We start from the raw sequence: 479,268 nt of genomic DNA on the forward strand, positions 1-479,268 counted from the left end.
TGAACATTTTAAAGATTAAGGAATATACGATACTGGTCTCCATCCTTGACGGTTCCACCTCATGGCTCGATCACCGCCATTTGGTAACAACCATCCTGTGTCGCCCTCGCAGTCTGATCGCGACCGTCGAATGGCGCCACCCACAATTTCCACACTTTGCTAGCACAAGGGTTATCACTTTCAACCCTCAAATTCTTACCCCACAAAGAGAATTTATATTTCCACCACTTCCACGAATGTAATTCATTCGTGTTGACCAGTTGTAAGCAGCTTTCTCCAGACCATTAGAAAATGTCTCGGCACCAAAGGAGATTTCCAACTCTTTTTCTTGGATGTGAACAAATACACCCAGCAGTACAACTTGGAAAAATTATACCCAAAGAAGGTAAATAATCCAAATAGAAGGGAATACAAGTCCAGAAAGGAGATGAAGAGTCAACCGATTGGTTGTTAATTAGAGGGTATAGAACAGTAATTATTCAAGATTTGGTATAAAGTGGGAGGAGTGGAAGAGGAAATATCGACAAGGACTTGGCACGGAATAACCCATTCGTAGACGAGAATCACGAATAAAAGAAATCTTTAATGGACCGTTTACTAACGGAAGTGAGGATTCAAAATATAAGTTAAAAGCGTTACTTCATGCTAGGGTGTAGCGAATAAAATTGAGAAGACAAATAGTTTCTTTGAATACAAGTGTGGAAAGAGGTAACACCGATATTAAAATATTACGAAGGGTAACAGTCAACCCGAAATAGAGGTGGACTTAGTTAACGAAGAATGTGAGTATTTAATTTGAGCAAGACCCTAATATTCCGTTTCTGGCCCGTCTTCACGAAGTAAACGACCGGCGATTAATTAATCGGAATCTCAGATATACAATAAATTATTGAGCAGAACATATCTGAAATAATAATAACAACATAAATCCGGCACATCAAGAGAGCAGGATAAAGTGGACTTGCCTGATTACTTCCGCTACTAGCTTGGTCCAAAAAGATAATTAAACGTGACTGCTTACTAGCAGTTAATTCTCTAATAAAACAGAAACAAGAGATTTAGTATTTAATATTAAACAAGGAGTCTCGATTAACTATTATAACGACTTAACACCCTTGCCACCATTATCTTATTTAACCAATTTACCAATTAATGTTTTCTAAACTAACTTGTCAATTAACCTTTAAATCTCAACGTTTTATTATTCTTAAATATCCGCTCCAACACAATTACTATCCTAAATTCCCAAAATCCACCTTGGTACTCACATAGATTGTTAAGTCTTTTATTTTAATATTAATTAGTATTAACTAATCCCTCCTTTCCTCATAAAATAGACAAGGTGTTTCTTTTATTATCAATTTGTTAATATATAATCCAAATTATTAATTAACCTCTAAACCTCAACTTAAATACCCCAAACCAATTTAATTATGGTCCCAATAAATCCTAAACTCCCAAAATTTCACAACTTAGTCATATAATTCTAAATTTTTATTTTAGTCCAAGTCTCTCAACCCCAACTAATTCTTTAATATATATTATTATGATTTATATCCTAATTTTCCATCCAATCAACTTTATTAAGCATATTACCATTAATTAAATCCCAGCTGCCAATTTACTCTCCTACCCCTGCTCACCCACCACCCTGCTATACCTCCGACGGCGGCTCCGGTGGCTTCGCCGCCGTACACCCTCCCCTGAACCTCTCTACCCACCAGCCTCTCTCTCTCTCTCTCTCTCTCTCTCTCTCTCTCTCTCTCTCTCTCTCTCTCTCTCTCTCAGGTCGCGCGTTCACGGCGACTCTACAGCCACCAACGGTGGTCCTGCCACCGTTCTGCCACCTCCCTCGCTCGGCCTTCTCCGACCTACAGCCACCATCGTCGTCGACGATGGGGCTCCTACCCCTCCCAACTCCATCATCAACCCACCTCCACCTCTCTACCACCCCTCTCCCTGCGATTCGAGGCGTCGCGGTGGTGTAGCCACCGTCGACCGCCACAGCTCCGTCCCCGACGGCCACCATTCAGCCCATCCAACACCACTCTCCCCCCCCTTAAACTCAAACCCCAATTTAATTTCAGTAATCATTCATCAAAACACAAAAGCCCCAACTCAATTCATAAACCCTAACCCTAATTTTGAAATCGATTTGGGGGAAAATGTGTACCACCCTCGTACACCCTCTGCTTGTATTCACTTCTCACCCAAGCTCCAAAACCCCCAACTTAATTTAATCAAGCACTCGCAACTCCCAAAAAAAAACTCTCAAATTAAATAAAACCCTAGTTTAAGCTTAATTGGGTAAAGTGGGGACACAACTATATACACAGGTACACATCACAGTATCAATAAAAGAAATAGAAAGAGTGTACTACTGCCAGTGATAAGCACATGGATGTTTCACACTAAAGTGGGTCCAAGCACCCATGCTCAACGATTAAACATTTGTGAAGTAGTTATTTAATACTATCACAGATGGAAGTCAAAATTTATTACCTTGTCTGCAGTTACTAAATCTCCTTGTCAATCTTTACTTCAAACCCCACTTTCCTTCTTCTCCGCTGGTCTTTGCCCTCTTGTGTTAACTAGTGCCCGACTGAACTATCCACTAACCCTCTGGTATTTATAATATTAATTATAGATAATTGCACCCAAGGACAATTTTATTAATACCTTATTCCTATGAGGTCCTTGCGAGCAATTAGAAATATTTCTATTTATTATTGCTACTATCGTTGGTGTACTCAAAAATATTTAATTAATACATATTTCTTGCATATTTTAATAAGAAATTATGTATATAACAAAAATAAATTCCACCAAACTTAATAATTAAATTCGTAAATTATGGACGACTTACTAGTGAAAATATGGTCATTACAAGATTGATAATTATGTTTAAATATTTTATAAATAGTCCGGGTGGGAAGAAAATATTATGAGTAACGATACATACATTTGTGTGTTAAAGTCTTAAAATGACTAATAAATTTTTGGAGCCATTGGCACAACTAGTTTGAATTATTTGTTTGTTAATATAATTACATTATTTAGTATATTAAGATCAAGTTATTAACTCTTTTTTTATTGAAAATTTTGTAGGAGTTTTATGTTGTATGTATACACTTCATTCATGTTTCTTTTTTGACTTGGAGATAGAGAAAACTGCAAAATAAAACACAAGAAGATACTATAAGGTCAGGATTATATTTTGCCTTCTTTTTATTGTATTGCACTCTATTCATTTATTGCAATAAATATTCTGTGTGTTGATTAAAAAATACAATTTATCAAATATTATAAATTTAATGGACTTTCTGCTGAACAATAACGGAATTCCCATTTGAATAAATTTTATTGAGTTCATTGAATTTTTTTTAAAGTTGATCTTTTGTGTAACGACACAATGAGATGACACAAAAGATCAAGGTTAAATTGTTGATCACTTTAAGAAAGGGCTAGAATATGACTAGGAATATTAAAAAATTCTATACGTTGTTATGGATTCTTTGTATGACGTTTACGAGAGATTAAGAACATTTTGTGAAAGTGTCCACGTCACGGATTGTCTGATCAATTGAAGATCTAAACATTCTACAATGGACGACATTACCCAGTTTGCTATTGATGGAATAGTTAGGGTTTCACTGACAAACCGATAATTGGAGGATAATTTTGAGATATTAGATGATATTACTTCACATAATTAGAGCAAATAATCGAATGAGTTGAAAGAAGGTAGCACGGAGAGCCAAGTTGATCCATTGAAGAATTTCTTATGAAACCTCAAGTTAAATATCCAAGAATCAAAAAGCTTGTTTATCCTACTTCCCCGTATCCAGCTCAATGCTCACGAAATTAAAAACAACATAAGAAGTTTCAAAATTTCATGAACTTCTTCAAGAAGTTTTTCATAAAACCCTTTTATTCAAGCATTGGATCAGATGGAGGAATTCGAAGAGTTTTGGCATTAATGAAAGATTTTAGTGCTATTCAATATAGAAAATTTTGGTTGAGATTTGTGTGATTTGGATGCGTGTTTAAAGTTGATGCCTTTGTGTGTTTTCTTATCAATCTTGCACAATTATTAGTTGAAGCCATTGTTTACATTCAGTACAACAAACAGGGCTATTTACAACGAATAACTTACGATGGATTTTCTGCGCGCCTCAACTTACGAAGGAAATTTGGAATCCATTGTAAGATGTTTCGACAAAAACCCAATCTGTCGTAAGTATAGTTTTTTACCCCCCTCCGTTTTTTATTATTTGACGTTTTGTCTTTTGGCACACACTTTTAAGTGCTTTCACCTTGTAGTTGAAAATATTATTTTTCATTAACTATTTTTTGTAAATTAAAATTTTGATTATATATTTTGTTCACTAAAAGAATTTTAATAAATAATATTTTTACCTACACGGTCAAAGGACTTAAAATTGTGTGCCAAAAGTCAAAGCGTTAAATAATAAAAAACAGAGAGCTAGAGTAATCATTAAATATTACATAACGTGGCCGTGAACTTGCGACGGATAATCCCGTCCGTCATAAGTATCTTATTTAAATATTTTTCCTTAATTAAAAATAATCAAAAAAAAGTGACACATCTCAGAACCATGTCGTTTTAGCATGGGACCTTACCACGAATTTTCAGTATTTCATTATAAATTCGCCAACCATATTCAATATCACTAGTCACATTTACATAATCAGTTAAGAAATAATATATTTAAACTAACATACGAGAGATACAGGGATTATCGATAATGTTTTGGATCTATTTTAAATGCCATAAAATGGTAAGAACAGAGAAAATTTCGAAGGACACATATGTCATCAGTTTGAGTTTTCTCCGGTATTTCTCATGGAAGTTCATAATAATTCCGTCGTAAGATAACTACCGACAGAAAGTTCTGTCGCAAGATAAAAATTGCTCAAAAGCCCGTCAATTTCATCTCGACACATTTTTGGTGTCGGTCAATATTTATTATGCAATAGGTTTTGTCCTTTTTTTTAGTGTTAAGATGCATGCCAAAAATTGAGACGTTCTTTCGAACTTACTACTCGAGCAAAAATGACAGAATATTTTTGTCGTAATTTGGGAACTTAAGACGGATTTAAGCTTTAAATTCCGTCGCAAATAGGCGAGTTTGTTGTAGTGATTCTTGAGGCTGGAAGCTGGGAGTCGGTGAAGATTCGGTGAAGTTAAGCCTAGTTGAGTGAGACTACCACTTGCACATTTTCTCTTGTTCGTGCTTGTGGACACACATGATTTTTCTGCAAAACAATAATGTTGTGTTTGGTCGGGATGAATGAAAATGGAGAGAATGGACTGAGATTTGAATTATAATTTAGTTGAATGTATAATAAATTCATTCCTTCCATCATTCCATTCCTATCATCCTTAACTAGAGCTCAAACCCTCCATTTTTTGAAGGAATGCTTCATTTTACTTGTCATGCCAATTTTCTACCCAAATCTTATCATGAAAATTTTGCACTCACTCATTTTTTTTAGAGTCCTCCCTCCGACACTCTATTTTTTTTTTTTTATTTATACTCATTCCATTCCATTCACACCAACCAAACACAACATAACTTAACATATGAGAAAAGCAAAAGAAATCCGAGAAGGAACTGATGGTTTATGCTGTGAGATTGATACAATGATATTAGAGAACTCGGATCAGCTGTTTAAAGTGCCACCACCCAAATGTAATGATAGATCTGGTCTAATATATATCGTAATATTATAGTAATGTATGTGTTTCATGCTTATTTCTTTTTAAGTTGATTCAAGATCATTCAGGATGATTTCAATACTCGGACAGATAGATGAGTAGCTAGATGTTGCAGAGAATTGAAGTTCTTAATGTTATTCTAGAAAGCATTGACTTGAATTTATGTTGATGCTGTCATATTTTCTTTGTAAGAATTAAAATTACAAACATGAGTTCTCGTATATACCTTTGAACTCAAGCTAGTTAAGAGTCTTTCTAGAATATGATTTAAAGATTTAACGTGCACAGCACCTTGCATGTAAATTCCAATAATCTTTCAAGATCTTATATTTATTTAATAGTTCTAAACCAAAACTGCATCAACATCCTGATATTCAGCTACTGGCACTACAAATAGCTGCTTTGAGTTCTCTAATTTCATCATCTACATCTCACAGCAAAAACCTCGAGTTCTTTTTCTTTGCTCATATATATATATTCTGCTATCATTCTCCAAGAAAATCATGGGTCTCCAGAAGCACGAACAAGAAATTACCTCCTCACTATCAGCAGACAAAATATTTAATGGATTGATTGTTGATGTTGATACCATTTTCCCCAAGGCCACTCCCGGAGCTTACAAAAATGTCGAAATCAAAGGTGATGGTGGAGTTGGAACCATCAAGCACATTACTCTACCTGATGGTTAGTTTCTTCTATATATATCAACTACTTAATTAATTGGTTATCAGTAGGTTCATATAAAATGTATATTTAAAAATCTCATTAAATTAGTTTTATGCACTTTTATGAATATTCAGGCAGCCCATTCACAACAATGACCCTTAGAACTGATGCCCTGGACAAGGAGGCATGCACCGTCGAATACAGCATCATCGATGGAGACGTTCTGTTGGGACTCATTGACAAAGTTGAAACTCATCTTGTCGTTGTGCCAAATGCTGACGGAGGAAGCACCACCAAGACGACGACCATATTCCACACCAAAGGTGATGCTGTCGTCCCAGAAGAGAACATTAAGTATTCGGAGGAGCAGAACATATCGGTATTCAAGGCTATTGAGGCCTATCTCATTGCAAATTAATCACGTCTATGTGTGTGAGTGTGTGATTTCTATAACTCTCTGGTGTATGTTAATTGTGTGACAAGTACTTTTATGCTCCTGGATGAGTGATTAAGATCCAGTACTTCTGTTTGTTTGCTGAATCTAATAAAAAGAGACTCAACTATGCATGACATTCTCTCTACTATTGCAAGGCCTTACTGCAATAAATAATTTTCAGGTTGACAGAAAAATAATATAAGCTATCAACGACAACAAATTTAATGGCCTTTCTCCTCAATATCATAATCCTCATTTTAGAAATTTTCTTGATCACAGCATTGATAACTTCAAGGTCAATGATGTTCCTAATTAAGGAGATTATCATATTGAAGTTGAATAGTTGCTCACTTGAAAAAAAGGCTAGAGAATGGCTAGGAGACTCAAAATTTTCTACATTTTGATATAGATTATTAATTGTACGATATATGAAGTTTATGAGAGGTTCAAGGGTCTTTTGTGAAACTCTCCACATGATACATTATGTGATCAATTGAAGATCCGAAAATTCTACAATGGGCCAAGCATACTGTTTGCCACTCAAGTTGAGCTACAAGAAAAACGGGTAAATTTGACTGAAAATATCGGTCAAATTTAGTTAAATTTGAGTGCCCATGGTCAAATTTAGCTAAATTTGACCGATTCATGTCTGTCAGTCATAACGTCGTCGAATTTAGCAAAATCAGTCAAATTTAACTAAATTTGACCGAATATATTTGACCGACTAAATTTGACCGCTTAAATTTGACCGAAATTTTGAAAATTTTGGATTTTGAATTTTTTTCAATTTGCTGCCTACAATTCATTAAATTTGACCGCATTCGGTCAAATTTGAACCTGGACGGAATGTATTTTGCTACTTTGTGGTATATTCTTGCGTGCGAATTTTAATACTTTATTTAGTAAATTTAGATAATATTATCTTACTAATCAACATATATATCACATAATTCTCAAAATTATATACCTTATTAACAAAAAAGAAATCGTAATGAAATTCATGTTCATTAAGAATTTTTTTATATTTACAAAAGAAATGTTGCAAATTTAATATAAGTTCCTAATTGGATTTAGTAGTTCTACTTTGTTCCTTATCAATTTGGACGGAAATTGTGACTTGAGATTTTTGGTCGCCAAAGTTGCTTCTCGGTCGCCGGAGTTGCTTGAGTTGCCGAAATTCCTCCCAAATTACCATTCCACGAGTTAATTTTCTTGGTAATATTCTAGTACAAATCATGTTATTGTAGATAGAGATTGTGTATGTATGAATATATATGGTTACGAATGTGTATGTAAAAGAGGGAAAAATGGGAAGATGGAGTCATGGGGAGGGGGAGATGGAGTCATGGAGATGAAGATGGGGAGGGGGGGGGGCGAGAGAGATTTGGAGAATGGGGAGTGTATTTGGGTTATAATGTGTGTTTGTATGTATATATATGATAAGGATATGTTGTGATGATTTTAGACCGTTGGATTGTTGTATTGGTATGTTAAATAAGGACCATTATATGTGTTTCACGCGGATTGCTGACATGGCAATAAATTTGACCGCTGGCGGTCAAATTTAACTTTGGGTGGCAAATTTCTCTCACAAAATAAAAATTGCTCAAAAGCCCGTCGATTTCTTCTCGACACATTTTTGGTGTCGATCAATATTTATTATGCAGTAGGTTTTGTCCTTTTTTTTTGTGTTATGCATGCCAAAAATTGTGACGTTCTTTCGAACTTACTACTAGAGCAAAAATGACGGAATATTTTTGTCGTAATTTGGGAACTTAAGACGGATTTAAGCTTTAAATTCCATCGCAAATAGGCGAGTTTGTTGTAGTGATTCTTGAGGCTGGAAGCTGGGACTGGGTGAAGATTCGGTGAAGTTAAGACTAGTTGAGTGAGACTACCACTTGCACATTTTCTCTTGTTCGTGCTTGTGGACACACATGATTTTTCTGCAAAACAATAATGTTGTGTTTGGTCGGGATGAATGAAAATAGAGAGAATGGACTGAGATTTAAATTATAAATTAGTTGAATGTATAATAATTTCATTCCTTCCATCATTCCATTCCTATCATCCTTAACTAGAGCTCAAACCCTCCATTTTGTGAAGTAATGCTTCATTTTCCTTGTCATGCCAATTTTCTACCCAAATCTTATCATGAAAATTTTGCACTCACTCATTTTTTTAAGAGTCCTCCCTCCGACACTCTATTATTTTCTTTTATTTATACTCATTCCATTCCATTTACCCCAACCAAACACAACATAACTTAACATACGAGAAAAGCAAAAGAAATCCGAGAAGGAACTGATGGTTTATGCTGTGAGATTGATACGATGATATTAGAGAACTCGGATCGGCTGTTTAAAGTGCCACCACTCATATGTAATGATAGATCTGGTCTAATATCGTAATATTATAGTAATGTATGTGTTTCATGTTTATTTCTTTTTAAGTTGATTCAAGATCATTCAGGATGATTTCAATACTCGGACAGATAGATGAGTTGCTAGATGTTGCAGAGAATTGAAGTTCTTAATGTTATTCTAGAAAGCATTGACTTGAATTTATGTTGATGCTGTCATATTTTCTTTGTAAGAATTAAAATTACAAACACGAGTTCTCGTATATACCTTTGAACTCAAGCTAGTCAAGAGTCTTTCTAGAATATGATTTAAAGATTTAACGTGCACAGCACCTTGCATGTAAATTCCAATTATCTTTCAAGATCTTATATTTATTTAATAGTTCTAAACCAAAACTGCATCAACATCCTGATATTCAGCTACTGGCACTACAAATAGCTGCTTTGAGTTCTCTAATTTCATCATCTACATCTCACAGCAAAAACCTCGAGTTCTTTTTCTTTGCTCATATATATATATTCTGCTATCATTCTCCAAGAAAATCATGGGTCTCCAGAAGCACGAACAAGAAATTACCTCCTCACTATCAGCAGACAAAATATTTAATGGATTGATTGTTGATGTTGATACCATTTTCCCCAAGGCCGCTCCCGGAGCTTACAAAAATGTCGAAATCAAAGGTGATGGTGGAGTTGGAACCATCAAGCACATCACTCTACCTGATGGTTAGTTTCTTCTATATATATCAACTACTTAATTAATTGGTTATCAGTAGGTTCATATAAAATGTATATTTAAAAATCTCATTAAATTAGTTTTATGCACTTTTATGAATATTCAGGCAGCCCAGTCACAACAATGACCCTTAGAACTGATGCCCTGGACAAGGAGGCATGCACCGTCGAATACAGCATCATCGATGGAGACGTTCTGTTGGGACTCATTGACAAAGTTGAAACTCATCTTGTCGTTGTGCCAAATGCTGACGGAGGAAGCACCACCAAGACGACGACCATATTCCACACCAAAGGTGATGCTGTCGTCCCAGAAGAGAACATTAAGTATTCGGAGGAGCAGAACATATCGGTATTCAAGGCTATTGAGGCCTATCTCATTGCAAATTAATCACGTCTATGTGTGTGAGTGTGTGATTTCTATAACTCTGTGGTGTATGTTAATTGTGTGACAAGTACTTTTATGTTGCTGGATGAATGATTAAGATCCAGTACTTCTGTTTGTTTGCTGAATCTAATAAAAAGAGACTCAACTATGCATGACATTCTCTCTACTATTGCAAGGCCTTACTGCAATAAATAATTTTCAGGTTGACAGAAAAATAATATAAGCTATCAACGACAAAAAATTTAATTGCCTTTCTCCTCAATATCATAATCCTCATTTTAGAAATTTTCTTGATCACAGCATTGATAACTTCAAGGTCAATGATGTTCCTAATTAAGGAGATTATCATATTGAAGTTGAATAGTTGCTCACTTGAAAAAAAGGCTAGAGAATGGCTAGGAAACTCAAAATTTTCTACATTTTGATATAGATTATTAATTGTACGATATATGAAGTTTATGAGAGGTTCAAGGGTCTTTTGTGAAACTGTCCACATGATACATTATGTGATCAATTGAAGATCCAAAAATTCTACAATGGGCCAAGCATACTGTTTACCACTCAAGTTGAACTACAAGAAAAACGGGTAAATTTGACCGAAAATATCGGTCAAATTTAGTTAAATTTGAGCGCCCACGGTCAAATTTTGCTAAATTTGACCGATTCATGTCGGTCAGTCATAACGTCGTCGAATTTAGCAAAATCGGTCAAATTTAGCTAAATTTGACCGAAATTTTGAAATTTTTAATTTTTAATTTTTTTTTTCAATTTGCTGCATACAATTTATTAAATTTGACCGCATTCGGTCAAATTTAAACCTGGACGGAATGTATTTTGCTACTTTGTGGTATATTCTTGTGTGCGAATTTTAATACTTTAATTAGTAAATTTAGATAATATTATCTTACTAATCAACATATATATCACATAATTCTCAAAATTATATACCTTATTAACCAAAAAAAATCGTAATGAAATTCATGTTCATTAAGAATTTTTCTATATTTACAAAAGAAATGTTACAAATTTAATATAAGTTCCTAATTGGATTTTGTAGTTCTACTTTGTTCCTTATCAATTTGGACGGAAATTGTGACTTGAGATTTTTGGTCGCCGAAGTTGCTTCTCGGTCGCCGGAGTTGCTTGAGTTGCCGGAATTCCTCCCAAATTACCATTCCACGAGTTAATTTTCTTGGTAATATTCTAGTACAAATCATGTTATTGTAGATAGAGATTGTGTATGTATGAATATATATGGTTACGAATGTGTATGTAAAAGAGGGGAAAATGGGAAGATGGAGTCATGGAGATGGGGAGGGGGGGGGGGGAGAGAGAGATTTGGAGAATGGGGAGTGTATTTAGGTTATAATGTGTGTTTGTATGTATATATATATGATAAGGATATGTTGTGATGATTTTAGTCCATTGGATTGTTTTATTGGTATGTTAAATAAGAACCATTAGATGTGTTTCACGCGGATTGCTGACATGGCAATAAATTTGACCGCTAGCGGTCAAATTTAACTTTGGGCGGCAAATTTCCCTCACAAAATAAAAATTGCTCAATACCCCGTCGATTTCTTCTCGACACATTTTTGGTGTCGGTCAATATTTATTATGCAGTAGGTTTTGTCCTTTTTAGTGTTACGATGCATGCCAAAAATTGTGACGTTCTTTCGAACTTACTACTTGAGCAAAAATGACCGAATATTTTTGTCATAATTTGGGAACTTAAGACGGATTTAAGCTTTAAATTCCGTCGCAAATAGGCGAGTTTGTTGTAGTGATTCTTGAGGCTGGAAGCTAGGACTCGGTGAAGATTCGGTGAAGTTAAGCCTAGTTGAGTGAGACTACCACTTGCACATTTTCTCTTGTTCGTGCTTGTGGACACACATGATTTTTCTGCAAAACAATAATGTTGTGTTTGGTCGGGATGAATGAAAATAGAGAGAATGGAGTGAGATTTGAATTATAATTTAGTTGAATGTATAATAATTTCATTCCTTCCATCATTCCATTCCTATCATCTTTAACTAGAGCTCAAACCCTCCATTTTGTGAAGTAATGCTTCATTTTCCTTGTCATGCAAATTTTCTACCCAAATCTTATCATGAAAATTTTGCACTCACTCATTTTTTTCAGAGTCCTGCCTCCGACACTCTATTATTTTCTTTTATTTATACTCATTCCATTCCATTCACCCCAACCAAACACAACATAACTTAACATACGAGAAAAGCAAAAGAAATCCGAGAAGGAACTGATGGTTTATGCTGTGAGATTGATACGATGATATTAGAGAACTCGGATCAGCTGTTTAAAGTGCCACCACTCATATGTAATGATAGATCTGGTCTAATATCGTAATATTATAGTAATGTATGTGTTTCATGTTTATTTCTTTTTAAGTTGATTCAAGATCATTCAGGATGATTTCAATACTCGGACAGATAGATGAGTTGCTAGATGTTGCAGAGAATTAAAGTTCTTAATGTTATTCTAGAAAGCATTGACTTGAATTTATGTTGATGCTGTCATATTTTCTTTGTAAGAATTAAAATTACAAACACGAGTTCTCGTATATACCTTTGAACTCAAGCTAGTCAAGAGTCTTTCTAGAATATGATTTAAAGATTTAACGTGCACAGCACCTTGCATGTAAATTCCAATTATCTTTCAAGATCTTATATTTATTTAATAGTTCTAAACCAAAACTGCATCAACATCCTGATATTCAGCTACTGGCACTACAAATAGCTGCTTTGAGTTCTCTAATTTCATCATCTACATCTCACAGCAAAAACCTCGAGTTCTTTTTCTTTGCTCATATATATATATTCTGCTATCATTCTCCAAGAAAATCATGGGTCTCCAGAAGCACGAACAAGAAATTACCTCCTCACTATCAGCAGACAAAATATTTAATGGATTGATTGTTGATGTTGATACCATTTTCCCCAAGGCCGCTCCCGGAGCTTACAAAAATGTCGAAATCAAAGGTGATGGTGGAGTTGGAACCATCAAGCACATCACTCTACCTGATGGTTAGTTTCTTCTATATATATCAACTACTTAATTAATTGGTTATCAGTAGGTTCATATAAAATGTATATTTAAAAATCTCATTAAATTAGTTTTATGCACTTTTATGAATATTCAGGCAGCCCAGTCACAACAATGACCCTTAGAACTGATGCCCTGGACAAGGAGGCATGCACCGTCGAATACAGCATCATCGATGGAGACGTTCTGTTGGGACTCATTGACAAAGTTGAAACTCATCTTGTCGTTGTGCCAAATGCTGACGGAGGAAGCACCACCAAGACGACGACCATATTCCACACCAAAGGTGATGCTGTCGTCCCAGAAGAGAACATTAAGTATTCGGAGGAGCAGAACATATCGGTATTCAAGGCTATTGAGGCCTATCTCATTGCAAATTAATCACGTCGATGTGTGTGAGTGTGTGATTTCTATAACTCTCTGGTTTGTGTTAATTGTGTGACAAGTACTTTTATGTTGCTGGGCGAGTGATGCTTAAGATCCAGTACTTCTGTTTGTTTGCTGAATCTAATAAAAAGAGACTCAACTATGCATGACATGTGCATGTGTATAATTATAAGCATAAATCTCATTATTGTTTTAAAGCATAAAAAGATATAATAAGCGAACAAATTAATATCACAGTGGTTAAAATTATACATGTATGGATAATACGTCACTTTAAGCAATGTAAGAAAAATTCTCATATACTGCTGATGGGTTCAGCTTCAGGGTTTATGTTATATAACGTTAACCTCTCGTGTAGTACCCTCAATTTCGATCTATTTTATGCTCCCCGACCTCAGACTTCACTAATATTTTATACAGCTCAATGTTGATGGAAAAGATCTAGATACTTCTCTTATTAGATATACTCTCTTCAAACTTGTGTATTGAATTTAGTAAAATGCATTTAACCTCGCCGCTTAGAAAATGCATAATTTCAGAAACTAGAAACTATCACAAGATTCCAGAGAGAGTTGTTGAAATTTAACACTCCTCCTCAACGACTACTCTCTTTAAACATCGATCTTGCAATCATTCCAAGCTGTCTTCTGAAATCTTCAAAATTTTTTTGTGTTCAGACCTTTAGTAAACAAATCTGCAACTTGATCGCCTGAATGAATATAATTCATCTCAATGTCTCCTTGAAGAACCTTCTCTGGCACAAAATGATAATGAATCTCCACATGTTTAGTCCTTTCATGAAATATAATCTCCACATGTTTAGTCCTTGCATGAAATTTTGGATTCTCTGCTATTCGAATGACAGATTGATTATTACAATGTAGTACTACAGGCTTGTCTGCTGATTGATGAAGATCTTTTAGGAGTTGCATTAACCATATGCATTCTTGAGCTGCCATTGATGCTGATTCATATTCCACTTCTGCAGTTGACAGTGACACAGATGGTTGTCTCTTACTGCACCATGACACAACTCCTGATAGAAGATTAAATGCATAACCAGTTGTCGATCTCCGTGTATCGTGGTCTCCGGCATAGTCAGCATCATAATGGCCTATTATTCCGTTTGCATTTTTTATATACTGTTCCAAAATCAAAAGTTCCCTTGATATACCTCATTATGCGTTGTACTGCATCTAAGTGAAGCTTCCTCAGCTTCTCCATGAACCGCCTTAGCACTCCAACTGTGAATATAATGGGGGTGTTTGGCCGGGGCTTAAAAGTCCGGATTCTGGGTTCATAAAAGTTAGAAGCACTTATTCGTACCGTTTGTGCAAAAAGTCAAAAAATACTTAAAAGAAGTTGAGAATGTTAGCTTTTGTTTCAAGGCTTCTACTTCTTTCTCAAACATTTTAATCACTTATAAGTCCTAACTTGTTTTTAAATTCTACTTCACTTTTTTACTTTAAGCAATAAGCACTTATTTTAAGCTAATCCAAATGACCCAAATGTATAGTCTTGTAATTGTTAAGTAAATAAGACTTCCAACTAGTTGTCTATATATGGTGGAATTTTCTAATTTTCGACCTTCAAATGCACATAAATTCATATTTGGCTCCATATATAGGGGTTGGTGATTGCAATAAATCATCCTTGACTTTTCAAGTATGTCATTTGCATACTTCTATTGGCACAAGAATATTCCTTCTTTTATTCGTTGTATCTCAAGACCCGGAAAGTGCTTTAGCTCTCCGAGCTCCTTCATTCAAAATCAAACTGATTAATTTGCTCTAATTTCGCTCATCTCTTTGTCATGGTCACTGTGATGATTAAATCATCCACATAGATTAAAACTACTGACAACTTTCCATCAGATTGTTTTATGAAAAAGCTTGAATTTGTTGGTGTGATTGAATAACCACTTTGCACAAGAAACTCGGCCATTTTTCCGTACCATGCTCGTGTAGCCTGTTTTAAGCCATATATAACTTTCTTAAGTTTGCAAACATATTCTGGATGTGTCTTGCTTCGGAACCCTTCGGGTTGTTCTATATATATAAATAACTCGCCATGTAGGAAATAATTTTTAACATCCATTAGCCATAGATTGCAAGACTTTGTTGCTGCTAGCGCAAGTAAGACCCTCACAGAAGTAATCTTGGCTACGTGACTGAATGTTTCATCGTCATCGAGACCATATTTTTGGAAAAACCCTCGAGCCACCAATCGAGCTTTGTGTCTCTCTATAGTGCCATCAGGTTGAGTTTTTAATTTATATATAGATCCATTTACATGTTATGGAGCGTAAATCTTTAGGCTTAATTAGGAACTAATTCTCATGTATTATTCTTCTTTAGTGCCTCAATCTCTTCTTTCATAGTCTAGATCCACTCATCAATTTTTGAAGCATCTTGGAACGGAGTTGGTTCTTTTGGTCCATTGTTTTCTATTAGAGAAAATTTTGCGTACTTTGGATTAGGCTTTCTTTTTCTCATCCTCACCGACCTTGGTAGCCACCTCGACCATGTACAAAACGGGTGCTTATGACGATCATATTGATTCATTCGTTGCTCGTGGGTTTGAAGTGAACCCACAAGTTCATCATTGAAAATTGTGGACAACTTTTTCGACTCTCAACACAAGTAACAACATAATCAAATTTGGTCAGCCAGGGCAGGAAAGTTTTTCCATGACACGAACATCCATACTTTGAGCATTTCATTCTTTTCATCTAATCTTTCACTATCGATTATTTTGTTATGACTTATAATAGGTGCTAGTCCCATGTTATGGAAAATAAACAATAATAATCTATTGTTAATACACATAAACAAAATTTTATATAAATATTTTACATGCAAATTTAATCAACTTTTTCTAGTCAACATAATTAGAGACATAAAGGATAGTTTCTTTTGTATATAGATTTTAACTTAACATTGTTGGATATGTTTTTAGAATTGGTTGATATGCTATGATAATTAAAGATGATATATATTAGGAATTTTTTTATAATATATAGATGTTTTTCAAGAATTTGCTTATATGGTCTGAATAATTTAATCCTAAATACACGACACTAATTATATGGAGTGAAGGCTAGTATTTCTCGAAATTTATTGAAACATCTTGTATTAATTTTATATTCTTGAGGTTATAAGTTTAAGACGATGAAATTACACACATATCAAAATTACACACATCTCATAGTCCAGACCCTTTATTTATCTCTAAACATATAGAAGTCCAGGAAAAAAGAATGACCTGGACAAAAACATAAAAGTAGTTCCACTCCAAACACACACCAGAGACTTGGAAAAATGACACAAAGACGCAGTTAATTTGCAATGAGGTAGGCTTCAACAGCCTTAAATAGCATTGTGTTCTGCTCCTCGGCATACTTAATGTTCTCTTCTGGCACCACAGCATCTCCTTTGGTGTGGAATATGGCAGTCGTCTTGGTGGTGCTGCCTCCATCGGCAGTTGGCACCACTGATAGATGATTTTCAATTTTATCAATGAATCCCATCAGAACGTCTCCGTCGATGACACTGTAATCGATTGTGAATCCCTTCTTGTCAAGGCCGTCAGTTCTCAGGGTCATTGTGGTCACTGGGCCACCTAGTTATTCATATAGGAAAACAAAAATTAAAAAATGTGCTTCAGCACAAACTGCTATAATAAATTTATAAAAATGCTAAATAAGTAAGAAACTAACCTTCGGGAAGAGTGATGTGCTTGATGGTTCCAACTCCACCATCACCTTTGATTTCGACATTCTTGTAGGCTCCGGGAGCCGCCTTGGGGAGAATGTTATCGATATCAAGGATCAAGCCATGGAACATCTTCTCTGCCGGGACAGAGGAGGTGATCTCTTGTTCGTGCTTCTGGAGACCCATGATCTTTTCTTATAAACTGATAGTTGAAGATGTGAGCAAGGGAAAAGAATTTTAGAACTGTGAGACTGTTGCGATGAAAATAGAGAACTCAGAGCAGCTATTTATAGTGCGAGTATGTAAAAGTATTAATGCATGTCTATTCTAATATTCAAATAAATATAAAACCTTGCAAGATATTGCGCTTCATATTGAAGAATATTAATCAAATTCTAGAATGCATTGACTGGTTTAGGTTCATAGTCATATGTAAGCACCGGAGAATATGAATAATATTCTAGGTGCATGTTGAATAATATTGATATTTGGCAGGGAGTAAAGTATAGTATCACCTAGCTAGATTTCTAGTTGGGAGTTGAGTGTGCCGCGGACTAGGGCTGAGCAAAAAACCGATTTGAAACCGAAACCGAACCGAAACCGGGAAAAACCGGAGAAAACCGATCCGAATATAACCGATCCGAAACCGAAACCGAAAAATTAAAAACCGAACCGATTTAAATGGTTGGGTTCCGGTTATACCTTCCAACCGAACCGATAAAAACCGAACCGAACCGATTATTAAAATAATAATTAAATAATAAATATTATACATTAATATTAATAAATATATAATGTATATCATATTTAAAAATTAAAAAATCTATTCGAATGTTTCTAACAACACATAACATAAGTCTGTAACTTTCAGTTTAGAGGCCCAGTACCAAGCACCAACAGTCTCTGAACTCTGAAATTACAGACTTATTGAAATTAAGAATTAGGTTGGCAATATGCTCACTGATCTGAGTCACTGCATCACAGAAGCACTCAAACTCTTTCACAGACCTGCATAACTATTAGAAGTTTGAACCTAGAATAGTACAATATACTCCTGTATTAATTATTATGTATTCTAATTTATCTTGTTTATATATTACTTTTACATTTTTATTTGGCGGTTTCTAAACCGAAACCGAGCCGATTATAACCGAACCGGTGTTTTAAAACCGAAACCGAATCCGAATCCGAACCGGCGGTTGCGGTTTTTGATTTTAAAAACCGAAGATATATGGTTCCGGTTCCGGTTTTGTCCTAAAACCGAGCCGAACCGGCCCACGCTCTCCCCTACCGCGGACTGGAGTTTAAAAGCCTCCATTCAAGACTGAATCAAAGTATAATTATGTGAATGACATACAAAGGCGTCGACTTTTGACATTTCCATCTTGACTGCAAATTATCAACAGTTGTTTTTTCGTTTAGTTTTTACTATTAAAGTACATAGTCTTAAGAAAGGGTGATTAATTAGCTCTTCAGTCCCGAGATAACGTTAATTGGTTGACCATTTCAAATTACTTTTCAATTTTTTTTTTATGCGTTTCAAATAAAATAATGCTACTTTAACAATAATTCACTACATGCTATTATAGACAAAATAATGTTCTGTGAGTAAAATATATAGGTTCCGAAATCAAGCGGTCTACTTGATATTCAACCACATATATGTGTTTATGTGTGGTGTGTGTTTTTTGTGTATATATATTCATAGTGATTCGAATATTTTGTTTGTGAGAATAATTGTTCTACACTTTTTAAAAAGTCTGAATTATTGTTTTGAAGATTTTTCTATTTTGAATGATGTAGTTTTTAGATGTGGCAGAATAATTATTCTTAGGCTAAAAACTGTTATTCGTATAGCGCAACAGTATTAGAGGAGAGTGGGCACACATATATATATTGCATGATAAATTCTACATAATATCATGTTATATAAAAGTCATATTTATTTATTTAACACGTTGCATACTATTTTTATTCATAATAAAATAATTAAATGACTTAGAATTAGAATCTAATTCAAATATTTTATTATAAGTGTAAATATAAAGTGGGTGGCTACTCTCATGTTTAATCAAAGTACAATTGTAAACTATTAAAAATAAGGATTTTAAGTCTCACAATTCTGATATCAATCTCCCGATGGAATACTGAAATTGTGTCCATAATATTAATTATGTACTAGATCAATTATAACTTCTCTCAAAATTCGTTATAACTACCAGAGGTACAATTAAAAGTTATCCGTTCTTCTAATTGTATAAAGCGCTCAATGATAGATTAACAAATCAAGAGAAAACACAATCAAACTAAACAAATATAGAAAACCAAAAGAATACATCCATTCACTCCTTCTTCCAATATTTCTCACAAGTGCTTCTCTCCTCTTTCTCTCTGCCAAGGCTATCTATCTATTATTCCATATGATACAAAGTTATCTAATATATCTCTACTAATACAAAACCTAATTTTATAGTATTTTCTTAATGGTTTCCTTCTAAAACAATCCAATTTCGAAAAACAAGTTGGATTTTACAAAAAAATTCCTAGGCTGATTTTCAGGCCTGGTTCTAGGCTGTTCCAGTTGGATTTTGATATATGGACCACTTAAAACTCGTAGGAAATTTTAATATCTTCGCCTGGGCTGTTGAATCGTCCAATTATGATATCTAAAACTCCAGTTATGACCCAAACAAAATTTAATTCATAACCTGTCCATTAAATCCGAATTTTCATCTAATTAAACCCAAATAAGTTCCGTTTGATCCAACTTTATGAATATTTATAAAGCTGTCATTAAACACTTAAAAACAATGAGTAATAACCCTATTATTTACAAAATACTAAAATTATGGGAATAAATCATATGCAAGTACACACATGTATATGCTTTATCAAACATAAAACATATGAACACATGATGCCCCTGTTCATTAATTTTTCAGGATGATTTCAATATTTCTCGGACAGATCATAGACTAGCTAGATGATTTCAGGCCTGGTTCTAGGCTGGTTGGAAGAGCTAATACATGCAGAAAATATAGTAGATATAAACACATGATGCCCCTGTTCATTAATTTACTGCCCATATTTCATTGATAAATTAATATTAAAATAAATCAGATGAAATGTTAATAACTTTTACTGGCATCTGGGAACTTTTACTGGCATCTGGGAATAACATTATATGCGGAAAATAACTTTATATATATGAAATATGTTCTACTTTTCAATTTATGTTGCTGCTGTCATATTTCTTTATAAGAAATAGAATGACAAACACGAGTTTTGGTTAAACTTTGAGATCAAGCTAGTCAATTCTCTCTAGAATTTGATTAAAATTTAACGTGCAGCCAGCACCTTCCATATGCAAGATCCAATACTATTCAGCAACGGGCACTATAAATAGCTGCCTTGAGGTCTCTAATATCATCATCTGCATCTCACAACACTAACCAGCTTGACCAGTTCTTCACAACTTTCTTTTCCTTTGCTCATATATTCAGCTATCATTCTCCCAAAAAATCATGGGTCTCCAGAAGCACGAACAAGAAATTACCTCCTCTCTATCAGCTGAGAAAATATTCAATGGTTTGATCGTTGATGTTGATACCATTTTCCCCAAGGCCGCTCCCGGAGCTTACAAAAATGTCGAAATCAAAGGTGATGGTGGAGTTGGAACCGTCAAGCACATCACTCTACCTGATGGTTAGTTTCTTCTATATATATCAACTACTTAATTAATTGTTTATCAGTAGGTTCATATAAAATGTATATTTAAAAATCTCATTAAATTAGTTTTATGCACTTTTATGAATATTCAGGCAGCCCAGTCACAACAATGACCCTTAGAACTGATGCCCTGGACAAGGAGGCATGCACCGTCGAATACAGCATCATCGATGGAGACGTTCTGTTGGGACTCATTGACAAAGTTGAAACTCATCTTGTCGTTGTGCCAAATGCCGATGGAGGCAGCACCACCAAGACTACGACCATATTCCACACCAAAGGTGATGCTGTCGTCCCGGAAGAGAACATTAAGTATTCCGAGGAGCAGAACATATCAGTATTCAAGGCCGTTGAGGCCTATCTTATTGCAAATTAATCACGTCTATGTGTGTGAGTGTGAGTTTGTGATTTCTATAAGTCTCTGGTGTATGTTAATTGTGTGACAAGTACTTTTATGTTGCTGGACGAGTGATTAAGATCCAGTACTTCTGTTTGTATGCTGAATCGAATAAAAAGAGACTTAATTATGACATGTGCATGTGTATTGATATCATGATTAAATATCGCATCTGAATATGGCAACTCTCCATCCATTTGAAATCTAATTTCTGTTTAAAAGCATAAACCATATAATAACACTGTAAGCAATGTAAAATTATAACATTACCCTCATACCGGGCTGATGGGTTCAGCTTCAGGGTTTATGTTATGTAACATTAACCTCACTCATGTAGTACCCTCCATTTCGATCTCTTTTATTCCAGGCAGTGTGCACACGCTTGCAATCTTGTTGAGAGCAAGATGAGTTGAATAGCGAGATGACTGTTTATGATGACTATAACTTTTTATGATGATCTGTGTAATCTGGTATAAAAGGATAGATTTTAAGGAATAGAAGTTTATACGGGGGAGGACCGGGTAAGGGACAATGGGCTGCTCTTGAGTTCGCCAGCTGGACTTCATTTAACTGTGCTAGACTTGGCTTAACTCCTTCAACGAGCCTAATTCAAGCAAAGGTTCTGACTCGTTTAATTAAACAAGCTGACTTGGCTCTACTCGCGAAATTAAACAAGCCGAGTTTGGGTGGAGGTTTAGCCTCAATTAAGTGTAAAATTATATGAGCTGGTTCGCACGGCTCGTTAAAACCGGCTCGTTTAGCTAAATGAGCGGGCTCGACTCGTGAAATTAAATGATTGAGTTCGGACAGAGATTTATCTTGATTAGCTAAATGAGCTGGCTCGGGTCACCTCGAGTCGATTAAACTTGGTTCCAATAATGAGGCTCGGCTCGAAACTTGGCTTGCTCGACTAGAATTATAGCCCTACTAAATATTTCAAGCCAAATCATTTATAAAAATTAAAACCATATAAGATTTCAAAAAAGATTGTTTTCTCAACAAACTCCCACTTTTCAAAGTGGAGACAAACTCGTCATCGCAAAAAATTTAAAATACAGACATACAATTTTGAGACAGTTCTATGTGAGCTAGAAAAAAGATGATTTTCAATGCATAGACATCTGGTTCTTTAGTAGAACTGCTGTGAAAGGTGGTTCTAGACATCGGTCATAAACCAATGTCTAAGACCCCTACCTTTTACATCACATGCAAAGACATCGGTCCTATTTTCAATAGACATCGGTTTCTAGCCGATGTCTAAGCCCTTTTTTCTAGTAGTGTTTGTCTTTCATGAAAATTAGGTATTCTTTTTCAAGTAGTTGTCCAAGGTTATGAATATTGTTCTCCATGTATGGAACATAATAGATATCTTTAATTTTTCCTTGTTTGTCATCCTTTCTAGAATAACATATTTCATCCTTTCCTTTGGCTTCAATCTTTGATGAATCTCCAAAAGACACGAATCCATAATCTATTTTTTTTAAAATCAATAAAGAGATGCTTGAGTCCAAACATATGGTTGCTGGCACCGCTATCAAGGTACCAAATAATATCATCTTTTGGAACCATATCTTTGCAGGCCATTAGCAGAACACCATTATCTTGTTGCTCTTCCGTTTCGACTAAATTTACCTTTTCCTCACCCTTCTACTAGCAATCTTTGTGAAAGTGTCCAAATTTTCTTCCACCTCTACCGCGAACTACGTCCTTGTCCGCCCCAATTTTGTTGATTTGTCTACAAATTTTATTAATATTTTGCTTGCATGCCCATGTCGTCTCCTTCGATTAAAACTTTGATTTGCACATCCACGTCCTCTCCTTCTAATGCATTGTGTATACAACATCTTATCTTTGTCTTCAATAGAGGTATTAGTTTTCAGTACTTGAGGTACTGTCTCTTCCATCTTTAATAACTTTATGAATATGCTTGCAAAGATCCCATAGGTTAATCTATGATCATGGTTTTTATATCATTTGATTCTTCAATGGAGATGCAAAAAAGTTGCAAATTTGTTTTCAAAGATCTTAGAATCTTTTCATTGACACGAGCATCTTCAGTATTTTCTCAATAATTCTTCATTTTGTTTATAACTGAAGGAACCCATGTGAAATAATCTGGGACTGATTTTATTTCTTTTAGAGTGATTGACACTTTGCACCCCTTATGTTTAGGTGCTTTTTCGATTTGGTCTCAAACAATTTTTTTTAACAGTATGCACCCTAATTTGTAGAGTTTAGTTTATAAGATTCTAGTATAATTCCAGTATAAGAGGTAATTAGAACCGAACAAGGAATCAAAAAGAAACTGTCTCTCTGCGTATTTTCTTTTGTTCTAATATCTTCTTGTTAAATACAAACTTCTGCATTTATCTTAGGAGAAATACAAATCATCCCATCATACATGAATTAGAATTAGATACATCTTTTCAATTTTATTAATCATATTTAATGTATTCTCACATATTGAACGTAACCTATTACAATATTCCTCAAACTCAGGAATTTATATATTAGTTTATTCAACGCTCTTGCTGGTGCTTCTGGACCCATGATTTTGGTGGAAAATAATAACTAAAGATACGAGCAAAGCAAAAGGAAGCTGAGAATGAACTGAAGGTTTATGCCGTGAGATTGATACGATTATATGAGAGAACTGGAGCAGCTATTTTAAGCGCCACTACTCAATGGGTGATGATGGATCTGGTTTAATCTCATAAAATTATAATACGGTAATGTTCTTCTTAGAACTCTTAGCCTAACAAACCTTAGAATCCTTAGGTTCTACGTAGAACTGTACATGCAAAAAGTGTCTTATATATGTATTATATTTTAAAATTATGTTCGAAGACATGCAACGATGCAAAAAACATGTATTTAAATTTAGATCTTCAAAAATCTATTTAAAATTTAGGGTTTCGCACAAGAATCTTAGTGGTTCTAAGGTTCTTTTTTAAGGATTGATTCTCTCTCGACGCGACAATATAGTGATTTCAATACTCGGACAGATAGACTATCCAGATGTTATTGCAAATTCCAGAAAGCATGACTTGGATACGCATGCAGGCTGGTTAAATGGAAGAGCAATTATATATAGGCAGAAAATATACTTTGAAATTATTTTTGAACACATACAACAATGCAAAAAAACATGTATTTAGATTTAGATCCTGAAAATTTATTGAAAATTTAGGGTTTTGCAGAAACTCTTAGTGGTTGTCAGGTTATTGGTTCTCTCAGGTTAGGGCGACATTATAGTAATGTATGTGTTGCATGTTTATTTTTTTAAGTTAATTTAAGATCTTTCAGGATGATTTCAACAGTACTGGGACAGATAGACTATCCAGGTGTTATTGCAGTGAATTGAAGTCTTGATTTGTATTCTAGAAAGCATTGACCCGGACATACAGGCTGGTTAAATGGAAGAGCTTATACAGGCAGAATATATACTAATTAATAGAGATAAACACATTATGCCCGTGTCCATTAATTTATTGCTTATATTGCAATGATAAATTATGTTAAAAATAAATCAGATAAATTGTTAATAATTTTTACTTAATTATTTTAGTATGGTTGAGTTTGCATGCTTGTTTTATTTGAGAAAACTTACAATCCTAATTCTGAAATCTAACTGTTTTTAATTCGATCAGGATGAGAACACTTGACTTCACCTACAAAAATCTTCAATGCAGAAACTCAATAAGTTCAAATATGATATCTTGCATCTACAACACGAGTTTTTGTCTATAACTTTTTGAACTCAATTATGTAGTCAATACTCTCTAGAATTTGAATTAAAGATTTAACGTGAGGCGCAGCAACTTGCATGAATATTTCAATTATCTTGCAAGATCTTCTATTTATTTAAAAATTTTGAAATATTAAGGTGCATTAACATCCTAATATTCAGCCACTGGCACTACAAATAGCTGCTTTGAGTTCTCTAATTTCATCATCTACATCTCAAAGCAAAAACCTTAAGTTCTTATTCTTTGCTCAGATAAATATATTCAGCTATCATTCTCCAAGAAAATCATGGGTCTCCAGAAGCATGAGCAAGAAATTACCTCCTCTCTATCAGCAGAGAAAATATTCAATGGCTTGATCGTTGATGTTGATACCATTTTCCCTAAGGCCGCTCCCGGAGCCTACAAAAATGTCGAAATCAAAGGTGATGGTGGAGTTGGAACTATTAAGCACATCACTCTTCCTGATGGTTAGTTTCTTCTTTAATGTCAGCCACTTGGTTATCGGTAGGTTCATATAAAATGTATAAAAAATCTCATGAAATTAGTTCTGTGTACTTGTATGAATATTCAGGTAGCCCGATCACCACAATGACCCTTAGAACTGATGCCCTGGACAAGGAGGCATGCACAGTGGAATACAGCATCATCGATGGAGACGTTCTGTTGGGACTCATTGACAAAGTTGAAACTCATCTTGTCGTTGTGCCAAATGCTGGCGGAGGAAGCACCACCAAGACTACGACCATATTCCACACCAAAGGTGATGTTGTCGTCCCAGAAGAGAACATTAAGTATTCCGAGGAGCAGAACATATCAGTATTCAAGGCGGTTGAGGCCTATCTCATTGCAAATTAATCACGTCTATGTGTGTGAGTGTGTGATTTCTATAACTCTCTGGTTTGTGTTAATTGTGTGACAAGTACTTTTATGTTGCTGGACGAGTGATGCTTAAGATCCAGTACTTCTGTTTAATTGTTTGCTGAATCGAATAAAAAGAGACTCAATTATGACATTTGCATGTGTATTGGTATCATGATTAAAAGTCGCATCTGAATATGGAAACTCTCCATCCATTTGAAATCTCACTTTTGTTTAAAAGCATAAAAACGATATAATAAGCGAACAAACTAATAACGCAGTGGTTAAAATTATATATATGTATGGATAAAATGCCACTTTAAGCAATGTAAGATAAATCTCATACCGGGCTGATGGGTCCAGCTTCAGGGTTTATATATATGTTATATAACATTAACCTCACTCTTGTAGTACCCTCCATTTCTATCTCTTTTATTCAGGTGCTGGGTGCACACGCTTGCAATCGTGTTGAGATCAAGATGAGTTGGTTAGCAAGATGACTGTTTATATATGATGACTATAACTTTTTGTGATGATCTTATAATCTGGTATAAAAGGATAGATATTAAGGAATAGAGGTAATAAGGGGAGGACTGGGTAAGGGACCATGGGCTGCTCGCCAGATCGCCCGGCTGGAACTATCAAGACAATTCTTGGATCCGCCAGAGGCTAATACAGATGCGAAGATTAAGACAGAAAAGAGGAGGGGACTATCGAATGTACTTAAAATGTCAAACATCTGAGCTTGCCTGGAAAATTGAACTGCTTGCCAATATTGAAATTTTACCAAAATCAGAAGTTTCCTTCAAACTTGAATTATATGCAGATTTTAAACTTTTTACATGATTATACAAGTCTGTTGGCATTAATCTAAAACTTGTCTGCATGATATGCATCAGTGATGTAGTTTACTAGTCGTTGCGTAGTTGTAGGAAATGATTGAATAAAACTTAGTAGTAGAATTGTAGTAGGAGAGTTGTTCCTTGTTTCTAGCAGTAGTTAGCTAGCAGTGTTTAGCACTTAGTTACTAGTAGTTATCTTTACTTATTTTGCTTTCTATTTAACGCATGTAATCTGGATGGAATGAAGTTAAGTCTTTGGAGTAACATTTGCCTTGTTTTCTCAGTTTCAATATCAAACAGAATACTATAAGTATTGCTATATTTATAAACTTCTACACTTGGTATCAGAGCCAGGTTTAGTAACGAGGTGAGTGTCAAAGGCTGAGATGGACGCGAACAAGCTTAAAGGAGGTTCGATTGGCCTTAGTTACCCTATGTTGGCAAAGGGGAACTATACGGCGTGGTCCATGAAAATGAAGGTATTTATGCAAGCACACGGGGTGTGGGATGCTGTTGAATCAAGTAATCCCAAAGCTGCAGTTGAAGAGAAAACGGACAAGATCGCATTGGCTATGATCTATCAAGCGATTCCAGAGGAGATAATGTTGTCGCTTGCAGATAAACGGACGGCCAAAGACGCCTGGGAGGCGATTAAGACCAGGTGTCAAGGTGCTGAAAAGGTTAAAAAGGCGAGGGTTCAAACACTGAGAGCCGAATTCGAGGCGTTAACTATGAAGGATTCTGACCAGCTTGATGATTTCTATACAAAAATCAATGGAATTGTGTCGAATATACGGGCCTTAGGCGAAGAAATAGCAGAAGCATACATAGTCAAGAAATTGTTGCGAGCTGTTCCATCAAAATTTTTGCAAATTGCCTCCGCTCTTGAGCAGTTCGGGAATCTCGACACCATGTCTGTGGAGGAGGTCATAGGATCCCTTAAGACTCATGAAGAAAGGTTAAGGGGCACTGTAACCAGCAACGAAGAACAACTGATGCTAACAGAAGAAGAATGGCAAAAGAAAGAAAATGATGGAGGGAAACTATTGCTTACACGAGAGGAGTGGATAAAGAAATCAAATCGAGGAGCATCAAATGGAGGGGCAAGAGGACGTGGGAATCGTGATAAGAGTCAAGTAAGATGCTACAATTGTGGTATTGTTGGCCACTTTGCAGCTGAGTGTAGAAAACCACGTCGTGCAAGAGAACAAAAACAAGAAGTGAACATTGCCTCAATAGAAGATGATGAGCCTGCTCTGTTGTTGGCAAAGCACGAAGATGCAGATGTGGTACTGCTAAACGAAAGTAAGTTGACACCAAAACTTCTATCTGCAGGCGTCGAGAAACAGGGAGAATCTAATGTCTGGTACCTGGATAATGGAGCCAGCAACCACATGACGGGTGATAAATTGAAGTTTGACAAGTTGGATGAAGAAGTCAATGGTAAGGTAAGATTTGGAGATGGTTCCACGATCAAAATTGAGGGAAAGGGCTCGATAAAATTCAGGTGCAAGAATGGAGAAGAGAAAACACTACACGATGTCTATTACATACCGACTTTGTGTAATAACATTATCAGCATTGGGCAACTTTCTGAAGGAGGGAATAAGGTAGTAATCAGTGGGGATTTACTCAGAGTGTATGATGATCAGGAGAGATTGCTGATGAGGGTCAAAAGATCGAGCAACAGACTGTATAAACTCATTATCGAGTTGAGTACACCTATTTGCTTACTCACAAAGTCTGACGAAACTTCTTGGATTTGGCACTCGCGTCTGGGGCATGTAAATTTTCAAGCTATGTTATTGATGTCAAGAAAGCGGATGGTAGATGGTTTGCCTGAAATTGTTCAACCCAAGGGAGTGTGCAGTGGATGTCTTATGGCCAAACAAGTAAGAAAATCTTTTCCTTCTCAGTCAAGTTTTAAAGCAAAGCATGCCTTGGAACTCATTTATGGAGACCTGTGTGGCCCAATTGCACCCAATACACTAGCTGGAAATCAGTATTTTTTCTTGTTGGTAGATGACTATACACGTGTTATGTGGGTGTACATGCTTAAAAATAAAAATGATGCATTTGGTGTGTTTAAGAAATTCTGTGCTAAAGTTGAGAACAAGCGAAGTGGGAAAATTGGAATGTTTAGAACTGACAGGGGAGGGGAGTTCATGTCGAATGAATTTAAAGCATATTGCGAGGAGCGTGGAATAATCAGGCAATTTACTGCTCCATACACACCTCAGCAGAACGGCGTGGTGGAAAGGAGAAACCGGACAGTGGTTGAAATGGCCAGGTCCTACTTGAAACATATGAAGATGCCTTCAACAATGTGGGCTGAGGCAATCAGGCATTCAGTCTATGTTCTAAATAGACTTCCAACTCGAGCTTTGTCTGACCAGACTCCTTATGAAATGTGGATGAAAACAAAGCCAGATATTAGTCTTATTCGGGTTTTTGGCTGTGTTGCTCATATGAAAATACCGGGAAACAGAACAAGTAAGTTGGATGATAGAAGTTTGAAGGTGGTTAACCTTGGGAAAGAGCCTGGTACAAAGGCCTACCGTCTGTATGATCCAGGATGCAATAAATTGTATGTTAGTCGAGATGTAACGTTTGAAGAAGAGAAGGCTTGGGATTGGAACAATTCGGGCGAGACAGAAACGAGTCGTGTGCAGTCCTTCACTATACCAGATGGGTTCACAAATGAGAAAAGTGACATTGAAACTTCAAGGCAGGAACATACAGGTGCCGCAGAAGAAAGTGAGGCTGTGACACCAGTATCTCAGCACTCGAACTCAGTCTACAATTCTGAAAATTATGATGACAGTGCTACTCCTAAGAAGTTCAAATCTATTGACGACGTGTATCAAGATACAGAGGAGATAGAGATTGAAGATGAGCTTCTACTCATGGGTATTGATGAGCCAACCTCATATAGCCATGCAGTGAAAGATAAGGCCTGGAGACAAGCCATGAAGAATGAAATGGAATCCATCGAGAAAAATGGAACGTGGGAACTCACTACTTTACCACCAGGACACAAAGAGATTGGTTTAAAGTGGATCTACAAGTTAAAAAAGGATGCTGATGGGAATGTTGTGAAGCATAAGGCTCGATTAGTTGCTAAGGGATATGTGCAAGAAAAAGGAGTTGATTTCGACGAGGTCTTTGCCCCGGTAACACGCCTGGAGACAGTACGCTTATTGCTAGCTTTAGCAGCAAAAAATATGTGGGAGGTGCACCATCTTGACGTTAAAACGGCTTTCTTAAATGGCGAAATTGGCGAAGAAGTGTATGTAACACAGCCGGAGGGGTTCATAAAAAAGGGCAAAGAAAATCAAGTGTACAGATTGATCAAAGCACTATACGGGCTTAGACAAGCACCTCGGGCGTGGTACTCGAAGCTTAACAAATGCCTGGAAGATCTTGGGTTCATAAGATGTCCATACGAACATGCAGTTTATGTTCGACGTAAAGGAAACGAGGCAATAATCATTGGAGTATATGTAGATGATTTGCTGATCACAGGAACTGATATATCTCTTATTAAGCAATTCAAGGAACAAATGAGCACCAAGTTTGAAATGAGTGACATGGGAAAATTAAATTATTACTTGGGGATTGAGGTGAAACAAGGAGCTGGGTTCACTGAGTTGAAACAATCTGGTTATGCTAGAAAGGTCCTCGAACGAGCTGGTATGTCTCAGTGCAATCCTTGTAAATATCCCATGGATCCGAAAGAAAGCTTGACTAAGGACGAGGGAGGCAGGACTGTTGATGTTACACAGTTCAGAAGCATAATAGGTGGATTGCGATACCTTGTCCATACCAGACCTGACATAGCATTTTCGGTGGGAATCGTGAGTAGATTTATGGAAAGGCCAACCATTGTGCATTTGAATGCAGCAAAGCGGATTTTAAGATACATTAAGGGCACCTTGGACTATGGACTGGTGTATACTAAGGATGCTGGGAATAATATTCTGACAGGATACTCGGATAGTGATCTTGCAGGTCATGTTGAGGACAGAAAGTCGACTGGAGGCATGGTTTTCTATTTAAACGAAAGTCTGGTCACCTGGGTTTCGCAAAAACAACGTTGTGTCGCATTGTCTTCATGCGAAGCGGAGTTCATGGCGGCAACAGCGGCGGCTTGTCAAGCAATATGGCTGAGGAACGTGCTGAAGGAGATAACAGGTGAACAAATTGGTCCCGTGCTTATTTATATTGATAATAAATCTGCTATTGATCTAGCAAAGAACCCGGTTTTCCACGGGAGGAGCAAACATATCGACATCCGATATCATTTTATACGTGAATGTATTGAACGTGGGGAAGTCATAGTGAAGCATGTTAGCAGCGAGAACCAGAAGGCTGATCTATTAACAAAGGCTCTGCTTGCTGTGAAGTTTGAGAGAATGAGGAGTTTGCTGGGTATCGAGCATCTCAGTGGACAAGTTTGAGATTATGGGGGAGAATGTTGGCATTAATCTAAAACTTGTCTGCATGATATGCATCAGTGATGTAGTTTACTAGTCGTTGCGTAGTTGTAGGAAATGATTGAATAAAACTTAGTAGTAGAATTGTAGTAGGAGAGTTGTTCCTTGTTTCTAGCAGTAGTTAGCTAGCAGTGTTTAGCACTTAGTTACTAGTAGTTATCTTTACTTATTTTGCTTTCTATTTAACGCATGTAATCTGGATGGAATGAAGTTAAGTCTTTGGAGTAACATTTGCCTTGTTTTCTCAGTTTCAATATCAAACAGAATACTATAAGTATTGCTATATTTATAAACTTCTACAAAGTCAAAATTCATCCTTTTTAAATGCCAAACTGGCCTGTCTTAAGAGTTCTGTATAAAATTTCTCATTAATAGATATACGTGCACAACTGGAACTGCAAATTCTACTGCAGAATGGTAACATAATAAAGTACTAGAATAAATTTTGATACTAAGAGATATTCATGCTTATTGATAGGTTCCAAGTGAACTAACATTACACATGTATACATCTCCTGCATTTAGAACACACTTTATTCAATTCAGTAAACATACATTGACACCTATAAAATATACTTCCTCTGTGATTGTGTACCGGACAAACCAAGGATTTGACACGTATTTCAAGATTTTTATAAAATATAGTTTATAAATTATTTATAAAAAATATTTTTCTGTTCAGAAACAAAAATTTAGAAAAAGTAGAATTATACTTTATAAAAATTTTAAAATACGTGTCAAGTAATGTAAAAAAACTGTATAGAAATGAACGAGGGGACGGATAGTATACATCAGAAAAGACAGAAACTACATCAAACACTCATTCAAAAGGATGCAGGTGCACTACTCCCAAATAACACAAACCCGACAGATTGATTAATTTGCAATGACATAGGCCTCAACAACCTTGAAAAGCAACGTGTTCTGCTGATCGGCATACTTGATGTTCTCTTCTGGCACCACGGCGTCGCCTTTCGTGTGGTATATGGCTGTGGTGGTGGTGGTGCTGCCTCCATCAGCATTAGGCACAACCACAACATGATTTTCAATTTTATCAAGGAATCCCATCAGGATGTCTCCCCCGATCGCGCTGTAATCCAGTGTCCGTGCCTTCTTGTCAATAGCATCGGTTCTAACTGTCATTGTGGTAATTGGGGCACCTGCAATGAAAATAGGAAATGATACTAAATTAATTTTGTCCAATACTCCCTCCTTCCCCGTCAATACAATACATTGGAGGACGGGGACGCTCTAATGCTCGAATAAACTAGTATAGTTCTGCAAATTATTTTTAATATTTTCTCTTTATGTATAAAGATATAACAATTTTTATTTTTATATAAAAAAAAATTTAAAAAAAAAGTTCTAAAACTATATTTTACCAAAAATACGTGCCGAGCAGTGAAATAAAACATATACAGGTGAATAAGATAGAGAGAGTCTGAATTATGAAAAACATGCAGCAACTAGAAACTCAAATGATGTAATTAAGAAATCCACTGGAAACTGACCATCAGGAAGAGTGATATGTTTGATTGTTCCAGCTCCGCCATCGCCTATGGTTTCGACATGCTTATAAGCTCCTGGGGCAACCTTGGCCAGAATGCTGTACATATCAATGACTAAGCCCTGGAACATTTTCTCTGCTGAGACAGATGAAGTAATCTCGAGTACATGCTTCTGTACACCCATGATCAAGTAACAAGATAGCTGCAAGTTTATGCTATATTTGATTGATATGAAGATGAATTAGCTAGGAACTAGGAGCTGATATTTATAGTGAAAGTGTACGGCAGTACTTTCGATATTTAATATATTAATTAATCCAATGATGCATGCATGTTTACTTTTCTTTCTCGTTTGGAAAATAATTGCAAGATAATATATATAATTCTAACACCTTAGATAGACGCACAAGTTATCGTTTCTTAAATTCAAAAATTAAGCTTTTTGAATTATTGACAAGCTATAATCGAGTTGAATGGTCATAGATAGTGTACCGTGGGCGGTCTTTGTAAATTGTTTATATAATTTGGATTTGTAAGTTAAGTCAATGTTTTATCGATAGTTTTCAAGATCGGCCTAAATTTACGTTTAAAATCATCAATATAATTATTACGTCAAATTCGTACATGATATTTGAGTCTTGTTGTATCCTGATCACCCAAATATTTTCTTCATATTCCAAGAAAACGTAATTTGGTTTGTTGTCGTATTAAATCTATATATATGAACTTAGATAGTCATCTTATCGGTGGCTTGCAAAATTCTCCGCACATTACTTTCTATTGACGACTTTATTTACACTATATTAACACATTATTATTGTCATTGCCGGTGATAAGAAAATGGCTGTGACATGACTCATAAATAAACTCGACTCTTTTCTTCCCATGCAATATATACTCCCTTGATGCTGAAATTTCTCATTATTCAAAGAGGTAATTGCAATTTGGAAATTTAATTAATCGCAATTCCTATCTTTATATTTTAAGAACGATACGCAGCTCTTCCGTTAAATTTCATTGACTTCCGCTAAAATAGCCCTTCAGTCTCAATTTACATGTTCTTTTTGTTTTTCAATTGACTAATTTTTGACCAACTATTAGAAAATATTTATTTATTATTTTAGAAAATAGAAAGTTACATATTAAAATAGACTATATTTACTTTTTAAAAACAAACAATATGCAAATGGATGAGGAGAACACGAATTCAACCAAGTATGTCAAAAAAAAATGATCAAACATACTAATAAAACGAAAGATATAAAACGACAATCTAAAGAAATTGGAAATGAACACATGACGAATCGAGATTATGTGTCGGAGAGGATCAAAGATGAAAATGAGTGCATCAAATGAGAAAACAACGCCTGTAGTTGCTCTAATACCATGTTAATTTGTATAATCTTCAACCGAAATTCACACAAAATCAACAATCTTCATAACAGCATATAAAGAGAGAGAAAGACAAGAAATTCATTTTTTTATTGAGAGGATATCTTTACAACTAAATGAATATTACAATCATGATAGAATGTTTTAATAGTGGAAGCAACAAACTTTCTAAATAAGTTGTGATATGACGTGGCTAATATATACACTATATGTGTTATTCGTCATATAACTTAGTCGATTCATGCAAAAACCTCGCACATCACATTTTATGTTGCTTTTAATATATATATATATATAGGGTCTTACTCCAGTACAAACTCCTTACTGTACAAACGTACAAACCAGTGATTATAACAATAATATTTAGTGATTAGCATATTTTAATTTAACAAATACATACATACATTCATCACCACCGCCACCACAATCACCTCCAATCACCACCACCACGACCACCCCACCCACCACCACCACGACTGCCCAGCGCCACTCTCTCTCTCTCTCCACCATCCACCACCAACCACCACTGCCCAGCGCCTCTCTCTCTCTCACCACCACCCACCACCTATCACCACCCACCACCACCACTGCTAGCGGCTCTCTCTCTGGTTGTTCCCTCACTGATTAGTGCTATACACACACAAACACACACATTCACCACTGCTTTTCTCATCTCCCTCAATCGTGTCTCTATCCCTCAATCGTGTTTCTAGCACTGCCCTTGCGCCGGCGTCGCGGCTGCCGCCGGCCACGCTGCACCACCACTCGGCTATGCCGCCCCGTAAGTGCTCCCCTCCCCTTATCTCTCCATCAGACCCTCCTGGTAGATTTAGTGATTATGTTCAATCATTTAGTGATTGTGTTCAAGTCATTTAGTGATTGTTTGTACGTTTGTACACTAAGGAGTTTGTATTTGAGCACTTCCCTATATATATATATATATATATATATATATATATATATATATATATGTAGTACTATTTAGAAGATATTATTGGTCATGGCATAATACTGTCTTCCAGAACTGATTAACAATTGTAAATTTTATCTTGCACTATCGGTTATTTTGTTATGAGTGGAAATGATTTACAATTGTAAGGTTTTATATCTTTCACTATCAGTTATTTTGTTATGAATTATAAAAGGTGCTAGTCCTCTGTTATGGGAATCAAATAAGCAACAATGATTTATCGCTTATCTACATAAGTGAAATTTTATACAATATTTCACATGTTAAATTTAATCAATTCTTTTTAGTCAACATGGTTGAAGACAAAAGGGGTAGTTCTTTTCTGATATGCATTTCACATATTCCTTAGTTTTATTCCAGCAAATCAATCCATGATGTTGAATTTGACTTGCTAGTTTTGACGAGGTTTTAAATCATCCATAACGGGAGAGTCCAAGTCCCCTTTATTTGGATTTCATTCTTATGCCAAACATGCCCTTATTTATTTTGATCGAGAGCATCTCAAACATTTCAAAATTCTGATTTATAATATAATAAATCATTCTATAATACAAAAGATAATAGGTAATATTTTGTACACTTCAATCATATTATTATTTTTGTCTAAAAATATACATAATCCATTAATGTGGCTGTATTTGGCCAACCTTTAGAAACATGTAAAAAGATTCAACATCATATATCATCATATTAAAATAATATATTCTATTTATAACAACTTGAAATAATATTAACATACCATATATAGAGATAGTCAGTCAATACTGTCAATATCATTGAAGAAAAATGTCTTATAAGGATTCAGCAAATTTTAGAAGATATAGTCTTACATGTCTCATTTAACCAACCAATTTTAGCAATGCGGTTCCAAATGGTTTTAGAAGTGGTTGATATGCCATGATAATTGATAATTTATAAATATTTTTTAAGAATTTTCTTATATCATCCCAATAATTTAATCCAAAATACATAGCTTATAACTAGTGAAGGCTAGTATTTCTGGAGTATTTATTGAAACATCTTGCATCATATATTCCAAGTAAGTTTAACACGATACAATTACACGTACACATCTCATAGTTCGACATCTCATAGTTGAGACTCTTTATTTATCAGTAAACACAGACAAGTCCAAGAAATGAGAATGACTTGGACAAAAACATAGAAGTACTTCCACACAAACACACGCCAGAGACCTGGAAAATTGACACTCGCACACAAAGACGCAGTTAATTTGCAATGAGGTAGGCTTCGACGGCCTTGAATAGCATTGTGTTCTGCTCCTCGGCATACTTAATGTTCTCTTCTGGCACCACAGCATCTCCTTTGGTGTGGAATATGGCCGTAGTCTTGGTGGTGCTGCCTCCATTGGCAGTCGGCACCACTGATAGATGATTTTCAATTTTTTCAATGAATCCCATCAGAATATCTCCGTCGATGTAACTGTAATCGATTGTGCAATTCTTCTTGTCAAGGCCGTCAGTTCTCAGGGTCATTGTGGTCACTGGGCCACCTGGTTATTCATATAGGGAAACAAAATTAAAAAAATGTGCTTCAGCAAAAATTGTTATACTAAATAAATTTTAAAAAAGTGGTTAATAGGTAAGAAACTAACCTTCGGGAAGAGTGATGTGCTTGATGGTTCCAACTCCACCATCACCTTTGATTTCGACATTCTTGTAAGCTCCGGGAGCCGCCTTGGGGAGAACGTTATCGATATCGAGGATCAAGCCATGGAACATCTTCTCTGCCGGGACAGAGGAGGTGATCTCTTGTTCGTGCTTCTGGACACCCATGATTTTTTCTTAGAAAATAATATCTAAAGATGTGAGAAGAAAGTTGTGAATGAACTCAAGTGTAGAACTGTGAGACTGATGCGATGAAAATAGAGAACTCAGAGCAGCTATTTATAGTGCGAGCACCTCAATGTAAAAATAATGCATATTCAAATAAATATAAAACCTTGCAAGATAATCCGAATACATGCAAGTTATTGCGGTGGATGTTGAATTTTTTAATCTAGTTCTAGAATGCATTGACTCGTTGAGGTTCATAGTCGTATGTAAGCACCGGATAGATTACGGTTATTTGGTAGGGAGTACAGGCATTTAAATCAGATTTTGAAACCATCACGTATATGCGTTTAAATAAAACCAGAAAATATAATCCAAGCAGTGGGTTTATCTTTTGTGGTCTGGGGACATCTATGTTCAAACCCATACTCATTTTTAAGGGGTTAATAGGCAAAAATATCACTGAACTCATGGCCAACTTGCAATTGAGTTATTGAATTCAAAAAGTTTGCAAATGGATCACAGAACTAGATTTAACTTGCAGTCAACTCACTGAACTAATAAAAGGTTGCATTTAGGTCACAGCGCCGTTAAGTATGAGTTGACTTTAACGGAATCCGTTAAAAAATATAAAAAATAATAATAAAAAACTTTGAAAACAAATATGAAATTTCATTTTTTTTGAAAAATTTTGAAAACTTAAAAAAAATCTGAAAATTTTAAAAAAATATGTAAGTTTATAAAAATATGGAAAAAATCTAAGAACTTCAAAAAATTCTAAATTTTTTGAAATTTTAAAACTTCAAAAAAAAAAAAAACTTCAAAAAAAAAATGGAAATTTAGAAAAAATTCTGAAATTTTTTTAATTCCAAATATTAGGTATATTTTTTGAGTTTCGAGATTTTTTAAATTTTTTCAAAATTTTTGGATTTTTTTTAAAGTTTTTACATTTTTTCATATTTTTTAAAGTTTTTTCAAAATTTTCAGATTTTTTTAAGTTTTAATAATTTTTTAAAAAACCGATTTTTTTTTTATTTTTTTAACGGATTCCGTTAAAGTCAACTCATATTTAACGGCGCTGTGACCTAAATGCAACCTTTTATTAGTTCAGTGAGTTGACTGCAAGTTAAATCTAGTTTTGTGATCCATTTGCAAACTTTTTGAGTTCAGTGACCAAATTGCAAGTTGGCCATGAGTTCAGTGATCTTTTTGCCTATTAACCCCATTTTTAAGATGTATTATAAACTTAAGTTTTATGAGAAATATTGTAGAAAAATATGATGAATAAGTTGAATAAGTATTCGTTTCGAACATACGACTAGTTCAAATTATTTGAAATAGAATGATATATAGAGAAAATATAAAAATTAAAGATATTTATATAATCTTCTCAAATTTATAGTACAAATTTCATTTCGTTCTTCTCATATTTCGTTCAATTTTAGTTCAGCACAGCTTTTAAAATATAGTATCACCTACCTAGATTTTTACTTGGGAGTTGAGTGTGCGACGGACTGGAGTTTAAAAGCCTCCATTCAGGACTAAATCAAAGTACTATGTGAATGACATACAAAGGCGTCGACTTTTGACATTTCCATCTGACTGCAAATTAACAACAGTTTCCCTTTCGTTTACTCCGGTTCATACTTGTCATGTTTAGCTTTTATCTACATAAGAGTAAGAGAGGATGAAAACTTTTCAGTCCGGAGATAGCCATTTCAATTTACTTAGTCAAAGTTAATTGTTGATACTAGCTTTTAAGATGTATTATAGTTAGACCTACAATAAGTTTATTTACTATTTCATTTTTAAATAAAAATTTAAGATGTATAATATTATTATCAAAATTCTAACTTATCTTCACTCTGTCTCATCTGAAGAATATCTCCTGAGTTCGACTCTGATAAAATACATCTCCTTATCTGATAGTTAACATATCTAACATACATCCCCACTGGCCACTATTGAATCAAATCAACTTTCATAGAAACAACAAAATATTAATATTATAGACTTAGGAATATACTATTTATATTAATATTATAGACTTAGGAATATATATATATATATATATATATATATATATAAATATATATATCGTGAATGTTTTTACTTGTTGTTCTTATGTAAGATAACATAAAAGTTGAGAAGAAAATGTAGGTTGTATAAAATTCGTCTAAAGTGTTTAATAACAAATAACTAATACTTAAAATTAAATATTATTTACTATAATTTTTAGTTTTCACTTATATACATATATGTGTGTATATATATATGTGCGCGCGCGGACGCAGGTGCGCAAGTGCAAGTGATTAATTAGAAATCAATATTATTAAGAAACTAAAAACCACTCCCGCAATTATTGTTTATAACTAGGTACAGAATCACTTGTTCATGCACTATTAATCAATATTATAAAATAATTAATATAATTATTTTGATAATTGAGAAAAATTTCTTATATTTATTATTGATGGTCAATTATTGATGATTAATTATTGTTGTGGAAGGTTCATGATAATAGCAAGGAACGAAAAGAGGTATGTAGTGGTGGTAAATAGTCATTAATAGTGGCAAGTTACGGTGGCAAATGATGATAGGCTAATAGCGATTGTATGTGATGATGACAGTATTGAAAGGGTTCGATAATGATGTTAGGTGGCAAGTTAAGGTGGCAAATGACCATAGGCTAATCTATATATTTATATTTGTGAGATTTCTAACTTCAATATAGTGATTATAAATGATGTACAAACAAGTAATATTTGTAGGTGAAAATTAGTGATAAAAAATTGGTCAAAGACTAGTTTCTAGTTTCTAACCTAATTTTTTTATTATATATAGATGTTAATTGCAATATATGCTAACTTTTAAAAATTAAGATGTATAAGTCGTCTTCTAAGTACACATGTTTAAGGTGGATAAAATAATTTCATTATTTATCATGTCTCACAATAATAATTCACTAAAAAAATTATATCATTTATTTAACTTATTTTATAATATGATCTCGAAGTTTCACTTATATTTTTGTTACTAATTGTAAATATACATTCTTGTTGTATTTTTTAATTAACCAATACATTTCCAAAGCTTTAAGGGGGTACCAAGTGAGCTTATCATGATTATATTATTTCACACTCTTGCTTAATTATAGGTATACTGAAACTCAAACAAAAAAAAAAATCAAATCAAACATGTCACCTTTGTAGGACTTCAATATGATATTTCTCCATAAGCCCCTCATGACTTTTTAGGGGCCCATATATAGTCTATCAGAGTATTAAAAATCTTAATCATTAAAAATTTAAAATTTTGAAATTTGAATAATATTATTTAATAAGATGATGTTTTGAGTTGTCTATAATTATGTCTATGTTAAAATTATTATTACTATTTCAATTTATTTTTTTTAACGTAAGAACCGCAGCCGCTACCCTTTGAGTGCGCACGGGATAAACCCACGAGTATGAGTTGGAACTTGTTGTTTTGGAAGAAACAAAAAAATTATTTAGATATAATATAATGATCAACTTAAAAGTTATTGTAAATATACCAAAGAAAAATATTAAATTATTATTTGAGGAATATTTTGATTACAAGAAAGGTCATTTCACAAAATTTATTATTATATACGCCATCTAATATCTTGTGCATTAGAGTCTAGCTATAAAACCCCCCATCCAACTATCTAAATAAATTAACACTTTGTATTATTTAATTCTCATTAAGATTTTATAACCTACCCATCTTTGTTGAAAGCAACTTTTACATCCTCGTTATTCTCGAATTCACCAGTCAGATCTAGTTTTATTGAAGAGTTTACAATACATACAACTATATTCAAGAGTTTGCAAGATCCATACATTCAGATTTCATCGGAAATAACTTGGTAAGTCATTTTCTAATTCGATTCGTAGTCAATTGTTTTTACATTTATTCCAAAATAAAAAAGCTGAAATCAATCTAATTCGATGTATTCTGTACACGAATTCATGTACTTGTTGTTTGATTCTTAAAATGTCGATCGATTTGGCTTTGATTGAAATTTTGAGTTTCAAATGAATTGTTGTATCGAAACCTCGCGATTGAGATTTATTTTAGATATTTGGGTTAGATTCAGATCTTAATTGGTAATCATCCTAAAAATTTTGTTTTTGTGAGAATAAACCAATCTACATGTTAATATATTAAATTGTTGCTTTGATTTGATTTTTTTGAAATTGCACATATCATGAGACGTATAAGATTTTTTACTTGATTATATATTAGATTTTTTATTATGATTATTAATTTTATATATTTTTATGATGCAGGAAACAATAAAGAAAGTGCTTCAAATAAATGTCTTTTGGAATGACACCGGGCAGGTTATATTTTCATATATATTAAAGTTTAATAAAGATTTCATATGCAGGACATTAATCTTTCCATTTTTCATGTGAATATATGTATGTAAATGTGTTCGACAAGAAAAAACTTACAATATTTTATAATCTTCTTCCCGAAATGTCATTAGAATACACATAGGTTTTGTGTGTGGGGGGCAACTAAAAAGGGAATGAAGGAATATCTATCATATATATAACAATAACAGTAGTGCAAAATTTTATGAGATGGTGTTTTTTCTAGAGTCAATCATAGTTTGCATCGGTTGACAATTGTTGTAAAAATCCATAATGGGCGTACTCCCTCCAACTCATCCAATTGTTTATATTTGACTGTGGCCCACAGTTTAATTAAGAAAATTGTATAAGTTATTGTGAAAAGCGAGTAAAATAGGTCTTGCCAAGTTTTAATCTATAGATTTGGAGAAATGGATTAAATTATAGGTGGGTATAATTTTTATTTTATAAAGGTTTACTTGAAAAGTTTTGAAATGTAAAGTCTTGACCAAGACAAAACGAATGTAAAGAAATGGTTGGGAAAGATGGCGTAATTGGTACCAGGCTTGTTATGCCACACGTCCTTAGAGTCTGGAGATAGTAACCGGAAAATATGGCTCAGCTTGAAAGCTAAAACTCTTTTTTTTTCAAATAGCATCAACTTTATTTTAAATATGCCTCTCATGATCATTCAGGTCAAACTTGTGAGATGCAAAGTCGAAAATATTCCAATCGATATATGGTTTAATCAGCTGGGTGGACTTTCGACATTAAGTTTTCTGGAACAGGTATTGCACCGGCATTTTAATTTGATAATTTATAAGTTTCTTCTTTATAAAGAAGATAAGACACAATTTTATTGTAATGCAGGTGGATCAGCTCGTTAACAAGAATCATCTTTTTAAGCGGAGTATTCTGCTCATAAAAGCTTAGTGCCACTATGAATGTCGTATCCTTGACGTTTTTCATGGTTTACTGGCTACATATGCTTTGGAAGCTTTGATTCTATTCATATTCCAGCTGTTTAATTCATCTTTAAATGGACCTCTACTGGTAAATTTTATGTGACTGTGTGTGTATGACATTGTAGTTATTTATGCATTCTATTCTTGAGCATGTTTGTTCTGTAATGTATTTTACTATTTTTACCAGTGTAGGTGCGTTATCGATTTTTCGATTATTTTGCAAAATTTGATCGTAAGAACTATTGTTTCAGTTTGGAGGTCCAGTTCTCACATCATCCCTTCCCAATCTAGTTGGTAAACATATATTTTCAATTAATGTGTCTTCTTTATTGCACTAACTACTAATATAGTGGTAGAAATGATGAAATTCTTTTTTTTGTGTACATGTAATTACGGATCAAGGGAATGGATATTGCTTTGAAGAGAAGATATGAGATCATATACCGAATTGTTTTTATCATATATGCTTGGTTGATCTCCTTGGTGAATTCGGAAAGCTACACGATACTTATGAATACATAAAACACGTAAAATGTGAACGTGAACCAGGCTTGTGAGGGGCAAATATTTTATTCGACTTAAATCATGAGAATGCTTGATATTACATTTTGCTGACAAAGATGTATATAGCTACGGGAAGATGGAGCAATATTGTTGATTTTTGAAGCCCTATAACTAATCGATTAATGTTGACCTTAAAGATTTAGGTGGTTTAGAGTTCACCCTGCCATCTCAATATAAGTAGCTTGCTTGTTCCTTGCAAGTCGAACCTATATTAATTTGTAATATATATACTATTCCATTTCTAAGTAAAAATTTAAGATTCATACAACACAGTAATAAGGACTTATTTCTAGATAAAAGTACATAAAACTCCACTTTTTTTGAAAAAGATAAATTCTTATTTCTTTTATCAAATAATGAAAATGAAATACCTCTTTACTATTTAATTATATCAGGAAAAAACTTATTAAATAACTCATTCTTTTAAGAGAATAAATATTTATTTTTTTATATGTGGTACCCAAAGGGGCACAACAATATACCAAAATTTGGAAGAAGATTATAAAACCTATGTTTATTTTAAAAATGAACTTGTAAAAGGGGACAGAGGGAGTATGTTCTTGCCTTTGAAGGTTTATAATTAATACAAGTCCGTTAGTCATGAGAAAAAAAAAGTTACTCTTTACCCAGCCAAACACCTCTTGGAAAACATATATGGTCATGTTGTAGCTTATGATGAATCACCAAATTTTGGCATATTGTTGTGCCTGTTTGGGTACCACATATAAAAAAAATAAAAATTATTCTCTTAAAAGAATGAGTTATTTAATAATTTTTTCTAATATTGTTAAATAGTAAAGAGGTATTTCATATTCATTATTTGATAAAAATTAAGAGTTTGTTTTCTTTTAAAGTAAAGTTTTATGTACTTTTATCTAGAAATAAGTCCTTACTACTCTACTTTGTTGTATGAATCTTAAATTTTTACTTAGAAATGGAATAGTATATATATTACAAATTAATATAGGTTCTACTTGCAAGGAACAAGCTAGCTACTTCTATTGAGATGGCAGGGTGAACTCTCTAAACCACCTAAATCTTTAAGGTCAAAAGAGAAAAACATTAATCGGTTAGTTATAGGGTTTCTAAAATCAACAATATTGCTCCAACTTCCGGTAGCTATATACATCCACCTAAATCTTTAAGTTCAAAAGAGAAAAACATTAATCGGTTAGTTATAGGGCTTCTAAAATCAACAATATTGCTCCAACTTCCGGTAGCTATATACATATTTGTCAGCAAAATGTAATATCAAGCATTCTCATTATCTAAGTCGAATAAAATATTTGCCCCTCACAAGTCTGGTTCACGTTCACAGTCTACGTGCATTGTTATTTTACACCAACTAAGAGAAAGATTGTAGAAGGGGGGGGTTGAATACAATCTTTTACAAATTTAAAAGATTCAAGAATAATATACTAAGAACACAGTAAACAGAAAAACACCAAGTATTAAAAATACGGGTGGATTGAATGATCCACCCGTGAGATTTTATATCGAAGAATCTGTGGATTGTTTACAATTCGCACAGCTGCTGGTTCATCACTCAAACAAGTTCTAACTCTCAGATTTTTCTCTCAAGTAATTTGAACAAGTTCAACTGATGCTACTAACTTGGTTATATACTCCAAGTTTTACAAAGCTTTTAGCTAGATTACAAAATGCACTCTAATCTAAAAACAATGCTGCACAACTTTGTCTTATGCATGCTTTCTGAGATGTCTTCATCTTTGACCATCACCTTGATTTGATCCAGATTGCACTGCATGAGATAAGTATGTTTCTGCTTCTTCTTTATTTTCCTAATTAGGCTTCCATGTCTATTTTAGTGTAATTCGATCCATGTGATTTGTCAGACTTAAGCTCTAGTCACTTTCAACTGCTCTTTGCTTCATCAGTTGAAAGTTCTGGTTGCTTTCAACTGCTCTTGACTTTATCAGTTGAATGCCCGGCTCATCAGTTGAATGAATTACAAACTCCATCAGTTGAATGCTGTTCCAGTCTCATCAGTTGAATTCCTCAGCATCATCCGTTGAACACTTTGTCTTCAGTTGAATGCTTGATTTTCATCAGTTGAAACATCATCCAGTCTTCATCAGTTGAATAGTTACATCTCACCAGTTGAATATCCTTCACTTAGATAAAATTACATGGCATTGGATATTTACAATTAGCCATCCTATTCTACCCATCCGTTGATAATTCCCAAAGACAAGAAATGTAACAATTACAACTGAAATTTGATAAAGATTCTAAGTAAGACATGTTACAAAATGTTTATGTTATCATCAAAAATTATTGATTCCTAACATGCATGTTTTATGTATTCATAAGCATCGTGTAGCTTTCCGAATTCACCAAGGAGATCAACCAAGCATATATGATAAAAACAATTCGGTATATGATCTCATATCTTCTCTTGAAAGCAATAGTTCTGCTCTGCCGTTCCCTTGATCAGTAACTACATGTCCAAAAAAAAAAAGGAATTTCATCATTTCTACCACTATATTAGTAGTTAGTACAATAAAGAAGACACATTAATTGAAAATATATGTTTACCAACTAGATTGGGAAGGGATGATGTGAGAACTGGACCCTCCAAACTGAAACAATAGTTCTTCCGATCAAATTTTGCAAAATAATCCAAAAATCGATAAAGCAACTACACTGGTAAAAATAGTAAAATAAATTACAAAACAAAAATGCTCATCAAATGCATAAATAACTACAATGTCATACACACGCAGTCACATAAAAATTACCGCTAGAGGTCCATTTAAAGATGAATTAAATAGCTAGAATATGAATAGAATCGAAGCTTCCAAAGCATATGTAGCCAGTAAACCATGAAACACGTTAAGGATACGACATTCATAGTGGCACCAAGCTTTTATGAACAGAATACTCCGCTTAAAAAGATGATTCTTGTTAACCTGGTGATCAACCTGCATTACAATTATATTGTGTCTTATCTTCTTTATAAAGAAGAAAATTATAAATTATCAAATTAAAATGCTGGTTCAATACCTGTTCGAGAAAACATAATGTAGAAAGTCCACCCAGCTGATTAAACCATATATCGATTGGAATATTTTCGACTTTGCATCTCACAAGTTTGACCTGAATGATCATGAGAGGCATATTTAAAATAAAGTTGATATTATTTGGGAAAAAAAAAGTTTTAGCTTTCAAACTGACCAATATTTTCCGGTTACTATCCCCAGACTCTAGGGACGTGTGGCATAACAAGCCTGGTACCAATTACGCCATCTTTCCCAACCATTTCTTTACGATTGTTTTATAAATGTCCTCATCAAGACTTTACATTTCAAAACTTTTCAAGTAAACCTTTATAAAATAAAAATTATACCCACCTACAATTTAATCCATTTCTCCAAATCTATTGATTATAACTTGGCGTGACCCACTATTTTACTTGCTTTTCACAATAATTTATACAATTTTCTGAAATTGTGGGCCACAGTCAAATATAAACAATTGGATGAGTTGGAGGGATTACGTCTATTATGAATTTTTACAACAATTGTCAACCGATGCAAACTACAATTGACTCTAGAAACAACACCATCTCATAAAAATTTTGCACTACTGTTATTGTTATTATTATATATATGATAGATATTTCTTCATTCCCTTTTTAGTCCCCCCCCCCAAACAAAACAAAAAAACCTATGTGTATTCTAGTGACATTTCGGTTGTCGAACACATTTACATACATATATTCACATGGAAAATGGAAAGGTTAAGGCCCTGCATAAGAAATCAATATTAAACTTTAATATATGTGAAAATGTAACCTGCCGAGTGTCATTCCAAAAGACAATTATTTGAAGCACTTTCTTCATTGTTTCCTGCATCATCAAAATATATAAAATTAATAATCATAATAATAAATCTAAGAATTAATAATAATCAAGTAAAAATCTTATACGCCTCATGATATGTGCAATTTCGAAAAAATCAAATCACAAATCGTGTTGATGCTTTTGTGCCACAATTTAATATATTAACAGGTAGATTGCTTAATTCTCACAAAAAAAAATTAGGATGATTAACGATTAAGATCTGAATCTAACCCAAATATCTAAAATCAATTTTAATCACGAGGTTTCGATACAACACAATTCAATTAAAACTAAAAATTTCAATCAAAGCCAAATCGATCGACATTTTAATCAAACAACAAGTACATGAATTCGTGTACAGAATACATCGAATTAGACTGATTTCAGCCTTTTTATTTTGGAATAAATCTAAAAACAATTGACTACGAATCGAATTAGAAAATGACTTACCAAGTTATGTCCGATGAAATCTGAATGTTATGGATCTTGCAAACTCTTGAATATAGTTGTATGTATTGTAAAGTCTTCAATAAAACTAGATCTGACCGCTGAATTGGGGAATAACGAGGATGTAAAAGTTGCTTTCAACAAAGATGAGTAGGTTATAAAATCTTAATGAGAATTAAATAGAAAGTTTTAATTTATTTAGATAGTTGGATGGTGGGTTTTATAGCTAGACTCTAATGCACAAGATATTAGATGGCGTATATATCAATAAATTTTGTGAACCGACCTTTCTCGTAATAAAAATATTACTCAAATAATAATTTAATATTTTTCTTTGGTATATTTACAATAACTTTTAAGTTGATCATTATATTATATGTAAATATTTTTTTTATTTCTTCCAAAACAACAAGTTCCAAGTCTTCCATAAAACTCCGAATTAGTTATTTTCTTTTGATATTTTCTTGTTTTTCAATAATTCTACACACCCGCATCTGTTCCTGCATCTTAGATCTACTCGATTTTCAAAATTTTGATGCGGTGATAAATCAATTGAGATGAGTTAATGACGAGTTAGGCGACTTCAATTCAGTTTTAGCCATACCCCATGTGCATATTATATTTAAATATATTTTTATTTGAGTAAAAAAAATAACTTTACTAAAAAAACACGTTTTAGAAATAATCTTATGAAGTTTGATCGTGTACTAAAATCATATATGTAATAAAGAGAATATACAAATAAAATCGAAGTCGTATAGATGTAAACCAGGAAGAATTCTGCTTCTTTTAAAACTCTGTCTTAACTTGCTGTTTTGAATAAAAACTTGCTATTAAAATTTCCTGCAACACTGGGTTAACACATATAAAACAACAGGCTAGAAACAAGCAATATCAGAATGTTAAGCTGAAATAGAAATAAAGCTTGCTAAAATGCGATCATTAAAACTTGAGATTTAAAATCTCCCCCTTTTTGTATTACACACTTATTTCAAAGACAAATATACTCCCCCTGAATATGATAATCCTGCAATCATGTTAGCCACAAATAAAATTCTAACATATGTTATTATGCAACTATGACTCAGGTAATCTTTAAACACAATACTTAAAATCAAGAAATTCAAATCCCGTTGATAACACAACATAACCAATCCATAAATCAACCATGGTTTGCTGATAAAATTAGCATCGTGGAGGAAAAGATTTGTGGGAACAAATTTAAATAAAGCAGGTGTCTCTCCCTGTGTAGTTATGCTTTCATATATTCTCTGTAAAAACAGTGATCATGTAATGCTTTCAGCCGCATATATGCAATTCTCTATTTCTTCTCCTGCCTTATATTATGATAGATATAGATTTGTAACATGGTATCAGAGCTTAGACTCGCGGAGACTCGAGTTCAACTTCCTGTGATCCCAATATTCTCAGAATTTATTAAAGATACGAAGGCAAGTTTATGCCCTAAAAGATGGGCGCCCGTGATCCACTCTCGACCAAAATGGGCTTTCGAGTGAGGTGGAATGTTAGAATATGATTCTGTAATCCCTCTTCCTAACACCTTGAGGTTTTAGCCCTCTTCCTTAATGCTTTCTGATATGTGTATTTATATCTAGTTTAAATTAAAATTGACTTATTGGTATTTTTATATATTAAATTTATAAGTGAGCTTTCCTACTTATAAGATAAAACTTAAAAAATGAAAATCCTAATTTTCATTTCAATGATTGTTTATGAAATTTGATTAATAAGAAATATAGTAATCAATCTAAAAGACAGTAATTGATAATATTGTGTATTTATCTAAGTTGTGTGTCAAATAAATAATAATAAATTTATCAGAATTAATAAATTAAAATTTTATATTATTCATATATAAAACAGAGTTTAATGCTAAATCAAAGATTTTCAAAATCCTATTAGTTTCAGTATTTCCATCCACTGCTTTGTTACACGTACGTCAATAGCACATTAAGTTATTCCCTTTCCGGATGAGGATATATATGCTTTCTTGCACCCACTCCAATGAACTCCTGTGCATTGCTAATTGCTATATCAGATATTCAGATCTGTCTTCACTAAAATAATACTACCAAACCATAAAGAAAAGAATGCAATAATAAGATCTAATAATTGAAGTAAAGATCTCACAGCAAATGCTACTGTCCCCTATCTCTTTTCAGGTCTGTTTTTGTTTTTAATTTTAATCAAATTGAGCAATATATGAACGAAATTTATATATTATATGAATGAAAAATATTTTTTCTTCCATTTCAATTCATGTTATTCTTTTTTAATCACATATACTAAAAAATTTAAAAAAATTGCTTTCCCTTCTATTATATTGACTTAGTATAGTATTAGTTAGATTGATATGTTGAAAATAAAAAATTAAAAGAGAGGATTACGTAAAATTATTAATAAATACATGTTGAAACAAAGGCTCTAACTAATTATAAAAGGATGTTATTCAGAATAGAAATAAAATGGTTGTGTATTTTGATTGATGAGTATTAATAGAAGCAAGTACGTTTATTTAAAAAAAAAATGATTTGTGTCGGTCTGATAAAAAAAATGATTTGGGTATTAAGTGGGTTTGTCCGATTTGGTCGGGACACCGGAAACAGTTTTTTATTTCTGAAACAAATAATTTGAGTATTAATTCTCGTCAACGGGATTCAATATATTCACTATCAATTTAAAATGTCAAATTAAAATTGCTTTTTTTTTTATCACAAAACATCCATATCAGTCAATCGTATCGAAATACAATGCAGAGATGATTTTGGAAATTTAATCAATAAAATTTTAATGACAGAAAAGAAGGAAATAAAGAGCGCCAGAGAGGAAAAAAAAAGGAGGAAAGAACACAAAATATTATGTCATGCACCGAAACAAAATCATCAAAATGAAACAATTGTTAATAAACGTCAAACAGAATCACAATATACGATTCAAAAGCCATCAAGTATGACACTCCCTCGAAAGGAACACAACAATTAAAACTAAATATACAACAAGTCTAAAACATAATTTGCATATATAAAATCTTATATATCTAGTTATAAACGAATAGCAAAATTCAATTATGAAATATATACGACAAATATATCTAAAAGCACCAAAACAAAAGATTTTGAACTCATACCATAGTCGTGGGTCAATTCACACGATCCTTAACTCATCGACTATAAATATATATGTACACATCGGATATGACTAAAACTGAATTAAGATCGTTCAACTCGTCATTAACTCATCCCAATTGATTTATCACCGAATCAAAATCCTAAAAATCGAGTAGATCTAGCATCCAGGAAAAGATCGTGGGGAGAATTATTGAAAAAGAAGAACATGTCAAAAGAAATTAACTAATTTGTAGTTTTTCATCGGTGGAAACCGATGAAATTGCCGATTAAATTACAATTTGCAAGATTCGGATGTCGATCAATTTACTTAAACAGTTGAACATAATTAATCAGAGCTGTTAAATGTAAGAACAAGTGAACAACAATTGCTGAGATGCATAATTTCAGAACCATTACACATTTGTGTCGTGACATTTTATTTATTTCAAGGAGACACTGATTTTCTCACATACACAAATTCTTATTAAGCTTCGGCATCTTTAGCCTTCTAAAATCTCATCAACAAATGGAGTCATTAATTTGCAGTGAGGTAGGCCTCAACAGCCTTGAAAATGGCATTGTTGGTCTCAGTAGCATACTTAATACTCTCTTCTGGCACGACAGCGTCGCCTTTGGTGTTGAATATGATTGTGTTCTTCACGGTGCAGCCTCCGTCAGCTTTAGGCACGAACACAACATGATTGTTAATGGAGTCGATGAATCCCAAGAGAATGTCCCCGTCGATTACAGAGTAACTGTAAGTTAAGGCTTCCTTGTCAATTGCATCAATCTTCTGCTTCATTGTGTTGTAGGGGCTGGCTGCATTTTTGTGCACAATTTTTTTTGTTAGAATAAAAAACATGTCGATAAAAAATATGATGCATGTATTGTAAAAAAGACTAACCATCTCCGAGATGGACAAGCTTGATGGTTCCAACTCCGCCGTCTCCTTGAAGGATTTCAGAACTCTTGATAGCGCCAGGGAGAGCCTGAGGAAGAAGTGTATCGATGTCGAGGCACAAGACCTGGTACAACTTGCCTGCGGCGACTGTAGATGTTACTTCTACTTCGCTCTTCTGGACACCCATTATACTTAACTAGAGCTGATAAGATAAATTGAGGAGATAGGTTTTGAAAAGAAGGATTGAGAAACAATGCTGAGGGATGAATGCTGGAGAAGTTTGAGCTGTTATTTATAGAGCCTGTTCTTGAATTATATTGCAGTCACTTTATATCAGTAATGCAGTAATAATAAGTTTGCATTGTTCTCTACTATTTCAAGCAATTTTATTAAATGCCTAAGAAGCATTTATTTGGCATTTGAAAGAGCGGTGAAGTTTGGTGTATAAATTGCTCTGTCTCTGTTCTAGATCTGATTTCAGATCTATTTACATGATCATGTCATAAGAAAGCATGGGCAATCGGTCAGTAATTGATATGGGCCGGTCAGATTAAGTGTGACGCGTGCAAGCCTCAGCTATGCAGTGATGGACCTGAATTGGGGTGAGCAACTCCTTTCACTTCATGGTTATGAGCGGGGTTAATAGGAATCGGAATCTAAAACAAATTATGAGATTTGAATTAGCAATTTTGTTGAACAGAATGGGAAACTCATTCTGACTTGGTGGTTAAATCATTTCTTATACACCCCTTGAAATACGCATTCCTATATCCCGATTCCTATACCCTTCTTGCAGGAGTTCTTGAAAAAAATGACTGGATCACACTCTTACTCGAACTTTAGTTTCCATTTAACTGATGACATGAGCTTTCGTGCCGCTTTAAAAGATGTATCAATTTATCTTTGGTAAAAAAAACTTAAGGTTGTGATCTCAATCAGTCTCTGATAGTAATTAGGGGATGATACTGAACCATTAATATATCAATAAGCAAAAAGGTATAACTTCAGAAAGATTACAATACTCGAAACGATATTACATCAATAATAGAAAAACCTCGTACATGTCACACGTACACAAATTATTCAAGCTCAGGCATCACTGGCCATCCAGGTCTCACGAACATACTATTATATAATCATACTTAGTTGGCAATGAGATAAGCCTCAACAGCCTGGAAAATGGCGCGGTTCTGGTCATTAGCGAACTTAATGTTCTCTTCAGGGACGACAGCATCGCCTTTGGTGTTGAAAGTGATGGTACTCTTGACAGTGCAGCCACCATCAGCATTAGGGACATACGCGAAGTGGTTGTTGATGGATTCAATAAATCCCAGAAGAATGTCTCCGTCGATGATGCTGTAAGCGTATGTGAAGGACTCTTTGTCAATGGCATCCACCTTTTGCTTCATTGTCTTGAAGGGGCTCGCTGCATTGAGACACGGATGAATTAGTATCTGATCGATTTTTTAAAATTGTAAATTACTAACAAGTAATATGATCATGGTCATAATAAAAGATAAAACAGGACTAACCATCGCCAAGATGGACAAGCTTGACGGTTCCAACTCCACCATCGCCCTCAAGAGTCTCGGAACTCTTGATAGCACCAGGGAGAACCTGAGGAAGAAGTGTATCGATGTCGAGGCACAAGGCCTTGAACAGTTTCTCTGCTGATACAGAGGAAGTGACTTCGGCTTCAGTCTTTTGGACACCCATAATTCTATTGAAACAGAAACTGAGAAAAGTACTAAGAGCTTATCAAGGAATGCTGTGAGATTGGTACGAGGAAATGAGGAGGTTTTGGCCACTATTTATAGTGCTCAGTATGGATCTCCTCTTGCTAATCTAGATTATTCAGTGATAAATATTTTTGAATACGGTTATTGAATGTGATTAGCTAGGTAATAGTTGTGCCAAGTGAGTACTGGTTAGTGGTTAGTGGTTAGTCTTGGCTTTACATAACACCTACTTTCCATTTTCCACGTAGAAAATGTCTTAAAGCAGAGCTTGTTGTGTATGTGTACATCAAACAAGTAGCCAGAAAGCATGACTTTGAACAGTTTTTCTTTTATTATGACTTTCAACTTTGAGGGCTGATAAAGACGCTTTGAAATATTTATATATTATCATTCACTTACGTGTCCGGCCGGGCGTTGTCTTCTGCGATATATGTGAATTTAATTAGGTAAAAAGATGCCTTGGACAAGTAAGTGGACCGTTTTGGTTCATACTTAATAAGTCCGGAAATTTCAAAATCATTTTCTGATACTAAATGGAAATGTATATTTATTTATTGAGCAACTCAGTTATTGTATTTTTTTAAACTACTTATTCTCATATTTCTCATTCTCATTTTCGATAATGATTTTCGTTGATATCTATTTTCCAAACAAGCGCTAGATTTCTCTACTTTTAGATCGTTTGCATGAGCTTGGTAAGAACGATTAAGCGTAGGCTTGGTAATATTTACAGAAATGATAAAATTTCTTCAAATAGATTATTTGTAATCTTATTTTGAAGAAATGAATATTTATAAATTTTATACAAGTACGAGAACATGAAGGAGTGGCGTTCTGCATCTAGAATTATGGTACGTAGACATGTGCAATGTGATGCAAGACGGGGACAAACACATTCCACTTGATTTTGGTGTAGAAAATTTTGGTTGTGAATTTTCAACATTGACCTGCATGTGCACGAACTGTCAATCCCAATTCCCAAATACTGCAATTTGTTTTCATGATAGGGTGATGGCCAGTGAGAGAAACAAAGATTCTTAAGTTTCTTAGAAAAATAAAATATTACTTACTTTAAAAACGATTTAAAACAAATTTGATTGATAATATCTGATTGAGTTCACTCACACTAATAATAACGGAATCTTTTTTATGTGTACGAGTCTTTCAATTAAAAATGATCATATATTTGCTGCAACATTTAGAAAAAGAATTTGAGAAGATAATTTGAAATAAATAACATTACTAAAATAACTCCTTGTGTTTCTTTTACTCAGACACTTTTGACTTGGGTACGTACTTTTAGGTGGGTTGACTGATTAGTACTCCCTCCGTCCCATTTTAACTGCTTTTGACTTTTTTACACGTATTTTAAGATGTTAAAAAAATGACATCTAAACATGATTATTTTTTATAAAATTTATATCAAATAAAAGTTTAAAGTCTAAACTTTTATTTGATATAAGAATTGAAATTTTTTATTGAGTGTAAATATTGTTTTTTTACACCTCAATATACGTGTTAAAAAGTCAAACATCAGTTAAAATGAGACAGAGGGAGTAAAAATTATTATTTTTAATTATTTTTTTGTGAATTATAATTTTGAGTACATATTTTTATTTTGAAAAAAAAATTTAAAAATAATATTTTTAAATATTCGGTCAAAATATAAAAATATGTGTCAAAAAATCAAACATCATATATTAAAAAGATAGCACAGCCATAACGAACATTAATCATGATACATGATAGTAACTACTGCAACCAGTAGGAAGTCGATATAATCCATCCGTTAAATATGGCGTCTTTAACTTGAAGCTGCTGTTAGAGTTTTCATTTATAGAAAGTTCCGAATCAGTTAATTATTTTTGATTTTTTTATTTTTCAATAATACTTCTCACCGAATTTGTTCTTAAATGATAGATCTACTGAGAATATGATTCGATGATAAATTATTTGGGATGAATTAACGACGAGTTAGACGACTGTAATTCAGTCTCAATCATGCTCGATACCGATTGCAATTCCTCCTTTTTTTCTCTAGCTCTTTGTTATTTTCTTTTCGCGGATATGGTGTCTTTCATCTGGATTTTCTTTTCGGTCACTAAAGTTGTATAATTGTATTGACTAAATTTCTGAGATCATTTCTGCATGATCTTTGGTTAGTCGGTAGAATTTTTGAATAAAAATTCTCCTCTTCTTAATTCTGCGAATTTTTTTATTTTTTTGAGTGGCTTTTTCCGGACATCAAAATTTTTATCTACAGTAACATCTCCATCGGTCCATCCTTTGCAGAATGACATTTTTTTAAGCCCCCTAAAACAGAACACAACCACAAACCTCTGCAGAAACAACTCTTCAGTTTGCAGTGATTACAATTTAACTAAAGCTCAGCTTCTGCTCATTTACGCATCAGCAATTCTCTAACTCTCTAACAAACTACGGAGGATCAGATATAAGTCTCAGATTAAGAGACATCAAATAATAAACATGACAAATATGAATAGAACCAGAAGTGATGTTATCTCGAATGAAATGACAATAGATTATGAGATGTGTTCTCCTAGCCTAAAAAACTGGAATCTCGGCAATGAATTTTGCAGCAAATTTTCACTTAACAAATGTATTAGGGTTGGAAGATAAAACTTCCAAATTAAAATAGCTCTTACTCATATACTCTGCTTCTGCAGTAGTTTTAACACGGCTAACACATTTATGTGAAACAGGTGCTCAGAACATTAATATGATTATTTGTTATTAACATCCATGATCAAATACAAAGTTTGATTGTGAAACCTTGTAAAAAATACAAGGTTTTTCTATTATTGATTAGATTTCGAGTGTTAATTTGATGTTCTTGAAACAAATAAAGTTTCTCCAGTATGGTAATCCTTCTGAAGTTATGCAGAAGACAGTGATTCATCACAAAATACTATTATAACGCGAGGAGAAAGGAAAGATACATGTACTGAAGTTGAAACATAACTTCAGACTGATTACAATACCGGAGAAACATTATTTGTTTCAAGAACATCATATATGTATAACACTGGAAATCAAATCAATAATAGAAAACCCTTGTACTTGTCACACGCGCACACATTATTGATTATTCTCAATCGCCCTCATCAAAATATAGCATGATCATAATTAGTTTGCAATGAGATGAGCCTCAATAGCCTTGAAAATGGCGAGGTTCTGGTCATTAGCGAACTTGATGTTCTCTTCAGGGACGACAGCATCGCCTTTGGTGGTGAAAGTGATGGTACTCTTGACAGTGCAGCCTCCATCAGCAGTAGGGACGTAGGTGAAATGGTTGTTGATGGATTCCACAAAATCTAGAAGAATGTCTCCGTCGATGATGGTGTAAGAGTAGGTGAAGGAGTCTTTGTCAATGACATCAACCTTTTGCTTCATTGTCTTGAAGGGGCTAGCTGCAATACACATATCCATAATTAACATATGTGAGTTGATCATCTAAAAAGATATTTATGCATCATGTCTACTGTTGTAGCCAATAAGCAGGACAAAATCAGTTTTTGGGGTCTTTAGTCTGTCTATATTATGGTTCGTCATCTAAAATCTTAAGACGTTCATAGTCTGTTGTGAGAATATTGGGGTGACGGAGAGTCAAACTTAGAGACATTTGTCACACCTGGCTCTGATGCCAAAACTGGTCCATCTAAAACCTAGTCTAGAAGAAGACGTTATATGAATCTTATGCTATATTTCAACATTACGTGATAATGAGGTGTGATTATAAATGATAAAAGAGTACTAACCATCGCCAAGATGAATAAGCTTGACGGTTCCAACTCCACCGTCACCCTCAAGGATTTCGGCACTCTTGATAGCACCGGGAACAACCTGGGGAAGAAGTGTATCGATGTCGAGGCACAAGGCCTTGAACAGTTTCTCTGCTGACACAGAAGAAGTGGCTTCGACTTCACTCTTTTGGACACCCATGATACAGAAACTGAGAAAATAAGAGCAAATGCAGGAGAGCAGGGGTGAATATTATAGATGTTGTGAGACTGGTACGAGTTAATATGAGAGCTTTGAGCTGCTATTTATAGTGACTCATATTTGCTGTTCGGTCGTCGTATCAATATATTACTTATATTTTAATAAATATATAATTCAATTATCATTAATAAAATCGCAACTTTCGGTACATTATCCGTTATCCAGAAAGAAAAGGACAGATATATAGGTCGACTATAATACAGGTGTATTAATTGCGTAACCATGAATTGAGGAAGCATTGACAATAGTAATAGCATGGGTTGGCTTGGTCAAAATAAGTGTAATAAGGGTTGCACACCAATTCCAAAATTTTTTAGAATTATTTAGCTAAATCAACGACTTCAATGTAGATTGACTCGACTATAATTCAGTTTCGTATTCAATTTTAAATAAGAAATTAATTGCCTAACATAAAACATAGTAAGTAATTGATTGGCTCATCAGATTTCTAAAAGAAAATGAGTAATGCTAAATATTCTAAATATTGTCCCAAATAAATAATAATTGATTGATTTATGTGTATACATGAGGTATTATTATTATTGATTTGTTTGGAATAAATTAAATATTATCAATGTGAAAATAATTTTTAAATTAAATAATATTTTTTTAAAATAATGTCAAAAACTTAATAGATTTGAATTGAACTTTAGAAGTCATATTTGGTTGGTATCAATCACACCTACTTAATAAATATTCTTATTCCCATCCAAGTGTGCGGGGACAAGTTTAACATTAATATATGCTCGCATAATGAGATATATTGTAAAACTGAATTATGAAAAATGTGACTTGGCCAAAATTTGGCTCAGTATTTGCCGCCCTGCTCTAAACATACGAAAACGTACGAATTTGACACAAAATAGAAAAACATGTGAACATCAATACATTATACAGACTAGAGAGTCATCGATGTTTCACGGTTGTGAGTTTTTTCAACTTTGATGTGCTCAAGCCCAATACGACAGTCATTCCTTTTTTCCATTTCCATTCGTCGACTTATGAATTATTCCTATGCTTATTCAATCATTTAAATTATAATATTATTACTCTACAAAAATCATAATATTATTACTTTACTTGTTTATCAAATTAATAAAATGTCCCTTCTATATAAATGATAAAATTATATGGTCAATACGTTTTAATACAGCTCATATTTAGAAAGAGATATTCAGTTTTGAAACTAAATTAAATAAAATTTTGTTAATTTATTTGATCAAGCTCGGTAAAAATTGATAAATTAACAAAATTTTGATAAATACAACTTATCGGATCTTAAAATTATTAGTATAATAATAAATCTTATAAATTATAATTTAAAGTGTTTTTTCCTATGTTTGTAAAATTAACTTTTCAAAAATAAAATAAAATTATTTAAAAAATTTATGCTATGGGTAATTGTAAAATAAGTTATGCACGTATTCCGAGAACACTTAAGTACCAAATTATACACGTGATTCGAGAATAGTTAATTACCTTAAAGAATAGTACTCCCTCTGTCCCAGTCAATTGTATACATTTCTTTTTCACTGCTCGACACGCTTTTTAAGGCTCTTATAAAATATAGTTCTACAACTTATTTTTAAGATTTTCTTTTTTTGTATAAAAGTATGAATGTTATACTTTTATACAAAAAAAGAAAATCTTAAAAATAATTTACAGAACTATACTACATTGAAGCATTAAAGTCCGTGCCGCGCCCCCGTCCCCCAATGTATACTATTGACCGGGACGGAGGGAGTAGTACCTAAGCATTAAGTTATGCGTGTAATTTGAGAATACATAGAGACTAAATCTATATTTAGGGTCGTAAAAGAACCGAGTCGAACTAAGTTTTACTGAGTTCGAGTCGAGTTTTTTCTTAATGAGACAAGTCAGACTCGATAAACTTATCGATCTTTTTTCCGGTTCGAACTCGAGTTCGTTAAAAATCGAGTCGGGTTCGAGTTTTTAACGAACCGATCCGAGTCGAGCCGAACTGAGTTGATACCGAGCTATTCAATAAAATTTCTATTTTTTTCAAATTTCAACAATTGACTTTGTCTATTTAATACACAATTTAAAATTTAATTACAAAATTGAAAATAAAAAAGTTAAAACTAAAATCTAAAACCAAAGTCTAAGATTAAAATTTCTTTTTTTTCAATGTATATTTTTTATCGAGTCGAGTCAAGTCGAAACCGAGTCCGGGTTTTTTAAAAAGTCGAGTCGAGTCGAACAACTAAAAAGCTTGGTTCGACTCGTTAAGCTTATCGAACATTATTGGTTGTTCGAACTCGAGCTCGTTAACGAGTCGAGTCAAGTTCTTACCGAGTCGAGTCGAGTCGGCTTAACGATCAGCTCGGTTCATTTACGATAGTATTTTACTCGATACTTAAACTGTGAATCACTTTCATAAATACAGGAGTTGTAATAAATATCAAAAACATAATTCAAATAGAACAATTCATTGTTCTTTGTTCTTTCCCTTGCTATTTTCTCTATATATTTTATTCTTTCACATATAATAGATAATTAATTATTTACAACACATTATCAGCACGAGACACTATCAAATTGATTTAGATTAAAAAGGAACTTTGTCACACCCAAACAAGATACATAATATACATAATAGAGAAGTGCAGTCTAAACAATTGAAATTAAAGTTGAGATTTTCGTAAAGTTAATATACATTATAACTCTACTCATTTCATAATTGTTATTATTATTATTGTTTATAAATTTACAATTATTCGATTTGTGAAAGATGATTATGTCGTCAAAATATCATTATCAAGATGGTTGTGCCGTCAAATAATATCATTATCGTCAAATAATATCATTATCAAGATGGCTCTATTGTCAAGTAATATAATTAAGAAAGTTGGCTATGTCATCAAAACCTATTAATTATATCACAGTGTGCATATATATGGTTCTTTATGTATTAATCCGATATATTGATATGTCATGTGTTTTTAATATTTATTTACATTTAGAATAACAAATTTTGTTGGAGTTTATTGCATTAGATATTTTCGAAAGTAATTTTCATTCGTAGATGGTGAATGCAAAACTATACCTTGTTTCTAGGGATTAAAAGACGTTATAAAATCAAGAAAAGTCTCAAACCAGACAATGTACAAAAATTGTGATATTTCTTATGAATCAGATATGCGAGTACTTTAAATATGAAACTTAATTCTTAATAGTTCATTTGTCATTTGTAATAATTTTAACCTCGATCATCAAAAACTAGTCACTTTACTATCTATTTAGAATGGTTGGAATAATCTAAGGTTGCCGGATATTAAATATGTTATTAAAATTAATTCTGAAATGTAATATGATAATTACCTCAACTCTAACTACTAGAAATGAAACAAATAAATATTAACTAAACAAAAAGATACTACAAAAAGGAGACAGGTATACACCAATTTTACTAACATTCTAATATGAAACAACGAGAAGTTGTATGTGATATATATGGGTGTTATCTTCGTTAAGATGATCAGTTTTTATAATATATTATGTTTTCTGTATGCTTGTTTTATGTATTTATTTTTTTAATCAAAAATATTCATCATATGTATGTATACATATAATATGAGAATAGCCGATGTGAAACAACTCACACAATTTTATAAAATATGAAAGTTATAATTGACTAAAGATACTAATTGGCTTTATTTTAGAATCGGTGTACATTAGTGCATGTTTATTTTTCTTTGATATAAAGGTAGTATAGGATTTTTTAGGTGATTGAATTCATTTGTAACTTCGTTGAAATTTGTTCAGATTAGGTTGTGAATTTTGTTGAGTTTAGTGGTTTTTATTTTTCTAACTTATTTTATCTTGGCTGGATTTGTTGTGGTCAGCCACAAAATTAGTCGAAAGCGTGGTTTTGTTCTAATTTTCAATATGTATTCTCCGTGTTCTTAGTAGTTCTTGAATGGTGGATGTGTTTAATGTGCGTTTGATCTTCTACATTATAAGTTTTAGTTTTTAAAATTGTTTTTAGTTGCATGTACGAATAGATTATTGATTTGTTATGATTTGAATATCAATTGTTTTAATTATGGTATTATACATGTATATATGTTAGTGTGCAATAATTTTTTGTAGGAAGGAATTAAATTATTCAGTTATACATTAGAAGGAATTAAATATTTGTGTAAATGCGATTTTATATATACACATATACATATTAGGGATTAATTGATTATTTTTAATAGAACTTTTGCAGCTTGAAGATTAAAATCATGAAATTGATTTTTTTTATAAACACATCAAAATTTTAACAAAAATACCATAAAACCACAAAACTCAATTATATATGGATTTTGATTTCAAAGAACAACATGTCAATCCTATTATCACATAAAAAATTTGAAAAAACCGGCCGCGGCCAAAAGGGATCAATTCTAGTATAAAAAAAACACTTCTGTAGGATCAATTGTAGTATCAAAATTGCAACCAAAAAGACAACTAAAACAACAAATTAGAAATCAACTCAAAAGCAACCTTCATAATCCCTTTTTCTTTATAATCCTCATAGCACCCTGACGGCGCTGTTTGTGTGTTTGAGATATGTTATGTTGAGTTGCGAGTCCAGTATTTGTTGGCTGAGTAACGGTATTTGAATCATAATATACACATCTCTAAATTCAAAAGTTAGTTCCCGAATTTATAAACTTAGAGTTTATAGAGTAAAATCGGAGTTTTGGATTCAATTGATTGATTGAGGTTTGGATTGAGTTTGGGGTTTGATTGTATTGGCGAGAGAAGCCGGAGTCCGGTGCGGACTCCGGCAACAGTCCTCTACTGAGAACGAGTAATGGAAGGGGGAAGGCTTGGCCGCAATCACGTCGGTGTCGCAGACGGAGTCGCGAGGTGAGAAAAGGAGGTGGGAGGAGGTGTGTGGTTATATGCATGGAGGATGGGTGTGCCAAGGCCGAAGTTAGCGAAATCTCCACCGGTTGTTGGTGGGTTTGAGAGAAGAAAGAGAGAGGAAGTAGTATATTTGTAAATAAAATTCAAAATATAATATATTTAAAAGGTTAAAAAGAACCTGACAAAAAAAAAAGTTAAAAAGAAGGTAGTAAATTTACAAATAAAATTCAAAAAATAGTATACTTGATAAATTCTTTAAATTGTTTTGTAAATTGTCGATCTTGGATTTTTCATTCAATAGACAGTTGAAGTGTCCGTCTTTTGTAAAATATAAAATAAAATATTGACTAAAAACCGGTTGTTTCGCGGAGTGGTATGAATTTATAATGTGGAATCTCAAATTCAATATACTCAATTTAGAAAAATCAAGATAATAATTTGAATTAGTTAAAAATACTAATATTATCATTATTATAATATATTTTTGTATTATTAATTTACATTTAATTACTTAAACAAAGTGCATCCTCGTACCCCCCTCTTAGAGCATCTCCAACCATAGAGTACCCTTAGCTAAAATGTGAGTTGGTATACCATAATTAAAAATTATAGCCAACATCGTCAAAAAAGTACACTCCAACCACGCCCACCTGTTGTCTATAATTTTAGCCAACCTCCTATGGATGGCTAAATTTGTCGAACCTCTACAGGTCTGTAAGAAAATCTGTAGCAAGATTGCACATCATTTATTACCATATTGAACTGATATATTCTATTTTAACAATTTGAAATATTAATAACATACTACTTTTAAATTATAGCCAACCAAGATAGCCAATACCATTGAAGCAAAATGTGTTACAGGTTCAGCAAATTTTACATAAAGTCTTGCAGGTCCAATTTAGCCAACGATTATAGCCAAACGCCGTTGGAGATGCTCTTACCCACCTATTTCAAAAATTCATAATGAGATATAAGTTTCAAAATCTATTTTTTACCAACCAAATATCATATATAGATTTGGAATAAACTATTCATACCCTAATTCAAAAAACTCTCAACCAAACAGGTCTCTAACTCTTACCAAATTCCAAAACGCTCAAAACCAAACGACCGAAGAGACTGATGATCGATTTCACTATAACGAACTTAATTATTCTTCCAGTCTTTTGGGTCTACTCGTGCATGGCTGAATATATATTCTAATCATCTGTCTTTTTACAATCTCGCTGTCTTTGGAATTCAACCTTAAATTCTACTGTGACAAAATACATTCAAATCTTTCTACTTAAGACTGCATGTTCGTGTTTGATGTGCAGGAATTCAATAGCGTAATGATATTTGTTTAGTGTGATGTATTTGGACTCGTGCACAATTGCAATACGAGTATAAATTTTGCCCCTCATTGATTCATTTCCTCACACCAAATTAGTTTCAGCTAGATAGCACAAGCAACTCCAGTTTCAAATGATCATACTCCATGGGTGCTATCACCACTAATGTTGAGGTTGAATCCTCAGTGCCAGCACAAACAATTTACAAGGGATTTCTCCTTGACATGGATAACATCATTCCTAAGATTCTCCCGCAGGCTATTAAGCGTGTCGAGATCATTTCCGGAGACGGCGGGATCGGAACCATCAAGCAGATCACTCTCGGAGAAGGTATACATATATATAGTTCTTGGTTAGCATTTGCTTTCAATTTTAACATATGCTTAACGTTGCTGAAATATTTGTAGTGAGCCAATTCACCATCGTAAAGCAAAGGATCGATGAAATAGACAGGGAGGGCTTGAAATACAGTTACAGCATAATTGAAGGTGATCTACTAATGGGCATAATTGAGTCTATAGCAAGTAAATTCACCGTCGTGCCTACGGAGGGAGGGTGCATTGTCAAGAACACGGCCGTTTATACTCCGATCGGTGATGCCGTGATCCCAGAGGAGAATGTCAAGGAAGCTACTGAACAATCAGGGATGGTATTCAAGCAAATTGAGGCTTACCTTCTAGCAAATCCTGCTGCCTATTGATTTCTACACTATACATTTATATAGCAAACTTCCCCAGGAGCCTATGCTTTGTATTTAAATTCTTTTTGTTGGATCATCTTTAATCTGCATTACTCAAACTATCATTGTGTTACTATACTTGGAAAACCCAAGTCTAAACTGAAGTATCAAATATTTTATTGCAGGCCCATAAAAGGCCACTTGTAACAGTTCAATTATTGAAGAACAAATCAATAATTCAGACTAAATTGAAATATAATAGGAACTCAATATCTTTAGAAGGGACAACTGTTAGAAGAATCTAAAGCGCCGCGTCTCAATCCACCTAACCAAATAATATATGGCATATAGATAGTCCATTTCAATCAACCTGCTAACTACAATTCAAGCAGTGTTTTCAATTCAATCAGCCACTAGCATATAATTCTAATATTAAGTACCAACAAAACTCCGTAAGGATGCAATCTAGTTAAATGAATAACATGCATCAATAAAAAGAACAAGTGCGTGAAGATTCATAGTAAAGTGAAACAGTATAGACATGCATAGTAGTGACTAGATTAACTGTTAGAACTTATTCAGATACTGATCATGGCTTCGTAATTACATATCAAGCATTCCACATTCATACTACATTTATTATGCATATATAATAGTTTACTAATTACCACAATCTCCCAGTACAGACTTCATCTCTCCTAGCTGCTTCTACTGAATATGCCGTGCATATCTTCCACCACTTTGCAAACTACAATTAATGCTTAGGCATATAATCAGTACAGAGGCTATAACATCTCTCATAACTTATAAGTCATCACTGAACATGGTTGACATCAGCAGCCCCTGGACAAACTCGCATCTCCTAGCTTTCTCTTCTTGATCCTTCTCGGACAGAGGAGACTTGTGGACAGTCCTGTTATCATAAGGAGACAGTTATTAGTTATTCATACAAAAAGAAATGACAAGAAACAGTGTTGCAAGAACACTATGCTAGTAATTGCTTTTAAAGAAATGTGAGATAATACTTTCAGATTTGAGTACTGTGTTTTATATCCTAACTGGACTAGGATGCAGCAAATAATTCTTACGTCCAGAAGACTATCTAAAGAGAACCTAGAAAAGGGCATCAAGTTCATATTAATTGTGATCCTGAATAAAGACCCATGCTTGCATTGACAAGCTAGAACTAGATGTGCCAAATAGATGCAAATGAATCGCCAGCTAAGACACTCTAAAGTGTTCTATTTTTCTAGAAATATAGCTACCTCCTTTGATTACAATTATCCAACCCTAGCAACAGTAATAGATTTCTAAATTTGTATTCACATATAATATAACATGCCAAAGTCCTGTTTTAACCTCCTGTTTGCTATCTACAAGTAAAATGAGATCGCAGTATATAGTCAACTGAACAGCTACACTAATGTACACTGCAAGTATACAGGAAACTGCATACTTTCAGCTATATCTTGAAAGAAATATATAAAAGAGACAAGGAACAACAATGGCCAACTATCAACACGTTGAAGAAGTGAGACAGCTACCATCATGACCTCTATATGAGTAAGTGAGAAGGTTTTTGCAGCATCTTTTACATATTAACACATACAATAAAACCTAGAGCATGATAAACACAAATTGATCACATCTTTTGTATTCATAGAAGAATGAAAGTATCACCAAGTATATAGATCTTAAGACACATTCATGAATAAATTTTTTGAATGTTACAAAGTAACAATGTAGCCTTAAATGTGCTACTGAACAAAACAGAGCCTTCAAGGTAAACAGTAACACTAAGTGGTAAGGTAAACAGTAACAGTGGTAAGGTACAGTAACAAGTATACCGAGGTCCCGTGATAAGTATACTACTATACATGCAATACTTGACAGTTGGCATTATCAAGATATATGCTAGAGAAAGCTAAACTAAAGAGAAAGCCCCATGTCCCTCCCTCACTTCCATCTCCATATCACAAAGACCAGGTCAGGGAACCTATATTACTTGTTAATAAACTCCTGATCCACATGATATTCCCAGAGTACAGTCTAATACAGCACTTCAGTCTCTGACACTCTTCCCAACTAACATAAGGACGTAACTCTAGAATGGGTTCTTTTTATAAGGTTTCACTTTTTGCCTTACCCTTTCAGGTCTGGATTTGGGCAGGTCAATTAGCTTTTACCCTACCCTGTCAGGTCTGAATTAGGAACCTCAATGACTATATATCTAATTTTTTGGGCAACCAAAGCAAGTAGATGCTATATCTGGATGTCATCTATGGCAACTAAATGAAGAAAGGCTTTTCCACCTTTCTGCAAGTTGCACTAAAGATGTACTGACAGTCTGACACTAAGAAATCGACTAGATGACATCTTATCGCCTTCAACCACTGCAACTGCAAGTATTATAAATAAACAAGTACAAAAATGTGACAAGTATAACAAGATACTGGACGCAATCATCCTGTGTACGCAGTTAATAATGCCACGCCAAGCCCTATCTACATGAAGAATCTTCTCACAGTCGTAATGAACCAGGTCAAGTAAAGGCATCACTAATTTTACTTCACTTTTTAAACTTAACACTAATTCCATAAGGAAACGTCTACCACTGCAAAATCACCCCAATAGGATGTCCCAGATATATAAGAATTAAATTTTTACTGGCAATTTTTAAGCAAGCGCCCACCACTTCAAGGTCAAAGAAGCTGACCCGCCAAACTAAGACTTGGACATCTACAGTTCTAATCAAGAAATCAACAGATATACTGAGGTTCAACGATTAATGCATAAAATACCAATTACAATGCCTGATCAAAAAATTATTATTTTTAGAGTAAATTATTACTTGGTCCAGTGTTCATACCTTTCAGCTGAGCTTACAGTGGAGTCATTCGCTACAGCGCCAATCTCATCTGAAGAATGGGGTTGGACAGCTATTGGTTCATCACTCACAACTGGAGATGTGTTACATATAAATGAAGACAACAATGAGTCTGCTTCTGTATTAGTGGACGAAACCAAGTTTGAAGAACCCCCAAGAAGTGATTGCAGATTTCCGTCCCGCAACTCTCTCCTCAATATAGAGAGTGTTGAATTGGATCCACCTCTGCGATATCGTCTCTTGCGCTGCACGTTATCTTTAGTCAAGGAAAATAGATAATTTCACATAAAAATCTAAACTCATCTTTTAGTATAGAAGCAGTCAAGCAATCTGAAGCTGTTTTGATTAACTCACTGATCACCACATGCAAATATGCAAGTTCATAAGGGCAACTTTCTTTGACCAAATAAAGAGAATACAAACTTAAACACAATAAGGTTTGTCCCGTTCGTCATCCACAAAAGAAGTCCAAAAAGATAGTAGCTAGTACTTAGTTAATTACGCCAATGATTTATATTATAAAGCAGAACTTTTTTAATGCATATAATATTGAGAATCTTTTATCTATAAAGCATATACTTAGAGAAACACTGAAATATTATGCATCGAATTACAACATCTAGAAATAAAAACAAACAGCTGCTTAAGAGAAAGGATATTTTTAGAAGACTTCCATGCTGCATCGTGATGTGGCCAACCAATTCCGTTCCCACCTTCCTTGCACAAACTGGGCACACCTGCATAAAACAATATATGAAGAGCTTATATCATTCTGCTGACCGCAATATAGATTATGAATTACAAGTGTGGCTGCTGATATGTACAAATATGTAAAAGATCGGCCATCAAAAAATTTAAGGCATCATACATGATACCAAGTTTCTATATTTACCAGAAACATCTGGTCTTTGCTATAATTTTGATTCCTACACAGCTTCCTCAAAAGAGATCTTACTAACTATACTAAACACCAAGCCACTTAAAAAGCCTTATACACAAAAAAGCAAAGGTAAAACTGTGGCAAGTCCACTTATGTTACTGCCTAAAAAGACATAAGTTTCTAAATGTGTTTTTCTTGTATCCTCTTTACCACATTGCGTAATGCAGCAGTGAAAAACAGAGCATGGTCTGTATGATCATATGTATAACTTGAGACCAAATAACATTTAAATTTTTAATACAAGTCAAAATCATATTGTAAACACCAATGACTGATAGAAGTGCTAGTCGAACATACAGATATCTTCCAAACTTGAACGTTTCTTTCTTGTCCAATATCAATATGTACTCCGTTTCGAACTTACAACATGCACATAAAAAATTTTAAATCAAGAAGACTCCAAGGGCACACTCCAAGCATCTTCAACCATGGAGACCTCTTACCTAAAATGTCCAATTGACATTCAAATAGTACCAAATATACTTACCCTCTAAAAATTATATCACTCCAAAGGCACACTCCTGTTAACTATAAATTTAGCTACCCAAGTTCGGTCTTCAATATTTGTTGATTGCAAACCCATTATCTAAATATATCCACGTCATCTCCCGCCCAAATTGTCATCTCTCCCATTATTTAGAGTTTGAAAGTAATAACAAAATCTTGTCTTTTACATATAGCTAACCATTATAGCTAACACCAACGGAGTCCAGACTCTTACAGATTCAACAAATTTTAGATAACCATTATTTTATATTATTTTAGCTAATCATTACGACTACTCCCCTTGGAGATGTTCTAATAACCCTAAATCCAAAAGCTCAACTCCCCTAGAATGGAAAATTTAAACTCCATTCCAACAGGCTAATCAATTTATCGACAATGCTCAACTTCCAAGTCCAATTAATCACTCTACAATACTTTATACTACAACCTAACACACTCAAACATATTCTGAAAATATTAAAAAAGCAAACATCTTTAACTCAAAAACACATAAAACAAAATCAAAAAAAAAAAAAAAACATACCCCATTTTTGACTTCCACCATATGCTCCTCATCAATATGGCAACAGAGTCCCACCATATCGAAATCTTCACCGCAAAACGGGCACAGAAACTCTTGCCTCAACCCCTCTTCACCTTCCATCTCCTCTCCTCCACTGAAAGAATCTGCAAGCACACAAATCAAAAAACCCCAAATTTCAGCTCAATTTTCCAAACCCACGAAAACTACAAACAAATATACATAAATTACAGATCAAGAATCAAAACCCAAATCACAAATTCAACAACCAACCTGATCGGAACTGGTAACGCCTTGCTGAAGTAGAAAGCCTAGCCCAAGAATCTGAGTCCATTTTATATAGATAAACAACAGAATATATAATAAAGCTGCTTCTTTTGATCCAAGAAAAGGGCTTTTGTCTGAATTAGGCTTCAGTTATGTTCTAAAACTGACAAGACACAAACACATCAGATAATCTATGTATGTAAGTATGATTATATGTATAGCCCTAGGAGAGAGAAGGGAAAAGGGGGTGTGTGGAGAAGGTTCGAAGAAATAGAGGAAATAAAAAGCTTTTAGTCCCCTCCACCAAACTCTGTTTTTCCACACAGAATGTGACAACATAGTTTGGTTGTGTTCGTGTAATAAGGATCGGGGTTGTGTCTTATTACGCTGATGCCACTCAGGAAGTGACAAATTCGAACAAAGCGTGTGTCAGGTTTGGTGAAACAGCGTTATTCTGTGCAACGGGAATATGTGTGTCTTGTGCATCATGTGGGAGTAAATTTTGGGCACTTTGAGCCTCCACTTGTCAAAGATGAAAATAATACCAGAGCAGCTCGTCGAGCTGCCAAGAGCGGTGTCAATGCTGTGTGGCATGATATAGACCGGTATAAATTTTTTTTAAACTAATATCCTATTTTTTAGATAAAATTTAGAATGGATTTCATTAATATTTTGAAAGAGATTCAATCGGGACAAACCCAATGACCATCCAATGATCCTTAAAAAATATTTCGGTCTGGACCGAATAGTCCAAACAAGATATAATTTAGACACTGCAGAGACCTAATCCTGGCCATCCAATGGTCCTTAAAAAATATTTCGGTCTGGACTGAATAGACCGAATAGTCTAAACAATATATAATATATATTCATATCGAAGAAAGTTCTATGAAAACAGTATAATTTGGACACTGCAGAAACCTAATCCTGGCCATCCAATGGTCCTTAAAATATATTTCGGTCTGGACCGAATAGACCGAATAATCCAAACAATATATAATATATATTCATATCGAAGAAAGTTTGTATAATTTGGACACTGCAGAGACCTAATCCTGACCATCCAATGATCCTTGAAAAATATTTCGGTCTGAACCGAATAGACCAAATAATCGAAACAATATATAATACATATTCATATTGAAGAAAGTTCTTATGGAAACTGTTTAGTAATTTATATTGCAAACTTAATGCACGCTACCGTCACACTTACAATATGGAGCGATTAAGTTTTCGCAATTTTAAACTTAATGCACGCTACCTTTATAGATCAAAATCCACAACACATACCTTACGTCTAAACAAACTCGGTTCAACCCAAGTTATGAACCCACACTTATTTTATTTATCTTCAATTCCCAATTCAAACGTCCCCAAGTCTCCGGTCCATTTTGTTTTGAGAAGAAAAATTAGTCAAAGTTTGATCCCCGATTCCCCGGTCTAAAAACCAAGTCCTTCAAATATCAAATATTATTGCAGTCCTTGCAAGAAATGGAGTCGGTCAACCATATCTTGAATCTCTATCCTCACCCCGCTGCCACAATCATTTTAACATACCTCGTGACATTGTTGCCTCTGTGATATCACTCATGTCTCCTTACAATTGGAGATTAGTATTTTTAAATTTTTTGGACCAAGTAATTTGAACTAATTTTCGCCTACCGTCTCTGTTCTAAAAGTCGATGATTAATCACGATTAATCTATGTTTCGTAACCCGTCAAACTGAGCCGAATTAATCATCGATCAATCTGATTAATCACGATCAATATAATTAATCTCTGATTAATCTTTGTTACGTGACTTCACCGAGTCCGATTCTCGTTTTTTACAACCCTGCCTACCGCTGGTATGATAGTTGAAATCAGGAGTTTACTTGCCGTATCATGATTTATCAAAATCTTTTGGTAAATTGAAGACTTTTAGTTAAATCGTATTGCAATTAATAAATCGATAAAATATGTTTTAAAAAATTGATTAGAAATTTTTCAATAAATTGGAAATCTTTACCACACTACCAGCTAATCAGTTTGATTGTGATGTTTAAACAACTACTTAAACAGTAGCTTAATGTCAATTCTCTTTTGATTTTTCAACAATATGCACTTAGACCACTCAAACAACTACCACTAAACCACTTAAACAACCAGCAATGGATGTATCTGCCATCATTCTGTTGTTCTGCTTCACTTTTTCATCCACCTTGATAAACCCTGTTGCAGAAGACACAATAACAGCCCATCAGACCATTAAGGACGGCGAAACCATCGTTTCAAGCGGGGGAGAATTTGAGCTGGGATTTTTCAGCCCTGGTAGTTCTACGAATCGATATCTGGGTATCTGGTACAAGAGAATATCCAAGGGGACTGTTGTATGGGTTGCTAACAGGGATACTCCTATTAGTAATTCTGCAGGTGTTTTAAGGGTCAATGACAAGGGAATTATTTTGCAGACAGATGACAGGATCATATGGTCATCGAATATTAACATATCGGTGAAGAATCCTGTTGCAAGACTATTAGATTCAGGGAATTTGGTTGTAAGGGATGGTGATCATGGTATGAAAAATGCAGGGGATTTTATTTGGCAGAGTTTCGATCATCCTGTAGATACATTGCTCCCTGGCATGAAATATGGAATAAACTTGGTGACTGGCCTAGACACCTACTTTACAGCATGGAAAAGTGTTGATGATCCATCCACGGGGAGGTTCAGTAAACGACTTGATCCTAATGGTTTTCCGCAGTATTTTCTGTTGAAAGGTTCTGTAAAATGGTCCAGGAGTGGACCATGGATTGGTGGCCAGTTCAGTGGGTATCCAAAGGGTAATCCAAATGGTATATATTTAGACAAGTTTGTTTTCAATGAGAAGGAAATTTATTACCAGTTTGATCTCGTCAATAGAACTTCTGCTGTGATAAGGTTCATGTTATCTCCCAATGGAGAAATTAAGCTTCTTGTGTGGAATTATCAAAATCAAATTTGGAAGGTATATGTCACCTTGACCATCACTGACTGTGATCGTTATGGATTTTGTGGTGCTTATGGTATCTGTAACATTAACAGCTCACCGAGATGTGAATGTATGAGAGGATTCGTTCCTAAATTCCCAGAGAAGTGGAAGGCAGTAGATTGGTCTAGTGGATGTGTTCGCGAGAAAAAACTAGACTGTGAGACTGAAGCAGGGTTTATAAAATATTCTGGTGTGAAGTTGCCAGATACACGACACTCATGGTATGATATGAGAATTAGTCTGGAAGAATGTTACAGGCTGTGTCTGAAAAACTGTTCGTGTACAGCTTATGCGAATGCAGATATTAAGCGTGGATGCATTCTATGGTTTGATGATTTAATTGATGTTTTAGGCTACGCAGAAGGACAAGATTTATATGTCAGAATGCCAAAATCTGAATTAGGTATGGCACTACTCTACAAACTAAAGTTAATTTTTTCATCGAATTTGAAGAATTAAAGTACAACCTCAAGCCTTGGTTTTCATTTTTGGCCATGCAGTAGATAGTCAGGGACTCGAAGCTAAGAGGCATATATGGATCATTCTATTTCCCTTCGCAATTGCTCTAGTGATATCCCTATATTTGTTTAGAAAGAGAAAACAGAAGGGAGAAGGTAAATTATTCATGGAAACGGTACGCCTAAAGCCAAAACTAATTCAACCTGATTAGTAAATGTGGAATTTTTGACAGGAATACGTTACAAGAACATGAATACTAATTACCTCTGTGCTGAGTTGTGGTTAATTTTACTTCAAACCTTGCAGAAAAATTGAAATCCAGTTCAGAAGGTGTTGCCTTGAACAATATTGAGAGTGAAGATTTGGAGTTGCCTTTAGTGGACTTTCAAATAATTGCAAATGCCACAGATAACTTCTCCCCAGATAAGAAGCTTGGAGAGGGAGGTTTTGGACCCGTCTACAAGGTAAGTTAAATTTGTACATGACCATGTTCATTATCTGTAAATAATTCATTATAACATAAGACTGTCTAACCATATCAATATCATAATCGGTCACAACTTTCAGGGCCTGCTGAAGAACGGACAAGAGATAGCAGTCAAAAGGCTTTCGAAGAACTCTGATCAAGGACTAGATGAGTTCATAAATGAAGTTTCTTGTATTGCAAAACTTCAGCACAGAAATCTTGTGACACTTCTTGGTTGCTGCACAGAAAAAGGAGAAAGAATATTGATATATGAATATATGGCTAATAAGAGTTTAGATGCTTTCATTTTTGGTATGTCCTGTTCTTAAAATTTTGTTGAGATATTAGGGATGAACTTTATGCTAATTTATTATAATATACTGAGGATATTTCACGTATATCTCCATGTGAAGACAACTATAATTACTTGTTGACAATTGATAGATGAAGAAATAGGAAAATCAGTGGACTGGCCAGAACGATACAACATAATCATTGGCATTGCTAGGGGGCTTCTATATCTTCATCAAGATTCAAAGCTGAGAATCATTCATAGAGACCTCAAAGCTAGTAATATTTTACTTGACCATGAGATGAATCCAAAGATTTCAGACTTTGGCATGGCGAGATGTTTTAAAGGAAGTCAAACTGGAGCAAATACATCAAGAATTGTTGGGACATAGTAAGAGATTCTATAATCCTGCAAGTTATTGTCTCCTTTTGTTGAGGATTAATATGTCCAATTTCTCCTTTGATTCCTTACAGCGGTTACATGCCCCCTGAGTATGCTATTGACGGACAGTTCTCTATCAAATCTGATGTATATAGCTTTGGTGTTTTACTCATAGAAATAGTGAGTGGACAGAAAAACAGATTATTCAGTCATCCTGATCACAGCTTCAACCTACTCGGGCATGTAAGTAAGCACACTTAACTAAAATCCTTTTCTGCTATTGGTTTACCTACTAATTACAAATAAATAATTAACTTCTAGGCATGGAAGAGTTATAATGAAGGTAAGCTTATAGGGCTAATCAATAAGGCGATCCTGGAGTCAACTAACCAGAAAGAAGTGTTTCGTGTTATCCAAATTGGACTCCTTTGCGTTCAGGAGGATCCGATAGACAGGCCAGTTATGTCCCAGGTGGTTCTGATGTTGAGCAGTAAGATGAAACTGCCTCATCCCAAGAAACCTGGTTTCTTCACGGAGAGAAAATTTCATGACAGAGATCATTTATTGATCAACTTTAGTTCATCAGGCAACAATTTGACAATCACCTCTATTCTGCCTCGACAATAGTCTTTCCACGTGCAACCTTGATGAGTTAAGAGATTAAGAAATTGAGCTGTCCTGATGGTTCGAACCAAACAAGCAAGTGATGATGAACCAGCATATATGGATAGCCATCTGTTTTCAACATGAAATATTGGGTAATTCTTGAGCATTATTCTTTAATTTTCCTAGTTTAGTCATTAGTGTGACCAGTACTAAGTGCCTGTTTGCCCACGAGTACTTCTGGCTTTTTTCGATAAGAAACCGGCTTCTACTTTTCTTGACCCATTTGTGTAAAAAGTCAGAAGTACTTATAAGAAGTTGAAAATGCTGTTTTTTTTTCCAGGGTTTCTACTTCTTTCCCAAACAGTTTAATGACTTATAAGTCTTAATTTACTTCTCACTTCCAGTTCACTCTTTTACTTGAAGCAATAAGCACTTTTTTTAAGCTTACCCGAACGGCCCCTAAATATGGCACTCTTTACCTGTAACTATTGAAGATACAGTCAGGGTTCAACTCATATCTGTTGCTACAAATTTGAAAATAGTGCCTCGTTTATTTAGATGGTTAACGTTATAAAACATAAGGAAAATGCTTGGTGCACATAATTGTGTACAAAAACATGTACATAATGACATGTGGCAGATTTTAATTAGATGGCCCCCCTGCATTTACACCAACCACCCCAATTAAAATCCACCACATCATTTGCCACATCATTATGTACAAATTTTCTGTACACAATTATGTGCACCTAGCACTGCTCAAAACATAAACCCTGAAGCTGAACCCATCAGCACTATATGAGAATTTTTGTTACATTGCTTATTACAGTGACATATTATCCATACATGTATAAATTTAACCACTGTGATATTAATTTGTTCGCTTATTATATCTTTTTATGCTTTAAAACAATAACGAGATTTATGCTTATAATTATACACATGCACATGTCATGCATAGTTGAGTCACTTTTTATTCCATTCAGCAAACAAACACAGAAGTACTGGATCTTAAGCATCACTCGCCCAGCAACATAAAAGTACTTGTCACACAATTAACATACACCAGAAAGTCATAGAAATCACACACTCACACTCACACACATAGACGTGATTAATTTGCAATGAGATAGGCCTCAACAGCCTTGAATACTGATATGTTCTGCTCCTCGGAATACTTAATGTTCTCTTCTGGGACCACAGCATCACCTTTGGTGTGGAATATGGTCGTAGTCTTGGTGGTGCTTCCTCCGTCAGCATCTGGCACAACGACAAGATGAGTTTCAACTTTGTCAATGAGACCCAACAGAACGTCTCCATCGATGATGCTGTATTCGACGGTGCATGCCTCCTTGTCCAGGGCATCAGTTCTAAGGGTCATTGTGGTGATCGGGCCACCTGAATATTCATACAAGTACATAAAACTAATTTAATGAGATTTATTAATATACATTTTATATGAACCTACGTACTGATAACCAAGTAGTTGATATATATAGAAGAAACTAACCATCAGGAAGAGTGATGTGTTTGATGGTTCCGACTCCACCATCACCTTTGATTTCGACATTTTTGTAAGCCCCGGGAGCAGCCTTGGGGAAAATGGTATCAACATCGACGATCAAGCCATAGAATATTTTCTCTGCTGATAGAGAGGAGGTAATTTCTTGTTCGTGCTTCTGGAGACCCATGATTTTTTAGGAGAATGAAAGTTGAATATATGAGCAAAGAAGAAGAAAGTTGTGAAGAACAGATCAAGCTGATTAGTGTTGTGAGATGTAGATGATGATATTAGAGACCTCAAGGCAGCTCTTTATAGTGCCTGTAGCTGAATATCAGGATGTTAATGCAGTTTTGATTTACAACTTTTAAATAAATATAAGATCTTGCAAGATAATTGGAATTTACATGCAAGGTGCTGTGCACGTTAAATCTTTAAACCAAATTCTAGAAAGAATTGACTAGCTTGAGTTCAAAGTTATATATATGAAAACTCGTGTTTGTAATTTAATTCTTACAAAGAAAATATGACAGCATCAACATAAATTGTCAACTACAACGTATAATTCATACAAATTTAATATCCGCAGATCAGCAGATGCATATTCTTCCTTTTCCATATAAGCTTATTTTACACAGACAGATGCAGGTAAAAGTTATTAACACTTCATCTGATTTATTTTTAACATAATTTATCAATGAAATATGGGCATGATGTGTTTAATTTTGTTAATTAGTATATTTTCTGCATGTATTAACTCTTCCAACCAGCCTGTATATCCAAGTCAATGCTTTCTAGAATAACATTAAAAACTTCAATTCACTGGAACATCTAGCTAGTCTATCTGTCGGAGTATTGAAATCATCCTGGAAGATCTTAAATCAACATAAAAAGAAATAAACATGGAACACATATATTACTATAATAATATGATATTAGACCAGATCTATCATTACATCTGAGTCGTGGCACTTTAAACAGCTGCTCCGAGTTCTCTAATATCATTGTATCAATCTCACAGCATAAACCTTCAGTTCCTTCTCGGCTTCCTTTTGCTTAATTTTCTCATATCTTCAGTTATTGTTTTGCAGAATAATTATGGGTGTCCAGAAGATATGCAAGTGCATGGTAGATTGGTAGTCTTACTGAACTAGGATTAACTTTGCCTAATCCCAGTTTCCAACTTCAAGAATCACTACAACAAACTGACCTATTTACGAAGGAATTTAAGGCTTACATCGGTCTTAAGTTCCCAAATTACAACAAAAATATTCCGTCATTTTTGCTCAAGTAGTAAGTTCAAAAAAACGTCACAGTTTTTGGCATGCGTCTAAGTACAATAACGCCTCACAAGTTTGACCTGGTGAGCCCACAACTTCAGTATAATAATAGCTAAGATTACAACACATAGTTCGTCGTAAGATAGAAAATTGATGACGGGAACTTCCAACATATGTATATTGCGGGCCCCTGTTAATATTTTTGCTTTGAGCATGCGACGGAACTTTGTGGTCGCCTGGTCGGTAGTTATCTTAGGACGGAATTATTATGAAGAATGAGAAGTACAAGGGAAACCGAAACTTATGACATATGTGTCTATCGAAAGTTTAAAGTTATATATGACATGAACCTGCTGCATTTGTTGTGTTCCTACCATTTTATGGCATTTAAAATAGATCCAAAACTTTTTCGCACACCGAATCCCTCTTTCCGTCATAAGTTAGTTGAAATATATTATTTCTTAACTCATAATTTAAATGTGACCGGTGACATTAAAAATGGTTGGTGAATTTACGACAGAATACCGAAAATTCATCGTAAGTTCCATTGCTAAAACGACATCGTTCTCAGATCTGTCACTTTTTTGATTATTTTTAATTAGAAAAATATTTGAATAAGTAACTTATGACAGACGGAACCATCCGTCACAAGTTTACGACCACATTACGTCATATTTAATAATTGGAAACTGTACTTACGAAGGATAGGGTTTCGTCGTAACATCTTACGACGGATTCCAAGTTTCCATCATAAGTTGAGGCGCTCAGAAATTCCATTGTAAGTTATCGGTTGTAAATAGCCTTGTTTATTGTTGTGAATGTAGACAAAGGCATCAACTAATAATTGCGCAAGATTGATCAAAAAATATACAAAGGCATTTAAACATGCATCCAAATCACACAAAAGCTCGACCAGATGGAAGTGTTTCGATCAGAAACAGCTTTAAGCCCCTGCTTTTAGTTAAAACAAACAGGCTCATAATCGACGAGCTGATCTTAAGCTCCAGTGACCAGATGGAAGTGTTTCGAGTTATCCAAATAAGACTACTGTGTGTTCAAGAAGATCCAGTAGACAGGTCAGTTATGTCCTAAGTGTTACTGATGTTGAGCAGTAATATGATACTGCAACATCCTAAGAAACCCGGTTTCTTCTTGGAAAGAAGATTGCTGGACGCGGATCATTTATGGACGAAGCCCAAATTTTCATCAGTGCAATGAGTTAACCCTCGGTTAGCTCGATCCTGCCTCGACAATAGTGTGAGTCTATTGGGAACCTTGATAACTACTCCATTATTTGTTTTTGTGTTGACATAGAACAAGAGGCATGAGATTTTGAAACTGAAAGGTTGAAATTGAAAAAAAACCTCAAACTCAACAAACTGAATAGTTTCAATTAAAAAAACTTTCAGCCTTCTGCTTTAAACCTGGATTGGTAATTTCTGAGATTCAGGTGAAGACCTCTGGATAAAATTTTATACCTTTCTTCATAATTTTTTTGGTAGATCTGAAAAATCATCTTGTAATTAAAATACATGTAGTCTACAGAGAGAAGATGGTCATTACTACCAGATGTCCATATAAAGAAATGAAGATCGCAAATTATTACACTAAACTTTAAAAAATTGGGACACTAAGATTATTGTGTGAAACATTGTACTCAGTAAGGCTGAAGAAACTATCTTGAGGTAACTTTTCACCAAATTGGTTGTTTTCCGCCAAAAATGTTAACAGTACTGAGCCTTTTGACGATTTAGTCAGTTTTCCCGTAAATTCATTGTTATATGATGTCTCAACCTTTATCAGATTATTTGATGCTGTGAGGCGAGAGAGATTTGAGATATGTTCCTGAAGCTGAACCCATCAGCAGTATATATATGAGAATTTTTCTTACATTGCTTACAGTGACATATTATCCATACATGTATAATTTTAACCACTGTGATATTAATTTGTTCGCTTATTATATCTTTTTATGCTTTAAAACAATAATGAGATTTAAGCTTATTATACACATGCACATGTTAAAGCTGACTCACATTTTATTCGAGTCTCATTTTATTGGATTCGGCAAACAAACAGAAGTACTGGATCATACAATCACTTGTCCAGCAACATAAAAGTACTTGTCACACAATTAACATACACCATAGACTTATAGAAATCACAAACTCACACTCACACACATAGACGTGATTAATTTGCAATGAGATAGGCCTCAACAGCCTTGAATACTGATATGTTCTGCTCCTCGGAATACTTAATGTTCTCTTCCGGGACGACAGCATCACCTTTGGTGTGGAATATGGTCGTCGTCTTGGTGGTGCTTCCTCCGTCAGCATTTTGCACAACGACAAGATGAGTTTCAACTTTGTCAATGAATCCCAACAGAACGTCTCCATCGATGATGCTGTATTCGACGGTGCATGCCTCCTTGTCCAGGGCATCAGTTCTAAGGGTCATTGTTGTGATCGGGCTGCCTGAATATTCATATAAGTGCATAAAACTAATTAAATGAGATTTTTTAATATACATTTTATATGAACCTACGTACTGATAACCAATTAGTAGTTGATATATAAAGAAGAAACTAACCATCAGGAAGAGTGATGTGTTTGATGGTTCCGACTCCACCATCACCTTTGATTTCGACATTTTTGTAGGCTCCGGGAGCGGCCTTGGGGAAAATGGTATCAACATCAACGATCAAGCCATTGAATATTTTCTCTGCTGATAGAGAGGAGGTAATTTCTTGCTCGTGCTTCTGGAGACCCATGATTTTCTAGGAGAATGATAGCTGAATATATGAGCAAAGAAAAAGAAAGTTGTGAAGAACTCAAGGTTTTTGCTGTGAGATGCAGATGATGATATTAGAGACCTCAAGGCAGGTCTTTATAGTGCCCGTAGCTGAGTATCAGGATCTTGCAAGATAATTGGAGTTTACATGCAAGGTGCTGTGCACGTTAAATTAATCTTCAAATCAAATTCTAGAAAGAATTGACTAGCTTGGGTTCAAAGTTATATACGAAAACTCGTGTTTGCCATTTTAATTCTTACAAAGAAAATATGACACCATCTACATAAATTGTCAACTAGAACATATTTCATATAAAGTTAATTTCGGCAGATCAGCAGATGCATGTTTTACACAGATGCAGGTAAAAGTTATTAACACTTCATCTGATTTATTTTTAACATTAATTTATAATTAATATGGGCACTAAATTAAAGGACACGAGCAAGATGTATATTTTTCTGCATGTATTAGCTCTTCCAATTAAACAGCCTGCATATCCAAGTCAATGCTTTCTAGAATACACATTAAGACTTCAATTCACTGCAATAACATCTAGCTAGTCTATCTGTCCGAGTATTGAAATCATCCTGAAAGATCTTGAAGCAACTTGAAAAGAAATAAACATGGAACACATACATTACTATAATAATATGATATTAGACCAGATCTATCATTACATTTGAGTCGTGGTAAACAGCTGCTCCGAGTTCTCTATATCATTGTATCAAACTCACAGCATGAACCTTCAGTTCCTTCTCGGCTTCCTTTTGCTTTTCTCGTGTCTTCCGTTATTGTTTTGCAAAAACATTATGGGTGTCGAGAAGATATGCATGGTGGTAGTCTTACTGAACTAGGATGAACTTCACCGAATCCCAGTTTCCAGCTTCAAGAATCACTACAACCAGGGCCGTTCCATACCATATGAGGGCCTAGGGGCGAAAATAAAATTTTGGGCCCTCCTACAAAAATTCTTATAAAAGGGAATTCAGATTTAACTAAATATGTTAATAGATAAATTATACTCCTCCTAATAAAATCAATGTAAGAAACCTGCATACTAGCCTTTCAATTTTTGAATCTTGAGAATTGGATTAGCCGATGATGTTCTGAGAAACAATATAGTACAGAATAACACACAAACTCGTGAGTAGTTGGACAAAACCTATTATAAACCTTAATATATACTATAAATGGTTGAAATTTGGGCCCTCTAAAAAGTATGGGCCCTGGGCGGTCGCCCTGCTCGCCCTCCCTCTGGACCGGGCTTGACTACAACAAACTGGCCTACTTACGACCGAAATCCGTCTTAAGTTAGTTCCCAAATTACGACAAAAATATTCCATCATTTTTGCTCGAGTAGTAAGTTCGAAATAACATCCCAATATTTTGCATGCATCGTAATACTAAAAAAAACAAGACAAAAAACTGACCGCATAAAACCAACCGACACAAAAAAAGTGTCAGGATAGAACCAACAAGCTTAAGACGTTCATATGTATATTGCGGCCCCCAGTTTCATATTTTTGTTTTGAACAATTTTTGTCTTGCTACGGAACTTTTGGTTGGTAGTTTATTATAAACTTCCACAAGAAGTATAAGAAGAATCCAAACTTAAGACATATGTGTCCGTCGAATGTTTAAAGTTATATATGACATGAACCTGCTGTATATGTTGTGTTCCTACTATTTTATGGCATTTAAAATAGATCTAAAATTTTTTCGCACATCCAATCTTTGTATTCGGCTTAAGTTAATTTAACTATATTATTTCTTAACTAATAATTTAAATGTGACAGGTGATATTAAAATATGTTTGGTGAATTTATAATGAAATACTGAAAATTTGTCGTAAGTTCCATTGTTAAAACGACATCGTTCTTAGATCTATCATTTTTTTGATTATTTTTAATTAATTAAATATTTAAACAAGTAACTTATGACGGACAAGAGCATTCGTCGAAAGTTCACGACCACATTACATCATATTTAATTATTAAAAGATTGTACTTACAACGGATTGGGTTTTTGTCGTAACATCTTACGACGATGGTTTCCAAATTTCCTTCGTAAGTTGAGGCGCGCAGAAAATCCATTGTATGTCATCAGTTGTAAATAGTCTTGTTTGTTGTTGTGAATGAAGACAAAGGCATCAACTAATAATTGCGCAAGATTGATCAGAAAATATACAAAGGCATTTAAATATGCATCCAAATCACACAAAGCTCGACCGGATGGAAGTGTTTCGATCAGAAACAGCTTTAAGCCCCAACTTTTAGTTTAAACAAACAGGCTCATAATCGACGAGCTGATCTTAAGCTCCAGTGACCAGATGGAAGTGTTTCGAGTTATCCAAATTGGACTACTGTGTGTTCAAGAAGATCCAGTAGACAGGCCAGTTATGTCCCAAGTGTTACTGATGTTGAGCAGTAATATGATACTGCAACATCCTAAGAAACCCGGTTTCTTCTTGGAAAGAAGATTGCAGGACGCAGATCATTTATGGAGGAAGCCCAAATTTTCATTAGTCATTGAGTTAACTCTCAGCTCTATCCTGCCTCGACAATAGTTTGAGTCTATTAATGGGAACCTTGATAACTACTCCATTATTTATTTTTGTGTTAACATAGAACAAGAGGCATGAGATTATGAAACTAAAAGGTGAAATAAAGCTTTAAACCAGGATTAATAATTTCTGAGATTAAAGTGAACACCTCTGGATATGATTGTATACTTCTCTTCATAATTTTTTTGCAAGATCTGAAAAATCATCTTATATTTAAAATACATGTAGTCTACAGAGAAGATGTTCAATACTACCAAATGACCATATAATGAAATGAATATCGCAAATTATTACACTAAACTTTTAAAAGTTGGGACACTAATTAGATTATTCTTGGAAACATTGTACTCAGTAAGGCTGAAGAAATTATCTTGAGGTAACTTTTCACCAAATTGGTTGTTTTCCGCCAAAAATGTTAACAGTACTGAGTTTATTGACGATGTAGTCAGCTTTCCCGTAAATTCATTATTATCAGATTATTTGATGCTTTGAGGCGAGACAGATTTGAGATACGTTCCTGAACGAGGTTCACAATTAAGTAAATGTGACTGATATTACAGTCCTTGCAGCCTGAGATATCTTTTAATAAGCTGATTCTAGTCCTCCAGTGCTTTCTAATTACTATATTCAATCTTTCAGATTATTTGATCCTGTGAGGCGAGAGAGATTTGAGATATGTTCCTGAAGGAGGGTCATAATTAAGTAAATGCAACTGATTTCACAATCACAAAATTATGTTAAAAATAAGTTTTTTTTAAAACTTACCGAATCTAGAAGAAAAATTATAGTCCATATAGAATGGCCCGATTTTTTTAAAATTTAAATATAATACATGCTGAATTTTAAAGAAGACATTTCTAGATTTTAAAGAACATTTTCATAGACTTTTCAAAATTCAAGTCAAAATCTTATACTTCATGCACTTTGATTATATACAAATTCTTATCAATGCTAGGATTTCCTTGATGAAAATGACAGAAGAAACACCGTAAACAATTTCAGTCTATTGATTTGACATTATGTTCATCTTCTGCTGACCCTCTGCAAGTAAAGCATTGCATAACAACTACTAGTCTATGTACATACATTGTGCAGCAACTCAGGCCTGAGCAATACAATGGATGTTACTAGCATCATTTTGCTCTTCTGCTCCACTTTATTAACAACCTTCATGTACTCTGTAGCAGTAGACACCATTAGAGTGAATCAAACCATTAGAGATGGTGAGACCATCATATCAGCCGGTGGGGATTTTGAGCTAGGATTTTTCAGCCCTGGTAGTTCTACGAATCGATATCTGGGTATCTGGTACAAGAGTATATCCAACGGGACTGTTGTATGGGTTGCTAACAGGGATACTCCTATTAGTAATTCTGCAGGTGTTTTAATGGTCAATGACAAGGGAATTATTTTGCAGACAGATGACAGGATCATATGGTCATCGAATATCACCATATCGCTGAAGAATCCTGTTGCAAGACTATTGGATTCTGGGAATTTGGTTGTAAGGGAGGATGATAATGATATCAACAATGCAGAAAATTTTATTTGGCAGAGTTTTGATCATGCGGTAGATACTATGCTTCCTACCATGAAGGTTGGACTAAACTTGGTAACGGGCTTAGAGAGTTACGTTACATCATGGAAAAGTGTTGATGATCCATCCAGGGGAAGTTTTAGTAACCGTATTAATCCTAATGGTTTTCCACAGTATTTCATATCGAAAGGTTCAGCAAAATGGTTTAGGACTGGACCATGGGTTGGTAACCAGTACAGTGGGTATCCGAAGAGTAATCCAAATGGCATATATAAAGACAGATTTGTTTTCAATAAGAAGCAAATTTATTATGAGTTTGATCTTGTCAATAATACTTCTGCTGTTATAAGGTTCAAATTGACACCAAATGGAGAAATCAAGCTTCTTGTATGGAATTATGAAAATCAAATCTGGAAGGCATATATTACCTTGACAGTCACTGACTGTGATCTTTATGGACTTTGTGGGGCTTATGGTATTTGTAACATTAACAGCTCCCCCAGATGTGAATGTATGAAGGGATTTATTCCCAAATATCCAGAGAAGTGGAAGGCAGTCGATTGGTCTAGTGGATGTGTTCGTAAAACAAGACTAGACTGTGAAACTGAAGCAGACTTTATAAAATATTCTGGTGTAAAGTTGCCAGATACACAGCACTCGCTATATGACATGAGAATAAATCTTGAAGAATGTCGCAGGCTTTGTCTAAAGAACTGCTCTTGTACAGCTTATGCGAACGCAGATGTTAGAAGTGGTGGAAGTGGATGCATTTTATGGTTTGATGATCTAACTGATATTAAAGGATACACAGAATATGGACAAGATATATATGTCAAGATGCCAGAATCTGAATTAGGTAAAATTACTTTTCCTCATACTAAAGTTCTCAATCAATAATTATATATGTGGATTTTAGAAATTTAACCTCAAATCCTTTGTTTTCATTTGTTTGAATGCAGTGAATAACCGGAGATCCATACCAAAAAGGCTTATAGTGATCATATTAAGTGCCACAGTACTTGTTCTAATATCCTTATATATAGTAAGGAAGAGAAAGCAGAGGGAAGAAGGTAAACTGTACTGTAATATGCAGAGCATATTCATCAAAATACATATCCCTGTTCGTTGTAGTGTTAATTCTGCTTCAAACCTTGCAGAGAACTTGAAATTCAGTTCAGAAGGCGTTGCCTTGAAAAATATTGAGAGCGAAGAGTGGGAGTTGCCACAAGTGGACTTTAAAAGAATTGTAAAAGCCACAGATAACTTCTCCCAGGACAACAAGCTTGGAGAGGGCGGCTATGGACCTGTCTACAAGGTTATTATACTTGTACACAACAGGAGCATTTAAGTTGAACAATTTTATAAAACAAAAACATAATCAGAAAATTACTAGGATGCAAAATATTGATGATCATGTATAATATTTTTGGAGCAATTTCAGGGCATCTTAATTGATGGACAGGAGATAGCCGTGAAAAGGCTTTCAAAGAATTCTGGTCAAGGACTAGATGAGTTCATTACTGAAATTTCTTGTATTGCAAAGCTTCAGCACAGAAATCTTGTGACGCTTCTTGGTTGCTGCACTGAGAAAGGAGAAAGAATTTTGATCTACGAATATATGGCCAATAAAAGTTTAGATTCGTTCATTTTCGGTTAGTCTTAATCTGAATTATTTCTTCAAACTATTATAGATATTATTGCAAATTTATTTTGAATTTATCATGAATATCTCTAAATAAAGTCGCCTATGTTTTACATGACAACAAACTAGATGAAGAAATAAGAAAATCGATCAATTGGCCAGAACGATACAACATAATAATTGGCATTGCGAGGGGACTTCTGTATCTTCATCAAGATTCAAAGCTAAGAATTATTCATAGAGATCTAAAGGCCAGTAACATTTTACTTGATCACGAAATGAATCCAAAGATTTCAGACTTTGGCATGGCAAGATGTTTTAAAGGAGGTCAAATGGAAGCAAATACATCAAGAATTGTTGGCACTTAGTAAGATGCTCTACTAGTCTGCAACACATCACCTCCTTTTTGTTCATGACTAATTAGTGATATCTCTACCTTTGATCTCGTGCAGTGGTTATATGTCCCCTGAATATGCTATTGACGGACAAATTTCTGTCAAATCCGATGTATACAGCTTTGGTGTTTTACTCATAGAGATGGTGAGCGGAAAGAAAAACAGATTATTCAGTCATCCTCATCACAACTTAAATCTAGTCGGGCATGTAAGTAAACAAGAATTTATCTTGATCCTTTTATGCTATTTATCTGGCTACTACTAACAGATCAAGGATATATTTTAGGCATGGAAGAGTTACAACGAGGACATGCTTCTAGATATAATCGACGAGGTGATCTTGGACTCGAGTGACCAGATGGAAGTGTTTCGAGTTATCCAAATTGGACTGCTGTGTGTTCAAGAAGATCCAGTAGACAGGCCAGTTATGTCCCAAGTGGTTCTGATGTTGAGCAGTAATATGATTCTGCAGCATCCTAAGAAACCTGGTTTCTTCCTGGAAAGAAGATTGCAGGACACAGATAAATTATTGAGGAAACCTAAATTTTCATCAGGCAATGAGCTAACTCTTAGCTCTGTCCTAGCTCGACAATAGTGTAATTCTTGAGAATATTGATAACTACTATTTTTTTTTTAAAATTCTGCTAAACAATGTAGTTTTAATTTTAATCCAATCCAATACTCAAGCCAGACTATTTGCTATGAAATTGCTATGACATATTTATATTAATATTACTTATAAAGTCAATCCATGGACTTTTCAGCTTCAAAATAATAGGATTATGTGTGGCAGAAAACTTGTTTGATTTTTTTTAATCAGGACAATTACAGGAGAAACTACCTACTTGATTTCAGTCTAAGGCTTGACATCATGTTTATATTATGTTAGGAACCATTAATTCTGCTTAGCTCAGTCAACTAATATTAGTCTCTGCCAAAAGTAGATACAGTGTGCAATGAGGCTGGGGAAAAAAATGGATGTTACTAGCCTAATTCTGTTGTTGTGCTCCACTTTGTCATCAACCCTGATAAACTCCATAGCAATAGACAGCATTAGAGCAAATCAGTCTATCAGGGATGGTGAGACCATCACATCAGCCGGTGGAGAATTCCAGCTTGGTTTTTTTAGCCCTGGCAGGTCTACGAATCGATATCTGGGTATCTGGTTCAAAAAAATATCCAACGGGACGGTTGTATGGGTTGCCAACAGGGATACTCCTATTAGTAATTTTGCAGGTGTTGTAAGGGTCAATCAAAAAGGAATTACTTTGCACACGGATGATGGGATAATATGGTCGACGAATACGTCTGTATTTTTAAAGAATCCTGTGGTAAAGCTATTAGATTCTGGGAATTTGGTTGTATGGGATGAAGATCATAATTTGGAGAAGGCAGAAAAAATTATTTGGCAGAGTTTTGATTATCCGGGAGATACTTTCCTGCCAGGCATGAAGATTGGAATAGATTTAGTAACCGGCCTTAACAGTTACTACACATCATGGAAAAGTGTTGATGATCCTTCCACAGGAATTTTCAGTGGGGGACTTGATATTAATGGTTTTCCGCAGTTCTTCAGGTACAAAGGTTCTGTCAAGTGGGTGAGGTTCGGACCATGGAATGGTCGCCAGTTCAGTGGTTCAACCAAGACCAATCCAAATGGAATGTATACAGAGGAATTTGTTTTCAATGATAAGGAGATTTGTTTTAGGCTGCATCCCATCAATAGGACTTCTGCTGATATAAAACTCACTTTGACTCCAAATGGAGACGTAAAGCATCTTGTTTGGAATTATCAAAATAAAGTTTGGATGGTTTTTGTTACTGATATGATCAGTGACTGTGATGTTTATGGATTGTGTGGTGCTTATGGTATTTGTCACATTAACAGCTCCCCAAGATGTGAATGTTTGAGTGGATTCGTTCCCAAATTTCCGGACAAGTGGAAAGCAGTAGATTGGTCTGGTGGATGTGTTCGTGAGATGGGACTAAACTGCACTATGGAAGCTGGTTTTTTGAAATATTCGGGTATGAAGTTGCCAGACACAGGACAGTCATGGTATGACATGAAAATTAATCTTGAAGAATGTAAAAGGTGGTGTCTGAATAACTGTAATTGTACAGCTTATGCAAACGCGGATATTAGAAATGGTGGAAGTGGATGCATCTTGTGGTTCAATGATCTAACTGATATGGTAAGCAACACAGCTGACGGACAGGATATCTATGTAAGAATGCCAGCATCTGAGTTAGGTAACATGACTTTTCCACAATTAAACTTCTTTGTTATGTAAGAACATGAGCATCTTATGGCTAAACCTCCTCATATATATTAACATGAAATATACAAACTAAACTATTGTAGAACTATTCTCTTAGATCTTCATTTGTGGCAATGCAGTGGATGGTTCGAAGTCCAGAGCAAAAAGGCATCTACGAATTTTATTGATTGTCCTCGTAGTTCTAATAGTAGTAGCACTCGCTCTTTCATGCCTGCTCGTATTAAGGAAGAGAAAGGCAAAGGGAGAAGGTATATATAATTGAAACAATTATTATAATCTAACGAAAAGGCAATATAGTTTGAACAAGTGAAGGTTACAGAGAGCCAGGATATGCAGACCCTCCCTTCATACAGTTTGAGAATTTGAATTCTTATGACTGCATTATATCGTTAACTTTACTTATAATTTTGCAGGAAACTTGAAATTCAATCCAGAAGGTGTTGCGCTAAAGAAAATTGATAGTGAGGATTGGGAGTTGCCATCAGTGGACTTCAAAACACTTGTGAAAGCCACAAACAACTTCTCCCAGGACAACAAGCTTGGAGAGGGCGGGTTTGGACCTGTCTACAAGGTGAATTTACTTGAATACAACATATGCCAAATAACTAGGGGTGAAAAATGTTGATTGATAGCATTCACCTATATCTCAGACATTGTTTCACCATACGTAAAATTAATAGGACTCAAAATGTTATTGATAACATTCAGTGAGTATTTTCAGGGCACGTTAAACGATGGATATGAGATAGCTGTGAAAAGGCTATCAAAGAATTCTAGTCAGGGACTAGACGAGTTCATAAATGAAGTATCTTGTATTGCAAAGCTTCAGCATAGAAATCTAGTGTCACTTCTTGGTTGCTGCACGGAGAAAGGGGAACGAATTTTGATATACGAATATATGGCTAACAAAAGTTTGGATTCGTTCATTTTTGGTTCGTCCTGGTCTGATTTTATTTATTTCTGAATAAAAAAGATATATTTATGCCAAGTAATTCTAATTTACTCATGTCAACTCTGTTTTAATTGATGACAAACAAATAGATGACGAAATAAGAAACTCGATGGACTGGCCGGAAAGATACAAAATCATAATTGGCATTGCAAGGGGACTTCTATATCTTCATCAAGATTCAAAGCTGAGAATAATTCACAGAGATCTCAAAGCTAGTAATATCTTACTTGACCATGACATGAACCCAAAGATTTCAGACTTTGGTATGGCGAGATGTTTTAAAGAAAGTCAAATAGAAGCATATACATCGCGAATTGTTGGTACCTAGTAAGATGTTCTACGACTCTGCAACACTTTACCTCCTCATGTTTACGTCTAAGAATTGATGTTATTGTTAGGTATCAGCCCATTACAATGATAGCACGTGGACTTGGGTGATCCGAAAAATATATGGATAATAATTGTATGTTTATAAAATTATTGGCCCTGTTTGGAAGTTAGAGGTTTGGGGCAAAATTAGAGGTTTGGAGTGGTTTAGAGGTTTGACCACTAGAATCCGCTAATATAAGTGTTTGGTAGTTAGCGGATTGGAATAGAGCTTTGCGTTAGAAGTTGAATCTCGTATTATTATCCCTAATAGTTATTTCATTTGGTCTCGTGCAGTGGTTACATGTCCCCTGAGTATGCTATAGATGGGCAGTTCTCCATCAAATCTGATGTATACAGCTTTGGTGTTCTACTCATAGAGATAGTAAGTGGAAAGAAAAACAGATTATTCAGTCATTCTGATCACAGCTTAAATCTACTTGGTCATGTAAGTCAACATGAATTTATCTTAACTCTTTTATGCCATTGGTTTAGCCCTACTAAAGATTCAAAAACTTATTTTTAGGCTTGGAAGAGTTACAACGAAGACAGACTCTTAGGATTTATCGATGAGGTCATCTTGGAGTCCAGTAACCAGATTGAAGTGTTTCGATTTATCCAAATTGGACTATTGTGTGTTCAAGAAGACCCGACAGACAGGCCACTTATGTCCCAAGTGGTTTCGATGTTGAGCAGTAACATGAAACTGCATCATCCTAAGAAACCTGGTTTCTTCATGGACAGAATTTTGCAAGACAGAGATCCCTTATTGGAGAAGCCCGAGTTTTCACTAGGCAACGACTTAACTATGAGCTGTGTCATACCTCGGCAATAGTCTGAATCATTTAGGAACCTTGGTAACTTTTTAATATTATTATCTGGTGACAAACATTGAATAAGTTTGTCTGTTTATCTAATTTATTATGGTTTAATTAGGAATGATTGTAATTTTTGGTTGGATTAAGATAATTTACATTGTAATTATTATGATTTTTCATGTAACTGAATGATGATTGATGTAAGAAAAGGTTACTGCTATTCCTTGTTGACATATGCTCGCGGCTCGCAAACTGGACCATATATAAAATGCTCAGCAGTTCACTGGCTCTCCCAGGAGTAATTTAAATGGAAGGTATTTTTTTTTTGGATATTCTTCAGAGTATTGTCAATGGCGACCACTTTCGGATAAACACAGGCCAGGACCAGGACCTACGATCAGAGGATACTGGCATTTGGTGATGCCATATGTGTAGCTCGTTACTATAAAATTTCTGGTGAGGAATAGTTCTGTATTTCTCTAAGATTTGGTTATGTTTTTTAATCACTACTGTCATAAGAATAATCCTTTATACTTGGCAGCACTCTGGAATCCGTTGCATGTTACAAGCCAAAACAGTAGTGCCACACACACAGAGACAATTAAAAGACAAGTATATTAAACGGAAATAATGGAGTTCATTTAGAGCATCTTCAACGGATTAGTTATACGATGTCCTAAATATGCTACAAGAATGCACTTCAACCGAGTACTGGTCCTTCCCTAGATGTTAGATCCATTTTTCATTCATCGTAAATAAATAATGACCAACTTCCTCATTTGGTTTTAATATTTAATTAGTCAATTTTCACCTTTTACACACTCTTTCACACATTTGTTATGTTATCTTTTTGCTATAAATTTTAAATTTAACACTATGATAATAATAATGAATACAAATAGGGATTATTGTTTGAGTTGTCCTGAATTGTTTTATATATATTCGGGGAATCTCACTATGCTACTTAGACGTGTAATCGAGCCAAGCCGAGTCGAGTACCGCCAGGCTCGGTTCGAACTCGACTAAAAAGTTCGGGGCACGAGCTGGAGCTCGAGTTTGATCGAGTTTTTAATAAGTTCACAGATCAGTTCGTAAACAGTTTGATAGGCGCGAGTTCGGCTCGAAAGCTCGAATCGAGTCACCAAATATTGACAAAAACTTGAAATATGATCGGTTCGACTCTGTTCGATTCGATTAAATTTTAAGATATAACAAAGGCTCGATAAGGCTCATGAACTTTACGAGCTGAGTAATTTCTAGCTCAAGCTCGGCTCAGTAAAACATTCAAATAGCTCGAGCTCGATCTTGGCTCGATTATTACCGAATCAAATTCGAATATTTTACGAGTCAAGCTCGAGTAGCTCACTAACAGTTTGACTCATTTACACCCACTACTTAGACCCAGCAATTCCGTACAGTACTACACACGAAAATTTCGTGTTTACATTTTTAATACAGGATACAAAAGTACACGAACACGAAATGACACGAACACGAAAGTACACAATCCTAATTTCATGTCGATTTTGGGTTACCCAATAGATACATGGTACTACACAAAGTACGTGATATAATTTATTAAATATAATGATAGATAATTAATAATATATAGTAATTTTAATAATAATATAGATATAATAACATAAATTTAATATGAAGTAATATATATAATATAATTTTAATAACGGTTTTTATAAATAACATAGATATAATATCAAGTAGTACATAAAATTTAATTTTATTAACAGTTTTTATAAATGACATAGATATAATATCAAGTAATATATAAAATTTATTTAAATATCAATTTTTGAAATATTAAAATATAATTTAATATTTTATTTTTTTCGTTTCGTGTTTTCGTGTATTTTTCGTGTCGTGTACTTTCAAGCACACAAAATTTTTGTGTACTTCAGGTCGTGTCGTGTCGTTTAATTTTTTTGTGTGGTGTTAGTATTTGAAGTTCATGTACACAAAAAATTCGTGTACTTTGTATCGTATCGTGTTGTTTCGTTTTTCTTCCGTGTCATATTCGTGTGGGGTTAATTATCAAGTTGGTCACTGAGGTGGGCTTAATATATCAAGTTGGTCACTGTACTCAAAACGGTATCAAGATGGTCACTGAAGTGGCCATAAATATCAAACAAGCATCTGGAAATATAAGTTCAAGCAGTAAAAATATTATTTATAAAATTTTACACATTATTTTTGAATGTTACGAAAACCAAGTAAAAGGTTATGCCTTCTAATATTTATGATAATATATTTAGATTTTATCAAGTTTATTTATTATTTATTTTTAATTAATAAAAAAAATAACTATATAATAAAATATAAATATAAATAAACTTGATAAAAATATAAATATATTATTTTAAATACTAGAAGTCATAAACTTTTAGTTGGTTGTGGTAACATTTAAAAATAATGTGTAAAATTTTATAAATAATATTTTTACTACTTGAACTCATATTTCAAGGTACTTGTTCGATATTTATGGGGACTTTAGTGACCATCTTGATACCGTTTTGAGTTCAGTGACCAACTTGATATATTAAGCCCACTTCAGTGACCAATTTGATAATTAACCCTATTCGTGTGTTAAGATTTCAGGTACACGAATTTATTTTGTATCGTTTTTGTGTTTGGACATCAGCTACACGAAAATACACAACACACACAAATTGCCATGTCCAAATACCCCTGAAGATGATCTTATATTTAATTCTTATCTCCCACCCAAAGAAAGCTACCCTCAATCCAGCTTTTTAAAGAACTTGATTCTGCTTCATCAGTGCACACCTCATTTTCTTCTTCCTGATTTTACTTGTTGTGGAAAATTGTAAATATTTTTTATGTAAAAGAATTGATATGTTGTTGGTTGCATTCCCACACAATTATTGGTCTAGTCAACCAGGAAAATATGCAATTTCTTGTAGGCCTCCAACACTTGAGGACCTCAAAATTTTTCCATTTTTTCATACAATTTATACTTAGATAGGGTTCTGAAAACTGATTTTGTGTAATCTCTGAGCAGTGCAATGGATATAAGCACCGTCATTCTGTTGTTATGCTCCATTTTATCATCTAACTTGATGAAGTCCATGGCACATCAGATCATTCGAGATGGCGAAACCATCACATCAGCCGGTGAGGAGTTTGAATTCGGTTTTTTTAGCCCCAGCGGCTCTACTAAACGCTATCTGGGTATCTGGTACAAGAAAATATCTAATGGGACGGTTATATGGGTCGCGAATCGAGATGCTCCTGTTATGAATGCATCAGGCATCCTGAGGGTAAGTGAAAAAGGACTTTCATTGCAAATGGGTAATGAAATTATATGGTCAGCAAAAACTTCAATATTAATGAAGAATCCTGTGGCACGTTTATTAGGTTCGGGGAATTTGGTTGTAAGGGATGATGATCATCATATGAACAACACAGAAGATTTTGTCTGGCAGAGTTTTGATTATCCTGCGGATAATTTGCTGCCTGGCATGAAGATGGGAATAGACTTGGTCACCGGCCTAGAGAGGTACCTCACGTCGTGGAAAAGTGCTAATGACCCTTCCACAGGGAGTTTTACTGACCGGCTTGATCCTCATGGTTTTCCACAGTTCTTTCGGTTAAAAGATTCTGCCAAATGGTCGCGGACTGGACCATGGAATGGTTGGCAGTTCAGTGGCACTCCCAAGAGTAATCAAAGTGGATTGTACACGGAAAATTTTGTTTTCAATGAGAAAGAAATTTATTATAAGTTGGATTCTGTCAGAGGAACTTCTGCTGATGTACGGTTTCACTTGACTCCAAATGGAGAAATAAAGTTTCTCCATTGGAACTATCAAAAACAAATTTGGTTAGTATATGTTACCTTCAGCCTCTCTAACTGTGAGCAATATAAGTTGTGTGGTGCTAATGGTCTGTGTAAAGTTTCCAACTCACCAAGATGCGAATGTCTGACTGGTTTTATTCCCAAATTCCCCGAGAAGTGGAAAGAAGGAGATTGGTCTGGTGGATGTGTTCGTAAAAAAAAACTAGATTGTGGAACTAAAGCAGGTTTCTTGAAATATACGCGTGTTAAGTTGCCAGACACAAGGTATTCATGGTATGACTTGCGAATCACCCTTGAACAATGTCAGAGGCTGTGTCTTAAGAACTGCTCTTGTATAGCTTATACCAACGCAGATATTAGAAGTGGTGGAAGTGGATGCCTTTTATGGTTTAATGAGCTAAGTGATTCGAAAGGTTACACTGAAGAGGGGGAAGATATATACGTAAAGATGGCATCATCTGAATTAGGTAACTTTACTTCACACACTTGAAATCTCAATTGTTCACTATATGTGAAGTGTTAAACTGAACCCTCAAATCTTTTGTTTCTTCTGTGGCAGTGAAGAGTCTAAGATCCAGAGTTAAGCGGCTTATGTGGATCATTTTGATTCCCGCAGTAATTTCTCTAACATCCTTGTATATGTTATTGTTATGGAAGAGAAAGCAGAACATAAAAGGTACATTATGTATGGCAATAGTAACTTTTTACTCTGAAATATAAAAAAAATCAAGATATGATTGAAGTAACTGCAAGACTGAATGAATTTTACTCTGAACTTTGCAGAAAACATGAAGCTAAGTCCAGAAAGTGTTGCCTTGACGGAACTTGAGAGTGAAGATAGGGAGTTGCCTTCAGTGGACTTCAAAAGAATTGTAAATGCCACAGATAACTTCTCCCGGAAAAACAAGCTTGGGGAGGGCGGCTTTGGACCTGTGTACAAGGTGATTGATTACACATATATACAACTGATTACAAAGAAAAATTACAAAGAAAGGTGCGAATTTTGGAATCATTGCAATCAGAATATTCATCAAGTAATTACAGGGCATATGGAATGATGGACAAGAGATAGCTGTGAAAAGGCTTTCAAAGCATTCTGGTCAGGGACAGGATGAGTTTATAAATGAAGTTTCTTGTATCGGAAAACTTCAGCACAGAAATCTTGTGACACTTCTTGGTTGCTGCACGGAGAAAGGAGAACGAATTCTGATATACGAATATATGGCTAATAAAAGTTTAGATTCATTCATTTTCGGTGCGTTCTGATCTCAAATGTTATTTATATGTTAAGAGTTAGATCTATGGCAATTGGCTTCAATTTAATAAGCAGCTGATTTACTTGGCAAAATAATAGATAATGAAGTAAGAAACTCAATGGATTGGTTTCAACGATCCAACATAATAAATGGCATTGCCCGAGGACTTCTCTATCTTCATCAAGATTCAAAGCTCAGAATTATTCATAGGGATCTTAAAGCGAGTAATATTTTACTTGATCATGAGATGAATCCAAAGATTTCAGACTTTGGCATGGCCAGATGTTTTAGAGGAAGTCAAACTGAAGGATATACATCAAGGATTGTCGGGACATAGTAAGAAGTTTTATGACTCTGAAACGTATAATTTCTACTATTTTGTTTTTCTTGGCTAACAATTTTTTTTCCTGTTGGCTACCTTGAAATTGTGCAGTGGTTACATGTCCCCTGAGTATGCAAGCGATGGACAGTTCTCTGTTAAATCCGATGTATATAGCTTTGGTGTTATACTCATGGAGATAGTGAGCGGAAAGAAAAATAGATTATTCGATCATGCTGATCAAAGCTTAAATCTACTTGGACATGTAAGAGAGCCTTTTTTTTATTATAAAGCTTTTATTCTTTAAGTTTAGCTACTATTGACAGAACAAACAATTAACTTTTAGGCATGGAGGAGTTATAATGAAGACAAGCTTTTGGGACTCATTGATGAGGTGTTATTGGACTCCAGTAACCAGATGGAATTGTTTCGAGTTATACAGATTGGATTACTGTGTGTTCAAGAAGATCCAAATGATAGGCCATTTATGTCCGAGGTGTTACTGATGTTGAGTAGTAAGATGCAACTACCTCGTCCCAAGAAACCTGGTTTCTTCATGGAGAGAACGTTCCAGGACACGGATCACTTGTTAAATGATTCGAAGTTTTCATCATGCAATAGGTCGGCTATTACCTCTCTTCTTCCTCGACAATAGTGTTAAGTCTTCTAGGAACCTTGATTACAATTTGTAAGTTTTTGTGACTTAAAACTCCATTTTATGGATTGATTAATGTTGTCACAACTGCTGAGAGAATGAGCATGAAAGCCTTGTTGATTTTTCCTTCTTCCTCGTTTTCCCTACGATCTTTCCATCTCCTACATATTTTGTCTGCAACTTTTCATTCCATTCTCCCCCTTTCATTTTCAAGCAAGTAAACACGACCCAAATACTTTCAGGCTAGATAAGTAAAGCATATAACTATTGTAATCAATACTACTAAGCATCGTTAATGAATGATCAGGCTGCAGCTTTTTTTTTGTTCTTGTTCTAAATAAGCTGCCTTTTCCTTAATAGTAACAAAATAAGAAAAGAGTCTTGAGAATGAATAGGGTTATTGTTACATTTTGTTGCCATGAGCCAAATGGAACAGATCGTCAAGAAAATTGGAAAACTAAGAGAACTTTTTACAAAGCATTCAGTAGCTGAAAGACAAACGCGTACAAAACGACTTCCAAAATCCATTGTGGAAAATGGACCATAAGAAAATTCCTGTAAATTTAATTTGTGATGAAAAAATCTAGGATCAGAAAGGAGGACTTGGTCAGTGATAAATGTTTTCGACTATTGATGGAACTACGGGTCAAGTACAAATTATTCAACTAGGTATGGAACTTAGGACAAAGACATGGGAAGTAACTAAGCACCCAGTTGCACCAAGTCATCCTTCTCTAGTCAAGGGAATCACTATATATTGATCTAAGTAGAACTAGAATACCAAGATATTTTTTGCAACACAATGGATGCAACTATCATCATTTTACTGTATTGCTCCACTTTATCATCAACCTTCGTAAACTCTGTAGCAGTAGACAGCATCAGAGCACACCAAAGCTTTAGGGATGGTGATACCATCACATCTGCGGGTGGAGAATTTGAATTTGGATTTTTCAGCCCTGGCAGTTCCGCAAGTCGATATTTGGGTATCTGGTACAAGAGAATATCCAACGGGACGGTTGTATGGGTTGCTAACAGAAATGCTCCTATTAATAATACCTTAGGCCAGGTACGGGTGAATGGCCAAGGAATAACATTGGAAACGGATGATAGAATGATATGGTCTACAAATACTTCTTTATTTTTGAAGAATCCTGTTGCACAGCTATTAGATTCAGGGAATCTGGTGTTAAGGAATGAAGATCGTGATGTCAAAACCAGAGAAGATATGATTTGGCAGAGTTTTGATTACCCGGGAGATACTTTCCTACCAGGCATGAAGATTGGAATAGATTTGGTTACGGGGCTTGATAGTTACTACACGGCATGGAAAAGTGTTGATGATCCTTCGACAGGAATTTTCAGTGGCGGAATTGATATTAATGGTTTTCCGCAATTCTTCAAGTCAAAAGGTTCTGTCGAATGGACAAGGACTGGACCATGGAATGGCCTCCAGTTCAGTGGTTCTCCGAAGACCAATCCAAATGGAATGTTTACTGAGAAATTTGTTTTCAATGAGAAGGAGATCTGTTACCGGTTGTATCCCATCAACAGAACCTCTACTGATATAAGACTGACGTTGACCCCAAATGGAGAAATAAAGCATCTTGTATGGAATTATCAAAATCAAATTTGGATGATTATTATTAATGAGATTATGGGTGACTGTGATCTTTATGGATTGTGTGGTGCTTATGGAATTTGTCACATTAACAGCTCTCCAAGATGCGGATGTTTGAGAGGATTCGTTCCCAAATTCCCAGAGAAATCAAAAGCAGTAGATTGGTCTAGTGGATGTGTTCGTAAAGCAAAGTTAGACTGCAATACTGAAGCAGGTTTTATGAAATATTCAGGTGTGAAGTTGCCAGACACACGGCATTCATGGTATGACCTGAAAATTAACCTTGAACAATGTGAAACATTGTGTCTGAAGAACTGTAATTGCACAGCATATGCAGACGCGGATATTAGAAGTGGTGGAAGTGGATGCATCTTGTGGTTCAATGATCTAACTGATATGGTAAGCACAGCTGATGGACAGGATATTTATATAAGGATGCCAGCATCTGAATTAGGTAACCCTATTTTTCTGCATATTAAACTTCTTTTTATGTAAGAACGCGAGCAACTTATGGCTCAACCTCCTAACATATCTTAATATAACCATACAATCTATACTCTTGTAGATAACGAGAGATCCAGAGCAAAAAGGCATCTACAGATCATATTGATTGTCCTGGTAGTACTAGTAGTGGTAGCACTCGCTCTTGTGTGCCTCTTTGTATTAAGTAAGCGAAAGCTGAAGGGAAAAGGTATATATTACTGGAACAATTATTATAATCTAATGAAAAGACAATATATTTTGAACAAGAGAAGGTTATAGTGCCTAAACCCCCCCCCCCCCCCCCCCCCCCCCTCCATGACTGCATTATATCGTTAACTTTACTTATAATTTTGTAGGAAACTTGAAATTCAATCCAGAAGGTGTTGCCTTGAACAAAATTGAGAGTGAAGATTGGGAGCTACCATCAGTGGACTTCAAAACACTTGTGAAAGCCACGAACAACTTCTCACAGGACAATAAGCTTGGACAGGGCGGGTTTGGACCTGTCTACAAGGTGATTTTACTTGAATCCAAATCATTCTCACCTTAGGGTGTTGTGAAATTACCCGGATACAGAATGTGATTGATTATTTTCACTGAGCATTTCAGGGCATGTTAAATGATGGACAGGAGGTAGCTGTAAAAAGACTATCAAAGAGTTCCGGTCAGGGACTGGATGAGTTCATAAATGAAGTTTCTTGTATCGCAAAGCTTCAACACAGAAATCTTGTGACGCTTCTTGGATGCTGCACAGAGAAAGGAGAACGAATATTGATATACGAATATATGGCGAATAAAAGTTTAGATTCGTTCATTTTTGGTTCGTCGTTATCCAGAAATTTTATAAAATATTTTAAGTAATTTTAATTTACTAGAAATCAGTAATGTATATACTGTACAAAATAACTCTGATTTATTTCGTGACAAAATTATAGATGAAGATATAAGCAACTCAATGGACTGGCAGGAAAGATACAAAATCATAAATGGCATTGCAAGGGGACTTCTATATCTGCATCAAGATTCAAAGCTAAGAATCATTCATAGAGATCTTAAAGCTAGTAATATTTTACTTGACCATGAGATGAATCCAAAGATTTCAGATTTTGGCATGGCTAGATGTTTTAAAGGAAGTCAGACAGAAGCAAATACATCAAGAATTGTTGGTACCTAGTAAGATATTCTACGACTCTGCAGCACATCACCTCCTTTTGTTCACGGCTATAATTGATATCATTACATTCGGTCTCATGCAGTGGTTATATGTCCCCTGAGTATGCCATTGACGGACACTTCTCTGCCAAATCCGATGTATACAGCTTTGGTGTTCTGCTCATAGAGATAGTGAGTGGAAACAAAAACAGATTATATAGTCATCCTGATCACAGTTTAAACCTACTTGGGCATGTAAGTAAACATAAAGTAATTATAATTCTTTTGTACTATTGGTTTAACTACTTCTATGACATATAAAGTAATTTTTAGGCATGGAAGAGTTACAATGAAGACAAGCTTTTAGGACTAGTAGATGAGGTAATCTTGGAGTCCAGTAACCAGTTGGAAGTGTTTCGAGTTATCCAAATCGGGCTACTATGCGTTCAAGAAGATCCCATAGACAGGCCAGGTATGTCCCAGGTGGTATTAATGCTGAGCAGTAACATGAAACTGCCTCATCCTAAAAAACCAGGTTTCTTCATGGAGAGAATTTTGCGAGACAAGGAGCCATTATTGAAGAACCAGAAATTTTCCTCAGGCAACGAGTTAACTTTTAGCTCTGTCCACCCTCGACAATGATGTGAGTCTTCTGGAAACCTTGATAACCATTTTATTTTTTCTTACCTCGTGATAACATTAAACAAGAAGCATGGGATTGAGAAACTGCAAAGATCGAGTGGTTGAGACCAAAAGAGCAGCAGTCATGTTTAATTGTAGAAAAAATCTTTTAGCCATCTGGTTTTAACATATATTGGTAGTTTTCTGGGATTAAAGTGAACACTGCTGGATATGGCTATTTTTCCACTACTAACTTACCATTCAGAATTAACATACATAAATGCTACAAATCAACAGTACCTCACATATTTTGTTTAAAATTAGAAGGCTTAGAACTGATTAAGAGAATTGTGAGCATTAAGTAATCGACGTATTATTAATTCAGAGCTATTTGATTAATAAAAAGCTCTAACATTGGCTTTGTCTAATTAAAATTGTTCGTGATGCAGGATAGGAAAGGACCAGGTTGAAAGAAACATAAATCAAACAGATCTTAGTTCTCTTAATCAATTCTACAAATCTACACTACCTCATTTCAGAACTGATCAAGAAACTCAATTTGTAAATCATATTTTTATTAATTCCTGCTTAAATACTATTATTAGGCACCCCTTTGTCAGACAATGGTACTCTGATCCTCAAATGTTTGGCGGGGATCACTTTAGTGAATAACCAAATAAGCAGCCTCTTTTTCATTTAGGCTTATATTTGGTTTTTGTCTGGGAAATGCTAGATTAGTCCAAAGAAATTACATCTCTAGTTGAAGTTCTGATTTCTGTATCTGGTATCTAGTATTCAGATGCTGGAAGAAATGTCAAACATTCTCAAGGACCAGAAAGACCTGGTGGTATAGAACGACAATGCAAACTGAATCATTTTTGGCAGCAAATGATTTCTATTGTGCTTCTACCCTCTGGAATCATCATGTCGGCATAACTCTAGTGTTTACAATCTACTTATTTCACATTTAAAGTTACTACAAACTTACTGTACTTGTTCTTGTACAATTTTCAATATAAATGTTTGTGATGGCCTAAAACAATAATCAGAACTTTGCCTACAAACCTGTGTGACAATGACTTGTGAGACAATAAAAAAGCGAAAGTAAATTTTTTTAAAATTATTAGAACTGGTTTCTAACCTAGAAAATTATTCAAGGAATAAACTTATAAATTTTATTCATAGTTCAACTCTTATCACCCACCCAAAGAAAGCTACCCTCAATCCAAACTTTTTCAAGAACTTGATTCTGCTTCATCAGTGCACACCTCATTTTCTTCTTCCTGATTTTACCTGTTCTGGAAAACTGTAAGTATATTTTATGTAAAAGAATTGATATGTTGTTGGTTGCATTGCCACACAGTTATTGGTCTAGTCAACCAGGAAAATATGCAATTTCTTGTAGGCCTCCAACACTTGAGGACCTCAAAATTTTCCTCATTCTAAAAACTAATTTTGTGTAATCTCTGAGCAGCGCAATGGCCATAAGCACCCTCATTCTGTTATGCTCCATTTTATCACCTAACTTAATGAAGTCCATGGCACATCAGATCATTCGAGATGGCGAAACTATCACATCAGCCGGTGAGGAGTTTCAACTCGGTTTTTTTAGCCCCAGCGGCTCTACTAAACGCTATCTGGGTATCTGGTACAAGAAAATATCTAATGGGACGGTTATATGGGTCGCGAATCGAGATGCTCCTGTTATGAATACCTCAGGCATCCTGAGGGTCAGTGACCAAGGCCTTTCACTGCAAACAGGTAATGAAATTATATGGTCAGCAAAAACTTCAATATTAATGAAGAATCCTGTGGCACGTTTATTAGGTTCGGGGAATTTGGTTGTAAGGGATGATGATCATCATATGAACAACACAGAAGATTTTGTCTGGCAGAGTTTTGATTATCCTGCGGATAATTTGCTGCCTGGCATGAAGATGGGAATAGACTTGGTCACCGGCCTAGAGAGGTACCTCACGTCGTGGAAAAGTGCTAATGACCCTTCCACAGGGAGTTTTACTGACCGGCTTGATCCTCATGGTTTTCCACAGTTCTTTCGGTTCAAAGATTCTGCCAAATGGTCGCGGACTGGACCATGGAATGGTTGGCAGTTCAGTGGCGCTCCCAAGAGTAATCAAAGTGGATTGTACACGGAAAAATTTGTTTTCAATGAGAAAGAAATTTATTATAAGTTGGATTCTGTCAGAGGAACTTCTGCTGATGTACGGTTTCACTTGACTCCAAATGGAGATATAAAGTTTCTTTTTTGGAACTATCAAGAACAATTTTGGAAACCATATGTTACCTTCAGCCTCTCTAACTGTGAGCAATATAAGTTGTGTGGTGCTAATGGTCTGTGTAAAATTTCCAACTCACCAAGATGCGAATGTCTGACTGGTTTTATTCCCAAATTCCCCGAGAAGTGGAAAGAAGGAGATTGGTCTGGTGGATGTGTTCGTAAAAAAAAACTAGATTGTGGAACTAAAGCAGGTTTCTTGAAAAATACACGTGTTAAGTTGCCAGACACAAGGTATTCATGGTATGACTTGCGAATGACCCTTGAACAATGTCGGAGGCTGTGTCTTAAGAACTGCTCTTGTATAGCTTATACCAACGCAGATATCAGAAGCGGTGGAAGTGGATGCCTTTTATGGTTTAATGAGCTAAGTGATTCGAGAGGTTACACTGAAGAGGGGGAAGATATATACGTAAAGATGGCATCATCTGAATTAGGTAACTTTACTTCACACACTTGAAATCTCAATTGTTCACTATATGTGAAGTGTTAAACTGATCCCTCAAATCTTTTGTTTCTTCTGTGGCAGTGAAGAGTCTAAGATCCAGAGTTAAGCGGCTTATGTGGATCATTTTGATTCCCGCAGTAATTGCTCTAACATCCTTGTATATGTTATTGTTATGGAAGAGAAAGCAGAACATAAAAGGTACATTATGTATGGCAATAGTAACTTCTTACTCTGAAATATAAAAAAAGTCAAGATATGATTGAAGTAACTGCAAGACTGAATGAATTTTACTTTGAACTTTGCAGAAAACATGAAGCTAAGTTCAGAAAGTGTTGCCTTGACGGAACTTGAGAGTGAAGATAGGGAGTTGCCTTCGGTGGACTTCAAAAGAATTGCAAATGCCACAGATAACTTCTCCCGGAAAAACAAGCTTGGGGAGGGCGGCTTTGGACCTGTGTACAAGGTGATTGATTACACGTATACATGACATGTGCATTTTACATGAATAATCATTACAAATGATGACATATTTTCACCAAATGGTAGCGAAAAATTACAAAGAAAGGTGCAAATTTTAGAATCACTGCAATCATAATATTCATTAAATAATTACAGGGCATATGGAATGGGGGACATGAGATAGCTGTGAAAAGGCTTTCGAAGCATTCTGGTCAGGGACAGGATGAGTTTATAAATGAAGTTTCCTGTATCGGAAAACTTCAGCACAGAAATCTTGTGACACTTCTTGGTTGCTGCACCGAGAAAGGAGAAAGAATTTTGATATACGAATATATGGCAAATAAAAGTTTAGATTCATTCATTTTCGGTGCGTTCTGATCTGAAATGTTATCTATATGTTAAGAGTTAGATTTACGGCAATTGGCTTTAATTTAATAAGCAGCTGATTTACTTGGCAAAATAATAGATAATGAAGGAAGAAACTCAATGGATTGGCTTCAACGATCCAACATAATAAATGGCATTGCCCGAGGACTTCTCTATCTTCATCAAGATTCAAAGCTGAGAATCATTCATAGGGATCTAAAAGCGAGTAATATTTTACTTGATCATGAGATGAATCCAAAGATTTCAGACTTTGGCATGGCCAGATGTTTTAGAGGAAGTCAAACTGAAGGATATACATCAAGGATTGTCGGGACATAGTAAGAAGTTTTATGACTCTGAAACGTATAATTTCTACTATTTTGTTTTTCTTGGCTAACAAATTTTTTTCCTGTTGGCTACCTTGAAATTGTGCAGTGGTTACATGTCCCCTGAGTATGCAAGCGATGGACAGTTCTCTGTTAAATCCGATGTATATAGCTTTGGTGTTATACTCATGGAGATAGTGAGCGGAAAGAAAAATAGATTATTCGATCATGCTGATCAAAGCTTAAATCTACTTGGACATGTAAGAGAGCCTTTTTTTTATTATAAAGCTTTTATTCTTTAAGTTTAGCTACTATTGACAGAACAAACAATTAACTTTTAGGCATGGAGGAGTTATAATGAAGACAAGCTTTTGGGACTCATTGATGAGGTGTTATTGGACTCCAGTAACCAGATGGAATTGTTTCGAGTTATACAGATTGGATTACTGTGTGTTCAAGAAGATCCAAATGATAGGCCATTTATGTCCGAGGTGTTACTGATGTTGAGTAGTAAGATGCAACTACCTCGTCCCAAGAAACCTGGTTTCTTCATGGAGAGAACGTTCCAGGACACGGATCACTTGTTAGATGATTTTAAGTTTTCATCATGCAATAGGTCGGCTATTACCTCTCTTCTACCTCGACAATAGTGTTAAGTCTTCTAGGAACCTCTATTACAATTTTTAAGTTTTTGTAATATAAAACTCCATGATATGGATTGAATGTTGTCACAACTGCAGAGAGAATGAGCATGAAAGCCTTGTTGATTTTTCCTTCTTCCTCATTTTTCCTACAATCTTCATCATAAATGATATTCACTCCTGCATTCTTTCCTTCTCCACATATTTTGTCTGCAAGTTTTCGTTCCATTCTCCCCCTTTCATTTCCAAGCAAGTAAACACGACCCAAATACTTTCAAGCTAGATGAGTAAAATATATAACTATTGTAATCAATACTACTAAGCATCGTTAATGAATGATCAGGCAGCAGCTTTCTTTTTTGTTCTTGTTCTAAATAAGCTGCCTTTTTCTTAATAGTAACAAAATAAGAGAAGAGTCTTGAGAATGAATAGGGTTATTGTTACGTTTTGTTGCCATGAGCCAAATGGAACAGATCATCGAGAAAATAGGAAAACTTAGAGAACTTTTTACAAAGCACTCAGTAGTTGAAAGACAAAGGCGTACAAAATACTTCCAAAATCCATATGTGGAAAATGGACCATAAGAAAATTCCTGTAGATTTAATTTGTGATGAAAAAATTTAGGATCAGAAAGGAGGACTTGGTCAATGTTTTCGACTATTGGTGGAACTATGTGTCAAGTACAAATTGTTCCACTATCGTTCTATTTGAATTTCTTTTTTATTTCACTCTTTCTACAACCTTCACCGACCTGGTCTCAGTGTTAGCATCAGCGGCTTTGAATAATATTAGATAATTTTGGCTTTGAATTTTGGATGTTTTTGCAAGTTGTTAGTATGAGGATGATGATGATGATGATAAAATTCCAATCACAGCTTAAAACCTAATTGGACATGTAAGGAAGCATGAATCATTTTTTTATACTATAGAATGATGTCGTAACAACAAAATCATATATTAAATTTTAGGCATGGAAGTGTTACAACGAAGACACGCTCTCAGGACTGGTCGATGAAGCAATCCTGGAGTCAAAAAACCAGATGGAAGTGGTTCGAGTTATACAAACAGGACTACTATGTGTTCAAGAAGATCCAATAGACAGACCAGGTATGTCCCATGTGGTTCTTTATGTTAAGTAGTAATATGAAGCTGCCTCATCCTAAGAAACCTGGTTTCTTCATGGAGTGAAAATTAAGCGATGCAGATTGCTTGTTGAGCAACTCCAATTTTTCATCAGGCAACCAGTTGGCTATTACCACAATCCTGCCTCGAGAATAGTGTGAGCCATGAGGACAGTTGAAGCCTTGCGAAGAGTGTTTAAGCTCCTCTCATGAAGCAGCCTATCTGTTATGCTTCTTGGGGAACAGGACCCATTTAAGAGCTAAAATTCATGGGCATAATTTTAAGCAAAGCAGAATTACTTATCAAACAACACTGAACTATCTTCATTTTAGTGTTGATTCGGTATATTTGGCTCTTATATTTTGAGATTAGCTATAGCTTTGTTCTAAAAGTCGGCGATTAATCACCGATCAATCCAATCAATCCCCAATTAATTCAATTAATCTCCGATTAATCCTCAAACCGTGATTTTACCGATTAAGTCCGATTCCCGCTTTTCACCGACTGGATATGAGTGGTCATTTTATGGCAGTTATTTCTCTAGCTAAAGAATGTTAGAAAATGGAAGTTTGAGAATAATTTTATCAAGTTATTGATGTAATTTCCGAAAACTAATGGTTGGAGGTTATTCTTGGCTGTGAGTACTTAAATGTTCGAGTTTAGATCAAAATATTTTCTTAATAAAATCTACAAATAAATTGAGTTCAAGTTAGTAAATTGAAATGGGTTCACGTTGATTTAGTACACGTTGGTTTAGCAGACGTCTACAGTCTACTGATACAAATCCTGATAGCATATCAACATTTATACGCAGTAATTTATTTATTTAATTAATTTAATTAAACTAGCTGTAAAATCGCTCAAAAGCCAAATTTCCTGCCGGGGACAGAACTTCCTTTGCAAAAGCGATATTATTATAAATTACAGTTTACCATGCACAGCATGACATTAAATTTTAATAACCAATCAAAACCAAACAGTAAGAGCATCTCCGGCAGAGTCGATGTTCCCTAAATATATAATAAAATATGCAATTTTTAAGGGATTCCTAAATTAACCATAATAAATTAAATAAACATACAAACTTATTCTCTGTTTGTCACCGGATAATCTATACTATACTATAAAAAGCCAACATGGGTATAATTTGTAGTCGTACAAAATTTTGGTTTGGTACACTCCTCTAAAACTAAAAGTCTGCAACATGTAGATATCTTGTTTCAAACTAAAAGTCTGCAACATGTAGATATCTTGTTTCATATACTAAAAACACTCCTGATGTATATTAATATCTTTTAAATATAATTTATAATTAGTTGAAAAAAGATGAAACTATTGTTAATAACATATATTAATATTAAAAAATACTTATAAATAACTGTATACCTAATTATAAATATACAATTTTGAATATCTTTTGTCTAAAATACATATAAATAATTGAAAACGCTACTTTTTAATTATAACGTATTCTACTCGAAATTTAACTCTAAAATGTTATATTTCATTACAAATATGAACCATTACATAACATATGAAGATATATGATATATGGAAATTTTGATTTAAAATTAATTGAATAATAAACTGTCACATATCAATATCAGAAAAATATTTATAGATAGATAAAAAATTGTGAAAGCTAAATTTCCGTTAGAAGATATAATCAGTTGGTTAATATAATTTAATTAGAATTCAATTTATTAATACTAAAATACTAATAAAATGGCGTTATGATTTAAATTATAATTAATAATTAATAATTTAAGAATTATATACGCGCCCGTGCTTTGCACGGGTTAAAGGCTAGTAATATTAAAAAGTTACTAAGGTCCTAAATGACTCAGACTATTGTCGAGGCATGACACAGCTCATAGTTAAGCCGTTGCCTAATGAAAATTCAGGCTTCTCCAATAAGGGATCTCTGTCTTGCAAAATTCTGTCCATGAAGAAACCAGGTTTCTTAGGATGATGCAGTTTCATGTTACTGCTCAACATCGAAACCTTGGGACATAAGTGGCCTGTCTGTCGGGTCTTCTTGAACACACAATAGTCCAATTTGGATAACTCGAAACACTTCAATCTGGTTACTGGACTCCAAGATCACCTCATCGATAAGTCCTACGAGTCTGTCTTCATTGTAACTCTTCCAAACCTAAAAATTAGTTTTTGAATTTTTAGCAGGAGCTACACCAATGGCATAAAAGAGTTGAGATAAATTCATGTCAGACTTACATGACCAAGTAGATTTAAGCTGTGATCAGGATGATAGAATAATCTGTTTTTCTTTCCACTCACGATCTCTATGAGTAGAACGCCAAAGCTATATACATCGGATTTGATGGAGAACTGCCCGTCAATAGCATACTCAGGGGACATGTAACCACTGCACAAGACCAAATGAATTAACACCAATTCTTAGACGTAAAAAGGAGGAGATAAACCTGGTAAAGTGTTGCAGAATCATAGAACATCTTACTAGGTTCCAACAATTCGCGATGTATTTGCTTCTATTTGACTTCCTTTAAAGCATCTCGCCATACCAAAGTCTGAAATCTTTGGGTTCATGTCATGGTCGAGTAAGATATTACTAGCTTTGAGATCTCTGTGAATGATTCTCAGCCTTGAATCTTGATGAAGATATAGAAGTCCCCTTGCAATGCCAATTATGATTTTGTATCTTTCCAGCCAGTCCATCGAGTTTCTTATTTGGTCATCTATTTGTTTGCATCAAGTAAAACAAAGTTGACATAATATAAAGATAAATATATCTCTTTTATTTAGAAATAAATAAAATCAGACCAGGACGAACCAAAAATGAACGAATCCAAACTTTTGTTAGCCATATATTCGTATATCAAAATTCGTTCTCCTTTTTCAGTGCAGCAACCAAGAAGCGACACAAGATTTCTATGCTGAAGCTTTGCAATACAAGATACTTCATTTATGAACTCATCCAGTCCTTGTCTAGAATTTTTTGATAGCCTTTTCACAGCTATCTCATATCCATCGTTTAATGTGCCCTGAAAATACTCACTGAATGTTATCAATAATATTTTAAGTCCTATTAATTTTACGAATGGTGAAACAATGTCTGAGATATAGGTGAATGCTATCACTCAACATTTTTCACCCCCAGTAATTTTGCACATGCCGTGTTCAAGTAAAATCACCTTGTAGACAGGTCCAAACCCGCCCTGTCCAAGCTTATTGTCCTGTGAGAAGTTGTTCGTGGCTTTCACAAGTGTTTTGAAGTCCACTGATGGTAGCTCCCAATCTTCACTCTCAATTTTGTTCAAGGCAACACCTTCTGGATTGAATTTCAAGTTTCCTACAATATTATAAGTAAAGTTAACGATATAATGCAGTCATGAATTCAAAATCTTAAACTGTATGAAGGGAGGCTCTGCCGATCCTGGCTCTCTGTAACCTTCGCTTGTTCAAAATATATTGCCTTTTCGTTAGATTATAGTAATTGTTTACCTTCTCCCTTTGGCTTTCTCTTCCTTGATACGAGCAGCCACAAAAGAGCGAGTGCTACTACCACCAGAACTACCAGGACAACCAATAAAATTCGTAGATGCCTTTTTGCTCTGGACTTCGAACTATCCACTGCATTGCCACAAGTGAAGATCCAAGAGAATAGTTCTACAATAGTTTAGGTCACGTATATTACATAACAAAGAAGTTTAATTTGTGGAATAGTTGTGTTACCTAACTCAGATGCTGGCATCTTTATATGAATATTCTGTCCATCAGCTGTGTTGCTTACCATATCAGTTAGATCATTGAACCACAAGATGCATCCACTTCCACCACTTCTAATATCCGCGTTCGCATAAGCTGTACAACTGCAGTTCTTCAGACATAACCTTTCACATTCTTCAAGATTAATTCTCATGTCATACCATGACTGTCTTGTGTCTGGCAACTTCGTACCCGAATATTTCAAAAAACCAGCTTCAACCGTGCAGTTTAGTGCCGTCTCACGGACACATCCACCAGACCAATCTAATGATTTCCACCTCTCTGGGAATTTGGGAACGAATCCTCTCAAACATCCGCATCTTGGCGAGCTGTTAATGTGACAAATACCATAAGCACCACACAATCCATAAAGATCACAGTCACCGGCAATTTCATTAATAAAAGTCATCCAACCTTTATTTTGATAATTCCATACAAGATGCCTTATTTCTCCATTTGGGGTCAACTTCAGTCTTATATCAGTAGAGGTTCTTTTGATGGGATACAACCGATAACAGATCTCCTTCTCATTAAAAACAAAATTCTCAGTAAGCATTCCATTCGAATTGGTCTTCGGAGAACCACTGAACTGGAGGCCATTCCATGGTCCACATCTGGTCCACTTGACAGAACCTTTTGACCTGAAGAACTGCGGAAAACCATTAATATCAATTCCGCCACTGAAAATTCCTGTGGAAGGATCATCAACACTTTTCCATGCCGTGTAGTAACTATTAAGCCCGGTTACCAAATCTATTCCAATCTTCATGTCTGGTAAGAAAGTATCTCCCGGATAATCAAAACTCTGCCAAATAATTTTTTCTGCTTTCTTGAAATTACTATCTTCATCCCATACAACCAAATTCCCAGAATCTAATAGCCGTACCACAGGATTCTCTAAAGATACAGATGTATTCGTCGACCACATTATCCCATCATCCGTGTGCAAAGTAATTCCTTTTTCATTGACCCTTACAACACCTGTAGCATTACTAATAGGAGTATCCCTGTTGGCAACCCATACAACCGTCCCGTTGGATATTTTTTTGAACCAGATACCCAGATATCGATTCGTAGACCTGCCAGGGCTAAAAAAACCAAGCTGGAATTCTCCACCGGCTGATGTGATGGTCTCACCATCACTGATAGTCTGATTTGCTCTAATGGTATCTATTGCTAAGGAGTTTATCAGGGTTGATGACAAAGTGGAGCACAACAACAGAATTAGGCTAGTGACATCCATTGTTTTGCCCAGCCTCATTGCACACTGTATCTACTATTGGCACAGACTGATATTAGTTGACTAAGCTAAGCAGAATGATGCTTCCTAGCATAATATAAACATTAGGTCAAGCCTTAGACTGAAAGCTAGTAGGTAGTTTCTCCTGTAATTGTCCTGATTAAAAAATAAATAAACAAGTTTTCTGCCACTGATAATCCTATTATTTTGCAGCTGAAAAGTCAATGGATGGTTGAATAAGATTGTCAATCAATGTTTCTATATGAGTAATATTAATATAAATATGTCATAGCAATTTCATAGCAAATAGTCTGGCTTGAGTATTGGATTGGATTGAATTTAAAAAATAATAGTTATCAATATTCTCAAGAACAATACTATTGTCGAGGTAGGACAGAGCTAAGAGTTAGCTCATTGCCTGTTGAAAATTTGGGTTTCCTCAATAATTTATCTGTGTCCTGCAATCTTCTTTCCAGGAAGAAGCCAGGTTTCTTAGGATGCTGCAGAATCATATTACTGCTCAACATCAGAACCTCGAAACACTTCCATCTGGTCACGAGTCCAAGATCACCTTGTCGATTATATCTAGAAGCATGTCCTCGTTGTAAATCTTCCATGCCTAAAATATATCCTTGATCTGTGTTGGTTTTAAGATACAAGAGGGAGATAGATATAATATTAGGTGGAAGTGTGTATTCTTTTATTCATCATAATACTCCTTATATAGAGTTTACATCAAACAAATAAGCATGATTAGTGCCACTCATATAGCCTAATCATTAACATTAAAACAAAATCAACTAATTAATATTTCAGTTACAATTTTGAATCATAATTCCAACAATATGTTAGTAGTAGCCAAACAAATAGCATAAAAGGATCAAGATAAATTCATGTTTACTTACATGCCCAACTAGATTTAAGCTGTGATCAGGATGACTAAATAATCTGTTTTTCTTTCCACTCACTATCTCTATGACCTGTCTACAAGGTGATTTTACTTGAACACAGCATGTGCAAAATTACTAGGGGTAAAAAATGTTGAGCGATAGCATTCACCTATATCTCAGACATTGTTTCCCCATACGTAAAATTAATAGGACTGGAAATGTTATTGATAACATTCAGTGAGCATTTTCAGGGCACGTTAAATGATGGACATGAGATAGCTGTGAAAAGGCTATCAAAGAATTCTAGACAAAGACTAGATGAGTTCATAAATGAAGTGTCTTGTATTGCAAAGCTTCAGCATAGAAATCTGGTGTCGCTTCTTGGTTGCTGCACTGAGAAAGGAGAACGAATTTTGATATACGAATATGTGGCTAACAAAAGTTTAGATTCGTTCATTTTTTGTTCGTCCTGTTCTGATATTATTTATTTTTCACAAAAAGAGACATATTTATGCCAAGTAATCCTAATTTACTTGAAACCAGTCATTTATATATTTATATTATGTCAACTGTGTTTTACTTGATGACAAACAAATACATGACAAAATAAGAAACTCGATGGACTGGTTAGAAAGATAGAATATCATAGTTGGCATTGCAAGGGGACTTCTATATCTGCATCAAGATTCAAAGCTGAGAATCATTCACAGAGATCTCAAAGCCAGTAATATCTTACTTGACCATGACATGAACCCAAAGATTTCAGACTTTGGTATGGCGAGATGCTTTAAAAGAAGTCAAATAGAAGCAAATACATCGCGAATTGTTGGAACCTAGTAAGATGTTCTACGACTCTGCAACACTTTACCTCCCCCTGTTTACGTCTAAAAACTGATGTTATTTCATTAGGCAATGACTTAACTATGAGCTGTCAATAGTCTGAGTCATTTAGGAACCTTGGTAACTTTTTAATATTATTATCTGGTGAAAAAAGTTTGTATGTTTATTAATTTATTATGGTTTAATTAGGAATGATTGTAATTTTTGGTAGGATTAAGATAATACGTTGTAATTATTGTGGATTTCATGTAACTGATGATGATTGATGTAAGAAAAGGTTACTGTGTTGTTCCTTGTTGACATCCCCATTACAGGACAGAGAAGACTATAGCAAGAAAAAGAGTTTGGTCCATCATCAATTCTGTGCACATTCAAGGTCTTCAAATCTTGTTCCTGGTGATAAAGTAATTGCTCTGGGGCGTTATTTTGCCAAGGATTTTGGTAAAAAGCAAGCTTATGTCATTTTCATATATCGGTTTAAATGTTTAAAGTGGACCTTGCACACACCCTTTTTCAGTTGGAAAACAGTTTATTTAATTCGTGCTGCCTTGGGCTTTCTTTGTTAGATATGCATGTTATCTTAATAAAGATTTTGAATATATTATTAAAATCAAGAGTAAGCCTGAGGCTCATTGATTATTCTTGCTCTCTTCGCTTGTTTTCAGCCTTGAACGTGCTGGTTCTGAATATGATTGTAGAGAGCTTTTCACAGCAAACTGCATTATCAGAAGGGTACATTTCTCTTTATTTCTTGACAGTGAATGTCACTCTTACTCTCTCAAGGCTTAAAGACTGTTTGCAAGGCTTCAACTGTCCGCATGGCTCACACTATTCTCGAGGCAGGATTGTGGTAATAGCCAACTGGTTGCCTGATGAAAAATTGGAGTTGCTCAACAAGCAATCTGCATCGCGTAATTTTCTCTCCATGAAGAAACCAGGTTTCTTAGGATGAGGCAGCTTCATAGTACTGCTTAACATAAGAACCACATGGGACATAACTGGTCTGTCTATTGGATCTTCTTGAACACATAATAGTCCTGTTTGTATAACTCGAACCACTTCCATCTGGTTTTTTGAATCCAAGATTGCTTCATCGACCAGTCCTGAGAGCGCGTCTTCATTGTAGCACTTCCATGCCTAAAATTTAATATTTGATATTTCTATTACAACTAAATCAATCAATAGTATAAAAAAAAAAGATTCCATGCTTCCTTACATTTCCAATTAGGTTTAAGCTGTGATTCGGATGACTAAATAGTCTGTTCTTCTTTCCACTCACTATCTCCGTAAGTAAAACACCAAAGCTATAAACATCTGATTTAACGGAGAACACTCCGTCAATAGCATATTCAGGGGAAATGTAACCACTGGAGATTAATGTCCGATATACGCTTGTTAGTAGGGGAAAATATGAAAACAGAAGTTGCAGAGTTGTAGGACTTCTTACTATGTACCAACAATTCTTGCAGTATTTCCTTCTGTTTGACTCCCTTCGAATCTCCTTGCCATGCCAAAGTCTGATATCTTTGGATTCATCTCGTGATCAAGTAATATATTACTTGCTTTCAGATCTCTATGAATAATTCTTAGCTTTGAATCTTGATGAAGATAGAGAAGCCCCCTCGCAATTCCATTTATAATGTGGTGCCGTTTTGGCCAGTCCAGTAAGTTTCTCGATTGATCTACTGATTTGTCATCAAGTAAATATTTAAAGCTGCCTTTACATGGAGATATTCATGACATGATTTTTGAATATAACATATTCAGCATAAATTTGTTTCTGATATTTAAAGGAAATTTTCAGAATCAGGACTCACCGAAAATGAAAGAATCTAAGCTTTTGTTTGTCATATATTCGTATATCAAAATCCTTTCTCCTTTCTCTGTGCAGCAACCGAGAAGTGTCACAAGATTTCTGTGCTGAAGTTTAGCAATACACGAAACTTCATTTCTAAATTCATCTACTCCTTGACCAGAATTCTTAGAAAGCCTTTTCACAGCTATCTCTTTTCCATCATTCATCTTGCCCTGATAGTAATCATCGAATATTATCACTGTATTGATAATTACAAATGCAAATGTTGTGTATAAGTGTAATCACCTTGTACACAGGTCCAAAGCCACCCTCTCCGATCTTGTTGTCCTGGGAGAAGTTATCTGTGGCTTTTACAATTCTTTTGAGATCAACTAATGGCAATTCCCAATCTTCAGTTTCAATTTTGTTCAAGGCCATAGTTTCTGAACTAAATCTCAGATTCTCTGCATATTTCCAAGTGCAAATATCACAATGATAAACATTTACGTTGTCCTGTTGCAAGCAAAATTTCTATTTATTATAAAGCGGTTTGTGTCTGTTAATTTTTTACCTTCTTTCTTCTGCTTTCTTCTCCAAAATGCAAGCATGAGTATTAGAGCAAACACTAGCATGGGTAACGGGTCGTGTTCGTGTCAGCAATCGGGTCGATTTCGGGTCAACCTAAAATCACTTAAAATTGAATAAAACCAAAAATTGAAGTTATTACAAATGAAATTCTAGTTTCGGGTCATTTCGGGTCCATTTCGGGTCTGTCGGGTGATTTTCGGGTCACTTTCGGGTTTTTGTCTCAGTAAATCGGGTTTCGAGTTGGGTCGGGTTCGTGTCGGGTTTCGGGTCGTGTCTGATATTGCCACCCCTAGATCCACATATGCTTCTTTGCTCTGAATCTCCGGCTATAGACTGCATTATAGAAGGGCTTATATGTATTATGACACTAGTAGTAAATGTATATATAGCACAATTAATTCTAGGTATATTGAGTAATTCTATTTGGAACAATTAATTAATCTCAAATATGAAAGACAATTCAGATGGTGTTACCTAATTCAGATGCTGGCATTCTTACATAAATATCTTGTCCATCTGTTGTATAGCCTTTAATATCCATTAGATCATTGAACCATAAGATACATCCACTTCCGCCATTTCTAATATCTGCGTTTGCATAAGCAGTACAATTGCAGTTCTCCAGACATGACCTCCGACATTCTTCAAGGCTAATTTTCAAGTCATACTTGGAATGCTGCGTGTCTGGCAACTTCACACCAGTATATTTCAGAAACCCTACTTCAGTCCCGCAGTCTAGTTCTGTCTCACGAACACATCCACTGGACCAATCTACTGCTTTCCACTTCTCCGGGGACTTGGGAACGAATCCTGATAAACATTCGCATCTTGGTGAATTGTTAGTGTTACAAATACCAGCAGCACCACACAATCCATAGATATCACAGTCACTAACCATTTCAGTAAAATAGACCATCCAGATTTTCTTTTGATGATTCCATATAAGATGCTTTATATCTCCATTTGGAGTTATTTTGAGCCTTACATTAGCAGAAGTGCTATTGATGGGATCAAACATATAATAGATCTCCTTCTCATTGAAAACAAATTTCTCAGTGTATATACCATCTGGATTAAGCTTTGGAGAGCCGCTAAACTGGCGCCCGTTCCATGGTCCAGTCCTGCTCCATTTGTCATAACCTTTAGACCGGAAAAACTGTGGAAATCCATTAGGATCAAGTCGGCCTATGAAACTCCCTGTGGATGGATCGTCAACACTTTTCCACGACGTGTAGTACCTATCCAGGCCGGTTACCAAATCTATTCCAGCCTTCATGCCTGCTATCAGAGTATCTCCCGGGTAATCAAAACTCTGCCAAATAATATCTCTTGCATTGTTTTTTTCATGATCACCATCACTTACAACCAAATTTCCTGAATCTAATAGTCGCGCAACAGGATTCTTCATAGTTCTAGACGCATTTGATGACCATAATATCTTATCATCCGTTTCCAAAGTAATTCCCTTGTCAGTGACCCTTACGACGCCTAACTTATTCTTGACAGGACTATCTCTATTAGCAACCCACACAACGGTCCCGTAGGATATTTTGTTGAACCAGATACCTAGATACCGATTTGTGGAGCTACCAGGGCTAAAAAAACCAAGTTGGAAATCTCCGCGGGCTGATGTGATGGTCTCACCATCCCTAATACTCTGATATGCTCTAATAGTGTCTAATGCTATGGAGTTTACTAGTGCAGATGATAATAAAATGGAGCACAACAAAAAGATGGCCGTTGAATCCATTGTATTTCAGACATGAATTCAAAATGTTTCTTTATAGACTAGTTCTAGTGGTCGACTATTCTAGCAAGAATTGGTTATAAGCATTAATTTGACTTCATACAATTCCTTATTGCTCAAGTCAAAATACGACCTAGTCTCTCCTGTCTCCTTCATCAGTAGAACTCATTTTCTCCAACGCAAAGACTCCGGGTTTGCAGCATTGATGCATGTGTGTACGCGTAAATTCAGACAAGTCAGACCTAATACATCTGCATAATAAAACCTTCGGAGAAAATTCCTAACAATTTTATGTGGTTTTTAGTCGGAGGGAATAGAATGAAATTTGAACTATAATTTAGTTAAATGTGTAATAATTTCATTCCCTCCACCATTCCATTCCTATCATCCTTAATTAGAACTCAAACCCTCCAATTTGTGAAGGAAGGTTCAGTTCTTATCATACCTATTTTCGACCCAAATCTCTGCATACAAAATTTGCATCCATTCATTTTTTTTTTTCGAGTCCTCCCTTCTACCATCTATATTATAACATTTGAATACAAGTTTTTTACATCTGAAGTTGTTTTATTTTAATTTTTCTCATGTTCCAATTTGTTTTCATCAGCTTCCATGCAAGTCCCAGAGCCTTTCAATAAAAATTTCTCAATATTGGTTAAGATTTTAAAATATTTAGATATGGCATTGCAAATGTTTAGTTTTTACTAAGCTAAACATGATGCTGTCAAATATGCAATTGTAATTTGTAGAAGTAATATAAATCACCCATACAAGTCCTTGGCCCTCAAAGAACAAGAGATAGGCTGGTTCATCAGCTGCTTTCCAACACTTATTCTTTAGCTGCAATTTTTTGGTATGCACATTTTGTCAACCTCATGACTCCTTGTCTTGTCTACTTACACTAAGAATGTCTAAGATTATAGTTTATTAATATTACAAGACTCACACTATTGTCGAGGTTGGATAGAGGTAATAGTCAACTGGTTGCATGATGAAAAATTGGTTTTGCTCAATAACTGATTTGTGTCGCGTAATTTTCTCTCCATGAAGAAACCAGGTTTTGTAGGATGGGGAAGTGTCATCTTAGTGCTTAACATTAGAACTACCTGGGACATAACTGGCCTATCGTTAGGATCTTCTTGAACGCACAATAGTCCAATATGGATGACTCGAAACACTTGCATTTGGTTGCTTGAGTCCAAGATCACCTCATCGATTAGTGCTAAAAGCTTGTCTTCATTGTAACTTTTCCATGCCTATAAGTTCACTCTTAGAAATGTCAGTAGTAGGTAAACCTACAGCAAGTAAACGCTGTGATAAATTTATGCTTACTTACATGGCCAAGTAGGTTTAAGCTGTGATCGGGATGACTGAACAATCTGTTTTTCTGTCCTGTCACTATCTCTATCAGTAAAACTCCAAAGCTATAGACATCGGATTTAAATGAGAACTGTCCATCAATAGCATACTCAGGGGACATGTAACCACTGCAGGAGATCAAATATATAGATATCAGTTCTTAGTCGTTAATCAGAAGAAGCACTAAGATTAAGAGTCTTGGAGCTTCTTACTATGTCCCAACAATTCTTGATGTATTTGCTTCCATTTGACTTCCCAAAAAACATCTTGCCAGACCAAAGTCTGAAATCTTTGAATTCATATCATGATCAAGTAAAATGTTGCTGGCCTTGAGATCTCTATGAATGATTCGTAACTTTGAATCTTGATGAAGATATAGAAGCCCTCTAGCAATGCCCTGTATTATGCTGTATCGTTTTGTCCAGTCCATTGAGATTCTTAGTTTTTCATCTAAAAATATGCATGAGGTTAATTATAATTGTAATGTACAAAACAAATACTACTCAATACATTCATAATAATCAGCATATAGATAACCTGCATTTTCAGATAGGGACGTACCATAAATGACTGAATCTAAACTTTTATTTTCCATATATTCATAGATCAGAATTCTTTCTCCTCTCTCTGTGCAACAGCCTAGAAGTGTCACGAGATTTCTGTGCTGAAGTTTCGCAATACATGATACTTCATTTATGAACTCATCTAGTCCTTGACTAGAATTCTTTGAAAGCCTTTTGACAGCTATCTCTTGGCCCTCTTTTAATATGCCCTGAAAGTAATCACTTCATTCTTTTTATGATGAATCCATGAATTACAATGTATAATTGCTCACAACCAATACAGTAGATCATGTTATGTACTATAATGAAATTTTTATGTATATTCACTTAATATAGACATGCTGCATATACGTCTGATCACCTTGTAGACAGGTCCAAAGCCGCCCTCTCCAATCTGGTTGTTTGGCGAAAAGTTATCTGTGGCATTTGCAATACTTTTAAAATCAACTAAAGGAAACTCCCAATCTTCAGGTTTCATTTTGTTTAGGGCAAGAGAATTTGAACTCAATTTCCATTTTTCTGCAAAGTTTGAAAGAAAATATAATTAATTTATGCTTAATGCACAGTGATAAATGGCAACTGATAAATGATAAGTATTCAAATGCTTGCACTATAATTCAGTTCTGTGATTTGTATGTTAGGTTAGTATTAGTTTCCGTTTTAGACATTTTTATTTTTTTTGCCAGATGTTTTAGACATTTAATTATCTTTAGTGAGAAGACTTTAACGGCACGCTCTGCACATCATAACACCATACCTTCTCTGGTTTGAAATATAGTTTTGTTTTTGCTGGTAAAAGATATTATTTCGTAGTTTACCTTCTCTCTTCAGCTTTCTGTTCCTCAAGACATAGAGAACTATTAGAGCAAGTACTACTCCAGCTGGTACTATTGGAATTATAGTGATCCATATATGCTTCTTTGTTCTGGATCTCCAGATATCACCTGCAGTGACACAGTGAAGAACTTAAAATTTCTAGTATCTCTATAGGTCACACATGATTAAAGATTTTGGAAGTTCTTTACCTGGAAAATCAATGCTGCCTAATTCAGATGCAGGCATCCTTACATAAATATCTTGTCCATCTTCCGAGTAGCCTTTAATATCAATTAGATCATTGAACCATAAGATGCACCCACTTCCGCCCTTTCTAATATCTGCATTCGCATAAGCTGTACAAGAGCAGTTCTTTAGACATAACCTCCCACATTCTGCAAGGTCAACTCTCATGTTATACCATGACTCCCGTGTGTCTGGCAACTTGATACCTGGATATTTCAGAAAACCTGTTTCCGTTGTGCAGTCTAGTTTGGTTTCATGAACACATCCACTAGACCAATCTACTCGGCTCCACTTCTCTGGGAATTTAGGAACAAATCCCCTCAAACATTGGCACCTTGGTGAGCTGTTGATGTTACAAATACCATAAGCACCACAAAGTCCGTAATGATCACAGTCACCGACCTTTAGGGTCATATAAACTATCCAAACTTGATCGTGAAAATTCCATACAAGCATCTTCAGTTCACCATATGGAGTCCAGGTAAACCTAATGACAGCCGAAGTTTTATTGATAAGATCAAACTTATAATAAATTTCCTTCTCATTAAAAACAAATTCATCTGTATATATTCCATTAGGATTACTCTCCGGATTGCAACTGAACTGGCGACCATTCCATGGTCCAGTCCTGACCCATGGGATAGAACCTTTTGACAGAAAGAACTGTGGAAAACCATTAGGATCAAGTCTGTCAGTGAAACTCCCTGTAGATGGATCGTCGACACTTTTCCATGATGTGATATACCTGTCTAGGCCAGTTACCAAGTCTAATCCAAGCTTCATGCCAGGTAGCAAATTGTCTCCAGGAAAATCAAAGCTCTGCCATATAAAATCCTTGCTGGTAGTGATATCACCATCTTCATTCCTTAACACCAAATTCCCTGAATCTAATAGCTGCACAACAGGATTCTTTACAGATATAGACGTATTTGTTGACCATTTCATCTCATCATCTGCCTGCAATGTGATTCCTTTGTCATTCACCCTCACAACGCCTAAGGTACTACTAATAGGAGTATCCCTGTTAGCAACCCATACAACTGTCCCGTTGGATATTTTCTTGTACCAGATACCAAGATATCGGTTTGTAGACCTACCAGCGCTGAAAAATCCAAGTTCAAATTCTCCCCCGGCTGAGGTGATGGTCTCACCATCCCTAATCGTCTCATTTGCTCTAATGCTGTCTATTGCTATGGAGTTTATCAAGGTAGATGTTACAGTGGAAAAGAACAACAGAATGATGGTAGTAATATCCATTGTATTGCTCAGACATCATTGCTAGTGATTGCTTAATGTATCTATGTGGAATCCTCCTAGCTATATTATTATATAACAGACTCTTGACTAGGAAGATCTCTTGACCTGGTTTGGTAAAATTAGGCATTCCACATCTCACATTTCACTTCCTTATACGAAAGCATGTACTTAGTTTCTTCCCCGTCATTTTCATCAACAAATTGTCAAAGCTTTAAGCAATTGAAATGCTTTGAATTTTCATATTCTAAGAACATCTCGTTTATTCCTTGAATAATTTTCAATGTTAGGCATCAGTTCTAATAATTTTAAAGATATTCTCACTTTCTCTTTTGAATTGTCTCGCAAGTCATTGTCACACAGGCTTGTAGGCGGAGTTTTGATCATTGTTCCAGGCCATTACAAAAAAAATATATTGAAAATTTGTACAAGAACAAGTACCTTAAGTACCTGATGAAAATCCGGGGTTCTTCAATGTCTCGCGGTATTCTCTGCATGAAGAAACCTCGTTTTTTAGGATGAGGCAGTTTGAGATCTCTATGAATGATTATGATTTTGTATCTTTCCAGCCAGTCCATCGAGATTCTTATATCTTCATCTTTTAATTTGTCATCAAGTAAATCATAGTTTTTATATCATGTATACAAAGATATATATGACAGCTTTGAAGTAAATTTAAATTACTTAAACATAAATTCATCTCATGTATTTTATGAAAAATTCGGATCAGGACGAACCAAAAATAAATGAATCTAAGCTTTTATTCGCCATATATTCGTATATCAAAATTCGTTCTCCTTTCTCAGTGCAGCAACCAAGAAGCGTCACAAGATTTCTATTAGACTATTACAACTGGACATAAGTTTCACACATAGTTGAAATAAGTCTACTTGACCCATATTTATGAAAAAGATCGTAAAGGCTTTCATGCTCATTCTCTCTGCAGTTACAAAACTTAAAAATTGTAATCAAGGTTCCAAGAAGACTTAACACTATTGTCGAGGTAGAAGAGAGGTAATAGCCGACCTATTGCATGATGAAAACTTCGAATCATCTAACAAGTGATCCGTGTCCTGGAACGTTCTCTCCATGAAGAAACCAGGTTTCTTGGGACGAGGTAGTTGCATCTTACTACTCAACATCAGTAACACCTCGGACATAAATGGCCTATCATTTGGATCTTCTTGAACACACAGTAATCCAATCTGTATAACTCGAAACAATTCCATCTGGTTACTGGAGTCCAATAACACCTCATCAATTAGTCCCAAAAGCTTGTCTTCATTATAACTCCTCCATGCCTAAAAGTTAATTGTTTGTTCTGTCAATAGTAGCTAACCTTAAAGAATAAAGCTTTATAATAAAAAAAAGGCTCACTTACATGTCCAAGTAGATTTAAGCTATGATCAGCATGATCGAATAATCTATTTTTCTTTCCGCTCACAATCTCTATGAGTATAACACCAAAGCTGTATACATCGGATTTAACAGAGAACTGTCCATCGATTGCATACTCAGGGGACATGTAACCACTGCACAATTTCAAGGAAGGCAACAAAAAAAAAAAAATTGTTAGCAAGAATAAGAAAAAAGTAGAAATTATACGTTTCAGAGTCGTGAAACTTCTTACTATGTCCCGACAATCCTTGATGTATATGCTTCAGTTTGGCTTCCTCTAAAACATCTGGCCATGCCAAAGTCTGAAATCTTTGGATTCATCTCATGATCAAGTAAAATATTACTCGCTTTTAGATCCCTATGAATGATTCTGAGCTTTGAATCTTGATGAAGATAGAGAAGTCCTCGGGCAATGCCATTTATTATGTTGGATCGTTGAAGCCAATCCATTGAGTTTCTTACTTCATTATCTATTATTTTGCCAAGTAAATCAGCTGCTTATTAAATTAAAGCCAATTGCCAAAAATCTAACTCTTGACATATAAATAACATTTGAGATCAGAACGCACCGAAAATGAATGAATCTAAACTTTTATTAGCCATATATTCGTATATCAAAATTCTTTCTCCTTTCTCGGTGCAGCAACCAAGAAGTGTCACAAGATTTCTGTGCTGAAGTTTTCCGATACAAGAAACTTCATTTATGAACTCATCCTGTCCCTGACCAGAATGCTTTGAAAGCCTTTTCACAGCTATCTCTTGTCCATCATTCCATATGCCCTGTAATTACTTGATGAATATTATGATTGCAGTGATTCTGAATTTTGCACCTTTCTTTGAAATTTTTCGCTACCATTTGGTGAAAATATGTCATCAGTTCTAATGATTATTCTTATATGGCCGTTCACGAATCGAGCTGTTCGCGAAAAAGCTCGAGTTCGGCTCGATAAAAGCTCGGTTCGGCTCGGTTCGTTAAGAACTCGAGCTCGAACACATAGATGTGTTCGTTAAGAAAACGAGCTCGAACTGAGCTTTTAGTGTGTTCGGCTCGAGCTCTGCTCGAACTCGTTCGGCTCGTTAAAACTCGAAAAAATACAATATTTTCAGGATATTTTCATAATATATAAATGTTATTGAACTCAGAATTTAACATCTAATACATCTATAGATTTTAGTGATGTAACCAAAATTCTAGAAAAAAATAATTTTATTTAGTTTGCTATTTTAAGAACCAAGTAGCGATTTGACCTTGTTTTTTTTCTAGCTCGACGCGGCTCGTATTTGTTCGTGAACAAGCTCGTGTTCGGCTTGTTAGTTAACTAGCTCGAGCTTGAACACAATTTTTGTTCGATAAGAAAAGCTCGGCTCGCTAGAAAAAAAATTATAACTCGGCTCGGTTCGGTCAAAACTCAGCTCGGCTCTGTTCGTGAACAACCCTATTTATTCATGTAAAATGCACATGTTGTATATACGTGTAATCACCTTGTACACAGGTCCAAAGCCGCCCTCCCCAAGCTTGTTTTTCCGGGAGAAGTTATCGGTGGCATTTACAATTCTTTTGAAGTCCACTGAAGGCAACTCCCTATCTTCACTCTCAAGTTCCGTCAAGGCAACACTTTCTGAACTTAGCTTCATGTTTTCTGCAAAGTTCAAAGTAAAATTCATTCAGTCTTGCAGTTACTTGAATCATATCTTGATTTATTCATACATAATATACCTTTTCTGTTCTGCTTTCTCTTCCATAACAATAACATATACAAGGATGTTAGAGCAATTACTGTGGGAATCAATATGATCCACATAAGCCGCTTAACTCTGGATCTTAGACTCTTTACTGCTTTGCCACAGAAGAATCAAATGATTTGAGGCCGCAGTTTAACAATTCACATATAATGAACAATTGAGAAATTAAGTGTGTGAAGTGAAGTTACCTAATTCAGATAATGCCATTTTTACATATATATCTTCCCCCTCATCTGTGTAACCTTTTATATCACTCAACTCATTAAACCATAAAAGGCATCCACTTCCACCGCTTCTGATATCTGTGTTAGTATAAGCTATACAAGAGCAATTCTTAAGACACAGCCTCCGACATTGTTCAAGGGTCATTCGCATGTCATACCATGAATACCTTGTGTCTGGCAACTTAACACGCGTATATTTCAAAAAACCTGCTTTAGTCCCGCAATCTAGTTTTTCTTTACGAACACATCCACCAGACCAATCTCCTGCTTTCCACTTCTCGGGGAATTTGGGAATAAAACCAGTCAGACATACGCATCTTGGTGAGTTGGAAACTTTACACAGACCATTAGCACCACACAATTTATACTGCTCACAGTTAGAGACAATGAGGGTAACATATACTAACCAATTTTTTTCTTGATATTTCCATACAAGAAACTTTATTTCTCCATTTGGAGTCAACTGAAACCGTACATCAGCAGAAGTTCCTCTGACAGGATCCAACTTATAATAAATTTCTTTCTCATTGAAAACAAAATTTTCCGTGTAGAATCCATTTTGATTACTCTTGGGAGCGCCAGGGAACTGCCGACCATTCCATGGTCCAGTCCGCGCCCATTTGGCAGAATCTTTTAACCGAAAGAACTGTGGAAAACCATGAGGATCAAGCCGGTCAGTGAAACTCCCCGTGGAAGGGTCATTAGCACTTTTCCACGACGTGAGGTACCTCTCTAGGCCGGTGACCAAGTCTATTCCCATCTTCATGCCAGGCAGCAAATTATCCGCAGGATAATCAAAACTCTGCCACACAAAATCTTCTGTGTTGTTCATGTGATGATCATCATCCCTTACAACCAAATTCCCCGAACCTAATAAACGTGCCACAGGATTCTTCATTAATATTGAAGTTTTTGCTGACCATATAATTTCATTACCTGTTTGCAGTGAAAGTCCTTGGTCACTGACCCTCAGGATGCCTGAGGTATTCATAACGGGAGCATCTCGATTCGCGACCCATATAACCGTCCCATTAGATATTTTCTTGTACCAGATACCCAGATAGCGTTTAGTAGAGCCACTGGGGCTAAAAAAACCGAGTTCAAACTCTTCACCGGCTGATGTGATAGTTTCGCCATCTCGAATGATCTGATGTGCCATGGACTTCATTAAGTTGGGTGATAAAATGGAGCATAACAACAGAATGAGGGTGCTTATAGCCATTGCGCTGCTCAGAGATTACACAAAATTAGTTTTTAGAACTCAAGCTAAGTATGCATTGAATGTTTCCTACAAAAAATGGGAAATTTTGAGGTCCTCAAGGGTTGGAGGCCTACAAGAAATTGCATATTTTCTTGGTTGACTAGACCAATAATTGTGTGGCAATGCAACCAACAACATTTCAATTCTTTTGCATGAAAAGTATTTACAATTTTCCAAAACAAGTGAAATGAGGAAGAAGAAAATCTCAAGTTCTTGAAAAAGCTGGATTGAGGGTAGCTTTGTTTGGGTGGGTGATAAGAGTTGTACTATGAATAAAAATTATACATCTCTATGAGTAAAATACCAAAGCTGTATACATCGGATTGACAGAAATTTGTCCGTCAATAGAATATTCAGGGGACATGTAACCACTGCACGAGATCAAAGGTAGAGATATCACTCATTAGTCATGAACAGAATTAAAGGAGGTGATGTGTTGCAGAGTCGTAGAACATCTTACTAAGTGCCAAAGTTGTAAAAATCGGAAATCGGATCGACTCGGTTTTGTTCTAAAAAAAATGAGTACTCGGAATTCAGAGTACTCGGAAACGAGTACTCGGACAGCTACTCGGATATTAATTTTTTTTTATGTTCTAAATTCATTTTTAATCAAATTTTAGTATACAAATCGCAAGTGTTTAAACTTGAAGCTTGAGTGTAACGGTTTTTTGTTTTTAATATATAAGAACATGTTATATATTAATAATAATTACTTAATATTATCAATAATTTCTTAATGAATAAATACTATTATTGACAACATATTAACAATAATTGATTTCACAGTTCAAGTATATACTACTATCTTAATACTATCTCACAATATAATAAAAACAAGTCAAATCCAAGTTTGACTCAAAGTACTCGGAGTCAAACCGAATTTTGACTAATTTCTTATAAAATCGTTTTAGAATGCGAGTACTCGGAACTCGGATCGTACGAGGGGTTAAAAACGAGTACTCGGCCAAGTTTACCTATTTTTAGAACACTTAGTGCCAACAATTCTTAGATGCATTTGCTTCCATTTGACCTCCCTTAAAACATCTTGCCATGCCAAAGTCTGAAATCTTCTGATTCATCTCATGATCAAGTAAAAAATATTACTGGCCTTTAGATCTCTATGAATGATTCGTAGCTTTGAATCTTGATGAAGATACAGAAGTCCCCTAGCAATGCCATTAATTATTATGTTGTATCGTTCCGGCCAATTGATTGATTTTCTTATTTCTTCATCTAGTTTGTTGTCATGTAAAATTTAAAACATATATAGGCGACTTTTTTAGAGATATACATGACAAATTCCAAATAAATCTAAGTAAATTTGCAATAATATCTATAATACTTTTAAGATATAATTCAGATTAAGACAAACTGAAAATGAACGAATCTAAACTTTTGTTGGCCATATATTCGTAGATCAAAAATCTTTCTCCTTTCTCTGTGCAGCAACCAAGAAGTGTCACAAGATTTCTGTGCTGAAGCTTTGAAATACAACAAATTTCAGTAATGAACTCATCTAGTCCTTGACCAGAATTCTTTGAAAGCATTTTCACCGCTATCTCCTGTCCATCAAGATGCCCTGAAATCGCTCCAAAAATATTATACATGATCATCAATATTTTGCATCCTAGTAATTTTCTGATTTTTTTTTTGTATCAAATTATTCAACTTAAATGCTCATGTTGTGTACAAGTATAATAACCTTGTAGACAGGTCCACCCGGGTTTGGGCCCCAAATAACCAAATTTGAGGTGGAAATGCCCCAAATATCAAAATACCCGGAAATTGGCCCTCACTGACCAATAGAGACGCGGCTGGTGTAGCGTCTTTATTAAAAGATGTAAGACGCTACATCGTGTAGCGTTTAGGTCATTTGATTTTTATAAAATCAGGAAGACGCTACTTGATATCACGTTCAACCTGAATTCATTTGCTGCTTTATATTTGATGGGCCTTTGTAATGGGCTTCTTTTATCTGCCAAAACGTTATACACAATAGCGTTTAATGCATGTTTTATTGTTTTGGGGTTTTTGTTAAGATCAAACGCCACCTCATGTGACGTTTCTCTTTTATTATAAATTAAAACGTTAATTCCCTTGGCGTTTGTTTTGTTTTTTTGTTCTCAAATATTAATTTTTCTAAAATCAGTCCTAAACTCTAACCGTCAGTCAATTTAATTTAAAATATAAATTAATTATTCTAAAAACCCAAACATAAACCCTAAATGTTAACGACTGTTAATTTATTTTTTAAACTGGTTTCTTGGCTTTAGGGCCTTCGGCCCTGCAGCCTCGCATTAATTAGGGTTTAGGCTCGAGGGAGTAGGGCCAGGCCCTACTCCCTCGAGCCTAAACCCTAACCGTCGGCCAATTTAATATACAGTACGAATAAATCATTCTGCAACCCAAACCTAAACCCTAAATGTTAACGGTTGTAAATTTATTTATTCCGCCGGCGTCTCGGCTTCAGGGCCTTCGGCCCTTCAGCCTCGCTTAATTAGGGTTTAGGCTCGATGGAGTAGGGCCTACCGGCCCTACACCCTCAATCCTAAACCCTAACCGTTGGCCAATTTAATATACAGTACGAATTAATCATTCTGCAACCCAAACCTAAACCCTAAATGTTAACAGTTGTAAATTTATTTATTCCGCCGGCGTCTCGGCTTCAGGGCCTTCGGCCCTTCAGCCCTTCAGCCTCACTTAATTAAGGTTTAGGCTCGAGGGAGTAGGGCCTACCGGCCCTACACCCTCAATCCTAAACCCTAAGCGTCGGTCAATTTAATATACAGTACGAATTAATCATTCTGCAACCCACCCTAAATGTTAACGGTTGTAAATTTATTTATTTCGCCGGTTTCTCGGCTTTAGAGCCTTCGGCCCTGCAGCCTCGCATTAATTAGGGTTTAGGCTCGAGGGAGTAGGATCTACCGGCCCTACACCCTCAATCATAAACCCTAACTGTCAGTCAATTTAATTTAATGTTTAAATTAATCATTTTAAAATCCAAATATAAACCCTAAATGTTAACGACTATAAATTTGTTGTTAATTTTATTTATAAGTAAACATATTATAAAAAGTTTATAAACACTACTTCAAGTAGCGTCTTCTCTTTTGTTAAAAGTAGAAGACGCTACACGAAGTAGCGTGTTTTTATTATATAAAAACGCTACTTCCTGCACGTCTCTTATGGTCATTCACGGCCATTTTATCAAATTGAGGTAATCTGGGCCTTACTTTTCATATTTTGGTTATTACGGGCCATCTTTCCACCCTCTCCAAGCTTGTTGTCCTGGGAGAAATTATCTGTGGCTTTTACAATTCTTTTAAAGTCCATTTGTGGCAACTCCCACTCTTCGCTCTCAATATTTTTCAAGGCAACACCTTCTGTACTGAATTTCAAGTTCTCTGCAAGTTTTGAAGCAAAATTAACACAACAACGAACAGCAATAAGTATTTTGATGAATATGCTCTGCATATTTTGATTTTGGCATCTTGACATATATATCTTGTCCATATTCTGTGTATCCTTTGATATCAGTTAGAACTTAGAACATCAAACCATAAAATGCATCCACTTCCACCACTTCTAACATCTGCGATCACATAAGCTGTACAAGAGCAGTTCTTTAGACAAAGCCTGCGACATTCTTCAAGATCAATTCTCATGTCATATAGTGAGTGCTGTGTATCGGGAAACTTTACACCAGAATATTTTATAAAGTCTGCTTCCGTTTCACAGTCTAGTCATGTTTTACGAACAGATCCACTAGACCAATCTACTGCCTTCCACTTCTCTGGATATGTGGGAATAAATCCCTTCATACATTCACATCTGGGGGAGCTGTTAATGTTACAAATACTTAAGCCCCACAAAATCCATAACTCTGCTTCTTACTGAACCTTATAACAGCAGAAGTTTTAGTGACAAGATCAAACTCATAATAAATTTGCTTCTTATTGAAAACAAATCTGTCTTTATATATGCCATTTGGATTACTCTTCGGATACCCAATGTACTGGCTACCAACCCATGGTCCAGTCCTAAACCATTTTGCTGAACCTTTCGATATGAAAAACTGTGGAAAACCATTAGGATTAATACGGTTACTAAAACTTCCTGTGGATGGATCATCAACATTTTTCCATGATGTAACGTAATTCTCTAAGCCCGTTACCAAGTTTAATCCAACCTTCATGCTAGGAAGCATAGTATCTACAGGATGATCAAAACTCTGCCAAATAAAATTTCCTGCATTGTTGATATCATTTTTATCCTCCCTCACAACCAAATTCCCTGAATCCAATAGTTGTGCAACCGGATTTTTTATTGATATGGACGTATTTGAAGTCCATATTATCCCATCATCTGTTTCAAATATAATTACCTTGTCATGGACTCTTACGACGCCTAGAGCATTAATGACAGGAGTATCCCTGTTAGCAATCCATACAACTGTCCCGTTGGAAATACTCTTGTACCAGATACCCAGATATCGATTTACTTGCAGAGGGTCAGAAGAAGATGAACATAATGTCAAATCCATAGATTCAAATTGTTTACGGTGTTTCTTCTGTCATTTTCATCAAGGAAATCCTAGCATTGATAAGAATTTGTATATCATCAAAGTACATGAAGTATACGGTTTTGACTTGAATTTTGAGAAGTACTCTATGAAAATGTGCTTTAAAATCTAGAAATGTCTACTTTAAAATTCAGCATGTATTATATTTAAATTTTAAAAAAATCCAGCCATTCCGTATGGGCTATAATTTTTCTTATAGATTTGGTAAGTTTAAAAAAACTTATTTTTAACATAATTTTGTGATTGTGAAATCAGTTGCCTTACTTAATTGTGACCCTCATTCAGGAACATATCCCAAATCTCTCTCCCCTCACAGGATCAAATAATCTGAAAGATTGAATATAGTAATTAGAAAGCGCTGGAGGACTAGAATCAACTTATTAAAAGATATCTCAGGCTGCAAGGACTGTGATATCAGTCACATTTCCTCAGGTACTGTTTGACGTTGCTAAAAGCAGCTTTTTCGAACAGCAGTTTTTAGTTGAAAACTGCTTTTTGAAAAGGGAATTATATTTTATAAAATTTTTGGATAACAACGAACCAAAAATGAATGAATCTAAACTTTTATTAGCCATGTATTAGTATATCAAAATTCATTAGTCTTTCTCTGTGCAGCAACCAAGAAGCGTCACAAGATTTTTGTGTTGAAGGTTTGCAATGCACAAAATTTAATTTATAAGTCATCCAGTCCCTGACCGGAAGTCTTTGATAGTCTATTCACAGCTACCTCCTGCCCTGAAATGCTCAGTGAAAATAATCAATCACATTCTGTATCCTGGTAATTTCACAACACACTAAGGTGAGAATGATTTAGATTTTTTTGCTTTGCACATGCTGGGTACAAGTAAAATCACCTTGTAGACAGGTCCAAACCCGCCCTCTCCAAGCTTATTGTCCTGCGAGAAGTTGTTTGTGGCTTTCACAAGTCTTTTCAAGTCAGCTCCCAATCTTCACTCTCAATTTTGTTCAAGGCAACAGCAACACCTTAATTGTTTTCCGGACCAGTGATTCATAGATCAGAAGTCAGGACATCTTATCACTATAAGTGTGCGTTTAAGGCCTTCTGTTTTGTCTTCTGGTACGAATGTTGGCTCGCATTATAATAATTGTTCCAGTAATATATACCTTCTCCCTTCAGCTTTCGCTTCCTTAAAACAAAGAGGCACATGAGAGCGAGTGCTACTACTAGTTCTACTGTACTAGCACGACAGTCAATAAGATTTGTAGATGCCTTTTTGCTCTGGATCTCTCGTTATCTACAAGAGTATAGGTTCAACGTTTTATATTAAAATATATTAGGAGGTTGAGCCATAAGTTGCTCACATTCTTACATAAAAAAGAAGTTTAATATGCAGAAAAATAGGGTTACCTAATTCAGATGCTGGCATCCTTATATAAATATCTTGTCCATCAGCTGTGTTGCTTACCATATCAGTTAGATCATTGAACCACAAGATGCATCCACTTCTAATATCTGTGTTTGCATATGCTGTACAATTGCAGTTCTTCAGACACAATCTTTCACATTGTTCAAGGTTAATTCTCAGGTCATACCATGAATTCCGCGTGTCTGGCAACTTCACACCTGAATGTTTTACAAAACCATTCTACACGTTCCCATGTCTTTGTCCAAAGTTCCATACATAGTTGAACAATTTGTACTTGACCCATAGTTCCACTAATTGTCGAAAACATTTATCACTGACCAAGTCCTCCTTTGTGATCCTAGACTTTTTCATCACAAATTAAAATTGCAGGAATTTTCTTATGGTCCATTTTCCACAATGGATTTTGGAAGTCATTTTCTACACGTTTGTCTTTCAACTACTGAATGCTTATATGCTGATTGCACGCCAAAAAGTTCTCTTAGTTCTCCTGTTCTCTTGATGATTTGTTCCACTTGGCTCGTGGCAGCAAAACGCAACTGTAACCCGATTCATTCTCAAGACTCTTTTGTTATTTTGTTACGATTAAGAAAACGGCAGCTTATTTACAACAAGAACAAAAAAGAAAGCTGCTGCCTGATAAAGTCAGAACAAGACTTCTGAATTCTTAAACATTTTCGAACAGCGAGGAATCTTCTACGAGGGAGAGAGATAAAGAAAGCAGCTGCTAAAAAATGTAGAGATTCAACACTCCAAGTATCCGATATGTTCCGATTAGTCCTCATATCGGGATGAAGCAAAAAAAAAGTATATAACGAACGGTAAACTTGACAATTACATGAAGATAAAGTTTGTTCTTTCCTTTTAACCCCTAAAGAATATATTAGATGTTGCTTTTAATCCTTAAAAAATACATTAGATGTGTATTTTAATCCTTTTAATCCTCAGTGTTCAATTTCTTTTAACCCTTTTGAGTGTGAAATTAGATGTTGCTTTTAATCCTTAAAAAATACATTAGATGTGTATTTTAATCCTTTTAATCCTCAGTGTTCAATTTCTTTTAACCCTTTTGAGTGTGAAATGTCATGGTTGTTCATCCGTTATATACCATTTTTGGATATGAGAGCTAATCGGAACATATTAAATACTTGGAGGGTTGAATTGGTCAAGTTAAGATATTGAGCCCGTATCGGTACACACCCCGAAAAATTTGAGGGTTAAAAGTGCATTTAGAGTACTTATTTAGCTTGAAAGTATTCAGATCGTGTTTACTTGATTGGAAATGAATGGGGAATAATGAAATGAAAAGTTGCAGACAAAATATGTGGAGATGGGTGTGAATATTATTTATGACGAAGATCGTAGGGAAAACGAGGAAGAAGGAAAAATCAACAAGGCTTTCATGCTCATTCTCTCTGCAGTTGTGACAACATTCAATCCATGTCATGGAGTTTTAAGTTGCAAAAACTTTAAAATTGTAATCAAGGTTCCTAGAAGACTTAACACTATTGTCGAGGTAGAAGAGAGGTAATAGCCGACCTATTGCATGATGAAAACTTGGAATCATCTAACAAGTGATCCATGTCCTGGAACGTTCTCTCCATGAAGAAACCAGGTTTCTTGGGACGAGGTAGTTGCATCTTACTACTCAACATCAGTAACACCTCGGACATAAATGGCCTATCTATTGGATCTTCTTGAACACACAGTAATCCAATTTGTATAACTCGAAACAATTCCATCTGGTTGCCAGAGTCCAATAACACCTCATCAATTAGTCCCAAAAGCTTGTCTTCATTATAACTCCTCCATGCCTAAAAGTTAATTGTTTGTTCTGTCAATAGTAGCTAAACTTAAAGAATAAAAGCTTTATAATAAAAAAAAGGCTCTCTTACATGTCCAAGTAGATTTAAGCTTTGATCAGCATGATCGAATAATCTATTTTTCTTTCCGCTCACTATCTCTATGAGTATAACACCAAAGCTATATACATCGGATTTAACAGAGAACTGTCCATCGCTTGCATACTCAGGGGACATGTAACCACTGCACAATTTCAAGGTAGCCAACAGAAAAAAACTTGTTAGCCAAGAAAAACAAAATAGTAGAAATTATACGTTTCAGAGTCATAAAACTTCTTACTATGTCCCGACAATCCTTGATGTATATGCTTCAGTTTGACTTCCTCTAAAACATCTGGCCATGCCAAAGTCCGAAATCTTTGGATTCATCTCATGATCAAGTAAAATATTACTCGCTTTAAGATCCCTATGAATGATTCTGAGCTTTGAATCTTGATGAAGATAGAGAAGTCCTCGGGCAATGCCATTTATTATGTTGGATCGTTGAAGCCAATCCATTGAGTTTCTTAATTCATTATCTATCATTTTGCAAAGTAAATCAGCTGCTTATAACATTAAAGCGAATTGCCATAAATCTAACTCATAACATATAAATAACATTTCAGATCAGAACGCACCGAAAATGAATGAATCTAAACTTTTATTAGCCATATATTCGTATATCAAAATTCTTTCTCCTTTCTCTGTGCAGCAACCAAGAAGTGTCACAAGATTTCTGTGCTGAAGTTTTCCGATACAAGAAACTTCATTTATGAACTCATCCTGTCCCTGACCAGAATGCTTTGCTAGCCTTTTCACAGCTATCTCTTGTCCATCATTCCATATGCCCTGTAATCACTTAATGAATATTATGATTGCAGTGATTCTGAATTTTGCACCTTTCTTTGTAATTTTTCGCTACCATTTGGTCAAAATATGTCATCAGTTCTAATGATTATTCTTATATGGCAGTTCACGAACCGAGCTGTTCGCGAACAAGCTCGAGTTCGGCTCGATAAAAGCTCGGTTCGGCTCGGTTCGTTAAGAAAACGAGCTCGAACACATAAATGTGTTCGTTAAAAAAACGAGCTCGAACCGAGCTTTTAGTGTGTTCGGCTCGATAAAAGCTCGGTTCGGCTCGGTTCGTTAAGAAAACGAGCTCGAACACATAAATGTGTTCGTTAAAAAAACGAGCTCGAACCGAGCTTTTAGTGTGTTCGGCTCGAGCTCTGCTCGAACTCGTTCGGCACGTTAAAACTCAAAAAAATACAATATTTTTAGGATATTTTTATAATATATAAATGTTATTGAACTCAAAATTCAACATCTAATACATCTATAGATTTTAGTGATGTAATCAAAATTCCGGAAAAAAATAGTTTTATTTAGTTTGCTATTTTAATAATCAAGTAGCGGTTTGACCTTATTTTTTTTCTAGCTCGACTCGGCTCGTATTTGTTCGTGAACAAGCTCGTGTTCGGCTCGTTAGTTAACTAGCTCGAGCTTGAACACAATTTTTGTTCGTTAAGAAAAGCTCAGCTCGGCTCGTTAGAAAAAAATTAAAACTCAGCTCGGTTCGGTCAAAACTCAGCTCGGCTCTGTTCGTAAACAACCCTATTTATTCATGTAAAATGCACATGTTGTATATACGTGTAATCAATCACCTTGTACACAGGTCCAAAGCCGCCCTCCCCAAGCTTGTTTTTCCGGGAGAAGTTATCTGTGGCATTTACAATTCTTTTGAAGTCCACTGAAGGCAACTCCCTATCTTCACTCTCAAGTTCCGTCAAGGCAACACTTTCTGGACTTAGCTTCATGTTTTCTGCAAAGTTCAGAGTAAAATTCATTCAGTCTTGCAGTTACTTCAATCATATCTTGATTTTTTTTTTATATTTCAGAGTAAAAAGTTACTATTGCCATACATAATGTACCTTTTATGTTCTGCTTTCTCTTCCATAACAATAACATATACAAGGATGTTAGAGCAATTACTGCGGGAATCAAAGTGATCCACATAAGCCGCTTAACTCTGGATCTTAGACTCTTCACTGCCACAGAAGAAACAAAAGATTTGAGGGTTCAGTTCAGTTTAACACTTCACATATAGTGAACAATTGAGATTTCAAGTGTGTGAAGTAAAGTTACCTAATTCAGATGATGCCATCTTTACGTATATATCTTCCCCCTCTTCAGTGTAACCTTTCGAATCACTTAGCTCATTAAACCATAAAAGGCATCCACTTCTACCACTTCTAATATCTGCGTTGGTATAAGCTATACAAGAGCAGTTCTTAAGACACAGCCTCTGACATTGTTCAAGGGTGATTCGCAAGTCATACCATGAATACCTTGTGTCTGGCAACTTAACACGCGTATATTTCAAGAAACCTGCTTTAGTTCCACAATCTAGTTTTTTTTTACGAACACATCCACCAGACCAATCTCCTTCTTTCCACTTCTCGGGGAATTTGGGAATAAAACCAGTCAGACATTCGCATCTTGGTGAGTTGGAAACTTTACACAGACCATTAGCACCACACAATTTATACTGCTCACAGTTAGAGACAATGATGGTAACATACACTAACCAAATTTGTTCTTGATAGTTCCAATAGAGAAACTTTATTTCTCCATTTGGAGTCAAGTGAAACCGTACATCAGCAGAAGTTCCTCTGACAGAATCCAACTTATAATAAATTTCTTTCTCATTGAAAACAAAATTTTCCGTGTAGAATCCATTTTGATTACTCTTGGGAGCGCCAGGGAACTGCCGACCATTCCATGGTCCAGTCCGCGCCCATTTGGCAGAATCTTTTAACCGAAAGAACTGTGGAAAACCATGAGGATCAAGCCGGTCAGTAAAACTCCCTGTGGAAGGGTCATTAGCACTTTTCCACGACGTGAGGTACCTCTCTAGGCCGGTGACCAAGTCTATTCCCATCTTCATGCCAGGCAGCAAATTATCCGCAGGATAATCAAAACTCTGCCAGAAAAAATCTTCTGTGTTGTTCATATGATGATCATCATCCCTTACAACCAAATTCCCCGAACCTAATAAACGTGCCACAGGATTCTTCATTAATATTGAAGTTTTTGCTGACCATATAATTTCATTACCTGTTTGCAGTGAAAGTCCTTGGTCACTGACCCTCAGGATGCCTGAGGTATTCATAACGGGAGCATCTCGATTCGCGACCCATATAACCGTCCCATTAGATATTTTCTTGTACCAGATACCCAGATAGCGTTTAGTAGAGCCGCTGGGGCTAAAAAAACCGAGTTCAAACTCCTCACCGGCTGATGTGATAGTTTCGCCATCTCGAATGATCTGATGTGCCATGGACTTCATTAAGTTAGGTGATAAAATGGAGCATAACAACAGAATGAGGGTGCTTATAGCCATTGCGCTGCTCAGAGATTACACAAAATTAGTTTTTAGAACTCTAGCTAAGTATGCATTGAATGTTTCCTACAAAAAATGGGAAATTTTGAGGTCCTCAAGGGTTGGAGGCCTACAAGAAATTGCATATTTTCTTGGTTGACTAGACCAATAATTGTGTGGCAATGCAACCAACAACATTTCAATTCTTTTGCATGAAAAGTATTTACAAATTTCCAAAACAAGTGAAATGAGGAAGAAGAAAATGAGATGTGCACTGATGAAGCAGAATCAAGTTCTTGAAAAAGCTGGATTCAGGGTAGCTTTCTTTGGGTGGGTGATAGGAGTGTACTATGAATAAAAATTATAAGATCATCTTCGGTGTCTTAATGTGATTTCTTAAATATAATAAATAATTCAATTCTTAAAAGGTATGGAGTGAATAACAACTGCAACAATAATTTCTATTGGTTTTCCTTATTTTTATTATAACTATGGTAAATAAAAGTGATAAAAAACAAGATGAATATTGCTAATTCAGTTCTAATTTATTATCATTATTAATTTATTTAATTTGATCGAATAAAACTTTTGATTAATGGACAACAAAAACGGGACAGAAGGAGTACATGGATTGTGTACTTGTTTTCTATTATTTTCGATTTTTAGTTTCGGTTTTAAATTCTAGCAATAATATTATAGTAATATTTTTAGTTTAGTTTAGATTTTTTAGTTTCGAATTATAGTAATATTTTTAGATTAGATTTATTATTCTATTATAATAAATTATTATATTTTTAGTTTCGAATTATTAAATATTATTTTCGATTATTACTTATATTATTGCATTACTTTATATTTTTTTAATGTAATTTATTTATTTATTCCTTTTTCTATATACGATATTACCGCCTATATGACTAATTTCGAACATTCTCTCATTACTTTCCAACCACAAAATCTTAAAATCCAAACATTTTTCTACAAATCATGAACTACGACTACACATCTAATTTAAGAAATCCTAAAAAGGACCCTTAATTTCAAACATAAATTTCAAAATTATTAAACTATTTCAATTTTCAAAATTTAATATCAAATCTCAAGTCTCAATCATGCAAACTCTAGTAAATCATACAAGAAATTAATTAAAATCAAGGCATTATACACACACATATATAGGCAATTGCTCAAATAGAAACCGCTTAAATAAAAACTAAAATGGAAACCAAGAGAACCTATACCTAAATGATTTCACCCACCCCTTTTATGTACCCAAGAGAAACTATACCTAAATGACTTCACCCACCCCCTATATGTCATCACCCACCCCCTATATGTCATCACCGGCCCAGCCTCACCCACTCAATCCACCTCGGGCCCGCCAGGGCCTCGCCAAGGCTCAGGCCCTAAACGGGCTCCAGACAATCTTAAAGAGCCAAACCATGGTCCCACTGGGCCTCGACCCGGCCCTTCTAGGCCCATTTAGACCTCGTCTAGGCCCATCTCTGGGTCCATCCCCGATCCCAAAAACCGCATCATTCTACTTAATCGCATTGATTTTCATTTAGTTTTAATTCTAGTAGTTTCTATTGGAATAGGACCCTATATATATAAATATACTAAGGATTAGAATAATACCTTCAAATTAATGCTAATTCAGGTTGATTTGAAGGTGTTGATGACAAGCTCAAAATCTTTGTGTGTGTGGACGACCCTCTCTTCTCCCTTTTCTCCTCTTGCTCAAAATCCAGCCGCTTGCTCCGTTTTCTTTGTTGCTACTTTGGTGTTGCTTCGGCTGATTTAGAGAGAGGCAGGGCACACGTGGTCCGTGAGAGGGGAGGTCACGTAAATTTTTACACAACACAGGCCGACCGAGGGAGAGGTGACCCCTACTGGTTTGAAATGAATGAAGGTCGTCCGTGGGTGGGGTGTCCTTAGGGGTGATCAAAAAACCGCCCACACCGCATAAACCGCCCGCACCGCACCAAACCGCACAACAAAACGTGGTTTTTAATTTTCGTGGTGCGGTTGCGGTTTGAATTTTTCACAAACCGCGCGGTGCGGTGCGGATTGCGGTTTGACATATTAGTAGTGCGGTTCAAACCGCACCGCACCGCAATATTATTATTATTATTATATATATATATATATATATATATATATATATATATATATATATTAGTGATTGTCAAATAAAATTATATTATACATATATATATTATTTATAATTATGTTATATATGTTTGTTAATTGTTAAATCTCTTCAAATAATAGAATTATTATTTTATCAATCTCGCATTACTATTATACCAAATTTGTATGAAATGATTATATTATTATAATATGTCTCTTGGTAGTTAGTACTCATATTTATTATCATATTTACATTTTTGTTTGTGTTATTTTAGTAGTTGTTGTAGCTCTGAAATGATAAATATCATATAAATTCATTACATGCAAAGTTTTTAATTATTGTATATTTAAATTTTATTTCTAACTTCAACTAAAAATATTTATTCTTAAGCATACAAACCGCACAAACCGCACCGCACCACACCGCATTTTTGTGGTGCGGTTTACGCGGTTTTTATGCTAGCGTGGTGCGGTTGTGGTTTGAGTTTTCAACCAAACCGCATGCGCGGTTTGGTTCGCGGTTTTAGCGAAAAACCGCACCGCCCGCACCGCGATCACCCCTAGGTGTCCTTTTCTTAAAAAAAAATTCCTCTGGGGTCGCCCAAATTCAGAATAATTAAGCTGATCAGCTTTGAAAAGCTAGTAAAAAAAACTAGTTATTTTTCAAAGAAGTGTGCTCTGGCTGGTTAGGAATGAAACGGAGCCATAGAATTAGCTGCTCTTTTTACGTAAGCCGCCTACAACTACAAGGAGTCTTCGTATCTAACAAATGAGGGAACTTCTACATGTATCTAACAAATGACAAATGACGGAACTTCTACATGAGTTTATGGGTTTATCCATTTTGTTCAATCACTTTCTTCAACTTATATGATATATCCGGCGATATGTTCTGTTGTGGAGTGCATAGAAGACCATCTCAACTCGAGGAACCCAAAATTATTAAACTGCTTTTAAAATTATTAAACTGGCGATAAAAATACGAGTAGAAGGGAGCGCAGTTATAAGCCGAGAGTATCTGGCTAAAAGAATTAATTAATTGTCGCACAGACCAACATGCTATAAAATTGTCTTACAACTGTTGACACTTGATCATCGTCGTTTCCGTTGCTAATGGCGCAAATAAAAGAAAGCAGTTTCAAATCATATATATATATAAAGGGTAACACATCACACAATTAATCTTTCATCATCCCACAATACGTAAGACAAGAGTATACACCATCCACCCCCGGCCAATGCCGGACTATGTAACAGACCAAGAACTAAGAACAAAACTCCGGTTTGACCCAACCTTTACTCAAGTTACAATAACCAACTTGAAACTTGGTTGTAAAACATTCAACTCAAGACATATATGCCTCTTGACACAATTACCCCAACCCCCCTCCCCCCAAATTTATTTCACCACGTTCTATTAAACCTTGACCGACCTCGGCTCATCTTTAGCCACAACAACAGCTGTGTTAGATGACAACAAGACACAATGTGGTGCTTTGACCCGACCTGACCCAACCGGACTGGTCCTGACCTGACGCGACGCCATACTAGACCTTGCTTACTTCGACAACCTTCCCCACACAGAAAGTAAGCCCCTGCAGAAGTCCGCAAACAATCAGTTAATAAACAGGGGTTGCGGAAGTTTTTAACAGATCGATACAGGATAAAAAATTCAGGTGTGCTCACCTTAACCAAAATTAAAACCTCCCGATGGAAGGTTTCCATCAGCCCCTCCTAAGTTGAATCCAGCTTGATTGCCATCACCAGTTGGAAGAGTCTCATCTTCCTCTTCCAGCCAGTATGTCTCCAGAATCTTAACAGCCTTCTCATATATTTCGTTATTGTCATGACTCTGCAGGTTCTCTATTTTTTCAAGCCCCTCAGCTTCATCAATTAGTTGAGCATAATAGTTGACTTCTCCACTATTTCCCAAATTCTTCTCAGCTTCTCCTACCTTTAAGATGTTTTCCAGTCCTTCCAAACAGACAGTAACAATCCTAGGATCAGGGCAGACTAGTAGATCACACAAAGGCTTGATACAGCTCTGGTTCACCAGAAACCTAACAAATAGAAACAGCAATTAAGTTGCAGCTGAATCTAAGAGGAATGCAGAATGTAAAATACATAGGCTTAGGCAAGCATACTTGATTTGATCATGGCTACCACCGGAAGTGGCATTTGAAATTGCCCATGCTGCCTCTTTCTTAATGTCAAATTCAGCATTTTGAAGAAGGTTAACCAGAGGCCCAAATAACCCCGCCAGAATTACAGCCTGTTATTACAGTCAAGTTATATCAATAATGTCCAAAAGCAAGAAAAAACAAACACACAAGTACCATAAATACATATAAAAATATGTAATTGTGTGTAGAGAGAGAGAAGTCCATTTTAGCTCCGCAAGGGATGACTTCTTGTAATGTGCAACATCATAAATTATCTCAAAGTGCTAACAAAGCAACCGCTGTAAAAAGCATATGTTCACAGTATTCCATATATGAATGTGTGTGAAAACATATTTGCATCTAAATATGGTGCCAGTGGAATGCCATCAAGGTTGATACCATGATTGATAGCATCTCAGTTTTTTCCCAGATTTTACATATATCTATCAGACCAAACATAAGTTACCAAGATATATGTTTAGAGAGCATGGTTATCGCAAAAACAACTAGTCGACGACTAGTCGATCCAAAGGCACTCCCGGCTCTGAGTTCCTCAAAGTTTGACTTTGCGCCAGGATAACCATGATTATGGTGTACCGTACCATCACCCGGTCCAATCAATGACAATACACAAGGAGATAAAAATGAACATGATATGATATTTGCTTGTTTTTCATCATCACATATGGTTTTATAATTTATATTAGGTTGGACATGGTTGATATTTGGTATTTGGATGTTATTGTGTAGTAGGTATGCTTAATTTGAACTCATTATTCTATTACTTCTGCTTAAACTTTAAAAATTGATGCGTTAATTTATATTTATATGAAATCTAGTAATTATATGTATTATGAAAGTCTTATCCACTATTTAGGACTAATCAGGCAACATGTCTCCTAGTCTATTGGTCTTTTTAAAGGTCGGGCGTCGAGACTCAACTTGGGGCCGTAATAACCATGCTAGAAAGATGTTGGCAATTCTACAAACCTCCCCTACTCACACAATTCACTGTATATATTATAAATACACTACTACATAATTCATATACAAAAACGTAGTTCACATATATAATATACACTAAACAAGAAAACAGTATTCCCAATGTACATAATATACAAAATCTTATGTGTGTTGAATATGTCCCCCAAAATGATTCTCATAAAATTAGACTCCTGTATATAGATACACACAATTATAACCTAAATCTTAAGCTTATCCGTGTTAAATTAACCACAAAATTTCACAAAATGATTATAGACTTCAAAAACAAAATTCCAAGTACTAAATATACACAATTTCAACATATTTGCCTCTAAATATACATGTATAAATGTGTTCCACAAATTTGCACCTAATCAGTGTTAAATTAACTACAAATTCCACAAAATGGCTATAAGCTTCAAAAACAAATTTAAGTACTGAATATACACAATTTCAACATATTTGCCTCTAAATATACATGCATAAATGTGTCCCTCAAATTTGCACCTAATCATTATGCAAGTGGAATGCACTTATCAAAATTAAGTATACATCAGATTTTCCGATAACATATATTATTCGACCCACACATTAGTTATCAAATATTTTTGGCAATTATATATATTTCAGGTTCTGCTTATAATGAAACGGGGAGAACTAGAGCTGCTTATATACCGCATCGAGATAAATCATTTATTAAAAACAAAACATCAGGTGCTCACATGGTAGTTTTACAAGGCCCAAGGTCTTTAAGATCCGTGCATCGAACTTCACAACTATTATATACTGCCTATGTCACATTGACTAGGATTTAAATGACTAATTACCCTAGAGAGTCTCCAATAGGCTTTTCAAACAAACTCTTAACTTAACATTCAAATATGTGAAAAATTGATGCTCCAATAGGCTCCTAGCGACTCTTTAAAAATTTAAGAGCCTCCTCTCTCTCCTCTCTTTTAAAGTGTAACTAGGTGCTCTTAACTTATTTCCTCTCTCTTAAAGAGCAACTAGGCGCTCTTAACTTTATTATCATCAAATATAATATTTAGTTCCTTCCAATTGCATATATTTCTCTCCAATTCTATCTCCAACTTTTCACTCAAATAATAATAAAAATATAAATGGAGAGCCGGTATAAAGAGTAGTGTCGGAGTTATCACGTTATTCAGTATATTAACTTGCTATGAGTCGCATATTATATTTATTTTAAAAGAATGAATTAGGAGCCTATTGGAGATGCCCTTATAGATCATTGCTCCTTCGCCTACATACTAGTCCTTTTACGGGGAAAAACTGTTTGGGGCCAGCCGATACCTGGTGTGTGTGCCTAGCCTAGTATGCAAAAAAGTACAACTTCTCCGCAACATACAAAATATAATATTTTTAAAGGACTGTAACCTCAGGTTCTTCTTTCCCTCTTCCCCTTTTTATGCCTAGACATCTAACATATATTTGGCGGCCATATAACAAAAAAACAACTCTAAAACAATAATTCAACAAAAAGAGGAAGCAACAAAGCAATCTATTTTGCATAAATAAAAAATATGTAGTAAAGCCTCTGCTCCTGTTTACCAGCAACACTATAGACACAAACCTGTATCTGTTCTTTGTTCCCAGCAGTAATGTTTGAAATCGTCCAGCAAGCTTCCTTCTTAATGCTTTTTTTATGATTATGGGTCAACAAGCTCAGCAGGCAAGGCAGAGCACCAAAGTTAATAATGCACTGGAACAAGAAAACACCACAGCATTATTCACTTCTTAAAAAACAACCAAAAAAAATATGCTAAACCATGTTATTTGCATGCAACCACCAACTAAAAGTAAAGGTAAAGCGAAGCAGAAAATAATTCAAATTAGTTATATATTTTACATCATAAATTACATCCATACATAAATATCGATGTTTTGTGTGCCCATAGACACAACTAACAAAGCCTTTTTGATTAGGTGTAGTATTTTTATTAACTCTCATCCCATAATGAATCCCTGCATGCACAAAAATCTCCACCAACAAAGATCTGCCACCCAAGTAAAAAGTAGTTGTTAGTGTGTGCCTTTGGGCACACACCATAAAGACCCTTGTAATATTTTTATTATCTGATTAGCAATATTCTAACAAGTGGCCTTCCAAAGGCTTAACATTTGTCATCAAGACTAAATCGATTTGCCATTAAGACTAAATTCTCTTGGCTGGATCTACACAAGTTAGTCGCTAATAACCAGACATGCAGAATTGCAGATCAAACGTCTTCCACAAGGAAATCAATTAATGCAGAAATCATGCCTATTTCTTGAATTAGAGCCTGTGAAAAAACTTTGGTTTCACCCAAATATTCCTATTCGTACACGAGCACAAAGTCCAATACTGATTACCGAATAATTAACAGAAGTGCAAATCTTTGGGACAACTTGCACACAATTCTTTTAGATATCGTTTTCCTCTGCGATCTACATTTTAGCATTATAGCGATTTTTTATGGAATATTTCTGCATGGTTGTCGGCATTTCAAATGAAAAACTTACTATAGTTATTCATTACATACTTATTCTTATATTTTAATACCTTTCATAGTTCTTAGTGTGTGCTTCGCAGTACTAGTACTGGTAACAAATTGAAAACCACATTCACAAAACAATAACTGAAACACACCAACAACCTTGTCTGGCCAGGAGACACCTTAACTAATTACCAGTTAATAGATAAGAAAATGAAGTACAAAAATGAAATATTATATGTTCATGTTGTAGATATTATTTTTGCAATTACAAAGACGTAACAAAAAATGAACTTAAACAGTTCACACAAATTATATAGTTCAAACCAGATATAAACCAAGCATAATTGTGAATTTAATAAAATGACAGCTTACGGTATATATTAGGTTATACTAATGCAACTACCCCCTATAAAAGGGGCTATTATTAAGCATCAAAGTCTTGTTGTAAAGTAAGACGGACAAAATGTTGAGCAAAACCACATAAATCACTTAAGCATCTGAATTCCAGAAAAACACATTAAAGAGCCAGTTTCATATCAACTTTATAAGCTAGTTGGTGTTTTCATGTTCGTTCTAACTGGTGTATCTTAGTTCAGACCATACCTGAGTCTGGACATCATCCCCTGTCACAATGTTCCCCACAGTTCGAAGTGCAGGAATAAGAACCGATGGTGAAGGATGACTGAAACACCATATAACACAATGAGATCAAAGTATCAAACTCAAACATGCACACAAACAGAAGTGTTCAATCAGGATTTTTTATTATATAACACTTACAGAAGAAGCTCAACAAGACGTTGACAGACACCTGCATCGATGACAGCTTGAATTTTATCATTAGTACCATCAGAGAGATATGATAGAGCCCAGCATGCATCTGTCAGCACCTCTTCGTCATTAGAATGAACAAGGCGCTGGAGAGCAGGAAGTGCTGGCCTAGTCTGCAAGATAACCCCAGATAAACTATTCAATAATCCACAATCAGAAAGGGAAAAAAAAAGGTAATCAAACACCTATAAGACAGACCCACAAACAACCTGCTCAAAAGGAGGTTGTGGCTTGCCACGGCAAAAATTCGATAACGTCCAGGTAGCATTTCTTAGCATAGAAAGTTTTGCGTGCTCATTCAACTGAGCCAGCAAAGGCGGCAAAGCACCACTAGCAAGGACAAGATCACGACATCGAGGAGAGTCACCAGCCACATTTCCCAATGCCCAAACAGCCTACAAGTTAAAAAAGGATTATCCAAGACATTCACAAGGATATAATATTCATTAATATATATACATATATGGATCACTAATTCTTAAATGGCACCTGCTCCCGAACATCATCACTTGGAGAACCAAGAAGCTTCACAAAGATAGGAATAGCACCGTGGTCAATCACCACTTTGGTATTTTCAGAGGTTCCAGAAGCAATATTTGTGAGAGCCCATGCAGCCTCAAACTATAAGAAAGATAGGAATGACCCGTGGTCAATCACCACTTTTAAATACTTGTAAATTTTTCTACATCTACCCATACTTATTATATTAACTTCAAAGAGGCTACAATGGAAATGATATATAACAAGGGCTAACTTTGGAAGATTGTTGGTAATTATACATTGAAAGAAGAAAAGGATCAGCTAATTTGGAATATAAATTTTTTTGCAAAAAGCTCATTTAAATTGGTATGAAGTAGAAAGAACTAAAATACATCTAGTATATAGCACGAAAACAAGATATCACAAACCTGTAGTTGTGGGTAGTCTTCCCTCATGAGAAACTCCACAAAACGTGGAACAACTCCAGATTGAATGACTTCCTCGATTGGAGGGCTCCGCTCTGTCAATTAATACTTGTTAAATACTCAAGGTTGTCTTACATAATTGCATCGATCATAATTCCAGAAATAATCGACAAAGTTACATGCTTCTTTTAATACCTATTGAAAGTAATTTTCGGAAGTGAGTGGTTGCCTCCAGCTGCATATTACTATCATCGGACCACACCCCGGCAACCATACCAGGAATACTCTCCAATTGCAACTGCATAAACAATTGACCATCAGACAAATTTAATATATTTGTCAAGTATTATCAATTTATCAGCACAGTCAGAATGATGTATATTAAAATTTTCCTTTATTCGTTGAATATACATTTACAGTCATATTCGACTAGAAACCATCTTAGCAATAGATTAGATACTTACATCCAGGTGTACACACACATGAATATATAAAAGAGAACAGAGAGAGGGCTCCAAATTTCACTAAACTGAATACTATTTATAGATATTAAACCACCACATAATCTGAATACAAAAACACAGTTTGTATGTAGTTCACATACATAACATTCTCTAACACTAAAAACAGTATTTTGACTACGAACATATAGAAAACTCAGTGCTGGTCGAATCTGTTCATTAAAATAAACCAGATAAAAACAAAATCCTATATGCAACACACATTTGAACCTACATCTTAAGTGTTAAATCATCCACAAACTGCATATAACCAATAAAAACTTCAACACTGAACCCAAAGCACTATGTAAGCCTGATTTTAACCTAAGTCTTAAACTTGTCAGTCTAAATCAACCACAAACACCACATAATCAATATAAACTTTGAAACTCGATTAAACATAAATTCCACATAATCCTACATATACAAACAATCTTTGCCAAAATCTTTAGCTTATCAATCCTATATCAACCAGAAATATCGATACATATCAATCCTAAATCAACCAGAAATGTTGATACAAACTTCCAAACCAGTCATACACAAATTTCACACACTCCTATGCATACATCCACACAATTAAAACCTAAATCTTAATCTCATATTAAAAATCAACCACAAATTCCACATGTAACCAGAAAAATCTTCGAAACTAAACTCAAAAGCACTAGACAACACAATTACACCAAAACTAGTATCATCACGTTTTTTAATCAACCACAAATTCAAATAAATCAATATAATCCAACAAAAACATCGAAGCGAAGCTTGAGAAGTACCTTCTTCTCAACGACAGGAGCTTGAGGGAACTGATTTGCCTGAAGGCCTTCTCGACGCTTCTTAAGCAAGCTCTCTTCCCGCTTATTCTTCCGGATCTCGATCATATTGTCCTCTCGCCGGCGCCGACCTTCATCGGCATCGACGGCGACTTTGTAGCGGTTCCGACGAACCTCGGTCCTCGCGTTGGGTCTCAACGACATCGTTTCACTCAAAAACCCTAGCGGCTACAAGAGTGTAGAGTAGTGAATAGTCAGTTTCAAAACCCTAACGAATAGAATAAATATAAGGAAAGAAAAAATAAAAAAAATGAAATAATTATTGTAGTTTGGAATATGCATACCTGGAATTGGAGAGAATGAAGAGGCGGAGTGGGTAGATTGTTTTTGTTCTACACGTTATGTTGGTTTTATAGGCTGGGGAAAGTCCTTTTAAATTGAAGAAATTATTGGTCGCTATGATTTTTTGAGTTAACTTTTCATTAAATTATTAGTATAAAAATAGATTAAGTACTGTATTTTATTTTATTTTTGATATACGTTAAACTCATATAGATAATAGAATATTGTCCGAATTAAAATAGAAGGCAATCAGAAATTTGTTTTGCGAGTCGATTTTCAAAATTAAGATCTTCATCGACACTTCTTCATTCTTGGACCTTCCACCTTCGTCATCTTATCGATTAAACACCTTCTTTTTGTCAACCTTCGTCATCTTATCAATTAAACCCCTTCTCTTTCTCATCCTATCTTCTGTTTTATCAGGTTTTTTTTAATAAAATTGATATCTAATCCTTTTTAGACGAGTTCTTATGGATTATTTAGTTATCAATGTTGTTAGTCATACCAATTATTTTGGGATATTAGTGTTTTAAGTTTTGATGAATTTCTGTGACTTCTGGTATGTTTCGGTAATTTTTCTAAGAGCTTATATAAGAACTTATATGATGTAACTGATAGTTTTGTACATTAACAACAAAAAATACTTATGTGAAGGAAAACTGTGATGCTACTAGTTTCATAACTAATGTACGGATTACTCGAGTTCAATTAATCTTTTAATTTCAAGTTCGAAACTTAGCTCGTAAACAGTTCCATATGTTTGTGTTCGGCTCGAAAGCTCGAACTAATTCACCAAATATTGCCAAAACTCAAAATATGATCTGTTCAGCTCGAGTCCGACTCGATTAAATATATAAAATATAAATAAAATATTAAATATTTTTATAAGGGGTCATTTGGCAAATCTGAATTGAATGATTAAGATATCTAAATGACCTGAATGAATAATCTATCTGAATTCTGAACCAATAATATTGTTTGAAAAATTAAATTCGAAATATCTGAATAATATATTATATATATGATAATTTATTTTAACATAACAAAATTATACAAATCTGCAGAGAAAATATATCACTTGATGTTTCATAATATCAAAATAATTTAAAAATATATGGAAACATATTATATATATTAATATTCAAAAGATTTATATAGTTAAAATTATTATTATATTACTTTTAGATAAATTTATTATAATAAACAAAATCTGTGTTAAAATTATTACATATATATGTAACAAATAAACAAAAAATGTACATTTTTTTATAAAAGACGGACATTTTGACGGACAGTGCTTTACAGTGGTATTAACAGCACGTGTAGAATGTAGCATATTTCTGAATGATTCTTTTAAGAATTTTGAAATGACTGACTCAGCTGGCTATGAATGATTCAGCAGAGTAAAGTGTGTCCACCAAATAATCTTAATCATATGAATCGCTCATATAAACCTCGTTCAGCTCGGTTAAGCGCAAAACAAATGGGGCCTAAAAATATATTTATAATAAAAAATTAAAAATAATAGAGGCTGAATAAGGGTCGCAAACTTTATAAACCGAGTAATTTGAAGTTTGAACTCGGGTTGGTAAATTATCCAAATAACTCGATTGGCTTGACTATTTCCGAATCAAATTCGAATAGTTAACTAGTCAAGGTCGAGTAGCTCAGGAACAGTTTGACTCATTTACGGCCGCCTACGAGAATTCTGAAAGTTTGAATCCAGTTAAAAATGTGAAATGTGAGTGTTTCTTGGATTTGCCACATGTCTCGTTTCCGGACCGTCGGTGACTATTGGCTAGTCAACCTTCTTAGTTCTTACAGTATAACTAAAACTAGTCAACCAATGTGGCTAAGCAAAACAATGAACTCAACTACCATGATTCTGTTGTTCTGCTCCACTTTGTCATCTATCTTGATGAACTCCGTAGCAGTAGACACCATCAGAGCCAACCAGACCATGAGTGATGGACGCCAGGTTATTGTTGATGGTGACACCATAACATCAGCTGATGGAGAATTCGAACTGGGATTTTTCAGCCCTGGCAGGTCTACAAAAAGATATCTGGGAATCTGGTACAAGAAAAAATCTAACGGGACGGTCGTATGGGTTGCTAACAGGGATGCTCCTGTCACGAATACCTTAGGCGTCGTTCGGGTTGATACCATGGGAATTATATTGCAAACGGTTGATGGTATAATATGGTCTACAAATATTTCTGTGTCTGTCAAGAATCCTGTTGCACAGCTACTAGATTCAGGGAATCTTGTTTTAAGGGATGATCATAATATTAACAAGGATGGATTTATTTGGCAGAGTTTTGATTATCCTGGAAATAATTTGCTACCTGGCATGAAGCTTGGATTGGACTTGGTAGCCGGCCTAGACAGGTACACTACATCATGGAAAAGTGATGATGATCCCTCCACAGGGAGTTTCATTCACCGGCTTGTTCCTAGTGGTTTTCCGCAATTTTTTGTGTTCAAAGGTTCTGACACATGGTCTAGGACTGGACCATGGAATGGTCACGAGTTCAGTGGCTCTTCGGATAATAATCCAAATGGAATGTATACAGAAAATTTTGTTATCAATAAGAGGGAAGTGTACTATCAGTTTGATACCGTCCATAATACTGCTGATATAAGGTTTACACTGACGCCAACAGGAGAAAGAAGGATTCTTGTATGGAATTATGAAAATCAAATATGGATGATATATTTTACCCAAGTGGTAAATAACTGTGATCGTTATGCATTTTGTGGTGCTTATGGAATTTGTAATGACTTACTAAGGTGTGAATGTTTGAGAGGATTTGTACCCAAGTTTCCAATGGTGTGGGAAGCATCAGACTGGTCTGGTGGATGTATTCGTAAGAATTTACAAGACTGCAGCACTGACGGGTTTGTGAAATATACTGGTGTGAAATTGCCAGACACGCAACATTCATGGTATGACATGAGAATTAGCCTTCATGAATGTGGGAGGGTGTGCCTGCAGAACTGCTCTTGTTCAGCTTACGCGAATGCTGATACTAGAAGTGGTGGAAGTGGATGCATCTTATGGTTCAGTGATCTAATTGATTTTGTAGGCTACAAAGAACATGGACAAGATATATATGTAAGGATGCCAGCATCTGAAATAGGTATAACTACTTCTTTAATTATTAAGGTTCTACACTTCTTATTATAAATAATAGAAAGAAAACATTAATTTGTTCTTCATTGGTGGCAATGCAGGGGAATGGGATGGCCGGAGGTCCAGAGGACAGAGGCATATATGGATTCCTGGAGTACTGGTAGTAATGATACTTGCTCCGATATTCTTTTGTTTATCAAGGAAGTTGAAAAAAAGGAGAGAAGGTATATTGATGCGAGTAGTAGCAATAGTATTACTGACAACTATAGTTTCTCATACAGGGCTATGTATCTCCTACAAGTGATTGTTATAACAAACTTTCCACGGTTATTTTTAGCCGAAAGACATAATACTATGAATGCAGGTGGCCTTTAGTCAGCCATCCTAGGGTTTTTATCTTTCCACTATAAAAAAACGCACACAGATTGTTATTAGCAATCACTGGTAAAGATCATCTCCTGTAGGGGTATATGAATATGCTTACTTCTAAATACAAAGAATACATATTAAGCATTTTAATACTTATCTCTGTGCATCACTGTATTTACCTGACACATTGCAGAAAACTTAAGATTAACTTCAGAAGGTATTGCTCTGAACAAAATACAGAGTGAAGACTGGGAGTTGCCATTAGTTGACTTCAAAAGAATTGTACATGCCACGGATAACTTCTCCCGGGACAATAAGCTTGGAGAGGGCGGCTATGGACCTGTCTACAAGGTGAATACGCTTATGCACAACATGTAACGCTTCATTATTAGTACTAGAATTAACGATGTCTCACTATATGGTAGCACAAAGTATTAAGGATATATGATGCAAGTCCGAGCAGTGAGCACATATGAAGATATGAAATCATGAATGGAGAAGCTATGCATTAGTATAAACGTTGTGGAAGAATTAAATTAACAAGTTTCAGTAATTGCTTTCAGGGAATATTCAGTGATGGACAAGAGATAGCTGTCAAAAGGCTCTCGAAGAACTCTGGTCAAGGACTAGACGAGTTCATAAATGAAGTTTCATGTATTGCAAAACTTCAGCACAGGAATTTAGTGACACTTCTTGGTTGCTGCACAGAGAAAGGAGAAAGGATTTTAATCTACGAATATATGGCGAATAAAAGCTTAGATTCATTTATTTTTGGTACGTCCAGAACTGACAATATGTTCAGATATCACAAAAGTTTCTGCTAATGAAAATGAGTATGATTTATTTGGCGACAAATTGACAGATGAAAAAGTAAGAAAGTCGATGGACTGGTTGAGACGGTACAACATAATAAATGGCATTGCTAGGGGACTTTTATATCTTCATCAAGATTCAAAGCTAAGGATCATTCATAGAGATCTTAAAGCTAGTAATATTTTACTTGATAATGAGATGAATCCAAAGATCTCAGACTTTGGCATGGCGAGACGTTTCAGTGGAAGTCAAACAGAAGCAAATACATCAAGAATTGTTGGGACATAGTAAGGAGTTCTACGATTCTGCAACATAACTTACTGCTTCCTATTTTCATGACTGGTCAGTGATATTTCTACATTTGACATTCTGCAGTGGTTACATGTCTCCGGAGTATGCTGGTGATGGACAGTTCTCAGTCAAATCCGATGTATATAGTTTTGGTGTCTTACTTATAGAGATAGTAAGCGGAATAAAGAACAGATTATTCAGTCATTCAGATCACAGCTTAAACCTACTCGGACATGTAAGTAAGCATGAAATCCCAACATAATGCTTTTATTCGGTTAGTTTAGCCTTTACTGCCAATTTTTTGTTAACTTATAGGCATGGAAGTGCTATAACGAAGACAGGCTCGTAGAACTAATCGATGAGCTAATCCTGGAGTCGAGTAAGCAGATGGAAGTGTTTAGAGTTATCTTAATTGGACTACTGTGCGTTCAAGAAGATCCAATAGACAGACCAGTTATGTCTGAAGTGGTTCAAATGTTGAGCAGTAACACAACACTGCCTCATCCTAAGAAACCTGGTTTCTTTATAGAGCGAAGATTGCATGAAACAGAACACTTATTGAGCAACCCCAATTTTTCATCAGGCAACCAGATGACTGTTACATCTATCGTACCTCGAGAATAGTTCTGAGTTATGACACTGAGAAACTAAACAAACTGAATGATTAACGCCAGTGTTGAAGGCTTCAAGTCTTATGCTCTCTGTGGTGAAGGACTTATGTAATCTCCTTGTTTTTTAGAGTGTGCTTACCTAAGTCATTTTCGACTTTAAGCTGAAAAATGTCTGTTTATGTAATAAGTCAGAAGTCGACTTAAAGTTAGAAATAAGTAAACAAACTGAGTTAAAGCCAGAAGTTAGTTTGATGTACTTTTTTCAGTGACTTCATTTTTATAAACTTTTCTTTCTAAAAGTTACTCATAAGTCATAAGTCCCAATTTTAATCTCAGCCAAACAGCCTCAATTTTATTATATAGCAGCGAGACAAGCGTTTGAAACTTCTGAATACCAAGATCATATTAGATTGTGAATTAATGATAGAATTAAGAAAACATGAATAATCAGATATGTTGTAGAAGAATGGATATTATCATCAACAAAGAGACCCGAGTACTCAGAAACCGCAGTCATGGCCAGGCAGGTCCTGCTCTACTTGTCTTCCTGCTCTTACCATAACTCTCTGACAAACCCTTAATCTAGTCCAATGTAACAAATACACCTTGCGCACAAATCATAAAAACAAGTCAGGGCTAATTATTTTTTGTGTTCATAGTGCCTAGAACAGGTACTCATGCACAATGAAGCATGTGCACTGTCGGCATATAACTATGTTTGCGCAAGATTACAAGGACAGAAAGCAGAGGAAATGATTACCAGGCAACAGGTTCCACAAGGGTTATGACCCAATATATTTGCCTATTTTAAATTGGCCTTCATCCTTCACCAACTTAAACTTAAGCTCCTATGTACTATATTACCGGGACTTCATATGACGAATACTTGTCTCTACAATGTGACCTCAACTCTCCCTAGAGCCGAGAGGCCACATGATGAGGCGTTACTCTAACCTGGGTTCTGATACCATGTCGGATGTTATTGGGCTCTGTATGCATGATGTGTAGCAAACGCAATAATAGTACTTTTAAAGCATTGATCATACACATTGTTGCATATACATGAAGTGTGAAACATGATCCATAAAGAAGCCTTGAATGATAGTGAAAATGCAAAGGAGGGTTTAGTGGACCATATATTTGATTTTGCAATCTTGTGATGTTACCCACTGAACTTTTATTATAACTTCGTGTACTCTAAATCAATAAGTGAACACACTATTTCTTGTCTGGATGTTGGCAAAATAGTCTGTTAGGGTCTCAACTAAGTGTCTTCTTCGGATAATAATCCAAACGGATTCCTTGCATTGCTATCGTTAAGGCCATCCCTGATTGATGAGGATCCGAATTGCAGTTGTAAATGTTGAGCATCCGCCAAGCTACACTTAAACGTGTATCGTCTCAATCAATAATTGCTGAAACAACAAAATTGATAGTACTTAGTCGCGCACTGAATGCCTCTAGGCCTGCAAACATGACACATGTAACAATGTACTAGGTGCTTGCTGTGTATGTAATTATGTGATCATTCAGCACTATTTTGGTGCAAAGAGGCATCTAATTGAACACTATTGTTGAATCAATATGCATCATCATATGATCTTGAAATAGTGAAGTTTTCAAACAAAAGGGTGACATGATTTAACTCCTCAGGTTCATGGGGAACATAGTAACTGAATCAATGGCCATGAATAATTCCTCAACCCTACCGCAAGGTTGCGCGTGACTTTTGGTCTACACCTCAACTACTAGCAAAGCCAAGCTAAGCTAAGATAAGGTAGTTAATCCTCGGATGAGAAAGCGCCTTAGCACCAAAGTTTGTCTCCTGTAATTGAGTTTTGTCAAGTCGAAACAAACAAAGATTCGAAAGTTTAATGAAAGGGGAAATGTTTATTGCTAGACTTGCTAGACCACATTACACATCATGCACTGAGCTATATACACTCAAGTGATGATAAGAAAATTAAAGTAGAAAGAAAAGAAAGAGATTTATAGTTTGCCAAAAATGCTGAATCAACTCTGTGGTGTACATGGGTGATGATAAAAGCCATACATACGCAAAACAAGGGTTGAACTGAATTAGCTAATGCATTACATCAAAATGTGTCTTTCAACTAAGAATCTTTGTACTTGAAAGTTGAAAAGAAACATGAAATGTACCACATCAGACAATGAAGAAGAAACCTGAAGATACATAACATTGTACAGCCCTATCCATTTCCTATTGCTGTCCTTTCATTCACCAATCCTTTAATCTCTGTCCTCTCTATAGGGAAGACATCTTTTTTTCTTGTCCATCTCTCTCTCTCTCCCCCTCTCCCTCTCGCTATTATTATCTCTCTCTCCCTCTCCCTATTATTATCTCCCCCCCCCCCCCTCTCTCTCTCTCTCTCTCTCCCTCTCTCTATTATTATCTCTCTCTCTCCCCCTCTCCCTATTATTCTCTCTCTCTCTCTCTCCCCCTATCTCTCCCTCTCAGTTAACAATTTTACAAAATTTAGACTTTGAGTTAAGGTGCATAACATGATATTAGCATAGGTGGTCTGGTTGTGATTAAAAGCTGAGCATGAATGTACATGTACTATAGTAGATTGTGTGCAGCACGACAAGTCTCCGCCAATATTTGCGGATGATGGTCCCTGTTACCCACCTTGAATTTATAGAGCATTTATCCACCAAAAGTCTTTGTATCAGGTTACAAATGCATGCACAGTCGTACACGCGATTCCAACAGCAAATATATATAACATTTACCCTCTCTTTAACTCTCTCCATTTAGTGAAAGAGACTCTGATTTCATCTCTGTTCCTCCCCTGTCCCAAACATATTTATCGCTACTATATTTCAAAACCCGTAACATTAAAAGTTTGGTAACGAACCATCACTATTAAGTAACCAGTGCATCTAAAATCTTAAAGGATCACGTAAATGTCTGACAGATCTATACTCTTCGACACTCTCTTCAACACTCTCATCAAATTAGACCGAGTTCTGATACCATGTTAAGTAAGCAATGGCCTGCATCTTATAAGATTACGGTTAAGTAACCAGTGCATCTAAAATCTTCAGGTATTAGAGAAATGTCTGACAGATCTATACTCTTCGACACTCTCTTCAACACTCCCATCAAATTAGACCGAGTTCTGATACCATGTTAAGTAAGCAATGGCCTGCAACTTATAAGATTACGGTTAAGTAACCAGTGCATCTAAAATCTTCAGGTATTAGAGAAATGCCTGACAGATCTATACTCTTCGACACTCTCTTCAACACTCCCATCAGATTAGACCGAGTTCAGATACTATGTTAAGTAAGCAATGGCCTGCGACTTATAAGATTACGATTTTGGATCTCTTGTGTGGTTTAAATGTATACTCTTACTTGTCCCGCATAAACAAAAGCTACATATGCAAACAATGATACAGTAAAAGCATGCAGGGCCACATTATCTAGCTACGAATAAATCTCTTTCAATGTCCCATCTTTTCTCTCCAACGTTCATATATAACCCTGTGGGGCTGCACCTGTTTATATGAACTAGTGCAGCTTGTGAACTGTTTCCATCAATTACTTGTTGCGACAATATTGTATTCCAACAATAAAGAAATGTCGATTTTTAAGTTCCGTCAGTATTATAGTGATTGGAAATGACCGTGTTTCTTGTAGTGCTATTATTATACGTAGACAGGGTCTCGTTTTTGTCCTCTATAAATTTGACAAGATAACAATCCAATTTCTTACATGTCTCGAATTTCCTGCTCTTTAGAAGCTCTCTTTTCTTGAAATATGTCCGAAAGAGATTTGCATTATCCTGATCATGAGTCTGACCATAAGCCTACATCATCCTCTGTAGTGAAGCTCTTTGGTTTTGTGGTCACTGACAAGGACAAAACTCCGGGATCTGAGCAACACGAATCCGACAACAGAAGATACGAATGCCAGTATTGCCAGAGAGAGTTTGCGAATTCTCAGGCCTTGGGTGGCCATCAAAATGCACACAAGAAAGAAAGACAAAGATCAAAGAGGGCTCAGTTAGTGAGTAATCACCAGACTCGACGCTTGGCAGTGAATGTACCGCTTATCAATGCCCATGCTGCTCGATCAGGACCGTTTGTTTATTCTGCAGGGCCAGCTTTCCGCACTCCTGCTGATGCTTGTGCATATCCGCAACCACCTCAGGTGTTACCAGGTGTTCCTCTGCGAAACCCTGGCAAATTCTTCGTTGGAAGGCCGTACCATTTTAGCAATGTGGGGGCATCATACGATACGAGTCCTTTGTCAAGATCAGCGGCTGCTGAGGCAGCATCGGATGGAGTAGTAGATGTAGACCTTCACCTATGACCATCTGAGTTACATGGTGCAGTCTGTAGTGTGTCTAGCATTTTGCATTACAATAAACATTTCTTAATTATATTTATTAACATAAAATATATGCATGAACGATTGTTTAACATTTCTGTTTGCTATTATGAATACCATGCTTTGTGAACTTGACAGAGTGCAATAGGTGTTATATAGTGAAAAACAAGCTGTTCTAATGAATAGGACTATAGGAGAACATTCTCTGAAAAATTCGGATACAATGTCCATTAGTTAAGGTGTTATATATGAAAAATGTAAATTATAGGAACAGATCAGAAATTTTTTTACTACATAACCAGTTCTGATTAGGTCTCGGGGAGCCTTGTGCATGTAAATAAAATGTTAATGATGAGGGAGACCTCGAAGCCTCCCAGACGCCACACTATACTGCAGGGCAGAACTTGAGACATTGCCAATATATGCTCATTTATCTGTCAATCAGAAAGAATGAATGGTTTTTGTGTATGAATAAATGTGGAGTAAGGGTGATTAGAGCAGATTCCAATTGGATGAATTTGTACTCGACTTTACCATACTCCTACGCCAAACAAGTGCTGGATTTATTTCGTGTCAGAACGTAGTACTGGATATTGATCAAAAAGTTGTCGCCTGTTTCTAAATTTCAAGATACTGACAACGTACCGTTTTGCTACCAGCATTATCTAGTTATAATCAATCTACAAGTTTCCCTGTCTGATCAAAGAAAGTTGAGTTGCCCATCTGCTGAAGTCACATACGGTCTCAACCAATGGCAGTATAATGCTAGAGGAATTTAGTACACCAGAACAAAAAAAATGTAAATCTTGCCATTGATCGGAGTTTAGTAGTTTAACAGATATGATTTTGGACCAGAAAAACTAATGTTGTGTCTGGTTGGGGTGAATGAAAATGGAGGGAATGGAATGAGATTTGAACTATAATTTTGCTAAATGTATAATAATTTCATTTTTTCCACCATTCCATTGTTATCACCCTTAACTAGAGCTCAAACCCTCCATTCTGTGAAGGAATGATCCATTTTTTATCATACTTATTTTCTACCCAAATCCTATTATAAAAAATTTGCTCTCATTCATTTTTTTTCAAAGTCCTCCCTCCAACACTCTATTATTTTCTTTTATTTTTACTAATTCCATTCTATTCACCCCAACCAAACACAACATAATAATTAATGAACTGGAGCAAGACTAACCATCCATATACAAAACCTATATAGCTCTGGTTTGTGAAGTCTGGGCAACAACTATATAGAAAGATCGAAGTTTAAGTACTAAACAGAAAAAAAATGGATACAAGACATGTAGACAGATTCATAGAGGTCTCAAGAGAAATCAACTGGCTTAAGAAGGTACAACAACATATACCACAGTAGACAACATGTGAATTCACCATTTTTGATTTTACAAAATCCCTCATGGAGAATAAAATAAATGCTTAAATAGGACTGTCTTGGAACATTAGAAGAGTAGCATAGAGAAGCTCATTCCAAGAATCAGGAACACCAGGCAAACACCAATGGCTGCAGTCTTGAAGCATCCGTTGTTTCAACTGTTGTCCTCCTTGAGCTTGCCTAAAAATAGAAGGATGCCCATCTTTCCTATAATCTGTCATTTTTGTAATGTTTAAATAAAAAACAGGAGTTTTCATCTCCTCGATCACAGTTTCAAGGACACTCATCATCCACGGATACTCTGCCAAGAATGTGTCATTTGTAATAGGCTTCACCTCGCTGCTACAACTTCCCCCAGAGTTCCATTGTCCTCCTTTGAAATGAGAGGCAGAGTATCCCATAAAAAACACCTTGGTTCGGCTAGCATTGATGTTAGAATCGACCCAATGAGACCACGTTCTTAAGGCCCTTGAATATGCATCTTCCACTTCCAGCCTACTGTACACTTTGTTGCCTTCTTGAAAATAATTGTTACTGGAAACAAACAGAAATTGCATTATCACATAAATGTCAAAATTAACTAATCATACAAACATATACCGGAACAATGCCTATTGCAAATTAAAATTCTACCCTCTATATGTCTTATGATGAGTCCACCAGTGACCTGTGTTGTAGATGATAATATCAGCATCATTGTACTTGTTCAAAGAGCCTTGGATCATGTCAAGTCTCAGAGTTTCTCTTCGCGTTCCAGCTTTGGTAGATATCTTCCATTCTTGAACCAGGAATGGGGACTTGATAAAATCAATTGAGCACTGATAATCCTGCATAGTAAGAAATCCAATTCTAAATAGTTGAGTACAATCAACAAAACAATATTGGTACATAAAATGAATACCCTAAATAGGAACGAGAAGAAGCCTCGAGTCCTCAACTTGCGACGACCTGAAACTTCAACAACTCTACTTTTATCAGCCAGTGCCTCCCTCAATGCACATACCAGAGATTCCCACATGTTCCTGTTAAGTGAATCCCCCACAAAAACTACTCTTTTCCCTCTTAGCCTCTCCAGCATTACCCTCCCATCAAACCTACAAAATATTTCATCCGAATATAAAAATACATCAAAAAACACTTGAAAATATATATTTCAACATGGTACTTAAAAAAATTTAGTGAACCTTGGAATGTGACAGCCATGAGGCTTCCATCGAAGACGAATATAATCAGAATCCTGACGACCATTCTTGAAACAATTAAAAGAATCATCAAGAAACGGACAAGAACCTGGTTGGTAAAGCGGGTAAGGACTGGAATCATCCACAGCCCACTCACCATCAAAAATATCACAAGAAGTGATGTTATCTCTGAAAGATAATGTAGCATCTGCAGCATTCATGGAAGCAAGTCTTGGCGCGAGGATCGGGGCCGCATGAAGGCGGGAATGCACAGAAGGAGAAGTGTCTGAGGAAGAGAAGAAGAAAAAGAGAGCTAAAGTGAGGAGGAGAATGAAGAGTGCATGTGCATTTCTTGATCTTGAAAAGTTCTTGAGAGGTGTTATGGATGCCATTCAGACAAGGGAATGAAGCTAAGCTTGAGTTTGAGTCTGTGTGTTGAAAGGGTTGTTGTGTAGTGGCGGTTGTAGTAAGTTGAGAGTTCAACAAGTGAAGGTGGTGGTGAGTGCTTGCGAGTTATGAGGGACATGGGCTCAATTCTACAGTTTTCTTCTATCTTTTTCTGGGTTCTCATTTTTTTTTTTTTTAACTTTGATGCGTTAGTTTTCTTTGTATATTTTTAATAAACAAGAATGTTTCGATTTTGGTTGGAATTTGATTTTCATAAATTGACTCAATTTTGAGTTGTATATGTGTCAAATATTAAAACGCTGTCAAACATTTTAAACTGTTGTTGATAGATACCCCTCCGTCTTGATATTCAATTTTGACATTCTTCTAATCAAGTCAATCCAACCTTAACTGAATTTTATAATTTTTTTTTTCATATAATCCGTAGGGATCTGAAAAATACATTAAAGTGAAGTATTTAGAATTTTTTTCAATAATATCATATATGTGAATTTCAGTCAAAAATTTAATTAATCTGATCACAAAAAAGTTAAAATAACACACGCAATTCAAAACCGAGTTGCTATAATAATTTAAATAAACATGTGGTAGAAAATTACAATAGTATAATCTGTTTAATTTTCAATTGAAAAGTTATACAAATGCTGATCTTATACAAATGCTGATCAGTGATAATGTCTGTGTTTAATATAGTAGATAATATCCCATCAAGACAGTCATCAAGAGAAGCCCAAGCATAGCAGATTTTGAACTCTTGGAAGCACTATTCTCTCTGGCTTGAATATGCTCAGCCACATTGAAGTTACCTAGGGAACACAATATAATCTAATCAGGATAATCCGCAAAGAATATATAACAAAGAAGCTGGTGTCTGTTAAGCAATCCGGAAACAAAATAGCTAATTACAGTATTTAGCTCTATGTTGAGCAAGGCGGCTAATTATTTAGCTCGTTTATTTGTTTTTCAACCTGGTTGCATAATTAGTTGGGCGTTTGTCCCGACTGAGTCTCTTTCAAAGTATTAATGAACTCCGCTCTAAATTTGGCAAAAAAAAGGAAAGAAAGAAGCTGGTGTCTTTTACCTCTTTCTGGACCATAGCTACATCCTGCCTTGATTGTCTCCCTCACATCCTGTATCGATGCCCTGTTGTAAAACAAGAAGTGGGATAATATATTGTCGATACAGTTCAGCACAAGGTTAGTTTCGCTGAAGCATGGCCCGCGGCAGTATTGATCAGCATATTCTGGTGGCACGTTGATGTCCCCGCTCTCTGTTAATCTATAGGATTGCTCGCAGCTGCTATAAACCTGCCAAAGAAAGAGGCTATTGTTTTTTAGTTGATTTTTCATGTTTTCATACTCAGGTGGTGATAAATAGAAGATACATTTGGAGACTGGAGCAATATTATGCGAATCTTTCTCAAGGTATCAGCATAATGAACAAAAGGAGAGATCAGACGACATTAATGAAATGCAGACAGCAAAAGAAACACTACTTACGTAGTTATTGTTGAAACATAACAGGGCCTTGGAAACAACTTCAGCAGGATCGTCCACGCCAACGCTACCTGTCTGAGGACCATAACCATTTGCTCCTGTCTGAGGACCATACCCATTTGCACCTCCTGTTTGAGGAACATAACCATTTGCGGCTCCTGTTTGAGGAAAATAGTCATCTGCCTTCCCTGCAAGTGTAATAGAAAAGCATGAACATTCCATAAAGTACTGAATGAGCAAAAGGAACTGTTGTTTACTTCATATATACCTAGAAGAAAACAAGGAAAGAAGAAAATATGGGTTAGAGCTAGTATTGTGAGACTGTGCTTAGCAATGAATGTGGTTGCCATTATTTCCTGTAACTGGCAAATCAATACTCAAAGAAAGAAATGAGTCACGGTTGGCTAATCATATATACACAATATGTGATCAAGGTTGTTAGCTTCTCGACATGGCATGCAGACCTAATAAGAATTAATCAACATTTAGGTTTTAATTATTTATACATATAATATTCATTGGATTGCATGTTTGTCACAGCTCAATCTTAGCCCTTAAAAAATATATCCACTTCAGAAAGTATATATAAAAAAGGGCATATGGGAAACAGACACAGCACTTAAGAGAAGAATATACAGCAGTAAACTTTGATATTAAAACACTATTTTAACAAGGGGGAGGCACAAACTATTAACTTCAGCATCTGTTAAAATAATGGTTGGGGCAGAAGTGACTACAAAACAAGTTGGTTTGCAAGCCACCAACTTTACTTGCAATTTTTTTTGAAAGAGTGGAGTCAAACCTAAAACCATCTTCTACAGTTGCACTACAAGTCAAGATTACCTTGGGTGAATATAAGAGCATCTCATCCTGAAGCATTAAGCATAGATATAAAATTCCAAATATGTAATAGAGATATTTGAAAAGAAAAATCGACAATTAACTACAAAAATGGAATTTTATTGTCCATCATTCATTTCAGGTCATTAGATGGAAATGGTTTAGTAGTCAAACCAGCTCTAAGACTTGGATTGTTACACTAGTTTACTTTAGACAGATACATCCACTGGTAAAGTACTATCAGTCAGACATTAAAATGATGTGAATAGTCCGGAAGATATAGAAAGCATTCTCAAAATCAAACCAAACTCCTGCTGTTGAACAACACTTCACCCCAGCCAAGGATGTAAAATCAGACTGTTATAAGAGCGGTTAAGAAACGTGAAGACTGAAGACACCTTGGTATCTATCAATCCACCAAGTAAATACTAAATTCAATGAGTCATCACCACCAGAAATCAAGGACAAGTCTGGTACTAGCTGATAACTGCTAGGAATTTGCAATTTGCACATCCTTCCCACCTGCATATGCAGCTAAGTCTTAAAAGTCTACCTCAACTTTATGAGTAGCATACATTCATACCCCCAGAAGGCATCTATTTACCAGAATGGGTATGAAACAGAATTTCGCTTCCTGTTTATATTTAATCTGATAACAGCAGGCCAAGTACACGATTTATTTAATGCACTACTGCTTCTCACCAAGTAGCATTCTCATTGCTGTACACAAAGAACAGTCTCATTTAGCTTACAATTTAATTGGTGTACTAAATCGTACATCAAAATATACAAGTATATTATGCAAGTTCAAGTACTTTTAAAAATTAAACTTCAAGAATATTCTAGTTCATGTTTAGCATATATCCCTATATGTTCCCTTCAACAACAAAGTTTTGTTCCCAAAAGTGACACTTTGCACATTCAAATATGTGCAGGAATTTATAATACGAATAGTAAGAGACTTAATTCTTCCACATTGTAGCTGACTCTCCAGTAACACTGACTGTAGGGGTTTGTAGCAGTCTACAAAGTCAAGTAGGATTCCCTTCAGATTTGTGTACATGAAAATTTATGTAAAGATGTATAAAATTGGAATTCAACTAAACTGTTCCTGTTTTATATTTTAAAACAGATTTAACTCTTTTTTGGCAGGGCAGCAGTTAACCCTTATTACCGATAATGTCAGACCAATTAATGGAATATATTAATATTTAATACATAATCGATCGAACAGTACTCGAAAATGACAGACAATTGCTGGCTCTAAATCACCAGCCCAGCCCTATCTAACTGATGCGAACATACCAGCTGTTATAGTCAATTAGTAAGTGACTGGCTAGATGCTCACAAGGATTCCCCTGCAAGTTCAGAAGAAATTCCACTTTTTAATGCATTATCTTGCATATGTAATATTGCAAGCATTTTAAAAATGAATTTTTAACAACAGCAAGACAATAATAACAACTCATTAAATAAAATTCCAAATCAGTACCATAGTAATAACATTCATGTATGTAGTTTGCAGCAGAACAGCAAGGCAGTTCAAGATATTATAAAACTGCAGCAAAGCAGCTAAAATAACTATCAAGGCAGACCTTCCAAACTAAGATCAACATGAGACTTTCGAAGATAGACGACCCCTTTAAACATTCAAAGAATGACACTGCATATCAAGAGAGTATTCTAGCAGGATCTTCATAGTTTTATTCTAGCAGGAGAAAAGGGATGATTGTACGCATTTTAAACGGAAAAAAACTTCTGTTTACGTGAAACATCTCTACATTTAGAATAATCTCGGATAAAAAATCTAATAGACTTTCAGTGCTTGACCAATAATTAATTACAGTCGATAACAGAACTTCTCTAAAGTTTAAAATATCTCGGCTAATTAATTTAATGAACTTACAATGCTTGACCAATAATTACAATCAAGAACAGAACAGCTATCAGATTACACAGAGTTGCCCACTTCAACAACAGTTTCCCCATACCAGTAGAAGGTTAGTATATTAATCTCACTTGTATAAATGGATACATACAAAAAAAATAAACGAAAAAGCTACCCATCATAAAGATTATAGAATCGCATAATCATGAAGGTAAAATTTTTGACCGTATCTACTGAATCAGTATTATGCAATGAAAGATTATCAGATAATGGAAGACGCTGTTGGTGCAAGAACTGGAAGCCCGTCACATACCTAGGACTAAGCTGATTCCAACATCTTCTTATTCACGAGATCGGATATACTGCATTCAGTTGCAGTTGTTCTGTGCAACACAAGGCGATACTAAGACCACTAATAGTTCTGAATCAGTGTTGCTGAAAAAAACGTCTCGTGAGTTGTAACATACGTAGTAAAACATCACCACTGCATCGGGATGTAAGTTGAACAAGTGCACATTGTTCAATAAAATATATTCTTCTTTTGTTAAACAATAAGTCTCTCATACTAAAAGACAGCAAGGGGTTTCAATGACAATCCCTTCTTTTCAAATTTTCTGAAAATTCTGCGTGCTTCCTCAAACTGGGATGCTTGAATTAGAGCAGAAATGTATGTATCGCATGTAAAAGAGTCGGGGGAACATTTATTTTCTTCCATTGATAGGAACAATGCTTTCGCTTCATCGAATCTATTTGATCTGCACAATGCCTTGATAAAAGCACAGTAGGTAAAATTGTCGGGACATAAATCCAATGTCAACATGCTAATGAGAAGTTTCTGTGCCTTCTGAAGCTTATTCATCCTACAGAAACTTTGGATAAGGGCATTGAAAGAGAATATATCAGGCTTTATACCATCAGCTTGCATCTTACGTAACAATGTCATAGACTTAGAAACATCCCCTTTCACACAAAATGACCGGATCAAGATATTATAAGTAATAGAATTTGGTGTCACGCCCCATTCAACCATCTCTGAAAAACAATCAAATGCATCCTCAGTCTGGTAAGTCTGACAAAGACCATCAATCACTGAATTAAAAGTAAAAGCGTCTGGCTTAAGACCTTGCTGTAAAAGCATCTTCAGTAATTCCCTGGCTTTACTTACATCACCAGCCTTACAATGCCCACTAATTAGGGTGTTGAAAGTAACAAGATTTGGAGCAACGCCTTTTTCACTCATATCTCGGAAGTACCGGGACCCTTTGTCCATCATATTCGTTTTGCAGAAGCAATCAATAAGCATATTATAAGAGTACACATTCGCTACAAACCCATATTCTAGCATCTGATTTAGATAACGATTTCCTAATTCTACTTTTCCACCCTTGTACAAGGCCTCAAGGAGTGCAAGATAGGCATTAAATCCCAGCTTTATATTCCTGTTGACAAACCTATCTAAGATATCGCAGGTCTCTTTGAGATCCAACCCCTTAATCAGACAAGTAACTACCGTGCTAAATGTTGAGCTGTCAGGACAATAGCCTCTTGACTCTGATTTTTTCAAAAACATAGCAGCTTCCACTGACAGAGAACTGCTAGAAAGACAAAGCAAAATAGCTTCACAGGCTGCATCAGGCAATTTAGCCTCTCTCTCTAGAAAATAAGACAGCAACTGAAATGCCTTACGAGGGGATAGACTACGGAATGCCCCGTTGATTAATGACCTATAGGTAGCGTCATTTGGTTTTACATTCCTCTTCTTCATTTTGTCTAAGATCCCAAAGGCTTCATCTATCTTTTTTGCATTACAGTATCCATCAATTAAAATTGTATATGTAAAAACATTTGGAGAATATCCTGACCCCTCCATTTGTTTTACTAACCGAATGGCTTCATCAACCACCCCGGCTTTGCACACCCCATGGATCAGAATATTGTACGTAAATCTATCTGGTCTACAATTATCCACCTGCATCTGCTGAAATTTCAAATATGCCAAGTCAAGTGAATTCGACTTCACCAATGCATCAATCACTGCATTATACAACCTAGTACTCAAACAAATCCCTAAATACGAAACCTGCTCAAAAACCTGACCACAATACTTGGCCAACCCTAACCTCCCCCAACTACCTATCAAAATACAAACTAAACTCTCCGTAAAACAAAACCCAGAATTCTTAACATCTTCAATCAATTCCCTGGACAGCAAAACAGGCCCTTTTCTATACAGCACATTACCTAAAACCCCTCGAATCGACTGATTCTTTTCCAACAAAGGGAACTTACTCGAAACCCATATATAAAACCTCAAAGAATGTAAAGGGCTATCTTGATTTTGCACAACACTAATAACAGCTTGAGGATTCAATGTAATTCTTTGAGCTTTGAGCTCGTGATTTAGCAACAAAAACCAGTCTTTCCTAGACAATATTCGACACATATAAGCATGATCAATGGGCTTAATCTTGAACTTAGAATTCTTACCAGTATATGGAGTAATAGACACATTAGATACATGATTTGGAATGGGGGGAATGTTCTTACCAGAGTTTTGATTGGAGAAGGGGGCTAAAGGTGCAATCTTTGATGGGTTTTGAGCAGTTTTATGAGACTGATGGGAGAATTTGTGTATTGTTGCAGATAAAGATGAAGAAGCTTTTGAAGTTAAAGAAGAGAAGCCTCTCATGTCCTTGGAAGAAGAAGAGAGTGATGCTTAAGCTCAGTCTTGAAGCAGCTTTAGGGAATTTCGTGTTTCAAACCTTTTTGTTCCATTCCCAATTTTTCCCTTTCCTTTTACAATTTTATGAAAAGATAAAATAATTCAAATACAAGTACATGTGAAAATCTCTCATTTAAAAAATATAAATTCGCTTATATAGTTTTTACTATGAGGATTTACAGGTGATTTATCGAAATGTAATGAGAAAATTTCTTTATAAAAACTAATCAGATTCTTTTTAATAATCAAATTGTTTTTAAAACACCCAATATAATATTTATAATTAATGATTTTTCAGAAATTAATATTAGTATTTAAATGATTTGAATACGATATCTACATATGCACCCTCTTTATTTTTTAGAATTAATCCGGTTTCAGATCATTCTTAAGACAAAAAAAAAAAAGAATAATCCGAGTGTTGGCCCTTGGAGTCATGATATGACATTTAAAGTCGCGATCGCCGAAAAAGTCCTAACCACACCAAAACGTTATTTCGGGCATTTTGAAGTGACAGTGAGACATTTTTTGCAGAAAGTGATAGTTGAGAATTGAGATATTATGTATTGAAATTGTGATTCCGGAGCCTTTTCTCTTAATCCCGGCCTCGCTTTCTCGAGATATTTTTTTATAATTTCAGACTGTGCGGAAGCAGGGGGTGCAATGTAGTTATTTGATAAGATGCCTTAAAGAATCATATGCATTGATTTTGGTTGTAATTTCTTACACTTTGGTAGAATAATGAGGGAAAATGATTTATAGTCTTGAATGCTCTCTTTCGGGTTATTTGATATTTACATGTGCATTGTCCAGATGTTTATAAAGCTGTTTGCTGCGAATATCGTAAGCAGAAGGGACTCTAGAATTGATAGTAGCTCAGTTGGGTACACATGCAAGTTGTAAATTTGTCAAATATAGATTTTGCTTCTAGGTCATTTCCTAATTTTCAAATTATATATACATATTACAGAAATTGAAAAGATTGCTCACTGTCTCGTTTATTTAGCATCAGACCAAATGACCAATGAGCATGGAATAAAATATAGGAGTACAATTTATATCATGTTCTCTCTTTGCAGGGAAGTGCTTTCAGTGATGCAATGATATCGGCAAGGACGCAGAAGAAAGTCTGCTTAACACCTTCTTCAAAGTTTTTCCGCGTTAATTTTAACAGCCAGCATAGACTCTGCAATCACACAGTACAAGAAGGATAAGATAAAATCTTTGGCTGTAAGTTTATATCTTACATACGGAGTACTACTTAAAACATACTTAAATTTTTGTATGCTCTAGTTTTAAGAAATGCAAGACTGCCGTTTGCCTGTTTCTGGTATTTGTCTGCTATGAAAAGTTGTCGTGTTCAATTCGTTCTCCTAGTGTGAATATCAGAAAATGTAGAGCCATGCGGCACTATTTTGAGTTGGACCGGTATCTTATCTCTGATTTTAGATGAACAAGCGACCTAAAAGTAGTCACTTGCTTACTTTAAGTTTCTAGCTAGAAAAAAACTTACTGTAATATGTATCGTTACTTTTTGAACTAAAAACTAAAGACACGAACAGAAAACCAATAACATAAAGCAACTTTTCAATAACTCCAAATCAATCAATACCTTGAGTTGAGGTACATTTCATTGTCTGTAAATATTTGGCAAAATACAACTATGTTTAAATTTGCAGTTACAATTGCTGCCAAGATTAACTCTTGGAACTAATTTGCAGAAAAGAAAACTTCAGAGCTAATGCACTTTCCTTGTTTCCAGTGTATATCAGTTGTCACATTTATATTATGTTATTTGCTTTTGAAACTTAAGAGGTCCTAGACAGAAATTTGGACAGAGATCGAATGCTTAAGATCTCCAACATGTATACTGTGATCACCCATTGGAATTCTTCGAATTCCAAACTTGTCCACAACACTTAGATGTTTGCACACGTCAACATGAATTCTGACCCTTTGTTGAGCTCCCGCGACCACATGAACTTTTTCAAATCCAATCAATTGCTTATTCGAATCTGAATTTGCAGCACCAGGAGGCGACGAGTATGCAAGAAGAGTGTGTGGACCATCCATAGTCCCTGTGTTCTTAACATCAACATGTACACCCACACTAAGGCCTTCACAGTTCACGTGTATAACTCTGAGATTGTCATTCAAAATTGTTGAATTTTTGAACGAGTGATTGTTGGCCAATGACACCGCAACAGAACTTGGACCGTGGGCTAAAGTGTGGGCAAAGGTTGTGTAACTTAAACCATGACCAAATGGAAAAATAACTGGTCCTTTATAGAAGCGATAAGTTCGACCAGGGTAGCCTCTTGCTGGATTCGCCCTCATGTCCATGTTTGTCATTGGCACCTTCGCTAAGTAACTTTGTGGGTACCATGTCATTGGCAGCTTCCCCCCTGGATTTGTCATGCCGAACAAGACGTCAGCAATTGCAGTGCCACCTTCTTGGCCAGGGTATCCAGCCCATATAATAGCAGTTATCTTGGGATCTGCCTTAGCAAAACCAACATCGATAGGCCCGCCAGACATGAGAACCAATATGGTCGGGCCTCTAGAGGCCCTGGCAACTCTAGATATCAGTTCTTGTTGATGTCCAGGTAGTAGAATATTTGATCGGTCTCTAGCTTCAGCTTCAATGGATTGATCAAGCCCCATTACTAACACAGTTGCATCTGCCTGCCTGGCAGCTGTCTCCGCAGCTCCAAAAAGCTGGTTAGAGTTGCATGCAACACCTGTGCAACCAGCCTGATGAGTAGTCCTAACGTATCGTGCTATACCTTGCACTGGAGTAGTGTATCCACACGCCACACCTAAAACAAATCAAATAGTCAAAACCTCTAATTCAAAATTTTATTACTAAACAAAATGTTCTGCCCATTTTTTATTTGGTTACTATTACTGTTCTGCACTTTTGTGTTCAACATTTGGTTCTCACAAACTTCGTCTTCTCATATGAACTTGACTTTGTATACAGAGTAATCATTTTATATTTAATGTGAAATTTACCAGCGTAGTTGCCAATCATGGTCACAGTTGCATCAGAATTGGGTCCGATGACTGCAACAGTATGGTGAAATCTAGTAGAGAGTGGTGGTGCGCGTCCACGGTTGAGAAGTAAGACCATTCCTTGACGGGCTGCTTCAAGTGCAAGCTGACGATGTGCTGGAGTACAAACATCTCTCGGGCCTAAGTTTCCATAAGGCTGCCTAATCCCATCAAACATTCCCAGACGCATCTGTACTGTAAGTGTGTTTGCTAATGCTGTGTTAACATCTGCTTCCGTAAGTTTTCCTTGTCTAACAGCCCCTTCTGTGAACACGGCTAAGTAAGGCCCGCAGTCTAAATCCAAACCTGTAAACATCCCCAATTGTTAAAACCACTGCTAACCAAATATAAGGCCTTTATTATAATAAAAATGAAGGGAAAGAGTAGTTTGCCTGCTTTGATGGTTGCTGCAACAGCATCTTCTGGTGTTCTTGTAAAGTGTTGAGTCTCATATAGAACTCCAACCGAATCACAATCGGAAACAATATATCTGCAAATTTATTATCACCACAACAAACATCAATACATTACCAGAATAACCATGGTCATTGTAACTTACTGTGACCATGTCTGAGATTTTAAGTACTTGTACGCTTATGTTAAGACTTACCCATTTAGATGCCATTCGCCACGAATAGTATTCTTTAGGAGATTTGGATCTGCACAAGTCGGAACTCCATTAACCTGATTGTATGAGCACATTACACTGGCAACTTTTCCTTCTGTCACACAAGCTTTAAAGGGCACATCATATGTGTCCTGCAAGTCCTGCTTGCTAACCTACATTCGTCGTATGACAATCTTGTTATTTTCTGATATCTTTTTATTTGCACATTTTAGAAACCAAATAGAAATTGAAATAATCACCCTAGCATTGAAGTGAAACCGATCAACACCATTCCAATTATCAAGATCATATGCAGTGTAATGTTTGCAACAAGCCGCGACCTTCAACTGGTTCCCTACATTACCCTGGAGGCCGCGAACATAGCTAGCGCCATACCTAGCAGCAAGCATAGGGTCCTCACCCGGAGTTTCTTGTCCCCTTCCCCATCTAGGGTCTCTAAAAATGTTAACATTAGGACTCCAGAATGTCAGTCCAGCCATTCCTCCATTGTACATTGCTCTTCCTTCATCTGATACTACCTACAAGGAGTGTTGTAAAAAACGGGAATCTGACTTAATCGGTGAAGTCGCGGAACAAGGATTAATCAGATTATAAAAAAATTGATCAGAGATTAATCAAATAATTAATGGAATAGTCGGATATTTAATCAGTTCGGCGAGTTACGGAACAGGGACTAATCGGTTTTTAGAAAAGAGCCTGGTCAGCCTACAACATAGTCACCAGTAAAACAGTAAATTAATTAATTACCATGACAAGGTTAATATGTCTTCTTCAGCCATATGTGATACTTGCCAAGAATTTATTAATCAAACATCTTCTGTAAAGGGACTTATAACAGAACTAACCACCTTTAATTCATGTTAATTACAATTAGTTGAATTAATTATAATTAGTTGCATTCATGTTACTTATTATTAGTCTATTCAACCCTTATCATTTTAAATTACGATGATGACATGAAAACCACTTACGTGAAGAATACTAAAATATCGACAATGAATATGAAGAATGGTGTCAATGTCAGTTTTCACCATCTCAACAACAGAGTCATGTATACTTGCTGGTCTGATTAGGACACACTGTATAGATATGCAGGAATATCGATAATTACATTTATTTTTGCCCGATTCAGAACTCTCTTTTTTAACATCAAATTATTATACTAATCAGTTTCGATTAATATTATTGTTAGTATTACAGACGACGTGCTGATAATTTATCTTAATAAATAAACCAATCGTACAAATAAAGCAAATAGATAAAAATAAATAAAAATTCTATTTTAGCTAATGGTCCCCTGGTAGATTATCCATTCGCATGCAAATTCAAGCACTAGATCTAGAAGTCTAGAAGTCCAGAAGAGAGATATAGATGCATGTCAACTTGCACTAGCAGTCTAGCAATATATTCCGTGACCCTACTTCATTGTCATTTATCTCTATATGCTCATTGCTCAACCTCTATTTTTTATATACATATTTTTCTATTTTTGGTTTCTTTATTTGAACAAGTACATATCTGTCTTTTTGTTTTGCTGGATTTTTACGTCCAATTTTGGGCTTAAAAGTTAGGAGGAGTTTGTTCGTATAATTTATATAACGAATTTATAAGAGTTATAAATATTTGTCTTTTTAGTGATTTATTTGTCTTTTTGTTTAATTTTGTAAAAATTTACGGGACTACTTTAAAGATAATTTATAATAATTTATTATTATATTAATAATTTTTATAATACTGGACAAAAGTAAAAGAATCAAATTATTAGAACAAATTGTCCAATTTAGAATATAAAAAACACAAAACGAATTGTTGCCCACCATATGGTGCCAGATACTACACTCTATTTATCTATGATATATTGGTTGAAGTTTAACTTTAGTGGCTTGATTGGTACTATATATTTATCATATTTTGCAAGATGTTGGTACACTATTTTGTCTAGGAATGGGCAAAAGTATACGTAATAATGTTAAAATACCACATATATTATCTGTTCTGATAGCTCCATGTCTTTTTATCCATTATTAAGAAACTTTGCTAAACTTTTTGATTTGATTAATCTAATTTTATCCTACTCACATGCCACTCTGATAGGCACCAACCTCTCTGTAACTCAATGTCAGATTTACATATAAGTGGCCTGTTGCTTCAACTTTAAGAGTTTGGAACTTCATTTTAATACAGTATAGAACTCTATATGTAGTACTCTAGTTTTTGACATTTACTACAGGACCAGGTACTCCACTCTTGAATTCGATTTAAAGTTATTTGTCCTACACTTAAAACACTCATGTTGTAAATTTTTCTATATAATTAAATGGCACCAATATTCATTTTTAATATAGTCTGAACTCGACCTTCAGCGAGAAGATGTCGTTGTCAGGCAAAGAGATTTTTGATATTATCGTGTTTTCTGTTAAAAGCTATCTAGACAAAGAGATTTTTAATATTGTCATATCCTCGTTGAAATTATACTCAGGGGCCGTTTGGCTGAGCTTAAAATAAATGCTTCTTGCTTAAAATAAATAAGTGGAATAGAAGTTAGAAGCCAGACAAGACTTATAAGTGATTAAAGTGTTTGGCAAATAAGCAGAACTCCTGAAACAAAAGCTAGCATTCCTAACTTTTTATAAGTGCCTCTTGACTTATTACACAAACAGTACGAAATAAGTGCTTCCAACTTATAAGCCCAGAAGTCGGCTTAAAAGCCGTAGCCAAACACCACCTCAATCTTGAGCAAGAAGATGTTGATAGATAGAAAGATTTTTGATATTATCGTCTTTTTTGTTAAAAGCTATCTAAATAAAGAGATTTTTGATGTTGTCGTACCTTTTACTGAATTTATATATGTTCCGTAAGACAGTTATTGACGTAACATCCGCCTCTCAATGATATGTATGTTCGATAAAACAGTTTTATGATGAAATGAGATTTATGTCGACAAAGGTAAAAGACGATAATAGAAATAGTGATGAGGATTATTATACCTGTCCAATTCTTTGCCACAAAGAATCGTTAAACGAAGCTGCAGTGGTGATGACCTGAGGAAACTGGGTGGCGCCCGGAAATGCGCCACCAAATTTGGTCCCCGGACCGACATTCGACACGCCATGAAGCGCCTCCGACCACCACTCGTACCCCAATATCCCCAGCCTCCGCACCGGGGCAGCATTGTTCACTAACAGCCCTACTTTCTCATGCAATGTCAGCCTCCCAATCAGGTCTCCAACTCTGACACCTACAGGGAGTGACACTCTGCAGAAGGGCAAATTTTTCGTCAGGCCGTTGCTTGGGTCACAAGCAAAAGGCGGACGCGATTCGCCTCCCCTGATCGCGTAGACCCAAATAACGACCGAAACAAAGAGAAATGCAACTGGTTTGCAGTGCATTTTGAGTACTAGAGAATTTTAATATTTTTTTTCGAGAGAATTTATTATCTTGTAAAGAGGTGGAGAAAAGAGTGAACGTTAAGTGTGTGTTATATAGAGGAAGGATGCGTTTGTTAGAAGGTTTGTGATATGGGCGGCTAATGGCTTCATGATTGAGATTTCAGGCACCTACTAAAACGGTGTCGTTAGCTGAAAAATGCAACTTCTTTTCTGTTATTATCTGTTTCACCAGGACAAATTACACAGATTTTGACAGAAAAGAGAGACGTGGTCAGGTTGATGCACTAGCAAATCTGTTATAATGAGCTTTTAGGTGAAACATAGACTTGAAATTTAGTTTTAACGGTCTTGTGCTTGTTACTTTTGGTATACCAAATTTGTTCGTGCATGTCCTTGATATGAGAAATGATTAGGATTATCAGATTGAGAAAGCAAATTATTGGTAATGATGGTGTTCTTGTTAAGGTCTCTGAATATCATGAAAATCTTAGACGAACTGGTTACTTAACATGATACAGAAGTGAGTGATATCAGAAAGTAATTATCGGTAATGATGGTAATCTTATTAAGGTATCTGCATATCATGAAAATTTTAGACGAACTGGTTACTTAACATGATACAGAAGTGAGTGATATCAGAAATCAGATATTATCAGAAGTGATGAACTAATTCCTTAACATGATATCAGAAGTGAGTGATATCAGAAGTTGGATATTATGAAAAGTGGTTAACATCAGAAGTCGGTCCGAGAAAAGACTCGGGCTTGAGTCTTCTATTCCATTTAATAAATTATAGTGGATATAATAGTTTAAGTTTAGTAGAGGCGTTATATCATTCATAGTGTATAATCAAAAACTACGAGGATATGATATGATTCTGATCCGTTTGAAGACAAAGGCTCTACCAATGAAACTTGTCTTGCCTTTCCTTTTCGATGGTATCTTCCATTCATCAGATAAACTAAACATAAACTCATACACGTAATCTTGTTTATCCATTTATCAACATGGCTCTGCAACTCTCTCTACACAGTCACAGTACATGATCTAGTCGTTAAAACAGTTCTAGAATCAGCGGATGTATGTTCATCGTTTCGGAAGTTACATTAGAAATCTCGGGTGCGTTTGGATCGTGATGGGAGTAGTAATCGAGAATAGGAATAAAAATCCTAAAAGAAGTGTTAGAAATGATTTACCATCCAAATGAAATTTGATTCCTATTTCATGTCAACAAATTTGCTAATTCAAATACTGACACTTGAATTTGAGATTTCGATTTCTATGAATCGGACTCGTTAACCATAAACTTCATATCATGATACTGGTATTGTAATCATTTGATCGAAATTATAAGATATATTTTGATGTAATTCCCCTGTCGAACACGGAACAGGAAAGACGGTTTGAACATGGACCCTAAAAGACTAATGATCTCATGCGTAGAAAATATAAATGCAAGTATGGTAGCTGTTCTGTCCACTTCAACATTATTTCCAAGTGCAAGTTAGTACCATATTTCGTAATATCCAATTTCTAGATAGTCTTCAGGGAATTTTCTACTGTGGTATAAAAAATCAAAGACCAAAAAAGTTTGCATTCATTTGTTCTTGAGCATGAAAATTTTGAACTTCGACTTCTTTACTGACGTGGAATTAGACGGATCGATTATATCTAGTATTGTAAAAAGCAGAAATCGTATTTAATCACTTATTGAAGTTACAAGACAAGAATCAATGGAGCTTAGTTGAATTGGTCAGGAATTAATTAAATGATTAATTGAATAATCAAAATTTAATCAGTTCGACGAGTTATTAAACGTGGATTAATCGGTGTTAATATAATTTTTTTTTGATAAATCAGTATTAATACAATTAATCATCGACTTTTAGAACAAAGATTATATCACGTAATCTGTCAAAAAAAAGATTATATCACGTAAAATTTTTAAATCCCGAAATTTCAAAATTTTTATATACATCCGTGAGACACCACATCTGCACTCGGTGCAGGTACGAATTAAACATTATAACTCGAATTTGACAATTAAGGCACCAGAAATCGAATACGACTAAAGATATGTACTCCAAAAGTTGGTTCTGATTCTACTAAACGAAATAAAAGAACAGTTTCCGAGTTGTTAATTACTCCCTTCCCTCCGTCCCTCTGATTTCTATACACTTTCCTTTTCGGGATGTCCCATTCAATTCTATACATTTCAAAACTTTCCCAAAATAGTAAACTTTTATTATATAAAAATCCCACCCACCCACTAACGTCAACTACTTTTCCAAATCTATTACTTAAATATTAATGACACTTTTCTTAGTCTCCGTGCCCAATCCAAATGTATACATCCCACAGGGACGGAGGGAGTATATAATAATTAATATCATATCAAAAAAGAAGATGGTAGATAGTTGCGTCTAAGCTAATCAAGAGCATTATATTAATATCCATCTCTTTGATTGATTTGCAGAAAGCGAAACTGGGCATTCTTATCTGTCATGTGTATCATCTCCGGACCAAGTTGAAACCACAACTGGATATCAGCTCCCTTGTGGAACACTTATCTTTTGGATAATGTGGTGGGGCTTTCTTAGTCTTTTGAACAATTTTCGTGGGGTCTTGTGTGGAGAATGAACCGTATGGGTTTTGATTTGTTTCGTTTCAGGATTGTGATTTGGTCTTGTATCTTGAATATTATGACCCCCAAGGTGAGCGAGTTGGATATGTCTCTGGGAGAACTGCACGTCCAGTCGGGGAGTAACTTGTGAGTTTTGACCATTGGAAGACGGGAAGCATCAAACATGCACAGAAATGTGAATGCGTTAGAACTTAAAACTGAATACGGTTCTTGTACTCTGATTATTGCAGTCATTTCTTGTTGGGAGTTGTCCCGCATCAGTTTTGGGACGGGCAGAAAGCTAGAACATAAGCGGCCAGAATAATTCCATGAGTACAAGCCTTCGTCCAAAAACAAAGCCGTGCGGTCTCGGTTCAAAGCGGACAATACCCTACTATTGTAGGATTTGGCTCGCTTAGCTGGCTCAGCAATTTCTTTATATTTTTTATATTTTAAAGTTTATCAAATATAATAAATTTTATAATATATAAAAATCAACTACCTAGCTACTTTTCTTCACTATATTTATTTTATATATGATTTCAATTACTATCTCAGTTTTTTTATTTTTTGTTCAATTTTTTATTAACTTTCATGCACAACCTAACATAAACATTTGAGTGGAGCGAAGCAAGGTACATTTTAGATGTACAAAAACGATTGAAACTATATGAACTTTTGAATAAAATAATAATTATGAGACCAAGTTATGTGAGATGCAAGTAATATAAAAGGGACGCAACTAACATAATTGTGATGGAACATGATACGAGAATTTGGTGCATAATTAATTCAGCATTTCTACTACCGGGATTTATCACCGACGAAGTCAGATTAATGCTGCAAAACAACGAATTAATCAATTGTCTCTTCCCGTTCGTAAATAAAAAGGTTCTGAGTTTGTCTCCCGTTTGTTTGTGTGCGACAATCGAAGTTATATGAAGTTATAAATACGTGTAAGAAAAAGTCGGAAATCGGTGTAAGAAATAATCACATATGTGAAATGTATTTTTTCTAAATAAGTTACCGGTTGGAAATTAGTGGACCTAACGGAAGTCAAAGTTTTGAAAGGTGGAGTTAAATTTCAACCTCTTTCTGTGAATTTTAAAATTCAACCATATTTTTATAAATTGGTATAAAAAATAGTCATACCTCTTAAATTTATGATGAATACGAGCTAAAGTTTACGTGTGTGAACTCTTGTGTATAATCGTGGAGTGATTGAGAGGGAGATGACCGAAAGTTTGAAATCGTAGAAGAATAATTTTTCAAAATAAATTTGAGAATTTTTAAAGCAACAGCTAGCTATGTAGTTTAAAAAAAATATGGTTATAAATATATATTCATGTGATCATCCTAACTATGTTGCTTTAGGTTTATTTTGATAAATACCAGAGATAATTATGAAGGTATTCGAAGTGATTTTGTAGTAAAAAAAACTGTTGATTTTTATAAATGATTAAATAAAGAAGTATGAATAGTGATGTGGATAAAATGCTACATGTTTGATTTATAGCGGTTTAAGTGAGTTTGCGATGAGATGTGTTGGTCAAGTGATATATTTTGACGTAATGAGTGATGAGTTTGATATAAAACCCATAATATTGGTTAATTATAAAGAAAAATTTGTCTTTGTAAGATTTTGGATTACGAGTACTTAACAATTTAAAAAATGTTTTGACTAAATTATATTATTCTAATACAATGAAAAACTCTATCCAAGAGTCATCTACAATATCCCAATCAAATCTAATAGAAAAAGTCCATGTCTGAAATGCTACTGTTTACAAAACTCATCTAAATTTTTTTAAAGATAATCTGAAATTTCAGTTTCGACCATAGGTTGATCCGAGTTCATTTCCTTTATATAAATTTGTTTCTCCATAAAATTTTGTCTTACATATTTAAAGGAAGATAGATATATATACGTGGATAACTCTGTAGTGGATATGGTTAAAATGAGAATAAGATGGTCCAAAGTGCAACAGGCCCGCCTAACTGGCTAATAAAGAGGAAGGCCCACTTCCACGCATACATACATTAACATTATCCTCGTAAGAAGTATTATTATAATATTGAAACAAATTAAATGATTGTAAGATGAGAATGAATAAACGAAGCCTTTTTTATATGATTATTATAAAAGAGAAGCATATCTTTCATGGAACTGATGAGGATGTATATGTTATCTGTTTGATTAGCCAACCACCGGAGGTGCATGGATGAGACCAGCCAAAGGTAGTAATGCATACACGACGCGGATATAGAGAGATAGTGTACATAGAGAATATAGAGATAACAAAATAACAAAATAATTTATATAAATTTGTTAAATATCTACTTAAAATAATTTAAATTTTGATAGAAAGATTTTAATATTTTAGCATAATAAATACAATTTTAATTTATTATTTATAAATTAAAATTTTCATATTATTTAAAATATATATTAAAAATTTATAAATAATAAAAAAGCTCTCATTCCTTGCACGGGCTATAAGCTAGTACTAATTAATGTACCGAGGGAGTATACGAATTCTCTACGCAAGAAAAAGAGTGAAGAAAGGATAAAGGTTGGTGAGAGTTGTTAATAAATGTTTGCCTTAGTCAAAAACTCTTGTTAACCACAAGATAACGGAATAAAAATATTTTTAAAAATGTGAAAGTAGGTGATTATCAGCTTAAAAATTGCATGTACTTCGAATTCTCATGTACTTCCGATTCTCAATCAACATCAACCCAGTTTAACCTATACTCATTTTTCGCCACTTTATATAATCTAATTAAAAGTGAGATCGACAAATTGTAATTGTGTTAATCTTGTGAACCAATCTAGACTCGCATTGAAAATAACAAGATTCATATTTTGTTGATGTATCAAAACATATGAATATTGATTATTTTGAGCCTTGTGAACCAACCTAGACTCGCATTGAAAATAAAAAGATCCATATTTTGTTGATGTATCAAAACATATGAATATTGATTATTTTGAGCAGCAGTCAACTTTGAGGAAAACTTTCAGATTTAGAGTATATAATATTATTAATTTTTTAATTAATATGATTTAGTTACAATTGAGTATATGCTTTCAAAATCTTGAGATGAGCCAAAATCAAGGATAAAAACATTAATCACTTGAAATATTCAGTCGTGCTTATAAATATTTTTTTAATATATTATATTGGTAAATTGAGCAACTTCTTTGAAAGTTAAGTTCTTTTGTTCGCTAGCTTCTTCTTTTCTCTCGAAAATTAGGGTTTGAGGAGCCGCCTCACATCCTTTGTCTTTGTCCATTTTCAAGGTGCTCTGAGGGGCTTCCACTGGTTTTTCCGATGGAAAGCCCCATCTCCTTTATTTTCTTTCATCTTCGCTGATTTCCTTTCAATAAAACCTAATTTTTTTTTGGTATTTGCGTATCTCTCCTTTTAGAGTGTGTTTGTTTGTCTCTCCTTTTCGAGTGTTTGGTTATGTTTTTGTCTAGTTATGTTTGGATTTATTCGATGTTAGATCCGTCGAGAATGATTCCATTGATGTTTTTGGAGATCTCGAAAGCCCGCGTCAAATATCAGTCGGTGGTGATTATGGCAAGAGCTCACTTTTCACAATCAAAGATTGTTCATCTATTATGAGTTTACACTTTCGGCATGTTTATGAACACCGGTCTACAATGGTTTTTACGTGATAAGGTCAATTGTGATGTTGCCGCTTTCTGTGATGTTGGTACAATTTGGATCGCTGAGGAGTATCTTTGATTTCATTTTTAACTTCAAGAATTTTTAAATTCTATGGGTTAAACAATCAGGAAACAAATCAGCTAGTATGTTATTTGTTTTCCAAACCGGTTGTATCTGCAGTTGGGGATTTGTCTGTACTGTATTGTTATGATTAATGAAAGTGTTTTATTTTGTGGCAAAAAAAATAAATTATAAATTCTAGGTTTTTTTGGCAAATACTTCAATTTAGAACCTTTTTTGCAAAATATTATAAAAAGAATTTGCTAGCATATATTTTTTTAAATAAAAATTGTAAACTGCCATTCTCTATATTTTTATTTTGCAAAAATTTGATTTACAATTTTGTAAGGGTATATGCACGTGCTAGCAATCATATTTGTAAGCACGTATACAATTTCAAAAGACATTACTAAAAACAACTTCGGATGGGATGAAACACGTGGCTCCTCTAAAAAATTGTATATATTTTTTCACCGTTCTAAATTTTGAAAAATTATAAAAATATCCCCACAAAATTTAGAAATACATAGGTGTTTTTCAAAAATTTACTTGGTGTATCCTAAAGTTCGAAGGGTAGATACGCCCTTGCTCTTGTATGAGCTAATATGAGCAATCAAGCAACCTATTTAACCTATCACAACAAAACATCTGTAGTTGCAAACTCAGCCTCCGTAATTATTGAGTGAGTATGAATCAAAATTTCACATCATAAAGATAAAAAATATTTGTGTTGAATATACACGGTCAAAGAATTCTATTAGTATAAGATTTTTTTGGATGAGTCCGAACAATATCCGTACAAGCGAACAATGTGTTACTAGTATGGAGTGGTTAACGTGTGATGCTTAGCCCACCCCAACAAGTACCAGTATAGAGTTAACCGGTGTTGCTTGGCACATTACGTATGGTCATGACTATAGCGAACAATATCATACTAATATAAAACTAACGAGTGTTGCGCGATTATTAATAACCACCCCATTATATCCACACATTATATCCTTTGATCAATTAATGTAATTTTAATGTTTTGATATATGTCCAGACTTTCAGGATTAGTGCTACACTATCTAGACATGTATGTGCGTATGTGGATGAGTGTATTTTCACTTAGTGCAAGGAAGAATGATACAATTGCATATATGTGCATATTTAGATTATCACCGATGGATAGGTGAATTTTCACTTAGTCGAAAGAAGAATGCTTCTATGATCATGCATGTATGTGCGTATCTACGTGAATATATGAATTGTCACTGGAACGATCTTTCATTATTATTACTTAAAAGACATGTCATGTGAAGTATGCGAAGATTATGGAATTTTAAAACTAGCAAGGTTACATTTGGCTGGTTAAAAACTACCTTCGTAATTATTTTGAGAAGAAGATAAACTTGAAAAAAAATGATATCTTTATAAATACTCTCAATTCTAGAAATTCTTATGTTGTCGGTTAAATCATAAATTCTCTAAATTCTTATGTTGTCGATTCTTCAACATTTTATTCCTTAGGCAAATTGAGAACAACTGGAGGATCATCATCTAAAATTTATTTTGGACTGGGCAAAAAGAATTTCAGGTCCCCCACATAGTTTGAACAATATTTTTAGACCTTCCACAAGAAAACTATGCAGTTTTTTTATTTGGATACTTATATATTTGTTCATATCACGTTTGTAGAATTTGTTCACCGCCCTCTTCAAATTTCTTTGGCATGTGAATAATTGCACTTACAAAAATGATTCCCAGTAATAGGCTTAAGATATGCAAAGTCATTGTCAAAAGTGTGCATATAGAATGAACAGATCACTAGCTACTAGCTAATGAAGATATATGCTTTATTTGTCTTCACTCTTAAAGCCCATCCCAGTGCATACATTACAGACTTGCAGCAACTTCATAGCTACTCTGACTTAATCAACCAATTTTCTGCTGATGCATGTACGCACGAGGAGAAAAAGGCTTAGCCAGTTTATACAAGTATAACAACCACCAATAGTTTTGACAAGTAGGAACCAAGAGATGATTAGTATTACCGTTACGGTCATGCTCATAACTTACTCTTCATCAATGGTCCCATTGCCTTTGCCTTGTCCCGCAGCAGGTGCTTCTGTACTTTACCGGTAGCAGTCTTTGGCAATGGCCCGAAAACAACTGATTTTGGAACCCAGTATCTAGGCAATGTAGCCCGACAGAACTTCATAATATCTTCTGCCATTCTTTGTTCATCGGATTTTTCAATATTTTCCTTTAAGTTCACAAATGCACAGGGAGATTCTCCCCATTGTTCGTCTGACCTGGCCACCACTGCAGCCTCCAGAATTGCGGGGTGCTGGTATAGAAAATTTTCAACCTCCACGCTACTGATATTTTCACCTCCTGATATGATGATATCCTTTGATCTATCTTTAATTTCTATATACCCGTCTGGATGCTTCACAGCAAGATCACCTGAGTGATACCAACCATTGGCAAAAGCCTCTGCATTTGCTTTAGGATTCCTCAGGTAACCCTTCATTACAATGTTACCTCGAAATACTATCTCACCAATTGTGGTTCCATCTGCTGGGACAGGTTTCATGTCCTGTGTGTTGACAACTTCTAAACCCTCCAACGCAACGTATCGTACACCCTGCCTTGCATTTAATCGAGCTTGGTTTTCTGGGGGTAGTGTGTCCCATTCAGGTTTCCATGCACATACTGTGGATGGCCCATATGTTTCAGAGAGACCGTAAGTGTGTGTGACACGAAAGCCATGTCGGGTCATTGCCATTAGAACAGAAGCGGGTGGAGAAGCACCAGCAGTCATTACATTTACAATGTGAGGGAGGGGAAGTATTGTCTCGTTTTGTGGGGCATTTACTATAGTATTGAGCACCACAGGAGCAGCACAGAAATGGGTTACACCGTGATTGGCAATTGCAGAATAAACAGCCTTTGCTGTCACCTACATAAAACCAGTGGAGAATGTACTTTAACAAAGCTACTTGTACGAGTTAAACTGAGTTACTGAGCTGTGTATGCGTATTAAGAATAAGTAATAAAGCCAGGTTCGACCATAAAAAGGCCGAACATGTCAGACTTCACTTGAGCATGATGCTTGATTACTGTCAGGTGGAGAGATGTCAAAGCTCAACAAATTTAATTATATCAATTAAAAAAATGATAGACGGAAAATCCACACAAGCAATACATATTATTAAAAAGAATCTGATATGAATATATATGGCAAAGCTATTTATAATAAAATCAAACCTAGTGTAGAATTAATATATACTGGCGAGCGTAGGTCATATATTCCATTCATGAAGTAAAAGTGTCAAGAGATTACCTGTCGGAGGCATATACTTGTCCCACAAAGAGCAGCAAGTGCCCAAGTAAAACACCAACCATTGCAATGGAACATGGGTAAAGTCCACAGGTATATGGCTCCTTCATTCATCCCCCATATAACTGCATTACTTAAAGCCATGAGATATGCCCCTCGATGATGCAAAACTACCCCTTTGGGGCTGGCTGTTGTACCAGAAGTGTAACCAAGGGCAATGCTATGCCACTCGTCCTGCGGTGGCTTCCAGGGATATTCTGGATCACCACTTTCTAGAAATTTCTCGTATTCAATTGCCCCTCTTCCTAAAGCATATTGCAGTACCTTTGGATCACAGCTTTCATCAGCAATGACAATCATAATCGGAGGATTATAGTTGCTTTTACTTTCCTTTGCCAAAATTTGTAAAGCTTCGTCTGCCAGCATAAAGAACTCTTGGTCCACCATTATAACTGCAGAAGATGAATGCCCTAAGAGAAATGAAATAGTTGAAGCATTTAGACGAATGTTTATAGCATTTATAACTGCCCCGGCCATTGGAACACCAAAATGAGCTTCGTATAAGGCTGGGACATTTGGTGCAATCACTGCTACCTGAAAATACAATTTAGAGAAATATAATAGTAAGGTAGTTACTGCAAGACTTTAAGCAACTGTAAGAGGAAAACGGATATAGGAGAACAGAGTAAATGTATATTATGCATATTCTTAACTTTAATGAGGACCAGTGAAACTATGCATTCAAGTGTGGAAAAATTATGAGTCATACAAAGTACATATATACTTTCATTTAGTTGTAGCGGCGGGACATAGTTGTGGGGAAATACTTATTCTTTTTAAGTGGATATATCCAAGTCAAGAAAAGGGAAAATAAAGCAGTGTCTCAAAATGTAAAATTTTATCACACAATGAGGTAAGACAATTTACAAATAAAGCATGAGGACCTTATAGACCAATAGAGGTTGTATAGCACTTTGTTTTAAGTTTGTATAGGGGTTTTTCTACTGTTATGTTTGTAGTGGGTTTACGTATTATAAGAAAATTTATCAATTTTATCATGTAATCGGGTAAAAAATGGTAACTTCTGGCATATTTATAGAGTGCGCTACTGCCATTGTGAAGCAAGACATCACCTCTATAAAATAGAATCCCAAGAATGTAATTTAAATAAGTGTACAACTCCATGAATTTCTTATAACTCCTTCATATGAAAGAAATATCAAACTTGAAGTGGTAAGAGGCCTTATATTTTACAATAATTGTTGCAATCAGGTTTGAGGGCCAAATGCAATGCATCAAGTGAATAGCAGGGGCATGGTGATAATACCCTTTTTGTGATAAATGTTGAGCAGAAATAAAGCTATGCTCATCTTGGGTTCCCTGCTAATGGGTGCAAGTACATTTTTGTTTCTTTCGAATAGTATACTCAGAACTGCAAATAGATGAAGTTTGAGGACTGATTTCAGACTAATTTGTATTCAACTTGGAATTATAATTTGTTACTCAAGATTGTTTAATAGTCGTATATATTGAGACAGATTACCACATGTTGTGTACAACTTTTAACATATGTTTTTCATCTAAAACTAACTATTATTAAGCACCGTCACATCCTGAAACATACATATATGGGGTCATGTTTTACCTAACTCTAACAACCAGTTGCAATTGAGTCGAATCACCACTCAGAGTGCATATAAATCAGTAATCACGGACACTGGCTAGCAAATACACATACACACTTCAGTTCAAATGAGGACCACTCTATAATTCTATATATATTCAGTTACAAAAGTTCCACATATATATTCGGTGACAAAAGTTAAGTGTGGTATTATAAAATTAGGACTAATATTAAGATCATGTAGTTTCGACTTATAAAAAACACAGCAATCATCTTCCATTTTGTCAGAAATCGAGCCGAGCCCGACTCGGCTCTATCTATATATAATTGACGAAAAAATTAACCATAGTGATCCTTATCTAGCTAAAATCTGGTCAACGGCAATGACATCATTGATGAAAATTTGAAGATCATATTTTTCTGCTAAGTGCAGCCGTAAATATTAGAGTAATATCTAATATTCTATAATTTTAAAATCAACCCTACAAAAAGAAAATTAATAATTTAATTTCAGCCTAGGGAATATCTGATATCTCTAGTTTATCTCATCGAGGGTTCGAGTCACAGTGCATGCAACTTTATGCGTGGAAATTAAATACTTAAAAAATATACTATATATTTAACTATATTATCCCCGGAGACATGGAAAGTGAATCAACGTTGACTTCGTACCGTACTGCCGGCGCCGACGGAGCGGCTGAGAAGAGCAGAAGCCAAGCGGCGACAACGTGCGTAAGTGTCGTGCCACGTGTAGCGCAAGGAGCCATGGATGAGAGATGGACGGTGAGGATGAACTAGAGCTGCTCTTTCGAGAAATCCGAGGGGAGTTAAGGCCGTGTAGTTTGCGGGGTTCTTTGGAAGATCATCTATGTCTTTCTCTGTGATTTTCATATCTGCGCCCATTTTGTTGAGAAAGAGAAATAGCGGCAAAGCAGATCGGAGAGAGAGAGGGGGGAGAGAGAGAGAGACGGTGAGTAGTTCCCTACCTGAAGTAAAGGGCTGTTCTAGTCTTACTATATACATACACGGGGGCATGATCTATTTGCTTTAATTAATCGTATTGAATTGATTTTTCAAATATCAATCTTATCTGCAACCGGACGAGCAGAAACTGAACTGAAGATTTAAATCGTATCAAAAATCGTAAAAATCGCACTAAATAAAACCGCACTGAATAAAAATTGAACTAAAACAAATCCACACTGATAATTTAGTTTTGATTTTGATTTCTAAAAATTTTAAAACTACATACAAACTGAAGCAAACCGCAACAATATTTATATATTTATTTTATATATTTAAAGTAAATCACTGTTTTACTCACTAATAGTTCGGTAGTTTTCTAGTGACTGATATAATTATGAAGATATTACTATTTTTGACATATTTATTGAAATTTTTTTATACATACAAGCATCCGAGGGTTTATCGAATACTTCACGGTTTAAAACCAAACCGCGCCAAACCGAAACCGCTCATTTTAAAAATCGAACCGCGCCATGATATTTGGTTCGGTTTCAGATTTTAATTTTAGAAACCATATTTTATGGTTCCGGTTGCGGCATATAATTAATAGTCACGAGACTTGAACTAATGAAACCAGTTTTAGGAAAAAAATGAAAATAACTATTAGAGCCGATACACTAAATATTGACCACTATTCTAGCCAATTTTTTAAACCAACCTTTTTGAGATGTTTCATTTAATTTTTTATATTTCAACACGTATCAAATATATTAAAATTTTATAATATAAAAATCAACTACTACATTTACTTTTTTCACTGATGTTACTTTATACATTAAATATAATCAGATCTCACCACTATCTTAACTTCTTTTTTTTTCCACTCATATTTGATTTATTTCTTAACCTCCATGTTCAACCCAAATATAAACATTTGGATGTGAAATTGAGGGCCGACATTTTATTCAAAAGAAATCCTCAACAAGTAAAAGCATAATTTATTTTGAATTAAGGAAAAAAATATAAATATTCAAATAGATATCAAACTGATTTATTAGAGTAGAATTTAATTTTCTACCTGATCTAACATTTAACCTATGCATGATTAAACAAATGACAAGATTTTGATAATAATATCATGCTAACAAATTATCCTTTTTACTTTATTATATATAAGAAGGGTAGCGGTCTCCGGCATACATATGTCAGGACCTCTTAACTAACCCACATTTTGAAAAATGGCCCCAGACCTCACAAATGTGGAAGTAATGCCCAGAATAAGAATAACAGAGTTATAGAGTTGGAAATAATGGCTCATAATACCAGTTAATAACGTCTGATAATCTAACGTCTTTAATTTTGAATTGAAAAACACTAGATCATATAGCGTTTTGGTGTTTTAACCCTACCAAAACGCTACATGATGTAGCGTTTGGTTTTTTAAACCTAACAGAACGCCAGACGATGTAGCGTTTTGTATAAATATACAAAACCCTACACAATGTAGCATCAATAAATAGTATTTGGGCCATTCTGGATCCTGATATTTAGGATATTAATCATCAATATAGTGATAGTGAGGGCCAACACCCCTCTCGTGCTCGTTGGATTATAACCTATGTCCCGCTTAAAAAGCGCTAGATGAGGTCTGTACAACGCTTTTTAACCGATACACGAGGTTATACAACCCCATCCAACGGGTTAAAAAGCGTTGGATGTATTAAACTTTGGTTATAATCTTGACCGTTGGATATTAATCCAACGATCAGTGAATGGTAGGTCGTTTAACAGGCCTGACATACATATGCCAGGGACCTGGACCTATATAACAATACGATATTAGTCACCCGTGATGTATTAGTTTTTCTTATATGGTAAAATACTATATATAAATTAACAACCAAATTTAGTACTATAAATATACAATATCAAATAAATATTTAAATATTGCCTAAAAAAATAATAAATAAAAATTTAAATAAAGAAAGCAACAAAATAATAGAAAATGGAATGAATACAAGGCATGGACAGGCGGACAGCCTCATGTTCTGGTGGGGGGTTTCGGCCCCAAATAACCAGATTTTAGGTGAAAATGCCCCAAATAACAAAATACCCGAATATTGGCCCTCACTGACCATTAGAGACGTTTGCGAAGTAGCGTCTTAGTTTTTTAAACCAAAACGCTACATCGTGTAGCGTCTCCTGCAATTTTTTTTAAAAAGTTAGAAAACGCTACGTTAAATAGCGTTTGAAGGAAAGAACAAATTTTTAAATACTTTTAAACGCTACTGTAAGTAGCGTCTTCTTTTTAATGGAAAATATTTTGCTTAATCTTAACAGTAAAGTTTGAAAAAATAAAACGCTAGATCAAATTACGTTTAAGTTTGTAAAACGCTAACAAGTATAGCGTTTTAAGCTATTAAATTTCTTTAACTGTACAACGCTACTTAGAAAAGCGTTTTGTCTGTAAGAATTAAACCAAACGCTACTAGGAGTAGCGTTTTGTATTATTCCTTCTGCCAAAGGCAGTAGCCAGAACCTTCTGCCATGCCAACCTTAAAAACCAATTCACACCGCAAACAACTTAAAAACCAAAACTTTTAAACTACCAAATTCAATGTAAATTGCATAAACAATCTCAACTAATTCATAACAAAATAAAATTCGATTTATATCATAAATCATTCATACAATAGCGTCCAAATTCAAACAACCATATCAAATTGTACTTGAACCATAGTACTACAACAATAAAAACAACTAGAGAATCAACTATCTCTCGATGAAGTCCCTCCATGCTTTCCCCGGCTCTGGAAATCCATCTCGTTCTTGTACCTCGTTGATTTTCTTCGGCCCTTCTTCTTCTCCATATCGGGGTCATGCACAACTCTCGGGAAAGCAAGCTCGGTAGGATATCGAGGATCACCCTTGTTTGGAATTGGCTCAAAGATACCATTATAAATCTTCGATTGGTTCTCTAACTTATACCAATCACCAACAAACCCATGGAAGTCCATCCTCACATGTGAACAACATGCAATTACATGGGAGCAAGGGATTCTATAAGCTTGAAATTTTCCACAAGTACAACTAGACTCCATAAGACGAACCGTGTGTGTGTTTCCCCCTTTCAACCCATCCTTCCTTGTAACTACTTGGAATAACCAAGTCCCCCGATCAAATATCTTCACACTATGACCCGTGGAACGTCTTACAGCACGGTTCAAGAGATGGGATGCATATTTGGTGAAAATATTACCTTTCGATACTTGTGTTGCAATCTCAAGGCGACGTTGATCAAAGTACTCAACCGTCTTATGGAATAGTACTCGCACCAATGAAGTAAGCGGGAGCCTCCGAGCATCGACAATTGCATTGTTCCAACTCTCAGCATGGTTGGTAGTCATGATGCCAAAACGATGATGCTCGTAGTCATGTGCTAGTGACCAGTTCCTTACTGGTTTGTCCTCAAACCATGCAAGTGCTCGAGGCTCTAGTGCCAACAACTCACCCCATAGTAGTTCAAATTTCTTAGGCTGGACCTGATATGCCAACTCAACCAATCTATCCTTCAATCCAGCTTTCTTGAATTTGGTGGCAAAGTTTGTGGCAAAATGTCTCACACAGTACCGATGATGATTAAGTGGCTCACACCATCCCTCCTTCTGCATAGCTGCCATGATCCCTAAATGTTTATCAGAAATGATACATATCCCGTGCCTCCGACCAACCACCAAGCTCCTCAACCTATCCATGAACCACTCCCAGCTAGAGTTGTTCTCCGACTCCACTATAGCACACGCCAATGGTAGAATGTGACTAAAACCATCTACAGCTGTTGCACTCAGAAGAACACCCGGATATGGTCCATACAAATGAGTCCCGTCTATCAGTATGACGGGTCTGCAATACTCGAAGCCATCAATGCATGGCTTAAAAGCCCAGAACAATCTCCTAAATGTCACTTCCTGTTCCAAATAAATAACAAACATTACATTAGAAAATGAATAACGGAGTCCAAATACTTAATGAAAATGAACTAAATTACACGGTGATAGAAGATACCTCTAGGTGCTCTGCATCATCCTCCTTAAAGCACCACTCCACCTTCGTGCCCACATTGAAGGACTGAAGAGTTTCCATCAAATGTGGCAAGTCCTCATATGATCCTTCCCACGAGCCATGAATATCTTCCAATGCAATCTTCTTTGCATTCCTAATCTTCTTTCGGCCCGGCTCATATCCAAACTTATCTTTAGCAGTAGCTAACAACACCTTCTCCTTAATTGTCGGATCAGCAACAATTTGAGATTTAATGACTCCAGCAATCTCCGAGGCTGTCAAGTTGGGATGATCTCGTGTGATGGTAGTGCTCAAGCAAGTATGTGGTCCTACACTCTCCATGATTTGAAATTTACCATGTGAAGTCCTCTTTCTAGCTTTCAACTTCCAAATACAACCATCATTTCTATACTTGCAAGCAACATACCAACTACTCGGATCTGATCGTATCACTCCAATCTCTAAGTGATTCTGAATGTGGTATTGCTTCACCACATGCATCAAATCCTCTTTCGTGCTAAATAGCCTTCCCTCCTTCAACTCCAACGGGACCTCATTATTTTCAACCTCAACATCGTCGAATGAGGTCATCCTCTCTAAATGGGAAGTATCCACAGACATATAGCTATCACCCACATCCTGATCATGTCTAAAATGACTACCCCCCGAATCACGCCCACTACTCTTCTCCCCCACACTCGAACTACTCCTTACCAAATTTCCATCACAAGACAATTTCTCTACATAAAGTTCAACAAAAAATGGCATCCCTTTTGACACCACAACACCAAACATTAATTCTACATCATCATCATCCTCAATAGGTATAATCCCGAATTTCAAATTATCGGGATTTTTAGACCTATAAAATATCCTCAACCTACTACTACTATCAATCTTCAACTTGGAATGTAACAAAGCACATAAATTGGCATAATTCATAGATAAATCGAGCCTAACATGCTTTGAAACAGGTTTATCATAAATAAAACCTTCTAATTGAGATTCGATAATATTACCGTCATGGTATATCCATCCAACAACCGTATTCCCAGCTTTCGAACCCGAGCCCGAACCTGAACCGGAAGCCATGATTGTATATGAATGTTTGAAATATGAATTAGAGCAGATTTTGGGTGAATTAGGGCACAAAAATATTTGGGTGAAATGGCTGTGTATGGCAGTGTGTGTATGGCAGTGTGTATTGGTTCTGGGATAACAACTAAAAAAAAAGAAAACGCTAGACGCAATAGCGTCTAGCTATTTAAACGTACACGCTAGACGCAATAGCGTCTGTGTAATATTTAAAATATATATTAAAACCAAACGCTACTGGAAGTAGCGTTTTAATCTATTTATTTTTTTAAATGTTTAAAATCAAAACGCTAGACGCATTAGCGTCTAGCTGATGTATAAAATTTATTTTAAAACAAAACGCTACTAGCTGTAGCGTTTTCATCTAATTATTTTTTTTTTAAAATGTTTAAAACGCTGATTTTTAATTTCTTTTAATTTAAAAACACATTTGTTTGAATTAAAAATGATTTGTAAAATGTATATTGAATTTGTAAAATGTATATTAAATTAAAAATGTATATTAAAAATGATTTGTAAAAATATCAAATCTTTTTTGATGGAAATTTGAATTAAACCCTAACCGTCGACCAATTTATATACAGTATGAATTAATATTTCTAAAACCCAAACCTAAACCCTGAATGTTAAAGGTTGTAAATTTATTTATTCCGCCGGCGTCTCGGCTTCAGGGCCTTCGGCCCTTCAGCCTCGCTTAATTAGGCTCGAGGGAGTAGGGCCTACCGGCCCTACACCCTCAATCCTAAACCCTAACCGTCGGCAAATTTATATACAGTATGAATTAATATTTCTAAAACCCAAACCTAAACCCTGAATGTTAAAGGTTGTAAATTTATTTATTCCGCCGGCGTCTCGGCTTCAGGGCCTTCGGCCCTTCAGCCTCGCTTAATTAGGGTTTAGGCTCGAGGGAGTAGGGCCTACCGGCCCTACACCCTCAATCCTAAACCCTAACCGTCGGCCAATTTATATACAGTATGAATTAATCTTTCTAAAACCCAAACCTAAACCCTGAATGTTAAAGGTTGTAAATTTATTTATTCCGCCGGCGTCTCGGCTTCAGGGCCTTCGGCCCTTCAGCCTCGCTTAATTAGGGTTTAGGCTCGAGGGAGTAGGGCCTACCGGCCCTACACCCTCGATCCTAAACCCTAACCGTCGGCCAATTTAATTATTAAAACTTTAACGCTATACTAAAACAGAAACATACGACATGAAATTAAAATATTTACAAGATCCGTGCTATCATATATCACAAGTTCAGCATCCTATAACTAGAATGTCATCAAAAACCTACAAATATCATCATCCCCTATGTGAACCAGTACCACAGTCAGGAACCTTCTTAGCCCTCTTTGACCGGCGAACAAAAAAGACATCAAAAAGGGGTACAATAGGCTGCGTAGCAGGCTGACTAGGCTGACTAGGCTGCGTAGACTGTGTAGACTGTGATGAGCTGCCCAAGTCAAAAGGGGGTACCTCTGGTGTACCATGCCAAGGTCGAATCCTATGCTGACGCTGCACAACAGGAGGAGGCTGCTCTGTACTGGTATCTGGCATCTGAGAAGTCTGCTGCTCAGGTACTGGCTGTGAAGGCAAACTTAGGCCTAGAGAAAAACTAGGCCACCAGTCACCGGCGGTAGTAGTAGCAGCGGCAGCAGCAGCAGGGGGAGTAGAAGCCTCGGCTACAGTAGCAGTAGCTGTGGCAGCAGCAGCAGCATGGGGAGTAGAAGCCTCGGCTACAGTAGCAGTAGCTGTGGCAGTAGCAGCAGCAGCAGAAGCATCAGCAACAGTAGCTGTAGCAGCAGTAGCAGAAGACTCTGGGCCTCGATCCTCGCCTGTACCTAAATGATCCGCATGATCAGCATCATCATCCGGCTCATCAACTAACCGTCCACTGCCTCGGCCTCCATCACCACGAGCACGGCCTCCTCTGCCACGAGCACGGCCTCTCTCGGCACCACCACGGCCTCTCCTGCCACCACCACGGCCTCCTCTACCACCTGCATCCTCCCCTCCCCCGTCCTGTCTAGCATCCTGCTCCTCAACTTGACGTGGATCAAACCTGTATGCATTCCGATCTCGGAGATGGTGCAGACTCTGAGTGGCTAGTTGGGACATATCCGGGAGGACGTCTGCTGTCCTGGCTGCTATAGTCTCTAGCACAACTCCCTGAAATACAACGAATACAAATGCAATATCAACTACTAGAACCCATCAAATAAAGCATGACGACTAATACAACTAATACCCCAACTACAGATAAGGAATACACACGACACATATCACAGAAAGTACAGATATAATAGTCAAAAATACTTACCAGGTGGGTATGCAGTGCACCCAACTGACTAATGAACCTCACAGTCCGAGGCAAGTACCAATCCATGTACTCTGGGACTGTAGCATGACCATCAATCACGTCATCAATCCAAATATGCTCCAGACGATGCTGCCAGTGTGTCATACTGGGCTGATGTACGACTGCATAATCCAAGACCTTCTGGCCCCTCAGCGTCATACCGTGATGCTCGTGGGAGTAGTGTGGCTGATCCGGAATACGCTGTATCATGCCAAACTGTCTAGCAACTCTGTCCGGCTGATGTGGCTCGACTATGTAAACACATATCATGGGGCCGCGAAAGCGCCAGAGATGACGGCCGGCTAAACAATAGTCTGGCAGTGTATCAAGAATCCCAGCATAAGGCTCCCAAATAAACTCATGTGGAGCAAGCGCATCCAATGCCGCCCGAGACGTAGTCACAGTGCTTCCATCACTCTCAACGAATGAATGTCCAACAAGCCACCTATAGACATCATAGGAATACAAAAAAACACATTAGTCAATTTAAAAAGACAATTCACAACTTGAAATGTACAAACCAGTAAAAACACAGCTACTATGTACCTGGCTCCATGTGGTCCTGGAAGCTGATGCCCCCAAAAAGCAACATCCTCTAATGGAACAGTGGTCCGAACAGGGGCAAGAGTGGGCAACCTCTCCCATGCCCATAGCTGCAGTAAGAGAAGGCATCCAGCTACCTCCTTAATACTCGCTTTGCAACCATTGCAAAGCTCCCTGTATAGACGAGCTAGAACAGCTGGACCCCATGCATAGCCTCCGAGCGCCTCCAGGTCACGAACAAAATGAACCCACGAGGAGTGTATAAGTCCACCAGAATGGTCGGTGAACAGTGACCCCCCAAACAACTGTAGCAAGTAACACCTGGCGTGAAGCCTGATCTCCTCAACGCCTGCATCATCACGTAATCTCGCTGGAGTGAGACCCTCTACCCATGTGAGCCGTAGCCTCGAGTTATTGAAAGCCTCGGGTGGAGGAATCTGTCCAAATACCTCACCAACGATGGTCTCCCATCTCTGTCCAGGTGGAGGGCCTACAGGACACATAACGGGCTCTCCGTCAATGGGTAACCCGAGCAAGACACCAACATCCTGCAGTGTAATAGTACACTCTCCCATCGGCAGGTGGAATGAATGTGTCTCTGGTCGCCATCTCTCTACCAGAGCACCAAGCAAACTCCAATCAAGCTGAAGAGTGGATACCCGAGCTACCCCATAAAAACCGGCTGCCTGCAGAATGGGGATCAATCGAACATCAATGTTCAAATCAGACTGGTTGGCATCGCGACGCCTGAAATACTGCAAGGGCGCAGCACCAGTTCTCCAGACAGAACGAGACCTATGAGTGGCCTGTAAGTGAAGAAGGCTAGGATCACGAGGTCCCTGGTCTCTAATAATAGCCTATGAACAAAAACAAGGAAATACAAAGTCAGCACATCATACTAACCTGAGAGAGAAACTAATTAAAACGCTTATTATTAAAACAACTAGTTAATATTAAAACAACTAAGCAACTAAGCAACTAAACACTTAATATTAACACAACTAAGCAACTAGTTAATCTTGAAACTAATTAAAACACTTAATATTAAAACAACTAAGCAACTAAGCAACTAAAATATTAAAACACTTAATATTCAAATAAATAACTTGGAATTTTAAACAGTACTTCTCCTGAATAGTTTCTTAAAATAACTATAGTTTTCAGTATATTCATTTTTTTTACTGGTTATAATGCACTGGTAGGGTTAAGTTCATAATGAACGTAGTATTTGTGTTTCTTAATGCTAAAATTTGGATATCATGTATCTCTTTGAGTTTCCAGATTGTAAAGCTAGCAGCTGTTCGAATGATATTTTTGTCGATTGGTCAGCAGCTCGCCGGAATGGGGTATTTCTCAGGTCACTGATTCTCATTTCTCTTCAATATTTTGAGTAAACACTAACACTTCTAATGATATTTGAAACATAAAACAGGAAAAGATCATGTTGATATAATAACATTTTACAATGAAATATTTGTCCCGACCGTTAAGCCTCTACTTATGGAACTTGCGCTTGCTGGAATTGTTAAAAAGAACAACCATACATCAGAAGCTAGCAATAACAGCGACAAAGGTACAATTTCCTCTACTCCATAGTGTTTCTCAGAAATATAACCGGACATCGTTGTATCTTTGCTATATCCTAACTCTTGTTTATTCTAATATCCTGATTTACCATATAGTTGTCTTTCCTATTATTCATTTTTATAGTTTTAAAGATGTATTTCTAGGCCATTGCCCTGGATCACCCAAAGTATCTACAATTCCCAGTCTCCCAGATATGTCTCCCAAGAAAGTTTCTGCAGCACACAATGTAAACGCCTTCAAATCAGTCTGTTCTTTGTATACATGAATTTAACCACTCATCAATTCTGATCACTTCCTTTGAAACTGCAGCTTGGCATAATTTCATTCTTTATAACAATATGTGTGTGTATGTTATAAATTATTTTTAAACAGAAGTAGTAAATACATTTAAAACCAAGCATGTCAAAGGGCATTGTATGATGGTTCACATGTTTATTGCAACCTACAACAGATTCCATTCCAATTTCCAATCTCTACAAATCAACAAGTATCAAAGGGCTATATAAATTTAAGCACAGTTATATACATATTGGTTCAGACATTTTATCAAACATGTAACATACGAATGCAAATGACTATTTTACATATAAACACAGTACATATATAGTGCCGTATATACATACATTAAAATCCATTGTTGTGCTTGAAATCTTTGGTATGAAGCCTCCACAAACAAATCAAGCAAAACTACTCTCCTACAAGTCGTATGCAGCAACTCTGATATGCCTCTGTATGACTCTGTATAACTGGTTAGCCGTTATGTTTAAAAGCGTTTATATATAAGGTTAAAACGCTACTGCGTGTCGCGTTCTCATATAATAAAAGACGCTACACGACGTAGCGTCCCAGTCTTATTCCAAAACGCTATTTAACCTGCGTCTCTAATGGTTATTTTGGGCCATTTTATCAAATATTGTTAATTTGGGCATAAACACTTAAATTGTGGTTATTTTGGGCCTTTTTTCTCTGGTGGGAAATTATTCATCGTAATCAAGAGTACTTGCTGCAAATAATTCCCAGTTGTTGACCAGTACCACGAGGTCACGACTTACTACAGTCTACGACTCTACGGAACACAAGTGTGTCATATGTTATGACCTTTCTCGTGTTTCAGACACCTCAACTCACATCACTTGCTTGCTCCTCCACTTAAACTACTTGTACTTTCCAATTAAGGTAAACATTACATACACATATTTGTGTGTATATTAGCTTCGGTGCTTGTTATCACAGTTTGATTAGTGTTTAGATTGAATCACCTGAGCTTCTCCCTATGGAAGCTTCTCGAACACTTGTCGGCTCCGAGATTCATGGCTTTCATACTATGGAAGGTAATTTATATGCATATCGTTGAATTCACTAGTTTAATTTATACTCTCTCAGTGATTTTGTAGTCGGTGATGGCCTGGTGGAATTGTACGGAAAAATTTGTGAATTTTTTTATATCATGTCTTGTTTCGTTTTTAGAAATCTGTCTAAAATTTAATTTCAGCTCTGGTGGAATTGAGATAGGAATTAAGTACTGATGAATGCTAGTGTATTACTAGTATCACGTATTAGTAAGCTATATCAAAAACTACTAACTTATATGTGCCATAAGTAATAATAAAGTTGTCTTTGACAATCATATAAAATTGATATTCAATTAGGATTTAAATTATTCAAAAAAATATGATGGTATTCGGTCATGATTTTGAAATATAAATTATGCTTAAAATTTTGGTGGTATTTAACGGGTATCATATAATATCTATTAAAATATGATGGTATTCAAAATTTGATGGATTTTTCCACGAGATAATAGATTTTGTGGGGATTGTCCAATGTATTTTATGTTTCTAGAAATCCCTCCGTAATTCCCGAGAATCGAGATTTTGAAAGGTTGTGCTTAAATCTTAAGGACTCTATATCAACTTTATGATGTTTTATCTTTATTTGAAATCCGATAGAGTTCGCATAAAATTAAAGTCACATAGAATCCATTGATTATTATCAGCCCATTAAAATCTGGATTGAATTAACTGTGTTGCTGAACAATACAAGATTGGTGCCCTGATGGATATCTGTAATTGAAATAGTGTAAGCAGCTATATCTGTACATCAACGTGAATTTTAGCTTATCACATACTTGAACCAGCAATGACATTTGCTATTGTTGTTAGGGTTCAACCCAATATGGTAGTATGGGCTTGCATGATCCAATACATATATGTGGGTAATAATTGTATGTATAGACAACTATTATAAATGGTATGTCTTGGTCACAACAAAAGGTAATTAGACACTTAAAAAGTAAGGCTTGTATAAGAAATATGGTAATTCTTGGTAGTTTGTGGTGGCTATATATACATAGTCATATTGTGTTTAATATGTATGCTCAAGATTCAGACTTAGATATCACCTGTGAAAGGATGCTTTAGTATTGCTCAGTTTCACCGTTTGAGTATCCTAGTTTGATTGTTTGTATTATTAATAATTGTTTTGATTAATGACACAAGTTGTGACATGGGTTTTTCACGTTATATATTTTGTGTGTATCTTGCATTAAAAGGTGAATGTCGTATTTTATTCTTAACATTTTCATATGTTTTCTAATGTTGAATGTGATACATTCAAGTTGCTTGTATTCAGCAGAAGAGCTAGAAATCAAGTTTCGGGTGCGCTAGGATAAACTTAATTTTGAATATTGGTCTTGATTCAATCATATGTATTTTTTTGCCCAGGCAATATTAATATGAAAATATATTATGATTTTAGTAGGATTGTTTTTACAACTGAAATCTAAGTTTGAAGAACTAGATTTACTGTTAAAAGCAGTTATCCTTTTCTTTACATGCTTTGATGTATTCATATCTTTTCTATGGTTTAATTTATTAATCAGAGTGCGGCCATGCCGGGTTTTTCTTTATCTTCTCCAACTACTTTGTAATTAGTTTATTAATATAGATGTCCGCAAGAAGATTTTTTTATATGTAAATCTAGTAAACTTCTAAATTACTGCATAATATATTTCTACTTTTACCTTTGAAGGCTGTAGGGTATAATAAAGAGGCTAAGCAAAACATAGTAGAAGTAGAAAAAAAATATAACACAAAGCCACACTAGCATGTGCAGGAGTAATTGAGACTTAGACTTTAATTACATATATAAGTATAACACTTGCTGAAAGGTTAGGGTGAGTGGTAGCACGAGTTGGTTCAAGTGTGGCTCCGCCTTACCTGCTGCAAAGGCTCTATGTTGTTTAAGTGCAACTATGCAGATACCAAACTTGAAGGTTTAATATATGTTGGTCAGTTGGTCCTGATACCAGCAAGAGGTTCAAATCATAGTTTGGAACTTAAACAAATTACAACAGGTTTCGAGGTTTAATATTGTGGTAATAGCATTTGGCTTACATGGTTTGTTTACTTGTTATTTAAAAACTAATATATTGATGGAAAGAATGAGGTGCTCTGGTTGCCAGTTTGATCATAGACTAAGAGAAGTATATTCTGCTTGCTCACAAACAAATAAATATTACAGTTATCAGTTTGCATCCAAGAATTAATACTCCCTCCGTCTCAAATTAGTAGTCACTTGACTTTTTAGACATATTTTAAGGTGCAGAGAAAAGATAGTTTCTTAAATTAATTTTTGAATTTTCTTTTTTCGAGTAAAAGTTTGTTATTTATATCATTCTGAAGAAGAAAACTTAAAAGAAAGTATTGGATCTATGTTTTTTTGCACCTTAAAATACGTGCATAAAGTCAAAGTGACTACTAATCTGTGACAGAGGGAGAACAATTTATTTTATTATGGTAGCCGTCAAAAGAAAAGAAAATACTTTTAAGTTATAGATAAGTGTGCAGGTTGCTACTTTGTGCTAGTTATACTATTACTATGATGTATCTTTGTCAATAAATTCAAAAATATACAGTTCCATTTTAGTCATGCAATATTAGAGATTACTTGATCATATGAGGCATTGAAAGGGTGATAATCTGCTCCAGGACAACCACAGCCGGTGGTCGCGGAAAGTCAAAGATGCCTAAACATCCTAATTAATTGAATAAGGATGTCAACACCTATAACATTATATAGCTTGGCAAGTGCAGGAAGCCATTTTTATTTCATTTATTACCACCACACAGTGTTAATTGGTTTCTTCTTATGAACAGAGCTGGATATTGGTCATGTAATGGAGGAAGCTAAGTCAAGATGGCTCCGGCCAAATGAGATTCATGCAATACTTTGTAACCACAAGTATTTCACCATCTATGTTAAGCCTATAAACTTGCCTCCAGGTATAATTCTATATGTTTCAATGTATATACTCTCTTTGTGCCATTTATTTGTAAATACTGTTCTATTATTGCTAAATAAATATGAAGCTAATGTTTTCACAAAAGGTTGTGCATGCATTGAAGGTACATATGCAACAGCTCACAACTCATGGGTTGGACTGTCAATCTTTGAAACCTCAACCTGTCTGACCTTACCCTCCTGTGAAGCAGTCTGACCTTCTGCTAATCTGAAAGGATATTTGCTTGTAATATCATTCAAAAAGTATTAATAGTCTATCAACCTGACTTGCTGCTGTTTGTTTTTTAAAAATACTAGCTTATAACCCGTGCATTTCAAAATTATATTTTAATTAAGACTGAAAATAAGAAATAGAATAGTTAGTTATGAAATTTATATTATATTTACAAAACCTACTTCTATTTGGTTTAAAACATGAAAAGAATCTCATATTATATTTACACAACCTACTTCTATTTGAATCTTATATATAAATATCTTTTATTATTATGTAACTTAACCATTTATCAAACAATAAGATCTAAAGGTTCATATTCATTCTGTTGTACTATACCAAACAACCAAAGGGTATTGGCCCCTTTTATCGGTACTATACCAAACAGCCAAAGGGTATTGACCCCTTTTATCACAATTTCAAGCAATAATGCCTCAATTATCACATCCGAAAAATATGGCCCCAAATATCACTTTATAACGTTACATCATTCAGCGTTTATAATATTTTTTTGAAAAAAACAGAATGCTATGTCGTGTAGCGTTTACCCTTGTTTTTTTAGCCCAAGCCCATAGAAAAACATCTATAAAACCCTAGAAGCCCTAACGGTAGATGATGTAACGTTATGAAATGATGTTGCGTTATGAAATAATGTTACTTTATTTAACGTTTGAAGCCCAAGCCCATATAACATATGCCTTAAATGCTACGTTGTGTAGCGTTTTATTGTTGTAAACTTGACGCTACATAATGTGGTATCTAGGGCCATATTTTTAGAACGTGATATTTTGGCCATTTCAAATAATTGTGATATTCAGGGCCTTTTCTCCAAATTATCCACCTTATGGTTATTATATATAAGGATATAATATAATATAATAGTGCTTGGACCAGCCCGAAGATGCTGAACCCTCACCGCCCCCGTCAGTTGCTCTACTAAAATTAATATTTTCATGATCATCCAAGTTGGCTAATGCCTAATGATGTAGGACAAACCTAGAAGGAATTAAAAAGACAAATTGATAAACTTGGGTGGATGAATCATAGGCAGGTGCTTTCATGAAAAATGATGTTTAAAGTCTGTCTCCCTCTTATTGACCGGGCCAACTTCATATGAAAAGCGTTAAAAAGTCTTCCCTCTTTCAAGTATTCCTGTCTCCTACTAACAGAATACATCTGAGATTAGGCTTCAGACGTGTACTCTAATTAGGCATGAAAATTGAAAACCATATCATAGAGGTCAAACAGGCTATGTAAGAGGAATGGCTTCCTCAGAATAGCCACTACCACAAGAGTTTCCCAACCGCAAAAGGGTTACTATGGATAGCGACCCCTGAAAGAGGCTCAATTGTGTATTTTAAACATCACAATAATCAAGTTTAATTAGTATGTAGGGATTACAATGCTTATATGGAAACTATGTACCCTAATTAAATAACCTAATGGACTACGGCCCGATATGAAGTCGGCTTATTATATAATCTACTATAAACTACTTGCCCCATAGAATATTAATTGTAAATACTCTAATTTCGCACACTAAACATGATTGAACTAGTTGCTGATAAAATAAAATTCCTTTGATTTTCTTTTACTCTTCCTCATCAGCTAATAGCAAAACTTATAGTTCTAATAATCTTCGTATGGAATCTATTAGGTGGCATGATGGTATTGTTTGACCGCAAGATGCTCAGGAATTTTCGAAAAGATGGACATAACTGGAAAAAGAAAAAAGATGGGAAGACCGTTAAAGAAGCTCATGAACACTTAAAAGTGAGACTTCTTCCTGCTTGTGTTAAATATAGCATATAACTTATATTACATGGCTGGTACACATCAGCTAAATAAACAAATGATTGAGTTTTGATTAGGGACACATATGTCACACTCTTATAACGTATTCATGTCAATCTTATCAAGAATATGGTGGCAAACATTATCCCCCCCATACCTGCATATTAAAGATATTAGGAGCCACACATTATTACTTATTATTTAATATAAATATGTTTTCTCAGAGCTTTCTTGTGGCCTCGTGGTATTTACACGTCATGTATTTGAGTTACAGTATTTGTGTAAACTCATGAAGCGTTGGTTGGTCTTAGATGTTTTCTCTGAACTATAAATTTTAACTTACTGATTATAAGAAATAAGCCTTTTTGTCCCATATTTTTCTGGACACCTACTGTACCCTAATAGTATATTACATCTTTCTGCCACATGAAAGCACAGAGCAAACAATAACTATTGCATTTTGTCTTGGAATTATTGTCTATAAATAAGGCTCGAGTTGGGGGAGGGGGCATACGTATAAAAAATTTATTTGCATTCAGCCCTACGAACAAGAGTTTAGTCTTGATATCATGAGTTCCCAGCAGGTCAAATTCTCGCAATTGACAGACCTGCCTTAAACCAATTCAAAAGAAGGCTCAGAACGTTAATGTGAATAATTAATCAAACTCTTTAAAGTTATAGCACATAACTGTTCCTGCCACTTTCCTGGTTAAGAGTTTGAGGATGCCTCCTGTTTGTAATTATGCCAAATTACTAACTACACTGATCGAATACCAAGTGTTACATGTGCTGATGGTGGATTACATGACAAAGAAACCCAGCTGAAAAAGGTTATGAAATAGCTTTTTTTATGACAGCTTATTTTAAGTGTATTAGCCTGGCCTCTTCTTGATCAAGCATCATACTGTAACAAAAGCTGAAGCCACTATTTTTGTGGATGGCTATCTGTTCTTTACATTCATGCTTTAATTTTATTTGTTTTTACCCATGTTAGTTAAGGCTAAAACTTCACTAGATGTAATCATTAATAAGGGCAATATCTCTTCTTTTTCTTCTTTTCTTTTTTGTTTTTTAGTCGCATACATTTGCTCCTTTTCTCTCTCTCTTTTTTTGTGTGGAAATTTCATTAATAATTTTTTTAACTTGATTTTTTCCCCCCATGCCTAGGGCATTGATGGAAAATTTATTACAATTTTGATTTCTATGTACTGCAGAAAGGAAGAATGAATAGTATCAAGTTATTGCCTGCTTAATAGATATCCAAGTTTCTATATATGTTAGGGTTTCAGTATCTGGGTCCCTATTGGTTCCAAGTCACGTGCAAACCAACATTACAATCGCAGAGTCAATTTCTTACTAAATATATGTGGTTTCCTTCATTGGAATTGTATCTGACAATGTATCAATTGCATAAAAAATAACTATCTTTTCTGTCCTTTTTAAGGTTGGCAATGAAGAAAAGATTCATGTATACTATGCACACGGAGAAGATAACCCAACTTTTGTTCGTAGATGCTATTGGCTACTTGATAAGTATGTTCCAACTTCTGATTGATGTTCGTATTAGTTGATTACCCTTAACAGCTTAACTACTTCAATACTATTTTCATGTCATTAAGAAAGATTATTTATCTATGTAGCAAAAAAGAGGAAAGAAAGAAGATTATTGATCTACTATGACTCTATTTTTAGAAACAGTAGGCAGGGTGCTAACTAGTCAGAGTTATCTTGATTTCTCATGGTACCCTCTCCTATATGAGTGGGCGAGTTCACCAACCATGAGGAAATATAATGAACATCAGAAAATTTCAGTCTTTAAGCTTTCCTGCTTTTAGATCACACTTTAATTATTTTACTTTTGCTCAGGAAATTGGAAAACATTGTCCTGGTACACTATCGTGACACACAAGAGGTTAGCATCAAATACCTCCATAAAATCTTTCTCATCTTTATGTGTGTGTGTGTAATTGCCCGTAATTTTATTTAAATTTTTTTGAATATTTGTGCTGCAACTGCTTATATAGTCTAACAGTTCCCTGTGCATTACATTTACTATGATGACTATTTCCACAGTATTAGACTATTGGTGTTTGATAGCCCGGGTTTGCTCAAATTTGTAATGTGGATGACTTTGATTTGTCCTCGTACAAATTAATAATCCTTAAGTTCCATGTTATGTTCATCACCCAACCCTTTTCTCTGCACCTATACTTTGTTATAAACTGCAACATATGTATGTGTAACTCTGTATGAATGTACCACATGTGTACATAGAGAGAACTATGTAAATAAATTCATATATTGTAAATGAACACACAAACACACATTTGTAATATGCTCTCGATAAAGATTATTATTACATATTATATTTATATAATAGGTAACTTCGGCTCCAAGTAGAGGCATTGGGACCTGCGATATTGAGGTTATTCCTAATCAGTTTTAAAAAAATTAACTACTTGACTATAATTATTGCAGCGGTTGTTCCAACTATTTTTTACTACAAGTAATGAGAATATTCAGTTTTTGAGAAATAGTTATGTAATAGGGTCTATAAAAGTGTATGATGGTGACCTATATACCCGTACTCCTGCTAATCACACAATTATCACTTGTCAGAAAACCATAAAGGACATGAAAAAGAAAGCAAAGAGTAATGATGGTCACTCACATAGCAACAAATAGATTTTAATAATTTGAAGTGTAATAATATGAAAGCAATGATGGTCATTTGTAGCAACTAATAGATTTTTAATTGGGTTACCATCTCATTTTTGGTTTTCAATTGATAACTTGTTGACAGATTGGTCATTTCAGTAGTTGAGTGAACTATAAAGTAATTTATGTATAGATATCTTGACCTTTAATTGAAACTGCAGGTCGTAGCTGTGTGTTACTCCCTCTCCTTTAGTTTATGCTAAACCCTTTAACATAGAACATATTCGGAGCACAGGGACACAGTTTCTTGATTGCTTAGGGAAAGCTGCATGCACTCCAACTTTCGAAGTAGTGATGAGATATAAATTTTCTTGATGCCCGTGAAAAGAAAAACAGAACTTAATTCTTGACTATCATATAATCAGCATAGTAGATAGTAATTGTTTTTTTTTCTGCATTATGTAGTCACAGGGTTCGCCATCGACACCTGTAAACTCCAACTCTTGCTCAATCCTTTCTGAGCCGTCTGTTTCTCAGCTTTTGTCAGAAGAATCTGATTCTGTAGTTGATCAAGTATACTATACAAGCGAGAAAGCATATTTAGGTATCAATAATTTCTATTTTTAAGTTACAGGATAATTTGAGCGGTTTGATACAATGCCTTTTAAACCAACCGATTAATATCGAGTATGTAAAAGTTATATGGTAAATCATATTCAACTCTCTTCGAGAAGCAACACAGGTAGATTAATTAAGCGTAAAGGACTTGCTTTTGCTGTAGTCGTCAAAGGTTCTCGTCTTGATTGAAGGCTGATCTTTAATTTTAATAGTACTATAATTATTGACTCGTTTACAAGTGTATGCCAGGATCTTAACATCTTTCCTTTTCCAAATAATAGATCCCAACGAGAGCATCCAAGATCATGAATATAGAATTCACGAGATCAACACGCTTGAATGGGACGAACTTGTGGTGCCTGAAGATCCCAACAAGTCAATTACAACTGAAGCTGGTAACGGTTTCTGTATTGCCTCCAGTAGAATCAAGCTCATCCTACACTATAATTATCTGAAATTAATTTTTTGTTATGGCAGGAATAATGTCAGGCTTTGAGCAACAAAACCAGTATGAAAGTAGTTGCTATACGACTAGTGTAAGTACATTAGCTGTTTGAAAGTAAGAAATATTTTTGTCCTGGATGAATAAGTCATATTTATTTTTAATTTGTGCAATCATATATTCTTAATATTTCGTGTGTCCTTGATGTTTTTTTCTTTCTTTTTTCTGCTTAATAGTGAAATCTGGTTAAAGATGTGTTCAAATTAGGATTAAATCTTTGCTAATTATTTTGTTTTTGAGCACAACAGTTATAGCATTGGGAGTCTCAACAAGACAATTTATCCTTTCTTGTATAAATTTTCAAATTTTTCTGCAAGATAACATTTCAATAGTCAAAAGAAATGCTAGCAACGATAGGCAAATGAAACAGATGTAACCGTTGAGTTCCTCTGTATACATCATGGAAAATAGGTTTGCATTACCTGGGAATTAGATTATTTTTTTTAATGTGGAAATGATATTACATGGTTACCTATGAGATTTGTATGTTCATGAAAGGACTTCGAGTTTATTCGAAGCACAGGAGAATGATACATACCAAAGAATGAAAAAAAATTGTATTTAGTTTGTGTTATTATTTTGTAATAAAAATAAAAGTAATTAATTAAAAAAAATACATACATTATTCAAATCTATTTGGAGGTAGTGAAATATTCTTTAAAAGGCCTTTTGTTTTCCTTTATTTACTAGTAATATCTTTTTACTAGAATCTTTGGTTCAGTTTTAAGGTATTCTCTTGTATATGGAGATGTAATCTGATTTAGTAATGAAAGATTTTGAATACTTTTGATATTGAGATTATTCTCGATCGGTTTTTCTTTTCCTAAGGGTAGTGGTCATTATGTAGAGAAGTCGTTGGTGGGTTTCTTCTGCTTAATTCACGAAAAAGTTATGTTTTCTGTATCACATTCCTTTTCTTCACCTCATTGTCTTGCATCAACCAATACTGAAAATTTTCACTACAGGATCTAGTTGATTTGGCTCCATTTTATTAGATATATCTTGTTTATCAATTTAATCAAACAGTAGTTGCAAAGTTTAGAAAAGTCATCCACCTGTGTGACAATGCCCCTGTGCCTACCATTAACCCGAGTGCTCTACCCGGTGACTAGTCGTAGTGCCTTATGAACCCTATCCCCACGTCCACCTGAGCACTCGAATACAGTCAACCTCCAACAACAAGTCTATCTCAGTATCTAGTTGATTTGGCTCCATTTTATTAGATATATCGTGTTTATCAATTTAATCAAACAGTAGGTGTAAAGTTTAGAAAAGTCATCCTCCTGTGCGGCAATTCCCCTGTGCCTACCATTAAGCCAAGTGCTCTACCCGGTGACTAGTCGTAGTGCCTTATGAACCCTATCCCCACGTCCACCCGAGCACTCCAATACAGTCAACCTCCAACAGTAAGTCTATCTCAGTATGCCAATATCCACAATAGTAAATACAAGCACGCAACAAGTATTTAGAGGATAAACACTCCAAACCATTTGATTGTCATTACAACCTAAAAGGAATACAAGAGATATAGACTAGAGCCCTTTACAATGCTTGCCTATCTTTTTTCTATCTATATTCTACTATGCATCTATATCTAACTATGCAGAATAGAATACTAGATCTAGAATATGTTTATATTAGAATTCATAATAAATCTATAAGCCACTTCTGATCCACGTCTTTTGCCAGTTTCCCTCATTTATATATCCAAAATTGTAAATTGTATATAACTGTCAACAAGTGCTTTGCCATGTTCTTATTGTTGCTACTTGAAGCTGCCCCAAGTTTTCCCCGAGCGTTCGACACCCGAAGCCCAATATTTGGCTCGAGCACCTGACCCCAACTGTGACGACTGTAATTTTCTTTTATTTCTATAAATATAAATTATGTATTGTCATAGTTGTATTGAATGTGAATTTTCCTACAAAGAATTTTGAAAACTCTTATAAAATTTATTTCTATTATTTGTTAATTAGAGTAAATATTTTAGGAGGTTATCAAGTTATCAAATTAGAATTCTTGAGAAAATTTGATTTCTAAATAATTTCAAAATTCAATCAACCTCTAAATTACATATAAAATTCATAGGTGATCAATTAATCTCGAAAATTTTATATTATTAGTTTTTGAATATTTCGGGATTTATAAAAAAATATTTTGATAATTTTTCGAGAAAATTTAATTGCAAGCTACCCCGATAAATTAGTGTAATGCCAGCTCGAAGTAAATGGGTGAGTCGGTTTAGTTAGACACGAGGCAGCACAAAAGCATACCCCGTGTCTACTTTCCACCGCCATCAGTACATCTCACCCTGTATATACACTACTTCATCCTAAACAACCAATTCAAAAACCCTCTCTCACCAAAATCTCTCGATCCTTTCTTAATCTCTCCCTCTCGACCTCACATGTATATATCAATTCCTCACCACCTGCCCACCTTTCCCACCCCATCTCCTACCCTCTGCTTTTTTTTTTCTTCCACCGCAAACACTGAAGCCTGTATTTTCTGATTTGTCGCCGCCGCTGTATTTTCGATTTACCGCCGACGTCGTACTTCTGTATTGCTGCCGCAACTGTTATTCCCTCTGGTCGTGCCATTTCTCGAAGTTCTAGTGTTTTTTTTTTTTTTTGTGTGTTTGATTTCTGCCCGACAATTCTCTCGAAGCTACAGCCTTGGTCTTCGATTTCTCTCAAGCCTGTTAATCACTGTTTCGAGTCGAGAACACCATCTGACCCTTGCACCTCTTTTCCCTCCGGTTAGGTATAAAGCCCTGTCTTAATCTTTGTAATCAGTTTATGTGTATATGTGTATGTGAGGTTGTTTATTTGTATAGTAGAGGGCTGATTAGATTGTTAATACAGGGGATGGTGATATTTAAATAAGTATGATTAAAAGGCGATTCATTATTAAAACAGTCTAAATTAGCATGTATTGGTATATAAGTACATGTATATGTGTTTGATTTCAAAATCAGGAGCTGTAAAGTTAATTTCGTGAATTATCAGATGGTAGTAATTTTGTGATAATTATACAGGAAGGTCTCAGTATATTCTGGGCATCTAAGTTTAATATGTAACTAGTTGATTTCGGCATTCAAGTATGTTTCCTGAGAATAATTATGTAAGAAATTGAGAAGGTAAAGTTTTAATTATGAACTTGTACATGTTTTAGTTAATTCGAGTATATGTACTTATATGATTAAAACTTTTAATTTAGTAAAGCATAGCATTGATAAATGGTTCACTGGGTTGTGATTAAATATTCTTGTTACTCGGTCAAAAGTTGTTGATTTACTGATTTGGGATTAATTAGTTGATTGTTGGATAGTATAAAAAAAAAACAGGTGGATAGTCCAATAAATAGAGGAAGTGCTGCCGAATTTTTGTCAGCAATTATACGTATAATTAATAACTAAGATAATACACTATAATAAGATGGGAACGTATGGTGTGTCAAGTGGTATAGTGACTAGCTATAATTATATGTGATTAAATTTTTATTACATTGTTAAATGATTATCTGATTGTTATAGACGAAGGGTAGCTTATAGTAGTTAGCAAGGTTATAATTCTAAAACCAGGCAACCTATCGTGTAGGTACCTATCCAAGGATATAATCTTTAGATCTCTTGCATCCTAGTACCACCTGTCCGAGGCAAGTAATTCTATTCTCAACTTGTATTTACTGCAAGTATTTTATTCAAATGCTATATTTAAAAGCTGAGTACTCTTTCCTTAAAACTGGTATTTATTACAAATGCATGACTTAAGTACGATTTTGAGTTGGAAAGAGGGACTTATCAAGTTGATATACATGGTTTCAAAATCTCTATAAATGATTTTCATAACTCGGTTAGTTCCTCGGTTGTAAGGCTTATCCGTTGTAAGTATACTTCCTATGGAATAAACCTTTTCTTAAAAATGAAATTCTTCAGAGCTGGGAAGTAAAAACTCAGATATAATTGGAGTTGCGTAAGAGGACCGTTATTTAACGGCCCAGCCTATTTGTTTGCGTAAGAGGACCATTGTAAAGCAATGGCCCAGCGTTATTTGAAGACCTAGCTAGTCTTCAGTTCCGGAACATGTTATTTTTGGACAATGCGTAACCATTGTCTAGGTTGCTGTAGACTGATCATCTACGGTGACTATTAACGTCCAATATATCTGAATGCTTTGGAAATTTATATATATATATATGCTTTTGAATTGTTGTGATTTCAAGATTAAAAGCATGCTGTTTTGTATACTTCCAGTTCAGTTACTTGCTCTGCTTTAACTCATGTTTTTTTTTTTTGTTAACTATTATACTTGCTGAGCTTTCTTTTGCTCACCTTGCTATTTCAAATTAACATTTCAGATGCCTCGCTTACCTAAGTCTACGAGTAAGCACGTGCCACCCCGCGCTCCACCTAGCACTTCCCTACTGGGCACTTTTCAGGTAGATGTTGAGACAATTAATTGCATAGGAAATGCCAAATGGAGTTGGAACGTAGTTAGTTAAACCTTTTGGATATAAGAAATCCCATGTCAGGATTATCTTATATCAATATATCTATATAAGTTGTAATATTTTGATAACTGTAGTCAAACTTAAACCTGGAAAGATCTTGGCAGGGGTCGTAGTCATTATAAACATGTATGTAAATTAGTTTTAACGTAATTTTCTTATTTTTGTCTTATCATCAATATTATATGACACCCAATTCTAGACCCCGGAATTTGGGACTGTCACAGTTGGTATCAGAGCCACAGGTTTAAGTCACTGAGTTAGGATAAAAAAAAAAAAGGTCAACATTAAGACAAACTTTGATTAAGATTATTAGATCGTGTCACAAACTCATATAGAGTTTAATAATTAAGATTATCGGATATAATCTTGATTAATTATCTGGTGTGGGTCGTGTTATTATTGGGTTTAAAATTCTAACACCTTTATTGTATATATATAAAATTTCAGCATCCTATAGAGATATCAGATACATCTGATGTGCCTCAGCACTCTCAGTCCGGTTCTTCTGAGCACCTATCGGACTCTGCACAGTCCCGATCACGGGATCGTACCCCTATACCTGCACCTGCCCCCACTCCTGCTCCTGAGACCTCATCTCAGCCTCGTTGGCCCCGTAGGTCTGTAAGTGCTATTAGGGATTTTCCGCCCGGATGTGGGCCCAGTAACTCTGCACCCCGTGCACACCCTACCACCTCTGCACGCCGTGCGCACCCCACTGCATCGGCACCACCTACCAGTCCACTCCCCGAGACTCCAGCCCCTGTGCCTTATCATGTTTATCGTGCCATGGTCTTAGACAGGGACTACCTCTATGCGAGGAACTTAGATTTGGCCCGCATGTTGGACCAGTCGGTGGCATCATCCTCTCTTGGGTATATATCCCCTTCCGATGATGTCCGTTCCCGAGTTAGGGCTTTGTACGATGTAGCCCTTCAGCAAGCTACAAACCTCGATGCCTATTCCGCAGAGGAGGCTAGAGATCACCTGGCTACTTTGGTTAACTGGCTGATTCCTCAGCTTCAGTTTCTGGGAGGTACTCCTTAGTGACATAGCAGATGGTGGAGGTTGGGTTGAAGTGCCGTTAGGATCGGAGGTTCCTATAGGTTAGATGTGTTGGTTTGTTTCTTTACTAGTATGTAACCAGGCTATTTAATTTAGCCAAATTTTGTGGTGTAGCGGCGATGATCTTGTAGTTCCTGTTGCTTGGATGTTGTAATCAGTTTTTATATATGTAAATTATGGTTGTTCTTTCATTAGCCTGGTTGTTACTATTACTGTTGTGACTTCGGTATCTCTCTCATGAATGGACCCTACAATAGTAGTGCATTGTAGTAAATTACTTTTCTATGGTATTTTTCTGTTACTTCAGCACTAACAAGCAACACATATGGATAGAATTTGCAATTTTGAAAATGATAATCATGTCGTTATAAAAAAAAAAATTAGTTGCAAATGTCTAAATGGGTTGGTTGTGATGTTGCAGTAAAATGCCAGAAAAAGTATACACTAGAGCCAGAGCATCAACTTCTGGTTCTGCTGATGGTCCAGCCATGAACGAGGTAATAGATCTGTTGCGACAACAGACCCAACAAATGGCACAACAGCAACAGCAATTCCAGCAACAACAAATGCAACAACAACAAATAATTTTACAACAACAACAAATCCAACAACAGCAACTGCACCTTCAGCAGCAATACCACCAAGGGGGTGTAAATCAATCTGCAAACTTTAAGACTTTTCAGGCTGTCAAACCCCCAGAATTTAAGGGAGAAGCGGACCCTATTGCTGCAAGGGTCTGGCTCAAGGAGATAGAAAAAGCCTTCAATTTAGTTAAGGTAAGTGATGAAGTGAAGACTGAATATGCTACTTATTTTCTGAAAAACGAGGCAAACTACTGGTGGGAGTCTACCAAAGCCTTAGAAGAAGAAGAAATAATCCCTTGGGCTAGATTTACTGAGTTATTCCTAGAAAAATATTTCCCCGATTATGTCCAAAATCAGATGGAAATAGATTTTCTAGAACTAAAACAAGGTGATAAGAGTGTAGCTGAGTATGAAGCTAGATTTACAGAATTAGCCAGATTTGTTCCTTCATACGTAAGTTCTGAGGGCCAGAAGGCCAAAAGGTTCCAACAAGGGTTGAAACCGGAAATTCGAAGTGGAGTGGTAGTTTTGCAGTTAAAGTCATATTCTTCAGTTGTCCAAGCCGCGATGATTATAGAGAATGATCAGAACTTGACAGCTAGGGAGAAAGAAAATAAGAAGAGAAAAGCAGGAAACAGTGAGACGAATCAAGGACAAAGGAATTCCCCACAGGGAATTCAAAATAAGTTTGGGTTCAGACAAGACCGGAATCGAGGATTTAAGAATCAAAGGTTCAATCAAAATAGGCAAGGCAATCCACCACGAGGCCCTAGTCAAACCGGGATAGTTAGACCCCCTATCATACCTGAATGTAAGAAATGTGGGAAGAAGCATATGGGTACTTGTCGGATGGATGTCGAATGTTTTAAGTGTGGCGGGAAGGGGCATTACGCTAATGAATGTACGAACCTGAATACACCCTGCAGCAAATGTGGAAAGATGGGGCATAATTTCAGAAATTGTAGGAGCTCAACTCAGGATAACGCCGGGGTTAGTACAACAAAGAGTCAGGCGACAAACACAGCAAGAGCCAGGAATTTTAAAATGACCAAGAAGTCAGCAACACGGAATTCGGATGTAGTGGCAGGTACGCTTTCCCTCAACTCTGTGCCTGTCAAAGTTTTATTTGATTCGGGAGCATCTCGGTCATTTGTGTCTAAAGATTGTGTATCTAAATTGGGTCTTAAGATGATTAACTTGGCTGAAACCCTGATTGTTGAAGTAGCTAACCAAGATAAAGTATCTGTGAATCAGTTTTGCCCCCAATGTGGAATAGAAATCATAGGACATCATTTCTTAGCAGACCTAATACCCTTTAAATTAGGAGAGTTTGATGTAATATTGGGAATGGATTGGTTGTCTCAATATAGGGCCAAGATTGATTGTGAGAAGAAGCAAATAGAAATGGTTACAGAGACTAATGTCAAGATAAAATTTCAAGGATTAAGACAAGGGAAAGAATTTCTAACCATTATACAAGCAAAGAAATTATTGAGACAGGGTTGTGAAGCATATTTAGCACATGTGGTAGATATGGAAAAGGAAACCCCAAAGTTAGAAGACATAGAAATAGTTAAAGACTTCCAAGATGTGTTTCCAGAAGAATTGCCAGGATTACCCCCGGATCGAGAAATAGAATTTTCAATAGAGTTAGCACCGGGAACTGAACCTGTGTCAAAAGCTCCTTATAGGATGGCACCTGTAGAAATGAAAGAATTAGCAAAGCAGCTACAAGAATTATTGGATAAAGGAGTGATTAGACCAAGTGTGTCCCCGTGGGGAGCACCAGTGTTGTTTGTAAAGAAGAAAGATGGGAGTATGAGACTTTGCATCGATTACCGAGAGTTGAATAAGTTGACTATAAAGAACAAGTACCCTCTTCCAAGAATAGATGATTTATTTGATCAACTTAAAGGAGCGGTGTGTTTTTCAAAAATCGACTTAAGATCTGGTTACCACCAACTAAAGATTAAGCCCGAAGATATTCCGAAAACAGCATTTAGAACCAGATATGGTCACTACGAGTTTTTGGTAATGTCTTTTGGTTTGACCAATGCACCGGCAGCATTTATGGATTTAATGAACAGGGTATTCAAGAAATACTTGGATAAGTTTGTGATAGTATTCATTGATGATATCTTGATTTACTCTAAGTCAAAGGAGGAACATGCAGGGCATCTGAGAATGGCGTTAGAAACACTTAGGGAAAAGAAATTATATGCTAAATTTTCTAAGTGTGAGTTTTGGTTAGAAGAAGTACAATTCTTAGGCCATGTAGTAGGAATGGAAGGAATTAAAGTTGATCCTGCAAAGATCGAGGCAGTAATGAAATGGGAAAGACCGAAGACACCCACGGAAATAAGAAGTTTCTTGGGATTGGCTGGTTATTATAGGAGATTTGTCCAAGATTTTTCCAAAATAGCTACGCCATTGACCAAGCTTACGAGAAAGGGTGAGAAGTTTGTATGGAACGATAAATGTGAGGAAAGTTTCCAGGAATTAAAGAAAAGATTAGTATCCGCTCCAGTATTGGCACTACCCGATGAGAAAGGCGATTTTGTGATTTATAGTGACGCTTCTCTGAAAGGTTTAGGTTGTGTGTTAATGCAACATGGTAAAGTTATCGCGTACGCGTCTAGACAACTAAAACCTCATGAGCAGAAGTATCCCACCCATGATCTGGAATTAGCAGCAATTGTATTCGCATTAAAATTGTGGAGACATTATCTGTATGGAGAAAAGTGTGATATTTACACGGACCATAAAAGTCTAAAATATATCTTCACCCAAAAGGAGTTAAATATGAGACAGAGGAGGTGGTTGGAGTTAATTAAAGATTATGATTGTACGATTAATTATCACCCCGGGAAAGCGAATGTAGTGGCTGATGCTTTAAGCAGAAAAGAGAGATTGAATATGCTTACCATAGCTGAGGAACTCTCTTGGGATTTAGAGAAATTGGAAATCGAAGTATGTAAACCAGGAGCTAACCAAGAAAGACTATATGAGATAACATTTCAACCGGAATTGTTAGAAAGAATCAGGAGATGCCAAGAAGAAGTTATGAATCAAGAATTAGATCAATTGACTGGAGAAGAGATATGTACGCAAAAAGATGAAAAAGGAGTATATAGGTTCTGTTCTAGGATTTGGGTACCTAAGGATACAAAGTTAAGGAGGGAAATTCTAAAGGAAGCTCATAGCTCCCGATATTCGATTCACCCAGGGAGTACAAAAATGTATCAAGATCTAAAAGGAAACTTTTGGTGGCCAGGGATGAAAAAGGATGTGGCAGAATGGGTTAGTAAATGTGATACATGTCAAAGGATTAAAGCAGAACACCAACGACCAAGTGGATTGCTACAACCTTTGGAGATTCCTGAATGGAAATGGGAACAGATTGCCATGGATTTTGTTGTAGGATTACCGAAAACTAAGTCAGGCCATGATGCTATTTGGGTAATCATAGATAGATTGACCAAGTCAGCGCATTTTCTACCTATTAATGAGAGATCCTCCTTAGAAAAGTTAGTACAAATATATTTGAAAGACATCGTGTCAAGGCATGGAGTGCCAGTATCCATTGTGTCGGATAGGGATCCCAGATTTAATTCGAGATTTTGGATTAAATTCCAGGAATGTTTAGGAACAAAACTGAACATGAGTACAGCCTATCATCCTCAGACTGATGGACAGAGCGAAAGGACAATTCAGACAATTGAAGATATGCTTAGGGCATGTACCTTAGATTTTAGAGGAAGCTGGGATGAACATTTACCATTAATAGAGTTTTCCTACAATAATAGTTATCATGCTAGCATCGGAATGCCGCCTTATGCAGCCTTATATGGAAGGAAGTGTAGATCACCACTTTGTTGGGATGAAGTAGGCGAAAGGAAGATATTGGGGCCTGACTTGGTTCAACAAACGCAGGATGTGGTTAAGGTGATTCAGAAAAGGCTAGAATCGGCTCAAAATAGACAGAAGAAGAATGCGGATTTGCACCGAAAAGATATAGAAATAGAAGTTGGATCTTTGGTGTTATTAAAAGTTTCCCCTTGGAAAGGATTAGTTAGATTTGGGCAGAAAAGCAAGTTAAGCCCAAGGTTTATTGGTCCTTACGAGGTTTTGAATCGTGTAGGCAAAGTGGCTTATGAGTTAGCCCTACCACCTCATATGCACCATATTCATAATGTGTTCCATGTGTCAATGTTAAAGAAGTACATCCCGGATTCGAACCAGGTTATAGAATACGAACAAGTGGAGATCCAACCAGACCTTTCCTATGTAGAGAAGCCAATCAAGATCCTAGATCGAAAGGAGAAAGTTCTTCGAAATAAATCTGTATCTACTGTCAAAGTATTATGGAGAAATCCCAGAGTAGAAGAAATCACTTGGGAATTAGAAAGTGAAATGCGAAATCGTTATCCTCACCTATTTAATTAGATTAGATTCTGAGGACAGAATCTTTTTTAAGGGGGGAAGGCTGTGACGACTGTAATTTTCTTTTATTTCTATAAATATAAATTATGTATTGTCATAGTTGTATTGAATGTGAATTTTCCTACAAAGAATTTTGAAAACTCTTATAAAATTTATTTCTATTATTTGTTAATTAGAGTAAATATTTTAGGAGGTTATCAAGTTATCAAATTAGAATTCTTGAGAAAATTTGATTTCTAAATAATTTCAAAATTCAATCAACCTCTAAATTACATATAAAATTCATAGGTGATCAATTAATCTCGAAAATTTTATATTATTAGTTTTTGAATATTTCGGGATTTATAAAAAAATATTTTGATAATTTTTCGAGAAAATTTAATTGCAAGCTACCCCGATAAATTAGTGTAATGCCAGCTCGAAGTAAATGGGTGAGTCGGTTTAGTTAGACACGAGGCAGCACAAAAGCATACCCCGTGTCTACTTTCCACCGCCATCAGTACATCTCACCCTGTATATACACTACTTCATCCTAAACAACCAATTCAAAAACCCTCTCTCACCAAAATCTCTCGATCCTTTCTTAATCTCTCCCTCTCGACCTCACATGTATATATCAATTCCTCACCACCTGCCCACCTTTCCCACCCCATCTCCTACCCTCTGCTTTTTTTTTTCTTCCACCGCAAACACTGAAGCCTGTATTTTCTGATTTGTCGCCGCCGCTGTATTTTCGATTTACCGCCGACGTCGTACTTCTGTATTGCTGCCGCAACTGTTATTCCCTCTGGTCGTGCCATTTCTCGAAGTTCTAGTGTTTTTTTTTTTTTTGTGTGTTTGATTTCTGCCCGACAATTCTCTCGAAGCTACAGCCTTGGTCTTCGATTTCTCTCAAGCCTGTTAATCACTGTTTCGAGTCGAGAACACCATCTGACCCTTGCACCTCTTTTCCCTCCGGTTAGGTATAAAGCCCTGTCTTAATCTTTGTAATCAGTTTATGTGTATATGTGTATGTGAGGTTGTTTATTTGTATAGTAGAGGGCTGATTAGATTGTTAATACAGGGGATGGTGATATTTAAATAAGTATGATTAAAAGGCGATTCATTATTAAAACAGTCTAAATTAGCATGTATTGGTATATAAGTACATGTATATGTGTTTGATTTCAAAATCAGGAGCTGTAAAGTTAATTTCGTGAATTATCAGATGGTAGTAATTTTGTGATAATTATACAGGAAGGTCTCAGTATATTCTGGGCATCTAAGTTTAATATGTAACTAGTTGATTTCGGCATTCAAGTATGTTTCCTGAGAATAATTATGTAAGAAATTGAGAAGGTAAAGTTTTAATTATGAACTTGTACATGTTTTAGTTAATTCGAGTATATGTACTTATATGATTAAAACTTTTAATTTAGTAAAGCATAGCATTGATAAATGGTTCACTGGGTTGTGATTAAATATTCTTGTTACTCGGTCAAAAGTTGTTGATTTACTGATTTGGGATTAATTAGTTGATTGTTGGATAGTATAAAAAAAAAACAGGTGGATAGTCCAATAAATAGAGGAAGTGCTGCCGAATTTTTGTCAGCAATTATACGTATAATTAATAACTAAGATAATACACTATAATAAGATGGGAACGTATGGTGTGTCAAGTGGTATAGTGACTAGCTATAATTATATGTGATTAAATTTTTATTACATTGTTAAATGATTATCTGATTGTTATAGACGAAGGGTAGCTTATAGTAGTTAGCAAGGTTATAATTCTAAAACCAGGCAACCTATCGTGTAGGTACCTATCCAAGGATATAATCTTTAGATCTCTTGCATCCTAGTACCACCTGTCCGAGGCAAGTAATTCTATTCTCAACTTGTATTTACTGCAAGTATTTTATTCAAATGCTATATTTAAAAGCTGAGTACTCTTTCCTTAAAACTGGTATTTATTACAAATGCATGACTTAAGTACGATTTTGAGTTGGAAAGAGGGACTTATCAAGTTGATATACATGGTTTCAAAATCTCTATAAATGATTTTCATAACTCGGTTAGTTCCTCGGTTGTAAGGCTTATCCGTTGTAAGTATACTTCCTATGGAATAAACCTTTTCTTAAAAATGAAATTCTTCAGAGCTGGGAAGTAAAAACTCAGATATAATTGGAGTTGCGTAAGAGGACCGTTATTTAACGGCCCAGCCTATTTGTTTGCGTAAGAGGACCATTGTAAAGCAATGGCCCAGCGTTATTTGAAGACCTAGCTAGTCTTCAGTTCCGGAACATGTTATTTTTGGACAATGCGTAACCATTGTCTAGGTTGCTGTAGACTGATCATCTACGGTGACTATTAACGTCCAATATATCTGAATGCTTTGGAAATTTATATATATATATATGCTTTTGAATTGTTGTGATTTCAAGATTAAAAGCATGCTGTTTTGTATACTTCCAGTTCAGTTACTTGCTCTGCTTTAACTCATGTTTTTTTTTTTGTTAACTATTATACTTGCTGAGCTTTCTTTTGCTCACCTTGCTATTTCAAATTAACATTTCAGATGCCTCGCTTACCTAAGTCTACGAGTAAGCACGTGCCACCCCGCGCTCCACCTAGCACTTCCCTACTGGGCACTTTTCAGGTAGATGTTGAGACAATTAATTGCATAGGAAATGCCAAATGGAGTTGGAACGTAGTTAGTTAAACCTTTTGGATATAAGAAATCCCATGTCAGGATTATCTTATATCAATATATCTATATAAGTTGTAATATTTTGATAACTGTAGTCAAACTTAAACCTGGAAAGATCTTGGCAGGGGTCGTAGTCATTATAAACATGTATGTAAATTAGTTTTAACGTAATTTTCTTATTTTTGTCTTATCATCAATATTATATGACACCCAATTCTAGACCCCGGAATTTGGGACTGTCACACCAACACCTAGTATTCGGCCCGAGCGCCTGACCCCGACACCTACTGCTAGACCTGGCAATTCGTGTCGTGTCGTGAACTTTCGTGTCGTGTCCCTGAAATCCAAACACGAACATGACACGAAAAAAAAATGAAATAACCCGACACGACACGAAGTACACGAATTTTTGTGTGCTTGGAAATATACGACACGAATTGAACACGAAATGAAATATACACGAAAAGTACATGAAATGTACACGAAATGAAAAAATAGAATATTAAATTACATTTTTAATATTTTTAAAATTGATATTTAATTAATTTTTATATATTATTTGATATTATATCTATGTTATTTATAAAAACTACTATTACAATTAAATTATATATAATAAATCATGTTATTACTATTTATTATTAATTATTAATTATTATAATTAATTAAGCATATCATGTACTTCGTGTCGTGTCGTGTACTCGATGGGTAAACCCAAAACCAACATGAAATTAAGTCGTGTACTTTCGTGTCGTGTACTTAAAACGTAAACACAAACACGATTTTTTCGTGTCGTTTTCGTGTCGTGTACGAAATTGCCGGGTCTACCTACTGCTACCTCAACCACCATTCAGTTTTAGACAAGCTCAATTATACCCCTCTGAATGCTCAGGTACTCAAGCCACGCGCATTATCTTGCACCATAGCCTGCTACGAACTGTCATCATCAAACCGCTCAGCGCCTTACCCCGATACCCCACCACAACGCGTCGGTGCATGCCTAATGAATGAATCTAGCATTCGGTTTTTTTTTCGTGCCAATGGCCAATTCTCATTTCCCTAAACTCTTGATTATATAATGAGGAACCTTCTCCTAGCCAACCTTTACAAGTCCGACCTAGGCCAATACAACCCTTGACGCCCGTCGCCAGATACTCGATGTCCGGTGTCAATCGAAGATGTCATGCATTTTCCATGTTCTACTTTATAGCCAGTTGCTTTTGGGTTGTTCCTCTGGATCGTCCCTCATTTTTTTATTTTTAGTTTTCTCTAGCTTCCTAATTGTGCTTCCTACATGAGTTGTATTGCTTGAATACACTCTAGTTCTTTTGTTTTATTGCTAAATAACATCAAATTCATATTGCCAGTTGACTAAAATCACACATGATAATTGTTGATACAGTTATGCGTAAGCATTAGTCCAGGTAGTTCGGGGCTTAATTTTACAATGATACCTAAGCAGCAATCTTCGCAGCAGGTGCTTGTCGACTTGTCGTTGCCCTAATGCCTAGATATAAGGCGTAGTAATTAGGGGCTTGTTGTCAAGCCGAGACTGATATTCAAAGTTATGATACATAATGTCATGTGTATAGGAAGAGTCTTAGGTCTTGTTTGGTATTGTTGCTGACACCAACTTTTCAGTAAAAATAATGTTTGGTTAAGTTTACATTAGCTTCTCTTATTTTAGAGAAAGAATGTCCCCATGGTTTTGGAAAAGCAGTTTTTCAGCAGCAACAGGTCTACGTATCATATCACCATGGCCCAAATGAAAGTAAAAAGACTTCTAGCTCATGGTTCAATTGGACATGTAGGTTATATTCGTACTGGTTTCTCATGCGGAACCATAAAAGGGATTGAATCACTATTAATTGGTATTTTTATTTATAATCAATGACGATAGATGCATTTGCCATAGTTTCGGCATTACGGCAAACCTGTGTCAAATATATAGCAGATTTGGGCGTTCTAGCCAAAACGAATCCCGCCCGTGCTATAATTCAAAATTCGTTACTTTATAATTTAAATTTTAACATCATTGTACAATTGGTTTAACATTATTGGATGCCCATGATTTTTTTGCATGAGAAATTAAATGATAATGTTATGAAATTATTTTAATATTATTAACCAGTTGATTATATTTTCTTATAGAAATTTAGCTTTTACAATATTTTTTGTATTGTACATGGGTAGTATAAACAATCAACATTTTTATCATCTATCTGTAAATGTTTTCCTAATATTAATATGTGATAATGTGTTTTTTTGATTATTTTAAATCATATTTGTTATTTCTTCATTTGTAAGGAAAAGATATTATATATCTTGTATTGACTTTCTGCTTGTGTTTGAGTAGATTGTTGAATACGTTAGAGTTAAAAAAGAGGTACATGGTGATCGTGTTTGTCTTGGAGTTAAACAAGTTAGAGTTAAGAAGAGTTACATGGTGGTTAGTCTTTGTCTTAGAGGAGAACACGTTATAATTAAGAGGAGACGTGTTGTTGTGTCTCTCATTGTTTATATAACTTATTATTTATTTTTTTAAAAATCAGAGAAAAGGCTAAATTTAGGATGACCAAAAATATCTAACCAATCTATTACGAATTATCCTTATATCAGGTTATTATATTTTAGCATAGATAACTAAATCAATATATAGGGTCGTACTCAAGAGAGAACCAGTCCTTAAAATAGAACCATAGAACCATAGAACCAATAAGGTTCTGCTGCAGAACCATAAATTTTAAATAGATTTTTAAGATCTAAATCTAAATACATATTTTTTGCATCGTTATGTGTGTTCAAAAATAATTTTAAGATATAATACATAAACACGACAATTTTTGCATGTGCAGTTTTGCTGCAGAACCCTTATTAATACTAGAAGGTTCTAAGGGTTCTTAGGCTAATGGTTCTAAGAGGAACATGACCCATATATATATGTCAAAAAATATTACCAGATATCTATCTGATTTCTGCAACAGCACTTTTTCTTAATAAAAAAAAAAATCAAATTATACACATCAATCCTAAGCAAGAGTAATTCCAGTAAGAGCCTTAGGGTAATGTTATTGAAAGGATCTCTTAGTAACTCGCGGAAAGGTCATGTCCAATGTGTTAATAGTTACAATATCATATAGATAAGTTACTTTAACTAAATTGTTTTTAAAGAATAGGAGACAAGCTATTCAATACACATGTGCATAAGAACCTTAATTGTTATATCCATTATAAGCATATTCCTGAGGCAGGGACAACCCTAAATGCCAAGTTGTATTGGCCGGAAGGAAATATGGATATCATATTTATCACCAGTTTATAAATTACTTTTAAATCAATGAGTAGTTCATTTGGGGATTTCATTTTCTTACGGGGATTTTATATAAAGACTCTCCCAAATCTCCTGATTCTGTTAGTGTACAAATTTTTTGTGATACTGGATATGATTTTAAATATGAAAAAACCATGTGTAGAACGGGTGTTTATATTTATAAAAGTTATTCTATAATTAAAAACTATGATTAACTTATCAATTGACGTTATCTTTTTGAAAAACAAATATAATATAGAAGTAAAAAAAATAATTTTTAAAATTTGATATAAGTTTAATCTTATAGACTTATGGCAGAGATAGATGAATTGGTTTGCAGAAGGGAATCATTCAGAATACAAAGATATTATTCTTAAATTTTCTAAAAAAATAATATTTGCCAACTAGATTCATGCTGATATGTGTGTAATATTCAATGGTTTAAATATCAAAGTGGTCACCGAAATGGAGCTCATATATCACCAAAGTCATAATAAATATCAATCGGGTACCTCTAGATATGTCATGTGTTCGGGGAGTAAAACTAATATTAAACGAGTTTTACATATTTTTCTTGAATGTTACCACAACAAGTAAAAAGTTGTGAATTCCATCATTTTACGTAATATATTTAGATTTTAAAAAGTTTATTTACTATTTATTTTTAATTAAAACAATGAAAATAACTACAAAATTAACAATAAATTGTAAAAAAGCTTTTTAATATCTAAATATATTATCTTCAATACTTTAATTCACAACTTTTTACTTGGTTGGTGATAAAATTCAAGAAAAATGTGCAAAACTCAATTAATATTAATTTTACTCCCCGAACCCATATTTAGTACATGTTTGATATTTGTTGTGACTGTAGTGATTCAAATGATACCCCGTGAAGATCGGTGAGCAAAGTGACATACGCCCTCCACTTCATTACCCACTTTGATATTTAACTCAATATTTAATTACTAATATTAAATAAGATCTTACGTTTAAATTATTTTAGATTATTTGAAAATAGAAGACAACAAAGTTTGATGTACTCTGATAATTAAACACACTCACACATCTTGTCTATGACAAGATTTAAATCCTGGACGAGAGAGGCTATTGGCTTACGAGAACTTAGCTTGATGGTCTTTATTTCCAACAATGCAGCCACAGAGATGCATTCAAGCATATTTGTTGTTACATCTATAGACAAATGAAGAGAAAATATCTGTTGTATACTTCAGTGTCATACTTAACATTATACTAAGAATGCATGTGTCTTGACACATATATTAGTTATAATTGGGTCATTTAGGTTAACTTTTTTTGTAAAAAGAACGTTTGTATATTAGTTGGTCTGAACCACTATGGTTTAACTTTTCATTCTTGTTTACAGGAAGCATTATTAGAAAATACATCATTTGTGCAGCGCAGCCCTTTGTCAGTGGATATATGTTCTACAGAAAAGAATTCAAGACAAATAATTTCTGATCTAATTGCGGGGAACAATTATGATCATTTTAGTATCTCAAGAAATGTTATATCTGAAATCATGGATGGTCAATTTGATCCAAGTTTGCAGAGAAATGGCACCAGTAATTCCTTCGACACTATAAACAAAGATGGTCTTAAAACCAATGACAGTTTCGGAAGATGGATGACCACTGTCATGACTGATTCTCCAGATTCAGGGTTGACAGGTGACGAGAATTTGGAAGATTCTATTTCAACTGATCAGAAAGCGTCTACTTTAGCGTATCACGATCAGCCATCAGGCTTGGAACAAATATTCAGTATAACCGACGTCTCTCCTACATCCGCTCCTACAACTGAGGAAACCAAGGTTCTTTTTTTCAAGCTCTACACGCTGCCTTTGACTGATATTGTCATGTCACATACTGGATACATTTTATTAATCTATAAGGAGTATCTTCTATATTTGCTAAAGAATATATAATATAAAAGTATGAAAGACTGGGAATATAATTCCAGTATCTTCTGACATTAGTATATATAGTATAGCATCATGCTTGTTATGGATAGACTGGGAAGTGGAAAAATGTATTTAGAAATGAAGTTCAGAAAAACTTGATTGAGGCTTTATTTTCTCTTCCATAATGAACTATGACCACACAATCGTTAGAGTTTAACAATCTTTCTGCTTCTATATAACAGTAACTTCACACAGATATTCTGGACAAATACACTTGTTTGTCTATGCACAGTATCTATAATGGTACAGCTTTGGACTCCCTAATTATGTGTAGCTTATAATAGAAAAAGTTATATTTTGGTCAGCAATTTTGCAAGTTCATGGACTGGCATATGATATTATCCTAGTCACAGGTATATATTATTCTGACCTAAATCTATTTTTCTATTGATGTTTGAACTTTGAACCTTATGATTTCAATTAGTTTAGTTCACTTTGGAAGTCCTGTAGTGAACAGAACCTTAAGTGGCTTATCTGCTGCTAATTTTAACCGTAACTGTTGTAGACTAACGCTTCCAATTCCAAACTTATATGAAATGGAAATAAACAAAGATGAGCTGCAAGCACAAATGAGAAGTACTAGATATTAATTTGAATAAACTGAAGATTACCTAAGTTGTAAGATTTAATGAGCAGTTAAAAATTATACTGTTGTGTTTTCTGATCCTTGCAGTGTTAGGACAAATGCATTTGCTAATTGTTATCGACTTCAAAGAATTCATTAGCAATAAATCACCAGTCTATGGTTACTCTGAAAAATATGTTATATACTTGCTTTTTCCCTTTCCATATGAAGCAGACTTTTGTTTCTAATTGTATCTTCTTGATTTATATAGATAATGTTGTCATTGTTCATTAATACATACTGCTGCAGATTCTAGTTGTTGGATATTTTCATGAAGCACATTCCCCATTTGGAAACTCCAACTTACTTCTTGTATGTGGAGATGAACGTTTTCCTGCCGAACTTGTTCAACCTGGAGTTTACCGTTCTTTTATTTCATCGCACAAGCCTGGATTAGTTGATCTCTATGTAAGCTTTGACGGCCAGAAGTCTATCAGTCAAGTTGTGAACTTTGAGTATAAGTCCCCTCCGATGGAAAATTTGATCAATTTAACAGATGATGAATCAAAGTGGGTGGAATTTCAGAATCAAATGAGGCTTGCTCATTTACTGTTCTCTACATCAAGGAGACTTGGTACATATTCGACTATACTCTCACAGAATGCCCTCAAAGAAGCCAAATTGTTTGCTCAGAGAACAGCTCAAATTGGCAATGACTGGGGATCTTTTTTGAAATATATTAAAGACAATAGATTATCATTCCCACAAGCAAAAGACAATCTGTTTGAGCTAACTTTGCAGAATAGACTACGGGAATGGCTATTGGAGAGAATAGCAGAACGATGTAAAGTTACTGATTATGATGATCAAGGCCAAGGAGTAATTCATCTGTGTGCTATTCTTGGTTATAAGTGGGCTGTATATCAATTTTCGTTATCTGGCTTATCATTGGATTATCGGGACAAATTTGGGTGGACAGCTCTTCATTGGGCTGCATCTTGTGGAAGGTAAATAGGGTTATATTCCAGAAATTGTACTACTGCTTGAATATCTGCACCCTGTTTGATACCCTTTTTTCCTTTGCGTAATACCTTCAGTTTTTCCCTTCAAAATTAATTAGTGAATTTTCTTATGCTGGACGCTGCAGTGCATTGTAATTGCACTTATCATCATATTATTTCCAAGTTCTGGTTCTATTCTGAAATTTATTATTCGGATTTTGAAAAAATGCTAAGGGAAGCCCTTCTATTATAATGTTTCAGAGGTATATTTCCGTGTTTGTAATGCTGCTGACTGTTACATCTCATTTCAGGGAAGACATGGTTGCAACTCTTCTATCTGCTGGGGCAAAGCCAAATTTGGTCACTGATCCCACTTCAGAAAACCCTGGTGGATGTACAGCAGCTGATCTTGCATCCAAGCATGGTTATGATGGTTTGGCAGCTTATCTTGCAGAAAAGGGATTATTGCAACATTTTGCAGATATGACCATAGCCGGAAATGTCAGTGGTTCACTGCAGATCACTACAACTAATCCTACTAGCCCTGGGATATTTACTGAGGAGGATCTGTACTTAAAGGATACTCTTGCAGCTTATCGAACAGCTGCGGATGCAGCAGCACGCATTCAGGCTGCATTTAGGGAGCAATCACTTAGGGTGCAAGCCAATGCAGTAAAGTTCTCTAATCCTGAGGATGAAGCACGCAATATTATTGCAGCAATGAAAATCCAGCATGCATACCGCAACCATGGCACGAAGAAAAAGATGCTTGCTGCTGTTCAAATCCAACATCGATTCCGCACTTGGAAGATGCGAAGAGACTTCCTCAATTTGCGTCGTCACACTATCAAAATTCAAGTAAGTTATGCTTTCCAATATGACTAGTTAATTAAATCATATGACTATTGAAGCAACTCAGATTTTTTGTGTCCTTTTAATTGTTAAACGAACAGCTCACCATGATTTAAATGTTAAGACAACTGAGTTGGAAATAAGACTGTGACTGATATATCATACATGCTAGTTATAGAGTTATACTGTTTAGCTTTACCTGTTCCTGTTATGTAGGCTGTTTACAGGGGTTTCCAAGAGAGGAGAAAGTACCGAAAGATTATATTTGCAGTGGGAGTGGTTGAGAAGGCAATACTACGTTGGCGTATGAAGGGCAAAGGTTTCCGTGGTCTTCAGATTCCTGATGAAGCTACCAAAGACCCAGAACAAGAAGGTGAAGTGGAGGAATTCTTCAAAGCCAGCAGGAAACAGGCCGAAGAGCGCATTGAGAGATCTGTTATACGTGTTCAAGCCATGTTTCGTTCTAAGCGAGCTCAAGAAGATTACAGAAGAATGAAACTAGCACATAATAAAGCGGCTGTAAGCGATTTTAGTGTTATATGTATATATACTGTAAAGTTTGAAACACTATACCAATATGCATTAACCTACTTGACCTTTCTATGTGCAGCTTGAATATGAGGGGCTTCTCAATCCTGACACTGACATGGGTTAATTTAGCACAAGATAACGGCTATTCACCATTCTTGAGCTACAACACTGGTGCATCAGCAACTTATAACCGGTCCCTATTGTTAAATATAACATGTAGTTTTCGTAAATACCCTATGTAGATTACTGTAAGTAGTCCAAGATATGTAGCTCCTCTATACGTTTTTGCAAATATGAGAGCTTCATGACTGTAGGTTTGATGTTGTGCTGGCTTTCATTGCCCTTGTTATCTTGTTCCTAAGACCATCTGATTTGCACATTCAGTTGCCGCTATTAGTTTGTCCTTTGTGTGATGTTAATATGGTATGATACAGTTGCTTTGGTTTGACATGAATGAAACCATATATTAAGTTTTTGCTCCTTATTCTCTATTTGATACTATATGCTTGTAAGGTTGTATGCGGCTTGTTGATCAAGTGTCTACTTTTTATATGCTGAACCTGGAGTGGGGATGTGACTGCATATAGGGTCAAGATATAGAAGCCTTTGTGCAATTAGAGCATCACCCCCTTGAGTTGTACTTTTTTGTTGAGATGAAGAAACACAAGATATTGTTATGATGACTGCAGAGCTGAAAGCCTGAAACGATATCATTATTATATTATTGCTGTAGTTGTTAGCTGAGATGAAGAAATACAGGATATTGTTATGATGACTGCAGAGATAAAATGACATTATTAATTATACAATCGCCGGAGTTGTTGGAATAAGTCCTCGGAGAAGAGTCGACAGAAGTCATAGAATAGTCGTTCAAAGATGTAGACTTAGCGCTATTGAAACTCCCGAAATTTCGTTGTAAGTAATAATAGTTGGCCTGAAATATATATATTTACAAAAATATTAAGTTGCAACAAGTTATACGAAATTGTATTAGCATATTCGTAATTATTTTCAAAAATAATAAAATTACAATTTTTTTTTACAAAAAATAGTATATTTGCTAAATTCCCTGATTATTATTATGTCACCCATAAATTCTATTTTCTTAATTTATTTATTATCTTGGAGCATAACAAATATAAGTGGGGTAAAAGGGCTGATATCAGGATCTGGACTTCACAATGGCCCAATTCAGAAGCCCATAACTTTGTAAAAGAAACACCCCCTGGGCTGGGCGTCGCCGCGCAGGGCTCTTTAAACCCCCAAACACAAACGCAAATACTAATAGTTCTTTTGTTTCTCATCTTCTTGCTAAAAAATCCGCGCTTCACCAGGTATCTATCTATTCTATCTGTAGACTGTAATCGTGAAATTTTAAGCTCGCTGAAATTGTAAAACATTTTTTTTTTTAAATCTCGTTCTCATTAAGCGAGCTAAATATCTGTTCAAAGAATTTGAGTATAATTGACCGTGTTGATTATTGTTGATTTGGATTAGTTGCTCGTTGATTTTAGTATATGTTCTTTGACAATGGAATGGAATACACGAAAGTTAGCATTTATACTTTAAACCTGAATTGCATAGCGGCCGATATATAGGCTGAGTCGGCGATTTTACAGCACTGCGCATCACTTAATTATCAAATCTACCAGTTCTAGGTCGAGTTTTTAGGGTTGGGTAATATGAGAGGAGGCAGCCAGTACAAGAAGAAGAGGAAGAGAGGTGCGGAGCGGAGCATCCACCCTCGAAACAAATACTCCGATCATCCGCCTGATTTCAAACTCCTAGCTTCACTTTACCCATCTTTCAGTCCCTACGTGTTTTACTCTCGCGATGGCCGACCTAGCATCGACTGGACCGACTTCAATGCCACTCGTCAACTTACCCGCATCCTTCTCCTCCATGATCATGGAATTAATTGGTACTCTTGTTTTTCGTTTTCTGTTGGCTTACCTCTTTTATGCACTAGAATGCGTTTCCAATACAATTATGATATCTTAGCTGAATTGTTTTTCTAGGTGGATTCCTGATGGGCAGCTCTGTCCCACGGTTCCCAACAGATCGAATTACATTCATTGGATTGAAGATCTTTTGGCGTTGGACATTATCCCTAACTCACATCCCAATGCTGATGTTGTGAAGGGTTTTGATATTGGAACTGGAGCAAATTGTATTTACCCTCTTCTCGGTGCTTCTCTTCTTGGTTGGAGCTTTGTTGGATCAGGTAATTGTTATGTCGTGCCAATTTTTATTGATTGAATGGAGTACATCTTTTCAAGAGACTAAAAGATGGTGCTTAATTTGGTTGCAGATGTGACAGATGTGGCGCTCGACTGTGCAAAAACTAATGTACAAAACAATCCTCACATTGCTGAACTGATTGAGATCAGAAAAGTTGAAAGCTACACAGGAACTCGGGAAGATCAGGATGAGCTTCACTCGGGTGTGATTGAGAGTTACCATAAACTGCCTATTTTACTTGGTGTTGTCAAGGATGGTGAAATCTTCGATTTTTGCATGTGCAATCCTCCATTTTTTGAGACAATTGAAGAAGCCGGTTTAAATCCTAAGACTTCTTGCGGCGGGACACCAGCTGAGATGGTCTGTCCTGGTGGTGAACAAGCTTTCATTACTCGCATAATCATGGACAGTGTCCAGTTAAAGCAGTCTTTTCGGTAATGAATTTATTTTATATTATATGGATTATGGTAAAGTCGCATACAATTGCTTAAGTCAATATTGTCATAAATAATATATATACTGACCTCATCCTATTTAGGTGGTATACTACAATGGTTGGAAGAAAAGCAAACCTAAAAACTCTAACATCAAAGCTTCGGGAAGTTGGAGTCACTATAGTTAAGACAACTGAATTTGTCCAAGGCCAAACTTGCCGCTGGGGTCTTGCTTGGTCCTTTGTACCTCCTTCCACAAAGCTAGTAAAGTGTCACGTAATCAAAAGTGACCTTTCCTTCATGCTTGAGGTATGGATTTAGTTTACTGAATGTTCTACTATAATGAGATTGTTTAATTTATGGGTTAGGCACCTTCAAGCTGTAGAATACTCCCTTTATGTGTACTATGAACTTGTCTTACACTAAGATGATATAAATGGTGAATGGCATTTGGGTCTGGATATTGTAATCTATTAGCTAATGTCCCATATGATGCATGGTTATTTTTAACATTTGTTATTTTATTTATATATATTTTGATTTTGTAATTTCTATAGATTTGAATATAATACCCTTTGTGCCAACCATTTGTTTACACTTTCCTTTCTGGGATTTACCTTCTAATTATTTGCATTTCAAAACTTACCTAAAATAGTAAAATGTTATGATATAAAAAGTAACTACATCCACTACTTTCCCTGACTATACACATTTTATACATTAAATATCAATCGGTACCACTACTTTATCCACTTTTCTTTATCTTTCCCACTGCTCTATACATTTTGCTTAATCTCCATCCCCAACCCATTTGTAAACAAATGGGAGGGACAGAGGGAGTATAAATTAGGACTTAGAGATGTGTTTAAGTTATAATAGATTTATAAAATAGTTAGGTGTTAGATATGTGTTTAAACTAGAATAGTTGTATGTATTTCGATCGGAATTACTTGTTTCAATATTTTGGCCTGGAAACAGATTCTAACTACCAATGTTTTAGTGTTTCGGCTTTGATTATATTGCTTGTGGCACATCATATATTTTTCAAAAAATATTCACTTTAATGTTCAAATTAAAAACTTATTATCATTTAAATTGTTTAGTGAGTATTAGTAAAAAATTTAGTCGCTACTTTACACATGTCATGTCAGGTCAATTTTTCCACTTCAATGAATTTTTTTTAAGATTAGTGTAATTTTATGATGATTACTATTTGATTTTCTTTGAACTCCCATCATCAAAAAACAATTGAGTTGTGATTTTTTATGTTGATCTTAGAATTCTAAAATTAGAGTATTAATTAATCTGGTATAGTGTCCATAAAGTTTTGAAAGCAAATTGTTGGAGTAATATCTTTATATGATATTATTAGTTGAATAGTATCATATAAAATAATTTGGCTGTATAAATCTTATCTATTTTTTAAAAGTTAATAATATTAATAATTCAAACTTCATTATATACTTGAAACTCTTTTTACGTACAAACCCTTATCGTTATATTTCGTTTGCACCGTTAATATCATACATATATAATATTTGGGGGGCATTTGGATGGGGGGATTTGAGGGTGGTTAACGGGAATGAGAACTTCCTACTTGCAGTGGTGTTTTGCTAGGAATTAGTATCTTAGTATGTCCCTCACTATTCGAGAGGTGAAGAGCTCTCCCAGATATATAAACCTGACAATAACAATGATAATAATAGATCCCCAATTCCATTTCCCTCCATATATTACCCAGTCTTATCTTATTCGATTGTAAAACCTCCATGCTATACTTATAACAATTGAATATCTTTTTCTGCCCTTTTGCTATACTTTGTCTCTTGTATGTGATAAGAGGTGGATTACTATCCTGCTTAGCTTTTATGGTTAGGTTTGTTGGTAGAGCTGGAATGGAATGGGTCGATGATTTCAAATCCATGGTTACCCCGAGAATTTTAACTTTCTTATTTATTTTTTCATTCAAAACCGCTGACTTCTTTGTTAATCTCTTTCTTCGTTAAGTAATAAATGGATTAAAGTAATTATAGAAAAGGATCAAATTATATGTAAATTATTTTGAGGCTTATTTTAATTTGGATTTTTTTTTCAAAAAGAAGTCTTTTGTCCTTTTTAAAAAATAAAGACAATTATTTTTTTACTAACATAAAATTTTATAATTAAAATTGATTTTCGTTCCAATTTGGACCTCATATTAATCCAAACAGCTTAATATAGTGAACTCATTTCCAGTCCATCACAATCCAAACGGCTCTAGTAATATCATTTCCAGTCCAGCTTCCCAATTTAATCTGCAATCCAAACCTCATCCTCATTCCTAATTCTCATTCCCATCTGCAATCCAAAAGCCCCCTTAGAATCTATTGCTAAGTTCTTTGGTTGCTTTCTTCACAATTACCAAGTAATATGTTTATTTATTATTAAAAATACATTTTCAAATATAAATAATACTATTAGAGTATACTTTTGAACATATCGCATATGATTTTTTTCTCGTATTTATTATATTTTGGATTGAATTGAGATTTTATTAAAGAGATATTAATATTTTAGTAGTCAAGAAGAGTTCTTAAATTAGGGGAGAAACAAATTTAAAGAAAAGATGTTTTGGGCTCCAGGTAATAACTTTACTATTTTTCCTATATCTGGAGTTCTTAAGTTGGATTTTGATGATTTTACAGCCCACACGAAATTCACAAAATAATCTTTAATTCAGTGAAGGTTTAACAATAATAATTCAATTGGTGAAAAAATATTTATAAATTTCATAATAACAATCATACTCTATTAAAAAAACAAATTTATGTGTGGTTTAAACCATAAAAGCATAAATTTTATCTGTATTTAAATATAATATACATAAATATCATATTTGCAGATTATGTATCACTTGTAATTTCTAGTTTGTTGTGTTTCCTGAAAATATGACATCGTACTTATCAGGGTATCCAACGGAAATACAGCGCGATTGATGTTTTGCAGTCAGTGGAGTCCTTCTTCAGTAGTGGTGGAGCATCCTGCAAATCAGATGTTGCATTATTCCAGATTAATGTATGTACAGAAATTCTACTAGCAGTTTGAAATTAAATCAAAAAGTTTATTGCTAACCTGTATTTTGATATCTTGTAAAATTAGATTAGAGCTTCAAAGTATCACTGTGATGCACTGTTAAACGACAGGACACTAGAGACTTTTAAAGCTCAAAGTTGTCAATATGCGCATACAACATCAAATGTTTCAGATGGTTCGAACTCTCTATCAGATGAATTGCATTTTCGCATCTCGGTAATATTAAAGAGCTTTGTACTTTATTGGAGTGATCCTCCACTTAAAAAACATATCTCATTATAAGCATTTGTCATTATTTCACAGGTCTTTCAGCAAATACCAGGCACACTTTTGGTGAAGGGATCATTGCAGCAGAAAGAAAACCAAGGTATTCAATCATTTTATTATCACCATCCTCTTCCATACAGTAAATGGAAGACTCATTCTGGCTAATTCTTTGATACTGCCAACAGTTGAAAAATATTGATGCAAATTTTATCTTTTGTAGGCATGTTGTTATTGATCTTTCAACACTTGGAGTCTACTCTACGGAATAAATTTTGCTGAGGAACAGATTCTTCTGATGTATCTTGCTGTGCTAGATAACACTACAGTAAACTAACTATGCTTCAGGTTGACGGGGAGAATTGCAAATTCAGGGTACGAGTGTTTTGCATAGAATATGTTGTCTTTTGAGTTTTAGCTCTTAAAGTATGTCATCATGTTGTTTAATAGTGTTGAATTCTAGATTTCATTAAAACTCTCCTGCATGTTTGTATTCTAGTTAACACTAGTTTTTATACATCTTTTTATAGAAGGTAACTGGAAACATTACATGCACAAGTTGCAAACATTATATATACAATTTGCGAAGAAAGATTTTGACAAGCATTTTAATTATTAAAGTACATTGAGAACATAGGTAAACTACACTTGTTAACACGTTCTTACTATATGAATATTGAATGTAGTGGTTGCACAATCATTTGAGTGAAATTTAGAATTATTTTTAGAGTTATGATGATTTGGCAGCCTATCTTGCAGAAAAGGGATTATTGCAACATTTTGCAGATATGACCATTGCCGGAAATGTCAGTGGTTCACTGCAGATCACTAGAACTAATCCTACTAGCCTGGGATATTTACCGAGGAGGATCTGTACTTAAAGGATACTCTGGCAGCTTATCAAACAGCTGCAGAATGCGGATGCAGCAGCACGCATTCAGGCTGCATTTAGGGAGCAATCACTTAGGGTGCAAGCCCATGCAGTAAAGTTCTCTAATCCTGAGGATGAAGCACGCAATATAATTGCAGCAATGAAGATCCAGCATGCATACCGCAACCATGATTACTGTAGGTAGCTCAAGACATGTAGCTCCTCCATACGTTTTTGCAAAAATGGGAGCTTCATGACTGTAGGTTGTATGCAAATATGGTTTGACATGAATGAAACCATATACTAAGTTTTTGCTCGTTATTCTCTCTTTTCATTGGTACTATATGCTTGTAAGGTTGTATGCGGCGTATTGATCAAGTGTCTGCTTTTTATACGTTGAATCTAGTCTGTACCGGAAGTGGGGATGTGATTGCATATAGGGTCAAGATATGGAAGCCTTTGTGCAATTAGTGCATTTTAATTTGTACAGTTACTTGCACAATAACTTTTCAGCTGAGATTAAGAAATACAGGATATTGGCATGTCTCGTCTGTAAGACAAGATTTTCTTTGCTTGCTGCTACCTTTGTGTGTGTGAAACAGTTCAAAAAAATAAACAATGCCTTTAGCAGCAAAAATATGGCTTCACTAATTAGCAGGAAAAAAAAAACATGGCTTCACCTGCATTTCCAGTGCACAAAAGAGAAATCTTTCCTTCCATAGGTGTTAATAAAATAAAATTTCGGTACCATTTCATATTTTAAGCAATCAAATTTTTAGTTCAAATTCCGAGGCTTTTAAAACCAAAAACAAGTCCGATTCGTATAATTTATAAAATTGAGTTTAAACAATTGAGTTCACGGGTCCTTTTATAATTAATATGTCACCCACTAATTCTTTTTTCTTAATTAACTTGGATTATATCTTGGAGCATAACAATTTTAAGATGCCAAATGGGCTGATATCAAGATCTTGACTTCACAATGGCCCAATTCAAAAGCCCAAAACTCTGTCAAAAAAACACCCCGCTCTTTAAACCCTAAAAACAAACGCAAATAGTAAGTTCCCCTGTTTCTCATCTTCTTTGCTAAAAAATCCCAAGGCGCCGCACCAGGTATCTCTCTGTCTATCTATAATCATGAGATTTTAAGCTCACATTTTTGTATTAAAATCTCCTTCTAATTAACCGAGCTAAATATCTGTTAAAAAAATTGAGTATAATTAGACGTGTTGATTATTATTGATTTCGATTAGTTGCTGAGAGATGGCCAAGTCGAAGAATCATACAGCTCACAATCAATCAGCCAAAGCACACAAGAATGGTATCAAGAAGCCCCGGAAGCAACGCAACATCTCCACCCGTGGCGTAAGTTTTATCGATCCCGGTCGATTTATGTGTAATTAGTCTGGTTGATTATTTAAATTGTGTGTTTGTTTGTTTTAATTTTGATGTGTGTTTGAAATGACAGATGGACCCCAAGTTCTTGAGGAACCAGAGGTATGCCAGGAAGCACAACAACAAGGCTGATGAGTCTGCCTCTGCGGAAGAGTGAAGTGGTTGAATCTTTTGAATTAGGATTATGTTTCTTCGTATAATTGTGTTGAATCAGTGTTACTGTAACTGTTGAACCTTATAACATTTAATGTTGAAAGTTTTATTTGAATCCTATTTTTTGTTGTTTGGATGTTATTTGCGAGTTTTGTGGCATATGTTGTTTTAAGTGTGGATGATCACCTATTCACTTTACCTGTTTGCAGCCTTTGAGGAATTGTATTCAGTAGTATTGAAAATTCAATATGCAACATTTGATGCAATACAGTTTAATTAATTTATTTTTTTTGCTCTGATGGTATAAGGGTAAGATTGGTTGGGTCGCAGAGGTCTATAGTTCTTCAGGTTTGACAGGGTAATTAATTGTTCAAAGTTGTGATCATGCTTCTGGTTTATACATGGGGTCTTCAGTATTTGACTATTTGCGTATGTACAATGTAGAAATATTATGTCACGATAATTTGGTCACACGTAGTTTTGCATGAGGAAGTGGACTTAATATGGGGAAAATGGGATTATCTAGCTATGCACTTTAAGAGTATTTAGTTTGTGTTTACGTTTTTTTAAACCTACATTGGCTGATGCGATAATAGCAGTTATGAAGGGTTTTAATCTATCAATATGGTTGGTTGTGAGTGAAGGAATGAAATGAGATGGGAGGAAATTCAGAGTTTATGAACTAAATTATAGGGAACATGGAAGACTATATAAAATCATGATGAGATTTGGGGGAAAACAGGTGGGACGAGAAAACTAGTTTTATTTTCTTCATAATTTCATTCATTCCAAGCAGATGGGGATGGAGTGTATGGCTATATGTTTAGTTGATAGGCATGTTCTTCTGTCAAGGTCTCCATTTCTTATCATATCAATTTTCCCTCCAAAATCTCATCAAACAAATTTTGTGTTCATTACTTTTTTTCAAAGTCCTTCCACTTTAGTGTCTTTTTTATATTTTGTCTTATTCCATTCCTTTCTGTTCACCCCTATCTATTAGGTTATGTAGTAATTTGCAGTAATTTGTTGCAAGCTTTGGTGGTCGGGACTCGATCCATACAAATGTTTGCAAGCTAAGAGATGTACAACTGATGATTTAACAGCCGTCGCGTAGAGAAATATATGGGTTATATTTCTTTTTTTTGCTGATTTATATGGGTTAGATTTTAAAGGAGCCAGCCGTGTCAAAAAGGGTGTTGTTCCATTTAACAACGGTCGGGTGGAGAAATAAATGAGTTGGATTTTAAGGGAGACGCAAAAAAAATAATCACGAGTAGCACTATTTGTTGCATGGAAAAATATAATTGTATGAATATTAATAAACAAAAAATTGAAAAATACAAAATTGATGTGAGAATCTGGTAGCCAGTCGGTAATTTTGATCGATTTAGTGTCAAACCAAATAATCAGAGACCATTTTCAAATAATCAAAGTAAATATAACAACGGGTGGTGACTGGTGAGATTATAGGGATTCTATTGATATATATAATTTTTCAAAAGAAATAATAAAGTAATTTGCTTTCAAAAAAAAGTAATTTGACGTGAGGATTTACTGTCCAGATAATTTTCGCATATTATCAAACTAGTTTTCAAATTATCTGAGTATATTAAATCAGCTAGTTTCTGTCCAGAACACTTGAAAATGAGCTTAAGGCAAAAAGATGTTTGATGCTTAGCAAAAAAAAAAAGATGTTTGATGGGGATGATATTGCACTAGTTGACATTTCTGGTAGTTTCGTAGCACTCTGGCTTACTGGAGTTGGTGAGAATAAAGTTATAAAATTGAACACAAAACACAAACGAAAGGGTACCGAAGTATACGTAGACTATGCGATATTGTGAAAAATCAAGGAGGTTGTTTGTGGACAAGTAATTTTCCCAAAACAGTGGGGAGTGTTGATGACTTTTGGTTTTTCATGTGGAAATTGTGAAGGCTAGTTGAATAATGGAGAACCTCCTAGTCCTTCTAAACAAGCTTGAATTCTCTTGTCGAATTAATTGAATATCTAATCATACATGAAACCAAATATAGGGGCTGTTTGGCAGACAGAAGCAGAAGCTGCTTCTGGCTTCTGTTTCTCTTGACCCGTTTGTGTAAATAAGTAGAAGCACTTTTAAGAAGCTGAGAATGTTAGCTTCTCTCTCACAGTTTCTGCTTTATTAACTTATTTACTTCTCACTTCTACTCCACTTCTTTAGTTTAACTAAGAAGTCACTCCTTTTAAGCTAACCCAAACGGCCCATAGTTTTGTCAACTTCTGGTGTGCATCCATAAATAGCTCAATACCATTCCCTTTGGAACAACAATTTTGTAGAGCTCGAATAGCAAAACAGATTTTTCGACAAGTTTCAAAAGCCAACCTTTCTAACAATGGGTGATCAACAAGTGAAGCTGTTTATAAAAATACAACTTTAAGTCGTGTTTTCAGTTGAAAACGCAATTTTAAGTCGTGTTCAGCTGAAAAAGCAACTTCAAGTCGTGTTTTTCTCAAAAAAATTAAAACGTAACTTCAAGTCGTGTTTTAGAGTAACAGTTGGGGCCATTTTTCCAAAAAATGACATTGAGGCCTATTTATCTTAAAATAGTGATTTTTAGGACCTTTTCTCTATTTGCAATGCTTTACATGTCGTAGTCATTACCATTGTTTAAAATTCATTTTCCAATTTAAAAGGTATTTTAAAACATCTGTTTTCTTTTTTATGTTGTACTCATTTGCTTCATGCAAATTGACACATTCTTTGGGTTGTGATTCACAGTGTCATCCTGTTATATGGAAGATCAGGGTAGCCGAGGTGAGGAACTTTGCCTGGTAGGGAAGAGTTGTTGGCCTTTTTACGATCTTATCTTCCACCATCTACTTAGTTTTTGGTTTTCCCATGAAATAAGAGTGCTTGTAATTCAAACTTGACATGAATAAAGAGTTTGTTGAGTCCAAAGTCCCCATTAGTGTGACTAGAAATTTTTAATCTTGATATATGATCTCCGTACACCCTCCTCTTAAAAGCTTGAGATGTTACGAGACCACATTACCAAGATCGTATATTATATTCTAACACAAACATACATTCTGTGTTGAGAACGAATCCATCTAAAATTTTAAGGTGTTGGAGGAAAGCCCCAAATCTATATTTTTAACGGATAAATTCTGAGATTAGCATCTTTTTTAACTGAGAAAAACTAATTTCAATCTGATATATTCTAACTGTTTCCTGAAGGTTTGTTTACTAAAGAATTAAGGTATTGATAAGGCCATTTTTGTATCTCCCATGAGATAAGGCCATTTCTGTATCTCCCATGTGTCTCTTTGCTGTTCTTCTTCTTCTCGTCGTGTGGTGCACCTGCTAGGGTAGGGTTCCTGCAAAACAACGCTCGATCGGTGGTGTTGTCCGATTCGCGCCTCCGGCGTGACAATCAGTCTTGGTTTTCTAAGAGAAGAGAATTAGACTAGAGATTAAGGCTTACCCCATTACTCTCTTGCTTCTCCTATTTATAACTGGTGAGATGAGTGCGGCTGCATGGCATCACGTGATCTATGTCGTGCCACCCGGCTGAGAGGAGATGACGGGCATCCAAGGCTCGATGTCCGCCTCAAGACCTCGGACAGCGGGTTGCGGGATAGCGGGCTGCAGGATGGATCATGGGTGACGGAGTTGGCGGGTATTATCTGGTCTCCGGGGTGGATTAATATTATATTTAAGGAGGCCCCTATCACCCACAGAGACAGGTGTCACTGATTTAGACAGGTCCTTATCATTGCCCCCCTGCTTTCTCGTGATGGCCCTTGGGTCAGAGCGGGGAAGTATATGAATGTGTTGTGAACAAATGTTTGTTTTTACGTTGAAGTCTGGCTCTTTGTTTTAGCAGCACGTGCTTCCAGTCATGCCCCCCGCCTCCGGCATGGCGGATGACGGACTTTTAGTTGGTGCTCACGGCTGCGGGTTTCTCAAGTCAGGGGTTGATGTCGGGTGTTTTCTAGTTTTAACGTCACCTTGGCCGCTGTTTTGCTGACGTATACACGAGTCCACATGTGGCTGGTTGAGGTGGTCCTTATCAGATGCCATTCTTGACTTGATGTGTGACTCTTATCGTATGAGTGTTGAGAAAACTTGTTGGTACGGGGACAATATCAGTTGTCGCTACCAAGCGTGCGCTGAGGATGTTTGAGCTTTCATAAGTGGGTGGATCCCCTTGTTTACACCCGTTGTCGCGAAGCCCTCAAGAAATTGCAAGAGCGCCATCATGCTGAGAATAAAAGTAGTCGTCGCTGTAGGGATGTCATGGCTTCCTTATATGAAGATTGGTTTGAAGAAAAGAAACAGAAGTCTTTCTACTTTTCCGTTTGCTCTTTGTTTTAGTCTTTCTCGTTCCACGTTGTTTTTATATTTGTTTTGGTGTACCCCTGCCCCCCCCCCCCCCCTAGTGGTAGGTGGGATGATGCCATTGACTGGGTCGAGGGTAACATCGCGGCTACGACTTATGGAGTGATGAAAGAAATGTGTCAATGGTGGGGGAATGGATCGGGAGTAATTTTGTGGGTGGCCTCTGGCGTATAGAAGTGTATCGTGTGTATTTATGGTGTTGCCCCCCAGCGTGTATAAATATACCGTGCCTGTTGATGACACGTTGTGATGAATGTAAGCACAGTAAGTTGTCAAGTTGTGGTGGTGTTTGTTGCCCCCCTGTGTGTAAAATGTATTAATTGTTAATGTTGTTGTGGCGTACTTAAGGCTTGTTTGTCTCCCGCTTGTGTGTTTGTGTGCTTTGTGTTAACATCATTAGTTTGGTGTGCTTTCATCTTTTTGTGTCTGGAATGTGTATAGATCCTAATGATGATGTCCCACTAGCCGCGAGGTTTAATCGGAGAAGGGGTACCCCCGGGTTGGTCAACAGCGGGGGATGCCCGACGTTGACTAGTAAGCGAAAGGGTGAGGGAGAAGAAGGCAAACAGAAGGCTTTGGATGCTCTATCGAGCTTGCAGGGGGTTGCCGAGCTTAGTAGGAAATTATCGGAGGTGGAAGGTGTACGGGATAAAACGCATGGATTGTTTCCGGGTCTGGAGGAAGAAAGAAACGGGCGATTGTTGGCTGTTGTTATTTCGAGGGAAGATATTGTCGAAGAGTTTCGCGCGAATGAGGTGTATAAGCAAAAGATGATTAGTTCTCGGGTGGCGGCCGTTACCACATATAAGGGTTGTGAAGAGTTTTGATGAAGAGTTGACGCGGGCTGCGGAGTGAGGTGTAGCGGATTTCAAAGGTGGTCTAAAGTCTGCTGATGAGCGTAAGCGGGTACGGGGGTGGTGACTGCTGAATATCAGGGGAGTGTGGCATTAAAACAGGCTGTTGGTGTGGAGGCGGGGAAGATGTATGTGCAAGCCGTGTAGTGTTGTCGCGAGTGTTTTAAGATAACATGAGGAGTCCGTCCTGGGTGTTTGGTGGTTTCTTTGGAGCTTTTGTTCGTGGTCGACGTGATGTGTTGCCGCTGAGTCATCGACGAAATCTTCCGGGTCGAAGCCCGCCGTGTGACAGTGTAGTAATTTTAAGGTTTGATTGATGTTGGCACGTGATGTTTAGTATCTCATACGTTTTGTATTTTTGTGTTTGAAGAACGTCAGAGTACTTTTGAACAAAACTTCGAAAGGCGAGAGGTGTATGAAGAAGGGGCAACTTTCGTGTAATTTGTGATTGGATTTGTGACTTATGTCTGAAATCGATAGCGGGTTCGAGGATCTCGACGAACAGAGCAGAACTGAACTGAACTTCCGTTGTCTGTTTGTTGTTTTGCGGGTGTTTTTTGTCGAATGATAGAGTGACTAACTAGCGGGTTTGTTGTCCCGGAGTGTCGTGTGTTTTTTGGTAATCACAGTGTTTGGTGTTGTCTCTGCTGTTAGCGGGTGTCCACATGGGTGGATGATGAGCTGGAGAGTGCGCTGGCTTCTATCCCGTCGAAAAAGACATTCTACTTTCGTGTAATTTGTGATTGGATTTGTGACTTATGTCTGAAATCGATAGCGGGTTCGAGGATCTCGACGAACAGAGCAGAACTGAACTGAACTTCCGTTGTCTGTTTGTTGTTTTGCGGGTGTTTTTTGTCGAATGATAGAGTGACTAACTAGCGGGTTTGTTGTCCCGGAGTGTCGTGTGTTTTTTGGTAATCACAGTGTTTGGTGTTGTCTTTGCTGTTAGCGGGTGTCCACATGGGTGGATGATGGGCTGGAGAGTGCGCTGGCTTCTATCCCGTCGAAAAAGATGGTTGTGGCTGAGTTTCGAGGTGGTGACGAGTATAAGCGTGGCGTTATAAAATCTCGTTTGGATGCGGTTGCAACACATCACCGTAGTAAAGATTTTGAAGAAGAATTGAAGGGCGTGGTGGATCAGGGTATTGCAAATTTTAGGAGTAGCACGGAATATGCTGAGGAGTTGAGACGGGGACGGGAAGTTGGGATAGCAGAATATCGGAAGAGTACGGCCTATAAAGAGGCTGCGGGTGCTGAAGCGGGGAAGGTGTCTATGTGAATATTGGAATGCCGGGGATTTTTGAGGGATGACTGACGGCGTCGAAAAAAAAATGGTTGTGGCTTTCTGTCCATGAATATTGGAATTTTTTGTGAAGTTTGCCCGTCAAAATCGTGGCGGGTTTGTCTCAGTTTTGTCGACCGCGGGAAATGATACGCAATCTGTGACTTCATGACTGATGATGCTCCGTTTATTATCATGGTGACCGTGTTACTAATTGTTGCGGGGGTTTCGAACATGTTTTCATCGCTTTGCGTTGATTGCGACTGTCTGAGTACATATTTTTGTCATAATTGTGTTGTAGCTGTCCTCTATTGTGATGAGTGTACTGTGTTGTGAGATGAATATTTTGCAGGCGTGTGGTCCTGTTTTTTGACTTGGCATTGAGGTGTGATGCGTATTTGTGTTGTCTGTATGTTTTGTTGTGATGAGTGTATTGTATTGTCAGATGAATATTTTGCAGGCGTGTGGTCCTATTTTTTGACTTGGCGTTGAGGTGTGATGCGTATTTGTGTTGTCTGTATGTTTTGTTGTGATGAGTGTATTGTGTTTTCAGATGAATATTTTGCAGGCGTGTGGTCCTGTTTTTTGACTTAGCGTTGAGGTGTGATGCGTATTTGTGTTGTCTGTATGTTTTGTTGTGATGAGTGTATTGTGTTTGTCTTAGACGGGTGGTGTGCTCCCTTGTCGTTGAGCGGCGGGTTGCGTACTCCCCGGTATGTCATTATGCATGATATTGAGAAGGAAACACTTTCTGTCGTGTGCCCATGTGTGCTGTCCATGTTGTCGTCATGTGCGTAGTGTCGTCCCCTTCTCCCGTTTGTCCAGGGGAGGAGGAGCTGTAAGGGCAGGCGGGTTCTACCGGATCGCGGGGATCATGACGTTCTTCTCGGTTGTGTTACCCGTTGACCTTGCTGTGACGGCTTTTGTCCCGTTGTGTTCAATGTTTGTTTGATATGAGATGTGTTCACTTTGAAAATGATGTTGTGGGTGTATCTACGGGGCTCTCGTTTGTTTGAGGACCTTCACGGCTTCCGCTTTCATGATGGATCGTGAGGCTGCGGAGTAAACCTAGGATAGTGTGTTCGGTCGTTTACTCATCAACTCGCATATGCATTACCCGCAATCGTACGGGTTCAGACCTCGTCTGAGGTGTATTGGAGCTTTAGTTTCGGTGACCACCTCCACTTTGTCAATGGCTCGTTTGAAACGTCTGAGGTAGCTCTCAAGATCTTCTTGATCACCCTGGCGGATGGATTCTAGATAAAAAGTGTGAATCTCATACGGCTTATCGGCGCGGAATTAGGCTAGGAATTTCTTCTTGGAGTCTTCCCCGTTATCGACAGTTCTTGCGGGGAGTCTACTAAACCATCGCTGGGCGTTTTCCTTAAGGCTTGTTCTTCTTACATTCTTCTTCATCTGTTCTGTGGTCGCGATGTTCTTCAGCTCGTCCCTTTCTTTCAGATCTTCTCTTTTCTTCATCGCAGTGCTTTCGGTTCGTTCTTCACATCTCGGCTCGGTGTTTGTCCCCTTTATGCCGGGAATGTGATGTGTTCTGCGAGGATACCGACCGAGAGAAGATGGTCCACTCCCTTTTGCTTCTCCTCCCGCTGTCTCGTCTGGTTGATGGCCTTCCTTTCCTTTTGAGTGAATTCTCTTCTGCGTCGGTGTTTCTGTTTTAGGTCTGCGACCATATGCCTTAGGTGTCTGGCCTGTCTTGGTGTGTGCCCTGTCAAAGTTATGCCCGGAGTTGTTTTCCGGTGAGGGGGTGACGTTGTGGCCGTCGCTTGGATAGTCTTCATGGTTTGATCTCTGCAGCTTGGAGCCTTCGTCTTGATGGACCTTCTTATCCCGGAAAGTATCCGTTGTGGGATGTTCGTCACCGTCTTCGATGCCTCGACCTACTATAATGTTTCGACAAAAGCTTCAAAACTGAAACTGTTGGGTTTTTCGATGTGGTTTTCTTCCGGCGATTTGTAACTCAGGGAAAAGGTCAGGGGAGGAACTTCCTCAAAATCCATCCCCTTCCTGGCGCGCCAAATGATAAGGCCATTTTTGTATCTCCCATGAGATAAGGCCATTTCTGTATCTCCCATGTGTCTCTTTGCTGTTCTTCTTCTTCTCGTCGTGTGGTGCACCTGCTAGGGTAGGGTTCCTGCAAAACAACGCTCGATCGATGGTGTTGTCCGATTCGCGCCTCCGGCGTGACAATCAGTCTTGGTTTTCTAAGAGAAGAGAATTAGACTAGAGATTAAGGCTTACCCCATTACTCTCTTGCTTCTCCTATTTATAACTGGTGAGATGAGTGCGGCTCCTGCATGGCATCACGTGATCTATGTCGTGCCACCCGGCTGAGAGGAGATGACGGGCATCCAAGGCTCGATGTCCGCCTCAAGACCTCGGACAGCGGGTTGCGGGATAGCGGGCTGCAGGATGGATCATGGGTGACGGAGTTGGCGGGTATTATCTGGTCTCCGGGGTGGATTAATATTATATTTAAGGAGGCCCCTATCACCCACAGAGACAGGTGTCACTGATTTAGACAGGTCCTTATCAGGTATAATGGAGTCTAAGCATTTGGATGAGATCACTCCTTAGGTCATTACACAAAGAATCTCCTAGTAATGGGCAAGTGGATATCTATTATATAGTCATACACAAATAATTATAAATTTATCAAACCTCTATATAAATAGCTCAATATCAATCAATTAGTAGACATCAAATACCAAAACAGATCTTTGGACAAGGTTAAAGACCCGATTTTTGTACTGATGGGTGATTCTGAAGTGAAGTTGCTTGGTTCATGGCCTAGCTTTTTTAGCAAAAGAGTTGAAATCGCGCTCAAGATGAAGGGAATTAGTTATGAATATTGTGCAGAAGATATATTCAACAAGAGCCCAGAGCTTCTCCGATACAATCCTGTTCATAAGAAAATTCCTGTGTTAGTACACAACGGGAAGCCAATCTGCGAGTCTCTGGTAATTCTTGAGTACATCGACGAGACCTGGAAGTCTGGACCTTCTCTGTTGCCGAAAGATCCTTATGACAGAGCCATGGCTCGTTTCTGGGCTAAATTCATCGATGATAAGGTAATATATATATTTGTAGTTTAATAAATTTTACTTATTTGATTAAAGCAAACTGACCATTCTTTTTTTGTGATTTTCAGTGTTTTCCTACTATGTGGTTTATCAGGATGAGCAAAAGCGAGGAGGAACGAGGGAAAGCCATTGAGGAAGCTAGGGATCAGTTATTGACACTTGAAAATCTGCTCAAAGGCAGCAAGTTCTTCAGCGGAGATGAGATTGGCTTAGTCGACATTGCTGCCAACTTCATAGCACGTTGGCTCGGAGTCATGGAAGAGTCGATGGGCTTAGAATTGGTCACGAAAGAGAAGTTCCCAAGATTATCTGAATGGATAGATGATTACCTTAAGAACACCATTATTCAGGAAACTCTGCCTACCAAAGAAGAATTACTAAACCGCTTCCGCAATATGTTTCAACGAACTCAATGATGCATTCCTGGTATTCTGTAATACCGTATCTGCAACAGCCAGCAAGTATGTTAGTAGTCTATGTTTCCGGTGTGTTGAAGTAATAGCTCTTTGTTATTGCTTACTAATAAGAATGTCAGTTATGAAGATGATGAATTCTATCAAGAATTTGTTGATGTATGATCTTAAAGCTTCAATAAGAGAGACGTGAGCTTCTTTAATACAAGCATGTCCACAAGGAAAATTTTGTGAATTTTAAGTTTCTGCTGAATCTCTGCTATCTGCCAAAGATCCTGATGCTATAGTCACTGCTCATCTTTGACTAAAATGTAAAGATAAGATAATAATATGCATCCTACTCAAATCAAGACAAACGTATAATTGCGACGTCTATGAAGTAACATTATTCTTGGTGGAATCGAATCGAGCGTTGATTATGGGATGTCACCCAAGAGGTCATCAGAAACAAATCCTTCAGACTGACTGTCTGAATTGAATAAATAATCTTTTTTTTTAATAACGGAAATTTCATTAAACTTCACACATCCGACATGAGTATCTCCAACACACACTGTGGAGGAGACGATAATTTAAATTCAATAAAGCTATTTAGCGTACAGGAAAGTCTAGCCAATACTCATGAGCCACCCTGTTTGCATGCTTCTTAACAAAACCCAACGAAACTAGTACTCTATCTTTAAGAATATCCCGACATTGGTCTACTAATATTCCTGCCTCCAATTGGTTTTGGATGTTTCCCTGGATTGCTTTCACGCTTAATAGAGAATCACTTTCGATTGTGATCTTATAGCCAGAGAAAGCAGAGGTCCATTTTCGAGCTTCCAAAATTCCCATTAGCTCAGCTTCCAGAACATCAACATTGTGCGAAAGGGGCCAACCACCAACGTTCCGAATCTAGTTATTGAGAATGAATAATCTAAATTTTGGCGATCGCATGGGATTAGTGATTCAAATTTTTACATAGTTATAGCTAATGAATAAAGAAACGAGAAACTATAACATTATAGAATAAGAAATATGTGCTCAACAGCCAAGGGAATACTGCTACTAAAACAAATTCAAGAGGTTGACACGGTCTTTACATCAGCATAGCAACTCCTCCACCTAAACCCGAAAATCGGCTACTCATGGTCCTTAATATTGCAGCAGCGTCCTAAATCTGAGTTTGCCAATATTGAGGTATGTAAGAGCTTGATCCTACACTGCGTTGAGTGTTGTCCTTTCTTATACTGACAGATTCACATCAAAGAGTCTACATTTACCCACTATGCTGAAGCTAAACTTTATACTGCAACAGGTTGTCTTGCGGAACTAGATGATACTTCATCGCTCAACTAATTATCATCACAAAAGTAAATATTATATATGTTAGAATGTCAGTTTGTTTTTTAGCCTATTAAAAGAATTAAATCTGGATAGGGAAGCAAAATTTGGGCAACAGATAATGTTTGGCCAACTCTCGGTGAATTAGCTTTAACACACACACACAGAGAGAAAATACCTTAGCTGACTTAAAGAGTTCATCAAGAACCTCAGACAATGTTGGATGAGCATGGACAGCATATTTTATGTCCTGTAACAGAAACGAAAATATAGGCAGGTTAACTTTAATGGAAATGCCAGCGAGAACATTTTTATCTACTCATCTGCACTTGTGTTATGTAAATGTAAAAGAGGTATCGAAGTTGGTATTCAATATTTGATGAAATTAGAAAGATGACTAAACTGTATACTCAGTATGCATAATCAGATCTCTATATCTACAGCTGAAGATGATTTAAGTCACCAGGTACCCATTCCGTTCATTTTAAGAACCAGAAGTATCTGGATTATGTACGCTTAGAATTTAGAAGAGCAAACAACCTGGATTCTAGTCCCCAGTGCTATTGCATTTGATGCTTCGTGAATGAGGTCAGCAGCGTGTAACCCAAATATATGAACTCCAAGAATTTCCCCATTGTCAGGCCTGTATATTAACTGCATATTATAGTGAATAGTCATTACTGATCACAGAGGTTGACAAACTATAAAGTTAATGACAATAGGAGTGTATCAACGAATCAACAGTTGTTGAAGTGCAGTTTACAAAGTAGATAAACATCAATATTTGGACCCAAAAAGTGTAAGACGGGATGACTAAATAAACTTTTGGTTCTTGGTATCTTCTACAAACTTAAACTTCGTATCAGAAAGGATTATTTTTTCCCCCTGCTGTTGGCACTTCACAGAGGATGTGATTCTACAACTATATCCAAAACAGTGTATCCATTAATGGGAAGGTCTAACAATGAGAAGCAAGGTGATGTGCAACATGACAACTATCTAGATACCTATTCTAAGGACAAGTCGTGGATCATTATAACAATATGTCAAAAAAGCGCTACATTTACTCGAGCATCATGCACACGACACTAACACAGTAAAAAGGAGCCCTAAATTTGTATATTCTTCGAGTAGGGTTAATATAAATAGCAGAGACTGTACTGTATCAACCATGGGTTTCCGTATGCTGGTTGCGAATACAGGTCCACATTGTGGCATGTCAATACTCATATAAAAGGCCAGCACTATTACCACTGCGTATCTACTTGTGAAAGTATGAATATAATATTTCCATTCTAGTACCACTTTACAAATACTGACACAAATGAACATAATGTGGGTAAAAAATCTTTTATCTGCTACTCAAGCACTGATATAAACATCGTTTGAACAAACTTTAAGGAAAGTTTAATTTTAATTAGTAATGATGGACTCCAAATGATAGAGGATTGGGATTGTACCCACTGCAATGTAATACAGCTAAATACAGCATCATGAACTAATGGAATGCGTTTCTAACCTTGGCAAGTCCTTCTGCTTCATTTTCTGCGAGGGCTTTTGTGTTGGCCTTGAAACTTGTTTTGGCAATACTTATGTTAAATCCCTCTTTCTCAGCCTTCTCCTTGGCTTGAGGCTGCAAAAGTATTTATGGTCATCACTTCATATAATCATCAGTAAAACTCTTATCTAGCAAGTACATGAAATAATCTGAAGGTAAGATGAAAACGCTGGTTAGAAAAACTGAGGCAACCATATAGTTTCGCTGACTATCCCTTTATTTTTAAAGAAAGCCTAGAGGAGACAGTGAGAGCCCAAAACCACCTTGCAAGAAGCTAAAATCAGAGAGACTAAAGACCAGCAAACTTTCCGATGATAACATAACCAAAGATCAACACGTCCAAAAAGCACTTATTTACAGGCCCGTAGCTATTTATACACAGAGCTTATTGTATGTGTTTCTACATAATGAATAATATATAAAAGTTGATATTCAAAGCTTTAGGTGCCCTTCTTTCCAAACCTATAAAGTTCTGGACCAAGAAAACAATGCACAATTTACTAAATTGACACAGAACTCAGCTCTCCCAGCAAAGCAGAGATGAATTTCATAATACTGAGGAAATGTAGACAATTAAAAAATATAAAAGACTTCCAATACAAACATGAAAAATACCACCAATAAAATTCTCGTATTTAAAATATATATTAAGAAAACTAAATATTATTTGAATTTTATGTGCAACAGTTTGGTTGATTAGTATTTTATGTAACTGTGATCACTTCGAATCTAAGCTAAGTTTTACAGGACAAAAAGCATTATGTAACTTTTTGTTCAGGATCCAAGGTCATCAGTGTCATACAAGGAAATGAAAGCAAATTATGTCTCAAACCTACATAGAAATCACAAGTTCACTTATGAATAATAGGTTCTTAATAATGCCAGACATAAATGTTAGTAGTAACAAATTAAATGTACCAAGTAGTAGTTGCTAAAAAGTGGGTAAAAAGAAACCCATAGGCTCAGCAGTTTACCTCTGTTAGTCCAACCATACTGATTTCTGGATGAGTGAAACAAGCTGCAGGGATGCTCAGATGGTTGAGCACATGATCTTTTCCGCTGACTTGTTCAACAACTAAATTGGAAGAGTGTTGCAACTATTATGGAGAATGGCATTACTAAATTCCGTTAGATCAAAGCTTATATATAAGAACATACCAGAAATTCCTTGAGCACTTGCTGCATGAGCCAGCATCAATTTACCATTTGCATCACCAATGCAATACACGTGAGGAACCTAACAAAAAAATATCCAGTGTTAGCAACAAGTAGGTTCAGCATTTAGCCTACACTAATATAATTTAAAATGAACTCCGACCAACCAAATTGCCCTTTTCATCAATTACTCGCATGCGCTCATCTACAGGAATAAAACCACGCTGTGTCGCTACATTGATCTGCAGGCCACCAATTATAAGAGAATCATACTCAAGTGCGACTTTTTGCATTCATGTACAAAGTAATTTTTAAAGACTTACATTTTCCAACCCAAGACCTTTGGTAAATGGAGCTCTCCCAGTTGCTATTAGTGCTGCATCAACCTATTGTAACAAAATAAACAAAATACTCAAAGTGAGAACTTAGGTCACTTAGGACAGCAAATGAATGCAAAGACACTAACAATAGCAGTTTTAACCCCCCATTTAACTTTGAAGGCATGCTGTAATATTGAAATTCAGAATCATCGTTAAGATTAGACTACTTTCAGAAAAGCAATATTACCTCAAGAGTATCTTTTGGCTCCTTTGACTTGGCATCAGTGAGCTCAATAATGACTGGATGACCATTCCTTGCTGGAGTAATCTATACAAAACACTGAAGACATAAATGTAGTGCTTTAACCATGCAAATAAAATGCAACAGCAGCAAATTACCTTGGTTGCAAAGACTCCAGTATGATAGTCGATTTTCCGTGGATTTATCAGAACACGTTGGGCTAACTTGCTTATTTCAGGATCAAAACCAGGCATAAGCTGATCTAAAGCTTCTATAAATGTGACCTGTCCAACATCACTACAATAAAATTTATGACTCTTAAGAAAAAAGATTTAGAAATACTATTAATTTTTTGTTGAGAACTGTAAAGAAGAAGGAAAACGTTCACCACTGAAATTAGTGCAAACTCTTGACAAGAAATATATCTAGTTTTGAACTTCAAATTGAAAATAGGTTTGAGGAAATCTTTATTCTTGTAACAAGGAATCGGAGGGCGTGCAAAACCATTCTTTATCTATAAAATCTTAACACTTAAGTGAAAAAAAAAAAATTCTTGGCATGCTGCATGATAACACATGATAAGAAAAAACACTACCTCGCTACCAAGTGCTGTATACACGTCGCTGAACTCTAGCCCGATGTAGCCACTTCCTACTATAGCTATCCATTCAGGAACGAACTCCAATTTAAGGGCATGATCACTAGTTATCACAGTCTTTCCTGTACGTTAAATTTTTGAGTATTAATCAAAACATAATGTTATAATTATCTATCAAATGTCAGCAAGAATAATTACAGGAAAATTAATGACTCGAGTACAAATATGATTATTACTGCCGTAGTAATAATGTATAATATAGGCAGTACATTTTACAATAGTTCTATAATGTCAGGACTGGCATATCACATACATTAGTATCAGTATTACTCCTCACTAGTAGTAGGCTGGGATATTGAGTAATAAATAGTCAGTATTAGGCAGGGGTGTTTATGTCTTTACAGAAGTAGTTACAAGTTCCTAGAGTCTATAAATAGATATAACAATTGTATTTTCTAGTATGCATCTTATATACAGAAAATGGAATTTATTCCACGACTTCTCTCTCTCTCTCCTCTAATTTGATTCTCGCTCTAAAACCTAACTTCTTCTGCAAGTTCTTCACTGAACTTTGCCATTTTCCCCTCTCTTCTGCTAATCTCTCTCTAATCTGTCTCTATCTCTGTTCTCAGCTACATTTAGCTGTTATCTCACTTAAAATAGCAGAAATTACATAAAAATACATAAAACTGCCTCAGGAATCATTGAATTCCTGACATATTAATAGAGGCTTAACCTCCTTGCAATACTTGCAGTAGAACTATTTTTAATATACATTCCGTTTCTGAGCTAATCTCTTTCTCTTATCTACTATCAATCCCCTTATTATTTTTCATGTTTTCAGACATTATCTGAGCATAGCAAAGACTTGTTCTTAAATCATAACTCATAAGTGCAAGATATCATATATCATTCGGGAGATGAAACAAAAATCTTTTTGGCAATTTTTTACCAATAAACTTGTTAGACTTGTAGGCCAAGTGTCTGGTAGCATCTGTATCTTAACATCATCATCTAATTCTAGTCATAGTTATTCATACTTCTGTTGTTACTATAGTCTTATCCAGCTACATTAAAAATTTAGTGTTAATTGATCTTACTGGAAGCAGGCCTAATTTATGGAGTGGACTGTCCGAAAGTCCAATATCGGTTTAAAGCCCATCCACATTTTAGGATGGATTGCTATATTGACACATCACGATCTTAGGAAGAATAAGGTCTAATATTGAAAGTCAGTATCTTGTAACTCTATTAGTACACTATTAGAAGACAGTGGTTTTTATTATGCTACCAGTTATAGGTTAAACCAATCTCTGCGCAAACCACGATACTTGAGTGTCTTTGGTGTACATGTGTTCTTAAGTTTCCCTTTTATTCATCTAAGGCGAGGTTAGGATTACTGCATTACATTACGAACATCTTCGGTGCTAAATGCTTATACTAGCAAAGCAGCATGTTAAAATATAAAACTGCATGCCTGATAATCTTTAAGTAATTTGAGAAGGGTGTTTCTCAACATATTTACTTCTTAAGCACATTTTTAAAACAAGATATGTATTTACTTTCAGAAAAATTGACATATTAGCATGGAGTTGGAAGCACTGGCAGAGAAGAGTAAGTACCATCAACTTCAATGCCTTTGGGGACAAAAGGAACAGAACCTGTAGCAATGATTATATCCTTTGCCGTTATCACATTGTCAGAAAGCCCAACTCCTCCAAATTTTACCTTCTGAGGGCCCTGTAATTGAATTTGATTTGTAAGAAGTAACTCACAGGTTTCTATAACCATAGCAACAGTCATTAAACCTTATGTAGTAACTTGTACTATTGACTGACTTGAAAATTAGATCCAAATGGCAATTGGACGTACCAAAATTGTGCCCACACCTGTCAATATGTCCACACCAAGAGCCTTCATCGAATTAGTCAGATTGTTACGAATTTTGGAGGCAAGATTGTTTGCATGATCTGCCACTCCTTGCCTATCATAACTAGCAGCAGAAACCTGTCATCATTTTACCATTTATGATAAAATTTAGGCAAAGGAAACAGTGACAAGTCAAATGGTATTGAACAATAAATGTCAATATTTAAGTATGTGGACATTATACTGATAAAGTATTGAGCCTTCATTTATTGTCAAGAGGCCTTATCTTATCCCAAAAAAAAAAAAAAAAGTTGTGATCTTATTAGATTTGTAGAAAACAGTTAAAATTTTCAATGAGATGTTGAATTTCATGATTTGTTATGAAGGTACCCTAGTCAGTAGCAGTCTCTGTTTGGAAGTGACAGGTTTCAGACAAATTAGAGTCTTGACCGGATGAAACCTCTAATATGGGTGTCTGGTAGTTAACAGATTAAAATAGCAGTTTAGGCTCAATAAGCTAATTTTGAAAAAGTTACTTAAAGGAGCTTTTTCAATTAGAGGATTGTGATGTATCTAGTTAAAATACAAAAAGCTAATTCAAATCCGCTAACTCAAATCCGCTAGTCAAATCAGCTATATCAATCCGATACGCTAACCACCAATTGCCAAACAGGGCCATAATACCCCTTACTATGGTCTATGAATTCGAGATAATTTCTTCAGCATTTCTCCCTCCATTCGGACTTTTGCAGAATTTTCTGTTCTTAATATTTTAAAGTGATATGTAAAGCCTTTAGTCATTTTACTCAAGGTTCTGTTGTAACATATATCTCTAGAGTCTGGAGTACTTAATTTGAACCAATTGGCTTGCAAATGAGGGCTTTGAAGTAAAATCTAAAGATCAAGCATGAACTTTCAGCTTAAGAACAATGTTGATGTTTTCATCTTTTCACACATGGGCAATTTAATAAAACTATACAGCTTTATTCAAACCTGCAAGCCTAACGCCTTGAGATGATGCTCATTCTGGAGTTCACGCATCCTTCCACTAACAGCGAGAAGAGCTTTAGAAGGAACACATCCTCGATTTACGCAAGTTCCCCCAATCACATCTCCCTCGATTATCGCAGTTCTCAAACCCTGCAAATAGTTATCACCCAATAAAGTTTCTAGTATATTCAATTTAGCAATTACTGTAAGATATACAAACGAACATCAAAGTTTAAGAACAAACATCTATCTATCAGCATAATACCAAGACCACAAAAAAAAAAAAAAAAAAAAAGGGATCTATACACTTGAACAAATTTACAAGAATCACCCTGCTATTTTCTTAAAATTGACAATACTTCCAAACAATTATTCTAAATACCACTCCAAATACCACAGCCAACCACACTCGACTTCAAAGCTTAAATTTGATTTTGTTTATTCTGATTCAAATTATACAGATATGTACACAAACATATATCGAAAAAAATTATTAAAGACAAAGTACACTATTCACCAATGCACTTAATGAAACAAAAGATTGTGTTAGAGCAATATATCTTGTTCTATCTTATATTATTGAACAAAAACAAAAAATCACCATTCCAGTGGTGCTCTATATCTTGTGTGAAGATATAGCAATGTTATAATTTGTTTTAAATACCTACGTTACCCGGACTCTTCAATTTTGCCCTCATACCCGTGTCCATCGGACACGACATTGGTGTGGGTAGGGGATCTGGGTCGGATCCTTCAATTGAAAAATGGACACTTCGATTTCCAGCAATATAGTTCAAAATGATTTACAAAGTCTCATCACAACTTTTTTTTAGCGAGGGATGCCTATAAATTACTATTTCCATGCTATTCTTTTGATTTATGCTATAAGTTTAGAATAAACAAGTAGTATATGTCTTTATATTATTAGAAGACCCTATTTACAAATTTTATAATATATAAAATGTAGGTATAAATATAATATTACATATGTAAAGGTCATACCCGTGTCCAATTTCAGATCCATATTCATGAATCCTAATTTTTAAGAAATCAAGGGTCTGACACTTGGATCTGCACCCGTGTCCGACACCCATACCTGAGTCCGGGTAACTTAGCTAAATACAGAACAAAAGATAGATGGAGCTAATATTGACACATCATTAAAAAGTGAAAATAGTGGGGTACTCAGTATAAAGTTAGGTAGAACAACTAAATTTGTATTTAAAATAGTGAGTGTACAAAATGGTTCTCCCTGTTTCATATTCTTCTGATTCAACTGTGCTGTGCAATTCTACTGTTAAAAATGGTATGGTGTCTGTTGATGTATGGCATAAAAGACTAGGCCATCCTTCTCTTTAAGTAGCCAAGCATATAAAAGGACTTGAGCATCATACTCAGTGTGATAAATTTCACTGTAAAGTGTGTCACTTAGCTAAACCGAGTAGGATTTCATTTCCTGTTAGTACTGCTAAAGCTGAGAATCCATCCTCTGTTATACATTGTGATTTGTGTGGACCGTATAGGCACCCTGCATATTCTACCTATCATGGTTTTGTAACCTCGGTTGATGATTGTACAAGGTGTACATGGACATACTTTTTTTTTGTCACATGTACATGGACATACTTGATTTCCAGCAAAACGCAAGTTGTGTCTATTTTGGTTTGGCGGAGGTCTCAAGTTCGACTCTCCGTCACCCTCAATATTCTCACAATTTAATATGGACACGAAGGAATTAATTGCCCAAAGATGGGCACACGTGATCCACTCTTCAATCCAAAAAATGATCCATTTAGGGCATTCCTCTAACACCTTAAGGTTTTAGATGGATTGGTTCTCAACAAAGGTGCTCGCAGAATAAGTTAAATTTGAAACAAGATATAGTCATATAGAACCGATTATCGGAGACATGTTTTTTATGCTAAATTATAGCAATATCTTCATCTATTTAGCACAACCATTCGACCTGCTCTTATCTATCAATAAAAAACGATCATCATTTCGAAACACGTAATCTATAACACTACTTTACGAGCTACTTGACATAATCAACTTGCACATAGAAATGCAATACTATTCTGCAAACACGTATAAACAAACATTTTGATATGAATTTATTAAGTTTCGATATAGACCTTCTCGACGGCGTGCAATGCAGCTCCGTGGCCGCCAACGCCAGCGCCAATAATGACGAGATCGTAATCAAACGACGTCGCAGGACTTCCATTGTCAGACAACGAAGCTGATATGCTCAGCTTGTTGTTTTCGGTACGTGTCGTGAAAATTCGGCGATAGTTGGATTGTTTGAGCGGAGATAAGCGTGGAGAGTGTCGCCGGAGAGCGGAGAAACGGAGCTCCGTTGAATACTTTTCCGATGAGTGGGGTAGTTTGGGCGGAGATGATGAGTGAGAGTGGAATGAGAGCAACATTTTTGAATATCCAGTAGGATATTATAAAGATAAGGAGTTTATATATTCTTTTACGAAAGATGGCCCATGCTATCATTATTTCACATGGTAATGGCCCAAACATCATATTTTATCAAATACACGCCTTTTTGGGAATTAGCGGACCGAATTAGATATTTTGACTAACGGATTGAAATAGATGTTTTGACTTGCGGATTGAATTAGTTGTTTTTCGTAAAACTGTTTGGTAAATAGCTGATTGATTAGCTTTTTATGACACAAACCAAAATTCTAACCCAAAAAACTCGTCAAAGTAGTTTTTTCAAAATTAATTTTTTGGGTTCAAACTTTTATTTCAATCCGCTAACTACTTTAGCAGATTTTAGTGGTCAAAACTCTTAACCACCACAAACCTCTAATTTTACTTCAAAACTCTAACTCAGTTTAATCTTCTCTTTCTGTATGTATATAATAAAAGAACATGAACATAAAAATGATGATACTTTTAATTCGTTATCAAATAATTGAGACATTTTAGTGAATATAATAAAAGACATTTTTATCCCTGTTTATGCTAACCGGGAGTCATTACTTCCCACTTCCCAAACATTCCCGCATTCTGTGACTGAAAATCTGTCACTTGATCGAGCCTTTTATTTGGTTTTTATAGATGCAATAATAAGTAAGACCGTAAGAGAGGGGTTGAGCACGATTGGATAGCCCAAGTGGTGGGCTTATCCTGTTCCCGGACACCCGGGTTCGACTCTGGCTCACCCCGAGATTTATTAGAACAGATACTAATTTGTAAGGCGTATAAGCCTGCATCGTAAAAAAAAAAAAAAAAGTAAGAGAGGTTGTAAGGCGTATAAGCCTGCATCGTAAAAAAAAAAAAAAAAGTAAGAGAGGGGTTGGAGGTTAAAAGATTGGAACCGCGAGACCAGGCAGGAACGATTCGGTGGAAGAGAAAGAGACTGTGCAGGAGAAAACATAAGCCTGAGAAGTTACCCTTCTGAGGTAATATTGTGTTTAAACTGCTCAGTTCTACTCTTTGATTTGATTCACGGCTTGAGCAATGATTCAACTGATTACTACTTTTTCTAAAATTTTGTTAAATCCTCACCGTCTGCACATATGTACCGTGTCCATATATGTTTGCCGTGCCCACAAACCGCTTGATACTTTGTCTGAACCGAATACTTACAGATACTCCCTCTGTTTTGATATGTTAGTCGTTCTAAAAAAGTTTAGGTGTCTTTTAATATTAGTCGTTCTCTTATTTTCAAAGTACATTAATGAAAATTTTCCTATCTTACCCTTATTTTGTTAATCCCGTGCATGTTGAAAAACCCAACAGTTACATAGAAAATTGAACTTTTTCACCTACCCTCTTCTTGTACTTTAAAAGCACAGGAGTGTTAAGCTTAATGTATCCTCTTTCATTTTTTTTTTATCTACTATTATCCCACACAATGAGTTTCAACCTACCGTCTCAAAAAAGAGAGAAAGATGAAGAAAAGCTCCCAATATTAGAAGTCCAGAAAGAAGCTTATATAGAAAAAGGTGAAGAAAAAGTCACTGAAACAAGTCATATAACAAAAGGTCTCTGTGAAGAGGTAATATGTATGTCAGAAATATATTTTCCTCTTGTCAAACAATTTCTTTTGCAGGAGCCTCAATATCTCAAAAAAGAAGAAGAAAATGCTTTCGTGAATGATGGAAAACAAGAAAAAGAAAGCAAAATGTGCTATTGATTTGAATAAGCCTCCGCTGGAATAAAATGCATGTGCAACTATCTGAAAGAAGTATTATTTTAAATGTTTGATATTGTTAAATATTGGTGGTGGTATGTAATGCTAATTTTGAAATGAAAATTTTCATTTAGTAAATTTTGTGTTTATATTGTAGATTTTTTGGTTTTTTTTGTTTAAGCATTACATTTTCATTTGGTTGGTTTTAATTCTACTTTTTATTCATTATTAATATTATAAAAGAAAATAGAATTAGAGTAATATAGATTTTATTGATGTGAAATAATCCACAACAAATTTAAAATTATTTATGTGACATAATTCTAAGATTTTTTAGAAATTTCTTAGAAAAATTAATTTTAAAAAGTTCTGCATATAAATAAATAAATATGTATAGTTAAATAATTAAATAAATAAATATGTATAATTAAATAATTAAATAAATATGTATAATTAAATAATTAAATAATTAAATATGTATATTTATTTATACACTTGATCTGGCTAAATCATGCCACTAAACACAAAAGGTTGTAACACAAAAGCTTGTAACCATAAATATTAGAATGAACCTAAAACTGGATAAATCTAATATTACACTTCATTTAAAAATTCATAAACTGAATTAACAAGACCTGCATCACATTTTATTTGAATGGGTAGTTGTCCACGTCTCTCCAAACCATCTTTGCCGATGTGTGGAAGCTTGTAAGCATTACTATCTTTCACTTTCATCGTCTCCATCATGCACAGCTGTAAAGTTAAGAATATGTTATTCAATTTTTCAACTGGATAATTTTCAAATGTTTCCTCCACTGCATTCACCAGATCATCTATTGTTTTTGCCACCTTCTTGTACCTCAAAGATTGAAGTGCTCTAAAAAAACCAAGGTCTAGAACATTCATATCTGGAGAGTTTGGTGGTTGGCACATTAACTGAATATCAAAACCACTTTGCTGGGCAGCTTGACAAAACTCTATATCTTTGGGATCCACATGAGTTCTCGCATTATCTTGCTGGATACAAATAAGTTTATGCATATCTTCACGTGGCCATTTTGCTCGAATGTCACGTATCACCTTTTCAATCAAATATGATCTAACTGTATCTCTTTTAACAGAAGTCATTGCCTTTGTCTCAAGTGTACCTGCAACTCGATTCACACTACTCCTCTTTGCAGGCTCTTTGGTGATAAATGGGTAGATGCCAATTTTCCCAGAAAATGTAACATTGCCTTGACCATCAAATCGCGGACGAGCTACAGCAGCGAGAAACATGACTTTGGTAACAAAGTTTTTACTTTTGCAAGTACGATGAGGCTCTTCTTCATCCGCCAAAAGATAATAGGTCTCACATTTTTTTGACAAGTCAAACCATTTTTCATCTATGTGAATGACATTCTGCATGTCATGAAATTTGGGATCATGAGGTAAACTTTCTTTGTCAAGCATGTCTAAACAAAATTGTAGTCTACCTTTCTTGTTTTCCTCACTTAAAAATGGTTTGATTGCATTGGAGTGACGCCTTATATCGCCTGACTTTAGATTCCTGCTTAGAACTGATGTGCTAACTTTTAGAGCATTAGCTGCATCTCGAATAGTTTTTCTCTCCTGTAAAGGAATGCTCCGAAAATGATCCAAATCAATCTGTATCCGTTTGCGACCACAATTTTTTGTTCTTTTATGAGATACATCAGTCACCCCATTCTTCATATTTTCTTTTGATCGTTTCCAAACACGTTGAACTGTACGCATGGATACAGAGAATAATGTAGCAACTTCTCTGCTGGTATTTTTCTTAAGCTTTCCATTCACGCTCCTCCTTAGAAGGGCAAGGTAAATTGCATTTCTTTGTTCATTAGATAATATGTTAATCTTTTTTGGTTGTATTTCTTCACCTACAAATTAAAAAATTCAAGTTGATAAATATATGCCTAGTCAAAAAATTTGGAGGAAAAATTAAGAAATATTACACCCAAGAAATTATTACCCTGCGACGGGAAGCATTCACATGTTATATTCTCTTCCTGCATTACATGATTTTCACCTATAATAAAATAATTTTTTATATCAAAATTAAGTACACTTTATGTAACTAAAATTAAAAATAATATTTGCAAAAAAAATAATTAAAAAGAGACAAATTATGAACAAAATTAATTTAACCGATAACTAACATAATTAAAAATTTTGTTACAAGTATTATAAAATTTAAATATGAAATAAAATTACTCTCAGAAAATGGATGTGCATTCAAGTCTATATGATTATTTGTAAATTCTCCGTGCTCTATAAACTCCTCATGAGCACCTCCTGTAGCAGTACATAAAAACAAAATCAAATTAGAATAATTAAAATGGTTAATTATTGGAAAAATAAGTATTCATTTAAATAAATTTGTAAACCTGTATCTTGTTCATGTGTTGCTCCACCTGTAATAGTTAAAAGAAATTAGAAAAAATAATAAAATAATTTTTTACATCAAAATTAAGTATACTTTATGTAAGTAAAATTAAAAATAGAATTTTCAAAAAAAAGACAAATTATGAACAAATAAGATCTAACCGGTAACTAACAAAATTTAAAAATTTGTTACAAGAATTATGAAATTAAAATATGAAAAAAAAATTACTCTCAGAAAATGGATGTGCATTCAAGTCTATATGATTATTTGTAAATTCTCCATGCTCTATAAACTCCTCATGAGCACCTCCTGCAGCAGTACATAAAAACAAAATCAAATTAGAATAATTAAAATGGTTAATTATTGGAAAAATAAGTATTCATTTAAATAAATTTGTAAACCTGTAGTATCTTGTTCATGTGTTGCTCCACCTGTAATAGTTAAAAAAAATTAGAAAAAATAATAAAATATTTTTACATCAAAATTAAGTATACTTTATGTAAGTATAATTAAAAATAGAATTTGCTAAAAAAAAGACAAATTATGAACAAATAAGATCTAAACGGTAACTAACAAAACTTAAAAATTTGTTACAAGAATTATGAAATTAAAATATGAAAAAAAATTACTCTCAGAAAATGGATTTGCATTCAAATCTATATGATTATTTGTAAATTCTCCATGCTCTGTAAACTCCTCATGTGCACCTGTAGCAGTCCATAACAAAACTAAATTAGAATACATTATCATTTATCCAATTTTTCTTTAGAAAATTGTCACCCAAAGAAAAAAAAATTAAAATGGGTAATTATTAAAAAAATTAGTATTCATTCAAATAAGTTTATAAACCTGTATCTTTTTCATGTGTTGCTCCACCTGTAATAGTTAAAAGAAATTAGGAAAAAATAAGCCAAAATGCATGTAAAATAACCATTCATTAATTTAAATTAATTTATTTTTCTAAACTTTCATTCACATATAAAGAAAGTCATTAGCAATTTCACCTACAACTAAAAAATACTTTTTGTATGATATAGTAAAATTAAAATTTAAAAATTATAAATTAAATTAAAGTACCCTCAAAAAATGGAAGTGAATTCAAGTCTATGTCATTTTCCTTAAAATTTTCTTGAGTCACTTGTATAAACTCAAATTGCCCTGCACAGGAAAGAATGATTTCATTATCAAAATGCAAAAGAAGACTACTTTAAATGGTTACTTGCAAAATAAAATATCCCACTTCATACTAAAAATATTTGTATGAAATGCAAAAAATAAATATTACGTTAAAAAGAGTACCTGGATGCATATTACTTTCTGAATTCTGAAGCATGTCATCTGGAGAAAGATTTAAATCAATACACTTGGTACCCATAACTTCTCACTTTAGCTTTACGCTCTCTACAATTTTTTGAGTACTGACTATCTCAACATTGCTGACTATCTCAACATTGTTTACAATATATAGACTTTAATTGGAGGGAAATTATAGAGGGAAATGAAATTTTAGATTTTTATTCAAATTTTAGTTAAAAGTGAGGGAGGGAACTTTAAAGAAGAATTTAAACAGGTCAATAGAAATCATTCATTTATTAAACAAGGTAATAAAAATCATTGAAAATTGATTCAGTAGGTTCCCCATACAACAGCAGTAAATATACATGCATGAAGTTAAGTAAGGGCAGTAGTGGAAATGACTTCCATAATAAATACATTTTCATCCCAGGATAAGTTTTCTTAATATCTGTGCTAACATCTTAAACGACTAACATATCAAAACAGAGGGAGTATCTTATAATGGTATTTGGGGAGCTGTTTTTGGAAAATTGAAGGGCTTAACTTTTTGCAAAAATACATACTTATATAATTTTTTTGGATATAAATGTTAAGGTGGTATTTTATATTCGTTATTTAGTAAAAAAATAAGGATTTATTTCAGAATAAAGTAGAGTTATATGTACTGTCTCCAGAAATAAGTTTAGCCAAATGGCCACAGTATGGAGCCGTCTGGGTAAACTTAAAAAAAGTGATTTCTTGTTTAAAATAAAAAAGTGGACTCGAAGTGAGAAGTCAAGACTTATAAGTCATTAAAGTGCTTGGAAAAAAGGCAGAAGTTCTAAAACCGAAGTTAGAATTTTTAACACAAACAGGTCAAGAAAAGTAGAAGCCAAACTTCTTAGAAGAAGAAGTCAGAAGTAGAGGGTGCCAAACATGCACTATAATTCAAGTGCATTACAGCAACTCCAACGCATTAGACCTGTTAGGTAAAAATACATATGTGGCAGTGGCACCTACATGGCATCTATGTGGCACATTTTAGATAATAAGTAAAAATCCAACACTCCAACCATTACTCCTCAGAAAAAAATATAGATAACTAAAATTGGGGTAGTTACATTTGTAGAATCTCTAAAGTTATTATGTATAACTTTAGATAATATAATTATACATAACACCATTGGAGTGAACCTAGAACCTCTTAGCTATAATTTTAGATGATTATTCTTATATTATATTATAGCTAACAAATATACATAACACTCTTGGAGATGCTCTTAACACATTTTATGGTGTGTGCTTTTATATGTGTGTAGAGATGTATAGAACAAGGAGAGGGAGGGAGCTGATGTTGTGTATTTGTGTCTACGAAATGAGTTGGTATATATATTTTTGTATGCTAAACTCAGAAGTGCCTGTATGTTGATAATGAGTGATGAATGTGATGTGGTGCTGAAACACGATGCTTTAAATTTTAGATATTTGTACCAATTGTAGTTAGCAAAAATGAGAAGCACAGGCAAAAGGTGCATAAACACCACCGTGCACCGAACAAAGTCTCATGCTAGGCTGCTAGCTTCCCACGCTGTTAACTTTGTGTGAGTACGCCCGGAAGGTCATGAACCAGAATGTACTGACTATGGCTCTATACTATGAATATAAATATTTTAGAGGACATCGTTTGTATTTGAAAGGTCCCTGCCTTCACCCACCGCCTAAATTCGTAACTCTGATATTTTCTTAGAGCATATAGTCAATAAAAACCTGGTGATACAGGCAAGACTTTTGCTGTTAAACCTGACGTAATTCTCCTTTATTATACCTAAAAACTATAATGCAGACCTTAAGGAACAATTAAACACTAAAAAGAGCATAAAACCAAAATATAAAACTATAAAATAACTCATAAATTATTAATCTCTTAAATAAAATCTGCAAATCTCTATTACAAATCACGCCACCACTATAAATATACATGAACAAGGAAAACAAATTACTCAAATCACTAACTGAATCAACACATATAAACAAATTAACATTAATAAAAACACAGCACAATCCAATAAAATAGACGTTTGAAAATGATAACAGAACTAAATCAAACCGATTGAATTAATAGTGAGAAATACACGTGATCGGTGAATGATTAATCAGAGATGTAGAGATATAAGTGTGTATAAATTATACATACCCGGAGATACAAGAGCAGGTGATTCAGAGTCATTTCATCATGTCTTTTGACAATTTCTCCGAAGCAAAAATACATCGATGCTCGCCTGTTGGCACAAACTTTAAGTTAACAACTGAAAAGACATAATCACCGGTAAGTCAAGTAAGTTGAAATCAAATGTGAAAATTTAATCTATAAGCTATAAAAATCACCGTAAAGATATAAATGTGGTACAAAGTTCAACATAGACTATAAATACAATGTAGTACGTAACACACCACTAAAATTTTACAAAAGATCAAAACTTTATAACTTTATAATATCTCTCTAACTAGACCCACCATTTAGAATGTATGCCCGTATATCTCTGTAACAGACCCATTATTATTTCGGAACTAGTATGTGTGCCCGCTTCGCAAGGGCATGCAAAATGTTTCTAATAACAAATATTTATATAAATTTAATGTTAAAATTGGTTTTTAGTATATTAAATGAGAAACCATCATGAAGCATTTATTTGAAATTAATTTATATAAATGTTACTAAATAGACTAATTTTCATATTTTGTAAAATATTGTTTGTTATTTATTATGTAATTGTTTTTTCATTTGCAAACTTGTATTCTCTTTTTTTTATTATTTTTGATAAGTTATGCGGATTCTATTACAGAAATTTAATTTCTCTTTTGTAGTTCGATCCTACACGGTAACCGACCAAAGTTTAATTACAACAAAAAGCAGTATCGGGTACTTGTTGACTGTCCATCACTTAATGCTTTTCTCAGTGACTTCCCTCCCAAAAGAATCCTACTACAAAAGTATTGGTTTCCATAACTATCAAAACACAATGAAAAGTTACACTATGGAAGGGAAAGTCTTCTACATCGAGCAGGTGTACAACTTGCCCCATCTTGGGACACCCAGAGGATGGAAGTCTATACAATGAAGGCACAGGATCAATGCACGCTTCAATGCTCTAGGTGGTGGATGTACTTCAATGAGATTATCTATTAACTCTTCTCAACGACGACTTGCATCCATCACTTTAAACCAATCAACCAAGTTCATCTGCAATGCGGGAATTAAAACAGTATGGAATAACATGGCTAGAATCCATATAATATATAAGAAAGGGAGAAGGAATTAAAACAATTAGTACTTACCTCTCCACAAATACTTATCAACCATGGGCAATTTGTGGAAACAGGGACAGTTTGCAATAAAATCCTGGGAGCAATATTCATCCTTTATTTCCTAAAATTCTTATCTATCAACAATGCATCAATGCATCAATGCTCTATCTTAAAATTATTTTTTTTCCTATACCCTGCTGTTAGAAAAAAAATATTCTGGCAATCAAACAATCTAGAGTACTTATGCATTCATTGCACAGGGCAACTACCTACAATAGAGTACAATTGGATTCTCGAATTTAATCAGGAGCAACTTCATTTTGTTTTCACCATTCCAACAATTATGCATGACTTCATTAGTAATTAAACAATCTAAAGATCGGAATTATATTTAATAATCAAGGGTGAAGAGTCTGATCCATAAGCTAATCTGTTAAGCGAAAGCGCAACAGATATCTTTAGTCATACAAATTATAAGTATAAGATTGTTCGATTAAGCTTCAACACAAAAAAGCGTATCATAAGAAGCTTAAATCAGTCCAATTATTAAGTATATTATAAATCTAAAAATTCCCTCAATGGTGCACAAAAAAATGAACTTCTGAGATTACAGTAATTGGGCAAATCACCTCAACTTTCTTTTCCTTGGAGGAGCAACTTTGGTAGCAAATTTCCTCGAGACCTGCAACACACATGGACAAACGAATCTCTGCTAGAAATATAGCAGAACACTCTAGTCCAGTATTAGAATTCAAACAATCACGGTTCCTTCAAATTCCAAACAATCTCTTTCTCATTCTGTTCCTATAGCAACTCTCCAAACAAAAGACCCATCAAAACACTACTACACAGAAGACCCATCAAAATCCAAACTTTATAAACCAAGAACAACATTTAGACATATATATTATACAGACATATAGACACAAAAACTTACATGGGAGACTAAAGCTGCAACTCCCATTGCAATGACGGACAGAATTAATCCAAAACCAATGCGTTGTAGATGTGTGATTCATGTTTCTGTTTTAGTTACTCTATGCCATTTATTTAGAAATTCTCCTTTCACCGCTATGATTTATAAAAAAATGACCGGTTATTACTGGAATTCTTGGAGTACAACACACACAGTAGATTTCTAAATAAATGGCATAAAATATGTGGTAAACTAACCTTTGTCACTTGGTCTGATTTTGACTCGTATATCGCTGTTCCACATTCAGATTTTAGAGAGAGCTTGGAAAAAAAATCAGGTACAAATAGGATCAACAAACATATTGCTCTCATAAAAGTTGTAATTCCAACAAAAAGTAACACACTATGCTAGACCTAATCTGTCCTGTGGCTTTTGGTTTGGCACATTTGCTTAAACTATAAGATACTTTATTAAATAACTCTACCGGTGGAATTCCGGAAGGCTGCTTCTCAGCTGGCTCCTTCAAATCCTACAGAGTTCGATAAATTTAACAACTCTTCATATTAAAAGAATAAAGTTAATTATAATGACGGACAGAACTAATCCAAAACCAATGCGTTGTGGATGTGTGTTACTGTTTCTGTTTTAGTTACTCTAAGCATGAATGGGATAATGATATGGTATACACTGGTGCCAAAATCATGATGAAGACGACGGGGGAAAATGGAAGAGAAGCTGGTGGAATTGTTAAGGACCCGAGTTTTGTGTTCATTGCAGCTGCTTGTTAATTAAGGACCCGAGTTTTTGAAGATCAGAAGGGAGATCCTTAGATAGCCTTGAATCCAAACCGCGTAAAAGAAGAACACCTTCCCGTCTCATCTGCAAAAACCAACAGAAATCATGTCAGCGAGATCATGTGAACAACTTAAACCAAATAATATATATATGTATGTGCATATAATTTATATAACTTCTTAAATATTAATGCAATCAAACCAATCTCATTTTGTAGAAGCCTGTAACAGTAACTTGTTGGCATTTGAAGCAGTTTAAATTTACAACCAGTCGACCACATTACTACATGTCAAGGAAACATATGTGTTTATCATCAAGAAAAATTTACCCCTTACATTACTTCCAAAATTTGAAGTTGCCTTCAAATTTTACTTCTCAGAACCAATTACATATATTTTAAACATTAAAAGAATAAGTTTGTATTTATTATATCTAAGGTATTGTCTATAAAGCATTTCCTCAGTTATCTAAGTCCACCTCTAGTTCTTCCATTAATGAGGAACACTGAAATGAGATCTCAGAAGCATTACGAACCTAAGAACATGATTTAAATTAAGAACCTTACCGTGTAATATCTAAATGGTTCTAACAATATATATCACGTGTGTACAAATCAAAGCCTATCATACATTACATTAATTGTGTGGTTAATCTTAAATGTACCTTAAGATGAGCTCAATGAAGCTACCTTTCTTACCGCCGATTGTATCAAACCCGAGCTTTTGTTCAACTGGCAAAGCAAAGAATTCACGAAAAAGACTATACATTTTAGAATTCAAATTGCTGTCAATACTGTGATCAACCGCCTGGAAAATTACACAGCCTTCAAAGGCCTCCACTATTTTACAACATACCTCAGACCTCCTGTCAACAGAATTCCTTGGGCAAGTCAGTAACTAAAGACTAAAATTTGATTAAATTGGTACTCCCTCTGTTTTTTATATTATTTTCTAACTATTAAGGAGTTAAAAATATTATTTTAAATTTTCTTTTTTCAGTAAGAATATACAATCAAAATTTTAAGTCACAAAGAAAACCAATAAAAAATTAATTTGTACTATCCGGTCAAATCAACCAAAGATGTGTGCCAAAAGTCAAAACGTGAAATAATAAGAAACAAACGGAGTATAATTTATATCAATAATAATAATGGTATTAAGTGAAAGAAAGATTTTAAATAAAATGTGTATAAAATATAACAGCTAATGCCATGTAACCGTGGACAGAGAGGACAATCCCAAGTCCCAACACTGATGGAATCCATGTCACTGGGTCAACGAATGTTATCATCCAGAATACTAAAACTGGAACATGTTTTTAAACTACACTTTTTTACTCCCCAATACAATTAAAGCATATTCTTGGTACCTCTTTATGCTCTTTGAATTAAGGATTTAAATTTTCCAGCCCACATCTCAGTAGTATAAGTGGCAGAGAAATACCAAATTTTAATTACGATCCTTGAATCAAGTATTTAAAATTTCCATCCCAATATCTCAGAGTACATTTGGCAGAGACATACCAAATTTCATGTAGGAAATCGCAGTACAAATGTCCCCGTGTCCTGAAACCTTCCATTACCTTCAAAATAACAAAATCTTTTATTTTACACATGTTTCTTTTTTTTTTTTTTTAATTGTCAAACTTATCACTGGATTGTGTTATATAATATATCGAGAAAAAAAGATCTAAAGCGAGAACAGAGAGGAAGATAGAACATGATCCTGTACACTTACTATTGGTTTTTTGAGTTTTTATACCTTCTTATCCCTAAAATAAAAACAAAAGGGTCCAACATTGAGTAATACAACAGTTGATTTATTCAACACAACTACAAATGCAAATACCAACTGTACCAAGATCCTCCGGCAGAGCACTGTATTGTTTTGTCCTTGAGCAATTAATATGGAAACCTGAAACCAGTGCAAGAACACAATAATTAAAAATCTTAATCTCTTAGATTCCCAAAGAAAGCTCAGTTTGATGTTGTTCTGTTTCGAAAAGAACCATCGAAAAAATATTTCACGCTTCATTCAACTGCAAGTTAATAGTTATTTAGGTAGAATAGGCCCTCTATTAGCAAAATAAACCAGGACTATATCCCTGACCAACAACAGTTCATTCCTAGCTTTCTGCCCTCTCTTTCCAATACACAAAACCTAGGTAATAATGGAGGTAGGGTTCTTCACTCCTGAGTTGAAGTGTGAAACTTAGATAGGGATTATCGGGAACACGTAACTTACAATGCTAACTTGTTTATCACAGGATTGAGAGATAGGGATTGTCAAATATTTGTACCTGTCCACGTAACTGACAAAACAAACCTTCAATGCACAGCTGAGGAAGCTTAGGGTGACTATAGGAGTAAAATCATTTTACAATATATGATAATGGTTAGCCTAAACACCTTCTCTATGGTGGTTTCATGTTTAAGTAAACAGCCATGCTCATCAAGAATTAATTAAGTTCCTTTAATTGGTATGACTATAAAGGGTGTCTTCAGAAGAAGGGTAGTGAAACTTTAAATGCAGATTGCAGCTTTCTGCAGACTTAAACTACACTCTGTTATCTTCCAAACTACATATGTTGTATGGCTGCAGACCGGTCAATGGTCGATTGCTAGGCTAACATTTTTTAAACTCTCTTATAAGATATATGACACTAACATAAGATCATGCTGAAGATCAAAAACTCAAATGAACTTTAAAATAAAATATTTTCAACAGGAATCATTCAAGACATACCAAAGCTAATGCCCACGGCCACTGGAATGATCGTCATGGCCTTCCAAGGATGTCGCCAGCCCTATAAGATACGCCAATGAAATTAGAGAAAACAATAACTACAGGCAACAAAATCAAAGTTGAATGAAATAAAGCGCTTCTACTCACCAATACCACAGGACCATCCTATAATATATCTCATGTTTTTATTAGTAAAACATGAGATAAGAGAAGTAATAATGATCAATTGGATGCTATTAATCACTTTTAAAATATATTAATTGGCAACTGATGGAATCCATATCACTGGGTCAACGAATGTTATCATCCAGAATACTAAAATTGGAACATGTTTTTAAACTACACTTTTTTACTCCCCAATACAATTAATGCATATTATATTGCTCAAAACCTGTAAAAATTATAAATTTTAACATCTAATAAGCAAGCGTGATATATTTCATGTTAAATATTTATTTTTATTGATTTATATTGCTATAAAAAAATCATGTAAACTATTTACCATTGCGCTGATTAAACATAGGATGATTAGGTAGAGGTTCATGTCTATTCACGGCAAGAAACATAGGTCAACATCTTTGTTCGACATCATAACATTCACTGCAGGAAACATAAAACATATTAAAAATTAAGAGTGCAGTTAACATATATGGAATCAATAGTTGAATAGGTAAAAACAGATATATCATCACAGCGGAGAACAAACAAAAAATAACATCACATAACATACAAAAACAATAATTAAAATCAGTTGACATAACAGCTTACAATTAAACGACATAACAGTCGTAACCGAACAAAGAAATAACATAGATAACAAATCAGCAAAAACGAAATAGGAATACAAAAAACACAGATGGGAAATCAGATTATCGAACAAATTGCAAATAAAAAAATATAAAATAGGAGAGAAAGAGGGGACCGTACCTCAAGTTGGAGCAGCTCAGAAACTAAAACAAAATTGAAAACAAAAGATTCACTTGTGTGAGGACTTCTGTCAAACACGTCGAGGCATGTTAATAAAATTAAGATTCACCTAACTATTTCAGAAATATAGAAAGGGGGAGATACCGGGGAGAAGAAAATACCTTCTCCTGCGAAGATCTGACGACCACTGAATTAATCCATAAAAACAACGATAATCTCTTCTTTCTCGAGCTCGCAACAAAGCCCAGAACAACGTGTTAATGAAAGTGTGTAAAAGAAGCGTAATTTTCAAATTTCAAATTAAAGTGCTTGCAAGATGTAGCCAGCAGAGAGAAAGTATTGGCAAGGAAGGTGTGGTCCGGAGAGCCACACGTGTACTGCAGAGGAGAGAAAACCGTATATATGTTCTCAGTCAAGTGGCCGTATAATGAAATAACAGAAAATGTAGAGGGACAAACTGGTCTTTTTGTAAGGAAATAGGCAACAGGATTTATAATGTAGAGAGATATGCTCCTCTTTGACACCTCTTCTCAATAATAGAAGGATTGCCTGTTTCTCTCCTCGTAGTTACACTTTAATATATCTTATTGCATGCTATCATCTCACCATTCGCTTGGCCCATTGGCAAGTAAAGTTTCATTTCAAACAGCCTACACCAAGGTACATGGTATTGCTTGTATTTGTAATTTCATGTATAACTAGTGCAAGTGTGTATGGACTCTAAGGTCATGTAAATCTATCGTCATAAAACTTGCATTCCTCTTTGTAAATTATACTTGGGAAGATGCTGTTAATATGATTGTCTTGTACATCTTCTTATATCCTGTATTGCAGTTGCTTGAAGCGGCTTGGTGACTTAGAAACACAGCTACAGGAAGGCCTAAAGAAGCAAAAGCTTTGTTACCAGCATTACTGTTCCTTGTTGCTCATCTTGGAGGTTGGTGATGTCTTACTACCAGACTTAAAACAAAATGATTCGATTAACCTTAATCTATTAAAGCCATTAAGTTTAGTAGTGACACAAAATATTTGTTGAAGAGTTGAATGTTTATGGTTTTACATGTCAAGTATCCTTCGAACAGACATGCACCTGATAGCTATTAGCAATGTAAGTCGTAATAAAAAGTAACATGCATTCCAGAGGGGGGTAAATATTGTTCAAGTTTAAAAGACACTCAAACATCTACCAAAATTATATTCTAATCTTTTTATATTAATGAATGTGTGTGATATAGTTGGATATATCAGATATGCTTTCAACCCTGTAGTTTTGTTCTGTTCCATTATAAAAATCAGTTCATCAGTTTTGTATCATTACTCATGCGTCATGCCTCAAGTCCTAACTCCTAATATGCAAACACGCAATCGACTATTTCCTGCAAAGTTGCCCTAATATGGATACATAATTATTGTAAATAAAAAAATTTCTACTGAAATAGTCAAACGTGGAGGCAACCTGCCATGAACTGTGTCTTTGTTTGCGATATTATTTCTACTAACTTGATAATTTTTTTGGTGTTATGATGTTAAAGTGATTTACAAGTATGTTATTCATATTACACAAGATATAGTCGACTCTCAATGCTAATGAAAACTGAAACATGAGAAACCCCCCACCTAGACTTTTATTTTGCTTTCTTTTGAATATTTCTGACCCTTTTTCATCAACCAACTTCATGATTAAATGATAAATTAAGGACTTTCATTTTTGCCTCCTTTTTATATCTTTCTGAAATTAAGCACTCTCATTATATTAAAAGTTTTAGATAACCGATACCAATATCACATAGCATAAATACAAATATCTGCAAGCAATGTCAATAACACAGTAGAGGGTCCGATGCTAGACAAATACCCGTGCCTTGCACGGGTTATTATGCTAGTAATATTTTATAAACTAACAAAAGTTTTGTGTATAATAGGAAAACGCTATTTCGTGCGGCGTTTTTTGTATTATTAAAATTTAAAACGTTACACGAAATAGTGTTTTAATATTTTACAAAATCACTAACGCCACACAAAATTGAGTTTTGTGTTTTTTTTTATATAAAAAAATTATATATTTGGAATTAAATTGGTTAACAGTTAAGGTTTAGAGTCCTAAACCCTCAAAATCCCAATCGAATCCATGGCCTATATACGATTGGGATTTTAATGGATTGTTTTTAGTCTGTGGATTTTAATGGATTGTATGTGATTTTGATTTTGTACGGATTCTTGATAAAATGTCGCAGAGTTGATAGGATTTAAGCACAATGCTTCAAAATCCCATTGATTTTGGTGGGATTCAAAAAACTTAAAATACACTGAAGAATGCCACAAAATCCATCATTTTATGAAATCAAAAAAAATCCATCAGCATTTGAATACCATCAGATTTTAATGGATTTTAAACAATCCCAATTGAATACCATCGGATTTTAAAACATAATTTAAAATCCCAATTGAATACCATCAGATTTTGTAGCATAATTTAAAATCTCAATTGAATACCTCAAGATTTTAATGGATTTCAAAAAATCCCAATCGAATACCTTCGGATTTCATGAATGAAAAAAAAAAATTAAAATCCCAATCAAATACACCCCTCGAAATTTTGTTTCCCCTCGTAAACGAAACATAAATTAGAGTTTTATATTTTTTAAATTCTTCAAATGCTGCACGATATAGCGTTTTGTTTAAAAACCAAAAAACGAAGCGTGACTAAATGATACTCTAGACCATTTTTTTGATACGGTGATATTTAGGGCGCACTAATCTACCCATATAAACTACAAATTGGCGTCAAAATTAATTCTAGTCCTAAACTTGCCCTCCGGCAGAGCTGCATCCATCCCATCCCTATTAAATCTCCGATTCAAAGTTCAGCCCCCTCCAGGCTCCAGTGGTGAGACTAAAATTTTAATCTGTATGCATGCACTCGTTTCTTGTTTTGAGTTCTGTTTTTCTTTCACTTGGTGATTTGCTTCGAAAACTAAAAAAGTTGAATTTTTGATTATATGCTAGTTTTATTTATGATTGTGAATTTTAATTACCTGCCTATATTAATCTATTGCACTTCCCCTTTTTTCACTGGGTAGATACACAGCTCATCTGAGAATAGAGATGAAGTTAACTTATACAATTGCCAGTGTAGTAGTTTTAACAGTTTTGTTGTAATTTGGTTTACATGTATGAGCATAGGTCTTTCCGATGATCGAAAAATACTGAAGGTTATTGCTTTGTGCTCTGATTTTGTAAGGATGTTCCAGATTAGTAGGGATGAAATATTTGGTATTTTTATCCTTTTTCTCCAGCAATAGCTTCTGTGTGTCCAATAGTTTAATCTTGATTACCATCAGTTCCTCCAATACGCTCTGTTGGAAAAGAAGGTATACCAAGTGTTCATTTTGTTAATAAAAAACATGATATCAAGTCAGCATTGGGTTAGAGAACAGGGCCAGCTGATAGACTCGTATATATTAAAATTGTGTTATTTTTTCCATAAATTGTGTCTAAAAAGCTGAGTATTGATTTGGCTATTTTCCTGAAGAACCGTTATGAATATTTTCTTGAGCAGACAGGAACAAAGATAAAGGACCATTAAAGATATGGCAGATAGAGAGGAGGAGTTGCCGAGAGATGCAAAGATTGTCAGAATTCTTCTAAAATCTATGGGTGTTGATGATTATGAACCTCGCGTTATTCACCAATTCTTGGAATTATGGTATCGCTATGTTGTTGATATCCTGACTGATTCACAAGTTTATGCCGAGCATGCTGGAAAGTCTGCCATTGACTCTGATGATGTAAAATTGGCTATTCAGTCAAAAGTCAATTTTAGCTTCTCTCAGCCCCCACCACGAGAGGTAACCTATGTTCACCTCTTCAGAAACTGCTGTCAAAGTGTCAAGATTCCACTTCTCTGAATATGTGATGCCTGCTTAAGTCTCACTTATTGAATGATGCGCCTAATTATATCTGTTTATCTGTTTCCATTTTTGCATTCTAGTAGAGCACTTGTTCTTTTCTTCATAGACCATAGTTCAAGTTTAAAGGCGTTGCTTAGAAGCAGTTGTTCAATTCTTCCTATTGGTCATATGCCCTACAAAATATGACATGTTTTAGGCATACTTTTATTTTTCTTCTTATCGCATAATATAATAGTGTCTTCTACCTGTAGACAATTCATAGTATTACACCCCGGTGAACCCTCGTAACTATCTTTTGTCAATAAACGTATTTGAATTTCACAGGTCCTCCTGGAGTTGGCTAGGAACAGGAACAAAATTCCACTGCCAAAGTCCATATCAGGACCAGGAATTGCACTTCCCCCAGATGAGGATACTTTAGTCAGTCCAAACTACCAACTCGCGATCCCAGTTAAACAAACCAGCCAAGCCGTTGAAGAAACTGAGGATGAAGAGATGGCTGACCCGAACCCTGAACCAACCCAAGAACCAAAAACACAGGTCCCTCTGAATGCTTCTCAGCAAGTATCATTTTCCCTTGGAGCTAAACGTCCAAGAGGAAGCATATGAAACACATTAGGCTTGCCCTTCTGTAACAAAATGCTTAACTTCGACATTTTAAATAATTGATTAAGAACTTAAATGGAATGGAATATTAAATTCTTTTTTTTTTTTGGGAATATAACGTCTTAAATTCTTAGTTCGAATATAACAGATTGAACTTATGAAAGTGACAAAAATTATAAATTTTTTCTCCAAACCTCTTCAAAACTGAGTATAAATTTTATTACATAAAAATTAAATATAAATATCATTACATTTTAACAATATTCTATTCCATACCAGAAATGAGTATAAATAAATTACATTATACTTCAACAATATTCTATTCCATATATTAGCACATCAAATAATGATTTTAAAGAACAAAATTCCACATATTTATTGTAGTACCGTAAACCACGTATGTTCTGCAACTATAGAATGACATAAAAACATTGCAAAATATGTTATTTTGCAAATCATGTTTTATAAACATCATTATTTTGTTAAAATTTTTGATAATCCTAAACATTCTACAAATTAAATAGTGAAAAACACATTATTCTACAAAACATGTTAAATTTGCAGAACATATTTACATATTACAAAACATATGTGTTCTACTTGTCGAACATAAATGATTTTCAATATTTTTCATGAAATAGTGATATTTATATAATGTATTTCACAAAATAACAAGTTTCATACATTTTGCAATGTTTTTATGTCATTCTATAGTTGCACAACATACGTGGTCTACGGTACTACAGTAAATATGTGGACTACATGAAACTTAAACTCTGATTTTAATTTTTCTTTATTTACACTCCTATGTAATATCCAAATTGCGTTACTCTATACATTGTCAAATTAAAACCGCTTGCAACTATCATAAATGACTAAACATTTTTCATCAATGATAGGGCACAGTGTCCATGGAAAACGGTGCAGAGAAACATCAACAGTGCCTGGCTGGGCTAGAATTTTATAAAGAAAATTAAAGCTCAGAGAATAAGATTGAACATATACAGGCTAAATTTTTATTAAAAACTATTGCATCAACAAATATAAGACCCAAATCTCCATTCCACAAGCAGCTAGGATTTAATGATCAAAAATTCCTTATTTCTCGGTGAAGGGTGAGTCTTAAAAACATTAAACATACCAAAAAATTGTCCAGGAACCGAGTGTTGACCAGGTATATATTACCAAACACCAATACAACCATGATACTTGTGGAAAAACACGTCTCCAATTGTAACACATTGTGTATTAGGGGCTACCACTTGACTGCCCCCTTCATACTCGATGGAGAAAGAACTTAAGCAGAGACCAACATCCTGATAAGACACAAGCATAAAAGGCGCCAAACTTGATAAACAAAAATCCTCCATGCAACTAGTATTATTGACATTAATCTGCAAAAAGCATAATACAGAATTATAACAAAAACTTGGAGACACGATTCTTTCTCAGTTCAAATCAATTTTGCAAACCACCTTAATAGAACAATCAAGAAAAATATTCCCACTCATAACGTCAACACGAGAAATTATTTATGGTAGCTTGACAAAATTTCTGCAAAGATATTAACACCAAATCCTTTTACAAAGAATTATTTTGTCACCGTCAAACAGTAGTTGCAAAAGGTTGTGCAATCAGCCCTCAAGTGCTGATGCTCCAGATATAATCTCTGTCAGTTCTGTGGTAATTGAAGCTTGACGGGTTCTGATAAAAAAACAGCAAAAAATAGTGTGTATCAGAGAAGGGCTTGCACAGAAAATTAAGGTATACTACTTCTGCACAAAATATACAGATAATGGATGATACCTGTTGTAGGTAAGAGTGAGACGATCAAGCATCTCCCCAGCATTCCTGCTGGAACTATCCATTGCAGACATTCTAGCTCCTTGCTCACTACAGGCGTTCTCCAGAACCGCATTAAACATAACCTGTGGAGAAGATTTAAGATATTTCTCAAGAAACTTGAATATAATACCACTTACGATGTTCCTCCTGCTAGTAGCTATACTTTTTACATTCCGAATTAAATAAAAATTCTAGTGTGTCTACAGCAACAAGAAAAGGTTTATAGTCTTTAAGAATGATAAAAATAAAGGACCTACACAAGAAAATTGAAACTCAGTCAGATTTTGGAGAATTTCAGACTTTGTCTCGCCACCTTCAACTTCATATAAATCCAGATCACCAAGCTTGCCAGCTTCAGATTCTCTTTCTACAATCTACATGAACATATAGAGAAGTTGGAGTATAACTGCTACAGGTATAAGGGACAAGGGAAGATTACAAAGCAATAGAGATTTACCTCTGGAGAAAATATAGTTGCAGTCGTGGGCAAAAATGAGACAACCGACTGGAACTTGTTGAATACAATCCTCAATGCATCATATTCAACATTCTTTAGGATTTCATCAGCAAGTGCAGAAACCTGATTAAATATCAATGATTTAATGAGTGACGACAGACAGAGGGCAACAAAAGGGGTCAGTGACTATAAGAATGTGTCCAAAAAAATTTTGCGCCAGAGTTTTATAACTTTGCCAAATGTTTGTTGACTAGTTTATATATAGTCTATACTCTATAAAGAACCTTGAAAAAAGACAGTGTGCCAAATGAAACAAACTCTCAGCTCAACCCGATAAGAAGAGGCATACTTAAAGGAAAATACACAGGTCTGCTAATTGGTCTATGAATCCTGCTTTATGTTTCCATATCCATAATAATACAGACTTCAAAACAGTGTAATATCAAGCATTTTTAGTTTTCAAACAATTCAGGCCTACTAACTTTATTATAAGAATCAGAAATACCATTATTACTATCAGAAATACACTATTCAGTCTTATATGGCCCAAGTACATTCTACATTAAGTTTTAATTAGTCACATTATTTTCTCTCCCAAGTTAAATCTAATGCAGATTTGGACAGGGGTACCTGAGTATAATTAAGGAAGTTCTTCTGCAGCTCTGTCATTGTCAGATCGATGTGTTGTTTGGAGTCTCTTATCAGTTGTGCCTTCGCTTTCTCTCCCAAGACAACATACTTGCTTTCTTTCTCAGCTCCTGTGAAACAAATCAATCAACTTGTGACTTCAATGATAGGCAAAGGTGGATATTACCACCAGTGTGCATCTGATATATACCTGAATTTAACTTGAAGAGAGCCCTGCTAATCTTGACTGATGTGGAGTTGATTCCACCACAAAGACCCTTGTCCGCGGAAACAGTAACAATAACATTCTTCTTGACATCCACACCTAGACAAGAAACAAGAACCATCTGGCTCAATCCAGCAAAAAAAGAATATCTAGCAGCACCATATAATCTTATCACGAACATGAGCAACAAAATCAAGACAAACAGAACCCTAAAATTACATCCTTGATTCGTTGTCCAGTGTCTACGCTAATTTCCCATGCATGCTGCTTCAGCTTTACAGAAGGAAGTGCAGACTTCAAAGCACACAGATTTGTGGAAAAAGAAGTCAACACTTTTCATGTAGATTTTTCAGTCTTGGGAACTACTAGAATCTGTCACTTACGATCATCATGCAGAGCACTTGAAATTTCAAGAGTATCATTGTAGCAAATTGATAAACAATTCGCACACAATGCATCGGGCAACGAAATTTGTAAATATCCAACTAATCTGTTGTATAATTAATTTTGAAGTTGACTATACTGGAAATGAAAATTTTATTAAGAAACATACTGGGTGTGTCACCAAGAAGAGCAGTGAATGGCTGCCACAGACCACGAGAATTTTCAGCCCTCACTTGAATTGCTCGCAGCTTAGAGGCTGCAACCATCTTCATTGCCTTCGTAATTTTCTGAATATTCTTCACACTCTTCATCCGGTTACGAACTGCAGTTAAACAATATAAGTGAGATTAAAGAGTACAGTACATACACTCTTCATTCGGGTACGAACTGCAGTAAAACAATAAACGTCACAGTAAAGAGTACACAGGGACCAGTGAATGTGTTAAGCATAAAAGAAATACGAGAGCAGGTATATAAAGCGACAAGTGTTACCGATTTGAGTTGAAATACTACGAACTCCCAGAGAAACTTGTTCCCTGCATTTTCAAAGAAAATACCCTTAAGACAATAGAACCTCATTCTTCACACACAGGCATATCTTCCATCACTAATAATTACAATACACAAACACAATAATGGTCTGGAACAATATTAAAGGAAGTCGGCAAAACACTGTATATAAATAATGCATATCGACTTACATTACCTTTATTGTGTGCTTTTTAATATATAAGAAATAACCCCTCAAATTTCAAACACATTGCTGTTAGTTTTGGGGAATTCATTACGACAGTTAATGTATGGTATACCAGTAAAAATTCGAAGCTCTCCTACAATTATGTTAACCTCGGCAATAATATTATCATCAAGAGCATTTCCGAATGGCAATACGAAAACAAAAACCAGTAAAATTTAGTATCCTCAAATGAATAGGATGTGAAATGCGGCAGTTCCTAAAATCTTTATCTATAAGCTCAAAATTATGCTCAACAACCTAACAAAATAACATAAATTACTCTAAATATTTTAACATTTCGTCGAATTCAACAAATAAATAATTCAAAAAATGATAATCCACTGTAAATATACATACATATCTACAAAAATGAATCGAATAAAGACTAGAGAGAGAAATGAGATGGTACTGTTCAGATGGGAGCAGGGAAGATCTGAGAAGATTAGGCGAAACGACGACGAATCGCCTTCCTTCACGCCTCAAAGCAGCCATCGCCATCTCTGATTAACAAATTTGAAACCCTAACTTCGATTCGTTACTTTGTGTATTTCAGGAGTAGCGAGAGATGCAGAGACATCACATGAAAGTGAATGTAACCGTTTAATATTAATATTTTTTAATTTTTATTTAAACTATTATATAATTATTATTATTATTATAAATATTAATTATTATTATATTATATATTATATTATTATTATATTATATATTATATATTATATATTCAAACTTATTTTAACTGTGTTAATACATAAAAGGTATAAGTATATAGTTTTTTTTAAATTTAGACACTTTGTGTTGTCTCGAGAATAAAATTAAAAATTAAAAATGATATTACAGATATTTTAAATTTACACAAGATTATGAACACTTTAATTTGCATCACTCAAGAAAAAATAATATCCAATAATTATGTTAATATAAATTTTAATATAATTATAAAATTCATTCAATTAGAAATTATCTGATATATCAACATATTTAGAATAATAATGATTGAATTTTGGCTGAAAATTGTCAAAATTTATTTATACTGAGTTCGGCCTAAAAATTATGAATTAAAAATTATAGTTTTTTTTCGAATTCAGTATATATTTATTTTTGAATGATTATTTTATAAAGTGTAAAATATAATTAACTCCAACCAAAAGAATTTTCAAATAACATAATATTAATTTTTGATGATATAAATTTGGTTAAGAACTTAAGATATATATAACCCATGTTATGTATTTAAAAAATAATAGATGTTGCAAAAAATAAGGGAGAAAGGCTTTATTGAATATATGTCACTCAATATATATACACACATCATTTAATATCAATTAAATAATAATATAAAAATATATGTTGATTTTTGAAAAAAGAAATATTATTATATTATTCGATCAAATCATTGGAAAGAGTGTGGAGTAGTGGATCATTATCAAACCCGCACGGATTTACCGTCTAACACCATTAACTCCTTGTTAATATGATATTGTCCGTTGATTAAACCCGCACGGATTTGCCGTCCAATCTTCCTGTCGGGAAGACTTTTGACACAAGCCTTCAATCTTAGATTTGGAGAGTCTTTCACGTCACACAACTACAGCCCACAATCCCATAATCAACTTTTTAACCATCGGTTCTGGGCGTTGATTAAGCGTGCACGAATTTTTTTTGTCATCTCCTAAGATGTCTCATACAAATGGAGTTATTTGACTACTGGTATTTAAAACAAATATTTTTCATATTTATGATATGGAATCTAGGTTGACAACTCCTCAACTATATACATATACATATGTTGCATGAGTTACAACGCTAATTGTGTGATAGATTTGAAAACTTCTAATACCGTAATCTAAAAAAGACTTTCTTCCTTGAAACATAAAAAAAATGAAAAAACAAAAACATAAAAAATACATTTCTATTACATTAGAATGGATAATATTTTTCAGACACAAACCAAGAAAATTAAAAATAATCGAATGTATCGAATAATTTGATGCGAAAATTCATCCAATATTCGTGTACAACTAACAGGGGTGTATTCGATTGGGATTTTAATGGATTGTTTTTAGTTTATGGATTTTAACGGATTGTACGTGATTTTGATTTTGTGCGGATTCTTAATAAAATGTCGCAGAGTTGATAGGATTTAAGCACAATGTTTCAAAATCCCATTGATTTTGGTGGGATTTTAAAAAAACTTAAAATATACCGAAGAATTCCACAAAATCCATCATTTTATAAAATCCAAAAAAATCCATTAGCATTTGGATACCATCAGATTTTAATGGATTTTAAACAATCTCAATTAACTACCATCGAATTTTAAAGCATAATTTGTAATCCCAATTGAATACCATCAGATTTTGTAGCATAATTTAAAAAGCCCAATTAAATACCTCAAAAATTTAATGGATTTCAAACAATACCAGTTAAATACACTCAGATTCCATGAATGCAAAAAAATGCTTTGAAATCCCAATTGAATACACCCCTCTGAAAATTAAGTTTGCTAAAATTTTCGAAACACTAGTGGTACACAAATTAATTCCCCAAAAACCAATGGCAAAACCGACTTTCACACAACTACACAAGTCACATAATTTATTTCCCGTAAAAAAAAGCTCGAAAGCTCGTTCACAAACACACACACTCCTCCCCTAACAAAAATTCTAGAGAGAGAGAGACACACCCGAAGCTTCACTGCACGAGAGAGATAACACAAATACACAGCGTTGCGTAACGCAAATTCCTAACGTTACGTTGCGATTAGGGTTTCTACATGATCACCTCATCTTAATTACTCTAGTTCCCCCCTCTCTGTTTCTCCGTGTTTCACCTCAAAACCCTAATTTTAGCGATCTCAATTACTCAATTTGGTTGAATTGAAGTGTTAATTGCGTTTCGTACGAGTGGAATTGGGGCTTCTGATGGGCGCACAAGAGAAGTCGCCGTCTTCGACTAGTTCGATGCAGGTTCGGTGCTTCAATCTTGTACTCAATCGTTGATTGTATGTGCGTGTGTTTGTGTTTGATAAATAAGCTGGTTTTAGTTGATTCAGCTTTGTTGCTAGGGTAATTGATGATTGATGTGTTTATGTATGTGTGTGTATAGGTTTATGCTACTATATGTGTTTAAGAAGTGGTTTTCTAGTGGAATGAAGGTTTTGGTGATGTAGTGGCTTGTTGGATGTTTTATTGAATACGTGAATAGGGAAATAAGGAAGTTGGGCGATTTTGGACTGTTTTGATGAGTTTGTGGTTTAAGGAAGTTGCCTTGCGTATACAGTTAGAGCTCCTTTACTTTATTGTGTTTTGAGAATTTACTTTATTGTGTTAGTACTTAGTAGAGATGTTTCTATGAGATTCTGATATTGGCGGGGTTGATGAGATATTTGGGGATATAAAGGTTTTGTTACTTTTCATTAGTTTCTGTGTCGGTTTGTTACTAATTACACATTTGGTAGTTGCGTATATGTGATTTGATTATTGCTGACATTAACTTCATTAAGACTGCGCCGGCTATGTGATTTTATGTATAGCAGTATAGTTTGACTATTCCCCCCCCCCCCCCCCCCCCCCCCCTCCCCCCTCCCCCCTTAAAATTGACACTTTGAATGAACTACTGCATCTCTTGTGTTTTGACCACCGTGCCTTTAGATATTTGATCCTGGAAAAGTGAATATTTTAGTTTTTCTCTGCCACCATGTTATAGTTTTTCTGTGCTAAACACTGATGGTGAAATGCGAAAGGAGCAATAACTATAAATTCCACGTAGTGAATTATTTTTAGTCCTTGTCGAACTTTTTTTAGAATCAACTACATGAAGTAGCATTTAAGAATACCATTATGAATTTCCCCATCAAGGTATTTCTGTTCGTGGGCTCGCTAGTTCTTTTATTTGGCATGTAAATGGTCTAAGATTACTACTGCTAATCTGTGTTGAGCTTAAAATTCAAACAACTGAGTCAAATGGTATGATTAAGCATCTTTTGTTTTAGACCAACACGGTTGTAACAAAAAACGTTTATAACTTTCTGAGACAGCAAGGAAGGTTGATTTGTGAAATGCAAAGTCACTGTGAACACAACTTTAAGTTATAAACTGATGTTGTAGCTAAACTTCTAGAAACAACACATCTATATTTGGGGTTCCGGAAAGCTTTAAACAGCTTGAGGGGGTCACCTTCTTACATAACATTATCTTTTATATGTATGATTGTTTTTTTTATTGAGAAGAATAACTGGCTTATTGCAATGAGCATTTTGAGTTTTATAACCTATTCATATATACACTATCAATTTTAAACTCACTCTGCATCAGACAATATAACGAATATTTCTTATCAAGTTATAGCTTAAACTAAATCGAAAAATGAAAATAAAAACAACATAGAGAAGGTAATGAGAAAAAGCTGATAAAGAAACCAAAGGTTAGAATTCTCTCAAGTATGAAAAAGAAACCAGAGCTGTATAAGCAACGTCCATTGTAATGACCCGTTTATACTTTGCCTGCCAGTTTCTATATAAAGTATGAAGTACTACAAGGTTATAATTCTCTTATCTTTTTATCATTGCTGTGCAAAACTAGCATTATCTTTCCAACAGATATGGGTTATGAAGGGCAGCTTTATGTTATAATTATGATGCATGTTTTCCTCTCAGATGATTTATTATTTTGTTGATGGTGGCAGAACTTTAGGGCAAGTAATTGCATTTTCGCTAGTTTGTTTACTTTTCTGTTGATTATTCAAGTGGAACTATGAGTATAGCTCTCCTTGTGATGGATTAAACGGGCTTGACTATTTTTTGTCTAAAACTCAGCGTGTAAAGTACTATCGCTTGAATGAGGATGGGAAATGGGATGACCAAGGAACTGGGCATGTAACCGTGGATTATCTAGAGGTTCGATCATTTTTACCCTGTCTTAGTGAACCTTAGTAGTTGTATGTTTAAATATTGCAATATAATTAAAGTTAGAGTAATCCTGTTTGCTTACTTCTAAAACAGAGATCAGAAGAGCTGGGTTTATTTGTGGTTGATGAGGATGACATTGAAACATTGCTACTGCACCGTATAAGATCAGAAGACATATACCGGAAGCAAGAAGGTAAGAGTTTCAGCTTCTTAGCAGAGCAAGACAGACACTTTTTCTTATTTTGTTCAAAACAGAGCTAATTGTCTTGCTTAATTTCAATATATAGATACAATAATATCTTGGAGAGATCCTGAGCATTTAACTGAGGTTGCTCTCAGCTTTCAAGAAACTACTGGATGCTCATATATATGGTAAGTAGTGTAATTATATATTCAATTCACCCTTCTTTTGTCAGAACACACTGTACTTTCCTGTTATTCTTTCATGAAAGTCTTAAACACTAGTTACTAACTAGATCTTTGTTTATGTAGGGACCAAATTTGTAGTGTGCAAAGGAGTCTGCAGTTCAGTACTCTTACTAGTAAGTGTATTGCTTCCTTGTCCACAGTAATGTAGGCTTAGCTTAAAAAAGCTGATCTCTTAAATTTTTTAACTTATCGTTAGAAGTTAATATTCCACATACAATTTTATCTGTTTGGATAGTTTTAATGGTAATGTGCAATTTTAATTGAAGAGCTATAAAAATATTTAGAAGTTAATAGTAGTGAAGATAATTGGTCCATTTGGGTTACCTTATTTTTCATAAGCAAGTCACTTATTTCTGAATGAAGTACGCAAATGTGTACTTTTTTCTGAAAATAAGTGACTCTGCAAATAAGTAATGTTAAACACCCGTGAAATATGTTATGCTAACAAATATTATGTAAATGTGAAAATTTTCCCCATAATAAGTCCTTGTGATAAAAATGGCCAGCCAAACATGCCCAATATTATTAATGTTTCTCAAGTAAAGATAGGAGTCTAGAATAAGTATCCTTATCTTAATTTTTAAATTGAAGTTGCAAGTTATTTTTAAGTCATAAATTGAAAGATAACAAATTGAAAAATGACTTCCTATTGACTTGATGAAAGTTACTTGTTAGATAAAAAGTGCATTCCTTATAAGCAACTTATATGGGCTAAACTACATGCAATTTTCAACGTACAAGTCACTTATAAGGCAAGCTAAACTGGCGATGTTCCCGAAAATAATGGAGATTTTAAATGTTCCATAAGAATAATGGCAACTCCTTTGCTGGGATAATTAAATATGGTACATTCTACCTTCTATGTGGCTCATCTTGCATAGGGTTTTAACTTTTAAGTATATTGTAAATATCAAAGATCTTGAAATGGAGGTCCGAATTGTGTTGCCCTTTTTTTTATTCGGAAAAGCAGATAATGTTTCTAATCATTTTAGGACATATTATATAACATAGATGGAAGAGATTTATGAGAGGTACATTTTTCATTTCATAAATTTTATAATCGATAGATTATATTTTAGATAGACATTGATATTACTCACATTATCTTTGCACAATTAATGATGCTGATTAATTTGTAGGGTGATGAGAATGTTCACATCAGAAATTTCTTTAAAATTGTGTTCAACAGGTTGGATAGTTTTTATTTATCAAAATATGAGTTCTTATTTTTTCATAGTTGCCACTATAACAGCCTGCTAATTACCTCAGAGGTGTCTGTACTGAAAAATAGGCGTCGAAGGTCCCAAACGTCGGTGAGAGCTTAGTAGTTAAACTTTCCTGGTTAAGACTCTTTCCTAGTTTGCTATGCTGGTAAAACTTGAAAGCCTGCCGTAAACTATGCCTTATGTTTATATTATAGATAAAAACAAATGAACTGATTCGTGATTGACTTGTATTACATGTTAAATCGGTAAAAGGAGCCTGCCTCAAAATACCCTAGTAGGGCACAAGTTTTGTTCAGGTAGGAAAAAACAAAACTCTACCAATTAAAAATGTGATGTCCTCTCGTGCAGAAGTTTCGGCCTTTAGTAAATTGGTGGAATTGGTGGAATACATAATATGATATAAAAGATTTCATCATTTCGGGAAGTAAAAAAGGCTAATACCTTGTTGCTGATATTTTTCAGACGAGACATATCATACTATCCACAGTGAACTCAAGGATCTACCTCCAGTTGAGCTGTCTACGCTCCCTTCGATACTCAAGGTTCATACTAATGCTCGTTTGGAATTTATTATATAGTGCTACACTTTTGCATGCTAGACTGGCACACATTTTTTAATAGTGTCCTCGCCTCCTTTTATGAACATTGAAGCTGTCTATCATCTTGTAGATAGTAAATTGATGTAGCTCTGTTTTCCTTATGTTAGAAGAATGTTTGTACCAACTATTTATTTATTACTTGTATTTTCTTTTTATTTGAAACTTTATACTCCCTCCGTCCCTCTCATTTCTTTACAGTTACTATTTTGGGATGTCCCTCTCATTTCTTTACGTTACCATAAATAGTAAGTTTTTTCATCATTACACCCACTATCTTCTCCCACTATCTCATATTTAACAATAAAAACTACTATTACACCCACTACTTTCCTCCACTATCTCAAATCTATAATTAAATATTGATGGGTCCCACCACTTTACTCACTTTTCACCTAACTTTACTCATTTTTCATACATTATCTTGGTCTCCGTGTCCCCCTCCAATGTAAACAATTGAGGGGGACGGAGGGAGTAATAAGGTTTAACTAGTTTGAATAATAAACTATAATTTATCTTGATAATTGTGTAGAAGTATTTTCCCAGATGGAAGGAGTATTTATAGTTTAATATTATCTATAGCAAAAGAATATAGTCCGTTGTACATGTCCTTGAGAATAAGTATCAATGAGGTGGTCACTATGTCAGCTTGTCTTTGACCGTCAGGGTTGGAATTAGATATGGAGTTTGGATAGTGCGAGTACTCCCTTACATTCAAAGGGCCATTGATAGTATTTCTTAGTAGGCTATGTCTTTTCCAATAGTATTAGCTTGATGATTAATCTTGTCCTCTTTAATTGATTGAGTGGAGTAGTTTATTTGTAAGCCCCCCTCACTACTAGAACTTCGACTGGTACTCATTTACTAGTAGCGACATATCCATGTATTTTTACATTGCCCAGTGTATAATTATTGTTTTCAAAGTAATTTAGTATACAATTTAGTGCTTATAATGGTAGATAAACTCGGGCAGAATTAAGGATTGCAGTTGTTTCTGGATTTCTAAAAGAGAAAGTAGTTCTTTTTGGGATTTAGTGAAAATTTGTAATTTTCTTTTTGCGGGCAAAGAAATGCATGTCTTTAATGATGACATGTCTCAATTGTTTATTATTATATCAATTTTATACGTTGCAGGCTGTGGTTGAGAGCAGCAACGCTGACCAGTGCCGTGTAGTGGAACTCATATCACATGACGTAAGATATTCTGATCTTTATCATTTCATGTGGATCAAAATTTTCTTTTTAATTTAATTATTATTGTTTTCTGGTCATCCAGGAATACCCCAGTTGAAGAATAGACCCTTATCTAGATATGACCATATTTTGTTTTATATGATTATTTTACCATGTAAAACATTATATTAATATGGGAGGGTATTGGGTTTATAAAAACCATGTTAGCATCCCAGTATAGCTCCAGAGTATACTTGGTTTGTGCTGGATTGTAAGTTAGAGTTTGTTAAAATAGTGGCTTGTACGTGAGATCAGTGATGTGATCTTATTGCAATTTTCATGTATCTTGCTAAACTTGTTATATAGTAATAAAGAACAAGTAGTTTATTTATTTTTTAATTTCAATCGCTCAACTGTCCTGTATTCAAGGTTATTATGGCGCTGCTGCATTGGTAGTGGATATTTTTTGGACTATACTTCCGTATGTGGGCCCATGGTCCTTGTCATGCACGAGATGCTTACATTTAAAGTTTGATTATAAATAAATATGTGTATCTATATAATCACTTTTACTATGATATATATTACAGTAAGTTCTGAATTTTTGGAAGGCAATAAATGTTCTATGGATCATTGTTCGGTAATTGAATGTAAATACTGAATAGTATTTATATCAAGTATATGCTACTATATAATCCAGATTGTTTGTGGAAGAGGACTTTATATGATGATAGAATATATATTATTCAAATATGATATTTGTTCTCAGATTATAAAAACTAAGCAAGAAGTACACAATTGTGCAAATTGCATATTTTTATAATATATCTATCAATTTATTTGTGACGTATAAAACATTTTATATGTAGGCTCTATAATATATATGTAATTAGGTATCCATTGATAAGTAGTGAAGAGTTTAACCATGAATAATCTTTTAACCAGCCAAATTATATATGTTGTTGTATATAATCCAAATTCACTTATGTTCATTTAGCAAAAAAAAATTCACTTATGTTCACACTGGCACCAGTTTCTTTCTAAGGCCACAGTGTGGCAATGCCATAATAAACATGCCTGTAAAATTGCTATACCTTTTAGTATGTGTTTTTATTCGAATTTTTTTGGCACATAGTTAAGTGTCAAAAGTTAGAAGTAAACACAAGTATTATCCTATCTACCTATTTACCTTACAAATGGACTATCGGTATTAGACTGACTAAAGTATATGACTGTTACTCTTAATTCCAGTTTTTCAGTCTGACCGTATCAGTACACATGGAATTATTAAATATTTTATATTTCCGTAACCTCATTATCTAAATACCCAACTAAATCATTAAATTAAGTAGGTATTTAGTCATATGATGGTTATATTGAAAGTCAAGCATTAATAAATAATGATCTCAGCAGGTCGTTCTGTTCTCTTACCGGTTGTATCCCCACCTTCCCCTCTGTTGTCACTTGTTATTTATGACTCGAGTGTTTCTAAGCAATTACTATTTATGCAGCAAGATTTTTTCCGCAAGCTAATGGACCTGTTCAGGATCTGTGAAGATTTAGAAGATATTGATGGTCTTCATTTGATATTCAAGATAGTCAAAGGAATCGGTTTGTATCCACTTATTCTTGATTCTTTTCATGTTTCATGCATATACAGATACATCTCCACAGAGACCACAGACATGCAGGTTAACTTATTGCAATTATTTGCAGTTTTACTAAATTCTGCCCAGATATTTGAGAGAATATTCGGAGAGGAGTTGATCATGGACATCTGTGGATGCCTTGAATGTAAGTTTTTCTTTGCTGGGCATAGAAAATGTATCTTCAACAATTTTTGGTCATGATCAGACTATATATGCAGAAAATTTATATTGAAAGTCAAATAAATCTTCACGCATTTTCTGAAGTGTTGGCAAATATTTTGGTTTGATTTATTGGTAAAATTGCTTCTGTGTGTTTAGGAGTCCACGGGTCAGCAACCATTTGTAATGCCTAATCTCACAGGCCTATTGGATCCTATAATGCTCAACAACATGTGTTGACCTATAATAGCTACTTTGATACATACTAGTTTTAGACTTGTGCTTATTAAAGCATTTAAACTAAAACAATCAAAATTTTTGTGGGATGTTACAGGAAATATGAGCATAATCTTTGTGACTTCCCAATTACTGTTATCTTTTTGTAGCATACTATAATTTCAAGTTTTTGGTTGTATTTAAGCTTATTTTTGTTTCTAAACAGTAGTCTGTATTGATTGTGATCTGCAGATGACCCTGAGTTGCCTCATGTCCATCATCGTATTTTTCTTAAAGAGCATGTGGTATTCAAGGAGGTACATGCTTGATGCCCCTTTTCTTTTGTCCTGTTGATCGTGTGTGTGTGTGTCTGTGCTCGTGCGGGCATAAGTGGCCAGGGAAGCAACTACATGGCTTAATTTAGCCGTTAATTGTGAAGGATACTAGGGGAGCAAGTGTGGAACATGGTAATCATTATGTGTAGTATTAACAATGTTTAGTCTTGCTGTGTGCATGTGTTTAGGCTATACCTATTAAGGATCCCCAGGTCTTGTCAAAGATTCATCAGACGTATAAAATTGGTTACCTAAAGGTGAGGGATATGAACATTTTTATTATTGTTTTATCTTTTACTTTCTACTTTGTCTCTGTGACTAGATTTCACCTTGCAATTTCTCTTTTAGGATGTTGTTCTACCCAAAATTTTAGACGAAGCTACAACTGCAAGCCTAAATTCCATTATTCACTCAAATAATGCATATGTAAGTAAATTATTTATATTTCTAGGCATGGCCTTGGTAATCTTTATCTTGACAATTTTAGTTTTATATAGGTTGTTTCTATGCTGAAAGACGACACTACCTTTATCCAAGAATTATTTGCGAGGATGAAATCTCCTGAAACCCCTGCCGAATCAATGAAGAATCTGGTAAGCGCATGTCTTTCTTTAGTTAATTCAGTGTTTCCCTGGCAGTAAATGTAAATGAAAACGTCAGTTTTTAAATATATGTTTGTATTACAACTTCTCTAGAATGAGCTATATGTTCACGGGCATCGTTAGTTTCCAATAAATTCTACCACCTTGCTATTCTTCCTTAAGAAAGCTCCTGTGCTACTTCAATGCTGCTAGCAGAAACTTTACCTTTGCCTTTGCAGTAGCCAAGTGCAACTTTTTCTACTGTATTTTTGGGTCTTAAACACTGTTGTCATGGTGGTCGACTAGTTGTATTTAGAGGGTCCACTGGAGAGGTCGACTTGCTAATTGTTGAAATGTCGATCTACTGTATATATGTCTGTGTATGAAATTGGAAATAAAAAGATGTTAACTAACATATCTACTTGGTAATTAATATACATATGGGAATATAAGACTTTGGTCTTAAGAAACCACATATTTAAGATACATATAATTATTTTATTATTATTATTATCTTATCAACTAGTCGACAAGTGGGACCTCCATTGACTCGACTTACCGACACGTCAACCGTGGTTTTGAAGTCGCAGGCCTTGTGGCTTTGTGTATATCAATATGTTTTATTTCATATAACATGCAGAAAGTATAGTATTGAATATGGCTGGATGAACAGATGATTGTGTCTTTTCTTATCATGGGGAAGTTGAGAATATAATGTGTGGTTGTACATCTGTAAGTGTTTTGAATAAGTCTACTGCTGTTACATGTTGCTTAAGAATTTGCAATGCAAGAATAAGTTCATTTCTTAAATTAGAACTAGCTTCTTTTACTAATACTGGAATGTCAAGACCAAGTAGACTATATGGATTTTAATTTATCTCATGAAAATAGGTGTTCTTCCTGCATGAGTTTTGTAATCTAAGCAAGAGCCTGCAGATGGTGCACCAACTTCGACTATATAGGTAATAATGCTTTATGTCAGTTTATCTCGTTGATGTAAGATTGCTAATACACGTGTCTTGATCTTCTAGAGATTCTGCTTTCAGCTTACACACACACACAGAGATATTAAATGTACTTATTGCACACTATATATATGCATCATGAATTCGTAACACGTGTGCAATACTTTAATTATTGTAGGGATTTCTTGAACGAAGGAATCATCGACATAATTACTAATATTTTGCAGAGTCAAGACAAAAAGATTATATTAACTGGGTAATGAATATAGTTTTTCTCATTCTTTCTTCTCTGTAATTATATAGTGTCTCTTAATGTCGGTCGCACAAGTACGGCATCCTAATGGTGAGTGATAAAATGGATGCAGGACAGACATCTTCATTCTTTTTTTGAATCAAGATTCAAATCTCACTCGTTCTTTTGTCACTAGGAAGGAAGGGGTCCCTCTTCTTGGACTTCTGGTATGGTTTTTATTGCTGAATTAAGCAATATATGTTTGTATTCCATAATGCCAAATTATTACACTTAGTAGTAGTCTGCCTGTGCCCTGATGTATTCTTGGTCGTAGTTGGATTTTTTGCCCTAACGCTGTTCTATGTAGTCATTTACAGTGAGCAAATCTAGAAATTGTCTGCTAAAGAATTTGATAAGGTCTTACTGGTCAGCTTGATAACCTTGCTGAATAAAGAGTTAGGCGCATATAGCTAAGCTAATAGTATAACTGTTATTCCAGTATACTCTTGAGATAGGTAATGATCTCCTTTAAGCCTTAAGGTGATAGTCATGTCTTGAACTTGTATAATAAATCCAATAAGCAGATAAAAGTACGTAATTGTATCTCTTAAAATTGCCTAGATTATTAAAACAATATAATGTGAAGGCTTGTAAGGATGTATTTTGTATCTTTGGAAAGAAGTGGCTAAAAGAAGGAAAAAAAACTCGAAAGCTTGAAGAAAAAAAAAATACTCGAAAGCTTTAGGTATCACAATGATTATGTGTTCTGCACTGCATCATAGTAAAGTAGATCTGTTGATGATTGGCATTAGTTTCTACACTGTTGCAAAGTCGGGTGTCCTAATGCTACTGACACATCATATTCATTATGTTTAGTTGTAGAAAATAGGATGTAGTGTTATTTATTGTAACTGAATCTAAATTTTTTAATTAAATCATATTTTTCTCTCTTGAATATAGACTGCAATGACACTTAAGATGTCTGCTGCATGGAAATACCATGTCCTCAAGGACTTGTACTTGATATCCCCGGGATCAGTCCTTTTGCTTGTTTAACATGGATTGATGCATGTGAAAAATCTGTTTCTGTTATCTAATATAAACACTGAACGACTTAACAACTTACTGCTTGATATGGTATTTGATCAGTTTCGAATTTTTGAATATTTATACTCATATATATATATATATATTATATACTTATATTATTATTACTATTGCTTATCTGTGGTGGCTTATCTTCATTTTCCGATTAGTTGTATAATTTTAGCTTATAAACTATCTTTTATTTAGAAGAGCAGACAGTAATGCTACGAAATACATGGAGCCCTTTTAAATGCTTGTCAACCACGCTTTACCAAAAGGACAAGAAAGCTGATATACACAGTCTGGACAAAAAATCTAAACTTGGAAATAATCTTTTTTCTACTAACACTAAACCATGAAATTGCATCTATTTTTTCTCCTCTCTAGGTGAAAGGGATGCTTACAGATTTTGGAGATGATATGCATTGTCAGTTTCTCGAAATTCTACGCAGTCTCTTGGATTCATACGCATCAGGATCACAGGTGCCTTCCATACACTCTTTTAGCTATCAAGTGTTAGTAAAAAGTTCTTAAATATATAGGTGCCACTCATTTCCCGCGAACGTTTTGGGAGGTTTCTCGAATTTTAGGAACTAGGGAGTAGGAGACCCTTTTACTGAACATAGATAAGATGCACCGACAATATGGCCAGGATTGCCTGGGTGAAAAACTAATTACCGTATTAGTAAATAGTGGTTTTCTCGAGGCGATTGCTCCTCTGAGTGTCGTTGCTGGAGTCCCCGTCTGAGTATGCTTAAGTTGCCATACAGTGTAAAAGTACCAATTGTTTGTTGGCACGATGAATAAAAATGAATTTTCATTTTCTATCAATGATGAGATTATTTTCGTACCCTTGGTATTTGATCTGGTTCGATAAATGAAAATGATGGCTTTGAGTGCACTAGTTGCCACTTGCCAACAGTATTGTATTGTAAGAGACCCCTTTTCTGTATTTATATTTGTGCATTGATATTAAAGTGGTTGGGATATATCATTTTTCCATTTGTGCGTCAATATTGATATGGTTTTGTTTAGTGAAGTGTAACCCTATAATTTAAAAGAAGTATCCATTCGACACATCTATAATTCATATCCATTTTTTATTGCCTTGTCAATATTGCCGACGCAAAGGTAGCTTGTGTTCTTGAAAACTTTAAGCATTAACTCTGGTAAAATTGTTCCCCTGTCTGTATGCATGTTTAGCCAGAGGCTTTTACATGCATTAGAGTGACCTGCACCGATAAAAATTCTGGTTTGCCACCAGCTAGCCTTTCTATAATTCCAAATGTATCCTCTTGGAGTTGGCTTGGAGAATTCTATTCCCACATGCTTTTGTTATTATATATTTTCTCTCTTTCTTCCCTAGGAGCTACAGAAAACCTGAACGTCTTTGCAAGTTGGTGTGCTGTTTTCAAAGGCTTGAAATAATGCTGTCCAAGGCCTTGAGTTATATAAGTTTGAACGTGTCATGTTAAAACATTAGATATATAAATTTTTAATCTCTGTCTTGCTGCTCTGCTCTGTTCTATTACTATGAGTACCACAAGTTTTGTTGGTTGCACATATCCTGTTAGGCCGTTGCATTGAGTTCTAGTTTCCTGGAAATTTTACTGGGGTTTAGATGTGCCTGTGTGGTAATTGTCACAATTTTTTTTTTGTTTAATCACTGTATCTGATGCTTTTGCAGAGAGATACAATCATCGAGATTTTTTATGAGAAGCATTTGGGTCAACTAATTGATGTGATTACATCGTCATGTCCTCCGAGTAGCTCTGGTCAAACAATTAGCAGATCTGCTGGTGTACAACTTAACAGTGCGAAACCTGAAATACTTCTAAACATCTGTGACCTCCTATGCTTCTGTGTTTCACACCATCCATTTAGAATCAAGTAATCATATGGCTGTTTTTTTTTATAATAAGCTTCTAATTGTAGCACTAAAACTTAAATAGTTAAATGTGATGTTTTAACATTTTTTCCGTTATTGGCCACAGGTGTAACTTCCTACTTAATAATGTCATAGATAAGGTTTTGTTACTTACTCGAAGAAGAGAAAAGTACTTGGTAGTCGCTGCTGTTCGATTTATCCGAATTCTTATCTCTCGCAATGTAAGTACACTTATTTACATGACGTGCATGGTATTCCCTGTCCCTAAATTTTCTAGGCATATGATATGACTCTTTAGTCTTTCATCTATATATATAAGTTCTTTGTATATTGTCCACTTCGACTTCATTTAATTTATCTTGCCAACTTCAATTTCTTTTAATTTATCTTGTCATGGAATTGCTAGTTAGAAACTTATTCAACTTTTACCGAACTTGAGTTGTGCTCCTCCCCCTTTTCGATTAGTCTTCCACAGGCTACTTTTTGTTTTTGTGAAGTGCGTTGTTTGGGTGACAATTCTTATTGTTGCCATTAACTTCATGACTTGTGGTGATGTTTACATGAAAATTACAAGACCCATTGTTGTCTTTTCACGAACTCAAGTTGAGTCAACATATTGTGATATTTTGCAGGATGATCATCTATTTAATCATATTGTGAAGAACAACCTTCTAAAACCAGTTATAGATGTTTTTGTTGATAATGGTAGTCGATACAATTTATTGAACTCTGCTGTGCTGGAGTTTTTCGAACATGTCCGGAGGGTAAGTATAGTCTTAACCCAGTTGAATATAGTACTTTATAAAAGATAGCTGTGCAATTACATATACCTTGGCAAAAATTATTTTGCAGGAAAACTTCAAGATTCTAATCAAGTATATAATTAATTCCTTTTGGAGTCAGTTGGTCAACTTTGCGAACTTTTCCTCAATCCAGTCCTTAAAAGTTAGATATGATCAGGTAATTGTCTTCCTTTTCTTGTTTTTTACTTGTGTTCTTTTGTATAGCCTTTTATTTATAATACCGGTATGTAGTCCCTGGAGAGCTTGGGTGAAAAAGGTTCAAACGATGTGTTGGAACCGAGAAGGCGAATAGATGAACGGGCTCTGGAGAAGGAAGAGGAAGATTACTTTAATGAAGACAGGTATTATGTTTCTTTTATATCCTTTAGAAAAAAATCCTATCCTGGAATTCGACAATCATTGTACCTTAGGGATTAATGATTTAATGGCAAACAGTGATGAGGAAGATTCAGCATCAGCACCGGCACCAGCACCGGCACCAATTTCTCGTGGGAACAGGATCCGTGTTCAACCTCATGTATCAAATGGGTCTGTGCCTAGTTCAGTGAGGTATATTTTTATTTGCGGCTGTACTTATTTCACGCTTATGCAAAATTTTGCTTTATATTTTGTTTAATATTGCTTATGTAGTTCAAGAGTCGGTGGACTTGTTGACTATGATGATGATGAAGACGACGAGGATTACAAACCACCGCCTAGGAAACCATCGGAAGTGACTGATGAAGATGAAGGAATACTGGATCCCCTCAGGTTAAAGCGAAAATCGGACTCCAAGGAGGATATTGAGATGGTTAAAAGGCAACGTGTGAACAGAAATTCGAAGTCAAAAGATGGCGTTTTAGCTGCACTTTGCTCTACGTTGAGTAAGAAAGTAGCCAGTGCTGTACACATTTTGCCCCACTCCCCAAATTCGAGCAACAAGTCGAATGATATTAATAAAGGGGAGAAAGGATCTCTAGTCTGTTCCAGTGACACTCTTAGTTCAGATGTAAGAAAATCAGAAGATCGACAGTCAGATGTCGAGAAACTGGGAAATCATCCAAGCAAGGAGTCACCTTGCCTGCAAAGTTGTGACGAAAGCTTGCACAGTACCCCTGAAAATAGTCATCAGAACGGGGACGACTGCCCTTCAATACCATCAAAACCATCAGCCGAGATGGCTGTTAATGGATCTTGAGCTAATTTAAAGCTTGCGAGTTTAAACCTGTGGTATTTAATCTGGTTATGTGCATCGTGGCTGTGCTACTACTGGTACGACCCTCTGGCAATATTGATCAGTTATTTAAAGCATGGTGATGCATTCTAAGTTCCCACCTGCCCTCAGTGATGATATTGTATAGGGCTTCATTAGATCGGTAAAAAGCAGGATCCGGATTTCTTCGAGTCTGTCATCATTAAGTCATCTGAAGCTTGTAGCTTTATAGCATATGTAAACCTCTGGTAGCAAGACTTCTGAATTTTGTTAATTCTCATTCTCCATGCATAGACAGATAATCTTCGGTTTTACCTGACTGATATGTGATAGTTAAAAGGGCAGGAATACTGCCCGTCAGAGATTTTCCCTTGTTGCAATATCTCTTTTGGTGGCGACCCTTGGTGTAACTAGGTGTTAGGTGAATTGAACTGATTTGAGCTTAAAATTCAGTGATCACTCACTGTAGTCATAAACAATTGTACATTATAAATTAAAAGACAAGTTTAAGCATGTACCGCAAAACAAAGGACCTTAATACCGATACCTTTTTACCTGTTGCATGTCTGTTCCGTATGCGGTTTGCAGGGCTGTTTTTAGTAATTAGAGTCTGTTTTTGCAAGGTAGTTTTGAAATAAGAATTTTAAAGTTGTAAATGTCAATTACAAGTTTCCAACGTATCCATTCCTCACTGCTGTCATACTTAGGTATGAATGTGATTTTTGAAATCATGAATCGTCCTTTGATTGTAGTTAGTAGGGCTTTAGAACTGTAAGATTTTGCAACTGCCTTTCTGTTATCTCAATCTTTCCCTATCTTGACATTTGAATACAAACTTGTGTGAGTGTGTGTGTGTTTGTTTACTTTTTCCTGGTGCTTGAAGGAATACAAATCTGTGTTGAGTGCCCTTAAGTTGTGTGTATTTACGTTTTACGGTGCAAATTCGCCAAGGCTTCAGTACATTTGGGCCGAGAAATTAATAATATCCCTGCTATATATCAATTATTTGGAATATTAATAAATTATATATATATTATGAATATTAATGAATTGGATTTCGATTTTATGCGGATTTTAAATAAAATGACATAGAGCTGAGTCAGCTGACTGCTGAGGTAAATATTTTAGGTTTTAAATACAATATTTCCAAATTATTCATGATGAGGTTCAAAATCATATAATATCAAATAATTCAAAATTCGCAAATTATTCATGATAAGGTTCAAAAAACATATAATATCAAATAATTCAAAATTCATCACTTTATTAAGTACAAAACAACGTGTCAATATTTGAATACCATAGATTTGAGGATTTTAAATAATTTTAATTCTTGTATGATAATTTATAATTCTAATTATATATCCATGATTTCAATACATTTTTTAAAATTCTAGTTAAATCCACATGAATTTTGAATTTTCTTTTTTAAATTCACAATCAATTACACATCCTAAATCACCTTTGCAAGTTACTCATAATTATTATATAAGATTATTTAGAATCTAATCGTAAGCTTTTTAAAATCTCATGATTTTTGTAGAAATGTTTAAATATATAAAAAAGTTAAATCAAAATATAAAATTATATTATGTGAAAGTAGTAAAATCCATGTCAGTGAAAAAAAATAAAAACAAGTGATAGATGGAGACATGGAGTACTTTTCTATACTTAAAAATCTGTTAGTGCGGTAATTCGGTTTAGCGCGAGTATTAGCATTATCTTTGTTAATCCTCGTATTTTCCCTTTTTTCTTTTATATCATCTTATTCTAGAGAGAAGCTTAATAGTACAAGAAGTGTCGAGGAGTGAGGTTTTGAAGCTGTGTCGCATAATTCGAGCCTGCAAAATGAGTACCATGAAGTTCTGTCGTGAATGGTCAGTGTGACTCAGTGAATCCTATGTATATGTTTCCATACTTACATTTATGTCTATGTGTTTCATATTCCCATTTCTTTCTTTAATTAATTTAATTTGGTGGGCAGCAACAATATTTTGTATCCCAAGGAAGATAAAGAGCAGAAGGTTCTGCTCTACGCTTGCCGCAACTGTGATCATCAGGTCCTTTTACTCTTCTATGGGTTTTTTTTTCCTTTTTCTTTTTATTTATTTTTTATTTTCTTTTGTAGTTTACACATGATTTTTGTGCATGCAAAACCCTCTAATTTTTCCCTCAATTTTAGCTGGGGTTTGTTTCTTTCTCTTTATATTGCACATTTGCACCTGATTTTAGATGGGTTTTGCATATCCATTCAATTTGTGCTCTCTTTTCGTAAATCTATAAGCTACATTGTTAATTTAGGCCTCAAATTTAGCCTGCCTTGAGTGAATATTTTGTTTGTATTGTGAACATTGTTTAATGAGTAATGGAATCCTTGTTGGCCAACTTACAGTGGGATACCGATATACTAGTATTGTTTATGATTGGGAAATTCTTGGAAGTATCTAGTTTAGTCTTTAATGTTTGGATTTTACACGAGGGGTTGATATTAATCGTCATTTCAAGGCCTTTTTAGGTATTGCAGATCTTTGAGCCATCTTCTTGGTCTTTGATTCTAGGATTTCATTTTGTCCCTCTTTTATGAGGATAAATTTTTTTTCGGGTTTATGAGAAAGTATACTTTACTAATATGTGCTAGTTTGGATGTTCTTAAGAGCGAGTCCTATGCTAAAGCTAAAATGGCTATAGTCATTGCTATATTTTGAAACCAAAAGGCAATGTTTGGTCCTTAGTTAACATATAACTAGTGCTCAATGTATAGTTCTAAATTAAGGCCAACTACATTCAAATCCAATGCATAGTCTATACTAACATCTTTTAATAATGAATGGAATCTATGTTCTCTTCATATTCAAGCTGGTTGGATGACATGGCAAGGATGGCTATAGCTATCTTTAGTCTTAAATATAGGACCAACTATCCATTTGTGCATTGATAGGACCAAGTATAGCTATGCATTTGAGTGGTGATTTTGCAAACTTAGTTATATATTATAACTATACAACCAATTATAGCTATGCATTGGACTTGCTCTAAGGACATCTAAATTATGAAAAATTGTTTAGAGTTCTTATGCCATATGTGAAGTGGTCTTTTATTACTAGAACACATGCTTTGACTAAGATTTGTAAAAATTTAAATCACTCCTCAGAATACTCTCTAAGCAAATTATTATTTCAATTATTTCCCAGAGTCAAAACTTGATTCTTATATAAGATTAATACATCATTTCGATCATTCTAATTGGCGTGGATGTTTATTTGAATAATTTCTGGCTAGAAGCATGTAAAGTGTTATAGGCAAATGTTAGTATTACATGTAGCCATCATATTTGTTTTATATGCATTCGGAATTTGTGAGGTCATCATGATTTCCCAATTCATTTTAGTGCTGTTTTGATTTTTTCAGGAGGCTGCAGACAACAATTGTGTGTACAGGAATGAAGTACATCACTCTGTTGGGGAGCGTACCCAAGTTTTGCAGGATGTAGCTGCTGATCCAACTCTTCCGCGAACGAAATCAGTCCGTTGTTCCGTATGCAACCATGGAGAAGCCGTTTTCTTCCAGGTTTGGTTATGAAGTGCATTTATTTAAGTTAGTCTAATATCTGTGGGATTGATGCTTCCCCTTGAGCACACAACTCTTATTCTATCTCCTGTATTAAAAATCATCATCTTGTTTTTATTAGAGATGCTTCACTTAGTAAGAACTAAGTTCCATATATAGTTTGATTGTTTTCTGTCTCAGTTTAAGTATCTAATCATGTTTCAGTGCTCTTTCCGTTGTTGTGTTCTTTCTTCCTTTGTTTTGTGGATGTAAAAGTCGTCTGAGCGTTAGTTTACAGCCAAACTCGTTCATCAAAGGTTGAATTTAAGTGTAAATCCTAATATAATCTTGTCTGGTTTATTTGTTGGAGAGGTTTTTTACATGCTGTCATTTATTGATCAAAAGATGAAAACTGCTGAAAAGACTACTTTGAGTCACTTTTTATGGCATCTTTTACAGAAATGTAGTTTGTATTGATTAGAGTTCATTTTATTTGATGGAAATCATGCAAAATGTAGCTTTTGATCTGTAAAATAGCTTCAGGTCGTGCTTTGCGTTGTAATTTGTATTTTTGCCTGTTCTCTTAGAACTTCTGCCTTGCCAATAGAGTAGCATGCATGAGGACCATCCATGGATGGTTTAATGCCATTTCCAACTGATAAATTTCAGCAGTACCCTAAATTTACCTAAAAATCTTTAAAATTTTGCGCAGGCGACTGCTAGAGGAGAAGAAGGCATGACACTGTTCTTCGTGTGTTGCAACCCAGTTTGTGGCCACCGTTGGAGGGACTAAACTGTATAAAGGGCCTCTAGTGAAGCAAATTCCAGGCTTCATATTCAGTCTAGAAACCTAAGAACATTCTCATCACAACTTAGCTTTATCACTGCACTTCAGCTGTGTGGTTTATCGAACATTAGGGGAACTCGTATGTTACTTTATCTTCTGCAGTTGCAAACTATATGCTAACGTAGTTTCGTATGACTTTCCTGCTTGCGACAGTTGAAATGACTGGGAATGAATGTTGGTATGCTGTAGCTTGATAATATGGACTTGGATTTGACTTATGGTAGCAGCTTGTTTCTACTGCTGAGTTTAAAGATGTATGCTATAATCCAACTCCTTTTAAATAATTAGTTGTCATAGATGTCTCAAGATTCAAACTATTATATAGCAGCCATAATGTTCATTACATGAACACGATGCACACAATAATTTCCAGAGAATGAAGGGAAATCTGTGACCTCTTCGGGTTTATGCTTTCAGTAGATATTGAAATTCAGAAAAGATGTCCTAATTGAGGAAATGTTTATTCATAAAACGCAGTCATGTAAATTTCCAGACTGAAAGTGAAATTAGCGGCGTTCCCTTCCACCCAACAAGTAAGCTTTTGCCATCCATGGCAAGTGAGCAAGAACTTCCACAGCCAAAGTTCTTGGCCACCAACCTTGCTTGATACAAGGAATAAGTACTCAGTTCAATCTGAACCATATTGAAACGCGTAAAAAATGTTTTCCAGACGTTAACTTTTACGTATCTGGTTGTCCTTTGCTCTTTCTCAGGCATCAGGATGTTCTCTATGGCATGGCCATAATTTACAGATTCTAAGATGTTTCTTGCTGGATCATCACTTAAACAATTTTCCAGACAATCAAAATGTGCACCATAATAGAAAAGAGCTTCAGTGAAACGGCTCACAAAGACAGTTGAATTAATGTTTGCTTCATTCTCAGCAACAAAGATCACACAAGGATTGATGCTTCTGAGCACTTTCATCAGACATTCTAATCTATCTTGCTGACAGATCATAGTCCATAGCAGGAACGACGAATACACAGCAAGGCTTTCGTTGCTGTTCAACTTGAATAAGCTTGCATCAAGATCTAGCATGTCTGATACCATAACTATATTGAAGGAGAATGACAAGTTCATCGATACTGCAAAAGCTTCAAGCCACACACCTGCCTTTTCTATTTCTGATTTTGATTTTGTTCCGACTGCAGTAATCTTCAGATGCTCAACTGGACACTCTTGTCGACTGGCAAGACCTTGTATCAAGCTTGAGAACTGCACCCCTATCCCGATATCAAGGTCAACTATATGGATCCTTTTTGCTTCTGCGACAGCTTCTAATATAGCCTGTGCAGCAGTGAGGTGGACAACTTGAGAGAAGGGCACATGTCTGTGAACCATGAGGGAAGTAGGGATTGCAGACTGTATCGTTTTTGTGATATCAATCCACTTCAATTTCTCCATATCCTTTGATGTCAATCTTCCTGTCTTGAGACCAATCCTCACTCGCAGAGCTTTGGTGAAGTAGTAGACCAATCTCTGAATAGGGTTTCCTTCAGCACATGCATACTCATCACACTGGTTGAGGAGCACGATGGCTCGGTCAAACTGCTCTTCATCTACTTTCTCAGCTGCAGCTAGAAGATGCTGAATGACTTGAACATCTCTTTCCTTTTTATCTGGACCAAGCAAAAAAGTGGAGGATGATAAATCAAGCTCCAAAGAATCATAAACTCCTACGGAGCTTGATTGTATGAATTTCTCTCCAGCCAACCAAATGATTTCTGTAGTTGATAGCGCCTGTTCACTAACCTCAGACCGTGATGTTTCATCTAACTTCTCACTACTCCTTTGGCTACACTTGCTTCTAGGATCCTCTGAGATTTCAAACGAAGACGTTACAGGCTGCTTTGCTGAAAGCAAATTAGAAATTTCAGACTGGATATTGGTAAGCTTTATACACTCATCTTGGCATAAGTGAAACGGGGATAATATTCTGACGCTTAGATCATTAAAACCTACAAACCCTGACAAGGGCTGTAAAATTTTACTGAAATCTTTGGAAGAACTAGACTCATCAGGAAATCTAGTGAAATCTAAATTGCGAAAGGGAAACATCTCTGTCATCTCCTGCGATGAAGATAAGCTGAACATAAAATTTATGCAGATATTCTGATATCCCTAAACAAGTACTACTAGTTGCAGAAAACTACAAACTTCTCCATTCAAACATTTTATTTTATTTCTGCTCACACTAACGGCATCTATATTCCACTAGTAAACATAAAGAGCTGATTAAAAGGTCAATATTTAAATTTGTTTAATATTATGCTTCAGCCTGCATTCTGGACAAAGGAGTTTTTTGACCTTATGATGGCCATTTAGCTTTGATTGTTGATTTCTTCAATATGAGGATAATTCTGCCAGCATACCTTTAAAATTATGTAAAGCTCAATAGCATATTGTTTCCATTGACCTTTCTATGATACTAGAAACAACAAAAATTTCGAAGAGTCATATTGGAACAAGACTCAGTTTAACCCAAGAGTTAAAACTTAAAAGACATATAACTGATGTCCCTGACATACGAATGATGGAGGATACTGCCAGCGGGCATTAACCATAAAATTTTGAGTATCTCGTCTTATGATATTTATCATCCAATGATATTTTTCCGCTAGCAGTATGTTGCTAATAATCGATTGTTGTGGACCAGTACCTTCTATTACGAGGTAAAAGGAAAACGAGTGCCTTGTAACTTGTAAGTAGTATGTTCTAACATGCATGATTAGTAAACTCTATTGCCTCAAACATCATAGTAATCCTTTAGCAGGATTATAGACTTTTTGCTTTCAGTTGCTACCTGAAATTTACCGCGAATCGGATTCAGGGAGGGGAAGATTGTCTTCTGATTTTCATATAGTATATTGTCTAGCATATTACCCCAACTGTAAGCTTGAGTTTACTAGTATATATGGAGTCTATCAAAGTGTATGGGCATTTAAACAAAAGTATTAGGGTTAGTTTGAAACAAACCTCTTTCTGAGCACTAGTTTATTACCACTAGAGGGTCCATAACAGAGAATTTTAACTTAGTATAACATGTGCATCATCACATGCAGCCAGATTGCTAATAAGTTATAGGTAGCGTAAGACCTAACCAATAAACTAATGTCTTGACAGAGAATCTGCATATATGAATGATTTTTTTGTATAAATATAGGGTTCAGTATATACAGAAGAAGTTTTAGCATGCAGACCCTACGGTTTATATGTGCAATCCTGGAGCCTGTTGCCTGGGCTTAAGGCCCGGGTTTTAAGTCATTCCTGAGTTTGAGCTGAAAATGTTTGTTTGTGTAATAAGTCACAAGTCGGGCTTAAAGTCAAAAATAAGACAGAAACTGACTTAAAGCCAGAAGTTAGTTTGAGGTACTTTTTTCAGTGACTTAGTTTTTTTGAGTTTTTTTAATAAAAATTATCCTTAAGTCTTAAGTTACCCATAAATCACTTTTATTATTATTATTATTATATTTTTAGTAACCTATAAATCATTAATTAGTCAAAATTACCTAAACAGACATTTTAAACTTCCAGCTTATCACATAAGTCATAAACTCAGACAAAACGGGCTCCTAATCAATAAATTTCCTGAGCATGGGTCTTTGTGGAGCACCTAGAAACTCAGATGCATGACCAACTTACTGCTGAATCCATCAATGAAAACAAAACAAGAAACTTAGCAACTTCATTCACACCATCCACCTTAACAACAATTTAAACACACTAATTATCAAAGATATGCAGAGATTATCAAAGAATTCTACACAACTTAAAATCTTTAATCAAATGTACCATTCAAGTACTATCAAACTCATAAGAATTCCCAAGCAGAAAGAGAGTAAACAGATGTTCCTTTCCAGCCAATTATCAGACTTTTCCCATCCATGTCTAGTGAGCAGGAAGTCTCACAATTGAAGTTCTTAGCCACCAATCTCGCTTGATACAAGGACGATGTGCTCAGTTCCTTCTGCACCATTTCAAACTGCGTAAAAAAAGAGATCCAGACGTTGTTCTTCACTTGTCGAACTGTCCTTTCCTTTCCCTCTGCAGCTACTATGTTCTGTATACCAAGGCTTAACAAGAATTCTACAGCGAATCTGTTTGGGTCATCGGGATGGATGCACTCACCAAAGCAATCAAAATGTGCACCAAAGAAAAAAAGGGCCTCAACAAAACGATTCACAAACATGGGTGAATTGTGGTTTACCTCATTTTCTATGACAATCATTACACAAGGATTAATATTTCTAATCACTCTCATTAAACATTCAAGCCTATCTTGCTGTCCGATCATGGTCCACAAAAAGAATGGTGAATACACTGCAGTAGCTTCATCAGGGTCCAACTCAAAAAGATCTTCAGTAAGATCTAGCATATCAGCCACTGTAACTTCATGGAAAGAAAATGACAAATTAATGGACTTGGCAAAACTCATCAGTTGCTTACCTGTCTCGGCTGGTATCATGTTTGATTTGGTCCGGACTGCAGTAATCTTTAGGTGCTCAACACGACATGTAAGCCGGCTTGCAAGATCCTGTATGAGAATTGAGCACTGTGTTCCAAATTTAATATCAAGATCAATTAAATGGATTTTTTTTGCTTGAGCCACATTTTCTATTATTGCTTGCATAGCGGTGAACTGCATAATTTGACAGAAGGGTATTCGTTGGTGAAGTGAAACGTTGATGGAACTTGATTTTCTCATAGCTTCCTCTAGCTCAGATGATATCGTCTTTGAGGTGGCTAATCCCATTTCTAGGTCAATTCTCTCACGAAGAGCTGCAGAGAAGTAGTACACTAATCTCTGAAGAGGCTTTCCTTTATTGGAGGAGTATCCGTTACAATAACTTAGGAGTTCGCTTGCACACTCAAACTGTTGTTCTCCTAGTTTCTCAGCTGAAGATAAAAGATGCTGTACAATGACTACATCTTCACTCTTCTCATCAGAAGGGCCTTGACTAGGCTCTACGTGATCATCAACTTTAACGGATCTTGACTGAATGATATTTTCCCCTGCCAACCGAATGATTTCATTGACTGATTGACTACTCACTTTAGGCCATGAAACATCAGATCCTGACACCTTGACTTCCACAGGATTCTGTCCTTTAAAGTTGCTTCTGGAGCTGCTTAGAATTCGGAATGGGGATAAAGAAGACGGAGAAGATTCATCCTCTTCGGGTGCTACTAATTCCAAAACCTCCGAGTGGATGTTTCTAAGTTTTTCATGCTCTTCTTGACTTAATTGAAAGGGAGAAGGGTTACTGCTGAAGCATAACTCCGCGAATCTCTCAAACCCTGAAAAGACTGACATCTGCTGCTCACCAAACTCAAACCCCGAAAAGACTGACATCTGCTGCTCTTGGTGTGATGCACAATTTTGTGAATCTTGAAACTGTTTATCAACATTCTTCTCAGGAAAGTTAGAACCGCGAATATCAGAAGATCCACTAATATCAGGTTGAATAGACTGAAACATTTCTTCCATTATTAAAAGTAGAAACTGATGAAAAAGGTTTACAGCATAGCTAAGTTTGTATTAGAAAGCCATTTATACATTATTTGTTTGACAACATAAGTTTGCCGAATGCCAAAATTCCATCCTTACCTCATTTCCAGTGCTGATTAATAGTATTCAGACAGCAACTTGGCAGATCGACATTTCAGATTATATCTGGCACTAGATTGAGAATATCACGACGATAAAAACAATTATTACCAGAATATATTGCAAGTAGAAAAACGGCTAAATGGACATGTTCATCTGTTAAGCTCCTCAGATAATATCACAGAATATGATATTACACTGCTAATTTACTAATCCTTACATTTTGTCGGGTCGATAAGAACCAAATTGCAGAAAAATATTGTGGACTATTTAAACTCCTCTCCAGGGTATATCTTATTCTTATAGAAAGAACAGGACAATTTTTTGATTTTAATTAATTTTCATGGCACAATTAGACATAATCACTCTGGTCAACACAATATTTTAGAGAACAAGCACTCCAACATCAATATACATTGTGAAATTAAGATCCAAGTTAGGGCGCGATCATGAATACAATCTTGCATTTCTTCTTATTACTGAAAAATCGACAAGAATTTCATAAAATCTTGAGACACCTTAGTTTACCATGTCTGGATGACCTTAGTTAAATCTCTAAACAGTTCCATTAAGCGAGAAACAAAGTGTCAAACTCCTGCAACTTCTGGAATTCTGTAAAATACAACACATATCATATAAAGATACTCAACCGACCAAGAGAGCATACGTGAATTCCTATCCGGCTATATCATTGTTGCAGTCTTGTATCCATTTTGACAAGCATATATTTCCAAATTAGCAGCGGAGACCAAAGAAAAAGATTATTGATTCTATAGACCGTTCCTTAGTTTATTTCAAGGAAAGTGTAAAACTAAAAGTAAAAAAAATAGAATTAGCCTTTTCTCCTTCTAATATATGGGAAATTATATCTGCATGAGACAGGTATGTACCTTGTAACTGTGATCTTGTTAAGGGCACGAGGGTCCTAATCAACTCGGATCTCCTAAAGGCAAGTGCATACCTAATCATATGTCGCCTTCAGGGGACGGTCTTGGAACATATAATGTGAGCTAGTGAAGTTGATCTTGCTCTCAGATCATGGTCCACAATTAGAATGGCGAATAAGCAGCAGTAGTGGTCCAACTCAAAAATATTCCGATTAAGATCTAGCATACTACAATACGTTAAATTAGAAGTTGACATTGTAATTAATTGTCATCCTTAAAGAGGTTTTGGACCTTATAATTACATTATATCTGAAAAGTTTTTGTTATTGAGGATATACTCGAGTCTGTTCATACCGTGTTCCTAACGTTCAAAGCTATCACACGAGTTCTATCTGGTGGCTGATTTTCTTAAGATCTGCCACTGCATAGCAGGCTGTGATCCTGCCTAAAGTATCGTTCTGACCCTTTATATTGTTTGCATCATCACGTATAGGTCAACGAATTTAAAAAATATACGCAATTTAAGTGAGGAACAAAATCAAACTCCTACAACTTCTGAAAACAACACATTATCACTTAAAGATACTCAACCGACCAAGATGATTTTACATGAGCTTCGATCTGGCTGTATCATTGTTGCAGTCTTATATCCGTTTCATATCCGTGTCTACAAGCATATAATTCCAAATTAGATTACATCCCAAGTTCATGAGAATTTTATTCCAAAGTTGATCTAGATTAATATTAACAATACTTGAGCTCTGAGAAATTTTTTTGATATCACTTTCGGTATATCAGGCTGGGAACAGAAGGCAAAAGTTCACTATAAAGTTCCAGTTTGTTAATAATTTTGCAAGTTAGAGAAATTTTAATGCAGACACAGACAAGATTGGAGTCCCCTTCCAGCCAACAGATAGGCTTTTTCCGATCATTTCAAATGTACAAGAGTTTGCACAAACAGACTTGTCGACTAACAATTTTGCTTGGTACAGAGACGCTGTGCTCAATTCTGTCTCCACTAGTCCAAACCGCGAAAAAAATGCCTTCCACACATTGCTATTAACATGGCGTACTATCCTCTCCTCTCCCTCGAATACCACAATACTTGTTATTGCAGGACTTAGCGTTATTGACTCTGACATCATTCTATCTGGATCATCGCGGTCCATACAATCTTCCATGGAATCAAAGAATGCACCATAGTAGAAGAGGGCTTCAATGAACCTCTGCACAAAAACTGGTGAATTATGGTTTGCTTCGACCTCAGCAACAACCATTATGCAAGGATTGAGCTTTTGGATGACTTTCATTAAAGTCTCTAGGCGAGCTTGGTTCTCAATCATCAATGACAAAGTATATGGAGAGTAAACAGCAAGCTTTTCTTCAGCATTTAGCATAAATAGAGACTCATTAAGGTCTAGCATGTCAGCTACAATGACAACGTCGAAAGAGAAGGACACGTTGAGCGTCTGAGCCAGACTCATCAAACGGTTACCAGTCTGCTCTATTTTATGCTTTGAAATAGTACCAACTGCAGTTATCTTGAGATGCTCAAGAGGACAGTCTGTTCGAGCTGCCAGGGCTTCCATTAGTATCGTGTAATGCAGCCCGTTTCTAATCTCAAGATCAATTATATGGATCTTTTTGGCCTTTGAGAGATTCTCTGTCATTGTTTGCATGGCAGTGAATAGGATCACTTGGGAAAAAGGTACTTTCTGGTAATAAGCAAAGAGGCTTGGGTTCGGGTTCATTAGTGAGTCTTTTAACGCGAGTGACTGCATCTTTCCAGTACTTGTTCCTGTCCTCCTTCCAGTTTTATGGTCAATTTTCTGTTGAAGAGCTGCAGAGAAATGGTACACCAATCTCTGGACAGGGGTTCCCTTAATCGAAGAGTACTCATGACAATGGTTGAGAAGGTTGCCTGCACGGATGAACTGTTGCTCTCCAACTTTCTCAGCAGAAGCTAGAAGCTGCTGGATGATCTCCACATCTCTACGTTCCTCATCAGAAAGTCCACAAAGTGAAGTTGTAAAGGGATTGCTAAAACTCCGGGAATCAACCATAGCAGAATTAGATTGGATGAAAGTCTCTCCAGCTAAACGCAGAAGATCTTTTGTTGCCAGTTTTTCACTAGCATTACTCCATGTTGTACTATGGTCAGGAAGACTAGATTGTTCACAATTCTCTGGCCCGAACTTACTTTCATTGCTTATTGGTATCTGACAAGAAGTCTCCTGGGGTACCAAGTGCTCTGGATTTTCTGAATGGTTTATAGCAAGATTTCCAAGCTCTTCCAGACAATACTGAGGTTGTGAAGCTCCAAGGTCATAGCACAAGTCATCAAAACCTGCAAAATCCGAAGAGGATGTCAGAACTTGCTGTTTCCCAGGGAATGACAGATGCTCCTCAATCGCGTTGTTCTGATGGAACAAATTAACATCTCCCGTCTCCACACTCTCTTTTGCTCCATACCACCGAGTCTTAATCTCCATATTCTTTTCTTCCATGTTATAGTAGCCTTTAGAACGCCCATATCTGTCAGGAATTACACGAGAGTTCTGTTGCTTAGAAAAGAAAATCTCTCCGATCATTTTGGAAAGAAAGTACAACAAGAACTCTTAAGTATAAATTCTGAGTTCTCATGACTGATAGTCAACTGCATTTATACAACTAGAACCTCCATAAAGACAAAGGTCTTCAAACTTAATAAATTAGTTATGCGGCATAACTTGTATAAAATTAGTTTGATACGATTCGGTCAAATACTATAATATTTCAGCCGGCACCTTGACACTGTAATTTGACATTTTAACAGGCATTTAGATCAATATAATATCTAGTTACATTGACATTTTAAAACAATACAAAACAATACGAAGATTACAACAAAGTATATTGCAGTAGTTAAATAGATCTCTACACAACATGACAGATCATCTCTCACAGGCCTATACATTATTTACTTGATATGATTCAATTTCTGGAACATCAGCAATTTGCATATATATTATGTAAGTTCTTGTGCTGTGTGATTTGTCTGATCTTTATTGCAATTGTCGCGTTTTCTGCTATCTATGAGTATATCACAGCATTCTCCTTATAAAATCAGCCATTTATTTGATTAGTCGAGGTATATATCAGTGCCTAGGAAAACTGTACTAACAGATTGCAGTAAAATTAAGAAGAGAAAGGAGCGGAAAGAATGTAGAATGCAAATATATGGATTTCAGATATGCAGCTCCACTGGTGTAGAGCTAGTCTCTAGTTGTGATCCAGGGGCTCGAACACCTGGAAACAGCATCTTTATTATGTAAAGGTTTTTAAATTAGATCCTCCCACCGATATGCAGTTGAGGGCAGGCCTGTGAAACAGGCACAACTTCTTAATGTTCTCAAAACTGTCAGTGTTTTATACTTTATATATTTCTATGACTTCAGGAGGTTTAGGGTTATTCAACATTGCTAGTGCTTGCTACTGCTACATATGGAAAATTTACGAAGTTTAATTAAACAAAAAATAAAATGTACAAGTGTTTTGTTGTGAAACTGTGAAAGAGCAGGCTACCAGTCTGTAAATTGGACGTTGTCAATATTACTAGTAGTTTTACTTTGTTATGAATACGTGGTTCACTGAATTGCAGTATGAACCTTTTGACATTAACATGAATATTACGCTTGTAGTTCTGTGGATGTTGTCAAATATTTAGCTATTGAGCAAAGTCTGATCTAGGATGAGGAATCATGAAGCCTAAAATGGTTCTGGAAACAGATCGTCTCCTAGCTGCAAATACGTGACTTGGTTCACTGCTTACCTCGAACTGTTAAGATCAAACAAGTTACTGGGGATGCCCTTCAAGTGGATACCATCCAGCTTACTACATGTGTCTTATAAATTTAGCGATCATGTTTAAAATGAACACATTATTTCATCAGCATGTACTTGGCAAAATCAAACTGCAAAGCTATAAAAATATTACATCTCTTGCTGCAAAGAAATGCAAAGATCTTCTTTTTCTTTTTCTTGAGATAAACGCAAAGATCTTATTTTTCTTACATTCAAATTGATTTGTAATGTTATTGCACATGTAAACTTCTGCAACAAGCATCCTTTCGTCTTTATATTCTGCCTTTTGGCCTATATGTATGATGACAAATGCATAAGAACACCTTCTTCCGGGTGAAAATTTAAGCTTTAGTGTTCCAAGCTTCCACAAGATAAATGAAAGATGCGTTTACTGAAATACACCAGCTTCTTCTGATGGTACATGACAAAGCTGATATTCTGCAGACATGAGAAAGATGCTAAGATATGTAAATATAAACACTTAATGTCTCAGTAACTGGAATAATAAGGGTAAAAATATGTAAAATGACAATCAACTTCATTTAAATAAGCTTCCAACTCCTAGAGTGAGTTACATATATGAAAAGATTTCTTCTTGAGCTTAAAAACAGTTGAGAATAGAGAAACAAGACCAAAACAAAAACCTATTAGGAACCACCAGCTGCATTGTTAGCAAAGTTTCGGTATATCTGGGATAAACTTCCAAACAGAAAGCGAGAAAATTGGTGTGCCTCTCCACCCAGAAAGTAAGCATTTTCCATCCATACTCAGTGTGCAAAGACTGCTGAGCTCAGAGTTCTCTATAACAATGTTTGCTTGATATAGAGCGGAGGAGCTAAGATCTTTCTCCACAATATTAAAGCTATTCAGCAGAGCCCTCCAATCTTTAATCTTCATATCCAGAGAAGCTCTTTCCTCAACATCAAACGTGACAATTTGTCGGATTCCTGCACCAAAGTAGTCTTCTTCCAAAGGCATTCTTTGAGGATGGGAGCCATCAAAGCAAATGTCAAGAGAATCAAACATAGCACTGTAGTGAATAAGCCCTCCAGTGAAACGGTCCATAAATTCTGGTGACTTTGTATCAGCTTCTTGCTCAACCATAACCATTACAGTGGGATGCAGGTTTTTAATTATTCTCATTAAATTTTCAAATTGTTCATGTTGTCCAACGTAATTCCTCAAAATAAATGAAGAATAGATGCCAATTCTTTCCCCTGATTCTATCTTGAAAGAATCCTCTTTCAGATCATTCATATCCGACACTAGTACTGCTTTGAAAGAAAAAGGCAGCCCTAGGGTGGAAGCAAACTGCGACAGCCTCTTGCCAGTTTCCATGATCATTACCTCTGACGATGTAACAAGTGCAGTAATTGTAAGAGTTTCAAGAGGGCATTCATGTCGAACTGCAAGAGCTTGCATCAGAAAAGGCCAGTGCATGCCATTTCTGATTCCAAGATCAATCAAATGAATCCTTGTTGCAGTGGCCATGGGATCCAAGATAGCTTGTATTCCTGCAGACTTATAAGCTAGGCATGAGGGAATTGCTATTCCATATGCAAGTAACGGAGGCTTAAAACTGATTATGGCTTCATCCAAATTCAAAAGCCATCTCTTGCAATCTTCTCGTCCCTCTGATGAAATTATTCCTATCTTTCTATCAATTCTCTCCTTGAGAGCTTGAGCAAAATAGTAAACAAGTCTTTGAACTGGATTACCTGTATGAGAAGCCAAGTGACTACACATGCTTAGCAACTTTCTTGCACGACTAAATTGTTCATTAGCAACCTTGTCAGCAGATGATAGAAGAAACAATACAGATTCAACATCATCATCAATCTCACTGTAAAGTCCAGAATATCCATTAGAGGAATGGACAAGCATGCAGGGATCACTGCAGCTCTGTGCAGTTAATCCTCTAAACTTGTCCATTGCTACCTTTACGATGTCACTTGTGGATAAATCCTTACGATTAGGACCACTTACTGCATTGTTGCTTGTGTCATTTCCCTGCTCCACTCTTAAACGCTTCAATCTGCATCCAAATGTGCTCAAAAGCTCCAATGATCCTAAGGAAGATGATTCATTCGTCGCATCCATGTCTAAGGATCTGTAAAAATAATTAATATGTTATTGTTTTCCTCCTACTATCTCTTTAATATTTATACTGCAATCATATTCAGTGTAAAATAAACTAACTAGACTAGAAATTGGACGTCACAACTAAAAGAAGGATTTGCCTGCATTTTTGTCTCACTAGTTAATTTATACTAATATTTTAAAGAAGATTTGCCAAATATATTTTTCTATAGTAATTCAATCTACTCAGTTGATACCCTTTGAGCAAGAGTCATAAAGAACACTCCAACAATAACATAAATAAGTAAGGAAGGAAGAACAGGCTGGTGTTTTGACATTTCCAATAAACGGCTTTCCCCAGAAGCCGTCCAATATCTAATGATGTAATAGAAATAACTATTTGCAATGGTCTATGCATTTGCTGAGCACATAGGAGCTGCACTAGAGCTGGACTACAGCCGTTTAAGCTGAAACTTATCAAGGAAACCGAATACATGCCATAGAAATGTTTATTCACTATGATACGGAGGTATTCAATTTTACCATTTACTGTGAAGTCTATTGATTTAGTTTGCAAAATCAATTGAGGCAAAAATTTTAAAGAAATATGCATGACTGTTTGACATGATTAATAGTTCATTAAGTGACATACATGGCATTGATTATTTTATTATGAATGATTAAAACCCTGGTGTTTTTAGAGGATTGACAGTATGTGATTAGGGTAATATTCATTTTACATGTTTGGCATTATTCTAAATAAGAACAATTTGTTCCGATAACACAGAACAGGGACGGATTTGGCCATCGTTGTTAGACTTATCTATGAACAAAGACTTAACATCCAATTAAAGGCAGCAAGGAGAATCATACATCTTTAAACATTGATATAATATATCTTTAACTTTCCAAAAAAGAGGAGAATGCATTGTAGAGAACAAGTGAAGACACATCTAAGATCAATTATTATATACATCAGTATCTCAGAGATATATAAAGATTAAAAAATGTATAACAAAAAGAGACAATAGGGCTCCTTTAATCTCATCCCTTCTTGGTTTTTGTGACATTGTCACCAGGGGCTGGACCAAGTTTCAAGAGGGAAGCGGTTGCAGTGACCACGGTTTAGGCACGAAGAAAAAGCAAATTTTTACCGGTTTAGTAGTTTTAGCCATAGTGAACTCAGCCGGCTCAGTGGCATCCAGCAGGGCCAGTAACAAACAACAATGCATTAGTAGGAAAAATCTTGTTACGCCTAGAAGCTTCATATTATAAGCCACAACCAGTGTGTCAAATGATACTACTACCTTAATCAAGTTGCGCTAAAGATAGGCCAACTGGTGTGTGACAGCAGAAACGAAACTACAAGCCTGTGTGAAGCATTAGTAAAACTGCAAGGACATACCAGTCAACTTTCAGAAACAACCAACAATCTGAATAAGCTTAAAATATATATTCTCTCCGGTAAGTATGTCCAGTCCTGATGCTGAAGTAAACGAGTGGACAAAGCCAATCGTCTCTCTTTGCATGGACAATATAGTTCAACACATTTTCCAGAAGTCGGACATACTTGTACATGGTACAGTCTCCCCTGATTAGCTAGGCTTAAAAACAATTTATCTTTGAAATACCACCTTTCATTGTTTTCTGGAAACAATGTTGCATCTTTCAGTCTCACTATGCAGCTACGAGTCATGCCATATCCAAGAATTCATAGTACAAGATCAGGACAGTGCCATTTGTTCACCGGTGTCCCAGTTTCTGATATTTCCAGGCTTTCAGTAATACTATTGACATCTTATCTAGTATCAATTATAACATGTCTATTTCTATATATACCCACGGAATTATTGTTCAAGCAGTTATGCTTGTTGTTTAGCATGTCATGAAAATTTGATTCATAGATCAGACTCTCTGATGCCACACAACCTTTAAGCAATATAGTTATCTGCATGACCAAAAAATCAATCCGTCAATCCAGAAAGTGTTGCATGCGTCTGAAGAAGTAATACAAACATTTTTCCAAATAAAAGTGGAAATGGTAATGCAATGTTTATAAAGAGGCTTGAACGATTCGTAAATCATATATACAGAGCCAGGAAGCTCCATTTTATTTCTACAGAACTCTTATATCCTAAATATAATACCTAGATTTATTTGTTACATGAGAAAAACAACTTGTAATACAAGTAACAATTACAGGATAAAATTATAGGGCTATCCATGCCAGTCAGTTCCTGTGAATTTCATAACCACGTAATACTGAGAACGAATTGCTAATTATTCATCTGTCAAATTTATGCAGGCCCGGGCTGCTGCATATGCGTAACCATGGCAAGGCAGTTGCTAGCCATCTTCCTCAACTTCTCCGAGAAAAGATTCAACGGGCTGTCCATTCCTTCCAGTGAGTCTTGACAATCACTGGCATCCGTTATAGCAGCACTCAGCATCGTATTCAAGGTCCCCACATCTTTCACAGGAAGTGCGTCGAGTGCATTTTGGAAATCAATCGAGGCGCTATCATAACTATCTTTACAATCTGAATACACCGAGGCATGATCTGTTGGCGCCCCTTGCTGAGTAGACATATTGTCCGCTGTCCCTGTGGCTGCTCTCGCGACATCCAAACCCGCGCCTATTGCTATATTAAGTAGAGAAACAAAGTCTGTTGGGCCAGTGTATCGATTAAATACAGCCTGACAGACATCAGGATAATCCGTGGCATCGCAAATTCTCTTGACCTCTGGATTTTCGTTACCATTGGCCTGTGGCTGTGGACCAAGCACAGCATCGACGACGCCTGATTGCGCGGGAGTCATGGGGGCTGGAGCTGGATCAGACTCTGCTACTGCATTCACAGACACTGGCCTTAAATTTGGAGGGGCGTGGGGGTTGGGATGCGAGGCTGCGTTGTCCCGCGGCACGCAGACCGCATTGGCGTAACGCAAGGAAATGAGGGCGAAGGAGATGAAAATGAGCTTCAACTCCATGGTAGAATATGGTAGAGGACAATGTGAGAAGAGGGGAGAAAATGAGAGAGATGTGAATGAGGGGAAGGTGAAAAACAGGGAATGGGTTGGGGAGGGAATGGTTGTTAGTTAATTGTTCAAACAGGTGGTGAGCATTGAGAAAGAATGAATCAGGACCCTGGAAACTGTTTTTTTTAGTTGCTGTCTTGGCCTTGTTTCACGGGGTTTTTCTCGTGTTTGTTCGTGTCATGTTTTTGTGTCGTTGTCAGGAGCCTGTGACCGTGTCCATCGGAATCGAATGCATTTTTTTTTTCATGCAATTTTGTCTATGTATTTTTAAGTCCAATTGATCCGGTACTTTGAACAAAATATTTCAGTTCAAACTGTAGGAATTGAATAGCTTGAATAATATATATTTTAAATTGATATTTATCATATATATTTTATAAATTATAACTATAATTTAAATTATAAATTTAATAAAATCTATCCCAGAGGGGTGTATTGAATTGAGATTTTAAAACATTTTTTTGTATTCATGAAATCTGAGGGTATTTGATTGGGATTGTTTGAAATCCATTAAAATCTTGAGGTATTTAATTGGGATTTTAAATTATGCTACATAATCTAGTGGTATTCAATTGCGATTTTAAATTATACTTTAAAATCTGATGGTATTCAATTGGGATCGTTTAAAATACATTAAAATCTGATGGTATTCAAATGCTGATGGATTTTTTTACATTTCATAAAATGATGGATTTTGTGGCATTTTTCGGTGTATTTTAAGTTTTTTGAAATCCCACCAAAATCAATGGAATTTTGAAGCATTGTGCTTAAATCCTATCAACTCTGCAACATTTTATCAAGAATCCGCACAAAATCAAAATCACATACAATCCATTAAAATCCATAGACTAAAAACAATCCATTAAAATCCCAATCGAATACACTCCGAGTGAGGTTGGTGATGATTAGTTGATATTTTTTTTAAATCATGATTTCTTGCTTTATTTGTAATATAGGCTTTGTTTTTGAAAAAAAAAAACTAGATCTTTCAGGTTGAAACTAGCAAAATTATTTCATTTCAGTCTGGCAAGTCATAATAGAATTTTGATAACATACAAACTGCAAATTATCTTTTGATCTATATTATAATAAGTAAACATAGGTATAATTTATAGTCGTACGAAATTTTGGTTTGGTCATATTGGTTTGATGATTCACTTTGTAACTAAAAATCTGCAACACTTAGAGTTCCCATAGTCTTACATCTCTAAACAGTTTGATATACTACAAGATAAAAACTCCACTATTATTCTTTTAAATATAATTTCTAATTAGTTAAAAAATAAAAAAGTAAATTTACTATCATTAATATATATTACTATTATATAATAATTAATAATTAGTGTAAAATTATATAGCCGCCTGTGCTTTGCACGGGTTTAAGGCTAGTATCTGGAAATACTTTCGAGTTGGTGAATCATGTATGCCACTTATATTCTTTCTGATTGTTCTAGACCCATTTTTATACAAAAGCACTGCGGTTAAAAAAGGTGGCCTCATTTGTAAAATTTTACAAAACCAAAAGGACCTTGATGCAAATAAGACAGGCATAAACAGCCGTTTGGTTCCAGAACCAGACATACAAAGTTTTATCAAATACTCTCTCCGCCCATTTCTTATCGAATGGTTGGGCACGGAGGTTAAGAAATATGTATAAAGTAGTGGAAAAGAGGAAGAAAAGTGGGTGAAGTGGTGGGACCTATTGATTTTTAATATATAAAAAGAAGATAGTGGAGTTAAAGTAATGTGAAAAGGAAAGAAAAGTGGAGAAGTGGTGGGACCCATTGACTATTTTTGATAAGTTTTGAAACGTAAAGAATTGGGTGGAACACTCCAAAAAGAAAAGCGTAAAGAAATGGGTGGGACGGAGGGAGTATAATGCACTGGAAAAACTTTTGTCGTGGGCGATATTATTAATCTTTGTGGACCACAACACAATACAATACTTGCAGCCGCACTCACAAACTCATCATCATCCATCCATTACATGTTTATCTATCTGTACACATCCAATCATCACTATCTATCCAACGGCTCACAAATCATCATGCACTCACATATTTTACTAAAGTACTAGAATACGACCAAGGACTCTGCATATAGTTTACTCGTATAACACTAGAGCAAACTTGTCAACTCTGTGTAAACTAATCTTGCTATCGAGATCGAGAGAGAGAGAGATGGAAGCAGAGAGGAGAGTGGGTGTGGCAGTTGACTTCTCAGGTTGCAGCAAGAAAGCTTTGAAATGGGCTATTGATAACGTTGCTCGCAAGGGGGATCATCTCATCTTGATTAACATTCAGGCTGAGGGTTATTATGAGGGAGGCGAGATGCAGCTCTGGGAAGCCACCGGTTCTCGTATGCTTTTCTCCTCTTTTTCCTTATCTCATTCTTTTACAGGATTAAGAATCAAACTGGACACCGTATAATTAGCAAAGTTTCAAATTTATATATAAATTCGGGTCTCAAATTGGCTGCTTTTCACGTAAAATTGCTGATTTTCGTTAATAAATTTAAGATTTTGTTAGTTTATGACAGACTTCAAAAATGGTCAATTTGAGACCCACCGCTTGAAAGTGGCCAGTATGAGACTCCAATTTTATTGGTAACAAATTTGGAACTTTGCTAATTATATAGTGGTCAATTTGATACTTAACCTTTGTTTATATACATCTTTTTTTTAATGTGGGTATAGCTGTTTAATTATTTGTTTTTTGTCATGTTTGCTTAAGTTAGCAGGAGTTCTTGATCTCAAAATTATAGACTTGAATATCATTAAGCCAATCAATTAAGATTTAAGAACAACCAATAGGCCCATGATAATTCCACATAAAGCACCATTTTTACCTCAGTATAAATTCTGGTTGCAAAATACTGTCATGAATATAATCAAGATTTACTAACCCAAGAGTCAAGTAAATAATTTCAAGGTGAAGGAAATCGATCCAGGTGAAGTTAATAACACGAAAATCTACCATTTGCATCCATCTAGTATTGTAAAGAGCATAAGAAATGGTACCTGTAAACATATAGCTACTCAAGTTATAATTTGTTAATTCCGGAGTGTTTCTAAAGGGTTCTACACCTACTCTGAAAAATAGCATCAACTGATCATTGATGGTGATAGTCTGTGGGAAAACTAGCAAAGTCAGTTGGTTTGAGCCTAGAATTCTGGAGTGAGGAAAGTGGGTGTAGCATATTCATCTTATGTGGGAAGAGTTCTCAAATCTAGTCACCCCCATCTCCTGTAAAATACCTACTACCCGTCTACCCCTGAACCATTTCAACACATCTTCTACTTTGTTCTCTCTTATATTTACTATATATGCTGTTAAAAAGGTTCTCTAGTAAAGAATCTAGTTTGACTAGAAGCAAGCGGTCTCATGCAACTTCATGCTTTTGTTGTGAAGGAGTTAGTGCGAGTTATATGATTAAGCTTTCAAAGTTTTTCTAGTAACCAACATTCAGAGTTTTCCCACTCTTTGCGACCCTCAAAATGTTGTGTTGCTGCCAACAATAGCATTTCATATGGTACTTTAGTCATTGTAGTTGTTTTACTGCCTCCATCCAATTCAAATTGACTCTGTGTTTCAAAGTCAGCTTCACCAAACATTAGCTAACAACTAAACATTACTAAACAAATATAAATAAAAAAAATGTCATGAAATAATACATTTAATCTATTGTTAGATTTCACTTCTAAATTTTGAAGATTCAAAAACAACAATTTTTAATTATACAAGAACTTCGTTTAATTTTACTTCAAAATGTGGAATTAAGGGAATAATGGCAGGACTATGCAGTATGCACTATTATTTTATTTATTTGATTGCACTCTTCAAACTCGAGAGGAAATGTTTGAATCATTCCAGTGGAAGCAATCGAAGTTGATCCTGGACTTTTACCACTTGCCGTTAGGGGGTTTCCATGTCTAAACTTTGGCATTAATTTGTCTATTTTTTATTTTTGTATCCTTATATTGTCATATATGATGCACTTCAGTTCACCACAAGGACAATGATCATCAAAATCACAATTGGCCAAAATTGCTTGAATCTATCACATGTCTCTCTTGTCTCGGTGATGTGATGTCTTGATGCTTGTTCCAAGTGTGAAAGTACTTAAATAACAGTTCATCAGTTTCAACATACTATTTTTTTTATTGTTCTTAAATTGCATTTGAAATTGGTGTACATTCTCATGACTATAACAATCAAGTCTCCTTAGAGTCTAGATATAACCACCGCTAGTATTGATATCAAACTCGGAGTTTGTTTCTTGTAGTCGCCGATCTGGTGGATATATGAATATGAAAGAGTGCAGAGATAACATGCCACAAGGATATTAAATCGCGTAATGAGCATGTTCTGACTGAACTTCTCAGTGTATCAGCACTGTAGACAGGTGGATGAGGTGTCATATATAAAAGATGAGGCAAACAACTGACATCGGCATAGTGGAACATACTGATTTCTTATTTTTTTGCTAATGATTAATTATAGCTAGATAAATCTCAATCACACATCCCTCCACACCACTAAGAGGAGAGCAGTATCCATTAGGTACCTGTTGAGAACTGCTGCCATATCTAAATGTCTTATTGCTTTTATCTTGCTTCCAGCGATGCTACTCATGTGGTTTTAATTTGATGTCTATCGGTTATTCCCGTTGAATATTTAACTGCATGGCAAAGTTTTAATTTTATAACTTAGGGATATTGGTTTTTATGTGGGCAATCCACAAACTTACTGTTTTGTTCCATATATCTTTATTCTAGATATTGTCTGTACTGTAAATGTTGCTACCCTCGCTAATTTTCTGCTTCTGCTACTGATTATAATCATTTTACCTATTACACATGTGTTTCTGCAAAGGGGTATTGATCTATTTCACGAATTCCTATTTATTGCAGCTTTTATTCCTTTAAGTGAATTTTCTGACTCAAATGTTATGAAGAAATACGGCGTGAAGCCTGATGCAGAAACACTAGATATAGTCAATACTGCAGCTGCTCAGAAAGAGGTGACTGGATTGACACTGAGCTATTTTATTCTGCTATATTCAGTATTAAGCTGTATTTAATATATTAACATAAATTTTGTGCTCGAGAGCAGTTTTTAGTATTGATGAAAATCTACTGGGGAGATGCTAGGGAGAAGTTATGCGAAGCTGTGGATGATATCCCATTGAGCTGCCTTGTCATTGGAAACAGGGGACTTGGCAAGATCAAAAGGTTTGATTTTTTCAATTATACTCATGTAGTCATGTGTAGTATTATTTTGTTATTTGGAAAGTTTGCATTTGTGTATATTTTGCTAGCAAGTGAATTTAAGAACCTCATTTCACCTAACTTCTCTTCTAATGCTGAGATAAAACTTTGTAAAAACTATACTTCCTATGTAGTAAATGTTCAGAATGTGGTGTCTACTATATAGAATGCTTTGTTCCCTTTCCTGCCTTCTAAGGCTTGAATTTATTGAATTTCTTTCCAACTTGGTCTTGTTGTTGATTGGATGTTTTTGTAGGACATCGGCTACATAATATAAACTGCTAATTCAATGTGTTGGTTATTTCAAATATCTAATAACCTTATGTTATGGTTGTTTGTAAGGACTATACTCCCTTTATATAGAATTTGTACTTATTTTATCACTACACAAATTTTTAAGAATGTGTCTGGGAACTTGAAATTCATTTCGGATGATGGAATTCAAATGACATGATTTGAGTTGTCATTTCAAATTCTCAAGTTTATACTAGTATTTGATTTTTTTTAAATCCAAATTGTTTTGTTTATCCAAACATGTCATTTGATTAAATCCAACATTTTAAATAATATTCAAGTTCCCAAACAAGCCATTGCAATTTCATGCACCAGTGCTGATCTTTTTTTCTTTTTTTTTTTCATTTTGCCGAATATGTCAATCGCACCCTTATCGTATTATATTTCTGTGTAAGTGAATTACACAATATATTGTGATTAGTTTATGAGAATGTTGTATTGATCAGATGTGATAAACCCCTCCCTTGAAAGCTCATTTTTGGCGTGAGATCTGATGCCTACAATTACTATAAAACCCAAAGTGTTATGATCGTATTGTTTATATTCTGACACAAACATTAATTAAGAGTAAATAGGCCAACAGTTTGAGGATCGTAATCCCATGTAGTAAGAAACATGGGCTTTCAGAACTAATGGTGGTGTTTGATGCTCTACTTATACAAGCTCACAAGATAACTAATTTACATGGTCCACCAAGTCATGTTTCCAAACTTTAACAATTTCGGGAGTTGGCTGAATTCAATTTTTATATTTATTTACCAAACAGTTATGTAGTTCATATATTGATAATATGATTCTTGCTTGATTTGCAGGGCTATCATGGGCAGCGTTAGCAATCATGTGGTAAATAATGCACATTGTCCTGTTACTGTTGTGAAAGACCATCACGAGTGATGACAGTCAACATTATACATCGGCAAATTGAGTTCTTAGATGCACTCCATGACGTGGATGTTGGAATAAATATAAACCTGCCTTTAGTAGCTTTATACTGAAGTTGTTGCAGGGCTCTTGTATATTTTGATAGATTTCGTTGGTTTCTTGCAGATGTTTTATCCAGAGAGTTATTGTGTATGTATTTCCACAATCTTGAGCTGATAAAAGCAACTACTTGCAAATAAACATGTATGCTGCAGCTTGGTTGGTTTCTTGTTGGAAGCACTGTAACAATATATACTCTATACTCAATTCCATGTCAACTTTCAAAAGTAAAATTTGTTTCAAATTTTTTGTCCACTTCAACTTCTAATGTTAAATATTTAAATTTTCAAGATCAAATATACTGGGTCACGCTCAACAGAGAATCAGTTCTCAGAATAGAACCATACAACCACTTAAGGTTCAACTGCACAACCCTAACTTTTAAATAGATTCTTAGGATCTAAATTAAAATACATGTTTTTTTCATGTTTTTTCATCGTTATATATTCAAAAATAATTTTAAAATATAATACATAGATATTAACATTTTTTGCATGTGAAATTCTGTTACGGAACCCTAACTAATACTAGGGATAAAGGTAAGGGTTGTATGATAATTATCTTATTTTCCTATCTTAAATAGAATTCTTCCATAATTAATATTTCTATCAAAATATAATTATAAATTAGATATTATCTCGAATTAGGAATTTTTATCTTATTTTAGAATTCGGAAGGAAGAAGGGAAAAGTATACCAACAGTCACACCCTTCTACGTATATTTGTACACAAACCCTATACATCGTTCTTAGAGTAAAAGCATGATGTTCAAAATTGGGCCACCAACAACAACTTCAGGGACTGTGTGCAGTGGCGGATCTGACTATGAAGTTAAGGGGGGTCAATTTTTTTGTAAAAAAAATTAAAAGGGATCACAAAAAAATTAAGGGGGGTCAATTTCAATTTTACAACCTAAAAATATGTATAATATTAACAAACAAAAAAATTAAGGGGGGTAAGTTGCCCCCTCTTGCCCCTTCTAAGATCCGCCTCTGACTGTGTGGGATGATCATGGCAAATCAGAAATAGTACAAATCTACATTGGCAGTCATGAAAATCGTTTCAAATTTATCCAGTTTCTGTACGTTGAAAACCGAAATACTCTCGTACCTTCTGCAATACTTGGTCTGTTATGTGAAGGAGGCTGTACTTGCTTCCACACTGTGAGCATCTTACTATTCCTTTTTTCTTATATTTACCATGCAAAAATTTTGAATCGCACGTGCTTGTTATTTTGTCGATGATTTTACGTCTGAGTATTATTCTAAAAATCAGTGATTAATTTTGATTAATTCATGTTTCGTACTTCATCAAACTGATTAAATTTTTGATTATTTTAATTATCTGATTCTTTCAAGAAAAAAAAATCTTTATTCCGTGTTTCTGCAGTGTTTCTGCTGATTAAGGCTGATTCCCGCTTAATATATATTTTTATGTTGCCATGCATTAATACGTGAAAGTTGCAGGTGACGCTTGATTATCCATCAGAGTTTATCAATGGAATAAGTGGTTCTTATGAGGATTGCTGTGGATCAAAGTACTTGAGGTCGATTTGTTTTCATACCAATAAAACAAAGTATGGACCATTTGTTGCTACCCCTGCAAATAAGGGCTTACAGTCGATTGAGTTCAGCTATCAATTAGGCAGCAAGGTTTTCGGATTTTTTGGCACTTACCATTATTATGGCGTTGAAAGTATTGGGATTTATAGCAAGGCTATGGAGAAGCTAGGTGATCTTGTTAAGAAATAAGCTAAGTTTTAGGCATTCAATGGCCCAGTTTGGAAGTTAAAGGTTTGGAGAAAAATTAGAAGTTTGACCACTAAAATAAGTTAATATTAGTGTTTGGTAGTTAGCGGATTGAAATAGAAGTTTGGATCCAAAAAGCTAATTTTGAAAAAGCTACTTTGAGGAGTTTTTTGGATTAGCGGTTTTGATTTGTGTCAAAAAAAGCTAATCAATCAGCTATTTACCAAACAATTTTACGATAAACAGCTAATTCAATCCGCTAGTCAAAACATCTAATTCAATCAGCTAGTCAAAACAGCTAATTCGATTAGCTAACAGCTAATTCCCAAACAGGACCAGTATCTATTTGTTCTGTCTATGTAGGCCATTGGTGTGACACATATTACTATTGCTTGAACTTAATTTCTTTTATATTCTATCCGGCATATTTTAAAATCGGGTTCATTTGTTTTTGGTTGGTCCAGGCCAGGTTTGATATTGTTGTGAGTGCAAGTTGCGTTCAATGGGATTTTTGTACTAAAAGAAATTGAAACTGCTAATGAGATTGAATGGTTTCTGAAGTTTGACATTGTTTCAGCTTTATAAATTGTTTAATTTTTTTACAATATTGTAATATACTAACTAAAAAGAACAACTAGAAAGCTACTAAATTTAACAGGAGAATAAGAAGCTGAGCACAGAAAATAAGCAGCTCGGGGTGATCTTTCTTCATTACCGAGTGTGGCTATTTATAGCCAATGTGAATTTGCAAGCCAAGAACATTTAATGCATACACAAATTCTACTCCTATAAATCATAGCCCTACTATTTGATTCATTGACCACATGCATGGCAATCACTATATATAACACAATAAACATTATAAATATGTTTTTGGAAGACACAAGCCTTTCTTTCTAGCTGAATATATAAACCAGCCAAATATTATTTGTTTGGTTTGAGATGAGCAATATAAATTTCTTCATTGAAACCATTATCAGCTAGATCTTGCATTGTAAAACAACCACCAGCTCGAAGGCTAGACACGAGACATATTTTAATGCTTTTCAAACAAAACATGTTATTAACATGATAAGCTAAGCTCTCAATTACCTAGAAAATGCTTTACCTGGCAAACAAACTGTGCCCAATTACCCATTACTATTCCAAAATATATTTAGTGTCACTAAAACACAATTTCTAGGATATGCTTCAAATCCTTATAAAAGTCTGATAATGCTCAAGCAGCTTTCTGCACCTTGAGGCCGAAAAGATTCTCGAACAATTTTGGAGCCATTGGTGGAAGGTTCATAGGCCGAGGAGCCATAAAATTGACAATCTTTTCATGAACATGGTATCTGCAGACCGTTAAAACAATATAGTGACATGATTACACAATTTAAAAGGGATCAAATTTATAACACAGGTAAAGCTAAATAAAGTACTTTTAGTAATTTTATACACAGACGTTACATGGTATATGCTAATTACTAACCTAATTTTGCGACTTTTTGAAGCACGCTGATCAACAACCTTTCGCTTCTTAGTTTGCATCCTCTTCAAAGCATAAAATGCAGCCTCTATGGCAAGATGAACAAACATATGAGTTTCGCATTCTGTGAGCAGTTCAAAGTTCAGACAATGTCTGCAAATAACTTATGATAGATTTTTATATGATGCTGCTGTGTATTCATCATTTTCTTCTAGGAAATACGAGTATTATTTTGTTTAAAAAAATATTAAATTTTATGGCACATTATATTAAGTAGAAGGCTTACCAGATGAGGTTGGATCAATTGTCTCAAAGAATTCTTTCAGCAACTGCTGATAAAATTCAGAGTCGTCAAGAAGCTCTGGATCACCATTTACCTCCTGTGTATGTTGAATTCTTGTAAATCAATGTAATTTTTATTTAACTTAGCTGTGAAAATATTAAAGATAGCCTATATTATATGTAAGAAACATGTATTCTGATATCTGATAATAATCAATCTATTAACAACCATGCTTTTTACAGAGTCAAGCATCCATGATCCACCTATTTGATTAAAAGCACACATCAATTCTAAAAGAGTAGAAAAGGAACATATGTAACTATTGTGAATAAGGATATGTGAGCCACAAAACTGGGTTTGATCTAACTAGGTCAACATAACCTGTGGCAGCCTATTGTGGCCTTATGGCAGGCGGCAACAAACACCTTAGTGCATTAATCTAAGGTTAGTCAGACACTTGGTGATTTTGAAGACCACTACACCATATAGCAATAGCGGTGTCCCGTCCGGCAACAATATATCCATTTTGACAACATATACACAAAAGCATAACATTAATAACACAAAAAAATCTGACAAATGATCTTTGAGAGCTTAAAAAAAATTAAAAATTAGAAGATCAATTTGTCATATTATAGTGATCTTCTAATCACACCTTCAGATTAAAATAAGAAGAGCACAACTTCTTGGAGCTCTGACTCAACTGCAATCAAGTACACTTTAACACAAAAGGAACTACAAAAATTATTACAAAACTTATATGCCCATCTTAGTTATATCTACACCAAGTTTAAAGTACCTTCTTCAAGGTTATACTTAAAAAAGCATAGACATTAGACAGATATGGTATCTCAGCCCCATATATCATCCTTTTTAACCAAAAGCACGTCATTAACCGGTTATGGTTGAAGACAAATAGTTCATACCCAAGTTAATCACAGATATGATGACATTGGTAATTTGCTAGACTAAATGACTAATCCAACTTCTTTGTACCATAATTAGAAATAAATTTCATGCATCTAATTAAAAGATCCAGGACAACAATAAAGGTCATCATTTACCTAGTGCATTTACCATAGACCATGTACATATAATACAAGCAACATTATCATAAGTAAAACAAGTCACCATGTAGTGTTTTTAAAGTGTTCCCTAAAATTCCAATTGCCTCTATTATTGGCATAGGCATATTTCAATAAGTACTATTGTAAGAGACATTATCACTTATTCACTTTATTATTGAACTACTAAAACTTTCTTAATTTTTTAGAAGTAAATACTTTATTTGAAATTGAATCAGCTAAATATTCATAAAAAGAGGAAGTAAATGAATACAAGATTTCAATAACAGAAAGACATCCTACCTCTTCCTTGGTAATATTAGAGGTTTCTGGATCCTGTAAACAATCAATAACAAGTCAGTACAATGGTATACATCAGCTCTATGATAAGTATTATAGTACAAATTTATCCAAGAACAGTGTTGACAAGAAGTCAACAAATTAGTAAACCATATAAAGCTTACAGTTCCAAATATAGCGATAGCTGATCTCCTCTGCTGCATTCCGTTGACCATCCTACTAGGATCCCTCATATAAGCAGAAACTTGATCACTAATACTCTAGAGATGATTAAAAAACGAAATTAGAGAAGCTTTGCTGTTAAGAGTGGCAAACAGATAAAGTTAAGGCTGTTTGACGAACCTGATTAAAGGCTTGCAATTTTCCTTTAATTGCAGCAGCGCCAGTGGTCACCTGAGTTCTCCTCTGCCATTTATCTACTGCTTTATTCCTAAAAGAGACTATTCTGAAAGGTAGAGTATTAACTATATCAGTTTACAAAATCTGACATGCCTCGTTTTACAATACTGGCTAAGATGTGAGACATGACAAGCAAAAGAATCTTCAAATCATAACTTGATACATGAAATTTAAAATTTAAAATACCAATATGTTGATGTGAACTTGATATATAAAGCAGGATATGTTGAGGCCGTTTGGGTTAGCTTAAAAGAAGTAACTTCTTGCTTATAGTAAAGAAGTGGAGTAGAAATCAGAAGTAAATAAGTTAATAAAATGTTTGGAAAAGAAGCAGAAGTTGTGAGAGAGAAGTCAGCTTCTTAAAAGTGCTTCTACTTTTTTACACAAACGGGTCAAGAGAAGCAGAATTCAGAAGCGGCTTCTCCTTCTCTCAACCAAACAGGCCCATTATCTATGTTACTCTCTTAGACATTTCATAGATCAACTGTGGTTTAAACGAGGTCTTGTTGAGAAAGGTGAGGCATTTGAGTGCAATAAATGACCACTTTGATATAAACCCCGATATAAATATACCTTGACTGCATTTCAGATATCTTTGACCACTCTTGATCTTCTTCCACCATCAAATTTTCAGAAGCTTTCAATTGCTTGGTATTTTTTCCAGAAGTACCTGAAGTGAGTTGGGAAGAAGCTGATAAATACACTGATAAGCATATAAAGGAGATGTCAAACAAGGTTTTCATAACATAGCAATGATTACTGAGTAGTCCAACCACAAGCATTATTTACTATAGGCACCAACAGATGATTAAATATGACTTTCTGTCAAATTTTAGTTCTAGCCATAATTTGCATAAGTAGATTATTAAATATCAGGACATCAGCCCTTAAAAACCTTTGGTGGGAAACAAATAGCCAGGAGAGAGGGATTTAAGTAGTACATAGGTATTTACAACTCTCAAGTATAGCGCTACAATACATTGAAAACTTTTTTAACTTCTCCAATGTATCATCACTTGAGAATAATAATCAAGAATAAGTGATATAGAAAAGTCATCAAATTCCGTCATTGGTTTCAACATAACTTGGACTCTTGGAGGATATCAAGCCTGTATTACAAAATAAAAATATATAAATAAATAGATAGACCATGTAACATACCATCAGCACCCTGAGTAATTGTTGGATTCTTCTCAAGTAGGGCCTGTTGAAGAAAAAATCAGATGAGCGTATCAGGCATTTTATAATTGTAAAACTTTCTGTGCACAACGAAACGTTTCTGTATTCAATAACCTCAAAAGGCAAAAACATATCTCCATAACATGGTACAAAAACAGACCTCCTGCAGTTTCTGTATAGAATCCAAGGTCTTCTTTGATGTCGTTATAAGGTCTGAATATGCTTCACTGGTTTCACTAGAGGAATCACAAAGTGAGGATCTTATAGGATCCTGCACCAAATACCACCCAAGTTCAAATTCAGCATTTAGCAATACACACACACAACATATATATACTCCCTCCATCCCATGTGGTTGCACTACTTTTAGTATTGCAGTGCATTTTAAGATATGCTGAACATACTTCTAACTATCGATGGCCATTGCTATTGTATTTTTGTTCACAGTTAACTAAAGGTCGATAGTAGGCAATTCGAAAAGAAGAAATATCGAGTATCTTAATAGGATTAGCTTGCAAATATCATACGATTTTGGTCTACGCTTCTATCACATCTTCAAGGCCATCTCAGAAACTAACAAAAACTCGGCAGGTAACAGGGTGAAGTGTCATTATGCGTGTTATACACATCTTCATACAAAAATAGATGCCACAAGTATAAAGACATGTAAGCCAAATTTCACCTGTGGAAGTCTATTTGAATTCGAGAATGCTTTTTGCAGCAGAAATCTCAACTCAAGAGTCTTATCCCATAAAGCCTTCACACAAAAAAAAAAAAAAAAAACCAAAACCATCATATTAACCACTAACAAGAGTATGCATAAAAGTAGTATATTTAAACAAACCTAAACATAAGTTAGAGAGACCAAATGCAGTTCTAGGATGCACCCAGAGAAGAATAATAAGCAAACAATAAAATTACAACTGTTTCACCTTTTACGAAATTTGTATATCCAACTCAGACAGTGGAGTTAAGTTAAATTATAATCTAATAGGTAAACTTCAGGTGAAGCAAGTGCTTGCTATTGTTTAATTAATGCACAAATTTCATTTTTTTTCTTTGGGCTTCGTATGCAAAATCATGCGTCTCATATCACGAATTTTTATAAAGCAGTACCCTGATGCTAAGAATCACCAGCTAGTTAGCTGCTATGTTACTCAGACTCTTCATTTTACCTCGAAGTACCCATGTCAGACACTTGACACTTGGACATGGACACTTGGACTAGGACACTTGTATTAGGCCAAAAACATGTAAATATTTCAAAATATTACCAAGTCCGACACAGGGACATGTATCCATGTCGGACACTTCTAGCCAAGTCCGTGTAACATAGGTTAGCTGATTAAATTGCACTTCATGTTTTGGCAAGCAATCAGAACTCAAACTATACTCCATCACCAGGTCCTGGGTTCGACCCTGGCTCACCCCGAGAGTTTCGTAGAACAGATACTCAATTGGAAGGTTATAAGCCATATTTGTCAAAAAAAAGATCATGAAGAATATGTGTGAATAATCATGAGGATGTATATTACCAGAAGAAAAAAGAATCAGAACAGTTAATGTCAGTAAACACTTAAACCATTTTGCATCCAAAGTCTATCATGAATTTTCAGATATTTTCTTACACTTGTGAAAAGCAATTGGGGAGAAGTATTGTCACCTGACAATAGGAAAAGGTGTTATGCTTGAACTGTGGTCTACTGGTCCAGACCAAACAGTTCAGCAGTAACATGATCCACAATATGAAGCCAATAAAAACAGTAAGATACTTTGCAATTTAATATGGAACTGGAAGCATCGGAGGCCAAATTTGCAGATAGCTTATTTTTTGGCTACACTAATGGATCGTGAGTCTATTCAACGATAATACAAAAATTTAAAAACAAAGAAGATTGTACCTTCTGGTTTTTTACTGCTTGGCCTTTCAGAACATCTTCATCTTTTTGCCTCCTTAAGTTCTTCAGGAGATCTCTGGATGCAAAGTTATTAAAATAGTTCAGAAACTGATTCAAAGAGACCCTTAAATTCCTTCAATCCTTATATAAAAATATAATGAAAGAGATTGGCATACCAATCAAAGATGGTGAATAAATATAAGTTATTACCCACGAGTACAAGTATAGTAACTAATTAAATAATTGCAAAATTTTAAAATGCAGCTGTGAGCTATTATTATAATACTTTTCCTCACCTTATGATAACTAAACAAAGTACATGCACACGTAATGATCCTTCCAAAGACCTTTGATAAGATATTATTTACTTGCAAAGGAATTGCTAAATATGAAGTAATAAATTACTATGACCTTTAAAAAGTTGAATCCTTCCAAAGACCTTAAAAAAGTAATAGATCACTTTTGTATAATCCCCCATAACCTTCCCTGTTAAGGACCATTGGTCCTTTTCAGAATTTTAACCTAAATTGATAGATTCTAATCACTGTCATTAACTTACTATTTTTTCCCTATGCAGAATTATTCTTAATACAGTTTGTTGAATAATTTAATCAAATGTCTCAATATCTAAGTCTTCTACTCTGCCGACTAATGCATGTATACTTAATTCAGAAGATTATAGTAGTAGCTGGTTGCATGCAGTACGGCTATATGGCCAAGAGCGTGTTTTTGTTTTGCCATCATCGAGTAAGTATATCTTTCTATGCAGCTTGTAACTGCAAGATTGCGGGATGGTATGCATATTGTTTGTCCTAGCAGTGCACAGAACTGCAGATTTTGTGAGTTGTTATCACCAGTATCTTCAATTTTACAAGCATACTCTGTTTGACCAAGTATCGTTTGGAGAAGGGTATGCAGAGTTGTAACTTGTAACCAAAAAAATATAAACAAATAGAAGAAGAATGCAGGCCTTCAATAAAAGCATGTGTAGCACAATTAGAACACCTAGGTACACCACTACAACAAGAAAATCATGATTGTGTGTTTCTGGAAATCAATAAACATATAAAGAGATGACTTACTGCTCCTCGTGACGAAGCTCCATATATTCCTTCTCTAGTTCTTCAACCTCAGCAATATTCCTCTCTTCATTTTTTGCATTCTCCATCTCCTCATCATCTTCAACTTCTTCCTCCCCACTAATTTCATCATCTTCATCTCCATCACTATCATCATCTTTGAATCCATCATCTTCATTGTCTTCATCTCCATCACTCTCATGATCTGCCAGTCCATCACTATCGAACTCAGACCCGTCTCCCTCACTATCCTCCTAAAACAATTAAACCCTTAATACAGATAACACACAAGATCCATAAAGATATCTCACAATCAACATTTCTAACCACTAATATAACAACCCAAGTCCAGCATACTACACCCAAAAACTCACCACGAATTAGTCTAAAAGATCTAGCAATATGTTAGTTGTTGAACTGTACTTGGCTCCAGCCTGCTAATTATATGGGATGTCACAAGCACTCCCATCTTATAGATTTCCCGTTCTCATCGAACTTACACACAAACTTACAGAACTTCAGGGAGCACTTCCAGCCAACCCAACTACCCCAAATTTCCCACTTGGTATACATTAATCGTTGCCTTGTACTTAAAGGCCTCAAACATTCTTTTTATTCCAACCGATGTGAAACGCTACAACTAAACCCTCCCGGAAAAAACTACTTTCTCAAGGACAATCCCCGGAAACAAAACAAACTTGAAATGCATATCTATTATGTATTACAAACGAAGTTAAAGAATTTACTCACATAATCCAGTGTTTCCGCGCCTTGGCTTGTAAAGACATCATCTTCACAGTCAGCCTCTCGCCCCCGTTTCATGGTAAGATTACTGTTGCCAAGCTCGGGTATTAGTCAAATCTAGTGAGCTGAAATCAACTACAACTAGCTAATCAGCTGGTTACAAATCACAGAAGATACAAAAAGATTAAAGAAAAATAGAATCAATCAAAATAGGATACCTAGAAATTGGGGGTTGTGGCTGTGGGCACTGGAGCCGAGAGGGAGGGAGAGAGTCAGGGAGGAGCTGAGCAGGTTGTGCCGTTGTGGTGGGCTCGCGGCTGAGTTCGGAATTAGGGTAGTGAAGCGTGTATATCTGTAATTCTGTATCAGTGTTTTTTTTTGTTTTTTTTACAAATATGTCTTGTAACTTTACAAATGAGTATGTAAGCCAGGCTCGAACGCAGGACGAGGAGTTATCCAACGGTGCCTCTCCTTTCTTCTTCTTTTTATTTTTGTTAAATTATTTATATTTTTAATTAATTTTATAATATTTATTTTTATTTGTAAAATCACTCCTTTTTTTAATTTTGTCAATTATTATATTTTATTTTCTAATAATGTTTTAATAAAATAAGGACCTCTCCATGACATTTATAATTCAGTAGAAGTTAAAAAAATTATATTGATATTAATAATTCAGCGGAACTAAAAAAAGAAATATATATTATTTTTTTCATGTCGGTGAGCTCTAGCTACCCACTAGGGCTGAGCAAAAAATCAAAAAAAAACCGAACCCGAACCAAAATCGGTAAAAACCGAGCCGGAACTAAAACCGAAAATTTATAAACCGAGCCGAGTTCATGGGTTCGGTTCCGGTTATTAGTTAAAACCGAACTGAACCGATTAATTAATTAATTAATTATTATATATATATATAATTTATAAGATTTCTTGATAGGTCAGTTTATATCACCCTTATTAAGTTTCAGTCCTGGTGCCTGGCACTTATGGGAAGGAAGGGCTATAGTAGAACCTGCTCTTCTCTGTAATATAGTTTGGTTCTATGTTGGGGTTTAAAGTATCAGTTGTTTAGGTCGCTATGCATGTTTTGGTTTAAGGTTATGCATGCTTAGGCTGCTGCATGTAGGGGTGAACATAACCGACCCAACCCGCGAAACCCGAACCAAACCAACCCTCTTTTGAACCGATTAAACCGAACCGTTCAAAACCGATAGTTAAATGGGTTCATTTTCAAAAAACCCGAATAAATTGGGTTGGGTCAGGGTTTAACATATTATAACCCTCAACCAACCCAACCCAACCCGTTTATATACAAAACAAATAAATTAGTTTCCGTCACATCATGTTTGTGTTTCATTTGATTGTATTTCAGTATTTTTATTTGTTTTGCTGAGTAATATTTGTCTAATTCGTACTAGCTTTTTTTAGTGCACCTGTTAGCTATGTTCTAGAAGTATCAATGACATCAATCCAGCAGAGTATTTTTTTGTAAATATCAAGCTTTCTGATATTAAGTGCATCCACATAATTCATAATTTATAAATATTTTATTACTTTGGTTTCCTGACTCATTACGCCCATAATATGTGAATGAAATTGATCTAGGAAATATAGATAAAAGATATGTGAAGTGGAGTTGATTTTGGAAATATGAAAGTTGAAGTGGACAATTAAATTGAACAAATTTCTTTCTTAAAAGTGGATAGAGAAGGAGTATCTATTTTTATTTTTATTTTTTAAAAATATAAATTTTTATATTATCATGTCACAAACAAAACAATTAATTGTTTATTACTTTTCACAAGTCCAATACTTAATTTTTTGACATGACAATATAAAATTCTAAACCGACCAAACCAACCCGAACCAACCCAACCCAACATAAAAAAGGTAGGGTTGGGTTAGTCATTTATTTTTGGATTAACGGGTTAGATTTTTAAAAACCGAACTAATTGGGTTGGGTCGTTTTATCGGCTCTAACCCGACCGACCCAACCCGTGTTCACCCCTAGCTGCATGCTAGTTTGTTCCGGACTCTCTTTTGCAGAGTTTATTCTCGGTCTCCTAGCCTCTCTGTTGATGGCTTTTATATAAATAAATAATCTTGAATTATCAAAAAAAAAATGGTGCATATAACAAAATGACTTCCCGGAACAAAAGAAATAATAATGCTATCATTTATTTGTCGGTTTTGTAAGCGAAACCGAACCCGAACCGGCAGTTGCGATTTTCAATTTTAAAAACCGAAGATATATGGTTCCGGTTTTATCCGAAAACCGAGCCGAACCGGCCCATCCTCTCCCCTGATACCCACAAAACCATTTACGGACTGTATTTTCCAGGTGCTCCTGATAAATCCGGCCAGGTTACCGAATTCAATTATAAGGTTGGTGGCAAGTTCTGCCGTTGTTTTGGCTCCTACAGGGTTGATGGGGTCCAAAGCATTGGGTTTATACTGTCAAACAGGAAAATGCAAGAACTTCACCATTAAATGAGTGCCGAGTATCCAATTCATGCTTAAACAACAGATAACATCCTCAGGAAGTAAAAATTATATATAAATCTTATTAAATTGTATCTTTGTTGTTATTTATCAAAAATAAAATCTCAGAAGTTCACATTTGAGGAATGTAGTGTTGGGAGAAATTTACAACAATGCAAGTCCAGTCATTAGTTTGTTTTTGAGTAATCCCAGTAGTGAATTCTACCCTGAACTGTCAGTTTCAGTTCCACCTTCAGTTTCCGTTCCAATTTCAGTTTCGGTCTCGCTTTCTAGAAGCTCTTCCTCTTCCTCCTCCTCCTCTTCTTCTTCTTCTTCTTCTTCAATAATTATCTCTGATTGTGTTCCCAGATCTTGAATACGATAACTGGATTCTTCTGAACAGTAACTTAAGCAGCTTCCACTTTTGTGATACTGCCTTATAAAGTCGTTCAAGTCATGAAATCCTTCTTCACAGTACCAGTCAATAGCAAGATTCACTAACGACGTGGTTGTTGAGGAACTGAAATATTCCATCTGGGGACACTTGATCACCCTTAAATTCTGCAACTTGAGTATATTGAGAACATAGCTTGAAGTGCAACTGAAACTTCGGAGGTTTGGCAAAGATTCAAGAGTAATTGATGAGAGTTTAGAGGATCTGATACTCTTACTATTTGTCTCAGAAGTTTCATCACTCCCGGCCTCCTCAACAACGTGTTCCAACAATTCACAGTCAGATACATGTAATTCTTGAAGTCGAGGGATCTCTCGGAACACAGAGCATGTGAAAAGAATCGAGGGTCCACAACCAACAATTTTCACTTTTTTCAAAGCCGGCATATAGCACTCGTAAGTTGCACCACAGAAAATACTTTTTAACTTTGGTAAACCTTGAAGATGAACGGTAGAGACTCGATCAAGTGTGATAATCTTTTCACTTGTATCTGTAGTTTCATTGTCCTCAAAGATGCCTTCTAACAATCTGCAATCTGATACTTTTAAATATTCAAGTTGTCTGAGATTTTTGAAGACGGAGCGTGTGAAAAGAGTACTAGATAATCCAGAGTCACGAACTATCACTTTCTTTAAAACGGGCATATGGAACTCGAAATTTGCACCATGAAAAAAACTTTCAAGATCAGGCAAGTAGTTGAGAACAATTGCCGAGAGTTGAAGGAGTGTGAATGCAACCTGCAGAAATAAGCGACACGTTAGCCTGGCTTTAACAGGCAGCAGGTACTGCCTTTGTGCTCAATATGAATCATATAAACACTCCTTGTAACAGTATGTGTAACTAACAATAAAAGTAAGAATTCTATGTAAATGTTGGAAACAGGTCATATAGCAATAAACATACCTTGCAAATATTAGTTTTACCCCTCTGGTAACACCAAAAGTCCGTCAAGCTTGGCAGATTAAGTAGCGCTAAAATTTTCAACTCAGGGAACAGTATGTCATTCATGTCGCCAGTTTCATCACATTTTTCATTCTCAACAATGTGTTTTAACAGCCAGCAGTTAACTACTACTAATTTTTTGAGCTGTTGGAGTTCTCGGCAGATAGACCACGTGAAAAGAGTAGAGATGCCACAGTTAACAACTTTCAATTTCATTAGAGCCGGCATCTTGCACTCATAATTTACACTGTAGAAAATACTTTTGAGACTTGGTAAATTTTCAAGAAGAAGCGATGAGAGTTGAGGGAGTGTGATAATCTGGTCACCCGAATCAGAATGTTCATCACCCCGTACATCCTCATAGAGTCCTTCTAACGAACTGCAAAAAGATACTTCTAATGTTTTGAGTTGTTTGAGATTCCTGATGACAGAGAGGTTGAAAAGAGTATCAGAAAATCCACAAGTACGAATAAACACATTCGTTAAAACTGGCATATGGAACTCATAATTTGCATTATGGAAGGCACTTCTGAGTTTTGGCAAATTTTGGAAATCAACTGATGTGAGTTGAAAGAGTGTGATAATATTGTCACAAGTCTCATCACCCCTTGAATCCTCCACGAGGTTCTCCAACAGATCACAACTATTTACTAGTAAGCTCTTGATGAGTTGGAATTTTCTGAACATAGAGAATGTGAAAAGATCTGAGAGTCCACAGTTACAAACTTGAACCTTCTCTAAAGCCGGCATATGGAACTCAAAGTTTGCACCGTGAAAAAAACTTTTGAGATTAGGCAAGTCTTTAACAAAAACTGCTGAGAGTCGAAGGAGACTGTATGCAACCTACACAAATCAATGCAACTGTCAACTTGGCTCAACTTGGCTCATAAATAGTTAAATTATTTATATAAGATCTTTAAAAACACGGATGCATCATATGTAAAAGTGTTATAAATAAGCAAATTGAGTCATTTAGAAATATAAAAAATATGGAGTATATATTTATATACACCTTGCAAGTATCAGCTTTTCTACTCTGGTAACACCAAAAGCTCGTCAAACTTGGCAACCAATCTAGCTCTAGAACCATCAACTCAGGGAACAGGATGCCATCAGTTATTGCTTGTTCACCACCTCCAATAATCTCTCTCATCTCCAAACAAAATTCTACACTCATTTTTTGAAGTTTTCTAAGATCATTGGCAATACAAGGTGGAAACATTCTTCTCATGCTGCTGCAGTCACATACTTCTATATGTTCCAGATTATTTAGCCTATGCAACATGGCCTGCGGGATTAAACTTTCTAGTTTGTCACAGCCTGATACAGATAAATTATTTAGTTTGCAAAAGGACAATCCAGTGTCATTATAGCAATCCTTTCCCCAAATTACACATGAATTTGGCAACGACTGGATAGTCAGTTCTTCCAAGGACGGGAATGCAACCTGCATATAATAATGAGTTCCTTCAGTCTAAATTTTAAAACATTAACAATATAATATGATGCAGGGATGTAAGATGGTATTTACAATTAATAAATTTAAAATAGGTCTTAAATTTTATAGAGATGCCCGCTGCAGAAAAAGAACAAAAGCTTAAATTATAAAGGAAAGCATACATGTCCATCGAAAAGAGACTGATACTCAGCAGGGAGGTCCGTGGATAATGTTGAACCTGAAATCATGTATTTCTTTCTCACATAGAAGCTTTTGAGTCTCGACAAAAATAATATCTTCAGTAATTTTAATTTGGAGAAATTTATGACTTTCCGGTCACTTGTTCCTTCATTCAGTATGATGGCTTCCATAGATTTACAATTATTTACAGTGAGCTCTTGCAGTTGTCCCAGATTTTTGGCAATGTTGTTGCAGAAGAGGTATTTCATCTCAGAGCAGTAACTAATTTTTAAAATGGTCAGTTTGGAGAAACATGTTGCTGGTCGAAGACTGTACTGAATCTCATCATGTGATATACATGACATACTTGCTAGATGCTCCATGTCACAATTTTCTATGTACAGTTTATTCAGGTCTTCAAATGCTCTTCTTTGACCATTGCAAATGCTACTCACTTCAACATTGCTGTAGCGCAATCTCACCTCTTCAGCCCTTGTCATCAAACCTTCCCATGATTGTGAGTGATGGCCATACAACCTAGTCGACCTCATGGCTGAAACTCTCCAATATCGTTCTGAAAGATCTATATCCTTTGGCGCACCCACACATATGCTGTATCTATCCAATTCAGAAAATACATTTTTAACTCGAAAAGTATGATCAGCATAGAAATGAAACTGTAAACTTGCCAGATGAGTCAATTCACATATCTCCATGACTATGGGTTCAGTATGATATTCTTCACGGTCAATGATGAATCCATTTGGTATATGCAATTCTTCTAGACTGGATAGAGTAGATATGACATTCAACGCCATTACCAATTCAGGTTCCCTTTTTTGTTGGATCTCTAGCTTTCGAAGATATTTCAAGTTTGCTACATCCAGAGGCCTTGGCAGATCACAATACCATATGCAAAGAGTTTTTAGGCTTTTGGGAAAAAGACTACCATCCGTCTTTCTTGTGTCGCACCTTGATAAAGTAAGTGTCCCGAGATTATCCAAGGGTTGAAGAGAAAACTGCTTCAAAGATATATTCACCTTTTGTAGCATCAGAAAATTGAGATTCACAAACATTTTGTAGAAGCCACCTGAGAACTGTTGTGGATGGTTGTTGCATTGCAGCCACAAGGTATGCAGGTCCGGGCACACCTCACGCTCTTTGAAATGAACATCATCAGTTTCTGCATCCAAACGTAAGAATTTTCCTGTGCAATAACTGGCATCAGAAGGAAAGTACCCTGAGTTGCATGTTACTTGTAACAATGCATATTTTGAATCTGTAGAAGCTATGGATCTTGCTACGTCTCTGATGATGTCATGAACTTTAGTTATATAATCTACTCCACAGTCAAGCAACAAAGAAGACACCTTAAGATAGTGAACCATTGCAAGTACTCTTGGTTCTCCATCTGGTATAAGTTGTGAGCCTGTTGCTAACTGGATCAGCATCTTCATATCGATTTCATCATCTTCAGGAAACAAAGAGCACAGAAAAAGACATGACTTTGCATCATCATCTCTTAAATTATCAATACTTAATTTAATACACGCATATACTTGTGGATCTACTCCAACAATTTTTTCAAATTTTCCCTTCTCAAGTTGAACAAGTGCATCCTTCCATGAAATTTGAGGCTTGCCTGTCAGTGCTTTGCCAACTGCATGAATCAGTAATGGTAACTGAGCGCACTCATTGCACACTTTTTGTACCAACGATTCATCCTGTAGAGAGTTAATTGTATCAGAACCAACAGTGTTCTTGAACAGAGACAAAGCCTCCCTAGGACTCAAGGTCTGGATCTCGACAAGATGCTTGCACTTGTTACGCAGGCATACATCTTGCTCTCTAGATGTCAAGAGAATTTTAGAGCCCCTGGAACTACTGCCATCGAAAAGTGAGTTCCCAATTATATTACCTAACGGAATCTCCCTCCATACATCATCTAATATGAGTAGAATCTTACCACAACTCCTTAAACTAATTTCCAGCTGTGATGCTCTTCTGTCTACATCTTGCGACTGGAGATTGCAATCCAGACATCCAGCAATCTGGTCTTGTAACTTCAATTTGTCCAATTTTTCATTGCCCACATTTACTCGTACCACCTTGTCAAAGATTTTCTTCTTCATGGCATCTTCCCAAAACTTCTCCATCGTTCGAGTTTTGCCAACTCCTGGCATCCCATAGATGCCATGGATCAGCGGACTGTCTTGGTCCACAAGCGCATCCCAAAGTTTCTCATAAACATCTTTTCTGGATTGAAAATCCTCGAATGTGGTATCACAGTTTGGCATATATATAACCTCTGGAAGGTATGCAATATCTCCAGCTAGATGTTTCATTCCGGAGATGGTGAGTTTAGTTACTGTCTCTGCCTTCTTTACAGCATGCTTACCTATCCGAAAACTCGAGATGGGATCAGGAATTGGCAGACTCTGGATGCAGCTGCATGAAGGTGAAAGCTCTTCAGAAATCTCCTGGATCTCTTCCACTTCTTTCTGCCATTTCGATACATAGTCTTGGATCACTTTACCATTTTTCTCTTCTTCCTTGACTTTCCTGCACATCTTGTCCTTCTCAATGTTAAGCTTCTCAATTTCGGAATTGAGATCGTTAACAAGAGATTTATAGCACAACATATACTTCAAGCTATGAAACACTGCATCAACTGTATATTCAGACAATCTTTCCACAAATTTTCCCACACATGGAATGTCACCTAGACCAACCATGATTAATTTTACAATAGCACTGATCAAAGAGAAACAAATGATAAGGCAGATAGAAGGAAGCAAATAGCCTGCACCTGAATAGAACCAGATGCTAAGATACTGAGACTATCAGTTCAGTTGCAGGGGTACTAACACAACCTCTGCCAACCATTCTTTCATGCCGACTGATTAAATCTCTGATTATTTCTATTCATAATTTAACTAATTTTTGATCAATTCAATTTTTCATGTCTTCACCGATTAAATCTGATTCTCATTTTTTATAATAACAATATCTAGTTGATATATAGATGAACGGAGCACCACAAAAGAAGAAAATACTAAATCATAAAGTCAGTTGCTCACTGCAGGACAGCTGGTGAAAGTGAAAGCGCACTATAATAAAATATAAAGTTGATCGACAAGGGAGAATCTTGTCTTCCTTCGGCTACTTTAACTTTTAATAAAATAGATTAACATAATTATTATTTCTGAACTCATGTCGTACTAAGCAGCTAAGTTGCCTTGTTTGTCTGGAAGTGTTAATATGTACTCCCTCCGTCCCCTGAGTTGTATACATCGGAGAAGGACGGGGACGCGGCACAGACTTTAATATGGGCAGCCAAGGTTCGAACCATGACATTTCTCACCAATATTCCACTATCAAATCATTAGACTAGACATAAAATTGAACAACACATGAGTAAAGAACATAATTATCTTAAAATTTTAGGGTGGGCCGAGACCTATGTTCGGCCCGGTGTAGCTCCGCCACTGAAAGTATAGTTCTATAACTTATTTTTAAGATTTTTCTTTTCTGAATAAAAGTTTGAATGTTATATTTTTATTTAGAAAAAGAAAATTTTACAAATAAATTATAGAACTATATGTTTTATAAGAGCATTGAAGTGCGTGTCGAGTAGTGAAAAAGAAACGCATAGAAATTAAATGGGACAGAGGGAGTATTATTCTCCTCCGCCTGATGTGTTGGAGATGATACGAATTCAACAAAATTTTAACTAATCATTCATATTATATCGTTATAACTGTCTCCCTATATTTAACAGTGGGAGATACTTTAACAGGAATATTTCCTTTACACCACGAAAAGCCGAAAGTAAAAGCTAAAAATCACAGCCTTTTTTTGTAATCTACATCTTATTTGTAACAAAAAATATCATGATATATAAATACCTTTAATAACTTATATGTCTAATTCAGCTTTTCATTTATAATCCATTTATTTATATCCTACTTTCAACAAGTAGGTTCTTTTAATCTTAGGCAAAAAACTCTTTAGTTTTGTGACTACAACAAACTATGTATCCCCAACATCAGGACAAATTAACAAAAATGTAAAGACACCAACATGTACTGTTTAAAACTTGAGGCAGCAACACAACATTCCAGATCATAACCTTAGTGTGTACTGAAACGGAGGAGGCCGATAACTACCTGGATTTTTGGCCTAATAGGCTGAGGTTATCGAGTTCTCGACATATCCATCAAATTTTCATCTCGAAAAGACTCAGGCAAGTAATCGGAAATGCTGCTATCTCCATCGAAAATGCGAGCTCCTTTTATGGGCAGACCCAGGTGGCACACGGAGTGATCGGAAATGCTGCTATCTCCATCGAAAATGCAAGCTATTTTCATGGGCAGACCCAGATGGCACACGGAGGAACTTGTGGACCAAACAAATCCGCCATCACCGGTTTTCAGCAGAGGCGGATCCTGATAGGGGCAAGAGGGTCAGTCGACTCCTCTTAAATTTTTGTCCCTAATTTTACATAATTACATAATGTCGTGCAACAGTAAAAAATTACATAATCTGAATATTAAATTTTCGTTTTCTATTTTATCATTTTGGTATCCACGATTCTAATAAAGATGGACATGACTTATTTATGTTATGAACAGTAAAAAATTACATAATATGAATATTAATTTTTTTTCCTTTGTTTATTCTCATTAATCATTTTTACAAAATATTATATACGACCTCACTTACTTCTGAGCTGGATCCGCCGCTGCTCTTCAGCAAGCTGGGCGTATGGATGTAAAGTTTTTTTTTTTCTTCTTAATCAAAACACATCTATCTTTGCCTAATATATATTTGGTGTTCTGAATCTCATTTTAAAACTTAAACAATTGTAACAGTTAGTTAATATATTAATGTTTATACTATGGGCTTTGAACCAGGGACGGAGCCGAGAAGTTTAGCGTGGGGTGGTGAAATAATATGCGAAGTTTGATAATAGAATCTCACTTGTACGGACTAAAAAATTAAGTTCAGAAAATTACGGTAGCAAATAGTATGTCTTCGACATGCCTGTACTAGCAAAAGGATAAAGAGTAGAACATTGGTTCTAATCCGTTACAAACAGGACTCATATACATATATGTGCAAAAAGGAGCTGAAGTTGAAGTTGCAGGTCAATGCTTGTCAATTTTTAATATTTTAATGGCCAAACACACAATTGTTCACATAAAAATATGCATTATTTATAGGCTTTGGGGTGGCAGTGACAGGTCTTGCACCTGCTTTGTACTCTGCCACGCCTTCACTTGTGATTTTGGGGATTTTCGTAGAGCTCTGACCTCCTGCTACACCTTCACCCATGTAAATCGTTTCTAATTTTGGTGATCTAGATTAAGGCTTTGATTCGTTTAATAATGACTTGTTATCGACTATAGTTATAGTCATTCCCATAATTATTAGGAGATGTTGGCGTATAGTCGATATTGGTTAGGGCTTGAGTGGGGTGGGCTTTGGGCCTCTCAAGTCTCACCTCTCACAACTTCTATAATAATAATGACTAGTAATCGATTATGGTTACTAATACTACACTACTTTTCTCTTTTATTTCTCTACTTGTCTGCCCAGAGTTATATGTACTCTTTGAATCAAAATCATTTACCGCATGAAAAAGTGTTATCTTGTTATCGGATCTGAGAAACGATGGATGTGCACAACTCTTTTACTATATAAAGTGAAGATGAACTCTAGGAATTAAGTGCTTGAGGCAATGCCTTTATGGTGAATATTTTTTCTTCTGCTTTTGCTATGTGCTTTGTTGTTATTCTTCATCTGATTTTTACAGTAATTTTTTTCTACAGGGATGTGCATTCCGTATAGTGTTTGTGGATTACTTAACTTCCGTTTTAAATTGATTGCGGAGTTGAGTGATCAAGTGGTTCCGGCACCAAGTGCTTCCCTTAAAATGTTCACACACTTTCTTGAGGCATTGCACAAGGAGGGCTTTCTCCTCGAGCAGGATTTCAATGGATTATCGCAACCTAAATGACAGCTAGAGCTAGAGAAAATACCTGCAATAAGTTTTTATGTGTATATACCCTCTCCTCCCTTTTTTTTATTAATGAAACTAATTATTTATATATCTTTTACACTATTTCAAGATCTTATATTCATTCGTGCTTTGGTTTTGGGCACGAAGCTCATCCCGAGGAAGATGATTTTAACAATGCTTTGAGGAATGCAATTGTGTTCCATAGAGGTGTGGCTGCTGATAGATATATGACAAATGGATTTACTTGTAGAGGAAATGGTAAAGGAGAAAGACAATGGTTAATGGTTGGTACTGCTGGTTTAGAACAAGAATCAAGGATCTATGGACATGCGGTTTTCATACAATCTTGGGAGATCAAAAATGGGATATGGGAATGGGGATACTTGAATTCACGAGGACGTAAATGGGGTTTAAAGCCATACAAAAGTTCTGGTACATCAGGCCATGGAAATTCTGCTCATACAATGGTGCAAATTCTGCTAGATTGCCAACTGTTCAAAGACATGTCTTAAGATTTTATGGAAACCAATTTTCTTCTCTAAGATTTACTTTCTTGACTTTCTTAAACAGAAACGTTAACATATAGATTACGGGCCTGTTTGGTTAGCAGAAACCGGAGCTGTTTTTAGCTTCGGCTTTTCTTTGACCCGTTTGTGTGAATAAGTAGAAACATATTTTAGAAGCTGAGAATGCTAGTTTTTACTTCAGAGTTTTTGCTTCTTTTCTAAACACTTTATTAACATATTTACTTCCTACTCCTACTCCAACTCCAATTCTTCAATTTAAGCCAGAAGTGACTTCTTTTAAGTTTACCCAAACGATCCTACATCTTTTCTCGTTGTTTATTATTATTATTATTATTATTATTATTAATTATTATTATTAATTTAAAGTTTAAACAGGATATTTTTTGCTAAATGTGTTTAAGAAATAGAACAAAGTTCCATGTAGTCCACATATTTACCGTAGTACCGTAGACCATGTATGTTCTGCAACTATAGAATGACATAAAAACATTGCAAAATGTGTTATTTTGCAAATCATGTTCTATAAACATCATTATTTTGTTAAAAATTTTGACAATCCTAGATATTCTACAAGTTAAATAGTGAAAAACACATTATTCTGCAAAACATGTTAAGTTTGCAGAACATATTTACATATTAGAGAACATATGTGTTCTACTTGTCGAATATAAATGATTTTCAATATTTTTCATGAAATAGTGATATTTATAGAATGTATTTCACAAAATAACAAGTTTCATACATTTTGCAATGTTTTTATGTCATTCTATAGTTGCAGAACATACGTGGTCTACGGTACTACAGTAAATATGTGAACTACACGGAACTTAACTCTTAAGAAATATGATGAAATAAATAAATTCTATGCGGTTTCACTAAACATATACATTTAATTAACAATAATTTTATAGATACACAGAGCCCCTGCAAAACCCTAGTCCCAAACCCCTCGTCTCCTTCCCTGTGACTCAGTGAGTCGAACGCTTAACCAACCGGCGACGCCATGGACATCGATTTGGACGATCTCGACGCTCCAAATCAAGGTCCTTCACGACGCGCCAGGTTTGCTCCGAAGAACTCTAAGTTCAAACCAAAACCTAAAGCAGAACAATCCAACTCAGATTCAATTCTACCTGTTAAACAGGAATCAAAGTCTGATTCCATCGCTATCGTAAAGGCTGAAATCGAAGACGTTGTGAAAATTGATGATGAATTAAAACTTGACCCGATGTTACTAGACACCACGGAGTATCCGATTAAGGAGGATTTGATTAGTGTTGGTGAAGATCCGATGGAGCTGGATTGTGTTGGGGGGGAAGATGATGTTGTTAGAGAGATTGATGTGTATTTTGCACCTTCTGTGGATGTTAATTCGAAGTTGTATGTTATGCAGTATCCGTTGAAGCCGTGTTGGCGTCCGTATGAATTGGATGATCAATGTGAGGAGGTGAGGGTGAAGCCGGATTCATCGCAGATTGAGATTGATTTGGCGGTTGATGTTGATTCGAAGAATTATGATTCGAGTAGTGGAGTGAGGATGAGTAAGCAGGTGTTGGCGTCTTCGGGGAATTTGCCTTGTAGGAGTGGTTATGCTGTTGGAGTTTTGGTTGGGAATAAGTTGTATTTGAATCCGGTGAATGGAGCTGTGCAGCTTCGTCCGTCGTTGAAGCATATGAATGACGGAGAGGAGAAGAAGGTAGCGAGGAAAGTTAAGAGTGAGAATGTGGAGGATTTAGGGGAGAAAGATGATTGGATTCGTCTCAAGTATAATGGCTCGAAGAGTGATGCTTCGAGGCAGTATTTACACAAAATGATGGTGGAGGAGCGTGATGAGATTAGGTTTTTAATGAGTACGGGTGAATATGTTGATTCGTTTTGTCCGCGTATGCTAAATAAAAAAACCGGTCCTACAAGAAGCGAGTTGCTTAAGTTGCCTCTTGAGGATCGTATTAAGACTTGGATATGTGAGACCGGACCGGTTCATCGATATAATGTACTTAAGTATTTAGCTGCGGGTGATTCTGAAGAAGATGTTTTAGTACTTGTTAAGAAGCTTTGTTGTTTAGTTCAAGGACTATGGGTTCCGAAGAGTTCGTTGTTGAAATTGGAAGGAGTTGAAGCATTAGTTAGGGATTATGCATTGTATCTGTTTAGCAAGAATCAGAAGATTAATTTTGGTGATATACCAAAAAAGATGAAATTGAAAAGTGCAATGGAAGATGTGCTTAAAGTTTTTGCTATACGGAGACCTGATTTGAAAGATTGGAAGTTCAAGGAACCCCAAGATGTGTCCTTTGTGCGAAAACATCCGGATATTGTTGATGAACAAGATAAAGCTTGGGAAGTGAGAGGTGAAAAGTTATACATTCAAATATATGGAAAAGATCCTCCAAAAATGGATATGACTGCTAAGGTTGTTCCGAAATTGAATGCTAATAAAAAAGTGGCAGAGGCTTCACCCCAAACACTGCCTGTTAAGTCTGTTATATCGGATAAGGCTCGTGAAGTTTTATTGAAGGCGATTGAGAAACTTTTGCACACTCACAAAGTTTGCAACTTTCAGAGGCTAGGCCAACTTTTACGGGATACTAGTCTTGAAGTTCCCCCACCTCCAGAACGTGAACTGCGGGAAATTATTAAGGAAGTTGCTATAGATATTCATGGTGTGTTTGTTTCAAAGACATCGCCCGATCACTCATATGAAGGATTGAGGAGGACTGTTATTGACCTTCTTATTGTTGAAGGACCAAATGCAAAGCTTAGAAAAGCTGCTATCATTGAAGCTGGCAAAATAAGGCTTAAGAGGGCAGATATACCTACAGTTGAATACAATAAGGTTATGCAGGAGTTGTGTGTCTCGCGAGGCTCTGTTTGGACGCTGAAAAGTGGTGATGGAGATTAACATTCGTAATTCTTATTTTGGGTCTATCTACACCACTTCTTATTTACAACTGGTCATTTGAAATATTTATTAATTCAAAATGATTTGTATCTTATACTCATTGAAATGAAACTAAGGAATAGACTGTCAATGAATTTTTGAGCTACATTCTATTGTTTTTGAACATTTATATATTTTATATGAATATTATGATGCTGCATTATGTCAGTTATCCTAAATTGAATGCTGTGTATTGATTACACAGTAGTGGAGAGGACACGGGCAATTTTCACATTATCTTGTTACCATTTCAGTCCTGGACATCGTATACTTGTTTTATGCTTAGCCTATGATTGGCCGTTCTTGTGATAGTCTGCATGCTCACAATTGGAACAATTCTATGCCACTATTTTTTTTTTTATTTTTTTTTGGATTTCTAATAAGTTTGCAATACCAGAAGAGCTTGTACTTGGATTCATTCTTGGTTTGTTGCCTTGAGTTTTGTCAAATATTTGCTCAATTACGAGCCTTTGTTCTTTTTTGTTCTTTGGTCTGAAAACCAATGACAGTTTCGGAAGATGGATGACCACTGTCATGACTGATTCTCCAGATTCAGGGTTGACAGGTGACGAGAATTTGGAATATTCTATTTCAACTGATCAGAAAGCGTCTACTTCAGTGTATCACGATCAGCCATCAGGCTTGGAACAAATATTCAGTATAACCGATGTCTCTCCTACATCCGCTCCTACAACTGAGGAAACCAAGGTTCTTTTTTTCAATCTCTACACGCTGCCTTTGACTGATATTGTCATGTCACATACTGGATACATTTTATTAATCTCTAAAGAGTATCTTCTATATTTGCTGAAGAAAATATAATATAAAAGGATGAAAGACTGGGAATACAATTCCAATATCTTCTGACATTAATATATATGTTATAGCATCATGCTTGTTATGGATAGACTGGGAAGTGGAAAGATGCATTTAGAAATTAAGTTCGGAAAAATTTGATTGAGGCTTTATTTACTCTTCCATAATGAACTATGATCATACAGCCGTTGGAGTTTTACAATCATTCTGCTTTTATATAATAGTAACTTCCACCAGGAGATATTCTGGACAAATACACTTGTTGTATATGCACAGTATCTATAATGGTACAGGCACAGCTTTGGAACTCCCTAATTATGTGTAGCTTATAATAGAAAAAGTTATATTTTGCAATTTTGTAAGTTATGGACTGGCATATGATATTATCCTAGTCACAATTATATTTAATCTTAAATATTATCCCGACCTGAATTTATTTTTCTATTGATGTTTGAACCTTATGATTTCAATTAGTTTAATTCACTTTGGAAGTCCTGTAGTGAACAGAACCTTAAGTGGCTTATCTGCTGCTAATTTTAATAATAACTGTTGTAGACTAACGCTTCCAATTCCAAACTTTTTGAAATGGAAATAAACAAAGATGAGCTGCAAGCACAAATGAGAAGTACTAGATATTAGGGGTGTCAAACGGATAAAACGGATACGGATTTGCCCATATCCGTATCCGAATCCGCTTACTGAAAACCGTATCCGTATCCGGATCCGTATCCGCAAATTTTTTAATTAAAATATCCGTATCCGTATCCGCCGGATATTATCCGGATAAGGATAATATCCGGATCCGTTTTTTCAAACACACAAAAAAAAAGATAGTTCCCTTTCTCCAGTAATAGTCTTCCACTTGTAGAACTGAAAAAATGTAAACAAACAATATTAGTTAAAACAAGTTTGTTGACCAGAAATGAGGAAATAGGTGGTTAGCAGATCTCAGATGAAAACACAGATGTCAAAACTGAAACAACTTCCTTCCCAGGCCAGAGGTTGTATGGAATAAGCACACTTAAAAACTGGTGTAACTTGATTGGGGGCTTGATAGTCGAAGAAATCGTCAAATCTAGCATGGCGTGGGATATTCGATTTTGTTTCTAGGGTTAGAAAAGGGGAGGGGCGCGGAGCTATTAGGTATTTAGCTTTGGGGAACTAGTCGGTGTAAGCTGTAAAGTGTAAACTAATTACTAATGTGGTACACTGGTGTCTGGTGCTATGGTTATGTGACTATTGTATTTCTTTTTGTTTTTAATTTCATATTTTTATATTTTAAAATATTAATTCTTGTTTTAAATTTACATGAAAAAAACAAAAAATATATATAATAAATTTATATAAGTACTATTATATATATAATATTAATATATATATATTATTTATTTATATATTTATTTAAATGTTTTCGGATACGGATATTTTCGGATACGGATACGCCTATATCCATATCCATATCCGCAATCTCCGGATTCGAATACGGATAATATCCGTTTTATTTCGGATACGGATTATATCCGCTTTTTCCCGGATACGGTAACGGATTTTTCGGACGGATATCGGATTTTCCGGATTTTTTTGACAGCCCTACTAGATATGCTTCTGAATAAACTGAAGAGTACCTAAGTTGTAAGACTTAAAGGGCAGTTAAAAATTATACTTTTGTGTTTTCTGATCCCTGCAGTGTTAGGACAAATGCATTTGCTAATTGTTATTGACTTTAAAAAATTGTTCATTAGCAAAAAATTCGCCAGTCTACGGTTACTCTGAAAAATATGTTACATACTTGTTTTTCCCTTTCCATATGAAGCAGACTTTTGTTTTTAATTGTATCTTCTTGATTTATATAGATAATGTTGTCATTGTTCATTAGTACATACCGCTGCAGATTCTAGTTGGATATTTTCATAAAGCACATTCCCCATTTGGAAAGTCCAACTTACTTCTTGTATGTGGAGATGAATGTTTTCGTGCAGAACTTGTTCAACCTGGAGTTTACCGTTCTTTTCTTTCATCACACAAACCTGGATTAGTTGATCTCTATGTAAGCTTTGACAGCCAGAAGTCCATCAGTCAAGTTGTGAACTTTGAGTATAAATCCCCTCCGATGGAAAATTTGATCAATTTGACAGATGACGAATCGAAGTGGGTGGAATTTCAGAATCAAATGAGGCTTGCTCATTTACTGTTCTCTACATCAAGGAGACTTGGTACATATTCTACTATACTATCACAAAATGGCCTCAAAGAGGCCAAATTGTTTGCTCAGAGAACAGCCCAAATTGGCAATGACTGGGGATCTTTTTTGAAATATATTAAAGACAATAGATTATCATTTCCACAAGCAAAAGACAATCTGTTTGAGCTAACTTTTCAGAATAGACTACGGGAATGGATATTGGAAAGAATAGCAGAAAGATGTAAAGTTACTAATTATGATGATCAAGGCCAAGGAGTAATTCATCTGTGTGCTATTCTTGGTTATAAGTGGGCCGTATATCAATTTTCATTATCTGGCTTATCATTGGATTATTGGGACAAATTTGGGTGGACAGCTCTTTATTGGGTCGCATCTTGTGGAAGGTAAATAGGTCATATTCCAGAAATTTTACTACTGCTTGAATAACTGCACCCTGTTTGACACCCTTTTTTTCCCCTTGTGTAATAGTCTTCAATTTTTCCCTTCAGAATTAATTAGTGAATTCTTTTCTGCTGGCCACTGCAGTGCATTGTAATTGCAGTTATCATTTTCATATCTTTTTTCCAAGTTCTGATTCTATTCTGAAATTTATTATGTTCGACTTTGAAAAAATGCTAAGGGAAGCCCTTCTATTATAATGTTTCAGAGGTATATTTCCGTGTGTGTGATGCTGCTGACTATTATATCTCATTTCAGGGAGGACATGGTTGCATCTCTTCTATCTGCTGGGGCATAGCCAAATTTGGTCACTGATCCCACTTCAGAAAACCCTGGTGGATGTACAGCAGCTGATCTTGCATCGAAGCACGGTTATGATGGTTTGGCAGCTTATCTTGCAGAAAAGGGATTATTGCAACATTTTGCAGATATGACCATAGCCGGAAATGTCACTGCAGATCGCTTCAACTAATTCTACTAGCCCTGGGATATTTACTGAGGAGGATCTGTACTTAAAGGATACTCTGGCAGCTTATCGAACAGCTGCAGATGCAGCAGCACGCATTCAGGCTGCATTTAAGGAGCAATCACTTAGGGTGCAAGCCAATGCAGTAAAGTTATCTAATCCTGAGGATGAAGCACGCAATAAATTGCAGCAATGAAGATTCAGCATGCATACAGCAACCATGGAACGAAAAAAAAGATGCTTGCTGCTGTTCAAGTCCAACATCGATTCCGCACTTGGAAGATGCGAAGAGACTTCCTCAATTTGCGTCATCACACTATCAAAATTCAAGTAAGTTACACTTTCCAGTATGACTAGATAATTAAATCATATGACTATTGAAGCAAATAAGATTTCAGTGTCCTTTTGATTGTTAAACGAACAGCTCCCCATGATTAAAATGTCAAGACAATAAGTTGGAAATAAGACTGTAACTGATATATCATACATTCTAATTATAGAGTGATACTGTTTAGCTTTACCTGTTCCTGTTATGTAGGCTGTTGTAGACTAATGCTTCCAAGTCCAAACTTATATGAAATGGAAATAAACAAAGATGAGCTGCAAGCACAAACGAGAAGTACTAGATATTCATTTGAATAAACTGAAGAGTACCCAAGTTGTAAGATATAAAGAGCAGTTAAAAATGATACTGTTGTGTTTTCTGATCCTTGCAGTGTTAGGACAAATGCATTTGCTAATTGTTATCGACTTCAAAGAATTGTTCATTAGCAATAAATCACCAGTCTACGGTTACTCTAAAAAATATGTTATATACTTGCTTTTTCCCTTTCCATATGAAGCAGACTTTTGTTTTTAATTGTATCTTCTTGATTTATATAGATAATGTTGTCATTGTTCATTAATACATACTGCTGCAGATTCTAGTTGTTGGATATTTTCACGAAGCACATTCCCCATGTGGAAACTCCAACTTACTTCTTGTATGTGGAGATGAACGTTTTCCTGCAGAACTTGTTCCACCTGGAGATACCGTTCTTTTATTTCATCGCACAAGCCTGGATTAGTTGATCTCTATGTAAGCTTTGACGGCCAGAAGTCTATCAGTCAAGTTGTGAACTTTGAGTATAAATCCCCTCCGATGGAAAATTTGATCAATTTGACAGATGATGAATCAAAGTGGGTGGAATTTCAGAATCAAATGAGGCTTGCTCATTTACTGTTCTCTACATCAAGGAGACTTGGTACATATTCTACTATACTATCACAGAATGCCCTCAAAGAAGCCAAATTGTTTACTCAGAGAACAGCTCAAATTGGCAATGACTGGGGATCTTTTTTGAAATATATTACAGACAATAGATTATCATTCCCACAAGCAAAAGACAATCTGTTTGAGCTAACTTTGCAGAATAGACTACGGGAATGGCTATTGGAAAGAATAGCAGAAAGATGTAAAGTTACTGATTATGATGATCAAGGCCAAGGATGCGCTATTCTTGGTTATAAGTGGGCTGTATATCAATTTTTGTTATCTGGCTTATCATTGGATTATCGGGACAAATTTGCGTGGACAGCTCTTCATTGGGCTGCATCTTGTCGAAGGTATATAGGGTTATATTCCCGAAATTGTAATACTGCTTGAATATCTGCACCCTGTTTGATACCTTTTTTTTCCCTTAAAAATTAATTAGTGAATTCTCTTATGCTGGACGCTGCAGTGCATTGTAATTGCACTTATCATCATATTATTTCCAAGTGCTGGTTCTATTCTGAAATTTGTTATTTTCGGATTTTAAAAAAATGCTAAGGGACGCCCTTCTATTATAATGTTTCAGAGGTGTATTTCCGTGTGTGTGATGCTGCTGACTGTTATATCTCATTTCAGGGAAGACATGGTTGCAACTCTTCTATCTGCTGGGGCAAAGCCAAATTTGGTCACTGATCCCACTTCAGAAAACCCTGGTGGATGTACGGCAGCTGATCTTGCATCCAAGCATGGTTATGATGGTTTGGCAGCTTATCTTGCAGAAAAGGGATTATTGCAACATTTTGCAGATATGACCATAGCCGGAAATGTCAGTGGTTCACTGCAGATCACTACAACTAATCCTACTAGCCCTGGGATATTTATTGAGGAGGTTCTGTACTTAAAGGATACTCTGGCAGCTTATCGAACAGCTGCGGATGCAGCAGCACACATTCAGGCTGCCTTTAGGGAGCAATCACTTAGGGTGCAAGCCAATGCAGTAAAGTTCTCTAATCCTGAGGATGAAGCACGCAATATTATTGCAGCAATGAAGATCCAGCATGCATACCGCAACCATGGCACAAAAAAAAAGATGCTTGCTGCTGTTCAAATCCAACATCGATTCCGCACTTGGAAGATGCGAAGAGACTTCCTCAATATGCGTCGTCACACTATCAAAATTCAAGTAAGTTATGCTTTCCAGTATGACTAGATAATTAAATCATATGACTATTGAAGCAAATAAGATTTTCTGTGTCCTTTTGATTGTTAAACGAACAGCTCCCCATGATTAAAATGTCAAGACAATAAGTTGGAAATAAGACTGTAACTGATATATCATACATGCTAATTATAGAGTGATACTGTTTAGCTTTACCTGTTCCTGTTATGTAGGCTGTTTACAGGGGTTTCTAAGAGAGGAGAAAGTACCGAAAGATTATATTTGCAGTGGGAGTGGTTGAGTGGTCTTCAGATTCCTGATGAAGCTACCAAAGACCCAGAACAAGAAGGTGAAGTGGAGGAATTCTTTAAAGCCAGCAGGAAACAGGCTGAAGAGCGTACTGAGAGATCTGTTATATATGTGTTCAAGCCATGTTTCGTTCCAAGCGAGCTCAAGAAGATTACAGAAGAATGACTAGCACATAATAAAGCGGCTGTAAGCAATTTTAGTGTTATATGTATATATACTGTAAAGTTTGAAACACTATACCAATATGCATTAACCTGCTTGACCTTTCTATGTGCAGCTTGAATATGAGGGGCTTCTCAATCCTGACACTGAAATGGGTTAATTTAGCACAAGATAACGGAGAGAGTATATGCTCGTAAGGTTTTATGCGGTTTATTGATCAAGTGCTTACTTTTCAATGGTTCAAAGAGCTTAACTATGTTAGTACTTTCGTGCTGTTGAGAAGGCCTGTTCATGTCCTTGATCATGTTAACATGACCTTTTAAGTTTGTAATTCGTGTTTTTATGTTGTTTAAGAACTTTATCCATGGATTTGGATGGTGGATGGTGGATTGTTGTTTTTTTTTTTTGCCAAAAGGATTGTTGTCTTTATGTTATTATTTTTTTAATTCAAGGTATTGTTATGTTATTATATTTATGTAATTATATTTTGTATTGTATTTAATTTATGTATTTTTCCGAATATGTATGTATTTATAAGAATTAAAATAGAAATGGATGTTCATATATGTTGGTTTTTTTTTTTTTTTGACGGACATATATGTTGGTAATATTGGATATATTATATATTTTATCTGGTGATTGTTGCAGTAATTTTTGTAGTATACCAAGTGTTAATTTTGGAAATGTAGTATCTCAAACACATAAAAATGTTTCCGGAAAAAATCAACCGTGTTAGTGTAAACTTGACGGTGATACACAGAATATTTAGCAATTAAGATGTGTAGTATAACAAGTAGTAGTTTTGAAAATATGTATCCCAAATGCTCTAACAATTTCACACACAAACTGCGAACACACAAAGTGCAATTTTCTCTATTATACTATCTTATCATGAAAGATTTGTTGCTAAAAATTCAATTACACACAAGTGAATTTTAGATAAATGCAAACCAATTAACACTCAGAATAACCTCATTACTTATATGCAAATTTTAGATAAATGCAAATCAATTATTCAACTTCATCTTCTACAAAGAATACACAATTTTCGAAAAAAATTACAATTAAGATCCTGTGATGTGTTGTCTTCAAAGATTTTTACAACAATCCTGATCATATCATTATAAATGAAGTTCAGATAAAATACGAATCAAATATTCATCCTATTTTAATACATGCCTGGATCCTAGTCATATATATGTTCATCTTCTAACAAGAATACTCAATTTTCGAAAAAAGTTACAATTAAGATCTTATAATATCTTGTCTTAAAAGATTTCTATAACAATCCTGATCATGCCATTATAAATCGATGAATTTTAGATAAAATGCGAATCAAATATTCATCTTATCTTAATACATGCGTGAATCCTAGTCATATAATTTTTTTGCTATAACTTGCCTATAAAAGACACATCTAACATCTTACTTATGTCCTCACTTATTCCATCCCTCTTGTTTATCTTGGTGCAAAACATTTTACAACATAATGTTGCTCAAAATTTCATCCAAAGCCCTAGTGAAATTTATCCTTTTGTTAGTTTTGCTCAGCCCATCAACCTTCCAAACCGAAGCAAAACATGAAACCAACCTTATAATAGCCATATGCAAGAAAACTCCCAACTATGCACTATGTCTCTCGACTTTAAAATCAAATCCCAACAGTTCGAGAGCAGATGTAGCCGGTCTAGGATACATCGTGGTCGAAACCGTGAAGGCCAAGTCCACTGCAGGGCTCCAGACCATCGTCAAGCTCTCGAGGTCCAGTCCGGTCCTGAAACGAAAACTAAGCGAATGCTGGCAGAAATACGATGCTATATTGAATGATTTTGTTCCAGAAGCAGAGCAGGGTCCTCCTAAGTTCGCTGTTGATGGAATGAAGGGAGTTGCAGAGGTGACTACGGATTGTATCAAGGATTTTCAAGGACTCGAAGCGCCATTGCCTACGATTAATCAACTTGTGCACGATCTTTCGCTTGTGGCTGCTTCCATTATAAGCAATTTGTTGTGATCCAGAGCTCTACAGAGCCTCACGTATGAGTGCGTTCACGGGTGTGTACTCTTCGAGTCTGTTCATTGTTCAAAAAGTCGGTGATTTATCATCGATTAATTCTTATTATGTAGCATGACGAACTGATTAAATCTCTGATTATTCAATTAATCATCTGATTAATCTTCAATCTCCGATTAATTTTCTTAGTCGTTTCACAACAATAATTGCAACCAGCTGATCTAAAATTCAGGATATCTGATATAATTGTTCAACAATTTATAAACGATTCAAATTAAAGTTGTTCAACAAATAATCTGCAAATTATGGGCATGGAAGCTTTATCAGGATCAAGAACAGCTCAAGCATATCAAAGTGTTCTTTTGGTAGGCTTTGTTGATGTGTAAATTTGTGCCGGGAGCCTAACTGCATATGATCTAAAATTTTAAGGGCCCTCGATTTTTAAAATGATAAAACTTTAAAATTTATGTCAAGGATGTAGTGAAATTATTTATGTGATATGATCTTTTTTAATTGAGTCGGGTCTGACAGACAAATAACGGCGAGTCACGACCTCGCTGAGGTAGAGAATACAAATTCATGTGGAACAGAGAATATACGATTTGCACGTAAATGTCAAGAACATGTTATGTGGTCGTACACTACAAATTCAGATTTATATCTAGGAGTAATGGCTAGAAAATGCAGAGAAAACATCAATTCTTCGTTGTCGTGAAGAATGGATACTCATTCTTCACTAAAAGGACATAACTGGTACGTGGCCAATTTTACAAGGACCAAAACCCCACCATTTTCTCAAATCTAACCTGATTTGCATGATTGAGCCGGTGAGTTTACTAAAATACCCCTCAATAAAGATTATTGACATGACATAGTTGAACACACTCAACAGGTGTTTGATTCATGATTAATGAGACTCGTCAACGATGATATGAACAATCGGAACATCAAACTCTGGTGTTGGCGTTTGGATTAACAATTTTATAATATTACAAACTCAATCTCATAATCTCATTTAGAGAGTAAATCATTTCTTGCACTCTTATTGGGATGTCCATTCCTATACCTCTGATTCTTATTCCCGATTCTCGTTCAAACTCACCATCCAAACGCCCTCTCAATAATCCAACAATCTCGTGCACACCATCATGCAATAATTCATTTTTAGTGCTCCTTTAAAGAGTCCCTAGCAAACTTTGCAATAGCTTGCCTATAAAACACACAACATCTTACTTATGTAACACAAATCATCACTACTACTATTATCAACTCAATCATTCCCTCTCATTTCTCTCTAGTACCAAACATTCTCCAACAAAATGTTGATCAATCTTTCATTTATAATCCTGCTTCTTGTACTGAGCCCATGCTCCTTACTAGTCAAGGCACAGCATCAAACCAACAGCCTCATATTAGACACATGCAAGAAAACTCCCAACTATGCACTCTGTGTCTCGACTCTAAGATCAAATCCTCATAGCTCGACAGCAGATGTGGCCGGTCTAGGCCTGATCTTGGTTGGCGCTGTGAAGGCCAAGTCCACCGCGGGGCTCAAGACCATCAGTGAGCTTTCGAGGGCCAACCCGGCACTGAAAAAGAGGCTGAGCCAGTGTATGGAGGATTACAAGATGATACTGAGTGCATTTATCCCGGAAGCAGAGCAGGCCATAGGAGGAGATCCTAAGTTCGCTGAAGATGGAATGAATGGAATTGCAGACGTGACTGCGCAGTGTGTGAAGAGCCTTCAGGGAGTTCGAGCCCCGTTGCCTAGTACTAATAAACTTGTACATGATCTTTCTCTTGTGACTGTTTCCATTATCAGGACAATGTTGTAATTCACAGGACTCTCATATCTACAAAGACAAATGTGTGTCTGCGTAGGTACTGATTTCTGTTTCGCATATATATATATATATCTGCAAGAAAATACTATCTACAATAACTTAGCTCTAGTAAAACCATTTTACCTGGTGACGGGACGGATCTAGTAAGAGGCACAGGGAGACAAGAATCCTCCCTTAATTTTTTTGACAATTTTTTTCACAATTCTAAATTCTACAAGATTAAGGATATTCCCCCACAAAATTTAATAATATATATAAATATTTTTCAAAAATTTGTTTGGTGGCCCCCGAGATACAACCAACAACCTTATAAATTATAATCAACACATGCAAGAGAACTCAATTATGCACTATGTGTCTTAACTCTAAAATCAAATCCTAAAAGTTCGACAGCAGATGTACCCAGTCTAGGCTACATCGCGGAGGAGACCGTGAAGGCCAATTCCATCACAGGGCTTAAGAGCATCAAAGAGCTCTCGAGGTCCAATTTGATATTGAAACGGAGCAGGGTCCTCCAAAGTTCGCTATAGATGGAATGATTTGAATCGCGGAAGTCAGTAAGCAGTGTATCAAGTAAGCAAGCAAGGACCTCAGCCCCGTTACCTACAATAAACAAACTTTTACACGATCTTTCTCTTGTGGCTGCTTCCATTATAAGCACGATGGTGTGATGCAGAGGACCACGCCATGTACAAATTACAAGCACACACGTATTACGTTTATGCGTGTCAATGTGGGCGTTTGGATTAAGGTTAGGAATGGAAATCAGGTATGAGAATGGAGGGTATGGGAATGATATGAACCGAGAGGTGAGAAATGTATAATTTAACCATCTCAAAAAATAGCAGTTCTCATTTTATAACACTAAATAACTAATTCAAACATGTATGAGATTGATATTCCGATACTCGTTGACCACCTAAAGTTGACCGACCCAGGTTACAAATTCCAAGGTCTCGCTCAATTTAGAAATACGAATATAATTCAGCAACGATATTACATTGCATCTTAGTTCTTTTACTAATGTCTTTGCCTATAAAAACAGCAGATAACTTGCTACAACAATCGTTTGTCACGAATCTTGCTACAACAATCGCTTATCAGAAACTCGGACCCTTCCCTTAAATAAGTACTAAGAAAATCATTAGTAACGGAGCTTATCTCTCTCAAACAAACAGTACACAAACAAAAATCATGAGTCCGTCAAAACTTGTGTGCCATCAAAAATCATGAGGGGGATTTTCGGAAATATCACAAATTTTCGAAAAGAAAGGATAATTGTGTTAAAGGTGTTAGGCTACTGGTGTTATTATGTTTTCCTTACACGGCCCACAGATTATCATCGACACAAAATGTGTGCCCAACTGTCTAAATTAATAAGATAAGGATAACATTCTCACTCAGTTCTTGCCAGCTTTACTTTAATGTCGTCACCTTTCTTTATGGATTGAACTGCCATGCCGTTGAGAGATGAGGCTCACCTTCTAACTTTAGTTCCTACAACTGAAATAGATAGTTTCAAGAAATCTGACATGTAGAAATTTGACTAAGTGCAACTTCACTCTGAAGTGGATGTGCAGCTACATTTGCACGTGAGTGAGAATGAAAATCGGGAATGAGAACATGGGGTACGAGAATGGGTATCCAAAAAGATGTCACAATATTGCATTACATGTCACAATATTGCTAATCCAATCACGAATACATGGATTTGAGGTTTTAATTCTGATTAACTGGACTCGTTAATCATGATCAAATGCCTCCTTTGCGTGCATCTATATATTTCATATATTCTTTTCATTATAATATGTGTAACAAGGTAGAGTATCTCGAAATCGAAATGACCAAGTATATATCGATAGTTTAGTAATAAAAATCTGATATCGGTTCGACTCGGCTGCATTTTTTAAATTCAATTACTCGAGCCGAATTTCTAAATATTCGTTTTCAAACACCCAAATAATCTGTTAAAACAACTGACTCGGTAGGTTTATGATTTCCCGTTACTAGACCGAGTCAGCTGATTTTTACAACAACCAACTGATTTCGTAGGTTTTTGATTTCTCGTAATTAGACCGAGTCAACTGATTTTTACAACACTGGTACACATGTTCACCTTCCATCGAAATCCTCCTTTTGCTGATTAAATCTATAAGTGTAGCATATGAACAAATATCAAGATGGCCAAGTTGGTTTAAGATGCCAATTAAGGTTTAATCTACAGGGATCCCATTTGGTCTGCATATTTTAATCCAAGAATTCATATGCCTATATGTATTAAGATTTTCATGAGCATATCCCTCTAGCACAGCTTTGTGATTCTGCAACTTGCAAGTAAAAAAATGAAGCTTTGATGACTTTCACTCCTCATTGAGTTGCTAAAAACTGTTTCTACACTAGTGTGCTCTACTTTTGCCTCAGAAGTGCTCTGTGGTCTGTAGATTTGTTCTTTCTTGCAAATTGCTTCAGAAAGTATTAATATACTAGTAACAAGTAGCACAAATAGTGGGAATAATATGAATAAATCAAGAAAGTATTAAAAAATTTATAATGGACCAAAGCTTGATCTTCATTATTATTTATTCTAATAGTGGTAATATGAAGCTGTGAGTTCTAGAAGCAAGTAAATAGTTTTATAAGCTTCTAAATTCCTGTTCTTGTACAAATTCTTGAAAGTTTTCTAATGTGCTTCTCAATACAGAGATACAACTAAAATGCTCATGTGCTTCTAAAACATGGTTTAGGGATCTTGCATGTGTCTAAGTTCTCTGATATGCACACAAACAAGGAGTATTCTAATTTGTACAGCATAGGTAACATGTAACTGTTCCCAATGAAATAGATCTTGTTTAGGTAACATAACACATAAGATTAATATTATTTTTGAATTTTAGTCAACTGCTGATCCTAGGAACAGGCATGGAAACAGGGATAACTAAGTTGCAGAAGGTAGTGAGACAATATTTTTTGTAAAAGTTATGCGTAAAATCTGGAAGTTCCAGGTTAATAGCATCGCATACCGGGTGCCCCGTGAACTCTCTACGAGTGCACACAATGAAAAACAAATTTGTATCAAATTTTCAGATGCGTATAACATTGTCAATTCTGAGAACATTAAGCATGTTAAAGCAAAATCAACTCTATATTGATTTACGGAAATTTTATTCATCATTATTGTCAGCATGAAACTTATTGTGGCTACAATCACCATGATCTAGAATAATATAACATGTCTATTGTATTTACAAATTACACTAACCAGCTGTTGGACTTTGCCCTGGAATATCAGATTTTAACAGGAAATCTTCGGATCGGAGGCCCTGACCATTTGGTGAAAACATAGAAAATCTGCATAAAACTGGACATGTGATAATACTGGCTTATAAAAGAAGCCACCAGAGACTGCATTAAAAGTGCCTTGAGTAATGATCAGGCTTACAGCACTTGCATTGCTTATTGTTAGACGCCACAACTCAAAAAAGTCTTTTGCATGAACTCCAAGAAGCTTGACAAATTCATATTCTTATTATTGTGTGTATAAGGATGTAAACTTCAGATGCCATTTCATCTTGCTTCTTTGCTCCTTTTATTATCAGGACTTGAAGTAGAAATCTGTCGTGCAGGACTGCTAGTTGCCAAGGAGCAAATAGAAATCGCTTTAGGGATAATAAAGATGAGAAATTTGCAGAAAATGAACAATTACGAAAACCAAAGCAAGCTAGTTGAAGAGAGGAGGGATAAAAGATATGACATACTTGGGAGATACGGGCCTGAGTACATTAGTACCAGTAAGAGATAAATTCAAGTAGTTTCCATGTAGTAAGGAACCATCCTCAATAGCGGACTCTGGAGAGCCTGGGAAACTTGTTTCAGAAGATCTAGAGGGCACACCTACATATATAATTAACAGTATCATGAGTATTGCTATTTGTTAACTTCAAATTAAGAATGACATCAACAACTACAGCAGCAGCGAGAGAGCCATGCAAAATTTTTATTAAACATTTCTAATCAAGGTCTGTCCCGTACATTATCAAAAAGGTAAAGCATAGTTCACATAGGAAGAAAAAGATGAGCTTTCTGAAAGTTTATTACTAATGTAGGGTAAATTGTAAATAAAGAACTCAACTATACTTTGTAGGAATCACAGAGTTTGTTATTGTTATGCTGGAGCAAGGAGAAAACAGCCATTACAGAAAGCAACAATTCTTCATGATAGAGGAGAGCAGCTAGAAGACAATACACAAGTGATATATGCAATCAAGTACGATTTATACCTTGAAAGAGTATCACAAGAAAGAAAACAATGGTGAAGAGCATGGCAAAGAGGTTTCCACTCGATGATGATGAGGCCTTGGCAGCTTTTATTTTCTTCAATGCCTTAATTCGCTCAACCCTTGCCCGTTTCATCATCGCTAATTGTGCGATCTCTTTAATAAGCTTCTGGTCATAAGCATCCAATGACAGACCTCTAGGTGGTCGGGGAGGTTTCGTGGCACTTTTAGTTTTACGTTTCTCCTTCCCTGTTTTGTGCTCTTTAAAATCAACAACCACTGTTGCCTGCACCTTTTCATCCACCAACAACTTCACTTCCTGTGGAGAAGTGACACTGCCATTTGATAAACCCAAACTCACCCCATTTCCAGCCTTCTCCAGAGCATCAACACTATCAAATCCTTTACATAACTTGTTAAAAAAAATTCTTTCCAACTTGGCAGCTGAGACATTGTCAGCTCGTTCCGCTTGATCACTAGTCGTCTCACCAGCCTCAAGATCAACTCCAAAGTCTCTTTCTATCACTGGATGTTGATCCATCAGGGATCCTACTTCTCCTTCCTCAAAAGCCTTAAAACTCTTGTCTACACAGAAAATTGGACACTATACGAACATACAACCACCCGAATCTTCCAGAAAACCTCGCTACACTCTCAAGAACACACCACCAATCCTGATCAATAAATTTAACCCAAACCCAAATCACCAAAGTAAATGTATCATCTCCTTAAAAGCCTCTTAACACAATCCCACATGCTTTTTTCAAAAACAGATAAGAAAACCCTGTAGAAAAATTCATCAGGCAATTCAGTTGCCTACACTAAGTACATATACAGAAATGACAAAAGAACAAACTTACCACTTCTTTATAAAAAACACACATAAAGAGAAATAATTAAACTACAACATTGAGTGTAAAAAACCAACAATTGGAATCACAACTTTCTTCTGAAAAAAGGAAAGAACAAAAGTAAAGACACAAAATTATCCAACCCAAAACAGTAATGAAACAACAAGATCAAAACTGACAAAAACATCATCTTTATCTTTACATAAAAGAAGAAGCATGCAAAATGGAGATAAATGCTCATAAAAAGACAGAATGTTGAGAATGTGTGTGATGAAAGGAAGGAAATTTTACCTTTGGGGGAGTGATTGAGGAAAGCCCAGATCCAATGTAGGAATAAAGCCAGCTGGGGTTATGGGAATTCTTGAAATGAGTGTGTACAAGACTCTCTCTCCCTCTGATCTCTCTCAGTATGATCTCTCTCTCTGATCTCTCTCTTTGATATCTCTCTCTGTGCAGTGTGTTGTGTGACACGTAGGAAAAGAGACAGAAAAAGATGAATGCACGAGGGATTTGGGGACAAGCAGGAAAGTTGTAATTAAGGACACTGACTACACACTTCACTGTCAAGTTCAAATTTTGTACAAGTACAATTTTTAAAATCCAAACCAGTATTATTAACTACTCCACTCCACTTGTACACACAAATATGTATGCCACATTGCTACATCCTTATTTATACGTGCATGGATATTTGTTTTTATTCAAGCTCCACCGACACCAAACCTACGTCTCTTCCTTTTCTGTTTTCTGGTAAATAACCCAGGAATCTCTAGAATTACCATTGCGGTTCTTAAAATCTTGACACAATCTGAAACCTCACACGAATTCTTTAAGAAAATACAAATTAGGACTGGAAATTTATATTTCCAATATTTCGAATTGGATTTAAATTGAAAAACTCTGATCCGGTTGAAATTGACCCGGTTATACATGTATACTCGAATTCAACGCGACATTTATTTATATAATAATATATTATACTCCCTCCGTCCCCTCCATTTCTTTACACTTTCCTTCTTGGGGTGTCACATCCAATTCTTTACATTTCAAAACTTACCCAAAATAGTTAATGGGTCCCACCACTTCTTCACTTTTTTTTTCCTTTTCACACTACTTTTACTCCACTATCTTCTTTTTATACATTAAAAATCAATGGGTCCCACCGCTTCACCCACTTTTCCTTCTCTTTTCCACTATTTTATATATATTTCTTAAACTCCGTGCCCAACCCAAACGATAAGAAATGGGAGGGACGGAGGGAGTATTAATTATATATATTTATATTACAAAATTACACAGATTTATGGTATATTTGTATATTACTAAAATTATATGTATTCACATATAATTTCATTAAATAATTATTTACATAATTTTTAAAATATTATAACAAATATAACTTTAATAAAAAAATTATTAATTTTAATAAATTTCAGGAAAAAATGGATGGATCATGTTCAAATTAGTCAGAGGTCGAGTTCTGGTTGAATTTAAGTTGACTCAAGAATAGAACCGGATAAGATAACGAGTCGACGCTTCCCACCCCTACTATCCTAAATCAAAATAATCACTTTTTTAAAAAAGATACATTTAATCACTTTTTACCGACCAAAACATTCATGCCCACTAAACATTCACCAACAAATTGCAGCCCATTTCCAGTCCCAGGCATTTTTAAAAATCAAAATACATGTTTTACATATGCCCCAAAAATTTGGACGATTCCGCCTTCAAAAAAATAAATAAAAGGGATTTGGAAATGGTCCTACCAACGTTGAAGAATGGAAATGAAATTTTTGGGAAAAAAATATGGGCAATTTTATGGTACATTACAAAGGAGGGAAAACTAGCCAGACACTTGCTTAAAAGAGTAATGATAGAAATTTAGTGCAATTGCTCGCATTATGTTGTATTAACAATGATGCAAACAGAAGCTAAATAAGATACAACCCTTCGCTAAAAATTCTAAATAATCTAAAACTTGAAAATAGCAGCACCGCTTGAAGGCTTAGAAGCAAAAACATAAAGACCAAGATCATTCTTCTTGATCACCCCGTTGTCAATTCTTGATTTATAAAATTGTTCCTGCAACAAGTAAATTATACTGATGTTAGATTGTCAAAAACAATAACACTTCTACTTATTTAAGGCTTGAGAATTTTGGCACTCATTGAAACAGAAATTTTAACTGCAAATTAAAGGACTTACCTTCAAATTGAGGATAAACTGTGGGACAATACTCTCTTTCACTAACGCTACAGCACAACCACCCCATCCAGCTCCAGTGAGCCTTGCCCCAAAAGCACCATTATCTCTACATATCTGTACAAGTTCTTCCAGCTCCGGACAGCTACCATAATTATATATAATACGAGGGCGTTAATATAATTGTCTATTAAACCAATAATTGAATATGCACAGAAGTGCCTAACATACCTGCATTCATAAAGAACGCTACAGCTATGGTGGCTGTCATTCATAAGGTCACCAAGCTTCTTTAATTTGTCTTCTTCACTGCAATAATAACATCATGGTTTATGTTAAGCTTGTTGGCGAAAATCTAATTTCAAAAACTTATAGTTCTACAAAGTAAACAAGCGAAAACCCAAAACGATCTTAACAAAGTGCACTTAAGCGCTTGGAGCTGGTAGCATTATTTATCGTACTATCTTGAGAATCTGAGCAAATAAAAATCATGCATTAGACAATGCTGAGGTAAGACTATCACCAACCTTGAAGCTGCTGACACAGCATCCTTAAAATTAAATACACGCTTGGCTTCTGAGTAAACATGATAGGCTCTCTGGTAATAAGGTCAGTCAATATGCATTAGGATGCAATAATAACAACAAACAACAAGGAATGTAGTACAAATCTTATAACAGTATCATAGAAATAGAACCGATGTCTGTATGAGTCGATAACTAATAAGTTGGGAGGTAGTTAAAATATTCTTGTTTGGAGAAAATTTATATCAACTAGCTGACCAGTTCTCATGAAGTCAAGAAATTAATTAATAGTCAGAAGTTAAATAATAACCAATTTATAAACAAACCATTTAAAGAGTAGAATCATTACATCTGACCTCCACAGATATACAGAGGCCTGCTCAGATGAATTACCTGGAATAACTTAAAGTGGCTGGCAGCTTTAAGCACATCTAAAGAAGATGGAGAATTTGCAAAAACCTCAAGGAGCTTTTCACCAGTTATTTTTTCAATATCTTCAGATGTATATGGATCTTCATTCAATAGTTCCTATCACACAGGGACATTATAAGTTGATTGTGTCGGGGGAACTTTGTTTCTCACAAGCCAGGACAATTCTAATGGTATATGTAACCAATACTTGTAAAACAAACTCAATAAACTGAGACATGGTTAGTTCTTATGACCATAGGACAAAAATATTACCTTGACAGCAATACCAGGATCAGTAGACCCTCGACTATCTGCATATGCTACACACAATCCTTCAACATCAGAAAGAGTTTTCACTTCAGAAATTGCTTCTTGAGGTTCCTTCCCTAGCTTAATAGCAAGAACAATCTGCAGATACAGTATATCACATATAAATTAATTGTCAAAATTTAAGTCAACAATAATGACCCAGATGCAATATATATCTTTCTGACTTCTGAAAGCAGGACCAAGTAAGACACAAGTAGGTGCAAATAGAAGCAGTATACAGGACCGGATTATAAACCTAAGGTCGATAAACAAGGAATTAAAATTAAGCCAATACAAATACAGTTTTGAACTAGAGGAGCCTAACACACTCTACAAGTCAGCAAAAGTAGGAGGAATAGAATGTGCTAATTGTAATGCTCAGATAAAAAAAAAATGAATATAGAACTTTCTAAAATTGATCACATCCAGAAGAATTAAGAACAACACTGAAATTAACATTTATGTCATGAGAGCAGAACTATACACATATATAGAGATCTGAATACAGTAAATTGGAGATGGGGATCAATTTTTTTAAAGCAAGGGATGCATATATATGAGTAAATAAGATAAAACTTACAGCTGCTAGCCGGCATTCAACAACCCGGTTGTTGTAATTTGTAGCAGCTGTGACTGCTTTTTGTGATTCAGCTAATGAATGTGCTATCACAAAAGCCCCACAAGCTGGAAGTTGTACATCAGTTGCACGTATAGGGTTAAAATCAATCAGCTCTGCAAAACCAGCTTTGGCCATGACAGAAATAGCCTGCCGTATAAAGAAAGATACAAACCAGTTAAATACCAACCATGATGTAGCTGGAAAACTATTAAAGATTTATAGAACTGAACAGATCTATGGATGTGAACAAAAATGATTATACCGTGCACCACATGTTAACACAATAAATAAATGCTGATTACAGGTGTAATAATATTCATTCTACTGCAGTGACATAAACGGAGGACAACGGCATAGGAGCTCCTGGTCCATGGTAAAATAGTTGAACCATCTATAAACAGTCTTTTGGTAGGTTACTCACATATATTCACCCACAAAAAGAGTCGTCATCTATGATTTGCAGATTCTGCAGTTTAACAAAATATTTTCAACTCTGAAACAGATTAGTACAATCTAACAAATTGACATTGTGCAATATCCAGTTCCAGGACAACAAAAAGGCAATAAAAAGAATGAGCTTGAGAAAATAAAATGTATGTTCGCATCCAAAGAGGGACTGATTTAAAGTTTATTCACCTTGATGTGCCAGCTGATAAGTGATAACCAACATATACACAGCAGAAACAAATGCACGTATACCCAGCACTAGTGCTAGCAGATTAATAGCATTATATCAAACTTTGCTATATTTCTAACAGTCATCAGAGTTTTCATGCATTTGATACAAGTCAAACAAGGAATAACTTGCTCCGATCAAATATAAGATAACAGAATCCACATATAACTGTTATAGAAAGCTTAAAATGTTATATTAGGTTGTGAATGAAGCATGTTGCTAAAGAGGCTCGAGAACTTGCCCCATTTTTTGCTCTAGGAAGCAGCTATATTTACCTGATCCATGCCACCAGATTGTGTTCCAATGTGTCGCTCACAATCACAAGTAAGTTGAGCAAGCTCTTTCTGTGAAATAAAGGTATCGAAATGTATCAGGAAATTATAAAAGGCAAATTCAGGCATGCTTCCTTCTCATTTTCTAATGGTAATTACTAGTTAGAACCAGACTTTTGAGCATTCATCTATACACTATTCCCATCACTGTCTTAGAAGCTATAGCAGATGCAAACCAATTACAGATAAAGAATATTCACCAATTTTTTGCAAGTGGACAAGGTCCAAAAATAAAATGATTTTCTTCTGAAATTGACACTTAAGGCATAACCAACTAGATGGAGATTTATAAATCTTGTATCTATATTATTCATCAACAATATTGAACTTGACAGGGATAATGCTGCAGCAGCACAGTAAGCGATACTTCAGCAATCCAAACAGCTCTTTTTGATAAACAAGAAGGGCCGGGATGATTAAGGGTTCATAAGAGGTTAAGGAAAAGTACAGTACCTTCGCCAAACTAACATCGAAGGCAGCCATGATAGCAATCGTAGAAGAGCATACGAATGCTGCAGAGCTTGACAATCCAGATCCTGTCGCAAAACAATGAGAGAATTACTAAATCAAGAAAATTTCCGCATCACCTAAAAGAATAGTTGGACCCATGTGATTAATATGGTAAAAGTGCAGAAAGTATACCCGTTGGAACTGTCCCATCAATTAAAACGTCAAGTCCTACTGGCGGACCAACTTCAAGTCCCTTTGTTTTAGCATACTCGTAAAATCCCTTGTACCTGCAAAGAGGAGCATTAGCAGAAATGAGAAAGTATAGTTCTTTGTAAATTAAGAAAGTTTTGCAGTTACAATCAATATTCAAAACTTTATATGTAGATGTTCGCATAGTTTAGGTCCTCTAAACATTTCCTCGCATCAAATAAATAATTTTTATAACTTCAGGCCAGCGGGCTCCCCACAATTTGAGTAGCCAGTACTGGTACCATATGAAGTCACATAAGTTTTGATTCGCCCAACATGTCACAAAATTACTCATATGCCAAATTAATATGTATTTCTAAAATATCCTGTTTCATGTTTAATCTCAAGAATGAGTCTTGAATGCATTTTAAAGATGTAACATGACACCTTATACAAACATACTTGTGACTGAAAAGAGTGTCTATAAGAAAATTAAGTCTAGTATAAGGAGAAAGGAACATAAACTTAAACAATAATGTACTTCTAAATCCAGTTCTGTGAAGTCCTATAGATATGAGCGATATTATCCAAATGCCTTCCAGAAAAATAATCTCGATAATGGAAAAACTTAGCACTTCAATTTTTATAGCTTTTACAGCTCATATCACCTAACATCTCAATTACGACATAATCAATTAGACCTATTAAGTACAACCTCACAGGTCTCACACAAACCTAAATAGTGTCAACAGAAATGCTTAATTCATAAAGGTCTATATTCTTACCCGCAGATGAAGTAATGTCCCCATCTATGATTTTTCAAATCGATCTCCTGCATACACACACATAGCAATAGTAATAATCAGCACAATTACAAATTAAATTGTTATCAACCTGTCAAATCAAATTCATTTTAGTACTCTTAAAACTTCTTCAGTCAAAATTAATCACCAAATCCATAACATGCTCAAAAAGTCAAACTATACAAAAACACCCCTACATACAAAAATACATAACACCTCAATAAGTATGAAAATATATATCAACATAATTAATTTACCGAGATGATCAACGTCAAAATTTCGGGATCACATATATTGAAACAGATTTTTTTTATATTTAAGATATCGTGATAAATAACACATAATCATATCCATAAATTCATTAACCTCAGAGATAAAAAAAAATACACTATCTATTATGTTAAGACCAAGAAGGCAAGAAATTTACAAATTTATTCGGATGGTCAAAAATACACTACTGAATCTACTAAAATAACACTACAAAAACATAACACATTAAAATCTCTACAAATTACTAAAGAAAACACCCTACTTTAGTATCGAAAATCTACAAATTTATCAAGATAATTAATTAATCGAAATTTAGTTGTAATACCTGAGTAGGATCAGCAGGATAAGTACACATATCATACTTATCATTAACATTAGCAATCCTAATCACCTTCTCTCCATCCCTACCCTCACGCTTTCGAATCGCAACAATCGTATCCTGTCTAATAGCCATCGGCAACACCGAGTAGCCTTCATAATCGATATGTTCTCCAATTAAGTTCACTCGACCAGGCGATCGAGCGAAAACATCGGGATTACTCCCGAAAAACTCGGAGAATTTAGACTTCACGGCGGCGAATCGAAGCTCTGCTTCTTCGAGTTGCGATCCGCTGCCGTACACTGGCTCGAGCTTCGAGTAGGTTGGGACTGGGAGCTCTTCGTGGTTCGTCGCCATTGTTGTGTGATCAAAAAGGTGTTTTTGTGTATGTATACGTGTGTGTATATATTTGAATCTTATCTATATGTAACAGACAAACTAAGGAAGATGAAGGCTGACGTGTACTTTGGATTATATGTTATCCGTACGTCTATGTTAAAACTAAACTGAATAAATACAGTGGATGTATAAATAGTTGTATTTAATATGGGTTTTTGTTTAATTAGATTTCTTTTAGAATTATAAAATATTAAGGGCTTTTTTTTATATGTACCCAACTTTGTGAACTTCTTTGCAAGATATTATGTTCTTCTAAATCAAATTGTGAAAATATGATTTTAGTTAAAAAATTTTACAAAACTACAATTCAACTAGCTGCAAGTGCTTGCAACCATCTAAATCATATCAGCAAACTTTTGCAAACAACATTGCTATTCACCCAACATACACAAGCAACCAAAATCAACCCTTGGCGAGGCCAGAAGCAACTATAATCAACTGGATTCATCAACTGATTTCAATTTCGGAGATCAACTATGCAATTTGTGGGTCTAGTTTACAAAAATCTTTTTTCATATTTGTCTCTTCAATGTATCACTTTTCAATTTTCATCTACTACCGACAATCGCAAAGATGAGAGAGAAAACCTCATCAGAAAAAATGGAGATCTTAGAACTGGTGATATCATCTCACGGCTTGACGGCGGTATTGATGACGGCGATATCATCTTTACCTCCGATTGATTTTCTCAGGTTTTCTGATTCAACAACATCATCAAATACCATACCATACGTACTCAGTATATCCCGCTTAGAGCAGGGTCTGAGTAGGGTAAAATGTACGCAGCCATGCCCCTACCGTTAAAGTATAGATGCTGTTTTCGTGAAGACCCCCGACTTAGTGCACGATAAATAAAATAGTGTGTGATACAATATGACTATAATACCTTAGCCCAAGGCCTTCTTCACATGGGACTTACCTAAACATTCCCCATTGTCAATGGTGAAGTCCGGTGGAGGAAACGAACGGAAAAATCAAGAACCATCATTGTCACTTGTAAGTGGTGAAGTCCTGTGGAGGAAAATAACGGAGAAATCAAGAACCATCATTGTCATGGATTGTAATGTTGAAGTCCGCTAATTTGATGTGAAATGGAACCACTACCATACAGGCGACGGTTATAAAGGCATGTAAAAAAGTGAAGTTACATACGGTGGTAGTTTTCACATATGTTGCTCTAGCGTTGACTCGATGTCCATATAAACCTAAGTAATTATTTTATACTGACGAGTTTTCATTACGAGGAAACTCTAACGAGTTTGGAAAACTAAACAGGGGTGACCCCTCAGAAATTTATGCAGATCATACTTTTGTCAACCACATCATCAAATATAAAGAGTTAATTCACGTGTTGGAAACACAAATCAAAACAAGAATATGTGTTAGCCAATATGTGTTAGCCTTCTCCAAGAAAGCGTTGCAGTTGTAATCGCATCAGTGAAATGAGAGGAAATAAGAGTAAAGTCCACCTCCAACACCTAACCCGTATATTTAAAAATATAATACAACTAAACCGTAGATATATATGTAAATAAGAAGTATAAACTTAAAACAAAAGTAATATGGTAGTAATTTTAGAAAAAAGAAAGAAAAAGCAGTATTTGTGACAAATTTTCTATCATCATTATATAATAATTGGCAACAAAACATTTCTGGTGAATGTGTTTAAAAATTTCATGTAACAAAATATTGGGAGCTGTTTTTTGCTTCTTTTTTTTTAATATTTCCTCCATCTTATAAATATTAGCTGACTTATTATTTAATCTCTCATAAAATTGTCTGGATTTTAAACACATTTTCAAACCACATCTGATACACTGGACTACTAATATGAGTATAGATTTTGAGATAGTCAAGAGTTCCAAATGTTAATGCTTTGCTTGTTAACAACTATACGAATTATTTATTCACAAAAACCAGGCTAATAAATAAATTTTATTTTAATTTGTTTTGAATATAAAAACATCACTCCATAACCAACCACTCTTTGTATAAAATGAAAAAGAATTTGAATTCCCTTCAAAACTTATCAACTCAATTGACAAAAATTAGACTAATGAACAAGTTTGAATGTGAAATTAAATTTCCCTCCGATAATAATAGTTAGCTAGCCTTTGAAAAAATGAAAAAAATTTAAACTTACCCAAGACATATCAAATGTTTTTCCAATGAAAATTCATTTTCCTTATATCTAAATTCTATATGAATTACTAAAAAAGCAAACTCATGTAATCATCATTTTGTTTACACAAAATATTTGTTCAGAATAACTTGAAAGAAATGAAAGATAATTTCATTTCTCCAAATAAAACTTCAGCACGAATCAGCTCCCTTGCCTCCCACACACTTCTCCAAATAAAATTTCGATTGTTGCCCAGCGTCGAATTCAGAAAGTTAGTCGAGGGAAAGTAACGAGCATTTAACAGTCTACTAACCAAGTTGTTCGGTTTAGTGAGGAAGCGCCTACTTTGTTTACCAAGTAAGGCCATGTTGAAGTCTCGAAAATTTCGAAAACCAAAGCCCATAGTTGATTTATGTTTACATAATCGATCCGAACCCATCAAATGTATCCCCTAGTGCCATCAGATTTCGAGCTCTACCAGTATTTGGATATAATTCTCTCTATGTCTTTTGTAATTTTTAATGGCAAGAGAAAAACGCTCATAACATAATTGGGAATCGTTTGAGTAACCGATTAATCTGGACATCTTTGCCAGGCTTTGAACTAAGTTTACCATCCCAAGTTTCCACCCTCTTCTTGACTTTGTCCTTCAAAAAAACTGGTGATGTCGATTTGTTTCTACCCAATATATTTGGAAGGCCCAAGTATGTACCACGATCATCTGCCTCCTGTATTCTTAGTGTGTCACATATTAGCGTTTACTACTGTTTCCCATGTTTGTGCTGAGAAAAACCGATGATTTGAAGGTGTTTATCTTTTGCCCTGTTGCACCCTCAAAAATTTTCAACATATTCAACACATTTTGAGCTTCCTCTACATTAGCCTTACAGTATAAGTAACTGTCATCAGCAAAAAACATATGTCATCAATCCTCATGTTTGTGCACTTGAAATAAGATTTAAAGATCAATGTCAAGAAATCACAACCATTACAACATATGCTTTCAAAACAAGTTCACAAATATTAAAACAACTTATAATATTTTAGATATTATATATGATATGAAATTTGATCATAATGTGAAAGTCAAGTACAACAAAGTCTTGAGATTTAAAGAAAAATCTGAAAAAAAAACTTTAACTAACACATAAGCTAAGTTGTATTTTATTTGTATATGTTGTACACTACAAATGCACATTGTATGAGTGAAATTAATGTATATACATTGTAGTCATTGAGTACATATTTCTAAATTCAATATATAGAGACACATTGTTGGTTGAGCGACAAAATATTCCGAAAAGCATTGGCGATATTTGCTTGGGAGAATGATCTATAATTTATTTATATCCTTTTATTATTTTATATGCATCGAATATAGATGGGGAGAATGTATTATTTGAAATTAAATGATATTCTAAGAGATGAAATATGTAATTGAATTTTTGGAATCCAACTCAGAATTTATTTTGAGTTTTTGAAAATATAAATTTTTGCAAACTTATCTTTTATCATACAAAAATATGATATGATTTTATGATTATTTTTCATAAAATATTGTTTTGCAATTAAATGTAGCATAAATTACAGAGTAGTAACTGAACTTTACCCGCTTTTACATTTTGGTGGCCAAAATTTCAAATTTCCAATATAGTGGTCGAGCATTGCTTTTAAGATAACTTTCCTATTATATTCATTTTTGTGTTATGTAACCAACGTTATGTATGATTTTATATCATTTAAATAAAAGTATATATGATTATTATATTCATTATTTGATAAAATTAACAAATGAAAATTTTGATTTTTCAAGCATTTCACCAACCTATATGTGAACCTGGTTAAGGTGGGTTAGAATATCTCCAACCATACAATTTTTTTATGAAAATAGTTTAATAATTATAAAATAAAAAAATTTAGCCAACAGGTCGAAAAACTCAACTCCAACCATGCTCAGCTGTTGTCTATAAATTTAGCCAACCTCCTATGGATGACTAAATTTGTCGAACATCTACAGGTCTGTAAGAAATCTGTAGGAAGATTGCACATCATTTATTACCATATTGAACTGATATATTCTATTTTAACAATCTAAAATATTAATAACATATTATTTTTGAATTATAACCAACCAATATAACCAATACCATTGAAGCAAAATATCTTACAGGTTCAACAAATTTTACATAATGTCTTACAGGTTCCATTTAGCCAACGATTATAGCCAACGCCGTTGGAGATACTCTAATTATGTAAAATTTGTCGAAGCTGTAAGCCATTTTGCTGCGATGGTACTGGCTATATTGGTTGGCTATATTTCAGAAATAGTAAGTTATTATTTTTTCAAGTTATTATAAATACAATGTATATTATCATATGGTAATAAATGATACGAAATCTTGCTACAGATATTACCACAGGCATGTAGTGGTTGGCCAAATATAGCCAACATCAATTGGTTGGCTATATTTTTAAACGAGGATTATGTGTGGTTGGATCGAGTAAATTTCACACATTATCTGTAATTTTTATTTATGATATAATTTAATGAATTTTAGATAAGGGTTTTGATGAATTGAAAATGCTCTTATATAATTAATAAAATGAAATTAATCATAATAGGAAACTAAATCTTCTCATCCTATCCATATACCCAATTATTATTTGATTTGTTCCCACAATAAAGATTTCTTCCCTATATCCATGCCATTCATCGATCCGCACTGAAGTTCCAAAATCAAAGGAGTTCTTGACTTAATTTATCTTCGATTTCTTCTTATCATTATCAACATATATTCTCTCTACCTCCTTTATATTCTATACTTTTATTCAAAAAATATCTTTTTTTCAATGTAAAGAAATCATCATTCTTGCTCATTCATTAGAATTTTTCCAAAAAGAATAATAAATAAAAGTATCTATTATGCAAATTTTACTAGTAATCAATGTAAAAAAGTAAAGTATTATCTAAAAAGGATAGACCGTGTATATAAATATATCATTCCCTTGTTATTTGATCTTGCACACGAATAATGGCACGAACAAAGATTTTAGTCTTTTCTTCAGACTCTTCCTTATTCTTACTATCAATTTTTTCGTTCATCTTCTTAAATATAAATGGCGTCGATTCAACTCACCGGGTTTTTCCGGAACTCCAATCTATTTCGGCTGTTGATGTCAAGCTAGTGCATAGAACTGGTTATCATTTTCAGCCTCAGAAACACTGGATCAACGGTACGTATATAAATCTCTGGATCCTTGCATGGACACTCATTCATGCATGCATCTCAAATATTTATGCAGCATGAGCCACAAAACCACAAATTGAAAAGAGTCTAGCTTAGCTAGCCCTGAAAAGTTTGTGATTCTTTTTCTTTTGTTTTAGATAGTTGATTTCGAATAACTGGTAAATTTTATTATTAAACATTTAAACCCTGATCTTCGTAAATTATTTTTGACGGATCTAGTATTCAAGCCTTGGAGGCGCCAAGCAAATTTTCAGAAAACATCTGTATATTTTTAAATTTTGTAGGGGCAATTTTATAATTTTGTAAGATTTAGAATGGTGAAAAGATGAAAAATTATTTTGGGATGGACAACTATTTACGTGTCTCTTATTAAATATGTCCCGTGTATTTGTGTTGCTAAGTTCATGTGTTTGTATTTAGTGGATTCAGGGTTCTGGTATTTAGTTATGAATTTAGTTAATACACTTGGTTGAATATATTTGTGAAAATCTCATAAATTCAGTATCGAATTCTAATATTATTTTTATTTTTTGCATATCGGTGAATGCACAAAATGACTCTCAGATCCCAATGGTAAGTTCTTGATTTACAAATCTTGAAATGTCTAAATATTCAACTATTGATCATGCTAATTGCTTATGTAATTTTTATATTTTGAGATTTTCAGGACCAATGTTTTACAAAGGTTATTACCATCTCTTTTATCAGTACAATCCCAAAGGTTCTGTCTGGGGAAACATTGTATGGGCTCACTCTGTTTCAAAGGACTTGATCAATTGGATTGCACTTGAGCCGGCAATCTTTCCATCAAAACCATTTGATCAATACGGTTGTTGGTCCGGATCAGCCACCATTCTTCCGGGCAATAAGCCTGTAATACTATACACTGGTATAGTATCCCCTGATCCTGAAAATGCCCAAGTCCAGAACTATGCAGTTCCTGCTAATTATTCGGATCCTTTTCTTCGTGAATGGGTGAAACCAGACAACAATCCTTTGGTTGGTGTCCATACCGAAAACCCATCTGCATTTCGTGATCCTACTACTGCATGGTTTGATGGTGGCCACTGGAAAATGTTGGTTGGTAGCAGCAGAAAACACAGAGGAATTGCCTATTTGTATCGGAGTAAAGACTTCAAGAAATGGAAAAGGTCCCCCCATCCTTTACATACTAAAGCCGAGACAGGAATGTGGGAATGTCCTGATTTTTACCCCGTGACTCCAAGAAGTGAGGACGGATTGGATAATTCCAAAATGGGGAGGGGTATTAAGCATGTGTTGAAGGTTAGTCTGAATTCGACTAGATATGAGTACTACACAATTGGAAGATATAACCGCGTCAGGGATTTTTATGTTCCGGACAACACTTCAGTTGATGGCTGGGCAGGATTGAGATATGATTATGGCAACTTTTATGCTTCAAAAACTTTCTATGATCCAATTAAAAAGAGAAGGATCTTGTGGGGTTGGGCTAATGAGTCAGATAGTCAGATTGATGATGTTCAAAAGGGCTGGGCTGGAATTCAGGTAATTTTAATAAATTCTATCTGAAATTCTTGTGCTAGTCTTGCCTCAGAAATATAGTGCTCACTACATACCCATTCTTATAGCTAATTCCAAGAAGAATTTGGCTGGATCCAAGCGGAAGACAGTTGGTCCAGTGGCCGATTGAAGAAGTAGAAGGACTGCGAGGATCAGAGCTACACATGAGAAATCAGAAACTTGATATGGGAGTTCATGTTGAAGTAACAGGAATTACAGCTGCACAGGTATGTTTACATCTGAAAAATGACAGTAAATTAAGTTACACAAGCATAAACATTACAAGAGCATCTCCAACGGTGTGGCTAAAAATAGTTGGCTAAATTGGACATGTAATATATTATATAAAATTTGCTGATCATGTAAGACAATTTGCTTTGATGGTACTGTCTATATTTTCAAAATGGTATGTTATTATTATATCAATTTATTTAATATAGAATATATCATTTTAATATAATAATGGATGATGTAGAATCTTGCTACATGTCTCTAAAGATTGGTCAAATATAGCTAACATCACAAGATTGTCTAAAATTATAGACAAAAGAATACCCTGTTGGAGTTCAATTTTATTATAAATTTTATTTATTTAAAGACTCGGCATGGTTGGAGATGCTGTAACCTTGGTGCATCATTTTTCATAATGCATTCCATATTTTGTGTCTACTCAGGCCGATGTTGATGTGACGTTTTCATTCAAGAGCTTGGAGAAAGCGAAGTCATTTGATCCTGAATGGAAAAACTTAGACGCTCAGGATGTCTGTGACTCAATGGGATCAACCATACAGGGTGGTCTTGGTCCATTTGGGCTATTGACATTGGCTTCGAAAGATTTAGAAGAATATACACCCGTCTTTTTCAGAATTTTCAAGGCTGAAGATCAGAAGCTTAAAGTTCTGATGTGTTCTGATGCAAAAAGGTAGCTTCAGCTCCCTCCCTCCCTCCCAAAGTTATTCAAAAAATTATTAACATGGACTTATTTATCAATACTTTGTATTGCACTAAGTCGGGGGTCTGAACGGAAACAGCCTCCCTATTCTTTAGAGTAGGAGCATGGTCTGCGTACATTTTCCCCTTCCCAGACCCTGCTCTAAGCGGGATATACTGGGTTGGTTTGGTTTGGTTTATTTATCAATGTTGTTTGTTCCGAAGGTCGTCTTTGGCTGAAGGATTGTACAAGCCATCGTTTGCAGGATTCGTCGATGTCGATTTGAGTGATAAAAAAATTTCTCTCAGAAGTCTGGTAAGCACCATTTTTATGAACATTTTACTCTAATCTGCATTTCTGCATATATGAATATATTGTGATTTTTATTGTTGTGTTTGATTTGATACAGATTGACAATTCAGTGGTTGAAAGTTTTGGGGCTCAAGGAAAAACCTGCATATCATCAAGGGTTTATCCAACACTGGCAATTTACAACAATGCTCATTTATTTGTTTTCAATAATGGAACAGAGCCCATCACTGTAGATAGTTTGGATGCTTGGAGCATGAATTCTCCTTCTGAGATGAACTAAAATGCACGAAGATTGATTTAACAGGATTTTAATACTATTTAGTGATTATGGAATTTTAGTTCATTTTATTCCAAAAGAAATATTGTTATAGGTCTTTTTTTCTTGAGTTTTCTAAACATTCCAGATATTTTGAATTCTTTTTGATTAAGTTTAAAAAAAATTAGGATTTATCGATTATATTCCAATTCAACTAAAAATCTTTGATTTATCCCAAAAAATCTTTGATAAATTTATTATAAATTCTGAATTGATAGATCAACTAATTAATTTAATTTCAATCATTTTAAATTATCACGTTAATAATATCGTCTTACTTTTATAGATCCATCATACCGATCGTGTTCGTGCTATATATAAATCAGGGTTTTCTTTAATATAACATATTTATGATTTTCCTTTATCTATAGAATTTTCTTCTATCCCAAAATTTATCATATTATGTAGTTAAAATGTAAAATAGGTTAGTTAAAATGTAAAATAGGGTCGCGCTCAAAAGATAACCAGTCCTTAAAACAAAACCAGAGAACCACTAACGTTTTATTGCAGAATTCGAAATTTTAAATAAATTTTTAGAATTTAAATCTAAATACATGTGTGTTTTTTTATGTTTTTTCATCGTTATGTGTGTTTAAAAATAATTTTAAATATAATACATAAATATTGACATTTTTTGCATGTGAAGTTATGCGACAGAACCTTAACTCCTAAGAGCAAGTCCAATAGGTGTGCTAAATCAAGTCTTAAATCCAAAAATAGGGAATATGGGATAAAATTGCACTCCAACACTATGCTAGTGATGTGCTAAATCACTAGCACATGCCTCCCCTTCCCTATTTTTAGAATATGCTAGCCACTTCTACTATTTGTTTCATTAAAATATTCATTTCCCTCTCTCCTCCACATCATTTCTCTCTCTCTTTTTTTCCTCTTCCCCTCTTTTTTAATATTATTATAATAATAGGGAATGGATGTAGGGAGTACTATTGGAGCTCATGTGCTAAATCTTGTGCTAAATCACTAAGACATATTATTTTATAATATTTTTAGGGAACCTCTTAGCATAGTGTTGGACTTGCTCTAACTAATATTAAAAATAAGATAAGGGTTCTCTGATTCTCTCTGATGGTTCTATTCTGAACATGACCCATGTAAAATAACATCTCTTTATAAAACTATCATGAAGATGTGATTCTTCATGCTGAAATTTGTAACAAGTTCATGCAAAAAGCTCAAAACAGCTTTTTCCAAAAATATGGGAAAAGCTGCTTTTGCCGTTCAGAAAAGCTGTTTTTAGATTTACCAAACATTTATCAAACAGTTTTTCCCCTGAAAAAACTGTTGTTGCGGTCTGCACCAACCGCAAACAGTAAATCACAAACATTTAAAATGCGCCAACCTATTTTGATATTCGTCTTTAATCACAAATTTTGTGTTACGACAAGGAGGACATTCCCCTTCGGAGGCAAATTAAATTTGACTAATTTGATTATTGATTGTGAGAACTGGAAGGAGAGCATAAAGGCACATGGGCACACATGGTGCGCATGAAATTTATGAATGCAAACAGTGCTGTCATTTTGCTGACTTTCAAATCCAATCCTTCATTGTCCCCTTAAATGCATACGTGCAACATTGCAAGTGGTCCATCCACTTCAATCATCATCTCCTCCCCTCTAACTAAACCTTTCAAGCAAAGCATCTACATCCTCATCTAATTTTCCATCTTTCATCAAAATTATAACCACTCATGTCAACACATTCATAGATTTTTGCCACCACAAAAATCAAAACGAATTTCAAAATCGGTTTTTCTAGGTGTGCTCGTAGACACATGTTAAGTACCAACTCTCATGAAAATGATTTAATTTGATCGGGTGAAACTGATGTGAATGCATGGGTCGTCAACATTTAATATTCATCCACCAATCAAAAGTTAGTATTCTCATGGGAGTTGGTGACTATTGTGTGTTATAAGCACATCATTGAAAATTCATTTCAAAATTAACGGAATCAGAATTCCAAATAATTACAGATCAAATACAAATTTTATCTGCTTATTAAGATAATCGAAACCGCTAAAAATCGAGAAAAATAGTAAACAAGTGACAAAGTCACAGTTTGTCAGTGAGGGTGAGTGAGGCTGTTTTAAGGGATGGGTTTTGTCCTTGCATTCCCTAAATCAGGGAAAAACCAACTCTCATGCAAAGCACTGTTTACTATTCCATCTCCCCCTACACCCTACCTCACATGCCACCCACATTGAACCAGACATAATGCCAGCTCCATCACCTATATGTATAATATTATATTTACCAGCTCATGGATGTAGGGACAGCATAACAAAGATTACATGATTTGTACCACAGTCCATTCAATTGTTTTGGACAAACTCTAGTTTAGAATGTTGATAGCAGCAAGCAAGCAGTGGGATATTTACAATACAGTAGTACTATTGCATTATTGCATTATTAGGCATTATTGCATTATTAGGCTGGCCTATTTATGAGATTCCCTATTCAAACAATTGCAACTCAGGACAAAAATCTAATCAACATCTATCTTTGTAACCAATGACACCTTGAATAACCTACTTTTTTATCTACCACCAAAGGATATGTCATTTTCACCTTGACAGTTTATCTTGCTTAAAGTGCATCCTCTCTCAGTAAAAACTGAAAGTAAGCATGATATTATACTACTACTTCTTCACTTTAAATATGGAATAATTATTTTCTTTTATGTTGTTTACTGTACAAAAAAGGAAAGTGACACTAATAAACAGGTCTTGAAATACCTTCTTCAGGCCAACTCCACAGTCCACACAAGAACACTGCTCAAAAAAAGGATTCTCATAAAGTAAAAACAAATTGATTGGTTTCAGATAAACTTCAAAACATGAAACAGATAACCAGTGATACAGAGTCACAAAATAACAATACTGAATTGTTATTGGGATCTTAAAAACACAACCAAAGATCCTCCAACTGTAAATGATAAAAAGTTTGAAGCTTCTTATCAACCACTGTTAACACTACAAATTTTGGTTTCCTACAGGGTAGGAAAATGGGTATTAATTACAACTTAATTAATAATAATAGACCCTATTTGTATGCATGAATATACCAAATCAAATCATTTCAAACTGCCGTGTCAACATTTTGTAACAAATTTCATACACAATTTGAAACCTGCAACACTACTCTTAACCTAATAACCTTAGAAATGTAAGCAGAACAGAAATACTGAGTACAAAGTCGATCAGTTTGACCTTGATTTAGTATAGTTTACAATCTCAGGGTAAGCTTCAACTCAACGAAAACAATTTATCAATTTAAGGTCACCTAGGATAATCAAGAACGAAATATGAAGTCCAGTTCAAGAAGTCAAAAACCCACTAATTCAGTTTGTTCAGCCTTAAATTGTAAAAATATTGAGTTGGTCGAACAAAGCTTGAACTTCGTTGAGCTCAACTTGACTCGTTTACTATTCCTAGACAACAAACTTACCAGACTCGATTTGATAACAAAAATTCGAACTCTACCCGACTCGTTTACTATTCCTAGACAATAAGCTTATCAGACTCGTTTCGACAAGAAAGTTCCACCTCTAAACCAATATAACTAAGACTCGTCTCGACTCGGATCCTAATTAGCCTCTTATAGTTTCACGCATTTGCCATCCTACACCCCACACACCACACAAAAATTCAACTATTCAAAATTTAAACCGATAAGATCAACTGTACCAAACACTTAACAATCAAATGTTCAATTTGGATCACAGAAAAACGTAAAAATAAAAAATATAAAGAAAACAATATTAACAGCTCATAGAAGGCAGGGAACTAGAACCAGCAGCCGAAGTGGAACCACCGGAAAGAAGCTCAGCCAACGCAGCCATCGCGCGAACCTGCATCTCAAGAGCAGCAATATAATCACTCGCTTCTTCCAAAACAACGGGAAGCGATTCCTTCCTACATCCAGGCACTAATCGCCCGAGAAACCGAGCTTTTCGCTGAACAGCAGGTAAATTCTTGGATTTCAGCCTCAACACGCTGACTTTCGCCTTCTTAACAGACTTATTCGCATCACTTCCAGGCACAGCCACTCTCCGCCTCCGTAAATTTTTACTGAATTTCATTTTTAACCGATTAGTGAGAATTGCGCGGCTCCACCTGGTCTTTCCTTTGGCCGTGGCGGCGAGGACTCGATCAGCTGCTTCGCGCACCGCCTTGCCTCGACGCGGCACGGAAGCGGCGGAAGAGTCCTCGACGCGAATGTGTCGGAGAGCTTGGAGGAGTTTGGAGGAGTATATTTGTTGTTGCGAATCGGATTTCCAGGGGATTTGATTGTTGTTAGGGTTTTGAGATTGATTTCTTGTGATTTGGCTGAGTTTCTTCTTCTTTTTGCGCGATTCACGTGTTGTTGATGATGTTACAGGATTTGATATCAGAGTTGACGCCATGGATTCGATTCGATTAGGTAGAATCGAATTGTAAGTATGTATAGCTGTGGATGAAGATGGAGATTCAATCAGATGAGAATAATATGAATAAGAATCAGGAGAATCGAGAGATTCGTAAGAGAATTTACTTGATCTAAAACTGACAACTAATAAAATTAAAATGATCGATGCATAGCAAACACATAAACGAGAGAGAGATATATTACCTTTCGGAGATTCCGGCGATGAAGTATAGGTGTCGATGGTGGATGTGTGAGCGGAGAGAGAGAGAGAGAGAGAGGGAGAGAGCGAGAGAGATTGATTTAGAGAGAGGGGACGGTGTGTGTTAGTGGAGGCTTTAAAGGGAGACTTGCTAATCTGCTTTGTTGTTTTATTGCTTGCATTTTATTGTATTCCATTATTAATTGTGTACTCAATTCATTTCAATTTTCACGGCCGATGAATTGTTTTCAAAAGCAATGAATTTAACTGTGTCCTTAATTTATAAAATATTTTTGATCATATATATTTTAATAAATAAATAGTTTATTAAGACAAACACTTAATGAAATAAACATTAAAATCCTACTAGGAAAAATACCGCACTTTTTGGATACACAAAATTCATATTCACCGCGATTAGAACAAAAAGGTTAAGAGTTTTATGAATAACACTTGCCACGTATTATAATAATAGAAAATCAACATTGATCGATTGTCCCGCCTAAAAATTGAGAATCGAAATTAATCGATTAATTTACTGATTATTTACTAAATTTTTTTTTTGATAAATGAGAAATTTTAGTGAAATCAGAGTATAATCAACAACTTGATAAAATATTTTTTAAATTAAATGTGAATTTTAAATAAAACGAGAAATTTTGGCAAAAGCTGTGGAATAGTATCTTTTAAGTTTAACTAGTATTCCCTCCCTCCGTTACAAAATACATGTCCATTTTAAAAAAAAGAATATGTTTCAAAATATTTGTCTACTTCAACTTTCAATATAAATTTATATTTCCAAAATCAACTCTTCTTCAGATATTTCAAATTTATATTTCCAAGTTCAACCATACACCACATATTATGTTCAATTAATGACTTAATACACAATTTTTTCTCTCAAAATCTACTTTTTTTAAATTATGTAATTTTTCGGAAGTGGAATTTGAAACGGAGGGAGCATGATTTTTAGAAACTCGAAGATAATATTAAAAATTACAAGCAGGTAAAAGTCATAGAGCTTCATTATAGTTGAAGTAGATACTTTGAATCTTACCATACTCATAAAGAGGACTTCTCGGCATGTTAATATGTTGTACTGACAACACTTTTGGATATGCCCATGATTTGGCCACGATCTCTTTCACCTTCCTGTAACAGAAGCATAAATATATTTCAATGATTCTTACTTTCTTATTTTGACCTAGGGTTCTGTCAAATATTTCAAAGCAAGCTGACTAATATTCACAAAATTCTCTTCCAAAAATCTCAGACTACCTTATCTACTCCGAGCTAAATATATAACCGCAGATCACTTAACAAATAGAATATTTAAATTTTTTAAATCAAAAAATATTATAATCAAATCTCGAACAATCCAACCAATGAACATAATAGCATTACAATCCACCTCTCGTATTCATCTACTTCTAAAATTAAGGGTTAAGGGTGAAGTTAGCGGAACCTCAAGTTTATCTACTACGGTTAAAATAGCTCCACTTCGGAGCGTATATGTTAGTAGTAACAAAAACATCATGTAATACTTTTTCATAACAAAGGAATTGGAAGAACACTAGGTGTTGGAATCCAATAATTGGTAGGTTTTTGGGACCCTCAAGTCCTCTTTGTTTTCTTTCATTTCATGCCATGATCATTGAGGGGCTAAAAAGCTATGCAGAAGAGATGCATGTGCTTCTTTATCTACTTTCTTTCTATCTTATGTTTTATAGGCGTTTTGGAATTTTATGCTACCGTGTAAGCTGACCACATAACTACATAACCTCCTAACTTCTAGTAACATGCCAAACAGAACCTAGTTTTTCCTCTTGATCATAGACAAGTTGGTAACAACCTCAATACTTCGCAAAGATCTTAAATTCCACAAGATAAATGAAAAGAAATGTTTCTTTGCATGATTTCAAATGCAAGAATTCTGCAGATAATTGCATATTCTTGTCGAAATTTCAGTGGTGGGTATATAAGTGACCGATTCTCCCAAAATAAGGTGTTGAGAGGAGAGCTTAACAGAATCATATTATATTATAACACTAACGAGAAGAACAAAGGAATTGCAAGAATACTAGATAACGAGGGATAAGAGATCTTAGTGGTGTCGACGCCATGTCCAAGTTCACTGCACAATATACACTCACATAATTGAGCTAGATACTGCAGTTGATATCAACCCTTAATATATGTAAAATGCTATAAGAAGGTCTCCTACATGAAATTAACAGCTCAAATCCCACTCTGTAAGTTGAGTGTTTTCTAATAGGTGATATCTAGCTAACACAAAGTGCTATTTATGTGCACATTTTAATCAATAAGGATTAACTTTCCAGCCAATAGTCTATATTTGGATGCTTCCTGGAATAAGAGAATGATATAACAAGGTAAATGACAACCTGACAGACATGCATATGACAAAAACAATGCTTAAATGATTGTGTTGCGATTATTTCATATTATATGTTAGGTAATCATGAACCTAATCCACATTCTCATCGAAATCATGTTTCCATGTGTATTTCTTCAGCACCTTACACAAATGGCCCAAAGAAACTTCAAGAGAATCAGAAAACACTAACAGAGCATTATCTTGTGCCAGAGTGATTGCCTCCCAACAATGAGACACCATCTAACAGTTATCACCTTCTATTAAACAACACCAGAACTCCAGAAGACTTGGTCATTTTATCTCATATTCATATATATTCATATGTCAAAACTTTACTGTTCACACTAGCTAAGCTTAAGATAAACTAATAGAGGATGAGCATGTTCCTACAGCTGCGTATTCAGCACCACTATTAAATCAATAAAACACTGCAATTATTAGTAAAACGTGTTTTACTATTACAATAATGCAAAATGACATATTTTTGAATTCTGTTTAATTTTTGACCAGCATCCAAGAAGTTAATAGGGGTGGCAAGTACATTCTATCTAACCTTTATAGGTCTTTTGAATTATTAAAGTTTTCCTGATTAGCAATTTGCTCTAGTGATAATTGTCTGAAAAGATCAGCTCAACAACCTTAGTTCCAAATGGCTCACAAAACCACAAACTTTCCTGAACAGACTTCTGTTAACAGCAAGAAGGATCTCAATCTTAAAAAGAAAGTTTTAGAGCTAACCTCATTTTTACTCATAATAAATCATAGATTAGTCTATAAGCGAACACCTTTAATCTATAACTGCAATTACAACTACTAAGGCATACACTAGTATAAGCTTTCAGTGGAAGGTAGATTAAAGTCAATATCCAGCAAGAACTCAGTAAACATAGTGACATTAAAGAGATAAGCTGACTAGCAAACAAACATATCGGAGGATTTCATTAAGACTTATTAAAAAAGTTTCACCCTTAAACTTTGTCTATGCATAATTAAGCACTCAAATTACAGCAAGATGGATTATGCATTAGCTTAACATTTATGAAAAGGAAAGGGAACTTCCAAAACAAGACTATTCATCAAACTTTTGTGATAATTAATGAACATATAGTGTGTAATATTTTAGTTGGACCAACTCAACTTCTAGCTAATGTCTTAAGAATCAACAGTAAGATCCCATATATGTACATACGAATCAGATATCATCAATCTATACTTGCTTCAGTGCTTCCTAATAACATATTCAAAAGTGGCAGTTACATGACTTTGTCTAAACACAATTATCCATCAGATATTATATCCTAATTCATTTTATGTAATCATTCAACCCTGTGAGACACTACAAAAACTTGTTTCTTGTACTGCTGCAATAATGGTGTTTAGTAAGTTAATATGATAAAAGATTAGACAACTGTATTCTTCTAACAACTATGATTATTAAAAACGAAAGGTGCTCTATGAGTTTGCACCATTGCTTCCTAGCATGATAACAGAATTAACACGTATATTTCTTAAACAAAGATGTAGGCTCTAGCCTAGGTGTGTCTCTTTTCACATTGAAAACATGTAAACTAAATTTTTGACAATTTATCTTGAGTGGTTTACCTTCATTATGTATTCATGTTATGTTTAATGATAGTTACGTAGCCCGTCTGATGACTCAAGACTTCTTATTAGGCTACTCAAAACAGCACACACCAAATCACTTATGAGCCCCCAACAATTTGTTGTATACAGTTTACTCCATACATGTTTGGTCGCAGTACTCAGCCTTCATGCTTAGGGACAGAGAGTACATAAATTGACATAAGCAATTAAAAAACAAGCAGCACAAAGTTTACATGAATGAACCGCTAAAGTTTAATTGAAGAAAATAGTGATTGTAATCATCACAGGTGATTGTTAGTCAAATATGTTAACATAAAAAACCATATATCTATAGTTAGGTGTTGAATGAATCCTATTACACTCTGTTTATTACTGATGAAGAGTCGTTGTCTAGAGATTCTCGAAGCAATTAATGGTTATCCAAAATGAGGTTCCTAAGCGTATGCAGAGGGCTAAATTTTCTCATCTACGTATTAAATTATGACAAGGACCTTACCCTAATGTGGCGCAAGCTACAAAATCATTCAGTGAACTTCAAGTAATCCAGGAAACAGATAGTTCTATATTTCATAGACAAAGTATGGTTTCTCTATTTTCCAGGAGTACATTAAACATTTTGTATCATACAACAGAGCTTTATATTATGGTTATGGTTTTTACATGCAATCATTATATTTAAGAGGTAGCTCAGTAACTGAAGAAGAAAAATGACCCATCTATTTTACTATCATTCCAATCCATCATCAAATGTTTCCTTCAATTTTGATAGATAATAACAAGGCCACAAAAAGATCAGAACTGCACATGCTCTTGTGTTTGGATATTCATAAAAGCTAATCTTCGAGTTGAGGAGTGTAACAATATAAACAAAAGCAATTTGGTTTGGATAGCATAATCTGAAAGAGAATCCCCAAATCTTCTTACCACTACTTCCATAAAAACTCGGGAGTAAAATGCTATGTCATCTCTTTAAGTTGATTCAATTAACAAGATATTCTTCTAATTTACTGATACTCCCTTTGTACGACTATAGTGCTACACAACTACACCCCAGCAAATTTTTTCCTGAGCATCACAATAACCTATCAACTTATCTTATTGATTAATGCTACGGCAATATCACTTTTGAAAAACTGTGCATGATTTAAATGCACAAACAGTATTGGACGAAGCTGCATAGACCTTTCAGTCTAAGTCTGAATATAGACAAAAGACACTTGTGACTAGAGATTATATCCTACAGATACCGCTAAATGACTTGTAAGCATGGCTAAGATGATTCTCGACTAATTCATGTAGCTTAGTATGTAGTGAGGTATAGGTGAAATTGACTCTATAATGCAGGGCTGGTCAGCTCAAAGCAGATCAAGAATTACTTTTTGTATAAATGCGTCCAAGCAAAGAGTTCTGTGATTTTTTACATCCAACCTAATCAATGATAGCACTGAAACTGTAGAATATGATCATCACTGCTAGACAGTAAGTTGCAGTTAAGTAGTTTGAGTAAACTATAATAGATGGAAACAATATAAACACTCCTGTATTTCTTTCCAAAAGTAGATACAAGAAAGAATAACTGTAAAAACTTACCACATGAGGATGAATGAATTTGCAATGGAAGTATCATGTTGGCACAAGACCATGGTAAGAGCCTCCATCTCCTGCACTGAAGACGAAAGCTCCCACAACAATGATCACCAGCATCAAAGTCAGAATGGCGGAGAAAACCTTCTTTAGGACAATGTAGACTTTGTTCTCAACTGTTGCAGTGAACCTATCATTCTTCTCAGGCAGATTATTCAGATCCTCAATCACAGCCCTCAACAGTACCTCCATCACATTGTCAGATAAAAGTATCATATCATTTGGCTTAAAGCTTTGAGTCCCCGCCTGTCTAAATTTCCTTGCAAATATATCTGCCTTCAGTGACTCTCTCGTCATGGTATGACCTGAATCTGCAGTATTATGGTTGAGTTTGACATTATTAGCTTGAACCATGTTATAAGTAATTGCGGAGGGCAAGGGGGAGAAGTCAGAGGCGATTGATGAGGCATCGGAACAGATTGTGGAGTTCAATCCAGAGAGATCAGAAGGTGTTGATGCAACTGATGGTGAAACAACTGCAGCTGCACTTGATGAATTCATAGAACTCTGCACAAAATCGAAAGTCATTCTACAAGAAACAGCACAAATTTATATTAATCTAAAGTTTCAGCAGTAAAATTGAAATAATTATTTCAGAGACTGAAGCTACTGAACACATAAAACTCAATTAGTTGGCACCAAACTAGGTTAAACTCAATCAGTTATATATGTGACGATCTCTAGAAGACTCATATACAGGGCATTTTGTCTCAGTATTGTATCCAACGAAAACATAAGCTTTAATAAACTTTCATCTACTTGTTCTTCATTGAACTTCATCAGTTGAAGTTCTCAATTTACATCAAACAAGTTTAAATCAATAAAAGAAAGTGAGTGAGTTTGTGCTTTCCAGTTCCATGATCAAATTAATCATTTCCTAGCTTTGTATAATTTTGTTATCTCTGAATTGGCTTTAAGAATCACCAATTAACAAAAAGGGTCTTCAAACATGTCAATCTCAAATGTCACTAATCCCTATATTCTTATCGACTACATTCAAAGTCCGTTAGTATCAGATCTGTGTGTTTGTTATGATAGACTTTAGTTTTGTATATATAGTAAACGAGTGTGCATTGTGTATTGTAGTTATTCAGTGGTATATCTTTTCTTATTGTGCAAGACATGTAGTTCTGTTATCTTCTTCTTGTCATTGCAAATACACAGAGCTTAAGATGTTATCAATGGTGAACTTAGAGTTTTACAACAATATTCGATCCTCAATTCACTTTAGTGACAGATCAGACACACAATTATAAACATGTCAATCTCAAAACTCACTATATTCTTAACAACTCCATTCAAAATCCATTAGTATCAGGTCACACACACAATTATAAACATTTCAATCTCAAAATTCACTATATTCTTATCGACCCCATTCAAAATCCGTCAGTATTAGATCACACACACAACTATCACCAAAAGGCATCACAACGACAATCAACAATAAAAACAATATTCGATGCTATATAGTTAGTTAAATTAACGCAAAATAATTTCAAATTACAATATTAAGCTAAAATTACCTCCGGTGATTCATTCAGCTGAATCTCATCCAATACTTCACAACTTGAACTCGTACCAATCAAATCCTTGGCTGATTCGATCGGAACGTCCTCCGACACAGTCGTCAACACCGAATCCAAAATTTTTCTGGCGATCTGCAATAGAACATTCAAACAACACATTCGAAACTGATCAAACACGCATAGAAAATGAAAGAGCAATTAAAAGAGATGATATGAAATTTAATCGTACTTTTTTCGGTGTTCTAGAATGTTCGCTGCTCCATTTCAACTTGCGATTGACGTTCTCGTGATCTTTGTGCGCCGGGAGATGGTGATGACCTTTCATTTCTGTGTTGTTCTGTGTGAATTGTTGGCGGGAGAGTTAAAAGTTTTAAAACGCTTTTTGGTTTTGGGGTTATATTATACTCCCTCCGTCCCATTTTAATTGACACTTATTCCTTTTTGGGACGTCCCAAAAAGAATGAACCTATTAAACTTACTATTTTTGAACACTACTTTTCACTATTACACCCACTACTTTCTTCCACTATCTCTATTCTATAATAATATAAACACTATTACACCCACTACTTTCCTCCACTATCTCAAATCTATTATTAAAATTTTGATGGGTCCCACCACTTTACCAACTTTTCAACCTTTTTACTACCTTTTTCTTAATCTCCGTGAAAGTCAAAGCAGTTCAATCTTTTCGGGACGGAGGGAGGGGTACGGTACGGCTGAGCAAAAAACCGAAACAAACCCAAAACCGAACCGAAACCGGTAAAAACCGGTGAAAACCGAGCCGAGAAAAATCGATCCGAAACCGAAATCGAAAAATAAAAAACCGAACCGATGTTAGGGGTTCGGTTTCGGTTATTGGTTAAAGCCGAACCTGAAAAAACTGAACCGAACCGATTATTTAAATAAACAAATATAATATATATAATATATTATATGAATTTAAAAATAATTTCGAAAAAATAAATATATTACATTTTATAAGTTTGGGCTACTTATGTGTTGGAATGAAGTAGTTGATATTTTCTAGTGAAAAGCCGAAAAGAGTAGCCTTGGTATTTATCAAGAGTTAGCCTCCGAGTTGGCCTTGCATCTTGCCAGAATGCCTGGAATGTAGCCTGTGCCTTCTCTATGCTTTGCTTGCAGCTTAATAAGTGTAGTTCTATAACAGCACTAATGTGTGTACTGAAAACTATTTTTACAATAAGTTCATGTCGATGAAAAATGGTGCAAAAAATCTATTCTGTTGAATGAGTCTTGATGTGTCCACTTTGTTTAATTTGGCTGGCTGGTTTGCATCAAGCAGCAGAAGCATCATCGATGTTCTAATTATGCTCTGGATATCATACACAACTTGTTTAGACTTGTTGCTTGAGCCCCTGGCATCTGCAGATCAATTATGTTCAGATTTGAATTATATTAATTATCTAGAGTACGCGCATCAATTTTTCTCGTTCGTATATTATTTTTCATTCTTATATATATTGGTTTAATAACCGAAACCGAGCCCATTACAACCGAACTGAGGTTTTTAAACCGAAACCGAAATCGAATCCGAACCGGTGGTTGCGGTTTTCGATTTTAAGAACCGAAGATATATGGTTGCGGTTCCGGTTTTACCCACCAAGCCGAACCGGCCCACGCTCTCCCCTAGGGTACGGGGAGGATGACTTGGTTCGGCTCGGTTTCCGCATGTAACCGGAACCGCACCCATATATTCTCGGTTTTTAAAATTGAAAATCACAACCGTCGATTTGGATTTGGTTTTCGGTTAAAAAATCTGGTTCGATTCTAATCGGCTCAGTTTCGATTACAAAACAGACAAATACAAAATTGAAAAACAATATGAAGACAACACTACTAGAATTACTGTCTACGACATCGGTGCTTAGACATCGGTTGATCAGATGACCGATGTTGAAGTCCTTTAAGACGTCACTTATTTTTAAAACGATGTCATTGTGATTTTTAGACACCAGTTGCGAAAAAAACTGTTGTCAATACTTTTTTTTAAAAATGAGAATCATGAATTTGACATCAGTTGAGATCATGAATTTATAACCGATGTTAATATTAATTTTTAAAAAAACAACTTGTCTTACTTTGCCCCGTTTATATCCCGCACTTAACCAAAAAATAATTCCCACACTTGAACAAAATCATTTCCCCGCTGTTCTCTCCCTCACTCTCCCTACCTCCCAATACATCTCACCTCTCACTTTGTCACTCTCGATATCTCCGCCGCCTCACCGTTGCCGCCGCATCTCTACATCGGTTCGGTGTCTCTCTCTCACTTCTCTTACATCTCTGTTTGTCCAATTCAATTAGGGTTCCAATTTAACCCCTAAATTTGATTAATTTTCAATTAGCACCATGATGCTTCGAGAATCCTTAATTTCTCAACCTGCAAACTTTGTTTATTTCGACTAGGTTTTGTTTTGTATGACTAGGGTTCATTTTTTATTTGGGTTTTTTATTTTTGAACAGATCTGGAGGTTTGGAGGCTTGAAGAGGTTTTACTGAGCTTGAAGAGTTTGATTTCTATGAGAGAGAGAGAGACCGGGGGGGGGGGGGGGACCAGTTTCGGACATGAACTTCGAGCTTGTCTCCGTTGCAAGCATGTCAAAACTACGACCAGGTCTCTCCACATTCTTTTTTTCAGGGTTCTTTTTTATTTCATAATTATATATATATATATATATATATATATATATATATATATATATATTTGAAAAAAATGGCTAATTATGGTTTTGTTAAAATCTGATTAATTGCAGTTTAGAGAATTTGGGTGTGGCATCTTGTGATTGTGCTTGTATGTGATTGGTTTTGTTTATGGGGTTGTTTATATGTTTTAGGGTGATCTCGGTTATTAATCCACCTAGAAGCTAGGCTGCTAGGTGGCTGTGTATTGGTATTTGGTCTAATTTGTGAAGAATTCAGCTTTGTGTTTGGTTGAAATTATGATATTTGTTTTGTTGATCTTGTAGACTGACTTCATTTAGAAATGAGAGTAATAATTCTCTCATCCAATTGCTTAATTAGGCAGAATGAGCAAGACTGGCCTATAACATAACTGGCTAACTGCAGACATTAGTATAAGACTCTGTTATTGCGGCCATAAACAGTAATCCTGCCATAGTTCTTGAGCTTGTATGTTTCTTGATTTTAGAAACGCAAACGGGAAGCACACAAAGACAATCTGTTCTAATTATTTTTCAAGCTGTAAATGTAGTAGTTGAGATTGTAAAATTAAGAGATTGTAGTAGTTGAGTTTGTTGATACACCTGCTAAACTAGCCAGAAGGGTAAATATATATATCTTACATGTACTTTCTTTGCATTAGAAAAAAGAAGAAAAGAACCATCTGATGGTAGCTTCTATGTCATGTCTAGTTTTTGATTTCTTTATCTTTTATTTTATCTACATGGATGTGTCTGGCCTTTTGGACTCAAGTAAACAAGTTATTTTAGGCCACATATATGCATCAGGTAAGTACTGGAATGTGACAAATTCTTCCACTACTGGAAGTTAATTTTTAGCTGTAATAAGGTAGGTTCAAGGTAGTATCTTGACGCAATCTCTTCTGCTGCCATTATTTATCTAGGTCAAATTGTCTATAAGAAGCTCAAAGAAAGGCCTGACCAGTACATTGGCAGAGGTTTGGTAAGAACAGAGGAGAGCCAAGAAAAAAATGGTGGAGCTGATGATGTTTTTGTTGGGGATATACGGGATGCTAATAGCATTGTCCTTCTCAGACTCAACAGATGGGATCTACAGAGACAAGAAGTAACCATATGCAACCCCAGGGAGAATAAAAGTAGTGGGTTTATATCAATTGGCTTTAGAGACACAAAACACATGGGAATTGTACTCGAAGAAATTGCGCTTGGTTGGATGGTGGATTGTATTTGGTAGCTAGGTACCTAGTTTTTTGGATTTGCAATCGGAGAAGTGGATATATATATGGTTGTTTTTTTGATCTGTTGGTTGTATGGACATGACTTAATTGCATTTTTATTTGGTACATTTTGGTTTCAAGCAAAGACATGGTGGTCATTTAAATTCAGTTCAAAACGGACATCACTTGTATATAAAAATTGATGTTAAACCCTTGATTTCACAACATTTTAGTGGAACATAACTGATGTCTAAAAACTCTATAAACATCAGGTAAACATCATAGCTAAAAGTCTAAAAAAACTGATTTTAAATATAAGTATAGACATCAGGTACATCCAGAAGCGCTGTGTAAGCCTAGTTTAGACATCGGGTTTTAGCCGATGTCTTTGCACTGGTACCTTTAACATCACATGCGAAGACATCGGTCGAATTTTAGATAGACATCGGGTTTTAGCCGATGTCTAAAGCCTTTTTTCTAGTAGTGCAAATTGAATCGTGCAATCCGGAAACAATAATTAATAAACAGTGGATTTCAAGTTTCAATGATTAAGGTAGTGCTCCTAACTTATAGTGGGTGTTTGGCTGATAAAGTTAAGTGCTTCTTTTTCATATAAGTTGGCTCCTACTTTTTGTTGTCTGTTTGGATGTGGAAGCTCACAACACTTTTTTAGCAATTTAAGTTGAGAATTTGGAAGCTAGCAAGTCTAGCTTTTCAGCCAACTTTTTTCTTTAAAGTCTATATTGTCTTGTAATTCAACTTGTATCATGTATTAAATTTATATTTAAATAAATTCGTGTGATTTAAATTTTATATATTAAGTTTATACTTGTATAAATTAAATTTTATTTAAAAATGTCATTTTATAATTTAAATTATTAAACACTCTACTAACTCATAGGTCAAATTATCCAAACACTTTAAAAATTTATAAATCATCGCCACTTATCACTTATAATACACTTCTCAATTTTAAACAATGAGTAACTTCTTTTAAATTCAGCCAAACATCATATAACAAATTCACTTATCACTTACTATCAACTTCTTTAATTGGGTTCAGTTAGGATCTTTGAATGCTTGACTAACACAATTACGTTCAAGCACTGTTGCAGACTTGCGGTAGGATGTGTTGTGCTGTAGTTGACGAAAAGCTGTTGAAATATTTTGAATTTGACTTCCGAATTCGGGTGGATCTAGGCAGAAGAAGCATCTATTCCTAGCATAAAGAACCAGAGCATCTATTCCGCCTGGCAAAAAAACAGAAATGGACTTCTTTTTAGACTCTAGCCCCTTTCTTCATACTACAATCATACTAGCTGGAATGTCCGTTTTCGATAATTGTAACCTAATAAATTTTGTCTACACAGTAAACTACATACATGATGATTAAACTCTCCAGATTGCATAGTTACCTGGCTATATCTCGCATAAACAGCGCATGAAGAAATTATGTCCGTTTTGAAATTAGCCAGAGAATGCAATATCTCAACTTGCACCTCCCTAGTCAATATCGATGAACCCTAGCGGGGAAACATTCTCGAAGTGCAATCGATTTTAATCAAATAATTGATCAACAACCAGCATTGTTGATAAATATCTTCATTAATCATTATTCTAATATGAAATCAGTGAATACTAATAGCATTCATAATATAAAACTAGAAATATAAAATGTCGAATCAATTCAGATTGCACTGTATATATTAGGGTTAATTATCAAGTTGGTCACTGAAGTGGATTTAATGTATCAAGTTGGTCACTGAACTCAAAACGGTATCAAGATGGTCACTGAAGTGGCCATAAATATCAAACAAGTACCTTGAAATATGAGTTCAAACAATAAAAATATTATTTATAAAATTTTACAGATTATTTTTAAATTTTACCACAACCAACTAAAAGGTTATGACTTCTAGTATTTAAAATAATATATATATATATATATATTTTATCAAGTTTATTTATTATTTATATTTTATTATATAGTTATTTTCTTTGTTTTAATTAAAAATAAATAATAAATAAACTTGATAAAATCTAAATATATTATCATAAATATTAGAAGTCATAACCTTTTACTTGGTTTTAGTAACATTCAAAATAAAATGTCACTTCGGTTGACATTTTATTTTGAACAGAATTGTATTATACCTAATTTTTTGCATGCACTATTTCTTAAGAACTAATTAATTAGTACAGTACACAGGTTTTGGATTTTATTTTCTGAAAAATTACTCAAATCTATATTTTTTATTAATAAGCGAAACTCTTACGGTAGAACATCATACACGTCAAATATCAAAGTGTCCAAATTTCTCCGATCCGCTTATTTCCGATCACCTGTGTAGTCGCTTTTAAATTTGTCCACGTGTATGACAAATCACAAGTGGGGCCAAGTTTTAGGGAAATGGCAATACACTACCGACTAACCTTGACGGTTATTCATCAGTTGGTTATAAGTTTCATTTCCGACCAATTTGTTATTTACGATCAGGTTTTAAAAGATGAAACTTAATGATCGGTCAGTAGTCGGTTATAACTTTAAAATCGACAAAATTGTTTATTTTTGACCAATCTCGACGGGCAGAAAAGCCAGCTTTTGGTGCAGTGATGTGTATGAGTTATTGACAGTGTTTGTAATTAAGTTTTAATAATTAGCTCCAACGCAAAATTAACCCAACAGAATAGATCAATTTTTTAATATTTAAGTTTATATGCACTGCAACGTCAAACTGGTTTATTGTGGTTGGATAAATCTATTAACTACAAATTGGAAAAAGTTTACGCCAAAAGAGCAGTCTGGATTAATATTTCTCTAGCTTTTCTTAAAATGTTAACAAATTTTCATTAATGTGTTGCACCAGCTGCAGGAGTGTCGCCCAGAGAAGAACCCTACCATGCATGATACGAACAAACAAATCCAGTTTTTTTTTTACTAAAAGTTACAATTAGTTAGCCACAATACGAAAGTGCTTGTCAATTTAATTTACTGTGATAATCATTTACATAATGGCTAAAAGCATTTCCCCGATCAACAAAATGGCATATATATGCTTAAAATACAACGATATATATGTGTGTTTCTGAGTCTCTGAATGCGCTGCTACGTGTTGATGACATGAGAATTGCCGGGGGGTGGGGATCGTCTCTTCATTAATGTTTTGACTGTGAAAATTCTTTTTGATAGTTGATTCTCCATGAAAATAATCATGTATCACGTACATTATAAGCACAAACGCATTGTTGGTGATGCTGCCGGGTCGAGTTGCAGAAAGCCCTGGTGACAAGTCCCTGTATAACAAGGGTTGTTCGCAAACAGAGCTGTTCGCGAATAAGCTCGAGCTCGACTCGATAAAAGCTCGGTTCGTTAAGAACTCGAGCTCGAACACATAAATGTGTTTGTTAAGAAAACGAGCTCGAGCCGAGCTTTTAGCGTGTTCGGCTCGAGCTCGGCTCGTTAAAACTCGAAAATTGCAATTTCATGATAATTTCGTAATATATACATGTTATTGAACGCCGAATTCAACATATAATATATCAAATCGATCAGGAGAATATTAACTATAATATAGTACCATCAAAACACACTAAATTTTTTTTAAGCTTTTGCTATTTAAAGAGTCAAGTAGCGGTTTGACCTTATTTTATTCTGGCTCGGCTCGTATTTGTTCGTGAACAAGCTCGTGTTCGGCTCGTTAGTTAACGAGCTCGAGATCGAACACAAGTTTTGTTCGATAAGAAAGTTCGGCTCGGCTCGGTTCGATAGAAAAAAAATTAAAAGCTCAGCTCGGTTCGATCAAAACTCGGCTCGGCTCTGTTCGTGAACAGCCTTGCAGTACATATTACAATACGATTAAAGACTACAAGATAGGGTGATTAGTACAACAATTCTGGCTATTTACGATAGATATCTTATGACGGAAAAGGTGGAGAGCTAAACTTACGAAGGTAAATATATGATGCACAATTTATGACAACAATTCCGTAGTAACCTTGTTTACAGTACGACGGATATTTTCGTCACATGTGGTTGATAAGTTGGTCAGCGGGGTTCACGTGGAAAACATACGAAGGATATTTTAATCAAAAATTACTGTTAAAAATTGGATCTTCGGTCCACGTGGCTAAACTAACGACGGTATTCTCGTCATAAATATATTTGGCCCACACTGAAAATACGCCGGATATTTTTTTGTTATATATTGCTATTTGATAAATTGAGCAGTGGGGTCCACGTAGCTAAATTTACGATGGTTGGAAAAACTTGCGACACAAAAGTAAATTACCGACCATTAGAACTTAAGACGCCAGCAAAAACAAAAGAAAATTTCCGTCGTAAATGCTACTAATTACGACGAAATAGGCGGAAAATTTCTGTCGTAAATAGTCAAAATTGTTGTAGTGGCGCAGATACAATTAACTTGCTGTGTTTTGCATATATAATAGCGCTTTCACATATCTTAGTTTTGAAATTAGCCAGAGAAATGCAATATCTCAATTCTCAACTTGCACCACTAGCAATCCTGATGAACCCTAACTGGGAAACATTCTCCAAGTGCAATCCATTCAAATCAAATAATGGATCAATTAACATCCTGCATTGTTGAATATGATCATAATCCATCATTACAAATATGAAACCAGTGATTCATAATCACCACACACACATATAGATGGAATTAATGAACTTATACAGCACTGTATATATATTATCAACATTACAACCTCTACTATATAAGTAGCTAGCTAGCACACTTCCTTAATAATATAAATACAAATATAAAAAGAACATCAGGTACACCCCTATAACTTGATTGTAATTATTTATATTTTTATTAAGCAGATTGTACCTATATTGCAATGTATACTTGAAATAATTGTTTCAAGATATATTAAGGGATCTGACATTGTTTTGTTTAGGTATTTTAAAGAGGATTGATGATGTATTACATGATGATGAAGATAGGTTTTCTCATCCTCATGGTATGGTTGGTGCTGACTTCAGTAACCAGTGATCGAGTCGACTCCGGGACACCGGATATCATGCATGTTGATGCAAAACTGAGCAGAAAGGTAAACTCTGGTGTAAATAATGATCAGAAAACTATCAAAAATGGTGTGGCAGCTGGGAATTTCAAGGACATCAATGATGCTGAGGGGTACTACCCCCGTGATTCGAGCACTGGATCACACCACAGATATTACGATCCCCCGATAGATGGCCACTACTGAAGATGTAAGCGACGTGAACAGGCTACCTGGAATTATATATGAACCTCCTCAATCATGCAACGGCTCCATGTTCGGTGAATTACTACTTTTGTATGTTTCTGTTTGATGCTGTGATAAATTAAGATGCGAGAGCACAACTTATTGTGTGTTTTTGTTAACGTGAATTGTGATGTTTTATGTATGTAAAATTAATAAAATGTTTTTGTTAACGTGAATTGTGATGTTTTATGTATGTAAAATTAATAAAATAATTTCAACACTACTATTTAAATTGCAATGTAATCGTATCTAATCCTTTTAACATTTAGTTTGCGGACACTTATGACTAATTACATTCTTGTGTTTGTTTCTATCTTAGGGAGGCCTCTTTCAACCTCAGAGACAAGAAGAAAAAACATAAAATGGCATGAAAAATGCAAATCTGATTGGGTAGACACAAGATCTCCCGGAACATATACAACCAAATTAATGAACTTATCATAATAATGCATCATGTCATCTTATTAACAACTATCTGCATTGGCCAGTACTACATGATATGGTAGCTTCGACTTTCAAGCCATTTTCAATTTTAAGTCCAGATTTTATTTCTTATATCGAAGATGCTGAAGGCACTAAACGCCCTTCATTCATGTAAAATTTACTACTTTTGTATGTTTCTGTTTGATGCTGTGATAAATTAAGATGCGAGAGCACAACTTATTGTGTGTTTTTGTTAACGTGAATTGTGATGTTTTATGTATGCTCGTCATTCGTCCATTATTAGTTAGTAGCTAGTAATATATATATGGTGCATTTGGCTCAGCTTAAGAAAATTAATTATCCCTTATAAGACAGAATTACTTTAAAAATAATTTTTAATATATGTGTTTGGTTAAATTTTTCACACATAAAAATAAGTTATCAGAATTTTTTAACTTATCGGCTTATTATAAGTTAGAAGTTGATTAATATAAGTTAGAAGTTTACTTGTAACTTCTTTATGTTAGCATATTACAATATCAGAGAATACTTTTATATATGAATTCTCTTCTGTCGGCGTTGTTGTAAGAAATAGAATACTGGAGTTAAAATCTTGATAGCAAATAGTAATAAATGTCACGAATATGTACAAGAAACACGTTAAAATCTTGATAGCAAGTGGTAAATAGATGACACGATGGGGTACAAGAAACACATAGAAGTAATTTCTATCTATTATCAAAAACTCAATTATATATATAATTAAGTAGGTAATTGTTTTGTAACTTCGTTGATGCAATTTGAGAACCCTAGAGGCAGAGACACAGTGATCTTTTTATTTGCTAGAAAGCATAAATCTAGCTACTTACATATATGGGTGACATAATTAGTTACTTCTCACTCTTCATCAAAGCAATCCATCCAACCATTTTACAAAGTCGAGTGACTCAGTTGCACGAAATAGTTGCACAGTTGAAGGTACGGTGGCTTTCTGCAGAAGATCCGGCCTTATCATGCCCAAAATTACCATAACTCTCATTCTCCTCATCCTCATTCGTCTCAGCAACCTTGATGTTAACCTTGGGACTGATATCAGATTCAACTAAACTCCGAGGAACTTCTCCGAACGGATCAAGGCGTTTGGCATCGGTCAGTGCAGCTCCAAACACGATTAACGCCATGGTTACGGTGACTAGAAACAGAAACTTCATTTCAGTCTTCCTTCAAATTTGACCTGAAAAACACAAGCTAGAAGTTTTAGAGTAGATATGAATGAGGTCAAGATAAATTAAGCTAGCGATATTAATTTGATTTTAGGAGGTTTAGGTACTTAAAGCTTTGTAAACATATACAGTACAATCAAAGTAAATTAGCTATATGTTTAAGTATACTGGTTTGAGCAGTTATCCAAGCTTTGAGATATTTGATTGAAGAGATGCTTATACATAAGCTAGCTAGCTAGGTTGCATTATATACTAGTGAATAATTAGTAGTACTACTGTTATCAAAGAAGTTAATTTTGCTCAAACAGTTCAAACAGACCGTATACATCGGTGAGAAACATAGGAAACTCGTTCTCTCAAAAAATAATAGTATTCTTTGATCGATTTTCTAGGAATGTTTATCGTAAAACCTACCACGCAAATTAAGCTAATGTACTCCAACAATTAATTTACATTTTCTAACAAAATTAACATACTCAGCGATCAGTTAGTTACATATTTAGGGCTTAATCCAACGAGAAAAGGCCTCAGATGCCATAAAACTTATAGCTAATGTCCAAAATATATAGCAGAACTGAGACAAAATCGCCCCAAATATCTTTTAGTAACATTTGATAATCCAGTTTTTCGATTTTAAGAAGAAAACGCTAGATCGTGTTGCGTTTAGGTGAAAATCACTGCAAAATGTTAAACGATCCGACGATTTTAGGAATAAAACGTTACAAAAATTAGCGTCCACGGCTTTTAACACTAACATTTAATTAGGATCTCTAAACACTTAATCGTGTAACGTTAAATTAAAAAAATACACTAGTCGATGTTTCGGGTCATATTCTTTCAAATTGTGTCACTCAGGACCAACACGTACCCTAATTCAACCTTCAATAATATCGAAAAAACGTATAACATTTCTATATGCAGTATTAATTTAAAATGTCTATTTCAAATGTTTTCCACTTAATATTATTAAAACTAATAAAAGTTCGGTGGGAGTTTCACAAATAGAAACAAGTGGTTAATTATTGATTTATTTTAATGATTTATATACCCACTCAGGCTTAATAATGATTAAAAATGATTATTAGCGTACTTTTGACAAATATTCAACTTACAGCTTAATTATGTTCCCCCTTTGGATTGATATATATCGCGTCGTGATACCACCTTTCGTGTGATTAACCAGAAGATTAAGATAGTTTCATTCATTTCTTTCAAGCAAGTAGTGTTACAGTTGGCACTATGTTTTCCTATCTTCAAGGTGTTATTTAATAACTATATTGTCAAACCAATAATATAATTATAATCAAAATTGAAATATTATACGCAAATAAGCTCATACTTAAAAATGCTATTATCTTCTGGCAAAAAAAAAACAAATGCTATTATCTTAAATCACAAAAGTATTAAACATCAAGCTGGAGAAAACTATGCAAAAGATAATGAGATCGGATCAACGAGCTCGCTTATATATGTTACGGATGCATCCAGCGCTGGTATATGTTGGAAAATGTGAGTTTTAGTCTCATATATATTTTCAAATTATTTTGAGTCAAAAATTTGGTAGTGTTGGGGATTATAGTGTTTCCCTCATTTATCTGTTCTTTCACTCTCAAATATTCCAACCCTTTACAAGATCTTTCTTTCCTCTATTTATAGACCCCTGATTGGATTATGGGCCTTGGGCCTTTCTATTCTTAGTGGGCTGGGGCCCAACATTTTGTCCCCCCCACAGTTAAGCACATCTTTAGATGGGCTTTTAATATCTAAAAGAAAAAAAGGAAAAAATTTCCCTCAGCCTTTGTAGATGGGCTCGGCCTCGAAGCTGAAGACGCTTCGAACTCCTCGGGAAGTCGCGCCTTCTGTACTTATGCCTGTCTTTAAATCTTTTTAACTTCTCAGCACACTATCTTTCAACTTGGATTTGACCGCTTTCGCTCTCTTCAGGTATTTTCTTGTTTTCTCTCTTGAGTCTTGTGTCTTCTTTCTTCCCCCTTCATGGATCACTCTTCGACTTCCCCTCTTGTCGTCGATGCCACCGGCGACGCCGTTTTCGGCGAACTCACCCCCTTGTCCTCTGCCCAAGTTCCGCACTCTTCTTCTCATAATATTGCTTCCTTGGAGGGCGATTATGATGTTCTTGAGTCAGTTGATCCCGAGATTCTTGAGATGTCTCGGCGCCCTCCTGCCAAGACGGGGTCTTTGGCCCCCACTGCAGGTATGTCGAAGGACTTGATAAAGTTGTTTCGAACGAAGCCTGCCTTTAATTACCGGAGTATCATTGAGGAGGATTCTGTTGAATTGTTGGAAAAGCTTGAGAATGGCTGCGACCTGGCAAGTGGATATGAGTACCACTTGCCTAGGGGCCGAGACCGCTTGTGGCATATGCCGAAAGGCGGATGGCAGGGTGTTCCTCTGATCTTTTTTGATATGGGTTTTCGACTTCCTATGCACCCCCTATTTGCTGCTGTGTATCGAGTTTTGGGTTGTGGCCTTGCCCAGCTCGCCCCTAACGCCATAGCGCAAATATCTGGTGTTATAGCACGCTGTCATGAACTGAAAAAGATCCCCACCGTAGATTTGTTATTGTCTATTTTCCGATTTAAGAACACTGGGGGGCAACTCTATCTGGACAAGAAACCTAAGCGTGTTCGCTTAGTGAATGTGAGGCCATCTCACTCGGGCTGGCAAGAGAGATGGGCCTATTTGGTTGGAGGCGATCTTGACTCTGTTGGTCCCTGGGATGACGTTTCTCAGTCGTGGCTTCGCATTATAAATAGTATGCCCAGTCCTTTTACCGATGAGTATTTGAAGTCCTTCCATGGGACCACAGAGCAGTTCTCCTCTGATCAACTTTCTAAAGAAGAGTTTTTAGAAACCCATTGTCGTAAGGACTTTGTATCTTTACTTGTATTGTAACTGTTATGTTTGGTTTTTTGATTGCTTTGTTTGTTGTGCAGTTTCCGGAGAAGCTCTACGAGCGTTGAGGCGGTCTCCTCGCAAGATGATCAGTGATGCTTTGATGTCCAAACTTGCTCAGAGAGGTGCATCCTCTATGATGGGGAAAGGAATGGAGGTGACTGGTGACAAAGACTTTGAAGAGACCTCCAAACCCCGAACTGTTGCACCTAGTCACTCGGTAGAACTCATAGAGGAATCCTCTGGAAAAATTGAGCCTGAAGTACCCGTTCGTGTAACTCGTCGGCGTTCCGGGAAGGAAACAGTAGATGACACTCCTGTTGTGCATAAGAAGATAAGATTGGTTAAGAAGTCGAGTGGTGGAGAAGTGTTGAAGCCTCATCAAGGCTTGGTGGAACCCGAGAAGTCAGCTGAGGATGAAGTGTATTCTATTGCTAAGACGGCTTCCATTGCTAAGGATCGCCTTGATCAGGTCTGTTATCTTTGTTTAAACTATATATGTGCATACATACATTTTCTTGCCGGCGTGTCCCTTTGAAGATGAGACATACTTGTTGATTGTTTAACTGAATTTTTCCTCTTTTGCTCCCTGTTTTTCCGCAGTTTATACTGGAGTTTGATCGGCTAGTTGCCCTGAGTGCTAGAGGGTGTGCGGAGGCTGAGCTTGCTCGCCTTCGTCTCGATGTTGCCGATGCTGCGCGGCTTAAGGGAGAAGCTGAGAGGCGATTGGCCAGTCTTGCCAAAAAGCATGATGATTCAGCCAAGCTAGTGTCTAGGTTGCAGGAGCAGGTTGAGGAGCTGTCCACTGACAAGGAGTCTTTGAATTCTCTGGTAGCTTCCTTCCATTCCATGGAAGCTGATCATAGAGCTGCTGTGGCCAAGATTAACTTGGAGCACACTGCTGTTCTTGAAGAGTTGAAGCAGGAGAAGCGAGTGCTTGAGAAGGAATTGGCCGAAGTGAGGGATGCTTTGGAGAAGAGTTCAACTGAAGCCTTCAAGGCCTTAGAGAGTGGGTATAACCTTTGTTGGAATCGAGTTTCCGAAGCTGGGCTGGATGTGAGCGCTCACACCTTTGATCACCACTGCGCAGACGTTGCCCGGAGTCGTGGAGGAGATGCCTGTTCCGCTAAGGGTGCTGGCTCGGCCTCTTGACTTATCTCTGTTTTCTGTTTATCATGCCTGGGGAATGCCCTATAGGCTTTATGTATTTAACTTTATCGTACCTTATTACTTGCTTGGATGTTGCTGGTTTGGATGTTTGTTGCCGTTATATCGGCTGAATCTGTTTGGAACCTTTGCTGCCTGTCGGCATAAGTTATGTGTATTTTGGGTCCTCGTACAAGATTTGAAGTAACGAAATATTTTTCGTATCTGTTATGCCTTCTCTAAAAAGAATTTGCATTGTCTGATATCTGTGTGTTTGAATTGTTGTGTGCGAAAGATGATGTAACTGAAGTAAGGCACTTTTGTGCTAGTAATGGCGTAGCATTTTGTTATCTTTTGGCGTAAGTCATGCAAATGCTGAAGTATGCTTTATTTTGTAAAAAGTCTGCCTCGCTTGACGCGCTTTGTTTTAAATATTTGAATTGTGTAATGTTGTGTGCTTGGGTTTGGAAAATATAATGTGATGTGTTTAGGATATGCGTAGTGTGTGTGAAGTGTTGTTTGTTTGAAATATAATGTGATGTACCTTGATGTCAATGAACGTGGCTCGTTGTTTGCTGTGTTCATGTGTTGAATGTGTCCCTTGTGAAGTTGTGTATTAAAAGTGATATGCGCTGTGTAGTATGCGTTAAAAAAAAGTGGATAGATAATGTCGTACTCAACCAAAGACAAATGATTTCTTGATATTAGAATATGCTTGATAGTGTTGAGTTTAAACAAAAGTAATACATATCTTTCTTTGGCAAGTATTGTTGCCGGGTTTGGAGTAGGTAGTCAAAAGTGCCTTAGTGGCTTAGGTAGTCTTTGCTAGTTGCCATGTTGAAAATACGTAGATAGATAGATTTGGTGGGCTCATCACTGGTAGAACTTCTTTAGGTGAATTGCATTCCAGGTGTTTGGTATTGGAGAACCGTCTAGTTGGGCAAGGCGGTAAGTTCCTGGCCTGACCACTTTGATTATCTTGTAAGGGCCCTCCCAAGGAGCTGAGAGCTTGCTCATCTTGAGTGGCATTGAGGCTGCTGCTTCCCTGAGAACCAAATCGTTTTCCTGGAATTGGCGAGGCTTGATTTTGGCATTGTAGTACTGGGCCACCTTTTGTTGGTATTGAGCAACCTTGAGCTGAGCCCTGTCCCTCACTTCTTCTACGAGGTCGATGTTGAGTCTGAGCCCTTCTTCATTCCCTTGCTGATTGAAATTTTCGATCCTGAGAGACCCCATGCTGATTTCTAGTGGTAACACTGCCTCTGTCCCGTATGCTAGGCGAAAGGGTGTCTCGCCTGTTGCGGTTCTTGGGGTAGTGCGGTATCCCCACAGGACATTTGGTAACTCGTCAACCCAGTTAGATGGTGCGTCTAGAAGCCTCTTCTTGATTCCCTGTAGTATCGCCTTGTTGGTAATCTCAACTTGACCATTAGCCTGCGGATATGCTACTGAAGACTTGATGTGTGTTATCTTTAGCTGGCCTAAGGCCTCTTCAAAATCCTTGCCTGTGAACTGCGATCCGTTATCTGTCACTATGACTCTGGGTACCCCGAAGCGAAACACTATGTTTTCCATGAAGAACTGGACTACTTCTGTTTCTCTGATCCTTGCTAGGGGCTTAGCCTCTGGCCACTTGGTGTAGTAATCGATGGCCACGATCAAAAACTGTTTCTGGCCAGTGCACTTAGGCAAAGGGCCGACTAGATCAATACCCCACATGGCAAAGGGGCATGGAGACTGAGATGCGCTGAACGTTGCTGTGGGTTTGTGACTTACCGTTCCGTAGAGTTGACATGCCTTACATTTTTTCGAATATTCCTCACAATCTTGTTTCATGGTTGGCCAATACACCCCGTGTCTCATTATTTTTAAGGCCATGTTTCTACCAGAGATGTGATTTCCACAAATTCCCGAGTGTATTTCTTGCATAGCTGTTTGAACCTCCTGCTGACCGATGCACTTGAGAAGTGGTTCCACTAGTGCTCGTCGGTAAAGTTGGTCACTAATCAGACAGTAGTTGCGCGCTTTGAATGCAATTTTCCTTTGTTCAGCTTTATCCTCTAAGTTTAAAGTCCCTTTGATATGTTGAATGATTGGAGTCCTCCAATCATCTTGACTTGTGATGCAGTTGACCGTTTCTTGAACCAGAGACGGGCACGTCAGTTCCTTTACGTAAATAGGTTCCGAGTTCTTTGCCGCCGTGGATGTAGCTAGTTTTGACAAGGCATCAGCCCAGTGATTGGCTGACCTAGCTATGTTTTTGATGCTCCACGAGGTAAATGTACCTAGAAGGGTGATTGCGACTTTCAAGTACGCTATCATCCTTTCATTGGTAGCCTTGAATTCACCAGACACTTGCTTTACCACCAACTGTGAATCTGAAAAAATGTCCACTATTTTAGCGTCTAAGTGGCTTGCCAGCTTTATCCCTGCGATTAAAGCCTCATATTCTGCTTCATTGTTCGTGGCTGGAAATCCGAAGCGTATGGCTTGTTGAACTTTGAATCCCTCAGGACTGACCAGAAGTACCCCGGCACCACCTACTTCAGATGTTGATGATCCATCGGTATACAATGTCCATGCCTTGTCGGTTAGTGATTGGGCGGGGCCTTGTTGTGGGCTTTCGGAGAAGTTGCATTCTGCCACGAAGTCTGACAGCGCCTGAGACTTCATTGAGTTTCGTGGTTCAAATTCTAAGTTGAACTGACTTAGCTCGATGGTCCAGGCTGCTAGCCTGCCAGAGATGTCTGGCCGATGAAGTACTCGGCGGAGGGGCTGAGAAGTCATGACAGTGATGCTTCTACCTTGGAAATACTGTCTCAGTTTCCTGCTTGCCGTTACTAAGGCTAAGACCAATTTTTCAATTTTGCTGTATCGTGTCTCGGTATCTTTAAGCATATGGCTGGCATAATATACTGGTCTTTGCTCAGTCCCTTCTTCTTTTATCAATACCGCCGCTGTTGTTGAATCAGAAGCTGAGAGATACAGCTTGAGAGGCTCGCCTGGTATGGCCCTTGCCAATATTGGCGGATTGGCTAAGAATTCTTTGATGTCGTCTAGGCTGCTCTGACATTCCTGAGTCCATTCGAAGTGTCTTGCCTTGGATGCTTGCTTGATGGCCTCGTACATGGGAAGACTCCGCTTGGACGACTGGGGAATGAATCGCCTCAAAGCTGCGATGCAACCAGTAAGGATTTGTAGGTCTTTGACTGTCTTAGGGGGTTGCATGTCCCTTACTGCTGCGATCTGGGAAGGGTCTGCCTCTATGCCCCTCTGAGTGAGTAGGTACCCCAGGAATTTGCCGCCCCCTAGACCAAATGAACATTTGGCGGGATTCAGTCTGATTTGATTTTTCCTTATGCAGTCAAATGTTTCTCGCAGATCCTTTGCATGGGATGGAGCCTTTACTGATTTTACAATCATGTCATCGACATATATCTCCATGTTTCTTCCTATCTGGTCCGCGAAAACGGTATCCATGGTTCTTTGAAACGTGGCGCCTGCATTGAGAAGCCCAAAGGGTAGTACCGTGTAGGCGAATACCCCCTTATGGGTGATGAAAGCTGTGCTATCCTGATCTTCCTTGGCCAGCTTAATTTGGTTATAGCCCGAAAACGCATCCATAAAGGAGATTAATTCATGACCTGCTGTAGCGTCTATGAGTTGATCAATATTCGGCAAAGGGTAAAAATCCTTGGGACAGGCCCTGTTGAGATCAGAGTAATCCACACACATTCGCCATTTGCCGTTGCTTTTCTTTACCAGCACTGTGTTGGCGATCCAAGTCGGATATTGAACTTCTTTTATGAACCCTGCTTCTGAGAGGCGTTTGAGTTCGGCCTCTATGGCCTCTTGCTTCTCAGGTGAGAAGGTTCTTTTCTTCTGTTTGACGCACCTGAATTCGGGCTTTATGTTTAGGCGATGGAGTGCTATATCTTCTGGAATCCCCGGCATATCGCTGGGTGACCAAGCGAATATGTCAGAGAACTCTTGCAGCAGGGAAATTAAGCTTTGACGCACTTGCGGGGAAAGGTTTGTCCCTATGCCCACTGTTCTTTCTGAATTATTTGGGTCAATGCTTATTTGCTCTAGCGTCTCATTTGGCACACAGGCAGGGGGTTTTACCATCTCCTGATCAACCTGCGGGTCAATGTCACTTGGCTCAGAGGCAGGGGGTTTTACCACTCCCTGATCAACCTGTGGGTCAATATCCATGAGCTCATAGGCCGGTGACTCTAGCATTTCATTGTTTGCCTGTAGTTCATTGCTTCCCAGTGTTTCCTTAGTTGATTGATCCAAATGAGGAGGCTCGATGGAGACCTGGTTCACCGAAGGGGCTGAGGACCTATGAGGCTTTCTTTTCGGTTTCACATTGGAAATATAACACTGTCTGGACATTCGTTGATCGCCCTTAACTTCCCCGATTCCGAATTCAGTTGGAAATTTCATTTTTAAGTGCGTGATGGATGTTATTGCCTTAAGGGCGGACTGGGTGGTTCGCCCTATAATGGCATTGTAACTACATTCTGCATTTATCACATGGAACTTGAGTACCCTCCAAAGCTGGCAGGGTGGTGATCCAAACAAAACCGGTAAATCAATGGTTCCTACGACTCGAACTTCATTTCCGGTGAACCCGTATAAAGGGGATCCCCTAGCATCTTCAAGTTTCCTATCCCCTAAATCCATCCTTAGGAAAGCTCCGTGATAAAGAATGTCCACCGAACTACCATTGTCAATGAGAATCTTCTTGACCAGGTTGGTCCCAATCTTGGTTGTTATGACCAGAGCGTCTTGGTGTGTTTCTAATAGATTCTCTGAGTAATCTGCATCAGAGAACGAAATTACCGGGGAGGGGTTACGCTTTGGTCGCTTAGAGTCAATCCTGAATACTTCCCTGGCATATGATTTTTTAGAGTTGTTTGAAGCGCCCCCTGCAGCTATACCCCCAGAAATGACGTCAATGATTCTGTCAGCATCTGGTTGCTTGGCTTGGTTCGGGTCATCTTTCAGAACCCAATGTGAAAATTCTCCGCTTTGTATCTTTCTTTCAATGAGATTCCTTAGTTGATAGCACCTGTCTGTTGTATGCCCGGTATCCTCATGGTAATCACAGTACCTGTCACTAGCCGGTCTATCAGGATTCATCGGCCTTGGAGGTCGATAATTAAGATCAGCTTTTATGACAGCCAGGATTTCGTTGAGTCCCACATTAAGCTTAGTGTATTCCTTTTGCTCCCTTGGGGGCCGAGGGGGCCAAGAGCCTCTGGGCTGCTGAGGCGCAGAGGCTGCTTGGCTTTGCTGTGTGACCAAATTGGCTCGCTGGTTCTCAGCTCCTTCGCTTCCTTGAGAAGTGCGATTGTCTGGTCTCCTTGCTTCCCACTTGCTTGACGAACCAGAATTTCTATCCCAGCGTCTGGCCTGAGGTGAGTGCATCTGAATACTGCCAACAGCCTCCTGAATTGTGAGTCTATGCTCAAAGATCTCCATAGCTGCCTGTAGGGTTCGGGGGTTCTTCTCAAAGAACTCCTCTAGAATAAGTCCATGCCGAGACTTGTCTACCCCTGCGGCCAAGTAGTTGATAGCCAGCTCGTCGATGAGATTAGGTATGAGAGCCACCTCATTTCTGAAGCGCGCCAAAAAGTCTCTAAGAGATTCTGAGGACCTTTGGCGCACTGTCATTAAAGAGGCTGTAATTTTGCCACCTTTCTTGTTACTTGAGAACCTTGTTCGAAACTTATTCTTCAGTGTACTCCAGGAGTCTATAGAGCGCGGAGGCAGATTGTCAAACCATTCTAATGCTGTGCCACTAAGACAAGTGCAGAAGAAGCGGCATCGAGATATCTGTGAGTGCCCATAGTAACTCATTCTTCCGTCAAATTGATTAATAAAGTCAGACGGGGCCGTCGTCCCGTCAAACTGACCTATATTGGGGATTTTGAGATTCTTGTCCAGCATGTAGCTCTCAATTTCCTCAGAGAGGGGGCTCTCAGATGGAACATCGAGACCACTCGAGCCTGTCTTGACTTGTTCTCTTAACTGAGCGACCTCTCTCCTGAGCTTGGTGAGTTCAACATTCATCTTAGGGTTAGGTCCTGTTTCTGCTTCTTCCTCTTCATCAAGTGTCCTCTTCTTCTTACGGTGACGAGAGCTGTATGATCCAGCCGAGTCAGCTCTTGTCGAGTACTCACTGTTGTTTGATGGTCTCCATGAGATCTCATCATCATCTCTTGTTTGATACTCCTGGGAGGCAGTCCCCATCTCCGCCTCCAGGCGTGCAATCTCCCTCTGTTGACGCACTCGAGAAGCGAGCATGCGTCTCCTAGTGTCAAGAGCTAGAAGCTCATCTTCGAGATTAGCCACCTCGTAAGCTTTTCCAGCTTGAGCTCGCAATCGCCGAGCCTTAAGCTTTTCCAGATGAAGACGTGCATCACTAGTTAATACGTGCTTTCCTTGTGGTGTTACCACGGTCCTCTTGGGGCCGCGCCTTCTTCCACCACCCGTAGGGTCTGAAAATGCCGGAGCAGCAACAGATCCTTGCGGCGTGGCTTCGACAAACAGCTTTTTAGGCTTTAAGGTGCTAGGTAGCTCGACTTCCGGCGAACTAATAGCTTTTATTGATTTTGTTTTTGGAGCAGATCTGGAGCTCTTCCTTCGTTCTTCCTCTCCTCTAGCCATATTTCGACTGCAATTTCTCGTTGGAATACTCTAGAGTCCCCTCCTTCTAGCGCCAAATGTTGGGGATTATAGTGTTTCCCTCATTTATCTGTTCTTTCACTCTCAAATATTCCAACCCTTTACAAGATCTTTCTTTCCTCTATTTATAGACCCCTGATTGGATTATGGGCCTTGGGCCTTTCTATTCTTAGTGGGCTGGGGCCCAACAGGTAGTAGAAGTTGCATGTGAGGAACAAGTGATGTTTGAAATATATTCGTGTCCATAGACATGTTGAACTATTCAAGTAGTTAAGTGATGAATGAGATATGATCATTTAAAATTGGTCCCGCGTTGATTTGGAAAAAGAGTTTACATTGCTCTATGTAGCACAACATTTTAGTAGTGTTCAAATGTATTAGTAATATATTTTTCCATCTTCTACGTGCGCACAAATATTGATAGGATTTCGAGGTAAATCCGAAACTTATGAAGGCCGAGCGAACTCGTGAAGGCCGCGCGACTGCTGACACGAATTGGGTCATCAAATTACGGACTAGTTTTTCTATTTAATTTTTAATGGGCCAGTGCTCTTAAATAATTAATTTGTTTATAATATAAATAATTATAATTGATTTGATGAAATATTAATTCGAGTAAATTATGAATTAATATTTAACAAAATTAATTAATTAACCATTTTAATTAATTAATTGAGTAGCCCACGTGCTTTGCTATCTTTATACATTCATCGTAATTTGTAGGGTTTTATTGATTCGAAACGCTAGCCACTCTCACTTATTCGTCTTCTTTGGTGATATTCTCTTACTCATCTCAAACTCGTTGGAAGTGAATTTTGCTTCATTTGTAGTCTATTTTATCGTAGGAGGTGATTCGTTCACACATACGATGAGTGCTAATACATTTCAAGGAGACAATCACGCACTGTACTTGAATTTTGTTATATTTCTTCTTGTCTCCTCGTTATTTGAATTTTGTATTGGTCTGTTATTTACACACATGCACACGATAATTCTTGTTGTTTGGTTTTAACACAGTTTGTACAACAATATACATGAGTTCTCCTTCCCCTGCAGCTAGCCTAAATTAAAAGTATACAAGTTATTTAAAAATGCTTACGAATTTTCAATCGGATCGGAATATGTTGCATCAGCTGCAGTAATGTCACCGAGCAATGAACCCTACTCTGTCCCTGCATAATGAATAAACAACTCCAGATTTTTTTCATTTAGCTAGCCGGAACCAGAGAGTGCTTGTCAATTTCATTTACTGTTGTCATCATTAACATAATGGCTAACAACATTCAATCGATCAATAGATGTGCGACTCTGACTGTGTGACTATGAACTGAAACATACATTTGTATATGCGTATCCTGGTATACGTAGTGATGACACAAGTACTTCCGGGTTGGATCTAGGTCTTTTCTCCATTATTGACAGCCTGATCGACTCAGCCCGGTCCAGACATTTGTATATTCGTGACCAACTACATAAAGAAGGAGCCAAAGAACATGCAGATGACGCTGACTGGTCGAGTTAAAGAAAGCTCTAGCCACTGGTGTCATATATATTGGATGCTACGAGATCCAGAACATTTATAAGTAAAACTCATGATAATTGTAACCTAATAAATTTTCTTAGTACTACCTAGCGTATTAACTGCATAATACATGGTAATTAAGTGACTATATCTCCTACAGTACTGATTAACAAATTATGTCCGTTTTGAAATTAGCTGGAGAATGCAATATCTCATCAACTTGCACCTCTAGTCAATCTTGATGAACCCTAACCGGGGAACATTCTCGAAGTGCAATCGATTTTAATCAAATAATTGATCAACAGCCTGCACTGTTTTTTTCTAAGATGGAATTAATTCAATGAAAAACAATACGGCGTCTAAAAAGCAATCAAGTTAAACAAATATAAAACGCATCATATCGCTGATTAATTTAGTCTTTGTGAATACACAATCAAGCTATTTGTTGAAGTTGATATATGTACATATATCGGCTTCATCATTACCGGTTTAAGCTATCGACCGTAACTGCAATTCCATATAAATCTTTACCACTGAATCAAACCCTTAAAAATCCGGCAGATCTAATGTCCTGAACATTGAATTACACCAAAACACACAAAAAACACACCAAGCTCTCACAAAAGAGAAAATAAACAAAATCTAAATAAATTGGGAACAAAACTCACCCTGAAAAGATTTTATCAAACAATACAATCTTGGAAGATATAAATCCTAATTACCTAGAGAGGAGTATTATTGAAATAAAAAAGAACAACGCAAAGAAAATATCTGGTTTGGGGTTTTCCATCGATGAAAAATCAAAAGCCCGAAAAGAAGAAAGAAACTGAGAGGTTTTTTTTTTAGGATTTTGAGGAGAGAGTTAAGCTAAAAATAAACCTAACGGCCTGCAGTACTGTTGAAAACTAACTTAATTAATCATTATTATGTGTAATCAGTGATATAGGAAGATATGGAATCCATTTACTTATATAGCAGTAGTACAGTATATTATCAACATTATATATAATTAGCTAGCTAGCTAGACACCCTTCATTGATTGCATAAATAAAACAAAAGGAATATCAAGGTTAGCCACTTTTCATTCTCCTTTACATAAATAATTCGATTCTACCTAGCTATAAGTAGCTTGATAGTTGTAAGTTGGAACTATATATATATTAGAATGAATGTGTATTTGAAAGATCTTTTTAAATCAAGGGAACTGACGTTGGTTGTTTAATTTGTTTAGGTATCTTAAAGAGGATTAATATATCTGATGATTATGAAGATAGCTCTTCTCGTACTCATGGTGACGTTGGTGCTGACATCAGCAACTACGGAGGGAGTGGATGCAAAACTGAGCAGAAAGGTAAGCGCTGGTGTAAACAATAATCAGAAAGTTACTAACAAGAATGTGGCTGCTGGAAATTTCGAGGTGATTAATGATGCTGATGGGTTCTACCCACGTGATTCGAGCCCTGGATCACACCGTAGATATGATACTAAGGATGCTCCGGGACAAGGCAGACACTGAAGATCATATGCGATGTAATATCAACGTCCTCATGCATGCAATGGCTCCATGTTCGGTGAATTAGTTTTCTGTATGTTTCTGTTTGATGTTGTAATGAAGATCACCAGAGCACAGCGTGATCGTATGTTAGGTGGTTATGAGTTAAGTGCATGCATGCTCTGTGTGTTTGTTTACGTGAATTTGTGTGATTATTATGTGTATGTAATAAAATGATCATGGCCAGCATGAGGTGCTTTTCTTAATGATTTTCCTCCCCAATTTCTAAGACCTAAGTTGATCGACTATCCATATGAAGTATGAACACAATGGTTCTTCCAAGCTCGCATGTTAGATAAGCTACGTTGCATTAAAAAAATTACATGATCTCTCATTCCTCAAGAACTCTTGGTTCAACACAACACGAAGCTAGGTTTATTTTTGAAAAAATCATTAGAAAACATATATATGGAGCTAGTTTATCTCAGTTCTCAACTTTTATGTTTTATTTCGTTAGTCTGAGTCTAGTGAAATATTAAAGTTTGACAAGACAACAAAGATCATACTTCAATGAAAAAAATTGTCAAAAAAAAAATTTAAAAACTAGGTTGTTTACCTTGCCATCAGGAACTTGGCACGTAATTTAAAATATTTATAAAATTAAATTTTATAAATTATTATAAAAAAATTTGAAAAAAAATTAATATTTAAATATTTATATGAATGAGTAAAATACAATAAGAAACACTCTAAAAAATAAGAGCGCCCGTGGATTGTACTGCAGGTTAGTCATTGGCAGGCGCTGGTCCACGCTAGAAATGGACTACCCAACAACACGTTCCTAAGATCATCAAAACCATAGGCCCAACTCGAGAAGGCCCATCTAGATTCCAAACCCTAATTCCACAGCCTCGCGTATTTAAATCCAACGAGTCCAGAAAACACACACTCTCAAACCATCGTTTCTCTTCCATATCTCGTATCGTGTTCATCCTAATATAACTTTTGTTATTCTGATTTGTAATGCCTCGACATGGGAATCCTTGAACACGGGTAAGGATGGGAGTTTCTATGTATCAAACACGGTTTTGAGAGGCGAATATTAATATATAATTTATTTATATCGGCATGGGCGTTGAGTCGCTTCGCCTTTGTGTATCATTTTATGCTCAGGCGCAGTGAATAAGTTCCGGCTACATATTATCATTATTATTATATGATTTATGTTTTATTGGTTGGGAGATCCGGTGATGGCATGAAATAATCTTTGAGACCTGATTCTTATTGATGACAACCTTAAGCATGTTGCTGAGGATTCCCATCTTAGTTTTAAGATTCTTGTTTTGGTTTTTTTAATTGGTTGAATTTGAAGTGATGAATTTTGCACTGGGCTCTGATGATTGTTGATGCATAACTATGCAGCCTAGAAAGCTATTTCTGATCTATATTTTCCTTTATTTTATTTGTTTACTAGTTTTGATTTCGAGTCATCTTTTTTATTTTTGGTTAAATCGAATAATCATTCGATGAACCGTTCGCTTTGGAATTAGAAAGATTTTGGCATTTATTTGTCGATATATCAAGTATTTATCGGAGATTATCGTGGTTGAGGAAAATTGATTAGATTTCAAAAATAAGATTGGGTACATTACTATTAAAATGGTAATTATTGGCATGTCTTAACCCAACAAAGTGCCACTAAATCATTTTATTAACAAAAAGCTTACTTTAAACAAATCTCTCCCCCCTTCCCTCATTCAAATATATTACTATTGTTTGTCAAAAAAAATATATATATATATTACTATTGTAATAATAAAATACAACTATAAATAAGTTGTTAGAAATATAAAAATAATATTTAAAGAACTAAATACTATTTTTTAATTATATTTATAAAAAACTTTGTAAGACATTGTTATTTTACCTTCTGGTTTTTTAAATAAAAACCTGTTCTTTAACAACCCATTTTCAATTCAATTGTTTGTTTCTCACTTGATTATCCTGTCATCTAGGTAGCAGTGTCGTAAAAGATTACGGGAATCATAGTTAATCCGTAAAAATACGGTAGCAATGTTGTTAAAGACGTCATCGATCGAAGATTAATTGGATTGATCATCGATTAATCAGAGATTTAATCATTTTCATAAGCCATGGAATAAGGATCCGATTAATCGGTGATCACATACTTTTAGAACAGAATTGGGAGTATTAAAAATATTTTTTAAATTGAACGATTCGCACCATCTATATAAGCTTTGAGGTTTCCCAATGACAGTCCATTAGAGAAATATATTATCCCAAAAATGGTTGTCATAAAAAGAAAATTCCCAGAATTTCATTAAGGAATTAAATTATTTGACAAATAAACAGAGTGCAGGATGAATAGTCAAGTTATGCAAGCTCCACCTCTTGAATCAATAGTACTAGTAGTACATTATACTTAACACTCTTGACAGGTGATCAAAGAATTTGGCCAAGAAGATATAAATTTAAAATTATAAGCAGCTTTCCATAACTACAGTAGATGAAAACAACACACTTCCGAACAGTTTGGCTAGCAAAGAGCCAAAGACCAAAAATATCTTCTCTACATTTCTTGAACTAATGATATAAAAGCTTTCTATCAGTATCAAAGAGCAACATTGGTTTCTAAATGCTGCTTGCTAGCCTTACAGGCGTGCTTATGTTGTATCTCCATGAAACCAGATCCAATAAATTATGGTCAGAACCGAAAAATCAATCAGTGCTCTAGAGCGCTTCTAAGTGAGAGTCGATTATCGAGCCCCATGCCTTTAGATATCAGGTCATGGTTCAAGAACAAAACAAAGACAGTTATATCATCATGGAAATGACGCCGGACCTTCTTCTCAATCCTTCTAAGATCTGAATATCGCATTTCTCGTTTTCTAGCTGCTTCCTGCAGAGCAGCCTTGACAAGCCTCTTGGCACTACCCTGTATCAGAAGAGAAGACGTTACAAGCAAACAAGGGAGACAAGAAGCATGGCAGATATATTAAAATCAACGATAAAATAATAGAAACTTTATAACTACGAAGCAACCACCACAGGGCACAGTTATACCTTCAAGTTTTAATATTTAAAACTTTGAAGGCATTGTATACTTTCATACTCCGGGACAATTATAACTGGCCATTCCCAGAATTAGGTTCGTAGACTAAGAGAAGGAAAAAGTGGTAACCCGGATAGCCCAGCAATGATTAGGTAATTAGGAAAAGAATCCACAAGCTGCATTGCAGAGGGCTTGACAGCGTATTTCCCACAATGGGAAGCATTTCTGAGCCACCAATGTCTCCCCTCGGATTAGATTTAGGGTAAGTACTTATGTAGAAAGGTAATTCGACGTCATGCAGCATAATCAGGGGTATGAAAACGGAATCCCTGGAAGTCAATGAGTAAATATAGTCGTGTAGCATAATTAGTGGCCTTGACCATTACATAGACTTCTGGGGCTTTCAGATTAAGATACCTTCATATGGGACTATTTTTTACTGCAATACATCGTTGGAATGTTTGTAAAGGGATGTTTGTGAAGGGTCAAGTTCTAAGAACGTTTAGAAGTTTATTCTTGAGAATTATGATCATGACTACAAAATACAGTTAAGATATCGAGGATATGATCTTACTGCACGAGGATTGTTGTGGACAATCTCCACAGCCTTTTCATTACTCAGGTGCTCCCATAAACCATCAGAAGCAAATATAAGGAAAGAGTCACCAGCTTGAAGAGGATGAGAAAGTATAGATGGAGTTGCACTCATGATGGGCATGTTCATTGGTTCAGGAAGCCGAAATTTTCCATTAATTGGCTCCCTGTTAAAGCGTGCATGCTTCATATACACATCCCCTATAGATTTAGAAACCTGCATAAACAATTTTTTGTGATTAGATAAATCAAGAACACTTTTTGTAAACAAAGGACAAGATACTAATATCGTCTTTTATACTTCAAAATGCAGAATTAATTTTTTTTCCAGATATGCAGTAAAAACTAAATTTCTTACAGAACTTTGATTATTGTTCATAACATGCCTAAACTCTACAGCCAAGTTAAAGAGATCAGTGAGATCATGCTTAAATTGAACAAAACAGAAAGAAAAAAGACCAGTCCGTAACCTATAAGGGATGACAGCTAAGTGAAAATCTTGCCTCGCACATCTACTTCGAAATCCAATCCACGAAATTTACTAATATATCATGATTTTTCTTCGCAAATGTGACCAATACATCATTGTCAAGCACTGCCAACTACACAACTATTTCAATTTGAACTCATTATTTGTCATCATGGGATCAATATATAGAGACGAACAGCCAACACATCTCTAATCCACGCAATTTAAATGTGAACTTCAATGAATTATAAGCCATAGGCCGAAGCACAGTAGTTAGTGCTTATGGCATATATTCACATAACTGCAACACGCATACATGTAGTTCAGTAGTTCAATATGCTCTCCTAAAAAAAATGATGAAGGGGGGTAATATATGAATTATAATTTCTCAACAAACGATCATTATTCCAGAGAAAATTATATGCACTTATACCCATATTTTTTTTAAGAAATTCAGTATTGACTCGTTGAATTGGAGATGAACATGATTTATTTCAAGACTTCCAGATGTGAAGTCCGAATTAACTTGGTTAATGACAATTTAACACAATGAATTACGAGTAAGATGCCCTTTACATACCGGAATTTTTCAGAACAATTGCAATACTACGGTTCCTAACCACTTACTATACTGAATCTTCATTAATGTTACACTTGTGTGGTTCAGCTAAAAACCCTCAAACTCAGTTAGCAAATATTAGTTGGTGTTAGCCTGTTAGGGATGAATATCTAAAAAATCATATTTATTTCCTCTTATTCTATCCATCCTCTTCCTGCTGTGTTTATACAAGTATGCATATGCACATACATTTGTATGAAATCTTCATATAATTTTAATCCTTATACCCAAATTTTAGCAAACCATTACAAATTTAACTCTCTTAGCGATCTATGCATGTCCTTGATCTATCTCAAGACATATAGTTCTCTTTTATACACACACACACATATTTACACGAATATAATTAACAAATTACTTCTGATATGTGGAATATTACTAAAATCAAAAACCAAGTTCTTATATCTTTAATTCATCTAAATTTGCACTTCAGATTATAGAGCCTTTTTTATAAAAAAAATAAAATCACATATCCTTTGAGTATATTGTTCTGGTTTAAATTAATGTGGAGACCAAAGGGTTGTGTTTGTTTTTATATATGTATTGTGTTGTAATTAAGCTGAAGGTGTTGGACTGTTGGTAGTTATTAAAGTGGTCATTAATAGGGAATGCAAGTCTACATTCATCATTGTCTATGTTAATTCTCATTTAGGGATATTCTGATTTATGGGCTTTGCTTTCGTGAATTATGGTTTACAAGAGTTTGAAGAATGAAACAGGGGCAACTTCTTAGTATATAATTCTGAAGAAGCTGTTGAAGTAATGTAATCCAAACAATACCCTCATGGCGTTAGACTAATTTGACGGAAACACACAGAGTGTCAAAAATAAAAGTTTCAGTGTTACAAGCGGTATATATTTTTGAAATGGAGTATTGCAAGTGATTTGACACTCTAAGGGTATACAAAGTGCACAGCAGTTATTAAAAATAGGAAGCAGTAGTATTTAACAAATGAGTTTAGGTATTAAACTGAGCTTGAACAGTACAAACTGGATAATCTACCACAGATATGGTATATCATTACAGAACAGTGTAGTCTGATTACCTGAATGATGCCTTTTACTCTCCAGACTCCATGTTTGAGGACAACGATCTGAGGATCACCAGGATGTAATTCTTTAAGCTCCCGTCTTGTTTCCTCGATGTTGGCATTGTGCTCTGCTGACAACTGTATAGCAGCCATAACTCCAGTGTTTCCAATTTTCTTCCCCAAAACAACACGGGAATCTCCAAGATTCGCCACAAATAGAGTTTGCTGATATATCACTCCAACTAAACAGCATGCTCCCACAGTTGCAAAATTGGGTCGCGCAGGCCACATTTCTTCCACACGAGCAGTAAAACCTTTCTCTGTCTCCAGGAAAGCTCTTCTGATTGTATCTGGTGTCACCACACCATTGTCATCAGCTGACTTTGCTGCATAAACACCAAACCTAATAAAACACCAAGATGAGAAAATTTCCTCAAACTTAAACCCAGATGGTAATGTCTACCCACACATCAGGTTTTAATAGAAGAGAGGAAGGGATCAGTATAATGGATAAAAAGAGCAGAGTTTAACATGACGAGTATGACAGAGATTTACAATTTGTCATATTTTTACAGCAAAACAGCACAGAATTCAAGTTTAAGATTCCATGCTGGGAGCCCAAAGGTCAGGCATTCTATCTTCCCGACAGAGATAGGATAAAATATTCCTCACCATACATTCATTCCTAGTGACTTTTTGAAGTCCAAATCATAATTCATAAGCAACCCTGTTATGCTTAATTTGGCTTAGGAGCTTAGTCAGTAAAGGTCCAGCCTTGCAACAAATTGTTGCTATTATGGGCTAAATGTCCGATTGTCCTGACTAATTGAGCAGTACGCAATCACAAATACAAAGCAACTCAAAATGTAAGACTGCGACCCCGGGTCACTATTATGCAGTCAAAACAATGGCACAATCTGCAATCACATTCCACTAATCTAATCAGCTAAACCACGAATTAAAAGCCAAAACAATGAACCGAACATCTAAGACTAATCAACCTCAAGTCCTCAACTTACCACCTACAGTCCAATCAACAGGGCACAATGATAACACACCATTTCACTAAGCTAAACCAAAACACAATGATCAAAACATCCAAACTTACTCACCAACCTACTAACCAAAACATCATTTTCAATAACCCCCAATTCACAAAAACACAATCCACAATTAAAATCAAAACTTTAGACCACAAAACCAAAACATCCAAAAAGCACATACCTTGAAAATGCCTAAACAAATGATCACACACATATCGAGCCGCCTCCGGACCACCATGACCATCATAAACACCTACAAATGTTCCAAAAGGCCCAGATTCAATCTGGCTCTGATCTTCAAGAACCATATTAGCCTGAATCACAGCCATTGAAAAATCCCCACTAGCACACTTCCCTGAATCCCTAAACCAAAGCAACCCATCTTTCCCAAAATCACCATCACCTCCATTACTATGATTACTCTTAACACCCCTACCACCAGAATTATCAGTGCCACTAAATGGCTTCCAGCAAAGAGACAAGAGATCCATTAAACCTTGAAGCATCCCACATCTCTTGCTCACACAAACCCCCCAAACCCAAACTAATAAAGATCACTTTTTTAGCAACAATTTAACAATTTGAGAAAATGGGTATTCAAGAACTGAGGATTGTAGTGTAAAAAGATTGTCTTTCTTCACAAAAACTGAAGATAAAAAATATGTGTGTTTTGTGTGTGCTTAGATGCAGAGATGCAGAAGTGCATATAAGTAAGAGATAGTGAAGGAAGCAGAATGTGTTTGGAGGAAGGTGGTGTAGGGAAGCAATTCGTTGGGTGTTGCTTTCAATGTCTGCTCTGTCACTTTCTTCTCTCTGTATGTCAAGGCTTTTATATTTAGGTATACTTATCTGTATCTAAGCATCCACTTATCTCGTTTACGAATAAGCTCATCACTTTATACAAATAAGCACTTGCTAGTGCAACCCAATTTTATATGAAACAAAAGTTTAATATATATATTCTAAATATATAATCAATTCAAATTTATTTAATTTATTATAAGACTTTTAGGTAAATGAATTGTATAAAAATAAGATACCTAAGTGGAAGAGTTTCTTTCCTATAAAAAAGTCTTTTACCTAATTCAGAGAGCATTGTTCACAAAATTTTGATATAAAATTCTTAAATATTTAGAAAAGAACATTAAAAAAATGTGAAATTGAAAAGAAAATGTCTCTGAAGCAAAACTCTTGAAATGATCTCGGAAATTTAGTTGGTAAAATTATGATAGTATCGATTATACTGATGATCTCCTAAAGCAAGTCTTATTGAATATTTGAATTGCACTACACTTTCGAGAAATACCAAAGGACATGTAAAGAAACAATAAAATAGCTAGATTTCCATGAATGATGAATGAAAAACAGTTTATAAAGAAATAGGTTTTGAGATTTTAGAAGGTACCGAGAAATCCAGTCTAGCACATGCAAATATGCTAGCATCTCAATACTTTACAACAATTTCAAAACAAATATTGTTGATATTATAGTCTATGTATATAACATCCGAGCCCTTGCCGGACCCAACCATCCATAATAGATTAGTCGGAAAATACTAGCAAATTGGTATATAGTAGTTCTTTGCTCGTGTTTACAAAGTCCTGGTCAATGAGGCTATTACAATGTTAGTATCATAATAACATATTTGGATGTTAAATAAAATATGTTTAATCTTGTTGATTTGGTTGTGACTGGAACAAGAACATCAAACATTGATCAAAACACTAAACAGTCCTGGGATCCCTCTAATCCATTCTGTGAAAAAAAAACAGAAGAATTACTATACCTGATGCTGATAAGGGCGCGACAAGGGCACACAAATGTTGTCATCTCTGCCCCTTGTTAACGCTATATGGTGTTGATGGTATAGTCACGACGAAACTTTGATGCAGGTATGGCCAATAACCAGTCCCCAGCACTTCCCATCCTGGTGTAGGAATCTCTTGAAGCAGATGTCGTCGAGGCCCCTCAGGTACAGCAGTTTTAAAAACATGTCTCAGTTAACACATTCAAAGAATGATGCTATTTTCTGCAGGTCCTACTACTAAGCAAGTTGGTATAACAAAATGTGTCTGGAAAAACGACTGCTCATACGTATCGTGACAGACATTTTGGACTCTATTGGGATGGCTTTGAGCTGAAGAAATTAATCCTGAGGGTGGTTAATGTGTCTTATCTCGAGGAAAAATAATGTTTGGACAAGAAAACTGATGCTCCTGTGGAACTGGTGGCGCCTTCATTAGGACTAAGAGCAGCTCTTGATTGATTCTGGTGGTATTGGTTCTTGTTAATGCTTTTATTTTAATCTACAAAAATTCAAAATATATTTTCCAGAGTTAGATGACCGACGCTCACAACTCTTGAGGTGACGTGAAAAATCACTTAATGGATCGTATAAATTTAACACTCTCCTTTCAAACAAATCAAACACCTAAAAACCTCGTGGATTTGATCATCGCTCCTGCTAGTAAAATTATTCGGTTTCATGAATTATGGAATGTAGGGAGTACAGAGGAGACCGAGATGGTCATGCCTGGGGTAAAGAACTAATGATCAACGACCTAATAGTGGAGCTGTGGGGTTTAGGTTCTTGCCTCCCTGTTGCAGCCACAGTCTCTGATGGTCCATTCTACTGAAGCTCTTTCTTGTTTTCTAGTAAGAAGACAACATGGGTCATGGGCCTTAATCTCTTCTACCAATATTGAGGAAAAAAATAAAGTGGACAGGAGAATCAAACAGACATATGTCTTCACTCCAAATGCTTCATCTCTATACAGAATGTGATGTTAGACTATTCCTATCTTTGCAATCTCAATCCCAGATAATAGTTCTTCCAACATGTTAGATTGTTACTATTCATCGAGCATTCATTTTTTTCCCAAATATTTAGAAGGAAAAGTATTATCAGTTCCTAACATGCTAAATTGTTGTAACAATTAGAAAATCAGGAGTTGAAAGAAAAGTACTTTTGATTAAATACATAGCTTAAAAGTTTAGCAACATAACCTGTATTTTTATTTATCTCAAGGGAATAAGTATAAACATACTGTATCAAACACACTAACTAGGCTATATATACGAAACATAGTTCAAGTAATTTCTTTTAATGATCAACATGATAGAAAAAGTATCCTCAGAGCTAGAGCTGAGCTAATTGTCTGAGATTAAATGGAGAAATGTCGTCAGTATTGCCATCCATTAAACGCTTGGCGAGGATGGAATTAGTAACATCACTTGGATGATATGCATCCCAAAATACATACTTAGACCTGTCTGGACAAACTGCAGATGGACCAGGACCACAAGGGATTATACCGCCACGACGCCCTGCAGAAAAGCAGCATGCTGAGTTTGCATTCTCAAAGCCTGTTGAAAAATAAGTGATTTATAATCAGATTTTCGCCTATGTAGACATCATATCAGATGTTGAATTATAAATCACTTTTACCATATGATTTGTAGTTTTGAAGGATGTCAACAAAAATGTGGTTAACATTAGCATAAAGAAATGTTGATCCACTAAGCTTAGCTGTAAGCTCTGTAAGAAGACTCTTTAACTGGCGATTAAATGATTGCACGATCTGATTCGCCCTGGTAGCACAGTTGTCCCCTATTATTAGGTTTACATCCCTTTGATATGGTGTGCACCCTAGTGGCCCTACATTTGGGACAATAAACTTCCGGCCACCCAAATTATACAGTCTCTGCAAGAAGCCAAAAACAGTCTTGTTTTAAGTTATCAAGTTTGCTAAAATCTTGTTTTGTGTAGATAGACTAATAGACTTAATAAGTATATCATGCTTTGGATAGAAATTAAGTTACCGTGAGCTGAACTCTGTATCTTGAAATCAAGGTGTTAATGAAAACCTCTGGAGGGTCTATTCTCCGCCTGACTTCTGTAACCACAGGCACCAAGTAATTGTTTAAGAAATCATTTGAACCAATTGTAATGGAGAAAAGAGCGGTTTCCAATAGCCGTGCTGCTGCAGGAGCGCCTATCTGGGAGATTATATCTTGTCTGGTATTAGCAAAGTAGTCAATCTGCGCATCAAAGTTGATTCTACCAACCTATAAATCACACAAAATTTAAGCACATTATATGTCAACTCTCCCTATATACGAAACTAATCAAGATGTTGCGTGGGCTAAAAACACTATAACATACAAAAAGAGCTCCTGTCTCATTAACAATTCCTCCACCACCAGATGCATAATTGACACCCTTCAGAATCACAGCTCCCCTAGTGGTCGGAGCCAAGTAAGGAGGAGTAAAATCTTTAAACCCCACCTGCTGTCCTGGTGTAACAAACAAGAACTTGTAAATGCAACCTAAATATATGGTCATAAGACACGAAAAATTCATGATATTGTTCTGTCATATGCAAACAAAACACATAAGAACTACCTATAATATCTACTATAGTTCTATTATTTGTGTATCGCCCTGTTGGCTTTCCAAAATCAATTCCATTCGGAGGGTAATTGGCTTTAGAAAGTGACTGAATGTAGTTATTGTTACCAGCTTCCACTAGAGAATCTCCAAATACAAAACTAGCAGAAAATCTTTCTGCAGCAAGACAAATCCCCAGCTGAACAAAAAGCAATATCAAAATCTGAAATGCATCCCCAGTAACAACCATTCTGTGCAGTAGTTTAGCCATTTCGTATCCAAAAAATCCACATAAATAAAAAAAAAAAGAAATTTTTTTTTGACAAATTTATAGCGAATGCATTAAATGGTGATCAACTTTCCATGAACAGAGAAGCATAGCATAAAAGGTTAGGACAGACCCTTATATAGCACATTCTGAGAAAACAGTTGAATCAATGTTCCATGGACGCGTGAGGCGATAGAGAACATTGATTTGACCTGCAAATTTAGCATCACCCCGTGAGGAAAAAAAAGAGAGTGTGTGTAAAGAGGAGCCAACTATAATTAGAAAAACTAAAATGTGGACAGCTGAAGACCAAAGAAATGACATTGTTGAAGTCTGTTCAATGTGCTCAGTGCTTTTATGTGAAATCTGGTGGGAAGCTAGATGAATGTACTTTAAAGAAACAATTAAGATAGATCATAGCAGGCTCCAACAAACTCTCAGCATCATCCGTGAAATGTCAGTTGAGGAGATATTGTTTGCCGGCATTTATTATGTTGCAATGCAGTGATATTGTAGAGAGCATTCCTTTTTGGAGTCTGAATAATAATTTCTCCAGTTTGGTATTTTTTTTTGCTATTTGAGTTATAATATAAAATAATAATGTTTTAATGAGATTTTATAGTGACATTCATGACAGTTTCTCGTAAAAACTGAAAATCAATTTATTTTTTTCTCAAAAACATGAGAAGAGCTGTTTTTCCGCAACTTTTGAGTTAAAAGCTGTTATTTGAAAAGTTATGTTTAGAATTATCAAAGAGATTTCATTTGGTGTACTCGCTTTCTACGATAACAATTAATTTTAAACAGTGTCTTAGTCTGAGTAATAATTTCTCCTCTTGCAAATCACTTATAATTTTCAACAAATTTTCAAGAATTTAATTATGTAATTAAAATTAGTATTTTTGATAAATATATACTTTTTATTCAAAATTAAAAGAATTTGAGAATGGGTTACTATTATTTTCTCAACATAGAAATAAAATATAGAACATGTCTAAAAAACAAATTTTAAATCACTGTTATATAACAGTGTGAGCAAGTAGGAGCAATTTTTTAGAAATTTTAAATAAATAAAACTAGCATCTGCTGCGACACAAATGTTAAATATAAATGTGCATACAGCACAGGACTAAGAGCATCTCCAACCATGAAGACCCCCTAGCTAAAAGGTGAGTTGTCATGCCAAAAATAAAAAATTTGGCCAACCATTTCAAAAATTCACACTCCAACCATAGTGACCTGTTGTCTATAAATTTGGCCAACCTCCTATGGATGGCTAAATTTGTCGAACCTCTACAGGTCTGTAAGAAATATATAGGAAGATTGCACATTATTTATTACCATATTGAACTGATATATTCTATTTTAACAATTTAAAATATTAATAACATACTATTTTTAAATTATAGCCAACCAATATAGCCAATACCATTGAAGCGAAATGTCTTACAAGTTCAGCAAATTTTACATAACGTCTTACAGGTCCAATTTAGCCAACGATTATAGCCAACACCGTTGGAGATGCTCTAACAGCAGATATGAAGTTGCCATATTCAATGAAAATCTTTGATAACAAAAGTTCACTGCACAAAAGTTATCTATTTGGAAACTCCAGAGAAGAGTAATAGTTCTAAATAGCAAATTCTAGAGCGTACTTTATTACTTTGGATTCAGGTCCCTAGCATATGTATGTTGGGGACATGTTAAAAATTATACAGGTTCCTGGCCGTCCCTAGCATATGTATGTTGGGGACATGTTAAAAATTATACAGGTTCCTGGCCGTTGGATGCATATCCAGCGGTCAGGATTAAAACAAAGTTTTAACATGTCGACGGGGGAAACCCTGTTCAGCGCTAAAAAAGCGTTATACACGGGAAAATTGGATTTTTCTCGTCCAGCACTAAAAAAGCGCTGGACATACTAAAATTTTGTTTTAATCCTGACGGCCGGATATGCATCCAACGGTCAGGAACCTTTATGATTTTTAACAGGTCCCGGCATACATATGCCAGGGACGTGGACCCTATTACTTTATTTATACTTCACTGCAGTCTCTACAAGATGATCAGGTTCTTTTGGATAGGAGTATCCCTTTACAGCTAGAATCATTAATATTTCCCTGCTACTTCACATGTTTATTATAAAAAACTGTACTTGGGATTCAGACTACCAGTAACCGCATTATTCTCCCACTCAGATTTATAAGATTTCGGGTCCATGATACCGAAGAAATAATCATATTTGAGGGATTTATTTGTTCATATCGATCGTTACGTGAAACCGAGACTTTTAATCACTATAAAGAGTTTATCACTTTGTACTGTGAATATACTCGAAAGCTAGCAAACTTAATGCAAGTTTTACATTTCTTCGCAACACGCATAGAAAGAACTCATTTTACCAGTGAAAGAGTAACTTAAGACAAACCATTGGATGTTATGCAGTTTTTTGCCAAAAAAACTCAGGTGTCTGTAACATCTTTTAATGTTGTGCATTCATGCCAAAATGAACACAACTACAGTTGTAAAAGAGTGAATAACTGTATGCAAACCAGTGACTTGACAATTTTAGCAGATGACACACTTTTGTGCAATGCAAGAGATGAAATACCAAAATAAGTTCAACAAGTCTCAAAATGGCTGCGGTTTCTAGATTCACTTTAGGAGATCGCCAGGCCCTTGAACGTAAGAGCAGTCTTCACATCTGACAAAGCCTGCCAGTAACAAAAAAGGTTGTAACTATTGCTTGTACAAAGTTGAGGTGACATTTGGATAAAAAAGATTGCAAAAGATGAATTAATCACTATACAAGTATCATTCTGAGTGGCCACTTTACAATTTTACAATGATCTTTCAAATGGTTCTGGTTCTAGTAGTGCGCAACGTCCAATGAAAGCAATATACACAAGCTATTGCTGATTGAATAATACAACCCTGATGTTCAAGGTTCAAGAAATATCAATTCTTCTGATTTAATGATTCAAAGGATGCCCAGATAAGCAATGACTTCAGACCTCAATAGTAAACAAAAATTCTGTTCTCGCCATGCAATTCAATTTGTAATACTGATGCCGCAGGCAATTGGGTGCAGCAGGTACACACCTTTGAAAAAGATGTCAACACACCAACAATCAAGGACTATTAACATTACACCCATCTTTCTCTTTAGGAACCATCTCCTGCATTTGAGCGGGCTGCTTGAGATTGAGCAACATGCTGCCTCAGCAGATCTTTAAGCTTTTCTAGCAATTCTTGGAAACTCAGGCCAGGGGGAGTTTTCTTAACTCTAATGTCTTCTAATCCAAAAAGAAATAATAACAAGAAAGAAAAATATGAAAATATAATACATATTTAGTTAAAAAAAACTAAAACTACCATCAATAACATATATTAATATTAAAATATACATATAGATAGATGATAAAATATATATATATATATATATATATATATATATTCTACTACCCATTTACAATATTCTACTACCCATTTAACCCTATATTCTACTACCCATTTACAATATATATAAAAATATTATAAAAGCTAAATCTCTAAAAGAAACCATAAAAATAACGGCCTTGAATTATAAACAAGAAATTATTAACTATATTCTCACTAATGATCTGGACCATAGGCTTCTCAATGGGGTGGGTTCAGGGCAGGGATCATGATTCCCATACAGGTTAAATGGCAGTTAGGTCACTCAACTGGCCTATAACTTTCACTTGGGTCATCGCACTCAAAAAGCTGTCACTCAGGTCACTTAACTAGTAAAAGTGTGCAAGTGAATCATCGAACACGATAAAAATTTCACAGCCGTTAAATCTCGTTGACTATAGACGGTCCTCCGTTAAATCTTTACAGAACTGAAAATCCGGCCGAATAGCCATTCCTTCCGGCGAAAAGCTCAAGAAATCCGGCGAATATCGATTTCCTTCGTTTCTTAACCAAAATTTACGATTCATACACCAAAATAAAGCTTATAACATCTACAAACTCATAACCATATCAAGACATACTAACAATCAATGAATAAAGCAGAAAATTGAAATTAAAAACTAAGAAAAACTAAGAACTCGACTAACCCATTTAGCAACACAACAAATACAAAAATTCATATAAATAGACTCGATTAAGCATGGAAAAGCTATTGGTAGCATCAAGAACATCCAAAACAGCCCAGAAATGAAGAACCCAATTCGTATATATTTTTTTTTTTAAAAACGAAATAAAGCAATGATCAACCTTATACAATGGTGTTGGTATCAATAGAAAGAACTCGAAACAAGCTTCAATTTGGTATATAGAACATCAAAAACGGTGATATGTAGCTCCTGGAATCGTGAGATGAAGGTCAAGAACAAATTTCTCGAATTTTCAAATTTTCATCCATTATTTGACTCCGCTGCTGAGTCAAATTTTCATCCATTATTTAACGTTAGTAACGGTCAATGACCTATCTGAAAATTTTAAAGACAGTAGTGAGTTGACTGACAGTTTTTTGAGTTGGATGACCCAAATGAAAGTTACTAGCCAGTTGAGTGACCTAACTGCCATTTAACCCATTCCCATACCCATCCGTGTAAATTTATTTGCCCCATCCCTGTGCCATTCCTCGAGGGTAGTTATTTATACTCCCCATCCCTGCCCCATCGAGATATTTTGTTTCCCCACCCCGTTATTATATATACTAAATCATTTTACGGATTTTCTATTGTGTGCCCATGGGCACTAACAACCACTTTTTAATTAGATGTTGGATTTTTATTGGCTCCCATCCAGGGCCATTCCTGAGGATTATAGGGCCCGGTGCGAAAAATAATTTTGGGCCCTTTTTAAAAATAGATTAATCATATTTGAACTTATTTAAAAGTATTATTCACATTTAAATTCAAATTAATATATAATTCATATCAAATAAATATGAATTAGCAAAATTATTATGAAACTCAAAAAATTGGTAAAGAATGATTAAATGATAATGCTAAAGTTTGGATAAAAAAAATAATGAACTGCATAAAAGTCTTACTTTAGGAAACGAAAAAAATGAAAAATAGAACAAGAAATAAAAGGAAATCAAATGATACAATGACAAACCTTAAAATTCTTTTATAATAATTAAAACTTTAATTTTTCTAAAATGTGTTAATTGAGGACATTATTGATAAGCATTCGCTACAAAATTAATAATTATGCAGAATAAGCACGTAAGTTTTAATTGAATTTACATGTCCAAACTAATTAAAATGAATAAAAAATATAAAATAAATTTTAAATTAAGTAGGACTGATTACTAGCAACAGAAAGTCTGTAACGTAGGTGATAAAAAACGGAAATACATATAAAACTCTGCATGGGTTGGCGGCATCAGGCCATCTTAACTGTAAACTTTATTTTGGGCACTCGGCTCCAGTGGGCCCAGTGCGGGAGCACTGGCTGCACTGTGCCAGGACCGCCCCTGCTCCCATCCCATTAATAATGATCATGCACAAAAATTCCCACCAATCAAAATCTCCCACCTAGCTAAAAAGTAGTTGTTAAATATCTATTATTTTATATGAAAAGTATTTAATATTTTAATTTTAACTTTTTCCTAGGTTTATATAAACTATAAAGAACACAAAATATATAAAAGTTAAGATGATGTTATCTACTAAATTTTTGTTTTAAGTTATTAATTTTAAAACATACAATTATTGCATTCATATTGTTAATATTTAGAATCAAATAAAAAGATTTTAAAATTAAAATTTACTTTGGAAGTGAATAACAAGTATGAGTGCATGCAATGCATAAAAAGAACTTTATAAATAACATTAGTTAAACATATATATATTACATTAATATTTCATAAAATATTTAAATAGATACAATATATATATTATTCAGAGCGGGGCGGGGAATATATTTATACCATACTCCTATATTCCCGTCGATACCTCTCATTCCCCGTATTAGCGGGGCAGGGTGCCCCATTCAGGGCGAATCAGGGCAAGTTACCTATTTACCCCGCCCCACGGAAAAGCCCAATGGGTTTAGAGCTAGTAATAACAATAATTGAACGTGCATATGAATGTGACTATGTATAACTCTCAAGGGGCCGATATGAGTGATCAGAATCATAGAATTGAACAGAAAAGTTGAACGGACAATAAGATATATAAAAGTACCCTCAGTGATGTATTTTAGTACAATTTTTCATTTGTTCAAATATCATTAGCCTAATAAATATTTTTCCGATTGAGTTTCATAACATATAATGCGGATATATAATTAATCTAATAAATCTTAATCCAAACATAGGTCTATAAGCTATCAAAGATTGGGTATAAAGAAAACTATGTAAACCTATGTGACTAAAAACGTGACGGCTTCCAAAGAAAATAGAAGCAAGAAGTGTATGCACACACAAGTCAACACATGATGCAGAACTTTTTAGTTTGCAACCGGATAAGAATTATTACCTATCTCTAGGACTGAGTGTAGTGTAAGATACAACTATCGCATCATTCTGCCCTCTCTTCTACTTCCACAGTCCCGCTCCCACTTCTCTGTATATGTAATCACACACCAGCAGTATTGCAATTAGCAGACTCTGATAAAAGTGCACGTACAATTAGTAAGGACTTGCAGATAGCATTGAAGAGCAGAAGAGTCAGGGAAGAGAAGTGGTTACAGAAATAATTATTTTTCACAATATATGCAGATGGGGGTATAAAAGTACCACACGGGTATTTCATTAAAGAATAGAAAAAAGATAACAACAGTTGTAAAACTAACTGTGGTGCTAACAGAATAGATATTTATATTCACCACAACATGAATTAGGAGAGATGGATGACAAGTCTCACCGAGATCAAAATACTCAGTATGGACCACAGTAGACTAGCTAGATAAGAGGATATCACCAGTAATCACCACAAGAGCAGAACCCATCCTCAAAGTGATGAAATCGATTTATATCTCTAATAATAATTTCCCTCTGCACAACCTTCGATATGAACTTCACCAAGGCATGGCAGTCTGTACATATTCGAAGGTTTTTCATGATACGGATAGGACTCCCAGATGGTATTTTTATAAGACCATATGCAAGGGCTAGTCTCTCACTGTGTACCCATAAGAGCCCTGCTTTTTCATCATCATCCACATTAAGTAATACAACACTGCAATCAGGTATATAACCTGCTTTCTTGCACCTATGATTCAACCACTCCAGCATCCCATTGATTAATTTAATATCAGGATGTGAAGAATCACCTACACAAAAATGATGAACCGTACCCTGGTGTTCAATCCAACTTACTCCAGGTTCTTTCTTTACACCCTTCCTCTTCATCTTTTTCCTAACATGAGCAACATTATCCCACCTTCTAGAGGAAGCATATATATTTGACAGTAACACGTAAGAGGCCTCATCTTCAGGTTCTATTTCGAGTACACGTTCAGCACATAGTCTTCCAAGGTCAAGATCATTATGGACAACACAAGCCCCAAGCAAAGCACGCCAGACCATGACACTAGGCGTAAATGGGATATCTTCAATTAACTTTAGTGCCTTGTCGAGATGACCTAATTTTCCGAAGAGTGACACCATGCAAGTGTAGTGCTCTATGCAGGGTTCAATACCGAAATCTCTGACCATGGTATCAAAATAATGTTGACCATGATCTAACGATCCAGTGTTGCTACAAGCTGAAAGAACGCCAACGAGAGTCAATTGGTTTGGTTTTATGTCTGTAATCTGCATGCTCTCGAAGATTGTCAGGGCATCTTTGCCCAGACCATGCATCGAATATGCGGACACCATGGAATTCCATGACACCACATCTCGCTTATTCATCCTGTCAAATGCCAAACGAGCACCCTTAATGCTCCCACACTTGGCATACATGTCGATCAAAGCATTGCCAACTGACACATCTTCACTATAAGGATTTTTTATAATTGATGAATGTAATTGTATACCTGCTTCCAGGGCTGCCAACCTCGCACAAGCATGAAGAACACTAGAATATGTTACCTCAGTTACCTGTACTTGGTCATGGAGCATTTTACGAAATAGATTTAAAGCCTCCTCTCCATCTCCTGATTGTGCATAAGCAACAATGAGTATATTCCATGTCACTTCATTCCTATTCTTTGACTCCAAAAAAATATCTAATGAATTTTCAATGCATCCACACTTAGCATAGAAATCCATAACAGCATTTGAGACGAATATATCTTTATCAAGGCCAGCCTTTAAGACATGTGAATGTATTTGCTTTCCAAAGTCAAAATTCTTCACTGCAGCACATGCTTGCAGAATACTTGAGAAAGTGAACTGATTAGGGACAACTAATTGTTGCCTCATCCTTAAAAAAAGATCTATAGCCTCTTTGCACCTGTTGCTCTGGGAATATCTTGCGATCAAGAAACTCCAAGGAATCACATCCATCTCGGGGATTTCCTCAAATACTTGTCGAGCATCGTCAATATGATCCGATACGGTGTACAAGTGAATAAGAGAAATACGTACGTATCGATCAGTCTCATAATGAGTTTTCAAAGCAAAGCTATGAATACTTCTCCCTATGTCAATGGCATAAAGACCAGCACAGGCTTTAAGCACACTGGAAAGCACAAAATTATTTGGCTTAAATCCAGCAAGTTGCATTTGAGAAAAAAGCTGAAATGCTCCGTGAAAATGATGATTGTCCGCATAGCATCCAATAATCCCACTCCACGAAATCATATCCTTACACCCGATTCCATAAAACACTTCCGTGGCAACATTAACCAAGCCACACAGAGAGTATGCATCAAGAAGCGCAGTCGCAACAAACGCATTAGAGTCATGACCGAGTTTACAAATGGATGCGTGAATGCTGCTACAACAAAGACAAGGCCCGTCGTCATCGTCTTGTTCCATACTAACAATCAACTTAAGAATAGTAGTAAACACAAAGGCATTAAGCTCATGTCCCTCGCAATGCAATCTAACATACAATTCAATAGCGTCTGAATAGAAAAGCTCTTGAGAATACCCCTGAATGAGAGTAACATACGAGACGACATTTGTGTGAGGCATTTTATCAAACAGGAGACGAGCATCACCCAGTGCATGAGTTTTAACATACAGATTGAGTAGAATATTGGATGCGAATAAATCGAGACAACGGATGCCTCCTCTCTTGATAATATCACAATGCAACGCCTTTCCGGCGGTGAGATTCTCATTAACAACGCAATTCCGAAGGAAATTTGAATACGCGTAGGAATCGAAAGTCGAGGAGGGCGAGAAGGTGGTTGAAATGTCGAATCTGCGAGCATGTTGCGAATGGCGAGTAGCAGCAGTATGAATCGGTGCCCAAACACTTCTCTTATATCTAATCATGCGCTCCCTCGCCGCCTTCAGCTTTCCCCGTTCATAATTTAAATGGCTGTTCTGCGAGTAAAAAGTGAGGCAGGAGCGCGAAATGCACAAAATTAAATGACGTGGAAAATTGAGCAACGGGTTATTTTCGTAAATATTTTAATTAAAATTTAATATATATTATTTTATGAAAAAGTTTGTATTAAGCTGGGTTTTCTTTTTTTCTTTTTTTTGACAAAAAGGAATCAATTCATTAATCAAAAGTCATACGGCATCTACGGACAGACGCTGATCGCGGTTAAATCCTTCCTTCTTGAAGAGGCAACTAAGCGATTTGAAGATGATTTGAATATATGTACTCATTTTCACCTAATTGGTTTTCACCCGATTGGCTTTTACTCGATTGACTTTCACCTGACTCTTCTGAACAATCGACCATAGATGTGATTCCATAATAACCTTCAAATCTGAATCAAACCCATGAAAATCATGCCAATCTATAACCTCGGTCATGGAGAACATCAAAACACACAAAAACAAAAACCAACTCTCACAAGAAGGAGAGACTAACAAAACCCAAATGAATTGGGAACTTATTGAAAGGAAAACAAGATTTCAAACAAACGGAAAAAGAAATCTGGGCTTTCCACCGGTGAAAACCGCTGAAAGCCCCTCAAATGAGGCTAGGTTTTGAGAGAGATGTATAGTATTCTTAATTTTTAGGAGTTAAAAGAGTTACAAGAAAAACAAGCTGGGTTTTCTTAGGATTTATATATATAGTTATAGTTATTTTAACTCAAGAAATAAAAAAAAATATTATAATTAGGAAAAAACCACAGTGAAAGCAGTTGACTATGGACTATATATACATCAACTCCATCACAAATCACAATTCGGCGACTAGCACTAAGTATGTGTATACACACATATGTAAACATCATACATACGATTTTGAGCGGTAAATTATATCGAAACAAATAGTAAAAAGAACTCAACGAAGACATAAACACAAAGAGAAAAGATAAAAGAGTAAGAAAGAGGTTGTTATTGTTGCCGCCGCCGTCAAAGATGAGGAAAAGTCTAATCAAAGTGAATATGACTTGTTTATGTTGTGAAACGGTAAAAAATTACAAAAAATATGAATATTAAATTTTATTTTGTGTGCTATCATTTTGGTATTGAAAAAATTACTAATATAAAAATGATTTGAGAGTTGATTTTGGATCCGGCACTACAATGATGAATGTAAATATTTGCTTTTTCAAGATTTTGGGTTGAAGGTATTGTCAGATCTAGGTGGTTTGTTGGTTTTGCTAAGACGAGTGATGTGGGTGTTAGATCTATTATGGAAGTGACCAGTTTTTTGGATAAAAAAGATTCACTATATCAGAAGTGTCGTAGAATTTTCTTGAAAATGGGTCTCGAGTTGTCCACGCGGGAAGTAGGCGGTGAATGTTTTTATCGATTCTTGAAGATTCTTGATAAAATTCATATGGGATTGTGTAGTTTTGGGGAGGCACATTCTTATTGGCAAGATACCTCCTCCTTGGTCATTTATATTTTGTACCGAAGAAACATAATGAGGTTGGAGATTATCGATATGTTTATGAACAGTGTTGTGAACTTCTTAAAGTTTTAAATGAACTTCTCAGTGATAGATTCTCCAAGTTTGACGCAAGTATGTGCGTTGACATTATGATATTAGTCACACGTTTGGCAAAATTATGTGTTGCTATAGATGACTTGCATATGATGGTAAATAACAAAATTGGTGAGATATTAAATTTAGCTGCGCTAATGATGAAAACTAGTGATTTTCCGAGAGTTCAGTTGTGGCTAGAAGATAAGTTCCGGAATTCTTTCAGGTTTTGCTCAGGGAGTTGGATTGTCTATTTGCACTTGTTGGTGAGCACAAACTCACCAAAATAACCCTTTTGGACTATGGTGAAACTTTATGTATTGCCAAAATTCTCTCTGTGGATGTTTTTCAAGAAATCAGATATTTTTTGAAGGATAAAGAATAGGGATGGCAACGGGTCGGATCGGATCGGGTTTCTTAAGATCCATACCCGATCCAATATATTTCAGGTCGGTTCGGGTCCGCGTCCGGGTATCTAAAATGAAGATCTGAATCCGATCCGTCGGGTTTTTTCAAGTCCCTGTTTTAGATGAGTGAATGTAGAATTGTCTCTGGACAGGGAATGTCATTCCTATAAAGTAAAACCGAATCAGATGAGGGGATGGTGATGTTGGTGTTGCACAGATAAAAACTTTGTAGTTAGGTAATCTGGATGGATCAAAAGCTAGCGATGCAACATAATGGCGATCAAAAAGATTGCTTTTACGAAGGGTAAGTAATTGATTTGTAGTTGGATTGTGTATATAATATCTGCATTTGGGTTCGGGTACAGCAAAATGACAAGAAGAACATAGTAAGAGGCCGGCACACGAATTAAGGATACGTATCTTTGAAACATAAGGATCACTAGCAAAAATAAAAGGGTCAACTCTGATAGGAGAAGTTGTGTGATTGACATTGTCCAGGGGTGCAAAAGAGATAGAATTAGGCACCCTGGACTTGCAAAAAATGATTTGGAAGAAGAGGCCAGATGGGCGGAGAGGGAGGCTGGCATAACTAGTACACGGAGCGAGGAGAAGCGGGGAGAGGTGATGACAGAATACCAAAATTTCGATACAGAGATAAAGCAGATGAGTTTTCTAGTAGGAATATCCAGAAGGATTAAAGTTAAGAGGTCTTCATCTGAGAAGACTCTTTGACAAGATAATTCTTCAACCTCCTCTGTACTATCAGATGATAATGATTCAGAATAAAGAGAAAGTATAGTGAAAGAGTCCATCTTTGCTCTGGCTACAATCAGAGAATGCGAAATACTTTTATCACAATAATATTAGCAGCGTGAAAGAGAACAAGATTGCTGATGAGATTAGTATCACTTGCTAAACAGATGACAATTACAAAACTATTTATGTAACCATCACAAAAATCTCAAATTTAATACCTAATCAGATTAGAATTACAGTTAATTAGTGATAGAAGTAGACTGTTTATGTAACCATCACAAAAATCTCAAATTTAATACCTAATCTAATTAGAATTACAGGACATTGGTGATGGAAGAGGAATTTAAGTAACTGCGACTCTGCCATTCATCCGCACACACATCGCCAGATGAAGAATTACAGTAAAGTTTTAATCTTTAGTTAAACCCTAATCAAAATTCAAATTCTCTTTGGAGGTTCTGGGTGCCAGTTATAAGTAGGGGTGAGCAAAAATCCGGATAAATCCGAAACTGAAATCGAAACCGTCAAAAACCGTTAAAATCGAATCATATAAAACCGAACCGAAACTGAAACCGAAAATTTTAAAACCGAGCCCGAAACCGAATATGCGGTTCCGGTAGAATTACATAAATCTGTATTTATATTATATTATATATAGTAGGATTTTATGTAGAATTACATAAATCTGTATTTATATTATATTATATATAGTACAAAATTTTGGTTTGGTCCTATCCTCTTATAACTAGAAGTCTGCAACACGTAGAGCTTTCATTAGTTTTATAACTAGAAGTTTAGAACATATAAAGTTCTCTTATTTTTACATTGTTAAACAATTTTATATAAATTAAAGGGTTAATGCTCTATTTCATCATATTAATATTTTATAAAAATATTTAAATAAATATATACTATTCGGGATGGATAATCCCGACGGAAAATATATTTATACCATATTCATCCCATATTATTATGGGAAAAATAATTAATCCCGGTCAATACCGCATGACCCATATTAGCGTCCTGCCCCATCGGGACTGATCAGAGAGACTAGTTACCTGTTTGCCAGCCACAACTCCAGTTGCAAAAGAGTGAATAACTGTATGCAAATCAGTCACTTGACAATTTTGGCAGATGACACACTTTTGTGCAATGCAAGAGATGAAATACCAAAATAACTTCAACAAATCTCAAAATGGTTGCGGTTTCCAGATTCACATCAGGAGATCGCCAGAGCCTTGAACGTAAGAACAGTCTTTCCATCTGACGAAGCCTACCAGTAACCAAAACGTTTGTAACCATTGCTTGTACCGAGTCGAGGTGACGTTTGGATAAAAAAGATTGCAAAAGATCAATTACATCACTATTCAGGTATCATTCTGAGCGGCCACTGTACAATTCTACAATGATCTTTCAAATGGTTCTAGTTCTAGTAGTGCACAACGTCCGATGAATGCAATATACACAAGCTATTGCTAATTGAATAATACATCCCTGACGTTTCAGGTTCAAGAAATATCAATTCTTCTGATTTAATGATTCAAAGGATGCAATGACTTGAGACCTCAATAGTAAACAAAAATTCTGTGCTCACCATGCAATTCAATTTGTAATACCGATGCTGCAGGCAATTGGCTGCAGCAGGTACACACCTTTGAAAAAGATGTCAACACACCAACAAATCAATCAACGACTATTTACATCACGTCCATCGTTCTCTTTAGGAACCGTCTCCTGCATTTGAGCGGGCTGCTTGAGATTGAGCAACATGCTGTCTCAGCAGATCTTTAAGCTTTTCTAGCAATTCTTGGAAACTCGGGCGGCTTCTTGGCTCACTGGTTCAACAAAATTGTCAAATAAGCTCTTATTACACTAAAGGAAGTCTTCAGAGTGAAGTTTAGGAAAAAATTGGCAGCAAAAACTGAGTCTAAGCTCTTTTTTACAATACTGTTTTATGGATGTGCACAGCATGTGCTAAAAATCTTAACTCTGTTTATATCCTAAAAGATAAATTATTGCAAAATATTAGGTTCTCCTATGACAATATAGCAAGCATTTAACTAGGGAACAGTATTCCATAAGTGCTTACATTGTTGAAATGTAATTTGAAAACAGTATCTAAAACATGTAACAAACGAAATGTGTATTAACCTGTGCCAACAGCTCTCAATTATGGAAGCAAACTGTGGATCCACCTCTTTAGGGATCTCTAGCCGGTGGTTCATGAACCCGACAGCTCCAATCACCTGAAAGTCCTTGACGAGTTAGTTCTGCTTCGACAATTGCACATAATCAGAACATCAGGACAAGTCGGGAGTTTTGGGTAAACCAGTTCAGCTAGAGCCAGATCTAAGCAATACCTGCATTGAGTTAAGATTGTCCCAAGGAATCTTCTCAGTAGCTATTTCCCACAATATCACCCCATAGCTGTACACGTCAGACCTAAAAATTTCCAACCGAAAGAAGTATGGTTAATTCAAAAGGTTTATCTTTTGCACATCTAAAAAGAGAAGTGAATTAAAGCATACTTTTCATCTGAAGGTTCATTCCGTAGAACTTCTGGGGCCATCCATTGGGGCTACAAAAAATAGAAAGAGAATCTATTTTAAGTCAAGTCATTCAGTAGTATCCTATATAGAAGATTTGAGAATGCGTGTCACATACCGTTCCTTTTCCTGTTTTTGTTGTCAGAAAAGTTTCATGCTTGAGACGTGACAAACCAAAGTCTCCAACCTATTTGATGTAAATAATGAAAAACCTCATATACATATACATAATAATTACTAAACTGATATTAGAGTGAAACAAAGAAGTTAGGTCAGAAAGAAAATGAATTGACAAACGTTGGGAAGTGGAATGCAAAAAAATCAAGGCAGACCTTTACGGTCCAGTTCTTGTCTACAAGAAGGTTTGAAGACTTCAAATCACGATGAACTATCGGCGGGCTGCAATGATGAAGATAATTCACGCCTCTTGCCTGCATATTGGGGAACCAGGAGAGTTTTGTATAGTAAGTGACGCATGACTTGTATATCAACTGAAGTTTGTGCACTTGTTTGTATATAGGAATTGATTATGAATACACAGACAAAGTCACAAAGAACAGATCCACAGGTGTAAACCCGTGCTCCTTAATGCTTTGGTTAGTATGTAAACATTCATATCTAATTCATGATTTCACTTGCACGTATGTTATTTTTTGTGTAACTCACAATATCCAGTGCCATGTGTATACGTCTTCTCCAGTCTATTCGAGTGGTACTCCTCTGTAGCAACCGGAACAAACTTCCACTGTGATACCAGGGGTCAAAATTATTACAGAAATAAGCAAGTATAAATAACAAAAAGATATGGAATAAGTCTATTAATCTATGTTGCTCCCACGTTCAATAATCCAATAATCTTGTGCCTCAACTGTTTGTTGCACTTAGTATTGTAAATTATTTTTGAGTAAACTTCAAAGTTGTGGCCAAAGTTTACACCGATTTTCAAAACGTTGGCCAGAGTTTCAAATTCTCATAAAGATGGCCAAACTTTGGCTCCGCTTTTTAAAAGTGTGGCTCCGTTAAATGTCACTAACGGAAGTAACGGACAAAAGGGTAAAAATGAGTTCCAAATTCTCATAAAGGTGGCCAAACTTTGCTACGCTTTTTAAAAGTGTGGCTCCTGTTAAGTGATATTTAACGGAAGCCACACTTTTAAAAAGCGGAGCCAAAGTTTAGTCACCTTTCTGAGAATTTGGAACTCTGGCCAACATTTTGAAAATCGGTGTAAATTTTGGCCACAACTCTGAAGTTTACTCATTATTTTTTTAACAGGGGGAATAGCTAAATAGCAGTATACAAATTAGAGTGTGTTGGACAGCTTGCGAAATTGAAAAACTTATAGAGTGATGAAGAGTAAAACCGGGGAAGAAACTCCGTGACAATGCCAAGACGCTCTGGTGAAGTTACCGCGCCCATAAAAAGCAGAATGTTCGGATGCCGTAGCCTTTTCATCAGGGACACCTTGAAGTACAGAATACATAAATCTCTTTCATCATTAATTTGGCAACAGATCTCACAGAATAATCAAAGGAAATATTATCACAACAGCTTTTGCAATAAAAAGGATTAATAGTTTGCAACATACTCCCTCCGTCCCCCTGAGTTGTATACATTGGGGGACGGGGACGCGGCACGGACTTTAATGCTCCTGTAAAATGTAGTTGTGTAATTTATTTTTGAAATTTTCTTTTTCTGAATTAACGTTTGGATGTTATATTTTTATTCAGAAAAAGAAAATCTCAAAAATAAGTTACGGAACTATATTTTATAAGAGCATTGAAATGCGTGTCGAACAGTTGAAAAGAAACGTATACAATTAAATGGGACAGAGGGAGTATAGATTTAGAGGATTTGTCAGCAAGTCTTATCTAAGAGAAGTGTAACTCACTATGTGTGTCAGGCCTTATTTAAAATGTTTAATTTCTCTCTTATCAGCTTCGTTGCCATCTAGTTTGTCTATTGATTCCATCCGTTTGTTTAATTATAATCTAATAAATCAGCCATAATACCAAATAATGAGACTAGTGAGTACTGAGTAGTGATCATTACCTTGGCCCATCATACAGGAGATAAATTCTTAACTTTGCTTTTATTCCTAGTACCAAAAATCTAAATTATTTGTAAACAATGACTGTTTTAACATGAATCCCCTTTACTATCATTCACATACTGTATCCAATGATTCGTATCTCCGCCTGTGGGTATATAACCAAAAAATTGTGCAGTATACTTGTTATATATTAAAAGATTGCCATAGCCAATATGAACTAAAAGCACACACTGATTATTGAAAGATATAGAACAAATTGCCTGTGCACTTATCATTCACAAATAAATAAACAATAGAATTTGCATAATCATATACATTGCCAGTGAAAATTACTAACCTCTTGCTTGAAAGCATGTATGACCTCATCTGAATATTCCTGCCTGGAAAATAACTTGACTGCAACATCCTGCACAAAAAGAGTTCATATAACTATTAATTTGCATGGCTTTATATGGATCTTCCCTACTTGAAGATGATAAGCTTTTCCAACTAAAATTGTGCAGATAAATGGGCATTAATTTAGGCAGTTCTGCCCTTCTGTTCTGTAACTTCACTATAAAATGTAACACCACATATTTGGGTAGATCTCTTAATGTTGAAAAAATGGCCCTTTCTAAGCATATGATGAGTTCAATAGTTTAAGCTTATAGTTTAGGATTTGGTTGAGTGCATTCAAGTTTGTGAGTTCTCATATCTGAATTAACAATTAAAGTGTTTTCATGCATGAATTTGGCACCAGAACTCTTTAAAAGAAAGAGATGAAGAACATACTGATCCATACCACAGAGCATGGAAGACAGTCCCACAAGAACCTGCACAAGAAGGTATAAATGTAACGCACAAAATAAATATACCAGAATATCCAATATCTAGGCTTACGGATAAAAAAATTTCAAATAAAACACTACATTTGGGTCAGTTGGAATTTACAGATTTATTGTAGCTCTTTTTAATTTCTCGAAAATGGTGTCTCTCATATATAAAATTTACAAATTATTCACATTTTGTCAAATATGAAAAGGCAGTGGGGGATTTTTTAAGTCTGCAGCCACCAGGAATCCAGGATGGCCTTTGCAAAAGAACAATTCAGATGAACTCGAAAATAACAAGATTATTTAAAAGAAGTGTGCAGGATCCACACGGATGATGTGCAATAAACATTGTAAGTAGTAGTCATTTTCGAATTTACTTCTAAGATCATAGGGACACTATATTTCAGTATCAGTATCTAATTATAATGGTAATGGCAGCAGATCACTGTAATGTAACGGCAGCGGATCACGAAAGGATGGAATATAGGTAACTGTGCTCTCAAGAATGCAACGCCGTATATTGAAATTTTCACTGGGATTAAGAGTAAAGAGAGGTAAAATGAAAATATGTACAATACCTTGCCCAATCTGCTCTCCAACTGTCAAGTCTTCCCACAATATTTCATAGTCCAAGGAATCGCTATCCATGTCCATTTTATTAACAGTGCTACTACTAGTACTGCCACAACTACTTGCACTGCTAGTACTGTTGACATTAAATGAGGACGACCAGGAACCTGGAGCCTCACTGTGAGCAGTTCTATTTGTGTCAAATGCCTGACTTTCTGGTTTTGGAGCAGCTGCAGATGTCTTAACAGAGTCATTTTCTTGATCACTATGCAGCCAGGGCCAGCCAAAACGAGTAGCATTTGGTTCTGACCCTTCCCGATCATTTCCTTTCCATGGCCATGATATACCTTTCTTACCCATCCATGCCTCTGCCTTGTTAGTAATAGTTTTGTGGATAGCAGGTTTTCCATCATTTTCGTTACCAGGATCTGTGTTTGGCTTTCCAGCTGAAAACTTGTCATGGGCACCAGAAGAGAAGACTCCGAATGGAGAATGAGTATCTCCTCTGGGGGTGCTATGCCCACTTGAAAGTGCATCTTCCTTGTGGTCAGAGAGAGTCACATCTGGCACAACACGATCAGAATTGTGACTGTCTCCACTTCCACCCTCATGAACAATGGTGTTATCTCCCATCTTCATTTTTGCTTTTACTTTATTGCTCACTTTGGAAGCCTGTTAATTGTTCCTAAAAAATTAGCATACACTAAATTCATATTAACCAAAATATATGAGAACAATCACACTAACCATATCTGATATCTTTGAGGCGATTGCAAGTTGTAGTGGCTGCTGTGGATCTATCCCTAGTCTAGCCGAAGCAATTCTTCTAGGACGGCTAATACTAGAATTGGCTTCAGATTGCTGCGCAGCCTGCGCTGCAGACAGACTGGTCCTCAGTTCTTGAAATGGCCTCGAATCAGTTGACACACAGATAACACCAACCAACTTATGATTCTTATCATAAAAAGGCGTGTTAGTACTCACAACTATAAACTTCTCCCCATTCTTAGTCTTAATCGGGAACTGCCCCGTCCAGCTCTCCCCAGCTAATGTACGGCTCATTATATGATAACCTATCTCATGATCTTGATGTTCTGCTAAGAGTTCTAAAGGAGTCCTCCCATGAGCTTCCGCCGCAGTATAACCATATAGCCGCTCAGCCGTTTTGTTCCTAATGCCAGCATCAAAAACACCGAAACTCTAATTACAATCACCTCAATATCACTCCTTCAACCATATCAAAACATCTACTAGTACAAATTCCAAAAGTCCAATCACTAAATTCACTACATAAACACATAAAACCTCGATAAATTAATAAAACACGCAATTTTAATCCCGATAAACGAATAAAATTCTCCAACCATCCTAACAAGCTCACTACTAATAACACATAAAACCTCGATAAATTAATCAAACACACAATTAATAAAATTCTCGGACCATCCTGACAAGCAAATTATCGAAATTTCCAAATTTCAAAAAACAAAAACAAAATCAACTCACCAGTAAAAAATATGAAAATTGGTATCAAAAATGTGAACAGACTGACCCATAGACTCCAAAATATTCAAATACTGACTATCAGTAAACTTCATCTTCATCTCCGGCACCACCCCACCACCACCACCACCACCTCTACTCTCCCTCTGCAACGGCGACGAATGTCTACCACCCATGTTCATCCCACCGTCACACCCACTTCCGGCGACTCTCCGGCGAGCAGGAGCCGTTGACCTTCTTTGCGGAGATATAGATTGTGATCTTTGCCGTTCACCTCTACTGTGATGATCACCTGATATTATAAGTCTTGTCATCTCTTGTTTGAGCTGTGCATGCCCTGCTTCGAGCTCTTGGATCTTCTTCAGCAGGAGCTCCTCGCCTGGGGGACCACTTGTGTTCTCCATTCTTGAACAGTGCGTGTGTGTGTGTGAAGAAGAGAGGTTAGGTGTAGACAGTTATTGGATCTGTGTGATTCTCTTCTTTCCTACACTAAATTCTCATAGCGTGTCTGTGTAATCAAGGAAGATTATAAAGTTTGTGTGTTCTTGTTGGCTTTTGTTTTTGTTTATCCAATTATCCTCGTTTTTTATTTCTTTATGTTCCATTGTTATCGGTATTTTAATTAATATTTCGTTCTAAAAGTTGATGATTAAATCACCGGTTAATTTATATGAGTATTTCGTAATTTGTTAAACTGGTTAAATATCTGACTATTTATATAAGAAAAATATCAGAAATACAAAAAACATTATTTTCAAATTTTTTCCCCAAATACAAGTGAAAATGTATGATTGAATCCTCACACACTAATAATAATGGGACCACCTGTATACACATCAACGAGCCGATTAAAATAGTTATATGTCTGTCACGTCATTCGATAAAATATTTTGAAAATAAATTTTGGATAAGTAGAATTACTTATTAATTTAACATCCGATAAATATAATTAATCTCTGATTAGTCATTGTTGCATGACTTCACCGATTATTGTTATATATATTCTATATGTTGAGTTAAGGATTCCGCATTTTTTGAAATAGGAGTGTGGTGTTACGGTGATGCTCCGCAATATTTTTACTGTTTGAACTAATATTCTATTTGTTCATCCAATTTTTAAATTTAACCAAAGCATGGAATTTAAGGAAGCTATAAAATGATGCAAGAAAACCAAGAAATACAAATAAAATGATAGATTATTGCTATTTAATTGATAAAATATCAAAAGTTAATGAACCTAGTTCGGAGAAAGTATTACCTTGTTTTTTAAAAATTTTAAAATTTTGTATAAAATGTCCAGAATATTTTTTTTTTTATGTTTTCCTAGAAAACACGCACATAAATTCTTAATTCTTTTTAGATATTCTTCCTGATAAGACATGAATCTATGTTATAATTGTGTCAAAAATCTTTGAACAACCGCATGCTAAGTAAGCTTCATCTGATTTAGAGGAGCGTGTTAATCACGCCTTATTTCATTGCCAATGAATGTTTAAAAGAAAGATGGTTTTGTTAACAATCGCGTAGAAGATACACTTTTTCAACCTGCTTATCAAACCGTCCACTCCTCAATTTATTCTTTAAATAATTGTTTTACATACTTTTAACATGACACTGATAATGACATAAAGGAATGACTTTTATCTTGTCAGTATTAGAATTTGCTCGTGAGATCCAAATGAGTTACATGCGGGGCCGTAACCAACCAAACGGTTCGTGAGTTACTCGAGTTCAGCTCGTAAAATATTCAAATTTGATTCGGTAATAATCGAGCCGAGCTCGAACTCGAGCTATTTGAATGTTTTACGGAGCCGAGCTCGAGCTTCAAATTACTCGGCTCGTAAGGTTCGTGAGCCTTGTCGAGCCTCTACTATTTTTAAATTTTTTATTATAAATATATTTTCACAAATATATTTAATATTTTAATTTATAATTCATATATTTAATCGAATCGAACTCGAGCCAAACCGATCACATTTTGAGTTTTTGTCAATATTTAGTGACTTGATTCGAGCTTTCGAGCCAAACTCAAGCCTATCGAACAGTTTATAAGCCGAGTTTCGAACTTGAAATTAAAAGTTCGGTCGAATTTGAACTCGAGTCACGAACTTTTTAGTCAAGCTCGAGCCGAGTCTAGCAGTGTTCGACTCGGCTCGGTTCGATTACATCCCTCATTACATCATTTTGTAATATCCATAATAAATTTAAATTTATTGATAATATTCCATAATTTCATGATATACACATTACACATATTTTAATATTTATGTAAAATAATTTTATCAAAGAAATTGTTATGTTAAATAAATTTATAATAATCAATAAATCGATTGGATATGTATATATTAAAAATTTTGGGAAACATAAGCCGGTTGTCGTGCATTCAAATTCTGTGGGAACTAGTTTAATGAAGTTTGTTGTGTCTGTTGTCATGGACCGCACGCTCACAGAGTCGGTCAAAACCAAAGCCATGCTTTTGGTAATTAAGAGTGAATGAAGTAGCGGCACTAATACAATACTCCCTCCGTCTCTAAATACTTTTCCTGTTTGTATTTTTTACGTTTGCCAACACACATTTTTAATCGTTAATATCTTTCATTTCGTAGTAGCATTAAATATAAAAACTTCACTGTATTAAAGTACTCGTGAATACGAATCTAACAAGATCACTCATGATTATATTTAGTTTTTATAAATTAGATATAAATTAGTAATTTATATTATGTTATGAACAGTACCGACATCCCAAATAGGAAAAGAATAAAAAAACGGAGGGAGTACTTATTTATTGTACAGTACGGCGCTGGTTTTTGTCGGGCTTATAAGTTAATTACTTAGCGGGTGTTTATGTACAGCTTAAAAGCCTAGTTTCTGGGTTTATAAGTTATAAACACTTATTCGTAGCGTTTGTGTGAAAAGTTAGGAAGCACTTATAAAAAGTTATGAATGCTAATTTTTGTTTTAGGACTTCTACCTCCTTCCCAAACACTTTAATCCCTTCTAAGTCTTAATTTGCTTCAAACTTCGACTCCGCTTTTTTATTTTAATCAAAAATCACTTATTTTAAGCTCACTCAGATGGTTCCTTATTCGTATAAAATGTCAAAAGAATATATTTACAAACAAGAAGTTATGAATATTAACTTTTATTTTATGACTTATACTTTTTCCTAAACAATTTAATCATGTATAAGGTTAACTTGGTTTTAACTTTTACTTCACCTTTTTATTTTAAAAACAAATCATTATTTTAGTCTCACCCGAAAAGTCCCTACGTTTTTCTAAATTTATGAGTCGGTTGTCTATGAGATTTTATTTTCAATCCCCTGCCATTGTCTCATTTTAATATTTTTATTTTTATATAATTTATCATGACAACTAAACATAGCTATCCTTGCAAAAATTTAATTCAATATAAAATTAAGAATTTCTGTGTCCTGTATAAGCGCAATTATTTTCAACCCAACATAAGTTCAGAAAGATGAAGGGAATTGGGTGTTTCTAACTTTTGTATAGTGATCCGTATTCAAAAACACAAGATATTTTGCATGAGAAGTCGGATTTTTTCAATAAAATTAGATTTATGCTTTTCTGACAAGCTCATGTAAATAAGATTTAAGAAGATCGGAAACGAGGTATAAGAAGTTAAGAAAGGAGTTAACAGGTAAAACAATCACTGAACCCATGATCAAAAACGATCACTGAACCCATGATCAACTTATAGCTTGATCATTGAATTCAAAAAATTTATAAACGGATCATAAAATTAGATTTAACTTGCAGTCAATTATTTTCTATATAAATATTATTTTTTTATTAAAAGTTTAAAATAATTTGCTAAAGGAGCCCAACTCCATCCCAAGATACAGAATCCACGTCAAAGAGGGGGTTATGATTTATGAACGAAGACAAACGCCATGCGAACTTCCAACTTTACAAACAAGAAACTAAAAAGGCTATCTTCTCGTCATCCTTATTATTGTTGCGTGCACAATAAACTTAAGCACAGCCTAACATGGGGTGAAATATGAAACTGCTAATTTAGAGAAATTCATATAAACCGGGACGTTTTAACTTTTACGTTAACTAAGACTCTCGCCTAGAGTAATATGTTAAGCAAACTCATGTGTACGTCGAATCTTGGGTGGTTTACAGGGTAAGTGGTCAACTCGTTGACAAATGATAAAATAAAATGAGTAGTGCTAGGTGCACATAATTGTGTACAGAAAATTTGTACATAATGATTTGGCAAGTGATGTGGTGGATTTTAATTGGGGTGGTTGGTGTAAATGCAGGAGACCATCCTATTAAAATCCACCACATGTTTTTGTATACAATTATGTGCACCAAGTATTTTCCAAATAAAATTAACTTGTAAATACACGCCGACACAAACAAGCTACATAGATGTATTATATCCGTGCATTTCGACAGGCATCTCTGGTGCAAGTTGTTCTTCATCCGATTGTAAATATCAAATATGTAAACAAAGTTCGTATAAAATTAACATACATCTATAATTAAACTCTTTACCGTGTTTTCAACCCTATAAGTTTCTGATTTAAAATTAATTTAACAAATTATGTTATAAATAAAACTCATAATAAGCAAACTTTTATCTATTCTATCATTGTATGAAATTATAAAGAACTTCTCTGCATGTTTATAGTAAAATTATACATCATCTTTTTCATGCTCTGTTATGCAATATATATTATTTATAATAATATAAATAATAATAACATGCGAGTAAAATGTTGTTCTAACAAATTTTATATAATCTACCGCTATAACTTGGCCAATGAATTTTAATCTGACACAGTCAAATTACTTAACACAGAAGTTACGTACGTGTGCACAGCATATCCACTTGCTAAGCAGAAACGGAGCAGTACATAATTTTGGTTATAAAAGCCAAAAGTCGCCTTATCTTCTTAGCCAGATGCTACCAAACCAAATACCAGAAAAATGTCTATGATCACTGTATCTAAACATTTAAAGGCTGCATGCAGTTGTCAACTTGACCTCACTGTCTCAACTTCTATCCTTGTCTTCCTTAATGGACAGGAGAACTATTATACGAGTAATAAATTATTTTTTTTATTATTACAATATTACATTAGGGTTTGGTCAACTAGCTACAATCTTGACAGGTTAATAAAATTTTCTAATTTCAGTCCTTTTTTTTAAATAAACAGATACTACACAGTAGAGTCATTCAGAGTGTGGAATGTAGATATACAATTCAAATGAAGAGAAATTATTCATAGTCCATATATCCTTTTTTACATATTTGTTTGTTTTTTATACGTAATAAAATATATAAAAATGATAATCTTGATTATTTTTATATAGTTTTTCCGAATATAAATATAAAATATAAATTTTCATGAACTAAAACAAAAATCAACAAATAGAAATATATTGTTTATAATACCCGACAAGAAATTAAAAATAAATGTAAAAAGAGACGGAGAGAATAATCAGTCAAAACCAAATAATTTTGATGTTAATGCACAGTATGAGCAACAAAGTAGAGGATGTTTGTGGTCTAGAATCTCCTTGGCCAGTCCTGCATTCAAAATGTGTGGATTATATTAAAAAGAAACATACATAAAGCAACTAGCCAAGGTTTCTCAACACTCCACATATTTCTACAAATATATAATCACAACATCTCATATCAATCGATTAGAAAGAATTTATGGGCATTATATAAACAAATAACTAGTTTATAACAATTTATTAGGGTTTTGGAATCCCCTTTTGATTGTTGGATCGAGTTCTACACGCGGAAGTGCAGACTGGGCTTTGGGCCCCCAGTTCTCTAAGTTTTGATCGTAAGATCTTAAGATGTCACTCCGTATATCCATCACGCATTCACGCCCCAAAAAATCTCTTACTATATTTTTAATAACAAATTATACTTTCAAAAAAAAAAATAATAACAAATTATAAATAATTATTTTTAAGTGAAAAGATGACCTCCCAAGAAGAGTGATATTAGTAATATATTAATAATACTATTGTAATATGATTTTAAACTATTTTAAGAAAAATGCTAGGTAATTCAAAAAACGTTTATAATTTTTTTTCCAAATCTAGTTGACAAGATTCATATTAATATTTTATACTCTCTAGGTAGCTCATCTTAGGGGATGAGAGTTTGACACGCATTTTAATACTCCTCGAAAACATAGTTTTGTACCTTATGTTTTAATCTTTTTTTCTTCTGAATAAAAATTTGATGTTAGTATTTTTATACACAAAAAAAATCTCAAAAACAAATTACGGAACTATATTTTATAAGAGGCTTAAAATACGTGTCGAACAGTGAAAAAAATTATAAAAAAATAGAGGAACTGAGGTAGTAATAATAAAAACATGTATGAACATCAACGACCTAATTAAAACAGATCTATCTGTTAGCCAAGTTATTTGAGAAAAGAATTTAGAGATATAATTTGAGACACTAGCCCTACTCTTATTTTAATACTATTACTTTATTCAGAAAGAAGTAAAAAGTGATATAATTACCGATGATGCATATGGATCCTTAAAATTTTTGTTTGGCTCCAGTTAAATACGATTTGGAAAAACAGAGGTGTAGCCGTGTAGGCATGAACATAGCCCACAAGTGCATGAGTGGGAGATTGTCAACTCATGTCGAAATATCATATCGTAACAAGATTGTTGTCACAGTGAAAATTAAGCCAATCTTATCATATATACAGTACTCTCCCACACGGAAGCTAATATCACCTTTAGATGAATATCTCAATATATATCTTCGAAAATTTAAGATACAATTCCTAAATTTCCGAATCTAATTTCACTGCAGGTCAAGTTGAGCTCACTTTTGATCTTAAGTACAGTTACATCGAAACATTACTGTATTTTGTATGATATTTCATGTGCTCTTTCATGCAAACAAAATAAAAACTAAAAAGTTAGATAATTGATAACGAATCTAGTACTAAGGCCGGGATATGTGTCCTCCTTAAAAAACTTTCTGACATCTTTTCATAATTTCAAATTTTACACAATTATAAAAAGACCCTTATAAAATTTAAAAAATATAATAAATGTTATATGAAAATTTGCTTGGTGTTTTTAGAAAATTCCTCCTAAATCCATCCTTGATAAAAAATATAATCAATCTTTCAATCTTCGGCGTCTGCAAGTAAGAATCTATATTTCTTATATATATAGCTTGGTAGGTGGTCTCGAATACACGAATAATATTATCATACATTTAACAAAAAAAGGTGTTAGATTTTAAAAATTCTAGATAATTTTTGGCTCAATAATACTGTAACATCTTGTATATATACATCATAAACTTAAAATTAAGCTGTTAAGCCCTTTTTTCCCATATATATATTGAAATGCTTGATGCAGTATATTCAGGCTAGCTATACCACCTCAGTCGCTCACCTGGAACAAAGCTGCAGCCTTTAATGGAGGTAAAAAGTAAAAATAAGCTTCCTAATTTTCAAAATATACTTTTTTCGTATCTTGTTTCTGATAATGATGCGAATTTGCAGAGAATATTGTTATGCATCATCATGCTGTGTTCAACATGGGCCATCCAAGCCAGACCTTTTGATGTAGTTGTGGCAAGAGATGGTTCCGGAAATTTCGACAAAATCTCTGAAGCTGTTGCAGCTGCACCTGATCGAAGCTCGGAGAAATACTACATCAGAATCAAAAGGGGTACCTATGCAGAGCACATTCGCATTGGAACTGAGAAAACAAACCTTGTTTTTGTTGGAGATGGTATGGATGTTACTATCATTACTAACAGCAGGAGTAACCATTCAGGCTATAGTATCTTTGAATCTGCTACAGTAGGCAAGTCTGTTTTCACCTCATAAATTGTTACTCTCCTTGTGGCCGAATTTTATCCATTTCTCCATTTTGATGATCGGAATTTCAAATTTGTTATAGGGTGTCTCAGATATCGTTTTAATTCATCGGGGCCACCATTTTAAGAAAAAAAATATTAATTTTTTCTTAAAGAATTAGCGCCCGGCCATTCTTTTTAACATAAAAAAATATGACGGTATTTTCGTAAATTTGAAATTATGTCCACTAAAGTACAAAAATAGATGAAATTTGGCGGACAGTCTGCATTTTACTCGTTTTGTTATTAATAGTTCGATACTTCTGTTGTAAAAATTGATGATTAATCCTGATTAGTTACCGATTAGTCCATGTTCCGTAACTTGTCCAACTGATAAAATTTCTGATTATTTCATTAAGCATCCGATAAATCTCCGATTGATCCTTATTCTGTATCTTCATCGATTAAGTCTGATTCTCGCTTTTTACAACACTGTGTCTGTTTGATACTATCAAGAAGCCTGACGGGCATTATTTAATGTTTGTGTAACTTTGTACTTGTGCACTTGTTAATCAGATGTTGAAGGTGATGGATTTATAGCAAAGGGCATAACATTCATGAACTCTGCTGGACCAAACAATGGCCAAGCAGTCGCAATGAAGAGTAGTTCAAATTTATCAGCATTCTATCAATGCCGATTCAAAGGCTACCAGGACACACTCTTTGTCGACAAAGGCCTCCAATTTTACAGAGACAGTGAAATTTACGGCAACACAGATTTTATATTTGGGAATGCCGCGGCTGTGTTCCAAAACTGTCACATATTTGTCCTGAATCCTACGACGAACCATGCATGTGTGATCACCGCGCAAGGAAGAGTAAGCAACGACGTTTTCACGGGCATTGTAATTCATAAATGCACAATTGTAGCTGCAGATGGTTTCAGAAAGGGGACTAAAACTTACTTGGGCAGGCCATGGTCAAGTTTATCGACTGTCGTTATACTTGAGTCCTTTTTAGATGATTTGATAGACCCCAAGGGGTGGCTTCAGTGGAACAGAGTTGATCCTCAGCATAGTTCATTGTATTATGGGGAATATGGGAATCAAGGCCCTGGAGCTGACACTAGTAGAAGAGTAAAATGGAGAGGAGTAAAAATCTTGGATTTTACTGAGGCTAATAAATTTAGTGTGAGGAATTTTATCAGGGGACAGACTTGGATACCTTTTACCAATATTCCTTTTCTGCCTGATCTTAAGTAGTTAGATGCTGCAGTTGTATCAGCCCATGATAACTATATGTACCAGTGTAAGAACTATATGTTAATCAAGGTGAAATTAGTTTGAAGTATTTTGGTCAGTGACTTAATTTTTTTTGAAATTTTAGCTTTTGATTACTCATACGTCACAAGTGACCCATAAATCGGTTTTATTTTTATTATTATATTTTTAACAACTCATGAGTCATTAATAAGTCTAAATTACTCAAGCAGATATTTTAAATTCTCAACTTATCACGTTAAATTATATCATTTTTCTTTTTTAAACAGCCATATCATTATCACAAGAAATCAAACATTAGAGCCTCCACCACACATAAAGGAGGAAATGTGAACATAACACGACAGAAAGCTAAACAAGGATACCTAGCTAACTCATGAGCTACCCTGTTAAGGTTTCTCCGAACAAAACTAACTGATACATACCTAAGTTGTTGAAGTTTCTGACAGCAGCAATCTATGGCTTCCCCACCTCCAAGTACTTAATAGTAACATTCTAAATGGCCTGAACTGTAAGGTGAGAGTCTGTCTCAATGTAAACCTTCTTGTTTTCCAACTGCTGATCTGAAACCCATGACAAAGGTTCACGGACACCTATCGCCTCAGCCTCAAAAACAGAATCTGGAGCTTGTAAACACAGAGTTTTGCCAGCAACAAACGTTCCATCGTGATCTCTCACGACCATGCCTACTGTAAAAGCCTAGCTCCTCCCCTGGTAACTGGTAAGATAGCGGCGTCCACGTTTATTTTGAAAGAATCCACCAGATAAGCTGTGATAAGACGAAAGACGCTCCATTACCCCCTTCAAGCTTTCATAACAATAACAGATAACTGAACATTGACCCCCTTGTCTGGCATAAATTAAGCATCAGAAGAGAGGCGGTGTTTACCACTGCAACATGCTCAAGCAATTTTCAACAAAACAATATCTACGAAGATACCCCCAAAATATCTGTTTAATCAAATAATTATTCCAAACCAACTTAAACAAAATCAAAAATAATAAGCAACACGTCCAAGAACACTGAACAGTTTGCAAAATGTTATGTTCAATATCATATTTCCATCAGCAACTCAGGTTTACACAATTCAGATGAAGAAGAACTGCTACGATTCAAAGCTAGTATTATTGTAAAGCCCATGCAATATGGGGCCTGCTTGACAAGGGGGCCCAAGTTTTAAAATAACAAGAATTCTATTATTTCTCTCAACTTACGGAATCCAAGTCTCAAAATAACAAGAATTCTATTATTTCTCCACAATTACTGAACCCACTCCCCCACCTACAACTTAAAAGATAAGTTTTGGAGGCGTTAATATAAATATAGTGTACTTGCATTGATATATCCAGTAACTTATTTCTTCTCTTAACTATCTTCATATCAGTTTGCAGGTTGATAAAATGTGGCTCATTATCTTTTGTATTGCGGTGTTTGTATCATTCAGTGTTATTACGGGCATGGTTATAGATTATTGGGTCTCACGTTATCACGAAAAAAAAGTTGATGCTACAAATGCCATTCTGTCATGTATTATGATCATATTCTTGGTTGGTCTGTCTCTTTGTTCGGCGTGTGCTCATATGAAAGGGCTTCGAGACGAGATAGTTGCCCAAGAAATGCGTCAACAACAATGCTCAACAACTGAGACAACCAAGTCGCAAGACAACAAAGTTCATCATAATGATATGGTATAATTGGTAGAAGCATATAGTAAGAGCATGTATCTAAGTTTATCTAATATTTGTTATTAGTTTTTTTTTCATTGTTCCATTCCGATCAATAAAGTAAGTACTTGATGATTTGAATTTTTCTCCTTGGCTGTAATGTAGCTTTTTTTATGTTATTCCGATCAATAAAGTAAGTACATGTACAGAGATGCTCTTGTGTAAATTGATCAATGCTGCAGAAACAACCACAATTTGCGGTGTTATGTAGCTGTTATCAGGCCAACACTTGCTAGAATCAGAAACAAAGACAGAAAGTTTGAATAATAAAAAGGAAACATAATACTCATACAGAATGCTATGTTCAGCAAATATAAGAAGACAGAATAATGGAAGAGTACATATGAGAAGTTATTCTTCAGACACCAGGACAGTAAATATCCAGAGCCTATTTTTTGGATGAAAATGTAAATTCTCATTTGCATTAGTGCGTGCACTGCAGAAGTTTGTCTCTTGCCACATGTAACTGCTTAATTGCAACACTAGTGTCAATGCGTTTTTGTGGCGTCTCTTCTGAACACAATAAGCCCACTTCAAATATTGATGTCAGACATGCCTCCAAGGTGTTCCTGCTGTATGAGTGATTTGTAGTCAAGTCATGTTCATCTTGATCTAGTAGAATCCGGGGGTCAACAATATCCATCACTCTGTATGGGAGTGCTTTCCTCACATAGTCACGAAGATTACCACCTTCATCTACTAGTATGCTGCTTTCTGTAGGCCTCTTCCCCGTGAAAATTTCTAGTAGAAGAATCCCATAGCTATAGACATCTCCCTCTATTGACATCTCCCCTCCCATTCCATACTCTGCACAACTACAGGGTTAAAAAGTTGGCAATAAAAAAAAAACCAATTTGCAAAATATTGGAGTTCTCTAAATTTGAATTATCAGAGCAGTACTAAACATTGATGGAAAAGTTCAGGTTCAACGTCACCTGGAGGAACATATCCGACTGTTCCACGTACACCTGTTGAACTCAATTGTGCTTGATTGATGTCTCCAGTAGTTGCATAAGAAAACCTCGCCAGACCAAAATCTCCAATATGAGCAACAAAATCCTGGTCGAGAAGAATGTTACTTGGCTTAATGTCACAATGAATGATACTTGCATGACTGTGATGATGGAGGTAATCCATTCCTAGAGCAACATCAATTGAAATATATATTCTCTGGAGTAACGTCAAGTTTCTTTCATTCCCTTGATCATAAGGATTTGGATGCAACCAGTCGTCCACACTCCCGTTGGTCATGAACTCCAAAACCAAAGCCTTGAAGTCATTGCCTTTAAAATCAGTGCTAGAGCATGTCGTGATGATTTTGATAAGATTCCTATGACGAATATTCCTCAATGATTCGCACTCTGCCAAAAACCTCTTGTTCGCTCCATGTACTTCCACTTTTAGTACCTTCACAGCTACTATAACTTCCATTGATTGAACAACTCCTTTGAAAACTGAACCATATCTTCCTTCACCGAGCAAGTTGTTTGGAGAAAACTGATTTGTGGCTAACAGAAGGTCTTGGTACGAAAGTTTAGTATATTGGTAGGGCTCCAACATGGGGAAAGGGTCATTCAACTTCTTGGAGTTTCGACACCAATAACAAATTAAGGCAAGACATGCTGACAAGATAGCAAGGGGTACAAAAACCATGAGTAGTATTATTCTCAGGGCTAGTGTTTTTTTCTTATTCCTTACAGAACAAGCTGGCAAATGTAATGCTCCAATACCTCCACAAAGCTCCAAATTTCCAACAACTGAAAACACACTCATGTTAGAAAATAGACCTTCTTTCGGCACTTGACCTCCAAGCTTGTTGTGTGACAGGTTGAGAAATATAATCAAATTGAACCCTTCAAAAAATCTGGGAATAGTCCCGGAAATATTATTGTTTGAAAGATCCAAAAATGCAAGGCTTTTTAAAGCTTTAAAAGAAGATGGGATTCTGCCTTGAAAAAGGTTTCCTTCCAAATATAGTTCCTCCAGCATCACACAACCTTCAAGAGTAGCAGGTATATCTCCTGTTAATTTGTTGTACGAAAGATCTAATACGGCCAAATGTTTCAAGCTTCCAATGTTTGATGGTATTGGTCCAGTGATTAGATTCTGATGTAAATAAATGAAAATACATTCAGAAGCAAACACTATCTCCTCAGGTAACCTCCCTCTAAGCCTGTTGTTATTAAGGGACAATATCTTTAGAGTTGAGATGTTAAACACTTGAGTAGGAATGCTTTCTTGGAGCTTATTATTTTCTAAACTGAGAAATACTAATTTAGTTAGGTTGCCAATGGAGGTTGGAATTGCTCCTGAAATGTTGTTATCACTCAATCCTAGTTTGCCTAATTTTGAGAGATCTCCAATTGATTCTGGAATGGTCCCTGTTAATAAATTGTGATGCAACTGAAGTACTATCAAGTTCTCAAGTTTACCAATTTCACTAGGCATGCTTCCGTAGATGTGATTTTTGTCAAGGAATAATTGTTCGATTGTAATGGAAAGATTTACAATAGAACTTGGGAATTGCCCTCTTAAACCAGTATCGTGTAATACCAACTGCTTCAGATGGGTACAATTGAACAAAGAACCGAAGAAGCTCAAGTCATTAGGGCGCATATTGTCTCCAAGGGGATTATTACCTAGACTTAGCGATTCAAGATTATGAAGACTACCCAAATTAGTTGGTACAGGTCCAGTTATACTGTTTTGTACCATGTCAAATTCTGTAAGGTTGGAGGCATTAGCTAATGATGGTGGAAGAGGACCTGAAATTCTGTTCCCTCCCGCATAGAAATTTTCCAGCATAGGAAGGGTGGAGCCTAAATCTGCTGGAAGCGTTCCTTCTAGCTGATTATAATATAGACCAACAGTATCCAGAGAAGAAATGTTGTAAAGTGGTAGGGGAACCATACCTGACAGATTGTTCGATCCTAAGACAAGAGTCTCTAATTTTGCAAGATGAGAAACTTCCAAAGGTATTCTGGCGGTTAGATGGTTATCGCCTAGATAGAGGACACGAAGAGTGGATATGTTCCCTATCGAAGGTGGAATTGATCCAGTAAAATGATTTTTTCCAACATCAAATGAATAAAGATTAGACCAAGAAGCAAAGTCGGTAGGTAGTTTCCCTTTTAGACCGTTGTCATACATACTCATCTCTCTGATCTTTACACAATGGCTTAAATTGAAGGGAAATCCACCTTGAAATGAATTTGATCCTAAATCAAGATATTTTAGGCGAAACAGTTGACCAATTTCACTTGGAATGGAACTGTGAAACTTGTTTTGATAAAGGTAAATTTGGCTAAGAAAGGAGAGATTTCCAATATAGGGAGACAATGTCCCCCCCAACTGCAGCGAGGAGAGGTCTAGTACTGTTACCCTCTGTCGTCTATGGCTGCAGGTCACGCCAGTCCAGTTACAGAAGTGAATGGAACTGTTCCATGAGGCCATCACATGCAACGGGTCATTTCTTATCGAGGACTTGAAATAAAGCAACGCTTGATGATCAGTGTCGTTGCTTGGAAATGCAAATACAAATATATCTGATGTTGCTAAAACCACAGTAAAGAGAACAATGAATCGGAAAATCATGGTTGTACAACAAAAGAGAGAAAATTGTGAGGTGATGGAGTAAGGGTACCGGTAGTGCACAAGCATACAGAGAGACAAAGTCCTTATGATTAATAGGTGTGGAGATTTTTCATGGTCTGTAATCAAGCACAACATTTTCAGTGTCCTTTTGCCAAACTCCAGAAACGACTACTGTATAAGTCAAGCAAAGGCAGACAGGTTTATTCAGGAATAGTAGAAATTAGATGTTCCTTCATTCTCCTATTGATTAAAGAAAGTTGTATTTTCCAGTAATCTGTGAAATGGACTGCAAAGAGTTTATGAGCCAAGTCCATGCCGCGCATTCTTTTGACACCATGCAGTACATGCAATCCCAGTTATCACAAAAATATTTTAAAAAAAGAATTAGAGATTTTATTCAGGTTGATTTGGGTTAATACTGCAAAATGTAACATAAAAAAAGATTATTTCCCATTTCCAGTAATGTTTATATTATGAACTCTGGAAACAAAGACTTTATATGTCAAGCAAAGTCCGGTAGGCCTAACTTTATACGTCAACCAAAGTCCGGTAGGCCTAGCCAATACTAGTCTTTATCATTTCCGAGAAGGTTGCAATGAACACGTAGACATTTTAGCTAACAGGACCGTCCATTGGAGTGGTCGATAATTTATGTATAATACATGAACACGTAGACATTTTAGCTAACAGACACCTAAGGTTGGAGATGCTGACCAAATTTACCTTATATCTCCCTCTAAATGCGGTTAACTTGAACCATGTTAAAGATATGATAATATTTGACCCATTCTAGTATGTTAATTGTTGTTTAACATCAACTGATATTAAAAATCTACTGATCCCACCCGTTTAAGATCCGAAAATACTGGGCCACAACCACATTTAATCACAGTCTTATCTGCACACTGGCCTTTTCCTAATTTTTAGACATGTATGGCTGATTACCAATTGAAATATTTGTTTGACATTTGAAATGCTTTTAGCAGTTTATTGTACTGACATTTTCTGCAGTGGATATTTTGGTGATCTGCAGCTGGTCTATACTACTGAGAATCTGATGTACTGAAATTTGTATAGATGCTAAAATCTGTACTTGATCTCTATGGTGTTTAATACAATATAATTGTGTTTTTATTCCTAAATTAATGTAGAAAAAATTCCTCTCATTATATATGCATATAGTTGTTCTTTATTTCATGTAGAATTTAAGTAAACTTTTATGTGAGAAGGAAGAAACTAAGTACTGCAAATAAGTGAGAGGTGAAACTTTGATTTGACATTACACCAAAAGAGAGAGAGAATTTAACAACTGTCAAATGCATTCAATTGCAGACTATAGACAACACAAATTTTCCACAGAATTTTCCACAAAATGTATGATCTTGGCTTAAATTGACCACGATACTGATGTTTACTATTTCTGCATGCCGAGTCCACCTCTGTTGATTCCCAGTTCTATGAACTGTAGTCCCAGTGTCATTAAAGGAGGCATAGAAAAGTCAGTCCTCTCGCGGTACCACTTGCCTTGTTCTCAGTAGTAATTTCATCTAGCACTTTGCCATAACGCGTAACCTGCAGCTATAATATGATTGTGCATATGAATAAGAATCTTAGTGAGATGAAATTTATAACAGTCGGGAAAAAAGTTAAATTGGACTTGCGTGTATTTTTCTGTTATAGAGAACTCTGACATTAGAGTAGTGGTGATTCTATTGCCTTTAAAACTTTTTTGAAGTTACTGGCAAGTAAAAAATGTAATTAGGAACAAAAACATGTGTTGACATGCCGATTTAATCTTCTGTATGACTATGTACTTATTATTTATGGTAATACCTTCAATGTAATAAAATGTGAGAAAATTTTGAAACTTTGATTTGACATTACACGGAGAGAGAGAGAGAGAGAGAGAGAGAGAGAGAGAGATTCAACAACTGTCGAATGCATTCGATGGCAGACTATAGACAACATAGATTTTCCACAGAACTTCTGCGTAATCTGAGACTTGACACTGAGAAAAGGAAGGAACTATTGTAAATAAGTGAGAAAATACTCTCCCCTATGTCGTATGATCTGGGCTTGAATTTCATCAGCGCTTTGCCTTAATGCGGAACCTGCAAAATACTTAGACATTACATTAGACTTAATTTATGGTCTAATAGCAGAAACATTGGAAGAGAATGTGGGTATAATTGTTCACAGCCATGTCTTACAACTTTTGCTGCAATTGGTAACCAGAGGATACAGCAACACTTCTGTTACTTTCACGGAGATGGAGGCATATAGAGTAAGTGAAAGAAAGGGTGGACATGAAAGAACATCAGGGGAAATTAAATAATACTAGCTTATAGACCGTGCAATGCACGGGAGCCTCCCGTCGAAGTTCTGTTTATCGTGTACGTACGGATGCTGAACGGCTCATGTAACAAAACTGTTCTGTGCACAAAAAATCTGCATTTGAATCAACTGACATATGCATGGCTTAGTGTATATGTTCACAGCGAATTGACTTGCAGATTGCAACGCTTAAATCCTCCTAGGCCCTTAACCTCAGAGTCTTGTCCTTGGCTCCACGAACCAAATCAGCACACACTGTCATAAACAATTTCCATAGATACACAATCAAATAACTTAACAGATTTATATTCATATTAGGAACACTTTAAATAGTATCACAACTCAATAAAATTTCAATAATAACATTGACGTTTTAATTTTTTTATCCTCTGTAAATAAGTATATCTTGTTTTTTAATGTTTTTTTTTGAAACATTGTTTTTTAATGTTAATCAATCAAAATATAATTTCATATAATTTTAATCATTTAACAGGTTATATTAGTACTCTCTCTGTCCCAAATAATTGTCATTTTGACTTTTTTCATCCCATACTACAGTTTAAAAATCATGCAAAGAGAGTAGGACATACATTAACATCCATTGCACTGAAGTCCTCTGAGGTATACACACGATTTGCAGCAGTTTCACTTTACATGAACTCTTTTTTGTTTAACTCTTAACTGATATGTTTATATGTTTATATGAACTGATCCGTTGATGTTTGAAAATCTATATATATATATAAAAAGAAAACGCGACTCCGCGTAGCGTTTTGGCTTAATAAATATATGAATAATTGTTTTTTGTTTGAAATATATATATATATTCTGATAAAAGTAAAAACGCGACACCGTGTAGTGTTTTCCGTTATAGTAAAATGTGAAAACGCTGCACGATTTAGCGTTCCGCTGTAACATAGAAAACGCTATTTCATTTGCGTCTCTTTTGATCATTGAGGGCCAATATTTTGATATTGGTTATTTAGAGCAATTTGACTCTAAATTTGGTTATTTGGGGTCTTTTTTCGAGAAACTACAAACAACATAATTCGTTCAGGGACCATTCAGATCACCCAGAAGTCCAGAACCACTGGTTCAGATTTAACACAAGTCTTGACAAATACATTCGATACATGCAAGAGGCATACGCACACACAACATACAACATTACTGTGACACTACCTACCCTAAATCCCTAATTCCTAACTCACGCACATAAACTGCAAGTCTCCGTCAAATTCAACCGGGAGCTCCTCTCTGACTCTCTCCCTACCTACCGCCTCCCTGCTCCCGGTGCCCACAGCTGCGACCCCCAATTTCTAGGTATCCTATTTTAATTGTGATTCAGGCGTTCAGTACCTTTTATGTGTTGATAAACATAACGATCACAAGAATAAAATTGTCATTCCTATTTCATTAAATTATATCAAAATCCCAAACAAGGGTGATGACTGATGAGTGATGAGAATTGTTCCATATCATGACTAATGTGCACTTAATTACAGAAATTAAGATATTCACACACATGCCACTAAAAGAGGATACTCCCTCCGTCCCAAAATAAGTGTAAGGCTTTGACTTTTTGCACGTAATTTGAGGTGCAAATAAAACATACTTCTATATATTATTTTTCAAATTTTTCTTTTTCTGAATAAAAATATGGATGTTAAACTTTTATTCAGAAAAAAGAAGATTTGAAAAATAATATATATCATACTATGTTTTATTTGAATCTCAAACTACGTGCAAAAAGTCAAAGCTTATTTTGGGACGAAGGGAGTATCAGTGAAGCTGTATATGCATTTATGGATAGAATAGTGTGAAAAGCTACGTGTATTACAATATGGTTTACAGTACAGTAATAAATACAATTGTCAGAAGTTATAAGTCTATGTCAGGAGCTTACCACAAGTTTCAGAACCGTAACAGGGAGATAAACCATTTGGTGCGACATACAACTCAACAGAATAGTAATTTGTGAAGAAGTTGGTTACTAAATCACTATAAGAATCTCCTGAAAAGGGGATAGCACGAATGATAACCGTAACGAGTAATATAATTCATCCTCTTCTTTGCAATACTTTTGCTTTCCTAGACCAAGCAACAACAGTTACATAGATTATGGCTCAACAAAACACGAAGGGAAAGAGAGGGATTAAATATATTGCTTGATCAATAAAAATTGAAGTTCTTACTATGTACTGTAGAGTATGGCGCAGAAGGTTATGCCATATAATGCGAGACAGTGAACCCAAAGCCTGAAAAAAGACATGTAAGATGAATTGGCACACTGTCGAGGAGGCAAGTACACAATTTTTGGCGGGTACCGGGAAATACGTTTACATATAGGAGTTTATTTTCCTTACATGGCACTAGAAATAGTGGAAACAATACAACTTAGGTTTTCCTTGATATATGATTATTGCAGAAGACTAATAAGTACCAAAAACAAAATAATCAATATTTTTTTGCAAGTTACCAAGTAAATATGGGAAACACAAAAAACAATTGTCTGATATCTTTAGTTGTATTCAGATCAGACCTTTTTACTGCTATGTTACCCGGACTCGGCTGAAAGTTACGTGTCCGAGTGTCGGACTCGGCAATATTTTGAAAATTTTACATGTTTTTGCCCTAAAATAAGTGTCGGAGTGTCCATACCTGTGTCCGAGTGTCGAGTGTCCGACACGGGTACTCGAGGTAAAATGAAGAGTCCGGGTAACGTAGTTTTACTGTGATACAGTATAGTGATTCAGTATCACTATTGTTAAACTTTCTGACATTGTCGTATTGGTCTCAGTTTGTTAAACTTGCTCATTATATATTGGCAAAGTATCAAGACATGAGGTATACTAGTTTATTCTGCAATTTTGTCCAGTACCTTGTCAATGAGCTTGAATATACCATTTTTTATTGTTGTCGAACAATTTACTATTTCTAATCCTGACATTTTAGCATGAATATTGGCCGAACATGAATCTTTCTTAACTTGGTTTTGGTTGATGTTTCTGGGACCCCTATCAAATGTTTTTCTAATTTTTATTGTTTTACTATTCGCTACGCGTGCGTGACTAGTGGCGGAAGCTCAGGGTATGCCATATATGCAAAGAAGAATAAAATTCATGGCACTTATTTCATTCACATTGTCGCATCTTCTTCTGTGTTTTCCTCAGTATATTTCCTTCAGAGCAAATCTTCTTTTGCTTGACATATTCTTTATGCTGCATGTTCTATTTTCTTTCTCTTATTTGTTTGTGTATACAGATAGTCTCACCGCTCATGATTGCCTTCACAAACCTGCAACTTTTTCTGTATAGAAGTAACTTTTGAATTATATATTGGTAGTAAAAGGGAGTAACTGATAAATTCTTATGGAAGTGATATCACAAGCTTACTTAGAGCAACTCCAACACATTCCTCATACCCACTTTTCACTAATTTTTTGAGGAACTTCAAATTTAAACCACCTCCAACAGGAGCTTCAAAAGTGCCTGAAACTTTAGGAGCTTCAAATATTTCCTCAAACATGTGGAGTGTTACCTCCCTCCTCATTCCAATTTTATAATGGTAAATATGATATCCTCTGTCAGCTAGAAGTATGCTAATGTACAGTTGTTTCTGCACCCACCCACCCACCCACCCACACACACACACACACACACATATATTTAAGTAACAAAGTATACATAGAGAGTATTTATGAAGATGTTGGAGGGACAACATGTTTTTTATCTTAAATTAGAGGGTTGCATTTTTTGAATATTCACTAATTTATCTTGTGTAGTATGAACCTGTATGTAAACGAAGCACAATAACTCAATATTTAGCCATGTTGTTTTAATAGATGGCTTTCAGAGGAAGAGGACGTGGTGGTAGATTTGGTGGTGGCGGTGGTCCCTGTCATGCAGAGAAAATAAAATTTGAACATTTTCCAGTAAGTACCGACTGTCTTTTGGTGCTTTATTTTAGAATTATTGTTCTTCCAAGTGTGCGGTTTTCTCATTCACAAGATATTAAATATATATGCAATTTACAATGATCAAAATTCATACTTATGAAATATAGCTAAATTTGCTAGCAATACAAGTTAGATTAATATGGATATGCACAGAAGATCTTGAAAAAAGAATTTGCTGGTTAATGTGAAATGTTAAATGAACCTGGTGAAACCCTTTGTATCATCCCCTGTTGATTTGTAATTATGAGAGTTGGGTCGAACATTACTATCAGTCTATTACATTAGTTATCTATAATTACTTCAGCTTTAATATTTGAAATCCAGCCGACCCTATGACTACTAATGGAACTACCATCAATGTGTTGATTAACCTTTAACCAACTAAACATTTCATGGCATTAGTTAATATTTTTATTAGAATTTTAGTGTATAGAAATTCTGATTAGGATCTGGTGTGAAGTATTGGGAGAAGTTATGATACAGTGATGACTACAATATGCTTTCATTTGTGAAGCTGGAGCACGTCAAACAAGATAGCTTTCCAGCATGGATGTGTATTTAACTAACTCCTAACATTTGTTTTTAGTTTCTTAGCTCATTATGCTTTCTAGTTTTGATAGGAAATCGATAATTTGCCTGATGTCCAAAATGTGAAAGAAGAACGAGTTCTCTTTTTCTGGAGTCACCGGTTGCAACTATCATGGAAATTGTCTCCATATTATTACAAGGGTGTGGGAAATGATGCTGAAGGTAAGCCTGAACAAAATACAATATTTTTGGATATACAGTTTAGCAATGGCGCAGAGTATGCAGAGTGATTATCTTATCAGTTTATAAATTAATTATTCATTACCGCGAGGTTTATTTGGGTTGGGTTTTTTTTTGGGGGGGGGGGGGGGGGGGGTTAGGTTTGAGCATACAAACAGATGGAAAATACATGAATTAGATGAGAGTATAAGTATAAAATATCGTCCTATAATTTTTTGTATTGTTCTGGTACATATAGTAAATTTTTTAAAAGAAAATATTTAGTTTCCAGTTCTCCTACAAACAATTTTCATTTAAATATAACTTGTAAATAAAAAACAACAGAAAATAGATGGACAGATGAAAATTAATATTGCTTATTACACCTAATCATAAAATTTGAATGGAAAGTTGAATATAACACAAGCATTGAGAATTTTTTTTGTTTGCTATGCAAACATTGAGATTCTTAACTCTTAAGACATAAAACTGTTTTGAATTTGGCTTAATATAAGCTGAATGTAAGTTATGCTTTCTTCTTCTTTTTAGAACAGACCTGCTTGCCTGAACACATACCGTTCTTATTGTTCTCCAAGAGGTATAGACGTCCTTAGTTTTAATAAATCGAAGTCTGAAGTAATTGCTTAAGCTTCTATGTTTTGTTAGTCAAGAGTCTAGATATTTAAGAGAAGATGAAGACAAGATCCTTTAAATTTACAATATTAAACTAGTCCAGTAATGATTTCATAATCAAATGAACTTTAGTAAAGAATACAATTTTTTTTCTCGTGGTCCTAAGAGTACTACCCAAATCTAAAATGCTAAATCTTGTTCACTCCAAGTAGAAGATAACTACTAACATGATTATCCTAATTTTAGAGCATTTTTTAACAATTATATATTATAAATTTTCAAAAAAAAAAAAGAGTAAATAGTATACAATAATTGATAATACTTTAACTCTTTGTTCCTCATCAGATTATGATAATGCAGGTTAATAATCTGATCATTTCCTTTATGTGAATTTTTGTTGATTCATTCTGTAAACTAATAATTTTCTGCTATTCTTGGTGGTCTGCATATTCATTAAAGAAGTATCTTTCGCAATTGTATTTGATAGGCTGTGAAAGCATAGATATTGAAAGGTATTCTGCTAAAGATTCAAGAAAAACCAGGCGTAAGCCCACACTTTCAGACTGCATAAAGATGACTGATGAATATGTTCCTGCAGAACTAGGTGAATATAATTATCACCACTCACATTTTCTTCAAATCAGATTTTTTATTGGCTTTATGTTGTTTTTTTTTAATTTTAAATTTCTTGACCAACTGCAACAGCTGTAAAGCACCAACGTGGTCGAAAGAGAGTGCGATGGAATCAAGAGTCAGGTCAGATGAATAATAAATGACCTAATACCTTTTTCTGTTTGCAGCTTATGTGTACATCTTATTTTTGAACCTTTAATTTCTAAGTAAATTTGAAGGTTTCATGTGCTGTTAATGTCTTGAACATTTGAAGTATCCTTTATCAAGTCATTTAATAGAATGTAGTGGAGCAGTATTTCGGTAAACCTTTAGTTATATGAAAAAAAGAAGATAAAATCGTTAACATTTTTTTTTTTTGCACCGGAGAACATGTTTTTTTCCTATCACATCATTACACTTTATCTAACATCCCTGTAATTTTTATCATGAACAAAAACATATAGTTAACTGATGAGCTTGCAAGAAGTAAATGACTAATTTTAAAAGCCTACAAAAATTTAGAAGCCTACATTAATTTAACAGCATAATCTAGAAAATGACGTAAAGCAGAAAAAGAGAATTTAACTAACCATGAAATATAATAAGACACAGGAAGAATGCCTATAAGTCCCTGATTGTGTGATACAATTGTTTAAAAGATAAAATAAAATTGTTACAATTTAATACTAACATATATGGGAATCGTGTGGTTAGCTTCTTGCTGATGATTGGGTTCTTTAGTTCATTTCGTACAGCTTGTGCTGGTTAACCATCTATGGTGTCCATGGTGGTTTAGTATATGAATATTGTTAGTTGTCTATGAAGGAGTGACAATCATCAGCAATTAGTAATAGCAAAAGGTTGCGAGTAACGTATTTCCTGCTTTTAAGAGATTAATAAGTTCCACTATATTAGAATAACAAAGCCGGGGCTTATATGTTGAACTAATTGATAGTTTGTTTGCATGTAACAGATATGCAAAAGTTTGATATCTTTGAGAATCTTGAAAAGAAGTCCAAGGTATCTAATTTTCCCCCACCAGTAACCTTTATATTGTTTCAGTTATTACAGCATGTTGAGCTTCAATATTTAGGAACATTAATTGATGGAGGTATCTATATATATTACTATGATAACCGTTGGTTGACTTTTTGTTTATGCTTTTAATCACAAAAATGACTTGCATAAAGACGGAAGAGGATAAGAAAGAAGGTGATGCTGCAGAAGAGGAGGAGGAGGAGGATCTTGAAGTGGAAGATGAAGAATTCAGCGATGGTGAATATACTCAGGTAACTGAAAAGTTTTCGAGTGCAATTTTAAATAATTCTACTAGTATTGTTATTGTATATTAATTGCTCGTACATAATTTTTTTTTTTTGACAAAATTGCTCGTACATAATTAATTGTTCAAGAAGTGGACCAATTTCTACCACCCCTATGCTTGCCAGAAAGCATAAATAATAATTTATATGCTAGACAAAAGTGATGAACTTGCTTTTCAGATGAATCTTATGTTTAATCAATTTTTTTATTAGTAATTGGTGTTGCAGTAAAAATTGGCAACATGTACTTGAAGCTACCAATACACCAAGGTGAAAATTTGTTGGCTGCAAAGCTGGACACCATATCAGCATGACTATATTGGTACTCCCTCCGTCCCCTTTTACATGTCCCTTTTAAAAAAAAAATTTGTCCCAAATTACTTGTCCACTTCTCTTTTCAAAGCAACTTTTTGTATGTTTTTTCAAAATGTAACAACTTCCAATGTTTGACTAGCATATATATATACACAACTCTATCTAATTCATTACATTTATTAGGGATATGTATGAAAACAAGATATCCACCTAACATTTTCTTAAGATGCGTTATTTTTTCAAAAGGGACAAGTAAAAAGGGACGGAGGGAGTATTAACTTCCATTCACAGATACAGGAACGAGAAGATGACCAATTATCAGTCCCCTTTTTCACGCTCTTATCTCTCTCCCCCTCCCCTCTCCCACTCCTTTCCTCTGCTGTGAGTCGGGGTAATATGAGGTTAATTATGAACTGTGGATGTAGCAACCTTGTGGCATCCCTCTCTCTTGTATGCATGCACATTCTCTCTCTCACTTTCTTTTGCTGTGAGTCGGGTTGGTACCATATTATTGAGCTGTGAATAAGGTTAATTATGACCTTCCAGAACTAGAAGTTGCAACTTTGTGGCGTTTCTCTATTTTGTATGTGTGCACATGCTCAGGCCCACTAAAAATGACTTTCACCTGTAGGCTTGCTTAATAAATAAACAATTTACTCTCTTTCCACCCACAGAACACGACTAAATTGTCTATATGAATTGACTGCAAAAAGTATCTCCTTTATTTCCTGAAAGTAACAACTTGTGAAATTATGACTTATATGCAGAATATAGATTTTGATGATGATGAAGACGACTTTAACATGGCTGATGATCACAATGGTATGGACTTGTGGCCTTAATTACTTATTTCATCATTACTGTACGAAGAATTACATTTTTGGTGTAATAACTTGCTCAATAGACTAGAAATAGTTTATCAATGTGACTCGAGGATTAATTGGTTCATGAAAATAGATTTCACATCCTTGTTTGGTGCAGATGAGCCATTTTTTTGAAGATTGCTCATGCGGATATACATCTCAGCTTTGCGCATGATTTCCTTTATTACCTCGATAACTAGTTGTGGTAAAGAATGTCACTATGGAGGCAAAGGGGTGCCTCAGTGAGTGACTTGTGAAATATCAGCACAGGTGTACTAAGATTTGCCTTTTACCCTATGAACCATATGGTAAAATTATCCTATTATATGGTCAACTGTGACACGAGTGGTCTTCCTTCCTTTTAATATACTATCGAATGTCGTGTAGTTGAGGATGTAGACTTGAGGTTTCAGTTATTTGTTCTAGTTTTCAAGTAATTTTCTGGGGTAATTTTTTTGGTTTTTTTAATTTTTTTTATCATGGCTTGGTTTGTTTCATTCTATTATGGTTTGTCATTCTATTCATTATTTTGAAGTTTGAATGGTACGTGACAGTGAGCCAAAGTTTTATTGGCTTGAGGAGGATCAAACTATAGTTCGGTCCTTTCACGTCTTTCATTTATATCAGAGCTTATTGCATTTTGTAACCCATTTCTTTTCGCGAAAAATGCACGAGTACTCATACTTACTTTCGTGCCAGTTTACCGTCCCAACATCATACTTAATTTCGTGTATGTTTGTCGTCTCAACTTCTAATCAGTTAGCAATTTGCATCCTACCGTTAAAATTTCCGTTAACTTTGATGTTAAAAAGTGTATACGGCATTTTGTACCCTAACTTTATATTCCCCATAGTTTGCATCCCTGAAACGCTTTTTCATTAAAATCAATCATATTTCGCTAAAAACGGAATTGAGTATATTCTTTTTTAATTGTGTATATTTATAAAAGAATTTCTTATAATACAATAATATCAAAAAACCAATATGCTTAATTTGTCTAATTAACTAATTGAATAATTGAGCAAAAATATTTGGAGTAAAAAATTGTTAAATAAAATTATGAAAATATATAAGTAAGAATAAAGGCATAACTTTATTTTGTTATTAGATCAGCAAAGTAAAAATTAAAAATGTCAAATATAATATTTTATGTATATTATTATGTTAAAAGTTATGGATTTATAAATACATTTTTATGCAGTATAATATAAAAAGCATTATTAAATACTTATTTTTTACTTGTTTTTGAACTTATCAATCTTTGAGTTTAGCCTATTTATATTGATGAGATGACAACTCAACTCTGATAAGAAAAAAAAAGTATATAACAAGTACTGCAAATTGGAATCCGTATGAAAATGTCAAGTAAATGATTGGAATTATTTGTCAGAAGAATTTAAGGATGATTGCTGCACATCACTGAAAAAAGTTTATTTATATGTTCAGGCCTCAGTAACAAATAATCTTTTGTAGCATTTCTAGGAGTTCAGAAGGTATAAAGTTTGAAGAATTAATTTATATAGATGATTACATGTAATATCTTATAAAGACGTACTTGAAAACGAAGATTCAATGAACTGACCACAACTTATATATTTTATTGATCGAGCATCAATAAATCAAAATTACAATAACTATGTTCTCTTATTGCCAACTGCATTGGACAACAAAAATTTGTTCGGTAAAAAAGAATGGTCTACGGCATCTTAATTTTTTTTGAAACTCAAAATGAAGGAAATCAAGATACATCAAAATGTATGTTTTTACTGATTTCATTTTGTTATAATTTATATAGGGACCCTAAATTAATTTATGCCCACCCTACCCCCTGTTTTATACCTTACCCTTGTCCTTTATCATTTTAACCAAATATTTTATTAATTCAAAGGGGTAATTTAGTCCAAACTAGATGAAATGGTGTGTATAAATAAATTTAGGTGTGCATAAATCAACACACTTTGTATATTTTATCTAGAGTTGTTTGAATTTGAAATCTCCATGACATCATAAGTAATCCTAAGATTTTGGTTGGAAATAATATTAATGGGGTATACACAGATGACAAATTTCACACTCAATGGCCAATGCATGCATTATCATATGTTTACAGTTTGGCGCATGCACATATGCCCGCTTTTGTGCTTGTATAATACAGAGTACATAAATAATTACTGATCAAACTTAAAATAGATGGGAGGAACTTGTTGCAAATCTCTCCCTCTATATATTTATACATATATTTATACATATCTTCCTCCTTCAAAACATTAAAAACAAAAAAAATGTCAAAGGAAGGATTTGTTTTGGGCTGCTCAAACATTTACGTGGTCATTTCAGTTTGGGGTAAGAGTGTTTGCTTATGTGCGTAAATCATCTTACTTCATTTACTTATACTTTATTTTTTTGTGTCAATATATTATATACGTGTTAACGTTTTGCAGATGTTTACGGCAACATTCATGAACATAGCATTGATGGTTAGTAATGTTATGATTGATCTATTTACTAATATAATGGAGACCCTACCAAGGCTATGGAAGTCCTTAGCTTGCTTTCACTTTTCTAGACTTCGCTTGTTTTCACTTTTCTGTATTTTTTGTATGAAATTTTATAAATTTTCTAAAGTTACCAGCCTTGCAATAATTTTCTAAGTAAAGTAGGTTACTAAATTTGAGAAAAAACATAACAGTACTATTATTTTAGATAATATTGTACAACAGTAAAGAATTGTTATGCAACGGTAAAAAAGTACATATTATGAATGTTAAATTTTTGTTTTCAGTATTATCATTTTGGTATTGAACATTTTAATCAAGATGAACATGACTAATTTGTAAAAGATTTAGATGTTCATCCCCTTGTTAATAGTCCGTATGTCACGCCATACAGCTTGGAACAGATTGTTGACTTCGAGAGGCAAGCCTCGCCTCTGACAATATTCGTAACCCCATTCAGGATAGTCTCTATAACAGTCGTAATGCGCTTTATCATCCATTTAATTTGCATTAAAATGTTTCACGTTTCAACTATATCTTGGGCTGACAACCAGATGACCCGGTCATCACGTGACACATGACAACCTAACGCAAATGATGATGTTATAGCCAGCAAGTTTCTGTCAAAAAATATAATGTTATGATAGCATTGACGGCTGTTTCAATAGTCAAAAAATAAGAGACAAAGTAGAAAGAAACTACATAACATTGTTTTGGGAAAGATATTTTCATTAAAGTTTTGTTTAGTTTAATTGATTTTTTAATTATGATGTTACATATGAAACCAGATGATAATCCTTAAAAAGAAAACATTAGTCATTTACAGAAAATATACATACATATGCACATCCTACATTTCCATACAAAATAATTTAGTTTCAATCGTGATTGGTCTTTCGACGACAACTAAATTAAGATTAAGATAATTTACAATACTAAAGTATTAATTCTAGTACCCTCATTTTGCGACTATAAATCTAATTTACACAATTTGTATGTATTTTAACCACATCTTTTACGAGTGAAATGTGTGAGTTTAGTTTGAACTCAAAGATTTTATTGACCTTGATCATTAGATGGTATTTTGATTTGAATCTTGTCAAAGTTATCACACACATATAATAATGTTTCTATTTTGGGATTATTATTTTAATTATCTTCATATCACTTTGCTTGGTTGATAAAATGTGACACTATCTTTTATATTGTGTTATTTACATCATTTAGTATTTTACCAGCATGATTATTGATTATTGAATTTCACGTTATCATGAAAAACAAGTTGATGCAAAAAATGTCGTAATATCATTTATTATGATCGTGTTCATCATCGGCGGGTTTTATTGTTCCATGTGTGAGAAAATAAAAGAGATTTGAGACGCTGAAATTGCTGAAAAAAGCATCAACAATGCTTAAGAATGAGACAACCAATTCAACAACAAAGTTCGTCATAATAATATGATTTAATAAAAGAACATAGCAAAAATATGTATCTACTTTATCTAATAGTTGTTAGTATATTTTTTTATCGTCCTATTACAATCAATAGAATCAACAGAATAGTACTTGACTTAGGGTAAACATAAAAAAATTTAGTTCGTTAAATTTGTATTTCAATCCAATAAATACAATTAGTAACATTATTCTGATTTTTATATTATAGATAATGCTTTCTGTTTTCCTAGAGCACGTAATACTTAAATGCTAGATTTAAATTACAATTTGTTCGCAACATTTTGAAAATAAATTTATTAACTTTTTCTCTCGGACATATCATCAAACACATCCTCACCATGATAAATTTATTAACTTCTTCTTTCAGACATAGTATCAAACACATCCTCCACAAACTTCTAAATACATAACAAATAAACCACACCAAACCAGATGTACGCAACTATGCCCCTGCCCTTAAAGTAGAGAGACTGTTTCCGTGAAGATCCCCGACTTAGTGCACAATAAATAAAACAGTGTGTGATATAATAAGAATATAATACCTTAGCCCATGGCCTTCTTCACATGGGACTTACCTAAACAGTGTTGATTGGCGCGAATGAATCTGGTAATGACTAAACTCAACCCTTCCCTTAAAACATAACGCCATAACCCTCATAATCTCCGTAAGCCACGACACCCGAAGATGATGGGCAGGGAATCCTTGCACATGTACACTTCGTCCCAAATCACTTTGTTAATACAAGTGGCGGTTACAAAGACCGGAAGAAATGGAGACTACTTCCAGCGTACAAATTTACTTAAGTGGAACTGTTCCGCGTTGAGATGGCCACGTCAATAAAGAAGAAAGATGTGAAAATAGTAATGGATTACAGATAGTTTATAACCGGTCAGGAGATTTGATGGAGGATGTATGTATTCTAAATTTAATATACAAATATGATATGAAAAAAATAATCATCAAGATTTAAAGCTCACATCCTCAATACTGTTTCATCTCTTGATTGTGTAGCCCCTTTTCCTCCGCTTTTTGGACTGGTAACCTACAAAGCAAGAGATGAAACAATTTCAAGTCCTACATGATTGAAAAAATATAGAAGTTAAATTTATATAACCATACCACTAATCATGTCTTCGGAGTAAAATAGGCGCCTTGAATTGCTTGTTCCATCTCCCTTAAAGTTACAATCGATTAATCACATAGTCATGAAAGAAGACATCATTTTATCATTTTATTACATAAAAATAAATCAAACCTCAGTCATCAAAGCTCAGATCGGTGTATATTAGATCTGATACGTATATTTGCCGATTCGCCGATGGTGGTTTGGCTGGACAACACTATGCTGCGTAATTTTTTTGAATTTCAAAAAAAAAAAAAATTCTTGCGAAGCTTAGGACATAAGCTATGTTGCAGTGCAGACTAACACGTGGGGGAGAAAAGGAGAGTGAAGTAGTTACTGTGCACAGTGGCATTTTTGAAATAAAACAGAAGTCCGATGGCAGTAACTTATCAGGGGAAAAAACTGTAGTAAACACGCATTAGACACTATAATATAGATAGATATATAGTTAGTGAGTCAAGTTCTATGGAGTACAACAAATATTGGAGTATTTGAGTACAAGA

General features: G+C 35.3%; 67 protein-coding genes, 4 long non-coding RNA genes, 2 other non-coding genes and 2 pseudogenes across 116 annotated transcripts; 34 read left to right on the forward strand and 41 right to left on the reverse strand.

Moving 5' to 3' along the window:
• Nucleotides 1–6,102: 6,102 nt before the first annotated feature.
• Nucleotides 6,103–6,979, forward strand: LOC108195466 (dau c 1 isoallergen Dau c 1.0301-like). Its single transcript, XM_017362428.2, has 2 exons — nucleotides 6,103–6,427; nucleotides 6,544–6,979. The coding sequence occupies exons 1-2, from the start codon at nucleotides 6,247–6,249 to the stop codon at nucleotides 6,825–6,827; spliced, it is 465 nt and encodes a 154-aa protein (XP_017217917.2). The 5' UTR covers nucleotides 6,103–6,246; the 3' UTR covers nucleotides 6,828–6,979.
• A 2,633-nt stretch (nucleotides 6,980–9,612) lies between these two features.
• Nucleotides 9,613–10,485, forward strand: LOC108195438 (dau c 1 isoallergen Dau c 1.0301-like). Its single transcript, XM_017362402.2, has 2 exons — nucleotides 9,613–9,933; nucleotides 10,050–10,485. Exons 1-2 carry the CDS (start codon nucleotides 9,753–9,755, stop codon nucleotides 10,331–10,333), a joined length of 465 nt encoding a protein of 154 aa, XP_017217891.1. The 5' UTR covers nucleotides 9,613–9,752; the 3' UTR covers nucleotides 10,334–10,485.
• A 2,579-nt stretch (nucleotides 10,486–13,064) lies between these two features.
• LOC108195447 (dau c 1 isoallergen Dau c 1.0301-like) lies at nucleotides 13,065–13,931 on the forward strand. Its single transcript, XM_017362411.2, has 2 exons — nucleotides 13,065–13,374; nucleotides 13,491–13,931. The coding sequence occupies exons 1-2, from the start codon at nucleotides 13,194–13,196 to the stop codon at nucleotides 13,772–13,774; spliced, it is 465 nt and encodes a 154-aa protein (XP_017217900.1). The 5' UTR covers nucleotides 13,065–13,193; the 3' UTR covers nucleotides 13,775–13,931.
• Nucleotides 13,932–16,885: 2,954 nt separating this feature from the next.
• LOC108194227 (dau c 1 isoallergen Dau c 1.0301) lies at nucleotides 16,886–17,815 on the reverse strand. Its single transcript, XM_017361161.2, has 2 exons — nucleotides 17,499–17,815; nucleotides 16,886–17,401 (listed from the first exon to the last, which is right to left on the reverse strand). The coding sequence occupies exons 1-2, from the start codon at nucleotides 17,677–17,679 to the stop codon at nucleotides 17,118–17,120; spliced, it is 465 nt and encodes a 154-aa protein (XP_017216650.1). The 5' UTR covers nucleotides 17,680–17,815; the 3' UTR covers nucleotides 16,886–17,117.
• A 3,090-nt stretch (nucleotides 17,816–20,905) lies between these two features.
• Nucleotides 20,906–21,754, forward strand: LOC108195304 (dau c 1 isoallergen Dau c 1.0301). Its single transcript, XM_017362261.2, has 2 exons — nucleotides 20,906–21,198; nucleotides 21,315–21,754. The coding sequence occupies exons 1-2, from the start codon at nucleotides 21,018–21,020 to the stop codon at nucleotides 21,596–21,598; spliced, it is 465 nt and encodes a 154-aa protein (XP_017217750.1). The 5' UTR covers nucleotides 20,906–21,017; the 3' UTR covers nucleotides 21,599–21,754.
• A 3,801-nt stretch (nucleotides 21,755–25,555) lies between these two features.
• On the forward strand, nucleotides 25,556–26,380 carry LOC108195578 (dau c 1 isoallergen Dau c 1.0301-like). The gene is made up of 2 exons (XM_017362555.2): nucleotides 25,556–25,835; nucleotides 25,940–26,380. The coding sequence occupies exons 1-2, from the start codon at nucleotides 25,655–25,657 to the stop codon at nucleotides 26,221–26,223; spliced, it is 465 nt and encodes a 154-aa protein (XP_017218044.1). The 5' UTR covers nucleotides 25,556–25,654; the 3' UTR covers nucleotides 26,224–26,380.
• Nucleotides 26,381–32,306: 5,926 nt separating this feature from the next.
• LOC108195243 (dau c 1 isoallergen Dau c 1.0301) lies at nucleotides 32,307–33,319 on the reverse strand. Its single transcript, XM_017362199.2, has 2 exons — nucleotides 33,076–33,319; nucleotides 32,307–32,724 (listed from the first exon to the last, which is right to left on the reverse strand). The coding sequence occupies exons 1-2, from the start codon at nucleotides 33,254–33,256 to the stop codon at nucleotides 32,441–32,443; spliced, it is 465 nt and encodes a 154-aa protein (XP_017217688.1). The 5' UTR covers nucleotides 33,257–33,319; the 3' UTR covers nucleotides 32,307–32,440.
• A 3,122-nt stretch (nucleotides 33,320–36,441) lies between these two features.
• On the reverse strand, nucleotides 36,442–37,329 carry LOC108194119 (dau c 1 isoallergen Dau c 1.0301). The gene is made up of 2 exons (XM_017361019.2): nucleotides 37,050–37,329; nucleotides 36,442–36,947 (listed from the first exon to the last, which is right to left on the reverse strand). The coding sequence occupies exons 1-2, from the start codon at nucleotides 37,228–37,230 to the stop codon at nucleotides 36,664–36,666; spliced, it is 465 nt and encodes a 154-aa protein (XP_017216508.1). The 5' UTR covers nucleotides 37,231–37,329; the 3' UTR covers nucleotides 36,442–36,663.
• A 13,629-nt stretch (nucleotides 37,330–50,958) lies between these two features.
• LOC108195270 (dau c 1 isoallergen Dau c 1.0401-like) lies at nucleotides 50,959–51,787 on the reverse strand. The gene is made up of 2 exons (XM_017362230.2): nucleotides 51,487–51,787; nucleotides 50,959–51,401 (listed from the first exon to the last, which is right to left on the reverse strand). The coding sequence occupies exons 1-2, from the start codon at nucleotides 51,668–51,670 to the stop codon at nucleotides 51,118–51,120; spliced, it is 468 nt and encodes a 155-aa protein (XP_017217719.1). The 5' UTR covers nucleotides 51,671–51,787; the 3' UTR covers nucleotides 50,959–51,117.
• Nucleotides 51,788–52,462: 675 nt separating this feature from the next.
• Nucleotides 52,463–53,475, reverse strand: LOC108193625 (dau c 1 isoallergen Dau c 1.0401). Its single transcript, XM_017360362.2, has 2 exons — nucleotides 53,016–53,475; nucleotides 52,463–52,909 (listed from the first exon to the last, which is right to left on the reverse strand). Exons 1-2 carry the CDS (start codon nucleotides 53,197–53,199, stop codon nucleotides 52,626–52,628), a joined length of 468 nt encoding a protein of 155 aa, XP_017215851.1. The 5' UTR covers nucleotides 53,200–53,475; the 3' UTR covers nucleotides 52,463–52,625.
• Nucleotides 53,476–56,137: 2,662 nt separating this feature from the next.
• Nucleotides 56,138–57,265, reverse strand: LOC108193621 (dau c 1 isoallergen Dau c 1.0401-like). Its single transcript, XM_017360354.2, has 2 exons — nucleotides 57,002–57,265; nucleotides 56,138–56,653 (listed from the first exon to the last, which is right to left on the reverse strand). The coding sequence occupies exons 1-2, from the start codon at nucleotides 57,183–57,185 to the stop codon at nucleotides 56,370–56,372; spliced, it is 468 nt and encodes a 155-aa protein (XP_017215843.1). The 5' UTR covers nucleotides 57,186–57,265; the 3' UTR covers nucleotides 56,138–56,369.
• Nucleotides 57,266–63,536: 6,271 nt separating this feature from the next.
• On the forward strand, nucleotides 63,537–64,354 carry LOC108195566 (pathogenesis-related protein 2). The gene is made up of 2 exons (XM_017362545.2): nucleotides 63,537–63,790; nucleotides 63,868–64,354. Exons 1-2 carry the CDS (start codon nucleotides 63,607–63,609, stop codon nucleotides 64,158–64,160), a joined length of 477 nt encoding a protein of 158 aa, XP_017218034.1. The 5' UTR covers nucleotides 63,537–63,606; the 3' UTR covers nucleotides 64,161–64,354.
• Nucleotides 64,355–64,630: 276 nt separating this feature from the next.
• LOC108196719 (protein DEHYDRATION-INDUCED 19 homolog 4) lies at nucleotides 64,631–69,614 on the reverse strand. Its single transcript, XM_017364129.2, has 5 exons — nucleotides 69,267–69,614; nucleotides 68,997–69,139; nucleotides 67,686–67,763; nucleotides 67,009–67,277; nucleotides 64,631–65,052 (listed from the first exon to the last, which is right to left on the reverse strand). Exons 1-5 carry the CDS (start codon nucleotides 69,325–69,327, stop codon nucleotides 64,944–64,946), a joined length of 660 nt encoding a protein of 219 aa, XP_017219618.1. The 5' UTR covers nucleotides 69,328–69,614; the 3' UTR covers nucleotides 64,631–64,943.
• A 1,708-nt stretch (nucleotides 69,615–71,322) lies between these two features.
• On the forward strand, nucleotides 71,323–76,200 carry LOC108196861 (G-type lectin S-receptor-like serine/threonine-protein kinase At4g27290). 3 transcript variants are annotated; one of them, XM_017364337.2, is made up of 7 exons: nucleotides 71,323–72,674; nucleotides 72,772–72,885; nucleotides 73,037–73,194; nucleotides 73,298–73,508; nucleotides 73,641–73,878; nucleotides 73,962–74,116; nucleotides 74,191–74,354. In XM_017364337.2, the coding sequence occupies exons 1-7, from the start codon at nucleotides 71,411–71,413 to the stop codon at nucleotides 74,205–74,207; spliced, it is 2,157 nt and encodes a 718-aa protein (XP_017219826.1). In that variant the 5' UTR covers nucleotides 71,323–71,410; the 3' UTR covers nucleotides 74,208–74,354. The 3 variants fall into 3 exon arrangements, with proteins under 3 accessions (XP_017219826.1, XP_017219824.1, XP_017219822.1); XM_017364335.2 differs by having other exon boundaries at nucleotides 71,325–72,674; nucleotides 72,775–72,885; nucleotides 73,962–74,112; nucleotides 74,191–76,200; XM_017364333.2 differs by having other exon boundaries at nucleotides 71,328–72,674; nucleotides 73,962–74,112; nucleotides 74,191–76,200.
• On the reverse strand, nucleotides 75,425–76,166 carry LOC108196863 (dau c 1 isoallergen Dau c 1.0301-like). The gene is made up of 2 exons (XM_017364339.2): nucleotides 75,986–76,166; nucleotides 75,425–75,873 (listed from the first exon to the last, which is right to left on the reverse strand). Exons 1-2 carry the CDS (start codon nucleotides 76,164–76,166, stop codon nucleotides 75,590–75,592), a joined length of 465 nt encoding a protein of 154 aa, XP_017219828.1. The 3' UTR covers nucleotides 75,425–75,589.
• A 3,075-nt stretch (nucleotides 76,201–79,275) lies between the features above and the next one.
• Nucleotides 79,276–80,127, reverse strand: LOC108196862 (dau c 1 isoallergen Dau c 1.0301). Its single transcript, XM_017364338.2, has 2 exons — nucleotides 79,849–80,127; nucleotides 79,276–79,733 (listed from the first exon to the last, which is right to left on the reverse strand). The coding sequence occupies exons 1-2, from the start codon at nucleotides 80,027–80,029 to the stop codon at nucleotides 79,450–79,452; spliced, it is 465 nt and encodes a 154-aa protein (XP_017219827.1). The 5' UTR covers nucleotides 80,030–80,127; the 3' UTR covers nucleotides 79,276–79,449.
• Nucleotides 80,128–83,689: 3,562 nt separating this feature from the next.
• Nucleotides 83,690–86,883, forward strand: LOC108194360 (G-type lectin S-receptor-like serine/threonine-protein kinase At4g27290). Its single transcript, XM_017361310.2, has 7 exons — nucleotides 83,690–85,006; nucleotides 85,110–85,220; nucleotides 85,308–85,465; nucleotides 85,592–85,802; nucleotides 85,922–86,159; nucleotides 86,245–86,395; nucleotides 86,474–86,883. The coding sequence occupies exons 1-7, from the start codon at nucleotides 83,731–83,733 to the stop codon at nucleotides 86,780–86,782; spliced, it is 2,454 nt and encodes an 817-aa protein (XP_017216799.1). The 5' UTR covers nucleotides 83,690–83,730; the 3' UTR covers nucleotides 86,783–86,883.
• A 216-nt stretch (nucleotides 86,884–87,099) lies between these two features.
• Nucleotides 87,100–96,794, forward strand: LOC108194361 (uncharacterized). Its single transcript, XM_064081321.1, has 14 exons — nucleotides 87,100–88,437; nucleotides 88,586–88,714; nucleotides 88,880–89,037; nucleotides 89,188–89,398; nucleotides 89,508–89,745; nucleotides 90,082–90,232; nucleotides 90,311–90,612; nucleotides 93,628–94,901; nucleotides 94,994–95,110; nucleotides 95,218–95,375; nucleotides 95,479–95,689; nucleotides 95,789–96,026; nucleotides 96,124–96,274; nucleotides 96,356–96,794. The coding sequence occupies exons 1-14, from the start codon at nucleotides 87,144–87,146 to the stop codon at nucleotides 96,662–96,664; spliced, it is 4,941 nt and encodes a 1,646-aa protein (XP_063937391.1). The 5' UTR covers nucleotides 87,100–87,143; the 3' UTR covers nucleotides 96,665–96,794.
• A 138-nt stretch (nucleotides 96,795–96,932) lies between these two features.
• LOC108194362 (uncharacterized) lies at nucleotides 96,933–105,243 on the forward strand. Its single transcript, XM_017361313.2, has 14 exons — nucleotides 96,933–98,739; nucleotides 98,851–98,976; nucleotides 99,125–99,282; nucleotides 99,378–99,588; nucleotides 99,704–99,941; nucleotides 100,025–100,175; nucleotides 100,254–100,556; nucleotides 102,005–103,274; nucleotides 103,367–103,483; nucleotides 103,591–103,748; nucleotides 103,901–104,111; nucleotides 104,211–104,448; nucleotides 104,546–104,696; nucleotides 104,778–105,243. The coding sequence occupies exons 1-14, from the start codon at nucleotides 97,467–97,469 to the stop codon at nucleotides 105,084–105,086; spliced, it is 4,914 nt and encodes a 1,637-aa protein (XP_017216802.2). The 5' UTR covers nucleotides 96,933–97,466; the 3' UTR covers nucleotides 105,087–105,243.
• Nucleotides 105,244–107,941: 2,698 nt separating this feature from the next.
• Nucleotides 107,942–117,073, reverse strand: LOC108194363 (uncharacterized; annotated as a pseudogene).
• Nucleotides 117,074–117,730: 657 nt separating this feature from the next.
• LOC108194365 (uncharacterized) lies at nucleotides 117,731–125,932 on the reverse strand. Its single transcript, XM_017361316.2, has 14 exons — nucleotides 124,614–125,932; nucleotides 124,400–124,516; nucleotides 124,165–124,322; nucleotides 123,252–123,462; nucleotides 122,915–123,152; nucleotides 122,666–122,816; nucleotides 122,278–122,585; nucleotides 119,994–121,294; nucleotides 119,787–119,912; nucleotides 119,330–119,487; nucleotides 118,967–119,177; nucleotides 118,618–118,855; nucleotides 118,383–118,533; nucleotides 117,731–118,302 (listed from the first exon to the last, which is right to left on the reverse strand). Exons 1-14 carry the CDS (start codon nucleotides 125,869–125,871, stop codon nucleotides 117,994–117,996), a joined length of 4,935 nt encoding a protein of 1,644 aa, XP_017216805.2. The 5' UTR covers nucleotides 125,872–125,932; the 3' UTR covers nucleotides 117,731–117,993.
• A 3,188-nt stretch (nucleotides 125,933–129,120) lies between these two features.
• Nucleotides 129,121–130,456, reverse strand: LOC108194367 (G-type lectin S-receptor-like serine/threonine-protein kinase At4g27290). Its single transcript, XM_017361318.1, has 2 exons — nucleotides 129,808–130,456; nucleotides 129,121–129,317 (listed from the first exon to the last, which is right to left on the reverse strand). Exons 1-2 carry the CDS (start codon nucleotides 130,454–130,456, stop codon nucleotides 129,121–129,123), a joined length of 846 nt encoding a protein of 281 aa, XP_017216807.1.
• A 2,800-nt stretch (nucleotides 130,457–133,256) lies between these two features.
• Nucleotides 133,257–139,007, reverse strand: LOC108195823 (G-type lectin S-receptor-like serine/threonine-protein kinase At4g27290). Of its 2 annotated transcripts, none has more exons than XM_064080916.1 (8): nucleotides 138,742–139,007; nucleotides 135,867–137,049; nucleotides 135,653–135,769; nucleotides 135,386–135,543; nucleotides 134,360–134,570; nucleotides 134,023–134,260; nucleotides 133,776–133,926; nucleotides 133,257–133,694 (listed from the first exon to the last, which is right to left on the reverse strand). In XM_064080916.1, the coding sequence occupies exons 2-8, from the start codon at nucleotides 136,891–136,893 to the stop codon at nucleotides 133,386–133,388; spliced, it is 2,211 nt and encodes a 736-aa protein (XP_063936986.1). In that variant the 5' UTR covers nucleotides 136,894–137,049; nucleotides 138,742–139,007; the 3' UTR covers nucleotides 133,257–133,385. The 2 variants fall into 2 exon arrangements, with proteins under 2 accessions (XP_063936986.1, XP_017218276.2); XM_017362787.2 differs by having other exon boundaries at nucleotides 135,867–137,128.
• Nucleotides 139,008–140,359: 1,352 nt separating this feature from the next.
• LOC108195824 (importin subunit alpha-2) lies at nucleotides 140,360–148,373 on the reverse strand. The gene is made up of 12 exons (XM_017362788.2): nucleotides 148,237–148,373; nucleotides 147,896–148,120; nucleotides 146,812–146,914; nucleotides 146,620–146,711; nucleotides 146,201–146,332; nucleotides 145,921–146,106; nucleotides 145,661–145,824; nucleotides 145,484–145,562; nucleotides 143,977–144,105; nucleotides 141,381–141,508; nucleotides 140,923–141,296; nucleotides 140,360–140,831 (listed from the first exon to the last, which is right to left on the reverse strand). Exons 2-11 carry the CDS (start codon nucleotides 148,094–148,096, stop codon nucleotides 140,924–140,926), a joined length of 1,587 nt encoding a protein of 528 aa, XP_017218277.1. The 5' UTR covers nucleotides 148,097–148,120; nucleotides 148,237–148,373; the 3' UTR covers nucleotides 140,360–140,831; nucleotide 140,923.
• Nucleotides 148,374–150,029: 1,656 nt separating this feature from the next.
• LOC108195822 (G-type lectin S-receptor-like serine/threonine-protein kinase At4g27290) lies at nucleotides 150,030–153,777 on the forward strand. The gene is made up of 7 exons (XM_017362784.2): nucleotides 150,030–151,377; nucleotides 151,472–151,594; nucleotides 151,933–152,090; nucleotides 152,303–152,513; nucleotides 152,602–152,839; nucleotides 152,928–153,078; nucleotides 153,159–153,777. The coding sequence occupies exons 1-7, from the start codon at nucleotides 150,081–150,083 to the stop codon at nucleotides 153,465–153,467; spliced, it is 2,487 nt and encodes an 828-aa protein (XP_017218273.2). The 5' UTR covers nucleotides 150,030–150,080; the 3' UTR covers nucleotides 153,468–153,777.
• Nucleotides 153,778–157,240: 3,463 nt separating this feature from the next.
• On the forward strand, nucleotides 157,241–157,795 carry LOC108195507 (zinc finger protein 5). The gene has a single exon (XM_017362472.2). The coding sequence runs from the start codon at nucleotides 157,241–157,243 to the stop codon at nucleotides 157,793–157,795; it is 555 nt and encodes a 184-aa protein (XP_017217961.1).
• Nucleotides 157,796–159,059: 1,264 nt separating this feature from the next.
• Nucleotides 159,060–161,250, reverse strand: LOC108194369 (protein trichome birefringence-like 4). The gene is made up of 4 exons (XM_017361319.2): nucleotides 160,391–161,250; nucleotides 160,108–160,300; nucleotides 159,840–160,033; nucleotides 159,060–159,740 (listed from the first exon to the last, which is right to left on the reverse strand). The coding sequence occupies exons 1-4, from the start codon at nucleotides 160,777–160,779 to the stop codon at nucleotides 159,251–159,253; spliced, it is 1,266 nt and encodes a 421-aa protein (XP_017216808.1). The 5' UTR covers nucleotides 160,780–161,250; the 3' UTR covers nucleotides 159,060–159,250.
• Nucleotides 161,251–161,354: 104 nt separating this feature from the next.
• On the reverse strand, nucleotides 161,355–167,805 carry LOC108193175 (putative pentatricopeptide repeat-containing protein At3g16890, mitochondrial). Of its 5 annotated transcripts, XM_064081664.1 has the most exons (7): nucleotides 165,333–167,805; nucleotides 164,437–164,489; nucleotides 163,736–163,851; nucleotides 162,560–163,653; nucleotides 162,295–162,479; nucleotides 161,877–162,102; nucleotides 161,355–161,601 (listed from the first exon to the last, which is right to left on the reverse strand). In XM_064081664.1, exon 1 carries the CDS (start codon nucleotides 167,706–167,708, stop codon nucleotides 165,585–165,587), a length of 2,124 nt encoding a protein of 707 aa, XP_063937734.1. In that variant the 5' UTR covers nucleotides 167,709–167,805; the 3' UTR covers nucleotides 161,355–161,601; nucleotides 161,877–162,102; nucleotides 162,295–162,479; nucleotides 162,560–163,653; nucleotides 163,736–163,851; nucleotides 164,437–164,489; nucleotides 165,333–165,584. The 5 variants fall into 5 exon arrangements, with proteins under 5 accessions (XP_063937734.1, XP_017215207.1, XP_017215205.1 ...); XM_017359718.2 differs by lacking the exon at nucleotides 163,736–163,851; XM_017359716.2 differs by having other exon boundaries at nucleotides 162,560–163,851.
• On the reverse strand, nucleotides 161,480–162,641 carry LOC108194370 (uncharacterized). Its single transcript, XM_017361320.1, has 4 exons — nucleotides 162,560–162,641; nucleotides 162,295–162,479; nucleotides 161,877–162,102; nucleotides 161,480–161,601 (listed from the first exon to the last, which is right to left on the reverse strand). Exons 1-4 carry the CDS (start codon nucleotides 162,639–162,641, stop codon nucleotides 161,480–161,482), a joined length of 615 nt encoding a protein of 204 aa, XP_017216809.1.
• Nucleotides 167,806–169,311: 1,506 nt separating the features above from the next.
• LOC108195961 (beta-D-xylosidase 1) lies at nucleotides 169,312–175,123 on the reverse strand. The gene is made up of 6 exons (XM_017362997.2): nucleotides 174,411–175,123; nucleotides 171,663–171,941; nucleotides 171,406–171,575; nucleotides 171,188–171,285; nucleotides 170,757–171,101; nucleotides 169,312–170,560 (listed from the first exon to the last, which is right to left on the reverse strand). Exons 1-6 carry the CDS (start codon nucleotides 174,810–174,812, stop codon nucleotides 169,560–169,562), a joined length of 2,295 nt encoding a protein of 764 aa, XP_017218486.1. The 5' UTR covers nucleotides 174,813–175,123; the 3' UTR covers nucleotides 169,312–169,559.
• Nucleotides 175,124–182,965: 7,842 nt separating this feature from the next.
• On the reverse strand, nucleotides 182,966–187,177 carry LOC108196447 (acetate--CoA ligase CCL3). The gene is made up of 3 exons (XM_017363743.2): nucleotides 186,797–187,177; nucleotides 184,504–185,094; nucleotides 182,966–184,119 (listed from the first exon to the last, which is right to left on the reverse strand). The coding sequence occupies exons 1-3, from the start codon at nucleotides 187,157–187,159 to the stop codon at nucleotides 183,223–183,225; spliced, it is 1,851 nt and encodes a 616-aa protein (XP_017219232.1). The 5' UTR covers nucleotides 187,160–187,177; the 3' UTR covers nucleotides 182,966–183,222.
• Nucleotides 187,178–193,446: 6,269 nt separating this feature from the next.
• Nucleotides 193,447–196,008, reverse strand: LOC108207060 (protein MAIN-LIKE 1-like). Its single transcript, XM_064081023.1, has 3 exons — nucleotides 195,150–196,008; nucleotides 194,565–195,048; nucleotides 193,447–194,413 (listed from the first exon to the last, which is right to left on the reverse strand). Exons 1-3 carry the CDS (start codon nucleotides 195,719–195,721, stop codon nucleotides 193,547–193,549), a joined length of 1,923 nt encoding a protein of 640 aa, XP_063937093.1. The 5' UTR covers nucleotides 195,722–196,008; the 3' UTR covers nucleotides 193,447–193,546.
• Nucleotides 196,009–197,678: 1,670 nt separating this feature from the next.
• Nucleotides 197,679–228,838, forward strand: LOC135147820 (calmodulin-binding transcription activator 5-like). Of its 4 annotated transcripts, none has more exons than XM_064081452.1 (15): nucleotides 197,679–197,909; nucleotides 197,976–198,064; nucleotides 200,891–201,016; nucleotides 202,907–203,022; nucleotides 204,488–204,576; nucleotides 204,910–204,955; nucleotides 205,424–205,468; nucleotides 206,167–206,305; nucleotides 206,601–206,714; nucleotides 206,797–206,855; nucleotides 224,809–225,255; nucleotides 226,280–226,977; nucleotides 227,283–227,829; nucleotides 228,040–228,342; nucleotides 228,434–228,838. In XM_064081452.1, the coding sequence occupies exons 2-15, from the start codon at nucleotides 198,007–198,009 to the stop codon at nucleotides 228,476–228,478; spliced, it is 2,832 nt and encodes a 943-aa protein (XP_063937522.1). In that variant the 5' UTR covers nucleotides 197,679–197,909; nucleotides 197,976–198,006; the 3' UTR covers nucleotides 228,479–228,838. The 4 variants fall into 4 exon arrangements, with proteins under 4 accessions (XP_063937522.1, XP_063937523.1, XP_063937521.1 ...); XM_064081453.1 differs by having other exon boundaries at nucleotides 197,983–198,064; XM_064081451.1 differs by having other exon boundaries at nucleotides 197,679–198,064.
• A 777-nt stretch (nucleotides 228,839–229,615) lies between these two features.
• On the forward strand, nucleotides 229,616–235,778 carry LOC108196683 (uncharacterized). Of its 4 annotated transcripts, XR_010285648.1 has the most exons (10): nucleotides 229,616–229,688; nucleotides 230,007–230,275; nucleotides 230,373–230,578; nucleotides 230,666–231,029; nucleotides 231,134–231,338; nucleotides 233,976–234,083; nucleotides 234,168–234,317; nucleotides 234,405–234,468; nucleotides 234,589–234,740; nucleotides 235,125–235,778. XR_010285648.1 is itself a non-coding variant. In XM_064081469.1 (8 exons), the coding sequence occupies exons 1-8, from the start codon at nucleotides 230,037–230,039 to the stop codon at nucleotides 234,645–234,647; spliced, it is 1,395 nt and encodes a 464-aa protein (XP_063937539.1). In that variant the 5' UTR covers nucleotides 229,700–230,036; the 3' UTR covers nucleotides 234,648–235,778. The 4 variants fall into 4 exon arrangements, 2 of the variants coding, with proteins under 2 accessions (XP_017219573.1, XP_063937539.1); XR_010285647.1 differs by lacking the exon at nucleotides 229,616–229,688 and having other exon boundaries at nucleotides 229,700–230,275; XM_064081469.1 differs by lacking the exon at nucleotides 229,616–229,688 and having other exon boundaries at nucleotides 229,700–230,275; nucleotides 234,589–235,778.
• A 409-nt stretch (nucleotides 235,779–236,187) lies between these two features.
• LOC108196685 (large ribosomal subunit protein eL29z) lies at nucleotides 236,188–236,925 on the forward strand. 2 transcript variants are annotated; one of them, XM_017364085.2, is made up of 3 exons: nucleotides 236,188–236,349; nucleotides 236,490–236,601; nucleotides 236,705–236,925. In XM_017364085.2, exons 2-3 carry the CDS (start codon nucleotides 236,500–236,502, stop codon nucleotides 236,786–236,788), a joined length of 186 nt encoding a protein of 61 aa, XP_017219574.1. In that variant the 5' UTR covers nucleotides 236,188–236,349; nucleotides 236,490–236,499; the 3' UTR covers nucleotides 236,789–236,925. The 2 variants fall into 2 exon arrangements, with proteins under 2 accessions (XP_017219574.1, XP_063937540.1); XM_064081470.1 differs by having other exon boundaries at nucleotides 236,281–236,346; nucleotides 236,488–236,601.
• Nucleotides 236,926–245,957: 9,032 nt separating this feature from the next.
• LOC108196400 (probable glutathione S-transferase) lies at nucleotides 245,958–247,024 on the forward strand. The gene is made up of 2 exons (XM_017363666.2): nucleotides 245,958–246,391; nucleotides 246,472–247,024. The coding sequence occupies exons 1-2, from the start codon at nucleotides 246,074–246,076 to the stop codon at nucleotides 246,817–246,819; spliced, it is 666 nt and encodes a 221-aa protein (XP_017219155.1). The 5' UTR covers nucleotides 245,958–246,073; the 3' UTR covers nucleotides 246,820–247,024.
• Nucleotides 247,025–247,797: 773 nt separating this feature from the next.
• On the reverse strand, nucleotides 247,798–257,325 carry LOC108196399 (dihydrolipoyl dehydrogenase 1, chloroplastic). Its single transcript, XM_017363665.2, has 15 exons — nucleotides 257,009–257,325; nucleotides 254,877–255,023; nucleotides 253,887–254,021; nucleotides 253,637–253,754; nucleotides 252,012–252,136; nucleotides 251,575–251,700; nucleotides 251,423–251,503; nucleotides 251,179–251,241; nucleotides 251,023–251,097; nucleotides 250,859–250,937; nucleotides 250,675–250,775; nucleotides 249,662–249,775; nucleotides 248,683–248,796; nucleotides 248,321–248,392; nucleotides 247,798–248,153 (listed from the first exon to the last, which is right to left on the reverse strand). The coding sequence occupies exons 1-15, from the start codon at nucleotides 257,300–257,302 to the stop codon at nucleotides 248,103–248,105; spliced, it is 1,695 nt and encodes a 564-aa protein (XP_017219154.1). The 5' UTR covers nucleotides 257,303–257,325; the 3' UTR covers nucleotides 247,798–248,102.
• Nucleotides 257,326–258,012: 687 nt separating this feature from the next.
• LOC108196432 (transcription initiation factor TFIID subunit 9) lies at nucleotides 258,013–276,016 on the forward strand. Of its 3 annotated transcripts, XM_064081216.1 has the most exons (5): nucleotides 258,013–258,125; nucleotides 258,179–258,295; nucleotides 272,231–272,333; nucleotides 274,956–275,244; nucleotides 275,632–276,016. In XM_064081216.1, the coding sequence occupies exons 4-5, from the start codon at nucleotides 274,987–274,989 to the stop codon at nucleotides 275,914–275,916; spliced, it is 543 nt and encodes a 180-aa protein (XP_063937286.1). In that variant the 5' UTR covers nucleotides 258,013–258,125; nucleotides 258,179–258,295; nucleotides 272,231–272,333; nucleotides 274,956–274,986; the 3' UTR covers nucleotides 275,917–276,016. The 3 variants fall into 3 exon arrangements, with proteins under 3 accessions (XP_063937286.1, XP_017219203.1, XP_017219202.1); XM_017363714.2 differs by lacking the exon at nucleotides 258,013–258,125 and having other exon boundaries at nucleotides 258,170–258,295; XM_017363713.2 differs by lacking the exons at nucleotides 258,013–258,125; nucleotides 258,179–258,295; nucleotides 272,231–272,333 and adding an exon at nucleotides 273,667–274,283.
• Nucleotides 259,624–272,149, reverse strand: LOC108194372 (uncharacterized). Its single transcript, XM_064081322.1, has 21 exons — nucleotides 271,558–272,149; nucleotides 271,397–271,463; nucleotides 270,972–271,069; nucleotides 270,470–270,530; nucleotides 269,582–269,638; nucleotides 269,462–269,495; nucleotides 269,248–269,306; nucleotides 268,414–268,589; nucleotides 267,188–267,809; nucleotides 266,045–267,085; nucleotides 264,903–265,949; nucleotides 262,733–262,771; nucleotides 262,511–262,591; nucleotides 262,283–262,309; nucleotides 262,063–262,140; nucleotides 261,835–261,864; nucleotides 261,662–261,742; nucleotides 261,435–261,461; nucleotides 261,262–261,342; nucleotides 261,020–261,076; nucleotides 259,624–260,927 (listed from the first exon to the last, which is right to left on the reverse strand). The coding sequence occupies exons 12-21, from the start codon at nucleotides 262,764–262,766 to the stop codon at nucleotides 259,624–259,626; spliced, it is 1,800 nt and encodes a 599-aa protein (XP_063937392.1). The 5' UTR covers nucleotides 262,767–262,771; nucleotides 264,903–265,949; nucleotides 266,045–267,085; nucleotides 267,188–267,809; nucleotides 268,414–268,589; nucleotides 269,248–269,306; nucleotides 269,462–269,495; nucleotides 269,582–269,638; nucleotides 270,470–270,530; nucleotides 270,972–271,069; nucleotides 271,397–271,463; nucleotides 271,558–272,149.
• An 885-nt stretch (nucleotides 276,017–276,901) lies between the features above and the next one.
• On the reverse strand, nucleotides 276,902–349,665 carry LOC108193242 (ATP synthase subunit gamma, mitochondrial). 4 transcript variants are annotated; one of them, XR_010285580.1, is made up of 11 exons: nucleotides 349,654–349,665; nucleotides 280,598–280,723; nucleotides 279,945–279,988; nucleotides 279,622–279,774; nucleotides 279,054–279,167; nucleotides 278,846–278,973; nucleotides 278,216–278,338; nucleotides 278,016–278,132; nucleotides 277,720–277,841; nucleotides 277,389–277,617; nucleotides 276,902–277,307 (listed from the first exon to the last, which is right to left on the reverse strand). XR_010285580.1 is itself a non-coding variant. In XM_017359822.2 (10 exons), exons 1-9 carry the CDS (start codon nucleotides 280,684–280,686, stop codon nucleotides 277,548–277,550), a joined length of 960 nt encoding a protein of 319 aa, XP_017215311.1. In that variant the 5' UTR covers nucleotides 280,687–280,782; the 3' UTR covers nucleotides 276,902–277,307; nucleotides 277,517–277,547. The 4 variants fall into 4 exon arrangements, 2 of the variants coding, with proteins under 2 accessions (XP_017215311.1, XP_063937285.1); XR_001801122.2 differs by lacking the exon at nucleotides 349,654–349,665 and having other exon boundaries at nucleotides 280,598–280,771; XM_017359822.2 differs by lacking the exon at nucleotides 349,654–349,665 and having other exon boundaries at nucleotides 277,517–277,617; nucleotides 280,598–280,782.
• On the forward strand, nucleotides 282,803–298,152 carry LOC108196045 (uncharacterized). The gene is made up of 24 exons (XM_017363115.2): nucleotides 282,803–283,157; nucleotides 285,005–285,085; nucleotides 285,191–285,290; nucleotides 285,385–285,469; nucleotides 285,590–285,639; nucleotides 287,215–287,294; nucleotides 288,483–288,542; nucleotides 290,033–290,132; nucleotides 290,238–290,315; nucleotides 290,798–290,862; nucleotides 291,069–291,137; nucleotides 291,229–291,306; nucleotides 291,378–291,473; nucleotides 292,353–292,423; nucleotides 292,605–292,682; nucleotides 292,792–292,885; nucleotides 294,132–294,227; nucleotides 295,432–295,634; nucleotides 295,739–295,853; nucleotides 296,265–296,396; nucleotides 296,485–296,592; nucleotides 296,667–296,776; nucleotides 296,871–296,984; nucleotides 297,066–298,152. Exons 1-24 carry the CDS (start codon nucleotides 283,113–283,115, stop codon nucleotides 297,610–297,612), a joined length of 2,655 nt encoding a protein of 884 aa, XP_017218604.1. The 5' UTR covers nucleotides 282,803–283,112; the 3' UTR covers nucleotides 297,613–298,152.
• Nucleotides 299,347–302,307, forward strand: LOC108195390 (DNA-directed RNA polymerases II, IV and V subunit 9B). Its single transcript, XM_017362350.2, has 4 exons — nucleotides 299,347–299,504; nucleotides 299,612–299,687; nucleotides 301,036–301,194; nucleotides 301,886–302,307. Exons 1-4 carry the CDS (start codon nucleotides 299,476–299,478, stop codon nucleotides 301,964–301,966), a joined length of 345 nt encoding a protein of 114 aa, XP_017217839.1. The 5' UTR covers nucleotides 299,347–299,475; the 3' UTR covers nucleotides 301,967–302,307.
• Nucleotides 302,498–304,090, reverse strand: LOC108194374 (DELLA protein RGL1). The gene has a single exon (XM_017361324.1). It carries the CDS (start codon nucleotides 304,088–304,090, stop codon nucleotides 302,498–302,500), a length of 1,593 nt encoding a protein of 530 aa, XP_017216813.1.
• Nucleotides 305,835–307,511, reverse strand: LOC108194375 (GRAS family protein RAM1). The gene has a single exon (XM_017361325.1). The coding sequence runs from the start codon at nucleotides 307,509–307,511 to the stop codon at nucleotides 305,835–305,837; it is 1,677 nt and encodes a 558-aa protein (XP_017216814.1).
• Nucleotides 309,376–311,109, reverse strand: LOC108194376 (DELLA protein RGL1). Its single transcript, XM_017361326.1, has one exon. The coding sequence runs from the start codon at nucleotides 311,107–311,109 to the stop codon at nucleotides 309,376–309,378; it is 1,734 nt and encodes a 577-aa protein (XP_017216815.1).
• Nucleotides 312,607–314,543, reverse strand: LOC108194377 (DELLA protein RGL1). Its single transcript, XM_017361327.2, has 2 exons — nucleotides 313,006–314,543; nucleotides 312,607–312,799 (listed from the first exon to the last, which is right to left on the reverse strand). Exon 1 carries the CDS (start codon nucleotides 314,459–314,461, stop codon nucleotides 313,031–313,033), a length of 1,431 nt encoding a protein of 476 aa, XP_017216816.1. The 5' UTR covers nucleotides 314,462–314,543; the 3' UTR covers nucleotides 312,607–312,799; nucleotides 313,006–313,030.
• On the reverse strand, nucleotides 316,469–317,776 carry LOC108195336 (pectinesterase inhibitor 3). The gene has a single exon (XM_017362296.2). It carries the CDS (start codon nucleotides 317,428–317,430, stop codon nucleotides 316,738–316,740), a length of 693 nt encoding a protein of 230 aa, XP_017217785.1. The 5' UTR covers nucleotides 317,431–317,776; the 3' UTR covers nucleotides 316,469–316,737.
• Nucleotides 319,447–324,277, forward strand: LOC108196884 (universal stress protein PHOS32). The gene is made up of 4 exons (XM_017364364.2): nucleotides 319,447–319,836; nucleotides 322,391–322,500; nucleotides 322,593–322,711; nucleotides 323,854–324,277. Exons 1-4 carry the CDS (start codon nucleotides 319,659–319,661, stop codon nucleotides 323,933–323,935), a joined length of 489 nt encoding a protein of 162 aa, XP_017219853.1. The 5' UTR covers nucleotides 319,447–319,658; the 3' UTR covers nucleotides 323,936–324,277.
• LOC108196688 (uncharacterized) lies at nucleotides 326,723–334,584 on the reverse strand. 6 transcript variants are annotated; one of them, XM_064081512.1, is made up of 14 exons: nucleotides 334,406–334,584; nucleotides 334,194–334,322; nucleotides 333,447–333,697; nucleotides 332,368–332,440; nucleotides 331,149–331,223; nucleotides 330,627–330,737; nucleotides 330,449–330,491; nucleotides 329,861–329,957; nucleotides 329,231–329,333; nucleotides 329,053–329,148; nucleotides 328,892–328,924; nucleotides 327,528–327,621; nucleotides 327,245–327,329; nucleotides 326,723–327,107 (listed from the first exon to the last, which is right to left on the reverse strand). In XM_064081512.1, the coding sequence occupies exons 2-14, from the start codon at nucleotides 334,263–334,265 to the stop codon at nucleotides 326,990–326,992; spliced, it is 1,251 nt and encodes a 416-aa protein (XP_063937582.1). In that variant the 5' UTR covers nucleotides 334,266–334,322; nucleotides 334,406–334,584; the 3' UTR covers nucleotides 326,723–326,989. The 6 variants fall into 6 exon arrangements, with proteins under 6 accessions (XP_063937582.1, XP_063937586.1, XP_017219576.1 ...); XM_064081516.1 differs by having other exon boundaries at nucleotides 334,194–334,275; nucleotides 334,406–334,579; XM_017364087.2 differs by having other exon boundaries at nucleotides 334,194–334,312; nucleotides 334,406–334,547.
• LOC108196576 (uncharacterized) lies at nucleotides 336,716–342,674 on the reverse strand. Its single transcript, XM_064081835.1, has 4 exons — nucleotides 339,685–342,674; nucleotides 339,077–339,511; nucleotides 338,026–338,907; nucleotides 336,716–337,859 (listed from the first exon to the last, which is right to left on the reverse strand). The coding sequence occupies exons 1-4, from the start codon at nucleotides 342,415–342,417 to the stop codon at nucleotides 336,891–336,893; spliced, it is 5,019 nt and encodes a 1,672-aa protein (XP_063937905.1). The 5' UTR covers nucleotides 342,418–342,674; the 3' UTR covers nucleotides 336,716–336,890.
• On the forward strand, nucleotides 347,238–349,136 carry LOC108194378 (uncharacterized). Its single transcript, XM_017361328.1, has one exon. The coding sequence runs from the start codon at nucleotides 347,238–347,240 to the stop codon at nucleotides 349,134–349,136; it is 1,899 nt and encodes a 632-aa protein (XP_017216817.1).
• A 44-nt stretch (nucleotides 349,666–349,709) lies between the features above and the next one.
• Nucleotides 349,710–353,294, forward strand: LOC135146784 (calmodulin-binding transcription activator 5-like). The gene is made up of 4 exons (XM_064081323.1): nucleotides 349,710–349,883; nucleotides 351,883–352,577; nucleotides 352,891–352,924; nucleotides 353,091–353,294. The coding sequence occupies exons 1-4, from the start codon at nucleotides 349,710–349,712 to the stop codon at nucleotides 353,292–353,294; spliced, it is 1,107 nt and encodes a 368-aa protein (XP_063937393.1).
• Nucleotides 353,291–356,553, forward strand: LOC108196380 (calmodulin-binding transcription activator 5-like; annotated as a pseudogene).
• A 916-nt stretch (nucleotides 356,554–357,469) lies between these two features.
• Nucleotides 357,470–357,991, forward strand: LOC108193131 (cell wall / vacuolar inhibitor of fructosidase 1-like). Its single transcript, XM_017359649.2, has one exon. It carries the CDS (start codon nucleotides 357,470–357,472, stop codon nucleotides 357,989–357,991), a length of 522 nt encoding a protein of 173 aa, XP_017215138.1.
• Nucleotides 357,992–359,212: 1,221 nt separating this feature from the next.
• LOC108193132 (cell wall / vacuolar inhibitor of fructosidase 1) lies at nucleotides 359,213–359,918 on the forward strand. Its single transcript, XM_017359650.2, has one exon. The coding sequence runs from the start codon at nucleotides 359,311–359,313 to the stop codon at nucleotides 359,824–359,826; it is 516 nt and encodes a 171-aa protein (XP_017215139.1). The 5' UTR covers nucleotides 359,213–359,310; the 3' UTR covers nucleotides 359,827–359,918.
• A 3,040-nt stretch (nucleotides 359,919–362,958) lies between these two features.
• On the reverse strand, nucleotides 362,959–365,527 carry LOC108194336 (uncharacterized). Of its 2 annotated transcripts, none has more exons than XM_017361288.2 (4): nucleotides 365,252–365,527; nucleotides 364,113–364,893; nucleotides 363,591–363,726; nucleotides 362,959–363,463 (listed from the first exon to the last, which is right to left on the reverse strand). In XM_017361288.2, exons 2-4 carry the CDS (start codon nucleotides 364,648–364,650, stop codon nucleotides 363,400–363,402), a joined length of 738 nt encoding a protein of 245 aa, XP_017216777.1. In that variant the 5' UTR covers nucleotides 364,651–364,893; nucleotides 365,252–365,527; the 3' UTR covers nucleotides 362,959–363,399. The 2 variants fall into 2 exon arrangements, with proteins under 2 accessions (XP_017216777.1, XP_017216778.1); XM_017361289.2 differs by having other exon boundaries at nucleotides 362,959–363,460; nucleotides 365,252–365,524.
• Nucleotides 365,528–366,797: 1,270 nt separating this feature from the next.
• On the reverse strand, nucleotides 366,798–372,589 carry LOC108196702 (galactokinase). Its single transcript, XM_017364105.2, has 12 exons — nucleotides 372,074–372,589; nucleotides 371,461–371,507; nucleotides 370,679–370,773; nucleotides 370,490–370,572; nucleotides 369,980–370,048; nucleotides 368,990–369,175; nucleotides 368,374–368,508; nucleotides 368,083–368,217; nucleotides 367,693–367,763; nucleotides 367,397–367,474; nucleotides 367,169–367,310; nucleotides 366,798–367,045 (listed from the first exon to the last, which is right to left on the reverse strand). Exons 1-12 carry the CDS (start codon nucleotides 372,422–372,424, stop codon nucleotides 366,935–366,937), a joined length of 1,503 nt encoding a protein of 500 aa, XP_017219594.1. The 5' UTR covers nucleotides 372,425–372,589; the 3' UTR covers nucleotides 366,798–366,934.
• A 5,914-nt stretch (nucleotides 372,590–378,503) lies between these two features.
• Nucleotides 378,504–381,075, forward strand: LOC108195234 (beta-fructofuranosidase, insoluble isoenzyme 3). The gene is made up of 5 exons (XM_017362189.2): nucleotides 378,504–379,363; nucleotides 379,447–379,605; nucleotides 380,053–380,300; nucleotides 380,534–380,624; nucleotides 380,719–381,075. Exons 1-5 carry the CDS (start codon nucleotides 378,509–378,511, stop codon nucleotides 380,899–380,901), a joined length of 1,536 nt encoding a protein of 511 aa, XP_017217678.2. The 5' UTR covers nucleotides 378,504–378,508; the 3' UTR covers nucleotides 380,902–381,075.
• Nucleotides 381,076–384,602: 3,527 nt separating this feature from the next.
• LOC108193592 (transcription factor bHLH147) lies at nucleotides 384,603–385,732 on the reverse strand. 2 transcript variants are annotated; one of them, XM_017360311.2, is made up of 2 exons: nucleotides 385,572–385,732; nucleotides 384,603–385,409 (listed from the first exon to the last, which is right to left on the reverse strand). In XM_017360311.2, the coding sequence occupies exon 2, from the start codon at nucleotides 385,363–385,365 to the stop codon at nucleotides 384,721–384,723; it is 645 nt and encodes a 214-aa protein (XP_017215800.1). In that variant the 5' UTR covers nucleotides 385,366–385,409; nucleotides 385,572–385,732; the 3' UTR covers nucleotides 384,603–384,720. The 2 variants fall into 2 exon arrangements, with proteins under 2 accessions (XP_017215800.1, XP_063937907.1); XM_064081837.1 differs by having other exon boundaries at nucleotides 384,603–385,421; nucleotides 385,572–385,710.
• A 799-nt stretch (nucleotides 385,733–386,531) lies between these two features.
• LOC108195468 (uncharacterized) lies at nucleotides 386,532–393,117 on the reverse strand. Of its 3 annotated transcripts, none has more exons than XM_017362429.2 (4): nucleotides 392,972–393,117; nucleotides 392,740–392,874; nucleotides 391,160–391,720; nucleotides 386,532–386,718 (listed from the first exon to the last, which is right to left on the reverse strand). In XM_017362429.2, exons 1-3 carry the CDS (start codon nucleotides 393,065–393,067, stop codon nucleotides 391,193–391,195), a joined length of 759 nt encoding a protein of 252 aa, XP_017217918.1. In that variant the 5' UTR covers nucleotides 393,068–393,117; the 3' UTR covers nucleotides 386,532–386,718; nucleotides 391,160–391,192. The 3 variants fall into 3 exon arrangements, with proteins under 3 accessions (XP_017217918.1, XP_063937000.1, XP_063936999.1); XM_064080930.1 differs by lacking the exon at nucleotides 386,532–386,718 and adding an exon at nucleotides 390,320–390,465; XM_064080929.1 differs by lacking the exon at nucleotides 386,532–386,718 and having other exon boundaries at nucleotides 390,933–391,720.
• An 8,014-nt stretch (nucleotides 393,118–401,131) lies between these two features.
• Nucleotides 401,132–402,093, forward strand: LOC108193838 (uncharacterized). Its single transcript, XR_001801290.2, has 2 exons — nucleotides 401,132–401,441; nucleotides 401,567–402,093. It is a non-coding gene; the product is annotated as an uncharacterized LOC108193838 (long non-coding RNA).
• Nucleotides 402,094–403,043: 950 nt separating this feature from the next.
• On the reverse strand, nucleotides 403,044–403,879 carry LOC108193839 (uncharacterized). The gene is made up of 2 exons (XR_001801291.2): nucleotides 403,732–403,879; nucleotides 403,044–403,574 (listed from the first exon to the last, which is right to left on the reverse strand). It is a non-coding gene; the product is annotated as an uncharacterized LOC108193839 (long non-coding RNA).
• A 2,423-nt stretch (nucleotides 403,880–406,302) lies between these two features.
• On the forward strand, nucleotides 406,303–407,904 carry LOC135147804 (uncharacterized). Its single transcript, XM_064081400.1, has 2 exons — nucleotides 406,303–406,951; nucleotides 407,083–407,904. Exons 1-2 carry the CDS (start codon nucleotides 406,565–406,567, stop codon nucleotides 407,629–407,631), a joined length of 936 nt encoding a protein of 311 aa, XP_063937470.1. The 5' UTR covers nucleotides 406,303–406,564; the 3' UTR covers nucleotides 407,632–407,904.
• Nucleotides 407,905–408,498: 594 nt separating this feature from the next.
• On the reverse strand, nucleotides 408,499–414,303 carry LOC108194379 (uncharacterized). The gene has a single exon (XM_017361329.2). It carries the CDS (start codon nucleotides 414,301–414,303, stop codon nucleotides 408,499–408,501), a length of 5,805 nt encoding a protein of 1,934 aa, XP_017216818.2.
• A 2,477-nt stretch (nucleotides 414,304–416,780) lies between these two features.
• Nucleotides 416,781–417,601, forward strand: LOC108195251 (uncharacterized). Its single transcript, XR_001801468.2, has 2 exons — nucleotides 416,781–416,912; nucleotides 417,075–417,601. It is a non-coding gene; the product is annotated as an uncharacterized LOC108195251 (long non-coding RNA).
• Nucleotides 417,602–418,578: 977 nt separating this feature from the next.
• On the forward strand, nucleotides 418,579–418,651 carry LOC135148117 (small nucleolar RNA R66). Its single transcript, XR_010286010.1, has one exon. It is a non-coding gene; the product is annotated as a small nucleolar RNA R66 (small nucleolar RNA).
• Nucleotides 418,652–418,702: 51 nt separating this feature from the next.
• Nucleotides 418,703–418,779, forward strand: LOC135148133 (small nucleolar RNA snoR118). Its single transcript, XR_010286026.1, has one exon. It is a non-coding gene; the product is annotated as a small nucleolar RNA snoR118 (small nucleolar RNA).
• A 1,043-nt stretch (nucleotides 418,780–419,822) lies between these two features.
• On the reverse strand, nucleotides 419,823–424,970 carry LOC108196271 (probable protein phosphatase 2C 42). Its single transcript, XM_017363477.2, has 4 exons — nucleotides 424,346–424,970; nucleotides 423,137–423,507; nucleotides 420,983–421,219; nucleotides 419,823–420,291 (listed from the first exon to the last, which is right to left on the reverse strand). Exons 1-4 carry the CDS (start codon nucleotides 424,668–424,670, stop codon nucleotides 420,079–420,081), a joined length of 1,146 nt encoding a protein of 381 aa, XP_017218966.1. The 5' UTR covers nucleotides 424,671–424,970; the 3' UTR covers nucleotides 419,823–420,078.
• A 181-nt stretch (nucleotides 424,971–425,151) lies between these two features.
• LOC135147805 (uncharacterized) lies at nucleotides 425,152–427,887 on the forward strand. Its single transcript, XR_010285620.1, has 2 exons — nucleotides 425,152–426,136; nucleotides 426,200–427,887. It is a non-coding gene; the product is annotated as an uncharacterized LOC135147805 (long non-coding RNA).
• Nucleotides 427,250–429,390, reverse strand: LOC108196272 (GDSL esterase/lipase At4g16230). 8 transcript variants are annotated; one of them, XM_017363482.2, is made up of 7 exons: nucleotides 429,145–429,378; nucleotides 428,956–429,034; nucleotides 428,570–428,753; nucleotides 428,330–428,460; nucleotides 427,987–428,232; nucleotides 427,613–427,868; nucleotides 427,250–427,530 (listed from the first exon to the last, which is right to left on the reverse strand). In XM_017363482.2, the coding sequence occupies exons 2-7, from the start codon at nucleotides 428,968–428,970 to the stop codon at nucleotides 427,304–427,306; spliced, it is 1,059 nt and encodes a 352-aa protein (XP_017218971.1). In that variant the 5' UTR covers nucleotides 428,971–429,034; nucleotides 429,145–429,378; the 3' UTR covers nucleotides 427,250–427,303. The 8 variants fall into 8 exon arrangements, with proteins under 8 accessions (XP_017218971.1, XP_017218970.1, XP_017218972.1 ...); XM_017363481.2 differs by having other exon boundaries at nucleotides 429,133–429,378; XM_017363483.2 differs by having other exon boundaries at nucleotides 429,214–429,374.
• A 1,805-nt stretch (nucleotides 429,391–431,195) lies between these two features.
• On the reverse strand, nucleotides 431,196–438,311 carry LOC108195975 (putative pentatricopeptide repeat-containing protein At5g13230, mitochondrial). Of its 4 annotated transcripts, none has more exons than XM_017363015.2 (3): nucleotides 435,674–438,311; nucleotides 435,287–435,373; nucleotides 431,196–431,536 (listed from the first exon to the last, which is right to left on the reverse strand). In XM_017363015.2, exon 1 carries the CDS (start codon nucleotides 438,199–438,201, stop codon nucleotides 435,727–435,729), a length of 2,475 nt encoding a protein of 824 aa, XP_017218504.1. In that variant the 5' UTR covers nucleotides 438,202–438,311; the 3' UTR covers nucleotides 431,196–431,536; nucleotides 435,287–435,373; nucleotides 435,674–435,726. The 4 variants fall into 4 exon arrangements, with proteins under 4 accessions (XP_017218504.1, XP_017218501.1, XP_063937026.1 ...); XM_017363012.2 differs by having other exon boundaries at nucleotides 435,287–435,417; XM_064080956.1 differs by lacking the exon at nucleotides 431,196–431,536 and adding an exon at nucleotides 431,548–432,115.
• A 4,012-nt stretch (nucleotides 438,312–442,323) lies between these two features.
• On the reverse strand, nucleotides 442,324–449,030 carry LOC108195976 (uncharacterized). The gene is made up of 13 exons (XM_017363017.2): nucleotides 448,467–449,030; nucleotides 447,708–448,131; nucleotides 446,969–447,632; nucleotides 446,350–446,390; nucleotides 445,916–445,984; nucleotides 444,889–444,989; nucleotides 444,195–444,273; nucleotides 443,861–443,959; nucleotides 443,647–443,715; nucleotides 443,511–443,560; nucleotides 443,343–443,424; nucleotides 443,134–443,228; nucleotides 442,324–442,817 (listed from the first exon to the last, which is right to left on the reverse strand). Exons 1-13 carry the CDS (start codon nucleotides 448,865–448,867, stop codon nucleotides 442,703–442,705), a joined length of 2,289 nt encoding a protein of 762 aa, XP_017218506.1. The 5' UTR covers nucleotides 448,868–449,030; the 3' UTR covers nucleotides 442,324–442,702.
• Nucleotides 449,031–456,925: 7,895 nt separating this feature from the next.
• Nucleotides 456,926–457,570, forward strand: LOC108195608 (pectinesterase 2). The gene has a single exon (XM_017362588.2). The coding sequence runs from the start codon at nucleotides 456,926–456,928 to the stop codon at nucleotides 457,568–457,570; it is 645 nt and encodes a 214-aa protein (XP_017218077.2).
• Nucleotides 457,571–459,577: 2,007 nt separating this feature from the next.
• On the reverse strand, nucleotides 459,578–463,035 carry LOC108195766 (probable LRR receptor-like serine/threonine-protein kinase At3g47570). Its single transcript, XM_017362716.2, has 2 exons — nucleotides 460,249–463,035; nucleotides 459,578–460,120 (listed from the first exon to the last, which is right to left on the reverse strand). Exons 1-2 carry the CDS (start codon nucleotides 462,971–462,973, stop codon nucleotides 459,738–459,740), a joined length of 3,108 nt encoding a protein of 1,035 aa, XP_017218205.1. The 5' UTR covers nucleotides 462,974–463,035; the 3' UTR covers nucleotides 459,578–459,737.
• A 3,236-nt stretch (nucleotides 463,036–466,271) lies between these two features.
• On the forward strand, nucleotides 466,272–474,341 carry LOC108193907 (uncharacterized). 6 transcript variants are annotated; one of them, XM_064082206.1, is made up of 10 exons: nucleotides 466,272–466,564; nucleotides 468,042–468,088; nucleotides 469,086–469,175; nucleotides 469,820–469,949; nucleotides 471,067–471,183; nucleotides 471,285–471,335; nucleotides 472,165–472,211; nucleotides 472,382–472,480; nucleotides 473,596–473,650; nucleotides 473,810–474,341. In XM_064082206.1, the coding sequence occupies exons 3-10, from the start codon at nucleotides 469,086–469,088 to the stop codon at nucleotides 473,824–473,826; spliced, it is 606 nt and encodes a 201-aa protein (XP_063938276.1). In that variant the 5' UTR covers nucleotides 466,272–466,564; nucleotides 468,042–468,088; the 3' UTR covers nucleotides 473,827–474,341. The 6 variants fall into 6 exon arrangements, 4 of the variants coding, with proteins under 4 accessions (XP_063938276.1, XP_063938275.1, XP_063938277.1 ...); XR_010285868.1 differs by lacking the exons at nucleotides 466,272–466,564; nucleotides 468,042–468,088 and adding exons at nucleotides 468,102–468,808; nucleotides 472,727–472,835; XR_010285867.1 differs by lacking the exons at nucleotides 466,272–466,564; nucleotides 468,042–468,088 and adding exons at nucleotides 468,103–468,808; nucleotides 472,742–472,835.
• Nucleotides 474,342–479,268: the final 4,927 nt, after the last annotated feature.

This window comes from Daucus carota, chromosome 7 (genome assembly GCF_001625215.2).
Source record: "Daucus carota subsp. sativus chromosome 7, DH1 v3.0, whole genome shotgun sequence".
Taxonomy (NCBI): Eukaryota; Viridiplantae; Streptophyta; class Magnoliopsida; order Apiales; family Apiaceae; genus Daucus; species Daucus carota.

Coding starts and splice junctions, on each gene's coding strand:
- LOC108196884 (XM_017364364.2), top strand. CDS start 319,659: ATGGAAGCAGAGAGGAGAGTGGGTGTGGCAGTTGACTTCTCAGGTTGC. Junction 319,837..322,390: donor CTGGGAAGCCACCGGTTCTC/GTATGCTTTTCT, acceptor TATTTATTGCAG/CTTTTATTCCTTTAAGTGAA. Junction 322,712..323,853: donor GGACTTGGCAAGATCAAAAG/GTTTGATTTTTT, acceptor CTTGATTTGCAG/GGCTATCATGGGCAGCGTTA.
- LOC108194376 (XM_017361326.1), bottom strand. CDS start 311,109: ATGATCGGAGAGATTTTCTTTTCTAAGCAACAGAACTCTCGTGTAATT.
- LOC108194362 (XM_017361313.2), top strand. CDS start 97,467: ATGGATGCAACTATCATCATTTTACTGTATTGCTCCACTTTATCATCA. Junction 99,283..99,377: donor GGTTTGGACCTGTCTACAAG/GTGATTTTACTT, acceptor TGAGCATTTCAG/GGCATGTTAAATGATGGACA. Junction 103,484..103,590: donor GAGAAAGCAGAACATAAAAG/GTACATTATGTA, acceptor TGAACTTTGCAG/AAAACATGAAGCTAAGTTCA.
- LOC108195234 (XM_017362189.2), top strand. CDS start 378,509: ATGTTTTACAAAGGTTATTACCATCTCTTTTATCAGTACAATCCCAAA. Junction 379,364..379,446: donor AGGGCTGGGCTGGAATTCAG/GTAATTTTAATA, acceptor CCATTCTTATAG/CTAATTCCAAGAAGAATTTG. Junction 380,301..380,533: donor ATGTGTTCTGATGCAAAAAG/GTAGCTTCAGCT, acceptor TTTGTTCCGAAG/GTCGTCTTTGGCTGAAGGAT.
- LOC108195975 (XM_017363015.2), bottom strand. CDS start 438,201: ATGATTAGATATAAGAGAAGTGTTTGGGCACCGATTCATACTGCTGCT.
- LOC108193621 (XM_017360354.2), bottom strand. CDS start 57,185: ATGGGTGTCCAAAAGAGTGAAGTCGAAGCCACTTCTTCTGTGTCAGCA. Junction 56,654..57,001: donor GCTTATTCATCTTGGCGATG/GTTAGTACTCTT, acceptor TGTGTATTGCAG/CTAGCCCCTTCAAGACAATG.
- LOC108195507 (XM_017362472.2), top strand. CDS start 157,241: ATGTCCGAAAGAGATTTGCATTATCCTGATCATGAGTCTGACCATAAG.
- LOC108193132 (XM_017359650.2), top strand. CDS start 359,311: ATGTTGATCAATCTTTCATTTATAATCCTGCTTCTTGTACTGAGCCCA.
- LOC108195304 (XM_017362261.2), top strand. CDS start 21,018: ATGGGTCTCCAGAAGCACGAACAAGAAATTACCTCCTCTCTATCAGCT. Junction 21,199..21,314: donor GCACATCACTCTACCTGATG/GTTAGTTTCTTC, acceptor ATGAATATTCAG/GCAGCCCAGTCACAACAATG.
- LOC108194367 (XM_017361318.1), bottom strand. CDS start 130,456: ATGGATTTGACATTATGTTCATCTTCTTCTGACCCTCTGCAAGTAAAT. Junction 129,318..129,807: donor TTCTGCTGTTATAAGGTTCA/GTAAGAAGCAGA, acceptor CAAAACTTGCAG/AGAACTTGAAATTCAGTACA.
- LOC108194227 (XM_017361161.2), bottom strand. CDS start 17,679: ATGGGTCTCCAGAAGCACGAACAAGAGATCACCTCCTCTGTCCCGGCA. Junction 17,402..17,498: donor GCACATCACTCTTCCCGAAG/GTTAGTTTCTTA, acceptor ATGAATAACTAG/GTGGCCCAGTGACCACAATG.
- LOC108195336 (XM_017362296.2), bottom strand. CDS start 317,430: ATGGAGTTGAAGCTCATTTTCATCTCCTTCGCCCTCATTTCCTTGCGT.
- LOC108196271 (XM_017363477.2), bottom strand. CDS start 424,670: ATGCTTCAAGGTTTAATGGATCTCTTGTCTCTTTGCTGGAAGCCATTT. Junction 423,508..424,345: donor TTTGTTTAGGCATTTTCAAG/GTATGTGCTTTT, acceptor GTGTTTATGCAG/CAAAGTCAGCTGATGACAAT. Junction 421,220..423,136: donor GAGTAAAAGGCATCATTCAG/GTAATCAGACTA, acceptor TTGTTTATGCAG/GTTTCTAAATCTATAGGGGA.
- LOC108195438 (XM_017362402.2), top strand. CDS start 9,753: ATGGGTCTCCAGAAGCACGAACAAGAAATTACCTCCTCACTATCAGCA. Junction 9,934..10,049: donor GCACATCACTCTACCTGATG/GTTAGTTTCTTC, acceptor ATGAATATTCAG/GCAGCCCAGTCACAACAATG.
- LOC108196576 (XM_064081835.1), bottom strand. CDS start 342,417: ATGGTTGGTCTAGGTGACATTCCATGTGTGGGAAAATTTGTGGAAAGA. Junction 339,512..339,684: donor AGTCTCTTTTCGATGGACAT/GTATGCTTTCCT, acceptor TATTATATGCAG/GTTGCATTCCCGTCCTTGGA. Junction 337,860..338,025: donor GTAAAACTAATATTTGCAAG/GTATGTTTATTG, acceptor TTATTTCTGCAG/GTTGCATTCACACTCCTTCA.
- LOC108195447 (XM_017362411.2), top strand. CDS start 13,194: ATGGGTCTCCAGAAGCACGAACAAGAAATTACCTCCTCACTATCAGCA. Junction 13,375..13,490: donor GCACATCACTCTACCTGATG/GTTAGTTTCTTC, acceptor ATGAATATTCAG/GCAGCCCAGTCACAACAATG.
- LOC135146784 (XM_064081323.1), top strand. CDS start 349,710: ATGACTGATTCTCCAGATTCAGGGTTGACAGGTGACGAGAATTTGGAA. Junction 352,578..352,890: donor TGGGTCGCATCTTGTGGAAG/GTAAATAGGTCA, acceptor ATCTCATTTCAG/GGAGGACATGGTTGCATCTC. Junction 352,925..353,090: donor CATCTCTTCTATCTGCTGGG/GCATAGCCAAAT, acceptor ATGTCACTGCAG/ATCGCTTCAACTAATTCTAC.
- LOC108195976 (XM_017363017.2), bottom strand. CDS start 448,867: ATGGAGAACACAAGTGGTCCCCCAGGCGAGGAGCTCCTGCTGAAGAAG. Junction 445,985..446,349: donor ATGCTCTGTGGTATGGATCA/GTATGTTCTTCA, acceptor CTTTTTGTGCAG/GATGTTGCAGTCAAGTTATT. Junction 442,818..443,133: donor ATTGAGAGCTGTTGGCACAG/GTTAATACACAT, acceptor TTGTTGAACCAG/TGAGCCAAGAAGCCGCCCGA.
- LOC108196719 (XM_017364129.2), bottom strand. CDS start 69,327: ATGGACTCAGATTCTTGGGCTAGGCTTTCTACTTCAGCAAGGCGTTAC. Junction 69,140..69,266: donor GCGTTACCAGTTCCGATCAG/GTTGGTTGTTGA, acceptor GTGTGCTTGCAG/ATTCTTTCAGTGGAGGAGAG. Junction 67,278..67,685: donor AGCATGGAAGTCTTCTAAAA/ATATCCTTTCTC, acceptor ACTAAAGATAAC/GTGCAGCGCAAGAGACGATA.
- LOC108193242 (XM_017359822.2), bottom strand. CDS start 280,686: ATGGCGATGGCTGCTTTGAGGCGTGAAGGAAGGCGATTCGTCGTCGTT. Junction 279,989..280,597: donor TCCCTGCTCCCATCTGAACA/GTACCATCTCAT, acceptor TTGAAAATGCAG/GGAACAAGTTTCTCTGGGAG. Junction 279,775..279,944: donor TAGTATTTCAACTCAAATCG/GTAACACTTGTC, acceptor GTTTAACTGCAG/TTCGTAACCGGATGAAGAGT.
- LOC108194336 (XM_017361288.2), bottom strand. CDS start 364,650: ATGGATCAACATCCAGTGATAGAAAGAGACTTTGGAGTTGATCTTGAG. Junction 363,727..364,112: donor TCTTGTGATACTCTTTCAAG/GTATAAATCGTA, acceptor TTATATATGTAG/GTGTGCCCTCTAGATCTTCT. Junction 363,464..363,590: donor CTCAGGCCCGTATCTCCCAA/GTATGTCATATC, acceptor CTTGGCAACTAG/CAGTCCTGCACGACAGATTT.
- LOC108196683 (XM_064081469.1), top strand. CDS start 230,037: ATGAGAGGAGGCAGCCAGTACAAGAAGAAGAGGAAGAGAGGTGCGGAG. Junction 231,339..233,975: donor ACCTTTCCTTCATGCTTGAG/GTATGGATTTAG, acceptor CGTACTTATCAG/GGTATCCAACGGAAATACAG. Junction 234,318..234,404: donor AATTGCATTTTCGCATCTCG/GTAATATTAAAG, acceptor ATTATTTCACAG/GTCTTTCAGCAAATACCAGG.
- LOC108195823 (XM_017362787.2), bottom strand. CDS start 137,124: ATGGCTATAAGCACCCTCATTCTGTTGTTATGCTCCATTTTATCACCT. Junction 134,571..135,385: donor GCTTTGGACCTGTGTACAAG/GTGATTGATTAC, acceptor AAGTGATTACAG/GGCATATGGAATGATGGACA. Junction 133,695..133,775: donor GCTTAAATCTACTTGGACAT/GTAAGAGAGCCT, acceptor ATTAACTTTTAG/GCATGGAGGAGTTATAATGA.
- LOC108196045 (XM_017363115.2), top strand. CDS start 283,113: ATGGGCGCACAAGAGAAGTCGCCGTCTTCGACTAGTTCGATGCAG. Junction 292,886..294,131: donor TCCCTCTTCTTGGACTTCTG/GTATGGTTTTTA, acceptor TCTCCTCTCTAG/GTGAAAGGGATGCTTACAGA. Junction 296,985..297,065: donor TCTGTGCCTAGTTCAGTGAG/GTATATTTTTAT, acceptor TTGCTTATGTAG/TTCAAGAGTCGGTGGACTTG.
- LOC108195468 (XM_017362429.2), bottom strand. CDS start 393,067: ATGAAAGGTCATCACCATCTCCCGGCGCACAAAGATCACGAGAACGTC. Junction 392,875..392,971: donor ATTCTAGAACACCGAAAAAA/GTACGATTAAAT, acceptor GTTCTATTGCAG/ATCGCCAGAAAAATTTTGGA. Junction 391,721..392,739: donor AGCTGAATGAATCACCGGAG/GTAATTTTAGCT, acceptor GATTTTGTGCAG/AGTTCTATGAATTCATCAAG.
- LOC108193907 (XM_064082204.1), top strand. Junction 469,950..471,066: donor TGTGGGAAATGATGCTGAAG/GTAAGCCTGAAC, acceptor TGTATTTGATAG/GCTGTGAAAGCATAGATATT. Junction 471,336..472,164: donor GCGATGGAATCAAGAGTCAG/GTCAGATGAATA, acceptor TGCATGTAACAG/ATATGCAAAAGTTTGATATC.
- LOC108207060 (XM_064081023.1), bottom strand. CDS start 195,721: ATGGGAGAGTGTACTATTACACTGCAGGATGTTGGTGTCTTGCTCGGG. Junction 195,049..195,149: donor CCAGGACCACATGGAGCCAG/GTACATAGTAGC, acceptor TGATGTCTATAG/GTGGCTTGTTGGACATTCAT. Junction 194,414..194,564: donor GTGCACTGCATACCCACCTG/GTAAGTATTTTT, acceptor GTTGTATTTCAG/GGAGTTGTGCTAGAGACTAT.
- LOC108195961 (XM_017362997.2), bottom strand. CDS start 174,812: ATGCACTGCAAACCAGTTGCATTTCTCTTTGTTTCGGTCGTTATTTGG. Junction 171,942..174,410: donor TGTGGCAAAGAATTGGACAG/GTATAATAATCC, acceptor CACTCCTTGTAG/GTAGTATCAGATGAAGGAAG. Junction 171,286..171,405: donor GGCGAATGGCATCTAAATGG/GTAAGTCTTAAC, acceptor ATAAATTTGCAG/ATATATTGTTTCCGATTGTG.
- LOC108195390 (XM_017362350.2), top strand. CDS start 299,476: ATGAGTACCATGAAGTTCTGTCGTGAATG. Junction 299,505..299,611: donor ATGAAGTTCTGTCGTGAATG/GTCAGTGTGACT, acceptor TTTGGTGGGCAG/CAACAATATTTTGTATCCCA. Junction 299,688..301,035: donor GCCGCAACTGTGATCATCAG/GTCCTTTTACTC, acceptor TGATTTTTTCAG/GAGGCTGCAGACAACAATTG.
- LOC108195766 (XM_017362716.2), bottom strand. CDS start 462,973: ATGCTTGTGCACTACCGGTACCCTTACTCCATCACCTCACAATTTTCT. Junction 460,121..460,248: donor AGTCGGATATGTTCCTCCAG/GTGACGTTGAAC, acceptor GTAGTTGTGCAG/AGTATGGAATGGGAGGGGAG.
- LOC108195243 (XM_017362199.2), bottom strand. CDS start 33,256: ATGGGTGTACAGAAGCATGTACTCGAGATTACTTCATCTGTCTCAGCA. Junction 32,725..33,075: donor ACATATCACTCTTCCTGATG/GTCAGTTTCCAG, acceptor TTTTCATTGCAG/GTGCCCCAATTACCACAATG.
- LOC108193175 (XM_017359718.2), bottom strand. CDS start 167,708: ATGAGAGGCTTCTCTTCTTTAACTTCAAAAGCTTCTTCATCTTTATCT.
- LOC108196447 (XM_017363743.2), bottom strand. CDS start 187,159: ATGCCCCCGTGTATGTATATAGTAAGACTAGAACAGCCCTTTACTTCA. Junction 185,095..186,796: donor CCGTCGGCGCCGGCAGTACG/GTACGAAGTCAA, acceptor TTGTATTTTCAG/GTAGCAGTGATTGCACCAAA. Junction 184,120..184,503: donor CAAGTATATGCCTCCGACAG/GTAATCTCTTGA, acceptor GGTTTTATGTAG/GTGACAGCAAAGGCTGTTTA.
- LOC108194378 (XM_017361328.1), top strand. CDS start 347,238: ATGGACATCGATTTGGACGATCTCGACGCTCCAAATCAAGGTCCTTCA.
- LOC108195270 (XM_017362230.2), bottom strand. CDS start 51,670: ATGGGTGTCCAGAAGAGCGAAGTAGAAGTAACATCTACAGTCGCCGCA. Junction 51,402..51,486: donor GCTTGTCCATCTCGGAGATG/GTTAGTCTTTTT, acceptor ACAAAAATGCAG/CCAGCCCCTACAACACAATG.
- LOC108194377 (XM_017361327.2), bottom strand. CDS start 314,461: ATGGATGCGACGAATGAATCATCTTCCTTAGGATCATTGGAGCTTTTG.
- LOC108195824 (XM_017362788.2), bottom strand. CDS start 148,096: ATGTCGTTGAGACCCAACGCGAGGACCGAGGTTCGTCGGAACCGCTAC. Junction 146,712..146,811: donor CCGAAAATTACTTTCAATAG/GTATTAAAAGAA, acceptor ATTAATTGACAG/AGCGGAGCCCTCCAATCGAG. Junction 141,509..143,976: donor GGAACAAAGAACAGATACAG/GTTTGTGTCTAT, acceptor CTGTAATAACAG/GCTGTAATTCTGGCGGGGTT.
- LOC108196863 (XM_017364339.2), bottom strand. CDS start 76,166: ATGGGTCTCCAGAAGCACGAACAAGAAATTACCTCCTCTCTATCAGCA. Junction 75,874..75,985: donor ACACATCACTCTTCCTGATG/GTTAGTTTCTTC, acceptor ATGAATATTCAG/GTGGCCCGATCACCACAATG.
- LOC108194374 (XM_017361324.1), bottom strand. CDS start 304,090: ATGACAGAGATGTTTCCCTTTCGCAATTTAGATTTCACTAGATTTCCT.
- LOC135147820 (XM_064081451.1), top strand. CDS start 198,007: ATGGAAGCTTCTCGAACACTTGTCGGCTCCGAGATTCATGGCTTTCAT. Junction 198,065..200,890: donor TGGCTTTCATACTATGGAAG/GTAATTTATATG, acceptor TCTTATGAACAG/AGCTGGATATTGGTCATGTA. Junction 228,343..228,433: donor TAGCACATAATAAAGCGGCT/GTAAGCGATTTT, acceptor TTCTATGTGCAG/CTTGAATATGAGGGGCTTCT.
- LOC108194119 (XM_017361019.2), bottom strand. CDS start 37,230: ATGGGTGTCCAGAAGCACGAACAAGAGATCACCTCCTCTGTCCCGGCA. Junction 36,948..37,049: donor GCACATCACTCTTCCCGAAG/GTTAGTTTCTTA, acceptor ATGAATAACCAG/GTGGCCCAGTGACCACAATG.
- LOC108196400 (XM_017363666.2), top strand. CDS start 246,074: ATGGGTGATTCTGAAGTGAAGTTGCTTGGTTCATGGCCTAGCTTTTTT. Junction 246,392..246,471: donor CTAAATTCATCGATGATAAG/GTAATATATATA, acceptor TGTGATTTTCAG/TGTTTTCCTACTATGTGGTT.
- LOC108195578 (XM_017362555.2), top strand. CDS start 25,655: ATGGGTCTCCAGAAGCATGAGCAAGAAATTACCTCCTCTCTATCAGCA. Junction 25,836..25,939: donor GCACATCACTCTTCCTGATG/GTTAGTTTCTTC, acceptor ATGAATATTCAG/GTAGCCCGATCACCACAATG.
- LOC108194360 (XM_017361310.2), top strand. CDS start 83,731: ATGGATGTTACTAGCATCATTTTGCTCTTCTGCTCCACTTTATTAACA. Junction 85,007..85,109: donor GATGCCAGAATCTGAATTAG/GTAAAATTACTT, acceptor GTTTGAATGCAG/TGAATAACCGGAGATCCATA. Junction 85,803..85,921: donor TTTAGATTCGTTCATTTTCG/GTTAGTCTTAAT, acceptor ACAACAAACTAG/ATGAAGAAATAAGAAAATCG.
- LOC108194375 (XM_017361325.1), bottom strand. CDS start 307,511: ATGGAAGAAATGTTTCAGTCTATTCAACCTGATATTAGTGGATCTTCT.
- LOC108193625 (XM_017360362.2), bottom strand. CDS start 53,199: ATGGGTGTCCAAAAGACTGAAGCCGAAGTCACTTCCTCTGTATCAGCA. Junction 52,910..53,015: donor GCTTGTCCATCTTGGCGATG/GTTAGTCCTGTT, acceptor GTCTCAATGCAG/CGAGCCCCTTCAAGACAATG.
- LOC108196272 (XM_017363478.2), bottom strand. CDS start 428,825: ATGGCTAAACTACTGCACAGAATGGTTGTTACTGGGGATGCATTTCAG. Junction 428,233..428,329: donor ATGAGACAGGAGCTCTTTTT/GTATGTTATAGT, acceptor TGTGATTTATAG/GTTGGTAGAATCAACTTTGA. Junction 427,869..427,986: donor GATACAGAGTTCAGCTCACG/GTAACTTAATTT, acceptor GGCTTCTTGCAG/AGACTGTATAATTTGGGTGG.
- LOC108194372 (XM_064081322.1), bottom strand. CDS start 262,766: ATGCTTCAGAATTCAGAAAGTAATATGCATCCAG. Junction 261,462..261,661: donor TGCACATCCATTTTCTGAGA/GTAATTTTTTTT, acceptor TAACTATTACAG/GTGGAGCAACACATGAACAA. Junction 261,343..261,434: donor AACACATGAACAAGATACAG/GTTTACAAATTT, acceptor GTACTGCTACAG/GAGGTGCTCATGAGGAGTTT.
- LOC135147804 (XM_064081400.1), top strand. CDS start 406,565: ATGATCAGTGATGCTTTGATGTCCAAACTTGCTCAGAGAGGTGCATCC. Junction 406,952..407,082: donor CTAAGGATCGCCTTGATCAG/GTCTGTTATCTT, acceptor GTTTTTCCGCAG/TTTATACTGGAGTTTGATCG.
- LOC108196399 (XM_017363665.2), bottom strand. CDS start 257,302: ATGTTGCTCTCATTCCACTCTCACTCATCATCTCCGCCCAAACTACCC. Junction 254,022..254,876: donor TCAAGGCGTTAGGCTTGCAG/GTTTGAATAAAG, acceptor AAATGATGACAG/GTTTCTGCTGCTAGTTATGA. Junction 251,098..251,178: donor AAGGTCTTGGGTTGGAAAAT/GTAAGTCTTTAA, acceptor GGTGGCCTGCAG/ATCAATGTAGCGACACAGCG.
- LOC108196432 (XM_064081216.1), top strand. CDS start 274,987: ATGGCAGATAGAGAGGAGGAGTTGCCGAGAGATGCAAAGATTGTCAGA. Junction 275,245..275,631: donor CTCAGCCCCCACCACGAGAG/GTAACCTATGTT, acceptor TGAATTTCACAG/GTCCTCCTGGAGTTGGCTAG.
- LOC108196702 (XM_017364105.2), bottom strand. CDS start 372,424: ATGGCGACGAACCACGAAGAGCTCCCAGTCCCAACCTACTCGAAGCTC. Junction 370,573..370,678: donor TGATGGGACAGTTCCAACGG/GTATACTTTCTG, acceptor GTTTTGCGACAG/GATCTGGATTGTCAAGCTCT. Junction 367,475..367,692: donor GCTGTGTCAGCAGCTTCAAG/GTTGGTGATAGT, acceptor TTATTATTGCAG/TGAAGAAGACAAATTAAAGA.
- LOC108194370 (XM_017361320.1), bottom strand. CDS start 162,641: ATGGCAACCACATTCATTGCTAAGCACAGTCTCACAATACTAGCTCTA. Junction 162,103..162,294: donor TATGTTTCAACAATAACTAC/GTAAGTAGTGTT, acceptor TTTCTTTGGCAG/GTTTATAGCAGCTGCGAGCA. Junction 161,602..161,876: donor TAGCTATGGTCCAGAAAGAG/GTAAAAGACACC, acceptor TGTGTTCCCTAG/GTAACTTCAATGTGGCTGAG.
- LOC108196688 (XM_064081512.1), bottom strand. CDS start 334,265: ATGAAACGGGGGCGAGAGGCTGACTGTGAAGATGATGTCTTTACAAGC. Junction 332,441..333,446: donor GAGCTTCGTCACGAGGAGCA/GTAAGTCATCTC, acceptor CTTTGCATCCAG/AGATCTCCTGAAGAACTTAA. Junction 331,224..332,367: donor AAGCAGTAAAAAACCAGAAG/GTACAATCTTCT, acceptor TTTTGTGTGAAG/GCTTTATGGGATAAGACTCT.
- LOC108196685 (XM_017364085.2), top strand. CDS start 236,500: ATGGCCAAGTCGAAGAATCATACAGCTCACAATCAATCAGCCAAAGCA. Junction 236,602..236,704: donor GCAACATCTCCACCCGTGGC/GTAAGTTTTATC, acceptor TTGAAATGACAG/ATGGACCCCAAGTTCTTGAG.
- LOC108196862 (XM_017364338.2), bottom strand. CDS start 80,029: ATGGGTCTCCAGAAGCACGAGCAAGAAATTACCTCCTCTCTATCAGCA. Junction 79,734..79,848: donor ACACATCACTCTTCCTGATG/GTTAGTTTCTTC, acceptor ATGAATATTCAG/GCAGCCCGATCACAACAATG.
- LOC108195608 (XM_017362588.2), top strand. CDS start 456,926: ATGAACTCTGCTGGACCAAACAATGGCCAAGCAGTCGCAATGAAGAGT.
- LOC108193592 (XM_017360311.2), bottom strand. CDS start 385,365: ATGGCGTCAACTCTGATATCAAATCCTGTAACATCATCAACAACACGT.
- LOC108194361 (XM_064081321.1), top strand. CDS start 87,144: ATGAGGCTGGGGAAAAAAATGGATGTTACTAGCCTAATTCTGTTGTTG. Junction 90,233..90,310: donor GCTTAAATCTACTTGGTCAT/GTAAGTCAACAT, acceptor ACTTATTTTTAG/GCTTGGAAGAGTTACAACGA. Junction 95,690..95,788: donor TTTAGATTCATTCATTTTCG/GTGCGTTCTGAT, acceptor GCAAAATAATAG/ATAATGAAGTAAGAAACTCA.
- LOC108194369 (XM_017361319.2), bottom strand. CDS start 160,779: ATGGCATCCATAACACCTCTCAAGAACTTTTCAAGATCAAGAAATGCA. Junction 160,301..160,390: donor CATGGCTGTCACATTCCAAG/GTTCACTAAATT, acceptor AATATTTTGTAG/GTTTGATGGGAGGGTAATGC. Junction 159,741..159,839: donor CATCATAAGACATATAGAGG/GTAGAATTTTAA, acceptor GTTTGTTTCCAG/TAACAATTATTTTCAAGAAG.
- LOC108193131 (XM_017359649.2), top strand. CDS start 357,470: ATGTTGCTCAAAATTTCATCCAAAGCCCTAGTGAAATTTATCCTTTTG.
- LOC108195566 (XM_017362545.2), top strand. CDS start 63,607: ATGGGTGCTATCACCACTAATGTTGAGGTTGAATCCTCAGTGCCAGCA. Junction 63,791..63,867: donor GCAGATCACTCTCGGAGAAG/GTATACATATAT, acceptor AAATATTTGTAG/TGAGCCAATTCACCATCGTA.
- LOC108196861 (XM_017364333.2), top strand. CDS start 71,411: ATGGATGTATCTGCCATCATTCTGTTGTTCTGCTTCACTTTTTCATCC. Junction 73,195..73,297: donor GTTTTGGACCCGTCTACAAG/GTAAGTTAAATT, acceptor CACAACTTTCAG/GGCCTGCTGAAGAACGGACA. Junction 73,509..73,640: donor TTTAGATGCTTTCATTTTTG/GTATGTCCTGTT, acceptor GACAATTGATAG/ATGAAGAAATAGGAAAATCA.
- LOC108195822 (XM_017362784.2), top strand. CDS start 150,081: ATGTGGCTAAGCAAAACAATGAACTCAACTACCATGATTCTGTTGTTC. Junction 151,595..151,932: donor GTTGAAAAAAAGGAGAGAAG/GTATATTGATGC, acceptor GACACATTGCAG/AAAACTTAAGATTAACTTCA. Junction 152,091..152,302: donor GCTATGGACCTGTCTACAAG/GTGAATACGCTT, acceptor AATTGCTTTCAG/GGAATATTCAGTGATGGACA.
- LOC108194379 (XM_017361329.2), bottom strand. CDS start 414,303: ATGGCTAGAGGAGAGGAAGAACGAAGGAAGAGCTCCAGATCTGCTCCA.
- LOC108195466 (XM_017362428.2), top strand. CDS start 6,247: ATGGGTCTCCAGAAGCACGAACAAGAAATTACCTCCTCACTATCAGCA. Junction 6,428..6,543: donor GCACATTACTCTACCTGATG/GTTAGTTTCTTC, acceptor ATGAATATTCAG/GCAGCCCATTCACAACAATG.
- LOC108194365 (XM_017361316.2), bottom strand. CDS start 125,871: ATGGCTATAAGCACCCTCATTCTGTTGTTATGCTCCATTTTATCACCC. Junction 122,817..122,914: donor TCAAGGATTGTCGGGACATA/GTAAGAAGTTTC, acceptor GAAATTGTGCAG/TGGTTACATGTCCCCTGAGT. Junction 118,856..118,966: donor TTTAGATTCAGTCATTTATG/GTACGTCCCTAT, acceptor GCATATTTTTAG/ATGAAAAACTAAGAATCTCA.